Source organism: Microcaecilia unicolor, chromosome 5 (genome assembly GCF_901765095.1).
Source record: "Microcaecilia unicolor chromosome 5, aMicUni1.1, whole genome shotgun sequence".
Classification (NCBI taxonomy): Eukaryota; Metazoa; Chordata; class Amphibia; order Gymnophiona; family Siphonopidae; genus Microcaecilia; species Microcaecilia unicolor.
The window spans coordinates 2,365,334-2,942,049 of record NC_044035.1 but is presented as its reverse complement, the minus strand read 5'-3'; the positions used below and the strand labels follow the sequence as shown (position 1 = coordinate 2,942,049).

At 44.1% G+C, this 576,716-nt stretch overlaps 6 protein-coding genes across 8 annotated transcripts; 4 read left to right on the top strand and 2 right to left on the bottom strand.

Annotated features, from left to right (window-relative positions):
* Positions 1 to 13,810: 13,810 nt before the first annotated feature.
* DMBT1 (deleted in malignant brain tumors 1) lies at positions 13,811 to 130,505 on the top strand. The gene is made up of 30 exons (XM_030202576.1): positions 13,811 to 13,898; positions 24,983 to 25,018; positions 50,346 to 50,381; positions 61,022 to 61,339; positions 68,766 to 68,783; positions 76,773 to 77,090; positions 84,682 to 84,696; positions 86,423 to 86,461; positions 89,536 to 89,850; positions 91,166 to 91,180; positions 91,760 to 91,798; positions 94,691 to 95,005; positions 96,321 to 96,335; positions 96,915 to 96,953; positions 99,854 to 100,168; positions 101,307 to 101,321; positions 102,210 to 102,248; positions 105,149 to 105,463; positions 106,780 to 106,794; positions 107,683 to 107,721; positions 110,622 to 110,936; positions 112,075 to 112,089; positions 112,978 to 113,016; positions 115,929 to 116,243; positions 117,382 to 117,396; positions 118,287 to 118,325; positions 121,240 to 121,554; positions 122,836 to 122,850; positions 123,739 to 123,777; positions 130,207 to 130,505. The coding sequence occupies exons 1-30, from the start codon at positions 13,838 to 13,840 to the stop codon at positions 130,215 to 130,217; spliced, it is 3,435 nt and encodes a 1,144-aa protein (XP_030058436.1). The 5' UTR covers positions 13,811 to 13,837; the 3' UTR covers positions 130,218 to 130,505.
* A 20,692-nt stretch (positions 130,506 to 151,197) lies between these two features.
* LOC115471031 (deleted in malignant brain tumors 1 protein-like) lies at positions 151,198 to 292,472 on the bottom strand. The gene is made up of 26 exons (XM_030204700.1): positions 292,262 to 292,472; positions 288,431 to 288,745; positions 284,736 to 284,768; positions 276,268 to 276,582; positions 274,551 to 274,583; positions 272,222 to 272,555; positions 266,986 to 267,281; positions 253,646 to 253,963; positions 243,881 to 244,189; positions 241,049 to 241,084; positions 235,913 to 236,221; positions 228,709 to 229,017; positions 225,892 to 225,927; positions 223,491 to 223,799; positions 216,541 to 216,849; positions 208,808 to 208,843; positions 200,892 to 201,187; positions 193,718 to 193,765; positions 191,958 to 192,261; positions 190,097 to 190,126; positions 183,674 to 183,991; positions 181,033 to 181,068; positions 167,935 to 167,970; positions 165,097 to 165,272; positions 152,619 to 153,007; positions 151,198 to 151,480 (listed from the first exon to the last, which is right to left on the bottom strand). Exons 1-26 carry the CDS (start codon positions 292,470 to 292,472, stop codon positions 151,198 to 151,200), a joined length of 5,424 nt encoding a protein of 1,807 aa, XP_030060560.1.
* A 14,614-nt stretch (positions 292,473 to 307,086) lies between these two features.
* Positions 307,087 to 401,902, top strand: LOC115471030 (deleted in malignant brain tumors 1 protein-like). Its single transcript, XM_030204699.1, has 7 exons — positions 307,087 to 307,444; positions 316,757 to 316,837; positions 372,069 to 372,098; positions 373,459 to 373,794; positions 381,564 to 381,881; positions 400,349 to 400,666; positions 401,814 to 401,902. The coding sequence occupies exons 1-7, from the start codon at positions 307,087 to 307,089 to the stop codon at positions 401,900 to 401,902; spliced, it is 1,530 nt and encodes a 509-aa protein (XP_030060559.1).
* Positions 401,903 to 405,999: 4,097 nt separating this feature from the next.
* LOC115471028 (deleted in malignant brain tumors 1 protein-like) lies at positions 406,000 to 459,568 on the top strand. Its single transcript, XM_030204698.1, has 8 exons — positions 406,000 to 406,045; positions 406,336 to 406,524; positions 414,689 to 415,006; positions 418,783 to 418,815; positions 436,248 to 436,565; positions 438,319 to 438,336; positions 449,030 to 449,344; positions 459,240 to 459,568. The coding sequence occupies exons 1-8, from the start codon at positions 406,000 to 406,002 to the stop codon at positions 459,566 to 459,568; spliced, it is 1,566 nt and encodes a 521-aa protein (XP_030060558.1).
* A 12,862-nt stretch (positions 459,569 to 472,430) lies between these two features.
* CUZD1 (CUB and zona pellucida like domains 1) lies at positions 472,431 to 541,594 on the top strand. Its single transcript, XM_030204696.1, is given in 10 exon segments — positions 472,431 to 472,509; positions 474,417 to 474,552; positions 486,495 to 486,709; positions 493,010 to 493,160; positions 497,528 to 497,716; positions 505,780 to 505,802; positions 506,188 to 506,360; positions 526,641 to 527,026; positions 536,089 to 536,357; positions 541,089 to 541,594. Coding segments are annotated over 10 exon segments (1,791 nt in total). The 3' UTR covers positions 541,259 to 541,594.
* Positions 541,595 to 542,861: 1,267 nt separating this feature from the next.
* On the bottom strand, positions 542,862 to 575,537 carry C5H10orf88 (chromosome 5 C10orf88 homolog). Of its 3 annotated transcripts, XR_003942077.1 has the most exons (7): positions 575,381 to 575,537; positions 561,186 to 561,392; positions 561,009 to 561,081; positions 555,306 to 555,512; positions 553,607 to 553,944; positions 544,577 to 545,347; positions 544,477 to 544,497 (listed from the first exon to the last, which is right to left on the bottom strand). XR_003942077.1 is itself a non-coding variant. In XM_030202572.1 (6 exons), the coding sequence occupies exons 1-6, from the start codon at positions 575,497 to 575,499 to the stop codon at positions 545,110 to 545,112; spliced, it is 1,182 nt and encodes a 393-aa protein (XP_030058432.1). In that variant the 5' UTR covers positions 575,500 to 575,537; the 3' UTR covers positions 542,862 to 545,109. The 3 variants fall into 3 exon arrangements, 2 of the variants coding, with proteins under 2 accessions (XP_030058432.1, XP_030058433.1); XM_030202572.1 differs by having other exon boundaries at positions 542,862 to 545,347; XM_030202573.1 differs by having other exon boundaries at positions 542,862 to 545,347; positions 553,607 to 553,917.
* Positions 575,538 to 576,716: the final 1,179 nt, after the last annotated feature.

The window sequence follows — 576,716 nt, the reverse complement described above, 5'->3', positions numbered from 1 at the left end:
GAGAGCTTACAATCTAAAGGTAAAAACTATGTAGTCAGTGTAGGTATCAGGAATGGGAAGGGGAATAGGAATGGGAACTTAAGGGGGTCTTTTACTAAAGCTTAACTCGAGTTATCTGCAGCAGAGCCCATTTTATTCCTATGGATTTATTCCTGCAGATAACTTCAAACTGCCCAGACTCATATTTGGAAAAACAAAATATGAAAGTGCAAAACCCCTAAGAAAGAAACTGCACTGGCTCCCACTCAACGAACGAACCACGTTCAAGATATGCACGATAGTTCATAAAATCATTTATGGAGATGCCCCGACCTACATGCTAGACCTCATCGACCTACCTCCTAGAAATGCTAAAAGATCAGCCCATACATTTCTTAATCTACACTTCCCTAGCTGTAAAGGATTAAATTACAAACTAACACATGCGACCAGCTTTTCCTACATGAGCACACAGCTGTGGAATGCACTACCAACAAAATTGAAAACAATTAACGAAATAACCAACTTTCGCAAATCTCTGAAAACCTCTCTCTTTAACAAGGCCTACCACGAGAATCCGTAGCTTAACTACAACACTTCACCATTCCACCCTGACTTTGAATGACGTCTTTCTATAACTGTTTGCTTAGTGCTTCTCTGTCATCCCTGATCTCTTTGGAACACCAATTGTATCTTTTTACCCTGTAACGGTGATGCCATAACAGATCTTTGTAAGCCACATTGAGCCTGCAAATAGGTGGGAAAATGTGGGTTACAAGTGCAATAAATAAAATAAATAAATAAATAAATAAATAACTTGAGTTAAAGCTTTAGTAAAAGACCCCCTAAATTTGAATACTGCAATTATAAATTAAAATCAGTAGCAGAAGCACAAAAACTGCAGAGATATGAAAAGAATAGAAAAGAGTGATATCATTTCAACAAGACCTGACAGGTTACACAAGTCAGCCAGACTTAACACCACGATGGCTACAAACGGGCAAAGCAGTACTTCTTCCAAAGAGAGATCGGAGCAACATTCCCTCCAAATTGCTGACCCATATTTGTCTACTATGATCTATCGACTCTAATAACATCATGGCAATAGAACAGAATGGCAGTAAGAAGGGAGTGTATGGAACCAGGGATCAGGGACCAGTTAATTTATTTATTTATTTATTTATTGCATTTGTACCCCACATTTTCCCACCTTTTTGCGGGTTCAGTGTGGCTTACAGTAAGTTATGAAGACTGGAAGTACATTTTGTTACAGCTCAGTTATGGATTACATTATGAAGTGTTATGAGACAAGTTTTGTAACAAGGAATATAATAATGGAAAAGTTCATTGAGACATTGGAAGGAAAGAACGGGAAACTAAGTGGGGCGATACATTGGAGGGAACCCGCGGGAAACAGGTATGATTGAGGTAAGTTTGCGGGAGATGAGAAGGTGAGGTAGGGGAAGGGAATTCAGAGTGGCTGTAGTGATGCATCGTTGGACAGTGAGTGCGGTTTTATGTGTTATGGTTCTTTCCGTAAATTTCCTCAAAGAGGTGGGTCTTCAGTAGTTTGCGGAATAAAGCCATTAAGAGCAGCACTAAGAAAAGCAGAAATCTCAGTATAGCACGGATTGACTATAAGAAAGCCACTGATAGCGTCCCACATTCCTGGATAATAAATTGTCTTGAAGTGTATACAATAAACTCTGGATTGATAGAACACATCAAGCTCACCATGAAAATGTTGGATGTTTTACCTGCAATATACAGATGGACAATTTGTCACTCCTAACATCAAGATCCAGCAAGGCATACTTCAGGGAGACTCCTTGCCACCATTTCTGTTTTCTTTGGCATTTAATCCACTGAGTACTCGTATTAACTCTTTGGGCTAAGAAAGCAAATATATTGTTAGGAATTATTCCATATCATCAAGCTGATCAATCCATAGACTGGTGGGTTGTGTCCATCTACCAGCAGGTGGAGATAGAGAGCAAACTTTTGCCTCCCTATATGTGGTCATGTGCTGCCGGAAACTCCCCAGTATGTTCTCTATCTCAGCAGGTGGTGGTCACACACAGCAGCAGCTCTGGCTAGGCCTCCAAGCCTAATCCTTAGGTTTTGTTGAGGCCTGGGGTTGAGGGCTCTTTTGAGCAAGTGCAAACCTGGTGGTGCCAGGTCCCTCCTTTTCTCCCCCCTCCCGCTGGCTCCGTTTAAAAAAAAAATATATATATTTTTAAACGTCTTTAAAGGCGTTTAATTCGACGTTTCTTTAAACGTTCATTGCAGCTACTCACTGGGACACCAGTTCGTTACAGCTCGGAGCGGCAAGCAGGTAATTTTACCTTTTTATAGCGGGCAGGGGGTTCCCCGATTCTCCTCCTCGTGGCAATGGCGTCGGAGGGCGAGGGCGCAAAGGGTCGCTCCCCGGATCGCTGGAGCGCTTCTAGAGGGGATGCGGGGGTTTTACAACCTGATTCGCCCTTGATGGGTGATAGTTTAGTGACCGATGAATGTCCCGGTCGTTCCTCCGGCGTGGCGGTTTTTTCCCGCCATAAACGCCCATCCCCTGCTCCTCGCCTCCGCCATCTTGGCCGGCCACGCGGCTCGGACGGCTTCTTCGGGGCCGCCCTTGAGGTTGGAGACATTAATGCCATGAACGCCCTTAATTTGGGCGACGGCACAAAAGCGGCTAAAGTTAAGCGCCGTTCTTCCCGCGCGGCTCCTTCACGGAGTTTCGCGCCGGACGCCATTTTGGATGCGCAGCATGTCTCTCCCCCGCTATTGCGAGCGCCGGTTGAGAGTGCGTCTAGGGCTGTTGCCCAGGCTGCGGAAGTGCACAGTCTGGGGGGTTTCTCCCCCGAGTTTGTTTTGCTGCTGCATCAGGCTTTCCTCATGCAAACGCTGCCCCTGCTCCCTCTTCTGATAAAGAGGTTGAGGTTCCCAGAGGTAAACGCCCTCGGGTTGATTTCCAGGCCTTGGAGGACTTTTGTCTCCTCCGATGTAGATGAGGGCAGCGTGTCTGAGGTCTCCCAACGATCCTTTGCGGATTCCTTGGAGGAGATAGATCCCCGCTCGGATGGAGCGGATGACCCCTCTGCAGCGCGGCTTTTTAGCCCAGAGGATTTGCCCAACCTGTTGTTACAGGCCATGGACACTTTGAAGATTTCCTCTCCGGAGGACGTCTCTCCCTCAGCCCCTGTTGGCTCTGCCATTATGCTGGGGACGAAGCGCCCGCCTAGAACCTTCCACGTGCATGATGCCATGCACACCTTAATTGCGGCTCAATGGATGTCCCGGAAACGAGCCTTAAAGTGGCTAGGGCTATGTCCCGCCTCTATCCTTTGGCTGTGAGTGAACGTGAGGCCTATCTGGGGCCTACCGTGGATTCTTTAATCACTGCGGTGACTAAGAAAACGGCGTTGCCGGTGGAAGGTGGCACGGCCCTAAAGGACGCCCAAGACAGAAGATTGGAGGCGGCCTTAAGGTCGTCCTTGGAGGCAGCTGCTTTAAGTTTGCAGGCCTCAGTTTGCAGCTCCTATGTGGCCAGGGCGTGCCGGACTATGGTGCAGCGGGCTTCCCCCTCGGATCATTCCTTGAGGGCTGATTGGCCGGCCCTGGAATCGGGCTTAGCCTATTTGGCAGACTTGCTGTATGATGTCTGGAGAGCCTCAGCTAAAGGCATGGCTCAGACAGTCTCTGCGCGGCGGTGGCTTTGGCTGAAACATTGGTCTGCTGACCACGCCTCTAAATCCCGCCTGGCTAGATTGCCTTTTAAAGGCAAGCTGCTCTTTGGGGTCGAGCTGGACAAAATCGTGACCGATCTCGGCACGTCTAAGGGCAAGAAATTACCAGAGGTCAGGGCTCGGGTTAGTACTCGTCCCGATACTTCCATACCGCCCGGGCAAGTCGGGTTCCTCTGCCCCTCTTCCTTCAAGAGGAATTTCTCCCCCAAGCAGCATTCCTTTCGCAGAGACCGCCGTCCCGGAGGTGCTCCCTCCGGTCCTCCCCCAGGGTCTCGTACCCAATGACGGGGCCTTGGTCCACGCCCCAGTGCAGATTGGAGGACGGCTGTCCTCGTTTCTGGGCGAGTGGACCACTATAACTTCAGACGCGTGGGTGCTGGAAGTCATCAGAGACGGCTACAAGCTAGAGTTCTGCCAACCCTTAAGAGACGGGTTTGTACTCTCTCCCTGCAAGTCTCCGGTCAAGCTGTGGTAGTGCAGCAGACCTTGGACAACCTGATCCGCCTGGGTGCGGTCGTTCCGGTGCCAAAAAATCAGATTGGCAAGGGACGTTACTCCATTTACTTTGTGGTTCCAAAGAAAGGAGGTTCTGTCCGGCCTATCCTCGACCTCAAAGGGGTCAATCGGGCCTGGAAAGTGAGGCACTTTCGCATGGAGACTCTCCGCTCTGTTATAGCGGCAGTGAAGGCAGGAGAGTTCTTGGCTTCCTTGGACATCAAGGAAGCGTACCTGCATATTCCCATCTGGCCTCCTCTCCAACGCTTTCTGCGTTTTACAGTCCTGAGACGACACTTCCAGTTCAGAGCCCTCCCTTTCGGGTTGGCTACTGCTCCGCGGACCTTTTCCAAAGTAATGGGGGTCATAGCGGCCTTCCTGCTAAAGGAAGGAGTACAAGTCCATCCGTATCTGGACGACTGGTTGATCCGAGCCCCCTCTTATGCAGAGTGCGGCAAAGCTATGGACCGGGTAGTTGCTCTTTTGAGCTCCCTGGGATGGATCATCAACTGGAAGAAGAGCCAGCTGCGCCCGACTCAGTCCCTGGGGTATCTGGGAGTTCGATTCGACACCCAAGTGGGCAGAGTGTTCCTGCCAGACAATCGGATTGTCAAGCTTCAGGCTCAGGTGGACTAGTTCCTAGTAGCCTCTCCTATTCGGGCTTGGGACTACGTGCAGCTGTTGGGCTCTATGACGGCCACGATGGAAGTAGTGCCCTGGGCCAGGGCTCATATGAGACCACTACAGCTATCTCTGCTGCTGCGCTGGACTCCGATGTCGGAGGATTACGCTGTGCGCCTTCCCGTGGACCCAGCAGTGCGCAAGGCGCTGAGCTGGTGGACGCAGACAGACAAGTTGTCTGCAGGATTGCCTCTGGTGACCCCGGAGTGGATTGTCGTCACGACAGACGCCTCTTTGATGGGCTGGGGAGCCCACTGCTTGGGAAGGACAGCGCAGGGGCTCTAGTCTCCTGCAGAGGCAAGTGGTCTATCAACCTCCTGGAACTCAGAGCCATTCGCTTGGTGTTATTGGAGTTCATCCCGGTACTCGTGTTGAAGCCTGTACGGGTCCTGTCGGACAATGCCACGGCTGTGGCCTATATCAACCGCCAGGGAGGTACCAGAGCGCCCCTCTAGCCAAGGAGGCTATGAGTCTTTGCCAGTGGGCGGAAGCGAACCTGGAGCAGCTTTCAGCGGCCCACATTGCCGGAGTCATGAATGTCAAGGCGGACTTTCTCAGTCGCCATACCTTGGAGCCCGGAGAGTGGCAACTATCTGCTCAGGCGTTCTTGGACATCACGAAGCGCTGGGGCCAGCCGAGCCTAGATCTGATGGCGTCATCGGCCAATGGCCAAGTGCCGCGCTTTTTCAGCAGAGGACGGGACCCTCGATCCCTGGGAGTAGATGCTCTTCTCCAACAGTGGCCGACACAAGAGCTCCTCTATGTGTTCCTGCCCTGGCCCATGTTGGGCAGGGTGCTAGACCGGGTGGCAAAGCATCCCGGCAGGGTAATCCTGGTGGGTCCGGATTGGCCCAGACGTCCCTGGTATGCGGACTTGTTCAGGCTCTCAGTCGACGATCCTCTGCGGCTGTCAGTGGAGCAGGGCCTGTTACATCAGGGTCCCGTGGTGATGGAGGATCCCTCTCCCTTTGGTCTTACGGCCTGGCTATTGAGCGGCAGCGTCTGAGGAAGAAGGGCTTCTCAGACAAGGTCATCGCCACTATGCTGAGAGCGAGGAAGCGCTCTACTTCTACTGCTTACGCCAGGGTTTGGCGTATCTTTGCAGCATGGTGTGAAGCAGGCTCACTTTCTCCCTTCACTGCTCCAATTTCTTCAGTGTTGGCGTTCCTGCAAGAAGGTCTGGAGAAAGGCCTGTCGCTCAGTTCCCTTAAAGTCCAGGTAGCGGCTCTGGCTTGCTTCAGGGGCCGCCTGAAGGGTGCTTCCCTGGCTTCGCAGCCAGATGTGGTGCGCTTTCTCAAGGGAGTTAATCACCTGCGCCCTCCTCTGCACTCAGTGGTGCCTGCGTGGAATCTCAACCTGGTGCTAAGAGCATTGCAGAAGCCGCCTTTGGAACCCTTGTCGAGGGCATCTCTGAAAGACCTGACGTTGAAAGCAGTCTTTTTGGTGGCTATCACTTCAGACAGAAGAGTTTCCGAGCTCCAGGCGCTCTCATGTCGAGAGCCTTTTCTGCAGTGCACTGAGGCAGGAGTGACTATTCGCACAGTGCCTTCCTTCCTGCCCAAGATTGGTTCTCGCTTCCATGTGAATCAGCAGCTCTGTCTCCCTTCCTTTCGTAGGGAGGACTACCCAGAGGAGTACTCCGCTCTTGAATATCTGGATGTGAGACGAGTCATCATCAGATACTTGGAAGTGACCAATGATTTCCGGAAATCGGATCATCTGTTTGTCCTGTTTGCAGGTCCTCGTAAGGGTCTGCAGGCTGCTAAGCCTACAGTGGCAAGATGGGTCCAGGAAGCCATTGCAGCGGCTTATGTGGCCGCGGGGAAGGTGCCGCCTATCCAGCTGAAGGCTCACTCCACGAGAGCTCAGGCGGCCTCGATGGCAGAGGCCGGATCCGTCTCCTTGGAAGAGATATGCAAGGCGGCAACGTGGGCTTCGGCTCATACATTCTCCAAGCATTACCGTTTGACTGTGGCTGCACGGGCGGAGGCCCGGTTTGGAGCTTCAGTGTTGAGGTCAGGGATTTCTATGTCCCGCCCTGGGTGAGTACTGCTTCGGTACATCCCACCAGTCTATGGATTGATCAGCTTGATGATATGGAAGGTAAAATATGTATAATCATACCTGATAATTTTCTTTCCATTAATCATAGCTGATCAATCCATAGCCCCTCCCAGATATCTGTACTGTTTATATTCTGGTTGAAGTTTAGGTTCAAGTTTAGCCTTCAGTTACTTCAGGAGGACTTCGTGTTCAAGTTCTTCTTTCACTTGGATTCTTCAAGAGTTGAGACGACTTTGTGTTACAGTGAGCTGCTGCATTCCTCTCCCCTCCGTTTTACGGGGCTGGATTGAGACATAAATTCTGCCGGCACTCCCTCCCGCTTCGTGCGGCTGTAGGGCAGCTTTGTACCCCTCCCGCTTCGGCGGTGTTAGGGTCAGTCAGCTCCTCCCGCGGTTGCGGTTGCAGGATAAGCCAGATCCCCCCGCATCGGCGGGTGTGGTGTCCCTCCCCCGCTCCGCGGGGATGAGCTGGACGGATTCCCCTCCCCCACTTGTGTGGGGATGAGCTGGGTTAATTCCCCTCCCCCGTTTCGGCGGTGGTGAGCTGGGCAGAGTGTCCCTTCGTGGGTGTAATTCTCTAAGTGCTGAGTCCTGCGGATGGAGCTTTGATATCGACATACTGAGGAGTTTCCGGCAGCACATGACCACATATAGGGAGGCAAAAGTTTGCTCTCTATCTCCACCTGCTGGTAGATGGACACAACCCACCAGTCTATGGATTGATCAGCTATGATTAATGGAAAGAAAATTATCAGGTATGATTATACATAATTTTACCTTGGGAAAGGAATAGAGAACAAAACTGAGAATATTATGCTTTGTATTTCTCCATGGTGCGACCACATCTTGCATATTGTGTGCAATCCTGGTCACTGCATTTAAAAAAAGATATAGTGGAATTAGAAAAGGTACAGATAAGGGCGATGAAAATGAAAAATGGGATAGGGCGAGTTCCCTATGAGGAAAGGCTAAAGCAGCTAGGGCTCTTCAGCTTGGAGAAAAGATGGCTGAGGGAAGATATGATACAGGTCTATAAAATACTGAGTGGAGTAGATTGGGTAGATGTGAATCATTTGTTTAGTCTTCCAAAATTGCAAGGACTCAGGGGCATGCATTGCAGCTACTAAGTAGCAAATTTAAAACAAACTGGAAAAAATATTTCTTTCACTCAACATGTGATTAAACTCTGGAATTCATTGTCTCAGAATGCGATAAAAGCAGTTAGCTTAGCAGGGTTTAAAACAGGTTTGGATAATTTACTAAAAGTCCATAATATTAAGATGGACCTGGGAAAATCCACTGCTTATTTCTAGGATAAGCAGCATAAAATCAGTTTTTACTCTTTTTGAAATCTTGCCAGGTACTTTGACCTGGACTGGCCACTGTAGGAAACAGGATACTGGGCTTGATGGACATTCAGTCTGTCCCAGTATGGTGATGATTACAGTATGCTCTTAGGTTTACTGAGTGCCCTACGTAAGCAAGCTTTGTGTTCATCTCATCCCAGCAATTATGACTTACTTGATATTTTTCATCCACTTCCTCAAAACAGAAACTAGAAGCACAATTAAAAGAAGGAATGAATCCTCAGAAGCTTAGCTGAAATTGGGTGGCGGAGCAGTTGGGGGGAAGAGGGGGTGGTGGTTGGGAGGCGAGGATAGGGGAGGGCAGACTTATACGGTCTGTACCAGAGCCGGTGATGGGAGGCGGGACTGGTGGTTGGGAGGCAGGAAATACTGCTGGGCAGACTTGTACGGTCTGTGCCCTGAAAAGGACAGGTACAAATTCAAGGTAAGGTATACACATATGAGTTTGTCTTGGGCAGACTGGATGGACCATGTAGGTCTTTTTCTGCTGTCATCTACTATGTTACTATGTTACTCTTTGTCCTTATCCCTTATTTGCCTTATTTGTCTGTCTTGATTAGATTGTAAGCTCTGTCGAGCAGGGACTGTCTCTTCATGTTCAAGTGTCCAGTGCTGCGTACATCTAGTAGCGCTATAGAAATGATAAGTAGTAGTCTTTGGGATTCCGCACGGAATCTTGCTATAAAGGAATCCTGTGCAGCAGGAATGGATCCTCAGAAGCTTAGCTGAAATTGGGTGGCGGAGCAGTTGGGGGGAAGAGGGGGTGGTGGTTGGGAGGCGAGGATAGGGGAGGGCAGACTTATACGGTCTGTACCAGAGCCAGTGATGGGAGGCGGGACTGGTGGTTGGGAGGCGGGAAATACTGCTGGGCAGACTTATACGGTCTGTGCCCTGAAAAGGACAGGTACAAATTCAAGATATGAGTTTATCTTGGGCAGACTAGATGGACCATGCAGGTCTTTTTCTGCCGTCATCTACTATGTTACTATGTTACTATCATGAATAACATCAGTATCAGGAAGGGCTGGTCCTTGGACCACATGCTTTGAACCCAATTGAAACATTGATACAGTACAAGAAGATGTAGGTTTAAAAAAACAATTCTGAGAATAGTTAGGTGTAATTAGACTCTGGAATTCATTGCCGGAGAACGTGGTACGGGCGGTTAGCTTGACGGAGTTTAAAAAGGGGTTAGATAGATTCCTAAAGGACAAGTCCATAGACCGCTATTAAATGGACTGGAAAAATTCCTCATTTTTAGGTACAACTTGTCTGGAATGTTTTTACGTTTGGGGAGCGTGCCAGGTGCCCTTGACCTGGATTGGCCACTGTCGGTGACAGGATGCTGGGCTAGATGGACCTTTGGTCTTTCCCAGTATGGCACTACTTATGTACTTATGTACTTATGTGATAGTCTGGTATTTATCCATTTTCAGATTTTTCATTTAGAATTATCTTTAAATTCTTGCTTCTTTCCTGTAATGCTTCCTCCTCTCTAATTATTGTAAAGCTCCTAACCGTGGCGCTTTTTGGGTTCGGGGCCGGACCCGGTTGGATCCTTCTGAGGGCAGTCTCCTCCTTACCTACAAATGCACTCAGGCTGCGGCTCCTCACTACCTCTCCACCCTCATCTCCCCCTATGTTCCCGCCCGCAACCTCCGCTCACAGGACAAAGCCCTTCTCTCAGTACCCTTCTCCACTACTGCCAACTCCAGGCTCCGCTCATTCTGCCTTGCCTCACCCTATGCCTGGAATAATCTTCCTTTACCCATACGCCAGGCCCCCTCCCTACCCATCTTCAAATCTCTGCTTAAAACTCACCTCTTCAATGCTGCCTTCGGCGCCTAACCGCTCGAGATATATAGAATGCCCCAATCTATCCACCCTATCAGATTAACTGTTCACTCGTCCTCTAGATTGTTCACTTGTCTTTAGATTGTTCTCTTGTCTTTTAGATTGTAAGCTCTTTCAGCAGGGACTGTCCTATGTTTGAATTGTACAGCGCTGCGTAACCCTAGTGTAGCGCTTTAGAAATGATTGTTGTTGTTGTTGTTGTCTGTCGGACCCATTGTTGCTTGGTGCTCGGTGCCTCCACCTAGGGAAGAAAAGTGTTAATGGGTGGGGTTACCCTCTCCTCCCCCAAGGAAAATAAGAAAAAGGAGAACTGCTGTGAACAGGGCTAGCTAATAAATTAAACAGGCTCCGCTCATTCTGCCTCGCCTCACCCTATGCTTGGAACAACCTTCCTGAGCCCTTACGCCAAGCCCCCTCCTTGCCCGTCTTCAAGTCTTTGCTTAAAGCCCACCTCTTCAATGCTGCGTTCGGCACCTAACCCTTACCGTTCAGTGAATCCAGACTGCCCCAATTTGACTGCCCCTATCGGACCGACCGTTCACTTGTCTATTAGATTGTAAGCTCTTTGAGCAGGGACTGTCTCTCTTTGTTAAATTGTACAGCGCTGCATAACCCTAGTAGCGCTTAGAAATGTCAAGTAGTAGTAGTATGTTGCTATTCCACTAGCAACATTCCATGTAGAAGGCTGCGCAGGCTTCTGTTTCTGTGAGTCTGACGTCCTGCACGTACGTGCAGGACGTCAGACTCACAGAAGCAGAAGCCTGCGCGGCCACATTGGTGATCTGCAAGGGCCGACTTCTACATGGAATGTTGCTCCTATTGGAGATTGCTTGGAATAAACTTCCTGAGCCCTTACGCCAAGCCCCCTCCCTACCCATCTTCAAATCCTTGCTCAAAGCTCACCTCTTCAATGTTGCTTTCGGCACCTAACCTTTATACCTTTCAGGAAATCTAGACTGCCCCTATTTGACTGACTGTACATTTGTCCTTTAGATTGTAAGCTCCTTTGAGCAGGGACTGTCCTTCTATGTTAAATTGTACAGCGCTGTGTAACCCTAGTAGCGCTCTAGAAATGTTAAGTAGTAGTAGTAGTAGTATTACATATAGCAGTGATTTAACCAGAGCTGAGATTGTGATGTCATAATGCCTCATTCCACCAATGCCTAAGAGCCAACCTCATCAGTGATGTCACAATGGCTCGACTGTCCTATACTTGGCTCATAGCAGTGATTTAACCAGAGCTGAGATTGTGATGTCATAATGCCTCATTCCACCAATGCCTAAGAGCCAACCTCATCAGTGATGTCACAATGGATTGTCCTATATTTGTCTCACTCTTATCTATTAGATTGTAAGCTCTTTGAGCAGGGACTGTCTCTCTTTGTTAAATTGTACAGCGCTGCGTAACCCTAGTAGCGCTCTAGAAATGTTAAGTAGTAGTAGTAGTTATTTAACTATTTATACCGATCTATATATATTCAGTTATTATACACAAACATCAATAGTCTGGCACTTAACTTCTTAAAGCAAATATAAACAAACACCAATAGTATTTGCACTTAACCTCTTAAACTAAAAGTTCTCTGCTATTAACATTCTTTGACTCAGATATTCAGAAACAGTGACTTAATCCTTCACACACTGCTCAGACCCTATCAGTCTTGCTTGCCAAGGTAGTAGCTATAAGGTCTTCCCTGCTGCTTAGTAAAATCAGTGTATAGGTGTGACTGTGTGGCTTAGGTCCATCCTCTCCTTTCCTTGCAAGTCCTCACCCAGTCCCCTCAGATCTCACCCCTTCTGCTGAAGGCTTTTTGGGCTAGTGGCTGCTAGGCTAGGCTTCCAGGTCTGTTGTGCCTGGCCCTGCTGTGGCTTGCTGGAACCTGCCAGGGCTCTGAAGACCCGCTGTCCTTCCTCTCTGGGCCTCTAGTGCCGATTGCACCCTGGAGGCCTTCATCCTCGTTGGGCTCCTAGTGGCAATTGCACCCCAGAAGCCTTTGCCCTTGCTGGTCCTCTCTTCAAGAGAAGGCTCTGGGGTTTTTCCTGCTGGGGTTCAGATTACCAGCCTTCAACAGGGCTCTGCAACCACCAGTCCTGGGGATCCCCACTAGATGACTACTTCTGCCTCTAGGCAACAATAGTGCCCTTGCAAGCCCTGAGCTGTGTCTCCTCCCAAGGGTTGATGCTTCTTCTTCCACCCTGAGCTGCTCCAAAAGGCTTCCTAACCTTGAGCCCAGGTCTCAACGGTTTCCACTTTCCATGCCTTCAGAAAGTCTTACAGGTGTCACCTTTCAGGCTCATTCAGTGGCCCCCTCCCAACCAGGGTGACTGGGTGTGTGCCTCTAATAACCTGGTCCTCGTCCTCCCTGATCCTCCCGGATTAAACTAGCAAATGGTGGGAGGTGGCCGGGGGAAGGGGTTATATCTCTGACCTGTCAAACTAACCTTAAGTACAATAATATCAGAGTACGGGGCCCCCAAGAACCTGCTCAAGCTGGGCTTTGTCCATTTCTTGAGCCTGGAGAGCCCTCTTCCTTATAGCTTTGAGCAACACTTGTTCCAAGAGAGTGACATATTCAAACATTTCTCCACAGACCTCTGCATGGTAGTCTTAAAGGGGATATAACAGTCCTCCCTATCTTCCACACTACCATACATGCCTTCCAGTAATTTCAAGCAATCATTAGCAGTTGCCTCCGGCTTAGATAGGGTCAAGGACAATACTACATTGAGAGCTGGTGCCCGCAAACTTTCCACCACCCTTTTCTTTTTCTCTTCCTCTGAGCATTTCCATTCCTGTACAATTTGAAAGGTCACCAATGGTCAAAAGTCTCTGAGGCTATCGACATTTTTCCATTATCTTCCCCATAGTATCAATTTGCTTAAGGGGAATAAGCTACCACTCTGTCCTGGGGCTGAAGGCCTAGTACATCTGGAAATGTACCTCCTTCATGTTTCAAAAAGCCTTTTAACTCTTCTTCCCAAGCAGTGGGAGGGGGCGTGACCTACTCTCCTATTACCACTATGGAGACATATGAATCCTCCCCTAAAGGTATCACAGGGGGCAATCCTACAAAATCTGTTTTTCCCCTAACTGTGTGCAGAGCTGTGAGCTTCGTAATAGTGCCCCTCACTTAAATCCTATTGGTACTGAACTACTATTGTTTTCCTCTTCCTCATAGCTGTACTGGTTATTTTGCTGACCCCCCCCCCCCTCAAATTCTGGCACCTTAGGCAAAGTGCCTAGTAGTAGGGTCAGTCTTGTGCACAACCCTGTAGTTTGTATGCAAAAGAAGAAAACTTGCAACCAACAGATTAAGGCAGACGAGAATAAATGTAAGGGCCCCTTAGACTCTGGATTCACATGCAGTGATTGTGGTGAGAGGCTTGCGCTATGCGCAGTGAACTTTCCTTCCCGTCTTACCCTCTGATCTCTTCCTCAATAAAGATATTTGTCAGCATAAATGAAAATCGTAGCAAAATGTTCTTGGCTGTTATTAAAGCTTGGAAAAAGGCTTAGAGACATAGTGAATGTTACCTTATCCGTGGTGCAATACTTCCTCATGTCAAGAGGAGACACACCCTGTTATCAGGACACCCACTGTAGATAAATAGGGACGTTCCTGTCCAGAGCTTCACTGGAGCTCCTGTTAACATGGGGGGTAGAAGCATCTTTTTGTGGACACTTCTGCTGGCAGGAATCCTGCAAGGGACAGGTAATATCTATCTGTATCAGAACAGACTTCTGTCTTACATCTCACGTTTGGTGAGCACTGTGCATATATACTAGTAAGAGTGTTGCTGTAACTAAGACGGTCGTTTTGTTTTGGCTGTCAACTTGCCAGCGTCACATTCACCATCTTCAGGTATACTTGCAGAGAGTTGTGTGGACTGAAGATTAGACTTTGCTGTTATAAGTATAAGGAATATTTAATTTCATATACCACCTGCAAGCCTGAAGGTTATCAAAGCAGTGTACATTCAGGTAAAGTAGATCATTTTTCTGTCCCTGGAGGGTTCACAATCTAAGTTTTGTCCCTGAGGCAATGAAGGGTTACGTGATTTCCCAAGATCACAAGTTGTTGCAGTGGGATTTGAACCCTGACTTCTCTGGTTCTCACTCCACTGTTCTAAGCACTCCATATTCTGCCTCTTTCTGATCATGCTCATATCTGCCGTAGAAATATTCACGTTTGCAGATAAAGATCAATTCCTGCCCCCCCTCCCCGTCCATCTGCCTTTTTGTGCAGTTCTCCATCAGACTTCATACATGGTCTTCTCCCTTCCTCCTTCCTTTAATCTCTAAGGCCTCTTATGTGTCTGCCCCTGTGCTTAGATTCTGCCCCTCCTGTGACTCTCATCACCAGTAGCTTACGGGATCAGGAAATATTCTGCTCATTTGGAAATACAGAGTATACTGAGGGCTTTTTCTAAGAATGTTCACTACACTGAGCAGAGCTCTTTATTCATGTTTATACATTTTAATTGGGATATAAGGGTATTAACTCACAAAAAAGATGTGCTAAAATGTGGGTAAAATGTGTGTTACAATTAGCACACTTCTAAGCAAACCCTATTTAAATGAAGGGATTATCTGAGATGCAGAAGCCCCTGGAGACTTATCTCATGCTTTAACACTGCAAGTTAAAGTCTTGGGTTAGAGATGAAATATCTTTGGCACATTTCTGCAGCTGGCATTTGTCTATGGTGTGGTGACCTGCAGTTCCTGCTTGTAGGGTGTAAGTTCTCGTACCTAGACACGGGAGATACGTGCTTTACTGAAAGTATTGTATGAACTATGCACATGCGAGCCCCCCCCCCCCCCCCCCCATGCTGCCTCTGTCTGCACGCTTATCCACAAACAATGCACTATGTAAGATGCCCACATATTTAAAAATACTGCTTAGGTGGAATTTGGCATTTACACATGAAGTGCTGTTATTCTCATCATTTGGATGTGCAATAGACATGTACATCCCATTCGCTTACCTGTGTTTTATTATATTTCCCCTCATGTGAGGAGATATTTCATATACTTACATCTGAAAGTTAAGAATCTTTGGCTGTTAATTACAGGTGCTGGTATGAGCTCCAGGCAGTAGACACAGGCCCTATTCCTCGTACATGGTCCAAGGGAGGGTGTGTGTGTGTGGTACAGTATAGGAGACAGTGCTTTCTCACATTGTGCAGTGTGTGTGTGTGTGTGTGTAATGGTATTATTTGGGTGGAGGATGTGTGTATGCTAGAGTATAGGAAAGAAACACTATTTTTCTCATATTCTGCAGTGTGTGTCTGTGTGTAATGGAGGGGGGGGGGGGGGGAGTATGTTGGACAGTTCAGGGGACAGTGTCTTTCTCACATTGTGCATTCCGCCAGCATCGCTGTGCTCATATTAGCCCTCTCCTCAAACTTCATTGGCTCTCTATCCTTTTCCGCATGCAGTTCAAACTCCTCTTACTGACTTACAAGTGCATTCACTCTGCAGCTCCTCAGTACCTCTGCACTCTTCTCCCTACACTCCTCCCCGGGAACTCCGTTCACCCTTCTCCTCCACTGCTAACTCCAGACTCCGTTCCTTTTATCTTGCTGCACCATACGCCTGGAATAGACTTCCTGAGCCAGTATGTCAAGCTCCATCTCTGGCTGTCTTCAAATCTAGGCTAAAAGCCCACCCTTTTCATGCTTTTTTTTAAAACTCCTAACCCGTATTCTGTTGTACATTACCCATGTCTGTTTTATCTTTCTCACCTTAAGTAATTCCCTTATCCTGATTACTGCTGGGTACAGTCCGGCGCTACAAAAATAGTGAACATTCTTAGAACAGCCTGGCAGAGAACAAGTCCTCAGTATACTTTATATTCCCAAATAAATATATTTTTGTAGTGCCAGATATCATGATGCACTAGGGGTGGGTAGTGCTGCCGGGCTGCTGCGGTAGCCTGGCGGTTCCTATTTAGCGAGCGGTAAGCGCGCTTACCGCCACTTAGTAAAAGGGGCTCATAGTTTCTACCTTACTCAAACCAGAACTCTTGTACTCTTATGATTCAGTACCGCAGTCTCGTATACACTGCCTGCAGCTCATCTGGACTCCATCAGTTCCTACTGCCTCTCCCCCTTTCAAATAAACCCATCTTCTCCTAGGTACGTAAGGGGTTGCCTATTTCTTTATGAGCCTTAAACTGAAAATTCTAACAAATATTGTAAGAGACAGTGAAACAAGCCATTTTAACATGTACCTCTCTTTCCCCCATAACGAGAGAATTAGACATTTGTCTACCTGGCTATGAACTTTGTCACAGCCCAAGACTTACAAAGAAAGGGGAGCTGACAATGCGCTAATGATTAATGGCCTAGAAATGATGACTTGCAGATTAGCTGATGAATGCTGTGTTAGTCCCATTGGGATTATTTTAATTTATCATCCTCCAGGTAACTGGAATACTATTCACTCTCCGTTTTTGGAAGCCATTATGATTGCATCTACTCAGTTATGACTTGTTGGTGACCTGAATCTTCATTTAGAAGATGCCTCTCAGGCAAATACTAATATTTTTTGGTTCTTGGCAGCTCTTGATGGGTGGTAGATGGGAGGAGACTCTTTTTTGGTTCTTGGCATATTTGTCCTGTTTGTCTGTCCTAATTAGATTGTAAGGTCTGTCGAGCAGGGACTGTCTTTATGTCCAGTGTACAGCACTGCGTACCAAGGAAGTTTAATAAACAGGAGTGGAAGTGAGCCTATCATTCTAAGCAAGGAAGCCAAATAGGACAATCTAAGTTTCCCCTTCCCAGCATAGCCGTCATCCCCATTCACTCAAAACAAAGCAAGCAAACCTATGAGCTGCTGCTTCACATTGTCATTTTTTTGTTGTTGGTCCATCTGTAACAAGTCTAAAGCAGTGTCAATTGAATAGGCAGTGCCTTAAAAGCGGGAGGACAAAACTTTTTTTTTTTTTTTTACTTATTGGACAGCTTTTTAATGTATTTGAAAGTTTCCCATATGTAGATATAAATATCATGAAATAACAACTGAATATCACTAAAACAGCTTAAAAATTATTATAGCTGATAGAAACAGCAATTTTAAAATCTGTATTTTTTGCACATTTTTCTATACTAAAAACTAAATAACTAAATAACTAAATAAATAAATACACTGTATACAATACAGATGGCCAAATTTCAGTGAAGATATCCTGTTTCCTGATGGGTTCATCTTAAATGTTGTTGTAATCTGCCTTGGGAAGCCTGGTGTTATAAAGATGGTGGAATACATTGAAATTAAATGGAAGTACAATTAAACTCTCCTTTCATTGGGGCACATAGAATCACATCTTCAACTGTTTAGTTGAAGTTTACCTTTTAGATACACAAATGGATTATTCTATTGTTTGAGCATGTTTCAGGGACAAGTGGTTTATAAGTCAAAATAATAAAAATATTTTCTGTCAAACAGATCTCTTATTTGTTGAAACATAACTAAATGGGCTATAAGCCCCTAATGCAGTCCATTGGTTTTCTTATATTTTGTTCTTGTGATGGCTTATACTGTGCCAAAACTGGAAATACAGTGAGACAGAATAATAGAATTCAGTAACATCCAAAACTTATTTTTTTATGTTTTAATCATCTTTATTAAAAGCAAAACATGTTGGTTGATAAGCTTCATACAGAACAAGAAAAAACAGTAAACCATCCAACATGGCACAATAAAATCTTTTACAGAGAACATACCCCAAGAACTCTTCCCCTCCTGTAGTCCCCTCGCTCCCTATAAGCCCACCTGACTGTTTCCAGCCTGCAAAATAACATAACAGATGTGCAGATTAGTAGGACTCAAAGCATTTCATAAGAAACACTGCCTCCACTGTATGCAAATCTCTCTCATGAATATTCATTGTCAATATCCTGACAAACCTGACTGCCCTGGGTAACTCCAGGAAGAGGTTATCCTAACTACCATAAGAGGCAGACACGGTCGTATAATTAACATTATCATTTTATTTGTATTTGGGTAATAACTGAGAAAATGCTATTAAAAATTGTATTACAAAGCATGAAGTTGACTTGGTTAACTTCTGCTATATATCAACCGGCAGTAAATAATAGTAATAAACAATATTAAGTGCATTTTTATAATATATCACTGCATTCTTCAAAACAGAAGGAGCAAGTTCCCACAAACCATCTTTCTCTTTTGATCTAGGCACAGGGAAAAACAAAAAGCTTTGAAATGCTCCCAGGTTTCAACCTAATACATGTTAAATGTGGGATATGAATATCATAAATAAATAAATAGATAGATAGAAACTCTGAGGACCCCTTTTACTAAGCCGCTTAGGCACCTACGTGTGCCCGACGTGTGCCAAAATGGACTTACCACCCGACTACTGCATGGCTCTTGCGGTAATTTCATTTTTGGCGTGCGTCTGCTATGCGCATCTGAAAAATATATTTTATTTTCGGACCCTGTAACCAGCCCCTCCAACTGACCACTGATTAAGATTTATATTCAATCATTTTTATTGACATAAAAAGAAAACAAAGTAATCCACATCAACAGGTAAGTAGCAGATTGGACAATAACATAATTACTTCACTCTTATTCTATCACCAAACATCATCATCAATTTTTAGTTTTCTCCCTTCCCTCCCTTGAGATTCCAGCTGATGCCGAAGGCACAATCCCGATCGGGGAATCCCCAGGGGACTTGACTCTGATGTCCCCCCAGGACCCCCCAGAACGGTACATCCCTATCAACTCAATCCCACCCTCCCCTCCCCGAAACTCAGTAGGTATCCTGGGAAAGAATGTCCAGAGCTCCATGAGCCAGTCAAATGTTCAAGAGGGTACTTTTAGCTGATGGGGGCATAGAGTCCAAAAACGGGCCCCATCTCGAGCAGAATTTATCCAACTCCATCGCATTTCCATCTTTTATCATCATTCTCTCTGAACGCAGTAGTTGCACCATCCGCATTCGCCAAGACTGGAGTGAGGGGCCTCTTGAAGATAACCAGTCCACTAGAATAGTCTTTTTTGCAATCAGTATGGCTCGCTGAACAAATAGAGTGAGCCCTCTCGGCCGGGGAACCTGTAAACAAGGCTTCCCGAATAACAACATCGGAGAGCGTGACCATCTAGTTCTCCACAAAGAAGAAACCCGACTTAGTAAGGTTATCCAAAAATTTTTCACTGCTGGGCAAGTCCAATACATATGCCCTAAAGTCGCTCCAACAAAATGACACTTGGGGCATGCTCCATCAGGGGAAATCCCCACATGAAACGCCTGCCTAGGCGGCATGTGCATCCGGAACACAAAGCGGTATTGTAATTCCCAGTAGTCTGCTGAACTGATTAAGATTTATAACGGGGCTATAATCTTTTTAGGAAGGATAGAGAGGGCCGAAGAGGTGGAGGAGTGGCTCTGTATGTGAGAGACAATATCAGAGCGGCTGAAATGTGGGGAACCTGGGGAAAGGAAGAAGCTTTATGGATCATCCTGGAAAGAGAAGACAGAACTTGTATCCACATGGGGGTTATCTACAGACCACCTGCGCAAATGGAGAAGTTAAACAAGGATCTGATAGAAGATATTCAAAGGATTGGTATGAAAGGGGAGGTGCTACTGTTGGGAGATTTCAGTTTGTCTGTCATGGATTGGAACGTCCCGTCTACGGAATCGGAAAGAAGTAGAGAGATTGTGGAAGCCTGTCAAAGTGCCTTGCTCAGACAAATGGTGACGGAACCCAGGGGGGAAGGGTCGATGCTGGAACTAGTGCTCATGAATGGAGGTAGTGTTTCCGATATCCGGGTGGGTGCCCACCTATGTAATAGTGATCATCACACTGTATGGTTTGATATAAGGGCAAAGGCGGAGTGCGGTCGCACAAAACTCAAAGTACTGGATTTCAGACGTACTGATTAAAATGGGGGAATACCTGAAGAAGGAGCTGGTGGCGTGGGGAAGGCATAGGAGAAGTGGAAAAACAGTGGTCCAAGCTAAAGGCTGCTCTAAATATGGTGACTGATCTTTTTGTGAGGAAAGTAAGCAAAAGCAAGAGAAGCAGGAAGCCTATATGGTTCTCCAAACAAGTAGCTGAAAAATAAGAGCAAAAGAGGCTTTGTTCAAGAAATAAAAAAAAAACATAAGTATTGCCATACTGGAAAAGACCAAAGGTCCATCGAGCCCAGCATCCTGTTTCCAACAGTGACCAATCCAGGTCACAAATACCTGGATCCCAAAAATGTACAAAACATTTTATACTGCTTATCCCAGAAATAGTGGATTTTCCCCAGTCCATTTAATAACGGTCAATGGACTTTTCCTTTAGGAAGCCGTCCAAACCTTTTTTAAACTCTGCTAAGCTAACTGCCTTTACCACATTCTCTGGCAACGAATTCCAGAGTTTAATTACACATTGAGTGAAGAAAATTTTTCTCTGATTCGTTTTAAATTTACTACATTGTAGCGTCATCGCATGCCCCCTGGTCCTAATATTTTTGGAAAGCGTGAACAGACACTTCACATCTACCTGTTCAACTCCACTCATTATTTTATAGACCTCTATCATATCTCCCCTCAGCCGCCTTTTCTCCAAGCTGCAGAGCCCTAGCCGCTTTAGCCTTTCCTCATAGGGAAGTCGTCCCATCCCCTTTATCATTTTCGTTGCCCTTCTTTGCACCTTTTCTAATTCCAACAAGAGAATCACAGAAAAGATTATCAGATTAAACTCAAAGAAGCAAAGAGGGAAATACGGCTAGCAAAAGTGCGAGTGGAAGAAAAAATGGCTAAAGATGTAAAGAGAGGTGACAAGACCTTTTTCAGGTATACTGGAGAAAGGAGAAAAGATAGGAATGGAATTGCGAGACTGAAAGATAATGAGAATGGCTATGTGGAGAGCAATGAAGGTAAAGCGAACGTGCTAAACAATTTTTTCTCTTTGGTTTTCACGGAGGAAAATCCTGGAGAAGGACCGTGGTCGGCTGCTGAGGGAACGTCGACCTCCATTTTGATTGATTTCTTTCTATGCCTGTTTGCTTAATTTTATCATGTCAACCCACTCTCTATGTAACAACAATTGTAACTTCCACTCTGGAATGGCGAATGCCATAACGGAGCATTGTAAGCCTCATTGAGCCTGCAAATAGGTGGAAAAATGTGGGATACAAATGCAGCAAATAAATAAATAAAATAAACTCATATGTGCTACTTTTTGTGTATATCTGACCTTGATTTGTATCTGCCAATTTCAGGGCACAGACCGTAGAAGTCTGCCCAGCACTCCCAACCACTAGCCACGCCTCTCACCACTGGCTCTGCTACCCAATCTCCGCTAAGCTTCTGAGGATCCATTCCTTCTGAACAGGATTCCTTTATGTTTATCCCACGCATTTTTGAATTCCGTTACCGTTTTCATCTCCACCACCTCCTGTGGGAAGGCATTCCAAGTATCCACCATTCTCTCCGTGAAAAAATACTTCCTGACATTTTTCTTGAGTCTGACCCCCTTCAATCTCATATTATGTCCTCTAGTTCTACTGCCTTCCCATCTACGGAAAAAGTTCGTTTGCAGATTAATACCTTTCAAATATTTGAACGTCTGTATCATATCACCCCTGTTTCTCCTTTCCTCCAGGGTATACATGTTCAGGTCAGCAAGTCTCTCCTCATACGTCTTGTAACGCAAATCCTATACCGTTCTTGTAGCTTTTCTTTGCACCGCTTCAATTCTTTTTACATCCTTAGCAAGATACGGCCTCCAAAACTGAACACAGTACTCCAGGTGGGGCCTCACCAACGACTTATACATACTTTCTGAATTTCTCTCCAAGGATCCTTTTTCCCATCACAGAAAGATGCAGCCCATCATTACAGTACAGCCTGTTATTTTTCCACGTATTACCCCATTATCCTATGTATCTAAAACCTTCTTCTTTACACCAAGACTCAAGCCACTTATTGAATTCCTCTGTTTTGCGTAGTCTTTCCTCCCCTCCCCCATGTAGGAATTACTTCAGAAAAAGCCACAGTTCGAACCAAAGATTTCATTCCCTCCCCAAGCTTCTGGAATGCTCTCTCTGCTGTAAACTTGCTACTGTTGGCCAGGTCATTTGTCCCCAGGTGAATTACAACATCAGCGTTTGAAGCCTTGCTCTCTTCTTGGATCACTTTCAGTATTTGATCTGTATATCTTGTAGCTGAAGATCCTGGAAGACATTTCACTACATTGGAACCCCTGAACTGTGTTCCTAAGTTAATGCCTCTGATAATGGAGTCTTCAAGCAGTGGAGGAGTGGCCTAGTGGTTAGGGTGGTGGACTTTTGTCCTGAGGAACTGAGTTCGATTTCCACTTCACGCACAGGCAGCTCCTTGTGACTCTGGGCAAGTCACTTAACCCTCCATTGCCACAGGTACAAATATAAGTACCTGTATACAATATGTAAGTTGCATTGAGCCTGCCATGAGTGGGAAAGCACAGGGTACAAATGTAACAAAAATAATTTTCTGCTTTTCACAATTCTGTCATTAGTTGGGGGATGTTTCTGGGGTTGTGCTACTTTCATTGCCTCTGGTTCTATCACAGTACTTCTTTTTTCACCATCATAGTGATGCAACGCTGCAAAAGAATTTGACAGGGGCAAAGCTTGGAAGGGCGAGTGTTTCTGTGTCACAGATCTTAGTCTACCAGAGCCTACTGTGACCCATCTATTCCTCTGATGTTTCGTTCTCTGAGGCAGTGGTAGTGGTAAATTAGCTGGGTGGTAAGCGCCAAAATGGAGTTACCGCCTGGCTATCGGACGTGTGCAGGCCATTACTGCCAGGTTACTGTGTGAGATTTTACCGCTAGGTCAATGGCTGGCAGTAAGGTCTCAGACCCAAAATGACGCACAGCAATTTTCATTTTGCTGCACATCCATTTTCTGCAAAAATTTTTAAAAAATCATTTTTTACAGGTACGCTGAAAATGATTCTGCGCTCACCCAAAACACGTGTCTACACTACTGCAGGCCATTTTTCAGCGCATCTTTGTAAAAAGGCCCCTCATAGAGCTGGTGACAGGTGCAGTTCCATGAAAACACAAGGGCAAACGGTCTGCAAGCTCCAAGATGGAAAACAAACGAAGTAGATCGCAAAAATAAAACAGTAATTTATTATTAAAACCTGAAGTTATATATACATAAATAGCCCGACACAGGCCGTGTTTCGCCCGACAGGGCTGCTTCAGGGGCTATACAACAATCCTTTACTCACAAGTTTAATTGATAATATTGGATATGTACTGAGATGAACTGAAATTTCATACATAGGAGATCACCTTGATTAATTTAGAAAAACAGCTCTATCAGAGATGCCAAAAGAGTATTGACATAACGTCAAACGATCAGTCTCTTATCTCTGAAATCGCTGAAAAAATGGTGCACTGGTTCATCCAGCAACTCCTTCGTCCTCAGGGGTGCTGGTTTCGACATTGTGATGCAATGCAAGGCCCAGAGAACTGTTGGGTCTGGTGTTTTACAGAAGTCCTGATTTCCCTGCAAGGGATGTCTCTTCCCTTTATTACTGTACTGGTCAGTAGAACCCTCCCCTGTTCTGGAAACCGCAAGGGTACAAAAAGGTCATAATACAATACTTTAATAGAATCTCTAGAGGCCTCTGCCATCTCTACATAATATTAACCACACAGAGTTTAGTCAGGTATGGGACATGTGGAGGGGCATAATCGAATGGGGCGCCCAAGTTTTCATGAGGCGTTCTCGCAGGACGGCCCCGCAAAGGGGCGGGGAAACCCGTATTATTGAAACAAGATGGGCGTTTCGATAATATAGTCGGGGACGCCCAAATTTCAATATGATGGTCGACCTAAATGTTGAGATGGTCGACCTAGGGGGCACTGCAGTGGACTTCACAAATTGCTCCCAGGTGCATTGCACCCTTATCTTGGGTGCTGAGCCCCCCAAAACCCACTCCCCACAACTGTACACCAATACCATAGCCCTAAGGGGTGAAGGGGGGCACCTACATGTGGGTATAGTGGGTTTTGGGTGGGTTTTGGAGGGCTCACATTTACCAGCACAAGTGTAACAGCTAGGGGGGGGGGGGATGGGGATGGGAGGGGAGTAAGGGAAGGGTGGTAGGGAGTTGGTGACCATTAGGGGAGTAAGGGGAAGTGATCCCTGATTCCCTCCGGTGGTCATTTGGTCAGTTCGGGCACCTTTTCACGGCTTGGTCGCAAGAAAAAATGGACCAAGTAAAGTCGGCCAAGTGCTCGTCATGGACGCCCTTCTTTTTTCCATTATTGGCCGAGGACGCCCATCTCTTAATCACGCCCCAGTCCCGCCTTCACTACGGTGCCGACACCCCCCCCCCCCCGTGAACTTTGGTCGCCCCCGCGACAGGAAGCAGTTGAGGATGCCCAAAATTGGCTTTCGATTATGCTGATTTGGGCAACCCTGTGAGAAGGAGTTTTAGGGAAAAGGAATATAATACACACTTCTGATTTGTGTCAGAAGATGGGCGCCCTTCTCTTTCGAAAATAAGTCTGATAGAGATGTACATTGTGTATGGTTGTATTTTATTTATGTATTGTTTTCTATGATGTATTATTTTTGATGTATTATTTTGGGTTGAATAACTTCAAAGAAGGCAGTCCGTAAATATAACATAATCTGTCAGTGAAAAGAATGGTAGGATAAAAGAAAGAAATGAGTGGGAGGTGGGTAAACTGGGTCTAGATATGGAAACTTATAAAGGACACAAGACTTCCTTATTAACTCTCTTCTGTTTTTTGCTGTCTTTTGCAGTGACACAAAGATGCCTGTGTCCAGAAGGAAGCACAGGTAACTCCACTGGAATATATATATATTTTTTAATAAAATAATGTTCCTATAGTGTGAGAAATTCAGAGGTCAACATTCAGCTTGCAGCAGTCAGCAGTTTTTAAACCACTGACAGCTGTGGAAAGCATTAAACCTGGATACTGACTGCCAGGTCATGTCCAGACACCGGCATTGAATATCTGGGGTCAGGCGGTGATCCTTAAGTTATGGATTTGCTGCCATCTGCATTGCTAAGTGAGGAAAGACAGGACAACCTCTTGTGCAGTTCTATCTACCTGCTTAGTTATGGGGCATTGGCATTGAATATAGCCAGTCCCCGCATGACTGGAGGCTCCTACCTGACTCCACCCCAGCACTGTCTGGACAGGGCCGTAGTGGGCGGAGCCAATATTCACGGACACTGAATAGCAGCAGCCAGCCCTCTCAACATGGTTAAGTGGGGGGGGGGGGGGGGGGGGGGCGCCTCTCCTGTGCACTTAGGGGCTTTTACGAAGCAGTTGGGAAGTACTCGCTAAAAGGGAAGTACTGCCAGGCTACTGCAGCAGCCCGGCAGTAGTTCCCTCCTCCAGCGTGTGCTAGTTCTGGCACTGCAAAAGTATTTCAATTTTTGTAGTGCTGGTGTGTACCCGGTGGTAATCGGGTAGTGTTGTCCGGTTACCACTAGATTAGTGTGGGAGTCCTTACTGCTACCTCAATGGATGGTGGTTATTGCTCCCCCTGAAATGGCCATTCGGCAAGTGCTTCACTTGCCACATGGCCACTTCATGAAAAAAACAAAGACCTGCTTTTTACCCGCTGTGGTAAAAGGGGGCCTCAGCGCATGTCAAAAACATGCACCAAAGCCAGAGCAGGCCCCCTTGTGCCGTAGCTTCTTAAAAGGACCCCTTAAACCACACTGAATATCGACCTTCTGTTTTTTTTTTATAATAAAAATGACATTCTGATTGGTTGGTGAGAGAACAGTTCTACATTGCAATGTTCACTTGATGGAGCATTTCTCAACCTTCAAACCAGAATTCATTACAGTAGAACGCTGATTATCCAGACTAACCTCAGCAGAGGGCAGTCCAGATAATGGAAAATCCTTTTAGAAAAGAACACACAGTCTGAGCATTGCATGTTGAACATTATTTTTAAAAATTTTTTCCAATAATAAAAGAGAAAAAATACTGTATTTGTAGTACATACACTACTGCATTTCTATTTTAAAAAGGAAGTAATTCTTAATTGTTTCAGTGCTGATTTTCATTTCTCTGCTGCAAGATCACATAGAGGGACATAATCGAACGGCACCGGCGAAATCAATGGCCGGCCATCTTCGGGGCTGGCGCCATAAGCGGGCGGAGCCAAGCATATTTTCGAAATATGCTTGGCGCCGGCTAAATCGCACGCCGGGTTTAGAATAGGATCGCCGGGTTTAGATGAGATGGTCGGCATCGTTTTCCAGCCATAATGGAAACCGGACCCGGCCATCTCAAACCTGGCGAAATGCAAGGCATTTGGCCGTGGGAGGAGCCAGCATTTGTAGTGCACTGGCCCACCTGACATGCCAGGACACCAACCGGGCACCCTAGGCAGCACTTAAAAAATCTTCAAAAAAAACCCCAAAATTAGCTTCCAGGTGCATAGCACCCTTCCCTTGTGTGCTGAACCCCCCAAATCCCCCCCCCAAAACCCACTGCCCACAAGTCTACACCATTACCATAGCCCTAAGGGGTGAAGGGGGGCACCTACATGTGGGTACAGTGAGTTTTGGTTTTTTTTGGAGGGCTCAACATTAACCACCACAAGTGTAACAGGTAGGGGGGGGGGATGGGCCTGGGTCTACCTGCCTGAAGTGCAGTGCACCCACTGAAAACTGCTCCAGGGACCTGCATACTACTGTCAGGGAGCTGGGTATGACATTTGAGGCTGGCATACAGGCTGGCAAAAAATGTTTTAATTGTTTTTTTTTGTGTGGGAGGGGGTTGGTGGCCACTGGGGGAGTAAGGGGAGGTGATCCCCGCTTCCCTCCGGTGGTCATCTGGTCAGTTGGGGCTCTTTTTTGGGACTTGGTCCTAAAAATACATGGACCAAGTCCAGCCGGCGAAATGCTTGTTCGAGCCGGCCTTTTTTTTTTATAATAAAGTGAAGCCGGCCATCTCGTAACCCCGCCCTGCCCCCCTTCCTGCCTTCGCTACCCTCCCAACACGCCCCCTTGAAGGTTGGCCGGCGCCGCGACAAAACAGCAATTGAAGCTGGCCAAAATCGGCTTTCGATAATACCGATTTGGCCAGGATTGAGAGATCGCCGGCGATGTCCCGATTTGTGTCGGAAGATCGCCGGCGATCCCTTTCGAAAATAAGTCTGATAGTCTCTTCAGACAAAGTTGCTGGGTCACACTGTTTTCTTCCCGCTTCCAGTCAAGCCATCACTTTATTTAAACATTCAAAGATTTCTGCATGTGTCGGTCCCACATCAGCATTAACCTGGTGATTGTCAGTTTCTGATTCCTTGTGTTCCTTCCACAATTTCATAATCTGTTATGATCTGATACCCTGGATCATCCATGCGCTGACATTCTCTACATCACAATCGGAGCATACAGGAACCTGTAGAACATCCTTAACAATGTTCATCAACCATGTACAAACAATGTTTTATTCTTTTATAAACTGGATCATGCCACATTCATCATCAATATCAGCCAGCAGAAGTTTTTATAACAATTGCTTCCTGTAAAGTCGTTTCAAAGAAACAATAGCTCCTCGATCCACAGGCTCCATTACAAATGTGTAAATTACACTCAAGCTGTATCAAACTGTCACATTTGGAGGCAGAAAAAGCACTTCGAATCTACCTTCCTCTCACTCTAAGCTTTCAGCAGTAGGATGTGTTGGGGCATTGGCCAATAATAAAATGATGTTCCCATCTTCTCTTGTATGAAGCTGAAATCTTTTCACTTCTAGTATGCAGCAGTTGTCGTACCAGTCGAGGAAACCTCACAATTCATCCAGGCTTTTATTTTTACTTCTGTATAACAGTGGTAGCCAGGGCCGGCCCAAGGCAAGATGCTGCCTGAGGCGGATCTTGCATGCCGCCCCCCCCCCCCCCCCCCCCCGGGCAGAGATGTTGCCCCCTCTCCCCGGGTGTTTTACCTGGTCACGGTGACTTTCCAAACCTGGCAGAGATTCCCATAAGCTGCCCTGCTGCTACCGGCACTCGCCTCCTCCCTTTACTGAGGCTGCCTGAGCGAAACAGGAAGTTAGTTCAGGCGGCTGCAGTAAAAGGAAGAGGGGTGTGCCGGCAGCAGCAAGACAGTGTATAGGAATCCCTGCCAGGTTTGGAAAGTCACCATGACCAAGTAAAACACCACAAAGCCACCCCCTGAGGCCCCCGCCTCAGGTGGTCTAATGGTCGGGCCACCCCTGGCGGTAGCTTATGTAAGTTTTTGAAAGCACAAGGGTTTTTAGATTTGCCAATTAGCAATAACTCCAACTTACGACTCCTGGTTGCATTTCCCCCCCACCAACAATGCGGCACTTTCTTTGGATGACTTGAACCCAGGAGTCGATTACCCCTATCAAGTAACCAGAGATTTATTGGGAAGTGATTTCCAATTCAGACTCGTTTCGTCTGCATTATAAACAGAATCAGGATCATATTTTTTGATAATGTCATTAAATTGTATGAGAAAGTCATTGGCCGCTGCTAAATTTGCGGAAAGTTTTTCACCATGAATTTCAATCTGCCTAATTCCATGATGGTGGTTAAAATTTCAAAGCCATCCAGTGCTGGCATTTAATTCATAATCCCCATGAAGTTGCTGATTGAAAAACATCCCCTTTTCGGCAAATATTGGCCCAGAAATCAGATGGCCCAATGTTTTTTGTTGTTTTTTTTTTTTTTTTTGCAAAAACCATAGATATAGAGCTTTTTCTACCTGTTCATTAGTTGACCTTTTCATGGTTTTTCTGGAACAACTTCCTTCCTCTTTTTCAAGAACTGAAATGTAGTTGACGATAGCATCACTTTGTCTTTTTGTGTCCGGCATTGTTGATGCTCCTACACCATATTCTTCTGCTAGTTTTTTTTCCCCAGCACTCCCTTTCACAACTTCTCTACAATGTCCGTTTTGTCTTTTAATGACAGAAAAACCCCTTTTTACTTTGATGGCATTTTAATTTTCTTGTTAGTAAGAAACCCAGCACTGTACTGTAGAAACCTTTCCACATGGGAGTTGGGAGGAAAAGGAAAGGGCAGGGCTTTCTCTGCTGCATCCCCACTCTTGTTGATGCCATTTCCTAAGGGAAACCTGCAGGAGCCAGCACAGATCACGAGGATGAACCCCTGAGAGCCTCTGAGGTACAACAGGGAGGATTCAGAGAGGGGGCAGATGCTGGGCCACTAGTGAAAGAGAGGAAGGCAGGGGGTAAGGCTCTGCTGCTGGGTGGGCCTGTGCCCACCCAGGCCCATTCGTAACTACGCCACTGCAGTACAAGTACTGTACTGAACAGTACTGTATTGTAATAGCATACAGTTTTCATTAAACCTTCTTCATAACATTAGAAACTTGTTTCTAGTTTCCAGAATCAGGGAAAAGGAATAAAATACACACTTCAATTTCTGGTAAAAATCAACTAACTAAATCCAGATGTAAAAATGATTACAGAACTTAGAACATATGACCTGTAGGTGTCAGTAGAGTCTTCTTTTCCAATATGAGAGCTGGAGGCAAGGTGGAACAGTTCCTTGCTGAATCTCTGCATGGCCCTATATGTGATTTGTTATCAGCCATGCCCTTCAAGTAATGATAATACCGTGGAAGATGAGTGGCAGACACCAATGTTGATAGCAGCAAGTCAGTCATAAAGGGACCTGCCATATCAACCTCAGATATCCCAAAATAGGATGGAATTCCCCTTCCTCAAAGTTGTCTTGAATCATCCAGGCTGCATATCAACTGAATCATTGCACATAGTGTTTCTGGATCAGGGTCACAGTCAAGGGAGAGTAACAGTCTTTAGCAGGGAATCCATGTGACATCACAGGCCTGCTCCACGAGCTTGGTCAGATTCAGTTCTGATACACATATTAATAGAACTTGATATCTGTTGGAAAGCATGGTAACCAAGCAACTTACCGATTACTTAAACAAATTCTCAATATTACATGACTCACAATCAGGATTTCGCTCCAACCACAGCACCAAACAGTACTAATTACTCTCCTAACCAAATTCAAACAAGAAATTGCAACTGGCAAAAGCATACTTCTCCTACAATTCGACATGTCTAGTGCGTTCGACATGGTAAACCATAAAATATTACTAAACATCCTAGTCTACTTTCGGATTGGTGGAAGTGTACTTAGTTGGATCAAGGGTTTCCTAACCACAAGAACATACCAAGTGATATCAAACTCGAACATATCATTACCATGGAAACCAGAATGTGGAGTACCCCAAGGATCACCGTTATCACCGACCCTTTTCAACCTAATGATGACTCCACTAGCCAAATCCCTATCCAACCAAGTCCTTAACCCTTATATTTACGCAGATGATGTCACGATATACATCCTGTACAAACACGATCTAACAGGAATCACAAACGAAATCAAACTCAGCCTGCAAATCATGAACTCATGGGCGGATGCATTTCAACTAAAACTCAGTGGAGGAGTGGCCTAGTGGTTAGGGTGGTGGACTTTGGTCCTGAGGAACTGAGTTCAATTCCCGGCACAGGCAGCTCCTTGTGACTTTGGGCAAGTCACTTAACCCTCCATTGCCTGCCGCATTGAGCCTGCCTTGAGTGGGAAAAGCGCGGGGTACAAATGTAAAAATAAAAAAAAAAAATGCAGAAAAAACACACTGTCTCATCTTGTCATCCCAATATAACACAAAGAAACCCACCAATATAAACACCCCAGATTACACCCTTCCTGTTTCAGACAGCCTGAAAATTCTGGGAGTCACAATCGACCGAAGCCTCACGCTAGAAAGCCAAGTGAAAACTACAACAAAGAAAATGTTCCACTCAATGTGGAAACTCAAACGAGTAAAACCTTTCTTCCTGAGGGAAATATTCCGTAACCTGGTATAATCAATGGTACTAAGTCACCTAGACTACTGCAATGGAATCTATGTGGGATGCAAAGAACAAATCATTAAGAAACTCCAAACTGCCCAAAACACTGCCTCCAGACTCATATTTGGAAAAGTGAGCTTCGAAAGCACCAAACCCCTACGAGAAAAACTGCATTGGCTCCCAATCAAAGAACGAATTGCGTTCAAAATCTGCACCCTGGTTCATAAAATTATTCACAGCGAGGCCCTGGTATACATGGCAGACCTCATAGACTTACCAACCAGAAACACAAAAAGATCAACACGCACATACCTAAATCTCCACTACCCAAGCTGCAAAGGACTAAAATATAAATCAGCCTATGCATCCAGCTTCTCCTACATAAGCACGCAACTATGGAATGCACTACCAAACGTCATGAAAACAATGCACGACCTAACAAACTTCCGGAAATCATTAAAAACCAACTTGTTCAAAAAGGCATACCCTAACGATCCAACTTAAACGCCTGAACCCTGCAACACAAAGAAACTAATACTAGAACTGGACAAAACTTAACTCTTCTCCTTGATTACCTAATGTATTCTATCACTCATGAACTCTAACACAATACCACTCTGTATTTGTCATACCGGAATTGGTGATCGCCATCACGGTACTATGTAAGCTACATTGAGCCTGCAAATAGGTGGGAAAATGTGGGATATAAATGCAACAAATAAAAAATAAAATTATCAAAATGGTTTAGAAAAGAACACCATTAAAAATAGGAAAGTACCCAATTGTGACAAGAGCTATACCCCTTACATTCCTACTGCTCAAGATGAGTGCTCCAAGAGTTTAGACTCATTTGCTGGCTTCCAGTTGCAGGAAAAATCTTCTTTGAGGTTACATTTCCTCTATTCATTTGAAACCAGCAGGAAACGCCCCCTAGAAGTTTCCTGAACTTGTGATGGGAGGAAGAAGGAGCCTAGTAATGTTGTGGTCGAATAAGGTTCATGTGTTATAGACACATTGGGGAATCGTAGAGAGGAAGAGTTGTGTAGAATCTATTATGAACTTTGGTTTCGTTGTGTTGCAAGGTTTAGGCACTTAGGCTCTTATCCAGTAGGAGCCATTCTTACCCAGATAAGTCCCCCTGTGTGTCCACCCCTGCAACTTTAACACCTAGTCAGAGGCTTTTAACGTTATACTCTGTGCAACCAGACCATCTCAGGTACAGATACACATTCTTGGGGTATCCAGTGCCTTTGGCCTAACCATAGCCCGGTTCATTGTGCCTTTTGTCTTCACATGAAAAGGAGCACACAACTTGCTCGAGAAGCCCAGAGAGAGAAACCTTTCGGGGCTCGGTGCGATCCTTCGATATTGACATTGGCATCGGATCCGAGATCCGCAGCGTCGACATCGAGGGATGCATCGATGTTGGGAGTGGAGGTAGGCATGGCTGCTGAGAGGCAATGACACACTGGGAGCAGTGAGGCATTGAGTCAGTCTCCACCTGTCTCAAGGCCTCCTGCTGTGCAGGTCCCCCGGGACTGTCCATTGTTGGACCCGACCCCGATATGACGTGAGGATTCAACGTCGTCCTTGTCAGCACAGAGGAGCCTCGGTGACAGGCATCGAGTGAAGACTAAGAAGCACCATCACCATTCCCCCTCAATGCACCAGGGCACCGAGAGATTCGGCACCCGAGAAGCGTCGGTACTGGGAGGACCACTCCCCTTCCATTCAGGAAGTGCCAACGCTCGGCCTCCCAGCAGTCCGGTCCCTATTCCTGAGCCTCAACCGGTTCTGCCACCAACTGCACCACCGGCCCCGCAGCTTTCTCCGATGGTGGCTCTCAATGAGCGCATCCAGGCCTTACTTCCAGAGCCTCTGGAAGGACTGCAGCGCCAGTCTACTTTGGCATTGGGGGTGCTTGCGCCTGCCGTGCCACCTGCTGCAGCTGCATCTGGCCCTTCACCTGTGGTGAGGTCCCCGACCTCGGTGCCACTTGCGGCTCCGGTGTCAGCTGCCACGTAGGTTGACTCCTCATTGACATCAGTGGAAGAAAGCTTCACCGCAATCTATGCGGGCATCGGCCCTTCGACATCACCATTGAGGACGTCGGTCCTCGGCGTCGAGGCAGGCGCATTCTCGGAGGTCCCTCAGGGAAGTGCTTTCCGATATTGAGGAAGAGTGCTTGTGGAAGAGTGCAGAGGAAGATCCCAGGTACTTCTCCTCCGATGAGTCCTTTGGGATTCACTCTGAACCTTCCCCTCCACCTGAAAGGAGACTGTCTCCTCCTGAGAGCCTCTTCTTTTAATCATTTCTGCGGGAAATGACTGAGGCCATTCCATTCCCTGCAGACGTGGAGGATGAGCCTAGGGCTGAGATGCTCGAGGTCCTAGACTACCTAAGGAGGCAGTAACAGCTCCTTTGCATAAGATACTCCGGGAAGTCCTTATGCGAAACTGGTAGTTTCCTCTGTCTGCTCCCGTGATCACTAAGAAGACTGATTCCCAGTATCGGATCCACGGTGAACCTGGGTTGATGAGGTCTCAATTACCCCATAACTCCATGATTTTGGACTCCATCCTCAAGAGAGCCAAGAGTACTAGAGCCTATGCCTTGGCACCCCCAGGTAGAGAAGCTAGGACCTTAGATTTTTTTAGGAGGAGGACGTATCATGCCTGCTGCCCATATCCAATCTTTCCAGCTCTTCACGAACATTCACTTGCAGAACTCAGTGAGGCGCATAGGCAGTTGGTGGCCCAACTGTTTGGGGAGGCTAAAGGGGGTGGGGATAGGGGGTGGGTTTAGGGGTAGGGCCATAGACGGATCTTACATCCATAAATGTCTGACAACACACAGAGAAAAAAATAAGTAAAAATATAATAGTCACAATTAATACCTTTTATTAAATTTAGATATTAGATATGTATCATATGACAAAGAATAAAGTGGTTGCTCAAAGCATATACTAACCACAATCGCTCAACTGCAAAACACTATGCACAACTTTGTGCAAAAACACACTCAGAACTTTACTGTACCATAAATATTACACTGGGCAGACCCTAATACACCAATATACCACCCATACGGAAAATGCAGATCGTCAACAATATGAAACAAGGGATCATAATATCACAATTCTCATGTAGAGCCACAAAACACCCTTTTAGGGTGGATAGTGTTCAGAATGAGCTCCTTTTATTAACGACCATATGTAGATCCTTCAAGAGGTAGTGTGTTATGATTTAGGCTCTACATCCTTTCTGATGTTTTGGTGCCACCTCAGGAAGGCCTACACACAATCTCTCCACTGCAAAACACTATACACAAACTTGTGCAAAAACACACTTATAACCTTACCAAACCATAACAGCACTAATTCCAAGGACAGGACGAGCTACAACCTTATGCGTGGAAAGGCAGCACTATAATTACACCGGGCTCTAAAACACCAGTACACAACTAAGTGAAAAAAAACAAAACAAAACAAAAAGGGCTGCAAATACTTTGAGCCTGCAAAGAGGTGGGATAAAGTGGGATACAAATGCAACAAATAAATAAATAAATACACACTAGCAGAATACTGCATCTTGATCACACATGAAAAACACATGACACAACAGATATGAAGGCAAAATACTGAACTGGAAAGTTACCTCAAGAAGTCAGACTCAGCAAGTAGCAATACTAGAAAAATTGAAACATGCATGCAAAATATCACAGATGCACATTTCCAAAAGCTGACATATTCCAATTAATAAATTCTGAATTTAAAAAATGTTTTCTACCTTTGCTGTCTGAGCATTTAGTTTTTCCATAGCTTTGGTCCCAGTGTCTTCTGTTTTATGCAGTGTCTTCTTTCCATTTGATATTTTTTCTCTCACCATGTCCACCATCCTTCTGTGTCCTTATGTATCCTGTCTACCATCTGTAGTCCTGCCCCTGTCCTTTCTCCAGTTTCAACATCTGCCCTCAAAGTGTTCCAATGCAGCCCTTAAATTCAGCAATTTTCCCTCCATCCATAACCAGCATTTCTCCTCAGTCCCCTCCCCTCCATCCATTTGCATCTACTTCCTCTGACTTCCCTCCCCTCCATCCATGTCCAGCATTTCTCCTCTCTCCCTTTCACTCCATCCGTGTGCATCTCCTTCCTGACTTCCCTCCCCTCCATCCACCCATGTCCAACAACTCTCCATTCTCCCTTGCCCTCTCCTCCATCCATCCATATCCAGCAAATTTCCTCTCTCCCCTGCCCCCTCCATCTATCCATGTCCAGCAATTCTCCTTTCTCCCCTGCCCTCCCCTCCCCTTCATCCATGTCCAGGAACTCTCCATTCTCCCCTGCCCTCTCCTCCATCCACCCATATCCTGCAAATTTCCTCTCTCCCCTGCCCCCATTCATCCATCCATGTCCAGCAATTCTCCTTTCTCCCCTGCCCTCCCCTCCATCCATCCATGTCCAGCAACATGGTGCTGGAACTACTAGGGTTTGTAATAAATTATGCCAAGTTCCATCTCACTCCTGTTCAGGAGTTGGAGTCAATTGGAACATTGCTGGACATGAGGATGGCTAGGGCCTATCTTCTCGAGACACGGGCAGACAACCTTCTATCCCTGGTGTCTACGGTTTGAGCATCTCAGCATGTCACAGCTCAGCAGATGTTGAGACTCTTGGGGCACATGGCCTCCACAGTTCATGTTATACCCATGGCATGTCTACATATGAGATCTGCTCAATGGACCCTAGCTTCTCAGTGGTATCAAGCTGCGGGGAATCTAGAGGATGTAATCCATCTGTTCACCAACTTTTGGAACTCTCTCCAGTGGTGGACAATCCGACCCAATTTGACCATGGGACGACCATTCCAAATTCCTCAGCCACAGAAAGTGCTGACGACAGATACATCCCTCCTGTGGTGGGGAGCTCATGTAGATGGGTTTCACACTCAAGGAGCCTGGTCCTTCCAGGAAACAGGTCTTCAGATCAACCTCCTGGAGCTCCAAGCGCTCTGGAACGCTCTGAAGGCTTTCAGAGATCGGCTGTCCAACCAAATGATCTTAATTCAAACAGACAATCAGGTTGCGATCAAGGTAATGCAACCTCACGAGCGTGGGGCAGTGGATCTTTTTGCCACTCAAATCAATCAGAAGGTCCCTCAGTTTATTTATTTATTTATTGCATTTGTATCCCACATTTTCCCACCTCTTTGCAGGCTCAATGTGGCTTACAATACATCATGAATAGTGGAAATATATAATAAGATAAACAATAAGTATTATGGAAGGATCTTGGGTAACATGATAATGAAAAAGTATGATATTAGTATAACAAGCAAATATAGTAAGACAATACTGGATATATGTAGAGAAGTTCTGTTCCAGGCTTCGGGCCCACGACAGACTAGCGCCAGATGTCTTTTTCCTACAAGTGGATATATACCTGACATCAAAATCCCTTTTGGGAAGTATGAACTCCCCCTCAAATCACAAGTCAGGAACCTTGGAATACAGTTAGATTCAACGCTTACTCTGATTCCCCAAATCCAAGCAACCTTCGAGCTGCTTCTAACTATTTGCGACAGCTATGCTGCCTCTCTCCTTAACATTGAGAAGGTAAATCTTATTCCAGTTACATAAGTACATAAGTATTGCCATACTGGGAAAGACCAAAGGTCCATCAAGCCCAGCATCCTGTTTCCAACAGTGGCCAATCCAGATCAAATACCTGGCAAGATCCCAAAAAGTACAAAACATTTTATACTGCTTATCCAGAAATAGTGGATTTTCCCCAAGTCCATTAAATAACGGTCTATGGGGGGGTCACGTGGTGCTATGCAGGAGGGAAGTCGCGTCTGAGCGGAGCTCCTGCGTTTTCCCCTTAACTTTGTCAATTATCTGACCTCCCCGGGATCCTAAACTCTTAGGGAGTACCTGGATTGAAGTGCTGGTTGGAGCGAAAAGAGTTGTCGAGTGGAAACGAATCGCAACTGGGAGATGGCGGCGAAACTCCAAAAAAAGGACAAAAACAAAGTAGCGGAGCCCAAGATGGCGCCCGCTCCGCAGTCGCCGAACACGAGCGTCTGCTCAGTGTGGACTGCCGAAATTACAGCAGAAGTAACGGCGGCTGTGGAGGCGGCATTGGATAAAAAACTACAGGCGATTTTTGACAGAGCAGACTCGGCTCATGAACGCCTAGATGGATTTCACCTGGACTTAGATCATGTTCAACAAAGGGTCAGCGATATCGAAGACCGCATGGTGAACACCGCACAACCTACTGAAGCCTTACAAAAAAAAAAAATAACAGACCTGGAAAATAAAATTGACGACTTGGAGAACAGATCTAGACGCAACAATTTGCGATTGATTGGGCTATCAGAACAGATTAAAGAATCGGAGCTGGGCAGATTCCTCGAGTCCTGGATCCCAACGGTGTTGAAAATGAATAATCAGTCAGGACCTATGCGAATTGAACGCGCACACCGATTGGGACCGAAAAATCAAGGCCAGAACCGACCAAGGGCGGTGATTATGAAGCTTCTTAATTATGGGCATAAACAAGCTATTTTACAGGCCCTGCGTACAGGAGCGGAACTTAAGCATGATGGTCAACGTGTCCTGTGCTTCCAAGATTACTCGGCGAGGGTGGCAGCGGCAAGGAAAGAATTCGCGCCGGTTTGTGCGGCACTTCATGGAAAAAAGATTAGATTTGCTCTAATTTACCCGGCGAAACTGAGGGTGCAGCATGGAGGTACCGAGAAGTATTTTGTGGACGTACCAACAGCTAAAGATTTTATTCGAAACCTAACACCGGTGACAACAGACTGACGGAGGCTGAAAGGACAGAACATAAATTACTGAGGTTTGACGTACATTTGTATGTACATGCCTGAGGCAGACATGCAAGAGAACTGGCTACCCTTGTTGGAGCTTGGGGGTAAAACTGTTAACTGTATGAAAATGAAAATGTTTTTCTTTTTCTCTTTCCTTCTCTTTAATGGGTTTATACAGTATGTTGTTTCTACATTGTATTAATATAGAAGGTAGACAAATGGATGTGGAAGGTCTCCTGGAAGGCCTTGGTTTAGATCTTGATAGGGGATCCCCGGAAAGGGGTTAAAGGATCATGCAAAGGGGATCAAGCACCTTTACGTGACGAGTTCAAAGGTGAACTCAGGGATGGGGGAGGGGGTTGGGAGGGGGGGAGGGAGGGTAGAGAAAGAGCTTTGGAGAAGCAGGGGATTGGAGGGGAAGGGAAAGAGAGGGTGGGCGAGGGTGGGGGGAGGGGAGATGATATACCAAAGTGCTTTAGACCTAGAACTCAGAAGTAGGAATGGGAGAACACGGGAAGATGAGGAGGAAAGAAGGGAGAGGTGGAGGCTGGGTCACCTTTCCCTTGATATAAGTGGTATCAGCCTAATTGGAGTAATGCTCAATGACCATGGTTAAAGTGGTTTCTTGGAATGTTGGGGGAGTGACATCTCCGGTAAAACGCAGTAAGATATTACAGACCTTAAATAGGAAACGGGTCCATATAGCCATGCTGCAGGAACGCATCTAACTGCCAAGGAACACAAAAAACTATGTAGGTGGTGGGTGGGAGATTATGTGGACAGCCCCTCCCCAAACAGGAAAGCGGGTGTGATTATTTTGTTCCGTAAAGGGCTTACATTAGTAAAGAAAAAGGTGGTTGTGGACCCTAAGGGTAGATTTGTTATGGCAGAAGTAAGGGTGCACAATCGGAATGTACTTTTGGTAAATGTATATGCACCGAATCAATACGACAAGCGATTTTACCGAGAGTTGATGAGGCGGGTGCACTCTTTTGATCACATGCCCATTATTATGTGTGGTGACTTCAACTCAGTTGTTGATCCTCTGATTGATAGCACAGGTACCTCGAGGGTGGGGCCCATAGACCTTTCAAGGGGGATCCCGAGGCTGTGTTCTTCAATGGATTTGGTGGACACGTGGCGTTTGTTCCACCCGGGGGAGAGGGATTACACTCACCTTTCTAGGGCGCATGGTACACTATCGCGTATTGATTATATTCTGATATCAGCTAGTGAAGTTAGCTCATTGCTTCAGGCGGAGATAGGAGCGACCCAGGTGTCAGATCATGCCATGGTGTGGGTGCTCCTGTCCCTTGGGGGAGGGGGGAGTCGGAGACCTGGATGGTGCTTCCCCAGGGAACTTTACTATGATAGACAATTTTTGCCCTACATACAGGCCCAATGGAAGGAATATACTGAATTTAATGAGGACACATATCTGAGCGACCCGGTGCTGTTTTGGGAAGCAGCCAAGGCGGTACTGAGAGGCTCCATTATATCATATCATGTACATAAGAGAAGGTCTAGGGACGCAGAGATCCTCCGTATGGAGAAAACAGTAAGACATGCTAGACAGAGGTTTGGGGCCATGCCTTCCAGCTTACACAAGACACAACTGTTGGAGGCTCGGGCTTCCCTGAACCAATTAATACATGCCAAGGCACAAAAATCAAATCAATTCTATCGCTTCCAGTTATATAAATATGCCAACAAGCAGGGGAAAATGTTGGGCCGCTTAGTGAAACAAATAGGGGGCTCGCGATTTATATCTCAAATAAAAGATACAGAGGGAGGGCTTCATCACACTTCTGCAGAGGTGAATGAAGTCTTTAAACAATTTTATGAACAGCTGTACTCAGTCCCTGAGGAACAGGGTTTGCAGGCGGAAGGGTATATAGAGGGTCAACAGTTGCCCCAAATTACTGACCAGCAGCAAGAAAGTCTAAATGCAGACATTTCGGAAGAGGAGGTAAGCTGGGGTATACGAAACAGCCCATTGCATAAACCACCGGGAGGGGACGGACTTACGGCTGAATTTTACAAACTTCTCAGCCAAGAGGTTGTGCCTTGCCTAACGGAAGTGTTTAACCGATACGTACAGACAGGAATTCTGCCCGAGTCCTTGCGAAAGGCACAAATCGTGGTGCTGTTAAAAGCAGGTAAAGATCCTCTACAAGCTGGTTCGTACAGACCTATTTCCCTTCTGCCGTTTGAGACCAAACTGTTTGCCAAGATCTTGGCAAACAGATTAGGAAGAATTCTCCCAAGCATAGTAGAGGAATCTCAAGTGGGTTTTGTGCGGGGGAGAACAGTGATACGAAATATGAGAAAAATCTTGGGGGCTTTGGAGACATTGCACCGATATTCAACCCCAGCTTTAATAATAAGTTTTGACGCCGAAAAGGCTTTTGACCATGTCAACTGGGATTTTATGTTCGCTATATTGAGGGCCTATGGGGTGATGGGATTTTTCCATGCAGCAATAAAAGCCCTATACCAAGATAATACTGCTGAAGTTCTAGTTAATGACCAGATGTCAGAACCATTTGAAATATCTCGGGGAACTAGACAGGGCTGTCCTCTTTCACCCCTCCTTTTTGTAATGGTGATAGACCCCCTGATTAGGGATATTAAAGGAATGGAGGAGGTGAAGGGGGTACAGATAGGGGAGGAATCCTTTAAGATTTCCGCGTTTGCGGATGACCTATTGGTGATAATCGAAAATCCACAGGTGTCCTTGCCAGCTCTCATGGAAATATTTGCCGAGTTCAGAGATTTTTCTGGGTTTAGTCTTAATCTAGATAAAACAGAGGTAATGTCTCTATTTATGAGGGATCACCAATGGGAGAGCTTACATTGCCCCTTTAGGAGGCAGGCTGAGGCGTTTAAATATTTGGGAATATTACTTACTAAGGATCCTAGACAACTAGGCGAATATAATATAGCGCAGCTGCTGAAGAGTACCAGGGAAATATTGGAGAGATGGGATGGATTGCCGTTGTCGTTGATGGGGCGGATTGCTCTGTTTAATATGGTGTTGTTTCCCAAGTGGCTTTATTGCATGCAGACGATCCCACTTTACCTCAAACAACGGGACTTAAGAGCACTTCAAAATATGCTTTCCAGATTCTTTTGGGCTAGGAAAAGGCCTCAGGTCAAGTTTGAATTTCTCAAAGGGAAAAGCGGGGAGGGAGGATTTGGAGTCCCAGATATTAAACTTTATAATATGGCTTGTCTCTTGCGTCACTTGGGGGACTGGTATCAGCAGACGGAGAGTTTCACTCCCCTGGCTATGGAAGTGGAGCTGTGTGGTCCCCTACATATTTTTTATGTACTGCAGGCACTGCGGAAAGATCTGCCCACATACATACGGTCTAGTGTCTTGATAGAGCCCTTAAGAGGAGTATGGAGAGATTTGGCGAAGATCTGGTCTTTCGACTGCAGATGTAGTGGCTTGCTCCCCCTGCAGGGCAATGAGGCATTTCGTCCGGGCATGGATAACCAAGTGGTGAGGTCCTGGGGTGAGAGGGGGATACTGTTCCTGCACCATGTGTTGGGACCAAATGGCGAGATGAAGTCCATGGAAGACCTTGGGTTAAATTCATTAGACTGGGGTAACCGTTTCGCATATGAACAGATACGACACTATGTGACTTCTCTTACGCGCAGGGCATTGGGTGTTGATTTGACCACCAAATTGGATGCCCTGTTAGAGATGCCGACGGGAGATCCTGTTTCCATCTCCATGTTATATAAGAGACTGATTATGACCAGGCCGCAAAGAGACCTGGGCTTGTTGGCAACCAGATGGGCGGGAGATATACAAGCACCAATTTCGTCTCGGGACCTACTGAAGGGGCTGAGGGGAGTTTTGAAATGGACACGAAGTGTAGAGCTGCGGGAATGTCAGATCAGAGTTATTTACCGTGCTTACACCTCCCAATCTAGACTATATCACATGGGATATTTAGAGTCGGCAGCTTGCAGGCGATGTGGAGGGTCCCAAAATGACTTTTTCCACGCCTTTTGGAAGTGCGGGGCTATTAGAGCGTTTTGGGTCAGGATAACTAGGTTTATGGGTAGTATCGGGGGACACCGGGTCCGAATGTTACCTCAATGTATTTTGCTGGGTTGTCTTCCCCCGATTGAGGGAAACACGAATCACCAGAGTGCACTCGTCCATAAGGCTTTCTTGGTGGGTATGAAATGTATCTTAGTGAACTGGATCTTAGATCACGGTCCCTCTTATTGGCAATGGCGAAATCGTTTTCATGCTTTGCTTTTGATGGAACTCCGGGACTCCTTGCTTAACTTTAAAACCCAAAATAATTTTTACTTGACCTGGAGGAGATACCTTCAGGTGATATCTCCTAAAGCAAGAAGCTATGTTCTTAACAAACTCACTGCTTTGACTAGTTCTCCTTCAATAGCTGGCTCTAACTAGAAGAATTTGAGGCTCCCAACTAAAAAAAAAAAATTTGGATGGTTCTCGGGTAGAAAGGTATGAGAGGATAATTGGATAATGGGTCAGTATCGTGGATATGTGGGGGGGGGAGGGGGGTGGGGGGATGGGAAGGGGTTCGATTAGTATTAGCCCTTTTAGATGCTTATTTACGAGGATGATTCCAACTGTTAATGGTACAGAATTCGTTTACTAAGCTATGTTACGGGTTGGTGTATGGGAACTGTTGTTGGGCTGTGAATTGGGGAAAATATATTCAATGATCGGATATTGTAAAGGACAAGAGTAATATCCATTGCCGATGGGAGTAAAGGGGGAGAGCTATAAGAAAACAGGCTCTGTCTCCTAGCTCTTGAATGCGAGGATTTACAAGCATGGACTGAAAATGTGGACTTTGCTGATTAAACAATTCCAGACACAGCCTCAACATGCAAGAATATTTAGTAATCAAGGACCAGTGGGAGAGAGGAGGGTATAATACAAAATAATTGATGATAAAGCATTAACTTGTATCTAGTTGGAATATATAATCTACATGTTTAAGATTGCGAAATGTTCAGTCTGTTATATCATCAATAAAAAATTGTTGAAACTTAAATAACGGTCTATGGACTTTTCCTTCAGGAAGCCGTCCAAACCTTTTTTAAAACTCCGCATGTCATGGTAACATCAAGACTGGATTACTGCAATGCACTATACAATGGTCTGACTACAAAGGGCCTGCACCAGCTCCAGTTGATTCAGAATGTAGCAGCAAGACTCAGAGAAGGTTGCAAGCAACGTGACCACATCACACCATTTTTGCAAAAACTTCATTGGCTACCAATACAATACAGGGCTAAATTTAAAACTCTATATCTGATCTTCAAGGCCCTAAAAGGAAATGGCTCAGAGTATCTGAAGAATAGGATGATCCTCCACACACCGCCAATGACACTAAGGTCCTCTCAAGGACTTTCACTAACTACACCCTCTCCAAAAGACATTACACAATGTGATACCCATAAGCGAGCCTTCTCCGGAGTAGCCCCCACACTCTGGAATGCATTGCCTGAAAGGCTCCGCTTAACACAAGACTACCTCTACTTCAGGAAGCAGATGAAAGCTTGGCTCTTCAACCAAGCCTTTAATGGAAGAAGTAACTGTTAGTCTCACTCACACACATAAGGATTGACTTGGGCTGCACATACTGCAGTGGGACATGTTTATCCACTCCTACCCTAGCTGAGATAATATTTAACCATCTCTCTGACCTCAAGTGCAACTTTCTTCAAATCAATCACCTTACTTTCTAATTCTTCCTACTTTCTTACTCATCTATATGTTACAACTTTACCTTACCCCTCACTATCAATTATAATGTTCTAGTACACCATGAGGCTCATTTTCAAAGCACTTAGCCTCCCAAAGTTCCATAGAAACCTATGGAACTTAGCCTCCCAAAGTGCTTTGAAAATATACCTCATTGTGTTGTCATTGCAAGTAGTATACCATGCCATACTTTGTATTGTTGTTCGAATATTTTTACTGCTCCAATTGCCTACTGCTCATGTTTGATCTATTCTTACTGAACACCGCCTTGAGTGAATTCCTTCAAAAAGGCGGTAAATAAATCCTAATAAATAAATAAAAATTGGGGTACAGGCCTTCTGTATGCATAGCCTCCCTGTCAGGCTTCTCATGGAAAACACTGGGTTTGTGAGCCCTTGAACCACTACCGTGGAGCAGCAATGGCAGGCAAAACCACCCCCAAACCAGAGACAAGGCAGAACAGGACTGGAACCCTGGACTGGAGTTGCAGCAGCTGGACAGGCAGAGCAGGAAACAGCTAGGCTTCACCTGCATTTGACCGCCGTTCCCCAGGAGTTGAGCCCCTGGGTGCAGGCGACCGGCAGGACTTTGCAGGACAGGGCAGGAGCTGGATACCAACAGGCAACACACAACAGAGATAGGACTAAAAGCTGCCAGGCAGCCACTAAGAGATAAACACAGGCAGGAGAGAGAGTCAGGACTGAAAGCTGCAAGCAGCCACTAAGCAAGAAACACAAACAGAAGACAAGGAAAGGCAGACCAGAAACAAAACTAGGAACTAAGCAATAAAATTAAAGCTAACAACACACAAACAAACTAGAACCGGACAAGGAACTCAGACTAGAACTGGACTAGGCAGAAGTGCACAGCATACACTCACATACCAGGGACCTTAGACGATGCAAAGGCAAACACAGAAGTTTCCAGGTGATTAATAAAGCCCATCAGCTGCTGAAGCTCAGCCGCAGGAATCACAAGGCAGCTACGGGTGCTGTTCAGGCACAAACAAGAAAAGCAAGTCTGGCAGCCTGGAAGATCCGGACCGAACTGGGCTGAAGTCTGGAACGTGTGACAGTTCATAGCAGCCACCGGTTCTGGCCACCAGAGGGTGAGGTGAGCACAAATGGTCACAAACGTGACACTCCCATTCCTCTGGTGGGAAAGTCTTTGCTGAAACTCAAGCAAGACCACGGAACCATGATCCTGATTGCGCCCTACTGGCCGTTTCAGATTTGGTTCCTTCTTCTTCTGGAATTCTCCTCCGAAGAACCATGGAGATTGGAGTGTTTTCCAACCCTTATCACTCAGAACGAGGGGTCGCCTCTACATCCCAACCTCCAGTCTCTGGCTCTCACGTCCTGGTTGTTGAGAACTTAGAATTCACCTCCTTGGGTCTTTTAGAGGGTGTCTCCCGAGTCTTGCTTGCTTCCAGGAAAGATTCCACTAAGAGATGTTACTCTTTAAAATGGAGGAGGTTTACCGTCTGGTGTGACAGCAAGGCCGTAGATGCTCTATCTTGTCCAACACAAACCCTGCTTGAATACTTTCTATACTTGTCAGAGTCTGGTCTCAAGACCAACTCCGTAAAAGTTCACCTTAGTGCGATTAGTGCCTATTATCACTGTGTAGAGGGTAAGCCTATCTCTGGATATCCTTTAGTTGTTCTTTTCATGAGAGGTTTGGTTTTGTCAAAGCTCCCGATCAAACCTCCGCCAGTGTCATGGGGTCTCAACATTGTTCAACTTCTCACCCAGCTGCTGAAAGCTCCTTTTGAGCCACTGAATTCCTGCCATCTGAAGTACTTGACCTCGAAGGTCATTTTCTTGGTGGCTGTTACTTCAGCTCGTAGGGTCAGTGAGCTTCAGGCCTTAGTAGTGAATGCACTAAGTTTCATCACAACAGAGTAGTCCTCTGCATGCACCCTAAGTTCCTGCCGAAGGTGGTGTCAAGAGTTCCATCTGAACCAGTCCATTGTCTTGCCAACATTTTTTCCCCATCCTCATGCTCACCCTGGCGAAAGCAGCTTGCACACCTTGGACTGTACGAGAGCATTGGCCTTTTACATGGAGCGGACGAAGCCCTACAGACAGTCTGCTCAGTTGTTTGTTTCTTTTAATCCCAACAGGAGGGGAGTTGCCATTGGAAAACGCACAATCTCCAATTGACTAACAGATTGCATTTCCTTCGCTTATGCCCATGGTCGCGGCGGTGGTTTACATAAAGTCAGCCTCCATTGAAGAGATTTGCAAAGCTGCAACATGGTCTTCAGTCCACACGTTCACATCAAATTACTGCCTTGAGCAGGATACCCGACGCATCAGTCGGTTTGGGCAGTTGGTGCTGCAGAATCTGTTTGGGGTTTAGAATCCAACTCCACCCACCTAGGCCCGTTTTATTCTGTTCCAGGCTGCACTCTCAGCTAGCTGTATATAGTTTCAGGTTAATCTATATTATGTCCTCGCTATTGTGAGGCCCAATTGACCAATGTTTATTATTTAGCATGAGCCTGGATGCTGGGGATACCCCACTTGTGAGGATAATACAGCCTGCTTGTCATCGGAGAAAGCGAAGATACTTACCTGTAGCAGGTATTCTCCGAGGACAGCAGGCTGATCATTCTCACAATCCCACACACCTCCCCTTGGAGTTGTATCGTCTCTTTATTCTTCAGAACTTAACTGAAGAGCGCGGTGGTGCAACAGGCGGAAAGTCAGTTCACGCATGTGCGGTGCGCTGCTGCATGCATGCCAAAAGACTCTGGCAAATTTTTATTTTGCTATCTTTATGCCGATTCCTGGACCTAGTTGTGAGAATAATCAGCCTGCTGTCCTCGGTGAATACCTGCTACAGGTAAGTATCTTCGCTATATCCACAAAAGAATTCATTATTATATATACTTGTTCTTTCTTGTTGCACAAAACTAAACCATTGCAACTGTTACTTTTGTGCAACATGATAGAAGAAGTAAATATACTAACAAATTCTTTTGTGGATATAGGAAGGAAGTGTTGCTTTCTGCTGTATAAGATTACTTCTTCCCCAGATTTGCTGTTTTTCTACTCGTGTTTTTTATATTTTGGTCTTTGTAAAGCAGACATATCAAGGTACCTTTTTGGAGTTTTCACCAAGACATCTTGTTATAAAATCAGGCCCGTCATAGCCAAACAATACTAATGAAAACAATACTCGGACCCTAAAATACTCAGTCTGAAATTTAAAAGTCCCAAAATCTCAAAACAAAATCTCTCTTTCTGCTGTACAAGAACCAAAGTCAAGTGCTGCAGTATTACTGTAGATCATTTCTCAGAGTTAATTTAACAAAACAAAATACAATACATCATAAATAATATACACTTCCCCTTCCCCCCTCCTCCTCCAATACCCTCACCCCTAGATCTTTCATTCAAGCATCAACACATATTACTAGGTGTTGAATCCTACAATACTTAATTCCAGTTTCCCAACCATATGACTATGTGATACACTTATTTTATTCAGATGTCCCTCAGGCAGTCCTTTAACCCCAATATCTGCCATGTATTCTTATTAACCCCCTTTCTGCTCTCGTGATTTGCACAGTAGTTAGAGTTTTAAGAAATCACCGTTACCTTTTTATTGTTGAGGCAGTTCCTAATAACCATTGCATTCTACCAGCCATCTATTGCTGTCCTAAGAAAGCGTGGGACAGGCATGTGTAATCCCTATGGAAAGGAAGAGTTAGTGGTTTCTGAGGATGGGCCTTTTGGCCCTTATCTGCTGTCATGTTTATGTTTCTAACAGCCCTACAATCAATCAATCATCTAACCATTGTGTTGTAGGACCATTCTGTACAGTCCCTCATAACCTCCTGCCAGCCATAACTTAGACACACACAGAAAAGTTTCATAGATTAAACACTACTAAATCCTGATAAAGAAGAATAACGTTACGAAAAGGAGGGACCACCTGAAAAACACATGTTGGCCATTACAGCAATACTTTAAAGCTGCAGATACAGTAAATTGTGCAGGCAATATGACCAGGAGGGGATGGGGCTAGTGTCGGGTGTCAGTGAATAAGGAGTTGAAGAAAGGAAGGAGAAAAGCAGACAACTGGCAGGAACGAGGGCTGGGACACCATTAGGAGTGGAGGAGTGGCCTAGTGGTTAAGGTGGTGGACTTTAGTCCTGGGGAACTGAGGAACTGAGTTTGATTCCCACTTCAGGCACAGGCAGCTCCTTGTGACTCTGGGCAAGTCACTTAACCCTCCATTGCCCCATTGAGCCTGCCATGAGTGGGAAAGCGCGGGGTACAAATGTAACAAAAAAAAATTAGGTAGACTACAGAATCCAGAAGCCCTAGTGTGGTCAGCAATTTGCATTTCTGAAACCCGGGCAGCTGTCTGCCAGAGGGTAATTTCATGCAGATGAGCATAAATGCAGCTGTGTGTGTCTAGCAAAATCTTCCACTCACTTATCCCTCTGTGGGCCGGGTATAGGTTAATAGCAATTGATGCACATGGTTTACTTCCGGTCCCACCTCTACTCTGCCAGTCCTCCAGTCCTTGGTTCTGAGCTTCTACTTTTACCCTGCTGGGTAATTTCATGAACACCTGTTTGAAATTGTAAAACCTTGTTTGACATGTTCAGTTTTCATACAAAATTAACCTCCCTTTGTGGGCAAAGAATGGAAAGGGGGGATATGATGAAAATATTCAAATCTTTGACTTTGAGAAAGGTACAAGATGGTGATGGTTTTCTTATACATAGATAAAAATTGTGGGACTCGCCATTGAACTTAATAGTGTCCTCGGCCTCATCCTCAGAACACACCCAGCTAGTCGAGTCTAAAGTTAATCATAATGCATATTCATGAGATAGATTTGCATACACATCAAGATCAACACGAACATACCTAAATCTCCACTACCCAAGCTGCAAAGGACTCAAATACAAATCAACCTATGCATCCAGCTTCTCCTATATAAGCACACAATTATGGGACGCACTACCAAGCGCCGTGAAAACAACATATGACCACCTAAATTTCCGAAAACTACTAAAAACTAACCTGTTCAAAAAGGCATACCCTAACGATCCAACCTAAATGCCTTAACCCTGCAACACAACAAAACCAAAGCTCGTACTGGACATTGCTTAACTCTTCGTCCTTATGATTCCCCAGTGTGTCTGTCACATATGAACTTTACCATAACCTCACTCTGTATTTGTTCATACTAGTATTGGCGATCACCTCTACGGTACTCTCCAGCTGATTTTCAAAAGAGAAGGGCAGCCATATTCCGACCCAAATAGGGAGATGGCCACCCTTCTCCTGTGGGCGCCCAAATAGGTATAATCGAAAGCCAATTTTGGGCGAACTGCAGTCCATCGCGGAGAAGAACAAAGTTCCCGGGGGCATGTTGGAAGGGTAGCGAAGGCAGGACAGGGGCGTGCCGGGGCGTGCTTAAGAGATGGCCGTCCTTGGCCGATAATCGAAAAAAGAAGGGCAGGTGTAGTGAAAATTTGGTCCGCTTTTTTTGGACCCTTTTTTTTCACAACCAAGTCCCAAAAAAGTGCCCGAACTGCCCAGATGACCACCGGAGGGAATCGGGGATGACCTCCCCTGACTCCCCAAGTGGTCACTAACCCCCTCCCACCAAAAAAAAACTTTAAAAACTTTTTTGCCAGCCTGTATGCCAGCCTCAAATGTCATACCCAGCTCCATCACAGCAGTATGCAGGTCCCTGGAGCAGTTTTTAGTGGGTGCAGTGCACTTCAGGCAGGTGGATCCAGGCCCAACCCCCCCTACCTGTTACACTTGTGGTGGTAAATGGGAGCCCTCCAAACCCCCCCAAAACCCACTGTACCCACATCTAGCTTCCCCCCTTCACCCATAAGTGCTATGGTAATGGTGTGGAGTTGTGGGGAGTGGGTTTTGGGGAGGATTTGGGGGGCTCAGCACCCAAGGTAAGGGAGCTATGCACCTGGGAGGTATTTTAATATTTTGTTTTTATTTTTAAAAGTGCCCCCTAGGGTGCTTGGTTGGTGTCCTGGCATGTGAGGGGGGCCAGTGCACTATGAATCCTGGCCCCTCCCACAACCAAATGCCTTGGATATGTTCGTTTTTGAGATGACCGCCTTCGGTTTCCATTATCACCGAAAACTGAGTCCGGCCATCTCAAATCCGCCCAAATCCTAGGCATTTGGCCGGCCCGAACCGTATTATCGAAAGAAAAGATGGCCGCCCATCTTTTTTGATAATACGGTTGGGACCGCCCCTTCTCGTAGCCGTTCCCAGAGATGGGCGCCCTTAGAGATAGGCGGCCTCTTTATGCCCCTCCACGTAAGCCACATTGAGACTGCAAATAGGTGGGAAAATGTGGGATACAAATGTAACAAATAAATAAATAAATAAAATAAATACACTGACTCCGCTGTACCAGTGTGATAAGCAGACATAGTACTGACCAAAAGCATTACAGAATTTATGCAAGAGACGGAGATGATAGTATCAACAAACAACAGGCTTGGAAGGGCCTAGGATAAAAGAAATGTGTGGGTAGGGGGGTGGTAATCTGGGTCTAGGTTTGAATAAGGTCAATATTGACAATCTTTAACAGAATTGCCGACTCAATATCTGCTTATTAACTCTGTATTTTGCTGTCTTTTTCAGCAACAGAAGGATGTCCATGCCTACAGGGAACCCAAGGTAACTCTATAAGAAATGTTTCATTATAAAATAATTTTGCTATATTATGAGAGATTCATTTGTTTATTATAAATATAAAATGACATTCTGCTTGGGTGCTGAGAGATAAGTTCTCCATTGCAATCGTCCACATGATGAGTGATTGACTGCCTTTGATTAAGACGTTCCTTCTCTCTGAATCTGCTCTCATCTGCATTGGATATGCTGTGAGCCTTAGCATGGGTAAAAGTGGTTTATATTTCTCAAAGTAGGAATTATCGTCCGGATAACTAGGACTGAGTCCACCCTTAACATTTTAGACCTCAGTGTAACAACACCAAAAATTTGAAATGCCGGCTGCCCCAGGTGGTGCCTGTGAGGGAGGACAGTTTTCAGGAAGCCTGTTCTGTCCTCCCTCACAGGCACTGCCTGGGGAAGCCTACATTTATGTGTTGATCATGGACCCCCCCTGGCTGCTCCCCCGAACCGCCTGGGCCATGCAGGCCAGTCAGCTGGCGGTGAGAGTCAGCCGAGGGTAGGGAGTGCCAGCTAGCCAGAAAAAATATGTGGCAAGGGAGGGAGCAAGGCTGGCACCTATCATTAATTTTAGTCGTGTCGAGAAATCCAGCACGGCCAAAGTAATTGCGTCTCATTTTCTTGCTCTTTATTTCCTGTCTCGACTATTGTAATATCATTTCTCTGAGGACAAGCAGGCTATATTATCCTCACAAGTGGGTCGAAATCTGCGTTGTCCCAGGAACCGGCATTTGCCATAGCAAAAAACAAAACTTTGCTAGAGCTTTCTGGCACATGTGTGCGGACTGACTTCCCACCTGTTGCGCAAGCGCATACCTCAGTTTCTTTTTTTTTCCGTGATGAGGTGTGGCAGCTTTGGTCTGTGCTCCTTGTTTGTTGCCAGGGAAAAGAGCCTTCTTTTTCAACGACTTTTTGTCCTGTATTTTTTCTTTTCTTCTTATTTTGTTTAAAAAAAAAAAGTGGGACCCTTTATTTTTTCAGTTACCGTTTTGTCACCTGTTTTAAGTTTTCTTTCTTTTTCGACCATGGTCGGGTTTCTACCCTTTTTTTTGTGTGCTCTTTTTACTTACATAAGTACATAAGTATTGCCATACTGGGAAAGACCAAAGAAGGTCCATTGAGCCCAGCATCCTGTTTCCAACAGTGGCCAATCCAGATCACAAATACCTGGCAAGATCCCAAAAAAGTAAAAACATTTTATACTGCTTATCTCAAAAATAACGGATTTTCCTCAAGTCCATTAAATAACAGTCTATGGACTTTTCCTTTAGGAAGCCTTTTTTAAACTCTGCTAAGCTAATCGCCTTTACCACATTCTCTGGCAATGAATTCCAGAGTTTAATTACACGGTGAGTGAAGAAAAAGTTTCTCTAATTCATTTTAAATTTACTACATTGTGGCTTCATCGCATGCCCCCTTGTCCTAGTATTTTTGGAAAGCGTGAACAGACGCTTCACATCTACCCGTTCAACTCCACTCATTATTTTATAGACCTCTATCATATCTCCCCTTAGTCGCCTTTTCTCCAAGCTGAAGGGCCCTAGCTGCTTTAGTCTTTCCTCATAGGGAAGTCGTCCCATCCCCTTTATCATTTTCGTCGCCCTTCTCTGCACCTTTTCTAATTCCACTATATCTTTTTTGAGATACGGCGACCAGAATTGAACACAATGTTCGAGGTGCGGTTGCACCATGGAGCGATAGAAAGGCATTATAACATCCTCATTTTTGTTTTCCATTCCTTTCCTAATAATACCTAACATTCTATTTGCTTTCTTAGCCGCAGCAGCACATTGAGCAGAAGGTTTCAACGTATCATCACCAACGACACCTAGATCCCTTTCTTGGTCCATGACTCCTAACGTGGAACCTTGCATGACATAGCTATAATTTGGGTTCCTCTTTCCCACATGCATCACTTTGCACTTGCTCACATTAAACGTCATCAGCCATTTAGACGCCCAGTCTCCCAGTCTCCCAGTCTCGTAAGGTCCTCTTGTAATTTTTCACAATCCTCCCGCGATTTAACGACTTTGAATAACTTTGTGTCATCAGCAAATTTAATTACCTCACTAGTTACTCCCATCTCTAGGTCATTTATAAATATGTTAAAAAGCAGTGGTCCCAGCACAGACCCCTGGGGAACCCCACTAACTACCCTTCTCCATTGAGAATACTGACCATTTAACCCTACTCTCTGTTTTCTATCTTTTAACCACTTTTTAATCCACAATAGAACACTACCTCCTATCCCATGACTCTCCAATTTCCTCTGGAGTCTTTCATGAGGTACTTTGTCAAACGCCTTCCGAAAATCCAGATACACAATATCAACCGGCTCACCTTTATCAACATGTTTGTTCAACCCTTCAAAGAAATATAGTAGATTGGTGAAGCAAGATTTCCCCTCACTAAACCCATGTTGACTTTGTCTCATTAATCCATACTTTTGAATATGCTCTGTAATTTTGTTCTTAATAATAGTCTCTACCATTTTGCCCGGCACTAATGTCAGACTCACCGGTCTATAATTTCCCGGATCTCCTCTGGAACCTTTTTAAAAAAATTGGTGTTACATTGGCCACCCTCCAGTCTTTAGGTACCATGCTCGATTTTAAGGATAAATTACATATTTCTAACAATAGCTCTGCAAGCTCATTTTTCAGTTCTATCAGTACTCTGGGATGAATACCATCCGGTACAGGAGATTTGCTACTCTTCAGTTTGTAGAACTGCCCCATTACATCCTCCAGGTTTACAGAGAACTCAGTAAGTTTCTCCGACTCCTCATCTTCGAATACCATTTCTGGCACCAGTATCACTCCCAAATCTTCCTCGGTGAAGACCGAAGCAAAGAATTCATTTCATCTCTCCACTACGGCTTTGTCTTCCCTGATTGCCCCTTTTACTCCTCGGTCATCTAGCGATCCAACCGATTCTTTTGCTGGCTTCCTGCTTTTAATATACCTATAAAAATTTTACTTTGTGTTTTTGCCTCCAACGCAATCTTTTTTTCGAAGTCCCTCTTAGCCTTCCTTATCTGCGCTTTGCATTTGACTTGACATTCCTTATGCTGTTTCTTATTATTTTCAGTCGGTTCCTTCTTCCATTTTCTGAAGGATTTTCTTTTAGCTCTAATAGCTTCCTTTACCTCACTTTTTAACCACGCCAGCTGTCGTTTGGTCTTCCGTCCTCCTTTTTTAATACGCGGAATATATTTGGCCTGGGCTTCCAGGATGGTATTTTTGAACAGCATCCACGCCTGATGTAAATTTTTGACCCTCGCAGTCGCTCCTCTAAGTTTTCTTTTCACCGCTCTTCTCATTTTATCATAGTCTCCTTTTTTTAAAGTTAAACATTAACGTATTTGATTTCCTATGTATACTTACTTCAAAGCTAATATCAAATCTGATCATATTATGATCATTGTTATCATGTGGCCCCAGCACCATTACCTCCCGCACCAGATCATGCGCTCCACTAAGGACTAGGTCTAGAATTTTTCCTTCTCTCGTTGGCTTCTGTACCAGCTGCTTCATAAAGCTGTCCTTGATTTCATCAAGGAATGTTACCTCCCTAGCTTGCCCCGATGTTACATTTACCCAGTCAATATCGGGGTAATTGAAATCACCCATTATTATTGTGTTGCCCAGTTTGTTTGCTTCCCTAATTTCCTTTAACATTTCTGCATCCGTCTGTTCATCCTGGCCAGGCGGACGGTAGTACACTCCTATCATTATCCTTTTCCCCTTTACACATGGAATTTCAATCCATAGTGATTCCAAGAAGTGTTTTGTTTCCTGCAGAATTTTCAATCTATTTGATTCAAGGCTCTCATTAATATACAATGCTACCCTTCCACCAATTCGATCCACACTATCAGTACGATATAATTTGTACCCCGGTATGACAGTGTCCCACTGGTTATCCTCCTTCCACCAGGTCTCTGAAATGCCTATTATATCTAATTTTTCATTTAGTGCAATATATTCTAACTCTCCCATCTTATTTCTTAGGCTCCTGGCATTCACATATAGACATTTCAAACTATGTTTGTTGTTCTTATTTACATTATGCTCAGTACTTGACAGTATTAATTTGCAATCTTTTGTCTGATTTTTATTTAAGGACACCTGATCTACTATGGTCTCTTTTGCAACCTCACTATCAGGATACCCTATCTTCCCTGTTTTGGTGATATTTTTGAAAGATACCTTATCCCGAACCATGCACTTTTGAGCGACTGTCGGCGTTCCCCCCATTTCTAATTTAAAAGCTGCTCTATCTCCTTTTTAAATGCCAATGCCAGCAGCCTGGTCCCAACCTGGTTAAAGTGGAGCCCATCCTTTCGGAATAGGCTCCCCCTTCCCCAGAATGTTGCCCAGTTCCTAACAAATCTAAAACCCTCCTCCCTGCACCATCGTCTCATCCATGCATTGAGCCTCTGGAGCTCTGCCTGTCTCTTGGGCCCTGCGCATGGAACGGGTAGCATTTCAGAAAATGCTTCCCTAGAGGATATGGATTTGTGCTTTCTACCTAAGAGCCTCAATAGAAATCAAACAAAATAAACATGGAAAAGAAAATAAGATGATACCTTTTTTTTGGACATAACTTAATACATTTCTTGATTAGCTTTCGAAGGTTGCCCTTCTTCGTCAGATCGGAAATAAGCAAATGTGCTAGCTGACAGTGTATATAAGTGAAAACATTCAAGTATTACTATGACAGTCTGACAGGGTGGGAGGATGGGGGTGGGTCGGAGGTATGCATGGGGACATCAAAACATATCATTGATATTCTAACAGGATGGGTGTGGATAGGTGAGGGGTGGGGTGATCAACAGAGACATACAGCTTTATGGTTTATAATGGGCTAGGAACCCCAGATCCTTGTTAAGTCCTTTCTGTTGGGTGTTAAAATATTCAATCATTCTGACTTCAAAGGTCTTACGTTCTTGTATGGTTTTAAAGTTACCTTTCAGTATTCTCACTGTGAAATCACTGGTACAGTGTCCTGGTTCTGTGAAGTGCTGTCCCACCAGGGTGGGGGCCCTACTGGCTGTATTGTTCATGTGATGTCTATGTAAATTGAATCTTGTCTTAAGCATCTGACCTGTTTCTCCAATATAGCATCCTTCGTTACATTTTTTACACTGAATGATATATACCACATTGGAAGATGAGCAAGTGAAAGATCCCTTTATGTTGAATATCTTTCCTTTGTGGATGACTTTGGGGTCCTGTGAAATATTTTGGCATAGTTTGCAACGGGATAAATTACAGGGAAGTGTGCCCTTCTGTTCCTTTTCAGTCTGTGATGGAAGTTTACTTCTGATTAGCTTGTGTTTTAAGTTGGGTGGCTGTCGGAAGGCCAGTACTGGTGGGGATGGGAATATCTCTTTCAGTAATTCATCCTCCTGGAGTATAGGTTGTAGATCTCTTATGATTTTCCTCAGTTTTTCCAGCTCTGGATTGTATGTCACTACAAGGGGGATTCTGTCTGTGGATGTTTTCTCCTTGTACTGTAGCAGATTCTCCCTGGGTGTTTTGAGGGAGGAGGCAATATTCTTGGAGATTATTTTGGGGTTGTAGCCTTTCTGTTTGAAGGATGCAGTCAGGCTTTTAAGGTGTCTGTCTCTGTCCCCTGGGTCAGAGCAGATACGGTGGTATCTTGTGGCTTGGCTGTAAATGATGGATCTTTTTGTATGTGAAGGATGGAAGCTGGAGTTGTGGAGGTAGCTGCATCTGTCTGTGGGTTTCTTGTATATAGATGTTTGTATACAGCCATCACTGATTGAGACCGTGGTGTCCAAAAAATTGACTTTTTCTGGGGAGTAGTCAATTTTGAATCTGATTGTAGGATGGTATGTATTGAAGGCAGAATAAAATTGTTTCAGAGTTTCTTCACCCTCCGTCCAAATCATAAAAATGTCATCGATGTACCGGTAGTATTTTAGAGGTTTGGTCTGGTGTGTATTCAGAAATGTCTCTTCCAGCTCAGCCATAAAAAGGTTGGCATATTGGGGTGCTGTCCTGGTGCCCATCGCAGTGCCCATTATTTGCAGATAGATATCATTGTTAAAGTGGAAGTAGTTGTGAGTCAAAATGAATTTGATTAATTTTGTAATAGTTTCTGGTGAGTATTGATGGTCCAGTGTGGATTTTTTTAGGAGTCTTCCACATGCAGCTATGCCATCCGCATGTGGAAGACTCCTAAAAAAATCCACACTGGACCATCAATACTCACCAGAAACTATTACAAAATTAATCAAATTCATTTTAACTCACAACTACTTCCGCTTTAACAATGATATCTATCTGCAAATAATGGGCACTGCGATGGGCACCAGGACAGCACCCCAATATGCCAACCTTTTTATGGCTGAGCTGGAAGAGACATTTCTGAATACACACCAGACCAAACCTCTAAAATACTACCGGTACATCGATGACATTTTTATGATTTGGACGGAGGGTGAAGAAACTCTGAAACAATTTGTACATACCATCCTACAATCAGATTCAAAATTGACTACTCCCCAGAAAAAGTCAATTTTTTGGACACCACGGTCTCAATCAATGATGGCTGTATACAAACATCTATATACAAGAAACCCACAGACAGATGCAGCTACCTCCACAACTCCAGCTTCCATCCTTCACATACAAAAAGATCCATCATTTACAGCCAAGTCACAAGATACCACCGTATCTGCTCTGACCCAGGGGACAGAGACAGACACCTTAAAAGCCTGACTGCATCCTTCAAAGAGAAAGGTTACAACCCCAAAATAATCTCCAAGAATATTGCCTCCTCCCTCAAAACACCCAGGGAGAATCTGCTACAGTACAAGGAGAAAAAATCCACAGACAGAATCCCCCTTGTAGTGACATACAATCCAGAGCTGGAAAAACTGAGGAAAATCATAAGAGATCTACAACCTATACTCCAGGAGGATGAATTACTGAAAGAGATATTCCCATCCCCATCAGTACTGGCCTTTCGACAGCCACCCAACTTAAAACACAAGCTAATCAGAAGTAAACTTCCATCACAGACTGAAAAGGAACAGAAGGGCACACTTCCCTGTAATTTATCCCGTTGCAAACTATGCCAAAATATTTCACAGGACCCCAAAGTCATCCACAAAGGAAAGATATTCAACATAAAGGGATCTTTCACTTGCTCATCTTCCAATGTGGTATATATCATTCAGTGTAAAAAATGTAACGAAGGATGCTATATTGGAGAAACAGGCCAGATGCTTAAGACAAGATTCAATTTACATAGACATCACATGAACAATACAGCCAGTAGGGCCCCCACCCTGGTGGGACAGCACTTCACAGAACCAGGACACTGTACCAGTGATTTCACAGTGAGAATACTGAAAGGTAACTTTAAAACCATATAAGAACGTAAGACCTTTGAAGTCAGAATGATTGAATATTTTAACACCCAACAGAAAGGACTTAACAAGGATCTGGGGTTCCTAGCCCATTATAAACCATAAAGCTGTATGTCTCTGTTGATCACCCCACCCCTCACCTATCCACACCCTCCTGTTAGAATATCAATGATATGTTTTGATGTCCCCATGCATACCTCCGACCCACCCCCATCCTCCCACCCTGTCAGACTGTCATAGTAATACTTGAATGTTTTCACTTATATACACTGTCAGCTAGCACATTTGCTTATTTCCGATCTGAGGAAGAAGGGCAACCTTCGAAAGCTAATCAAGAAATGTATTAAGTTATGTCCAATAAAAAAGGTATCATCTTATTTTCTTTTCCATGTTTTATTTTGTTTGATTTCTATTGATAACCTTAAGAGTGGACTAACACGGCTACCACACTCCACTACCTAAGAGCCTAAATTTGGCTTCCAGAACCTCTCTCCCACATTTTCCTATGTCATTGGTACCCACATGTACCAAGACAGCTAACTCCTCCCCAGCACTATCTAAAATCCTATCTAGGTGACGCGTGAGGTCCGCCACCTTCACACCAGGCAAGCAAGTCACCAGGCGATCCTCACGTCCACCAGCCACCCAGCTATCTATATGCCTAATGATCGAATCACCAACTACGACAGCTGTCCTAACCTTTCCCTCCCGGGCAGCACTTGGAGACATATCCTCAGTGCGAGAGGATAGTACATCCCCTCATGGGCTGGTCCTGGCTACAGGAGTACTTCCTACTTCACCAGGGTGATGCTCTCCTTCTAGGAGACCTTCCTCCTCCAAGGTAGTACAAAGGCTACCAGACTGGAAGTGGTACTTCTCTACATCATCCTTGTAGGTCTCCTCTATGTACCTCTCTGTCTCCCTCAGCTCCACCATGTCTGCTACTCTAGCCTCAAGAGAACGGACACTAAACTAGATCCTGCAGTGCCTGCTAGAGTCTATCTGTTAATGCTGTGGTACAATGTTCAAATTTTAAAACTAAGGGGAAAAGACTATGTAGATTAGTTGATAACATTTGCTTTTTTATATTTTTATTTTGCCTATCACTAACCTACAATTCCTCCTTTAAACCCCAATCTTTAAGTTCCCAAAGCACAAAGCAAAATAGTGTTCACTTACCAGAGAAATGTCCTCTTCTCTCAAAACTTCTGTCCAACCAAATTATCTTAATTCAAACAGACAATCAGGTTGCGATGTACTACACCAACAAGCAGGGGGGCACCGGATCTCGCCCTATGTGTCAGGAAGTCTTCCAGATGTGGCTTTGGGCATGCCGTCATGGCATATTTCTCCAAGCCACTTATCTGGCAGACATAAACAACAGTCTGGCCGACAGGCTGAGCAGGGTAATGCAACCTCACGAGTGGTCACTGAATATGGGCATCATCCACAAGATCTTCCGAGCATGGGGCACCCCCTCGGTGGATCTTTTTGCCTCTCAAATCAGTCACAAGGTCCCTCAGTTCTGTTCCAGGCTTCAGGTCTATGATAGACTAGCGTCAGATGCCTTTCTCCTACATTGGGAAACAGGCCTTCTGTATTTGTATCCTCCCATACCTCTAGTAGGGAAGACTTTGCTGAAACTGAAGGAAGACCGTGGAACCATGATCCTCATTGCACCCTTCTGGCCTCATCAGATTTGGTTCCCTCTTCTTCTGGAGAAACACAGAGATTGAAGTGTTTTCCAACCCTTATCACTCAGAACAAGGGGTCACTTCTACATCCCAACCTCCAGTCTCTGGCTCACACGGCCTGGATGTTGAGAGCTTAGAATTCACCTCCTTGGGTCTTTCAGAGGGTGTCTCCTGAGTCTTGCTTGCTTCCAGAAAATATTCCACTAAGAGGTGTTACTCTTTTAAATGGAGGAGGTTTGCCATCTGGTGTGACAGTAAAGCCCTAGATCCTCTCTCTTGTCCTACACAAACCCTGCTTGAATACCTTCTACACTTGTCAGAGTCTGGTCTCAAGACCAACTCCGTAACAGTTCACCTTAGTGTGATTAGTGCCTATCATCACCATGTAGAGGGTAAGCCTGTCTCTGGACAGCCTTTAGTTGTTCTCTTCATGAGAGGTTTGGTTTTCTCAAAGCCCCCGGTCAAACCTCTGCCAGTGTCATGGGGTCTCAACATTGTTCTCACCCAGCTGCTGAAAGCTCCTTTTGAGCCACTGAATTCCTGCCATCTGAAGTACTTGACCTGGAAGGTCATTTTCTTGGTGGCTCGTAGGGTCAGTGAGCTTCAGGCCTTAGTAGTGGATGAACCTTATACTAAATTTCATCACAACAGAGGAAACTCTGTATTGTTATCTGAAATGCCCAGCATAAAATATGAAGTTAGGGTAGTAGGTAGCTTGGAATCTTGTTTCTTTTTGGGACTCTGCCAGGCACTTGTGACCTGGACTGGCCACTGTTAGAAACAGGATACTGGGCTAGATGGACCTTTGGTCTGATCCAGTATGGCAACTTTTATATTCTTATGTTGTCATTCCATATTTTTTGGTTCAAACAGTACAATGCTCCTTTAAAGCTGACATGAGTTGTGGCTTCTACAAAATAGTAAAGCAGAGAAGGCTTGAAGAAAATCAGCTGCCCCTTTAACAGGTATATTATTTTAAATGCATTGACCCAATAATCATATCATAGTGCAGAATTTCACTTCATATGCCAGGGAAATAGAAACAAGGCATATGATGGCAAAGAAATAGCACCTGGCCCATCAAATCTGCCTGTTCTCCTTTTTAAATGCAGAACCTTGGAGTCTATCAGAACCCTGGCTTTACCTTCACTTTCTCTCCACTGAAGAACCACTTGCTTAATCCTTTTCTTTCTTGAACTCTCTTGACTGTGTTTGTATTGAAATTCTCCTACTGTGCAATGCATGTACAAACTTTCCAGTAAAAAATAAAATAAAATAATAATTCTGATGTTAATTTTATGTCTACCCTTCCTAAGTCGAGTTTCATGGCCTCTTGTTCTAGAACCATTGCAATGTACAGTATATAATAATGCAATATTAATACAGTAGAGGTATTTGGCTATCTGGCCCCACACACTCTCCTCTTCCTTGGCCAATGGAATAATGTAGACAATGCACAAGTATAATATGAAAAATGTCCCAACCTTTCTTATTTGTAAATATTCAATTCGCTCCTTTGCTTATAGGATATATGCCTGATGTCCGATTGGTGAACGGCTCAGACACATGCTCAGGACGTCTTGAAGTGAACTATGCTGGAACCTGGGGAACAGTTTGTGATGATAGTTGGGATACAGCTGATGCAGATGTTGTGTGCAGACAGTTGGGCTGTGGAGTCGCTACATTTGCTCCCGGCAATGCCCATTTTGGCCAAGGCACAGGAGATATTGTCCTGGATAATGTGAGATGTACAGGAAGAGAACAGTACTTGTCACAGTGCAACAGCAGTGGGTGGAACAACCACGACTGTAATCATAATGAAGATGCTGGTGTCATCTGCTCAGGTTTCTCTTTCTGTTTCTTACGACAAAAGAGCTTAGTTACTGCCAAAATATGTCCCTGTAGCATTTGTATAGTATAAAAAAGCAAAGAGTACTGCCATGTACCATTCAAGGACTTTATTAAAGGAACAGTTAAAATGGTGTTTCGGCACATGCCTTCCTCAGGAGTAAAACTTCTAAATCACAAACATAACAGTACCCCACATTTTCCCACCTATTTGCAGGCTCAATGTGGCTTACATAGTACCGTGAGGCGTTAGCCACCTCCGGTGATGAAACAAATACAAAGTGATGTTATGGTCGAATGAGATTCATGTGTTATAGACACATTAGGGAATCATAGAGAAGAAGAGTTATTTAGTGTTCATTACGAGCTTTGGTTTTGTTGTGTTGCAGGGTTCAGGCACTTAAGTTGGGTCAGTAGGGTATGCCTTTTTGAACAGGTTGGTCTTTAGTGATTTTGGTAGTGCATTCCACAGTTGTGTGCTTATATAGGAGAAGTTGGATGCATAAATTGATTTGTACTTGAGTCCTTTGCAGCTAGGGTAGTGAAGATTTAAGTATTTTCGTGATGATCCGATCGTGTTTCTGGTTGGGAGATCTATGAGGTCAGTCATATATCCCGGGGTTTCGTCAAAGATAATTTTGAGGACCAGGGTGCAGATTTTGAAAGCAATACGTTCTTTGATTGGGAGCCAATGCAGTTTTTCTCGAAGGGGTTTGGCACTTTCGAATCGCGATTTTCCAAATATAAGCCTGGCTGCTGTGTTTTGAGCGGTCTGTAGTTTCTTTATGAGTTGCTCTTTGCATCCCGCATAAATTCCATTGTAGTAGTCAGCATGGCTTAGTACCATTGATTGTATCAGGTTGCGGAATGTTGCCCTCGGGAAGAATGGTTTCACGCGTTTGAGTTTCCACATTGAGTAGAACATTTTCTTGATTGTAGAGTTAACTTGGCTCTCAAGTGTAAGGTTACGGTCGATTGTAACACCGAGGATTTTCAGGCTATCTGAGATAGGGAGGGTGTAATCTGGGGTGTCTTCATTTTGTGGGTATGTTTGTATTGTATTGGGATGAGAGGATGAGACAGTGTGTTTTTTTCTGTATTGAGCTTTAGTTGGAATGCATTTGCCCATGAGTTCATGGTGTACAAGCCGAGGTTGATTTCATCGGTGATTTCTGTCAGATCATGTTTGAAAGGGATGTATATTGTAAAGCTGTCTGCATAGATGAATGGGTTGAGGCCTTGGGTGGATAAGGACTTGGCTAATGGGGTCATCATTTGGTTGAAAAGGATAGGTGATAGTGGTGATCCTTGAGGTACTCTGCAGTCTGCTTTCCACGGTGATGATATATTTGAGTTTGATTTCACTTGGTATGTTCTGGTGGTTAGGAAACCCTTGATCCAACTGAGTATATTTCCACCAATCCCGAAGTAGTCTAGGAGTCTTAGTAGTTTATTATGATTTACCATGTCGATTGCACTAGACATGTCGAATTGGAGGAGAAGTATGCTTTTACCTGTTGCTATTTCCTGTTTGAATTTGGCCAGGAGGGTGGTTAGCACTGTTTTGGTGCTGTGGCGGGGGCGAAATCCTAATTGTGATTCATGTAGTATTGAGAATTTGTGTATGTAATCGGTAAGTTGTTTGATTACCATACTTTCCATCAGTTTGACTGCTAGTGGGATAGATGCTACTGGGAGGTAATTGGTGAGTTCGTTTCTTTATTTCTTGATATCTTTTGGTATGGGGGTGAGTAGGATGTTGCCATTTTCCTTAGGGAAGAGACCTTGTTGGAGCATGAAGTTTAGGTGGGATGTGAGATCTGTTGTGAAGCGATCGGGGGCGGATTTTATTAGGTAGCTGGGGCAGGTGTCCAATTTGCAGTGAGTGTCAGAGGCTCTGCTAATCGCATGGGCAATTGTTTCGGCGGTGAGGAGAGTGAATTTTGACCAGGTTCGGTCCGTTGGATATTCTCCTAAGGATGGGTCCAGGCCATTGATGAAGTTTTCGATATCGGTAGTGTTCTGAGGAAGATTGTTATGTAGTTTTACAATATTGTCATTGAAGTATTTGGCAAGTTAGTCTGTCGATGGGATGTCTGAGTTGGTTGTGGTGACCGAGGTAGTGTCCAGTAGTTTATGTACGAGTTGGTATAGTTTCTTTGTGTCTTCGTGATCTGCTCCTATTTTGGTTTTATGTTTCAACAGTTTTACTGATGACAGGTTAAAAGACAATCCAGTTCGTAACCATAACATTGGTGCAATATCACATTAAACAGAATAACAACACGAGATACTGCACTCCTACTGTCATCGATTTTCGTATTTCTTAACGCCCCCCCCCCCACCACTTGACAAACAGAATTAAGGCTATTCAAACTCCTAGCCTGTACCTTATGTTAATCATTAGAACACACAGAATGAAACCATATGATAACCATCATTAGCCAATGTGAGACAATTCCTCCCTACCCCCCTATCCCCCCTCCCTCCCTTCCCGCTCTATTTTGGTTTTATATTTAAGCATTTTATTAAACCGTAACAAATACAATAACATCAAAATCGTGTGCAGCATTTTACATCAATTTTTCCCCTATCCCTCTCCCCACCCCCTGCCCGTCCCTTAAATCCCCCCTTCCCTGAGTTCAAACAGTGATAGAGCTCTTATAGATGGAGAAGTCTCCTACGTGCCACTGGGTGAATGTAGCCAGAAATCTACCCCATGTACTATGAAACTGTTTATTTACAGCTGCAGAGGAGGCCCTGCGCAAGCCGCGGTGTTCCAGCTTTAATAAGTCTATCATATTTGTTCTCCACACACTGAGGAGAGGTCCATGAGCCTCTCTCCAGCATAATAAAATCACTTTTTTCCCCATCAGTATCGATTTATGTAGAAATTGTTTCAAGCCCGATGGGGGCCTATCTCCATGTTGGAATTCATCAAAAAGAATTAAAGATGAAACTTGAATATTCTGCTTCCAGAGCTGAGATGCTATCCACAACCTGCTTCCAAAAAGCTTGAATGGACACAGTGCCAAAATATGTGCGCTAGCATGGCTAGTTCTTGTGAGCATTTAGGACAACTACCATTGGAGCCCAACACTGCTCTGAAAGCTCTCCTCGTGATATGTAGAACCTTAGAGCAAATTTATATTGCAATTCCCAATGTCTCAGAAATACCTCTTGTCTTTGAATGTTGAGTAGATGCGTGCGAAACTGTTCTTCTGTCAGAGTATTTTGTAAATCTTCTGTCCAATTACATGTTAATTGTTTAAAATTCAGATCCTCTGTCGTGTCTTTAAGGTATCTGTGATTTTTTTTTGTTACATTTGTACCCCGCGCTTTCCTACTCATGGCAGGCTCAATGCCGCAGGCAATGGAGGGTTAAGTGACTTGCCCAGAGTCACAAGGAGCTGCCTGTGCTGGGAATCGAACTTAGTTCCTCAGTTCCCCAGGACCAAAGTCCACCACCCTAACCACTAGGCCACTCCTCCACTGATGGAGACGCAAAGGTATAGCACTACTAGCGCTCAGTGTGAGTGCATCATTTAAAACGTCCTGCACATCTTCCGTCAAGTTGGTCCAACCCAGAGAATGAATATAGTGTTGTAGCTGTAAGTACGCAAGCCAATCTGCGGATGATAGTCCATACGACTGCTTAATATCTGAAAAGTGTTTTATAACCCCTTCTTCCGTGATAATTTGACTCAGATATTTTATCCCCTGCGCCTCCCAGCGCCGGAACACCATAGAGTTTTTGCTAGCTGGGAAATCCGGATTCCGATGTATGGGCAAGTATGGGGTGCTCGCTGCGGAGAATCCGTGCCTCCGACAAAGCCATCTCCAGTTTGCTCTAGCTGACAGCAATAATGGGTTGTGCACCAATTCTTTAACTTGTTTGCCAGGTATTGTGTGTAACAGCCAGCCAAGATGAATTGTCAGCACTAAGGCCTCCTCTGTAAGTCTATCTGAAAAATCACTGGTCTCTACTAGCCAGTCTCTCATGTGTCTCATGGAACAGGCTACCGATAAATATTTAACATTTAACAAACCCATACCTCCTTGTTCTTTTGGTTTCTGTAAAATAGAAAGACGCAATCTGGGTCGCTTCCCCCTCCACAGAAATCCTTGTAAGGCTCTGTGCAAAGCCCGTTCTTCTCTCCTCCTCAACGCTAGTGGCAGCATTTGAAACATATAAAGCCAGCGAGGTGCCAGCATCATATTAAATAATGAAATACGTCCCACCAGCATTAAGGTGCATCCACTCCAAAGACCCAACACTCTTTTTGTTTCAGTGAGTAATGGGATTACATTTTTAGCATACAGTTTTGTAAGATCAACTGGTATAGTCACCCCCAGGTAAACAAGCTGATCTGCAGCCCGTGTCAATGGAAACGATCCCTTCCAACTGGTTTGAATCGTCTCTTGTAGAGGCATAGCTAATGATTTAGTAAGATTCAACTTGTACCCTGAGTAAGTGCTATATTCTCTTATTACCTGAAGCAATCTTGGTAACGATCCCTGCGGTTCACTCAAGAGCACAAGGAGATCATCCACATATGCTAATACTTTCAAAACATGCTCATTCAAACACACACCCCTTATGTCCTCATCCGCTCGTATCACACACAATAACAGTTCTAACACTAGAAGAAACAGTAGCGATGAGAGAGGACATCCCTGTCTGGTACCACGGCTAATGGGAAAGGGATCCGTTTTTACCCCATTCACCAGCAAGCTGGCATGTCACTCACAATACATTGTTTGGATCGCATCATAAAACCACCCATTGATCCCTACCCATTGCAGGGTTGTGAACAGGAAAGGCCACCCCACCCTGTCGAATGCTCTCTCCGGTTCCAGACTCACTATTAAGTACGGGTTCCGGGTGGCCTTACCCTGCAACATAGCAACTATTAGTTTCCGTACATTGATGACAGATTGTCGGTTCCTCACAAACCCGACCTGATCACCTCTCACTACCTGAGGTATCAGTAGAGCCAGTCTCTCAGACAGAATTCTAGACAGTATCTTAATGTCGACGTTAATCAGAGAGATTGGCCGATAAGAGCCTGGTTGTGAGAGATCTTTTCCCGTGTTAGGGATAAGGCTAATCAAAGCTGCGTTAGTGTGTTGGGGGAATTTTTTCTTTCCACTACTGCTGTGTAATAGTCTACAGTGGCCCTGTAACTTGGTTCTGTAAAAGTTTAAAGAATTCCCCCGTATATCCGTCTGGGCCAGGAGCTGAAGAAAATTTCAAAGCTTTTATGGCCCATTGAATTTCTTTTATGGAGACTGGTGCATTAAGTGCTTCTGCCATCTCTCCCAACAGACACAGCATTCCAGCTTTTTCTAAATATTCCTGCATCTCCACCTCTGATCTCTGCGGGGTCTCCGGTGCATATGCAGTGGCGAAATAAGTCCGAAATATCCCTGCAATCTCAGATAAATCTGTGGAGAGAGATCCTTTTTCTTCTCTGGCCACCGAGATATAGTGAGATCTCATTCGCTTAACCAAACGTGCCATCTTTCCACCAGCACGCTCTCCAAACCTAAAAAGTCTATATTTCTGATAAAAAAGCATTTTGGTTGTTCTCTCATGAATTAAACTATTGAGAGCCACTCTAGTTGCTATTAAGGTGTCATATACTGTCTGTGTGGGACATCTCGCATATCTCTTTTTTAGAGCCCTTAATTTGTTTTCTAATTCCACCAGCTTAGCTGTTATTCTCCGATTTCTCCCGATGACATACGAAATTATGTCCCCTCTTATTACCGCTTTCGCGGTAGGCCAAAACAGCATGGGGTCATCTAAATGCTGACTATTTGTGGATTCAAACACCTTCCACTTGGACTGTAAGTAAGCACTAAAATCTGCTGAGGACGATAGGTATGTTGGGAACCGCCAGCTAGGCGTGCCCTGAAAGTAAGTGGGTGCCTCCAAGTCCACCCAGATCATCACATGGTCCGAGATTCCCTCAGGTCCCATCGTGGCTGCTAATATTTGTGGAAAAATGTTTTGTGCTACAAAGATATAATCTTGTCTAGATTGAGTTTTATGCACCCTTGAAATATGCGTAAAATCTTGTTCTTCCGGATATAGAAGCCGCCATGGGTCCACTACTCCCGCAGCTGCAATAAACATCTCTAGTTCTGTTGGGGAGGTAAACTGGCGGGACTCCTCTCCTGTGCGGTCTAATGTGAGGTCTATCACCGTATTCATATCGCCTGCTAGCACTATTTGTAACTTCGGGTATCGCTGGCACTCACTTAGAAGGTGCACGAACAGAGCAGACTTACTCCCTACTGGAGCATATAGAGTCACCAGCAGGAGGTCTCGTCCTTGCATGTTTACCTGGAGTCCCACAAATCTACCCTCTGTGTCCTTAATTAATAATTTAGCCCGTTTGCAAGAGAGTCATATACTTCCCCTACCCAATGACGCTGCAGTTTTTTATGTTCTTCTGAAGAGAGTCTTGTCTCTTGCAGACATGCTATGTCTGCGCCTATCCTCTTCAAAGCCTGCAAAAGTTTTGCTCTCTTATCTGGCGAAGTGACACCACAGACATTCCAGGACAAGAGTCGAACACCTCTATTCTTGGGTCTAATCATTTTTTATAATCCAAATGCTAGCAGAATGCAATACCTTGTGTTCCGACCCCGGGGCGCCCAGCCTCCCCCCGGGGATCGTCAATCCGCTTTCTGACTCACATCGATTGCGCTTCCACCACACCCAATTGCCATTCACTGTCTCACCCAGTCTTTCCCTCCAAAGTGATCGATCTTCTCCAATTCTACCTAAATGCCCCTATTTTGGTTTTATAGTATGACCTTTTAGTTTGTCTTAATGCGTATTTGTGATTTCTTTGTGTTTGCTTCCAAGCGTTAAGTGTGTGATCGTCTTTTATTTTTATCCATGCTTGTTCAAGCTTCCTGGTTTGTGTTTTTAGTTTTTTCATTTCGTTGTTGAACCATGGTACTGGATTATGTCTACGTGATGTTCTTAGGTGCTTAACCTCTAGTATTCTATAACCAGCGTGTGTAACGCATAGGCACACCTGACCTACCCATGCCCTTCCCATTGCCACACCCGTTAGAAGTTGTGTGCAACATAAATTGCATACACAGCTTCTAGAATAGCGCAACTGCCATCTGGTGTTAATTAATACCAATTGAAGCCAATAAATGGCTGCTAACTTCAATTAACAGCTAATTATTATAAATAAGTTGGATGGTCAACTGACCTTTTTGAATAAAGCGTAAAGTTTGACACCCAATTTTATAGAGTTAGCAGGAAAGTGAAAATGAGTGCTAAATGTAATATTTTCCAATGGAGAAGGAAATTGTATATCTTGTGATGTGTTTGTGCTTTTCCTGAGTTATCTCACTAGACACTAACACTTTGTCATCTTTTCATCCTAACAGCGTCTTCTCTGAACTCGGGTAAGTGAAGGATCTGAGTTTTATTTAACTTAGAAATTATCTTCCTTTTTAGGGTTAGTGAGTCACTTAGTGGTTTTCCAGAAGAGGAATCCCATCTTCTCTTCTCTTCCTAGGAGAATGATGGTATCATGAGCTTTCTTATCGTTGGTGATATCAACTGGTTCCTGGACAGAATCATCACCGTCTGGTGTTATCCCTCTACATGTCATGCATGGACTCGTACTCCTGCAAAAGTTTGAGAAATTAGAGCTACAAGTTCACGCACGCAGTAGGGTGGAACCAGGAACGTCCTAAAACCCCCCACAGAAAAAGCTGTATCTCTCCCAACCTCATATGTACAATTTCTGCCAATAAAAAAATTAAGAATTACAATGATATTACCTTAACTAGCTGTTCTGTAAAGTTAATTTACCCACAGCCCTCTTACCTTCAGAGCAACATTACAGAGCTGTATGAAATATGGTTCTGTTGGAGACTAGTGAAAAGGAGGCTGCACTAGTTCAAGAAGGAGGTAACATAACATAGTAACATAGTAGATGACGGCAGAAAAAGACCTGCACGGTCCATCTAGTCTGCCCAACAAGATAAACTCATATGTGCTACTTCTTGTGTATACCTTACATTGATTTGTATCTGCCATTTTCAGGACACAGACCATAGAAGTCTTGCCCAGAACTAGCCCCACCACCCAAACACCAGCCCCGCCTCCCAATCTCGGCTAAGCTTCTGAGGATCCATTCCTTCTGCACAGGATTCCTTTATGTTTATCCCACGCATGTTTGAATTCCGTTACCGTTTTCATTTCCACCACCTCCCGCGGGAGAGCATTCCAAGTATCTACCACTCTCTCCATGAAAAAATACTTCCTGACATTTTTCTTGAGTCTGCCCCCCTTCACTCTCATATCATGTCCTCTCGTTCTACCGCCCTCTCACCTCCGGAAAAGGTTTGTTTGCGGATTAATATCTTTCAAATATTTGAACGTCTGTATCATATCACCCCTGTTTCTCTTTTCCTCCAGGGTATACATGTTCAGGTCCGCAAGTCTCTCCTCATACGTCTTGTAATGCAAATCCCATACCATTCTTGTAGCTTTTCTTTGCACCGCTTCCATTTTTTTTACATTCTTATCAAGGTACGGCCTCCAGAACTGAACATAATACTCCAGGTGGGGCCTCACCAACGACTTATACAGGGGCATCAACACCTCTTTCCTTCTGCTGGTCACACCTCTCTCTATACAGCCTAGCAACCTTCTGGCTACGGCCACCGCCTTGTCACACTGTTTTGTTGCCTTCAGATCCTCAGATACTATCACCCTAAGATCCCTCTCCCTGTCCGTAACTATCAGACTCTCCCCGCCTAACACATACTTCTCCCGTGGATTTCTACTCCCTAAGTGCATCACTTTGCATTTCTTCACATTGAATTTTAATTGCCAAAGCTAAGGGTTCTGGTAATGTGTTAGATGAAGGATTTTGGTGAAATTATACCTTAAGAATTTACTCATTTGAACAATGGGTGGATGTGCCAGAGATTCACAGAATTTTCGAGCCCTTTGGGTGAACAGAATTTAGTTTCCTAGGGTCTCCTCATGGTGCCCACCCAAATTGTCCTACAGTTAATTTGAGCAGTTATTCAGCCATGCTGGTTTGCATTTTTAATAGCGCTGACTGCCACAGACTAAATTAGGTCTGGATATTCAGTACCACCCTCTATCTGTGCACAGGCACAGGGTATCCAGATCTTTCACAACCACCAGGAGTTGATAGGACTGATAGTCAGTGCTGGTACCCAGAGAATCATCCAGGCAAGATAGGAATAACAGCAAATCCACTCATCTCTGGACTGCCATGGCACTAACTAGATAATCAAAGAATACTCTATTCATACCATGCAGTATCACGCTGAATGATAAACACTGAGATTTTGAGATTGAGCTGTGGTCAGCATAGAGGATTGTGTTCCCCTGAAACAGCTACAAGTGAAACCGGGATTCCCTGTGTGGTGTTGTTGGACAAGCTGAGCTGTCTTTGATTTCTGGCGATATTTGAAGAGAAGTAATGAATATACAGTGAATATGAATATATTATTATACAGCTTGTCCTTTTGTTTGTTTTCCTGTTGCTGCTAATGCGGTTTCTCACTCTGATTTTCTGTAATGATGATTGTATGCTGCTGAAGCTGTGTTTGCAGTCTATATGAGCTATGGCTTGAATTCGTGAGGTTTTTCTTCTCCATTGTTCTTGAATTTGGTAATCAGTGTTTATCATTTGGAGTGATACTGCATGGCATAAATATAGTATTCTTTGATTTTCAATAGTGAAGAGGTTTTTTTGCTCGTGTGATACTTGTGACTAACCAGATACTGCCACTAAATAATGGCGCTGACTGTCAAAGTACCATCTGGTTAGTACCTCTGAATTTTAGCACTGGAGCCAACCAGAGTGATTTAAGCAGATCCTTCCCTGATAGTTTCGTAAAAGTATAAAACAGAAGGAGGTGCCGGGGTGGGAATAATTCTGCTCCTTTTACGTCTGTCTTGTTACCTTCATAACACAAATGAAGTAGCATCATAGTAAGCTAGAATTAGTTCCCCAGAGGTCGCTGCATACATAATTCTAAAGTGTTCAATTGAAATTAGATTGAGATATGATTTGATTTATTGACTTACCCCCCTGTTTACTAAGCCATCCTAGTGGCTGCCATGCGCTGATGCCGATACAGCCCATTCACAGCTTAGTAAACAGGGGGGGCGGGAGTTAGTATTCCACAGGGATCCATGCAGTGGCGTAGCTAGGGTAGTTGACACCCGGGGCCGGTCATTTTTTAACACCCCCCCCCCCCCCCCCCGAAATCCAGTACTAGGCATACCGAGAATACAAAACACTCAGGACCTATAGAGCAATTCTACCATACCATAAGCAGTAATTTGTACGAGTCACACAAGGAAAAGGAAAGCATCTTAAACACTACAGTGAGCACTAGAACATCAATTCACCTATTGTAAAATGAAAACAGACAGATTAGTACAGATCGTCGATCCTGCACAGTCAATGCCAACCGAAAGCCATGTCTTTTTCACAAATAGATACACCCTAATCCACTATAGAATAAGTAATCATAAACTTTCTATTTAGACAAAAATTAAACTGAACCCCCAATGCCAGACTCTGCATACAATGCAACACCACAGAAACAGAAAATGTCCCCTAGTACTGTGCAAAATATAAAGACAGCAGATGTAAATTTGAAAAAACTAACAAATACCAATCACCACTTTACAAATTAACAAATAGAAATAAAACAAATAATATCATTTTATTGGACTAATACATTTAGCTTTCAGAGGCGAAAACCTCCTTCCTCAGGTCAATTCAGTATAGTACTGTTACAGTGTCCTATCCTGACCTGAGGAAGGGGGTTTTGTTCTCCGAAAGTAAAATGTATTAAAATTAGTCCAATAAAAAGATTACCTTATTTACATGTTCTATTATAAACATTTATTAACACAGCTACAATACTACTTTATCCTAAAGCAAAAAAATAAAAATATATATTTACAGTTCGTTGTCTCTGGTTTCTGCTTTCCTCATCTTTTCACTGTCTTCCTTCTATCCAGCATCTGTCTTCGTTCTCTCTCTGCCATCCAGTGTCTGCCCTCTCTCTCTGCCCCTTCCATCCACTGTCTGCCCTCTCTCCCTTCCATCCACTTCTGCCCCTTCCATGCACCATCTGCCCCAGTCTGCCATCTCTCTCTCCCCCTTCCATCAACATCTGCCCTCTATCTCTGCCCCTTCCATCCACCATTTGCCCCAGTCTGCCCTCTTTCTCTCTCCCCTTCCACCCACCATCTGCCCTTTCTCTCTGCTCCTTCAATCCGTCTGCCCTCCCTCTCCCATCCGTCCAGGGTCTGCCTCCCTCACGTGTCCCCCTTCCATCCAGGATCTGTCCCCTCTCTCTCTGCCCCCTCTTTTCAGCCCCCAGTTCCAGTCCCCTTCATCCACCACATGCCTTGCATCCCCCCTTTCAGCCCCAGACCCATTCTCCCACCTGCCCCAGGCATGGACCCATTTTCCCTCCTGCCCCCATGTCAGACCCCAGTTCCAGCTTCAGACCCCTTCTCCCATCTGAGCACTCCCCTCCCCCCTCTGAGCACCCCCACCCTCCCCAGTCCCCTTCTCCCCTCTCTGAGCACCCATCTGAGCTCCCCCACCCTCCCTAATCCCCTTTAAGCACCCCTCTGAGCTCCCCTACCCCTCCCCAATCCCCTTCTCCCCTCTCTGAGCTCCCCACCCTCCCTAATCCCCTTTAAGCACCCCTCTGAGCTCCCCTACCCCTCCCCAATCCCCTTCTCCCCTCTCTGAGCTCCCCACCCTCCCCAATCCCCTTTAAGCACCCCTCTGAGCTCCCCCACCCTTCCCCAATCCCTTTCTCCCCTCTCTAAGCTCCCCCACCCTCCCTAACCCCCTTTAAGCACCCCTCTGAGCTCCCCCACCCTTCCCCAATCCCCTTCTCTGAGCTCCCCCACCCCTCCCCAATCCCCTTCTCCCCTCCTTGATGCTCTCCCATCCTCCCTAATCCCCTTTAAGCACCCCTCTGAGCACCCCCACCCCTCCCCAATCCTCTTCTCCCCTCTGAGTCCCCCCCGAGATCCGTTCTCCTGCTGCTCCTACCCTGTCCTGCCTTTAACATTTTTTTTCGAAGCGCAGGAGAGTGGCAGGCAGCGCGCCTCACGTCTGCCCTGCTAGTAAAGAAGATCTCGCTGACGTCATCGCCCTTCCCACATTGAGTCCTGCCCCCCTCTGAGGCAACTTCCTATTACCGCGAGGGTGGGCGGGACTCAGTGTGGGAAGGACGACGACGTCAGCGAGATCTTCTTTACTAGCAGGGCAGACGCGAGGCGCGCTGCCTGCCACTCTCCGGCGCTTCGAAAAAAAAATGTTAAAGGCGGAGCAGCGGGAGCGGAGCACCCCCCACCCGATGACACCCGGGGCGGACCGCCCCCACCGCCCCGCCCTTGCTACGCCACTGGATCCATGTGCAAGAATAAACTTTATATTGCACATCTCTATATATAAAACGCACCTCCAACATTCTAATGAAGCCTCCATAAGTCCCAACATTCTAAATCTGTGGTGGTGTAGATCAAAGTTCGCCCTTGAGTGTTTGCCCTGCTCTTGCCTGTAAGGGAAGGGATGCTACTTTAGCTATCATAAGAGGGGGGGGGGGGGGAGAGGGGGGGCAAAGGGGAAGAGAGGAGTAGGAGGGGGGAAACACACTCACTCTCTCACACTCACTGTGTCTCACATATGCACTCGCACACAGTCATTCTGAAACACACACACTCACTCACTCACAGATACACAACCACACAGACACAATCTCTCTCTGACACACAATCGCACAGTCACTCTCTCTCTCTCTCTCTCACAAAGCCACTCTCACACACACACTCACTCAAACAAACATACACACTACGAGGAAAACCTGGCTAGCACCCATTTCATTTGTTTCGGAAATGGGCCTTTTTTACTAGTCTATAATAACAATAAGACATTTTATTCTAAATTCTAATGATCATAATTCTCATGACTGTGGTAGAAAAGCTCCTTTTGCACTGCTTAATGCCAGAGCCAGAATTTCATTGTGAGCTTGACCCTGCGGAGGTCAGGAGTGGATCTGCTGGAGTGAGCTTTGATGGCAACTTCAGTAGGTAGAACATAAAGACAGAGCCGGGTGGACTTCTATGGTCTGTGTCCCAGAAATGCCAAAGAAAGACTCATGATAATGTATATAATATCACATTCATTGTTGATTTAATCATGAATTGATAATGAGTGTGACTGTTTGACAGACTGGATGGACTGGTCAGGTCTTTATCTGCCATCATTTACTATGTTATTATCAGGCTCATTTTCAAAAGAGAAAAACTTCTAAAAAGTGACATAAGTCTGCATTTGGACGTTTATCTCACAGAAACATCCAAATCAGTATTTTCTAAACCTCTTTTTAGATGTTTTCTCTGAACTCCATCAGAAGGATGTCTAAATCTCAAGGGGGCATGCCAGGGGCGTGTTCAAGGCGGGACTTGGGCGTTCCTAAGACTTAGATAGATGTCTTTCAGCCATAATGGAACAAAACAAAAATTTTGAGCTAGACCTGTTTTTATTACAAATAGCTGCAGTGGGAATTGAACCCACTTCCTCAGGATCGAGGTCTGCTGCACTAACCACTAGGCTACTCCTCTACTCCACCCACACAAGAGGTGCCCCAAATGACCAGATGACCACGGGAGGGAATCGAGGATCACCTCGCCTTACTCCCCCAGTGGTCACTATCCCGCTCCCACTCCAAAAAATGTGATTAAAATATTACTTGCCAGCCTCAGATGTTATATTCAGGTCCATTAGAATAGCATGCAGGGCCCTGGAGTAGTCTAGTAGTGGTGCAGTGCACTGCAGACAGGTGGACCCAGGCTTCTACCTCCCCCTACCTGTTACACTTGTGGAAGAAACTGTGAGCCCTCTAAAACCCACCAGAAACCCACTGTACCCACATATTGGTGCCCCTTTCACCTGTAAGGGCTATGGTAGTGGTGTACAGTTGGGGGTAGTGGGTTTTGGAGGGCTCAACAGACATGGTAAGGGAGCAATTGTGAGATGTGTACCTGGGAGCATTTTGTCCACTGTAGTGCCCACAAGGATGCCCTATTGCTTTCCTGGGATGTCACTTTCCACTATTCTACCTGATGTCAAGCTGTCTATTTTTTATAACATCTGAGCCTTGTGTCTATTGTTTATCATTAGATTTGGGCTTTGAATTCAGATCTATAGATGAAAAGGAGGTCTCATTACATATATCTAAATACCCGAGTGCTATTTTTCCATACTTCATAGCAAGAGTGTACATTCCCTAATTACCTGTCCCAATGCAACTGAAGCTTTTATCTCCTCAGTGCATGTAAATCGTTTCTTCCCTGTGTGGATTCTCTGATGCCATGTGAGGCTTTCTTTCCAACCAAAGCTTTTACCACATTCAGGTCATGTAAATGGTTTCACTCCTGTGTGTATTCTCTGGTGCACTGTGAGGTTTACCTTCAGACCAGAGCTTTTACCAGACACTGTACATGCAAATGGTTTCTCTTCCGTGTAGACTTTCTGATGCACTTTGACATTTACATTACAACCAAAGCTTTTACCACACTTAGAACATGTAAATGGTTTCAATCTATTGGGGATTTTCTTGTGTATTTTGTATGTTTTGCATTTGGATGTTTTTTGTTTGAAAATGGACCAAAAAATAAAACATCTAAATCACAAAATGTTTTTCCAAACAGCATTTTCAAAAATGACCTTCCTATTCAGAATTTGGACGTTTTTGTAAAACGTCCAAATTCTGATTTAGACGTTCTATCTAAAATGCCCGTCCACATAAATTTTTCCACAGGAAGATCAGCAAAATGTCATCATATATAATTTCCAAGGAGTTTAGCACACAATCTAGTAGATTTAGGAATAAAATGGAAAAGAATTGGAGAAAGTGAGGACCCTTGTGGAATTCCCCAGTTCATGATCCAAGATGATGAAATTGGACACTGCCAACTCACATTTAACAATCTATTATTCAAAAATTCTGCAATAACTCAATTGCACTAAATATTTCATAGTCAGATAAATGTTTGTGAAGTTGCTACCAGTGTGTTAAATGCCTTAGCCGATACTGGAATATGTACCACTGGATGATAATTAAGCAATAGAGCCAGAATAATTTGACCTAAATTTTCCAGGTAACATTGTTCCTGTAAGGAAAGATTTACCCATTCTGCAATCCATACCAGCACTCAGGAATATCCTTTAATAATCAACCCAAGTGAGGATCCACCAAAGAAGCTCATTTAGAAAACTTAGACATTACACAAACTACACAATAAGACAAATGTTTCTACTTTCCTGTTTGTAAATATTCAACCCAATTATTTACTTTTAGGATCTGTGAATGAGATACGATTGGTGAACGGCTCAGACAGATGTGCAGGACGTGTTGAAGTTTTCTATGACAGAAACTGGGGAACAGTTTGCGATGACAGTTGGAGTAGAAATGACGCAAATGTTGTGTGCAAACAACTGGGCTGTGGAGTTGCTATTTCCGCTCCCGGCAATGCCCGTTTTGGCCAAGGCACAGGATATATTCTTCTGGATGAAGTGAGATGTACAGGAAGTGAACGGTATCTGTCACTATGCCCCAGCAATGGGTGGAAGAGCCACAACTGTAATCATAATGAAGATGCCGGTGTCATCTGCTCAGGTGCCTTCTTCTGTCACTTACTATATAACAGCTTAGTTACTGTCTATAGATATCTTCATAGAATTTGTAAAATTTGAGACATTTTTGAGATCTCAGCTCCTGTCTCTCTTCTGGAAAAGTATTTCTTGTTTGGAAAAGAACTTGTCTTTTGAAGGCAACTTGGATAACTGTGCATCTTAGAAGAGGTACTTCCAGTTCCTAAATAGGCTTTTGTGGCCACGTTAGACCTGGACCTTCAGTGCCAGTTGGTATCCAGATACCAGTGTTGAATATACTGGTATAAAAACCAGTATTTAAATCAAACACTGACCATCACAGCTGAATATTGTTGAGTTCAATATTGAAAAGCACAAAAAAGTGCCAAGAGCCTTCAATAAATGGGACAAAGATCTTTCTCCGAGGACAAGCAGGCTGCTTGTTCTCACGATTGGGTGATGTCCGACGGCAGCCCCAGATCAGAAGATCTTCCTAGCAACAAAGTTTGCTAGCCCCCGCGTGGACATGCACGAACCGCACATGCACGACCGTCTTCACGCCCATAGCTTGAGTGTGCTCCTCAGTCTCTTCTTTTCCGCAGCTCAGGATGGCTGTTTTACAGCGGTTCTGTGTCCCAGAGAGGCCCCCGCTGCGTTTTCGCCGTGTTTCTTTGTCTTTTTCGCCGAGTTTCGGTGTGTTTACGAGTTCGCTTGTGTTCTTCTCTTTAAAAAAAAAGTTTCCCTTATGTCTTTAGTTTTCCCCCGTAAGTTTCCTTTCTTTGTCGTGAGCGTCCATTTTGGCCACCCGTGCGGGTTTTTCCCCTTTTTGGTGTCTGTTTTCGGCACAATCACGAATTTTGACCTTGCCGGCGTGATTTTTCCGCCCATGTCCTCGAAGCCTGCCAGTGGCTTCAAGAAGTGCACGCGGTGCAGCTGGACAATCTCACTCACTGATAGGCACATCTTGTGTCTTCAGTATTTGGGGGCTTGCCATCGTCCCAACGCCTGCACGTTGTGTCTTCAGCTGAAAAAGAGGACCCAGGTGGCGAGATCTGCTCAGTGGAACTTGTTGTTCGGAGCCCAGTCCGGTCCTTCGACGTCGACGGAGCCAGCGGTACCGAGGTCATCACCGGTATCGATGTCGGCATCAGAGGGTGCATCAATGTCCGGAGCGCAGGTGATGGCTGTCCAGAGATCCCATGCTGGTAGCAGTGAGCCATCGAGTGGGTCTCCACCTGCCTCGAGGGCTCCTGCGGTACAGACCCCCCCCCCGGGACCGCCCTTCTTCGGACCCGGCCCCAAGGAGACGTGTGGATTCCTCGTCCTCCTCGTCGGTACCAGGAGGTACTGCTGACGTGCTTCAAGCGAAGGCGAAGAAGCACCATAATCGGTCACCTTCCTGTCATGGTACCGAGAGCTCCAGGGCGCCGAGGGAATTTGCACCCGGAAAGCGTCGACACCGGGAGAACTGCTCACCCTCCATTCAGGAGGTGTCGATGCACTCTTCTCCAGCCAGCCCGGTACCGCCTCCGTGCCCCAGACAGATTCTGTTATCGTCGCCAGTACCGGCCCCACAGCCTTGCTCGATGGACAATCTAGACGAGCGCCTCCAAGCCATACTTCCGGGGATTCTGGAAGGACTGCTGTGACCTTCTGCTCTGGTACCGCCGGTGCTTGCGCCATTGGTACCGTTGAGAGATGCGGTGGTTGGCTCCCCGCCCGTGGTGAAGACTGCGATGCCGGTACCGCTTGCAGCATTGACGTCCGCGGCCACCCAAGTTGACTCCCCGTCAACGTCGCTGGAGGGAGCTTCATCGCTGGCGGCGAGGGAGTCTTCTTCTCGACATCGCCATAGAGGACTTAGTTCCTCGGCGTCGAGACGGGCTTGGCTTCGGACCGAAGTTCGTGAACTGGTGTCCGATACCGAAGGTGAGGCCTCGTGGGAGTCAGAGGAAGACCCCAGATATTTCTCTTGAGGAGTCTTGTGGTCTTCCTTCTGATCCCACTCCTTCGCCAGAAAGAAAGCTTTCTCCCCTGAGAGTCTGTCTTTCTCGTCATTTGTCCGGGAAATGTCTACGACCATTCCCTTCCCCGTGGTTACTGAGGATGAGCCCAGGGCTGAGATGTTCGAGGTCCTGGACTATCCTTCGCCACCTAAGGAGTCGTCCACTGTTCCCCTTCATAATGTCCTGAAGCAGACATTGTTGGCGAACTGGATGAAACCCTTAAGTAATCCCAGTATCCCCAAAAAGATTGAGTCCCAGTATCGGATCCATGGGGACCCGAAGTTAATGAAGACCCAGTTGCCTCATGACTCTGGAGTTGTGGATCTGGCTCTCAAGAAAGTCAAGAGTACTAGGGATTACGCCTCGGCGCCCCCGGGGCAGGAGTCTAGGACTCTGGACTCTTTTGGAGGAAGGCCTACCATTCTGCTATGCTCATGTCCAAGATCCAGTCGTATCAGCTCTACACGAGCATCCACTTGCGGAACAATGTGCGGCAGCTGACGGACTTGGTCGATAAGCTCCCATCGGAGCAGGCCAAGCCTTTTCAGCAGGTGGTCAGGCAGCTGAAGGCATGTCGAAAATTCCTGTACAGGGGTGTTTACGACACTTTTGATGTTGCGTCCAGGGCCGCTGCTCAAGGTATAGTGATGTGCAGACTCTCATGGCTGCATGCTTCTGACCTGGAGAATAGAGTCCAGCAGCGGATTGCGGATGCTCCTTGCCAGGGGGATAACATTTTTGGTGAGCGGGTCGAACAGGTGGTAGAACAGCTCCACTAGCTGGACACCGCATTCGACAAGCTCTCCCACCGGACGCCTTCAGTATCTACCTCTTCAGGTAGATGTTTTTATGGGGGAAGGAGGAATGTTCCTTATGCTTCTAATAGGCGTAGGTACAATCCACCTTCTCGCCAGCCTGCCCAGGCTAAGCCCCAGCGTGCTCGTTCACGTCAACAGCGTGCGCCTCCACAGGCCCCTGCAGCTCCCCAGCAAAAGCAAGGGACGGGCTTTTGACTGGCTCCAGGCGAGCATAGCCGATATAAAAGTGTCCATGCCAGACGATCTGCCAGTAGGAGGGAGGTTAAAGTTTTTTCACCAAAGGTAGCCTCTTGTAACCTTCGACCGGTGGGTTCTCCAAATAGTCCAGCTAGGATACTCCCTCAATTTGATCTCCAAACCTCCAAATTGCCCACCAGGAGTTCAGTCCTTCATCTTCCAGCACAGACAGGTACTTGCAGAGGAACTCTCCGCCCTTCTCAGCGCCAATGCGGTCGAGCCCGTGCCACCGGGGCAGGAAGGGCTGGGATTCTATTCCAGGTACTTCCTTGTGGAAAAGAAAACAGGGTGGGATGCGTCCCATCCTAGACCTAAGTGCCCTGAACAAATATCTGGTCCGAGAAAAGTTCAGGATGCTTTCCCTGGGCACCCTTCTTCCCATGATTCAGGATGCTTATACTCACATCCCAATACTGCCAGCTCACAGACAGTATCTTCGATTCCGTCTGGGAACACAGCATTTGCAGTACTGTGTGCTACCATTTGGTCTCGCCTCTGCGCCCAGGGTGTTCACAAAATGTCTGGCAGTCGTGGCGGCATCTCTACGCAGGCTGGGAGTGCATGTGTTCCCTTATCTCGACAATTAGCTGGTAAAGAACACCTCGGAGGCAGGAGCTCCACAGTCCATGCAGATGACTATTCAACTCCTGCAGCTACTAGGGTTTGTGATAAATTATCCAAAGTCCCATCTTCTTCCAGTACAAAGACTCGAATTTATAGGAGCTCTGCTAGACTCCCAGACTGCTCATGCCTACCTTCCTGAGATGAGGACAGACAATCTTACGTCCCTTGTTTCCTGGGTTCGAGCATCTCAGCAGATCACAGCTCAGCAGATGTAGAGATTGCTCAGCCACATGGCCTCCACAGTTCACATGCGATCAGCTCAATGGACCCTAGCTTCCCAGTGGTTTCAGGCTGTGGGGAATCTAGAGGACGTGATCCAACTGTCCACGAGTTTCTCACCTCCCTGCATTGGTGGACAATTCGCTCCAATTTGACCCTGGGACATCCCTTTCAAATTCCTCAGCCGCAAAAAGTGCTGACGACGGATGCATCTCTCCTGGGGTGGGGAGCTCATGTCAGTGGGCTTCACACTCAAGGGAGTTGGTCCCTCCAGGAAACAGGTTTTCAGATCAATCTCCTGGAGTTGTGAGCGGTCTGGAACGTGCTAAAGGCTTTCAGAGATCGGCTGTCTCATCAAATTATTCAAATTCAGACAGACAATCAGGTTGCTATGTTCTACATCAACAAGCAGGGGGGCACCAGATCTCGCCCCCTGTGTCAGGAAGCCGTCAGGATGTGGCTTTGGGCTCGCCATCACGGCATGTTTCTCCAAGCCACGTATCTGGCAGGCGTAAACAACAGTCAGGCCGACAGGTTGAGCAGGATAATGCAACCTCATGAGTGGTCTCTCAACTCGAGAGTAGTACGCAAGATCTTTCAAGCGTGGGGCACCCCCTTGGTGGATCTTTTTGCCACTCAGATCAACCACAAGGTCCCTCAGTTCTGCTCCAGACTTCAGGCCTATGGCAGACTAGCGTCAGATGCCTTTCTCCTTCATTGGGGGAAGGGCCTCCTGTAAGCGTATCCTCCCATACCCTTGGTTGGGAAGACTTTGCTGAAACTCAAGCAGGATTGTGGAACCATGATTCTGATCGCTCCCTTCTGGCCGCATCAGATCTGGTTTCCTCTTCTTCTGGAGTTGTCCTCCGAAGAACCGTGGAGATTGGAGTGTTTTCCAACCCTCATCACTTAGAACGAGGGGGGGCTTCTGCATCCCAACCTCCAGTGTCTGGCTCTCATGGCCTGGATGTTGAGAGTGTAGACTTTGCCTCCTTGGGTCTTTCTGAGGGTGTCTCTCGAGTCTTGCTTGCTTCCAGAAAAGATTCCACAAAGAAGTGTTATTCTTTCAAATGGAAGAGGTTTGCCGTCTGGTGTGACAGCAAGGCCCTAGATCCTCGTTCTTGTCCTACACAGACCCTGTTTGAATACCTTCTGCACTTGTCCGAGTCTGGTCTCAAGACCAACTCTGTATGGGTTCACCTTAGCGCAATTAGTGCTTTTCATTATCGTGTGGAGGGTAAGCCTATCTCGGGACAGCCTTTAGTTGTTCGCTTTGTGAGAGGTTTGCTTTTGTCAAAGCCCCCTATCAAGCCTCTTAAGTGTCATGGGATCTCAATGTCGTTCTCACCCAGCTGATGAAACCTCATTTTGAGCCACTAACTCCTGCCATCTGAAGTACTTGACCTGGAAGATCATTTTTTTGGTGGCAGTCACTTCAGCTCGTAAAGTCAGTGAGCTTCAAGCCTTGGTAGCTCATGCTCCTTATACTAAATTTCATCATAACAGAGTAGTCCTCCGCACTCACCCTAATTTCTTGCCAAAGGTGGTGTCGGAGTTCCATCTGAACCAGTCAATTGTCTTGCCAACATTCGTTCCCCGTCCTCATACCCGCCCTGCTGAACATCAGTTGCACACATTGGACTGCAAGCGAGCATTGGCCTTCTATCTGGAGTGGACACGCCCATTCAGACAGTCCGCCCAAATGTTTGTTTCTTTTGATCCCAACAGAAGAGGAGTGTCTGTCAGGAAAAGCACCATCTCAAATTGGCTAGCAGATTGCATATCCTTCACTTACGCCCAAGCTGGGCTGACTCTTGAGGGTCATGTCACGGCTCATAGTGCTAGAGCCAAGGCAGCGTTAGTGGCCCACTTGAAGTCAGCCACTATTGAAGAGATTTGCAAGGCTGTGACGTGGTCATCTGTCCACACATTGAATTAATGTGGGCTTTTATATGCCCTAAATTTACAGGGAAGGCTATTACCAATTTCATCTGACTCCAATCTTTGAATCCTTTGAGTTCCATTGAAAACGGATTAACCATGGACCATAAATGTTACCTAGTACAGTAGAAGTTCATAGAGCAACTTACTATGATCTTCCAGCTCTGTCAGGGGTCTTCTTGGGGATGTGAATTGCCCAGACAAACCCAGAAGGACTGTCATTTTATTCTAGTTAACCCTTTTCCTTGTCTATATCAGATCTCTTATATTGTAACAAATTACCCATAAGTAAGAAACAGAGAGATTTAGAGACAGGTTCAATTATAAGATTTATTACTCACCAAAGCCAGTTTATATGTGAGGCATTGAGTTATAAGAATACAATATTCTTATGGGGAGATCTTTGACCGGGTGATACAGGTCAACCTCTGGTCTCGGACTGTCCCCCTACAAAGAGGCTGTCAGCCATATTTATACTCTTGATTTACATTGAGTTCTATGAAGTTCTAAAAAACTACTTTTGCGCAGATGGCCCAGGTGGCTGGATGACAGTTTTTTATTACACTAACCACAGATTTCAATAATTTTACCCTTGGAAAAAATCCCCCACCTTTTTCCGGCAGATGGCCAGTTTTCTTTGACCACCATGTTCTTTCTCACTTCTGCTTTTTTTTCATGCACCTGGCACCAGGTCCCTCCCTGCTATCTCTGTGGTCAGAATCTATTTTCATCACTCCAAGCTATCAAACTAATGTCACAGTTAGAAAATGCTCTTTTAATCTCAATTAATTCTTCCTTGGCCTGTCTTTCCCAGCAGCCCCTTAGGCTGGGCCAACCTCTTCCAGCAGGTCCCAAAGCTGGGTAGTAGGCCTCAGGCCTGTACTATATTTATACAACATTCACATCTCATTACTGCCTACAGCAGGATACCCGATGTGACAGTCAGTTCGGGTAGTCGGTGCTGCAGAATCTGTTTGGGATTTAGAATTCAACTTCACCCCCCTAGGCCCAGTTTTATTCTGTTCCAGGCTGCACTCTCAGTTAGTTGGTTCTATTTAGGTCAATCTCATTTATGTCCTCACCGTTGCGAGGTCCAATTGACCAATGTTGTTGTTTTGAGTGAGCCTGGGTGCTAGGGATACCCCAATCGTGAGAACAAGCAGCCTGCTTGTCCTTGGAGAAAGCGAAGTTACTTACCTGTAGCAGGTATTCTCCGAGGACAGGCTGATTGTTCTCACAAACCCGCCCTCCTCCCCTTTGGAGTTGTGTCTTCCCTTGTCTTTTGTTTTCTACTGTACTGAGGAGCACGCTCGCGATACAGGCGGGAAGATGGTCTTGCATGCGCGGTTCGCGTATGTCCACGCGGGGGCTAGCAAACTTTATTGCTAGGAAGATCTTCTGATCTGGGGCTGCCGTCGGACGTCACCCAATCGTGAGAACAATCAGCCTGCTGTCCTCGGAGAATACCTGCTACAGGAAAGTAACTTCGCTTTATTTGCACAGCGTGGATCAATCACACAATGACCCGACATGGGCCATATTTCGGCGCAAAGCGCCTGCCTCAGTTCTTAAATTAAGACTACCTGCCAAAAGCACAAGAGCAAAATCCCCAAAATATGCTGAACATCATACACAGCATAGCTTAATGACTATTAATTCAATTTTCCAGTGAACAAGGAAATTGTTTATCTTGAGATGTCTGAAGTCTGTCTATACTTTTCCTACGTTGTACTACTCAGTACTAACACTTTATTTTCTTTCATTTTAACAGCTTCTCAGCTCGCAGGTAAGTGAAAGATTTGAGCTTGATTTTAATTTAGGATTTATCTGCCTTTTCGGGACTAGTGGGTTACTCTGCAGTTTTCCTGCAAAGGAGTCCCATCTTTTCTTGCCTTCCCATGCAGAAGAGTCCTGAGTGTCCTTAATGCTAGGGTTAGCATCCGGTTCCTGGACAGGACGACCGAGGCCTGGTGTTATCCCATTTCATGCATGTAGTAGTCCTGTAAAAGTTTACTTCCATGCAAACCATAGGCGGTCGGTGGCCCAACTGTTTGGGGATGCTAAAGGGGGTGGGGCTAGGGTGGGGCCAGGGGTGGAGCTTAAATCCATAATTGTCTGATAACACACAGAAAAACAATAAATAAATAAAAATAAAAGTCACAATTAATACCTTTTATTAAATTTAGATATTAGATATGTATCATATGTCAAAGAATAAAGTGGTTGCTCAAAGCATATTCTAAGCACAATCGCTCAACTGCAAAACACTATGCACAACTATGTGCAAAAACACACTCAGAACCTTACTGTACCAGAAATATTACACTGGGCAGAACCTAATACACCAATATACCACCCAAACGGAAAATGCAGACCGTCAACAATATGAAACAAGGGATCATATCATCACAATTCTCATGTAGAGCCACAAAACACCCTAATTCATGTTTAATGTGGGATAAAATGCCATAAATAAGTAAATAAATATAAACTTTTAATGCTGAGCACCTGATTCTCAAAGTGGACATATTCCAAACACTATAATGAAAATAAAATGATCTTTTCTACCTTTGTTGTCTGGTTGTCCGATTCTGCTGCTATCTGTTCTCAGTGCAGGTCAGGAAGTCATCCTCCTTAAATATCTCCCTGGCAACCCAGCCAACCCTCCCCTCCCCCTGCTCTCCCAACAGTAAGGTAAACAAACCATAAACCAATTTCTACAATTGGTTACACAAGGCTAGAGGGCTTTCACTGCAGCTCCTGCTGTGAGGATGGAGGTAAATCAACAATTTAAACCTCTCAGAGGACAGCAGGGGAGGCTTAGCCTGTCCAAGCCTCTTATACCGGGCGCCTATGATGCAAACAGTATGATGAAATTCAGAATGCCCTGGAAAAATAGAAGCTGTAATTCCCTCAACCTCACACGTACATTTTATGACAGTGAAGAACGGATTACAGTGATATTACTTTAACTAGCTATCATGCAAAGTTCAATTACTCACAACCCTCCTAACAACAGAGCAACTTTACAGAGCTGTATGAAATACGGTTCTTCAGGAGACTAGTGAGCAGGAAGTTGCAGCAGTCCCAGTGTCAGGTGATGAGAGAGTGGGTAAGGATTTTGGTAATGAACAATTTTCAGGCTATTGCATAATAAGAACATTGCTCATTTCAGCAATACATGGATGTGCACAGAGAGCCTGCAAATAGGTGGGAAAATGTGGGGTATAAATGTAGCTTGCTTTTGTTCCCAGTAAACTGGTATAGTAGCCATGTTAGTTCACTTTTCAATGTAATAAATAGAAATGCACTGTGTTGTTTGAAATACACGTGTTTAAAGATTGTGAACCTGAGAGACACTGGATTCCCAGGGGTAAGAGGAGGTTGGGGCAGTTACAGTACGATCGGCCCTTCCACTATTAGCTTTATAAAAATATAAAATAGATTGATGTCTTGTATTGATAAGAAGGCTCCTCTTTATACTGCTGTGTTATTTTTCTTTTCATCTGTAGTTACGTCAAGACCTTCTCTATCAGCAAGTTCTATACTTGGTAAGTGATGTTTCCTCCTCTCCAAATGATCCTCAGTGGTAATAATACTGCTCCTCCTGGATTTTCCCTTTTTACACCTGTCACACAAAATGAATCCGACTTACAATATGTGAAATGCAAAATTGGGATCTCAGTGGTGATTGTATAGAAGATTATTACTACTACTTGACATTTCTAAAGCGCTACTAGGGTTACGCAGCGCTGTACAATTTAACATAAAAGGACAGTCCATGCTCAAAGGAGCTTACAATCTAAAGGACAAATGTACAATCAGTCAAATAGGGGCAATCTAGATTTCCTGAAAGGTATAAAGGTTATTACGTACCTAACTAGAGATCAGGTGGAGATACAGAGATTCTGCTTGCTGAATTCTGCTATTTACTTTATATAGTTATTTTAACGATTATAATTCTTAGGTTAAAGAGTACATGATAATGAAAAGAAAACTTTGGTTTTTAAAGCTCACTGAGAGCCGTACCATTATGCTGGGATAGTTTAGAGTTTATTGAGATTTGCTATACCGCTATGCCTAACTCACAGATCTAGGCGGAGTACAAAAATAAATTCAAAACAACATAAGAAAAAGAAAACAAAAGCAACTGCAGTAATTGTCAGGAAAGTGAATAAGAGAAGTTAGAAGAACACTCACACCCCAATAACAAAAGGTTAAGGTTAGGTTAGAATGGGGGGAATAGAGAATCAATAAATCCCGGGGAAGGGAAGAGGGGGGAGGGAAAGGGGAGAGCTACGGAGAAAATCGGCAGGCCAGATCAAGCTCAAACTAAGGGAGGCCAAAGGCCTATTGGAAAAGCCATGTCTTTAGTTTGGTTTTAAAGCTTTTGAAAGAGTGTCATTACGGATATCCAGAGGCAGTGAGTTCCAAGAGGACGGGGCGGCAAAGAAAAAGGCATGATGCCTGGTGAACTCTAGCTGGGCAAAGTTGGGAGCAGAAAGAACCAACCGGCAATCGTTGAGAGAACAAAGAAGGCGAGGCGGAGTGTAAGGGATTGGTGAGTGAGGACAGACATTGAGGGAGGCCAAGTCTGAAGCCTTTGAATGTAAGAGTAAGAAGTTGCTTAATGGGTAGTCAGTGGAATTTCTGCAATAGAGGAGAAACATGATCGCAACGTTGAGCGTGACATAGCAAACCAATAGCGGTATTCTGGATAGACTGCAGTTTCTGGATGTCTGATTGAGTAGAGCCCAAGTAAATAACATTACAGTAATCAACTCTCGTGTTCAGTAATGCAAGGATTAAGGAATGAAATATTTCAGAGCTAAAGTAATGACGGATTGCGGAAGCACTCGAAGGACAAAGAAACTGGATTTACAGACACTGGAAATTTGAGGGGCTAAAGTAAGCTGTAAATCCAATATCATGTCGCGATACCGAAATGATTCTACAGGGTTACAGGAGAGCCAATAAGATTTAAGGGGATGGTTAGCGTCGAGAACCCACCAGTAAACCAACACACGAGTTTGTTCTTTTTTTCAGTACCAATCTGTGTTTAGAAAGCCACTCTGAAATGAGCGCCAGTTAATCTTGGAGTGTTTAATGGAGGGATTGATTAGGTTAGTTGGAAAAAGTACTAAAATAACATCTGCATAAAAATGGAAAGATGTACCTGTGGTTTCAATCAGGGTTGCGAGGGGACTGAGGAACAGGTTGAAAAGGAGCGGGGATAGTACAGACGGATTGCATGAAGCACTCGAAAGACAAAGAAACCGGAAATTTGAGGTACAAAAGTAAGCTGTGAATCATAAATCATGCTGAGATACCAAAATGATTCTACAGTGGTCACAGGAGAGCCAAAAAGATTTAAGGGGTGGTTGGTGTCGAGAGCCCACCAGTAAACCAACACACGAGGTTTTTCTTTATTCAGTACCAATCTGTGTTTAGAAAGCAACTCTAAACTGAGCGCCAGACAATATTAGAGTGGCTTAATGTAGGGATAGATAGGGCTAGTTGGAAACCTGAGAAACAGGTTGAAAAGGAACGTGGATAGCACAGAACCCTGAGGAATCTCCACAAGACAAGGGACATGGAGAGGACTGGTCAGCAGCAGTGACAACAGTGTACAATCGATTTGACAGAAAGGAGGCAAAGCAAGAGTGAACCGACCCCGTCAGACCCAGAGAAGATAAACAGAAAAATAGAAGAGACTGGTCAACGAGGTTGAAAGCAGTGGAGAGGCTGAGGGAGATGGCCAAAATCACATTATGTTTTCCCAGATGGGTATAAAATTCATTCAGTACGGCAGTGATGACGGTCTCGGTGTTGTGGTGAGAACTAAAGCCTGATTGTTCTGCAAATGATTAGAACTGAAGGAAAACAATATGTTCTAAGATCTTAGACAGAAAATAACAATTTGAAACAGGTCTATAGGTGTTTGGGGATCAAGGGTAGGTTTCTTAAGGATAGGTCTAACTAAAGCAGATATCCAAAGTTGCGGAAATTGACCTAAAGAGAGGCAGTAGATAACAGTAGATGCTGGAGACTATAAGCAGGCAGGATTCATCAATCACTGTATAAATAATTTTCAGTTTTTGCATTTAGTAGTACAATACAGCAGTATAGTGATGTGTTACAGTACTCGCAGAGAAAGGTATTGACCACTATAGGGAGAAGCTGCACATGAGGGGCAAAAACAAAGATTGTGAACCCTCTAGGGACAGAGATAGTACCTGCTTATACCATGAGATTGCTCTCTGCTTTGAACTTGATGGTTAAGCAGATTCTAAGGGCCTCAATTAGATGATGACTGTGGCATAAGCCTCTGGAAGGAGAGAAAACTTCAGCTGTAGAGGAGCCCATAGACTAATAGACTTTAGCATCTTCCTCCTTGACTTAAATGTTGCCTTGTATTCAACCAGCAAACTATGCAATGAAAATATCATGCAATGGTCTTAGAAGAGCCAGGGTATGCTCACCCAATAGCTGTCTCATCTAATAGCCTTTCACTGTATCCTAATGGGCTCAGTGCAATGATTTGTTCCATGTCTAAAATGTAGGACAGGAAAAGTGGCCCATGCTTTCTTATTAGTATATATGCAATCCCTTTCTTTCTTTTTAGAATCTTATCAAATACGATTGGTGAACGGCTCAGACAGATGCTCAGGGCGTGTTGAAGTTTCCTATAACGGAAACTGGGGGACAGTTTGTGATGACAGTTGGGATACAGCTGATGCAAATGTTGTGTGCAGACAGCTGGGCTGTGGATTCGCTACTTCTGCTCCCGGCAATGCCCAGTTTGGCCAAGGCACAGGAGATATTGTCCTGGATGATGTGAGCTGTTCAGGAAGTGAACAGTACCTGACGCGGTGCAACAGTAGTGGGTGGAAGAACCACAACTGTCAACATTATGAAGATGCCGGTGTCATCTGCTCAGGTACCTTCTTCTGTCTCTTACTACATAAGAGCTTAGTTACTGTTTCTAGATGTCTTTGTAGAATTTGTTCAGGAGGGACATTTTCTGCGATCACAGCTCCTCTCTGTGTTCTGGAAAAGTATTTCTTGTTTGGAAAAGAACTTGTCTTACAAAGGCAATTGTGCATTTTCAAAGAAGGTCTTTCAGTTCCTAAATAGGCTTTGGTTCTCTTCTCACTACTATGGAAAGATAGGTTGAAGCTTTGTGACCTTCTGATTCAGCAAAGAGAAGGGATTGAAGCACTGCACAAATCCACTGGGTTGATGTGTCCATGTTATATTTAACATAGTGCATACTGTATTCAGATACAGAGAGGATCTGCTGCAAGGAAATGAATGCATAATTAGCTGTAATTCGATGAAGTCCTGATAATATTTCCATGAGCAGAGCAATATGTTGGCTTGTGAGGTGTAACTTCTTGTTATCCATCTATCAATGTGAACTCCCTTACCCTCCGCTGATTCACTTTCGGGTTGATATTAGCGGAGACTTATATGGGTAGGAAACAGCTGTTAACCAGATAAATCCCGCCCACCGTATCCAATCTCAGATTTTCTGAACATTTGCTTATTTCAGGCGTAAAGAAGAAGGTTCTGACTTCAAAAAGCCAGTCCAAAAATGTATTCAATTAGTATAACTTACACGCACAACTGTCTTAGAGCATAAATGCAAAGATGCATCGACAGGAAGAGGATCAAATGTGGGGCGTGGGTGTGTCCAGCATTTACACTGCAACTTCCAGAATGTTCTAAGTTACGCATTAAAGTGTTGCATTTACACCTGCTATTTACATGGCATAAGTGGCAGGGTTAAATTTAGACGCATAGACGCTGAATTATGATTGTGCTTTGAAAGAACAGGAAAGCGCGTATGTAACTCTTATAGGATAGGATCACAACCCACGTGATTGGGGCACTTAATTTGTAGCTCCCATTTATAGAATTTCCCCTACGTGGTTAACTGCCTGCATAAAGTTAGCATAACATTAACCGGTTAGGTATCTGGTACCAATTAGAATACCACTGTCGGCCATGTTAGACACAGACATTGAGAGCCAACCGTTATCCGGATACCACAGGGAATAAACACCCAGAGGAGCCAGTATTTAAATCAAACACTCACCGTCACGGCTGGATTTTATTGAGTTCAATTTTCACTCACAAATTCTAAAATAAATTCCAAGGAAAATGTATATCTTGAGATGTCTGGGGTCCATTTGTACTTTTCCTGGGTTGTATCACTCAGTACTAACATTTGTTTTCTTTCATCCTAACAGCTTCTCAGCTCTCAGGTAAGTGAAAGATTTGAGCTTGATTTTAATTTAGGATTTATCTGCCTTTTCGGGACTAGTGGGTTACTCTGCAGTTTTCCTGCAAAGGAGTCCCATCTTTTCTTGCCTTCCCATGCAGAAGAGTCCTGAGTGTCCTTAATGCTAGGGTTAGCATCCGGTTCCTGGACAGGACGACCGAGGCCTGGTGTTATCCCATTTCATGCATGTAGTAGTCCCGTAAAAGTTTACTTCCATGCCAACAGCAATACATGGATGTGCACAGAGAGCCTGCAAATAGGTGGGAAAATGTGGGGTATAAATGTAGCTTGCTTTTGTTCCCAGTAAACTGGTATAGTAGCCATGTTAGTTCACTTTTCAATGTAATAAATAGAAATGCACTGTGTTGTTTGAAATACACGTGTTTAAAGATTGTGAACCTGAGAGACACTGGATTCCCAGGGGTAAGAGGAGGTTGGGGCAGTTACAGTACGATCGGCCCTTCCACTATTAGCTTTATAAAAATATAAAATAGATTGATGTCTTGTATTGATAAGAAGGCTCCTCTTTATACTGCTGTGTTATTTTTCTTTTCATCTGTAGTTACGTCAAGACCTTCTCTATCAGCAAGTTCTATACTTGGTAAGTGATGTTTCCTCCTCTCCAAATGATCCTCAGTGGTAATAATACTGCTCCTCCTGGATTTTCCCTTTTTACACCTGTCACACAAAATGAATCCGACTTACAATATGTGAAATGCAAAATTGGGATCTCAGTGGTGACTGTATAGAAGATTATTACGTACCTAACTAGAGGTCAGGTGGAGATACAGAGATTTTGCTTGCTGAATTCTGCTATTTACTTTATATAGTTATTTTAACGATTATAATTCTTAGGCTAAAGAGTACATGATAAGAAAATTTTGTTTTTAAAGCTCACTGAGAGCCGTACCATTATGCTGGGATAGTTTAGAGTTTATTGAGATTTGCTATACCGCTATGCCTAACTCACAGATCTAGGCGGAGTACAAAAATAAATTCAAAACAACATAAGAAAAAGAAAACAAAAGCCACTGCAGTAATTGACAGGAAAGTGAATAAGAAAAGTTAGAAGAACACTCACACCCCAATAACAAAAGGTTAAGGTTGGATTAGAATGGGGGGAATAGAGAATCAATAAATCCCGGGGTAGGGAAAGGGGAGAGCTACAGAGAAAATCTGCAGGCCAGATCAAGCTCAAACTAAGGGAGGCCAAAGGCCTGTTGGAAAAGCCATGTCTTTAGTTTGGTTTTAAAGCTTTTGAAAGAGGTGTCAGTACGGATATCCAGAGGCAGTGAATTCCAAGAGGACGGGGCGGCAAAGAAAAAGGCATGATGCCTGGCGAACTCTAGCTGGGCAAAGTTGGGAGCAGAAAGAACCAACCGGCAATCGTTGAGAGAACAAAGAAGGCGAGGCGGAGTGTAAGGGATTGGTGAGTGAGGACAGACATTGAGGGAGGCCAAGTCTGAAGCCTTTGAATGTAAGAGTAAGAAGTTGCTTAATGGGTAGTCAGTGGAATTTCTGCAATAGAGGAGAAACATGATCGCAACGTTGAGCGTGACATAGCAAACCAATAGCGGTATTCTGGATAGACTGCAGTTTCTGGATGTCTGATTGAGTAGAGCCCAAGTAAATAACATTACAGTAATCAACTCTCGTGTTCAGTAATGCAAGGATTAAGGAATGAAATATTTCAGAGCTAAAGTAATGACGGATTGCGGAAGCACTCGAAGGACAAAGAACTGGATTTACAGACACTGGAAATTTGAGGGGCTAAAGTAAGCTGTAAATCCAATATCATGTCGAGATACCGAAATGATTCTACAGGGTTACAGGAGAGCCAATAAGATTTAAGGGGATGGTTAGCGTCGAGAACCCACCAGTAAACCAACACACGAGTTTGTTTTTTTTTTCAGTACCAATCTGTGTTTAGAAAGCCACTCTGAAATGAGCGCCAGATAATCTTGGAGTGGTTTAATGGAGGGATTGATTAGGCTAGTTGGAAAAAGTACTAAAATAACATCTGCATAAAAATGGAAAGATGTACCTGTGGTTTCAATCAGGGTTGCGAGGGGACTGAGGAACAGGTTGAAAAGGAGCGGGGATAGTACAGACGGATTGCATGAAGCACTCGAAAGACAAAGAAACCGGAAATTTGAGGTACAAAAGTAAGCTGTGAATCATAAATCATGCTGAGATACCGAAATGATTCTACAGTGGTCACAGGAGAGCCAAAAAGATTTAAGGGGTGGTTGGTGTCGAGAGCCCACCAGTAAACCAACACACGAGGTTTTTCTTTATTCAGTACCAATCTGTGTTTAGAAAGCAACTCTAAACTGAGTGCCAGACAATATTAGAGTGGCTTAATGGAGGGATTGATAGGGCTAGTTGGAAACCTGAGAAACAGGTTGAAAAGGAACGTGGATAGCACAGAACCCTGAGGAATCTCCACAAGACAAGGGACATGGAGAGGACTGGTCAGCAGCAGTGACAACAGTGTACAATCGATTTGACAGAAAGGAGGCAAAGCAAGAGTGAACCGACCCCGTCAGACCCAGAGAAGATAAACAGAAAAATAGAAGAGACTGGTCAACGAGGTTGAAAGCAGTGGAGAGGCTGAGGGAGATGGCCAAAATCACATTATGTTTTCCCAGATGGGTATAAAATTCATTCAGTACGGCAGTGATGACGGTCTCGGTGTTGTGGTGAGATCTAAAGCCTGATTGTTCTGCAAACGATTAGAACTGAAGGAAAACAATATGTTCTAAGATCTTAGAAAGAAAATAACAATTTGAAACAGGTCTATAGGTGTTTGGGGATCAAGGGTAGGTTTCTTAAGGATAGGTCTAACTAAAGCAGATATCCAAAGTTGCGGAAATTGACCTAAAGAGAGGCAGTAGATAACAGTAGATGCTGGAGACTATAAGCAGGCAGGATTCATCAATCACTGTATAAATAATTTTCAGTTTTTGCATTTAGTAGTACAATACAGCAGTATAGTGATGTGTTACAGTACTCGCAGAGAGAGGTATTGACCACTATAGGGAGAAGCTGCACCTGAGGGGCAAAAACAAAGATTGTGAACCCTCTAGGGACAGAGATAGTACCTGCTTATACCATGAGATTGCTCTCTGCTTTGAACTTGATGGTTAAGCAGATTCTAAAGGCCTCAATTAGATGATGACTGTGGCATAAGCCTCTGGAAGGAGAGAAAACTTCAGCTGTAGAGGAGCCCATAGACAAATAGACTTTAGCATCTTCCTCCTTGACTTAAATGTTGCCTTGTATTCAACCAGCAAACAATGCAATGAAAATATCACGCAATGGTCTTAGAAGAGCCAGGGTATGCTCACCTAATAGCTGTCTCATCTAATAGCCTTTCACTGTATCCTAATGGGCTCAGTGCAATGATTTGTTCCATGTCTAAAATGTAGGACAGGAAAAGTGGCCCATGCTTTCTTATTAGTATATATGCAATCCCTTTCTTTCTTTTTAGGATCTTATCAAATACGATTGGTGAACGGCTCAGACAGATGCTCAGGGCGTGTTGAAGTTTCCTATAACGGAAACTGGGGGACAGTTTGTGATGACAGGTGGGATACAGCTGATGCAAATGTTGTGTGCAGACAGCTGGGCTGTGGATTCGCTACTTCTGCTCCCGGCAATGCCCAGTTTGGCCAAGGCACAGGAGATATTGTCCTGGATGATGTGAGCTGTTCAGGAAGTGAACAGTACCTGACGCGGTGCAACAGTAGTGGGTGGAAGAACCACAACTGTCAACATTATGAAGATGCCGGTGTCATCTGCTCAGGTACCTTCTTCTGTCTCTTACTACATAAGAGCTTAGTTACTGTTTCTAGATGTCTTTGTAGAATTTGTTCAGGAGGGACATTTTCTGCGATCACAGCTCCTCTCTGTGTTCTGGAAAAGTATTTCTTGTTTGGAAAAGAACTTGTCTTACAAAGGCAATTGTGCATTATCAAAGAAGGTCTTTCAGTTCCTAAATAGGCTTTGGTTCTCTTCTCACTACTATGGAAAGATAGGTTGAAGCTTTGTGACCTTCTGATTCAGCAAAGAGAAGGGACTGAAGCACTGCACAAATCCACTGGGTTGATGTGTCCATGTTATATTTAACATAGTGCATACTGTATTCAGATACAGAGAGGATCTGCTGCAAGGAAATGAATGCATAATTAGCTGTAATTCGATGAAGTCCTGATAATATTTCCATGAGCAGTGCAATATGTTGGCTTGTGAGGTGTAACTTCTTGTTATCCATCTATCAATGTGAACTCCCTTACCCTCCGCTGATTCACTTTCGGGTTGATATTAGCGGAGACTTATATGGGTAGGAAACAGCTGTTAACCAGATAAATCCCGCCCACCGTATCCAATCTCAGATTTTCTGAACATTTGCTTATTTCAGGCGTAAAGAAGAAGGTTCTGACTTCAAAAAGCCAGTCCAAAAATGTATTCAATTAGTATAACTTACACGCACAACTGTCTTAGAGCATAAATGCAAAGATGCATCGACAGGAAGAGGATCAAATGTGGGGCGTGGGTGTGTCCAGCATTTACACTGCAACTTCCAGAATGTTCTAAGTTACGCATTAAAGTGTTGCATTTACACCTGCTATTTACATGGCATAAGTGGCAGGGTTAAATTTAGACGCATAGACGCTGAATTATGATTGTGCTTTGAAAGAACAGGAAAGCGCGTATGTAACTCTTATAGGATAGGATCACAACCCACGTGATTGGGGCACTTAATTTGTAGCTCCCATTTATAGAATTTCCCCTACGTGGTTAACTGCCTGCATAAAGTTAGCATAACATTAACCGGTTAGGTATCTGGTACCAATTAGAATACCACTGTCGGCCATGTTAGACACAGACATTGAGAGCCAACCGTTATCCGGATACCACAGGGAATAAACACCCAGAGGAGCCAGTATTTAAATCAAACACTCACCGTCACGGCTGGATTTTATTGAGTTCAATTTTCACTCACAAATTCTAAAATAAATTCCAAGGAAAATGTATATCTTGAGATGTCTGGGGTCCATTTGTACTTTTCCTGGGTTGTATCACTCAGTACTAACATTTGTTTTCTTTCATCCTAACAGCTTCTCAGCTCTCAGGTAAGTGAAAGATTTGAGCTTGATTTTAATTTAGGATTTATCTGCCTTTTCGGGACTAGTGGGTTACTCTGCAGTTTTCCTGCAAAGGAGTCCCATCTTTTCTTGCCTTCCCATGCAGAAGAGTCCTGAGTGTCCTTAATGCTAGGGTTAGCATCCGGTTCCTGGACAGGACGACCGAGGCCTGGTGTTATCCCATTTCATGCATGTAGTAGTCCCGTAAAAGTTTACTTCCATGCCAACAGCAATACATGGATGTGCACAGAGAGCCTGCAAATAGGTGGGAAAATGTGGGGTATAAATGTAGCTTGCTTTTGTTCCCAGTAAACTGGTATAGTAGCCATGTTAGTTCACTTTTCAATGTAATAAATAGAAATGCACTGTGTTGTTTGAAATACACGTGTTTAAAGATTGTGAACCTGAGAGACACTGGATTCCCAGGGGTAAGAGGAGGTTGGGGCAGTTACAGTACGATCGGCCCTTCCACTATTAGCTTTATAAAAATATAAAATAGATTGATGTCTTGTATTGATAAGAAGGCTCCTCTTTATACTGCTGTGTTATTTTTCTTTTCATCTGTAGTTACGTCAAGACCTTCTCTATCAGCAAGTTCTATACTTGGTAAGTGATGTTTCCTCCTCTCCAAATGATCCTCAGTGGTAATAATACTGCTCCTCCTGGATTTTCCCTTTTTACACCTGTCACACAAAATGAATCCGACTTACAATATGTGAAATGCAAAATTGGGATCTCAGTGGTGACTGTATAGAAGATTATTACGTACCTAACTAGAGGTCAGGTGGAGATACAGAGATTTTGCTTGCTGAATTCTGCTATTTACTTTATATAGTTATTTTAACGATTATAATTCTTAGGTTAAAGAGTACATGATAATGATAAGAAAACTTTTGTTTTTAAAGCTCACTGAGAGCCGTACCATTATGCTGGGATAGTTTAGAGTTTATTGAGATTTGCTATACCGCTATGCCTAACTCACAGATCTAGGCGGAGTACAAAAATAAATTCAAAACAACATAAGAAAAAGAAAACAAAAGCAACTGCAGTAATTGACAGGAAAGTGAATAAGAGAAGTTAGAAGAACACTCACACCCCAATAACAAAAGGTTAAGGTTGGGTTAGAATGGGGGGAATAGAGAATCAATAAATCCCGGGGTAGGGAAAGGGGAGAGCTACAGAGAAAATCTGCAGGCCAGATCAAGCTCAAACTAAGGGAGGCCAAAGGCCTGTTGGAAAAGCCATGTCTTTAGTTTGGTTTTAAAGCTTTTGAAAGAGGTGTCAGTACGGATATCCAGAGGCAGTGAATTCCAAGAGGACGGGGCGGCAAAGAAAAAGGCATGATGCCTGGCGAACTCTAGCTGGGCAAAGTTGGGAGCAGAAAGAACCAACCGGCAATCGTTGAGAGAACAAAGAAGGCGAGGCGGAGTGTAAGGGATTGGTGAGTGAGGACAGACATTGAGGGAGGCCAAGTCTGAAGCCTTTGAATGTAAGAGTAAGAAGTTGCTTAATGGGTAGTCAGTGGAATTTCTGCAATAGAGGAGAAACATGATCGCAACGTTGAGCGTGACATAGCAAACCAATAGCGGTATTCTGGATAGACTGCAGTTTCTGGATGTCTGATTGAGTAGAGCCCAAGTAAATAACATTACAGTAATCAAGTCTCGTGTTCAGTAATGCAAGGATTAAGGAATGAAATATTTCAGAGCTAAAGTAATGACGGATTGCGGAAGCACTCGAAGGACAAAGAAACTGGATTTACAGACACTGGAAATTTGAGGGGCTAAAGTAAGCTGTAAATCCAATATCATGTCGAGATACCGAAATGATTCTACAGGGTTACAGGAGAGCCAATAAGATTTAAGGGGATGGTTAGCGTCGAGAACCCACCAGTAAACCAACACACGAGTTTGTTCTTTTTTTCAGTACCAATCTGTGTTTAGAAAGCCACTCTGAAATGAGCGCCAGATAATCTTGGAGTGGTTTAATGGAGGGATTGATTAGGCTAGTTGGAAAAAGTACTAAAATAACATCTGCATAAAAATGGAAAGATGTACCTGTGGTTTCAATCAGGGTTGCGAGGGGACTGAGGAACAGGTTGAAAAGGAGCGGGGATAGTACAGACGGATTGCATGAAGCACTCGAAAGACAAAGAAACCGGAAATTTGAGGTACAAAAGTAAGCTGTGAATCATAAATCATGCTGAGATACCGAAATGATTCTACAGTGGTCACAGGAGAGCCAAAAAGATTTAAGGGGTGGTTGGTGTCGAGAGCCCACCAGTAAACCAACACAAGAGGTTTTTCTTTATTCAGTACCAATCTGTGTTTAGAAAGCAACTCTAAACTGAGTGCCAGACAATATTAGAGTGGCTTAATGGAGGGATTGATAGGGCTAGTTGGAAACCTGAGAAACAGGTTGAAAAGGAACGTGGATAGCACAGAACCCTGAGGAATCTCCACAAGACAAGGGACATGGAGAGGACTGGTCAGCAGCAGTGACAACAGTGTACAATCGATTTGACAGAAAGGAGGCAAAGCAAGAGTGAACCGACCCCGTCAGACCCAGAGAAGATAAACAGAAAAATAGAAGAGACTGGTCAACGAGGTTGAAAGCAGTGGAGAGGCTGAGGGAGATGGCCAAAATCACATTATGTTTTCCCAGATGGGTATAAAATTCATTCAGTACGGCAGTGATGACGGTCTCGGTGTTGTGGTGAGATCTAAAGCCTGATTGTTCTGCAAACGATTAGAACTGAAGGAAAACAATATGTTCTAAGATCTTAGAAAGAAAATAACAATTTGAAACAGGTCTATAGGTGTTTGGGGATCAAGGGTAGGTTTCTTAAGGATAGGTCTAACTAAAGCAGATATCCAAAGTTGCGGAAATTGACCTAAAGAGAGGCAGTAGATAACAGTAGATGCTGGAGACTATAAGCAGGCAGGATTCATCAATCACTGTATAAATAATTTTCAGTTTTTGCATTTAGTAGTACAATACAGCAGTATAGTGATGTGTTACAGTACTCGCAGAGAGAGGTATTGACCACTATAGGGAGAAGCTGCACCTGAGGGGCAAAAACAAAGATTGTGAACCCTCTAGGGACAGAGATAGTACCTGCTTATACCATGAGATTGCTCTCTGCTTTGAACTTGATGGTTAAGCAGATTCTAAAGGCCTCAATTAGATGATGACTGTGGCATAAGCCTCTGGAAGGAGAGAAAACTTCAGCTGTAGAGGAGCCCATAGACAAATAGACTTTAGCATCTTCCTCCTTGACTTAAATGTTGCCTTGTATTCAACCAGCAAACAATGCAATGAAAATATCACGCAATGGTCTTAGAAGAGCCAGGGTATGCTCACCCAATAGCTGTCTCATCTAATAGCCTTTCACTGTATCCTAATGGGCTCAGTGCAATGATTTGTTCCATGTCTAAAATGTAGGACAGGAAAAGTGGCCCATGCTTTCTTATTAGTATATATGCAATCCCTTTCTTTCTTTTTAGGATCTTATCAAATACGATTGGTGAACGGCTCAGACAGATGCTCAGGGCGTGTTGAAGTTTCCTATAACGGAAACTGGGGGACAGTTTGTGATGACAGGTGGGATACAGCTGATGCAAATGTTGTGTGCAGACAGCTGGGCTGTGGATTCGCTACTTCTGCTCCCGGCAATGCCCAGTTTGGCCAAGGCACAGGAGATATTGTCCTGGATGATGTGAGCTGTTCAGGAAGTGAACAGTACCTGACGCGGTGCAACAGTAGTGGGTGGAAGAACCACAACTGTCAACATTATGAAGATGCCGGTGTCATCTGCTCAGGTACCTTCTTCTGTCTCTTACTACATAAGAGCTTAGTTACTGTTTCTAGATGTCTTTGTAGAATTTGTTCAGGAGGGACATTTTCTGCGATCACAGCTCCTCTCTGTGTTCTGGAAAAGTATTTCTTGTTTGGAAAAGAACTTGTCTTACAAAGGCAATTGTGCATTTTCAAAGAAGGTCTTTCAGTTCCTAAATAGGCTTTGGTTCTCTTCTCACTACTATGGAAAGATAGGTTGAAGCTTTGTGACCTTCTGATTCAGCAAAGAGAAGGGACTGAAGCACTGCACAAATCCACTGGGTTGATGTGTCCATGTTATATTTAACATAGTGCATACTGTATTCAGATACAGAGAGGATCTGCTGCAAGGAAATGAATGCATAATTAGCTGTAATTCGATGAAGTCCTGATAATATTTCCATGAGCAGAGCAATATGTTGGCTTGTGAGGTGTAACTTCTTGTTATCCATCTATCAATGTGAACTCCCTTACCCTCCGCTGATTCACTTTCGGGTTGATATTAGCGGAGACTTATATGGGTAGGAAACAGCTGTTAACCAGATAAATCCCGCCCACCGTATCCAATCTCAGATTTTCTGAACATTTGCTTATTTCAGGCGTAAAGAAGAAGGTTCTGACTTCAAAAAGCCAGTCCAAAAATGTATTCAATTAGTATAACTTACACGCACAACTGTCTTAGAGCATAAATGCAAAGATGCATCGACAGGAAGAGGATCAAATGTGGGGCGTGGGTGTGTCCAGCATTTACACTGCAACTTCCAGAATGTTCTAAGTTACGCATTAAAGTGTTGCATTTACACCTGCTATTTACATGGCATAAGTGGCAGGGTTAAATTTAGACGCATAGACGCTGAATTATGATTGTGCTTTGAAAGAACAGGAAAGCGCGTATGTAACTCTTATAGGATAGGATCACAACCCACGTGATTGGGGCACTTAATTTGTAGCTCCCATTTATAGAATTTCCCCTAAGTGGTTAACTGCCTGCATACAGTTTCACTCACAAATTCTAAAATAAATTCCAAGGAAAATGTATATCTTGAGATGTCTGGGGTCCATTTGTACTTTTCCTGGGTTGTATCACTCAGTACTAACATTTGTTTTCTTTCATCCTAACAGCTTCTCAGCTCTCAGGTAAGTGAAAGATTTGAGCTTGATTTTAATTTAGGATTTATCTGCCTTTTCGGGACTAGTGGGTTACTCTGCAGTTTTCCTGCAAAGGAGTCCCATCTTTTCTTGCCTTCCCATGCAGAAGAGTCCTGAGTGTCCTTAATGCTAGGGTTAGCATCCGGTTCCTGGACAGGACGACCGAGGCCTGGTGTTATCCCATTTCATGCATGTAGTAGTCCCGTAAAAGTTTACTTCCATGCCAACAGTATGATGAAATTCAGAATGCCCTGGAAAAATAGAAGCTGTAATTCCCTCAACCTCATATGTACATTTTATGACAGTGAAGAACTGATTACAGTGATATTACTTTAACTAGCTATCATGCAACGTTCAATTACTCACAACCCTCCTAACAACAGAGCAACTTTACAGAGCTGTATGAAATACGGTTCTTCAGGAGACTAGTGAGCAGGAAGTTGCAGCAGTCCCAGTGTCAGGTGATGAGAGAGTGGGTAAGGATTTTGGTAATGAACAATTTTCAGGCTATTGCATAATAAGAACATTGCTCATTTCAGCAATACATGGATGTGCACAGAGAGCCTGCAAATAGGTGGGAAAATGTGGGGTATAAATGTAGCTTGCTTTTGTTCCCAGTAAACTGGTATAGTAGCCATGTTAGTTCACTTTTCAATGTAATAAATAGAAATGCACTGTGTTGTTTGAAATACACGTGTTTAAAGATTGTGAACCTGAGAGACACTGGATTCCCAGGGGTAAGAGGAGGTTGGGGCAGTTACAGTACGATCGGCCCTTCCACTATTAGCTTTATAAAAATATAAAATAGATTGATGTCTTGTATTGATAAGAAGGCTCCTCTTTATACTGCTGTGTTATTTTTCTTTTCATCTGTAGTTACGTCAAGACCTTCTCTATCAGCAAGTTCTATACTTGGTAAGTGATGTTTCCTCCTCTCCAAATGATCCTCAGTGGTAATAATACTGCTCCTCCTGGATTTTCCCTTTTTACACCTGTCACACAAAATGAATCCGACTTACAATATGTGAAATGCAAAATTGGGATCTCAGTGGTGACTGTATAGAAGATTATTACGTACCTAACTAGAGGTCAGGTGGAGATACAGAGATTTTGCTTGCTGAATTCTGCTATTTACTTTATATAGTTATTTTAACGATTATAATTCTTAGGTTAAAGAGTACATGATAATGATAAGAAAACTTTTGTTTTTAAAGCTCACTGAGAGCCGTACCATTATGCTGGGATAGTTTAGAGTTTATTGAGATTTGCTATACCGCTATGCCTAACTCACAGATCTAGGCGGAGTACAAAAATAAATTCAAAACAACATAAGAAAAAGAAAACAAAAGCAACTGCAGTAATTGACAGGAAAGTGAATAAGAGAAGTTAGAAGAACACTCACACCCCAATAACAAAAGGTTAAGGTTGGGTTAGGATGGGAGGAATAGAGAATCAATAAATCCCGGGGGAGGGAAAGGGGAGAGCTACAGAGAAAATCTGCAGGCCAGATCAAGCTCAAACTAAGGGAGGCCAAAGGCCTGTTGGAAAAGCCATGTCTTTAGTTTGGTTTGAAAGCTTTTGAAAGAGGTGTCAGTACGGATATCCAGAGGCAGTGAATTCCAAGAGGACGGGGCGGCAAAGAAAAAGGCATGATGCCTGGCGAACTCTAGCTGGGCAAAGTTGGGAGCAGAAAGAACCAACCGGCAATCGTTGAGAGAACAAAGAAGGCGAGGCGGAGTGTAAGGGATTGGTGAGTGAGGACAGACATTGAGGGAGGCCAAGTCTGAAGCCTTTGAATGTAAGAGTAAGAAGTTGCTTAATGGGTAGTCAGTGGAATTTCTGCAATAGAGGAGAAACATGATCGCAACGTTGAGCGTGACATAGCAAACCAATAGCGGTATTCTGGATAGACTGCAGTTTCTGGATGTCTGATTGAGTAGAGCCCAAGTAAATAACATTACAGTAATCAAGTCTCGTGTTCAGTAATGCAAGGATTAAGGAATGAAATATTTCAGAGCTAAAGTAATGACGGATTGCGGAAGCACTCGAAGGACAAAGAAACTGGATTTACAGACACTGGAAATTTGAGGGGCTAAAGTAAGCTGTAAATCCAATATCATGTCGAGATACCGAAATGATTCTACAGGGTTACAGGAGAGCCAATAAGATTTAAGGGGATGGTTAGCGTCGAGAACCCACCAGTAAACCAACACACGAGTTTGTTCTTTTTTTCAGTACCAATCTGTGTTTAGAAAGCCACTCTGAAATGAGCGCCAGATAATCTTGGAGTGGTTTAATGGAGGGATTGATTAGGCTAGTTGGAAAAAGTACTAAAATAACATCTGCATAAAAATGGAAAGATGTACCTGTGGTTTCAATCAGGGTTGCGAGGGGACTGAGGAACAGGTTGAAAAGGAGCGGGGATAGTACAGACGGATTGCATGAAGCACTCGAAAGACAAAGAAACCGGAAATTTGAGGTACAAAAGTAAGCTGTGAATCATAAATCATGCTGAGATACCGAAATGATTCTACAGTGGTCACAGGAGAGCCAAAAAGATTTAAGGGGTGGTTGGTGTCGAGAGCCCACCAGTAAACCAACACAAGAGGTTTTTCTTTATTCAGTACCAATCTGTGTTTAGAAAGCAACTCTAAACTGAGTGCCAGACAATATTAGAGTGGCTTAATGGAGGGATTGATAGGGCTAGTTGGAAACCTGAGAAACAGGTTGAAAAGGAACGTGGATAGCACAGAACCCTGAGGAATCTCCACAAGACAAGGGACATGGAGAGGACTGGTCAGCAGCAGTGACAACAGTGTACAATCGATTTGACAGAAAGGAGGCAAAGCAAGAGTGAACCGACCCCGTCAGACCCAGAGAAGATAAACAGAAAAATAGAAGAGACTGGTCAACGAGGTTGAAAGCAGTGGAGAGGCTGAGGGAGATGGCCAAAATCACATTATGTTTTCCCAGATGGGTATAAAATTCATTCAGTACGGCAGTGATGACGGTCTCGGTGTTGTGGTGAGATCTAAAGCCTGATTGTTCTGCAAACGATTAGAACTGAAGGAAAACAATATGTTCTAAGATCTTAGAAAGAAAATAACAATTTGAAACAGGTCTATAGGTGTTTGGGGATCAAGGGTAGGTTTCTTAAGGATAGGTCTAACTAAAGCAGATATCCAAAGTTGCGGAAATTGACCTAAAGAGAGGCAGTAGATAACAGTAGATGCTGGAGACTATAAGCAGGCAGGATTCATCAATCACTGTATAAATAATTTTCAGTTTTTGCATTTAGTAGTACAATACAGCAGTATAGTGATGTGTTACAGTACTCGCAGAGAGAGGTATTGACCACTATAGGGAGAAGCTGCACCTGAGGGGCAAAAACAAAGATTGTGAACCCTCTAGGGACAGAGATAGTACCTGCTTATACCATGAGATTGCTCTCTGCTTTGAACTTGATGGTTAAGCAGATTCTAAAGGCCTCAATTAGATGATGACTGTGGCATAAGCCTCTGGAAGGAGAGAAAACTTCAGCTGTAGAGGAGCCCATAGACAAATAGACTTTAGCATCTTCCTCCTTGACTTAAATGTTGCCTTGTATTCAACCAGCAAACAATGCAATGAAAATATCACGCAATGGTCTTAGAAGAGCCAGGGTATGCTCACCCAATAGCTGTCTCATCTAATAGCCTTTCACTGTATCCTAATGGGCTCAGTGCAATGATTTGTTCCATGTCTAAAATGTAGGACAGGAAAAGTGGCCCATGCTTTCTTATTAGTATATATGCAATCCCTTTCTTTCTTTTTAGGATCTTATCAAATACGATTGGTGAACGGCTCAGACAGATGCTCAGGGCGTGTTGAAGTTTCCTATAACGGAAACTGGGGGACAGTTTGTGATGACAGTTGGGATACAGCTGATGCAAATGTTGTGTGCAGACAGCTGGGCTGTGGATTCGCTACTTCTGCTCCCGGCAATGCCCAGTTTGGCCAAGGCACAGGAGATATTGTCCTGGATGATGTGAGCTGTTCAGGAAGTGAACAGTACCTGACGCGGTGCAACAGTAGTGGGTGGAAGAACCACAACTGTCAACATTATGAAGATGCCGGTGTCATCTGCTCAGGTACCTTCTTCTGTCTCTTACTACATAAGAGCTTAGTTACTGTCTCTAGATGTCTTCATAGAATTTGTTCAGGAGGGACGTTTTCTGCGATCACAGCTCCTCTCTGTGTTCTGGAAAAGTATTTCTTGTTTGGAAAAGAACTTGTCTTACAAAGGCAATTGTGCATTTTCAAAGAAGGTCTTTCAGTTCCTAAATAGGCTTTGGTTCTCTTCTCACTACTATGGAAAGATAGGTTGAAGCTTTGTGACCTTCTGATTCAGCAAAGAGAAGGGACTGAAGCACTGCACAAATCCACTGGGTTGATGTGTCCATGTTATATTTAACATAGTGCATACTGTATTCAGATACAGAGAGGATCTGCTGCAAGGAAATGAATGCATGATTAGCTGTAATTCGATGAAGTCCTGATAATATTTCCATGAGTAGAGCAATATGTTGGCTTGTGAGGTGTAACTTCTTGTTATCCATCTATCAATGTGAACTCCCTTACCCTCCGCTGATTCACTTTCGGGTTGATATTAGCGGAGACTTATATGGGTAGGAAACAGCTGTTAACCAGATAAATCCCGCCCACCGGATCCAATCTCAGATTTTCTGAACATTTGCTTATTTCAGGCGTAAAGAAGAAGGTTCTGACTTCAAAAAGCCAGTCCAAAAATGTATTCAATTAGTATAACTTACACGCACTACTGTCTTAGAGCATAAATGCAAAGATGCATCGACAGGAAGAGGATCAAATGTGGGGCGTGGGTGTGTCCAGCATTTACACTGCAACTTCCAGAATGTTCTAAGTTACGCATTAAAGTGCTGCATTTACACCTGCTATTTACATGGCATAAGTGGCAGGGTTAAATTTAGACGCATAGATGCTGAATTATGATTGTGCTCTTAAAGAACAGGAAAGCGCGTAAGTAACTCTTATAGGATAGGATCACAACCCACGTGATTGGGGCACTTAATTTGTAGCTCCCATTTATAGAATTTCCCCTACGTGGTTAACTGCCTGCATAAAGTTAGCATAACATTAACCGGTTAGATATCTGGTACCAATTTGAATACCACTGTCGGCCATGTTAGACACAGACATTGAGAGTCAACCGTTATCCGGATACCACAGGGAATAAACACCCAGAGGAGCCAGTATTTAAAATCAAACACTCACCGTCACGGCTGGATTTTATTGAGTTCAATTTTCACTCACAAATTCTAAAATAAATTCCAAGGAAAATGTATATCTTGAGATGTCTGGGGTCCATTTGTACTTTTCCTGGGTTGTATCACTCAGTACTAACATTTGTTTTCTTTCATCCTAACAGCTTCTCAGCTCTCAGGTAAGTGAAAGATTTGAGCTTGATTTTAATTTAGGATTTATCTGCCTTTTCGGGACTAGTGGGTTACTCTGCAGTTTTCCTGCAAAGGAGTCCCATCTTTTCTTGCCTTCCCATGCAGAAGAGTCCTGAGTGTCCTTAATGCTAGGGTTAGCATCCGGTTCCTGGACAGGACGACCGAGGCCTGGTGTTATCCCATTTCATGCATGTAGTAGTCCCGTAAAAGTTTACTTCCATGCCAACAGTATGATGAAATTCAGAATGCCCTGGAAAAATAGAAGCTGTAATTCCCTCAACCTCATATGTACATTTTATGACAGTGAAGAACTGATTACAGTGATATTACTTTAACTAGCTATCATGCAACGTTCAATTACTCACAACCCTCCTAACAACAGAGCAACTTTACAGAGCTGTATGAAATACGGTTCTTCAGGAGACTAGTGAGCAGGAAGTTGCAGCAGTCCCAGTGTCAGGTGATGAGAGAGTGGGTAAGGATTTTGGTAATGAACAATTTTCAGGCTATTGCATAATAAGAACATTGCTCATTTCAGCAATACATGGATGTGCACAGAGAGCCTGCAAATAGGTGGGAAAATGTGGGGTATAAATGTAGCTTGCTTTTGTTCCCAGTAAACTGGTATAGTAGCCATGTTAGTTCACTTTTCAATGTAATAAATAGAAATGCACTGTGTTGTTTGAAATACACGTGTTTAAAGATTGTGAACCTGAGAGACACTGGATTCCCAGGGGTAAGAGGAGGTTGGGGCAGTTACAGTACGATCGGCCCTTCCACTATTAGCTTTATAAAAATATAAAATAGATTGATGTCTTGTATTGATAAGAAGGCTCCTCTTTATACTGCTGTGTTATTTTTCTTTTCATCTGTAGTTACGTCAAGACCTTCTCTATCAGCAAGTTCTATACTTGGTAAGTGATGTTTCCTCCTCTCCAAATGATCCTCAGTGGTAATAATACTGCTCCTCCTGGATTTTCCCTTTTTACACCTGTCACACAAAATGAATCCGACTTACAATATGTGAAATGCAAAATTGGGATCTCAGTGGTGACTGTATAGAAGATTATTACGTACCTAACTAGAGGTCAGGTGGAGATACAGAGATTTTGCTTGCTGAATTCTGCTATTTACTTTATATAGTTATTTTAACGATTATAATTCTTAGGTTAAAGAGTACATGATAATGATAAGAAAACTTTTGTTTTTAAAGCTCACTGAGAGCCGTACCATTATGCTGGGATAGTTTAGAGTTTATTGAGATTTGCTATACCGCTATGCCTAACTCACAGATCTAGGCGGAGTACAAAAATAAATTCAAAACAACATAAGAAAAAGAAAACAAAAGCAACTGCAGTAATTGACAGGAAAGTGAATAAGAGAAGTTAGAAGAACACTCACACCCCAATAACAAAAGGTTAAGGTTGGGTTAGGATGGGAGGAATAGAGAATCAATAAATCCCGGGGGAGGGAAAGGGGAGAGCTACAGAGAAAATCTGCAGGCCAGATCAAGCTCAAACTAAGGGAGGCCAAAGGCCTGTTGGAAAAGCCATGTCTTTAGTTTGGTTTTAAATCTTTTGAAAGAGGTGTCAGTACGGATATCCAGAGGCAGTGAATTCCAAGAGGACGGGGCGGCAAAGAAAAAGGCATGATGCCTGGCGAACTCTAGCTGGGCAAAGTTGGGAGCAGAAAGAACCAACCGGCAATCGTTGAGAGAACAAAGAAGGCGAGGCGGAGTGTAAGGGATTGGTGAGTGAGGACAGACATTGAGGGAGGCCAAGTCTGAAGCCTTTGAATGTAAGAGTAAGAAGTTGCTTAATGGGTAGTCAGTGGAATTTCTGCAATAGAGGAGAAACATGATCGCAACGTTGAGCGTGACATAGCAAACCAATAGCGGTATTCTGGATAGACTGCAGTTTTTGGATGTCTGATTGAGTAGAGCCCAAGTAAATAACATTACAGTAATCAAGTCTCGTGTTCAGTAATGCAAGGATTAAGGAATGAAATATTTCAGAGCTAAAGTAATGACGGATTGCGGAAGCACTCGAAGGACAAAGAAACTGGATTTACAGACACTGGAAATTTGAGGGGCTAAAGTAAGCTGTAAATCCAATATCATGTCGAGATACCGAAATGATTCTACAGGGTTACAGGAGAGCCAATAAGATTTAAGGGGATGGTTAGCGTCGAGAACCCACCAGTAAACCAACACACGAGTTTGTTCTTTTTTTCAGTACCAATCTGTGTTTAGAAAGCCACTCTGAAATGAGCGCCAGATAATCTTGGAGTGGTTTAATGGAGGGATTGATTAGGCTAGTTGGAAAAAGTACTAAAATAACATCTGCATAAAAATGGAAAGATGTACCTGTGGTTTCAATCAGGGTTGCGAGGGGACTGAGGAACAGGTTGAAAAGGAGCGGGGATAGTACAGACGGATTGCATGAAGCACTCGAAAGACAAAGAAACCGGAAATTTGAGGTACAAAAGTAAGCTGTGAATCATAAATCATGCTGAGATACCGAAATGATTCTACAGTGGTCACAGGAGAGCCAAAAAGATTTAAGGGGTGGTTGGTGTCGAGAGCCCACCAGTAAACCAACACAAGAGGTTTTTCTTTATTCAGTACCAATCTGTGTTTAGAAAGCAACTCTAAACTGAGTGCCAGACAATATTAGAGTGGCTTAATGGAGGGATTGATAGGGCTAGTTGGAAACCTGAGAAACAGGTTGAAAAGGAACGTGGATAGCACAGAACCCTGAGGAATCTCCACAAGACAAGGGACATGGAGAGGACTGGTCAGCAGCAGTGACAACAGTGTACAATCGATTTGACAGAAAGGAGGCAAAGCAAGAGTGAACCGACCCCGTCAGACCCAGAGAAGATAAACAGAAAAATAGAAGAGACTGGTCAACGAGGTTGAAAGCAGTGGAGAGGCTGAGGGAGATGGCCAAAATCACATTATGTTTTCCCAGATGGGTATAAAATTCATTCAGTACGGCAGTGATGACGGTCTCGGTGTTGTGGTGAGATCTAAAGCCTGATTGTTCTGCAAACGATTAGAACTGAAGGAAAACAATATGTTCTAAGATCTTAGAAAGAAAATAACAATTTGAAACAGGTCTATAGGTGTTTGGGGATCAAGGGTAGGTTTCTTAAGGATAGGTCTAACTAAAGCAGATATCCAAAGTTGCGGAAATTGACCTAAAGAGAGGCAGTAGATAACAGTAGATGCTGGAGACTATAAGCAGGCAGGATTCATCAATCACTGTATAAATAATTTTCAGTTTTTGCATTTAGTAGTACAATACAGCAGTATAGTGATGTGTTACAGTACTCGCAGAGAGAGGTATTGACCACTATAGGGAGAAGCTGCACCTGAGGGGCAAAAACAAAGATTGTGAACCCTCTAGGGACAGAGATAGTACCTGCTTATACCATGAGATTGCTCTCTGCTTTGAACTTGATGGTTAAGCAGATTCTAAAGGCCTCAATTAGATGATGACTGTGGCATAAGCCTCTGGAAGGAGAGAAAACTTCAGCTGTAGAGGAGCCCATAGACAAATAGACTTTAGCATCTTCCTCCTTGACTTAAATGTTGCCTTGTATTCAACCAGCAAACAATGCAATGAAAATATCACGCAATGGTCTTAGAAGAGCCAGGGTATGCTCACCCAATAGCTGTCTCATCTAATAGCCTTTCACTGTATCCTAATGGGCTCAGTGCAATGATTTGTTCCATGTCTAAAATGTAGGACAGGAAAAGTGGCCCATGCTTTCTTATTAGTATATATGCAATCCCTTTCTTTCTTTTTAGGATCTTATCAAATACGATTGGTGAACGGCTCAGACAGATGCTCAGGGCGTGTTGAAGTTTCCTATAACGGAAACTGGGGGACAGTTTGTGATGACAGGTGGGATACAGCTGATGCAAATGTTGTGTGCAGACAGCTGGGCTGTGGATTCGCTACTTCTGCTCCCGGCAATGCCCAGTTTGGCCAAGGCACAGGAGATATTGTCCTGGATGATGTGAGCTGTTCAGGAAGTGAACAGTACCTGACGCGGTGCAACAGTAGTGGGTGGAAGAACCACAACTGTCAACATTATGAAGATGCCGGTGTCATCTGCTCAGGTACCTTCTTCTGTCTCTTACTACATAAGAGCTTAGTTACTGTTTCTAGATGTCTTTGTAGAATTTGTTCAGGAGGGACATTTTCTGCGATCACAGCTCCTCTCTGTGTTCTGGAAAAGTATTTCTTGTTTGGAAAAGAACTTGTCTTACAAAGGCAATTGTGCATTTTCAAAGAAGGTCTTTCAGTTCCTAAATAGGCTTTGGTTCTCTTCTCACTACTATGGAAAGATAGGTTGAAGCTTTGTGACCTTCTGATTCAGCAAAGAGAAGGGACTGAAGCACTGCACAAATCCACTGGGTTGATGTGTCCATGTTATATTTAACATAGTGCATACTGTATTCAGATACAGAGAGGATCTGCTGCAAGGAAATGAATGCATAATTAGCTGTAATTCGATGAAGTCCTGATAATATTTCCATGAGCAGAGCAATATGTTGGCTTGTGAGGTGTAACTTCTTGTTATCCATCTATCAATGTGAACTCCCTTACCCTCCGCTGATTCACTTTCGGGTTGATATTAGCGGAGACTTATATGGGTAGGAAACAGCTGTTAACCAGATAAATCCCGCCCACCGTATCCAATCTCAGATTTTCTGAACATTTGCTTATTTCAGGCGTAAAGAAGAAGGTTCTGACTTCAAAAAGCCAGTCCAAAAATGTATTCAATTAGTATAACTTACACGCACAACTGTCTTAGAGCATAAATGCAAAGATGCATCGACAGGAAGAGGATCAAATGTGGGGCGTGGGTGTGTCCAGCATTTACACTGCAACTTCCAGAATGTTCTAAGTTACGCATTAAAGTGTTGCATTTACACCTGCTATTTACATGGCATAAGTGGCAGGGTTAAATTTAGACGCATAGACGCTGAATTATGATTGTGCTTTGAAAGAACAGGAAAGCGCGTATGTAACTCTTATAGGATAGGATCACAACCCACGTGATTGGGGCACTTAATTTGTAGCTCCCATTTATAGAATTTCCCCTAAGTGGTTAACTGCCTGCATACAGTTTCACTCACAAATTCTAAAATAAATTCCAAGGAAAATGTATATCTTGAGATGTCTGGGGTCCATTTGTACTTTTCCTGGGTTGTATCACTCAGTACTAACATTTGTTTTCTTTCATCCTAACAGCTTCTCAGCTCTCAGGTAAGTGAAAGATTTGAGCTTGATTTTAATTTAGGATTTATCTGCCTTTTCGGGACTAGTGGGTTACTCTGCAGTTTTCCTGCAAAGGAGTCCCATCTTTTCTTGCCTTCCCATGCAGAAGAGTCCTGAGTGTCCTTAATGCTAGGGTTAGCATCCGGTTCCTGGACAGGACGACCGAGGCCTGGTGTTATCCCATTTCATGCATGTAGTAGTCCCGTAAAAGTTTACTTCCATGCCAACAGTATGATGAAATTCAGAATGCCCTGGAAAAATAGAAGCTGTAATTCCCTCAACCTCATATGTACATTTTATGACAGTGAAGAACTGATTACAGTGATATTACTTTAACTAGCTATCATGCAACGTTCAATTACTCACAACCCTCCTAACAACAGAGCAACTTTACAGAGCTGTATGAAATACGGTTCTTCAGGAGACTAGTGAGCAGGAAGTTGCAGCAGTCCCAGTGTCAGGTGATGAGAGAGTGGGTAAGGATTTTGGTAATGAACAATTTTCAGGCTATTGCATAATAAGAACATTGCTCATTTCAGCAATACATGGATGTGCACAGAGAGCCTGCAAATAGGTGGGAAAATGTGGGGTATAAATGTAGCTTGCTTTTGTTCCCAGTAAACTGGTATAGTAGCCATGTTAGTTCACTTTTCAATGTAATAAATAGAAATGCACTGTGTTGTTTGAAATACACGTGTTTAAAGATTGTGAACCTGAGAGACACTGGATTCCCAGGGGTAAGAGGAGGTTGGGGCAGTTACAGTACGATCGGCCCTTCCACTATTAGCTTTATAAAAATATAAAATAGATTGATGTCTTGTATTGATAAGAAGGCTCCTCTTTATACTGCTGTGTTATTTTTCTTTTCATCTGTAGTTACGTCAAGACCTTCTCTATCAGCAAGTTCTATACTTGGTAAGTGATGTTTCCTCCTCTCCAAATGATCCTCAGTGGTAATAATACTGCTCCTCCTGGATTTTCCCTTTTTACACCTGTCACACAAAATGAATCCGACTTACAATATGTGAAATGCAAAATTGGGATCTCAGTGGTGACTGTATAGAAGATTATTACGTACCTAACTAGAGGTCAGGTGGAGATACAGAGATTTTGCTTGCTGAATTCTGCTATTTACTTTATATAGTTATTTTAACGATTATAATTCTTAGGTTAAAGAGTACATGATAATGATAAGAAAACTTTTGTTTTTAAAGCTCACTGAGAGCCGTACCATTATGCTGGGATAGTTTAGAGTTTATTGAGATTTGCTATACCGCTATGCCTAACTCACAGATCTAGGCGGAGTACAAAAATAAATTCAAAACAACATAAGAAAAAGAAAACAAAAGCAACTGCAGTAATTGACAGGAAAGTGAATAAGAGAAGTTAGAAGAACACTCACACCCCAATAACAAAAGGTTAAGGTTGGGTTAGGATGGGAGGAATAGAGAATCAATAAATCCCGGGAGGGAAGAGGGGGGAGGGAAAGGGGAGAGCTACAGAGAAAATCTGCAGGCCAGATCAAGCTCAAACTAAGGGAGGCCAAAGGCCTGTTGGAAAAGCCATGTCTTTAGTTTGGTTTGAAATCTTTTGAAAGAGGTGTCAGTACGGATATCCAGAGGCAGTGAATTCCAAGAGGACGGGGCGGCAAAGAAAAAGGCATGATGCCTGGCGAACTCTAGCTGGGCAAAGTTGGGAGCAGAAAGAACCAACCGGCAATCGTTGAGAGAACAAAGAAGGCGAGGCGGAGTGTAAGGGATTGGTGAGTGAGGACAGACATTGAGGGAGGCCAAGTCTGAAGCCTTTGAATGTAAGAGTAAGAAGTTGCTTAATGGGTAGTCAGTGGAATTTCTGCAATAGAGGAGAAACATGATCGCAACGTTGAGCGTGACATAGCAAACCAATAGCGGTATTCTGGATAGACTGCAGTTTTTGGATGTCTGATTGAGTAGAGCCCAAGTAAATAACATTACAGTAATCAAGTCTCGTGTTCAGTAATGCAAGGATTAAGGAATGAAATATTTCAGAGCTAAAGTAATGACGGATTGCGGAAGCACTCGAAGGACAAAGAAACTGGATTTACAGACACTGGAAATTTGAGGGGCTAAAGTAAGCTGTAAATCCAATATCATGTCGAGATACCGAAATGATTCTACAGGGTTACAGGAGAGCCAATAAGATTTAAGGGGATGGTTAGCGTCGAGAACCCACCAGTAAACCAACACACGAGTTTGTTCTTTTTTTCAGTACCAATCTGTGTTTAGAAAGCCACTCTGAAATGAGCGCCAGATAATCTTGGAGTGGTTTAATGGAGGGATTGATTAGGCTAGTTGGAAAAAGTACTAAAATAACATCTGCATAAAAATGGAAAGATGTACCTGTGGTTTCAATCAGGGTTGCGAGGGGACTGAGGAACAGGTTGAAAAGGAGCGGGGATAGTACAGACGGATTGCATGAAGCACTCGAAAGACAAAGAAACCGGAAATTTGAGGTACAAAAGTAAGCTGTGAATCATAAATCATGCTGAGATACCGAAATGATTCTACAGTGGTCACAGGAGAGCCAAAAAGATTTAAGGGGTGGTTGGTGTCGAGAGCCCACCAGTAAACCAACACAAGAGGTTTTTCTTTATTCAGTACCAATCTGTGTTTAGAAAGCAACTCTAAACTGAGTGCCAGACAATATTAGAGTGGCTTAATGGAGGGATTGATAGGGCTAGTTGGAAACCTGAGAAACAGGTTGAAAAGGAACGTGGATAGCACAGAACCCTGAGGAATCTCCACAAGACAAGGGACATGGAGAGGACTGGTCAGCAGCAGTGACAACAGTGTACAATCGATTTGACAGAAAGGAGGCAAAGCAAGAGTGAACCGACCCCGTCAGACCCAGAGAAGATAAACAGAAAAATAGAAGAGACTGGTCAACGAGGTTGAAAGCAGTGGAGAGGCTGAGGGAGATGGCCAAAATCACATTATGTTTTCCCAGATGGGTATAAAATTCATTCAGTACGGCAGTGATGACGGTCTCGGTGTTGTGGTGAGATCTAAAGCCTGATTGTTCTGCAAACGATTAGAACTGAAGGAAAACAATATGTTCTAAGATCTTAGAAAGAAAATAACAATTTGAAACAGGTCTATAGGTGTTTGGGGATCAAGGGTAGGTTTCTTAAGGATAGGTCTAACTAAAGCAGATATCCAAAGTTGCGGAAATTGACCTAAAGAGAGGCAGTAGATAACAGTAGATGCTGGAGACTATAAGCAGGCAGGATTCATCAATCACTGTATAAATAATTTTCAGTTTTTGCATTTAGTAGTACAATACAGCAGTATAGTGATGTGTTACAGTACTCGCAGAGAGAGGTATTGACCACTATAGGGAGAAGCTGCACCTGAGGGGCAAAAACAAAGATTGTGAACCCTCTAGGGACAGAGATAGTACCTGCTTATACCATGAGATTGCTCTCTGCTTTGAACTTGATGGTTAAGCAGATTCTAAAGGCCTCAATTAGATGATGACTGTGGCATAAGCCTCTGGAAGGAGAGAAAACTTCAGCTGTAGAGGAGCCCATAGACAAATAGACTTTAGCATCTTCCTCCTTGACTTAAATGTTGCCTTGTATTCAACCAGCAAACAATGCAATGAAAATATCACGCAATGGTCTTAGAAGAGCCAGGGTATGCTCACCCAATAGCTGTCTCATCTAATAGCCTTTCACTGTATCCTAATGGGCTCAGTGCAATGATTTGTTCCATGTCTAAAATGTAGGACAGGAAAAGTGGCCCATGCTTTCTTATTAGTATATATGCAATCCCTTTCTTTCTTTTTAGGATCTTATCAAATACGATTGGTGAACGGCTCAGACAGATGCTCAGGGCGTGTTGAAGTTTCCTATAACGGAAACTGGGGGACAGTTTGTGATGACAGGTGGGATACAGCTGATGCAAATGTTGTGTGCAGACAGCTGGGCTGTGGATTCGCTACTTCTGCTCCCGGCAATGCCCAGTTTGGCCAAGGCACAGGAGATATTGTCCTGGATGATGTGAGCTGTTCAGGAAGTGAACAGTACCTGACGCGGTGCAACAGTAGTGGGTGGAAGAACCACAACTGTCAACATTATGAAGATGCCGGTGTCATCTGCTCAGGTACCTTCTTCTGTCTCTTACTACATAAGAGCTTAGTTACTGTTTCTAGATGTCTTCGTAGAATTTGTTCAGGAGGGACATTTTCTGCGATCACAGCTCCTCTCTGTGTTCTGGAAAAGTATTTCTTGTTTGGAAAAGAACTTGTCTTACAAAGGCAATTGTGCATTTTCAAAGAAGGTCTTTCAGTTCCTAAATAGGCTTTGGTTCTCTTCTCACTACTATGGAAAGATAGGTTGAAGCTTTGTGACCTTCTGATTCAGCAAAGAGAAGGGACTGAAGCACTGCACAAATCCACTGGGTTGATGTGTCCATGTTATATTTAACATAGTGCATACTGTATTCAGATACAGAGAGGATCTGCTGCAAGGAAATGAATGCAGAATTAGCTGTAATTCGATGAAGTCCTGATAATATTTCCATGAGCAGAGCAATATGTTGGCTTGTGAGGTGTAACTTCTTGTTATCCATTTATCAATGTGAACTCACTTACCCTCCGCTGATTCACTTTCGGGTTGATATTAGCGGAGACTTATATGGGTAGGAAACAGCTGTTAACCAGATAAATCCCGCCCACCGTATCCAATCTCAGATTTTCTGAACATTTGCTTATTTCAGGCGTAAAGAAGAAGGTTCTGACTTCAAAAAGCCAGTCCAAAAATGTATTCAATTAGTATAACTTACACGCACAACTGTCTTAGAGCATAAATGCAAAGATGCATCGACAGGAAGAGGATCAAATGTGGGGCGTGGGTGTGTCCAGCATTTACACTGCAACTTCCAGAATGTTCTAAGTTACGCATTAAAGTGTTGCATTTACACCTGCTATTTACATGGCATAAGTGGCAGGGTTAAATTTAGACGCATAGACGCTGAATTATGATTGTGCTTTGAAAGAACAGGAAAGCGCGTATGTAACTCTTATAGGATAGGATCACAACCCACGTGATTGGGGCACTTAATTTGTAGCTCCCATTTATAGAATTTCCCCTAAGTGGTTAACTGCCTGCATACAGTTTCACTCACAAATTCTAAAATAAATTCCAAGGAAAATGTATATCTTGAGATGTCTGGGGTCCATTTGTACTTTTCCTGGGTTGTATCACTCAGTACTAACATTTGTTTTCTTTCATCCTAACAGCTTCTCAGCTCTCAGGTAAGTGAAAGATTTGAGCTTGATTTTAATTTAGGATTTATCTGCCTTTTCGGGACTAGTGGGTTACTCTGCAGTTTTCCTGCAAAGGAGTCCCATCTTTTCTTGCCTTCCCATGCAGAAGAGTCCTGAGTGTCCTTAATGCTAGGGTTAGCATCCGGTTCCTGGACAGGACGACCGAGGCCTGGTGTTATCCCATTTCATGCATGTAGTAGTCCCAGTAAAAGTTTACTTCCATGCCAACAGTATGATGAAATTCAGAATGCCCTGGAAAAATAGAAGCTGTAATTCCCTCAACCTCATATGTACATTTTATGACAGTGAAGAACTGATTACAGTGATATTACTTTAACTAGCTATCATGCAACGTTCAATTACTCACAACCCTCCTAACAACAGAGCAACTTTACAGAGCTGTATGAAATACAGGTTCTTCAGGAGACTAGTGAGCAGGAAGTTGCAGCAGTCCCAGTGTCAGGTGATGAGAGAGTGGGTAAGGATTTTGGTAATGAACAATTTTCAGGCTATTGCATAATAAGAACATTGCTCATTTCAGCAATACATGGATGTGCACAGAAAGCCTGCAAATAGGTGGGAAAATGTGGGGTATAAATGTAGCTTGCTTTTGTTCCCAGTAAACTGGTATAGTAGCCATGTTAGTTCACTTTTCAATGTAATAAATAGAAATGCACTGTGTTGTTTGAAATACACGTGTTTAAAGATTGTGAACCTGAGAGACACTGGATTCCCAGGGGTAAGAGGAGGTTGGGGCAGTTACAGTACGATCGGCCCTTCCACTATTAGCTTTATAAAAATATAAAATAGATTGATGTCTTGTATTGATAAGAAGGCTCCTCTTTATACTGCTGTGTTATTTTTCTTTTCATCTGTAGTTACGTCAAGACCTTCTCTATCAGCAAGTTCTATACTTGGTAAGTGATGTTTCCTCCTCTCCAAATGATCCTCAGTGGTAATAATACTGCTCCTCCTGGATTTTCCCTTTTTACACCTGTCACACAAAATGAATCCAACTTACAATATGTGAAATGCAAAATTGGGATCTCAGTGGTGACTGTATAGAAGATTATTACGTACCTAACTAGAGGTCAGGTGGATATACAGAGATTCTGCTTGCTGAATTCTGCTATTTACTTTATATAGTTATTTTAACGATTATAATTCTTAGGTTAAAGAGTACATGATAATGATAAGAAAACTTTTGTTTTTAAAGCTCACTGAGAGCCGTACCATTATGCTGGGATAGTTTAGAGTTTATTGAGATTTGCTATACCACTATGCCTAACTCACAGATCTAGCCGGAGTACAAAAATAAATTCAAAACAACATAAGAAAAAGAAAACAAAAGCAACTGCAGTAATTGACAGGAAAGTGAATAAGAGAAGTTAGAAGAACACTCACACCCCAATAACAAAAGGTTAAGGTTGGGTTAGGATGGGGGGAATAGAGAATCAATAAATCCCGGGGAAGGGAAGAGGGGGGAGGGAAAGGGGAGAGCTACAGAGAAAATCTGCAGGCCAGATCAAGCTCAAACTAAGGGAGGCCAAAGGCCTGTTGGAAAAGCCATGTCTTTAGTTTGGTTTGAAAGCTTTTGAAAGAGGTGTCAGTACGGATATCCAGAGGCAGTGAATTCCAAGAGGACGGGGCGGCAAAGAAAAAGGCATGATGCCTGGCGAACTCTAGCTGGGCAAAGTTGGGAGCAGAAAGAACCAACCGGCAATCGTTGAGAGAACAAAGAAGGCGAGGCGGAGTGTAAGGGATTGGTGAGTAAGGACAGACATTGAGGGAGGCCAAGTCTGAAGCCTTTGAATGTAAGAGTAAGAAGTTGCTTAATGGGTAGTCAGTGGAATTTCTGCAATAGAGGAGAAACATGATCGCAACGTTGAGCGTGACATAGCAAACCAATAGCGGTATTCTGGATAGACTGCAGTTTCTGGATGTCTGATTGAGTAGAGCCCAAGTAAATAACATTACAGTAATCAAGTCTCGTGTTCAGTAATGCAAGGATTAAGGAATGAAATATTTCAGAGCTAAAGTAATGACGGATTGCGGAAGCACTCGAAGGACAAAGAAACTGGATTTACAGACACTGGAAATTTGAGGGGCTAAAGTAAGCTGTAAATCCAATATCATGTCGAGATACCGAAATGATTCTACAGGGTTACAGGAGAGCCAATAAGATTTAAGGGGTTGGTTAGCGTCGAGAACCCACCAGTAAACCAACACACGAGTTTGTTCTTTTTTTCAGTACCAATCTGTGTTTAGAAAGCCACTCTGAAATGAGCGCCAGATAATCTTGGAGTGGTTTAATGTAGGGATTGATTAGGCTAGTTGGAAAAAGTACTAAAATAACATCTGCATAAAAATGGAAAGATGTACCTGTGGTTTCAATCAGGGTTGCGAGGGGACTGAGGAACAGGTTGAAAAGGAGCGGGGATAGTACAGACGGATTGCATGAAGCACTCGAAAGACAAAGAAACCGGAAATTTGAGGTACAAAAGTAAGCTGTGAATCATAAATCATGCTGAGATACCGAAATGATTCTACAGTGGTCACAGGAGAGCCAAAAAGATTTAAGGCGTGGTTGGTGTCGAGAGCCCACCAGTAAACCAACACACGAGGTTTTTCTTTATTCAGTACCAATCTGTGTTTAGAAAGCAACTCTAAACTGAGCGCCAGACAATATTAGAGTGGCTTAATGGAGGGATAGATAGGGCTAGTTGGAAACCTGAGAAACAGGTTGAAAAGGAACGTGGATAGCACAGAACCCTGAGGAATCTCCACAAGACAAGGGACAGGGAGAGGACTGGTCAGCAGCAGTGTCAACAGTGTACAATCGATTTGACAGAAAGGAGGCAAAGCAAGAGTGAACCGACCCCGTCAGACCCAGAGAAGATAAACAGAAAAATAGAAGAGACTGGTCAACGAGGTTGAAAGCAGTGGAGAGGCTGAGGGAGATGGCCAAAATCACATTATGTTTTCCCAGATGGGTATAAAATTCATTCAGTACGGCAGTGATGACGGTCTCGGTGTTGTGGTGAGATCTAAAGCCTGATTGTTCTGCAAACGATTAGAACTGAAGGAAAACAATATGTTCTAAGATCTTAGAAAGAAAATAACAATTTGAAACAGGTCTATAGGTGTTTGGGGATCAAGGGTAGGTTTCTTAAGGATAGGTCTAACTAAAGCAGATATCCAAAGTTGCGGAAATTGACCTAAAGAGAGGCAGTAGATAACAGTAGATGCTGGAGACTATAAGCAGGCAGGATTCATCAATCACTGTATAAATAATTTTCAGTTTTTGCATTTAGTAGTACAATACAGCAGTATAGTGATGTGTTACAGTACTCGCAGAGAGAGGTATTGACCACTATAGGGAGAAGCTGCACCTGAGGGGCAAAAACAAAGATTGTGAACCCTCTAGGGACAGAGATAGTACCTGCTTATACCATGAGATTGCTCTCTGCTTTGAACTTGATGGTTAAGCAGATTCTAAAGGCCTCAATTAGATGATGACTGTGGCATAAGCCTCTGGAAGGAGAGAAAACTTCAGCTGTAGAGGAGCCCATAGACAAATGGACTTTAGCATCTTCCTCCTTGACTTAAATGTTGCCTTGTATTCAACCAGCAAACAATGCAATGAAAATATCACGCAATGGTCTTAGAAGAGCCAGGGTATGCTCACCCAATAGCTGTCTCATCTAATAGCCTTTCACTGTATCCTAATGGGCTCAGTGCAATGATTTGTTCCATGTCTAAAATGTAGGACAGGAAAAGTGGCCCATGCTTTCTTATTAGTATATATGCAATCCCTTTCTTTCTTTTTAGAATCTTATCAAATACGATTGGTGAACGGCTCAGACAGATGCTCAGGGCGTGTTGAAGTTTCCTATAACGGAAACTGGGGAACAGTTTGTGATGACAGTTGGGATACAGCTGATGCAAATGTTGTGTGCAGACAGCTGGGCTGTGGATTCGCTACTTCTGCTCCCGGCAATGCCCAGTTTGGCCAAGGCACAGGAGATATTGTCCTGGATGATGTGAGGTGTTCAGGAAGTGAACAGTACCTGACGCGGTGCAACAGTAGTGGGTGGAAGAACCACAACTGTCAACATTATGAAGATGCCGGTGTCATCTGCTCAGGTACCTTCTTCTGTCTCTTACTACATAAGACCTTAGTTACTGTCTCTAGATGTCTTCGTAGAATTTGTTCAGGAGGGACATTTTCTGCGATCACAGCTCCTCTCTGTATTCTGGAAAAGTATTTCTTGTTTGGAAAAGAACTTATCTTACAAAGGCAATTGTGCATTTTCAAAGAAGGTCTTCTCACTACTATGGAAAGATAGGTTGAAGCTTTGTGACCTTCTGATTCAGCAAAGAGAAGGGACTGAAGCACTGCACAAATCCACTGGGCTGATGTGTCCATGTTATATTTAACATAGTGCATACTGTATTCAGATACAGAGAGGATCTGCTGCAAGGAAATGAATGCAGAATTAGCTGTAATTCGATGAAGTCCTGATAATATTTCCATGAGCAGAGCAATATGTTGGCTTGTGAAGTGTGTGTGTTGGCTCTATCAGTGTGAACTCCCTTACCCTCCGCTGATTCACTTTCGGGTTGATATTAGCGGAGCCTTATATGGGTAGGAAACAGCTGTTAACCAGATAAATCCTGCCCACCGGATCCAATCTCAGATTTTCTGAACATTTGCTTATTTCAGGCGTAAAGAAGAAGGTTTTGACTTCAAAAAGCCAGTCCAAAAATGTATTCAATTAGTATAACTTACACGCACAACTGTCTTAGAGCATAAATGCAAAGATGCATCGACAGGAAGAGGATCAAATGTGGGGCGTGGGTGTGTCCAGCATTTACACTGCAACTTCCAGAATGTTCTAAGTTACGCATTAAAGTGCTGCATTTACACCTGCTATTTACATGGCATAAGTGGCAGGGTTAAATTTAGACGCATAGACGCTGAATTATGATTGTGCTCTTAAAGAACAGGAAAGCGCGTAAGTAACTCTTATAGGATAGGATCACAACCCACGTGATTGGGGCACTTAATTTGTAGCTCCCATTTATAGAATTTCCCCTAAGTGGTTAACTGCCTGCATAAAGTCAGCATAACATTAACCGGTTAGATATCTGGTACCAATTAGAATACCACTGTCGGCCATGTTAGACACAGACATTGAGAGCCAACCGTTATCCGGATACCACAGGGAATAAACACCCAGAGGAGCCAGTATTTAAAATCAAACACTCACCGTCACGGCTGGATTTTATTGAGTTCAATTTTCACTCACAAATTCTAAAATAAATTCCAAGGAAAATGTATATCTTGAGATGTCTGGGGTCCATTTGTACTTTTCCTGGGTTGTATCACTCAGTACTAACATTTGTTTTCTTTCATCCTAACAGCTTCTCAGCTCTCAGGTAAGTGAAAGATTTGAGCTTGATTTTAATTTAGGATTTATCTGCCTTTTCGGGACTAGTGGGTTACTCTGCAGTTTTCCTGCAAAGGAGTCCCATCTTTTCTTGCCTTCCCAAGCAGAAGAGTCCTGAGTGTCCTTAATGCTAGGGTTAGCATCCGGTTCCTGGACAGGACGACCGAGGCCTGGTGTTATCCCATTTCATGCATGTAGTAGTCCCGTAAAAGTTTACTTCCATGCCAACAGTATGATGAAATTCAGAATGCCCTGGAAAAATAGAAGCTGTAATTCCCTCAACCTCATATGTACATTTTATGACAGTGAAGAACTGATTACAGTGATATTACTTTAACTAGCTATCATGCAACGTTCAATTACTCACAACCCTCCTAACAACAGAGCAACTTTACAGAGCTGTATGAAATACGGTTCTTCAGGAGACTAGTGAGCAGGAAGTTGCAGCAGTCCCAGTGTCAGGTGATGAGAGAGTGGGTAAGGATTTTGGTAATGAACAATTTTCAGGCTATTGCATAATAAGAACATTGCTCATTTCAGCAATACATGGATGTGCACAGAGAGCCTGCAAATAGGTGGGAAAATGTGGGGTATAAATGTAGCTTGCTTTTGTTCCCAGTAAACTGGTATAGTAGCCATGTTAGTTCACTTTTCAATGTAATAAATAGAAATGCACTGTGTTGTTTGAAATACACGTGTTTAAAGATTGTGAACCTGAGAGACACTGGATTCCCAGGGGTAAGAGGAGGTTGGGGCAGTTACAGTACGATCGGCCATTCCACTATTAGCTTTACAAAAATATAAAATAGATTGATGTCTTGTATTGATAAGAAGGCTCCTCTTTATACTGCTGTGTTATTTTTCTTTTCATCTGTAGTTACGTCAAGACCTTCTCTATCAGCAAGTTCTATACTTGGTAAGTGATGTTTCCTCCTCTCCAAATGATCCTCAGTGGTAATAATACTGCTCCTCCTGGATTTTCCCTTTTTACACCTGTCACACAAAATGAATCCGACTTACAATATGTGAAATGCAAAATTGGGATCTCAGTGGTGACTGTATAGAAGATTATTACGTACCTAACTAGAGGTCAGGTGGAGATACAGAGATTTTGCTTGCTGAATTCTGCTATTTACTTTATATAGTTATTTTAACGATTATAATTCTTAGGTTAAAGAGTACATGATAATGATAAGAAAACTTTTGTTTTTAAAGCTCACTGAGAGCCGTACCATTATGCTGGGATAGTTTACAGTTTATTGAGATTTGCTATACCGCTATGCCTAACTCACAGATCTAGGCAGAGTACAAAAATAAATTCAAAACAACATAAGAAAAAGAAAACAAAAGTGACAGGAAAGTGAATAAGAGAAGTTAGAAGAACACTCGCACCCCAAAGTTGGGAGCAGAAAGAACCAACCGGTAATCGTTGAGAGAACAAAGAAGGCGAGGCGGAGTGTGAGTGAGGACAGACATTAAGGGAGGCCAAGTCTGAAACCTTTGAATGTAAGAGTGAGAAGTTGCTTAATGGGTAGTCAGTGGAATTTCTGCAATAGAGGAGAAACATGATCGCAACGTAGAGCATGACATAGCAAACCAATAGCGGTATTCTGGATAGACTGCAGTTTCTGGATGTCTGATTGAGTAGAGCCCAAGTAAATAACATTACAGTAATCAAGTCTCGTGTTCAGTAATGCAAGGATTAAGGAATGAAATATTTCAGGGCTAATGTAATGACGGATTGTGGAAGCACTCGAAGGACAAAGAAACTGGATTTACAGACATTGGAAATTTGAGGGGCAAAAGTAAGCTGTGAATCCAATATCACACCGAGATACCAAAATGATTCTACAGGGTTACAGGAGAGCCTATAAGATATAAGGGGATGGTTGGCGTCGAGAACCCACCAGTAAACCAACACATTTGTTTGTTCTTTTTTTCAGTACCAATCTGTGTTTAGAAAGCCACTCTGAAATGAGCGCCAGATAATCTTGGAGTGGTTTAATGGAGGGATTGATTAGGCTTGTTGGAAAAAGTACTAAAATAACATCTGCATAAAAATGGAAAGATGTACCTGTGGTTTCAATCAGGGTTGCGAGGGGACTGAGGAACAGGTTGAAAAGGAGCGGGGATAGTACAGACAGATTGCATGAAGCACTCGAAAGACAAAGAAACTGGAAATTTGAGGTACAAAAATAAGCTGTGAATCATAAATCATGCTGAGATACCGAAATGATTCTACAGTGGTCATAGGAGAGCCAAAAAGATTTAAGGGGTGGTTGGTGTTGAGAGCCCACAGGAGCGTGGGTAGCACAGAATTCTGAGGAATCTCCACAAGACAAGGGACAGGAAGAGGACTGGTCAGCAGCAGTGACAACAGTGTACAATTGATTTGACAGAAATGAGGCAAAGCAAGAGTGAACCGACCCCGTCAGACCCAGAGAAGATAAACAGAAAAATTGAAGAGATTGGTCAATGAGGTCGAAAGCAGTGGAGATGCTGAGGGAGATGACCAAAATTCAAATATTTGAACTTCTGTATCATGTCACCCCTTTTTCTCCTGTCCTCCAAGGTATACATGTTCAGGTCAGCAAGACTCTCCTCATACGGTTTGCATTGCAAATCTCTTACCTTTTTTGTAGTTTTTCTTTGCATCGCTTCCACCTTTTTCCGCCTTCGAGACTTTTTCAATCTTTAGAAAGATACTGCCTCCAAAACTGAAAACAATACTCCATGTGGGGCCTCACCAATGACTTGTAGAGGGGCATCAACACCCCCTTTCTTCTGGTGGTTATACCCCTCTCTATGCAGCCTAGCATTCTTCTGGCCACGGCCATCGCCTTGTTGCATTGTTTCTTCACCTTTAGATCAGACACCAACACCCCAATGTCCCTCTCCTGAGTTGAGCTTACTAATATTTCCCCTCCTATCCTGTATCTCTCTTTTAGGTTTCTGCACCCCTATGTGCATCACTCTACACTTCTTGGCATTAAATTTTAACTGCTAGACCCTCGACAATTCTTTTAACGTTCGGAGATCCCTTCTCATTGTTTCTACTCCCTCCCAGGTATCCACTCTATTGGCTATTTTCATGTCATCCGCAAAAAAGCAAACCTTTCCTTTCAACTCTTCAGCAATATCTCCCACAAATATATTAAACAGTTCAACCCTTTCAGCTTATTCACGAGTCTTCTGTGGGGGACTGTATCAAAGGCTATGCTGAAATCCGAGTAGATTACATCTAGTGCACATCCTTCATCCAGTTCTTTGGTCACCCAGTCAAAGAAGTCAATAAGATTTGTTTGGCAGGATTTTCCTTTGGTAAAGCCATGTTGTCTTCGGTCCTGTAACCCATTGGCTTCAAGAAAGTTAACTATCCTTTCCTTCAGCAGCAACTCCATTATTTTTCCTATGACTGATGTGAGACTTACCGGTCTGTAGTTTCCCACTTCTTCCCTGTCTCCACTTTTGTGAAGAGGGACCACATCCACTCATCTTCAATCTCGCAGTACCTCTCCTGTCTCTAAAGATCTATTAAATCTTTAAGAGGTCCTGCTAGGACCTCTCTGAGCTCCTTCAGTATCCTGGGATGTATCCCATCCAGCCCCATAGTTTTGTGCACCTTCAGATTCTCAAACTCTTTCTTCTGTAAATGGCGCAGTATCCACTCCATTTCCAGATGTTCCCTCAGCAGCCAACCGTGGTCCTTCTCCAGGATTTTCTCCATAAACACCGAAGAAAAATAATTGTTTAGCACGTTCACTTTATATTCATCACTCTCCATATAGCCATTCTTATTATCTTTCAGTCTCACAATTCCATTCCTATCTTTTCTCCTTTCTCCAATATATTTGAAAAAGACCTTTTCACCTCTCTTTACATCTTTAGCTATTTTTTCTTCTGCTCGTGCTTTCACTAGCCTTATTTCCCTCTTCGCTTCTTTGAGTTTAATCCGATAATCTTTTCCGCGATCCTCTCATTGCGTTCTTTTGTATTTCTTGAACAAAGCCTGTTTTGCTTTTATTTTTTCAGCTACTTGTTTGGAGAACCATATAGGCTTCCTGCTTCTCTTGTTCTTGTTTACTTTCCTCACATAAAGATCAGTCGCCATATTTAGAGCAGCCTTTAGCTTGGGCCACTGTCTTTCCACATCTATGTCTTCCCACGCAAACAGCTTCTTCTTCAGGTATTCCCCCATTTTATCAAAATCAGTACGTCTGAAATCCAGTACTTTGAGCTTTGTGCGTCTGCACTCCACCTTCGCCCTTATATCGAACCAGATGGTGTGATGATCACTATTACATAGGTGGGCACCCACCCGGATATTGGAAACACTTCCTCCATTTGTGAGCACTAGATCCAGCATCAACCCTTCCCTCTTGGATTCCGTCACCATTTGTTTGAGCAAGGCACTTTGACAGGCATCCACAATCTCCCTACTTCTTTCCGATTCTGCAGACGGGACATTCCAATCCATGTCAGACAAATTGAAATCTCCTAACAGTAGCACTTCCCCTTTCATAACAATCTTTTGAATATCTTCTATCAGATCTTTGTCTAACTTGGTGCTTGGTGACCAAACAGCTCACCGATTACATGGACAAATTCTAAATACTACACGACTTACAATCAAGATTCCGTTCCCACCATAGTACTGAAACTGACCTAGTCACTCTCCTGGCCAAATTCAAGCAGGAAATAGCTACAGGTAAAAGCATACTTCTCCTCCAATTCAATATGTCGAGCTCATTCGACATGGTAACCCACAATATACTAATAAGACTCCTTGCCCACTTCGGGATTGATGGTAATATACTCAATTGGATCAAGGGTTTTCTAACCTCCAGAACATACCAAGTTAAATAAAATACAAACATATCATCAACGTGGAAAGCAGTCTGCGGAGTACCTCAAGGATCACCACTGTCACCAATACTCTTCAACATATTGATGATCCCACTGGCAAAGTCCTTATCAAATCAAGGCCTCAACCCATTCATCTATGCAGACGATGTTACAATCTATATTCCCTTCAGACATGACTTATCAGAAATAACCAATGAAATCAAAGCAGGTCTGAACACCATGGACTCATGGGCAAACTCATTCCAATTGAAACTGAACACTGAAAAAACACTTTGCCTCATCCTCTTATCTCAACACAACAAGAACAAACCCACAACCATAACCACCCCAGAACACACCCTCCCTATCTCAGACAGCCTCAAAATACTGGGCGTCACAATCGACCGCAACCTCACTCTTGAGAGCCAAATAAACTCCGTAACAAAGAAAATGTTCTACTCAATGTGGAAACTTAAACGCGTAAAACCTTTCTTTCCAAGGGAAATATTTCGAAACCTAATACAATCAATGGTTCTAAGCCATGCAGATTATTGCAACGGAATCTATGCGGGACGTAAAGAACAACTCGCAAAAAAACTCCAGACCGCCCAAAACACAGTGGCCAGGCTGATATTTGGTGAAGCACGTTTCGAAAGTGCCAAACCCCTCCAAGAAAAGCTACACTGGCTTCCAATCAAAGAACAGATCACCTTCAAAATCTGCACCCTGGTCCACAAAATTATCTACGGTGTAGTCCCAGGATACATGACAGACCTTATAGACCTACTAACCAGAAACAGGTCCAGATCATCTCGTACATACCTAAACCTCCATTACCCAACTTGCAAAGGACTCAAATACAAAACAACATATGCATCAAGTTTCTCCTATATAAGCTGTAAGGGGTTGCTGCGAGGACGACCTCAAGGAAAGTGAGAGCAACCCAGGAAGGAGCTAAAGAGGCAGGCACACATCCCTTATAAGCGGGAAGCTCGCCCCCTGGTGGGTAAGAGATTGATTAGAATGAGGAGTAAGGCTAGGGACTACCATCCCCACAATGCACCTGACCCAATTCAGGGCTCACAGGAAGTGGAGGGGGGATTCTAATCAGGGGGATGAGGAGCAGGTGAGAGAGAGCCCTGGGTGGAGGAGGAAGAGATGGAATGGGATAAAATGGAGGAGGCAGAAGGGAGTAAGGAGGAGAGTATGGAGGTGTCTGAATTCACCCAGGCTGCCGGTGCTAAGGTGAGGGGTTTACTGGCTGCTATATTTCCTCAACTGATTAAAATTGGAAGGAGAGAATTGAGGCAGCTGGGAAAGAATCTGTGGCAGCGAGTAACCCAGAGCATTAAGGGAACAGGAAAGTAAAACCGTATGTTGGAATGAACTTTTGATCAGCAGGACAACTGGTAGCTACCGGAAGAGGGATAAGGTGGCATTAAAGTGTAATGAACTATATTCAGCAAGGTTTGAAATGAACCTCAATGGGGCATTCTGTCTGTCTTGATATGCTCATTGTTGGTTTCATATTTGTGTAAGAATTCTATGAGGGATGTTTGTGCTGCAGCAAGGGTTGATCTTATTTTTGTTATTTTTTTTGTTCAAAGTGTTGTGCGAGGTCATCTGCTGTTGGTGGTGATTCATTTGATGTCAGTAGGGTTTGGGTGTTTAGCAGGTTGTTCATGAGTTCGTATACATTTTTCGTGTTGATCTGTTCTGGGCCTACATATATGTGTTGTAGTGTTCTGCTTTAGATGTTGTGTTTGTACATTCTTAGAGCTTTTCTCCATGTATTTTTGTTCTGTTTTGGTTTTAGACCAGTTTCTTTCCAGTTTCCTGCAGAGTCTTTTCATCTCTAGTAGTTCGCTTTAGAAATGTTCAGTAGTAGTAGTAGTAGTTCATCCTTGAACCAGGGGTGGGGACTGTTTTTGCTTCTTATTTTGTTTAGTGTGTTCTTGCTTAATTTAAGCGCCTCAGTTCTGTCAAGATTTTATAACGTTAAATGGGGAGCCTCTGCCCAACACATTCCAAGTTACTGCCTTTTAATTATTCATGCATTTGACACAGTTCACCGTGAGATACTCCTGAATCGCCTTGAAACCTTAGGGATTAAAGAAAAGGTCCTTCAGTGGTTTAATTAATTTGTTTCACAGAGACAGTTTCATGTATAACAAGGTTATAGGTACTCAGAGTGGATAGATCTGTCTTCAGCTGTTCCCTAGGGCTTGGCAGTATCAGCAATCTATCTGCCAGGTTCTGCAATGTCTAGATGTTCAAGTCAGTCTTTACACAGATGATTTGCAGTTCTTTTTTTCCTGTTGCTGATTCTGCTGAGAAGAGTTTACAATTTTTAACTCTCTCTCTACAAACAGTCAGGGCTTGGATAAGTGTTAATCACTTTTAACTGAATGTCTCTGAATCACAGTTTGAAATTATAATCCGTGAAATTCAAAATAAAAATATAAATAATTCACAATTTTTTTCTTGTTTTTTTTTGCAGGCCATTCATGAATCAATCCATAACCAGCCTCCTTCCATTCTCGTATTGACTTTCTATATAGATTAATACAAACTTTAATAAGGAATTTCAGATTGATCTTTGTCCCCAAAATTTCTAGAACATATATTAAAAGTCCTGCATAATCTCATGTTTCATCAAAGAAGCAACAGAATCCTTTCAGAACACAACAATGACCTTATATGGAATCACATCTGCTTTCTTGATTGTCTACGTGTCTATTGCTATATCTTAGTGTTGTCTGAATTAAATTCAATAAATGTTTCATTATAAAATTGTTGTTCCTCTTATATACAGCCTTGCAAATAATTTCAAGAACAGAAATATCTTGTAAAAGTAAATCCTGATGTCTTGGTCAGCTCCACATTTTGATCTGAGTGCACTTCCTCACATTTTGTGAATCTATAATGGATATTCGGTTCATTAGTGTGCCTTCAAAAAGGTAGTGCATACTAAATTGATTTAAAGTGTGTTAAGCTACAAATTCACATTAATTACACTGATTAGCATGCACAAAAACTTTTAGATTAAATGTATGAAACAAACAAAAGTCTGAAAATCAGGGGAAAATCCCAAATAAACCAAAAATAAACTGAAAATGTTTGCCATTTGCACATCCCTATTGGATTCTTTTGTTATCTTGCACAGAGATTTACTTGATGGTGGTACTTGGGGCAGGGAGTTTTCCTATTCTGGAGAGGGAGGTGAATAGTGTCACAAAAAGATAGGAAGGTACCCAAAGGGTTAAGACACCCCCAAATCACTAATGTTGAAACACATACCAGGAAATGTAGATGGAATGCGATGTGAAGGCAAAAAAGGAGGTAAAAATGCGATGACCACAAATGCTCGCAGTCTAAGCAATAAAGTTCATGACCTTCAAGCCCTGATGGTGGAGGCAGACTTAGACATTGTTGCAATCACGGAGACGTGGCTAAATGGTTCCCATGAATGGGATGCAAACATACCAGGCTATAATCTATTTAGGAAGGATAGAGAGGGTCAAAAAGGTGGAGGAGTAGCCCTGTATGTGAGAAATGATATCACAGCGACTGAAATGACAGGGACATGGGGAAAAGAAGAAGCGATATGGATCACCTTAAAAAGAGATGATAGAACCTCAGTCCACGTGGGTGTTGTCAACAGACCCCCGACACAACTGGAGGAACTAGATAGGGATCTGATCGCGGATATTCAAAAGTTAGGAAAGAAGAGAGAGGTGCTGTTGCTGGGAGATTTCAATCTGCCGGATGTAGATTGGAAGGTTCCATCGGCGGAATCGGAGAGAAGTAGAGAGATTGTGGATGCTTTCCAAAGTGTTTTGCTCAGACAAATGGTGACGGAACCCACGAGGGAGGGAGCGACACTGGATCTGGTGCTCACAAATGGGGATAGCGTGACAAATGTCTGAGTGGGTGCCCACCTGGGCAACAGTGACCATCAAACGGTTTGGTTTGTTATGATGGCTGTACTGGAGGGCGGCCACTCAAAACTCAAAGTCCTGGATTTCAAGCATGCTGACTTTACTAAAATGGGAGAATACTTGAGGAAGGAGATGATGGGGTGGGAGGAAGTACAAGAAGTGGAAGGACAGTGGTCAAGGCTGAAAGAAGCTATAAATAAGGCCACGAACCTTTATGTAAGGAAAGTAAATAAAAGCAAGAGAAAAAGGAAACCGATATGGTTCTCCAAACAAGTGGCTGAGAAAATAAAGGCTAAAGAGTTGGCGTTCCAGAAATACACAAAAACTCAAGAACAGGAACACGGGGAAGAATACCGGATGAAACTGAAAGAAGCCAAGAGAGAGATACGTCTGGGAAAAGCGCAAACGGAAGAACAAATGGCTAGAAACGTAAGGAGGGGTGACAAAAATTTCTTCAGGTATATTAGTGAAAGAAGAATGACTAAAAAGGGAATTGTGAGACTAAAAGATACTGCGAACCGCTATGTAGATAGTGATGAAGAAAAAGCAAATTTGCTAAACAGATACTTCTGTTCTGTTTTCACAGAAGAAAATCCTGGAGAAGGACCGCGATGGACTGGAAAAAGTAGAAATGAAAATGGAGCGGATACAGCATCATTTACAGAAGAGAGTGTGTATGAACAACTTGTAAAGCTAAAGGTGGACAAAGCCATGGGACCGGATGGGATCCACCCCAGGATATTGAGGGAGCTCAGAGAGGTTCTGGTGGGTCCTCTTAAAGATTTGTTTAATAAATCCTTGGAGACGGGAGAGGTTCTGAGGGATTGGAGAACGGCGGAGCTGGTCCCTCTTCACAAAAGTGGTGATAGGGAAGAAGCTGGAAACTACAGGCCAGTAAGCCTCACTTCGGTTATTGGAAAAGTAATGGAAACGATGCTGAAGGAAAGGATAGTGAATTTCCTGGAAGCCAATAAGTTGCAAGATCCGAGACAACATGGTTTTACCAAAGGGAAATCGTGCCAAACGAATCTCATTGAGTTCTTTGATTGGGTGACAGGAGAATTGAATCAGGGACGAGCTATGGACGTAATCTACTTAGATTTCAGCAAAGCTTTTGACACGGTTCCCCACAGAAGGCTTTTAAATAAACTGGATGGGCTGCAGATAGGACCCGAAGTGGTGAACTGGATTAGGAACTGGTTGACGGACAGACGCCAGAGGGTGGTGGTGAATGGAGTTCGCTCAGAGGAGGGAAAAGTGAGTAGTGGAGTGCCTCAAGGATCGGTGCTGGGGCCGATTCTGTTCAATATATTTGTGAGTGACCTTGCCGAAGGGTTAGAAGGTAAAGTTTGCCTATTTGCAGATGATACTAAGATCTGTAACAGAGTGGACACCCTGGAGGGAGTGGAAAACATGAAAAAGGATCTGAAGAAGCTAGAAGAATGGTCTAAGGTTTGGCAATTAAAATTCAATCAACTAATTAACTATAGGGATTTTTGACACAACCAGAGTCAGTATCAATTTATAACTACTGTAGACTCCAGAACATATGAAAATTATTTCACTTTTATTAACAATAAATATCAATCGTCAATACAAACATACATACACTATAATATCTCCCTCAAACATTCACACGCTCCTGCCATCCATCCATATGCTTTATACCCAAAGTGTACAAATTGCAAATTACCTCCCACGAGGATAATACAGCTGGTCATAAATCAATACAGTATGCATGTACCAATCGAAGATTGGTTACCCAATAGATTCATCATGAATACTGGTACAATATATCTTTGAAAAACCTATATATAGTCTGTGTTCATTGTTCTTAACGTAGCTGAAACAGTTTTGTAAATGTACACCGTATACATGAGTTGTGGAACTGTTCCTCCAACAAAAATGTTGTTTCCTGTGGAGGACTAGTGTCACTAAGGACGTCCAAAACCCACAACTTGAGGAGGCTGGGAACGTGTATCCAAGTAAGAAAACATCACATCGCCGGTGAACCGGGAACCGGCGATGTGATGTTTTCTTACTTGGATACACGTTCCCAGCCTCCTCAAGTTGTGGGTTTTGGACGTCCTTAGTGACACTAGTCCTCCACAGGAAACAACATTTTTGTTGGAGGAACAGTTCCACAACTCATGTATACGGTGTACATTTACAAAACTGTTTCAGCTACGTTAAGAACAATGAACACAGACTATATATAGGTTTTTCAAAGATATATTGTACCAGTATTCATGATGAATCTATTGGGTAACCAATCTTCGATTGGTACATGCATACTGTATTGATTTATGACCAGCTGTATTATCCTCGTGGGAGGTAATTTGCAATTTGTACACTTTGGGTATAAAGCATATGGATGGATGGCAGGAGCGTGTGAATGTTTGAGGGAGATATTATAGTGTATGTATGTTTGTATTGACGATTGATATTTATTGTTAATAAAAGTGAAATAATTTTCATATGTTCTGGAGTCTACAGTAGTTATAAATTAAAATTCAATGCCAAGAAATGCAAAGTGATGCATTAGGGAATAGAAATCCACGGGAGACGTATGTGTTAGGCGGCGAGAGTCTTATAGGTACGGATGGGGAGAGGGATCTTGGGGTGATAGTATCTGAGGATTTGAAGGTGACGAAACAGTGTGACAAGGCGGTGGCTGTATCTAGAAGGTTGTTGGGCTGTATAGAGAGAGGTGTGACCAGCAGAAGAAAGGGAGTGTTGTTGCCCCTGTATAAGTCGTTGGTGAGGCCCCATCTGGAGTATTGTGTTCAGTTTTGGAGGCCCTATCTTGCTAAGGATGTAAAAAGAATCTAAGCGGTGCAAAGAAAAGCTACGAGAATGGTATGGGATCTGCGTTACAAGACGTATGAGGAGAGACTTGCTGACCTGAACATGTATACCCTGGAGGAAAGGAGAAACAGGGGTGATATGATTCAGACATTCAAATATTTGAAAGGTATTAATCTGCAAACGAACCTTTTCCGGAGATACGAAGGCGGTACAACGAGAGGACATGAAATGAGATTGAAGGGGGGCAGACTCAAAAAAAATGTCAAGAAGTATTTTTTCTCGGAGAGAGTGATGGATGCTTGGAATGCCCTCCCGTGGGAGGTGGTGGAGATGAAAACGGTAACAGAATTCAAACATGCGTGGGATAAACATAAAGGAATCCTGTTCAGAAGAAATGGATCCTCAGGAACTTAGCCGAGATTGGATAACAGAGCCGGTAGTGGGAGGCGGGGCTGGTGGTTGGGAGGCGGGGATAGTGCTGGGCAGACTTGTACGGTCTGTGCCCTGAAAAGACAGGTACAAATCAAGGTAAGGTATACACAAAAAAGTGGCACATTTCTTGGGCAGACTGGATGGACCTTGCAGGTCTTTTTCTGCCGTCATCTACTATGTTACTATGTTACTCAATTGGCAACAGAGCATGATATGAGTAAGGGGATAAAGATGTTAAATAGCAGAGGGAATTGTGGATTGTTCCTGGGAGGGTACAGGGTGTCACTTGATTTGAGCAGTGAAGGGTGCTTTCCAGATCAGAAATTACTACTACTACTACTTATCATTTCTATAGCGCTACTAAACGTACGCAGTGTTGTACACTTGAACATGAAGAGACAGTCCCTGCTCAACAGAGCTTACAATCTAATTAGGACAAACAGGACAAATAAGAGATAAGGGAATTACTAAAATGGGGATGATAAAATAAGGGTACTGAACAAATGAGTAATGGTTAGGAGTTAAAAGCACATACACAAAATAAGGAGGTAAAAACCCTCACGATACCGTGAGATATGAAACAAAAAAGGTGAGGTATCAAACATATAAATTGCGAGTGACCGTACTCACTGCAAATGCGCAGTAGAGACCGAACATTCAAGGAGCAACACTCCAAACCCCGCCTCCACCAGCAGCTCCTGTACCAAACGTAATGCAGCCAATAGGGAGGGAAGGAGGGGGCGTGGAAATTGGAGGAGGACGTAATGCAGTCAATAGGGAGGGGAGGAGGGGGCGTGGAAATCGGAGGAGGACATAATGCAGCCAATAGGGAGGGGAGGGGGCGTGGAAAATGAAGGAGGACGTAATGCAGCCAATAAGGAGGGAAGGAGGGGGCGTGGAAATTTGAGGAGGACGTAATGCAGCCAATAGGGAGGGGAGGGGGCGTGGAAAACGGAGGAAGATGTAATGCAGCCAATAGGGAGGGGGCGTGGAAATCGGAGGAGGATGTAATGCAGCCAATAGGGAGGGAAGGAGGAGGCGTGGACATCAATGGGGGAGGGAGGGAGGATGGAGAAGAGAACCACCATGTACAAGGGCACAGCAGGAACGACGAAGTGGCCGAGGCAACTAAAAAAACCCACAGCAGAAACCAAGCAGGGATAAAAAAACGTTCTGGGGCCAACAGAAAAAGGTAAACAGGTGTATTCACTCACAGCACACACACAAGTCTTGCTTTGCAGCATGAAGCAAAGACATAGCTGTCCCGCCCCTTTGGCTCACTGAACAGCAGGAGTCAGCAGAAGGGGCGGAACAACATGTATGCGGGGAGGGGGGAAGGGGGGAGGGAGACCGGCACACGACTGAAAAATGAGCCTGCGTTTCAAACTGCTCTAACAACTGCCTAAAAGGAGACACTGAACCTCCACTGCCACACAGCTCCAACAACTGACTACAAGGAGACACTGAACCTCCACTGCCACAAAGCTCCAACAACTGACTACAAGGAGACACTGAACCTCCACTGCCACACAGCTCCAACAACTGAGTACAAGGAAACACTGAACCTCCACTGCCACACAGCTCCAACAACTGACTACAAGGAGACACTGAACCTCCACTGCCACAAAGCTCCAACAACTGACTACAAGGAGACACTGAACCTCCACTGCCACACAGCTCCAACAACTGACCACAAGGAGACACTGAACCTCCACTGCCACACAGCTCCAACAACTGACTACAAGGAGACACTGAACCTCCACTGCCACAAAGCTCCAACAACTGACTACAAGGAGACACTGAACCTCCACTGCCACACAGCTCCAACAACTGACCACAAGGAGACACTGAACCTCCACTGCCACACAGCTCCAACAACTGAGTACAAGGAGACACTGAACCTCCACTGCCACAAAGCTCCAACAACTGACTACAAGGAGACACTGAACCTCCACTGACACACAGCTCCAACAACTGACTACAAGGAGACACTGAACCTCCACTGCCACAAAGCTCCAACAACTGACTACAAGGAGACACTGAACCTCCACTGCCACACAGCTCCAACAACTGACTACAAGGAGACACTGAACCTCCACTGCCACACAGCTCCAACAACTGACTACAAGGAGACACTGAACCTCCACTGCCACAAAGCTCCAACAACTGACTACAAGGAGACACTGAACCTCCACTGACACACAGCTCCAACAACTGACCACAAGGAGACACTGAACCTCCACTGCCACAAAGCTCCAACAACTGACTACAAGGAGACACTGAACCTCCACTGACACACAGCTCCAACAACTGACTACAAGGAGACACTGAACCTCCACTGCCACAAAGCTCCAACAACTGACTACAAGGAGACACTGAACCTCCACTGACACACAGCTCCAACAACTGCCTACAAGGAGACACTGAACCTCCACTTTCACACAGCTGCAACAACTGACTACAAGGAGACACTGAACCTCCACTGACACACAGCTCCAACAACTGACTACAAGGAGACACTGAACCTCCACTGCCACAAAGCTCCAACAACTGACTACAAGGAGACACTGAACCTCCACTGCCACACAGCTCCAACAACTGAGTACAAGGAAACACTGAACCTCCACTGCCACACAGCTCCAACAACTGACTACAAGGAGACACTGAACCTCCACTGCCACAAAGCTCCAACAACTGACTACAAGGAGACACTGAACCTCCACTGCCACACAGCTCCAACAACTGACCACAAGGAGACACTGAACCTCCACTGCCACACAGCTCCAACAACTGACTACAAGGAGACACTGAACCTCCACTGACACACAGCTCCAACAACTGACTACAAGGAGACACTGAACCTCCACTGCCACAAAGCTCCAACAACTGACTACAAGGAGACACTGAACCTCCACTGCCACACAGCTCCAACAACTGAGTACAAGGAAACACTGAACCTCCACTGCCACACAGCTCCAACAACTGACTACAAGGAGACACTGAACCTCCACTGCCACAAAGCTCCAACAACTGACTACAAGGAGACACTGAACCTCCACTGCCACACAGCTCCAACAACTGACCACAAGGAGACACTGAACCTCCACTGCCACACAGCTCCAACAACTGACTACAAGGAGACACTGAACCTCCACTGACACACAGCTCCAACAACTGACTACAAGGAGACACTGAACCTCCACTGCCACAAAGCTCCAACAACTGACTACAAGGAGACATTGAACCTCCACTGCCACACAGCTCCAACAACTGAGTACAAGGCGACACTGAACCTCCACTGCCACACAGCTCCAACAACTGACTACAAGGAGACACTGAACCTCCACTGCCACAAAGCTCCAACAACTGACTACAAGGAGACACTGAACCTCCACTGCCACACAGCTCCAACAACTGACCACAAGGAGACACTGAACCTCCACTGCCACACAGCTCCAACAACTGAGTACAAGGAGACACTGAACCTCCACTGCCACAAAGCTCCAACAACTGACTACAAGGAGACACTGAACCTCCACTGCCACAAAGCTCCAACAACTGACTACAAGGAGACACTGAACCTCCACTGCCACACAGCTCCAACAACTGACCACAAGGAGACACTGAACCTCCACTGCCACACAGCTCCAACAACTGAGTACAAGGAGACACTGAACCTCCACTGCCACAAAGCTCCAACAACTGACTACAAGGAGACACTGAACCTCCACTGACACACAGCTCCAACAACTGACTACAAGGAGACACTGAACCTCCACTGCCACAAAGCTCCAACAACTGACTACAAGGAGACACTGAACCTCCACTGCCACACAGCTCCAACAACTGACTACAAGGAGACACTGAACCTCCACTGCCACACAGCTCCAACAACTGAGTACAAGGCGACACTGAACCTCCACTGCCACACAGCTCCAACAACTGACTACAAGGAGACACTGAACCTCCACTGCCACAAAGCTCCAACAACTGACTACAAGGAGACACTGAACCTCCACTGCCACACAGCTCCAACAACTGACCACAAGGAGACACTGAACCTCCACTGCCACACAGCTCCAACAACTGAGTACAAGGAGACACTGAACCTCCACTGCCACAAAGCTCCAACAACTGACTACAAGGAGACACTGAACCTCCACTGCCACAAAGCTCCAACAACTGACTACAAGGAGACACTGAACCTCCACTGCCACACAGCTCCAACAACTGACCACAAGGAGACACTGAACCTCCACTGCCACACAGCTCCAACAACTGAGTACAAGGAGACACTGAACCTCCACTGCCACAAAGCTCCAACAACTGACTACAAGGAGACACTGAACCTCCACTGACACACAGCTCCAACAACTGACTACAAGGAGACACTGAACCTCCACTGCCACAAAGCTCCAACAACTGACTACAAGGAGACACTGAACCTCCACTGCCACACAGCTCCAACAACTGACTACAAGGAGACACTGAACCTCCACTGCCACAAAGCTCCAACAACTGACTACAAGGAGACACTGAACCTCCACTGACACACAGCTCCAACAACTGACCACAAGGAGACACTGAACCTCCACTGCCACAAAGCTCCAACAACTGACTACAAGGAGACACTGAACCTCCACTGACACACAGCTCCAACAACTGACTACAAGGAGACACTGAACCTCCACTGCCACAAAGCTCCAACAACTGACTACAAGGAGACACTGAACCTCCACTGACACACAGCTCCAACAACTGCCTACAAGGAGACACTGAACCTCCACTTTCACACAGCTGCAACAACTGACTACAAGGAGACACTGAACCTCCACTGACACACAGCTCCAACAACTGACTACAGGGAGACACTGAACCTCCACTGACACACAGCTCCAACAACTGACTACAAGGAGACACTGAACCTCCACTGCCACACAGCTCCAACAACTGACTACAAGGAGACACTGAACCTCCACTGCCACACAGCTCCAACAACTGACTACAAGGAGACACTGAACCTCCACTGCCACAAAGCTCCAACAACTGACTACAAGGAGACACTGAACCTCCACTGACACACAGCTCCAACAACTGACCACAAGGAGACACTGAACCTCCACTGCCACAAAGCTCCAACAACTGACTACAAGGAGACACTGAACCTCCACTGACACACAGCTCCAACAACTGACTACAAGGAGACACTGAACCTCCACTGCCACAAAGCTCCAACAACTGACTACAAGGAGACACTGAACCTCCACTGACACACAGCTCCAACAACTGCCTACAAGGAGACACTGAACCTCCACTTTCACACAGCTGCAACAACTGACTACAAGGAGACACTGAACCTCCACTGACACACAGCTCCAACAACTGACTACAGGGAGACACTGAACCTCCACTGACACACAGCTCCAACAACTGACTACAAGGAGACACTGAACCTCCACTGCCACAGAGCTCCAACAACTGACTACAAGGAGACACTGAACCTCCACTGCCACACAGCTCCAACAGCTGACTACAAGGAGACACTGAACCTCCACTGAGACAGGGAGTACTAACAGCTCACAAGCACTCTCTCTCACTCACTCACACACTCTCTCTCATTCACTCACTCACACACACACACAGAGACACCCAAGCACACACACACTAGCTGCTCACTCTCACACTCACTGTCTCTTTGGGAGGGCAGGGAACAGAGGACTGTGGCTTGACATGGGGTGAGGGAAGAGGACAGAGGAGGGTTGCTGGACATGGGGGGAGGACAGGGGACAGAGCAGACTTGCTACACATGGAGGTGAAATTTAAAAAACTCGCCCGTTTTAACGGGCTTAACGGCTAGTTAATACAATAAAGTGTTTTTTGGTATCCTCACTTGGTTTTTCCTCACTTTTTTGTTTCATATCTCTCGGTATCGTGAGGGTTTTTACCTCCTTTTTTAGGAGTTAAAAGCAGCATCAAAAAGGTGGGCTTTTAGCCTAGATTTGAAGACGGCCAGAGATGGAGCTTGACGTACCGGCTCAGGAAGTCTATTCCAGGCATACGGTGCAGCAAGATAAAAGGAGCGGAGTCTGGAGTTCGCAGTGGAGGAGAAGGGTACAGATAAGAGAGACTTACCACGAACAGAGTTCCCGGAGAGGAGTGTAAGGACAGATAAGTGTGGAGAGGTACTGAGGAGCTGCAGAGTGAATGCACTTGTTGGTCAGTAAGAGGAGTTTGAACTGTATGTGGAAACGGATAAGGAACCAGTGAAGTGACTTGAGGAGAGGGCTAATATGAGCATGGCGACATTGGCAGAATATTAGTCGTGCAGCAGAATTTTGAACAGATTGAAGAGGAGAGAGATGCCTAAGTGGGAGACCTGTGAGAAGCAAGTTGCAATAGTCTAAGCGAGAGGTGATAAGAGTGTGGATGAGGGTTCTGGTAGTGTGCTTAGAAAGGAAAGGGCGAATTTTGGTGATATTATAGAGAAAGAAACGACAGGTTTTAGCAGTCTGCTGAATATGTGCAGAGAAGGAGAGGGAGGAGTCGAAGATTAAATGAAAGGAGACACCCTTAGGCAGGGCCACCGAGAGGGAAGGGAGGGGGCAAGATTCCCCTGGCCCAACCTCTAACTGGGGACCAGCACCGATAATAGGAAAGCTTCTTTTTTCAGGCTTTTGGTTGTAGGGCACAGGTGGAAGGCTGGATTGATCTGCTCCTGTGTGTCGAGTTATCGCTTTAAGTCTGCTGTGCCGGTCATGTCCCACGTCCTATGTGAAGTACTTCCTATTTCCACATGTGGGAAGGGACACAGCAGGAAGGAGGACTCATGTCCGACAGAGCAAAGTTAATGCAATAACCCAGCACACATGAGCAGGAGACAGACTGAGCAAGCACAAAGCTACTGCCAGGTGAGGGGCCAGGGGGTGGGGAGGGCCGCCTTCAAGATTGTTTGTCTCAGACCTGGTTTGGTCTTTCAGCAGTCCTGCCCCTAGGGTGTACAAGCTATCATTTCAGCAAGGGAGTAAAGGGTGTTAGGAAAGGGATGTTTGGGGTGTTAAATCTTGAGTAAGGGAGTGGAGGGTGTTAATTTGGAAAGGGAGATGTACAGTGTCACTTAGAGTAGGTACAGAGCATCACATGATTGAGGGTATTTCATGGGGAAGGAGGTGTGGACTGTTACTCGGAGATAAATGGCATCACTTGGGTAAGCAAACAGAGGGTGTTTGAGGAAAGGATTTGTGAGGTGTCCCTTGGGGTGGGTGTGGCCATTACTGCCTGAGGGATTGGAAAATGTTTCTCAAGGAAGCATGTGTGAAGTATTTCTTAGACACCTTGCATGTTTTTTATGAAGAGAGTATGGTGTTACTAAGGGGAGGGAGATGCTGAGTGTTACTCTGAGGGGGTACATGGCATCAGTTTAATAAGAGCAAAGAACGGTGGGAAATATTTCATGGGGAAATAGATTATACATAGAAGGTTACTACTATTGGCTTCCAGACACACTTAACAGGAACAGACCCAAATATTCAAAAAGCATAGAGAAGCCAGAGTCCATCTCTATCTTTAAACAGGGCCTCTTTTACCAATGGGCAAAGGAAGCAGCTGCCCTGGGCCCTGCATGTGTAAAGCCCCCTCATCCCATTGTCCATTAATAAGTTTATTCCCAAATCTGGTATCTCTCTCTCCTTTAACTGCACCCCCTGTGTGAGTCCCACTTCTCTCCCCCTCCCAGCCTGCTCTCCCCTTTGCAAGACCCACATCTCTCCCCTTCCAGACCAATCACCCACCCCTGCATGTCCCACTTCTCTCCTCTCCCCCTCATGAGTCTCACCTCTCTCCCTTTCTCTTCCAGCCCACTTTCCCTTGCCTCTGTATGTTCTCCTTCTCTCCTCGTCCTTTCAGCTTTCTCTCCCCTCCCTCTCAGCCTGCCCTCCCTACCCCTGCATGAGTCTCCCCCCCTCCCATCTCACTCTCCCTCAACCCTGCACACCTGAGTACTTGTTCTCTTAAGATGGGCAGCCTTCAGCTGGCATCAGGGCCTCTCCATTGGTGTGTCTCCCCTTCTCTATGCAACTTCCAGTTTTCCCTACAGGTGGGACACATCACATAGCCGAGGAGAGGCCAGGAGAAGGCTGCCCATCTTAAGAGATGAGGGTCTGGGGAGAGTGGAGATGGTGTGTTATGACCCAGTAATAGTGAGCCCCTGTGCCCCGACTGAGCACGGCTGAGATGGAGAGATGCCGCACTTGGTCAGGCAGCCAGACAACCCCTAGCTTCACCTGGGAAGCGACCACCGTTCACCGAGAGTTGAGCTCCCAGCTGCAGGTGGCCACCAGGACTTCTGGAACCGGCAGGGTTGCACAGCTGCTGACCAGGATGACAGAGAACAGACACAGTCCAGAACCAGAACTCCAATAGGAAAGAATAGTCAAAAGCAGTCCAGGGTCAAGGCAGGCAGCAAACAAGCAAAATCCAAGAAAACTAGCCAAGGTCCGGTATACAGGAAACCAGGAACAGAAGACATTCAGTGAACAGCACTCGACAGCAACTCCTCAGAACAATTGAGGCCAAAGCAATGAAGGCCTGGAGGCAGTACTTTAAATAGTGAAGCAATCTGAGCAAACCAAACTCAGGTGAATCCAACATGGCTGCCCCCATAGGAGATCCTCCCAAGACCAAATATGGAGTTCCTTCCTGTTCTGGTTTATACAAGATGGCTGCCCCCTCCTGAGCTAGCCAAGATGGCTGCTGCCCTTGCTCCAAGCCGGATGACGGCTGCCAGACTTAGGAAACTGAAACAGACCCTCCTAAGACTGAACCTTGTCCCTTTTGGACGGAGCAGAGGAATGACTTAGCTGGGAGGAGCGTCGAACAGGTGAGGGACGTAACATGGTGAGAGATGGGACTCATGGCGTAAAAGAGAGACCTTGGATTGGAGGAGAGGGAGAGATGCCAGGCAATGGAGAGTAGGTTGGGGAGATGTGTGACCCTGAGGTGGGGAGGGGAATATGGAAAGAGAAAGGAGAGAAGCTTAATATGGGGGAAGATGACATAGAGATGCTGGGCTGGGTGGGAAGGTAGGGACAGGGACACAGAGATTGGGTAATGACAGTGGAACACAAAGAGCTAGTGCTGGAAAAGGGGGGAGATAGGGATACAAGGGGACTATGCAAGAAAAGGGGGGAGATGGGGACAATACTAGAAAAAGAGGGTGACGAGGATACAAAGATTATGCTGGAAAAGAGTAGAGATGAGGACACAGAGGAACAATACTGGAAGGGGGGAGATGGGAACACAAGGAACATGTTAGAAAAGGGGAGATAGGATACAAAGGGGCAATGCTGGAAATGAGGAGATGGGGACACAGGGGGTGATGCTAGAAAATGGAGAAGATAGGGACAAATCTAAGCTAATAGCCCACCTTTCTGATGCTGCTTTTAACTCCTAACCCTTAATCAGTATCCGTGTTTTATCATTCCCACCTTAGTAGTTCCCTTATCCCTTATTTACCCTGCTTGCCTGTCCTAATTGGATTGTAACTCTGTCGAGCAGGGACTGTCTCTTCATGTCTGGTGTACAGCACTGTATACACCTAATAGCGCTATAGAAATGATGACTGGAAAGGGAAAAAGATGGTAAACACAGGGAACAACCGCAAAAACAAGTGGGGTTCACAATTTCCACAAAAATTCAACAACACGAAAGGAAGTGGAAAAAACCAATTTCAAGAGATCAAACAAAATTTGGTATCTCACGCAAACTAACCAACAGAGTAATCTGTTGGTTAGTTTGCGTGAGATACCAAATTTTGTGCTCCACTGTCAATCAGTATACGCCTGTGCACTCACTGATCGACCCCTGAGGAAGGCTTTTGTAAAAGCCGAAACACGGCCCGTGTAGGGTCAGAATAAAGCTTGTGTTTTGGAGCATCTTATCAGGGCCGTGCCAACACGGTAAGCGGGGTAAGCGCCGCAGGGGAGCGCCTGCCTTCAAGGGCGCCGCTGCTGTGCTGCCCCGCCATACCGCTCCCGCTGCTCTGCCTCCCACCTACAGGGCCGTGCCTAGGGTCTCCGGCGCCCCCCTGCAGTTGGCGCCTCCGGCGCCCCCCCGCCCCCCACCGTTGGCACCGCACTGCTCCCCCCGAAAACGATCGCTACACTGCCCGCCCTCTTCTCCCCAGATCCTTTTCCTTTTTGTTTAAATTTACCTCTGTCCTGCGGCGTAGCGTCAGTGAGAAGGAGGCGGCGCTCCCCCGCCCCGACGTGTCTACCGACGTGTCTACTAGTCTTTTTCCCTTCGCTATGTGTCCCGCCTTCTTCTGACGTCATTTCTGACGTCAGAAGAAGGCGGAACACAGCGAAGGGAAGACTAGTAGACACGTCGGGGCGGGGGAGCGCCGCCTCCTTCTCACTGACGTTACGCCGCCGGACAGAGGTAAATTTAAACAAAAAAAGAAAGGAAAAGGATCTGGGGAGAAGAGGGCGAGGTAAGCATGGTGCGGCGGGGCGCCCCCCAGAGGATGGCGCCCTCCTGCCATGCTTACCTTGCTTACCATGTTGGCACGGCCCTGCTCCTGCCAGATCCTTTCAGTTAGACTGTTCTTGCTCTCAAGCTTACTCTTATTTTATGACCTGGTTGTGGGACAAGGTTTCTCCCTCTGTGAGATTTGTTAATGATCTTTGGGGATTTCATAAGGCTGTTAAAACTACTTGTTTTAATCTAGCAATTTGATGAGTTGAAATGTAAACTGTCAGGCAGAAACGTTGTTTAATTTTATTTTATTTTTTATATGCTGTACTGTTTTACTATACTATGAATGTAATTCTTTAACCCGTTCTGGACACTGTCAGGAGAAGAGGCTAAATAATGGAATAAATAAATAAATACATCTAGATACACTACATCAATCGGCTCACCTTTATACACGTTTTTTTTACGCCTTCAAAGAAATGAAGCAAATTGGTGAGGCAAGACTTCCCTCGGCTGAACCCGTGCTGACTCTGCCCCATTAAACCATGTTTATTTATGTTTTCTGTAATTTTATTCTTTATAATAGTTTCTGCTATTTTCCTTGGCACTGAAGTCAGGCTTACCGGTCTGTAATTTCCCGGATCACCCCTGGAACCTTTTTTTTAAAAATCAGCATCACAATGGCCACCCTGCAATCTTCAGGTACTATGGACGATTTTAATAACAGGTTATATATTATTAACAGCAGATCAGCAATTTCATGTCCGTACTCCTCCTTCTGTACAGGCTGGTATCTCGCAGTATAATCCAGCTCCCTCCTGATGTAAAATTGTTGGAGAGTGGCTCCTTTTTTGCAAGTTGTATAAAAGCTGATTGTCTGAATAAGCCTTTCTTGAAGGGTAATTCCATTGGGGTTTGTGTCTTCTTATTGTCTATTTACATTTTTTATTCTATTTTGTTACATGTTCGTTATTTGCAAACCACTTTATAGGTGCTTTAAGGGGAAAGTGGTTAAGTTAGTAAACATTTTTAAATAGACTTCATCATAATATTGAGATTGTTTCCTTTTCTTTTGTTTGTAATCCGCTTTGAACCAACTTTGTTGGGAGTAGGCAGACTATAAAGACGTCATCATCACCATCATAATCTCTAGATATTTTGTGGCTGTTCACATTCGCCATTCTCTATATAGATTTGTAATTTTTACCCGAAAAAAAAAGACGACAAGAAATTTCAGTGAATTTGAAATGAAAGCACATTACCATAAAATATATTCTATCATCACATCTTAGACATTTTATTGGATTTCCTTCAGTCACAGAATTAAACAATGAAAGGAAAATGTTTTGGCACAAAATAAGGATCTTCGCTTCATAGAAATATTCTCAATATTTGCATTTTATGTCCGTGAACTTTAATGAAATTAGTGTATGAATAGCTTTCCTAATTAAGAGTTAAGGAGGCTCCCTTCATTGTACCAGTCAGTCTGAAACCTCTCCTGCCATGACCAGGAGACCTCAGATCCTAAGTTGTCTTCAACTATCTTCATCTTGGAATTTCTTCCTTTGCTTCCACTTCCTGGTCGGGTACTCTGCCTCTCAGCTTCTCCAAAGAAGCCCAGCAAGTGCCAGAATTATCAGCATCAAGGCCAGTGTGGTGAGACCGTAGGGCAGCAGTGGGGATTGGAGCTCATGCTCCTCATCACTTAAATCCTGAGCCGGATCTGTGGAATAAAAAGGAAATCAGTTGTGTGTGCTTCCAAAGTAGCCCAGATCTGTCAGCAGGTGTGTTATATACCACTAGCCATTGAGCCCATAAAAACGGGCTAGTAAAGGAAGGGGGGGGGGTTGAAAGGCCCCCCCAGATAGGTCACCGCCGCCCCCCCCCCTCCGCCACCCCTCCACCCGGGCCGGGTACCTGGCTTCACTATTCAAACCGCCGGAACGCAGCACACAGCTCATCTGAGCTGCCGTCGGCCTTCCTTCTTCTCTGCATATGTTCCACCCTCGTGCGATGTAATGTCGGCGACGGCGGGACACAAGCAGGTAAGGAAGGCCAACGGCAGCTCAGCTGAGCTGTGTGCTGCGTTCCGGCGGTTTGAATAGTGAAGCCAGGTACCCGGGCCGGGTGGAGGGTGGGTGGCGGCGGCGACTCCGGGTGGGTGGGGGGAGTGGTAGTGAAGGCGGTTCCCTCACTCGCAGGTGCGCAGGTTCCCTCTCTGTCACGCCCCCGTCATCACGTATTGACGTGGGGGCGGGACAGAGAGGGTCTCTACTGCACATTTGCGAGTGAGTACGCCTCTTGCCATTTATGTTTGATTGTGACCATCAGCACCATGGTATTACTATGGCTGCACTTAGGGGCCCCTTTACTGAGGCACAGAGAGGGTAAGATATGGGCAGCGCATGCCAAATCGGCACTACCATTGGGCTAGCACATGCGCCTGGCGGTAATTCTGAGTTTGGCGTGTGCCAAATCCCGCGGGAGAAAATAAATTTCTATTTTCTACCGTGGGGGGGGGGGGGGGGGGGGGGGCATTCCCTATGGTAATCAGCAGGTAAGGTTCACAAGATTAAACCTGAATTCTCAACCAGGTCACCTCCACCTCTCCTTCCCTTAGTCCATTCTCTCAACCCTCCAACCCCTGCCTCCTTTTCTTTTTTTTTTTTTCAGTAGCTCTGCAATTGTGGAACTTTTTTGTTTTTAACTTTTTAAATTTTTATTCAACATCACAAAAATTATACAATAGACAAAGATGTAGTCACAAGGCTGTTGATTGTCATAAACAACTCAATCTCAACTATAACTCTTGTTCAAAATTTGTATTATTTTCCTCCCCCCCACTGCCCTCCCTCGTATGGCTACCCTTCCTCCTTTTCTTCTTTTTCTGAAATCACTGAAGAGGAAACTACACATCTTATTTCCTCCTCAAAACTAACTACCTGTTCCTCTGATCCTATTCCCACCCATCTACTTAACACTATCTCTCCTACTGTCATCCCTTTTATCTGTCATATCCTCAATCTTTCACTATCCACTGCGACTGTTCCTGATGCCTTCAAACATGCCATAATCACACCACTCCGTAGAAAACCTTCATTGGATCCTACCTGCCCTTCCAACTATCGCCCCATCTCCCTCCTCCCTTTCCTATCCAAGATACTTGAACTTGCTGTTCACCGCTGTTGCCTTCACTTTCTTTCATCTCAAGCTTTTCTTGATCCACTTCAATCTGGCTTTCACCCCCTTCATTCAACTGAAACAACGCTTGCTAAATTCTCCAATGACCTGTTCATGGCTAGATCCAAAGGTCTCTATTCTATCCTCATCCTTCTCGATCTATCTGCTGCTTTTGACACTGTTGATCACAGCCTACTCCTTGATACACTGTCCTCAGTTGGATTTCAGGGCTCTGTTCTTTCCTGGTTTTCTTCTTCTCTCTCCTAGCGTACCTTTAGTGTATACTCTACTGGATCCTGCTCTAGTTCTATCCCATCGTCAGTTGGTGTACCTCAGGGATCTGTCCTGGGACCTCTTCTTTTCTCCATCTATACTTCTTCCCTTGGTTCTCTGAACCCATCCCATGGTTTTCAGTATCATCTTTACGCTGATGATTCCCAGATCTACCTCTCCACACCAGAAATCTCGGCAGGAATCCAGGCCAAAGTATCAGTCTGCTTGCCTGACATTGCTGCCTGGATGTCTCAGCGCCATCTGAAACTAAACATGACCAAGACTGAGCTTCTTATATTTCCCCCTAAACCAACCTCTCCTCTTCCCCCATTCCCTATTTCTGTGGATAACACTCTCATCCTTCCTGTCTCATCAGCTCATAACCTTGGGGTCATCTTCGACTCCTCCCTCTCCTTCTCTGCACATATTCAGCAGACTGCTAAAACCTGTCGTTTCTTTCTCTATAATATCACCAAAATTTGCCCTTTCCTTTCTGAGCACAGTACCAGAACCCTCATCCACACTCTTATCACCTCTCGCTTAGACTATTGCAACTTGCTTCTCACAGGTCTCCCACTTAGCCATATCTCTCCTCTTCAATCTGTTCAAAATTCTGCTGCATGACTAGTAATCCACCAGTGTCGTCATGCTCATATTAGCCCTCTCCTGAAGTCACTTCACTGGCGCCCTATCCATTTCCGCATACAGTTCAAACTCCTCTTATTGACTTATAAGTGCATTCACTCTGCAGCTCCTCAGTACTTCTCCACTCTCATCTCTCCCTACACTCCTCCCCAGGAACTCCGTTCACTGGGTAAATCTCTCTTATCTGTACCCTTCTCCTCCACCGCTAACTCCAGACTCCGTTCCTTTTACCTTGCTGCACCATATGCCTGGAATAGACTTCCTGAGCCGGTACGTCAAGCTCCATCTCTGGCCGTGTTCAAATCTAGGCTAAAAGCCCACGTTTTTGATGCTGCTTTTAACTCCTAACCCTCGCTTGCATGTTGAGTACCCATGTTTTATCATTCCCACCTTTGTAATTTCCTTATCTCTTATTTGTCCTGTTTGTCTGTCCTAATTAGATTGTAAGCTCTGTCGAACAGGGACTGTCTTTTCCCGAGTCTATACGACTAGCCCCATCTGTGGCCGTTTTCAAGTCCAGACTCAAAACCCACCTCTTTACCACTGCTTTTGACTCCCAACTCACTTGCCCTGTCCTTTATCCTCACCTCTTTATTCCCTCGCCCTTAATTGTTCTGTCTGTTTACCTGTCTTATCTAGATTGTAAGCTCTTTGAGCAGGGACTGTCTTTTGTGTATGGTGTACATCACTGTGTACGTCTAGTAGCGCTATAGAAACGATAAGTAGTAGTAGTAGATGGTGCGCACTGCATGGTTACTGTGTGGGTAGCGTATGAGTCCTTACCGCTAAGTCAATGGGTGGCGATAAGGGCTCAGGCTGTAAATAGGCACCATGCTGGTTTTAATTTCAGTGCCTACCCATTTTCCGGACCATTACAAAAAGTCCTTTTTCCCAGCCGCGGTAAAAAAAAATGGCTCAGCGCTTGCCCAAAACACGCTCCCACACTACCGTAGGCCACTTTGTACCGCAGCTTAGTAAAAGGAAACCTTTATAATTCTCCAATTCTTAACATACAACCTCATTGGACCTAGATTTTATCTACTTCATCTTTAAACAGAATTTTCTGAGGACTGACTTGTAAAAGAAAACAAAATTTTAAAATGTGGGAGACAGACAAGATGTACGGATTTATTTTAATTTCAGAGGATCAAAAGCAGATGGTGTGGCAAAAACCCGGCAAAGTACAAGTGGCACAGCATTGCCGACGAGGTGACTGAAGGTACTCTCAGGGCATCTATAAAGAAGGAAGCCAAGAAAAGGAGATCTGGTGAAGGAACGAGGACGTAGAGAAGACAAGAAAAGACAAGAAAATCAAGTGACAGACATAACACCAAAGGAGAATCTGAAGGAACGTGTGACAGTAAAGACACATCACAGTCGAGGTGAAGGCATAGGCAAATGTCCAATAAACTGGATTGCCGAAAAGGAGAGACAATGGTGTGTAGAACAGCAGGAGCTAGAGAAAGGAAGAAGAAAGATTTTGACTAGGTGAAACTTATCAAGAACAATAAAGTCTAAGTAATCCAAGAGGCAAATTGAAAGAGGTGGAGACAATACTTTGAGAAGCTGATAAGAGGAAAATCCAAGAGAAGAAGTACCGGGAAAGTCCTCAAAAATACTCTTTCAAGGAAATAAGCAAAGAAGAAAAGGCAGAAACAATAAACTGTCACAGCTGACGTTTACGGAGCAACATCATATATGGGTCACCAGTAGAACGATATGAACCCCAAACTGACATAACATTACATGTTACCGATTTCTCTCTTCTGGATGTGTTTTCTCTGCAGTTTAACCGGTCCCACGATGACTTCTACCACCTTCAAGGAAGCATCTGTGCTCCTCTTCTGTCTCCTGACACAGCCCTGGTAACAGCGGGATATCAGGTCTTGAGCCTGGCATATCACCAGCTGGCACTGCACGTATACCATGGAATATGCACTGAGCAGCTTAAGGGAACCAAATTCAAACTGAACCACATTACTGGAGGGGGAATTATAAAGCTTGAAAGTGACGTCTACAGCACACCTATACAATGAAAAAGAAGGAAAGAGTGAAAGTACTGGATATTGAAACAAAAACCTGTTTCATACAGGTCACCACAGTAGAATACAAACCTGCCTCCCAAAGAGGACTCCCTCCCCCAAACCAGGACAAGTACATGAGGCACCCTAGGTGAACATTCAGAACTTTTAGGCCCTGTAAAAATATGTAAGTGGGCATCACATTTTCCAATATTAAGGTGGTCACTTTAGAAGCTTTGTGTGACTTTTACATGCAGAAGTAGTGGCGTTTGCATGTGTGAATGACTATTGTATGTAAATAGCTAGTTACATGTGTAGTTCAGCACACATGGGGCATAGGGTATTAGTGTGGGCTATGGTTAATACGTGTTATTTTACCATTAACTTGTGCTATTGGAAGAATCATGGCCAAATGCAAGAAAAAGATTTGGGATCTAAGTAAAACAGAAACACACAAGTGAAAAGAAATCTTCAAAAACTTCTTTGATATGGCTGGTCTCAGTAGCCATTGGAGCGGCAGATCCCAGACAGAAAACAGAAAAATCCCACTGTCACTGAGCCAGCCACAGATCTCAGCCTGCTCTCTGGTACGTTAAAGAGAGTTATAGTTATTTATCCTTGTGTGCTGTTCTCCAATGTTCCCTCTAAACTGGGCGGGAGTCCTCCAACCTGATTCCTGCCACTGGGGGGAGATGCTTCAATATTGTGTTTCAGTCTCTAGGGACAGGCAGGTCCTCTGAAGTCTTGCATAACTTGCCTATCCTTTGCTATTGAAGATGTGGTGTTGAAACAGCACCACTGATGGCAGGAATGTAGGTGGAGGAACATTGTTCTTCTCCTTGGTATTCTGCATGGTGCTGTTCTAGGACTGTGCAGTGAATTTCTAATCAAATAGGTCTAGAATAAAATTCTGCTTGGCCCCTTTAAAAGTGGTACAATTTTGGAACCTTCTCCATATTTTGGAAAGTAATTTTACATCACTAATTATTTGAGATAATGAAGGAAAATGCATTCTAGCTTTCATTGTTCTTAGTAGTTTAATATTAGTGGTCTGTTGTGTTTCACCTGGGCTTTTGGGAACATTTTCTGTGAACAAAGTGGAAGGTACTGTGTTAAACAAGATTATAGCTGGATGTGCTTACCCACTCTTGATCAATTTATAGATCCGTGTTGTAAAGTCTGAGGAATTTGGAGAAGCCACACAAGTGTCTAGAAACAATACCAGGTTCTGATCCGAGCTGAGGAGAGTGGCCTGGAGGTACAGTGTCTGATCCAGACTCACATAATATGGAGACTCAGTCACAGGGTCCAGGAACGAGGATGAGCGATAGAATGAAATGTTAACTTGGTAATGACCGTATTGTGTCATGTCAACTTCTGTAGTCTCATTTGCAAAGTAGATGAATTCCACCATTGTGTTTTGCATCATTTTGCAATAAATATCAACATTAAGTTTCTTCTGGCCAGTGACTGGATGTATGGAGGGATAAGCCCGGATAGTGTTGGAATAAACAATGGTGTCGGTATCTCCCTGTTGGGACATAAAATATAGAATTATGCCAGTGTCCAAGAACGCAGCAGTGTGGTGTAGTGACCAATGCACAAAGCTGTGAACCTGGTGACCCTATTTTGAATCGCTGCAGGCCACCGGTCATACAACCCTGTCCACTTGTAAGCTCTTTAGGAAAGGGTCATTAGAGATAAGCAGCAACTGGGAAAGACAAGCAGTTCAAACATATGAAGACAAAGCATAGTTACCCTATTCTCAATCAGGAGCCAGTGAAGTTCCTGGAAATCTGTCTTAACATAATTTACGTAGTCGGTGGATGTTGCATTTTGCAAAAGGTAGAGGCCTCCGACACTATAGTATTAGACGCTGTGAAATAAGGAGTTTCTGCAATCTAAGTGGTTAGTGATCGTGAGTGTACAATAGTAGCTATTCCGTCTGCCCAGACTATTCTGTTCATTTGAGTTATATTGCCATCTTGAAACATGGAAAATGATGGTAGATAAAAACCATACAGCCCATCCAGTCTGCCCATCAAAACCAACAATCCAATCTTTACAGTCCTTTCCTCATTGGCATAGCTAGGACTGAATGAGTCCCGAGTGGAAAAATTAACACAAAAGGGGCATAATCGAACGGAAACGTCTATCTCCATGGGCGTTTATCTCCGAGAACAGGTCCGTGAAGGGGCGGACCAAACTGTATTTTCGCAAAAAATAGATGTTCATGTTTTATTCGACAATTTGTGAGCTGGGCGTTTTTGTTTTTCAGCGATAATGGAAAATGAAAGCGCCCAGCTCAAAAACGAATAACTCCAAGACATTTATTCGTGGGAGGGGCCAGGATTCGTAGTGCACTGGTCCCCCTCACATGCCAGGACACCAACTGGGCACCCTAGGGGGCACTTCTACAAAAACAAAAAAAAAGGTAAAAGAGCTCCCAGGTGCATAGCACCCTTCCCTTGTGTGTTGAGCCCCCAAATCCCCCTCAAAACCCACTGCCCACAAGTCTACACCATTACTATAGCCCTAAGGGGTGAAGGGGGGCACCTACATGTGGGTACAGTGGGTTTGGGGGGCGGTTTGGAGGGCTCCCATTTACCAGCACAAGTGTAACAGGTGGGGGGGGATGGGCCTGGGTCCACCTGCCTGAAGTCCACTGCACCCCCTAATAACTGCTCCAGTGACCTGCATACTGCTGCCAGGGAAGTGGGTATGACATTTGAGAGTGAAAATAAAAAGTTGTGAAACAGCATATTTTGTGGTGGGAGGGGGTTAGTGACCACTGGGGGAGTCAGGGGAGGTCATCCCCGATTCCCTCCAGTGGTCATCTGGTCATTTAGGGCACTTATTGGGGCCTTATTGGTGGAAAAACAGGGTCCAGGAAAAGTGCCCTAAATTCTCGCTACAAACGCATATTTTTTTTCCATTATCGGTGAAAGGCGCCCATCTCTGATCGGCCGATAGCCACGCCCCAGTTCCGCCTTCACCATGCCTTTGACATGCCCCCATCAACTTTGTCCGCATCCGCGACGGAGTGCAGTTGAAAACGTCCAAATTCGGCTTTCGATTATACCGCTTTATTCGTTTTTGTGAGATAAACGTCTATCTCCCGATTTGGGTCACAATATAGGCGTTTTTCTATTTCGATTATAAGCAGGAAAGTCTCCCAGTGTAGCAGGGGCCATGCTGTACTGAGTGACCAAAAACATTTTTTTTTGTTTGTTTTCAGCCAGAACTGAATCTGTGGCTAAAATTCGTCATTTGCTTTCAGTTGAAACCAAAGCCAATGCTGAAACTGAAACCAGGTAATATTGGTCTGGATTGGCACTAAGTCCCAGCTTGGCACCCACTCCCTCCTCCTCTTCCTCCTGAACAGAAGGAATCATCTATCCATACATCCCCTCCCTCCTCAAACAAGAGGAACCATTCCCTGTCCCCCCTCCTGGGCTCATCCATAGGCCCCCACCCCCATGAGCCTACCTTAAATCTTGGTGGTCTAGTTGGGACAGAAGTGATCCACAGTCACTCCTACCCACGCCACCTCCACCATCAAAATGACTGCCATGACCCTCAAAGGCAATCACGCAAGACTGCAGCGGAAGGTTACAGCAGCCATTTTGATAGTGGAGACAGTAGTGGCAGGAGTGACTGGGGATTGATTGCTCCTGTCCTGAATAGGCCACTAGACCACTGGGATTTAGGGTAAACCTGGAGCTCCTATGGGTGGGTCTGGGAGAAGTTTCCTCCTGTTAAGGAGGGAAGGGAGGAAGAGAGGGACACAAAGCTCCTCCTGTTTGGGGAGGGAGGGAGGGACAAAACCCAAAGTTCTATTTCAGCCCAATGCACCAGTATTTTTGGTTGAAAACAAAATGAGGTTGAATACTTATTTTGGGCTGGTTTAGGCGCTGAAACTGAAATTCAGTCAGCCTCTACTGTGATGAGGGTGGGGGAACCTTCAGAGCTCCAGTAACCAAACTCCGCAAAAAGTAGATATGTACCATGTATTCATAGAGTCAATTGAGTGGTAACTGAGGTTTTGGAAGGGAATACAAAGGCATTACATTTGGATGTATTAAGTTTTAGCTCATTTTCAAAAAGCCAATCTGCTAGTTTATCTTTGCAAGCAGAAATATCTACAGACTGGGAAGGAGAATGTGAGTCAATAGGAGAAAAAAAAACTTTGGATATCATCAGCGTACAAGAAAGAAAAATCACAGGTCCAAGAAGAGAGCCCTGTGGGACACCAGTGGTAAGAAAATGAGATGCAGAAGACTGTTGGCATCAATGAATCAAGAAAGATCTGTCAGAAAGATAGGATTGAAGCCAGGAAAGAGCAGTCCCTCAAATACCCAAGTCAGCAAGTCTATGAAAGAATTTAGAGTAGTTAATCAAGTCGAAAGCTGCAGAAAGTTTGAGATATACAAGAAGTACCATCATCTGTTGAATATATGTAAACCCCCTGGTGTTGGAGTAAGTATTACACTTGATATTACAATTGGTGTTAGTGAGTCAAGGCTCTTTCTACCTCTCGTATCAATTACTGCAATGTTATTTATGCAGGACTCCCCCAATCTCAACAAAAACACATACAGACTCTCCAGAACACGGCAACACATGATATAAATAATGCTAAACATTTTGATCATGCTTCATCTTTACTTACCCAACTTCACTGGCTTCCTATCAACTATCGAATTAGGTTTAAGATTTTAACACTTGCACATAAAGGTTACTATCCTGCTTATAATCGAAATAGAAAAACGCCTATATTGTGACCCAAATCGGGAGATAGACATTTATCTCACAAAAACGAATAAAGCGGTATAATCGAAAGCCGAATTTGGACGTTTTCAACTGCACTTCGTCGCGGATGCGGACAAAGTTGATGGGGGCGTGTCAAAGGCGTGGTGAAGGCGGAACTGGGGCGTGGCTATCGGCCGATCAGAGATGGGCGCCTTTCACCGATAATGGAAAAAAAATATGCGTTTGTAGCGAGAATTTAGGGCACTTTTCCTGGACCCTGTTTTTCCACCAATAAGGCCCCAATAAGTGCCCTAAATGACCAGATGACCACTGGAGGGAATCGGGGATGACCTCCCCTGACTCCCCCAGAGGTCACTAACCCCCTCCCACCACAAAATATGCTGTTTCACAACTTTTTATTTTCACTCTCAAATGTCATACCCACCTCCCTGGCAGCAGTATGCAGGTCACTGGAGCAGTTATTAGGAGGTGCAGTGGACTTCAGGCAGGTGGACCCAGGCCCATCCCCCCCCCACCTGTTACACTTGTGCTGGTAAATGGGAGCCCTCCAAACCGCCCCCCAAACCCACTGTAACCACATGTAGGTGCCCCCCTTCACCCCTTAGGGCTATAGTAATGGTGTAGACTTGTGGACAGTGGGTTTTGAGGGGGATTTGGGGGGCTCAACACACAAGGGAAGGGTGCTATGCACCTGGGAGCTCTTTTACCTTTTTTTTTTTTTTGTAGAAGTGCCCCCTAGGGTGCCCGGTTGGTGTCCTGGCATGTGAGGGGGACCAGTGCACTACGAATCCTGGCCCCTCCCACGAATAAATGTCTTGGAGTTATTCGTTTTTGAGCTGGGCGCTTTCATTTTCCATTATCGCTGAAAAACAAAAACGCCCAGCTCACAAATTGTCGAATAAAACATGGACGTCTATTTTTTGCGAAAATACAGTTTGGTCCGCCCCTTCACGGACCCGTTCTCGGAGATAAACGCCCATGGAGATAGACGTTTCCGTTCGATTATGCCCCTTCATGCTGACTCACCTCCTTACTTATCTTCCTTAATTTCACCTTAAACTTCCACCAGATCTTTGCATTCCCTCAACTCTCACTGCTTGGTGCTCCCCTCTCCCTGGATTGTTCATCACTGGGAGTCTACTCATCACTCTGCCTTTTTCTTTCTGGCACCCTCTATGTGCAATTCTCTTCCCTCGGCCTCCGTTCTGAGGCTTCCTTTAAGAAGTTCAAAACTGCACTGAAAACATACTTTTTTGAACTTGCCTATGGCATTCCACATTAGAAATTTCTGGTTATCCTGGAACACTGTCTCCTACATCCCCCATTCTTATATTCTGAATGACCGGCTCATTCCTGTTTTTATTGGCTTTCCTTTCCCGGTTTCATATATTGTTGTATTTCACTTTATAAACAGCTTTGTCCTACTGGTTAGCAACAACGGTAGATACAGAATCAATAAACATAAACAAACATAATATGGGTTTCCCAGTAAAAGTCAACATCGACCAGGAGATTTTATAACAACATTTATAGTTACACAAGTACATAAGAACATAAGTGTTGCTATACTGGGACTTTCCAACAGTGGCCAATCCAAGTTACAAGTACCTGGCAAGATCCCAAAAAAGTACAATACATTTTATGTTGCTTATCCTAGAAATAAGCAGTAGATTTTCCATCTTAATAACGGCTTATGGACTTTTCTTTTAGGAAGTTATACAAACCTTTTTTTTAAACCCTGCTAAGCTAAGTGCTTTTACCACATTCTCTGGCAACGAATTCCAGAGTTAAATATTCAGAGCTTAAGAATTTTTTCTCACCAAACAGATATATTTTCTCACCAAACAAATGTTAAAAGCATTGTGGCACAAGATAACATCGCAGAAACAGTTTCAGATAAGTATAAACACTTGATATTAACACTCCTTTCACTAAACTTGTTCAGTTACATCAGTTTCATTAAGAACTTGACACTTTTTTTTTTTTACCCCTCAGGCCCAACTGAATCTCTAGTTACAGGAGTCCAGACAGTAGGGTAAATATATTTTCTCTCTCTTTCTTCTCTCCTCTTAAGTATACACACTTTTGAAACTATGCAGTCACTTAAGTTTTGTTTGTTTTTCTTCCTAGAGCTCTGTTGATGGTGGCCGGCATTGAAGACTTCCCAAATGCTTCAGGTCTTCTGAACTCTTGCTTCTTGTTCTTCACCTTATCATCCTAGCTAATAGAAACCAATTAAAAAAACACAGAGCATGCCTTTCCCTCTCCTTCTCACATTTAACTGTTTTCCGAGTTAGACTTTAAAATAAATATAATTGGGTGCAACATTCATGCATTGCGTATGGCAGTGTAGATTCATCCAATCCTTCTGGAAAACCATAGCCCGATTTCTGAGCAAGGTCTTTGGATTCTCTGTTACCCTCACTTTTGAAAGAATGATGTTCACTATCACTGGCCGTTGGGGACCAGGCACACAAGGGGAAAGAATATTTCTTAGCAAGTCCTGCATAGTGGGGAAAAAATGCATTCTTAACCATTGGACAATGGATGTGGCCCCCTCCTTTTGGTACTGGAGGAATAAATTACACCAATTAATGTTATTTGAATCAAGAGGGGCGAGCCACACACCCAAGAGACAGAGAAAATTCTTGGCAATCTGGACACAATACTTAAATACTATGTCACACAGGGCACGCAGTCAAGTTCTGAATAGGCTTCCTTGGGGGCACACAAGGTGAAGAACTCCTCGGGAATGGATTATATAAACAGGATGTGGGGGGGGGGGGATTTGTGCGCGGGGGGGGGGGGGAGGACAGGGAACAGACTTGTTATAAAACAAAAAAAAAGTTTTGATGATGGAAGTTAGAATTGTTGTTTCTGTATCGAATGTTTTGATGATGGCATGGTTGTTTTTGTTGAACATGGAATGTATTTTTCTGTTGAATATCATCAATAAAAAATATTGAACATAAAAAAAAAATAATAATAAATATAATTGAGGTTTTCCCATCTAAAACCACCTGAAACTTTACCCAGACATCCAGTTATTCTTACAACAAACTCATACACTCTCCATTATGAGCCAATAGCAACATTTGCAACTAAAAACATTATGCAGTTTCCTCTTCTATATAAAATATAACTATTGTTTTAGCATTTCTCTTCCAAATCTACAGTTTGCCACATCTCCCTTTCTTTAGTGTCCTAAACCCAACAAATCCTCCACAGCATTTTTGACAGTTTCTCTCACATCGACAGTCTTTTGCAGCTCAGAACAAAAAACAGTGAAGGTGAGAAAAACTCAATGGTGCACTTTCAAAAAGTCTTGTAATAATGTCTTCCAAATGACACGAATACTCAACACGGGCCTTGTTTCGGTTGATTAGTCTGCTTCAGGAGTCTGAAAATGCTCCTCAATAGATGTGGCACCCAATGTTTTCAATAAACAAAAGTAAAACTTCACTGAAGAGTAAACTACTACTACTACTACTATTTAGCATTTCTATAGCGCTACAAGGCGTACGCAGCGCTGCACAAACATAGAAGAAAGACAGTCCCTGCTCAAAGAGCTTACAATCTAATAGACAAAAAATAAATAAAGCAAATCAAATCAATTAATGTGTACAGGAAGGAGAGAAGGGTAGGTGGAGGCGAGTGGTTACAAGTGGTTACGAGTCAAAAACAATGTTAAAGAGGTGGGCTTTCAGTCTAGATTTAAAGGTGGCCAAGGATGGGGCAAGACATAGGGGCTCAGGAAGTTTATTCCAGGCGTAGGGTGCAGCGAGACAGAAGGCGCAAAGTCTGGAGTTGGCAGTAGTGGAGAAGGGAACAGATAAGAAGGATTTATCCATGGAGCGGAGTGCACGGGAAGGGGTGTAGGGAAGGACGAGTGTGGAGAGATACTGGGGAGAAGCAGAGTGAGTACATTTATAGGTTAGTAGAAGAAGTTTGAACAGGATGCGAAAACGGATAGGGAGCCAGTGAAGCGACTTGAGGAGAGGGGTAGTATGAGTAAAGAAGAGTGCATCCATCCAGGGCCCTAAAAAGAAACAGCACTCCTCAGCCTCAGTCTTTTCCAGCTTACATATATAATTTCTTAATCAATTAGCACCACAGAGCTTGTTCACACACTTCAGTCTCCTCCAACAGTCCCTATCTCACCAGCACTGTTAAATTCTTATATGCAGCCCTCACAATTTTCACAGTGTTCGTATACACTTTCTCTCTCCAATACCAAACTCAACATAAGAGCCACTAAACACCAGAGCACTAGAAATTTGCTGTTTACCTCCCTAAGCACACATTCACTCACTGTCAGTTTCTCCCAATGGCCTCTTCGGAAGAACGAGTATCTGCAGCATTCAAATGTAGAAAAGGATCAAGAAAAATTGGGCTGGTGAGGGATCTGAAAATGCAACAGCTGGATTTAGGAACTTAACTGCCTCAGCAACATGGGATGAAGATTTAAAAAAAAAAAAAAAAGGTGGACCAGGAGGCAGCGAGCGAAGGACCGGTAGACAGATCTAGTGCAAAACAGAGGAGGAGATGCAGCCGAAGGAAAAGATCTCCTGATCTCGGTGATTTTCTCAGAAAAACTCGGGGTGAGATATCTGCCGAACGTTCACAAGCAGAAATTGATGATCATTTCTGGCACCTACCCTCAAACATTTTTCTTGCCCCTCTTCTGCTGGTAATTCAGTCACTAGGTGGAAGTTCTTATTGTTAAGCCGATGACATCCAAATTCTTTTCCACACTTCTTCTTCTTTTAACCAGTGTCTCAGCTTGGCTCCACTCTTAACTCTACTAGGTATGAATCCATTAACTTTCTTAAATCCCACACTCCCTTCTCTATTGTGACTCCACATGTATTCTTGGGACGATGTTTGATTCCCAACTAACTTTCCTACTGCAGATTATCGCTCTTATTCACTCAGCATTCGATCAGTTAAGCCATTTTTATCAACTAAACTGATTATTTCAACTTCCTTCATAATGGTCTCTCTCTCAAATCCCTAAAAACGCTTCAGCTTACATAGAGGCATATTTTCAAAGCACTTTGGGAGGCTAAGTTCCATAGGTTTCTATGGAACTTTGGGAGGCTAAGTGCTTTGAAAATATGCCTAGTAACATAGTAGATGACGGCAGAAAAAGACCTGCACGGTCCATCCAGTCTGCCCAACAAGATAACTCATATTTGCTACTTTTTGTGTATACCCTACTTTGATTTGTACCTGTGCTCTTCAGGGCACAGACCGTATAAGTCTGCCCAGCACTATCCCCGCCTCCCAACCACCGGCTCTGGCACAGACCGTATAAATCTGCCCAGCACTATCCTCGCCTCCCAACCACCAGCCCCACCTCCCAACCACCGGCTCTGGCACAGGCACAGACCGTATAAGTCTTCCCAGCACTATCCTCACCTCCCCAGCCCTGCCTCCCAACCCCGGCTCTGGCACAGACCGTACAAGTCTGTCCAGCACTATCCCCGCCTCCCAACCACCAGTCCCGCTTCCCACCACCGGCTCTGGCACAGACCGTATAAGTCTGCCCAGCACTATCCCCACCTCCCAACCACCTGCCCCGCCTCCCGATCTTGACTAAGCTCCTGAGGATCCATTCCTTCGGCACAGGATTCCTTTATGCTTATCCCACGCATGTTTGAATTCCGTTACCGTTTTCATTTCCACCACCTCCCGCGGGAGGGCATTCCAAGCATCCACTACTCTCTCCGTGAAAAAATACTTCCTGACATTTTTCTTGAGTCTGCCCCCCTTCAATCTCATTTCATGTCCTCTCATTCTACCACCTTCCCATCTCCGGAAAAGATTCGTTTGCGGATTAATACCTTTCAAATATTTGAACGTCTGTATCATATCACCCCTGTTTCTCCTTTCCTCCAGAGTATACATGTTTAGTTCAGCAAGTCTCTCCTCATACGTCTTGTAACGCAAATCCCATACCATTCTCGTAGCTTTTCTTTGCACCGCTTCAATTCTTTTTACATCCTTAACAAGATACGGCCTCCAAAACTGAACACAATACTCCAGGTGGGGCCTCACCAACGACTTATACAGGGGCATCAACAAAGTTAAGCAGTTAAGCTACTCCACAATGCTCGTCACACAGATCATGTCACCCTGCTACTTTACTTACTTTCGAACACTGGCTGCCAGATTCTGCAAGGCCACAATTCAAAGCCTTAACATTTCTTTTCAGAGGCATATTGTACCAGTCCTCTGCTACTTGGCTGATCTACAAATGCCTTATGTCAGTTTCCACTGTGGAGTTTGTGTGCCTGTCCTGAGGTTATTCACAGATCAGAAAGGCGCAGTGCCCCCTTGGGTGCACGGACCCGAAGATAACATGGCGCCGTGCACCGAGGGGGCATGCGTGCTCAGGCCAGCGGGGTGCCCAGGACAGGTAATAGGTGTTCGCCTGCCCGACGGGATGGGGCACCCCGCTGGGAGAAGGGAGGAGAGAAGAACGGGGTATAAAAGCCCCGGGGAGGAGCCCGGACGCCCTCTTTCCTGTCCGGGCTTCAGGTGCTGGCTCCAGGTGCTGCGTGCCTGCCTCAATTAATACTGCTCCTTGCATGAAAAGGGCAGCAGAGATAGGAGAATCACAAGTACAGTAAAGATTCCCAGCTCACCTTCGTCGCTGTCCGGGCTACAAGGCAAACGAAACGGGTGCAAAGCTCCCCAGCTCACCGGCATCGCTGTCCGGGTCCAGGATCCAGCCGCAAAAGAAAACTGGGGTAAAGAGCGGCAGCTCCCTGGCATCGCGCCCCTACGACCAGGCTCTCCAGCGATCCAGGCGCGGAGCCAGCGACGACAAAAAAAAAAAAAAAAAACAGCCGGCAAAAAGTATCCCTGTTCCCCACACCAGTTCCGGAGTAGGGGAAAAGAAACAAGAGAGGAGCGCAGCGATCCTGCATCAAACCACTAAAGTGACCACCGAGTGTTGCAGTCGAGCCAGGAGGCCAGGGGGCCAAATCGTAAGTAAAAAAAAAAAAAAAAAAAGAGAAAAGAAAGAAACCGGGTGCAGTTTTAGTGAGCAGGGAGGCATAGTGTATGTCCATGCGGCGGCCATCTTGGTTAGTATGACCATGCTGCTGCTGGGGGCGGCCATCTTGGTTAGAGCAGGCCTCGTTTTCTGTAGGGGCAGCCCTCTTGGATAGGGCCGACTCCTTAGGCCATTAGCTGATATTGGTGGGCAGCCATATTGGGGAGGGCATTTACATTTCAGTATTAGACACAAGGATGGGAATAGGAGACGGCCATATTGGGGATGGCAGGAATCTAGCAGTCACCCTCAGGTAACCAGTTTTAAAGCCGAATTAAAAAAAAAAAAAAAAAAACAGAAGGGGATCTTAGCAATTATGTACCTACACGAGAGGCAGATATTAACTTGTTATCTCTTAAGTCTGTTTAGATCCTTGTCTGTCGGCTACCTTGCATTCCCTCCCCCCATCAGAATGGAAATAAGCACAGAAGTGATCGGAACCTGCCCCACAGTAGAAATCAGAGCCAAGGACGGACGCAGCGCATCACCCATGCATCCCGAAGAGAAGACGGCACACGATAATGACCTGAACGACGCAACGGAGACGTCACCACCGAGCTCCGCAGACAAAAAGAAAGGACAAAGGAAGCAAGCAAACAAGAAGGCAGACGTCACTGCAGATGTTATAGCGGCCAAAAAAGACAAAAAAAAAGAAAGCCAAAGGAAGGCAAGATGCAGCCACGTCGGGAAGTTGGCCGTACCCACCAGCATTCCCGGGTTGGACGATGCCTCAGACCTTTCTTACTCAGGCGAAGGAGAGCTTGGGGCCTCTAGCGGGGCAAGGGCAGCACGCGATCGCGCCTCCATGGCCGTATGGGGCAGGATGGGGCTACCCCCCACAACCACCATACTATGGGGCGTAGCCAGGATTTGGCCCCCCCCCCCTTACCAGCCATGGCAAGCGAAGGGTGCTGCCCAACACCCGGCACACACAGGGGCCTCAGGCAAACCAGACCCTAGTCACGAAGGCATGAACCCGGTTAACCCGATACGGGACCCTACTAAGAGAGACAATACGCAGATGACGGACACAGCAGGTATGTCCAGTGGCACACTTGAGAATGTAAATGTTGATGTGAAGGAGGGGGAGAGAGCGGGTGTGTCAGAAGGGAGTAAGGCAGCGAAGGTAGGGGAGCCTTCAAAGCCTTAACATTTCTTTTCAGAGGCATATTGTACCAGTCCTCTGCTACTTGGCTGATCTACAAATGCCTTATGTCAGTTTCCACTGTGGAGTTTGTGTGCCTGTCCTGAGAATATTCACAGATTGTAATAGCTCACCATCAGAGATCCTTTGTGTGCTTGGGGAGAGGATTTTGGAGACATCAATTTAAAGCCACAGATGCTTAAAATAACATGAGTACCCACCCCAGGGGTCACCTTCATCCCCACCGTAGTGGGAGACCGGCGGCATATGCATCAGGTCCTGTTCACCTCTTATGTTCCTGGAAGTAATTGTAGCTGTAAAGTAAAAGGCTTGGAGAAGTTCCTGGAGAAAAAGTCCATAGTCTGCTATTTAGACAGACATGGGGAAGCTACTGCTTGCCCTGGGATTGGTAGCATGGAATGTTGCCACTATTTGGGTTTCTGCCAGGTACTTGTCACCTGGCTTGGCCGCTATTGGAAACAGAATACTAAGCCAGATGGACCATTGGTCTGACTCAGTATGGCTATTTTTATGTTCTCATGGTGCAAATGCACGAACCGTTTTTAAAATGAATACACAAATAACTCTGCTTAGTCCATGTCCCCACTGCAAACACAGATGTAGAAACACATCTTCTTACCCCTCGTACTGTACCACAGCTGTTGTATGGGATGTTGAATTCAACAAAGGTCTCTCTGATCTGGGGTTTACAAGATGGGTCATTCAGGAACACCTCTTCAGCAGAGTAACCCAGGGACTGTAGGTACGTTCGGGAGATCTCTGTGTGGATATAGTCTGCTGAACACACTAGTGCAACTAGAAAGTCAAAAGCAGACATAGATTTCAACTTTTCAGTACAAACAACAGCAATGGAAAAGTGGCTGAGGGGACCAGTTTTAAATCTCATATTCCTTCTCAATAAGGAAAGTGAGTCTTCCAGTCCCAGGATGCAGAGTATGAAGGTGTCAGTTCTTAACACATGGGTTTTTCGGCTCCACGCCTATAGGAAAGACTTAGGAAGCCTCGCACCCATCAAAGGCAGCTGCAGGACCATGACCATGGTGACACCGAACACAATGGAAGTGGGGGTGCCAAAACTGCTCCCCATCTAATATCCCCTCTGCTTGGCCACAGCACAGTGGAGCACCAGGAGGCGCTGTCACACAGGACATGATTCCAGCTCAGGATGGTCCTTAGTACTCGTAGCTGCAACTACTAAAGGACTGCAGAGACTCCTAAAACACCCGAGTTCTGCAATGTTATTCCGATAAAGAAAACCCTTTACTCATTGCTGCTCATGGGAAAGGATCTGTGATCATTACAAAAATATTTTGTTTTCCAATCAATCTTATTTTTTTTATTTGTACCCCGTGCTTTCCCACTCATGGTAGGCTCAATGTGGCTTAGGTACTTATTTGTACCTGGGGCAATGGAGGGTTAAATGACTTGCCCAGAGTTACAAGGAGCTACCTGTGCCTGAAGTGGGAATTGAACCCAGTTCCCCAGGACCAAAGTCCACCACACTAACCACTAGGCCACTCCTCCACTCCACAAGTTATTATTGATTAATAACTTGTATTCATTTGGGGGTCAATTTTTAATAGCTGGGGATGTAAGGTTATGTTTAACCCACACACAATATGCCGATTCTCAAAGGCACTTAATCTACATCAGAGTAGTTCTTATGCTCAACAGCTGTCAGGACAGGAGTGGATGGAAAAAGGAATAATGCTTCTCACCCACCTGCTTTTGCTGCTTTGGGCTGCATAGTACCATGCAAAGACTGGATTTCGTTGTTGGCATAGCACTAAGTCACTGTTGTGATCTACGGTGGATTTTCTGAGGGAGGGGCTTGATCAGGGTAATTGGTATATGATGGTGGTTCTTGACATTTCTGTAGCATCTGACACTTTGAATAATTCAATTTTGTTGAAGCAGGTTTCCTACTTTGGTTTAGAAGGTACTGTTTTATCTTGATTTACATTGTAACTTTCCAAGAGGCAGCAAATTATGCAGATGGGTTTGGATTGTGCCTCTGCCAATGGGAGTCCTTCAGGGCTCTGTTTTATCAGCAATATTATTCTATTTATATTTGGCCCCTTTATGTCAACAGTTTTATGAACTGGAAGTATATTATGTGGCCTAGTGGTTAGGGTGGTGGACTTTGGTCCTGGGAACTGAGTTCGATTCCCACTTCAGGCACAGGCAGCTCCTTGTGACTCTGGGCAAGTCACTTAACCCTCCATTGCCCCATGTAAGCCACATTGAGCCTGCCATGAGTGGGAAAGCACAGGGTACAAATGTAACAAAAATAAAATAGATACTATTGGAGATTCTACATGGAATGTTGCAACTATTGGAGATTCTACATGGAATGTTGCTACTATTAGAGATTCTACATGGAATGGTGCTACTGTTGGAGATTCTACATGGAATGTTGCTATTCCACTAGCAACATTCCATGTAGAAGGCTGCTCAGGCTTCTGCTTCTGTGAGTCTGACGTCCTGCACGTATGTGCAGGACGTCAGACTCACAGAAGCAGAAGCCTGCACGGCCACATTGGTGATCTGCAAGGGCCGACTTCTACATGGAATGTTGCTAGTGGAATAGCAACATTCCATGTAGAATCTCCAATAGTAGCAACAGTGGAGGAGTGGCCTAGTGGTTAGGGTGGTGGACTTTGGTCCTGGGAACTGAGTTCGATTCCCACTTCAGGCACAGGCAGCTCCTTGTGACTCTGGGCAAGTCACTTAACCCTCCATTGCCCCATGTAAGCCGCATTGAGCCTGCCATGAGTGGGAAAGTGCAGGGTACAAATGTAACAAAAACAAAAAAACAGAGAGTAGATTAAATGGCCAATTCTCTCAATGGAGGAAGGTGGACAGTGAAGTGCCACAAGGATCTGTACTGGGGCTTGTGCTTTTTAACATATTTATAAATGATCTGGAAATGGGGATGATGAGTGAGGTCATCAGATTTGCAGATGACACAAAACTAATCAAAGTTGTGAAATTGAATGCAGACTGCATGAAATTGCAGGAGGACATTAGGGAATTGGAAGACTAAGCATCCAAATGGCAGATGAAACTTAATCTGGACATGCAAAGTGATGCACATTGGGAAGAATAACCCAAATTATAGTTACATGGTCTAGATTCCACATTAGGAGTCACCACCAAGGCTTTCTGCTCCTTTGCCTTCAAAATGCAAGAAATTATACAGCTTATGCCTTGAAGACCCTGTCAAACAGCCTGACCCTGGACACAAGAGCACATGTACTGAGTGGTACTGGGGAGGGGATCAAGGGAAAGAAAACCTCTGACCATGCTCTTAGACACACTATGGTGTCCTGAAACAAGGGTTACAGGAGGATTAAATCCCAACCATCATTGTATGAGCTTTGGATACAGACTGTTCTATGTGTCCTGACCCAGTCGCATACACTGTTAATACATGATGGAAATAAATTGAACATACCTGGTGGTTCAGTAAAGGCCTGTAGGGTCTGGGGTTCTGAGAAAGAAAAGAGAAAACAACAAATGAGGAATCTTCACAAATACTGTGTCACACTGTGGTGAAGGCGGTTAGCTTAGCAGAGTTTAAAAAGGGGTTGGACGGTTTCCTAAAGGACAAGTTCATAAACCGCTACTAAATGGACTTGGGAAAAATCCACAATTCCGGCAATAACATGTATAGAATGTTTGTACGTTTGGGAAGCTCACCAGGTGCCCTTGGCCTGGATTGGCCGCTGTCGTGGACAGGATGCTGGGCTCGATGGACCCTTGGTCTTTTCCCAGTATAGCATTACTTATGTACTTATGAATGGTGACATATTACCAAGATAAATGGATTCCAGAATCAGAGCCCAATACAGCTAAATATGTACTTTTAAGCATATAAAATCCATGATACATCTACAAGTCTATATTCAAAAAACTTTGTGTGGGCTGAGTGCATAAGCTGCTTTTTTAAAAGAATTTGCAGAAGATAAGCACATAACTGTGGACTTGGTTGATAAGACCAAACTGCTACTTACCTGTGGCAGGTGTTCTACTACTTAACATTTCTAAAGCGCTACCAGGGTCCACGCAGCGCTGTACAATTTAACAAGGAAGGACAGTCCCTGCTCAAAGGAGCTTACAATCTAAAGGACAAGTATGCAGTCAATCAAATTGGGGCAGTCTGAATAGAGGTAAATGGTTCTCCATGGACATCAGGATAAAAGTCTTCCTGTTGCCTACCAGATAAAGTTTAAAGTGTTGATTCTTATTCATCAAGCCTCGCACAGAGATCATGCTACTTTGTTGGCAGAATGTCTCTTTGCTTACTCCCCCTCATAAAGTGTCTCCTGTCCTCACTTCTTGTTGCTCACCTGCCCTCTCATCATCGCCTGTTTTTTCCTGCGCCCTCTGTATTTCCATATGTTATTATTTCTCTTATGTGTAGCTTTTTTTGTTTTTGTTTCCTGTTTCTCTTTCACTAGTGCTTCCACAGCGGTGGGTCTTGCTGTGGAAGCACGAAACGAGACTGTCAAAGCGTCTGGACTCCTCCCTTGATAAAGCCGGCGGGCGAAACGGGTCCCCGTTGGGAGTCTCATGATCAAGCGTTTGACAGCCAGACCCGCATCTGAAGCGAAAAAGCTAAGTGATTTCATTATAATTTTGTTAAGAAAAATTTGGAAACAGAAGTACATTCCAACAAAAATCACACAAAAATATTTATTTGAAAACGGAGGTTTTTCTGGTCTGTGATGAGTTTAGCCAGGAGTGTGCCTTGAGATCTATTGATGACGAAGTTCATCCTGGCACTGGGGCAATTTTAAGACCTCTTCCTCTGAAGAAAAAAGAAAATTAGCAAAAAAATAAAGAAAAAAAGTCTAATTAAAAGTTTAAAAAGCACAAAAAGATTTTGGGTCTTTCAACATCTCAAAAATATTATTTCCAGTCAACTGTTGATATTCATATTTAAGTTCCAGCAAAGGAGTGTGATATTGTTAGAAATGATAAGGAGTGGGATCCCCAGCGTCAAAAGTGATTTTCCTTCCGACTGCTTTTCAGCGATAGAATTTTCAGGGGATAGCAAGGGTTGAGGAGGAGGGATGGTTGGGATCAATGGTAAAAGAGGGGTGGGGGTTGGGTATTGAGGTTGCAACAGGTAGGTATCAGTGGGATTGGGGGTTTTGAAGGTATATGTGTTGATTCAGCTGTAAAAATTGTCAGCTTTATAAAGTCCCGTCCACTGAAGTTATGATTATTTTAAGCATTGTGTGAAGAAATGGGAGCTGCTCATACAATCTGTTGCTGCATTCGGAAGTACAGAGTCGCAGCAAAGTTTTGTTGCATGTGTATGACCTCAGAGAACAGGCAAAGTTAATTTTTGGCTTCTAAGGGCTGTGATTTTGAACATTTTATCAGTGATGATATGCGGTGGGCAAAACTCACATATCTGGCAGACATTTTCCAACATCTGAATGACTTAAATACAAAGATGCAGGGTAGAAATGAATCTCTGCTGTCTACTACAGATAAGCTCTGTGGCTTCCAGTTGAACTTAGCACTGTGGCGAGAAAAGGTTGCACAGGGAAGGTTAGAAATGTTCCCACTTGAAGTGACTGATCAGGCAGGTGGGAATCTGATCATGAACATTTGGCCAACATCTGGAGACGTTCATGGAAGGTTTGCTGCTTATTTTCCTGACGTTGATGTTGCACGATATGATTGGGTGAGGAACCCGTTCAGCCAGTCCGCTGTAGCAGGTTCCAACTGCCCAAGATCAGTTGACTGAGCTAAGTATGGATCATGTGGAGGGGCATAATCGAATGGGGACAAACATCTCTAAGAGCGGCATCTCTAAGGACGTCCCGGCAAAGGGGCGGGGAAACCCGTATTATCGAAACAAGATGGGCGTCCATCTTTTGTTTCCATAATACGGTCGGGGATGCCCAAATCTCAACATTTAGGTCGACCATAATGGAAACCGAGGACGCCCATCTCAAAAACAACCAAATCCAAGTCATCATCCTGATACATTTTCCTGATTTTTAGGCATATACTCAGTGTATGTAATGTAAATTGTAAAATGCTTTAATTATATATGATTAATTACATAAGAGTGAAGCATTAATAACACACATGTGCCGCGACAGAAATTTGCATTTCCAAGTGCGCTGCAGTCTTAAAACCACTGCTCTAGAGGCCTACTATATAGTCATTATAAATTTTACAAATTTGGAAATAGGACGGGAAAGCACCTGGGCAGGTTGGTAAAGACTTAGGGGAGTTCCAGGGCAGTACTTACCCTATGGACCTCATCTGCATCTATCTACACTCGAGTGATAAAATTGCTCACATATTTTCAGACCATTTCATAGTAAACATAGTAACATAGTAAATGACGGCAGAAAAAGACCTGCATGGTCCATCCAGTCTGCCCAACAAGACAAACTCATATGTGCTACTTTTTGTGTATACCCTACTTTGATTTGTACCTGTCCTCTTCAGGGCACAGACCGTATAAGTCTGCCCAGCACTATCCTCGCCTCCCACCACCGGCTGGCTCTGCCACCCAATCTCGGCTAAGCTCCTTAGGATCCATTCCTTCTGAACAGGATTCCTTTATGTTTATCCCACGCATGTTTGAATTCTGTTACTGTTTTCATCTCCACCACCTCCAGCGGGAGGGCATTCCAAGTCAGTTGCTGTTCAGACTTGGAAGGAGGAGGAGGTGCAGCCGGAAGCTCTGCAGGTTCCAGGGAAGGGAGTGAGGCCTAGCTCCTTCCCTGAGGATGCGGAGGGTCCCTGGGGAGCGGTCCTCAGGAAAGGCCCAGGCCATGGGGCCTCCTGGAGCCAGGGACCAGAAGGCCGGGAGAAGCAGCTCTCTTTCCGGTCGAGCTTCTGACAGGAGGGAGAGGAGTCCTGTTGATCGCAGAGAGCAGAGGCCCAAGGGTGGAAGCCAGTCCAGTAACCCCCCCACGCTCCAGCAACATCTGGGAGGTGAGAGTGAAGATTGTGGGGAGGGGAGAAAGCTGGTGGAGGCCCTGGAAGAGCACCCTAAGCAGAGAAAGGAAAATGAAGCTATGGAAGTTAGCTCAGAATGTTTTCCTGCACTTGATGAGGCAGAAAGTGAAGAGAGTGGGTCTTCAGAGGAGGAAGAGGAGGAATTCCTAGATATTCCTTATGACCCTGAGGACCCAGCACGTAGTTTGATCTGTACAGTGCGAAGAATTAAACGTGTGGAGAAAGAACTGGTTGATTTGGGAAAGCGTGTGAAAATGACAAAAGTTATGAGTAAACTTGCTCCAGCAGAGCACAAGAAAGGTTATGTGAAGGAGGAAGCCCGTTTGAGAAAACTGATACAAAAGAAAGAACTGTTGCTGCGGGGTTTAAAAAAGGGACCTGAGAACCCTTTAAGAGAACTATATTGTAATCAAGAACGTATGGCTTTAAGGTCACAGTCTTCAGGTCAAGGGAGAACTGTGTCCCAGCAAGAGTCTGCAGTTCCCAGGGCCTTGTCTCAGGATTTGTCTAAACCAGAAGACTTGCCAGACTCTGCTAGTACATCCACTTTAGCATTTATGAAAAACCTGGCAACTCAGTCCAGGGGACTTACTAAGCAGGCAGACTGCAGGGAGGCAGCAGCAGGATGTGGTTCGGGGGCAGGGTTGGTGACTGCACCTGTTGGAGAAGAGAAAGTAATTAAAAAGCTGGTTAAGACCTTCCAGATTGTGGAGACAGAGGAGGGAGCTTCAGGCTGTCGGCTTTTTTCTACAGAAGTAGTGGCAGAGGTGTCCAGTGAAGGAGATGGTGACTTACCAATATTAGAACCTCCAGAAAGAAAGATTGCAGCAGCGGAAGCAGAGCCGGAAGGATTGCAGCAGAAGCAGGTGTCTTTATCTGCAGCTACATCTCTGCCTCTATGTTTGGAGAAGCCCTGCCCCCGCGCAGCGTCCGGGATGCACAACGGCAGTCTTCTGGAGGGAGAGCTGGCAAACAGTGAGTCGGGTGGTGGATGCGCTGTCCCCGGCAGAGAATGGTTTCCAGAGGCACCGGGAAAGGCTGGCAGTTCATTACTGGATGGTGGCATTTCAGACGGTACAGAGGGGCGAGTGGCGGCGATTGCTGGATTGGAGAGGCCCCACCCACCTGACACGGAGCACCAGGAGACTCTGGTCAAGCAGGCAGCAGGAGAAGGACGAAACTTGCTGGTCGTTGGCAGGCAGGCAACAGGGAATTTGGATCAGAAGAAGGAACTGACTGAAACGGAACTCCCTGTTCGTCTCGCGCAGGACCTGTCGGCTGAGGAGCGGCATGCTGAGCCAGCTTTACAACAGACGGCAGATAAGTTGCTGAACACTTTTCCTGACATTGCTGTGACTCAAGTGGGGGGAGTGTTGAACTGTGAGGGTTTGTGTCCGACTGTTGACTCTGTTCCATGTTTGGGCAAGGACGATGGGGGGAGGCTTGGTGTGCAGGAAGGGGGAGGGGGGCAGGGATTGCGGAATGGAGGGGATGTGATTGACATGTCTCCTCCTGTTGAGGGGAATAGGTTAGCAGGTGTGGGGGCTCCGGGGGATAAGGTTCAGGTTGGAGAAGGGGGGAAGGGAGGGGGGGATAATAGGAGCAAGGAAGGGGATGGAGGGGGCCAGAAGGGTTTTGTAAAGGGGGGTTTGGTGTGTGCAGGGCAGGAAGCCTCGAGCGCCAAGGGTGGGGGGGGGGCGGGGGGCTCCTTCTTTTGCCGCGGTGGTTGGTATGGGGAGTGGTAGGGGGGGATTTGGGCAGCGAAGGGGGGGACAGGGGGTGGGTGAGGGGTGGTCTGGGGGGGTCTGTTACCAAACGCCGGAATGTGGTTCAATTGAGGTGGGTGGGGGAGGGGGGGATGCCAAGTAGGGATGTGGTGTTAAAAATGGTTCTAGGGTTAGGATTTCTCCCGGAAGATCTGTATGCTTGCATTCACCCGGCGAACATTCCAGAGTATGATGTCAGTTTTTTGACCCAACGGGGAATGGAGATTTTTTGGGAGAAATACGGGGAGGTTAAAGGGGGGGGGGGACTGGAGAAATTTTCGAGTTGTGCCTATTAGTAAACCTGACCTGGTGCAGGTGACTCTGTTAGTGCGGAATGAGTCAATCTCGGGGGCGGATTTGACCTACTGGCTGCAGAGGTATGCAGAGTTAAGGACTCCTCTGGTCAAGCTTCCAGACCCTAGTAGGGTATGGGCAGGGGGGTGGGGGGCGACGGTGAGGTTATACCAGGTGGGGCACGTCACCCAACACATTCCTTCAGCGGCTTTCATCGGAAGAGATCGGATCTTGTGTTTTTATAAGGGACAGCCTAGGCAATGTTTTAAGTGTGGTTCCTTCCGGCATTATAGTATGTCGTGCCCAGTGGTTCAGTGTGCAAAGTGTGGGGCGAGGGAGCACGTGGCAGAACATTGTACCTCCATCCGGTGTAATTTGTGCGGGGATCTGGGGCACGCCTTTCGGGCTTGCCCGCAAGCCTTTCATAATGGGGGGGGGGGGGGAGGGGGAGGAAGGGGGAGGGGAGGGTGATGAAAGGGGAGATCGTGCTGGGGGGAGGGGTGGAGGTTTGGGGCGGGCAGTAGAAGTGATTGGACGGGGGCGGAGGGTAGAGGAAGAGTTGGGGGAGCAGGGGGCAAACGCTTGGAAGGGTGAGAAGAGGCAAGGAGGGGAGGGGGAAGGGTGGACGCGAGTCTCTAGGAAGAGGAAGGGGGGGGACTTCTGGTGGAGGCTGGAAGGAAGTTAGGGCAGGGAATAGCGGTGGAGAATAGATTTCGGGTCCTCAAAGATGAGGGACGGGGGGGAAGAGTATGGAGAGGAGAACGGAAGAGAGGACAGTGAGGCATGGCAGGGGGTAGGTGAAGAGGGGGAGATAGGGACAGAGGGGGGCGGGAAGGGTACAAGGAGGGGAAGGGGGAGGATGGGGAGGTTGGAGATAGGAGATGGTATGGACGTGCAGGAGGAGGGAGGGAGAGCAGAGGTAGGTGGGGGAGAAGGGGAGAAGAGGAAATTAGGTAAGGTTCAGGGGGAGCAGGGGGTAGAGAGGGGGGAGGAAGGTGGAGGGGAGGGAGGGGGGATGGAGGGTGGGGTGGGGGGGGAGGGGGTGGGGGAAGGGGGAGAGACCGGGGTTTTTCCGGTGAAGGGGGAGGGGGGGAGGAGAGGAAGAAGAAGGGGAGGAAGAAAGCAAGGACCAGGGAAGGATGGAAGGGGGGGACCTTTGAGTTTGGGGTTCGGGACTGGGCGGAGGAAGAGGTGGAGGAAGAAGCCGGGCCTTCAAAGGGAGGTCTGGGGCAGAGAGAAGGAAGGATGGGGAGGCAGGGCCAGGGGAGGCGGTTTTCTAATTGATAATGATGGCAGGTTCCTTGTTGGCGTTCATCACGCTGAACGTGGCAAGTATTGCCTCCACAAGGGCGAGGTGTCTGGCCTTTGAGGGCCTTTCCTCCATGTCGGCTGATTGTTTTCTCCTGCAGGAGACCAGGCTGCAGTCTTTGGCCGATGTGAGAAGAGCAAAGCAGGCTTGGAGATGGGGACCCTCTGTGTGGGGGTTGGCAGGGGAGAAGTATGGGGGGGTGGGAATTTTGTTTAAATCTCACAAAGCGGTGATTCAACGGGTGGTGGAGTTAGGGGTAGGGAGGTGTTTGGTGGTGGATGTTGTGTTGCACGGGGTGGCGTTAAGGGTGATAAATGTGTATGGGCCACAAACTAAGAAGGGGAGGTCACAGTTATTTGGGAAAATCAAACCCTATTTGTATTCTTCACGTCAGTTAGTGTGGGGGGGCGATTTTAACACGATTCTGAGGAAGGAGGACAGTGGGGGCAGGTGTGCACAGGTGAGGTATGACGGAGTTCGTTTAGTGGGGATAATGAGGGGGGCAGGGTTAGTGGATGTCTACTTGGAGCACGGGGGTGGGCAAGGGGGTTTTACTTTTTTTAGAGGGAATTGTAGAAGTCGGATCGACCGGTTTTTGGTTAGGAGAGGGACCTGCGTACAGGCACCCGAGTTAGTGGTGGTAGAATTTTCGGACCACAGGGCGGTGCGGATAGAAGTAGGGGGGTCGGGGGTCCATAGGCCAGGAAAGGGGTTGTGGAGATTAAATTTGAAATGGTTAAAGGAGGGGGAGGTGCATAGAGAGTATGTGGAGTTTTTGGAGGATCAGCAGACTATCTTAGGCATCTTCCCCTCGGTAGGGAGGTGGTGGGAAGCGGTGAAACAACGCACGAAGGGGTTTTTTCTTAGACAGGCAAGGCAGGAGGGGAGGGAGGCGACACGGTTGGGAATAGCATTAAAAAAGAGGAGGGATAATTTAATTTCCAGGGGGGGGAAGAGGGAGGATATAGAGGCTATACAGGTGGAAATTGAGCGAGTTCAGTATGATCGGTACTCCTCATTAGTTTATGAGAGGGATTTTGGCAAATTATTGAGTCCGGACCCGTTTGAGTGCTGTAAGGAAAGAAGGGAACGTAGGGTTATGGAAGGGTTAATGGACAGGGACGGGGTTGTTCAGGATTCGAGGGAAGGGATTTTGCGGGTGGTAGGGGAGCATTTTGGACATTTCTTCTCCGATCTACATTTGGATGAGGAAGACATACGGAGGTATGTGGAAGGGACTCCGGGGGTGGGACAGGGGGGGCCCCATCTTCAGGCCTTGCTGCAGCCTTGGACAGTCAGGGAGGTGGAGGCGGCCATTGAGGCTCTGCGGCGCAAGACGGCACCGGGGCCCGACGGTCTCCCGGCTGAGTTCTATCAACGATTTAAAGTTCAGTTGGCACCTATCTTGTTGGAGGTATGGGAGGAGGCCCGGAAGGGAGGTTCTCTGCCAGAGTCCTTTGGGAAATCGGCCTTGGTTCTTCTCAGTAAGGGGAAAGATGCTCGAGACATAGTAAATTGGAGGCCCATTGCCTTATTGAACAGTGACCGTAAGATCTTTGCTCACATGTTGTTGGCACGTATGCGGCAGGTGGCAGGGAGGGAGTTGGCGGTGTCTCAGGGGTGTGGGGTCCCAGGGAGGGGGGTGTTGGCAGCAGTGGCCTGGGTTCGGGAGGGGGTGGAGCGGAGCCGGGGGGGGCAGGAGGGTCGTCTAGTAGTGGCCTTGGACCAGGATAAGGCCTTCGACCGGGTGCAGTGGAGGGTTCTTTGGGAGAGTTTGCGGTACTATGGTTTTCCGAGGGCTTGGGTTGAGCAGCTCCAGTTGTTGTACATCGGTGTTCGCTGCTTTCCATTAGTTAATGGGTGGAAAGGAAGGGAATTTGACATCACGGCTGGGGTGCGACAGGGGTGCCCGTTGAGCCCCCTGCTGTACACTTTCGCGATTGATCCCCTGGTGCGCCGGTTAGAGTGTGGGGGGGTGGATGGGCTTAGAGGGATAGAAGTGTGTACGGGGGTGTCTCTGCGTGTGGTGGCATATGCAGATGACATAACAGTTTGGGTAGCGGATCAAGGGGAAGGGGAAGTTTTGCACAGGAAGATTGCGGAGTACTCTCGGGCGACAGGATCCAGGATTAACCTGCAAAAGTGTACTTCCTTGTGGGTAGGTCCGGAAGGGGCTCGTTTTGAGTTAGGGGGAGGGTTTCCACCAGGGGTGGAAATGATGCGGGTTCTAGGGGTTTACTTTGGGGGGGGGGGGGATTATGGACAGTGGAACTGGGAACAGAAGATTTTGGAGGCCAAGGCTAAGGTAGAGAGGTGGAAAGGATGGAGGATGTCGATGACTGACCGGGTGAGATTACTGAAAATGCAGGTGGTACCCATGTTTTTGTTTCTTAGCTATATTTGTTTGTTGCCGGAATGTTGTTATACAGGGCTTTATAGTGTTTTTTTTCAGTTACTCTGGGGGAACCGAATGAACCCTGTAAAGAGGAATATCACATATCTGCCACGGGGAAAGGGGGGGGTTGGGATGGTTAATCCGGTTCTTACGTTCAGTTCTTTCTTTATCCAGTTTAATTTGGGGAAGGCGGTGGGGCGAGATGCTCCGGGATGGGCGTGTAGTGTTGTGCAGTGGTGGGAGGAGTTTTGGGGTCCGTGGTTGGAAGGGGGGAAAGTGGTGGGCCGACGGAGGGGTTTCCCAGGAAGCGTTGGGTATTACAGGACATTGACTAAACTGGTGCGGTTGTGGGGGATTACGGTGGAGGAGGTTAAAGAGGGAAGGAGGGAGGTATGGGTAGAGAGAGTGCGGATGCAGCGATTCTCCTCTCCTTTGGCACTTCGGGACGCTCCAGAGCCAGTTCTGCAACAAGGCTTGCAGTTTGTGGCATCAAAGCGGATTCCACACAAATATAGTGACATTGCCTGGCTGTCCCTACACGGGAAACTGTATGTGAGAGCAAACTTGAATTATAGGAACATACAAGATCGTGATTGCCCAAGGGGGGAATGTGTTGGTTGTACTGAGACGATGGATCATTTCCTTAGGGAATGTCCATTTTCGATTCTGGTGTGTAAACGTGTGGCCTCCCTGCTTCATATCCCCAGCTTTTGCACCTACTCTTATGCGGATTGGGTGTATGGGCGGGGGCAGGGGTCGGGGGGCTTGGACCCAGGGACGGAGTTCTTGATCTCGGTCATTGTCCGTTTCTATCTTTGGATGGCACGGTGCGGAGTCTCCCTGCGCCAGGAGTTCAGGTCAGTAGAACGGGTTAGCTGGGATATTGTTGGAGCTGTGTGGGAAGTGGCACGTTGGGAGCGGGTAGAAGTAGGGAGGGGTACATTTTGCAAATGGTGGAAACATGTGCGATTGAAGCCACCTTGAATTTGTTTGAATTTATTTGACTGTGTTGGGGGGGTAGGGGGTTTGGTCTGTCTTTGTAAATAGGGGATTGAGGGGTTTTTATGTACCTTTTAGCTTTTATGTATTTGGTTTTCCGTTTCCATTAATAAACGAATTTTCCAAGCATCCACTACTCTCTCCGTGAAAAAATACTTCCTGACATTTTTCTTGAGTCTGCCCCCCTTCAATCTCATTTCATGTCCTCTCGTTCTACCGCCTTCACACCTCCGGAAAAGGTTCGTTTGCGGATTAATACTTTTCAAATATTTGAACGTCTGTATCATATCACCCCTGTTTCTCCTTTCTTCCAGAGTGTACATGTTCAGGTCATCAAGTCTCTCCTCATACGTCTTGTAACGCAAATCCCTTACCATTCTCGTAGCTTTTCTTTGCACCGCTTCAATTCTTTTTACATCCTTCGCAAGGTACGGCCTCCAAAACTGAACACAATACTCTAGGTGGGGCCTCACCAACGACTTATACAGGGGCATCAACACCTCCTTTCTTCTGCTGGTCACACCTCTCTCTATACAGCCTAACAACCTTCTAGCTACGGCCACCGCCTTGTCACACTGTTTCATCGCCTTCAGATCCTCAGATACTATCACCCCAAGATCCCTCTCCCCATCCGTACCTATCAGATTCTCCCCGCCTAACACATACATCTCCCGAGGGTTTCTATTCCCTAAGTGCATCACTTTGCATTTCTTCGCATTGAATTTTAATTGCCAAACCTTAGACCATTCTTCTAGCTTCCTCAGATCCTTTTTCATGTTTTCCACTCCCTCCCGGGTGTCCACTCTGTTGCAGATCTTAGTATCATCCGCAAATAGGCAAACTTTATCTTCTAACCCTTCGGCAATGTCACTCACAAATATATTGAACAGAATCGGTCCCAGCACCAATCCCTGAGGCACACCACTACTCACTTTTCCCTCCTCCGAGCGAATTCCATTCACCACCACCACCAGGTCTTCCTTAAGTGCTACTACACAGGAGTTTTTGATTAAGGCCGAAATGCCTTGTTTGGCCTGTAAAGGGGCATTGAGTACCTCTAAGTCAGTCGCTGACAAAGAACTTCAATTAATCATGAAAAGTAAGCGTGGCATGTCAGCTCTAGGAGCAGATGGCTACTCGGGGGTCTTTTATAAACTCTTACAATTGCAACTGTTGGAACCTTCGTTGGCCTATTATGAGGCAATGGTGGAGGCGAAACAGTTTCCTCTTTACGATTCTTATTCCAAAGTCTGGTAGGCCCAAATATCTTCCAGATTCTTATCGCCCGATACCACTTTTAAACGTTGATGTATATCTTTTAGCAAAGATATTTACGAATTGTCTGGCGCTGTATTTGCCTGCACTCATAGGACCTGCTCAAACGGGCTTTGTATTTATTTATTTGTTGCATTTGTATCCCACATTTTCCCACCAATTTGCAGGCTCAACGTGGCTTACATTATGCCATAATGGTGATCGCCATTTCCGAATAGAGAATTACAAGTGGTATTGCATTAAGGCAGATATATGGTACAATAGACTACAAAGAGATATTGCATTGAAATTCCTGAATGATAGAGTGAATTATAAAATAAGTTAGATAATCAAATATAGAAAGTTGATTTCCGACATGAGAAATAAAGTTCATTTCGGCATGAGAGATAAAGCGGTAGTGTGTATTGTGTAACTTTCATTAGTGGCAGTGAAGGTTATCATTCTAATGTAAAGGGTTCATTTTGTCTAGTTCATGTAACATCTAGTTATCTTTTATTTAGGATTGGTCGTTGTGGTATGCCTTCTTGAACAGGTTGGTTTTCAATAGTTTTCAGAAGATTGTTAGGTCGTGCCTTGTTTTTATGGCCTTTGGTAGTGCGTTCCATATTTGCGTGCTTATGTAGGAGAAGCTGGATGCATATGTGGATTTATATTTAAGTCCTTTGCAGCTGGGGTAGTGAAGATTCAAGAATGTGCGTGCTGATCCTTTTGTGTTTCTAGTTGTAACAGGCATTTTGTACGTAATGTGCAGAAAATCTTGCTAACGTTGTACCACTGCCGAGAGACTTCAAACATATGTCTCCAAGTAAAAAATTGTATTGGAAAGGCCAGTAGAGCTGAGAGATAGAGGGACGGAAGGAGAACGGCATCCATTGTCAGCCAATGGGCGACGAGAACAAGTGTCAAAGGAGACTTTGCACCAGCTTTTGGAACAGATGAGCAATTCTTTTTACTAGTTGTAGTAGAGGCGAAAAACTGCAGCAACAGCTTACCAGGAACCTTTCAGTATGTCTAAATAAGTCATAATGACCCTCGTGACTGCAGAGTTTTAACCAGTGATACAGTATACTATGCCTTGGATTGCAATACAAAAATACTAATCTCTTACCTGGTAGCTTTGGAGCCTTTGTTATAGTAACATAGTAACATAGTAGATGACGGCAGAAAAAGACCTGCACAGTCCATCCAGTCTGCCCAACAAGATAAACTCATATGTGCTACTTTTTGTGTATACTCTACTTTGATTTGTACCTGTCCTTTTCAGGGTACAGACCGTATAAGTCTGCCCAGCACTATCCCCGCCTCCCAACCACCAGCCCCGCCTCCCACCACCGGCTCTGGCACAGACCGTATAAGTCTGCCCAGCACCATCCCTGCCTCCCGCCACCGGCTCTGCCACCCAATCTCGGCTAAGCTCCTTAGGATCCATTCCTTCTGAACAGGATTCCTTTATGTTTATCCCACGCATGTTTGAATTCCGTTACCGTTTTCTTTTCCACCACAAAAATACTAATCTCTTACCTGGTAGCTTTGGAGCCTTTGTTATGGATTGCGCACCTGAAAGGATGGATAAAAAAGAGTTAAGGTCAGTCATTTATCATCCTGCGGCACTGCAAGATTAGATAAGAATGTGATTACTGGCCACAGAGCACAGCAGAAGCTCAGGGATTCTCCCTTCCCTTAGCCTCTAATGACCGTGATGCCTGCATTTGAATGATGAAGGGTTAAAGCTGTGCAAACAGTGTCACTGCATGGAGGGGCGGGGGGGGGGCGGGGGGGGGCGGCCTGGACGAAGAACAAACCTCCCACACCTTTCAATCTTTACAGGCAGTAAGCAGAGAAAAATAGTCCTGGAGCACTAAACCCTGCTGGTCCAGAGATAAAGACATTGTCCATGTGAGCAGACAGGAGGTGCTTCTTTCCTGCACTGCTGTTCCTCCCCCACCCTCTTCCTGGTCTATTAGAATCAGTAGGAGCAGTGCTGGGAGGTGGGAACAGCACTGCAGGAACAGCAGGCTTCCAAGAAGGAAAGGTCATGGATCCCTCAGGATATCACCTCAGTTAAGCTTCATGGTGAAAGAGAATGCTGAGAAGGCTCCGAGAAGGAACAGCTATGGGTACCTTCTCTCGCTGCACCCTACGCCTGAAATAAACTTCCTGAGCCCCTACGTCTTGCCCCATCCTTGGCCACCTTTAAATCTAGACTGAAAGCCCACCTCTTTAACATTGCTTTTGACTCGTAACCACTCGCCTCCACCTACCCTCCTCTCCTCCTTCCTGTACACATTAATTGATTTGATTTGCTTACTTTATTTTTTGTCTATTAGATTGTAAGCTCTTTGAGCAAGGACTGTCTTTCTTCTATGTTTGTGCAGTGCTGCGTAAGCCTTGTAGCGCTATAAAAATGCTAAACAGTAGTAGTAGTAGGGTACCTTGGGATGTCCCTTCAGATAAACTAAGGTGAAAGAGAATGCTGAAGGAATGGTTATAGGCACCTTGGGACATCTCCTCAGTTAAACTATTCAAGATGAAAGAGAACGCTGGGAGGAGTCAGGGAATACAGAGTGGTAGAAATGTGATGGAGGACAGACTAGCGGAAATAGGCTGAGGGAGTTAGAGAGGTATGAATGAATTGTGGAGGGGGCAATTAATTTGGCATTTTTGTGAATCTCTCCTAATAATACTTTCAGCAAGAATGGAATGAGCATTTTGCAACCAGTATGATTCACAACAATTGTTTTTTAAATCAGACTGTGGACATAATATTTTTTCCTCAAATATGGGGCTCTAGAAGCAGTGGAATTTTTTCTGGACCGAGAATCTGGAATACTTTGCTGCCTCATGAAAGGAGATGCAATTGAGTGATTCTGAGGGGCATAATCGAAAGGGACGCCCATGTTTTCTTGAGGACGTCCTCGCAAAACGTCTCGATAATACGGTCGGGGACGGCCAAATCTTGAAATTTAGGTCGTCCTTACAGATGGTCCCTAGGCTTGGTCATTTCTGATTTTCGGCGATAATGGAAACCAAGGACACCCATCTAAGAAACAACCAAATGCAAGCCCTTTGGTTGTGGGAGGAGCCAGCATTTGTAGTGCACTGGTCCCCCTCACATGCCAGGACACCAACCAGGCACCCTAGGGGGCACTGCAGTGGACTTCAGAAATTAATCCCAGGTACATAGCTCCCTTACCTTGTGTGCTGAGCCCACCAAGAAAACCCCAAAACCCACTCCCCACAACTGTACACCACTATCATAGCCCTTACGGGTGAAGGTAGCACTAGATGGGGGTACAGTGGGTTTGTGGTGGGTTTCAGAGGGCTCACATTTACCACCATAAGTGTAACATGTGGGGAGGGGGAGGATGGGCCTGGTTCTGTCTGCCTGAAGTGCACTGCACCCACTAAAACTGCTCCAGGGACCTGCATACTGATGTGATGGACCTGAATATGACATCTGAGGCTGGCATAAAGGCTGGCAAAAAATATTTTGAAAGATTTTTTTTGAGGGTGGGAGAGGGTTAGTGACCACTGGGGGAGTAAGGGGAGATCATCCCCGATTCTCTCTGGTGGTCCTCTGGTCAGTTTGGGCACCTTTTTGTGCCTTGGTCGTAAGAAAAACACAACCAGGTAAAGTCGTCCAAGTGCTCGACAGGGACACCCTTTTTTTCCCATTATGGGTCGAGGATGTCCGTGTGTTAGGCACGTCCAAGTCCTGCCTTTGCTACGCCTCTGACACACCCCCGTGAACTTTGGCCGTCCCTGCAATGGAAAGCAGTTGGGGACATCCAAAAATGGCTTTTGATTATACCAATTTGGACGACTGTGTGAGAAGGACGCCCATCTTCCGATTTGTGTTGAAAGATGGGCGTCCTTCTCTTTCGAAAATAAGCCTGTCTATCAATTTGTTGATGTGTTCGATGTAGATTATTATAGTTATTTTATGTTTTTGTTGCGTCTTTTGATGGTTTTAAATATAAGCAAATATGATTTTAATTGATCATTATATGCGTTTATGGAAGATATAGCGGGCTATACATTTTGTAAAGACATAAATAAATAATAAATAAAGTATTTTCCTATCTAAAGAAGAGATAGCCCTTAAGGAAAAGCTTTAATAGTGTTACAGATACTGCAGCACTATTAATGGATCTCTGTATACCTGAACATTCAACTCCAGCATCTTCTGAATGATCACAGTCACTCTTCATCCACCCGCTGTTCTTGCAGTCCCACAAGAAAGTCTCCTTCCCTACACAGGAAAGGTCATCCAGGAGAATGTCTGCTTCTCCTTGGCCAAAGAAAGCATCTGTTGGAGAAGACACAGCTGTTCCACAGCTCAGCTGCTTGCACACAACAGCTGCCTCATTAATATCCCAGAAGTCATCACACACTGTTCCCCAGGTGTCTTCAAAGAAAATTTCCACACGACCTTCACATCTATTCTGTCCATTGACAAGCCGAAGCTGAAGATTAGATTCTAAAGATAAGGAAAGACTTTCAGTGTTAGGTTAGCAGCCATTGGGTAGACCCTGTATGCCACCCCAGGGAGATGGAGTGGAATAAATTTCTAGGAATTAACAAGAACCCACAAGATTTTATTGCATGTTGGACAACTCTGCACTTAAGGTGAACACTTGACACAGTGGTAACAGAACACATTTTGGAATTTTGGGTTGTGGATTGGCCAAAACAAATGAATCTCCTCCTCCAGCACCCTAGTTGTTGATATACCATGGGGTGAAATGTTAGTTGGGCCACAGCCTACATTGCCTACCCTGTTCTGCTTCATAGACAGCGATAAAGCAAGTTAGGGTGAAAGACTAGAATTCTGAAATGCGTGAACAAATGAGCAGACCGGGTGAGACAAATGGTACTTATCGGCAGATAATAACTACGTGATGATACTCTGTGTTAATAAAGTTTGTGCAGCCTCAGACTCCCTCATGTGAAACCACCAGAAGAATCTGTAGAAGCAAAAGGCTTAAGGCTCTTGTGTACAAGCTTGAAACAAAGAGTTATGCACGAAATGCCTACCATACACATAAAAGAAGTCATTGAAAAGGAGCCATTGTTTTAGTCAATAAGAATGTGGGTAAATGCCAGTGTTTTAGTCATTTATATACCTATATATAAGTGGAGGAGTAGCCTAGTGGTTAGTGCAGTGGACTTTGATCCTGGGGAACTGAGTTTGATTCCCACTGCAGCTCCTTGTGACTCTAGACAAGTCACTTAACCCTCCATTGCCCCTGGTACAAAATAAGTACCTGAATATGTGTAAACCACTTTGAATGTAGTTGCAAAAACCTCAGAAAGGCAGTATATCAAGTTCCATTTCCCTTTCCCTATATGGCCATTTACTTGTGCAAATGACTTCTTATAAAATACCAACACATGTTAGTGTCATGGTGTGTACTTTCACTGTGGCCATGTGTAGGAAGAGAGACTGGGTGGAACATGGGCAGAGCCACACCTACACGTGAACGGGTGAATATTCAGCCAGCTGTGGTGAGCATTTTGCTGTCAGTGTTATTCCAGGATTTTTTTCAGTGCTGAGCCATGACCAGGCTTCGGCATTGTATATCTGGTTTATGCAAAGCCAGTTAACAGATGGTGCCCCTCCCTATATGACAAACATGGTTAATTCATTGCTAGGTCATAATTCTCATCTCTTGCGAAATCAAGTTTTATTAAACTATCCTCCTATGAAGGGAGTTAGATTGGCCAAATTTCTGTTGTCCTCTTTTTCATAGCAAGCAGCTTTTTTCTGGAATTCTCTACCACCAGCAATCAGGGAAACCAGTCATTATTAGTTTTTAAAAAATTGCTCAAAACAGACCTGTTTAGGATTTAATGAATTCAGTTTTTTTTCCCTCTTCTTCTTTTTTTTGAACCGTGTTAGCTGTGAACTAATGATTGACTAATTTGCTACTACTTAACACTTCTAAAGCGCTACTAGGGTTACGCAGCGCTGTACAGTTTAACAAAGAAGGACAGTCCCTGCTCCTAGGAGCTTACAATCTAATAGATAAGAGTGAGACAAATATAGGACAATCAAGCCATTGTGACATCACTGATGAGGTTGGCTCTTAGGCATTGGTGGACTGAGGCATTATGACATCACAATGTCAGCTCTGGTTAAATCACTGCTATGAGCCAAGTATAGGACAGTCGAGCCATTGTGACATCACTGATGAGGTTGGCTCTTAGGCATTGGTGGAATGAGGCATTATGACATCACAATCTCAGCTCTGGTTAAATCACTGCTATATGTAATACTACTACTACTACTTAACACTTCTAAAGCGCTACTAGGGTTATGCAGCGCTGTACAGTTTAACAAAGAAGGACAGTCCCTGCTCCTAGGAGCTTACAATCTAATGGACAAATTGGGGCAGTCTAGATTTCCTGAATAGAGGTATAATGGTTAGGTGCCGAAGGCGACATTGAAGAGGTGGGTTTTGAGTAGGGATTTGAAGATGGGCAGGGAGGGGGCTTGGCATAAGGGCTCAGGAAGTTTGTTCCAAGCATAGGGAGAGGCAAGGCAGAAAAGGCGGAGCCTGGAGTTGGCGACGGTGGAGAAGGGGACAGAGAGGAGGGATTTGCCCTGTGAGCGGAGGTTACGGGTAGGAGCGTAAGGGGAGATGAGGGTAGAGAGGTAATGAGGGGCTGCTGATTGAGTGCATTTGTAGGTTAGTAGGAGAAGCTTGAACTGTATGCGGTACCTGATCGGAAGCCAGTGAAGTGACTTGAGGAGAGGGGTGATACGAGTATATCGGTTTAGGCGGAAGATAAGACGTGCAGCCGAGTTCTGAACGGACTGAAGGGGGGATAGATGGCTAAGTGGGAGGCCAGTGAGGAGTAGGTTGCAGTAGTCAAGGCGAGAGGTAATGAGAGAGTGGACGAGGGTTCGGGTGGTGTGCTTTCTCTCTTACTGTAACCTGCAGTGAAACAGACTCTGGTGTTTGTGGGATATAAGCCTGGTATAATATTAGGTAACTCATACTCCATGTCACACACTAAGATCTCACTATTGAATGTTATTTAAGGCCTACAAGAAAAATGAAGGCCGCTGATGGAAAGGGGAGCTGCAAACTGCCAGGAATGACTTTGTCAGCTAATGATAATGGTGGAATATACGTATTAATAAATGTTATTTATTTAATTATTGAGGTTTATTAACTGCCTTTATGAAAAGATTCACCCAAGGAAATGAAATGAAGTTTACCTGCAGCTTTGAGCTGGAATGTACATTTACGTACTTCTTTCCCAAACAAAAATCCCTACATTTTACACCTTTTCAGGAAATCCTTACATGTTCTCAGTTACAGGACGAATAATGATTCTATTCTGTTCTGTGGCTTATATTCCGCTTTTACCTCAGCAATTCAAAGCAGATTACAAAAGATAACACACTGTTAGCTAAAAAGAGTTCCAGGAAATTAAGAAAACAAATATAATTCAAATTCATTAAAACAAATAAAGAAAATTTAAAACAAATCAGAGAAAATATTTCTTCACTCAACGTGTAATTAAACTCTGGAATTCTTTGCCAGAGAATGTGGTAAAAGCAGTTATTTATTTATTGCATTTGTATCCCACATTTTCCCACCTATTTGCGGGTTCAGTGTGGCTTACAATACATTGTATTGATGGAAGTACAATTTGTTACAACTCGATTATGGTTACATTGTGAGGAGTAAAGTGAAAACAAAGTCTACGTATCGCAAGGGGAATAGAACAATGGAACAGAACAATGGAATAGTGGAAGAACAATGGATACTGATAGGATTACAGAACAATAGCTAGAGAACGTTTGGTTGTTACATTTTTACCTGTAGATTAAGGTTTGAGTGTGTTAGGATTTCGGGGAATAAGAGTATAAATGAGTATGTATTGATGCAGTATTGACAGTATGCGTGGGTTTCATGTGTTTTAATCCTTTCGATAGATTTCTTCGAAGAGATAAGTCTTCAACGATTTGCGGAAGTCGGTCAGCTCGTAAGTCGTCTTCAGGTTGCGTGGTAGTTTATTCCAGAATTGCGTGCTCATATAAGAGAAGGTTGATGCGTGTAGCACTTTGTATTTTATGCCTTTGCAATTTGGGAAGTGGAGGTTAAGGAAAGTTCGGGATGATCTTTTAGCATTTCTGGGTGGTAAGTCTATTAGGTCAGACATGTAGGCTGGGGCTTCACCGTGAATAATTTTATGAACTAGTGTGCATACTTTAAAAGTGATTCGTTCCTTGAGTGGGAGCCAGTGTAGCATCGTTCATAAGGGTTTCGCACTTTCGTATTTTGGTTTCCCGAAGATGAGTCTGGCAGCTGTGTTCTGGGCTGTTTGAAGTTTCCTCAGTATTTGCTCTTTACAACCTGCGTACAGTGAGTTGCAGTAATCCAGATGGCTGAGTACGAGTGATTTCACTAGGCTGCGGAAGACGGATCTTGGGAAGAATGGTCTTATTCTTTTCAGTTTCCACATGCTGTAGAACATCTTTTTGGTTGTGTTGTTTGCGTGAGTTTCGAGTGTTAGGTGGCGGTCAACAGTAACTCCAAGGATTTTTAGAGTATCTGAAATAGGAAGATTTAGTTTTGGTGTGTTTATAGCGGTGAATTCATTCGTGTTGTATTGGGAGGTGAGTATTAGGCATTGAGATTTTCTGCATTCAGTTTCAATCGAAATGCATCTGCCCAGGTGTTCATGATGTGTAAGCTTTGGTTGATTTCGTTGAAGATTTCTTTAATGTCTTGTTAGCTTAGCAGAGTTTTAAAAAGATTTGGCTAGCTTCCTAAAAGAAGCATCTATAAGCCATTATTAAAATGGACTTAGGGAAACTCCACTGCTTATTTCTAGGATAAGCAGCATAAAATGTATTGTACTGTTTTGGGATCTTGCCAGGTTCTTGTGACCTGGATTGGCCACTGTTGGAAACAGGATGTTGGACTTGATGGACCTTTGGTCTGTCCCAGTATAGCAATACTTATAAAGCAAAAATAAGTGAGTTTTAAGAACTTTTCTAAACAAGTAATAAGGCATAATTAAACAAATCTCAACTGGTAAAATATTCCATATTCTTACACCCTGAAAAGAGAAAGAACTATCCCGTCAGGATTTCTGAGTCATCACTCTCATTGGACCAAAAGCCACATTACTGGAGACATAGAAACAGCCCAGCCACTCCTCACCAGACACAGACATCATTTGCTCAAGACTTTTGCTAGCATGACAAATGTTTTTATGGGGTTTTAAAGACACAATATTATTTAGAAATTTCTTACTGACAGTAAGCATAGTGACCATTGGCAACTGTGACTTTTGTCCCAGAAAATATCCTACGCTGATAAATCGATGGATATGAAGAATACTTCTGAGCTTTAGCCATGGCAGACTGGATGGACCATTTAGGTCTTTATCTGCCATCATCTACTATGTTAGTATGAACTGCATCAGGGGGTTATGGGGTAAATCTTGGGCTATAAATTTTTCAGTGTCCCTGCTTTCCTTCGATGCACAGCCACCAGATTTACACTGAATTCAAGGCACAAGATCTGGGATAAAATCTGATCTGTCCCAAGCACTAGGAGTTGGGCAGCAGCAAGCCCTTGACACAAGAATATCAGGAAGCTGGAAATGTGAAATTCCTATGAATTTTTTTTAGTGTGTATTTATCCCTCCCAATATAGTTAGTGGTCCACCCACCAATACCTAGGAAGAAATAAATCACCCAAGGCTGCAGCAGTTTGCTCTTTATTAAATACCTTATTTCTTATCACGTATTTGTACAATTAGTAGATCAGTGATAGCTCACTGGGAATACAGAACATTGCTACACAAAATTACTTTTATATCTGAGACTCCAAAGAATATACAAGCCACATGTACAATCAATTGCTTATGGAAATACAGTACCACAGCTACTCATAGGTGTTCTCTGTGTCTCAGTTTATAATGTTTTTTTTCCACCCTCACCTCAAATTACCAGCTAAAGCCAATTTACAGATATAAAAGACTCAAGGATACTTATGAGAAAGCAATAGGATTACTTGCCAATTCAGATACAATAGGATTACTTCCCAATTGATTGGTTTCTCATGGGAGAGCAACCCTGCTTGCACAAAGGTGCTGGCTGTGACTGTCTCACTCCAAAGAAATAGGAAGTACAATCGCTCATTAACATAATAGGTCATTCTGACAATAATCCCATTTATTGGATATATGCTAATGTAATAGTTAACACTGATTGGCTATGGTAATGAGTTGATTAGTATTTACTGGAAAAGCTTAATAATAGACTAGCTTTTACTGGAAGACCACATCATCTTCCTGAGGAGTTATCTTGTTCTGTTTTTCACCAAAACATCTGTGACCACCATGTTGCTAAACGATGTTACTCTGTTTTTCCGCCTACGCCTGTTCCTCTTTCTGCTGCGTGAATGTCACAACAGATCATGAGTTCTGCAGTCACACTTGAAGTTCAGGTTAAAGTCACGGGCCTGTAAGATTTTTTCTCATTTTAGATCCTGAACCAAAGTCTCAGGCCTTGAATCAAAGCTCATAGCTGTAATAATAATAGACATCTACTTACCTGCTCGATCAGGTACAGAATATTCAGAAACTGTTAGGAAACAAAAATGAATCTCATTATCTGAACACAAAGGAAATCCCTAAAGCATGAGTAAGAAAGTAATGTTACTGCCGAAAGTCTGCATTGGAAACAGCTGCGCCTTTTTCTTGAAATGACCTCTAGGCTCAAAAGGGGACCTCCTTAAGCTGTCAGTGTTTCAAATACCAGCAGTGACGTCCACATGTGTGTATATAGCTGTGAAAATGCCAGCAGGGCACCTTGGCGCTATTGTGCAAATGCTTGCATTATTACCATGAGGAGGACATGGACAGGCTCCCTCTTACCTGAATCCCTGCCATAGACAGGCACCATAGTTATGCCAGGTCTACGGCTGATACCAGTTAACCCTAGGGGCGTAAAAGTTCTGTTCTAGAATAGTGCGCCTTGAAGCGCCGGTTCTGGAATTACCCCGGAGAAGCTTACATAGAGTGGGATTTCTGCAAACGACACTGAACAAACACTTCATGACTATGGAAAATGCCTGGCCCACCCCTCATCATTCTCTGCCCCTTTTAATGTTTTTATTTCTTGCTCGGAATTTATTACCCACATTTATAGATGAGGTAAGTTATATTACACACGAGAAAACACAGCAATGTAAAGTTCACTGGCTCTTACAGTACGACTGCTGGTTTTCTCTCTTCTTATTCAAAGGGTCAAGTTTATATTACAGAACAAAGACCATTGCAATAGAGGGATTTTCCCATGTAAGGGGCAACTTTCAAACAAAGTGTGTCTGTGTTAACTACTACTACTACTACTTAACATTTCTCAAGCGCTGCCTGGGTTATGCAGCGCTGTACAGTTTAACAAAGAAGGACAGTCCCTGCTCAAAGGAGCTTACAATCTAAAGGACAAAAAGTGTAGTCAATCAAATTAGGGCAGACTAGATTTCCTGAATAGAGGTATAATGGTTAGGTGCCAAAGGCGACATTGAAGAGGTGGGCTTTGAGCAAGGATTTGAAGATGGGCAGGGAGGGGGCTTGGCGAATGGGCTCAGGGAGTTAAATTGTGAAACTGACTCAGAGAGTCATAAACAGATCTGCACCGCTTTTTTTTGAAGGGGGGGTACTTTACCTGTACACACTGATGCACATACTTTTGGAATAAATTAATATGCAAATAACCGCACTGTCCATCCCTAAATCTCCCAGATATGCAGGTATGTGGTGCACAGAAATACATGCAAAAACATGCTCTGACCATGGCTATGGGGAAAGTGCTCAGGGACTCTTTTTCCAAAGCAGGGCTGAGTTCAAGAGCTGTAATTCTGCATTAGAGAAAAATGAACTATTTTCTCAATAAAATCTTCTATTGCAAATACGAATAATCCTTAAAATGGATCAATGGCAAGCACAAAGGGCCAGATTCGGTAAACAGTGTCTAAAACCTAGACGCATCCGATTAAAGTCCCTCGCACTGTTCGATATAACGCGCCTAAAGTCTTACATTTAGGTGCGGCCTGGTGTAAATACCCGTACCTAAATGTAGGCACATTCCCCCGAATCCTATAACAACGCACGTAAATTTAAGTAATGGCCCTGACACGCCCACACTCTTCCCATGGCCACATCTCCTTTTCATCCATGTGCGTTAGAATTTACACGCGCCTCTTTTTAGAATACGCCTAAAAAGAAGCACGCTCAAATTCCAATTACTGACAATTAGTGATGACAACTGGTTGTTATTGGCTCATTACGCAATTAAGTAGTGCACATAAATTGACCACGTGCACAGTTCAATGTGCGCTACTCGCCACGCTTTATATAGAATCCAGGGGAAAGTGTAGAAGCTCTGAATTTCCTGTAGTAAAAAGACACACCTGAACAGGTGGCACCAGCTTCTCTCCCGTAGTCACAAAGACGTAAGAACGAGATATTGTGAGGACAGTCCCAGAGAGAGGATTCATTCCCAGCACAGTGCACATCATCCAGAACGATACTCCTGTCACCCTCATCAAAATCAGCAGAGGAAGAAACAGCCGAGTGGAAGCCAAGCTGTTTGCAAACTACGGTAGCGTCCTTCAGATCCCAGCCATGGTCACAAATTGATCTCCAGGCTCCATCAAAGAAGACTTCAACACGACCCTCAAACTTCTTCAAGCCATCAGCTAGCCGGACAGTTGACTGAGATCCTAAAGAAACAGGAGAGGGTATAAATTCATATCATCCCAGGGTTGCTCTGAAAATGTCATGGAAGCCAGAGGATGGCTCGGATGAGAAATGATGTCAATATGGGTTGAAACTACCTTAACGAGCAATTCATTTGGCAATCCATTGCTAAATTCTGATCAAACATGATACCCAAGATTTTTAGGGGCCCTTTTACAAAGGCGTGTTGAAAAATGGCCTGCGGTAATATAGACGCGTGTCTTGGGCGCACGCAGAATCATTTTTCAGCGCACCTGTAAAAAAATACCTTTTTTTATTTTTGCCAAAAATGGACATGATTAAAACTTACTCTTACAAAAACTCACTCAGACTCATGCCATATTTGTGACTCAAGCTGCAAAACTGCATCACTTTGCATTTGTCCACAATAAATTTCATCTGCCATTTAGATGCCCAGTCTTCCAGTTTCCTAAAGTCCTAAAGGTGATTCACAGTGAGAATCCTCAAAGGTAACTTTAAAACCATACAAGAACGTAAGACCTTTGAAGTCAGAATGATTGAATATTTTAACACCCAACAGAAAGGACTTAACAAGGATCTGGGGTTCCTAGCCCATTATAAACCATAAAGCTGTATGTCTCTGTTGATCACCCTCCCCTTCACCTATCCACACCCATCCTGTTAGAATATCAATGATATGCTTTGATGTCCCCATGCATACTTCCTACCCACCCCCCTCCTCCCACTCTGTCAGACTGTCATAGTAATGCTTGAATGTTTTCACTTATATACACTGTCAGCTAGCACATTTGCTTATTTCCGATCTGAGGAAGAAGGGCAACCTTCGAAAGCTAATCAAGAAATGTATTAAGTTATGTCCAATAAAAAAGGTATCATCTTATTTTCTTTTCCATGTTTTATTTTGTTTGATTTCTATTGATAACCTTAAGAGTGGACTAACATGGCTACCACACTCCTCTATTAAAGTCTTCCTGAATTTTTCACAATTCACATGCATTTTGACAAATTCGAATAGTTTTGTCTGATCTGAAAATTTCCAGATCATTTAGAAACATGTTAAATAACACCGGTCCCAGTACAAATCCCTGTGGCACTCCACTGTTCACCCTCCTCCATTGAGAGAAATGGCCATTTAACCCTACCCTCTGTTTCATGTCCAATTCCTAATCCACGACAGAACCTTGCCTCCTATCCCATGACTTTTTAATTTTCTCAGGAGTCTGTCATGAGGAATTTCGTCAAAAGCTTTCTGAAAATCTAGATACACCACATCAACTGGCTCACCTTTATCCACATTTATTCACGCCTTCAAAGAAATGAAGCAAATTGGTGAGGCAAGACTTCCCTTGGCTGAACCCATGCTGACTCAGTGACTCTGTCCAATTAAGCCATGTTTATCTGTGTTCTGTAATTCTATTCTTTATACACCAAAATACGAAAGCGCGAAACCCCTATGAGAAAAACTACACTGGCTCCCACTAAAAGAACGCATCACGTTCAAACTTTGCACTTTAGTCCATAAAATCATCCATGGTAACGCCCCAGCCTACATGTCAGATCTAATAGAACTACCACCCAGGAACGCAAAAAATCTTCCCGCACACCCCTCAATCTTCATCCTCCCAAGTGTAAGGGTTTGAAATACAAATCAATGCATGCATCTACCTTTTCCTATACGAGCACGCAGCTCTGGAATGCGCTGCCACGTAACTTGAAAACGGTCTATGAACTGACAAATTTCCGCAAACTATTAAAAACCTATCTCTTCGACAAAATATATCACAAAGATCAACATGTGTAACTGTATAATCTTTTGAACTTCTAGTACTGTCTTGTAATGTCTTTTGCTTTAACACCATCTTGTAATTCACCACCATGTAACACAAACCCTCTGTAAACCTAATGTATATTCACTTCTATTTCCAGTACCCTTGATGTATTGTAAGCCACATTGAGCCTGCAAAGAGGTGGGATAATGTGGGATACAAATGCAATAAATAAATAAATAAATAAATAAATAAATAAAATAATAGTTTCCACTATTTTGCCTGGTACTGAAGTCAGGCTTATTGGTCAGTAATTGCTCGGATCACCCCTAGAACCCTTTTTTTTAAATTGACATTACATTGGCAACCATCCAATCTTCATGTACTAGGGCTGATTTTAACGACAGTTTACAGATCAGTATCAGCAGATCAACAATTTCATGTTTGATTTCTTTCAGTACCCTAGGGTGCATGCCTTCCACTCCAGGTGATTTATTACTCTCTTATTTGTTGATTTGCTTCACTTTGTCTTCCATGTTCATCGAGATTTCTTTCAATTCCTCCACATCATCACCCTTGAAAACCATTTCTGGTACAGGTAGATCTGTTACATCTTCTTCCGTAAAGATCGAAATAAAAAAACTCATTCAGTCTCTCCGCTATGGCCTTGTCCTCCCTGAGTACCCCTTTTGCTCCTTCAAGATCTAAGGGTCTTACAGATTACCTCACAACCCATGCATTTAATGTGGTGCCCATATGTTAACTGTCTGTGCTGTGTGGTGAAAAGCAGGATAGAGGCGGACACAGCTCCTGTATTTACTCCACAGGCTTTGCATGTGTTGCATGTTATTTGCTGTTAATGCATGGTAAGTGAAATAACCAACATGAATTTAGTGAAGAGAAATCTTGCCCCAGCAATCCAGTGCATTTTTACTAGCAAAAAAGGTGCCGGTCCTCAAATGCCAGGGCACCCTTCAGGGGTGGGGTGATCACTGAAGAATCCACCCTACAATAGCCAGGCCCCCTGCAACCAGTCACAGAATCTAAAACAAGGCAGAATTTGTGTGTAGATCCTGAGTTTTTTCATTAAAACTTGGGGACCATGGGTCAATTTTAGCAGACAATGGAAAAGGTGCCGATACTCAGTACCCCCAAAGTACCCCCTCAAAAAAAGCCCTGCAGCAATCTATTACATTTCTTTGACGGGGTGAACTAACATGTGGATAAAGGTGAGCCAGTTCATATTGTGCATCTGGATTTTCAGAAAGCGTTTGACAAAGTACCTCATGAAAGACTCCAGAGGAAATTGGAGAGTCATGGGATAGGAGGTAGTGTTCTATTGTGGATTAAAAACTGGTTAAAAGATAGAAAACAGAGAGTAGGGTTAAATGGTCAGTATTCTCAATGAAGAAGGGTAGAAAGTGGAGTTCCCTAGGGGTCTGTGCTGGGACCGCTGCTTTTTAACATATTTATAAATGACCTAGAGATGGGAGTAACTAGTGAGGTAATTCAATTTGCTGATGACACACAGTTATTCAAAGTTGTTAAATCGCGGGAGGATTGTGAAAAATTACAAGAGGACCTTACGAGACTGGGAGACTGGGCGTCTAAATAGCAGATGACATTTAATGTGAGGAAATGCAAAGTGATGCATGTGGGAAAGAGGAACCTGAATTATAGCTACGTCATGCAAGGTTCCACATTAGGAGTCACTGACCAAGAAAGGGATCTAGGTATCATCGTTGATGATACGTTGAAACCGTCTGCTCAGTGTTCTGCGGCAGCTAAGAAAGCAAATAGAATGTTAGGTATTATTAGGAAAGGAATGGAAAACAAAAATGAGGACGTTATAATGCCTTTGTATCGCTCCATGGTGCAACTGCACCTTGAATATTGTGTTCAATTCTGGTTGCAGCATCTCAAAAAAGATATAGTGGAATTAGAAAAGGTACAGAGAAGGGCAACGAAAATAATAAAGGGGATGGGATGACTTCCCTATGAGGAAAAACTAAAGTGGCTGGGGCTCTTCAGCTTGGAGAAAAGACAGCTGAGGGGAGATATGATAGAGGTCTATAAAATAATGAGTGGCGTGGAACTGGTAGACGTGAAGTGTCTGTTTACGCTTTCCAAAAATACTAGGACTAGGGGGCATGCGATGAAGCTACAATGTAGTAAATTTAAAACGAATTGGAGAAAATATTTCTTCACTCAACGTGTAATTCAAATCTGGAATTCATCGCCAGAGAATGCGATAAAGGCGGTTAGCTTAGCAGAGTTTAAAAAAGAAGGTTTGGACGGCTTCCTAAAGGAAAACCTCATAGACCATTATTAAATTGGACTTGGGGAAAATCCACTATTTCTGGGATAAGCAGCATAAAATGTATTGTACTATTTTGGGATCTTGCCAGGTACTTGTTGTCAGGATTGCAGGAGGTCAAAATAATTGCTGGAAATACTTATATTAATATGAAATCAGTTTGACAATATTAAACCACCTTCTGACCTCTGATAAACTCTCCCCCCCCCTCTCCTGCAGGAACCATTGAGGATGAAATGGACCAAATGGTGCTCAGAGAGGCCTGATAGCCCTTAGGTTTCTCAATTACTCCTGATTAACATACCTTTTGTTCAATCTGGGAGCAGGGCTTCAGAGCAACCAAAGCCAGACATAGAGGCTCCATCACTAGGAATTTCAAACAGGACAACCTGTGAAAGTTGTCACCTTTCCTGACTTCAGAAAGTATCTGGAGTTCTGTAAAGGAAATAACTGGGAAAGAGAGAAGTTTTTGATCTCTCTCTGCTCCTGATCCCTCTCAGTTCTTATTAGGTATAAAGCAGAGCTCACTAGGGCTCTCTATGTCTTTCTCTGTGCAGCAGAGCACAGAGCTCAGCTTGGGGTCTACTGCTCCCCCCCCCCTTTCTCTGTCCAGAGCACTGCTGTCTGTCCGGGGCATCTCTGCTCTCTCTCCCTGTTCTGGAGATGTCCTAAGATATTGTCGTTTTGGAACGATATAGTTTCACATGTCAGCTGTCTTTGGAAATGTCAGGGTAAACCTAGACCAGATTTGTTATTTGATAGGACCTCTGTTGTTTGCCCAACTCCCAGAGGTTTCCTGGGCTTCATAAAACGATCTATTCTACTGGGGAAGAAGTGCATATTGCAAACTTGGCTTGGGGTTGATCCCCCTACAGTGGCTTCAGCGGAGATCAGCTATGCTGCATCTAGCGGCTCTGGAACAAGTTCGTTCTCCTCCATGGACTCGGTTTCTGGTCATCGTTTTCAAGCTTGTTGGGAGCCCTTCTGGAATTCGCTTACACCATGGGCTTGCAGACAGTTACTGAACTAGTGATGAGGACTTGCTCTCCTCTGTTTTTGAAATTGACATTTGGAGCAGGGGGTGTGGGGGAGAGGGGATGGGCTAGTAAGGGGGTGGGATTATTGTTATTTGTAAGGGTTCTGCACTTTAGAAACACATTGTAATTGTTCTGATGTTTTCTAAAGAATGTTTCTAAAGAATGTTGTACAGTATATTTATTTCTATTAAAATGTGTTTTGCTGTAGGTTGCTAAGTGGTTTATTGATTCATTGATTATAAATCAATGTTTGTCTGCCCTCCCGTCAGCCTGTGCATAGGAACAATAGGTCTCCTTTATAAGGATGGAAATTCACCACATTTGGAGTTCAGCAAGAAAACAAATCTCTCAGATAATTCTAAAACCAGGAAACATCAGCTCACTATTTCCAAAGAACCCGATCTTTAAAAAGGTTCCTATTTCTTCCCCTTGGAATCAATTAGAAGTTGTACAATACTTCCAAAAGCTCCTTCGCTCTCCACTCTTCTAGCAGTTTGACCCAGAGCAACACAGGCAGATAGAGACATAGAAAATAAGCCAAACCTGATGAGGGATGGTGCAACCAAAAGGTGCTTTCAAAGCTACCCCTTAAATTTCCAAAGTACCCATACAGAACACCCCCATATCTCCACATACTGCTAACCATCACATGCCCAGCTCCAACACATTTACAACCAACAAAGTTCAGTATGTAAAAAGGTCAACATGGTTTCTCTAAACCCTTTTACTGTGTATTTTTGTCTGAAAGTTAACTACACCACTAGAACTGTGGTTAATCTCCACTAGGAGATCGATTCTCAAAGGGAGAAGCCAATGCTCGCAAGAAAAGTCTGAAAGTGCAATGGAACAGTGGTGTGGTGGACAAAGAAGATGCCCCCCCCCCCCCTCCATGCTGGCCTACCCCAATGTATTTATGTAGGGGAATATGGATTTCCATGAAAGCTCTGACTCCCTCGTAGTAGAAGAGGTGTACAGCAAGCGTTGCCATACTGGGACAGAATGAAAGTCCTTCAAGCCCAGTATCCTGTTTCCAATAGTGGCCAGTCCAGTTCACAAGTACCTGGCAAGATCCCCTCCAGGAAAAAGGAAGAGAAGAGGAACCGACCATGCAGCTTCCTCCTGCACTGGAAGGCTCCCTGTATTTGCGGCAGTCTACACTGGAGGCTTTCAGAGCTCCAGCTCGGTCAATTGAACTGTCCGCTTCAGCTTTTCCAGAGGTGTTTCTATCTGGCAGCAATGCAAGCAGGGTTTCTTTCATCCCCATTTGGAGGCCAGCTCCACCATAACACCGGACAGAAGAGCAGTTCAACAGAGTTGTTACTCTCTCTGGTTCTGTGTTTAGAAGGCCTCCCGGTGTCTACTTCCTCCCCCGGGGGAATCCGCGAACAGCACCCACTGCAGAGTCATCAACAGTGAGTACAGAGTTTGCTTTAAAAGAGGAAGGGGCTCCTTAGGACCTAGTGAGGACACTAATTAGGCCACCAACAGTCAGTTTGGACATGTTGTGGGAAGCCATGGACACTTTAAACTCTTCCCTAAGTAATGTGGCTAATAAATGTTTTGTTCACTTAAATTCATTATCTGAAATGTTGACTGTCTGGGCCCAGGCACTGGATCAACAATCTGCTAGAATGACGACTTTGGAACCTAAGATCTCTGAGCTGCAGGGTATCTGTGGAACTCTTGCAAAGGACAAGAATTTTACCTCAAGGAAAATGGAATATATGGAGAATCAACTGAAGAACAACACCTTAAGTTTCTTGAACGTTCCAAGGTCACCTTTGATTGTGCCTGTTGAAATGGTCATTAAATATTTTAAAGAAGTGCTTAAGTTATCAGTCGAGACATTACTACCTTTAGTGAGAGCTCAATACTTGGTCTTACCAAGTAATAAGGGTGGAACTGGTCTCCAAGATGTAAATCCGATGGATTTTTTGGAATCATCCTCACTAGATCTTATATCTCAAAGGACTACACTTCTAGTAACGCTTAGGATCTAGTGACAGAAATAGGATCCTAAAATTATATTTCCGTTATATGGATCAAGATTAAGATTTTTCCTGAACTTTTGAGGAATACCCAGAGCTGTTGCCAAGAATTCTTGGCCCTGCGCCCTCAGGCACAGGCTCTGAGGATGAGTTTTCTGCATTGCTTTTCATGTACTTGTATTTCCATTCAGAATAATTCTTATATCTTTAGTGACCTCAAGCAACTATTAGAGTTTGTGGTTTCTAAGGAAGAGTTGAATGTACAAAGTTGACTTTCCTGCAGCTGAACAGGGAGCATTGTTATAGCTGACAGAGGCTTTTCTTTTGACTTTGTCTTCTTTTTAATGTTAATTTTTCCTATGTAAGATAATCAATAGAAATCAAACAAAATAAAACCTGGAAAAGAAAATAAGATGATACCTTTTTTATTGGACATAACTTACTACATTTCTTGATTAGCTTTCGAAGGTTGCCCTTCTTCGTCAGATTGGAAAGGCGAAGAAGGGCAACCTTCGAAAGCTAATCAAGAAATGTATTAAGTTATGTCCAATAAAAAAGGTATCATCTTGTTTTCTTTTCCATGTTTTCTTTTGTTTGATTTCTATTGATTACCTTTAAAAGTGGACTAACACGGCTACCAAACCTCTCTACTCCTATGTAAGAAAATTTTCTATATCTTGGCCCACATTACCTGGAATTGTGGACATATGGGTATATACATTTCTTGTTTTGTTTTTTTTTTAAAGAAATTTGCTTATTTCTTCAGCTGCATTCATATCATGTGATTGTATAATTTGAAATATGTAAAAATAAAAATAAGAAAGAAAGAAAGAAAATGCCTGTGTGGAACCGAAAATGTGTGCAGCCCCCTCTCTCCTCCTCTTCCCAACCAAATATAGCCCCCCTCTCCCAGAACCACCTGCTGGTAGCAGCCTCCCTCCCAACCGTTCCCCCCCCCCTCCGGTGATAGCCCCCTCACAACCCACTCCCCAGCAGCAGCCCCCTTCTGGGCCTACTGTGTTGTTGGTGGCAAGTGGGGGGCAGCAGCCATCCCCACTTGCTCCTTGCACTTGGCCGGCTCCTGAGTCAAAATGGTTTCTGGGACTTCCAGCGACCTCCAGCTGGAAGACATGGTGGTCATTTTGAGACTGGAACTGACATGGACAGCAGTGATCCTCAGTTGCTCCTGTTTACACAGGTGAGAGGTAACTATGAGCCCAGTATTCAAAGGATTTATGCTCCTAACTTTGAGAGTCCCCATATTTCTAAATTCATATCCAGAGGCACATCCTTTCCATATCCTCACATCCCATACATCCACACCTCATACCCACATACCCAAACACTACAACCATGTACCCGGCTCCCACATACCCACCCATCTATTTTCCCATCATTATGACATACTTCCCACCACCTTCCCTTCTACAAACCTATGTTGGAAAGCGTTCTAGATATGATGTTTCCCTACTTGCTGGATGAAAAATATAGGGAAGTACAGACCTGAACAACTGACCATAGCACTACCATAATGGTCACAAGTGGCCAAGTCCAGATCTTCATAAGGACAATCCCACACTGACAATTCGTTTCCTCCACACTGGAACTCCTCCAGAAGGACACTCCCATTGCTTGGTCCAAAACCTACAGAAACGCCAGCTGCTCCACAGTCCAGCTGTCTGCACACAACACTGGCATCACTCATGTCCCATCCGGTGCCACATACTGTTAGCCAGGTGCCATCAATGTTAACCTCCACACGACCTTGACATTTATTCTGACCATCTGAGAGGCGTAGCTTTGGCTCAAATACTAAAGAGGCAAGAAAAGTATAAACATTATTAAATCATCTCAAATTCTGAGTAGAACACCTCTAGAATATGTACAGTTTACTAACATGTGAGACTGAGAACCAGGGTGGACCTGGGCCTTAGTAAGTGAGCAGAAGAACCCGGCCCCTGCTCCACAGGTGATTCACGTCTCTCCCGTTCACCTGTATGCCATATGATCTCTCAAACGACCTCCCCACCCACACCCGCCAGCATACCTTTTAAATAGTAGATCTTCACCTGTAGCAAGCACCGACTGATTCACACTGCTCACGCCAGCCCCACATCCTTCCCTCTGATGCAATTTCCTGTTTCCGCATAGATGCAAATATGTCAGAAGGAAGGCTATGGGGCCGGCATGAGCAGTGTGTGTCAGCCGTTGCTCGCTGCCAGTGAAGATCTGCTATTTAAAAGGTACACAGGAGGGAGAATTATTGGGAGTTTTTGGCTGGGTTTGGGGGATCCTCACCAGCCACACCATAGGTGTGCTGCTACTGGGTGGGACTGAGTCCAAAATGGGTGGGTCTGGGTCCAGCCGGGCCCACCTTTGGCTATGCCACTGCTGAGAACTCTTAACAATTTATGTTAATCCTACTGAAGGACTGGACTCACCAGTTATAAATGCTTTTGAGTTTCTCACCCAGTTAAATAGGCCTCAGGGCTGAGCCCTAAACACACACTGCTTCTATCAGTAAATCCACACAATTTCACCATCATGGGGCTTCTGACTTCTATAAGGGTAGACAGAACCACTGCAGTCATCCCAGGAAGGAGGAAGCTGTAATCAAATGGTCTACACCGCCTCTTGGTATAGTCCTGGGCTAGTGAGTGAGGGTCCTGAACGGATCCTAGACATAACTGGTACCTGAGAGACCTGATGAAAGTAGCATGGAGATATGCTAGATGCTGCAATTCTACTCTGTCATCTGCCACGTTCTTTGTTGATTTAATCTTGAATTGACGAGTGTGACTGTTGGGCAGATTGGATGGACCATTCAGGTCTTTATCTGCTGTCACTCACTATGTTACTATCTCCATTCCTTCTCAGTTGGGCTGTCATTGTACCTTGTCATTCCCACCTCTAAAGGAATGTGATCCTTTGGAGTGGGAAGAAAAAACAACAGGCTAGCTGATAGCCATTGTTACAAGAGTAGGAACCAGCTTCCCACTCTCCTCTGACCTGCTCAAGAAAAAACTTCATTTTAGCACACACTAACACTGAGAAGTTAGCTTTATAAACTGTCTTAGTAACATAGTAAATGACTGAAGATAAAGACCTGAATGGTCCATCCAGTCTACCCCAGGGGCGTATCTGAGGTTCGACGGTAGGGGGGGGCAGGGGCTAGCGTGAGGGGGCACATTATACCCCCCCGCCGTCAACCCTCCCCCCCTACCACCATTAACCCTCCCCCGCCTACCGCCAACCCTTTCCCCGCCTACCGCCGTCACCTACCCCCGAGGTCCGCTCCTGCCGGTTTTTTAAAATATTACTTCAGCTGGCGGGGGATCCCCGCCAGCCCAGTACAACGTGCTGCGACGTCAAACTGGAAGGATGCATCATGCAGCTTTAACAACACGAGGATGAAGACGTTAAAGAAGACCTCGGCTGGGATGGCGGGGGCCCAGGCCCCTGTGGCCCCACGCAGATACGCCCCTGGTCTACCCAACAAGATAAACTCATTTTACATGGTATGTGATACTTTATATGTATGCCCGAGTTTGATTTGTCCTTGCCTTTCTCAGGACACAGACCGTAAAAGTCTGCCCAGCACTGTTCCTGTACTAAAAGTTCTGAAGCTAATGCCCCTTAAAATTTACACTCCAGCCCATCCTTATCTATTCAGCCACGATCAGGGCACAGACCATAGAAGTCCGCCCAGAACTGGTTTTACTCTCCAATTACCGGTGTTTCCACCCAATCTCTGCTAAGATTCCATAGATCCATTCCTTCTAAACAGGATTCCTTTGTGTTTATCTTTGAATTCCATTACCATTTTCGTCTCCACCACCTCCCACAGTGATTTATTTAGATAAATAAAGTTCATCAAAGTTAGGAAATGGAATTTTAGGCTTATCAATGCAAACAATCCCCCCCCCCCCCCCCCCAGTGACGATATTGAAAGGGAAATATCCAGATATGATTCCAACAGCCAAGTTATTGGACTATCTCCCTCAATTGCAGTTATGATTCTAAGCTCTCACGTTTATGCAAATGCATTATCCTCTGGATGTGGGTGTGCTTCTGAGATGCCCTAGTGAGTAGCTAATGAGCCGTTAACCGTCAATAGTTGGGTGTTAACTACCAATTACTGATCTTTATTGGCACCATTAGAATTTGCTCGCGCATCTGGCTGTGCTATTCTATAACGCTGGGCACATAAATCCCATAGGCCAGAAGCCAAAAAGGCTTGTGGCCATGGGCAGGTCAAGGGGGCTTCAAAACGTTGCACGCAATGCAATATTGGTAACCGAGCTGAAATTTACACAAGGTTTCAGTGCCCAGTCTGGCACCCAGAGTTGGGTGTGCAAATTGGTACTCCAAGCTATTCTATCCTTTTCCAATGCCAGAATTCCCCCATGGAAAAAAAAATTCTAGATATCCAGTAAACAGAGAAAAATGTCTTTACATTTTTACACGTTTTCACTTTAAACTTATCAGCTCACATCTCATTTTTTCCCATGAAGCTCAGTGATGTTGATCGCCAACCATTTCAAAGTTTTAGCAATCTATCAAACATCAACCTCTTCACTGGTTCATCTATAAATATCAATTTCTCTTATTTTCATTCAATTTTAAATTTTTATGAACTTATCTTGTAATCAATCTTTAATCTTGCCGGACCAGGGGTTCACTGCCCGACATGCACGTTTCGCCCTAAAACGGGCTGTCTCAAGGACATCCCCCAATAGTCTTTTTTATTTATTTATTTATTTATTTATTTATTTATTTATTTATTAATTTCAATATATTTTACAAGAATAAACTTGTTTATGAAATACAGCCTAAAAAATTGTGTAAATAATTAAACAAAGGGGAAAATTGAATAATAAGCTTCCTCAGACCACAATAGAAGGATTGGAGGAACAAAAGAATAGAGAAGTCTATAAAGTACAAATAAATATTCAAGAAAATATTCGCTGCATACTCCCAATTGTATTTACTTATTTAGGTGTTATTTAAGTTGCTTTAAATCCAAAAAAGATTTTAACTGGTCTGGTGAATAGAAAACATACTTATTTAAACCCAACTTAACATTGCATTTACAGGGATAGGCAAGAAAAAAAGAACCCCCTATCTCCAATGTCCTTTCTTTCATTGCCAAAAAAAGTTTCCTTTTTTGCTGGGTTTGCTTTGTGACGTCCGGGTATATCCATATCCTTTCTCCTCCAAAAAGGGTAGTAGAATTTTTAAAGTAATTTCTCATTATCGCATTCAAATCTTGCTCAAACACTAGAGAAACTATGAGAGTCACTCTATCTGTGCAATTTTCTAAGGATTGTTCTAATAGAGCAGATATATCCAAGTTGTTTGTTTGTAGCAAATTCAGTTTTTCCCCAGTCTTCTCCGTGGAATTCCCAATGTAGTAAATTTTATTTAATGGTGGCAAATTTTCAAGAGGAAATTTTAAGATCTCATTTAGGTATCTTTTAAAAAGGTCAAAAGGGGAACTTCCTGGGAGTCTTGGGAAATTAAGCAATCTTAGATTCAATCTTCGATTATAGTTCTCAATTTGTTCTATTCTACGACGAATATCTCCACTATCTTTTACTGCTGCATTCTTAAATTCTTGTAAAAAGTCTACATCCTTTTGAATTTTCATTATCTTTGTTGAGGTTTCTATTTTAACTTGCTCTATCGAAGATTTCAACTCCTCAATTTTTCCATTCATAACATGAACTTCCCCAGACGTTTTTAACAAAGTTTCATTCATTCCACTCAGCATAGTCAAATCAAGTTTAAATTTACCTCCGGTTTTTCTCCCGAGATATTCTTCTCAGGGCTCGGCGGCGAATATTGCAGCTCAGGTCCCTCAACTGGCGATTCTCCCACCACACTTCCGGTGGTGTACGGGGTCGCCCCAAGGGCTGCTAATGCCGCCGGACACGGAGGGAGCAACTGCGATGGTGGAGAAAGGGAGGTTTCGTCAACAGGTGGTAAGACCGCTTCTCCGGTACATTCCACTACGGTGTTACCTTCCCTTGAAAGTTGGGAGAATGATGACAAAAATCGATCCAAGCTTATTTGGGTTGGTGTTGAGGTAGCAGAGGGTAAGGGATCCCTCTTCACCACCCCTTTTCTCTTAGTATGCGGCATTTTTAAAAGGAAAAAATCACTTTGCCCAAGTAAGTTGAAACGCTGCTGAAACAGCTCTATGCAGCGGCAGCCATCTTGTTCCTCTCAATAGTCTTTTTAGCGTCAGCTTAGCAAAAGTAATTTATCAGCCAAGATAAATTCCTCCATGTGCATAAATGAACAGTAGCAATTTACACACAGAAATACTAAAACGATGCCTACACGCTATATTGCAAAATCCCTCTTAACATACATAGAGCGTATTTTCAAGGGGCGGAGCATGGGTAGGTCATGGAGAGGCTCCCCGTCACGTGCATAACCTACAGAATACTGTGAGTTATTTCAGTCCACGTTGCACTTAAACCGGTGTAAGTACAAACCCCTCAATGTTAGGTGCGTATACACCAGGTCATGCTAGGACTCCAAGCGAGAATCTTGACATTTGGGTTCCTTTAAAGAATAGGCTCCTCCCATACCCCTTCGAGGGCCTAAATGGAGGCATCCAGTGATCGAATTGCCCTCAGAGCACCACTGTATATGTTTAATGTTTATCGCCTAAGCTGTACGAGCAGGTCAAAGCAGGGAACAAAAGTAATAAAATTATAGTATCAGAAAGGAACGCCAAACGAAAAGAGGACAGAAACAATGACTCAGAGCAAACATAGCCACAAATGCAAGAAAAACAAGACACAGTCTATTGTGTAAATTCTAGGCAGACCACTGCGCACTCAATCCGGGGACCTCCAACCAAAAGCCGGAGAATGACATCTCAGCACAAATATGTACAAGGAGGTCATTCCATAGTTCGGACCAAGGAAAGATAAAGCCAAGTGCCTTGTAGGTTCAAGATGTGCCTGATGAGAGCTGGGGAGCACTGAGATCTCAAATATCTTACAGACTATCCGGATAATGTCGGGGGGGGGGGGGGGGGTCAGGTAACCAGACTGCACTAACTCTATCCAAGCAGCTGACCGGAAAGGAACTGAATGATGCCACTGTATGGAGAGCGGAGGCACCAACCAGTGTCAGCTGACATCAGTCATTTCATGTCTGGATTTATAACATTTAAACAAAACGCTGAGCACAGCACATGAATATTAGGGATATGGACAGGTACGAAAAAATCAGCTCCGTTTTATTTTTTCATACAAAGAGGTGGGAAAATGTGGGATACAAATGCAATAAATAAATAAATAATATTTGGGTTTTGTTTCTGTTAGTTTTACTCAATTATTTTTACTTATTTATTTACAGTCCATTACATCTAAAAATCTAGCTGGATTGCAATAAAAATCTATATAGAACAATCCCCCAATATTCAGTCCTCAATGGTCAACGATTTTCATACCTGGATATTTAGCAGTAGTATCGGAATGCTAGCTGGCACTGAATATCCAACTACAGGATAACCGGCGCTACTTATCCGGTGACCAGGGATATTTAAAGCGGTACCTGGATAAGTAACTATGATATCTGCACAGTCTTTTTACTGTCATAACTTTACCTGGGCAGTGACCTGATCAGTGGACAGAATGCTGCCAAAACTGGGTAACTCCCAGCTTCACCCAAGCTCCGCCAGTGAACCACCCCAGCACTACCAGATAGCATGGGGTGGGGGGGGGGGAGTCTGAGTGAATATTATCTGTCTAATGCTGCAGGACATCTGGATCAATGGGACTTGAACAGGTAGGAGCCATTTCTACCCACATCAGCCCCACTGAATTTTGACCCCTACAATAATGTCATGAATAAAACATAATTTATTTCCATAGGGATTTTCTGAGTGTGCACTAAATTGATTTCGCTTGCATTAATCAACGAATTAATGGATTCTATAAACGGCACCCAACTTTACTACTACTACTACTATTTAGCATTTCTATAGCGCTACAAGGCATACGCAGCGCTGCACAAACATAGAAGAAAGACAGTCCCTGCTCAAAGAGCTTACAATCTAATAGACAAAAAATAAATAAAGTAAGCAAATCAAATCAATTAATGTGAACGGGAAGGAAGAGAGGAGGGTAGGTGGAGGCGAGTGGTTACAAGTGGTTACGAGTCAAAAGCAATGTTAAAGAGGTGGGCTTTCAGTCTAGATTTAAAGGTGGCCAAGGATGGGGCAAGACGTAGGGGCTCAGGAAGTTTATTCCAGGCGTAGGGTGCAGCGAGACAGAAGGCGCGAAGTCTGGAGTTGGCAGTAGTGGAGAAGGGAACAGATAAGAAGGATTTATCCATGGAGCGGAGTGCACGGGAAGGGGTGTAGGGAAGGACAAGTGTGGAGAGATACTGGGGAGCAGCAGAGTGAATACATTTATAGGTTAGTAGAAGAAGTTTGAACAGGATGCGAAAACGGATAGGGAGCCAGTGAAGGGTCTTGAGGAGAGGGGTAGTATGAGTAAAGCGACCCTGGCAGAAGATGAGACGGGCAGCAGAGTTTTGAACCGACTGGAGAGGGGAGAGGTGACTAAGTGGGAGGCCAGCAAGAAGCAGATTGCAGTAGTCTAAACGAGAGGTGACAAGGGTGTGGATGAGGGTTTTGGTAGAGTGCTCGGAAAGAAAGGGGCGGATTTTACGGATGTTGTAAAGAAAGAAACGACAGGTCTTGGCGGTCTGCTGGATATGAGCAGAGAAGGAGAGAGAAGAGTCAAAGATGACCCCAAGGTTTCGAGCTGAGGAGACAGGGAGAATGAGAGAGCCATCAACAGAAATAGAAAACGGGGGGAGCGTGGTGAAACATGTTCTAATGGATGCAAAGTGCCAAAATATGACTGAAATGGCAGATCAGCACACAAATGCACTTACACACCCAGTTACAAAATAGTGTCTTACGTATTTTCAGGCGTATCTGCAAAGAAGGCGTGGCCATGGGAGGGGCATGATTGAGTCACGGCAGTTCCAGTAAATTGTGCGCAGTGTTATAGAATATCACAGACTTGCAGCCAACTTGCATGCAAGGATATACACCAGGGGAGGAGAGGAAGATGGAAGAACACTTGTGACCCGGGTTTCTGAGCTGGGGTGAGGATTGATTTCTGGCCCCGGGGAAGGCTGAGCAACGAGACCCGAGTTACATCTGTCAGCACATATGAGTCTAGATTCTAAAATACCCACATACATGTGTATATGCTGCCACGTACATGTGTCTGTGGCTGTGTTTCCTCTGTTGATGCTATTCATGTTCATGTAACAGGCTGTGTGTTGTCAGGTCCTGTTCTACAAAACTACCTGTACACATCCTGACCTGAACGTCTCAATTCCGGTTTGTTATGTTCTGTCTAAAATCTTTCATATGTGAAAACTGGAACTTACCATCAGGTCTCAGAATTGTGAATTCAGAAATGGACACTGTGGGAAAGGAGAAAAAATTCATCATTAGCTTGATTTGGATACACAACAACGGATTGTGTTCTTGGATATCTCTAAATACAAAATATAAAACAGGAAAAAATGAGATCAGACTCAAGTAATAAATTCCATTTGGTTACACAGGTTCTGTCTGCCATAGAGGCCAGATATTTAGTTTGGAGTAAGAAAGGAGATGAGGGCAGCTACATTAGGAAAAGGAGCAGCACAGGGATTAAGACTCCAGTCATCCCAGTAAGGACAAAGGTGTTACCCAGGTATGTCATCCAGGAAGGAGGACACTAATCTGAAGGAAAATTGAAAACATCTTAAATCTGTCATTTAAATGGTTATCTTCTTGTGTATCCTGAAGTTTGCAGAAGTCCTTGGACCTGAACTGTGTTTACCGAGTTAATAAATCAATCTATGCATTATCCCGTCTTATCTTTCTGTGATTTCCTTAGGATTGCTGCAAGACACATCCATTGCTTCCCTCAGAATAAAGATGATTTCCTGAAACAAGTGGAAAAAGCATGCAGAGCATGACTTATAGAATTCTTTTCAACCCATCTGTGTGTGCATGAGTCTGTGAACTCAGTGGGTTTGTATCTGCATTTACGTCTGTGTCTCTAACATGAAGGAGTCGTCTGAATGGAGCAGAACCCAAACATCATGAAACAAACCAGAAGATATTAACAGATTTCAAGTGACAGATTTTATAGTTAACCACACAGTGCCACTGACCTATGGCATCAGGTATTTTGTCATATTTCTCCACCACTAGAAGGTTGTATACATTCTGTAGCGATCAATAGTAAACTACAAGATTCAATCACTAGGCGCCACCATGTACAGAAAACGTTAGGAAAGGTATATGGCTTTGCCAGTAGGGTTGACATTTCAATTTGCAACACTGGAATGAAAACATAAATTTGAATCACTAGGAATGATGCCAGCAGTGATTGGAGTGTGACATCAATGGGGTGCACGGAAGGAAAAGAATGTCCGATAGAATATATTTCATGGAATTATGTCTGTGACTGTATTTTGTGTGTATTTGTGTCTGATGTGTTGTATGTTTGCAAATCTTCTCTGTTTTATAAGTGAGTGACTGTTTTGTTTATATGTGCTTTTGTGTATGTGATCTGTTTTGCTGTTAGGTGTGTGTGTGTGTGTGTGTATGTCTGAATGAACACATTTGCAGGGCTGTGTGACTGTGCATGCGTGTGTTTGTACAGATTTGTTTGTGTGTGTGGATGGGGGTGAAAATATACTCAAGAGCCTCAGAAATAGAAGAACAAGAAGCCAAGAAGAATGAACCAATGATTGACTAACCAAATGAAGTTTATTAAAAGCAACCTTAGGTTAAAAAAAGTGCTTGTGTAGTCCTGAGCACCAGATCCTATGTTAATGAAAACCCAACATGTTTTGGCAAGTAATCAGGGGTCTTTACACGGTTCCACACAGACATATAATAAATAAACTGAGAACCCTCGGAATGGGCCATAAAGTGTTGGACTGGGTCGGGAACTGGTTGAGTGGAAGGTGACAGAGAATAGTGGTAAATGGAGCTCATTCTGAGGAAAAGGATGGTATCAGTGATGTGTCACAAGGTTCTGTTCTTGGGCCGGTTCTTTTTAACCTTTTTATAAGGATATTGCTGAAGGGCTGTCTAGTAAGGTCTGCCTGTTTGCGAATGATACCAAATTCTGCAATAGGGTAGACACCCCTGATGGTGTGGGTAACATGAGGAAGGACCTAGTGAAGCTTGAAGAATGGCCAGAATTTAGCAGCTAAAATGTAATGCAAAAAATGCAGGGTCATGCATTTGGGAAGTAAAAACCTGAGGGAACAGTACAGTTTAGAGGGTGAAGAATTTTTGTGCACAAAAGAGAAGCGTGACTTGGGTGTGATCGTATGTGATGATGTTAAGGTGGCCAAACAGACACAAAAGGCGACGGCAAAAGCCTGAAGGATGTTTGCATGCTTAAGGAGAAAAATGGCCAGGAGGTGATAATGCCCCTGTACAAGACTCTGGTGAGACCTCATTTAGAATATTGTGTATAAATCTGGAGACCATACCCTCAAAAAAGATATAAACAGGATGGAGTTGGTCCAGAACGTGGCTACTAAAATGGTCAGTGGTCTTTGTCATAAAATGTATAGGGACAGACTTTAAAGATCTCAATATGTATACTTTGGAAGACAGGCGGGAGAGGGGAGATATGATAGAGACATTTAAATAGCTATGTGGCATCAATGCACAGGAAGCGAGTCATTTAAGTATTGTCATACTGGTACAGACCATAGGTCCATCAAGCCCAATATCCTGTTTCTAACAGTGGCCAATCCGGGTCACAAGTACCTGGCAAGATCCCAAAACAGTACAATACATTTCATGCTGCTTATCCTAGAAATAAGTAGTGGATTTTCCCCAAGTCCATTTTAATAATGGTCTATGGACATTTCCTTTAATCCCTGTTAAGCTAATTGCTTTTACTACATTTTCTGGCAATGAATTCCAGAGTTTAAATACACGTTGACTGAAAAAATATTTTCTCCAATTCATTTTAATTTTACTACTTTGTAGCTTCATTCTCCCTCCGCACCTTTAGTGTTCACTCTGGTGGATCCTCTTCTACCTCTATCCCTCTGCCTGTCGGCGTACCTCAGGGTTCTGTTCTTGGTCCCCTCCTCTTTTCTATCTACACTTCTTCCCTTGATTCATTAATCTCATCCCATGGCTTTTCCTACCACCTCTATGCTGATGACTCCCAAATCTACCTTTCTACCCCTGATATCTCACCTTACATCCAAACCAAAGTTTCAGCATGCTTGTCTGACATTGCTGCCTGTATGTCTCAACGCCACCTGAAATTAAATATGACCAAAACCGAGCTTCTCATTTTCCCCCCCAAACCCACCTCCCCGCTCCCCCCGTTTTCTATTTCTGTTGATGGCTCTCTCATTCTCCCTGTCTCCTCAGCTCGAAACCTTGGGGTCATCTTTGACTCTTTTCTCTCCTTCTCTGCTCATATCCAGCAGACCGCCAAGACCTGTCGTTTCTTTCTTTACAACATCCGTAAAATCCGCCCCTTTCTTTCCGAGCACTCTACCAAAACCCTCATCCACACCCTTGTCACCTCTCGTTTAGACTACTGCAATTTGCTTCTTGCTGGCCTCCCACTTAGTCACCTCTCCCCTCTCCAGTCGGTTCAAAACTCTGCTGCCCGTCTCATCTTCCGCCAGGGTCGCTTTACTCATACTACCCCTCTCCTCAAGACCCTTCACTGGCTCCCTATCCGTTTTCGCATCCTGTTCAAACTTCTTCTACTAACCTATAAATGTATTCACTCTGCTGCTCCCCAGTATCTCTCCACACTCGTCCTTCCCTACACCCCTTCCCGTGCACTCCGCTCCATGGATAAATCCTTCTTATCTATTCCCTTCTCCACTACTGCCAACTCCAGACTTCGCGCCTTCTGTCTTGCTGCACCCTACGCCTGGAATAAACTTCCTGAGCCCCTACGTCTTGCCCCATCCTTGGCCACCTTTAAATCTAGACTGAAAGCCCACCTCTTTAACATTGCTTTTGACTCGTAACCACTCGCCTCCACCTACCCTCCTCTCTTCCTTCCCGATCACATTAATTGATTTGATTTGCTTACTTTATTTATTTTTTGTCTATTAGATTGTAAGCTCTTTGAGCAGGGACTGTCTTTCTTCTATGTTTGTGCAGCGCTGCGTATGCTAAATAGTAGTAGTAGTAGTTCATTGCGTGCCCCTTAGTCCTAGTATTTTTGACAAGAGTAAACAAGCGATTCACGTCTACTTGTTCCACTCCGCTCATTATTTTATAGACCTCTATCATATCTCCCCTCAGCTGTATTTCTTGTAAGCTGAAGAGCCCTAGCCTTTCTTCATAGGGAAGTTGTCCCATCCCCGTTATCATTTTTGTCACCCTTCTCTGTACCTTTTCTAATTCCACTATTTCGTTTTTGAGATGCGGTTACCAGAATTGAACACAATATTCATTGCATCATAATGTCCTCATTTTTGTTTTCCATTCCTTTCCTAATAATACCTAACCTTCTATTTGCTTTCTTAGCCACCGCTGCACACTGTGTAGAAGGTTTCAAAATATCATCTGTAGGGGTATTTCCCTGTGATCTCACCTGAGCTGGTCTTGGTTCATACAAGCCTAATTCATCATAATACAGCAAGATGGAGTCTATGACCTCTGACCAGAAACTTTACTGTGTCAGCAAGATCCAGCTTTTCAGCTTGTGGAAAATCACTGGCAGGCTTACTAAAGACAAGATAGTCTCAATACAAATATAGCAGAGTTTTTTTGTCCATGAGGGAAAAGTCTCAACAACTACGGCTATATTTTACACACTTACGTGTTCATTTTATAGTCCGTAGAAAAAGTCATCACTGACTCCAAAACCCTCAGTTTTCCTGCTTGTTTTAAATTTTTTATTTACTTTATTTACTTTATCAAAAAAATATATAATATGTAAAAATATAGAATCACTTATCTTGCCAAATGTTCATATGAAAAGGCGCTTAATCCAATTAAATCATGAGAAATGCAATGGTTCCTACGGTCCCGTTTCGAATCTCTTCGTCAGGGAACCTTCTTGCACCTAAAACATTGCGCCAAAATGGCTTTGTTATTCTGCGGAAGATCGTGTCTTCTATACAGAAATTTTTACATATTATATATTTTTTTGATAAAGTAAATAAAGTAAATAAAAAATTTAAAACAAGCAGGAAAACTGAGGGTTTTTGAGTCAGTGATGACTTTTTCTACGGACTATAAAATGAACACGTAAGTGTGTAAAATATAGCCGTAGTTGTTGAGACTTTTCCCTCATGGACAAAAAAACTCTGCTATATTTGTATTGAGACTATCTAGTATTAATAGCAGAGTATCTGTGGTAATTTTGTATATTTTTACTAAAGACAAGAACATTCTGTGTTCCAACCACCCCCTTCTATCACCCTGAGAAACTGAGAAGGGAGTCAGACCCATGGCACCAGAAGTTACCATTTCCAAGGTCACAAACAAAGAGCTCTTCTTGCTCTTGGAATGAGCTGGCTAAGATCTGGATTGGTCCCGGCTGGCACATGACCAAGGGAGACTGGGAAAGCAGGAACGGAGGAAGTTAGTCAGGCGGAGACCATGGGAAGAGGGGTAACTGGCAAGAAGACCTGAGAAACCCAGCAAGGCTCACGGAGAGCCATAGACTGTGTTTGGTACTAACCTTGTGATCTGCATAACTGGTGCAAATACCATGTGGCAGATATATTGGCTCTGAGAAGCAACATGGAGGGACGGACACCTGCTTTCTGCAGAGAGACCTACACTACATCTAAGACACAGACCCGCTGAGAAAACAGCTCGCGTCTGATAAGGGATCTGCTCCTGCCTCATCAGAAGTCTGCATAAGGACAGCGGTGAGATCACTGTGATTTACTTCCTAGTCTGGGATTAGTGAGTGGTATTTAACTAAGAAAGATTGGTTCATGTCAGCTCGTGGTCAGGGAATATGCTGCTAACTTGTATTTTTCATAAGAGGTAGTATCAGTTCTTTTACAGATCAGGTTGTGTAATTTACCTAGTATTCTAATAAGAATAATTTTGTATAGTCTAGTGACAATATATTTTATAGTTATCTTATCAGCAGGAGATCTATTTTTGTATTGCTAAGCTTATTGCAGAGTGTTTCTATATATTTTCTTACCTAATAAATCTAATATATATCAGCTGTGGCTTGGTTTCACTTTTCTAACGGAACTCCTGGCTAGGTGCCAGAAGCAAGGTTCTTGTATATTATTCCCTAGACTGAGCTAGGAAGTTGCTTAGGCAAATTTCCTAATCTTAGGACCTTGGCATAATTTATCGGTGGGTAGCTATTCCTATAGTATTATTTATTTACACCTACACATCAGTGATGATGCCTAGATCCTTTCCTGGTTGCTGACCCCTAATGTGGAACCTTGCATCACGTAGCAATAGATCAGGTTCCTCTTTCCCACATGCATTACTTTGCACTTGCTCACATTAAACGTCATCTGCCATTTAGACGCCCAGTCTCCCAGTCTCATAAGGTCCTCTTGTAATTTTTCACAATCCTCCCGCAATTTAACGATTTTGAATAACTTTGTGTCATCAGCAAATTTAATTACCTCACTGGTTACTCCCATCTCTAGATCATTTATAAATATGTTAAAAAGCAGTAGTCCCAGCACAGACTCTTGGGGAGCCCCACTAACTACCCTTCTCCATTGAGAATACTAACCATTTAACCCTACTCTCTGTTTTCTATCCTTTAACCAGTTTTTATTCCACAATAGGACACTACCTCCTATCCCATGACTCTCCAATTTCCTCTGGAGTCTTCATGAGGTACTTTGTCAAATGCGACGAAAATGATAAAAGGGATGGGATGACGTCTCTATGAGGAAAGGCTAAAGCGGCTAGGGCTCTTCAGCTTGGAGAAAAGGCAGCTGAGGGGAGATATGATATAGGTCTATAAAATAATGAGTGGACTTGAACGGGTAGGTGTGAAGTGTCTGTTTACGCTTTCCAAAAATACTAGGACTAGGGGGCATGTAGTAAATTTAAAATGAATCAGAGAAAATTTTTCACTCAACGTGTAATTAAACTCGAATTCGTTGCCAGAGAATGTGGTAAAGGCAGTTAGCTTAGCGAAGCTTAAAAAAGGTTTGGACGGCTTCCTAAAGGAAAAGTCCATAGACCATTATTAAATGGACTTTGGCAAAATTCACTATTTCTGGGATAAGCAGTATAAAATGTTTTGTACTTTTTTGGGATCTTGCCAGGTACTTCTGACCTAGATTGGCCACTGTTGGAAACAGGATGCTGGGCTTGATGGACCTTTGGTCTTTCCTAGTATGGCAATACTTATGTACTTATGTAATGGTCAACCACTGATTGGTTCTTCTTGACTGCTTTTTCTTCTGTCTCTGGATTTGTTGCTGTGGCTTTGTTTGTGTCTCAGTTTTGGTACTCAAGAGACGTCTCTAGATGTTGCAGCGGCCATTTTGGTTATGGAGTGGTGAATGACAGAAGCAAACGGGCATCATTTCTGCCCATAGGACCCCCACTGGATCACCATGGCCTATGAGGTAGGCCTGCAGGGGCCTACAGGGGTGGGGGTTTGGGCAGGATTTCTTTGTTTTGTGGGGAAGGTCAGGGTACAGCAATCCATTGCCCAGAAAGTGGTATAGCATAGGAGCTGACTCTGTGGGTGCTTGAGCACCCCCAATATTGAAAACAATCCTTATATGTTTCCAGGGAGGGGTTATTTCCATTGGGCCTAGCACCCCCAATAATTTTGAAAAGTTGGCTCCTATGTGGTATAGTATAAGGGTCTTGAAGAGAATTCTTCCCTTCCTCCTCCAGTGCATCAGAACCCAGCATCTTCTTGTAATGTAGTCCCAGAGATTGCCCTTCAACAGAGTTCCAACTGGGGGTACCTACAATTCGATAAATTCTGAACTGATTTGATCTACCTCAGGAATACATTTTCCTAACTATTCACAAATAACTTCCCCAGCAAAGATTAGAAGCCGTGATCTACTGAATTTAGAGTATGTGAAGTGACAGTACTAGGAGATCCTTCCAGTAGCTTCCCTCTTCATATCTGAGCGTGGTGGGATGTACACACCTGAGCAGTTGACTGCAGCATTGTCCTCATGGTCACAGGAAGCCGAGTCCCTCTCATTGTGAGGACACTCCCACAGCGAGGATTCATTTCCTCCACACTGGAACTCCTCCAGAAGGATACTCCCATTGCCTGGTCCAAAACCTTCAGAAACACCAGCTGCTCCACAGCCCAGCTGCCTACACACAACACTGGCATCACTCATGTCCCATCCGGTGCCACATACTGATACCCAGGTGTCATTAAGGTTGACTTCCACTCGACCTTGACATCTGTTCTTACCATTTGAAAGGTGTAACTTCAGAACAGATGCTGAAGACACAGAAAGAAGCTGAATGTTAGTAAATAAATTCAAGTGGTGTTTTATGACATGTTAAACAGTCATTCTTTATTTAACCATTCTATTCCACTCATATTTTATAAACTTCAATCATATCATATCGCCAAGCTGAAAAGCCTCCCTACCCACGCCCACCTCTCTTCATAAGAGAGGTGTTTTATCCCCTTCGTTATTTTTGCCACACGTCTGTATAACCTTTCTAGTCTCACTATTACTACTACTACTACTATTTAGCATTTCTATAGCGCTACAAGGCGTACGCAGCGCTGCACAAACATAGAAGAAAGACAGTCCCTGCTCAAAGAACTTACAATCTAATAGACAAAAAATAAATAAAGTAAGCAAATCAAATCAATTAATGTGAACGGGAAGGAAGAGAGGAGGGTAGGTGGAGGCGAGTGGTTACGAGTCAAAAGCAGTGTTAAAGAGGTGGGCTTTCAGTCTAGATTTAAAGGTGGCCAAGGATGGGGCAAGACATAGGGACTCAGGAAGTTTATTCCAGGCGTAGGGTGCAGCGACACAGAAGGCGCGAAGTCTGGAGTTGGCAGTAGTGGAGAAGGGAACAGATAAGAAGGATTTATCCATGGAGCGGAGTGCACGGGAAGGGGTGTAGGGAAGGACGAGTGTGGAGAGATACTGGGGAGCAGCAGAGTGAATACATTTATAGGTTAGTAGAAGAAGTTTGAACAGGATGCGAAAACGGATAGGGAGCCAGTGAAGGGTCTTGAGGAGAGGGGTAGTATGAGTAAAGCGACCCTGGCGGAAGACAAGACGGGCAGCAGAGTTTTGAACCGACTGGAGAGGGGAGAGATGTGGTGACCAGAACTGCAAACAGTACTCAAGGTGCGAATGCACCAGGGACTTAACACAAAGACATGATGGTATTCTCGATTAGTTTTAAGATCATCTGTACCATTCTGTTTGCCTGTTTATTTAGCAGCGATGACACATTAGGCTTGAAGTTTAAACATATTATCCACAATGACTAAGACATTTTCTTCAGTGGCGACTCCTAACCAGTGGTGTGCTGGAGCAGGCTTTCACAGGCTCGCAAGAGCCGGTTGTTAAGTTTTTAAGAATTTTGGGAGCCGGTTGTTAAAGTAGGGCCCTCCATGGCTACTTTAACAACTGGCTCCCAAAATGTGGGCTTGGGCCCCCTGCTGAATTCTCTTTTACTTTGCTGGTGGGGGAGCTGAGCCCTGCCAGCCAAGTAAATAGACTACTGCTGCTCCCCTCTCCTTGTTTCCAGCTCTGGGCAGCAGGCTGGGACTTCTCGAGCATGTGAGAGAAGCTGCTCAGAGCAAGAAGTTGGGAGTGGTGGCAGTCCATTTATTGGCTGCCAGCAAAGGTATGCCTAGTGTGCCCCCACGAAGAGAGGGAGGAGAGAGAGAGAGGCAAGTGTTGCTCCCCCTCCCCCCCCCCCCCCCCGGCCACCCCTGGCCCTTCCAACTGCAGAGCTGGCTAGGTCCGGAGACAGAGCCTGTTAAAAATTTACCAATGACATATACACACAAACCAGGACTATTAGCCACCAACTCAAAGAGAGTGCTTGAAACAGTTCATACCAGTATAATATAATATAAATTTTTGTGTATGTAGAGTACCCTCAGATATTTTCCACTATTATTGCAGTCAATAATGCTGCTACAAAGTGGCATAGCACTTCTTTCATCGGGTAACTCTAACAAATTTTTGGGAGGAGCAACATATGCTCATTTTTTCATGCTTCCCAATCACCTCAGTGCTATAAAATCGCTTATCACTTTTAAAAATATATATACTAGGTGAAAACTGTGCACTTATCTTGACAAATTCTTGCCCCTTTGTTATTTTTGCCACACGTCTATTAGATTGTAAGCTCTTTGAGCAGGGACTGTCTTTCTTCTATGTTTGTACAGCGCTGTGTATGCCTTGTAGCGCTATAGAAATGCTAAATAGTAGTAGTAGTAGTAGTATTCCTTTCTAGTCTCACTATCCTTTTATCGGTGATGGCCGTGTTAAATATCTTTGAATATTGGGGGCTTATTTTTAGTACAGTTTCCACCAAGCACCAATGTCAGGCTCACAGGTCTATATTTTTCTGGATCTTCCCAGCAGCCATATTTTCCTCTCTATTGATTTTTAAATTGACAATAACTTTCAATAAAACAGAAATAGTTACAACCATACAACAATAACTGTAACAACCTGCTTGAAATTAAAAAGAAAGAAAAAGAAATTATAAAAGAGGGACCAGACTGGTATCATTCATGGTTTTCACTAATACGGATTGACTGCTTTAAAAACAAAACAAAACAAAACATTTTTGATCAGTGACCATAAAAAAAGTTAAACTCTGATTTTTCATTAATGCCATGTCCATCTCTATATTTTGTCCCTGAGAATTGAATTCCAGCAGTAATGCACAGAAAGGAGACCACTGTCCTTCCAAGAACTTGAGATTAATAGCCACTGACATAAGTACATAAGTATTGCCATACTGGGAAAGACCAAAGGTCCATCAAGCCCAGCATCCTGTTTCCAACAGTGGCCAATCCAGGTCACAAGTACCTGGCAAGATCCCAAAGACTATGGAGATTAGTTGATAAAATTTGCTTTTTATATTTTTATTTTGCCTATCACTAACCTACAATTTCTCCTTTAAACCCCAATCTTTAAGTTCCCAAAGCACAAAGCAAAATAGCGTTCACTTACCAGAGAAATGTCCTCTTCTCTCGGAACTTCTCAGAATCTAGTCCAATATATATACCTCTTCATTTAGTGCATATTAATCAGTAGAAATAATTTGGATTCCTTTATTTCTGTCTTTTCTTTTTTTTAATAGTCCTGGGCTATGTCAGCATTCATTAAAACCTCTCTGTTGGGACATTTTAACACCTGCATTGGGCCAGTATCTTTTGAAGGTACTTTGTTGACTCATATGCTCCTGAGTGATTCTTGACTTCCCCCAGGCTCTGCTTTAAAAGCTGATCCCTCTTCTTTCGGAACATGAGCACCAGCAGCCTGGTTTCACCCAATTTAAGGTGAAGCCCATCTTTTCAGAAGAAAAGTCTCATCCATCCCCAGAATATTGCCCAGTTCCTAACGAATCTAAATCCCTCATCCCTGCACTATCATCTCATCCATGCATGGAGACCTCAGAGCTCGTCTATCCTCCTGGGTCCTGCGTGTGGAATGGGGAACATTTCTGAGAATGTTATTCTGGAGGTTCTGGATTTAAACTTTCTACCTCAGTACAACCTTCCTCCCACACTTCCCCATGTCATTGGTATCCACAAGTACCAAGATAGCAGCAAGGTGAAAGTTGGAACTTACCATTGTGTCTCAGGAATGAGTATTCAGAAACAGAATCTGTGGGAAAGGAGAGAAGTTTCTTTATTTATTTGAAGAAAATACATTCTCTGTGCATTACAGACTTAATAAAACAAGAGCAATAAAGAGCATTAAAGCACATAACAGAGACAACAAATCATCAAACACATAAGCCTGAAGGCTCTTCCTAAAACTGAAAGAATTTTTCTTGCCCAAAGAAACAATGGGACAAGAAACAATTCCCAGTGACAGAAAGAGTAGCTCCTTTCAGAGAAGGGGTGGCCACTTGTATTGAGCCTGTTGATAGAAGGGTATGAGAGGGAACATCTGGCTGTTACATTATCAGTCACCAAGACATGCTCAGTTACACAGTGATAGGCAGACCCTGTCCTCTCACAGTTCCAAACATGGAAACATTTGGTTCTTGCTTATATTATGAAGTCTGGATGTGAGACGTTGATGGAGCTGAGGTTCTGGATGTAGGATAAGGAGGGATCCTGTTGTGTTCATTTTTCTCAAGTAGTTAGAGAACCAAAGAAGAAGAAAACAAATCACAAATCATCCTTACAGTGTACACTGGAATAACATGGCAGACTGGATAGACCAACTGGACTTTCCCTTTTGAATCTCCATTGCAACTCAATGCGTCTCAGCCCCAAATTCCATCCCGATTTCAAAATTAACAACAATTCTGTTTTTTGGATGGATTGGTTTAAAAAGGGTATCTGGCTTCTGGACCATGTTCCAGAATCAGATCCCTTAAAACCCTTTTCTATCCTTCTGTTAGAATTCTCCCTTACTGATTCTCAGTGGTTACAACTGAAACGCAGTATCAGAGACAGTGGTCTGCTAGATAAGTTAACTCCCTCAATTACCCCTTTTATCTCGTCTCTTTCATAACAGCCATGTTGCTTCACAGCTATATAAATGGTTTCTTTCCAAACGTTCTAAGCAGGTATAAACTTTATTTATCGAAACTGGGAAGACGCTGAATAGCATTTTTCAGCTAAGAGACGGGACCTATTTTGGACCAAATGCTCTCATCCTCTTTCTACAGCCGCCATGAATCAATCCTTGTTTTTTCTTCACCATAGGGCAATATGAACCCCAGAAAAGCTGTCTGTTGCTGGACTCTCTAAAGACAATTTGTGTTGGTCATGCAAAATAGAAAAGGGAACCTTCATGCATCTTTTATTTCATTGTGTAAAACCCAAAGACTTTTGGATTCAGATATAGAACACTGTCACAAAAATCATCAGTATTAATGACTCATTAACCACTAGGAGTGGCCTAGTGGTTAGGGTGGTGGACTTTGGTCCTGGGGAACTGAGTTTGATTCCCACTTCAGGCACAGGCAGCTCCTTGTGACTCTGGGCAAGTCACTTAACCCTCCATTGCCCCATGTAAGCCGCATTGAGCCTGCCATGAGTGGGAAAGCGCAGGATACAAATGTAACAAAAATAAAATAGATACTATTGGAGATTCTACATGGAATGTTGCTTCTACTATTGGAGATTCTACATGGAATGTTGCTACTGTTGAGATTCTGTTGCTACTATTGGAGATTCTACATGGAATGTTGCTACTATTGGAGATTCTACATGGAATGTTGCTACTCGGAGATTCTACATGGAATGTTGCTACTGTTGGAGAATCTACATGGAATGTTGCTATTCCACTAGCAACATTCCATGTAGAAGGCTGCGCAGGCGACTAACAGAAGCAGAAGCCTGCGCAGCCACATTGATGATCTGCAAGGGCTGACTTCTACATGGAATGTTGCTAGTGGAATAGCGAATTCACAATATCAATGTCTCTGGTAACATTCCACTACCTGTATACACAAACCAGGACTTAAAAGCCACCTACTTCAAAAAAGTGCTTTAACAAACAGTTGTTTCACCAGTATTTCACCAATATTCCACCAATATGATATGTAATTTTTATGTGTAGAGTACCCTCAGATATAAACCACTGTAACTGCAGTCAATAATGCTGCTAAAACGTGGCATAGCACCTCTTTCATTAGGTAACTCTCACTCTGTTTTTTGGGAGAGAGCAATCTCTGCTCACATTTTTTTATGCTTCCCAATCACCACAGTGCTATAAAATCATTTGTTTCTTTTAAAATATATACTAGGTGAAAAAACTGTGCACTTATCTCGTGAGTTCTTGCCTCCCTGGCAGAACTATGTTGCCTTGCTGACACAATAAGCAATTGCCTTCCCCTGGAACCGCCCGACTCCGCGGGGTTTCAAATCACTTTCCTCAGGGACAAAGGGTTAAGGCTGCATAAATCACTTCATCCTCTTTCATTCTGTCTCGCACAATCCACAGATCAAAATACACATAAAAATTACATATCATATTGGTGGAATATTGGTGAAATACTGGTGAAACAACTGTTGGTTAAAGCACTTTTTTGAAGTAGGTGGCTTTTAAGTCCTGGTTTGTGTATACAAGCTAGTGGAATAGCAACATTCCATGTAGAATCTCAAATAGTAGCCTAGTGGTTAGGGTGGTGGACTTTGGTCCTGGGGAACTGAGTTTGATTCCCACTTCAGGCACAGGCAGCTCCTTGTGATTCTGGGCAACTCACTTAACCCTCCATTGCCCCATGTAAGCCGCATTGAGCCTGCCATGAGTGGGAAAGCACGGGTTACAAATGTAATAAAAATATTATTTTTGGTTCCTTAACTTTGAACTCACTTTTGTCTCCAGAAGATTCTAAATTATTGCAAATTCTTTTGGCTATAGTAAAAAACAAAAAAACCCCAGTTCCTTTAAATTAGAAAGATAACACACTATTGACCATCCAGTCATGGTGGCATATGGTTTTACAAATTAATAAGTTGGAGCATTCATTAGCAGACAAGCAAGAGAATGTTATCCATGTTTCCAAGATCTGGTCTAGGTTAGATAAATACATGTCTAATATTACTAAAGATTAATTATATTACTTGAAACTCATTGTTAAAATGTATCATGATTCTATAACACTCCATCATATGTTGTTATATTTGTTGAAAATTAACATGATAAAATCTCTTGGATTAAAAAAAAATCAAGGAAATAACATTTACATACAAATGAAGGTAAGCATTCAAAACCAGTAGTATGTCTGTTTAGTAGATAACTCAAAACTGATCTAGTCTACCTGTAGTTTTCCCAAAATGGTCACAAATAACTTTGCAAGGAAAGAACAGAAGTAGTGATCTCGTGACTTTAGGTGAAGTTATAATACTAGGAGATCTTCCAGTAACTTCCCTCTTCATATCTGAGCGTGGTGGGATATACACACCTGAGCAGTTGACTGCAGCATCGTCCTCATGGTCACAGGAAGCCGAGTCCCTCTCATTGTGAGGACACTCCCACAGCGAGGATTCATTTCCTCCACACTGGAACTCCTCCAGAAGGATACTTCCATTGCCTGGTCCAAAACCTTCAGAAACACCAGCTGCTCCACAGCCCAGCTGTCTACACACAACTCTGGCATCACTCAGGTCCCATCCGGTGCCACATACTGATACCCAGGTGTCATTAAGGTTAACCTCCACACGACCTTGGCATCGATTCTCACCATCCGAGAGATGTAATTCCAGATCAGATACTGCAACCACAGAGAGATACCAAATGTTAGTAAATGTACAGCGCATTCTTTACAATATCCTTTGTTATCAGACTTCGTTCATGTCCAATAGCCCCTTTTTCTTTTTTTGGTATACACACACAGTGTTCGACTCTGCATTCTTTACTTGCATTTTTTTCACATGATACCGCCATGATCGCTGTATTGATAATAGGGAGTTCTATTACACATTCACTCTTTGCACAGTCTTTCATGATATATACATTGTGCGGACTCTATATCCTCCACGTCCATATTCACAGATTTCTTTCGGCATTTACTCGCTCTGCTTAACATGATATCACTAGGATTGCCGCATCATTCATACACATTACCCATATCCATTACCACATTCATTATTTTTATTTCTCACACATTTCAATGTTCATGCTTTTTTAATGATTGATAGTATATTCACTCATTTTCTTTTATTAGCACTTTGCATTTTCACTTTTGTTTATTTCATTTTATTTACATTCCATAAAAAGTTCCATTATTTATACTTATCACCATATCCATCACCACATTCATTAATTTATTCATCATATATTTCAATGTTCATACTTTTTTAATGATTGATGGTACATTCACAGATTTTCCAGTAGTACTTTGCATTCTCACTTTCGTTTGTTTCATTTTATTCACATTTCAACTACACCTACACTCTACACCACATTATACAATGCATTAAGGAACGTGTGTCCTCATTCTTACTTTTTACTTTTTAGACCAGCTTATGTTTATTTTGCAAGATGTATAGCCAAGGATAGATGTGATTGTCAAATATGTGCATCAAGGTTTGTTTACTTTTTAGCCATACATACATACATCATTTGTTCCGTGTTTTAAAGACATACAATGCTACAACCTTGTCTTTCATTAATCAATCTTAAGTTGAACTCAGTTATGTTTTGATTGCATTCTTTTTATATCATTGTTATTATTACATATTATTTTATGTTTATTTATTGTCCTTTTATGCATTTATTTATACTTATACAGACTCCTGATGCAGGCACGTGTGTTCCAAAACATGGTACCATGTTGATGAGTCATCTTAAATAAAAGTCTTTAATTTGACATTGAGAGTCCTGAGTCTGTTTTGAAGAGCCTGATCCAGTTCCCACTCCTTGTTTTAAGACAGCAGAAACTCATTGGAGCTAAGCAGCAGGACTTAGAGCTCAAATTAGGCATACTTAATGAAGGGGTAATTCAAGGAGGCTGGATTCAAGCAGCCAAGTTGTTCCAATGTAGGAGAAACAGGAAAAGACTCCTATACATGGATCTATACATGGATACCTGGAAGTATAAGTACAGTATGTTCTAGAGAAAAAATAAGATACCCATACTTCTAGGAAGTTTGGGCTATAGAGCTGGGAGGATTAGCTAGTCTCATTAGACACACAGGGTACCCTGGTGGCAGGAGACCATAACTACCTATCAGGCTGGGAGTATCAGGGGCCAAAGGGGCCTTAAGAGTTAAAGAGCACAGTGAAGCTCCAGCGGGAGCCCAAAGTCCAAAGGAAAGAAAGGAAGGAAGGTGTCCCAGAAAGTGTGGAAAAGAGCGCCTGAAACCTTTGGGCACTCTGTACTTTGGGAACATGTTGCCATTGGCAGCACTGAAGAAATATTATTCAGTAAAGATGTTACTTGGGAAAACCAGATTCTTGTCTGGAGTGTTTTCTTGGGCCCTGAAGTGGTGAATTCCTTCTCCCTTTCAGAGAATACACACCAAAGTGGGCCATAAGCCCTTGGGACCACACGAGCCCTTACTCTGCGAGGAGTACTCTGAAGGAAAGCTACACTAGATATGTTCAGCTCCAGCCTTTCTGGATGTCCTGATGCACCTCATTAAGGATTTTTGGATAATGTTACTGAATGAAATCTAATTGAGTGTTAGATCCAGTACACAAACCCTTAATAAAGAATTTATATCAATTTTTGGAGTTAATTAGCACTTAATTGGCATCAATGGAATCTAATCAAAATTCCTAATAAATAAACTTAATCAGAAAAAAGGAGTATTTAGCACTGTATAACATGACCCATCTGATACGTGAAAGTTAGAACTTACCATTGTGCCTCAGTAATGAGTATTCCGAAACAGACTCTGCAGGAAAAGAGAAAAGATTGTTGACACAGTCAGTGACGTGGAGGGGCATTTTCGATATAACGTCTAAGTCCAACTCTAGACGTTTTGCACAAAACGTCCAAAATCCAAATAGGAAAGAAGGTCATTTTCGAAAAAGAAAAATGTCTTGAAAATACTATTTTGAACAAGGTTTTGTGCTTTGGACATTTTTGGGTTTTTTTGTCCATTTTTGAAAAAAAAAGTGCAAAATGTAGAGATTCATGCCATTGGGATGTAGGAGGAGCCAGCATTTACTGGTCCCCCAGACATCCCAGGAGAGCAATAGGGTACCGTAGGGGGCACTTCTGGGCACTTCATAAAAATGCTCCCAGGTACACCTTTGTTCCCTTATTTTGTCCCCAAGCCCTCCAAAACCCACCCAAAACACACTGTCCCCTACTGTACAACACTACAATAGCCCTTATGGGTGAATGGGGCACCTATATGTAGGTACAATAGAGTTTTGGTGACTTTGGAAGGGGTCACAGTTTCCACCACAAATGTGAAATGTAGAGGGAGATAGGGACCTAAGTCCCCCATTCCATAGTGCACTGCGCCGACCACTACACTACTCCAGGGACCTGCAGGCAGCTCTAGTAGACCTGGTTATAACATCTGAGACTGTCATACAGGCTGGTAAGTTATATTTGTATTCACATTTTTGGGGAGTGAGGTGATCTTTGACCACTGGGGGGTATGGGGGGGGGGTCATCCCTGATTCCCTCCAGTGGTCATTTAGGACACCTTTTTGTGCCTTATTCGTTATAAAAGCAGGTCTAGCTCAAAACATCTTAGTTTTAGTTTAGTTTTGTTCCATTATGGCTGAAAAACATCTAAGTCTTAGGAATGCCCAAATCCCGCCCGTAACACGCCCCCGACACACCCCCTTGAGATCTGGATGCACTGAATGTTGAGAAGCACTGGGATAGAGAACCAAGGAAGGATAAACGAAACAGACTGTGTAGGAAAAGAGGTCCTACAAGTGGTCAGAGCAGCTGCAATATATCCTTATAATGCCCATTAGAATAACTGGACAGAATGGAGAGACCACCAATTTTTTTCTGCAGACACTAGCTAAGTTACTGATATAAAGGAAAATATGAATATTTGTCAAAATGAATAAATCTTATTAAAATTCAGATCCCGAGCATCCTAGTTGTGAGTTGCTCATTCCTGGGAAAGGAGGGAGATGAGCACAGCTACAGCAGGGTGAATGAATCGTGTGGATACTAAGAAATAGAGCACACTTCCTCATACTCAAGGAGGCAAATGTCTTATCCACCTGGGGCAGGAGATATGTACAAAAATAAAGAGAGGAGGACTTGGGGGTCAGCAGCCTAAAGGAGGAGTAGAGAAAGCCCTAGGAAGAATCCTTTTATCTGAGATGCCAGAGAACTGACCTACCTACCTCTGACATCATTGGGTAAAGATGAGAGCTTGGATAAGTCAGCTACTACCAGCAAATGTGACCCATAGGCAATGGCTAAGGTATGTCTCTGAAAGGGCATAACAAAGAGGCCTATCCCTTTGAAGCCTACAGGAGTTGGATAGATCCATGCGGAACTGTTTTTGGTATTAAGATACCGCCTAATTGTATAAACTTGTGTACTCAAGTTTCTGACTAGCGTGTAAATTTGCATGCACAAGTTATAGAATAAACTCAGTTGCGCATATAGCAATTCAATAATTGGCTGTTAATTGGAATTAACAGTCGATTATTGAATTGCTATATGCTAAATGCTGAAAGGGTTGAACTTAGGACCTACTAGAAAATTACAGGAAAGTTTAGAAATAAGGACTGAACTATTCACAAGATAAATTCATAACTGCTCTGATCTATATCTAGAATAATTTTCTAAAAACATTCACAAATAATATTTCAAACAAATAAGAGTATCATTGATCTGGTGACTTTAGAGTGTGCAAAAAACAGAAGAAACCTGTCTTCGCAAAAAATAGCAAACAACAAAACAGCGAAGAGGACCAATAAAAGAAAAAAACAAAATGAGAAAAAAATAAAAAAATAAAAAATAATGAAAGAACATAAAAAAAAACAAAATATATATGAAAAATGTAGGGCGTCAACACTTAGTTGTTGAAATTCAAAAATGAACTTTATTTGTATGGCCGAAACACAGCTGTGTCGAGTCACTTTCTCCCTGCTATCCATTGACAAATACTACTACTACTACTACTACTTGACATTTCTAAAGCGCTACTAGGGTTACGCAGCGCTGTACAATTTAACATAGAAGGACAGTCTCTGCTCAAAGGAGCTTACAATCTAAAGGACAAGTGAACAGTCAGTCAAGTAGGGGCAGTCTAGATTTCCTGAAAGGTATAAAGGTTAGGTGCCGAAAGCAACATTGAAGAGGTAGGCTTTGAGCAAGGATTTGAAGATGGGTAGGGAGGGGGCTTGGCGTAAGGGCTCAGGAAGTTTATTCCAAGCATAGGGTGAGGCGAGGCAGAATGAGCGGAGCCTGGAGTTGGCGGTGGTGGAGAAGGGTACAAATAAAGCTCATTTTTGAATTTCAACAACTAAGTGTTGACGCCCTACATTTTTCATATATATTTTGTTTTTTTTGTGTGTGTTCTTTCATTATTTTTTATTTTTTTTATTTTTTTCTCATTTTGTTTTTTTCTTTTATTGGTCCTCTTCACTGTTTTGTTTTTTGACTTTAGAGCATGAGACGTTACAGTACTAGGAGATCCCTCCAGTAACTTCCCTCTTCATATCTGAGCGTGGTGGGATGTACACACCTGAGCAGTTGACTGCAGCATCGTCCTCATGGTCACAGGAAGCCGAGTCCCTCTCATTGTGAGGACACTCCCACAGCGAGGATTCATTTCCTCCACACTGGAACTCCTCCAGAAGGACACTCCCTTTGCCTGGTCCAAAACCTTCAGAAACACCAGCTGCTCCACAGCCCAGCTGCCTACACACAACACTGGCATCACTCAGGTCCCATCCGGTGCCACATACTGATACCCAGGTGTCATTAAGGTTGACCTCCACACGACCTTGGCATCGATTCTCACCATCCGAGAGACGTAATTCCAGATCAGATACTGAAGACACAGAAACATACTGAATGTTAGTAAATAAATTCAGATGAGTGGCAGAATCTGTCTGGAGAACAACTTGTCTCTAAATACTTTTACCACATTGAGAAGAGCCATTGCCAGGACCTGTTGGGAAAAGAAAAGTGCAAGCATAGATTGCACTTTCAAATAATCGTTCATATTTTTACTTGAAAAACTATTTATCTGTTCAGAAAGAATATATCATAACCGCATCAAAAATGCTCTCTGTGATTCCATAATTCCTGTGGAATGCAAAGGGAAAAACACTGCAATGTTAATCCAACATGAAAAATATATTTGTTAAATGTGGAATCACTCAGTTTGTCACCCCTCTCACGTACCATATGGAGCTAAAAATGCTACTTTTGCAAAAAGCGGTAACTGTGGTCACACATCCCGCATTTTTGACATCATGGAGTCTGGTGGCATTGAGTGAATTGAATTGAAATTTCTTGGCTGCATTTACAGCTCCTGAAGAAGTGATACGAAACGGGGCACCTCGTAGAGCTGATAATTACTACTACTACTATTTAGCATTTCTATAGCGCTACAAAGCGTACGCAGCGCTGCACAAACATAGAAGAAAGACAGTCCCTGCTCAAAGAGCTTACAATCTAATATATATGTTACGAGTTAATATGTGATTTGTGGATGCTTATTTTGGGGGACACATTTTGAAACACATATGAGGTTTAAACACTGCATTATGTCAACATATATGTTCACAAGTGGAATTACAGGGATGTGTGAACTCAGTTATCATTTTAAGCAAAAGTAGCATTTTTAGCTCCATCTTGCTAACATGACGTACATATGGTACGCAAGAGTGGTGACACAATCAGGGGTGCTTTTACTAAGGTGCGCTGAAAAATGGGCTGTGCTAGTGTTGGCATGTGTTTTGTGAGTGCGCAGATCCATTTTTCAGCCTGTAAAACAGGCCTTTAAAACTTTTTGCCGAAAATGGACATGTGTCAAAATAAAAATTGCCGCGTGTCCATTAACCACCAGCCATTGACTTAGCAGTAAGGTCTCTCTTGTTAACTGTGCAGTAATTGCCTACCCGCGTCAAGTTGGAGTTACCGCCCGATTTTTGCCATGCCCCAGAAAATAAAATATATCTTCTGGTGCGCATAGCGGACGTGCATCAAAAATGAAATTAACGCATGGGCCATACAGTAACCAGGCAGTAACTCCAAATTGATGTGCGTTGGGCGCGTGTAGGCACCTATGCCATCCTTTCTTAACCAATACATTTAGGACTTTTCAGGCTATTGACCCTTCTACTCTGTCCTCCAGTGTTTCAAATCTCTTCTCTACCACTATGTTATCCAAGTCTGTCAATGAGGCTGTCTCTTCCTATAATACTATTCTCTCCTCTGCTCTGGATACTCTCGCTCCTCCCATTCCCCGTTCTGTAAAACGTACCAAACCCCAACCTTGGCTGACCTCTAGAATCTGCTACCTACGTTCCTGTGCCCACTCTGCCGAATGCCTTAGCTGAAATCCCGTGCCCATGCTGACTTATCACATTTCAAATTCTTGCTGACCTCCTTCCAGTCTGCTCTTTTACTTGCCAAACAGGACTATTACATCCAGTTGACAAATTCTTTTGGCTCAAACCCTCAACGTCTCTTTGCTACACTGAACTCTCTCCTCAAAGTGCCTTCACCTCCAACCCCCCCCCCCCCCTTCACTTTCTCCCCAGACTCTAGCTGAGTTCTTTCATAGTAACATAGTAACATAGTAGATGACGGCAGAAAAAGACCTGCACGGTCCATCCAGTCTGCCCAAGAAATGTGCCACTTTTTTGTGTATACCTTACCTTGATTTGTACCTGTCTTTTTCAGGGCACAGACCGTACAAGTCTGCCCAGCACTATCCCCGCCTCCCAACCACCAGCCCCACCTCCTACTACCGGCTTTGTTATCCAATCTCCGCTAAGCTCCTGAGGATCCATTTCTTCTGAACAGGATTCCTTTATGTTTATCCCACGCATGTTTGAATTCCGTTACCTTTTTCATCTCCACCACCTCCCGCGGGAGGGCATTCCAAGCATCCACCACTCTCTCCGTGAAAAAATGCTTCCTGACATTTTTCCCGAGTCTGCCCCCCTTCATTCTCATTTCATGTCCTCTCGTTCTACCGCCTTCGTATCTCCGGAAAAGGTTCGTTTGCGGATTAATACCTTTCAAATATTTGAACGTCTGCATCATATCACCCCTGTTTCTCTTTCCTCCAGGGTATACATGTTCAGGTCAGCAAGTCTCTCCTCATACGTCTTGTAACACAAATCCCATACCATTCTCGTAGCTTTTCTTTGCACCGCTTCGATTCTTTTTACATTCTTAGCAAGATACGGCCTCCAAAACTGAGCATAATACTCCAGATGGGGCCTCACCAAGACTTATACAGGGGCATCAACACCCCCTTTCTTCTGCTGGTCACACCTCTCTCTTTACAGCCTAATAACCTTCTAGCTACGGCCACCGCCTTGTCACACTGTTTCGTCGCCTTGAAATCCTCAGATACTATCACCCCAAGATCCCTCTCCCCATGATAAGGTTCACAAGATTAAACTTGAATTCTCAACCAGGTCACCTCCACCTCTCCTTCCCTTAGTCCATTCTCTCAACCCTCCAACCCCTGCCTCCCTTTCTTCCTTTTCTGAAATCACTGAAGAGGAAACTACACATCTTCTTTCCTCTTCGAAACTCAACTATCTGTTCCTCTAATCCTATTCCCACCAATCTACTTAACACTACATTTATTTTTTTATTTTTGTTACGTTTGTACCCTGCGCTTTCCCACTCATGGCAGGCTCAATGCAGCTTACATGGGGCACTGGAGGGTTAAGTGACTTGCCCAGAGTCACAAGGAGCTGCCTGTGCCTGAAGTGGGAATCGAACTCAGTTCCTCAGCTCCCCAGGACCAAAGTCCACCACCCTAACCACTAGGCCACTCCTCCACTCCATATACATAAGTATATAAGTATTGCTATACTGGGAAAGACCAAAGGTCCATCAAGCCCAGCATCCTGTTTCCAACAGTGGCCAATCCAGGTCACAAATACCTGGCAAGGTCCCAAAAAAGTACAGAACATTCTACATTGCTTATGCCAGAAATAGTGGATTTTCCCTCCTGTCATCCCTTCTATCTGTCATATCCTCAATCTTTTACTTTCCACTGTGACTGTTCCTGATGCCTTCAAACATGCCGTGGTCACACCACTCCTTAAAAGCCTTCATTGGACCCTACCTGTCCTTCCAACTATCGCCCCATTTCCCTCCTCCCTTTCCTATCCAAGATACTTGAACGTGCTGTTCACCGCCGTTGCCTTGACTTTCTTTCATCTCAAGCTATTCTTGATCCACTTCATTCTGGCTTTTGTCCCCTTCATTCAACTGAAACAGCGCTTGCTAAAGTGTCCAATGACCTGTTCCTGGCCAGATCCAATGGTATCTATTCTATCCTCATTCTTCTCGATCTATCTGCTGCTTTTGATACTGTTGATCACAGCATACTCCTTGATACGCTGTACTCACTTGGATTTCAGGGCTCTGTTCTTTCCTGGTTTTCTTCTTATCTCTCCCATCGTACTTTTAGTGTATACTCTGGTGGATCCTCCTCTAGTTCTATCCCACTGTCAGTTGGTGTACCTCAGGGATTTGTCCTGGGACCTTTCCTTTTCTCCATCTATACTTCTTCCCTTGGTACTCTGATCTCATCCCATGGTTTTCAGTATCATCTTTATGCTGATGATTCCCAGATCAACCTCTCCACACCAGAAAGTTCAGCAGGAATCCAAGCCAAAGTATCAGCCTGCCTGTCTGACATTGCTGCCTGGATGTCTCAGCACCATCTGAAACTAAACATGATCAAGACTGAGTTTCTTATTTCCCCCCCTAAACCAACCTTTCCTCTTCCCCCATTCTCTATTTCTGTGGATAACACTCTCATCCTTCCTGTCTCATCAGCTCATAACCTTGGGGTCATCTTTGACCCCTCCCTCTCCCTCTCTGCACATATTCAGCAGACTGCTAAAACCTGTCGTTTCTTTCTCTATAATATCACCAAAATTCACCCTTTCCTTTCTGAGCACACTACCACAACCCTTATCCACACTCTTATCACCTCTCGCTTAGACTATTGCAACTTGCTTCTCACAGGTCTCCCACTTAGCCACCTCTCTCCTCTTCAATCTGTTCAAAATTCTGCTGCACGACTAATATTCCGCTAGTGTCGTTATGCTCATATTAGCCCTCTCCTCAAGTCACTTCACTGGCTTCCTATCCGTTTCCGCATACAGTTCAAACTCCTCTTATTGACTTATAAGTTGATTCACTCTGCAGCTCCTCAGTATCTCTCCACTCTCATCTCTCCCTACATTCCTCCCTGGGAACTCCGTTCACTGGTAAATCTTTCTTATCACTGCTAACTCCAGACTCCATTCCTTTTATCTTGCTGCACCATATGCCTGGAATAGACTTCCTGAGCTGATACGTCAAGCTCCATCTCTGACTGTCTTCAAATCTAAGCTAAAAGCCCACCTTTTTGATGCTGCTTTTAACTTTTAACCCTTACTCACTTGTTTAGAACCCTTATTTTATCATCACCACCTTAGTAATTCCTTTATCTCTTATTCGTCCTGTTTGTCTGGCCTAATTAGATTGTAAGCTTTGTCAAGCAGGAACTATTTATGTCCAGTGTACAGCATTGTGTACGTCTAGTAGTGCTATAGAAATGATTATGTGGCTTTCCACACTTAACAAATATATTTTTCATGTTGGATTAACATTGCAGTGTTTTGTCCTACATGTTCCACAGAAATTATAGAATCACAGAGAATATTTTTGATGTGCTCATATTTTACAGCAAAATTATACCCATACATAAAGCAGGCACAGGGGAGCATATGTATTTTGTAGTCAAACACTTTTCAAAGCTAAAAAATGGCAGTTTTCTCTTTGAAAATTAAAGGAAAATCCATAGGCAAATAGTGAATTTTCTCGCCATGTAGGCAGCATGAAAACTGGTCCCTAAAATCGTAAATGAAATCAGTTGTACCTTGACCCCATCGCTCCTGAATACGTCTGCCTGGGCAGCGTGTCTCTGGTGTAAAGAGGGATAACCATTGGGAAGCCTTAACACCAAAGTACGAATTATATGGAAGTAATAGCGTACTTGGAGAAATGTCTTGCACTTTGATTTCGAATGGTTGTGCAATCTTTGATTTTGGTTAGGCTGAATCACTGTAAGGTCTGCCATGACCATGAAGCTTCCACTGCCCGGCTGCAGATGGCTGTTTTTCTTTTCAGCACATTAGCCCTGTTCTTCTTTCCCTTCGCTGGCTGCTGGTGTATTTCCATGTTTCTAATTTTTAAAAACATAGCAACATAAGAATAGCCATTACTGGGTCAGACCAGTGGTCCATGCAACCCAGTATCCTGCTCCCAGCAGTGGCCAATCCAGGTCACAAGTACCTGGCAGAAACCCAAATAGTAGCTACCAACCCCAGGGCAAGCAGTGGCTTCCCCCCATGTCTGTCTGAATAACAGACTATGGACATTTCCTCCAGGAACTTGTCCAAACCTTTTTTTTTTAAACCCAGATACGCTAACCGCTGTTACCACATCCTCCAGCAATGAGTTCCACAGCTTAACTATTCTTTGAGTGAAAGAATATTTCCTCCTATTGGTTTTAAAAGTATTTCCACACCTGTTCCACCTGTTCCACACCATTCAGGATTTTATAGACCTCAATCATATCCTCCCCCCCCCTTTTTTCCAAGCTGAAGAGCCTTAACCTCTTTAGCCTTTCCTCATACGAGAGGAGTTCCATCCCCTTCATCATTTTGGTCCCTCTTTTCTTTCCTTGCTGTTCTTTTCTAAATTTTGAATGCAGTTCCTTTCCCCTTTCATTGTTTATTGTAAACTGCTTTGATGCCCTGTGAAGGGCAGTTTATCAAGCATTCAATAAACTAAACTTTTCTAATTCTGCTATATCTTTAAGATAAGGTGACTAGAATTGAACACAATATTCGAGGTGCGGTTGCACCATGGAGTGATACAAAGGCATTATAACGCCCTCAGTTTTGTTTTCAATTCCTTTCCTAATAATACCTAACACTGCAGCTACTGGAAATTACCCATGTACTGCCGCTTTTCAGACTGATGAGCCAGGGCTCAGTGGATAAAGTTAGCTCAGCCTTTTTTCTAGCCTGACATTATCTATTTTTTCCCCGGTTAATGAACTGAAGATAACTGCTAACCGGGTAAATCCAGGCTCCGACCCACTTCTGCCCACGGACCGTGGCAGAACTAAACAGACAGTGCATGGCAGTCACAGGAGACATTCAGCATCACAACTCAGTGACGTTCCCCTGTGTATCTGCTCCTCAGGAGCTTAGCGTGGCTTTACTGGATAGGAGTCTTTTCTGTCTGTCTGATTAAACCCTTTTGAATACTGGGCCCAAAATTTTAAAGTATATAACTTTTTATTTACTGACTGTACAACTGACCCATCTGATGTGTTAAAGTTGGAACTCACCATTGTGTCTCAGGACTGAGTATTCGGAAAAAGGCTCTGTTGGGAAGGAGAAAAGATTCTTTAGGTTGGGCTGCATTCCTAAGCTTTCCTTATAGTATATATTTACTAGGAAATGAGAGGAAGGTTTTTTAAAACCAATAAATCTGTAGATTCACTAGATAAATTTAGAACTGATTCACCTATAGGAATAATTTTACCAGGTATACACAAACCACTTTCCAAGCACAGAACAGAAGCCATGATCTTGTGACTTTAGAGTGTGAGAAGTTACAGTATTAGGAGATCCCTCCACTAACTTCCCTCTTCATATCTGAGCGTGGTGGGATGTACACACCTGAGCAGTTGACTGCAGCATCGTCCTCATGGTCACAGGAAGCCGAGTCCCTCTCATTGTGAGGACACTCCCACAGCGAGGATTCATTTCCTCCACACTGGAACTCCTCCAGAAGGATACTCCCATTGCCTGGTCCAAAACCTTCAGAAACACCAGCTGCTCCACAGCCCAGCTGCCTACACACAACACTGGCATCACTCATGTCCCATCCAGTGCCACATACTGATACCCAGGTGTCATTAAGGTTGACTTCCACTCGACCTTGACATCTGTTCTCACCGTCCGAGAGATGTACTTCCAGGTCAGAAGCTGAAACCACAGAAAGAAACTGAATGTTAGTAAATAAAGTTCAGATGTTCAGTGGAATATTTTAAGATGACTATATTCTCCTGACCAGAGAAACTAAAGTTTAACCAGCTTGATCTAGGTACACATTTTCACTGCTGAAGGCTCCTACAACATGTGACAGCATGGAGAGAAGTAGAGTAACAAAAGGGATGGAGTAACTGGGATTTTCTTAGATAAGTAACAAGTGGGGGGGGGGGGGGGGGGAGCGTCAGCCACAGGGAGCAGAGAGGAACCAGAGTTTTCCAAAGAATGTGGTTCTTAGATAAAAGGGGGAAGGATCAGAGAGATGGAGGGGAGGAACTGGAGTTTTCCCAAAGACTATGGTTCTTGTCAAGTAACAAGAGGGAGGGGCAGGTAGAGAGAGGGGAGAGAAACAAGGGTTTTCCAGTGACTGGGGTTCTTGTTAAGTAACAAGGGAAAGGATCAGGTAGAGGGAGGATAAGGAACCTGGGGTTTTGCCAATGACTGGGTTTCTTAGATAATAAGGGAAGGATCAGCTACAGGGAAGATATAGGAACTGGGGTTTTCCAAAGACTGGGAGTTCTTATTCATTTAGCTAGTTTAAAACCTTATAACCCACTACCATAAAAAACATACATATACAATACCAAGCAACATATAGTACAGTTAAAACAAATACACTGCTACAGTCCTCCACTGCTATTCCTCAGGTGCCAACATCAAGCAGTGAAAAATGCTTGAACTAGAAGCTCTCTTTAGCAGCTTCTTAAACTGCAAAACAATGGAGCATAAACGCAGGTAACCAGGTAAAGCGTTTCACATCACATCCCTGCTATCACAAATGCTGAAGCCCTCATCACAGCGTAATGTATGGTCACCTCCAAATCTAAGGCCAACCGCATTGTGAAGTCAGATCTTAAACCTTTGCCAGAAGAAAAGAGCTTAACACCAGGACTGCACATACCATGGTACCCCATACCACACACAGAATGATGGATAACGGACAAGATTTTATACTATATTCTGAATCTGACAGGCAGCCAATGCAACCATTTCAAAACCGGTGTAATATGTTCCCACTTCGAAACTCCTGCCACCACCCTTGCAGCACTGATCTGCACAGTCTGCTACGCCTTAACCCTAGCTCTCGATATACCTAAAGAAAGAGAATTGCAATAATCCCCTTTTGATAGCTCTGAAAATTGAAGAATTGAGAATTTATTTAAGTAATTGGTGAGTTGCTTGGTCACCATACTTTCCATTAATTTGGTTACCAGAGGGATAGATGCTACTGGGCGATAGTTAGTTAAGTCACTTGTACTTTTCTTAGGGTCCTTAGGTATAGGGGTGAGTAGAATGTTTCCTTTATCTTTTGGGAAGAGACCATTTTGCAGCATATAGTTCAGATGCATCGTGAGGTCTTGTGTAAATTGTTGAGGTGCAAGTTTTATAAGGTTATTAGGGCATATGTCTAGTTTGCATTGAGATTTGGTGAGCATTTTAATCGATCGAGAAATGGTGTCATCCAAAAGTATGTCGAAGTTAGTCCAGGTTCGGTCAGCTGGATGTTCACCGGGTGTTCGGTCTAGGCACTTGAGGAATTTTAAGTAGTTGTTAGTAGTAACTGGTAGCGTGAGTCGTAGCTTCACTATTTTCTCTTTAAAATATTTCGCAAGATTCTCTGCTGATGGGATGTCTGTGCTGTTTGAAGTAACTGGAGTGGTATCTAATAGTTTACTCACAAGTTGGAAGAGTTTGTGTGTGTCCTTGTAGTCTGGTCCAATATTAGTTTTGTAATATGATCTTTTGGTTTGTCTGATGGTGTATTTGTATTTTCTTTGTAGTTGTTCCCAAGCATTGAGTGTGGAGTTGTCTTTTGTTTTGTTCCATGTTCGTTCTAACCTTCTGACTTGTGTTTTTAGTTTCTTCAGTTCTTCATTAAACCAGGGTATTGAGTTCTTCCTGCATGAGGTTTTGGTTTGCAAAGGTGCTATATTGTCTAGTGTGTTTAGGCATCCATTGTCTCATTCTAGAAGAAATTTGTTTGAGTCTGTTTGTGCTGTCCATTCGTTGTTGTAGAATTGTTGCCAGAATGTAGACGGGTCAATTTGGCCTCTCGTGGTGTAGGTGATGCGTTGTTGCTTATGGTGTAGGTCTTTTTTCCTCCATTGTAGGGAAAAGTTTAATTTGAAATGGTCAGACCATGGTGTGGCTGTCTATTTGGTGAGTGTTAATCGGTTAAGATCTGGGGAGAATTTGCATGTAATGATGTCTAAAGTGTGTCCTTTAATATGAGTTGGTTGCGGATTTGGCCATTGGAGGTCCCATAGTTGGAAGAAATCTCAACTGCTTCTCCCACTGTATATCCTGAACCAATATTGATATTCAGACCCCAATGTTCCACTAGCTCTTTAATCTCAAATTGAGAACGAACACTTATCCGCTCCTTTCCAGATCGAACATCTACTTTATTGGAAGAAAATCATAGAGCAAAAGATATGAAAGAATGATCCAACGAAGAAACAGCCTTCACAACTAGTGACTGACTTAATGCATTCATCAGTCTAGAAGATAAAAATAACAAATCCAACACATGTCCTGCACAATGAGTAGCCTCAACAATCAACTGATTCAAATGTAAAGCAGACAAAGAATAAAATATCACACGATCCCTCCTCAAAAACAATTCCTCAGCTGGATCGAAAGGAATATTAAAATCCCCCATCAAAAACAACACTCTCAAAGTCAGGCATCTGACTAAGCATGGGGTTACCATAGGTCCTCTTTTAAGAGTACATGTCCGCCTTTTGGACTTCTTCAGATATATCTTCCAGGTTTTTTAATTTTTAGGAAAATATTGTCTTTTTCTTTTATGTACCTTTGACCAACACATCTACCCACATAATGAGAGGAACCATCTGTAGCCTATTAGTCAGTCTGAACACATGGGAGTGCGAGAGAGAGAGAGAGAGAGAGAGAGAGAGAGAGGCATTGCTGATCTCCTCTCTGTTTCCCTGTTGGTTGAATCTGTCAAAGGAATTTTGTTTGTGCAGCACAATTTTAAGCATGTGTCATGCAAAGGCTTTCACACGTGTCTCAGAAGCCAGCCAGTGTTATTGAGGGATATTTGCTCTTTTGATGAACTCAGATTCAGCCATGCTCAAATCCAGAAACTTTTGACAAATAGATTATTGTCTACTGCTGTATTATAAGCCATTTACACATTTGCCATGAGCAAATATTTCTTTAGCAAAGGTAGCAACCATTTTTCTTTTTTTGCATCCTCTTTTTTGTCTCCCCAAATACAGTAACTCTAACTAAGCAACAATTCCAACAACGGAGAACAATCAGCACTCATCAGACCCGGTGGACAATACAGCAAACCAATCATTACTTTCTCATTTTTGCAATCAATATCTCATCAAAATCACCAAATTCTGCTAGGGCACAGGTTGTGGGTATGAATTTGTTGCTTTGTTTTCCTTTTGTTCTGGGTATGAATTTGTTGCTTTGTTTTCCTTGTTCTGGGTATGAATTTTTTGCTTTGTTTTCCTTTTGTTCTGGGTATGAATTTTTTGCTTTGTTTTCCTTTTGTTCTGGATATGAATTTGTTGCTTTGTTTTCCTTGTCTTTGTTGCCTGTCGTACCAGAATAATTCCTATGTCTTTCATGAACCCAAACAATCATTAGAATTTGTGGTCTCTAAGGAAGAGTTGAGAGTACAGACAAGACTTCCTGTAGGTGATTAGGGGGCACTGTTATAGCTAGCTGTGGCCTTGGATTGTTTTTCGGTGCCCACTCTGGATATATATTAACTTTTTTTTTTCTTTTGCCTTAATATCTTGGTCTTCATTTCTTGTATGTTTGATATAGTTGCCTGCTTGATTTTGCTTATTTATTTTTTCAGTTTCCTTAAGTTGCATTCATTGGTGATGTAATTGTATAATTTGAAAAGATTTTTTTTTAAATTTAAATCACTACCTTCTGAACATATTACCTGAAAATTCTTAGTTAAGTAAGAAAGGGAAGGGTCAGGTAGAAGGTAGGTAATGGGCACTGGATGATGTATAGACATGGGAAGGTGGAATGGGTTGGGAAACGGGAGTTCAAGGGTGGGGGATAAAAACTTGCATGACGGCAGGTGAGGAGTAGAAAGGTACAGTTGGGTGAATGGATTCTTAGAAGGTCAAGGCAAGTTACGTTCAGGTACAGTGAGTATTTTTTCCATCCCCAGAGACTTACAATCTAGTAGCCCCCCTGTTTCCTAAGGCACGATAGCGACTGCCACACGGTAATGCTGACACAACCCATTCAAAGTGAAAGGGCTGTGTCGGTATTAGCGCACAGCAGCCACTAGGAGGTAGGTTTGAACCTAAGGAAATAGAGGGTTAAGTGACTTGCTCAAGATCACAAGAAGATGAAGTGGGATTTAAACAGGTTTCCCTAATTTTCAATCTCCTTCCTTAATCATTAAGCTACTCCATCACTCAAAGTTGTAAATTATTCAGCTTGGATCTGTTACAGATTTTGGATATAACTATTTGTGGGCTGAATAAATTACTATAGAGGCTGAACAAAGATCCTTATAGAAGTTTGTTATGTGTTATCAAATGTTCAATAAAAGAATTAAAATATAAGTTAGCCCCTGTCCATCCTCAACACATTGGAATCTTGACCCCAGGGCAAGATAAAGAGCAGAATCCCATATTTGTAAACCAATGTACATCGTAATAAATGCAATAAAAAAAGGAAAGGTTTTGCAGTGTTTAACATTTCCCTTACTGACTGTACAACACAACCCACCTAATATATAAAGATAGAACTTACCATTGTGTCTCAGGAATGAGAATTCAGAAAGAGACTCTGCGGGAAAAGAGAAAAGATTACTATTCTTAGTCTAAAAACAATACAGTTACACAGTGATGGGTGGATGGTGACTTGGACATCTCCAAACATGGGATACAACCAGGAAATATTTGATGATTGTTTATGATATAAAATGTGAATATGAGACATTGAGGGGTTCAGGTACTGGGTGTAGGATTGAGGTCTACAAAATCCTAAGTGGAGTAGAACAGGTAAAAGTGAATCGATTTTTCTCTTTTTCAGTAGAGGAGTGTGGTAGCCGTGTTAGTCCACTCTTAAGGTTATCAATAGAAATCAAACAAAATAAAACATGGAAAAGAAAATAAGATGACACCACGGTCTCAATCAGTGATGGCTGTATACAAACATCTATATACAAGAAACCCACAGACAGATGCAGCTACCTCCACAACTCCAGCTTCCATCCTTCACATACAAAAAGATCCATCATTTACAGCCAAGCCACAAGATACCACCGTATCTGCTCTGACCCAGGGGACAGAGACAGACACCTTAAAAGCCTGACTGCATCCTTCAAACAGAAAGGCTACAACCCCAAAATAATCTCCAAGAATATTGCCTCCTCCCTCAGAACACCCAGGGAGAATCTGCTACAGTACAAGGAGAAAAAATCCACAGACAGAATTCCCCTTGTAGTGACATACAATCCAGAGCTGGAAAAACTGAGGAAAATCATAAGAGACCTACAACCATGTGGGTAAGAGGAACCCGAATTATAGCTACGTCTTGCAAGGTTCCGCGTTAGGAGTTACGGATCAAGAAAGGGATCTGGGTGTCGTCGTCGATGATACGCTGAAACCTTCTGCTCAGTGTGCTGCTGCGGCTAGGAAAGCGAATAGAATGTTGGGTGTTATTAAGAAGGGTATGGAGTCCAGGTGTGCGGATGTTATAATGCCGTTGTATCGCTCCATGGTGCGACCGCACCTGGAGTATTGTGTTCAGTACTGGTCTCCGTATCTCAAAAAAGATATAGTAGAATTGGAAAAGGTACAGCGAAGGGCGACGAAAATGATAGTGGGGATGGGACGACTTTCCTATGAAGAGAGGCTGAGAAGGCTAGGGCTTTTCAGCTTGGAGAAGAGACGGCTGAGGGGAGATATGATAGAAGTGTATAAAATAATGAGTGGAATGGATCGGGTGGATGTGAAGCGACTGTTCACGCTATCCAAAAATACTAGGACTAGAGGGCATCAGTTGAAGCTACAGTGTGGTAAATTTAAAACGAATCGGAGAAAATTTTTCTTCACCCAACGTGTAATTAGACTCTGGAATTCATTGCCGGAGAACGTGGTACGGGCGGTTAGCTTGACGGAGTTTAAAAAGGGGTTAGATAGATTCCTAAAGGACAAGTCCATAGACCGCTATTAAATGGACTGGAAAAATTCCTCATTTTTAGGTACAACTTGTCTGGAATGTTTTTACGTTTGGGGAGCGTGCCAGGTGCCCTTGACCTGGATTGGCCACTGTCGGTGACAGGATGCTGGGCTAGATGGACCTTTGGTCTTTCCCAGTATGGCACTACTTATGTACTTATGTACTTATGTAACCTATACTCCAGGAGGATGAATTACTGAAAGAGATATTCCCATCCCCACCAGTACTGGCCTTCCGACAACCACCCAACTTAAAACACAAGCTAATCAGAAGTAAACTTCCTTCACAGACTGAAAAGGAACAGAAGGGCACACTTCCCTGTAATTTATCCAGTTGCAAACTATGCCAAAATATTTCACAGGACCCCAAAGTTATCCACAAAGGAAAGATATTCAACATAAAGGGATCTTTCACTTGCTCATCTTCCAATGTGGTATATATCATTCAGTGTAAAAAATGTAACGAAGGATGCTATATTGGAGAAACAGGCCAGATGCTTAAGACAAGATTCAATTTACATAGACATCACATGAATAATACAGCCAGTAGGGCCCCCACCCTGGTGGGACAGCACTTCACAGAACCAGGACACTGTACCAGTGATTTCACAGTGAGAATACTGAAAGGTAACTTTAAAACCATACAAGAACGTAAGACCTTTGAAGTCAGAATGATTGAATATTTTAACACCCAACAGAAAGGACTTAACAAGGATCTGGGGTTCCTAGCCCATTATAAACCATAAAGCTGTATGTCTCTGTTGATCACCCTCCCCTCACCTATCCACACCCATCCTGTTAGAATATCAATGATATGCTTTGATGTCCCCATGCATACCTCCGACCCACCCCCATCCTCCCACCCTGTCAGACTGTCATAGTAATGCTTGAATGTTTTCACTTATATACACTGTCAGCTAGCACATTTGCTTATTTCCGATCTGAGGAAGAAGGGCGACCTTCGAAAGCTAATCAAGAAATGTATTAAGTTATGTCCAATAAAAAAGGTATCATCTTATTTTCTTTTCCATGTTTTATTTTGTTTGATTTCTATTGATAACCTTATTTCTCTAGTGAAGCCTTGAAAAGCCCCAAGGCCTAGTGTGTGTCCATTTCATATGCCTTAAAATCACCATCTTTACATAGATCCTCCTTAAGATCTCAACCAGTTCCACCCATCAATGATTCTAGAATAGTTTTTTTTTATACTTTCGTTTTTCTTTTTAATTTAAAGAAGGTAAGGTTTCAGAACCAATAAATAGCTATTGCTAGATAAATTGAAAACTGATTTGATTTATCTGTAGAAACTGTGATCTGGTGACTTGTGTGAAGTTACAGTACTAGGAGATCCTTCCAGTAACTTCCCTCTTCATATCTGAGCGTGGTGGGATGTACACACCTGAGCAGTTGACTGCAGCATCGTCCTCATGGTCACAGGAAGCCGAGTCCCCCTCATTGTGAGGACACTCCCACAGCGAGGATTCATTTCCTCCACACTGGAACTCCTCCAGAAGGACACTCCCATTGCCTGGTCCAAAACCTTCAGAAACACCAGCTCCTCCACAGCCCAGCTGTCTGCACACAACACTGGCATCACTCAGGTCCCATCCGGTCCCACATACCGATACCCAGGTGTCATTAAGGTTAAACTCCACACGACCTTGACATCTGTTCTCACCATCCGAGAGACGTAATTCCAGATCAGATGCTGAAACCACAGAAAAGTAGTATATCAAATCCCATCCCTTTGGAATGGTGTCACTTGGAACCTAGTGACAGAACAGATTCTTTGGGGTTCCTATAGCACTACTAGACATATGCAGCACTGTATACATTACAAGCAAGTTACTTTGGGGCTCACAATCTAAGTTTTGTGCCTGGGGCAATGGGGTGTTAAGTACTTTCCCAGGGTCACAAGAATCTGCAATGAGAATTCAACCTGGTTCCACAGGTTCTCAGCTCACTGCACTAACCATTAGACTCCTCCTCCTTCCGGACCTGTCTTCCCCCTACTTCTCTATCATCATGTTTTAGTTCTTTGTTAGGTGGGGAGAGCCTGACAGACACAAACGGGGAGAGGGATCTTGGGGTGATAGTATCTGAGGACCTGAAGGCGATGAAACAGTGCGACAAGGCGGTGGCCGTAGCGAGAAGGTTGCTAGGCTGTATAGAGAGAGGTGTGACCAGCAGAAGAAAGGAGGTTTTAATGCCCCTGTATAAGACGTTGGTGAGGCCCCACCTGGAGTATTGTGTTCAGTTTTGGAGGCCGTACCTTGCGAAGGATGTTAAAAAAATGGAAGCGGTACAAAGAAAAGCTACGAGGATGGTATAGGAGTTGCGTTCCAAGACATATGAAGAGAGACTTGCTGACCTGAACATGTACACCCTGGAGGAAAGGAGGAAGATGGGAAGGCGGTAGAACGAGAGGACATGAAATGAGATTGAAGGGGGGCAGACTCAGGAAAGATGTCAGGAAGTATTTCTTCACGGAGAGGGTGGTGAACGCTTGGAATGCCCTCCCACGGGAGGTGGTGGACATGAAAACGGTAATGGAATTCAAACATGCGTGGGATAGGCATAAAGGAATCCTGTGCAGAAGGAATGGATCCACAGAAGCTTAGCTGAAATTGGGTGACGGGGGAAGAGGGGTTGGTGGTTGAGAGGCTAGGTTAGGGGAGGGCAGACTTATACGGGGTCTGTGCCAGAGCCGGTGATGGGAGGCGGGACTGGTGGTTGGGAGGCGGGAAATACTGCTGGACAGACTTATACGGTCTGTGCCCTGAAAAAGACAGGTACAAATCAAGGTAAGGTATACACATATGAGTTTATCGTGGGCAGACTAGATGGACCGTGCAGGTCTTTTTCTGCCGTCATCTACTATGTTACTATGTTTTCTCTGACTAATTGTATTGTACACCACTTCGATTACCTTTTAATAACTGTATAACAGAAATACTGGACCTTAAGGAAAACTGGGCAGCAACATTCACACTCAAACTAAACAGAGACAAAGCCAAATTCCTTGTTCTATCAAGCCTGCATAACCCCATATCTCACCAAAATTTCACAATCAACCATCAAACATACCAAATCGAAACACAACTAAAAATACTGGGAATTATTCTTGACAAGCATTTATCACTGGACAGTCAAATATCAGCAGTCAGAACACTATGGAAATTGAGAAGGATCAGAGACTATTTTCCTAGACAATCATTCCGTATAATAGTACAATCGATGATACTATCACAAATAGAATACTGCAATGCAGTATACGTAGGGAGCCAGGAAAGTACACTAAAATCACTACAAACCATCCAAAACACGTCAGCAAGGCTAATATTCAAGAAGTCGAAATATGAAAGAGCTATTCCTCTGCTCAAAATACTACACTGGTTGCCAATCAAGGCAAGATTAATCTTCAAAGCTAGCACCCTCGTTTACAAGATACTGTTGGTATATCTCCTGAATATATACTAGAAATGATCAAACTATGTCCCAAGAAAAGCAAGCCCAGAAACCAGAGGCCATCCACTTCTTCACTTACCCAGCGGCAGAAATATAACTTACAAAACCATCTACATGGCTGGATTTAGTTACCTGAGTTCCAAGTGGTGGAGCTCAATACCGAAGATCTCAAGAAGTATCACCAACTATCTTCAGTTCAGAAAAGAACTGAAAACCTACCTCTTCAAAAATTATTTAAATAAATAAGCTATCGATGTCCTTTCCACTTCCTAATTGTAAACCATTATTGTCATTTCCAACCAGAATGTAAATTGAAAGCCACTTTGAACTGAAACCTATTTCTGGATAATAGTGGGATACAAGAATGCATAAATAAAATCTTAATATAATAATTTGCTCCTGCAACGTTCCAATGAGGCTACCTGCGTTCGTAACCATCTCCTGACGTCACTCTACCGCAGTAGAAGTCTGCTTGCCTGACGTCAGGAGACGGTTACCGCAATGAGAGACATTGGAACGTTGCAGGAGCAGCTTCAGCCCTTCTTCCACACGCACCAACATCTCCACCCAGGGCCGCCGAGAGACTGGGCCAAGCCCGGGGCAAGGCCACCCTTGGGGTCCCTCCCCTGCCGCCACGCCCCCCGAGGTCGCCACCACCGCTCCCCCCTCCATCCCCCCCCCCCCCGAGGTCACTGCCCAGGCCCAGCCACTTTCCCTCCAGGCCCGCCCACCTAACACAGACCTGCCAAGACTCCTGTGAAACACGCTGCGCCAGCTTCCATTTCCGGCCACTGCTGCTTCTCCTGTTGAGCAGCAGCGGCTGCTTCAAAAATAAAAAGAGTTAATTAAAGCACCAAAAATGTTTTTAAAAAGCAAGCGCGGCACCGCAGGCAGCCATCAGGCATTGGCTGTCGGCTCTGCAGCCACTCCTCTCGCCTCTCACGTCACTGCCCCTGGAACAGACCCCAGAGGAGCGCAGCGGCGTGAGAGGCGAGAGGAGCGGCTTCAGAGCCGACAGCCAATGCCTGATGGCTGCCTGCGGTGCCGCGCTTGCTTTTTAAAAACATTTTTGGTGCTTTAATTAACTCTTTTTAGTTTTGAAGCAGCCGCTGCTGCTCAACAGGAGAAGCAGCAGTGGCCGGAAATAGGAGCTGGCGCCGCGTGTTTCGTGGGAGACTTGGCAGGTCTGTGTTGGGTGGGCGGGCCTGGATGGAAGAAGGGGATAGAGAAAGAGACACGGGATGGAAGAATCAGGAGAGGGGGTAGACGGATGGAAGGATGGGGAAAGAGGGAAAACAGATGGAAGGATGGGGAGAGAAAGGGGGAGATGGATGAATGGATGCAGAGAGAAAGGGGAGAGACTGGAAGGAAGTGGAGAGAAAAGGGACACTGAACAGAAAAGGGTAGAGAGATAGAGAGACACTGGATAGAAGGAGGGGGAGAGAGACATTAGATGGAAGGATCAGGAGAGAGGGTAGATGGGTGGAAGGATGGGGAGAGAAAGAGGGAAGACGCTGAATGGAAGGGTATGGGGGAAAAAAAGGAGACACTGGATGGAAGGATGCAGAAAGAAAGAGGGGAGACATTGGAAGGGGGTCCTGAGACCAGAGGGGGGGTGCAGGGGGTCCTGAGACCAGAGATGGAGGGTGGAGGGGGTCCTGAGACCAGAGAGGGAGGGGGGAGGTATCTCTGTCACACACACACTCTCTCACACACACACACTCTGTCTTACACAGACACAGTCACTCTCCATGTGTCACACAGTCACTCTCAAACACTCTCTTGATCTCATACACTCTCTCGGCCTCAAAGAGAGTCTGTGTATCTCACACAAACTCTCACACTCTATCTGTCTCACACACACTCTCTCTCTCTCACAGACACATTCGCACCCACACTCACTCTCTCTTTATCACACACACACTCGCACATTCACTCTCTCTCACACAGTCAATCTCACACACACTCTCTCAAACATACACACTCCGAGGAAAACCTTGCTAGCGCCCGTTTCATTTGTGTCAGAAATGGGCTTTTTTTTACTAGTAAATAAATAAAAATAAGAAGTATAAACATAGGCAGAGATCCCCATATAATAGGCATGATGTACTAAAGTCAATATTATAAATGTAGTGTGATTTGAAACGGAGATCCGGTGTTGTTCTTGTAACACACCTAACCAGAAAAACAAAAGGATTTAAAGTATTTACCTTTTCCCTTTGGGACTGCACATCATGTTAAAGCTGGAACTCACCATTGTGTCTCAAGATTGCATATTCGGAAATAGACACTGTGGGAAAGGAGAGAAGATTCATTATTTTCCTAATTCATTCACTCTGTGACACACTGAGGCACACACTGAATGATGACGGGGCAATTCTAGAACTGGTGCCACAATTTAGGTGCCAGGATGCCCACTTACTCCAGCTCTGAGGCAACAAAGCGTAAGAATAGCCATACTGAGTCAGACCAATGGTCCATATTGCCCAGTGTCCTGTTTCCAACAGTGGCCAATCCAGGTCACAAGTACCTGGCAGAAACCCAAAGAGTAGCAACATTCTATGCTACCAGTCCCGGGGCAAGCAATGGCTTCCCCATGTCTATCTCAATAACAGACTATGGGCTTTTCCTCCAGGAACTTGTCCAAACCTTTCTTAAACCCAGATACACTAACTGCTGATTCCACATCCTCTGGCAATGAGTTCCAGAGCTTAACTATTCGTTGAGTGAAAAAAAAATTTCCTTCTGTTCGTAAACTGATTTTTTACTCTTTCAAAAATTACACAGACTAAGAAAGTTACATGGTACTATTTTTATTACATTTCTACCCCATGCTTTCCCACTCATGGCAGGCTCAATGTGGCTTACATGGGGCAATGGAGGGTTAAGTGACTTGCCCAGAGTCACAAGGAGCTGCCTGTGCCTGAAGTGGGAATCGAACTCAGTTCCTCAGTTCCCCAGGAGCAAAGTCCACCACCCTAACCACTAGGCCACTCCTCCACTGTTGCTACTATTAGAGATTCTACATGGAACGTTGCTATTCCACTAGCAACATTCCATGTAGAAGTCGGCCCTTGCAGATCACCAATGTGGCCGCGCAGGCTTCTACATGGAATGTTGCTAGTGGAATAGCAACATTCCATGTAGAATCTCAAATAGTATCTATTTTATTTTTGTTACATTTGTACCCTGCGCTTTCCTACTCATGGCAGGCTCAATGCGGCTTACATGGGGCAATGGAGGGTTAAGTGACTTGCCCAGAGTCACAAGGAGCTGCCTGTGCCTGAAGTGGGAATTGAACTCAGTTCCCCAGGACCAAAGTCCACCACCCTAACCACTAGGCCACTCCTCCTTTTGAAATAAACACAGTATTTCTAAACAACATCCATGCCTGATTTAAAGTCCTAACCTTTGCAGCTGATCCTTTTAGCTTTTTTTTAACCATTTTCCTCATTTTATCTTAGTCGCCCTTTCAAAAATTAAATGCTGCTATAGTAGATTTCCTTTACTCCACATATCAGCTCAAATTTTATCAGATGACCCAACACCATTCCCTCTCATACTATGCCCTGCATTCTACTAAGGACTAGATCTAAACTAGCTCCCTCTCTTGTCGGTTCTTGGACCACTTGCTCCAAGAAGCATTCAGTTCTTACATCTAAGAAGTTTACCTCTCTAGCGCTCCCTGGTGTAACATTTACCCAGTCAATATTGGAGTAATTGAAATCACGATACAAACAAACTAAACTACTTCCTTCCAATGTAAAGCCAGGAATTATCCAACAACAAGTTTTCTGAAAAATAGTGGAGAAAAGGAGCTTACTGCAACCAATACAACCAATGGTTACTCACCAGGAACGCTCACAATAATCATAGGTCAGGAAAAACCTCCACTTATACGTTATCAAAAAACAATTCATATTTGGAATTTCTTAACTTTACATCCTATATAATAAAAGGCACCTCCAACATTCTGAAGCTGACTGCATGGCTGAGGCATTCCTGCTCTCTGTATCCATCTCCTGAATTGACATCACGTACTTCCGGGTTCCTCACAAGCAGAAGTGACCAACCACACGAGGTTTCTCGACTTCAGAATGTTGGAGGTGCATTCTATTAAATAGGATTGGTCAGTTCCTTCAAGCACAGCCAGAGCTCAGCGTCCTGCACAGTAACGCTCAGACACCAGAGAGAGAGGGGGGGGGGGGGCTGACACCAGAGAGAGGGAGGGAGGGGGGCCTGACACCAGAGAGAGGGGGGAGGAGGTATCTCTGTCACACACACACACACACACTCTCTCTCTCTCTCTCTCTCACAGTCAATGTCTTTCTTTCTCTCTCTCACTCTCACACACTCTGCCTCACACTGTATCACATTCACTCTCTGTGTCACACAGTCACTCACACACTCTCTTGGTCTCATACACTCAGTCTCACAGAGTGTCTGTGTCTCACACACACTCTCTCTCTCGCACACACTGTATCTGTGTGAAACACTCTCTCTCTCTCACTGTGTCTCACATACGCACTTGCACACACTCTCATTCTCACAAACACTCTCTCTCTCTCACAGACACACTCGCACCCAGACTCACTTTCTCTCTCACACACACACACACACTCGCACATTCACTCTTTCTTTCACACACAGTCACTCTCACATACACTCTCTCAAACATACACACTCCGAGGAAAACCTTGCTAGCGCCCGTTTCATTTGTGTCAGAAACGGGCCTTTTTTACTAGTCAGGTATAAACAGTTAATTTTACTCAGTCATCAGTCTTAAACATGCAGCAGATCAAAAAGTCATTAATTAGGATGTAACATTTTGAAAATACTCTTCTCAACAAATCACAGTTCCTAATCCTTCAGTTGCAGAGACAATCCCCACAGGAGAACCCTATTTCACCACATGGCATATTCAGGGGAAAATTGTAGACTGGAATGTCTCTCCTCTTCCAAAAACAGAAATTACGATGGCCACCATTTTGATTTCTCTGTTTGGAAGAGGAGGAATGTTTCAGTCTACAGTTTTCCCCTGAATATGTCATGTGGTGAAATAGGGTTCTCCTGTCGGGATTGTGTCTGCCGCTGCATGATTTGGAACTGTGATTTGTTGAGATGAGTACATTTTCAAACTGATATGTACCACCCACTCTTTCCCATGTGCTACTCTGCACATCTTTCACTATATAATTCTGACAGATACATGATATCACCTACTATTTCCTATACACTACTCTGCATATCTTTCACTATAAGAGGTAAATAGTTTGTATTACCTGCTGGTTCAAACGCTGTCACACCCACATCTGTTAAAAAGTAGAAGGCAGAATTACATTGACTCCCCAGTGCACATCAGGGGCAGAGACAGTGCAAGAGAAAGGATTGGATTACCTGTTTGCCCAGGCGTTTCATATTGGTCAGCTGTGGAGGCAGAAAAGCAAAATGTTATTATTATTTAAATATTCTTTTCACGAGAATCCCTCCTTTCTAGGAAAAGACTCATTGAGAAATGAAGAAAAATGTCTGTCTGTAATAAAGTATCTGCTGTTAGATCCGATGGAGGGAAGGACTGTCAATTAATGTACACGTTATAGTATGCTAACCATAAAATATATATTAACATGCTTTTCCTATATCAGACTCTCTCTTTACAGGAATTTGCACAGTAAATACAAAGAGAGATTTCTGAACTGGATTCAATCGTCTTCATCATGTTGTCACTTCTGCTGTTCACACAGTCCATTCAAAGCGAATGGGATATGTCAGCATTGCTGCACAGCTTTGTAAAGGGGGTGGGGGGGGAGGTTGTTTGTAATGACCTGTACTTATGAAAACAGGCCCTGGGCTGACCCTGTGAGCATTGTATTTCTGTTATCCGAATGCTCTGCTCTGCTGTTTTAATGTGTATCGTTTAGGTACCCTTTTACTAAGGCACACTCACGTTTCTAGAGCGCGCTAAACGTTAGAGACGCCCACAGGAATGCATTGGAAGAGACCACACACACACACTTGTTGAGGAGGATGAAGTACCGAGTAAGAGAGAACAGTGAAGAGACTGTTAGGAATCAGAAGAGATGTTAAGTAGCAGAGAGTAGACACAAGGATGGGTCAATAGGAATTGAACACATTGAAGGAATGGTATCCGGAAATGTACACAGTACTCGAAATGTGGTTTCCCTAGAGTCTTATACAAAGGCATTATCACCTCCTTTGTCTGCTGGCCAATCTTCTTCCTGAGCCCGAATATTCTTCTGGCTTTTGACCGCTTTTTCTACATATTTGGTCACCTTAAAGTCATCAAATATGATCTTCACATCTCGCTCTTCACCCCTAAACTGTTGACCCGGCATTTTTTTTAACATTAAAGCAGCTACGCTGTCAGTGGCAATGTCGACTGTACAAGGGCGTTATTTTAACCCATTTCTGCCAGTCACCAAAGAACCAGTTATGATTGGATTTTGGATGCGCCAGAGGTGGGATTAAATGTTAGCTACTGAGCGTCGAAATTCAGCCTCTCTTCAGGTAACATTAACTCAGAACGCACCAATAGCAGGTATAACCTGAACTGGATAAGATATCTGTTTACACTTATTAGTGGATTTTGAGTAATCCTACTTGCACGTTTAGGATCACTGAAAATCAGCATAATTTTAAACGGATAACTTACTTATTTAAAGTTATGTGGGGCCTATGCCACTGAATATCTACCTCATTAGAATGAGAGCTGAGGGAAGTGGCGATCTTTTCTCAAAGGTCTAAGGAAAGTTTACATTCGAAGCTTGTTACATTTAACCCTTCATACTGTACTGGTCTATGTCCACTAGTCAGAAAAGCAAAGTCAGCACTACGGCATCCTCAATGCATGGAGCCGATACTGTTTATTGTACTTTCTATGATTTAAACTATTGGTTTTTTAAATCAGGGCCTATTTATATTATTCCTAGTCTGCATCAGAATTCATTAACGTTAGCTAATGTACTACTACTACTACTTATCATTTCTAAAGTGCTACTAGACGTAGGCAGCGCTGTACACTTGAACATGAAGAGACAGTCCCTGTTCGACAGAGCTTACAATCTAATTAGGACAGACAAACAGGACAAATAAGAGATAAAGGAATATTAAAGTGAGGGTGATAAAATAAGGGTTCTGAACAAGTGAATAAGGGTTAGGAGTTAAAAGCAGCATCAAAAATGTGGGCTTTTAGCTTAGATTTGAAGACGGCCAGAGATGGAGCTTGACGTACTGGCTCAAGAAGTCTATTCTAGGCATATGGTGCAGCAAAGATAAAAGGAACAGAGTCTGGAGTTAGTGGTGGAGGAGAAGGGTGCAGATAAGAGAGATTTACCCAGTGAACGGAGTTCCTGGGGAGGAATGTAGGGAGAGATGAGAGTGGAGAGGTACTGAGGAGCTATAAATGTCTGATTTGAAAGAGCAGTAATTTCATTTTTGGCGCACGTCCAAAAAATAATTTTTCTTTTCTGGTGCACGTCCACTATGCAAACCAAGTGGCATTTGACATACATAGGTCATTACAGCCTGGTTAATGCGTGAGACCTTACCGCTAAGTCAACAGCTGGCGGTAAGGTCTCAGACCCAAAATGGATGCGTGCCAATTTTGATTTTGATTTTGCTGCGCAAACTGAACCATGTGTGATATGTCATCACCATGATCCATTCTAGTACAAACCTAAGCAGATGACACCAGCGTCTTCCGAATGGTCACAGTTATTCTGCTGCCATCCACTGCTGGGGCACTGCCACATGTAGCTTTCATGCCCCATGCACTGGACGTCATCCAAGAGAATATTTCCAACGCCTTCCCCGTAATAAGCATTGTCAAGAGACGCAGCTGCCGAACCACAGCCCAGCTGTCTGCACACAACATCTGCATCCAAGATGTCCCAGGAATTATCGCAAACTGTTCCCCAGGATCCATCATAAAAAACTTCAACACGGCCAGCACATCTGGATGGGCCATTCGCCAGTCGTAGCTCTAAATAAGATTCTGAAATGTCAAAATAATATCAGCATCAGCCCCATTCAAAGAGGTAAATTCATCAGACTAGAAGGACAAAAGCTACATCTGTTTTCCTTCTCTCCTATGTCACTAAATCCCCTCTTGCTAGCATCGCTTACATTTGTGAAGTGAAAGAATCCTAAGGACAATTTACATCTGATTTTCGCGTTAAAATGTCCCCTAGTATCTGACCCAGGACAGTAATTAGGAGATAAGAACAATAAATGGACATCTGTCCTATTCTAAAAGATACATGTCTAAATTTCATAGCAGGCAGCTCAAAAGGAGATGTGGGCATGGGTAGGTCAGGGTGGTCCCAAAAATTCGCTGCAACGTTTTAGAACATTTGACAGTTGGGCATGAGAATTTACAGCAGCTTTTGGCAGGCATAAATGCTCGGGAACTGTGCTGAGCAGTGGCGTACTGAGAGCGGGGTGGTGGGGGCGGTCCACCCCGGGTGTATGCTGCAGGAAGGGTGCAGGGAGCAGCCGTGTGGCTGTCGGCTCTACCACTTCCCTTCTCCCTCTGATGTTACTTCCTGTTCTGGGGGAACTGGCAGAGCCGACAGCACCTAGCACCCCAGGAGGTAAGAACCATGCACCCAGGCGGGGGGGGGGGGGGGGGGTTGCAGGATGATGCTGCACCCGGGGGGGGGGGGGTGCACAGCGGCAATCCGCCCTATGTGGCAGCCAACCAAGGAACACCACTGGCGCTGAGCTCTGCATGGAGCGTCCTTTACAGATCAGAACAGCCCCCAACTTCGGGTCCCACTTACTGATCTGGCCCTATGTGCCTTAGAGAATATCTCTGCTGATGCTAAAAAGGAAACATTGGAATCCAAGAGAAACACAGAGAAATCCTATCAGCAGACAGAAGGTAAGTGATTCACTGGAGAGGAACCAGGGCTAATCGTCTTACAGCCTGAAAACCAGCCTTGTCCCTCTCCAGCAAAGAGACACCACACTACAATTTACAGCGCCATGCCGCCATCTTCCTGGGAGGTCTAGAGACCATATAAAAGTCATTTCTACATGTACTTAGGATTTATTGCATTTATGGAATGGAGTGTCCAATCTGAACACAGTCTGTGCACTTGTAATATATGCGAGCTGAGCGGGAGAGGGGTTTAATGTGCACATAATGGGACAGACCGAAAGTCCATCAAGCCCAACATCTTGTTTCCAACAGTGGCCAATCCAGGACACAAATACCTGGCAAGATCCCAAAAAAGTACAAAACATTTTATACTGCTTATCCCAGAAATAGTGGCTTTTCCCCAAGTCCATTTAATAACGGTCTATGGACTTTTCCTTTAGGAAGCCGTCCAAACCTTTTTTAAACTCCGCTAAGCTAACCGCCTTTACCACATTCTCTGGCAACGAATTAGAGTTTAATTACACGTTGAGTGAAGAAAAATGTTCTCCGATTCGTTTTAAATTTACTACATTGTAGCTTCATCGCATGCCCCCAAGTGCTAGTATTTTTGGAAAGCGTGAACAGACGCTTCACATCTACCCGTTCAACTCCACTCATTATTTTATAGACCTCTATCATATCTCCCCTCAGCCACCTTTTCTCCAAGCTGAAGAGCCCTAGCTGCTTTAGCCTTTCTTCATAGGGAAGTCGTCCCATCCCCTTTATCATTTTCGTCGCCCTTCTCTGCACCTTTTCTAATTCCACAAAATTTGTGCATGTCAACCAGCAGCTGTAAATTGTATGTTTTTTTCATTGTGTTTTCCATATTTGTTATGTTTACTAATAATATATTCTTAGTGTTTCTTATGAGTGTTCTATGCTGTATCGCACTGTGGGTAATGTGAACAAGGGTAGACCCAGAGACCGGATAAATAGTGCCACACAGTGCGTTAGGATGAACAGAAATAATATTTATTAAAGGTGTCAGGAAGGGCAGGTCCTGTTCAATTCACAGGTGGAGGAAAAAGTAAACACAAAAGTAGCCTTTAAATGTAAGAATGTCCTCTCGGGGCCCGCTCCTATAGGGCCACGGCATGCATTACTGTCTTTCAGCAAGGCAACCTACTCTGTTCGGACCTGGTCCGGCTCCCACAGTTACCAGTACAATCTTTAGCAGTTAACAAACTGGCCTGAATTTGGCTGGGTCAAAGACACAAGTCTGCAAGGATCCAGGTTGAACTTGGCCTACCTGACTGTTGCGGTCACAGACCACACATACGTTGAAGGGGGAGGGGGAAGAAGATATATCCAGTCAGATGTTGCCGCTTCCCTCTGGGCCTCCTTAACCTAAGCTTTTATACTTCCCCCAAACGACGCCCTCCTGGCTCCACCCCTCCTATGTCACTTCCCCCCTGGGTGGGACTGTGAATTTTAAAGTGGTTCTGACACTGTGAGGGTCATTAAGGAGAAGTGGCCGCATCCTATCGACTCCCTCACACTCGCCTAGAAAAGATGGGCAAGTTGTACATTTTAATAAAATGATATGAAATAAATGTAAGCATATAAATTTCTTGGAATAATTTTCATAATGGAAATATTTGTATACTTTTATTTTTAAAGTTTACAACTCCACACACACAAAGAAATCTGCTCAGTTATAAAATTAGTTCCTGCAAGGAAAACATTCACCTACCCATATCTTCTGGGGTTGAATAAACTGCTTCAACTGAAAAGGAAGATTACAGTTATTAAGGCCAGCCGGCTACTTCCTAAGAAAAGCTATCAATAGAAATCAAACAAAATAAAACATGGAAAAGAATATAAGATGATACCTTTTTTATTGGACATAACTTAATACATTTCTTGATTAGCTTTCGAAGGTTGCCCTTCTTCGTCAGATCGGAAATAAGCAAATGTGCTAGCTGACAGTGTATATAAGTGAAAACCTTCAAGCATTACTATGACAGTCTGACAGGTTGGGAGGATGGGGGTGGGTCGGAGGTATGCATGGGGACATCAACGCATATCATTGATATTCTAACAGGATGGGTGTGGATAGGTGAGGGGAGGGTGATCAACAGAGACATACAGCTTTATGGTTTATAATGGGCTATGCATACCTCCGACCCACCCCCATCCTCCCACCCTGTCAGACTGTCATAGTAATGCTTGAATGTTTTCACTTATATACACTGTCAGCTAGCACATTTGCTTATTTCCGATCTGACGAAGAAGGGCAACCTTCGAAAGCTAATCAAGAAATGTATTAAGTTATGTCCAATAAAAAAGGTATCATCCTATTTTCTTTTCCATGTTTTATTTTGTTTGATTTCTATTGATAACCTTAAGAGTGGACTAACACGGCTACCACACCTCTCTACTTAAGAAAAGCTAGAATGAGAAGAATACCCAGTACATGCCAGAATGTTAAAAAAGAACAATTTGCCTGCCTTCGCTTAAGCTCGACTGATCACTATTACTGTCAGTCTGGTGAGTCTGTCTGTCATGATAAATCCTACATTTATTTTGTACACAGTACAAAAAGATTTTGATATTTCCACATATGAACTGGCTGACTGAGAATTATGCTGTTGTTTCAGCACTATTAAAATGCTTGTGTTATTCTATAAGTAGCACACTTGGGGCGATATTTCCAGGGCAGAATCAGAAGTACATAAGTACATAAGTAATGCCACACTGGGAAAAGACCAAGGGTCCATCGAGCCCAACATCCTGTCCACGACAGCGGCCAATCCAGGCCAAGGGCACCTGGCAAGCTTCCCAAACGTACAAACATTCCACACATGTTATTCCTGGAATCTTGGATCTTTCCAAGTCCGTTTAGTAGCGGTTTATGGACTTGTCCTTTAGGAAACCGTCCAACCCCTTTTTAAACTCTGCTAAGCTAACCGCCTTCACCACTTTCTCCGGCAACGAATTCCAGAGTTTAATTACACGTTGGGTGAAGAAAAATTTTCTCCGATTTGTTTTAAATTTACTACACTGTAGTTTCATCGCATGCCCCCTAGTCCTAGTATTTTTGGAAAGTGTGAACAGAAGCTTCACATCCACCTGTTCCACTCCACTCATTATTTTATATACCTCTATCATGTCTCCCCTCAGCCGTCTCTTCTCCAAGCTGTATAGCCCTAGCCTCCTTAGTCTTTCTTCATAGGGAAGTCGTCCCATCCCCGCTATCATTTTAATCGCCCTTCGCTGCACCTTTTCCAATTCTACTATATCTTTCTTGAGATGCGGCGACCAGAATTGAACACAATACTCAAGGTGCGGTCGCACCATGGAGCGATACAACGGCATTATAACATCCTCACACCTGTTTTCCATACCTTTCCTAATAATACCCAACATTCTATTCGCTTTCTTAGCCGCAGCAGCACACTGAGCAGAAGGTTTCAGTGTGTTATCGACGACGACACCCAGATCCCTTTCTTGGTCCGTAACTCCTAACGTGGAACCTTGCATGACGTAGCTATAATTCGGGTTCTTTTTTCCCACATGCATCACCTTGCACTTGCTCACATTAAACATCATCTGCCATTTAGCCGCCCAGTCTCCCAGTCTCGTAAGGTCCTCTTGTAATTTTTCACAATCCTGTCGTGATTTAACGACTTTGAATAACTTTGTGTCATCAGCAAATTTAATTACCTCGCTAGTTACTCCCATCTCTAAATCATTTATAAATATATTAAAAAGCAGCGGTCCTAGCACAGACCCCTGAGGAACCCCACTAACTACCCTTCTCCATTGTGAATACTGCCCATTTAACCCCACTCTCTGTTTCCTATCCTTCAACCAGTTTTTAATCCACAATAGGACATTTCCTCCAGAAGGTAGAACTTGTAGATTTTCATAATCACTTATCCCGTTAGCAAGCGTCAGTGAGAGGGATAATGCTGCTGAATATGTCCCCCGACTGCCTTGGATCTAGCCCCCCCCCCCCCCCGACATTGAGCGCAATTTAAGCGGCCAGAACAACTCCTGGTTCGTTAAATACCCTTAAGCTGGCTAAGCATGAGATAGCCAGCTATTTTGGCTGAATATTAGTGCTAAGGTCATTATTCTATAAAGGTTATGCTCCTAAAAATTATGCTCCTAATTTAGGTGCATAAATTATAATCATAAATTAGGAGCATAACCTTTATAGAATAGCCCGGTCACCCACTATTTTGCCCGACATTTCTGGTTAGCTCCAGTACTCATCAGCTGACCAGCTAAGTTTAGTGGCCAGATAGACCCCCATAAATATCAGGTTGATCTTTGGCCAATATAATTAACTGGTCAGCCAATGAACATCAGCTTAACCGACTATGTTCATAGCAGCCAAAAACCCCCAGAAATTCAGCTCAATTTCAGGGTTTGCCACCGACTGCAGGAGTTAACCGGACTGACTCCCACAGTCTGAATATTGGCCCCTAACCGGATAGTACTGGGATGGATTGTGGTGGAGCAAGGGCAGAGCTGGAGATTTCCCAGGTACTGGCCATGTTTATTCAGCTATCCAGATCAAGTCAGGACAGCAAAAAGGCCACTAACTGGATAGCACTTGCCAGTCCCGGGCCAAAAACCTGGTATTCAACCCCAGCCGGGATCAGGGTATTGGAACTGAATATCTGGTTTCATTATAACCACAACAGCCAGTATTTGCCTTAAATACTGACCGTTGTGGTTAAATATTGCAAGATTTATTTTGAACTGTAGATTTCTTTACAACATCTCCCCATGCAAACTTTGTACTCATGTCAAGTTTCAAAAGGAAAGTAACGGCCTGTATTCTTGTTGTTTTCCTGTTCCAAAATCAATACACCTGCAGACACTCTTCCTAACAGTCCAGTCAGACATGTATGCCACACAATGTTCACTGAATCAAGGCAAAAGTTTATTGTCCAGAAATACAGGAAAATGCTGGCGAACTGACCCAGCAAAGGCCATGTTTCACTGGCTTACGATTAGGTACAACATACAGTTCAAGCTTCTCCTACTAACCTACATATGCACTCGATCTGCAGCCCCTCCCTACTTCTCTATCCTCATCTCCCCCTACGTTCCTACCCATAACCTCTGCTCTCAAGACAAATCCCTCCTTTCAGTACCCTTCTCCACCACCGCCAACTCCAGGCTCCTCCCTTTCTGCCTCGCCTCACCCCACGCCTGGAACAAACTCCCTGAGCCCATTCGCAAGGCCCCTTCCCTGCCCATCTTCAAATCCTTGCTCAAAGCCCACCTCTTCAATGTCGCCTTTGGCACCTAACCACTTACCTCTATTCAGGAAATCTAGACTGCCCCAACTTGACATTTCGTCCTTTAGATTGTAAGCTCCTTCGAGCAGGGACTGTCCTTCTTTGTTAAACTGTACAGCGCTGCGTAACCCTAGTAGCGCTCTAGAAATGTTAAGTAGTAGTAGTAGTGTTTCGGCAATCCAGCCTTCATCTGAGGTCCTTATTAATCAGCTGTTAACAACTTTAAAATCAGGATGTGGTATATAAAATCTTAAACAGACGTAAAAAGTAATACTAATAGCAAACCACGACATCAGAAGTATTACTTTTTACATCTGTTTAAGCCGAAACAGTAACATTAGATGACCAGACTTGGGTTTAGTGAACCACAGAAGGTCTGTTTACACTGTTCCCTCTAAGCTGAGCAGAAGTCCTGAAACTGCATTGCTCCCAGCAGGGGAAGTGTTTCAACGTTTGTTTTCAATTGCTAGGAACAAGCCGGTTCCCTAAAGTCTTGCAGAGCTTGCCTGTCCCTCACTATTCAATATATGATAGTGAAACAGCACCTCTCTACCCCCGCCCCCCCCCCCCCCCCCCCCCCCCACACACACAGAGGAAAGACCGTAGGTGAAGGACTCCTGCTCAGCTTAGAGGGAACAGGGCCTGTATATTAATATTTTAGACATAAAGTCCCTAAGCCTCTGATGTGTTGCATGAACCTCTGAGAGTAAACCTTGTTCATTGAATATTATTTCTATGCTTATAGAAATGTGCAAAAGAAAAAGAAAGTGTTTAAAAGCATTTAATACATGACAAAAGCTTGTGAAACTAGTAATATTCTTCTTCAGACAATGTCTGGAAAAACAGCTGTGCCACATTTTCCCGATGATATCGTCTCTGTGCAACTACTATTGCCCCAGGTACAAATAAGTACCTGTATACACTATGTATGCCGCATTGAGTCTGCTATGAGTGGGAAAGCGCGGGGTACAAATGTAATTTTAAAAAAGTATGAGAAGATGTGGTTGTTAATTTTACTTTGGATGGCTAACGCAGTGTTTCTTTTCTCTCTCAGATTCCTACATGGAATGATAAACACGGGATACTTCCATTAAGGAAGGAATCATCTCGTTGGGGTGACAGAGTCTGAGGGAGGCTGGAGAAAAGGAGGTGAGGCCGATTCAGAATGGAGGCGCCCACCCCCAGTGAGGTAAGAACAGGTCAGGCTTTCATATGGATAGGAGATGGGAACGTCATTGATCAGAGGGACCCTGTCTGATGATCATTATTAGGCCCTGTATTTTTCTTAACACATGTGGGACAGATGTTGTATTTTCAGGCTAACAGGCATGGGCTTGCCCTGGGATTGGTACTGTGGAATTTTGCTACTCTTTGGGAGTCTGTCAAATACTTGTGACCTGGATTGGCCACTGTTGGAAACAGTATGGCTGTTCTTATGCTCTTATGAAAAACAAGTACTAGATAAATCTTCCAAAAACATTAAGACAAGATAAGGGGACATTCCGGTGCATAAGTACTGCCATGCGAAGAAACCTGGGTTTGATTCTTGGCTCAAATCTTCAGTTCCTCGGGTTGGCTGGGACTGGAGATGGCTACAGAAGGGATAGTCTGTTGTTGCACAATAGTGATTGAATTTATGATCTATGATACCAGAGTCCCAGAAATTCTTGATAAAATGCTTCCCCCCCCCCCCTCAGGACTGCCACTTCATAGCTGGGGAAAATAAGTTTGGAGAGGATATAGGATGGGGAAAAACACACCCAGGTAGTTGTTAAAGAACGTTTATGGCACTAGATCCCAATCCCTGGTTCTTATTGAGCTGGAAGCCCAAAAGAAAGGAACGGAAGGAAACTCCCAGTTCAAAAAGGGTAGTAGTACCATAAATACTTGTATAAGGATATATTAACTGTCTTTGATTGTAGCATGAAGTGTGGAGCCATGCAGTTAACATGCAAAAATGTGAAAGAGAAGAAAGGTTTACGTTTGATGCCATGTCTATTAAGATCTCTGTATAATAATGCGTTGTTTTTAAATTTACAAAAAAAATAACATGTTGAAATCTTGATAGTGTACCAAAAACTGAATTGTGGGGGCCAAGATGGATGCCTGTGAGTTCTACTCAGGTATTGGGCCACATTTACCTTTTTTTGAGATACAGTTTTTAAACAAAATAATGTGTGTTTCACCCCACGCGATGGACAAAACAATAAACTAAACTACTACATAGAAAGTTTTCAGATATAGGGTAGAGAGGTGTGGTAGCTGTGTTAGTCCAATCTTAAAGGTTATCAATAGAAATCAAACAAAATAAAACATGGAAAAGAAAATAAGATGATACCTTTTTTATTGGACATAACTTAATACATTTCTTGATTAGCTTTCGAAGGTTGCCCTTCTTCGTCTTCCCCACCCTCCCACTCTGTCAGACTGTCAAAGTAATGCTTTGATGTTTCTCTTATATATACTATCTGCTACCACATTTGCTTATTTCCGATCTGAGGAAGAAGGGCAACCTTCGAAAGCTAATCAAGAAATGTATTAAGTTATGTCCAATAAAAAAGGTATCATCTTATTTTCTTTTCCATGTTTTATTTTGTTTGATTTCTATAGATTCTACATGGAATGTTGCTATTCCACTAGCAACATTCCATGTAGAAGTCGGCCCTTGTAGATCACCAATGTGGCCGCGCAGGCTTCTGCTTCTGTGAGTCTGACGTCCTGCACGTACGTGCAGGACGTCAGACTCACAGAAACAGAAGCCTGCGCAGCAATGTTGCTAGTGGAATAGCAACATTCCATGTAGAATGTCCAATAGTAGCAACATTCTATGTAGAATCTCCAATAGTAGCAACATTCCATGTAGAATGTCCAATAGTATCTATTTTACTGTCATAATAATGCTTGAATGTTTTCACTTATATACACTGTCAGCTAGCACATTTGCTTATTTCCGATCTGAGGAAGAAGGGCAACCTTCGAAAGCTAATCAAGAAATGTATTAAGTTATGTCCAATAAAAAAGGTATCCTCTTAATTCGTAAGACCTTTGAAGTCAGAATGATTGAATATTTTAACACCCAACAGAAAGGACTTAACAAGGATCTGGGGTTCCTAGCCTATTATAAACCATAAAGCTGTATTTCTCTGTTGATCACCCCACCCCTCACCTATCCACACCCATCCTGTTAGAATATCAATGATATGCGTTGATGTCCCCATGCATACCTCCGACCCACCCCCATCCTCCCACCCTGTCAGACTGTCAAAGTAATGCTTTGATGTTTCTCTTATATATACTATCTGCTACCACATTTGCTTATTTCCGATCTGAGGAAGAAGGGCAACCTTCGAAAGCTAATCAAGAAATGTATTAAGTTATGTCCAATAAAAAAGGTATCATCTTATTTTCTTTTCCAGATATAGGGTGAAATCACAACTTTCTAGCAAACAAAATGCAAAACGCATATCAAAAAAGATATATTGGAATTAGAAAACGTACAGAGAAGAGTGACGAAAATGATAAAGGAAATGAGGGATGGGACAACTTCCTTATGAGGAAAGGCTGAAGCATCTAGGGCTCTTCAGCTTGGAGAAAAGACGGCTGAGAGGAGATATGACAGAGGTCTATAAAATAATGAGTGGAATGGGTAGATGTAAATCATTTGTTTACTCTTTCCAAAAATACTAGGGGGCATGCGATGAAGCTACAAAGTAGTAAATTTAATACAAATTGGAGAAAATTCTTCTTCACTCAATGTGTAATTTAACTCTGGAATTCGTTGCCAGAGAATGTGATAAAGGAGATTAGCTTAGCGGGGTTTAAAAAAGGTCTGGCCGGCTTCCTAAAGGAAAAGTCCACAGATCATTATTAAATTGACTTGGAGAGGGGGGCCACGTGATGCACTGAGCAGGGCGGTTGTGTGTTGCTGAAGCTCTGGGACTCTCAGCCCTCAACTAATCTAATTTAGCAACCTTTTAAGTGGAGATGCCTACATTTGGCAGCCTGTTCTATTAAGTACCTTATTGACAAGTATCTGGATAAGAGTCCGGTACTAATGGCTCGGTGCTGGGGCCGATTCTGTTCAGTATATTTGTGAGTGACGTTGCCGAAGGGTTAGAAGGTAAAGTTTGCCTTTTTGCGGACGATACTAAGATTTGTTACAGAGTGGACACCCGGGAGGGAGTGGAAAACATGAAAAAGGATCTGCGGAAGGTAGAAGAATGGTCTAAGGTTTGGCAATTAAAATTCAATGTGAAGAAATGCAAAGTGATGCACTTAGGGAATAGAAATCCATGGGAGACGTATGTGTTAGGTGGTGAGAGTCTGATAGGTACAGACAGGGAGAGGGATCTTGGGGTGATAGTATCTGAGGATTTGAAGGCGACGAAACAGTGTGACAAGGTGGTGGCCATAGCTAGAAGGTTGTTAGGCTGTATAGAGAGAGGTGTGATCAGCAGAAGGAAGGGGGTGTTGATGCCCCTGTATAAGTCATTGGTGAGGCCCCACATGGAGTATTGTGTTCAGTTTTGGAGGCCGTATCTTGCTAAGGATGTAAAAAGAATTGAAGCGGTGCAAAGAAAAGCTACAAGAATGGTATGGGATTTGCATTACAAGACGTATGAGGAGAGACTTGCTGACCTGAACATGTATACTCTGAAGGAAAGGAGAAACAGGGGTGATATGATACAGACATTCAAATATTTGAAAGGTATTAATCCGCAAAGGAACCTTTTCCGGAGATGGGAAGGCGGAAGAACGAGAAGACGTGAAATGAGATTGAAGGGGGGCAGACTCAAGAAAAATGTCAGGAAGTATTTTTTCACGGAGAGAGTAGTGGATGCTTGGAATGCCCTCCCACGGGAGGTGATGGAAATGAAAACGGTAACGGAATTCAAACATGCGTGGGATAAGCATAAAGGAATCCTGTTTAGAAGGAATGGATCCACGGAAGCTTAGTGGAGATTGGGTGGCAGAGCCGGTGGTGGGAGGCGGGACTGGTGGTTGGGATGCGGGGCTAGTGGCTGGGAGGTGGGGCTAGTGCTGGGCAGACTTATACGGTCTGTGCCCTGAAAATGGCAGATACAAATCAAGGTAAGGTATACACAAAAAGTAGCACATATGAGTTTATCTTGTTGGGCAGACTGGATGGACCGTGCAGGTCTTTTTCTGCCGTCATCTACTATGTTACTATGTTACATGGAATTATAGCCAGGTTTAGTAACAGGCAAACGACTTCCACAATTCAAGATGCAAAGTGTACAAAAGTCTTCACTTACCAGTGTATCTAGGGACTGAGAACGGAGAAACTGCTAAAGAGAAGGAAAAATATTAACATACATTTATTTAAAAAAATAAAAAATCGGTAACAGAAAGTAATGTATATTTTACACACACACGGGCTGAAATTCAGCTGGGGCCGGAGAATACACTACAGACATGTACTGGACTGTGGCAAAATCTTAGCTCATAGCTGCCTAGATTTAGCTGCAGTATATGGGTGAGGGAGGGGGAGGTTACATTTGAAGACCAAGGGAGCAGAAACAGTCAGGCCTAGAGCATAACAGAGAAATGACTTCAAACACATTGTAATTATTATTCTAGTGATTCCGAGTATTTGGGTCAAGCAGCCCCGAGCACAGCGCCAACACTTTCCTACGGAAGAGGCCTGTCTCCAGCATGGAGTATCCCTTACTCACACTGCACCAGTTATATCTGACCACTGGGCCTGAGCAAGACATTACAGGAAACAGAGAAACACTGCACAGATAACCTCAGGAATTAATCATTCACAGTGTCCATCATTTGAAAGCTATTTATCGTGGGATGGGGGGGAGGGGGTGTATGTAAAACCTTAGCCACACAGCTCTGATATTCAGATCTATCCATTAAAGGGGGTCTTTTACTGGGGTTATTTGCAGCAGGGCCCATTTTGTTCCTATAGGAGGAAATATTTTTTCACTCAAAGAATAGGGAACTCAGTGCCGGAGGATGTATCTGCGTTTAGAATAGGTTTGTACAAGTTCCTGGAGGAAAAGTCCATAGTCTGCTATTGAGACAGACATGGGGGTAGCCACTGCTTGCCCTGGGATTGATAGCATGGAATGTTGCTACTATTTGGGATTCCGGAATTTTGTTATTTGTTTGGGATTCTGGAATGTTGTTGTTATTTGAGATTCTACATGGAATGTTGCTACTCTTTGGGTTTCTGCCAGGTACTTGTGACCTGGATTGGCCACTATTGGAAGCAGGATACTGGGCTGGATGGTCCACTGGTCTGACCCAGTATGGCTATTCTTATGTACGACATATGGATATGGTCTAGGCCAAGCTGTGTGTCTCAAAGGCTAGCAGACCTGTTTGTTGTTCTTAGGTTAGTTTAGGGATCGAAGTTATAACAATGATTGATTATTCCTTGACATTGTTAAGATGAGTTGTTATAACGCTGCAGCCTTAATAAATCACTTTTCTTATCATCCGTGGACTCAAGCGTAACTCATTTCGTGTGTAAGGGCTGAACACCAATGACATAAGGTAAAAGGAAGGTTAGTGATTTGGGGAATACGGAAGTTGGGTGCCTGGGTTCCGCCTGCTTCAGCTGTGTTGTTCCCTTTTCATCTTGATGTTTTAATTAAAAGAAGAAAAAAAAAAAACTCAGCCTCACTGTCCCATTGCTGCTTCCTTAGGTTTTGTGTCAAAATGCATTTTTGTATTTGCATTTCAGCCACACGATTTCATAATAAATGATAATAACAGTTTTCTGACTGTGAAACAAAATGATTTATATGATTTCCCCTGAATGATCTCTCCCTTTACATTGGAGAAGAAAAGAGAAAATACCTAAGCAGGTGACATCAGCTTCCTGATTCTCACAGCTCTTTGGGTCTGTCTTAAGGTAATGACACTCCCACAGTAACGATTCGTTTCCTTTACATTGGAACTCCTCCAGAAGGATACTTCCATTGCCAGGCCCAAAATCACTTGAAATACCAGCTACTCCACAGCCCAGCTGTCTGCACACAACTCTGGCATCACTCAGGTCCCATCCAGTACCACATACTGATACCCAAGCTCCCTCACGGTTAACCTCTACACGACCTTGACATCTATTCTTCCCACCAGACAGCCGTAGATCTGGAACAGATGCTAAAGACACAGCAAGAAAATGAACGTTAGTAATTGTAGACTGTACAATGCCTTTAGTTGCATAAACTTCACAGTTTGGATGAGTTTTCCTGTCGATCAACGGTAGTGTGGCATGCTGCCATACAGGAGACCTGACTTTTCTTACTAATCAATCCCAGCTTCTACCCCTTGGAATGGGTAGGGTTGGTGGTGCTGCAGAATCAGTGTTCGCAGTTTCTGGAGAGACGGAGCCCTCACAAACCATCTGCAGCACCTTACGATTGGAAGGACATCAATGTAACATCAATTTTTTTTAATGGTTTCTTTGGGATACTACTGGCTGATAACCCTGACATCAACGCTGGGCAAAATGGTAGAAACAATTTAAGAACAAAATCACTGAAAACATAGACAAACATACTTTAACGGGACTTAGTCAACATGGATTCAGCTGAGGGAAGTCTTGCCTCACCAAATAGCTTCATTGTTTTTGAAGGTGAAAATAAACATGCGGATAAAGGTATTTTCCTGTCCCTGGAGGGCTTCTATCTGAGGCAATGGAAGGTTAAATAACTTGCCCAAGATCACAAGGAGCTGCAGTGGGCTTTGAACTGGGTTTTCCTCATATTAACTATTAGGCTACGCCTCAAAGCCAGAGACCCCCGTGCTTGCTGGTTCCGTCCCACAAACCCTGTATCCCAGGAGTTGTGACTGTAACAAGGTGACGGCTGCCTCCTGAAGTCTGTACCCAGAGCTTCCTTCTAGCTTGGCAGAGTTTAAAAGGGGGTTAGACGGTTTCCTAAACGACAAGTCCATAAACCGCTACTAAACAGACTTGGAAAAATCCAAAATCCCAGGAATAACATGTATAGAATGTTTGTACGTTTGGGAAGCTTGCCAGGTGCCCTTGGCCTGGATTGGCCGCTGTCTTGGACAGGATGCTGGGCTCGATGGACCCTTGGTCTTTTCCCGGTGTGGCATTACTTATGTACTTATGTAGAACGAGCAATTGGTGAGAGGTTCACCTATCTGATAAAGATGAGGTGATATAGCACTTTTGGCAATTCCCTTGCTTTTATTTATTTATTTATTTATTGCATTTGTATCCCACATTTTCCCACCTTTTTGCGGGTTCAGTGTGCCTTACAATGCGATATGAATGATGGAATTACAATTTGTTACAACTTGTTATGGATTGCATTGTGAAGAGTTATACAAGACAATCGGAGTGTTGTTAAGGAATATAAACACTGGGATCAAACCTTGAGACATTGGAAGGAGACCGCGGGAGGTTAAAAGGGCATTATGTATGGTATACATATTTCTGTGATTAAGGGTGTGAGTGGGGTGAGACTAAAGTGCCTGATCCACATATTAGCTCCAACTCCAGCTTAAAATGAACATTATATCACATCATAGGAGGACTTGAAATTACCTCTTGGTTCAGCAGTTGAGAATTCAGAGGCTGTTCAGATGAAAATACAAAAGAATGTACATTAGGTTCACATGGTAACATAATAGATAGGGAAAAAATGACCAATTAACATTCAGTCAGCCCAGCTATTTGTGTCTACACAGCTAGAGACACACAAAACAAACAGTCGCAACAAGGATGACTAAAGAGAGAGCAGCAGACGATGTCCGAACCAACGTCTTTATTGCATCATCCAAGACTCGACACAAAGGCCTTCCTCAGGAGTCTATAAACACAAATATGCAAATTAAAATCAATAGAAATGTAAGTAAAACATATACTACATTACTATTTTTTAATCTTTGTTATTTTTTGTACCACACCCATACACACATTTATTTCTATATTTATACTGTGTCAATTGAAAAACAGTCTTTTATATATATGTTTTACTTATATTTATTTTGATTTTAATTTGCATATTTGTGTTTATAGACTCCTGAGGAAGGCCTTTGTTGGCCAAAACACGATTCGTATCGAGTCTTGGATGATATAATAAAGACGTTGGTTCGGACATCGTCTGCTGCTCTTTCTTTAGTCACCCTTGTTATGACTGTTTGGTTTGTACGTCTACAAGGGTTACTGTTCTTCTGTTTTCCTGCCGTATACAGCTAGAGCAACATCCCAGCTGCCAGACAAAGTATAATCGCTTGTCATATATCAGTCCTTATCCAAGTCAGTTCTGTGGTCCTCTGGGAAGACACAGATCTGTTAAGTCTCCTGCATTGGGAATTCACCTTCTGCTGACCCTGTGCAACAGCAAGGAATTCCCACCCAAGGCAGCAGAGTAAGGAAGTTCATTACAGTGAGTCTACAGGACTAGCAGCTGCCACTCTGCATTATCTGCTCTGCAGACACAGAAACTCATGTTCCAGGTCTCTCTGGCCTACACGTCCTCTTCCTGATCTCACAAAGCACAAACTCAGAAGTAACAAGTTTCTGCCCCAGAGGTTTGCCCTCGAGTTGTCGTGTCTGCAGACTGTATCCTAGGTTAACAGTGAAGTATGGAAACTTGAAGGGGAGGGGGATAGATACCAAGAAAGACAGGGTGATATAAAATGAAAAATGATGAAAAATGGAAGCAAAACAACTTAATTAACTGTGGAAAACATTTTGAGCACGTGTGTGTTTTCTACCTTCTAAAACTCAAAATCCTGGGTTGTTATAACGAAATTCTGCAATAAAAATAATGAGAAAAGGGGAAGAGGAGGGAGGGAGGCAGGGAGAGATTGGGCAGATATTTGGGAAGGGAGGGTAGATGGGAAGCAGGGACAGATTCTAGACAGATTCTGGGGAAATGGAGGAGAAGATGGGGCAGATACATGTAATCCCCTATTATATGGGGATTGCTAAGGGGCCCTTTTACTAAAAGGTTGCCCATGGCAACTCGGAACTACCACTGGTCCAACATGGCCGCCATGTCCGGCACTACAGAAAACAATTCCGTAATTTCTAGTGTGGCGCTAATCTGGCAGGAATTGGCAGGAGCCCCCTACGTATTGTGATTTTTCCCTGGGGGGAGCACGTGGGATGTCACTGGGGGGGGGGGGGGGGGGAGGAGAGCCCAGCCCAAGGGATGTGTGAAATAATTTGCACAGAGAAAATGGGTTTGTTAAAAGGGTCTGTTAAAAGTAAGTGAAGGTAATAAAAGTTCTGGTCTTTGGTTGCCTTCATCCCCACCAGGACCCTAGGAGGAGAGGGGGTATCCTGGAAAGGCAGAATAAACTAGGGCTAGAATTAAAGATGATTCCTGCACCTAAGAGCAGAAACTGAGAGGGTGAGAGGAGCTGCAGGTGAGTGAGGGGAACCCAGCCTGGGAGCAGGAGTTGAGCAAGGAAGCCTGTTCAAGGCCAAGGTGTAGCCCTGAGAGGTATATCGCTGGAAGGAGGGTAGAAAGGGAGGTCTGATCCTTAAGAAAGTGGATTGAGATCAAAGTCATCAGGAGCAGCCTTGGATTATAAAGCCCATTCAAGTATCTTGGATAAGAAAGGGAGGAGGGAGATGGGACGATAGCTGGAAGGGGAGGAAGGTCCAATGAAGATTTTTTGAGGAGTGAGGTAACTATGGCATGTCAGGGCCATCGAGAGGAGGGGATGGCGGGGGGGGGGGGGGGGGGGGGGGAGGCACAATTCTCCAGGCCCAGCCTCCAAGAGGGTCCCGGGCTTGGACCAAGCACCAGCAAGCTTCTTCCTGCCTGCTTCCAGGTTTGTCCTCTCCTGCTCCTGGGTGCTGCCCAGGACACAAATGACTACAATTAATGCGATATGCATGAATGCAATCATCTGGGTTCCCAACTCCCGGCACACAGTGACTCAGAGACAGAAAGGTATGGGGGCGTGGGCATAGACGGTCGGTAGCCCAACTGTTTGGGGAGGCTAAAGGGGGCGGAGCTTACCTCCATACGCTCCGTGGCAGCGACGTCAATGAAGAAAAAGACTACAGGCTCGCCGCCAGCTACTCCCTTCTCTCTGCACACAGTGTCCCGCCTTCTGCGGTGATGCATTTCCTGTTTCCACGAGAGCGGGACACTGTGTGCAGAGAGAAGGGAGAAGCTGGCAGCGAGCCTGTAGTCTTTTTCTTCATTGACGTCGCTGCCACGGAAATAAAAGATGAGAATGCGCGGGGCGGGAGGGTGGGCTGCACCACAAGCGGAAATCGACGATTGCCTCCCCAAGCCTCTTATACGGGGCGCCTATGGGCGTGGGTGTCCTGGTGGGGCAAGTGCGGTGGGCCAGTCCTGCTCCAGACCCAGCTGTGTCTCTCAGCGGCCCTGTGGCATGTTTGAAGGCATCAGGAACAGTTGCAGTGGAAAGTGAAAGATTGAGGACATGACAGATAGAAGGAAAGATAGTAGGAGAGATAATGAGGCTGAGTAGGTGGGTGGGAACAGCATCAGAGGAACAGGTAGTCAGTTTACAGGAGGAAAGGAAATGTGCAGTTTCCTCTTCAGTGATTTCAGAAAAGGAAGAAAAGGAAGCAGGGGTTGGAGGAGAGTTGAAAGAATGGACTGGGGGAAGGAGAGTTGGAGGTGAGTTGGTTGAGAACTCAAGGTTAATCTATTATCTATTCTTACATTCTTATGGGTACAGGCCTGTGCTGAATATGAGGTATAGAAAACCTGCAGTGACCAGTGTTTAAAACACAGGCTGAAAATCGGGGGGGGGGGGGGGGGGGTGTAGGTTTTAAGCCCTCTGGCACAGAAAAATATCTACCGAACCTGACAGTAACTTGCACTGTGTGAGCTAAATCCAGATCCCTCTCCCTTTCAGAGACAAACGGAGAAAGTGCATGAAAAGTTCACTATGCAAGAAGCTCCTGCAGCTTTAACGGATCCATGGAGGCTGTGTAGCAACATCGCACTTCCTTACCCAGAGGTTATCAGGTCTCACCCTCTGCTTCCTACCAGGTGAAAGTGGGGCAGGTTTAAACCTGTTCTGATGAAAGTTACTTCTGGTGTCATGATCATTAGATTATAGAAAAGATGAGAAAGTACCTGAGCAGATAACGCTGGCAATTTCATAATGGTCACAGTTGTGATTCTTCCACCCACTGTGTGGACACTGCCAGATGTAGGATTCATTGCCTGCACAGTACACATCATCCAGCAAAATACTCCCATTTCCTTCCCCAAAATAGGCTCCTTCAAGAGCTGATTGAGCTGCTCCACAGTCCAGCTGTCTACACACCACCTCAGCATCAGTTATATCCCAGTCATCATCACACACTGTCCCCCATTCTCCATTGTAGAAAATTTCCACACGGCCTGCACAGCTGTTCTCACCATCGGCCAAGCGCAAATGTAGCCAAGACTCTAAAATCACAAACAAGAGTAATGATTAGTGAGTGGATTGAGAACCCGGGGTTTTGAGTCCCACTCTGATTCCTTGTGACCCTGGGCAAGTCAGTTAGGGACCCTTTTAGAAAGGTGCAGGAGGGCTAACGTGCAGGTAGCGGGGCACCCAATCGTCACTCTGTGTGCCTGGCGGTAATTCCAATTTTGGCCTGTGCCGAATCCTGCAGTTGAAAATAATTTCCTGGCGGTAATGTGCAGCTCGCCCATGTTGGTGCACGCTGCGTGGTTACTGCATGGATAGCACATGAGCCCTTACCGTTGGGTCAGTGGGTGGAGTAAGGGCTGAGGCTGTAAGTAGGCGAACGTTAGTTTTAATATTAGCGCAGACCCATTTTTAAAAAAAAAAGAGCCAAATTTTTCCCAGCCACGGTTAACAATGGTCCAGCACATGCCTAAAAGATGCACTCACGTTACTGCAGACCACCTTTTACAGCGGCTTTGTAAAAGGATCCCGTAACCCTCCATTGCCCCAGGTATAAAAATAGATTGTGAGCCCTCTATGGACAGAGAAAGTACCGGCATATAACAACAGCAGTGTTTGGGCTGACCTTTGCTGTCTGATTTGAGTTAGTTGCAAGCTTCGATAGAAGAGATACAATAATCTGTCTTAGACATTACCAAAGACAGCAGGAGAATCCTTGGGGAGATAAACTGAGAACAGGGTAAAGTGAACGGATGTGTCTTATTTTCAAAAAGCTTCCAGAGACAACATTAGCAATCTCTTTATGGAAGGAAAATGTTTTGTCAAGGACGAGTGAAAGGATTTTAAAAATCTCTAAAAGGGACAGAGACAGAATCCTGGGTGGTGGGTGGGAAAGAGGATGTAGTTGGGTGAATAAAGAAATAGAATCAGATCTCAAAGGGTCCAGTTTCATGTAGTTGGCAGACAGCCAGTCTGAGACCTTCTCCAGACATACATTTATTTATTTATCAATCAAATTTATATCCCGCATTATCTATATTGAATCTAAGGGGGGTCACATGAGGAAGTGGTAGCCATGGTGCCAGAAGAGGAATGTGGTAGGTCAGAAGTTGTATCATCAGTTTAGATAGAGAAGGGTAAAGCCTAGGACTGAATCAGCAAAGCTAGTGGGGAGAGAAATGTGTTGAACAGTCTCTAGTATTGAACCCTGAGACAGATCAGAGACCAGTGTGAGGAGGCAGAAGAAAGGAGTAATTAGTGAGATAAAGATAATGTATTGTAAGCCACACTGAGCCCGCAAATAGGTGGGGAAAATGTGGGATACAAATGCAATAAAATAAAAATAAGTGGATCCCAGAGACAGCAACACCCATGAAAATTTAGGTCTGCCATATGGTGAAGAAGAGAGTGGAGAACCAGAGAGACTGAGAGATATAACAAGGGCATCACAACCGCTGTTAAGAATTAACCGAATGCTATTAGTCAGCCCAAGAAGAAAGTGTTCAGTACAATGAAGACAGTGAAAGTTCGCTTATACTCAGTGGTGTGCTGGAGCAGGCGCTCACGAGAGCCGTTTGTTAAATTTTGAAGAATTTTGGGAGCTGGTTGTTAAAGTAGGCCCTCCATGGCTACTTTAACCCTCGGGCCCCCATCTCAATTCTCTTTTACTTTGCTGGTGGAAATGCTGAGCTTCGCCAGCCAAGTGAATAGACTGCTGCTGCTCCCCGCTCCTGATTTCCAGCTCTGAGCAGCAGGCTGGGACTTCTCCTGCATGTGCAAGAAGTCCCAGCTTGCTGCTCAGAGCCAGAAACAAGAAGTGGGGTGTGGTGGCAGTCCATAGCATGCCTATATGAGGTGGAGAGAGAGGGGCATGCGTTGTCCCTCCAGTCCACCAATGCCCCGCCCCCCTCCCCCAAATTGCAGGGCTGGCTATGCCCAGAGAGAGAGAGAGAGAGAGAGAGCCCGTTGTTAAAAATTTACCAGCACACCTCTGCTTATACTGAAACATTTATCAGTGCGGACCCACTTACCAGCGTCTCTGGCTATTGAGTATTCAGACACGTCTGGAACAGAAAACAGGAGACACTATTATCACCACGATGAACCGTACATATCTCAGAAAAAGTTCAAACAGAAAGTGATTCTGAAGAGCTTCGTTCACAAAAAGCAAACTGTGAAGAACTAAAAATAATGTCTAAAGATTCAACCACATGTTTTTCTTTGTTTTCTGCAAAGGGCAGATAAATTCTGGCCATTCAAATCACTGAATTTTATGCATTTAAAAAGCAGCAGGGCTTTAAAAGTACACAGGAAGCACTGTTCCCGCTAAGCTGAGCAGGCGTTCCTCCAACCGCATTGCCGCCTGCGAGGGGCAGTGCCTTAATATTGTGTTTGCAATTGCTAGGGACAAGCAGGTTCCCTGGAGTCCTGCAGAGCTTGCTGGTCCCTCAGTATTGGAAATGTGAAAGTGAAACAACGCCCCCCACTGGATGGAGGACTCCCACTCAGCTTAGAGGGAACAGTGACAGGAAGCACCAAAATTCAGCTGTTCTCTATATAACCTATATGTGACATCCAAACCCTTCCTACAATGTTTAATGGATAGGAAATGCATTTCAAGATGTATGTGGGTTTTTACCATTTGTCACTGAAAAGTCTGCATACCTGATTTCATATCTCTTTTAAGATGTGCAGCAGACCCTGCTTCTGATAATTGGTTTATAACTCACAGTAAACTTCATGGGGATGCAGCTAAGGCCAGAAAAGGTATATTGGTGAGGAGAAGATATGGTGAGGCAAGAAAACTGGGGGTGAAACGGATCTAACTTTACTGAAATGCAGACTTGGTGTTTTAGATACTTGCCAGTTTGGGCCAGGGTATGTTCTATGTCCTAAATGAAAAACCAAGACCAGAACAATTTCGGCCTGGGATGCTGAGAGAATGTCTTTGAAAAATTTAAGTCTCTCTGCTTAGCTTGGACTTCGCATTTTTGAAGTGAAATGCTGGTCAGGTGGTGCTACGGAGTAAAGACCATGTCGGCATTTGAGAGTGAAATTGTAGACGTATTTCAGCTGCCTTGCTCTGACTGTGGCTCCAGCCCCATTGAAGAACGCACACAATTTTAAGGGGCTTCTCCAGCTGAAATCCTGGCTTTTTCTTACTCAGATTCCCAGTAAGGAGGCACCAATCAAAAGATTTTATGTGGGTGAAGGAGGAGTCAAGGAGTAGCCTAATGGTTAAATGCAGTGGCCTGAGAACCTGGGGAACTGGGTTCAGTTTCCAATGCTGCTCCTTGGCTGAAGGGAGATATGATAGAGGTCTATAAAATAATGAGTGGAGTGGAATGGGTAGACGTGAATCGCTTGATTACTCTTTCCAAAAATACTAGGACTAGGGGGCATGCGATGAAGCTACAAAGTAGTAAATTTAATACAAATTGGAGAAAATGTTTCTTCACTCAACGTGTAATTAAACTCTGGAATTCGGTACCAGAGAATGTGGTAAAGGCGGTTAGCTTAGCAGAGTTTTAAAAAGGTTTGGCCGGCTTCCTAAAGGAAAAGTCCATAGACCATTATTAAATTGACTTGGGAAAATCCACTGCTTATTTCTGGGATAAGCAGCATAAAATGTTTTGTACTTTTTTGGAATTTTGCCAGGTATTTGTGACCTGGATTGGCCACTGTTGGAAACAGTATGCTGGGCTTGATGGACCCTTGGTCTGTCCCAGTATGGCAATACTTATGTACCTGAGCAGATGACCACAGCTGCCGTCCCCTGATCACAGACAACTGTTGAGGAGCTATTATAAGAGCATTCCCAAATAGATGATTCAGTCCCAGCGCATTGCACCTCTTGGAGGATAAAGTGTCCACTGCTTGAACCAAAACTGGTTACTTCTGGAGGAGAAAGAGGTGGGCCACAGCCGAGCTGCCTGCAAACAACTGCGGCATCACTCATATTCCATCCGCTGCTACAAACCATCCCAAATACTCTGTCAAGAAAGAGTTCGACACGGCCCTCACATTTGTTCTTTCCATCAGCAAGCCTCAGTGCCACAAATTCTGAAATACAGGAAGAAAACAGCAGGTCATAGGCCATAAGAACAATCATACTGAGTCAGGCGAAAGGTCTCCTGAGCCCTGCATCCTACTACTACTACTACTATTTAACATTTCTAAAGCGCTACTAGGGTTACGCAGCGCTGTACAATTTAACATAGGACAGTCCCTGCTCAAAGAGCTTACAATCTAAAGGACATGTGTACAGTCAGTCAAGTAGGGGTAGTCAAATTGGGGCAGTCTAGATCCTGCTCTGAAAGTGGTCAATCCAGGTTGTGGTTATTATTCAGACTCTCATAGACTTGTTACTATGATATCTTGAAATATAACCGTGGCACACCAATCACACCTGAAGTCTCTATTATTTGAATAAATCACAGATAATTTACTCACAGACAGATGTTCAGAAGTGCTGCTCCAGGGCACAGAGACTCCATAATCTGAGAGCTGTTGGAGGTGGAGATCTGAGGAGAGGTAGCTTTTTTGCAAGTGAGAAATAGTTGGGCAGATAGAAGTGGTTCAAAGCTGGGTGACTGGAATGTGCGATATCTCATTAGGGAGGAGATATTTTCAAGGTAAAAAAAACCAAGTTCGTTGCAGGTAGGGTTACCATATGGCTCCAGAAAAAGGAGGACGGATTGAGCCAGCCGGGTTTTACTTCCATTGCCTTTCAAAGCAATGGAAGTAAAACCCGGCTGGCTCAATCCGTCCTCCTTTTTCTGGAGCCATATGGTAACCCTAGCAGGGAGTTTCAGCAGGACAGAACTGTCTGGGGCAAGATGGTGCATCCCCCATGTCTCTAGCAAGATGGTGAATGCCTCATGGCTGAAGGGACAAAGAGGTGTTGAGCCTCACACAGGCTCAGGGAGGAGCAGATAGAGACCAATGGGGACAGAGCCTGCCATCGGGTAGCAAGGGGTGGTCCTAGAGGACAGCTCTCGATTGGAGGGAAAGGTCATACCTGGCTGACCTCTCAGGACAGAGATAGTAAGACTAAACAGGAAATGATAGCAAGTAGACACAGGAACCAGGCTTGGCTGAGAGAGAAAAGAGGTCTGGGCAGCCTCACAACCAATGGTAACCGTTCTTAATCAGACAGACAAGTGTGGTTGCATTGCCTGTGAACTACATTACACACAATGCCTTGCTCACATATCTTTGCTGAGGAAACTACAACAGTAAAGGTCCTTAGAAATTAGAATAACAGTAAAAGCATTACACACATTTTAGAATCACGTTATAAACTAGAGCAAAGCTGTCAGAGGACAGAACAGGTATCCATCAGGGTCCCAAGGCGTAATTCACAGCCAGAGACCTGCAATGGCTTTCCTAACACTACCTTGCTAATAATGGTTTCTAAATTTCCAAACACTGTTAGAATAGGGAAGATTAACAGTCATTAAATATCTGAACTTTCCTTCCTCCACTGACAAAACAAAACATTCAACAGTTTTCTCAACTTAAAAATAATGGAGAAAAAGGACCTCAGTGTAATCAGAACATCTCAAAAAGCACCATCACAGGTCCTCAAAAAAACTCCATTCATCTCAACGTCTCAATAATCGATTGCCTTTTATCAATGTTAAAAGCTTTTTAAATAACCTTTTAAGTCTTATTTTAACAACTTTTTATTAAGAAAAATTTTAAATCTTAAAAATTTGAGATAAACAACTAGGTTTTCAACTTATCTTTGGAGGAAACTGTCTTATCCAAATGGTTAAATTCAATGCTGTACCATTATAATGTGGGACCCATCAAATCAGCTGAAGCTCTCTCATAGCTGCTTCAGCTTTTGCCACTTTCCACTGCCAACAGATGCAGAGGCATATTTTCAAAGCACTAAGACTTACAAAGTTGCATTTTTCAAAGCACTTAGACTTACAAAGTTGCACAGTAAGCTATGGAACTCTGTAAGTCTAAGAGCTTTGAAAATGAGCCCCGGGGAGGGGCATAATCGAACGGGGATGACCATCTCTAAGGGCGCACATCTCTAAGGACGTCCCGACGAAGGGGCGGGGAAACCGCTATTATCGAAACAAGATGGGCGTCCATCTTTCGTTTCGATAATACAGTCAGGGACGCCCAAATCAGCAAATTTAGGTTGACCTTAGAGATGGTCGTCCCCAGGACTTGGTCGTTTCTGATTTTCAGCGATAATGAAAAGTGAGGACGCCCATCTCAGAAACGACCAAATCCAAGCCATTTGGTTGTGGGAGGAGCCAGCATTTGTAGTGACATGCCAGGACACCAACCGGGCACCCTAGGGGGCACTGCAGTGGACTTCACAAATTGCTCCCAGGTACATAGCTCCCTTACCTTCAGCCAGATGCACTAACTGAACGGAAATAGCCCTTCCCTTACTGATCCCTTAGCGAATCGGAAAGGAACGGGCATGCATGAAGGAAATCGCATGCAAATGAGCTGCTCGCTGTTAGCTCATTTGCACACAATTTCCTTCCTAAGGAGGGGAAGTCATTGCAGAGCAGCCAAGCATTATGCGTGGCTGCTCTGTGCATGCCAAAGACGGCTTCACACATGCAGACAAGCTACGTGCATAATAGCCATCTACAACCTTAGAAAAATACAAGTCCAGGTGAAAACATCCGAGTGCTCACCAGGGACGTCTTTTTTCCACTATGCCTCCGTCGGTGTCCAAAATGTAGATGTTTCTGTGAGAAGGACATCCATGCCTCTGCGATGCATCCTCTTTATTTATTTGGATTTTGGATCACAAGTAGCAGCAGTGGGATTTGAACCAGCCACCTCTGGATTACAAGACCAGTACTCTAACCACTAGGCTACTCCTCCAGTCCCTTGAAATTTGGCCATCCCTGTGTGTGTGTGTGTGGGGGGGGGGGGGGGGGGGGGTTCAGTTCAGGACGTCCAAAATGTTTGAAAGAAGGATGTCCACACCTTCGCTATGCCTCCACTGAAACACACATAGCCCCCCCCCCCCCACCACCACCACCACCTCCAGGGACCTCCATACTGCTGCGATGGACCTACGTATGACATTTCAGGCTGCCAAAAAAAGTTTTTAAAGTTGTTTTTTTCAGGGTGGGAGGGGGTTAGTCACCACTGGGAGAGCCAGGGGAGGTCATCCCCAATTTCCTCCGGTGGTCATCTGGTCAGTTCGCGCACCTTTTTGAGGCTTGGTCGTAAGAAAAAATGGACCAAGTAAAGTCACCCAAGTGCTTGTCAGGGATGCCCTTCTTTTTTCCATTATCACTCGAGGACGCCCATCTGTTAGGCACGCCCCAGTCCCGCCGTCACTACACCTCCGACACGCCCCTGGGAACTTTGGTCGTCCCCACGACGGGAAGCAGTTGGGGACGTCTAAAATCAGCTTTTGATTATGCAGATTTGGGTGACCCTGAGAGAAGGACGCCCATCTCCCGATTTGTGTCGAAAGATGGGCGCCCTTCTCTTTCAAAAATAAGCCTGCTACTAGTAACATAATAAATCTGTGTGGTCATCTCGTTCGCCCAATAAGGTGACTTCAGCTGCATCTGATGCTCTGTGGATGTTACCCCTTCCCCCTCTGTGCCTTGTTTAAGGTGTAAAAGTCATTTAGGTTTTCCTTTGGTTCCAACCTCTTTCTATATATGGATCCTCTGCAGGAGCATAGCCAGACCTTGGCGGGGGGGGGGGGGGGGGCAGAGCCCGAGGTGGGGGGCACTATTTAGCCACCTCCCCCTGCCACTTTGGACCCCCCCGCCTCCCCCTGCTGCCGAACGCCCCGCCACTTTGGACCCTCTCCTGCCGCCGCTTCAGGTACCGTGTTTGCTGGTGGGGGTCCCCAATCCCCGCCAGCCAAAGAGTCTTCTTCAGCGCTGGTCGACTCCAGCGCTTTCATTGTGTGATCTTCTGTTTCTGACGCCTTACATCCTGCACAAGGCTACATGCACAGTGCAGGACGTAAGGCGTCAGAAACAGATGATCACACAACGAAGGCGCCAGAGTCGATCGGCGCTGAAGAAGACTCTTCAGTTGGCGGGGTTTGGGGACCCCCGCCAGCAAACAAGATACCTGATGCGGCGGCAGGGCGGGGCGGGAGGGTCAAATGTAGAGTGGGCCAGGGAGTAATCTGTGGGGGCCCATGCCCACATGGCCCCACGTAGCTACGCCCCTGGTCCTCTGTGATTATCCTGCCTGTTTTTGAATTCCATCTCTGGTTTTGTCTGTACCACCTCCACTGGAAGGATATTCCAGGCATCTACCAAAAATGCATTTCCTGAAGTTACTGCTAAGTCCACCACCCTGCAACCTCAATTCATGTCCTCTTATTCTTCTGCGTCCCTGTCTCTGGAAGAGGTTCGTTTGTACATTAATACCTGCCAAATCTTTAAACGTCTCTGTCATATCTCCCCTGTCCCTCAGTATTTCTCTTTCTGTAGCCTGTTTTCAAGTTACCCTCAGTCAGGGCTGAATGAAGCATAGCCCAACAGTGGTGTCCCTTGATCCTTCTTCCGCTGCTTAACTAACAAGACATTAAGACTCAATAAATGCCGAGAAATATCATTATTATGCGAAACAAAACATTGTATATATTTATGAAGATTAGAAAAACAGTGAAACTCATGTTGAATAATGGGTGTGGTAGACGGCAGTGAAAGAGTTAAGTGCATGACAGCCAGGGCAAATAAACTGTGTAGTGCCCCCCCCCCCCTTTCCTTGGTGCCCTGAGCACATCTTAATGGTTAATCCAGGGCTGCCTCTGGTCTATAGCTTGTCACTGTGCAGAAACAAATGACTCACCAAACTCCACAGGTACCGTTGGGCTTGAAGAAACTGTGGAAGGACAAAGATGATATTGTAAAAACCAATCTGACACTGGGAGCCCTGAGATTATTCTAAAAGTGAGTCCTAGGTGTGAAATAATACCTGGCATCATTTAACACTGTGAGTGATGAAATGCAAAATTCAATATCAAGATTTACTTAACGTGGAGGGGCATAATCGAACAGAAACACCTATCTCCATGGGCGTTTATCTCCGAGAACGGGTCCGTGAAGGGGCGGACCGAATCGTATTTTCGAAAAAACATGGATGTTTATCTTTTTTTGAGCTGGGCGTTTTTGTTTTTCAGCGATAATGGAAACCGAAAACGCCCAGCTCAAAAACGAATAAATCCAAGGCATTTGTTCGTGGGAGGGGCCAGGATTCGTAGTGCACTGGTCCCCCTCACATGCCAGGACACCAACCGGGCACCCTAGGGGGCACTTTTACAAAAACAAAAAAAAAGGTAAAAGAGCTCCCAGGTGTATAGCACCCTTCCCTTGTGTGTTGAGCCCCCCAAATCCCCCTCAAAACCCACTGCCCACAAGTCTACACCATTATTATAGCCCTAAGGGGTGAAGGGGGGCACCTACATGTGCGTACAGTGGGTTTGGGGGGGTTGGACGACTAATAAGCATTAAGCAGCACAATTGTAACAGGTAGGGGGAGATGGGCCTGGGTCCACCTGCCTGAAGTCCACTGCACCCCCTAACAACTGCTCCAGGGACCTGCATACTGCTGCCAGGGAGGTAGGTATGACATTTGAGGGTGAAAATAAAAAGTTGTGAAACTTCATTTTTTGTGGTGGGAGGGGGTTAGTGACCACTGGGGAGTCAGGGGAGGTCATCCCCGATTCCCTCCAGTGGTCATCTGGTCATTTAGGGCACTTTTTGGGGCCTTATTCGTAAAAAAACAGGGTCCATGAAAAGTGCCCTAAATTCTAGCTAAAAACGCATACTTTTTTCCCATTATCGGTGAAATGCGCCCATCTCTGTTCGGCAGATAACCACGCCCCAGTTCCACCTTCGCCACACCTCTGACACGCCCCCATCAACTTTGTCCGCATCCGCGACGGAGTGCAGTTGAAAACGTCCAAAATCGGCTTTCGATTATACCGCTTTATTCGTTTTTGTGAGATAAACGTCCATCTCCCGACTTAGGTCGGAACTTGGGCGTTTTTCTCGTTCGATTATAAGCAGGATAGGAACATAGTAGATGACAGCAGAAAAAGACCTGCACGGTCCACCCAGTCTGCCCAACAAGATATACTCACGTGTCATTTTTTGTGTACACCTTACCTTGATTTGTACCTGTCTTTTTCAGGGCAAAGACCTTACAAGTCTGCCCAGCACTATCCTCGCCTCCCAACCACCAGTCCCGCCTCCCACCACCGGCTAAGCTTCTGGGGATCCCTTCCTTCTGAGGAGGATCCCCAGAAGCTTAGCCGGCGGGGATAGTGCTTGCCTTGGAAAAGGATATAAAAGAGCCTGAGAGGGGCACATATCCCAACCTACTAAATCTGGGGAACCAACAAGTTTTATCGTGCCTTTGGGCTGATCCCCAGGTTATTACACTTATACCAGTCTTTTATACGTTAACAATAGAAGTGCTGGTTCATTTTCTGAAGCTGTTATAGTGGTCTTTCCTAAACGAGGCAGAGACCCCCCCCCCCCCACACACACACACACACACACTCACAAAAATTACAGGCCTATATCATTACTGAACTATGACTCTGTAAAACAGATGCTTAAAATATTAGCTGCCTGGCTCGGTGCATAATCCACAAAGTAGATTTATACAAGGACGGAGGGCTGTGGACAAGTCAAGTCTTTTGCCTTGTCTTGCAAGCAGCAACTCTGGCCCAAGAACCAGCTTGTGTGACGTCACTTGATGTCAAAAAGGCTTTTCATTATGCTGGGTGGAAATATTTGAAACTTTATTGTGCTTCAACCTTAGTCACATTTTTGTCGAGATGATACAAATTTTAGATTCACAATCAGATGTGAAACAGCTTCTTTCTCCCTCAAGAAAGAGGCGAGACAAGTACGTCTCCTTTCCCCCTTGCACTCAGTCTCATCCTTGAACCCCTATTGAAAACAATAAGCACACAAGTGGATATTCAAGCTCTTGAAGTGCGACTACATGTGATAAAAGTCTTGGTAACACTCTTGCGACATTTTGGGTCTCTGCCCGGGGATACCATAAACTAGGCAAAAACAGAGGTTTTGCCATTGAATATCCACTGCACACGAGGTTCCATTTGAAGTGGTGAACTCTTGAACTTAAATAACTGGGGATTATGTTTAGAAATACTTCTTCGGACACGGTTTCTGCTAATGTGGACATAATGCTTATAAGATATTGCGTGTGGCACTGTGGTTGACGTTATGGAGCTGGTTATTATTCTTTTTACTCTCAGATCTCATTCTTAGTAAGTTCTTATAGAAATCAAAAACTCCTAGAATTTCTTTTAGGACACTGAAATGTCTAAAAGATCTAGGAGTTCGATTTCCAGACTGTTGACATTATGCCACAGCATCTTTGCTGACAGCAGCCTGTTGGTGGTGGTAGAAAGGATTCCAATTTTTGGTTGCAGTTAGAAAGAAATGAAGTGTGACCACATCCCCTCCCTATGTTAACAGAAGTGAAAGACATCCCTATTGTCTAGCAGTGGCTTACTATTATCGATATAGCTAGAACATAAGAGTAGCCATATTGGCTCGACCAATGGTCCAGGTAGCCCAGTAGCCTATTTCCAAACAGTGGCCAAGCCAGTCACAAGTACCTGGCAGAAACCCAATTAGTAGCAACATTCCATGCTACCAATCTATTGGGCAGCTGGATGCAGTACCTCTGGAATCCAGAAAGCTCTCAATATCTTATTGGTTGTGCTGGTGGAGTAGAAAAACATGTCCCTTGTTAATGCCAATGTTGGGTGGAGATGTGTGTTTAATACCCAAAGTATGAATATCAACTAGTCAAATGGAAAAATAGAGAGGTCATTATTCAAAGCAATTTAACTGGGCAGGGGAGATTCCTGCCTGGTTAAACTGCCTGAGATCCATTGAAGATCAGTACCAACCACCAAAACCAGCTATTCGGTGAGCGGTCCAAGGGCGGAGTTGGGAAAGAGTCGGCATTTAACCAGTTAAGTGCCAATTTTCAACCCTTAACCGATTAACCCCACCCCCCCCTTTTTACAAAGCTGCGCCGGTGAGGTAATGCTGAGTGAATGCGCTGTGTCGACATTGCTGTGCAGCTTTGTAAAAGGTGGGGAGGGGGTAAGTTAGCCAGTCAAACCAAACAGCACAAATTGGGGTTGGTTGTGTTGTCTTTAATACCCAAGATGTGTTATGAGAAATGCACAGGCTTACCTGTTTGGTTAGGTTCAGAGCCCTTAGAAATACCTACAATGGAAAGAGGAAATATATTACATAAAGAGTCTCTCAAAGGAAAGATTTAGGATTAGACAAAGTCAGCATTTTCACCACATAAAAACTAAAAGCCTCTTTGAAAAATGTCCTGCCAGAAGGTCCAGGGCATGTCACAGAGGAGCAGGGTTATTAAAAAAAGACTCTAGGCAGCAGAGAGAGAGGGGCCTGAGAGTGCTCTGAGCCCCTTCTCCACTCATTAGGCACATGTCACACTCACTTGAAGGCTCTCTCGCTCTGGGGTCCTTTTACTAAGTTGCAGTAGCAATGGGGGCCATTTAACCCGCACACCAGGGCCCTTTTTACCACAAAGGGTAAAAAGCCCCCCTAAAAAAAATGGCCAAGCGGTAAGATTACACTTACCACGTGGCAATGTAGCGGGGAGTATTTACCACCACTCACTGAGACAGCAGTAACCCGGCAGTAACCAGGCAGAGTGCGGTGCTGCCCAATTACCACCGGGTTAGCAATGTGGTAAAATTTCTAAAAATATTTTCTAGCATGCCAGAAAATGGCGCACACTCGAACTGGAACTGCCAGTGACAGCCATGTTGGGCCAGAGATAGTTCCAGGCTGCCATGCGGCAATACAACCCTTTCCTAAAAGGTCCCCTCCTCTCTGAGACCCTTCTGTCACTCATTAGAGCTTCAGCACCAGTGCTGATCCTGATCTGAAATTGGAGAGTCATGGGATAGGAGGTAATCTTCTATTGTGGATTAAAAACTGGTTAAAAGATAGAAAAACAGAGAGTAGGCTTCAATGGTCAGTATTCTCAATGGAGAAGTGCAGTTAGTGGGGTTCCCCAGGGGTCTGTGCTGGGGCCGCTGCTTTTTAACATATTTATAAATGATCTAGAGATGGGTATAACTAGTGAGGTTATTAAATTTGCTGGTGACACAAAGTTATTCAAAGTTGTTAAAATTGCAAAAGGATTGTGAAAAATTACAAGAGGACCTTACGAGACTGGGCGTCTAAATGGCAGATGACGTTTAATGTGAGCAAGTGCAAAGTGATGCATGTGGGAAAGAGGAACCCAAACTACAGCAACGTAATGCAAGGTTCCACATTAGGAGTCAGTGTGTGGTGGCTGCTAAGAAAGCAGATAGAATGTTAGGTATTATTAGCAAAGGAATAGAAAACAAAAATGAAGACGTTATAATGCCTTTGTATCACTCCATGATGCGACCATACCTTGAATACTGTGTGCAGTTCCAGTCACCACATCTCAACAAAGATATAGTGGAATTAGAAAAGGTGCAAAGAAGGGCAATGTAAATGACACAGGGGATGGGATGACTTCCCTATAAGGAAAGACTAAAGCGGCTAGGGCTCTTCAGCTTAAGGAGAAAAGGCGGGTGAGGGGAGATATGATAGAGGTCTATAACATAATGAGTGGAGTAGAACGGGTAGACGTGAATCGCTTGTTTACTCTTTACAAAAATACTAGGACTAGGGAGAATGCATTGAAGCTACAAAGTAGTAAATTTAAAATGAATCAGAGAAAATATTTTTTCACTCAACGTGTAATTAAACTCTGGAATTCGTTGCCAGAGAATGTAGTAAAAGCAGTTAGCTTAGCGGGGTTTAAAAAGAGTTTTGGATAGCTTGGCTTGGCTACTGTTTGGAAAACAGGATACTGGGCTAGATGGACCATTGGTCTGACCCAGTATGGCTACTCTTATGTTCTTATGCATTATTAAAATGGACTTGGGGAAAATCCACTGCTTATTTCTAGGATAAGCAGCATAAAATATATTGTACTTTTTTGGGATCTTGCTAGGTACTTGTAACCTGGATTTACCAATGATAGAAACAGGATACTGGGCTTGATGGACCTTCGGCCTGCCCCTGTATGACAATACTTATGTAACCTTTTCTAATTCTGCTATATCTTTTTTGAGATACGGTCACCAGAATCGAACACAATACTTAAGGTGAGGTTGCACCATGAAGCAATACAGAGGCATCATAATATTTTTGGTCTTACTTTGCATCCCTCTCCTAATAATTCCTAGCATCCTGTTTGCTTTTTTGGCCATCACCACACACTGGGCAGAAGATTTCAGCATTTTGTCTACAATGACACCTAGATCTTTTTCTTAGGTGCTGACTCCTAAGGATGACCCTAGCATCAGGTAACTATGATTCGGATTATTCTTCCAAATGTGCATCCCAATGTATCACAGGAAAGGACAATGAAGTACCTGAGCCAATTTGTAATAACCAGGCACCCTGTCCAGGTAACATCTAGAGCAGAAGGAAGAGGTTTTTATCACCCAGCAGGATTTCCAAAGAGTTTCAGGTACAAACAACATGACCTCTAAAGAGAAAGATAACAGCTTCCAGCAGAGTCGCTGCATCTCTAGCCTTCATCCTGCTAATCAGTAAGTGATAAGAACTTGTAAACAGCATTGACATTGTATCGCTCCATGATGCGACCGCACCTTGAGTATTGTGTTCAATTCTGGTTGCCGCATATCAAGAAAGATATAGTAGAATTGGAAAAGGTGCAGCGAAGGGCGACTAAAATGATAGCGGGGATGGGACGACTTCCCTATGAAGAAAGATTAAGGAGGCTAGGGCTATTCAGCTTGGAGAAGAGACGGCTGAGGGGAGACATGATAGAGGTATAGAAAATAATGAGTGGAGTGGAACAGGTGGAAGTGAAACGTCTGTTCACGCTTTCCAAAAATACTAGGACTAGGGGGCATGCGATGAAACTACAGTGTAGTAAATTTAAAACAAATCGGAGAAAATTTTTCTTCACCCAACGCGTAATTAAACTCTGGAATTCGTTTCCGGAGAACGTGGTGAAGGCGGTTAGCTTAGCAGATTTTAAAAAGGGGTTAGATGGTTTCCTAAAGGAGAAGTCCATAAACCACTACTAAATGGACTTGGGAAAAATCTACAATTCCAGGAATAACATGTATTGAATGTTTGTACGTTTGGGAAGCTTGCCAGGTGCCCTTGGCCTGGGTTGGCCGCTGTCTTGGACAGGATGCTGGGCTCGATGGACCCTTGGTCTTTTCCCATTGTGGAATTACTTATGAGGACAACTTATTAAGATCCTGCCCAAGAGGGAACAGCACTTATGAACCGTGTGACTCCCACTGCCCAGGTGGTGAGGTTTACCAGTAATTAAGGAGAAAAGTGTTTCAAGTCTGTGCCTCAACCAATACATATGGTTGTGCACTGCCTCTACAGAGCAAAGCAAGTTCTTCCACTGTGCACCTCTGTGGCAGTGTTACAAGGATCTCTGCCCTCTCCTTCTTCTATCATCACTGAAAATCCTGGAAAATATCCTTACAAATCCTCAACCTGTCTTCTCAGGAATTCCTCCAATCTCCTGCCTAGAAGGGTTTCTTCTGCAGATGCTTGGAGAAATGTTAACAAAGATATAATACGATATAGGCCACAATTAAGAAACAGAATCCTAAACTTCATCCCAGGTCTGGGGGAGGGATTTGCCCGTGGATGAGGTTAACCATATCGTAATCCCAATAACAGTCATAGCAAATACCATAAGTTACAACAGACAGTCATGTTATTCCCAGGTATATATTTAATGCTCCAAGCAGGAAACGCTACTATGATAACCGGTGCCTGCAGTGAACTTAATTGTTCTCTTCTGGACGTACCTGCACACACCACGCCTGCATGTTTCTCCCCAGCACAGGGATACAACGTAGACACGTTATGAGGACAGTCCAGCAAAAAGGATTCATTTCCTGTACACTGCACGTCATACAGCACGAACGCCCCTTCTGCAGGACCAAAATAGGAGAGTTGTAAAGAGTCTTCCAGCGTACAGCCCAGCTCTCTGCACACAACTTCTGCGTCATCCGTGTCCCAGGAATCATTACAGACTGCTCCCCAATCTCCATCCACAAAAACCTCCACACGGCCTTTACATTTATCACCTCCGTCGGCCAGTCTCAGCAGCGACGCTGATTCTGTAAACAGAGAAAGAGTTTCTGTGTTAGAAAACTGATAACATCTCCAGGTAAATTATCTGATGGCACCTAACTTCCATGGTCCAGCCTAGGAGTGATCATTTATACTAGAACGCATCTGGAAAAAAAAAACACAGTGCTGTTCAGAAAAGGTGTGGCATCGTCGATCAGCCCACTTTTGGTTGATGTAGCAGGACGTTACGTCATTTTGGAAGCGTTGGTTGGGAGGCAAAAGCTGTTAATTTGTAACGTGTTTTGTTGAAGCCGCTCCGTGAGGTGTGGCATTGGTGGGTGCATCATCTAGGGGGAAAACCTCATATCACTGACTTATTACCAATCATGGGAAATGTCATGTTTCCAGCAGGAATGGACAATCCGATTTTTGGCACCTGGGCGAAGAAGGGAATTGTGCAATTAGAGCATTTGCTACAAGATGATGGGGAGGTGTTGTCATTTGAAGCTATACAGGACAGGGTGGGAGTGGCCTGGGGTAATAGGTTTGCATTTGCACAAGTCAAGCATTATATGAAGTCCTTGCATCAGGCCTCCTTGAGGGGCCGATGGGGGGACCGGATCCGTGGTTTTTTTGAAGAGCTGGTAACTGATAGGCATTCGGTCTCTGATTTGTATGGGGCTCTGGTTCGGCGTATACCACAGAGAAGATATGAGGGCCTCAAGCATAAATGGGAGCAAGATCTGGGATACTCCTTGACATCATGGAATGTGGAGACTACTTTAATAGGATTAAGGCGGTTAGTAAAGGATGAAAGGTTAAGAGAATGTGGGTACAGGATAGTCCTTTGGGGTTATATGTCCACAGCGCAGCGGGCTCATGTGTTGGGTTTGGTTAGTACTGCCTGTTCCAAATGTGGGGGGGGGGTTCCAGGCTCCTTCTACCATGCATTGTGGCAATGCCCAAAAGTGCGTGCATTTTGGCAGCGGATCCGAGGGTTTCTGATCAGACTAGGATATAAAATACAGGGAACGGAGGGCCAGTTTTTGCTTGATCGACCAAGAGCTTTTTCCCCTTTGTGTGCTCCAGCAACTCTGTTATGTAGAAAGCTGAGTTTGGTGGCTCGAAAGTGTATAATGCAATATTGGGCCTGACCGGAAGCACCCGCCTACTGGCATTGGCGCAATCAGGTGCACCGATTAGCTTCTTGGGAGGCTAGAGATTCAAAATTATCGCCTAAACGTAGGAAACAATTTCTTCAGATATGGATGCCTTATCTTCAGGTGCTCAGCCCAAGGGGTAGAAGTTTGCTTATTAATGCTCATTGAGGATGGTATGGTAGGGGAAGCTGTATTAGATTTTAGTTGAGCAGCTGGAGGTGGGGGGGAGGTGAGGGGCTGGTTGCTGTTTCGTTTGTGGGGTGCCCCGAAGTATTGTAATTTTGGTTCTGATGTATTTACTTGTAACCACTCAGTTAGCAGTAAGCAGGTTCCCGAGACTAAGTACTAGGGGGGAGGAGGGGTTGGAGGGGGTGTGGGGGGGGGGGAGGGAACTTTACACGTTGTAGGATGTTATGAGTATGTTGAGTTGTTTACCTTTGTTATAACAATAAATAAAACTTTAAAAAAAAAAAAAACAGGCATAATCCTTTGATAAATGCACTCACACTGGTGGCAGTGGGTAAATTCATGCAAATGCTTTTAAAACAGAGAACCCAGTGGATTGAAGGCCCTCGGGCAGCATGATTTCACTAGAGGCAGGTCCTGTCAGATTAATTTCTTGGACTGGTGACCAGAGACTTGGATCAAGGAAGAGTTGCTTGATGTGGTGTGCTTAGATTTTAACAAAGCCTTTAACACAATTCCACATAGAAGACTAAACTGAATGCCCTGGTTATGGGCCCTAAAGTGACTGACTGGGTTAGGAACTGGTTGAGTGGAAGGCGACAGTAGCGCCGGCAAGCTTTTGAGGGAGCAGAAGGCTTCTTCCTGCCTTCCTGCTTCTGGGTCTGTCTCTCTCCTGCTCCTGTGTGCCGGGACCCAGATGATTGCGTTAACACGATAACCCAGGTCCCAGCACAGAGGAGCAGGAGATGACAGACAGGAGCAGACACAGGAAGGTAAGGGGACAGGATGGTGGCCTGAGTGCGGGGGGGGGGGGGGGGGGGGGGGGGGGTGCAGTGTGACAGTGGCCCGGGTGGGAGGATTGTCCTGCCCCTGGGCCCAGTAGTGTCTCTCGGTGGCCCTGCCTTGCAAAGGTTAAAGAATGGTCTGGAATTTGGCAGCTAAGATTTCATGCTAAAAAATGCAGGGTCATGCATTTGGGCTTCAAAAACTTGGGGTGGGGGGGAGAGGTAGTGAAATATTACTATTCATAAAAGAGGAGTGGGACTTGGGTGTGATCATATGTGATGATCTTAAGGGGGCCAAAACATTTGGTAGAAAAAGCGATGATGAAAGCTAGAAGGATGCTTAGATGCATAGGGACAGGAATAACCAGTAGGAAAAAGGAGGTGATTATGCCCCTGTAAAAGACTCTGATGAGACCTCATTTAGAATATTGTGTACAGTTCTGGAGATCCCACGTTTATAAACAGGTTGGAGTCGGTCCAGAGGGCAGCTACTAAAATAGTCTTCATGATAAACCGTATGCGGACAGAATTAAAGATCTCAAGACGTATACTTTGGAAGAAAGGTGGGAGAGGAGAGATGTGTTATTAATGTACAGGAGGTGACTCTCTTTCAATTGAAACTCTCAAATTAGAGGGTATTGGGTGAAGGTAAAAGGAAACAGACTCAGGAGTAACCAAAGGAAATACTTTTTCATGAAAAGGGTGGTGAATTCATGTAACGGCCTCCCAGTGAAGGTGGTAGATTCAAGATTCAAGATTCCTTCCCTACACCCCTTCCCATGCACTCCGCTCCATGGATAAATCCTTCTTATCTGTTCCCTTCTCCACTATTGCCAACTCCAGACTTTGCGCCTTCTGTCTCGCTGCACCCTACGCTTGGAATAAACTTCCTGAGCCCCTACGTCTTGCCCCATCCTTGGCCACCTTTAAATCTAGACTGAAAGCCCACCTCTTTAACATTGCTTTTGACTCGTAACCACTTGTAACCACTCACCTCCACCTACCCTCCTCTCTTCCTTCCCGTTCACATTAATTGATTTGATTTGCTTACTTTATTTTTTGTCTATTAGATTGTAAGCTCTTTGAGCAGGGACTGTCTTTCTTCTATGTTTGTGCAGCGCTGCGTACGCCTTGTAGCGCTATAGAAATGCTAAATAGTAGTAGTAGTAGTAGTAAGAAAGCTTGGGACAAGTGCAGAGGATGGGATGGTAGATGGCATGGATGGACAGACTGGATAGGCCATATCTTGGTCTGCTTTCCTTTTCCTATGTTTCATAGTTGTGAGGGAGTGAGGGGTAAAGCCTGGGATAAGCACAGAAGATTCCTATGTGCAAACGAAAGATCAACCAATGGTCAGACTAGGTGATCTTTACCTGCTGTCATTTTATAATATCTCTATAACTAAATAAAAAGAACAGAAATGAAAAGATACCTGAGCAGATGATGCTGGCTGCTTTATTAGGATAACAGTTGAGTGATATGAGTTCCCGATGCAAGCATTCCCAAAGGTACAGTTCATTGCCTTCACAGACCACATCAACCATAAGAATTCTTCCATCGCCCTCACCAAAATAGGCGTCTTTAGGTGCATCGAGTGCTGGTCCACAGCCCAACTGTCTGCAGACAACCTCGGCATCGTCCATATCCCACAAGTCATCACAGACAGTTCCCCAGACTCTTCCATAGTAAAGCTCGACACGGCCCGAACATTGGTCCCAACCGTCCACAAGCAGCAGTTCTGGCAGAAACTCTGAAAAGATGGAAACATGGTCTATGCTCAGCGAAACATGGACCAATATCTAGCCCCCGAATTCTACAGATGGTGCCGAGCTTTGGAAATTTGCCTGCACATTTTCCCATGTCCATGCATTTAAATCTGCTAGCCCACAACTCAAAAGGGGGCATGGCCAGGAGAGTGGCAGGGGCATTCTTAAAAGCAGAGATGGGTTTGTTACTTTTTAAAAGGACTTAAGTAAAAAGTAAAAGTACTGGCTTCAAAAGTACTGAAGTAAAAGTAGAAAGTCTTGTCCCCAAAAAATACTCAAGTCAAAGTAATAAAGTACAGCTCTTAAAACTACTTTTTTACTACAAAGTAACAAGAATTCTTAACAAGCTGGATCACTGAATCTAGTATGTCTACAAGCAAACTTCCAGGGGGGTCAAATAAGGTCCTTCCTACAAAAAAACCACAACATCCTGAACATTGCAGTGGGCAGAAGAACATTAATACACCTATTAGAAAACAAAGCAAGCTGGATTAGTACAGATCAGTCCTACACAAACACTTGATGCTAACAGAATTCCCAGTCTTTTTCACACATGAACAGAGGTGGCCCCTCATGAAGTATTTAATAAGTAACAGCAAACTAAAAATAGAAATATGTAGACAGAAATTACACTGAACCCCCTAGAAGCCAAAGAAACAAACAGTGATGCGTCCCTTTGTACCGTGCAAAATACAGTGCACTTTTTCTAGTGAAAAAGGTGCCGGTACTCAAATGCTAGGCCACCCTTCAGGGGTGGGGGTAATCACTGAGGGACCCTCCCCACAATAGCCAGGCCCCCTGCAACCAGTCACAGAACTCATGACAAGGCAGAATTGGTGTGTAGAGCCTGAGCTCTTTCATTAAAATTTGGGGTCCATGGGTCAATTTTAGCAGACACAGAAAAAGGTGCCGGTACTCAGTACCCCCAAGTACCCCCTCAAAAAAGGCCTGGCAAAATATAAAGAGAGCAAATGTAAATTTCAAAAACTTACATATTCCAATTGCTACATTAAAATTAACACATAAAACAATCAGAAAATAAATGATACATTTTTATTGGAGTAACTTATTACATTTTTGACTAGTTTTCAGAGGCGAAAACCTCCTTCCTTAAGTCAGGACATGCATACTATTATAGCAGTATCCTGCCCGACCTGAAGAAATAGGTTTTGGTCTCCAAAAGTTAGTAAAAAAAAAATTTATGTACTGCAATATAAAAATGTCAGTTTAATTTTTGTTGTATTTATATTTATTAAGTTTTAAAGTGGACTAACACTGTTGAAGCATTACTTTATCCTAAATTAAAATTCTTTTTTTCCACCTTTGCTGTCTGGCCATTTAATTTTTCTAATTATCCAAGTCTCTGATTGCTGCTTTCCTTTCTTCTTTTAACTCTTTCCAAGGGTCTCCTGTCCATGTGTCATTTTGTTTTCTCTTCTGTCTTTTTCACCTCTTCCATTATAACCAACTCCAACGCCGATCTGTTCCAGCTCTGTGGGTGCTTGAGTACCCCCAATATTGAGCAAACCCTGTGTGTCCAGGGAGGGGTAATTTCTATTGGGGTTTACCATCCCCAATCATTTTGAATAGTTTATTTGTAGCATTTATATCCCACATTTTCCCACCCATTTGCAGGCTCAATGTGGCTTACATTTGCCGTAATGGCTGTTGCCATTTCCGGGTAACAGAATTACAAATGGTATTGCGTTAAGGTGCATACATACATGGTAACATACATGGAACATGATATATATGGAATAGATTGTGGCATATGTATATACCATGTGCATACATACATGGCATTGCAAGAAGGTTCCTGAGTGAATAAGTTGGATTGTAACATACAATATGTTATCGACTATAGGGAGACCCTATTTGACATAGTTGACTCCTATGTCCCCACCTATCCAGTCTTACCCAATTTCTCTCACTCTCCCCAGCCCATAGCCTCTGTCTCTCCCCCCCCCCCCCCCCCCCCCATGTCTTTATCCAGTATTACAAAAGAGAGGGAATGAAGTACAAACTAAAGTCCAAACAAAAAAAACAGCACCACGGGCCTTTAAAAATGGAACACAGTTCTTTAATGAATGAGCCTTGACAAAAAGACCCGACACGGGCCGTGTTTCGGTGACTAGCATCCATTTTGATACAGAAAGTGAAAGTGCCTTGGTGCTTTGTAGCTTTTACTACATGAGACGTGGGGTAAGGAATAATATATTGTAAAGGAATATATTCGAGTTATTCCCCAGGTTTTCCACGTCATCACTGTGACCCCTGACGCAGGTGCTAGTCACCGAAACACAGCCCGTGTCGGGTCTTTTTGTCAAGGCTCATTCATTAAAGAACTGTGTTCCATTTTTAAAAGCCCGTGGTGCTGTTTTTTTTCTTTATCCAGTATTACCCCATCTCTGTCACCTCCCTTTGTCTAGACTCGTTTCTCTCTTCCTCTCCACCTGTCCAGTCTTGCTCAATTTCTCTCTCTCTGTACCTCTTTCCCTCCTTCTCTCCCTCCTCACCCATTGTCTTGTCTAGTTTCTCTCTACCCCTCCCATCCATTCCAGCTCTGCAGCACAGTGTCCCTCCCGTGCACCTCCGCTGGACCCGCCCTAAAAAACAACCAAGGGAGACAGGCGGAACCCGGTTCTCTGCAGCACCACTAGTGCTTCCTGCGCCAGTCCTGGAAGTGTACATCAGAGGAGGCAGACCTGGCGCAGGAAGCAGTAGCGGCACTGCAAAGAACCGGGTCCCGCACATCTCTCATGGTGGTTTATTAGTTTGGGTCCAATCAGCTGCAAGCTGCGTCTGACATCCCTTGTTAGAAGTAAAAGTACAAATACTTTGTTACTATCCATCTCTGGCTAAAAGTTGGATGAAGGGTTAAAGAACAGCCCAATTTCTGTGCCAAAAGACTTGAAATAGGACACCAGGATTTACACCAGGTTTCAGCTGGCATTAATACCTGGTGCCCAACATTTGGAACGGAAACGGGTTCTAAGTGCTAGTCTACGAATGGCGCGGAACCCGGAGTGCCGTCTGTCGAATAACACTCTGCACTGATTTTTTCCAGCTCCAAAATCTCTGTGCCATTTATACTATGCTCCACTAAATACATTATCATAGCTTTGAGCAAGTAATTAGAAGTTCTATCCATCTGGTAAAAAGATTCTAAAACTCACTTTATTTAACTTGGCTCCCCCTCCATTGCCCACAGCTCTTTCCTGACGCAACAGCCTCTGTGGCACTGTTTCACAATAAAGGAATCTACAAGTATGCAAGATAGACATTCTGCAGCTTACTCCCTACTTTCAGGGTTGGTGAAGAGGGGTAATGTGGGGATATCGTAGGTGTAAAGTCTTGGCACTGAGGGTGGTGAAGGTGGGCACTGTGGGGATATTACAGCTGTAAAATTCCTTTTCTCTGGGGGGGGGGGGGGGGGGGGGGGGGGGGGGGGGGGGGGTTGTCATACTGATTGAGTCAGGTGGAGAAAGAAGTCTTACCTGTCATATTATTTGATGGCTCTGTGCTTGGGGTAACTGCAAATGAAAGATGAGAAATATTTATTTTTCTTAGCTAGAAAGGTAGAGATGTTAGTCCAGGGAGTGACTGTACATTTCCAACTGACATCTGAGGAGTACCCCAGAACTACAGATAGCACTGAGTAACAGCAGCCCCTGACCTGTGTCAGGGGTGTGCTGGTAAATTTTTAACAACAGGCTCTTTCTCCAGATGTAGCCAGCTCTGCAGTTGGAAGGGCCAGGGGTGGCCGGGGGTGGGGGGGGGGGGGGTGGAGAGCAAAACTTGCCTCTCTTTCCTCCCTCCCTTCGTGCGGGCACGCTAGGCATACCTTTGCTGGCAGCCAATAAATGGACTGCCACCACTCCCAACTTCTTGCTCTGAACAGCTTCTCTCACATGCTCGAGAAGTCTCAGCCTGCTGCCCAGAGCTGGAAACAAGGAGCGGGGAGCAGCAGTAGTCTATTTACTTGGCTGGCAGGGCTCAGCATCCCCACCAGCAAAGTAAAAGAGAATTCACCAGGGGGCCCAAGCCCACATTTTGGGAGCCAGTTGTTAAAGTAGCCATGGAGGGCCCTACTTTAACAACCGGCTCCCAAAATTCTTAAAAACTTAACAACCGGCTCTTGCGAGCCTGTGAGAGCCTGCTCTAGCACACCACTGTGTGAGATGCATTTCAATGAGACACATGAAGGGGTTCAGGTAGAAGAAGAAGATCACAGCTCTTTATCATGATGAGCAGCAGAGAGAATGAACTCCACCAGAACACCTCGTAGTTCTGAAAAAGCTCTTTCTAAAGGACTCCCACACTGACCTCATCTTCCAGGCCAAGTCCTGGGGACCCATTAGCTCCCTGGAGAATGAGGTGACTGAAATCCACTCCTCACCCCACCCCACTTTGCATCAGCTCCAGGCCAGAGGACAGAAAACAGAACTGACTAAGATAACCATCATGCCAATGAGAGCTAAGGGGGGAAGTTATCAACATGGGCTTCTGTGGGTTATTTTACTGTTAACCCTACTTATTAGTAACTAATTCTCATTGTACAAAATGGGACCTGTGGTAAAATAACCTGTCTTAATTGTAGCTCACGTTGATAACTTCCCATCCTTAGTGTGAAGAGTTTCTGGTAACCAGAGGTGATATTGTGATGTCATAATGTCTCATTCCACCAATAAGAGCCAACCTCATCAGTGATGTCACAATGGCTTGATTGCCCTATACTTGACTTACTTCTGATATTGTGATGTCATAATGCCTCCACCAATAAGAACCAACCTCATCAGTGATGTCACAATGGCTTGATTGCCCTATACTTGGCTTACTTCTGATATTGTGATGTCATAATGCCTCACTCCACCAATAAGAGCCAACCTCATCAGTGATGTCACAATGGCTTGATTGGCTCACTTATAGCAGTGATTTCCATTTCTAGAACATTTCTTTTTTCTTTAATTAAGAGAGGAAGTTATCAATTTGGGCTACCATTAAGCTGGATTGTTTTACAACAACAACAACAACAACAATCATTTCTAACGCGCTACTAGGGTTACGTAGCGCTGTACAATTCAAACGTAGAAGGACAGTCCCTGCTCAAAGAGCTTACAATCTAAAAGACAAGAGAACAAACTAAGGACAAGTGAACAATCTAGAGGATGAGTGAACAGTTAATCTGATAGGGTGGATAGATTGGGGCATTCTATATTTCTCGAGCGGTTAGGCGCCGAAGGCAGCATTGAAGAGGTGAGTTTTAAGCAGAGATTTGAAGATGGGTAGGGAGGGGGCCTGGCGTATGGGTAAAGGAAGATTATTCCAGGCATAGGGTGAGGCAAGGCAGAATGAGCGGAGCCTGGAGTTGGCAGTAGTGGAGAAGGGTACTGAGAGAAGGGCTTTGTCCTGTGAGCGGAGGTTGCAGGCGGGAACATAACCTGAGCTATTAGTAACTAGGCTTCATTGCATAAAATGGAACCTGTACTAAAATAGCACATTAGTGGTAAAATAATGCGTCTTAACAGTAGCCCACATTGACAACTTCTTCCCTATGGGCTTCTTTTACAAAGCTGCACAGCAAATGAAAGGGAGCCCATAGGAACTGAATGGGCTTCCTGTCATTTACTGCCCAAAATTTGCTAGCGTGGCTTTGTAAAAGAAGCCCTAAACCATTTTTTTTTCTGAAGCTTCAGTGTTCAATTGGCAGAAGGTTCCTGGCATCATGGAAAGACTACTATGGCCACTCTCATTTCTTTAGATATGAAAAAATACATCCTAAGAGACAGAGCTGAATAATGTCCAAAATTGCTCCCCAATATCTTTTTTTTCTGAATTTTAAAAAGCTACAGGCTAGGTATCACCCAAAATTCAATCATATACTCTGTTTGGGAGCTCTGCAGATTAAAGATCTATGTAACAATACAAAATAGTTCAAACACCTCCATAGGAGGGGCCATCAGATTATGAGTCCCTTTAGAAATCATGCTGTAAACTAAGGGGTTAATATTCAATGACAATTATCTAGGAAGGAGTGGCTTCTACCCAGCCACATAATGCAGCAGAAAATCTTTGTCGACAGCCCCAGCACTGACTGGATAGCTCTGGGCAGTCCAGGGTAGAGAGATGTATTTATCCAGGTACCGGCGTTGAATGTTGTCCATAATCACGAGATATTTACTGATGGTTTACAGGTACCAACCAGTGCTCTATAAATGAATATCTGATTATAATTTCAAATGACGCACTCAGTATTTGAAGTCAACATTGACCACAGTGTTTAAATATTAGAGGTGGGGGGGTGGGGAACCCTAGAAATGCTGCATCTGGCCACCATCCTTAGTAATGTAAGAGGCAGCACAGATTGAGGAGTTCTGGGCATGTGACGAGAACTTTGACTTACCTGCTGTTTTATTTGCTGTCTCTGTGTTAACAGTTACTGTAAATGACAGAAAAGGCAAAGCTTAATTGGTTATTTGTCACAGGCTTCATGTGCAGATCCATAGAATCAAACTGCCATCAAGAAAAAGTTAAAGCATAAAATGACCATACTATACATAGAGGGGCATAATCGAATGGGGATGACCATCTCTAAGAGCGCCCATCTCTAAGGACGTCCCGGCGAAGGGGCGGGGAAACCCATATTATTGAAACAAGATGGGCGTCCATCTTTCGTTTTGATAATACGGTTGGGGGCGCCCAAATCTCAACATTTAGGTCGACCTTAGAGATGGTCGACTTAAATGTTGAGATAGTCGACCTTAGAAATGGTCGTCCCCAGTTTTCGGCCATAATGGAAACCGAGGATGCCCATCTCAAAAACCACCAAATCCAAGGCATTTGGTCGTGGGAGGAGCCAGCATTCATAGTGCACTGGTCCCCCTCACATGCTAGGACACCAACTGGGCACCCTAGGGGGCATTGCAGTGGACTTCACAAATTGTTCCCAGGTGCATAGCTCCCTTACTTTCAGTACTGAGCCCCCCAACCCCCCCCCCCAAAAAAAAACCCACTCCCCATAACTGTACACTACTACCATAGCCCTAAGGGGTGAAGGGGTCACCTACATGTGGGTACAGTGGGTTTCAGGTGGGTTTTGAAGGGCTCACTTTTTCCACCACAAGTGTAACAGGTAGTGGGGGATGGGCCTGGGTCCACCTGCCTGAAGTGCACTGCAGTACCTACTAAAACTGCTCCAGGGACCTGCATACTGCTGTCACAGAGCTGGGTATGACATTTGAGGCTGGTATAGAGGCTGGCAAAATGTAAAAAAAATTTTTTTTAGGGTGGGAGGGGGTTGGTGACCAGTGGTCCCTCCAGTGGTCATCTGGTCAGTTTGAGCACCTTTTTGAGGCTTGGCCATCAGGGACGCCCTTCTTTTTCCATTAACAGCTGAGGACGCCCATCTCTTAAGCACGCCCCAGTCCTGCCTTCACTATGCCTCTGACACGCCCCATGAACTTTGGTCATCCCCACGATGGACTGCAGTTGAGGACACCCAAAATCGTCTTTCGATTATGACGATTTGGGTGACCCTGAGAAAAGGACACCCATCTCCCGATTTGTGTCGGAAGATGGGCGCCCTTCTCTTTCGAAAATGCCCCTGATAGCCATATAAACCCATAAATACAGTGCTGGCATCTCCCAAGAGCAAGTGTTACCAGGTCCACTGAAATGGGAAAAATCTGTTCCTGGTCATCCATTTTAAGAGGCCAAAACTTTCATTACATATGCAAAGTAACAAACATAGAAACATCGATAAACGAAGACGGATAAAGACTCACAGGAACAGAAGCCTGCCCTTGCAGATCAGCAATGTGGCCGCACCAGAGAAGAGGACCGGCTGGCGGGGGTTGGGGACCCCCGCCACCAAAGGTACCCGACGATGGTGGCGGCGGGGGAGGGTTGGCAGTGGCATGGGGGGGTCAATGGGGTTGGCGTTGGGGGGGGCCAGGGCCAAATCTACGGGGGCCCATGCCCCCACATAGCTACGCCCCTGGTTTGAAGTCTCTTAAGTAAGGTGTTTGTGAAGTCCAGGTGTATTCTGTTGCAGTAGTCAAGAGAGGATACTAGCAGCACGTATACCAAACATTTATATTGACCGATTTCAAAGTATTTCTGAATGGTATGGAGCTTTCTCATTAGGAAGAAGCATTTTGTAGCCAAGGCGTTAACATGTGCCTCCAAGGTAAGAGCGCAGTCAATATGAATGTCTAGGAGTTTAATGGTTGGAGAAAGAGTGAAGTCTAGTTGGTTGACGGTAATCATCTTTTGGATTTGTTCTGGCTTTGAGTGGAAACATAAGAATTTGGGTTTTTTGGTGTTGAGTTTTAGTTTATGAGAGTGCATCCATTTTTCTAATAAGTTGATACATTGTTGGATCCTAGATATGTCTATTCTGAAAATTGACTGGATGGAGATTAACACCGAGATGTCATCGACATAGATGTAGTGGGGGAAGCCATTTCTGTCTAACAGTGAGCTTAGAGATCGAAGGAAAACATTGAATTGTACTGGATCCCGCACCTGTAGCTCCAGTTTTGGGATAGGTCTGTGTTCACTTTGACCCTGTACGAACTACTTTCTAGGAAGCTTCTGAACCACTTTAGAACATTTCCTGTGATTTCCATTTCCTCGAGATGGGCCCAGGGCAGAAACAGAGGAGGGCGCCCCAAAGCTGGTCTTCAGCCTATGCCTTCTTCAGCTTGAGGCAGGTTTGGGGGCCCCCTGTAGTATGCAGGGGCATAGCCAGACAACCACATTTGAGTTGGCCTGGGCCCAAGATGGGTGGGCAGAACTCCGCCCTGTCCCACAAGTGATTTGGTCTCTGACTCTCTTGCCTGCATGCCATATAGTCTCTCAAACATCCCCCCTACCCTGCATACCTTTTAAATAGCAGATTTTCACCAGCAGTGAGCAGCAACTAATACACACTGCTCATGTTGGCCCCACAGTCTTCCCTCTGATGCAACTTCCTGTTTCCACATAGGCGGGAATACATCAGATGGAAGGCTGTTATGCAGGAGGGACAGTTATTGGGAGTGTTCGGCTGGTGGGGCTTGGGAATCCCTGCCAGCCACATCATAGATGAGCTGCTACTGGGTGGGCCTGTGCCCAAAATGGGTGGGCCTGGGCTCATCCAGGTCCACCCTTGGCTACGCCACTGGTAGTATGGGGGCCAGGGCAATTGCCATATTTGCGACCCTCTAATGCCGGCCTTGACTCTAGTCCTGGAGTTACTACTACTTAACATTTCTAGAGCGCTACTAGGGTTATGCAGCGCTGTACAAAATAAACAAAGAAGGACGGTCCCTGCTCAAAGGAGCTTACAATCTAAAGAACAAAATGTCAAGTTGGGGCAGTGTAGATTTCCTGGGTAGAGGTGTAGAGGTTAGGTGCCGAAGGCGACATTGAAGAGGTGGGCTTTAAGCAGAGATTTGAAGATGGGCAGGGAGGGGGCCTGGCGTATGGGCTCGGGGAGTTTGTTCCACGCATGGGGTGAGGCGAGGCAGAAAGGGCGGAGCCTGGAGTTGGCGGTGGTGGAGAAGGGTACTGAGAGGAGGGATTTGTCCTGAGAGCGGAGGTTATGGGTAGGAATGTAAGGGGAGATGAGGGTTGAGAGGTAAGGAGGGGCTGCAGATCGAGTACATTTGTAGGTTAGTAGCAGAAGCTTGAATTGAATGCGGTACCTGATCGGAAGCCAATGAAGTGACTTGAGGAGAGGGGTGATATGAGTGTATTGGTTCAGGCGGAAGATAAGACGTGCAGCAGAGTTCTGAACGGACTGGAGGGGGGCTAGGTGGCTAAGTGGGAGACCAGTGAGGAATAGGTTGCAGTAGTCAACGAGAGAGTGAATGAGAGTTCGGGTGGTGTGCTCTGAGAGGAAAGGGCGGATTTTGCTAATGTTATAGAGGAAGAAGCGACAGGTCTTGGCTATCTGCTGGATATGCGCAGAGAAGGAGAGGGAGGAGTCGAAGATGACAACGAGGTTGCGGGCAGATGAGACGGGGACGATGAGGGTGTTATCAACCGAAATAGAGAGTGGAGGTAGAGGAGAAGTGAGACTGGGTGGGAAGACAAGAAGTTCGGTCTTGGCCATGTCCTGGAGTTGGGAAAAGCTGCCCTAGAGGAAAGGAGGGATAGGGGGAGAAATGATACAGACATTTAAATACTTGAAAGGTATTAATACAGAACCAAATCTTTTCCAGAGAAGGGGAAATGGTAAAACCAGAGGACATGAATTGAGTTGTGGGGTGGTAGCAGTGCACTTTTTCTAGTGAAAAAGGTGCCGGTACTCAAATGCGAGGCCACCCTTCAGGGGTGGGGTGATCACTGAGGGACCCACCCCACAGCAGCCAGGCCCCCTGCAACCAGTCACAGAACCTATGTCAAGGCAGAATTGGTGTGTAGAGCCTGAGCTCTTTCATTAAAACTTGGGGTCCATGGGTCAATTTTAGCAGCCAATGGAAAAGGTGCCGGTACTCAGTACCCCCTCAAAAAAGGCCCTGGGTGGTAGACTTAGGATTAACGTCAGGGAATTCTTTTTCGATGCCTGGAATGCACTCCCGTGGGAGGTGGAGACAAAAATGGTGACAGAATTCAAAAAGGCGTGGGATAAACACAAAGGATCCCTAATAAGGAAATGAGTGGTATAAAAAACAAAAACCTAAATGACTGCAAGCATGTTGATGTGTTGAGTGCAGGGGCGTAGTTATGTGGGGCCATGGGGGCCTGGGCCCCCGTAGATTTGGCCATGGACCCCCCTGCTGATGACCCTCTCGACCCCCCCCCCCCTCGACCCCAACCCACCATCGCCATCTGCTACCTGTACATTGCAGGACATCAGACTCAGAAACAGAACGAAGGAAGAAGAGGACCTCAGCTGGCGGGGGTTGGGGTCCCTGATGGCAGGGGAGGGTTGGCGGCAGGAGGGAGGGTCGAAGTTGTTGTTGGTGGTGGCGAGGGAGGGGGGGTCGTCGTCGGCAGCGGGAGGCTAAAATGTGCCCCCTCACCTCGGGCTCTGGACCCCCCTCCCGCCGAAGTCTGGCTATGCCCCTGGTTGAGTGCTGTTTAGATTGTGACTCTGGCTGTGAAGACCTATGGCCAGAGCCAGGCAGACTTCTATATTCTGTGTCCCATATATGACAAGACAGATTTGGATAGGCTGGAGTTGGGCTTTGATGGCAACATCGGTAGTTGGAACGTAAGGACAGAGCCGGGTGGAGTTCTATGGTCTGTGTCCCAGAAATGGCAAAGATTTTAAAAACAGGATAAAATTCTCTGTTTCTGTGGATAACACTTTCATCCTTCCTGTCTCATCAGCTCGTAACCTTGGGGTCATCTTCGACTCCTCCCTCTCCTTCTCTGCACATATTCAGCAGACTGCTAAAACCTGTCGTTTCTTTCTCTATAATATCACCAAAATTTGCCCTTTCCTTTCTGAGCACACTACCAGAACCCTCATCCACACTCTTATCACCTCTCGCTTAGACTATGCAACTTGCTTCTCACAGGTCTCCCACTTAGCCATCTCTCTCCTCTTCAATCTGTTCAAAATTCTGCTGCACGACTAATATTCTGCCAGTGTTGTTATGCTCATATTAGCCCTCTCCTCAAGTCACTTCACTGGCTTCCTATCCGTTTCCGCATACAGTTCAAACTCCTCTTATTGACCTATAAGTGTATTCACTCTGCAGCTCCTCAGTACCTCTCCACTCTCATCTCTCCCTACATTCCTCCCCAGGAACTCCGTTCACTGGGTAAATCTCTCTTATCTGCACCCTTCTCCTCCACCGCTAACTCCAGACTCCATTCCTTTTATCTTGCTGCACCATATGCCTGGAATAGACTTCCTGAGCCGGTACTTCAAGCTCCATCTCTGGCCATCTTCAAATCTAAGCTAAAAGCCCACATTTTTGATGCTGCTTTTAACTCCTAACCCTTATTCACTTGTTCAGAACCCTTATTTTATCATCCTCACTTTAATATTCCCTTATCTCTTATTTGTCCTGTTTGTGTGTCCTAATTAGATTGTAGGCTTTGTCGAGCAGGGACTGTCTCTTCATGTTCACGTGTACAGTTCTGCATACGTCTTGTAGCGCTTTAGAAATGATAAGTAGCAGTAGTAAAATATTTTATACCACATTTATTGTTGGTTTAATGGAAAATGGGATGGGATTTGATATACTACCGTTCTGTAGTTAGAATCAAAGTGGTTTACATATGTATTTTGTACCTGAAGCAATGAGGGTTAAGTGATTTGCCCATAGTCACAAGGAGCTGCACTGGGAATCGAACCCAGTTCTGCAGGTTCTCAGGCCACTGCACTATTAGGCCTGCTTCTAATTGATATTATGAGTGTCACTGTTGGGCAGACTGGATGGACCATTCAGGTCTTTACCTGCCATCATCTACTATGTTATTATTAAGAAAGGGAGTGAAGGCAGGGAGGTTATGACCAACATGGAAGAAACTGGGGCTGGTGAGGATTTGAGAGCAGAAGAAACTAGATCAGGGCTGGGGAGGGAATAAGTACAGTGTAAAAATAGGGAATCAGTAAAAGACAAAAGGGGAAGGATTGGGAAATGGGAGGGCTGGGAAGTAGGCAAAAGTGTGGAGATGAGCTAGGAAGGAGGTGATAGTAGTAGATGGAAAGAGCAGTAGGTATGTTAAAAGTAAAAGATGGAGACTGTGGACTGGAGAGTGTGAAAAAGGGTGAAATTTCAGTGAATAGAAAGTAAGAAAAGACGGATAGAGCTAAAAAGGCAAAATCACTATCATAGTAACATAGTGACATAGTAGATGATGGCAGAAAAAGACCTGCATGGTCCACCCAGTCTACCCAACAAGATAAACTCACATGTGCCATTTTTTGTGTTTACCTTACCTTGATTTGTATCTGTCATTTTCAGGGCACAGACCGTAGAAGTCTGCCCAGCACTACCCCCCGCCTCCCAACCACCAGTCCCGCCTCCCACCACTGGCTCTGCCACCCAATCTCGGCTAAGCTCCTGAGGATCCATTCCTTCTGAACAGGATTCCTTTATGTTTATCCCACGCATGTTTGAATTCCGTTACCATTTTCCACGCCACCACCTCCCACGGGAGGGCATTCCAAGCGTCCACCACCCTCTCCGTGAAAAAATACTTCCTGACATCTTTCCTGAGTCTGCCCCCCTTCGATCTCATTTCATGTCCTCTCGTTCTACCGCCTTCCCATCTCCGGAAAAGGTTCGTTTGCGGATTAATACCTTTCAAATATTTGAACGTCTGTATCATATCACCCCTGTTCCTTCTTTCCTCCAGGGTATACATGTTCAGGTCAGCAAGTCTCTCTTCATACGTCTTGGAACGCAAATCCCATACCATCCTCGTAGCTTTTCTTTGCACCGCTTCCATTTTTTTAACATCCTTCACTATCAGAGACAGATGTACGAGAGGAATGGAAGAAAACAGGAGGATAGAGAAGAAATAGCAAATGGAGAATAGACCCTAGAAAGAGAGGGAGCAGTATTGAGCCCATGGCAGTGAGCATTTCTTTAACCACCAACAGCTGTGGGCCAAGCTCAGCCTGGATGTTTAGTGCCAGGTCATGTCCAGGCTCCAGGGTTGAATATCCAGCTCACGTGTGATCACCCAGAAGTTAACCAGCGGCCAATGTTCACAGCACTGCCCGGTTAGCTGGGTGGATTAAGTTAGGAAAATCATTTTGCCCTCCTACCTCTATTCACTTACTTAGCCAGCTAGACTGAAAATGGCAGCTAAGCCATTAAGTACCAGCTCCATCCAAGCTCCGCACATGGACCAGCCCAGCATTAACCAGACAGTGCATGAAGCAGTTAAGTGACTCTAAATATCACCAGATGGCAGACACAACCGATTTAACTGAGCAGGAGGGTCTCCTGTCTGGTTACATTGCTCTGAATGATTAAAAAAAAAATAAACAGAAGAAAGCAGAGACTAAGACCAATACAATCGGAAAATAAAATTCCCTGACAAGAAAGGTAGAAAAACTTGTTACATTTTTAATTGGACTTTGCTATCTCAGAGAAACATGCATTTCTGATGCCTGGAGTTGGAATATTAAACCCCAGGGCGGGTTTTGAAACTGCAGCCCTAGGATGGATTAACTATTGAAGCTCTAGCCAACCTCTTCCCCCCCCTTTTTACAAAGCCATGCTAGCGTGGCTTTATAAAAGGGGGGGGGGTTAGTTTGGTGTGATTATAAACTTGATATCTTATTTCTAATTTATATATTTATACCATTCTTTTTGTACATCATACCAAACATGTTTTGGAAGCTGAGATTTCTATAGCTAATTAAATCAATAAAGTAAAAATAATTCAATAGTGGATTAATTATTCCTGTTTTCAGTGTAAAGCCCCTGGTTAAGAAATGTTAGCCAGTCTGTATGCCTCATTTAACAGAACATTAGTTCATTCACATATTTCAGGTGAAATGCTTTCATTTCTTTCTGCGGAAGCCAAAACTATGATCAGTGATAAGAAATCTAACGCAGTCATCTTTACCTTGCGCATATGCTACGCTGGTGATGAACAGCAGCAGCTCCCAGAGTACTGCTATGACCCCCATGCTGATGAGGTCTCCTCCCAGGCTCAAGAAAGGAGCAGCCTAATTCATATAGATACACCTGTCATGGGCTGCACCTGGTCACATGATCAGCCCTCACCAATCAGGCAGATACTCATGAAGGAGCGGCCTTTTGCTGAAGCTTCATTGGAGCAGGGGTATTCCAGGTCCTGGGAGCGAGGTTCAGTTTCATTAATTCTCTACTCTTGGAACACTGCTTCTCATGATGCACTTGGAAGGCAGATGCCAGCAGGCAAGGGTAGGATCAGCCTGGGTAGCAGAAAAGAAAGTATAATATAGCAAAAGCCAGCCAAGGAATTAGACGGCTTTCTGCCAGATCAGAGATGGATCAAGGGACTGGCAGGAGCACCAAGGTCCAAAAACTCAAAGCTCACGGTGGGTAATTCGAAGTATGTTGCCAGTTTCACAATTCAACATTCAATTCCACCAATATACAACACAGTATTTTTATCAGATTCCCATAACAGAGGGTGGCAAGTTGACCACCGACCCCTTTCAACATATTTATGAGTGATCTAGAAAAGGGAACAATGAGTGAAGTAACCAAGTTTGCAGATGGTATAAAAGTGTTCAAAGTGTTCAAAGTTGTTCAATCACAGTTAGATTGAGAGGAATTGGTAGGGCAACTGGTGAAGCATCTAAATAGCAGATGAAATGTAATATGGACAAGAGCAAAGTCATACAAATAACACAGGCACAGAATTGTGGAATCCGTACAAAGATTCTATAGAGAAGAAAGCTTAAGCCTTACGGTTACACGATGCTGAGGTCCGTATTTAGAGTCTACAGATAGGATAAGATGAGGAGGGACCTAGTGAAGTTTGGCAGCAACGATTTAATGCTAAAAAAATTCAAAAACCCAAGGGAATAGTACACTTTAGGGATGAAGAGCTTTTGTGCATGAACCAGGACCCACTAGTGGGATGAGCTGGATCAGTGACCCAGCAGTAGAACTGCAGTTTTAAAACTTGCAAGTTGGCAGTCTGATGTCTTGACTGGTGAATTCATAATGCAATCAGAAAGTGTAGGCTTCAAGTTCTAAAAATCTTAACAATGCCCTACTTAAGAAGAAAGTGGAGAGGAACAAGGGGTGATGAGAGAGAAGACAGATGCAAAAGAAAGCAGGGGAGATAAACACAAAAATGCAAGAGAAGGAAGTTAATTTCATGCAGGATGGGAGATGAAGATGTACCAGAGGGACAGGAAGGGGAGACAAGAACCTTGGAGGGAGATAGAGAGAAAAGGGTGGACAGATGGAGAGCAGCCTCAGAAGCAGATGGAAAAGGGTAAAAGAGAGTGAGTGAGAGAGAGAGAGAGCAGAATTTTAGATTTGTTTTCCATGTCTGTGAAAGAGTTTGCATAAAATGCAACCTACAGACATTTTTATTAATGGTTATTAAAGAAATAGATAACAATGAGGCTTGTCTGGTTTATACGTAAATCCGACCCTGGTTCAACGGTCTGTAAGATCCACCTTTCCGGCGAACCCCCATATCTCTCCCATGTTACCTCCCTATTCCAGCCAAAAAACACTGCGATCATCGTTTCAAAATTGACAGTGCCTTCATTTCCAGAAATCATTCACGAGCACACCAGCAAAGTGATCTTCCCATTCCAAGTCCCTAAACACTAGAAAAAACTACCACAGCCCCTCCGTCATCAGACATTGCTTCAAATTTTCAAATCAGAACTCACAACATTCCTTTTTTCCAATGCATACTCCTAGCCCCTCCCCCTTTGCTGCTCACAAGAGATGATCATGGACTTGACAGACTACATTGACGCCCCCTCCCCCTTTTCTATCCTATCAAGATTGTAGTTCTACCCTCCTCTCTTTTAGCCATGTCTTGTCTTTCCCTTTCCCCTCTTTAAGACGTGTTTAGATTGTAAGCCATTGATGGACAGGATAGTAAATCCTGAATGAAACTTGGATGATGATACTCAGGGCTTTTTTTGGGGGGGTACTTGGGGGTACTGAGTACCGGCACCTTTTCCATTGTCTGCTAAAATCGACCCATGGTCCCCAAGTTTTAATGAAAGAGCTTAGGCTCTACACACCAATTCTACCTTGTCATAGATTCTATGACTGGTTACAGGGAGCCTGGCTATTGTGGGAGGGTCCCTCAGTAACATAGTAACATAGTAACATAGTAGATGACGACAGAAAAAGAACAGCACGGCCCATCCAGTCTGCCCAACAAGATAACTCATATGTGCTACTTTTTGTGTATACCCTACTTTGATTTGTACCTGTGCTCTTCAGGGCACAGATCGTATAAGTCTGCCCAGCACTATCCCCGCCTCCCAACCACCAGCCCCGCCTCCCAACCACTGGCTCTGGCACAGACCGTATAAGTCTGCCCAGCTCTATCCTCGCCCACCTCCCAACCACTGGCTCTGGCACAGACCGTACAAGTCTGCCCAGCACTATCCCCGCCTCTCAACCACCAGCCCTGCCTCCTAACCACCGGCTCTGGCACAGACCATACAAGTCTGTCCAGCAATATCCCCGCCTCCCAACCACCAGCCCCGCCTCCCGATCTTGACTAAGATCCTGAGGATCCATTCCTTCGGCACAAGATTCCTTTATGCTTATCCCACGCATGTTTGAATTCCGTTACCGTTTTCATTTCCACCACCTCCCGCGGGAGGTCATTCCAAGCATCCACTACTCTCTCCGTGAAAAAATACTTCCTGACATTTTTCTTGAGTCTGCCCCCCTTCAATCTCATTTCATGTCCTCTCGTTCTACCATCTTCCCATCTCCGGAAAAGGTTCATTTGCAGAGTGATTACCCCCACCCCTGAAGGGTGGCATGGCATTTGAGTACCGGCACCTTTTTTGCTAGAAAACACACACTGATGATACCACACACCTACAGTCTGTTTTTAAATCTTAGATCCGCACGTGCATTATGTATGAAACATTCTCCGTATTACCAGACTGAAAAACAGACAATTTCTCAACCCTCTTTTTTTAAATTTAAGCAAGATACAGTATAATTTCTTTAAAACAAGACCCCAGATGGATTGTGTCTACTGCAAGGAATCACCTGCAGCCCCTTTTAACCGTCACTTTAATTTGTGCAGATCAGGGGACAATAACAAATGAAAATAGAGTTTGGCCTGTGGAGAGAAACAAAAGGCAGGAAGAGCCAGGAGAAAAATCCTCTCCCTAAGAATGAGCCCAAGGTCAGTGCGTCCCTCACTTCAGAAATACAATAACCTGCGTTTCTTGCTCCAAAGTTTGCTTTTCTGCTTGGATCCTTTCTTCAAGCCATTGTGACAGAGGCAGAGAATGACTTGGCCCTGTGCTGCTAAATCACAATATGCGCTGGGCCATCCATCATTGAATGGTAAACCATATTCTGCTCTATTACTAAACGATTCAGGACAACCGGCCGCTGGGTAAACAGCCAAAGATAACATTAAAGGAAGCAGCGGTTAGACTGCACTCATTAGAAAAGACAAATGAATTGCTCTGTAATTAAAAGCAGTAATTAAGCTTCATTTATTTTATCAGACTCTAATAAAGGAATGAGTTGAAGTTATTGCTGCAGGAAAGGGCAGTTTTTCATTCCCCTGGCATATCAAAAGCAATGGAAGTAAAACCCGGCTGGCTCAATCCGTCCTCCTTTTTCTGGAGCCATATAGGTAACCCTACTGGTGAAGGCCTGGATTTTTTTCAGGATTCTGCAGATTTGTAAATTAATTGTCTCACAGCCAGAAGGAGGATTTAAGTGTCTGGCGATTTTTTTGAACTTTAGTCCTCTCCAGCTCTCCAGGCTTCTCCCCTCTCAGTGCAGAGATTGCGGTAGGATCCAGTCAATGGCAAGGCTGCTAAGCTGGTAAATCCTGGTTCTGCCTCTGTCCCACCCACAGCCCCCCCCCCCCCCCCCCGTACTAACTGGACAATGATGGAGCACTTTCCCCGAGAGTTTCAAGGACACTATCCGGTTATTTGCAGCTGAAAATCTAGAAACCACCTGGGGCCAATGCTCAGCACTCCGGCATTATATGGAAAATTGCTAAAAATACAACCGGAATAGCGCACAAAAATAACTTCAGCATGCTCAATCTTAACAGCATGCAAATTTTGTGTGCGCTGTACAAAGGGGAGGAATGTGCCTGGTGCATAAGAGCATAAGAATAGCCACAATGGGTCAGACCAACGTTCATCAAGCCCAGAATCCTGTTTCCAACAGTGGTCAATCCAGGTCACAAGTACCTGGCAGAAACCCAAATAGTAGAAAGATTCCATGCTACCAGTCTCAATAGCAGACTATGGACTTTTCCTCCAGGAACTTGTCCAAACCTTTTTTAAACCCAGATACGTTAACCGCTTGCTTTTATTGGCCACTGCCGCATATTGGGCTGAAGATTTCAGCGTATTATCTACAACGACACCTAGAACTTGTTCTTGGATGCTGACCCCCGAGGTGGACCCTAACATCAGGTAACTATGATTCGGATTATTCTTCCCAATGTGCATCACTTTGTATTTGTCTACATTAAATTTCATCTGCCATTTGGATGCCCAGTCTTCCAATTCCCTAAAGTATTCCTACAATATTTCACAGTCCGCTCATGTTTTAACAACCTTGAATAGTTTTGTATCATCTGCAAATTTGATCACCTCACTCATCCGTTCTGATTTCCATATCATTTATAAATATGCTAAATAGCACTGTTCCCAGTACAGATCCCTGCGGCACTCCACTGTTCACCCTTCTCCACTGAGAAAAATGACCATTTAACCCTACCCTCTGTTTTCTGTCCAATAACTAATTCCTAATCCACACCAGAACCTTGCCTCCTATCCCACGACTCTTTAATTTTCTCAGGAGTCTCATGAGGAACTTTGTCAAACGTTTTCTGAAAATCTAGATATACTACATGAACCGGCTCACCTTTATCCACATGCTTATTCACGCCTTCAAAGAAATGAAGCAAATTGGTAAGGCGACTTCTCTTGGCTGAATCCATGCTGACTCCGTTCCATTAAGCCATGTTTATTCTATGTGTTCTGCAATTTTATTCTTTATAATAGTTTCCACTATTTTGGCCAGCTCTGATGTCAGGCTTACTGGTCTGTAATTTCCCAGATCACCCCGGAACCCTTTTTAAAAATCAGCATTACATTGGCCAACCTCCAATCTTCAGGTACTATGGAGAATTTTCTGAGAAATGGTGACCAGAACTGAGCGCTCCTGCCTGGTTAAATCATTCGGGACAGAGCTACTGAATAGCACCAATAATTGCCCAGGGCGGAGCCTGGGGGGTGCTGGTACTTAACCAGTTATCAGCCATATTCAGACCACTAACCAGTTAAGAAGTGGCTAAAGTGAGGACAGCAAAAGGCTACGCTAATTTCAGCCATTGAACTAACCACACACTGAACATTGGCTGTTGTTCGATTAACTTCTGGGTATCAGCACCAGGCATATTGAATATCCAGAGGTGGAATCGAAGGGTGGTGCCTGGCCGATATTCAGTCAAGGACTGCATAAGTGTCTTATTGGGTCCCAGCTGAACATTGACTGGGACCCAGATAAGCTTCAGTGGCCAACACATGTTTAATTAGCCCCAGATATTCCATGCCAGCGCTTGGGCGTGGTTCGACATTGAAAATCCAGGGCTAATGCTGCCCACGGCTCGAAAAAAACCACTGACTGTCACAGGCTGAATATTGACTGGATAGGTTTTTGAGCAAGATTTTTTGAGACATTTGGTTTGACACTCAGATTGATTTTTGTTTTTTCTTGTTCTAAAAGTACAAAGACTAGGGGACACTCGAGGAAGTTACATGGAAATACTTTTCAAACCCTCCAGCACTGTCTCACAAATATACAGAATCGGCCCCAGCATCAACCCCTGAGGCACTGCACTGCTCATTTTCATTTCCTACAAGCAGATTCCATTTACCACCACCCTCTGTTGACATGTCGGTCAACCATTTTCCAATCCATTTCACCATCTTGGGTCCTAAGTTCAGTCCTCTCAGCTTATTTATGAGTCTTCTGTGAGGGGTGGAATCAAAGGCTTCGCTGAAATCCAAGTAGATTACATCTAGCTCATGTCCTTGATCCAGTTCTTTGGTCACCCAGTCAAAGAAGTCAATCAGATTTGTTTGGCAGGATTTTTCTTTGGTGAAGCCATGTTGCCTCAAATCCCGTAACCCGTTGGTTTCTAGAAAGTTAACTATTTGTTCCTTCACCAGTGACTCCATTATTTTTCCTACTACTGACGTGAGGTTTACTGGCCTGTAGTTTCCCACTTCTTCCCTGACCACACTTTTGTGAAGAGAGACCACATCGGCCTCTAAAGATCTGTTAAATAAATCCTTAAGAGGTTCTGCCAGGACTTTTCTGAGCTCCCCTATCATGTATCCCATCTGGCTCCATAGCTTTGTCCACTACCAGATTTTAAAGCTGTTTATAAACGCTGTCTTCCGTGAACGGCTTAATATCCACTCCATTCCCAGATATACCCTCGGCAGTTGATTGCGGTCCTTCTCAAGGACTTTCTTCCATGAACACAGAAGTATTTGTTCAGTACGTTTGCTTTGTCCTCATCACTCTCCACAAAGCCATTCTCAAAATCTTTCAGTCTTACAATTCCATTCCTATCTTTTCTCCTTTCCCCAATATATCTGAAAAAGCTCTTGTCACCTCTCTTTTCACCTTAAGATATTTTTTTCCCCGCCTGCACTTTCATGAGCTGTATTTCCCTCTGAAACTCAAAGAAGCTAAGCCAGTAATCTCTTCTCCTCCTGTTGCGTTCTTCTGTATTTCTTGAACGAAGCCTCTGTTGCCCTTATTTTTTCAGCCACTTGTTTGGAGAACCATATAGGCTTCCCATTTCTCTTGTTTTTGTTTACTTTCCTTGTGTAAAGATCAGTTGCCATATTTACAGCTGTTTTCAGCTTGGACCACTGCTCTTTCACTTCACATGCCTATCCATGCCATCAGCTCCTCCTTCAGGTATTCCCCATTTTGCCAAAATCAGCACATCTGAAATCCAGTACTTTGAGTTTTGTGCAGCTGCACTCCGCTTTTGATCTCAAACCATATAGTGTGTGGTTTATTAGGACTAGGGGAGGATACAATGAAGCGGGAGGATTGTGAAAAATTACAAGAGGACCTTACGAGACTGGGAGACTGGGCGTCTAAATGGCAGATGATGTTTAATGTGAGTAAGTGCAAAGTGATACATATGGGAAAGAGGAACCTGAATTATAGCTACGTCATGCAAGGTTCCACATTAGGAGTCATGGACCAAGAAAGGAATCTAGGTGTCGTCGTTGATGATACGTTGAAACCGTCTGCTCAGTGTTCTGCGGCAGCTAAGAAAGCAAATAGAATGTTAGGTATTATTAGGAAAGGAATGGAAAACAAAAATGAGGATGTTATAATGCCTTTGTATCGCTCCATGGTGCAACCGCACCTCGAATATTGTGTTCAATTTTGGTCGCTGCATCTCAAAAAAGATATAGTGGAATTAGAAAAGGTGCAGAGAAGGGTGACGAAAATGATAAAGGGGATGGAACGACTTCCCTATGAGGAAAGGCTAAAACAGCTAGGGCTCTTCAGCTTGGAGAAAAGGCAGCTGAGGGGAGGTATGATAGAGGTCTATAAAATAATGAGTGGAGTGGAACGGGTAGATATGAAGCGTCTGTTTACGCTTTCCAAAAATACTAGGACTAGGGGGCATGCGATGAAACTACAATGTAGTAAATTTAAAATGAATTGGAGAAACCTTTTGTTCACTCAACATGTAATTAAATTCTGGAATTCATAGCCGGAGAATGTGGTAAAGGCTGTTAGCTTAGCGGAGTTTTATAAAGGTTTGGACGGCTTCATAAGGAAAAGTCCATAGACCATTATTAAATGGGGAAAATCCATTATTTCTGGGATAAGCAGTATAAATTGTTTTGTACATTTTGGGGATCTTGCCAGGTATTTGTGACCTGGATTGGCCACTGTTGGAAACAGGATGCTGGGCTTGATGGACCTTTAGTCTTTCCCAGTATGGCAATACTTATGTATTTATGTAAGCTTCAAAGTAGTACATTTAAAATGAATTGGCAAAAATATTTCTTCGCGCAACATGTAATTAAACTCTGGAATTCGTTGCCAGAGAATGTAGTAAAAGCAGTTAGCTTAGCAGAGTTTTAAAAAGGTTTGGATAGCTTCCTAAAAGAAAAGTCCATAAGCCATTAATAGGATGGACTTGGGAAGAATCCACTGCTTATAAGCAGCATAAAATGTATTGTACTGTTTTGGGATCTTGCCAGATACCTATAACCTGGATTGGCCACTATTGGAAACAGGATGCTGGGCTTGATGGACCTTTGGTCTGTCCTAGTATGGCAACACTTATGTTCTTATGTCCTTATCATTTAGGTGGGCACCCATCCAAATATTGAAACACTGCCTCCATTTGTTGTTTTTTGTTTTTTATTTATTGCAATTTTTCATAATAGAACAAGCAATATAATCTTATGAGCCAGACAGCAAAAAAAAAAAAAAAAAAAAAGAGAGGGTCCAAAATTACAGAGAACAAAGCAGCCCAAAAGGGGGTCTCCAGACCTGGAACAATGGTCCAACCCATTAAAGACTGCACCCTTGTTCCAGTTCTGGAGGCCCTTTTGTGCTAAAAAGAAATACGAGTCAGTAATCCAGTCATGTTTCTCTGGAGCGGTGAACAGAAATGCCAGATTATTTGTTCTGCTCTGTCAGTTGACTGGAAGATGATAGAAGATTTTAATATGTTTGGGACACTGATGCATTGAGCTTTTGGAAGCTAAGTAATTTTGCTTCACTTTGAAAGTTTTGAAAAATATTTTGATAAAGACATTTTTGGAATAGACTGTGATTGTTTACACAGGGGAGTGGCATTGGAGTTTTTCCGACTGGTAATGTTTTCTCTTGAGTAAGCTCTCTGCTATTTCGCAGTAGCTGTAAAAGCTTTTACTTTCAAGGTTCACCAAGGTCTTTTCTGCCATTTTTCATCCTTGCTTCCTGGTCGACTTTTTCTGATTATCTCTATGTATCTTACATTTATTGAGTTAGCACCAAGAAGCCTGTAGTGAAGAGGGGCACTGAGTAATGGAGATGACCTTCATGCGAAGAGTAATATGAGAGGAAGAGGGAGACAAGAGGCAGAAGGCAAAAAAAGCACAGCTTTGGCAATTTAACACGGTGTCAGGAAAAGTGACTGGGCCCCACTACTGGGTATTGCAAGTCTTGATCATGAATGAATATGAAGAACTGTTTGGACTGACCGACAGATGCACCTTCTTCGGAGCAATAACTGGTTGTGAAAACCATCATTTTTTGTCACTTCTAGCTGCTCCCAGATCAATTAAAAGAAAGAGGCTGAGAGCTACATCAGTGCCATCAACCTGCAAAGCATAGGATCAACTGTGTGGACCAAAGGTCCTCCTCTGAGCTCAATCACCCCAATCAAAGAAACAGGATCAGACGGCAGGACACACCTCCCATGTGAAAGCTTAGTATTAATTGGCAAAGCTGTTATTCTTATCCCAGGAAGAGACTTCATGGGCATGGGGGCCATTGGGAAGCTCTGGGGGCTGCTGTTCTTCACCACCAGCATAGCCTATGGGCAAGGTAAATACATTTCTTTTTAACAGAAACAAAAATGTTTGCCCCCCCCCCCCCCCAAAAAAAAAAGGTTTCTGTCTTTTCAGTCAAAATGTGATTATTGGAATGGTGTTGCTGCTGTTTTTGCCAGTGTCTTATTGCTTATGGATTTTGTGTAAGTGTGTATAAAGATATCTACTACTACTACTACTACTATTTAACATTTCTAAAGTGCTACTAGGGTTACGCAGCACATAGAGGGACAGTCCCTGCTCAAAGAGCTTACAATCTAAAAGACAAGTGAACGGTCAGTCCGATAGGGGCAGTCAAATTGGGGCAGTCTGGATTTCCTGAACGGTGTATTTTCATATTTGTAGATCATTTTTTTCTGAGGTTTTTGCAACTACATTCAAAGCGGTTTACATATATTCTGGAACATACCACTCTGCACATAACTGGACAAATGAGTCTAAGAGATGTACTAAAAATTTTCCTTCACCTAAAGTACGTTGTTATATGAAGAATATGAAACAGAGAAGTTGATCTTCTTATGTATATATTTTTTCTTATTTTTGGTTTAAATTGATATGAAAAAAAACCAAAACATTTTTTGTCTATTATTACTTTTTGTACTGTGCGCATTGAATAATTGATCCTTGCCACAGATTGACGAGACATTTCCCCCTCATTGACCAGTCACTTTTCACTGTGTGTGGTTTTTGATTTCTTTCAGCAAAACCAGCTTCAGAACTGTGTAAAACAACTTTTCCCAAATTTAAACAAGGTTTGGTTCTTGGTGTCAGATTCCCCCCCTCTGTTGGAGGAGCTGCCTCTCCACCTCGTGGGAGAATAGAGATGGGGGTCAGTAGAAGCAAACCCTCTGTCCAAGCCCCATCAGTTGCCCTCTCTTGTGTATTTATTCTTTCTTATTATGTGGTGTTTATTCGACTGTCTCTAAAGAAGAAGCAACAATTAATTGACTGTACAAGTACTGAGAGAAAAATGCCTTATTCTATTTTTATTTAGCTGCATTTATATCCCACATTTTCCCACCTATTTGCAGGCTCAATGTGGCTTACAATATAATACAACTACAATCACATTGATGGAATAGAGAATCAGAGTATATATAACAGATAAGGTGCATAGGAATATTATGGCGATCAGATTCTAGTTACATCATCTGTTAGTATTATGGCAGAAGAGCAGAGGAAAGTGTTCTTTTCCGTGGTTTCCTCAGGGCAGATGGCAATCCTATGTCCTTGTTAGAAATATTTGCCAGCAGAGATGATGTACATAAAGGAATGCTGAAGAGTGAGAGCCACGCTGGAAATTCAGAGCCAGAGAGCAGAATAAAGGAATATAAACATCAGAGACTGTTCAAGACTTTGTACTGAAACCCGATAGCTAATGACAGGAAAAAACCCAGGAAAGTCAAATGAAATTGGGTGTGAGGGAACTACTGAAATATTTCTAAGTAGAAACTCTAGTTTCCCTTATTGATGTTATTGATTACTTATGAGTCTCTCTTGCCCCTGCTTCAAGCTCTGTTTTAGCTCCTGAGTGGGGAAGAGGGAAACTTCTGAATCACCTGTCTAAAAGCGCAGTTGAAGAGTTTCCTCTGCTCTGAACTTCTCACATTTTTCTTGTCGTGGGCATTCGTAGTCTCCAGTTCAGCCATGGACCTGGACTCAGCAGTGGAAAATGAGGCAGCAGAAATTGCAGAGTCATGGAATCGGAGGTAGGGTATTATTATGGATTAAGAACTGGTTGAAAGATAGGAAGCAGAGAGTAGGATTGCGTGGCCAGTATTCTCAGTGGAGGAGGGTAGTTAGTGGGGTCCCGCAGGGGTCTGTGCTGGGTCCGTTGCTTTTTAATGTATTTATAAATGACCTAGAGATGGGAATAACTAGTGAGGTAATTAAATTCACCGATGACACAAAATTATTCAGGGTCGTCAAGTCGCAGGAGGAATGTGAACGATTACAGGAGGACCTTGCGAGACTGGGAGAATGGGCGTGCAAGTGGCAGATGAAGTTCAATGTTGACAAGTGCAAAGTGATGCATGTGGGTAAGAGGAACCCGAATTATAGCTACGTCTTGCAAGGTTCCGCGTTAGGAGTTACGGATCAAGAAAGGGATCTGGGTGTCGTCGTCGATGATACGCTGAAACCTTCTGCTCAGTGTGCTGCTGCGGCTAGGAAAGCGAATAGAATGTTGGGTGTTATTAGGAAGGGTATGGAGTCCAGGTGTGCGGATGTTATAATGCCGTTGTATCGCTCCATGGTGCGACCGCACCTGGAGTATTGTGTTCAGTACTGGTCTCCGTATCTCAAAAAAGATATAGTAGAATTGGAAAAGGTACAGCGAAGGGCGACGAAAATGATAGTGGGGATGGGACGACTTTCCTATGAAGAGAGGCTGAGAAGGCTAGGGCTTTTCAGCTTGGAGAAGAGACGGCTGAGGGGAGATATGATAGAAGTGTATAAAATAATGAGTGGAATGGATCGGGTGGATGTGAAGCGACTGTTCACGCTATCCAAAAATACTAGGACTAGAGGGCATGAGTTGAAGCTACAGTGTGGTAAATTTAAAACGAATCGGAGAAAATTTTTCTTCACCCAACGTGTAATTAGACTCTGGAATTCGTTGCCGGAGAACGTGGTACGGGCGATTAGCTTGACGGAGTTTAAAAAGGGGTTAGATAGATTCCTAAAGGACAAGTCCATAGACCGCTATTAAATGGACTTGGAAAAATTCTGCATTTTTAGGTATAACTTGTCTGGAATGTTTTTACGTTTGGGGAGCGTGCCAGGTGCCCTTGACCTGGATTGGCCACTGTCGGTGACAGGATGCTGGGCTAGATGGACCTTTGGTCTTTCCCAGTATGGCACTACTTATGTACTTATAATATGACAACAAAAATGTTTTATTGAAGATACCGTATATGAGATAATTGCCCGACACAGGCCGTGTTTCGCCCAACAAAGGGCTGCGTCAGGGGCTAGTCTGTATCTCTTTTTAAAAAAAAGAACAATTTATAATTTGCATATCAGGCCAAGGAAAAAATATATATATTCGAAAGAAACCAGCACAAACAGCACATCCTGTTGTATCGCCAGTGAGTACCACGCTATCAAAGCTCACTGGCGACACATACGGTATCTTTAATATAACATTTTTGTTGTCATATTGATCTGCTGCCTCATTTTCCATGCTTAGGAATCGCTGGAGACTGGCTGCCAAACTAACGAAACAACCGCACACTGACGCACCACCTCCATCATTCGAAAGGCATCCACTCTTTCGTCAACAGAAATACAAACTAATAATACAAAACAAACAAAGAATACCCGGTTTCTCACGCGACTGCAGGTAACTCCCCACCCCTTCCTCTTCCCCTTTTGCCGAAGCGGCCAAGGACGTGCCCAACCATCCCCAGCCTCAGGCAAGCCGTCTCCCACCTCAGGGATTCACCGAGCACCCGGAAAAAGACGGCGCTGCTTCCCGCAGCACATAAATGTTCCAGCAATCCCCTGCAGCCGGCCTGAAATGGACCGAACATACCGGATCACCCCCCGATGGCCCGAGACCGTGCTCTTTTCCCTTCCGCCAACTTAAAACAACCATCCCCGTCCTCAGGCAAGCCATCTCCCACCTCCAGGATGCCCAGAACCCCAGCCCAATGGAAAAAGACAGCGCTGCTTCCTACAGCACATTTCACTTCCAGCATTCCCCTACAGCAGCCCTGAAATGGCCAAAAAATACCGACAGACCAAGAACTTGCTCCTCTACCTTCCGCCCATCTAAAACAACACTGCTGCCTCAGCACAACACAAAAAAAAAACATGGAAAAAAAAACACTCAACAAAGGCTGACCCCCCCTACAACCACATTTACATTTCACCAACAGAAAGACCCCCCTCCACAAACCTCCTTGACAGACAAAACCACACACACACAATACAACAGAAACACACCCTCAAAGCCACACACCAATCCATCCCACTTTGCCAGCACAGCACAGCACATCCCCCAACCCCCACCCAAAAAACAAAACAAAACACACACACTCACATCAACAACCTGCACACACACCCCACCCTCACACACTCACACTCACACACACACAAAATAACTCTGTGACACATACACACAGAAAAAAAAGCCACATGCTAGCGCCCGTTTCATTGGTTTTGGAAACGGGCCTTTTTTACTAGTCTGTTCAGAAAAGACAGGATGGGAAGAAAAGACAGGGTAAGGAAGAGACACTGTGGGTCAATCTGGAAAGAGGGAATGGCAAATGTATTTACATTGGTGTGATATATAGACTGAAGAAGTGGACAGAGATTTAATTGAAGACATTCAAAATATAGCTGTGAAAGGGGAAATACTACTAATGGTTGATTTTAATATGCCAGATGTTGATTGGGATACCCCTATTGGAGGGGGGGGGGGGTCTTTTAGAAGCTGGGAGATCCTGGACTCTCTTTAGGGGGAGCTATTCCAGCAGTTGCTAAGAGCATAGGAAACAACTTTTCAAAATGATTAGGGGTGCTAAGCCCAATGCACATAATCCCTCCCTGGACACATGCAAGGAATTTTCTCAATATTGGGGGTGCTCAAGCACCCACAGCACCCACAGAGTCGGCTCCTATGGGTAAGAGAACCCAAGCAGGATGGGGCCATACTGGACTTAGTGCTCACTAATGGGGAGAATGTTTCTGATGTTATAGTGGGTGATCATCTGGCATCCAGTGATCAGCAGATCACGCTGTTTAATAAGATACATGTGAAGAGGGTTCATTCAAAACTAAGGGTTCTAGACTTCAAAATACTAACTTTGTTCAGGTGAGGGTTACCTCAAGAAATTCTTGTCTGAATGGGAACATCCGGAAGAAGTTCGACAAGAGTGGACAAAACTGAAAGGGGGTATTGTAAGGGCAACAAACCTTTTTGTAAGGAAAGTAAGTAAAAGTAAGAGGAAAAGGAGGCTGCTTTGGTTCTCAAAAGTAGTAGCTGAGAAGGTAAGAAAAAGAAGTTTAGACTTCTTAGCGGAGTTTTAAAAAGGTTTGGACGGCTTCCGAAAGGAAAAGTCCATAGACTGTTATTAAATGGACTTGGGGAAAATCCACTATTTCTGGGATAAGCAGTATAAAATGTTTTGTACTTTTTTGGGATCTTGCCAGGTATTTGTGATCTGGATTGGCCACTGCTGGAAACAGGATGCTGGGCTTGATGGACCTTTGGTCTGTCCCAGTATGGCAAAACTTATGTACTTAGGATTCTGAATGGAATGTTGCTACACTTTGAAATTCTGCATGGAATCTTGTTGTTATTTAGAATTCTAGAATCTTGCTATTCTTTGGGGTTCTACATGGAATGTTGCTACTGTTTGGGTTTCTCCCAGGTATTTGTGACCTGGATTGGCCACTCTTGGAACAGGATGCTGGGCTCGATGGACCTTTGGTCTGTCCCAGTATTGCAATACTTATGTACTTATGTATTAACTACAAGAGAGCACAGAAAGAGGAACACAAGTGACAGTATCGGGAAAAGCTAAGAGAAGCCGGTAGAGTAGTGAAGAAAGCAAAGATGGAAATGGAAGAAAAATAGCCAATACAGTCAAATGGAGAGGGGGGGGGGGGGAAGACATTTTTTTTAGATATGTTAGTGATAGAAAGAAGTGCAAAAGTGACATTATGAGACTCAAAGGTGATGGGGAGGAATGTGTAGAAGCTGATAAAGTGTAAAGGGGGGGGGGGGGGATCCGCTTCCTCCTCTTGGGTGGAGCCAGCAAGTCTGCAGGGCTCCCAAGGTTCCAGAACAGAATACTCCTGATACTGGGACTCAGGGCCAAAGTATTTCATTATCAAGGCAATTTCATATCAAAAATCATAATTATATTCTTCAAAAGAAAAGGTACAGCCCTCTTAATATAGTCCTCAAAAGAAAAAGGTACTGTCCTCATAAGATAATCTTCAAAAGCAAACAAAAAAGGTACAGTCCAGGTCCCAAAATCCCTCAGCAAACGCTCAGGTCTTCTATTAGGGCATTAGCTTTCCCTTCCCCCTCCTTCAGAAGGGTTTAGTAAGAGTTCAGCACACTTCCAATATAGCACAACAGTTCAGAACAAATCTTCATGGACAGTCTTTGCACGTCAAACCAATACCCTAAATCACCTGCCTTTTCACAGCACAGAGGGAACCCTGTAAGGAGCAGGGTTGGCAGTTTCTTCCACCTCTCAACACCACGCCCAGTGTGGCCTCCTCCACTGCCTTCATGTGCTGGCCAGGGCAACCTTTGAATTCTCCCACTCCATGGTAGCTGGCTTGTCTCCCTTGGGCAGCTCTAGTGGTAGGCTACTTCCTTCCTCCACATACTCCATGGAATCTCTCTCTCCATTCATCTCCCCTCTCTCCTGGTGACTGAGATCCTCCAGGAAATCTGCTCTCCCCTTCTCATAGCTGGGTGGAATTATATACTGATGGCGAAGCCAGGGAAACTAAGCTTCATCCTTCCCTCGCCCTCTAGTGGGGAAGGGAGTAACAGGCTCACCCTGCCTTGAGCCATTGCTCCCCCTGCTGGGGCTGGGAATCCATTCCATCTTTTTAGGACTACTCTCCTCACTCATTCTTGCAAGGACTTCTGGGACCCGTAGTTCTGGGCTCAACTGCTTCACTGGGGAATCTCTGGGGCTTGCCTTGACACAAAAGATAAGGCTTAACAAATATTTCTGTTCTGTGTTCACAGCTGAAGGGCCAGAAGCAGGACTGCAGAAGACAAACACAAATAGGAATGGAGGGGTGATAGTCCCTGAACGTGTTTGTGAGGTGCTGGCTAAACTAATGGTGGACAGAGTGGTGAAATCTGTGAGCCAGCATTTTGGAAGCACCTAAGAGACTTTCTTTTGATTAAGGCTTTTTATTGTCCTGTTTAAGTGATGCATTTTTGATATATCTTCTTCTTGCTGCTTTTGTATTTTCGTTTATTGAATATTTTATGAGTGTTTTTATTGTAATCTGCCATGGTTAAGGGCGGACTAAAAAATAATAAATCTAATCTAATCTACTGAAGGAACATAGGGAATTCTAGTGGCTCTGTTGGCTGACCTTTTCAATGCTTCACTAGAGTCAGGAATGGTCCTGGAGGACTGGACAAGAGCAGATGTGGTTGCTCTCCACAAATGCGGAAGTAAGGAAGTGGTTGGAGACTACAGGGCTGACTTCTAATAATGGAAACACTTTTAAAACGGAGAATAGTAAAGTTTTTGGAATCCAGTGGATTACAGAACCCGAGGCAACATGGTTTTACTAGAGAAAGGTCTTGTCAGAAAAATCTGACTCATACTACCCCTCTCCTCAAGACCCTTCACTGGCTCCCTATCTGTTTTTGCATCCTGTTCAAACTTCTTCTACTAACCTATAAATGTACTCACTCTGCTGCTCCCCAGTATCTCTCCACACTCGTCCTTCCCTACACCCCTTCCCGTGCACTCCGCTCCATGGATAAATTCTTCTTATCTGCTCCCTTCTCCACTACTGCCAACTCCAGACTTTGCGCCTTCTGTCTCGCTGCACCCTACGCCTGGAATAAACTTCCTGAGCTCCTACGTCTTGCCCCATCCTTGGCCACCTTTAAATCTAGACTGAAAGCCCAGCTCTTTAACATTGCTTTTGACTTGTAACCACTCGCCTCCACCTACCCTCCTCTCCTCCTTCCTGTACACATTAATTGATTTGATTTGCTTTATCTTTTGTCTATTAGATTGTAAGTTCTTTGAGCAGGGACTGTCTTTCTTCTATGTTTGTGCAGCACTGCGTACGCCTTGTAGCGCTATAGAAATGCTAAATAGTAGTAGTAGTAGTAGTCCTTTGACTGGGTGACCAGAGAGTTGAATCGAGAGAGATGGATGGAGTCAGTCCAGAGGGCAGCTAATAAAATGGTCATTGGTCTTTGTCATAAAGCACATGGGAAGATCTCAATATGTAGACTTTGGAAGAAAAGCAGGAGAAGGGAAATATGACAGAGATGTTTACATAACTACATGGTGAGTCTCTCTCAATTGAAAGGACGCTCTGGAACGAGGGGGCATAGGATGAAGGTGAAAGGGCATAGAGTAACCTGAGGAAATACTTCTTCACGGAAACGGTGGTGAATTCATGGAACGGCCTCCCAGTGGAAGTGGCGGAGTTTAAAACTGTATCTGAATTCAAGAGAGCTTGGGACAAGTACATAGGATCCCTAAGGGAGTGATAAGGAGAATAGATGGCATGGATGGGCAGACTGGATAGGCCATATGGTCTTTATCTGCCTACATTTTTCTATGTTTCTATCAACCATTGTAGGTCTTTTCAAAGGTTGTTTGGGGTTTTGTTTTGTTTTTTGGCATATTGTAAACCACTTTGAAAGCATACTTGTGATGTTGTATATCAAATAAACTGAAATTTGAATAACAATTTGGGGGCTCCAGCAGGTGGGGAGAGGTGACAGATACTCCAAAATCTCACGTACTGTGTGGGAAGGCAGAGTTTAGTGAAAAATCTGTGGCTAATAATGAAAGGGGAGGGTGAATTTTTTTTAGCTATCTTCAGGGAGAGGTTACTCAGGCCTAGTGCTTCACTAAAGGTCATGACCCCGCATAAAGTCTCCGGGAATAGCTGTGCTTTCCTGGCTGTGACAATGTGAGATCCAGAATGAGTAACCCCCTGTGCTTCTGACTGCAATAGTACATGACCTGCGCTTTAGTAACTAGACAACTTAATACTGTGGACACATTTAAGCAGCCTTCAGATAATATCTTCCACAGTAATGAACATTAGTGGTCTCAGCACTGAAGATCTCACTTCTGTCCTTCCTCCCTTGACGTCTTCATTTCATGGCGCTACAGAAAAAGGAATTCAAGTTGGACGGATTTCTGTGGCAAGACATGAAGCCAAAGCATGAGCCCAAGGTCAGTGCGTTCCTCACTTCAGAAATGCAATAACCTGCGTTTCTTGCTCCAAAGTTTGCTTTTCTGCTTGGATCCTTTCCTCAAGCCATTGTGACAGAGGCAGAGAATGACTTGGCCCCTGTGCTGCTAAATCACAATATGCACTGGGCCATCCATCATTGAATGGTAAACCATATTCTGCTCTATTACTAAACGATTCAGGACAACCGGCCGCTGGGTAAACAGCCAAAGATAACATTAAAGGACGCAGCGGTTAGACTGCACTCATTAGAAAAGACAAATGAATTGCTTCTGTAATTAAAAGCAGAAATTAAGCTCTGTCCTCTTACTCAAATATTATTTTAAGTAGCACATTAACAGGAAGGTGATATCAAATCCCATGTCCCCTCCCCCCCCACAAAAAAAAAGTGATGACATGAACAGCAAAACCAAGCTTCAGAACTGATGGTGAAGACATTGAAGTTGTAGACAATTATTGTCTTTTATGATCAATCATCAATAACAAAGACTCCAGTAGACAAAAGGAATGCCACAAGATAGCTGCAATGAAGGATTTGGTTAAGACTTTCAAGTCATGTGATGTTTCATTACTAATAAAGATTTGAATAATACAAACAATGGGGTTTTTTCTATTACACTGTACGAATCCGTAATGTTAGACCATGAAAAGGCAGGACAGAAAGAGCATTGAAGCATTTGAGTTGTGATACTGGAGACAGCCAAGAAATCAAACAGATGAGTCCTTGACCAAGTAAATACCAAATTTGCACTAGAAGCTCATGTGGCTAGATTGAAACTATCATTTTTTTGCCATATTATGCGTCGGCCAGAGTGTCTAGAACCAGCAATTATGCTAAGAAAGATTAAGGAGAACGAGGGTGCAGAAGACCAGCAATAAGATGGATTGACACAATCACAACAACAATGAATGCTCTATTTGTCCTTTAGATTGTAAGCTCCTTTGAGCAGGGACTGTCCTTCTATGTTAAATTGTACAGCGCTGCGTAACCCTAGTAGCACTTTAGAAATGTCAAGTAGTAGTAGTATTAAAAAGTCAATCTATATCATCACCAGGAATCAGCTTTGACTTGACGGCAATTAATCAATCAATGACCGTAAAGCTCAGTTCTCACATAAATATTCCTGAAACAACCATCATCAAAGAGCTAATAGTCAATCTTATTCTTAAAGGCATAAAATTCCACAGTTGATCCACTATAGTTGTATTATGTGTTGAAATAGACGCGGACCCTGAAAAACACTTATTCTTGACTTTCTAAGCCTATATTGTGTCCTCCTATTTTAATATGTATCTCTTAAATCAAGTACATTTTTCCTCAGATGAAAGACACCAACCTGCTTATAATCGAAAGAGAAAAACGCCTATATTGCGACCCAAATTGGGAGATAGACGTTTATCTCCCAAAAACGAATAAATCGGTATAAGCGAAAGCCGATTTTGGACGTTTTCAACTGCACTCCGTCGCGGATGCGGACAAAGTTGATGGGGGCGTGTCAGAGGCGTGGTGAAGGTGGGACTGGGGCATGGTTATCACCCGAACAGAGATGGGCGCCTTTCGCCGATAATGGGAAAAAAGTATGCGTTTGTAGCTAGAATTTAGGGCACTTTTCCTGGACCCTGTTTTTTCATGAATAAGGCCCCCAAAAGTGCCCTAAATGACCAGATAACCCCCAGAGGGAATCGGGGATGACCTCCCCTGACTCCCCCAGTGGTCACTAACCCCCTCCCACCACAAAAAATGATGTTTCACAACTTTTTATTTTCACCATCAAATGTCATACCTACCTCCCTGGCAGCAGTATGCAGGTCCCTGGAGCAGTTTTTAGGGGGTGCAGTGGACTTCAGGCAGGTGGATCCAGGCCCATCCCCCCCCCTACCTGTTACAATTGTTCTGCTTAATGCTTATTAGTCGTCCAACCCCCCAAACCCACTGAACCCACATGTAGGTGCCCCCCTTCACCCCTTAGGGCTATAGTAATGGTGTAGACTTGTGGGCAGTGGGTTTTGAGGGGGATTTGGGGGGCTCAACACACAAGGGAAGGGTGCTATGCACCTGGGAGCTCTTTTACCTTTTTTTTTGTTTTTGTAAAAGTGCCCCCTAGGGTGCCCGGTTGGTGTCCTGGCATGTGAGGGGGACCAGTGCACTACGACTCCTGGCCCCTCCCACGAACAAATGCCTTGGATTTATTCGTTTTTGAGCTGGGCGATTTCATTTTCCATTATCGCTGAAAAACAAAAACACCCAGCTCACAAATTGTCGAATAAAACATGGACGTCTATTTTTTTCGAAAATACGGTTCGGTCCGCCCCTTCACGGACCCGTTCTTGGAGATAAACGCCCATGGAGATAGACGTTTTCGTTCGATTATGCCCCTCCAAGATCTCCTTCCTGAGTTTTGCTAATTGTTTTTAGATATTTAGGCTCTGGACTTGAGAGCAGACAGGAGGTAATAGGAGAGCTAATCCCCATGGTTTTCTTCGTCTGGTCTCCAGGTTTTAGTGTACCAGCTGTTAATAACTGGGTCAAGTCTCCCCCAGGGGTTCTGAGTGCTCTGGAGAGCTGGAATCTGATCTACTACAATGATTTTCATTAGTGATTGATATAAATCAGTATAAAAAGAAGAAATGATGAATAAACACCATTTATCTTAGCATACAGCAATAGCTTAATTTCACCCTGCCTAAGAATAGACTAGAAAGCAGCACATCTTTCAAAGAGGACATCGCGTCTCACAGCAGGAAACACATAGAACGTTGAGATTGAATTTGAGACATCCAGGTCTGCACATGCTCAGTTCCGGCAGTATTTTACAGAGGATCTGCTGACTGTTCACGCTATCCAAAAATACTAGGACTAGAGGGCATGAGTTGAAGCTACAGTGTGGTAAATTTAAAACGAATCGGAGAAAATTTTTCTTCACCCAACGTGTAATTAGACTCTGGAATTCGTTGCCGGAGAACGTGGTACGGGCGGTTAGCTTGACGGAGTTTAAAAAGGGGTTAGATAGATTCCTAAAGGACAAGTCCATAGACCGCTATTAAATGGACTTGGAAAAATTCCGCATTTTTAGGTATAACTTGTCTGGAATGTTTTTACGTTTGGGGAGCGTGCCAGGTGCCCTAGACCTGGATTGGCCACTGTCGGTGACAGGATGCTGGGCTAGATGGACCTTTGGTCTTTCCCAGTATGGCACTACTTATGTACTTATGTACTAATGTGGAGTGTTTTGTAAAATACGTATCAGGCCGTGCAGGAGTTGTGCAATACCAAACGTTTATCTATTAACATTCCTTCACTACTGATGATGTATTGTAAGCCACTTTGAGCCTGCAAAGAGGTGGGATACAAATGCAATAAATAAATAAATTTGCGGGCACGAACGACACAAACTCAACGGCTTCCACATAGAAGTACCGGCACTTCCACGCAGAGGTGGTGATTTCACAACTTCCACGTGCAACTGTCCCATTTTACAAACAAAGACATGAAGTACCAATAATTGAGTAATAAAGCTGTACATTGTAATTTTTCTTTTCTTTTTGGAGACAGACATAAACAATGAGAGAATAAGGAGAACTGTTCCCTTAATTTCCTGCTGAAACAAACACTACTCCAAAATGCCTCTGAGTGGCTGTAAATGGACAGGTGAACATACCGTGTATTCCCTTGTAAAATGGTGAATACATATGTAGATATTTATTTATTGCATTTGTATCCCACATTTTCCTACACATTTGCAGGCTCAATGTGGCTTACATTGCTCCGTCATGGGGTCACTACGACAGAATGGCACATACAGTTATAATTTCATAAGAATATGGGAAGCATCTCTCTATATAAAACGCACCTCCAACATTCTAATGAAGCCTCCGTAAGTCCCAACATTCTAAATCTGTGGTGATGTAGATCAAAAATTTGCCCATGAGTGTTTGCCCTGCCCTCGCCTGTAAGGGAAGGGATGCTACTTTATCTATCATGAGAGGGGGGGGGGGGCAAAGGGGAAGAGAGGAGTAGGAGGGGGGGGGGGAACACACTCACTCTCTCACACTCACTGTGTCTCACATACGCACTCGCACACAGTCATTCTGAAACACACACACTCACTCACAGATACACAACCACACAGACACAATCTCTCTCTGACACACAATCGCACAGTCACTCTCTCTCTCACACAGTCAACTCTCACACACACACTCACTCAAACAAACATACACACTACGAGGAAAACCTGGCTAGCGCCCGTTTCATTTGTTTCAGAAACGGGCCTTTTTTACTAGTAGTATATAAAAGCATCATGTATAAAGATATCAATATCAGAACAACAGGTAAACACGGCAATGTACTAATGTTCAAATGATGGATCGTTATGGTAAATTCTATTAAAGAGGTGGGTCTTCAAGGATTTCCGAAAGTTGAATATTTGGCATGTTCAAGCCACATGCAAGTGAAACCTCTGCATGAGTAAATAGGTTCATTCTGAAATCGCTATTTATATATGAACTCAGTCTCTGTAATATCACTATTTACACATGCAGATAAGAAGGTAACACATTCCTAGCCAGCAAGCAACTCCAGCTATATGAAAATGTACAACACATTCTCCAGCCCACAGAAATCTGACCAGGACACTTCTTCAGCTGCTGATTCAAATTTTCCTTTTTTCTTCCAACAGCTGCTCGACCAGAGGCGCCTCGGCCACCAGGTAATTCCAGACATCATCATATTATATAAAAATGTGCAGAACCAGACTGAAATGTAATAAATTATCAATCTACCCTCTAAAGAAAGCTTCAACATGTTCTCTGATCCCAAATCCATCCAAGACGCATCTTCAGCTGCTGATTAAAATGTTACTTTTTTTTATCCAAACAGCTGCTCGACCAATGGCACCTTGGCCACCAGGTAACTCCAGAGTTTCATGCATAATTTTATATGAAAATGTGCAAAACCAGAATGATGTGTAATGAATTATTAACCTGCTCTCTAAAAGTCAGCTTCAACACATTCTCCTACCCCTTGACATGTCTAGAAAGGAAAGTGGGACTTGATATACCACCTTTCTGTGGTATTTTGCAACTACATTCAAAGCGGTTTACATATATTCAGGTACTTATTTTGTACCAGGGGCAATGGAGGGTTAAGTGACTTGCCCAGAGTCACAAGGAGCTGCAGTGGGAATTGAACCCAGTTCCCCAGAATCAGAGTTCGCTGCACTAACCACTAGGCTATTCCTCCACTAGCAACATTCCATGTAGAAGCCTGCCCTTGCAGATCAGCAATGCGGCCGCACAGGCTTCTGTTTCTGTGAGTCCGACGTCCTGCACGTACGTGCAGGAGGTCATACTCACAGAAACAGAAGCCTGCGCAGCCGCGTTGCTGATCTGCAAGAGCAAGCTTCTACTTGGAATGTTGCTAGTGGAATAGTAACATTCCATGTAGAATCTCAAATAGTAGCAACAGAATCTCAGTAGTAGCAACAGAATCTCAAATAGGGAAAGGGAACTGGGACTTGATATACTGCCTTTCTGTGGTATTTTGCAACTACATTCAAAGCGGTTTACATATATTCAGGTACTTATTTTGTACCAGGGGCAATGAAGGGTTAAGTGACTTGCCCAGAGTCACAAGGAGCTGCAGTGGGAATTGAACCCAGTTTCCCAGAATCAAAGTCCGCTGCACTAACCACTAGGCTACTCCTCTACTAAATGTCTTCAGCTGCTGATTATAATTTACCTTCTTGTCCCAACAGCTCCTCAACCAGCAGCACTTTGGCCACAAGGTAACTACAACATTCATACATCATTTTATATGAAAATGTGCAAAACCAGATTTGGATGAATGAATTATGGGCCCAACATTTAAGGATTTACCTGGGCAGGATAGGCTCCCGCCCAGATAAGTCAGGCTAAGCAGGATAAATCCAGACTTTCAGCAGCATTTAACTGAACAGGGCCATTCAATATCCGATCAGACCTCCTCGGCAAAATCAAGGCAGTACCGAGTAGGTCTGGGGCGGAGTCTGGGCAGAGCTGGCATTTATCTGGTTTGAGGCCGTTTTTCAATCTGCTAACCTGATAACTAACCAACTACTCCACTACCACCAGTGCCCGGATAATGCCAGCACCCTGTTTATACCCACCTTTTCAGTGCCAGTATCTGGATACAGCCTGGTGCTGAAAATCCAGGTATAAAACAGCCCAAGGTGGTTGGTGTCTAAAAACATGCTGACCGCCATGGGCTGAATATTTAGTCATGGAAATTTACTATCTAAGAGGAAGCTTCAAAACTTTCTCCTGCCCACACAAATCTGACCAGTACCTGTCTTCAGGTGCTGATTGAAATATGACTTTTTTTGTCCAAATAGCTGCTCGAACAGCGGCACCTTGGCCACCAGGTAACTCCAAACATCATATTATATGTGCAAAACCAGAAGAAGATGTAATGAATTTTCAATCTACCCTCTACAAGAAACCTTCAACATATTCTCCTGCCCCCTAAGCCCCCCCCCCAAACCCAGCCAAGACAAATCTTCAGCTGCTGATTAAAATTTACCTTCTTGTCCCAACAGCTGCTCGACCAGCGGCACCTTGGCCACCAGGTAACTCCAGATATCATATAATATGAAAATATGCAGAACTAGACTGAGATCATGAATTATCAATCTACTCTCTAAAGAAAGCTTCAGCTTATTCTCCAACCCCCAAACCCCACCCAATCCATCCAGGACATGTCTTCAGCTGCTGATTAAAATGTTACATTTTTATCCAAACAGCTGCTCAACCAAAGGCGCCTTGGCCACCAGGTGACTCCAGCGTTTCATACATAGTTTTATATGAAAATGTGCAGAACCAGACTGAAATGTAATGAATTATAAATCTAATCTCTAAAGGAAAACTTCAACATATTCTCCATCCCCTACCACCCCCCCCCCCCCCCTCTCAAACCCAACCAGGACACATCTTCACTGCTGATTATAATTTACCTTCTTGTCCCAACAGCTGCTCGACCAATGGTGCCTTGGCCATCAGGTAATTCGTGTTTCATACATAATTTTATATGAAAATGTGCAAAACCAGAATGGGATGTAATGAATTATAAAACTGCTCTCTAAAAGTCAGCTTAACATAGTAAATGATGGCAGATAAAGACCTGTACGGTCCATCCAGTCTGCCCAACAAGATAAACTCACTTACATGGTATGTGATTCTTTATACCTGAGTTTGATTTGTCCCTGCCTTTCTTAGGGCACAGACCTTAGAAGTCTGCCCAGCACTGTTCTTGTACTAAGTTCTGAAGCTAACGTTGAAGCCCCTTAAAATTTACACTCCAGCCCAACCCTATCTTTTCAATCACGATCAGGGAGTAGACCGTAGAAGTCTGCCCAGTACCGGTTTTGATTCCCAATTACCAGTGTCGCCACCTAACAACACATTCTCCTACCCCCCGAGCCCCCCCCCCCCTCCAACGTGGCTAGAACATGTCTTCAGCTGCTGATTAAAACTGCAGAAAAAACTCAATGCCTAATACTCACCTCTCAACATAACACGAACAAATTCACTACCATCAACACACCAAACCTGTCCCTTCCAATTGCGGACACTCTAAAAATTCTTGGAGTCACCATCGATCGACATCTAACACTTGAGAGCCACGTGAAAATCACAACTAAGAAGATGTTCCACTCAATGTGGAAATTAAAAAGAGTAAGACCTTTTTTCCCCAAGGACCGTTTTCCAGAACCTGGTACAATCAATGGTGCTCAGCCATCTAGACTACTGCAACGCACTCTACGCTGGCTGTAAAGAACAAATAATCAAGAAACTTCAAACAGCCCAGAACACCGCAGCCAGACTCATATTCGGTAGAGCAAAATATGAAAGTGCTAAACCCCTTCGAGAAAAGCTACACTGGCTCCCACTTAAAGAACGCATCACATTCAAGATATGCTCCCTAGTTCACAAAATCATCCACAGAGATGCCCCAGCCTACATGTCAGACCTGATAGACCTACCACCCAGGAATGCTAAAAGATCATCCCACACATTCCTCAACCGCCACTTCCCTAGCTGCAAAGGCCTAAAATACAAATTAATGCATGCGTCAAACTTCTCTTACCTGAGCACACAGTTATGGAACGCACTGCCGCGCAATTTAAAAACGATTTACGAATTAACTAACTTCCGTAAACTACTGAAGACCCATCTCTTCGATAAGGCATACCACAAAGACCAACAAATGTGAATGTACACAACTCCTCCACAGACATTCAGAACTGTCTTATATTATCTGCGAGTTATATTTCTACCTCTATATACACTTAAAATTGTATTACATTATCTGCTTGTTAATATTTCTACCATGTATATCTTTACCATGTGACCCAAAATCTTTCTATAACACTAATTGTCTAATTTCTAACCAACTCCATATTGTAAGCCACATTGAGCCTGCAAAGAGGTGGGAAAATGTGGGATACAAATGCAATAAATAAATTATAATTTACATTCTTGTCCCAACAGCTGCTCGACCAGCGGCACCTTGGCCACCAGGTAACTCCATTTTTCACTCATTGTATTATATGAAAATATGTAAAACCAGACTGGGATGTAATGAATTTATTAATCTACTCTCTAAAAGACAGCTTCAACATTTCTCTTACCCCCACAAACTCGATCAGGACAGGTCTGCAGCTGCCGATTAAAATGTTACTTTTTTTGTCCAAACAGCTGCTCGACCAGGGGCGCCTCGGCCAGCAGGTAACTCCAAACATCATAATGTATGAATATCTGCAGAACCAGAATAAGATGTAATGAATTATCAATCTTCTCTTTAAATGAAAACTTTTAATGTGTTCTCCTACTAGAGAATGGCACGGGAGCGGGTAATCACTGTAAACTGCAGTAATCTGCAGTAAAACCCCAGGAATGTGGAAACTTTTCAAAGTTTTACCGTGGGTGCAAAAAGAGGTTATTTCCCCACCCTGCAGGAGCAGTAATAACCCCTGCACCCGCGGTACAACAGACGCCTACCCATGGACGTAGTATGGGGGCACCCCCCCCAAATGCAGGGCTGGTGCGCTGAAGGCAGCTCTCCCCGCCCTCAGCTCCTGGACAGGCTTCCTCTTCATGCCTTCCTGCCCCCCTCATGTGCATTTAAACCTTTCATTTTCCTCGCAGCGACGGTAGTGAAGCACACAACACAGCGGGCTCGCCTCCAGCCTTCTCTTCCCTCACTCAGTGTCCCGCCTTCTTGCGATGATGTATTTCCTGTTTCCGTGAGGGCGGGACACTGTGTGAGGGAAGGGAAAGGCTGGAGGTGAGCCCACTGTGTTGTGTGCTTCACTGCCATCGCTGCAAGCAAAATAAAAGGTTTAAATGCCTGGGGGAGGGGAGAAGGAAGGAACGAAGAGGAAGGCTGTTGGGGAGCTGAGGGAGGGCAGGGAGAATCACTGGACATGGATGGGAGGGGAGGGGGAGAGAAGAGATCGCTGGACATGGAGAGGAGGGGAGGGCAGGGGAGAGGAGAATTGCTGGACACTGATGGATGGAGGGGAGAGCAGGGGAGAGAGGACAATTGCTGGACATGGATAGATGAATGGAGGGGGCAGGGGAGAGAGCAAATTTGCTGGATATGGGTGGATGGAGGAGAGGGCAGGGGAGAATGGAGAATTGCTGGACCTTGATGGATGGAGGGGGCAGGGGAGAGATGCTGGACATGGATGGATGGAGGGGAGGACAGGGGAGAGAGGAGAATTGTTGGACATGGATGGATGAATGGAGGGAGCAGGGGAGAGAGCAAATTTGCTGGATATGGGTGGATGAAGGAGAGGGCAGGGGAGAATGGAGAATTGCTGGACATGGATGGATGGAGGGGAGGGAAGTCAGGAAGGAGATGCACATGGATGGAGGGGAGGGAAGAGGGAGAATTGCTGGACATGGATGGAGTGGAGGGCAGGGAAGAGAGGAGCAGGGACATAGCCAGATGGACAATTTTGGGTGGGCCTGAGCCCAAGGTGGGTGGACATAGAAATCACCCCCCATCCCCCTCTGGTTTGCTCCTCTCTCCACATCCTCCCTGCCCATATACCCCAAATATTAAATACTTGAACTGGTGGAGATCCCCAAACCCTGCCAGCTGAAGATTTTCTCCTCCTTCTCGAGGAGCCAGCACTCTTCCAAACGGCAGCCAGCAGCACTTGCCTCAAACTGATGCTGATGCCAGCAGGCCCTGCAAGCTCAGTGTTTTTGTATGTGCAAAAACTGAGCATGTGCAGAAGGGCCGGTCTCAGCGTCATCTCAAGGTAAGTGCTGTTAGCTGACATTTGGAACAGGGAGGGTTGGCCAAGGAGAAAAAAATCTTCAGCTGGCAAGGTTTGGGGATCCCCACCAGCCACAGCAAGATTGTCACAATTTTGGGTGGGCCTGAGTCGAATGTGGGTGGGCCCTGGCCCACTTGTGGCTACGCCACTGGAGAGGAGAAATGTTGGACAAGGATGGAGGGAAGGAAAGCAAAACCAGACTTTGTGGAGGGGGAGAGGAGGGAAAGTGACACCGGACCGTGGAGGGAAGGAGGGAGGGAGGGAGAGTGACGCGACCTTGCAAGGGGGAAGAGGAAGGAAGGGCAGGGGGTATAGGGCCTTGGAAGCAAGGGAATGTAAGAGAGAAACAGATGGAGCTTGGTACTGATAGGGTGATGAGATCCAGTGGAGGGTAGATGAAGGCTAATAGGATGGGAATGAGGGCTAAGGAAGTGGGTGAAAAGGTATTAATCCGCAAACAAATCTTTTCCGGAGATGGGAAGATGGTAGAACGAGAGGACATGAAATGAGGTTGAAGGGGGGCAGACTCAGGAAAGATGTCAGGAAGTATTTTTTCACGGAGAGGATGGTGGATGCTTGGAATGCCCTCCCGCAGGAGGTGGTGGAGATGAAAACGGTAACGGAATTCAAACATGCATGGGATGTGCATAAAGGAATCCTGTGCAATAGGAATGGATCCTCAGAAGCTTAGCCAAAATTGGGTGGTGGAGCAGGTGGGGGAAGAGAGGTTGGTGGTTGGGAGGCGAGGATAGTGGAGGGCAGACTTGTACGGTCTGTGCCCTGAAAAAGGCAGGTACAATTCAAGGTAAGGAATACACATATGAGTTTATCTTGTTGGGCAGACTGGATGGACCATGCAGGTCTTTTTCTGCTGTCATCTACTATGTTACCACGTTACTATGATAGGGGTTTAGGAGACTGGATATTAAGTGAGAGACAGAGGGAGCAATGGTAAAAGCTAGTAGGTAGATGAGAAGTGAAAGAGAGACTAAGATGAGAGAAAGGGGGATAAACACAAATAAGGGGGGGGGAGGGACATGAAATGAAAGGTCACTGCCAGACAGATGTAGAGAAGGAAGAAGCCAAGAGGAGACAGAAGAAATGGAAACACCAAAGTGGTAAACAATTTAGAGAAGACGGACACGTGGAAAAGAGACTGGGACCAGACCAATTAGAAAAATAAAGTGCTCGGACAACAAAGGTAGAAAATAAGGACTGAGATGTGCCTGCTCTGTGAAATGTACGTCTTTTCTATTTTTGTATTTTGTAGAGTGCAGGAGAAAATACATTTCTGTTTCTCTTTTACCAGTGTTTACCTGGCTTTCTTGAGGGAAATCTCTTTCAGTTTTTCTGTGGTTTCCTGTTTTGTCCCTGCGTCATTCTCTATCTCCTACTCCGATCCCCCCCAAACCCCTGCCAGGACACGTCTTCAGCTGCTAATTAAAATTTACCTTCTCGTCCCAACAGCTGCTCGACCAATGATGCCTTGGCCACCAGGTAACTCCAGCTTTTTATACATAGTTTTATATGAAAATGTGAAAAAATCAGACTGGGATGTAATGAATTATCAATCTACTCATAAAGAAAGTTTCGACATATTTTACTACCCCCTACCCCCCCCCCCCCCCCCCCCCCCCCCCCCCACAACCCAGCCAGGATACATCTTCAGCTGCTGATTAAAATGTTACTTTTTTTTGTCCAAGCAGCTGCTCGACCAGGGGCACCTCGGCCACCAGGTAACTCCAGACATCATATTATATGAAAATGTGGAAAACCAGAATGGGATGTAATGAATTATCAATCTATTCTGTAAAATAAAACTTCAATATATTCTCCTATTCCCACAAACCCGATCAAGACATGTCTTCAGAGGGTAATTGAAACATTGCTTTTTTGTCCCAACAGCTGCTCAATCAGGGGCACCTCGGCCACTAAATAACTCCAATTTTCCATATGTTGTATTATGTGAGACTAGAGGGTAAAGATTCAGCTCCAGTGGTCAGCGTATTTTGTCCGATGCCTGGATATTGAAATGCTAGGGCATGTTTGGCCGTCAGTATTGAATATCCGGGTTTATACAGCTGACCAACTCTTTTACTGGCTAAGTGCAATATTGAGCATTTAACCACCTAAGTGAAACCGGATAAAGACAAGAATCAGTTTTATGCATTCCAATTTACCCAATCAACTTAAATGGTTAATTGCTGAATATCGGCACTTCCACTGACAGACGACCCCCCCCCCCCCAAGAAAAGCGATCGATCTACAACTTTAGCATTTAATGCTGAGATTCAGCGTCACTAACAGCCTCGCACAGGTGATTTAACTGGCCTGGAGCCTCTCCTGCCTGGTTACATCATTTTAAAATTTGACCCCCCCCCCCCCCCTTCAGGTGTTTCTCTCTGCCCGTACTATAGAAATACATTTCTCTTGACAGCTCCTCTCCTCTGCTCCCTCTTTTTCTCTTGCTCTCTCTTGCATGCTAAGGTCAAGTGTCTGTGTGTTTATTTATCAAGCTACGAACGTGACATCAAGGTGAGGTCTCGGAGTTATGCTCGCCTATGTTAGTAACAAGGCGGAGTACCCCAGGTGCACGTATCCAACATTAACATGGCACCATGCATCCGATGCGCCTGCACCATGGGACAGATTTGGCAGGGTGCCCAGAGGGAGGCAGAAGTATTTTCCTGCCATGGCCAGGCACCCTGCTGGGTGGGAGGACCCATGAAAGGGGGTTTTTAAACCTCAGCCAACCCCTGGGATGTCCTCCAGAAGGATATTATCCCCACCCACCCACACATCCCTTAATGTTATCAAAACCACTTCCTTGTTCTCAAACGTCACAGCTGTTGTTTGGCGGATATACCCGAGCCTGGATGGATAATGATATCTGTAGTTGGGATAGCTGCATGTTTCCTTTAATGTTTTTAGTCTCATGCATTACAGCAACAGTCTCTAATGTTTCTCGTACCTCACACTAACACTATCTGCTTTTGTCTCACCTAGAATGTAAACCACACTGAACCCTGGAAAGGGGATATTAGCGGTATACAAGAATTGAATTGAATCGAGTATCACATACTTCCCTTATTCTTCTCTGCTCAGTATAAGGGTTAATCTCAGATGCGGAGTGTGATTCATCTGTCAGCACTGAAGTTGATTTTCAAAGTGATTAAACTGGGCAGGAAAGGCTCCTTCCAGCTTAAATCTCACTGACTGGGCAAAATCGAGATTTTCATTGGCACTTACCTGAGAGTACTAATTAATATCCAGGCAGATCACCACAGCGGTATCCGGTTTAAGCCGAGGCAGTCCAGGGCCAGAGTCAGGGCGCTCCGGAAGTTTTCTGGGCACCACAGTTATTCAGTACTGGTTCATACACAGCTAACTAGGCATGCTGGAACACAAACGATGCCGTCTTAACTATGCTCAGTTCAGCACTGAATATCACCTTGGCTAACCACTGTGGGCTGACTACCGGGAGTTGGAGCTTAGGGGCCCTTTCACTAAGACATTTGGAGGGGCATAATCGAACGGGGGCGCCCATCTCCGGGGACGGCCCCAGGAAGGGGTGGAGCCAACCGTATTATCGAACAAGATGGGTGGCCAGCTTTCATTTCGATAATACTGTCGGGGACGCCCAAATCTCAACATTTAGGTCAACCTTAGAGATAGTCGACCTAAATGTTGAGATCGCCGGACTTAGAGATGGCTGACCTCGGTTTTCACCGATAATGGAAACCGAGGCCGGCCATCTCAGAAACGACCAAATCCAAGCCATTTGGTTGTGGGAGGAGCCAGCATTCCTAGTGCAGTGATCCCCCCTCACAAGCCAGGACACCAACCGGGCACCCTAGGGGGCACTGCAGTGGACTTCACAAATTGCTCCCAGGTACATAGCTCCCTTACCTTGGGTGCTGAGCCCCCCAAACCCCAACAAAACCCACTACCCACAACTGTACAACAGTACCATAGCCCTTAAAGGGTAAAGGGGGGCACCTACATGTGGGTACAGTGGGTTTTGGGTGGGTTTCGGAGGGCTCCCATTTACCACCACAAGTGTAACAGGTAGGGGGGGTGGGCCTGGGTCCACCTGCCTGAAATGCACTGCAGTACCCACTAAAAATTGCTCCAGGGACCTGCATACTGCTGTGATAGAGCTGGGTATGACATTTGAGGCTGGCATAGAGGGTGGAAAAAAATGTTTAAAAACATTTTTGGGGTGGTGGGAGGGGGTTGGTGACCACTGGGGGAGTAAGGGGAGGTGATCCCCGATTTCCTCCGGTGGTCATCTGGTCAGTTTGGGCACCTTTTTAAAGCTTTGTCATGAACAAAAAGGGACCAAGTAAAGTCGGCCAAATGCTCATCAGGGACACCCTTCTTTTTTCCATTATCGGCTGAGGATGACCATCTCTTAACCACGCCCCCGTCCGGCCTTCGGTACATTGCTGACACACCCCCTTGAACTTTGGCCATCCCTGCGATGGAAAGCAGTTGAGGATGGCCAAAATCGGTTTTCGATTATACCGATTTGGCCGCCCTTAGGAGAAGGGCGACTATCTCCCGATTTGTGTCAGAAGGTGGGCGCCCTTCTCCTTCGAACATAAGCAGGTTAGGCACCTACACGTGTCCAACACACGTCAATTTGGAACTACCGCCCGGCTACCCCGAGCCGCAGGTGCTAATTCCATTTTTTACGCACATCTGATACGCGCGTCCGAAAATATTTTTTATTTTCCACCAAGTGACGCTAACCAGACGGTAATCGGCAGTGTCGCGCACTGATAATTACCACCCGGTTAATGTATGAGACCTTACCGCTAAGTCAATGGGTGGCGGTAAGATCTCAGGCCCAAAATGGACGCACGCCAATTTTTATTTTGCCGCATGTCCATTTTCGGCCAATAAAAAGAGACCTTTTTTGCAGGCGCGCTGAAAAATGGATCTGTGTGTGTCCAATACACACGTCTACAACAGCGCAGGCCATTTTTCAGTGCACCTTAGTAAAAGGACCCCTTATCTATTGCAACAGAAGATGTAATGCACTAACTAGAGGTCATGGGAAGCTGCCCCTGAACCCACATCAAGCCTTGCAGATAGTTAGCACTTAAATAACTCTAGGGATGCACAGTCATTGCATGTCATTTTTAACCTGAAATTATGGGGGGGGGGGGCATGAACATTTGCTATATTTTCTGTCATGAATAGTTTGCAAACTGTTGGGCAACCAGTGTGCATTGATGAGTAATAAAGCTTATTGACAACATGGCCCCTGAAACAGAAATAATATTTTGAAAACTCCTTAAAACAACACAGGAAACTAAACGTAATTAAGATTAGGCTTAAGACTAACTTTTCTCGTTAGCGTTTGCCTGTCAGTATCATTTAAAGAACGGAAAGATGATTCCGATACACAGGGTTGGTACTCTTTCATGGCATGAATTGTAGGAGTTGGAGTGTTCGTTATTTAGTATTTTAATGTTAGATTTTTTTTTAGCTATGTTCAACTGTTTCTCCAGTATTTTGTGGTTATTTTAAAATTATTTTATTACTTATGTATTATTGACATTTTGTTATGGCAGAACGAAAGTGTTTAACATAAAAAAATAAAACAAACTGAACACCCATCTGATGCATTATAGTAAAAAGGTAAAGGAACTGGAATTTCTTCCTGTCTTCACAGCTCCTCGTCCATCTTTGAACTCAATGCCAAATCTGCGACTGGTCGGTGGAGGGCACAGATGCAGAGGCCGGGTTGAAGTTCACTATAACGGAGTCTGGGGAACTGTGTGTGATAATTTCTGGGACAGAAAGGATGCACTGGTGGTTTGTAGACAGCTGAGATGTGGAGCTGCTCTTTCTGCTCCAGGGAAGGCCTTTTTTGGCCGTGGTAGAGGAAGAATAACCCTGAGTAATGTGCAGTGTGGAGGCTACGAGGCTCATCTCTGGCAGTGTCCTAACAGTGGGTCATTCACTAATGCCTGCAGCCACGCTGAAGACGCCGGAGTGGAATGTTCAGGTAAATGATTTGAATAATAATTTAATCAATAGTAAAAGGTCAACAACTTGTTGGCGATCTTCATTTATTTGGAATAACATGATACATTTGCAATGAGGTTTCATAGTAACATAGGAGTCAATATTCACAGAGACATAGAAAAATGGAGGCAGATTAAGACCATATGGCCTACCCGGTCTGCCCATTCACACCATCTAATATTCCTTCCTTTCCCTTAGAGATCCTATGCACTTGTCCCAAGTTTGTATTGAATTCAGATACAGTCTTCGTCTCCTCCACCAGGAGAATGTTCCACGAACTCACCACCCTTTCCATGAAGAAGCATTTCCTTAGGTTACTCCTGAGTCTGTCCCCTTTCACCTTCATCCTTTGTCCCTCATTCCAGAGCTTCCTTTCAAATGAAAGAGACTCGCCTCCTGTTCACCACCCAGAAAAACGTTTAAGGGACAGGCCTATGCGGGTCGCTTTTACTCAGTGGCGTAGCCAGACCTGAGATTTTGGGTGGGCCCAGAGCTAATATGGGTGGGCACGCACTGTCTATATAAGTATGAGTAGTGTCTCTTGGGATCCTACAAAATAATGCCTTAGAATTCACTTGATGCCTAACAGCTGCCCTGCATCAGTATAACCACATACATACTTAATGGAAAAATTGATATTTTTAAATATAATTACATTATCCCACAATCTCTCCACTGCAAAATGCTATACACAAACTTGTGCAAAAACACACTTATATCTTTAAAACCATAACAGCACTAATTCCAAGGACAGGATGAGCTACAACCTTATGCGTGGAAAGGCAGCACTGTAATTACACCGGGCTCTAAAACACCAGTACACAACCTAGTGGAAAAAAAAAAAGCAAAACAAAAAGGGCTGCAAGTACTACACGCCAGCACTACCCTAGGGCGGCACTGGCAGTGAAATGTCTACCCCCCCCATCCAGAAGCCCACCAGACCACAAACATCATTTTGATTACAAAAGAGTAATCAAAATGTTGGCACGTCATGGGGGTGGGCTCTTCACTGCAGGGCAAAAAAAAGGTATATTTTAATAATTAAATATATACATTTTTTTGCCCTAGGCAGTGAAGTGCTTACCCCACCCAGAAATTCCACAACAATACATTTTAATAGTGCCCAGGCCCCAGCTACCTTAATTTAAAAAAAATTACAAAAAAAAAGCATTTACAATGTATTACCTGCTGCTGGGCTGGGCTGACAGCTGCTGCTGCTAACTCGATTCTGGAACTGACTGGATTCTCGATTCCAGCTAGAACCTTCTTCTTTCCAAATTCCCACACTTTTCAGGGCAGCCGCAGGGCCAGGCCGAGGCTCGCACTAATCGTCAACCCCCCTGCGTGCCTTGCATGCAGCCGTCCACGTGCAGCTAATGCCCGAGCGAACCGACGACGGAGCCAAGGAGCGAGTCGAGAGTGAGGCTGATGAGCACGCCCGCCGCCGCGCACAGCCACGTCCGGCGCTTAGGATGGATACTTGGAACAGCTACAAGTCGACGCGCCTGGAGTGAAGAAATCAGCTGAGCCTGCTGGGCGGGTGCCAGCTGCGACGCGACGTGGTAGCAGTAGTAGCTTACGGCAGGGCTAGGCTGCTGCTTCGCAGAGTATGTATTGTGCGCTTGCTTGGGTGTCGTAGTGGGCGGGCCAATCGGGCTGGAAGCAGGAAGGAACCTCGGACCTCCTGGAAAGATCAGCTGACCCTGAGCCAGAGCGCGAGCGGGTGCCCCGTCTCTGCTGCACGCTAGGCTGCTGCTGCTGCTTCAGTGTGCATGCGCTTGGGTGGGCGGGCCTGGGCCCACCCAGGCCCACCCGTAGCTACGCCCCTGCTTACTAATTGCTTTCTGCTAATTCACATCTGTCCCCTTCTGCCTGCTGAAAGATCACGCTGTGATTCCACCTCCACTGGGAGATAACCCTCATCCTCCCCGTCTCATCTGCCCGCAACCTCGGAGTCATCTTCGACTCCTCCCTCTCCTTCTCCGCGCATATCCAGCAGATAGCCAAGACCTGTCGCTTCTTCCTCTTGAACATCAGCAAAATTCGCCCTTTCCTCTCTGAACACACCACCCGAACTCTCGTCCACGCTCTCATTACCTCTCGCCTTGACTACTGCAACCTACTCCTCACCGGTCTCCCACTTAGCCATCTATCTCCCCTTCAATCTGTTCAGAACTCTGCTGAACGTCTTATATTCCACCAGAACCGATATACTCATATCACCCCTCTCCTCAGGTCACTTCACTAGCTTCCAATCAGATACCGCATTCCGTTCAAGCTTCTCCTTCTTACCTACAAATGCACTCAGTCTGCTGCTCCTCACTACCTCTCTACCCTCATCTCCCCTCACGTTCCCGCCCGAAACCTCAGTTCACAGGACAAATCCCTCCTCTCAGTACCCTTCTCCACCACCGCCAACTCCAGGCTCCGCTCATTCTGCCTCGCCTCACCCTATGCCTGGAACAACCTTCCTGAGCCCATACGCCAAGCCCCCTCCCTGCCCATCTTCAAGTCTTTGCTTAAAGCCCACCTCTTCAATGCTGCTTTCGGCACCTAACTCTCACCTTTCAGGAAATCCAGACTGCCACAATTTGACTGCCCCTATCGGACTGACTGTTCACTTGTCCTTTAGATTGTAAGCTCTTTGAGCAGGGACTGTCCCTCTATGTTAAATTGTACAGCGCTGCGTAACCCTAGTAGCGCTTTAGAAATGTTAAGTAGTAGTAGTATAACATCAAAGAGCTGACACCTGCATACACATTTAAGGGACAGCCTTAAGCGGGCCTATGCTGCCAAAGGGCCCTTAGTCTAGACCTAGTAGGGACTATGGTCACTGAAGGGAAGACTCTTAAGGTTTGAGTGGTATAGTGTTACATATGATAAGTGTTTTGGTGAAGGAAATAAAGAAGAAAGTAAGTAAAATGAGGCAACAAATTTGGAAATTATTGATAATAATATGATATGGGTTGATGAGGTAGTTTGGAAGGTGGGCTTGAAAGTGCACGACCTATAAACTGTAAGGGTCATTGCTGATCTGTTTAAGGAGATATTACTGAAACTAGTAAAACATGCCCGTTTCTTGCGGCAATGAAACGAGCGCTAGCACGGTTTTGTTCTGGACCTCCCCCCCCCCCCGCACGGTTTCCTTCCGGACCTCCCCCCCCTACTCACCCTGTTGGCGTTCGTCCGCCATTGTTTCGGACCTCGGCACGCCACCTTCATTCTGCTGACATTGCTCTGCCCTCGACGTCATCAAGTTTGACGCGAGGGCGGGGCGCCAACACAGTGTTTTCGGTGGCTTCACCACCACGAAGGCTTCGAACCAGAAGGAAGTGCCCGGAGGACCTGACAGTGACGTCAGTGTCCTCAGAACGTTGAGGGTGAGTTTTATTATATAGGATATGGCTTTCAGAGGGTTAGTTTGCAAAGCCACTCTCTTGCCTCTAAAGAGGAGCTAAACAATTTCAAAAGAGACTGAAAGAAAGCCCTTCTGGCAAAGGAAAAACACTCCAGAGTTTAATTTTTCTCTTTTATAATAATGCTAAAATTTATTAGAGTAACTAATGATTACAATAAAATTTATTTTATCCCAGTGTTACAGAAAATTGAATTCTTATTTATATCAGTCTAAATTTCAGTATAAGGAAAATAAAATCTCTCTCTGGTCTTTCTGTGTATTTCCCTGGAAGCTTATCAAATCTGACTACCACAAGATGTGCTTGTCAGATTACTGAAGCTTAATTTTGTCCAATCACTTAATGCCTTTTATTTTCTCTCTTACTTATCTGGTATTCTTCAACTCTGACCCCTAAGGTCACCTTCACATAATTCTGCTTCTTTGGTATTTTTTCCAATTATCCCATCATTTGCCCTTTGTAACCCCCCCCCCCCCCCCCTCGAATACTTATCTCACTCATACTTGTCCTTCACTGAAAGTGCTTCTCTGCATTAGTTCAGAGCCTGTTTGAAACAGAGGCTTTAAAGTTTATGGCCCATTATTTTAGGCCAAACAAGCCTGTCTGTTAACTTGTCCCTGAAAAGGCCAAGAAGACACAGGCTATAGCCATAGTTAAGGGAATAAGTTATATACACAAAGCTGGCTGATCTGCAAAACCAAACAGCTCTATACTAAATGAGTTTTATCTGAAATATGACCCAATGGTTATCAGACATTTTTTCAAAGTAGGATGGGGAGAAAAGGAGGTGGGATGGCTCTGATAGATGAACTAGATATGGGTTGCTCATAGTTGAAGGTTACATAAGTACATAAGTGTTGCCATACTGGGACAGATCAAAGGTCCATCAAGCTCAGCATCCTGTTTCCAACAGTGGCCAATCCAGGTCACAAGAACCTGGCAGGATCCCAAAACAGTACAATACATTTTATGCTACTTACCCCAGAAATAAGCAGTGGATTTTCCCCATCCATTTTAATAATGGCTTATGGACTTTTCTTTTAGGAATCTATCCAAGCCTTTTTTAAACCCCACTAAGCTAACTGCTTTACCACATTCTCTGGCAAAAAATTCCAGAGTTTAATTACACGTTGAATGAAGAAATGTTTTCTCCAATTCATTTTAAATTTACTACTTTGCAGCTTCATTGCGTGCCCCCTAGTCCTAGTATTTTTGGAAAGAGTAAACAAGCAATTCACGTCTACCCATTCCACTCCACTCAGTATTTTATATACCTCTATCATATCTCCCCTCAGCCGTCTTTTCTCCGAGCTGAAGAACCCTAGCCACTTCAGCTTTTCCTCATAGGAAAGTTGTCCCATACCCTTTATAATTTTTGTCGTCTTTCTCTGTACCTTTTCTAATTCCACTATATCTTTTTTGAGATGTGGTGGCCAGAATTGACCACAATATTTGAGGTACGGTCGCACCATGGAGCAACACAAAGGCATTATAATGTCTTCATGTTTGTTTTCCATTCCTTTCCTAATAATAACTAATATTGTTTCCTTTCTTAGCCGCCACCACATAATGAGCAGAGGGTTTCAACATATCATCAGCGATGACGCTTAGATCCCTTTCCCAGTCGGTGATTCCTAATGTGGAACCTTGCATTACATAACTATAATTCGGGTTCCTCTTTCCCACATGCATCATATCGGTTCAGATTTTCCTGGACATAGGCTCTCATAGCCTTAGATTCATCTCGAGAGAGGGTCTTCAAGTCTTTGCTTAAAGCCCACCTCTTCAATGCTGCGTTCGGCACCTAACCCTTACCGTTCAGTGAATCCAGACTGCCCCAATTTGACTGCCCCTATCGGACCGACCGTTCACTTGTCTATTAGATTGTAAGCTCTTTGAGCAGGGACTGTCTCTCTTTGTTAAATTGTACAGCGCTGCGTAACCCTAGTAGCGCTCTAGAAATGTTAAGTAGTAGTAGTAGTAGTAGTAGTAGTATAAAGCCACCCTCTAGGAGGCATTTTCCCTGGAATAAGGTCAAACCTAAGACATGGTTGTAAGGGGGACTCTCAGTTCATAGTCAGATGGTGCTGCTGCTGCCACCTGAGCCTCCAACTGATTATACTGGACACTTCTTTGTTCAACAAGTGTTATGATCCTACTCGGACAGGCAGGGTAGTTACAGGGTCTCGCTTCTGATTGGTCATGTCAGGGACTGGGCTGACATCTGAGGCAGCTGACGTCAGATGCCAGACCCTATTTAAGCATACCTCTGCCTGCATAGGACACTCTAGAGTTATCTTTTTCATCTGTGAGCTAACCTTGCTTCCACTTAGTCTGTGTGGCACAGGGTGAATTCTCTGTTGTATGGTTGCCATTATTCTCTTTGTGTTTGTTCTGTGAGTCTGTAGAAGTCAGCTCCCTTTCTAATTGATTAGCTGTTGTTGAGCTGTGTTCAGCTTCTTGCTTCCCTGTGTTCCTTGCCTCCCCCTTCCCTGCTGTGTATGTGCTGGCTGTGTGGTGGGAGCGGGGTTTACACTTACTTCCATTGTTTGGGTTTCCCTATTAACTCTTTACCTGCTGTTGAGGACTGTTCCTCATCTGAGCTGTGTACCTAGAAGCAGTCTCTCTCTGTAATCTGCCTTAACCCTTTACCAGCTGTATCTGTTGCTTGGTTCTTGTGAGCACTGCTTCTCATCTGAGCTGTGTAGCTAGAAACAGTCTCTCTCTGTAGTCTGCCTTACCCTTTAGTTTGTGGACTGCTCCTTATCTTGCTGTGTTGCTTTTGTTGTCTTTTTGTGTGGTTTCCCTTTTGCCCTATTCTTGCTGTAGCTCTTGTTTGGATCCTGTGTAGGCCACTCCTTCATTTAGCTGTGTGGCACAGCTTGGGTTGCCTCTCTGTGTGAGTTCCCTTATTCTGGCTATTGTCTGTATCTGTGTGTTTGGTCTGGTGACCTTTTGTTGGTGTCTATGTGTGGTGCTGTGTGAATGGCCCGAGTACCAGACCCCTCCAGGACTTCTGTCTGTTCTTTTCCCTTTCCATGTGTGTGTTTGGGTTCCAGTTCGGCCTTGCGTCCCGTATGGTTGGACTCTACGTGTGGGTTCCAGTTCAGCCTTGCAGCCCGTATGAGTGGTCTATTTCCATTTCTGGTGGTGCTCGCTGGTCTCCCTCAGTGTGCTGGGCTTCGTAGCCAGTTGTTACTGTATAGCGTGAGCTTGGTCTGCCCTAGGCCTTGGCCTAGGTCTGTCCTAGGACTCGGCCTAGGCCCAAGGGCTCACGATCAACCTAATAAACAAGATTCCTGCATCTTCTGTCTCCTTCTGGAAAATTACCTAAAGGACAGCAGTCTGCCGACCTACATTTGAGATCAGTCAAAGGGTTTTATTCTATTGGTGACATAATTGAAGCTCTGAGGATTCAGATACCACTTTTTACTGCTGAATTCTTTAGACTGCTCCACTAGTTATGTGCTCTGTTTCGCTGATATTTACTCATTTAGGGGTCCTTTTATTAAAGTGTGCTAATGAATTAGAATGTGTTAAGTACCATGCAGCATATAAGTATACAATGGGCTGCATGACATTTATGTATGCTAATCGTTAAGTACATAAGTACAAAAGTATTGCCACACTGGGACAGACCAAAGGTCCATCAAGCCCAGCATCCTGTTTTCAACAGTGGCCAATCCAGGTCACAAATACCTGGCAAGATCACAAAAAGGTTCAATACGTTTTATGTTGCTTATCCCAGAAATAGGAAGTGGATTTTCCCCAAGTCATTTTAATAATGGTCTATGGACTTTTCCTTTAGGAAACCGTCCAAACCTTTTTTTTTAAACCCCACTAAGCTAATTGCCTTTACCACAGTCTCTGGCAACGAATTCCAGAGTTTAATTACACATTCAGTGAAGAAAATGTTTCTATGATTTGTTTTAAATTTACTACTTTGTAGCTTCATCACATTCCCCCTAGTCCTAGTATTTTTGGAAAGTGTAAACAGACGCTTCACGTCAACTGTTCCACTCCACTCATTATTTTATAGACCTCTATCATATCTCCCCTCAGCTGTCCTTTCTCCAAGCTGAAGAGTCCTAGCAGCTTCAGCCTTTCATCATAAGGAAGTTGTCCCATCCCCTTTATCATTTTTGTCGCCCTTCTCTGTACCTTTTCTAATTCCACTATATCTTTTATGAGATGCGGCAACCTGAATTGAACACAATATTCGAGGTGCGGTTGCACCATGGAGCGATAAAATGGCATTATAATGTCCTTTGTTTTACATTTCTTTCCTATTCTATTTGCTTTCTTAGCCGCCGCAGCACACTGAACAGAGGGTTTCAACGTATCATCAACGACAATGCCGAGATCCCTTTCTTGGTCGGTGACTCCTAACGTGCAACCTTGCATTACGTAGCTACAATTCAGGTTTCTGTTTCCCATATCCATCACTTTGCATTTGCTCACATTAAATGTCATCTGCCATTTGGATGCCCAGGTTCCCAGTCTCGTAAGGTCCTCTTGTGATTTTTCACAATCCTCTTGCGATTTAACAATTTTGAATAACTTTGTGTCGTCAGCAAATGTAATTACCTCACTAGTTACTCCCATCTCTAGATCATTTATAAATATGTTAAAAAGCAGTGGTCCCAGCACAGACCCCTGGGGAACCCCACTAACTACCCTTCTCCTTTGAGAATACTGACTATTTAACCCTACTCTCTGTTTTCTACCTTTTAACCAGTTTTTAATCCACAATAGGACACTACCTCCTATCCCATGACTCTCCAATTTCAACCAGCTCACCTTTATCCACATGTTTGTTCACCCCTGCATACCTGCAGTGTGCGCTAAATCCATTAGCCTGCCTTAATAAAAGGACCCCTTAGTTATTTGTTTATTTAATTCTTGGTTTCACTCAAAGGAACATGTTTTTTTCCTTCAAAAACATGTCTTAGCTGCTGATTAAAATATTTTTTTTAATCCCAACAACTGCTCAACCAATCGCACACCTTGACCACCAGGTAACTGTAGTATTTTATTCATAATGTTATATGACTGTGCAAAACCAAACTTGGATGTAATGGATTGTAAATCTACTCTCTAAAAGAAATCTTCACTGTATTCTGCTACCTCCACAAACCTGCCATGACACATATCTAGATTGTAAGCTCTTTGAGCAGGGACTGTCTTTTTTGTGTATGGTGTACAGCGCTGTGTATGCCTTGTAGCGCTATAGAAGTGATAAGTAGTAGTAGTAGTAGTAATAGTAATGTGTCGGTACATCAAGCTCCATCTCTGGCCATCTTCAAATCTAGGCTAAAAGCCCACCTTTTTGATGCTGCTTATAACTCCTAACCCTTGTTCAGAACCTTTATTTTATCATCCTCACTTTAATATTCCCTTATCTCTTGTTTGTCCTGTTTGTCTGTCCTAATTAGATTGTAAGCTCTGTCGAGCAGGGACTGTCTCTTCATGTTCAAGTGTACAGCGCTGCGTACGTCTAGTAGCACTATAGAAATGATAAGTAGTAGTAGTAGTAGTGTCTGTCCCCTTCTCCTCTACTGCTAATTCTAAACTCCGTTCCTTTTATCTCGCTGCACCTCACGCCTGGAATAGACTTCCCGAGCTTGTACGTCTAGCCCCGTCTTTGGCCGTTTTCAAATCCAGGCTAAAAGCCCACCTCTTTGTCGCTGCTTTTGACTCCTAACCACTACTCACTTGCCCTGTACCCTTTTATCCCCACCTCTTTAATTCCCTTACCTCTTAATTGTTCTGTCTGTTTGCCTGTCCTATCTAGATTGTAAGCTCTTTGAGCAGGGACTGTCTTTTTGTGTATGGTGTACAGCGCTGCGTATGCCTTGTAGGGCTATAGAAGTGATAAGTAGTAGTAGTAATGTACAAGCCTGCCCTTGCAGATTAGCAATGCGGCCGCGCAGGCTTCTGTTTCTGTGAGTCTGACGTCCTGCATGTACGTGCAGGAAGGACGTCAGACTCATAGAAACAGAAGCCTGCACGGCCGCATTGCTGATCTGCAAGGGCAGGCTTCTAGATGGAATGTTCCTAGTGGAGGAGTAGCCTGGTGGTTAGTGCAGTGGAACATGGGATGTTGCTACTATTGGAGATTCTGTTGCTACTATTTGAGATTCTACATGGAATGTTGCTACTATTTGAGATTCTGTTGCTACTATTTGAGATTCTACATGGAATGTTGCTACTATTGGAGATTCTGTTGCTACTATTTGAGATTCTACATGGAATGTTGCTATTCCACTAGCAACATTCCATATTTAGATTGTGAGCTATTTGAGCAGGGACTGTCTTTTTGTGTATGGTGTACAGCGCTGCGTATGCCTTGTAGCGCTATTCAAATGATAAGTAGTAGTAGTAGCAACTGATTAATATTACATTTTTATCCCAACAGCTGCTCGACCAGTGGCACCTCGACCACCAGGTAACTCTAGCTTTTCATCCATCATAATATTTGAAAAATGTGCAAAACCAAACCTGTTGTAATGAATTTATCCAGCCTCTCTGTTTAAGCAATTTCTCACGGATGATCACAATTAATTTAAACCCCCTAATTGTATAATTATTCAATTTCTCAGTTCCGTTCTAATTGTTATTATACATGGATGACTATAAATTATTACTTTTTTGTGTCTAGCATTCGTTTCCATATTCCATATTGTAAATTACTTAATCCTCATTTATTTTGTTATTACTACTTAATGTATACTATCTCACATCACTTTTTGTACTGTTAATCATAATAAGTCATTATCCACATTGAACATGATCTATTGGGATAATGTGGGATATAAATGAAATAAATAAATCTACTCTCCACAAGAAAGCTTCAACTTATTCTCCTATCCCAACAAACCCAATCACGACATGACTTCAGTGGCTGATTCAAATGTTATTTTTTTGTCCTAACAGCTGCTCGACCAGTAGTGCCTCAGCCACCAGGTAACTCCAGCTTTCAGACGTCATATTACCAAAACCCAAGTATTTCTATGCATACTAGAGGACTGAATACTTGCAATAGCTTCCTGATTCCTGATGAAACACTAAATAATTCATACAATATACTATATAAACTAAAAAAAGATAAGTACATAAGTATTGCCATACTGGGAAAGGCCAAAGGTCCATCGAGTCCAGCATCCTGTTTCCAACAGTGGCCAATCCAGGTCACAAATACCCGGCAAGATCCCCAAAAAGTACAAAACATTCTATACCAAGAAAACACAAGGGCAAACGGTCTGCAAGCTCCAAGATGGAAAAAAAAACGAAGCAGATCGCAAAAATAAAACAGTAATTTATTATTAAAACCTGAAGTTATATATACATAAATAGCCTGACACAGGCCGTGTTTTGCCCGACAGGGCTGCTTCAGGGGCTACAAAAGAAATAATATGATATAATATAAAACACTTGAAACAAACCACATATATTGTTTAAATATAAAATAATATCAAATAATAACATATATAAAAAAATAATAATATATATCATCAATGACTACATATAAAAATGTACGTCGAACTTAATTATAAATGCATTTTTTTGAATAAAAACCTATATGATACCAATATCCCATGATAAAATTGAAAATACATTCCAAAATATAATATATGTTATATCAAAGTCCCACAAACAGAATGATCACTTCTAAACGATTGAAAGATATATTCTCTATGTATATTAGCCAAAATGATACAGGAACATTTCACTCAGGATATCTGTGCTCAACTATAAATACTATTAAATAACATTCAATAAGTAAAACCAAATGAAAATTAAAATTGAAAGACACCCACCTATACAACAATCCTTTACTCACAAGTTTAATTGATAATATTGGATATGTGCTGAGATGAACTGAAATTTCCTTAAAAAGCGAGAAAATGATGAAAAAATATATTTTAAACAATGATGGATGAATGACAGAAATCACCAAATTAAAATATATATATATATATATAAAAGAAGGATGAGTACTCACATACATAGGAGAACACTTTAGAAAAACAGCTCTATCAGAGATGCCAAAAGAGTATTGACCTAAATGTAAATATATATATATATAAACATTTTATACTGCTTATCCCAGAAATAGTGGATTTTCCCCAAGTCCATTTAATAACGGTCTATGGACTTTTCCTTTAGGAAGCCAGCCAAACCTTTTTTAAACTCTGCTAAGCTAACCACCTTTACCACATTCTCTGGCAACAAATTCCAGAGTTTAATTACACGTTGAGTGAAGAAACATTTTCTCCGATTCGTTTTAAATTTACTACATTGTAGCTTCATCGCATGCCCCCTAGTCCTAGTATTTTTGGAAAGCGTAAACAGACGCTCCACATCTACCTGTTCAACTCCACTCATTATTTTATAGACCTCTATCATATCTCCCCTCAGCCGCCTTTTCTCCAAGCTGAAGAGCCCTAGCCGCTTTAGCCTTTCCTCATAGGGAAGTCGTCCCATCCTCTCTCATCTTTTTTAGGTATATTAAAAGCAGGAAGCCAGCAAAAGAATCAGTTGGACCGCTAGATGACCGAGGAGTAAAAGGGGCGATCAGGGAAGACAAAGCTGCAGTGGAGAGATTAAATGAATTCCTTGCTTCAATCTTCACCGAGGAAGTTTTGGGTAGGATACCGGTGCCAGAAATGGTATTCGAAGCTGACGAGTTGAAGAAACTTAATGAATTCTCTGTAAACCTGGAGGATGTAATGGGGCAGTTCTACAAACCTAGACTGGATGGTATTCATCCCAGAGTACTGATAGAACTGAAAAATGAGCTTGCGGAACTATTGTTAGTAATATGTAATTTATCCTTAAAATCGAGCGTGGTACCGGAAGATTGGAGGGTGGCCAATGAAATTATAGACCGGTGAGTCTGATGTTCGTGCCGGGCAAAATGGTAGAGACTATTATTAAGAACAAAATTACATACCATATTCAAAAGCACGATGTGGAGGAGTGGCCTAGTGGTTAGGGAGGTGGACTTTGGTCTTGAGGAACTGAGTTCGATTCCCACTTCAAACACAGGCAGCTCCTTGTGACTCTGGGCCAGTCATTTAACCCTCCATTGCCCATGTAAGCTGCATTGAGCCTGCCATGAGTGGGAAAGCTAGGGGTACAAATGTAACAAAAAAAAAAAATAAGACAAAGTCAACATGGATTTAGTGAAGGGAAATCTTGCCTCACCAATCTACTACATTTCTTTGAAGGGGTGGATAAAGGTGAGCCGGTTGATTTTGTATATCTGGATTTTCAGAAGGCGTTTGACAAAGTATCTCATGAAAGACTCCAGAGGAAATTGGCGAGTCATGGGATAGGAGGTAGTATTCTATTGTGGATTAAAAACTGGTTAAAAGATAGAAAACAGAGAGTAGAATTAAATGGTCAGTATTCTCAATGGAGAAGGGTAGTTAGTGGGGTTCCCCAGGGGTCTGTGCTGGGACCGCTGCTTTTTAACATATTTATAAATGACCTAGAGATGGGAGTAACTAGTAAGGTAATTAAATTTGCTGATGACACAAAATTATTCAAAGTCGTTAAATCGCAGGAGGATTGTGAAAAATTACAAGAGGACCTTACGAGACTGGGAGACTGGGCGTCTAAAGGGCAGATGACGTTTAATGTGAGCAATTGCAAAGTGATGCATGTGGGAAAGAGGAACCCGAATTATAGCTACATCATGCAACGTTCCACGTTAGGAGTCATGGACCAAGAAAGGGATCTAGGTGTCGTCGTTGATGATACGTTGAAACCTTCTGCTCAGTGTGCTGCTGCGGCTAAGAAAGCAAATAGAATGTTAGGTATTATTAGGAAAGGAATGGAAAACAAAAATGAGGATGTTATAATGCCTTTGTATCGCTCCACGGTGCGACCGCACTTTGAATATTGTGTTCAATTCTGGTCGCTGCATCTCAGAAAAGATATAGTGGAATTAGAAAAGGTGCAGAGAAGGGCGACAAATATGATAAAGGGGATGGGACGACTTCCCTATGATGAAAGGCTAAAGCAGCTAGGGCTCTTCAGCTTGGAGAAAAGGTGGCTGAGAGAAGATATGATAGAGGTCTATAAAATAATGAGTGGAGTTGAACAGGTAGATGTGAAGCGTCTGTTTACGCTTTCCAAAAATACTAGGACTAGGAGACATGCGATGAAGCTACAATGTAGTAAATTTAAAACGAATCGGAGAAAATGTTTCTTCACTCAATGTGTAATTGGGCTTTGGAATTCAATGCCAAAGAATGTGGTAGGGGCGGTTAGCTTAGCGGAATTTAAAAAAGGTTTGGACGACTTCCTAAAGGAAAAGTCCATAGACCATTATTAAAATGGACTTGGGGAAAATCCACTATTTCTGGGATAAGCAGCATAAAAGGTTTTGTACTTTTTTGGGATCTTGCCAGGTATATGTGACCTGTATTAGGCACTGTTGGAAACAGGATGCTGGGCTCAATGGACCTTTGGTCTTTCCCAGTATGGCAATACTTATGTTCTTATATTCTACCCTCTTCATGTCACAGTCTTTCTTTTTTCAGCTTTGATTCTTCTCCAGTTCCTTTTCATCCTGTTTTAAGTGAAAGCCAAGAACAAATGGAAAACTTGTCCCATCCTCTATAGTTTTATCACACTTTTCCAGAATGATTACAGTGCTGCTAGGTCGTAGCTGTGCCACCAAGGAAGTGAGCCAAGACCAATGTCAGCTGTATTTGTCACCTGTACGGAGCTTTGCACAGAGCTGTTGTTTAAATAAACTGCCCATGTGATCCAAGTGACAGATTGTAGTAAAAAAATGTAACAAAACCTAAATTTCTTCATATCTTCACAGCTCCTCGTCCACCTTTGAACTCAATGTCAAATCTGCGACTGGTCGGTGGAGGGCACAGATGCAGAGGCCGGGTTGAAGTTCACTATAACGGAGTCTGGGGAACTGTGTGTGATAATTTCTGGGACAGAAAGGATGCACTGGTGGTCTGTAGACAGCTGAGATGTGGAGCTGCTCTTTCTGCTCCAGGGAAGGCCTTTTTTGGCCGTGGTAGAGGAAGAATAATTCTGACTAATGTGCAGTGTGGAGGCTACGAGGCTCATCTCTGGCAGTGTCCTAACAGCGGGTCATTCACTAATGCCTGCAGCCACGCTGAAGACGCTGGGGTGGAATGTTCAGGTAAATGATTTTAATGATAATTTATTTCCATATGTAATCTGGAAACATATTCTGATGTTAAAGGAGGTCTGGGTGTTGCCTTTTTAGTTTAAAATAGGAAGGGCTGAAATGGATCACAGCAAGTGCTACCTCTGATGTGATAGTTTTCTGCAGCATGGTCACAAGTGCTGTGGTGGGGGTCGTTACCCCCAACTATTATACACTTCCTAATAAAGACTTGTTATGCTAAGTCCTCTCGGTCTGTCACTTCAGTATCTGTGAGTGGCTTTATACATGAAGAAAACATGACTGCCAGAAGGTAATGGGTGTCCACTATATTGATATCTGTCAACACTAAAGTAGATTGAATCACAATTGCAGAACAATTTAACAGCAGCTCTGTCTGTGTAGCTGAGACCTATACAAAGATCTACTGCTCCAGCTACAATTAGAATTGATTATATGCCGGGAAAGTGGGGAACCAGAAGCACTGTTTCATTAATGACAAAAGGAGTTAACAATGTGTTTTCACTCTGTGCTCACAGAGATGAAACACTTTTTCCTTTTGCTGCTATTATTCAGTTGCTTCTAATTCACACTAAAACATTTATTCATTTTAATATGATCATTGTAATTAAGTGTTCTAATTGGGACTCACAATGTATTGTTTATAGTTCTTATTCAGTGAATAGACACTTGCACTTACATATGTATGAAATAGTGCTGTCTCTATTATACCTGGCATTTAAAACAAGGTACTCTCTCAGCTTTAGCAGTCTGTCCTAGTCTATTTCCCATCCAGGGCTCTTTTCACGGTAAAACTGCCTACACGGAAATGTTTACCAAATATGTTCTCAGTGAACTGTAAACAATGGTAATCTACTCTGGGAAGAACTCCAAACCTCTAGCTACTGTACTAACATAGTCTGAATAATGAAAGACAGGTTAGCTAGAGCTGTATTCAATACAGGGTGAAAATTGGTTCTGATAAAAGACCTTGTTATCTAATCGTTCATCTTATCTTAGTGGAACCTCCAACTGTGAGGTGTTCACAGTTACACTCTTTCTGGGGTGTAAGTGGGAACCTGACACTTAGTAAAGACTACAGAAAAACACGGCACCTGCCATAAGTACATAAGTAATGCCACACTGGGAAAAGACCAAGGGTCCATCGAGCCCAGTATCCTCTCTACAACAGCGGCCAATCCAGGCCATTTTTCTATTAGACTGTGTAATCTGGAAAGCAATTGTGTCCCTTTATCTATAGGTCCAAATTCATAACACCTAAATAATAACAGAAGTAACTCCATAACCAAGGGCATTGTAAAAATATATAGCTTCTTTATTTATAATAGCAGCAAGAAGAAAATGAAAAGCAAGAATAAAGACAACAAAGGTCTTATCCTAAAAGTAGCTCAGAGTAAAAGCACATGAACCCAAAGGTTGGTTTCTAGTTCAGCCAATTCCCAACCCAAAGCAATACACAGCAATTATATGGCGACCAATCAACCTGTAGATGGCACCATATGTCCAGCAGGAGGAACAGCGCATCTTAGAGAGGTCAGTCAGTCAGCAGAGCAGGGCTGCACTTCAGATGGCAATATACAGAAGTACTTTACCGCTGTCTTCTCCCACACAGTGTGAGTTACCAGTATATCGTTGCTTTCCAATGTAGGGGTGGTGTGACTTGGTCTGATATCTGTGCATGAACTTCTCTGCCATGGGGAGGGCCCTATTAGGAGTTATAACTCCAGACAGCATCCCTTCAAGCTTCACTGATGCATGCAAACTCCTCCCCACAATAAGAAGCAAACTTTGAAGAGAAAATGTGACTAGTACATCTCAAATAAGCATATTTCTACGGGTAACACAGACACATATTTTACTTTTATAAAACAGACACAGTATAAGTGTCCTGTTATAAAATTATCTTCCCTGTGTCTGAGTTGCCTACATAGAACTTCAGCACAGCAGTTCTGTTAAAATTGGGGCAACATGAACACCTGTTAAGAGTAGTTTCAGTTTTGACATGTCATCCTACCCCTACAAACTATGCCAGGACACAACTTCAGGTGCTGATTAAAATGTTTCTAACTGTCCCAACAGCAGCTCAACCAGTGGCACCTTGGCCACTAGGTAACTCCAGACATCGTGTTATATGAAAATGTACAAAACCATACAGGGATGTAATGAATTTTCAATCTACCCTCTACAAGAAAACTTCAACATATTATCCTAACCTCCCCCCCCCCCCCTCCCCAAACCTAGCCAGGACACATCTTCAGCTGCTCTTTAAAATTTACCTTCTTGTCCCAACAGCTGCTCGACCAGCGGCACCTTGGCCACCAGGTAACTCCACTTTTCACTCATTGTATTATTATACGAAAATATGCAAAACCAGACTGGGATGTAATGAATTATCAATCTACTCTCTAAAAGAAAGCTTCAACATATTCTCCAACCTCCAAACCCCCCCAATCCATCCAGGACACATCTTCAGCTGCTGATTTAAATATTACTTTTTTGTCCAAACAGCTGCTCGACCAGGGCCACCTCGACCAGCAGGTAATTCCAGACATCATATTATAAGAAAATATGCAAAACCAGACTGGGATGTAATGAATTATCAATCTACTCTCTAAAACACAGCTTCAACATATTCTCCTACCTCCACAACCCTCCCCCCAATCCATTCAGGACACGTCTTCACCTGCTGATTAAAATTTACCTTCTTTTCCCAACAGCTGCTCGACCAGCGGCATCTTGGCCACCAGGTAACTCCTTTTTTCACTCATTGTATTATTATATGAAAATATGCAAAACCAGACTGGGATGTAATGAATTATCAATCTACTCTCTAAAAGAAAGCTTCAACATATTCTCCAACCTCCAAACCCCCCCAATCCATCCAGGACACATCTTCAGCTGCTGATTTAAATATTACTTTTTTGTCCAAACAGCTGCTCGACCAGGGCCACCTCGACCAGCAGGTAATTCCAGACATCATATTATAAGAAAATATGCAAAACCAGACTGGGATGTAATGAATTATCAATCTACTCTCTAAAACACAGCTTCAACATATTCTTCTACCTCCACAACCCTCCCCCCAATCCATTCAGGACACGTCTTCACCTGCTGATTAAAATTTACCTTATTTTCCCAACAGCTGCTCGACCAGCGGCATCTTGGCCACCAGGTAACTCCTTTTTTCACTCATTGTATTATTATAAGAAAATATGCAAAACCAGACTGGGATGTAATGAATTATCAATCTACTCTCTAAAACACAGCTTCAACATATTCTCCTACCTCCACAACCCTCCCCCCAATCCATTCAGGACACATCTTCAGCTGCTCTTTAAAATTTACCTTCTTGTCCCAACAGCTGCTCGACCAGCGGCACCTTGGCCACCAGGTAACTCCACTTTTCACTCATTGTATTATTATACGAAAATATGGAAAACCAGACTGGGATGTAATGAATTATCAATCTACTCTCTAAAAGAAAGCTTCAACATATTCTCCAACCTCCAAACCCCCCCCCAATCCATCCAGGACACATCTTCAGCTGCTGATTTAAATCTTAGTTTTTTGTCCAAACAGCTGCTCTACCAGTGGCGCCTTGACCACCAGGTAACTCCATTTTTCACTTATTGTATTACCTGAAATCCAGAGTTTCTGTCTGTGGCACACTATTTTTTTTTTGTTACATTTGTACCCTGCGCTTTCCCACTCATGGCAGGCTCAATGCGGCAGGCAATGGAGGGTTGTGACTTGCCCAGAGTCACAAGGAGCTGCCTGTGCCGGGAATCGAACTCAGTTCCTCAGGACCAAAGTCCACCACCCTAACCACTAGGCCACTCCTCCACAAAACTGTCTTGCTTCTTTTTTAAATTTTGAGCTTTTTATCTGGTTTCTTTCTGTCTTCTGGTTTACATGAAATCATATTTCCCTCTTTGCTTCTTTGAGTTTAATCCGATAATCTTTTCTGTGATCCTCTCGTTGCGTTCTTTTGTATTTCTTGAATAAAGCCTCTTTTGCTCTTATTTTTTCAGCTACTAACGTCTATTTAATTTAATCACTTTCAATAGTTGTTTGGGGACCCATGACCCTTTTTGTCTGAGGGCCCAGATCACTGTCAGTTTGCCCCTGCTTCCTAGAGGTCTTCATGAGCAAGGAGAAAGACAGTCTTCTTGTACTCTCATATTCTGGAGTTGTCAGCATATGTCCCAATACAGTCCAAAAATATATAATATAGCTCTACTGGGAAATTAGTTAGGAAAAAAACCCATTGGTGCAGGCAGAGATCTTGATTATGCTACATTTCCAATGCAAAATGAATACACAGTTGAGAAACCTAAAAATCTAAGCAGAGCTCACAGCTCGGACACATTAAAATAAAAGCATTAAAATCTTCATATGCCACACATTAGGAGTTTTGCTCCTCCACCCTTTAGCTTCTGATGCACTATTCTGAGATTTAGGACCTTCCTTTGCCCTCTTCTTGGTACCCAGAAATTCTGGGTGCAGATCAGTAGCACACATCTTGGCATGAATAGGCTCCTGAACACTCCTTTGAGACAACAACTTTGAAGTAAGTTTCCACCTGGTAGTTCTTGGCTTAACTCCATCTAGAAATCTACTTTATACAATATTTTCACAGCAGATGATGAGAATGAAACACTCACTGCGCTCTTCACACTAGATCACTTTCTGGTCTTTTTCCCTCACAGCAATCCCCATAGTACCCCCAGAAATCTCCCATATCCAGAAGGCCTATACATTCCAACCTTGGGCCACAGCCATCTTGTTTGGACAGGAGATGAACAGGAAAAGATTCAGAGCATGAGGGTTCATACCTCTCTTCTAGGCAGCCCTCCCAATTACAAGCATATCTATACATTACTAGCCTCTCAGATTATCTTCTACTTCATCACTGATGGGGATTCTGATGCATCTAGCATGGGACACATTTCAGGAAATTCCTAATAAACTTATTCCATGTAGTTAAAGTGGCCAACAAGACATATGTGGGAAACCAGCTGTGCCTCCAATGAGGTGGTCTAGCATAAGAGTACATCAAGCCCTATAGAGAACCAACAAAAATAAACTGCCCTTGATGTACACCTCGGACCTAGGAGATTGTACATTGTGCTAAAACATTTTCTTTCTTCACAGTTGTTCGTCCATCCATGGATTTGTTGCCAAATCTGCGACTGGTTGGTGGTGGGCACAGGTGCAGAGGTCGTGTTGAAGTTCATTATAAAGGAGCCTGGGGAACAGTCTGTGATGATTTCTGGGACAGAATGGATGCACAGGTGGTTTGTAGACAGCTGAGATGTGGAGCAGCTCTTTCTGCTCCAGGAAATGCCTTTTTTGGGAGTGGTAGAGGACATATAGTCCTGGATAATGTGCAGTGTAAAGGTAACGAGCCTCATCTCTGGCAGTGTCCTAATAGTGGATCTTCCATAAGTGACTGCAACCATGGTGAAGACGCTGGAGTGATATGTTCAGGTAAATCGTTTCATAAATAACTCCTTTACATATGTTTTCAATTTAGAATCCACCAATCTAACATGCTTCAAGGTGGAGCACATAATATTCAACTCACTGGTGGGGAAGAGTAGCCTAATGGTTAATGCAATGGACTGAAATCCTGGCGAAGCGGGTTCAATTCCCACTGCAGCTCCTTGTGGCTAGGGGGAGGGGGGTTCAGACTATCATATACAGTCAAGCTGTGCTATGCAATTTATTTATTTTTTTATTTATGTATTGCATTTGTACCCCACATTTTCCCACCTATTTGCAGGCTCAATGTGGCTTACACAGTACCGTAAGGTGTTTGCCAAATCTGGTAGGGAACAGATACAAGGTTATATTGTGTTCGAATAAGGTAGCTATATTCCAAGCTCCATTAGGGTCGAAAGGAGGGAGGTTGTATATTGTCCAAGTATGGTCTTTGGTTTAGTTGTGTGGCCGGATGTGGGAATTTACATTGGATCTGTAGTGTAGGCCATATTGAAGAGGTTGGCTTTTAGTGATTTTCTGAAGTTTAGTTGATCGTGGATTGTTTCCACAGCTTTTGGGAGTGCGTTCCACATTTGTGCGCTTATATAGGAGAAACTTGATGCAAAGGTTGTTTTGTATTTGAGTCCTTTGCAAGTTGGGTAGTGAAGGTTTAGGTATGTGCGAGATGATCTGGATCTGTTCCTGGTTGGTAGGTCTATGAGGTTTATCATGTATCCTGGGACTACACCGTAGATAATTTTGTGGACAAGGGTGCAGATCTTGAAGATGATCTGTTCTTTGATTGGAAGCCAGTGTAGCTTTTCTCGGAGGGGTTTGGCACTTTCGAAACGTGTTTTACCAAATATCAGCCTGGCCGCTGTGTTTTGGGCGGTCTGGAGGTTTTTTGTGAGTTGTTCTTTATATCCCGCGTAGATTCCGTTGTAATAATCTGCATGGCTTAGAACCATTGATTGTATTAGGTTTCGAAATATTTCCCTCGGATAGAAAGGTTTTATGGGTTTGAGTTTCCACATTGAGTAGAGCATTTTCTTTGTTACAGAGTTTATGTGGTCGATTGTGGTTATGTGGTTTATGTGGTCGATTGTGACGCCCAGTATTTTGAGGCTGTCTGAGATAGGGAGGGTGTGTTCTGGGGTGGTTAAGGTTGTGGGTTTGTTCTTGTTGTGTTTAGATGAGAGGATGAGGCAATGTGTTTTTTCAGTGTTCAGTTTCAATTGGAATGAGTTAGCCCATGAGTCCATGGTGTCCAGACCTGCTTCGATTTCATTGGTTATTTCTGACAAGTCATGTCTGAAGGGAATGTAAATTGTAACATCGTCTGCATAGATGAACGGATTGAGGCCTTGATTGGATAAGGACTTTGCCAGTGGGATCATCAATATGTTGGTGACAGTGGTGATCCTTGAGGTACTCCACAGACTGCTTTCCACGGTGATGATATGTTTGTATTTGATTTAACTTGGTATGTTCTGGAGGTTAGAAAACCCTTGATCCAATTTAGATAATAATGAGCTGTTTTACACATCTCATTATTATATAGCCCATGGTACCTTAAACTGGCATGTGTGTTATGCTAAAATAATGTACAATTTTGCTGTTTGATGCATATTAAGATGGAAAACTTGTGTGTTATTCCTTTAATGCATGCTAGTAACTACCCCCCCTTAATGTCCGTCATTCACCACAAAGCCCATTGAGATAAACAATGCATATTCATGGCATTAATATACATTAACTGTTAGTAAATCAGCCCCTAAATGTTTTCTTGATTATCACTGTGAGCCCAAACTGCTCCTGCACCTCCTGAATGGGTCAATCTCCCAGCTACTCAGAAAGGGCAGAGTTTTACGTTTTCAGTAGCAGACTGAGAAGTGTCCCAAAAGAGTAAAGAGGAGGGACAAGAGTACCCCAGACTATATACAGTACAATCTCGATTATCTGACATAGGCAGGACCGGCCCATTGTTGGATAAGTGAAAAGTCGGATCATATGGAAAACAATGCATAACCCCCTCAAACAATGCATGAACAAAGGCATAGGGTTCCTGGTTTTCAAAAATTGTTTATTAACAACATTATAGCACATTCTGCAGCATGACTGGAGCACTAAAATGTAATTACTATACATGTGCTAAGATTTTTAATAGAAATAAACGCAATGATGTCACCGGGGGGGTCTGTCGGATATGCTCAGATTAGCGAAGGCGGATAATCGAGACTGTACTGTGTATTACAAAAAGTTACTTTCTTTTTGCTGTATATTACTACTTTACCTGGTTACATACCACTGGCTGTATCCCATGGATCTGCCAGAATTAGCCCTTGGGAAACTGCTGCCCTGTTATGTCATAGGTTGGGCCAATGACTTGAGGGATGCTGGAGACAATAAAATGCTCCAATGTGGACACACATTTCACCACTCCCAGCTTTCATATATTCTCCTAACCCTACAAACCTTGCCAGGACACAGATTCATGTTTTGTTTTTATTCCAACAGCTGCTGGACGAATGGCACCTCAGCCACCAGGTAACACCAACTTTCACACGTTATATTACCATATTGGGATCTATTGAACTGCATGTTTCCTAGAAGAAAGAAGGAAAAGGGCCTCAATAGGGAGTGGAAAACATGAAAAAGGATCTGTAAAAGTTAGAAGAATGGTCTAATGTTTGGCAATTAAAATTCAATGCAAAGAAGTGCAAAGTGATGCACTTAGGGAGTAGAAATCCAAGGGTGATGTACGTGTTAGGTGGTAAGAGGCTGATATGCACAGACAGGGAACGGGATCTTGGGGTGATAGTATCTGAGGATCTGAAGGCAATGAAACAGTGTGACAAGGCGGTGGCCGTAGCCAGAAGGATGCTAGGCTGTATAGGGAGAGGTGTAACCAGCAGAAGAAAGGAGGTGTTGATGCCCCTGTATAGGTCATTGGTGAGGCCCCACCTGGAGTATAATGTTCAGTTTTGGAGGCCGTATCTTGCTAATGATGTAAGAAGAAATGAAGTGATCCAGAGGAAGGCGACAAGAATGATATAGGTCTTTTGCACCAAAGAAAGACCATGATCACGTATATAATATCATGTTCATTGTTGATTTAATCATGAATTGATAAGGAGTATGACTGATGGAACGTCACGTACTATGTTACTGTTTTACCACGTTAAGAACTGTGACTCCTTCTTCCAATACCTCACAGAACATCTGGGAGCTGATGGATAATCATTCAATCCATGGGGCTCCAGTGAGCTGCTCTGAGAGGGGACGGGTTTTGAATTATGAGCCTTTAGGGCTATTGGAACAATGGCGTAGGAAGAGGGGGCGGTGGGGTGGTCCGCCCCGGGTGCAAGCCGCTGGGGGGGGGGGGGTCCGGTCCTTTGGTTCCTTGCTCCCTCTGCCCCGGAACAGGTTACGTCCTGTTCCGGGGCAGAGAGAGCAAGGAACCAACGGAGCCGACACAGCTCCCAGCGACGTGGACTCAGGGGCGGATCGGCCCTCCCGCCCGCCTCTCGCTTTTAAATCAATTAAAAATGTGCTTCGGGGGGGGAGGGTGCGCAGCGGCGACCGCCCTGGGTGTCAGCCGCCCTCGCTACTGCACTGTATTGGAACACTCTGGGAGGAAAATAATTCCATACCAGATAGTATTTCCCCCCCCCCACAAAAAAACAAACAAACGTCTACTGATATGCATACTTAATAGTAAAGAGTTGACAAAAGCACATTTTCTTCTGGTGATATTGATAAGATAAATCCACACTATACTTAAACAGCTCAAGGAGGAGCGGTCTCTGGAGCTCTACACAGTATTCTAAACGAGGTCTCGCCAGAGACTTACACAGTGGCACTGTTTATTTTAGCGCACTTATATCCCACATTTTTCCCACGTTAGCAGGCTCAAAGTGGCTTACAATGTACTGATTAGGCTAGCGCCAGACCAGTGGTGAAATGGTTACAATTAAAATTGAGAGGACAGAAGGAACAGGGTGAGAAGAAAAAAAAAAGGGAGGGGGGAGGGAAGAGAGTCTAAAATGGTCCCAGGAAATGTTGTTAGGAAGGACTGCAGATGATATATAGAAACTTTGGAGTAGGCTGAACCGTTGGGCTGGAGGAGATGTAAACCGTCCGGAAAGATCACCTCCTTTTCCTGCTGGCCATTCCTCTCCCTATGCACCTACTCTGGCTTTTGCCATAACCGGGGGTGTGCTGGTAAATTGTTAACAGGGGGCTCTCTCTCGCCAGCAAAGTAAAAGAGAATTCAGGAGGGGCCCAAGCCCACATTTTGGGATCCATTTGTTAAAGTAGCCATGGAGAACCGGCTCCCAAAATTCTTAAAAACTTAACAAACGGCTCGAGAGCCTGTGAGAGCCTGCTCCAGCACACCACTGGCCGCCCTTAACCCTTTTTTTCAGCCCCTCTATTTCATGTTGTCCTCGTCACTGACTCACCCCCTCTCCCAGCTCCACAGTTCCACTTTTTGTCTACAGATTAAGCGTTGATTTCACATTTTTAGGATATCCATATGCAAATATTTTTCATGGATATTCATTGTGGATATCCTGAAAACCAGACTAGTTGGTGGTCCTCCAAGACAGTTTGGGGAACCTCTGGTCTACAGAGACGCATAGATCTCTTTTCTGGATGGTGACTCCTAATGAGGAATTAGCATTGTATAGCTATGGTTTGGATTGTACTGGCTTATCTGTATCACTTTGCACTTGTCTGACTTAAATAGGAATATAAGAATAGCTTTACTGGGTCAAGCCAAAGGTCCATCTAGCCCAGTATCCTATAAGTAAAGAAAGAAAAACAAATGATTGTTTGATATCAACTTACTAAACATCAAAAGTGACTGTTCTGTGCCTGAATGTTTTCTGGGTTATAGACAGTATTTTAAAAAATTAAATAAATAAATGATGTCATCTGGTCCCCCTTCGTTCAGCAGGCCAGGGTTGACCCTGTTTAGCTTGTCAAATTCGATGTGAGTCAAGGTGTTCAGACTAACAGTCTTGTCCTCCTTACTTAACTCGCCCAGTTTCCCCAGCTCCTTCCTGGTAGCAGCCACTCAAGCTGTCTTAACTGTAGTGGTCAAACAAAAGTGCAGCGGCTCCAAAACTTTTATAGGTAAAAGGCTTTTATTCACAGGCTTAGTTACACAGTCTTATCCTTGTTCCAGCTACATCACCCCATGACAATTCACAACTTCAGCTTTCCACAGTCATTTCATTTCATCAACATAGATCAAGTCCCCTTCCCAGGCAGATTTAACCACAGCTCAACCTTTCTCGGCACTACCTTCTGTCTTCAGGTAGTTTGCTGGCTAGCTTCCTCCACAAGTTCCTCCCAAACTGCACCAACTTCACTCCCCCAGTCTTAAATAGTTGAGGCAACACTGTAGCAATGAAACCTTTTACCTTACCAGCTGGAGTCAGCACTAACACCAAAACTTCCATGCTCTCCTCCCTTACCTCCTCATCTGCTTCCATTTTATCCCATTCCATGGCCTCCTCCTCCCAGGGTTCCCTCAGCTGCTCCCCATCTCCTTGATCAGAAACCATTTCCCAATCATCCCCCTCCCCCTCTATTTCCTGAGAGTCCTGTATTGGAACTGGTGGGTTCTGGGGATGGTAGTTCCTACCTTTAGTTAGTAGTCTGACCGGGCTTTTGGGCACTAGGGGGCGAATTCTCTGTCTATAAGGAACCTCCGGCCTCTGCCTTAGCCCTCCCTGAAGAAGCTCCTCTCAAACCCCTCACAATGAATAAACCAGATCAGAATTTTTTTTTTTTTAATGAATTTGATGCCCTGCTCTTCTCAAAGCCAAATAAGAATAGTTTACAAAAAGCAATAAGCAAACAACGTCCAATTATAAAATATTAAACAAAGTGAATAATACATTGAAGGGAGAAGAATCAAAATACTACTATCCTAACTCTTTTACACCCTCCCCCTTCCCCCCCCCCCCCTAACTTCTTCTTAGCACCTAATCCTCCTTCAACATTCAGGGGATGGCAAACAACAACCAAACCTTCATTTCTGGATTTTATTTTGGTTTGTTTGCAAAATGACAGATCCAATCTGAGCTTAAAGTAAGTTCTCTTCATCCTTTATAGAGTAACTTATGCTAAGAAAATAAACATATTCACATAAAAAACGGCAGCAGATCTGTTAAAAGTCAATAGAGCTGCTCACTCATCGGTTGGGCAGGCGACCAGTGGCAATGCAGGAGACTGATACCAGCTGAAAAGAATCACCAGTGAGTAAGAAATCATGACAACACAGACACCTATACCAGCTGTTCCAGCTTCAACGTATTCTCCTATCCGACAACCCCTGCCAGGAAACCTTCAGCAGCTGATTAAAATGTTACTTTTTAATCCCAACAGGTATGCAACCAATGGTGCCCTGGCCACCAGGTAACTCCAGCGTTTCATAAATAGTTTTATATGAAAACTAGTAAAGCAAAGGCCCTGTTTTTGAAAGAAATGAAACGGGCGCTAGCAAGGTTTTCCTCGGAGTGTGTATGTTTGAGAGAGTGTGTGTGAGAGTGACTGTGTGAGAGAGAGAGAGAGTGAATGTGCAAGTGTGTGAGTGTGAGAGAGAGACTGGGTGCGAGTGTGTCTGTGAAAGAGAGAGAGTGTGTGTGTGAGATTGAGAGTATGTGCCAGGGGGGCTCCCTCCCTCCCAGTTCCTTGGTCTTCCCCCGCTCCCTTCCAGTTCCAGGGTCCCCCTCCCTCCCTCCGAGTTCTAGGGTCATCCCCCTCCCTCCCTCTGAGTTCCCTCCGAGTTCCAGGGTCGTCCCCCTCCCTCCGAGTTCCAGGGTCATCCTCCTCCCTCCCTCTGTCCCTCCGAGTTCCAGGGTCGTCCCCCCTCCCTCCCTCCCTCCAAGTTTCAGGGTCATCCCCTCCCTCCCTCCCTCCGAGTTTCAGGGTCCCCCCCTCCATCCGAATTTCAGGCTCCCTCCCTCCCTCCCAGTTCCAGGGTCATCGTCCCTCCCTTCCTCCCTCCCTCCCTTCCAGTTCAAGGCCCCCTCCCTATAAAGTTTAAAAGTCATCTTGACTTACCTCATGGGGTTTATGGCAGCCACCAGCAGTGGTAAAAGACGTGCAGGCTCGGCCCTTTTCTCTCTCTCAGCTGTGGTCCCGCCCTCATTTTCTGTTTCTGCAAGCGCGGGACCACAGGTGAGAGAGAGAAAAGGGCCGAGGCTGCACGCGTTTTACTGCTGCTGGCAGCCGCCGTAACCCTGACTTGGTAAGTGAAGATGACTTTTAAACATCGGAGGGAGGGGGCCTGGAACTGGAAGGAAGGAAGGGAGGGACGACAACACCCTCATGTTTGACTTTGTGTTGCTTTGCCTGGCAACTATGCTGCATCCCTTTCCCTCTCAGTGTTCAGCCCTCAACGTTACAACGTTATGACGTGAGGGCGGGACAGTGAGACAGGTGGTTACAGGCAGCACGAACCGCATGGACCCTATGAACCCTTCAGTGCCACGGGAGTCTGCTCCAGAATGTTGAAGTTGGAAATTATTATATAGGATGTACAAAACCAGACCAGGCTGTAATGAATTATCAATCTACCCATATTCTCAGACCCCCTACACCCACCTTCCCAAACCCAGCCAGGACACGTACTTAGCTGCTGATTATTATTTTATCTTCTTGTCCCAACAGCTGCTCAACCAGTGGCACCTTGGCCACCAGGTAACTCCAGACATCATATTATATGAAAATGTGCAGAACTAGACTGAGATCATGAATTATCAATCTACTCTCTAAAGAAAGCTTCAACATATTCTCCAACCCCCAAACCCCCCAATCCAACCAGGACATGTCTTCAGCAGCTGACTAAAATGTTACTTTTTTATCCCAACAGGTATGCAACCAATGGTGCCCTGGCCACCAGGTAACTCCAGCGTTTCATACATAGTTTTATATGAAAACTAGTAAAAAAGGCCCGTTTCTGAAAGAAATGAAATGGGCACTAGCAAGGTTTTCCTCGGAGTGTGTTTGTTTGAGAGAGTGTGTGTGAGAGTGACTGTGTGAGACAGAGAGTGAATGTGCGAGTGTGTGTGTGTGTGACAGAGAGAGAGTGAGACTGGGTACGAGCGTGTCTGAGAGAGAGAGAGTGTGTGTGTGAGATTGAGAGTGTGTGCCAGGGGGCCCCCCTCCCTCCCTCCCAGTTCCAGGGTCGTCGTCCCTCCCTTCCTCCCTCCCTCCCTTCCAGTTCCAGGCCCCCTCCCTACGAAGTTTAAAAGTCATCCTGACTTACCTCGTTGGGGTTACGGTGGCAGCCAGCAGTGGTAAAAGGCGTGCAGGCTTGGCCCTTTTCTCTCTCTCAGCTGTGGTCTCACCCTCATTTCCTGTTTCCGCAAGTGCGGGACCACAGGTGAGAGAGAGAAAAAGGCCGAGGCTGCAGGCGTTTTACCGCTTCTGGCGGCCACCGTAACCCTGACTTGGTAAGTGAAGATGACTTTTAAACATCGGAGGGAGGGGGCCTGGAACTGGAAGGGAGGAAGGGAGGGACGACAACACCCTCATGTTTGAGGTTGCTTTGCCTGGCAACTATGCTGCATCCCCTTCCCTCTCAGTGTTCAGCCCTCGATGTCATAACGTTATGATGCGAGGGCGGGACAGTGAGACAGATGGTTACAGGCAGCACGAACCGCACAGACCCTATGAACCCTTCAGTGCCACGGGAGTCAGCTTCAGAACATTGGAGTTGGAAATTATTATATAGGATGTACAAAACCAGATCAGACTGTAATGAATTATCAATCTACCCATATTCTCAGACCCCCTACACCCACCTTCCCAAACCCAGCCAGGACACGTACTTAGCTGCTGATTATTATTTTATCTTCTTGTCCCAACAGCTGCTCGACCAGTGGCACCTTGGCCACCAGGTAACTCCAGACATCATATTATATGAAAATGTGCAGAACTAGACTGAGATCATGAAATATCAATCTACTCTCTAAAGAAAGCTTCAGCATATTCTCTGACCCCCAACCCCCCTCCCCCCCAATCCAACCAGGACATGTCTTCAGCAGCTGATTGAAATGTTACTTTTTTTTATCCCAACAGGTATGCAACCAATGGTGCCCTGGCCACCAGGTAACTTCAGCGTTTCATACATAGTTTCATATGAAAACCCAGACCAGGCTGTAATGAATTATCAATCTACCCATATTCTCAGACCCCCTACACCCACCCTCCGAAACCCAGCCAGGACACGTACTCAGCTGCTAATTATTATTTTATCTACTTGTCCCAACAGCTGCTCAACCAGTGGCACCTTGGCCTCCAGGTAACTTCATTTTCTACTCATCCTATATAATAATTCTCACCTCCAACATTCTGACTTGCTGCCTGGGACCGTGGCTCATTCCGAGTTTGTCTGCTAGGCTCTGTAGATCAGGCTGACATCACCGTAGCCATTATGATGTCAACTTCAGAACCCGGGGGGGGGGGGAAACAAGCCTCACAGCTGATCCATGTCCAGAGGAGGGTCGCTGGACATGGGTGGCAGGAGGGGGGCAGGGGAGAGAGGAGGTTCGCTGGTTATGGGTGGCAGCAGTGGGCACAGGGGGAGAGGAGGGTCGCTGGACATGGGTGGCTGCAAGGGGAGAGGAGGAAAACCTTGCTAGCGCCCGTTTCATTTGTGTCAGAAACGGGCCTTTTTTACTAGTAGTATTATATGAAAATATGCAAAATTTGTCGATCTACTTTCTAAAAGACAGCTTCAACACATTCTCCTACCCCGCAAACCTTGCCAGGACACGTCTTCAGCGGCTGATTAATGTTACTTTTTTGTCCCCACAGTTGCTCAACCAGGGGTGCCTCAGCTACCAGGTAACTCCAGCTTTCCATGTGTTTTACTTGAAGCTACACACAAATGGAAATGAATTTGTATAGTAACCCCTCTTACCACACCCTTAGGCCTCCAAAACTGAACACAGTGCTCCAAGTGGGGCCTCGCAACTTGTACAAGGACATCAATATCTCCTTTCTTCTGCTGGTTATATCCCTCTCTATGCATCCTAGCATCCTTTTGGCCGCAGCCACCACCTTGTCGCACTGTTTCGTCACCTTGAGATCTTCAGACATCATCAACCCAAGGTCCCTTTCCTGAACCGAGCTTACCAATTTCTCCACTCCTATCCGGTATATCTCTTTTGCATTTCTGCACCCCTAGTACATCACTCTGCACTTCTTGGCATTAAATTTTAACTATAAAATAGAAAAGAAAGCCTAAAAAAGATACTAACTCTTAACAAATAATAATATGCAAAGTACAACCTTTATTTCAAACTCAAATTATAATACTGCTACAATATTAAAAAGAGCACTGTAACATATATCCTTCTCAAAAATTAACAAAACTTCAATAGTCCATCATGAAATGCTACTACTACTACTTAACATTTCTAGAGCGCTACTAAGGTTACGCAGCGCTGTACAAATTAGTAATTAAGGACGGTCCCTGCTCAGAAGAGCTTACAATCTAAGAACAAAATGTCAAGTTGGGGTAGTCTAGATTTCCTGAGTAGAAGTGTTGTGATTAGGTGCCGAAAGCGACATTGAAGAGGTGGGTTTTGAACAATGATTTGAAGATGGGTAGGGAGGGGGCCTGGCGTATGGGCTCAGGGAGTTTGTTCCAAGCATGGGATGAGGTGAGGCAGAAAGGGCGGAGCCTAGAGTTGGCGGTGGTTGAGAAGGGTACTGAAAGGAGGGATTCGTCTTGGGAGCGGAGGTTACGGGTAGGGACGTAAGGGGAGATGAGGGTAGAGAGGTAAGGAGAGGCTGCAGATCGAGTGCATTTGTAGGTTAGTAGGAGAAGCTTGAACTGTATGCGGTATCTGATCGGAAGCCAGTGAAGTGACTTGAAGAGGGGGGTGATATGAGTGTTAAAAAGTCCTCACAGCAATAAATCTTGCCAGACCCTCGACCATTCTTCTAACATTCGGAGATCCCTTCTAATGGTATCCACTCTATTGGCTAATCTTCGTGTCGTCTGCTACAAGGCAAACGTTTCCTTCTAACCCTTCAGCAATGCCTCTCATGTAAACCAAATGGAGGTCTTGGTAATTTGCACCTGCCACCTGCATCAAGCCCAGCAGCCAACCAGCATTTAAATAAATTTAACTTAAACCCAGGAGATACATTGTAGTTTAAAATATGACAAAATCTGAATTTCTTCCTGTCTTCACAGCTCTTCGTCCATCTTTGAACTCGATGCCAAACCTGCGACTGGTCGGTGGTGCGGACAGATGCAGAGGCCGGGTTGAAGTTCACTATAACGGAGTCTGGGGAACTGTGTGTGATAATCTCTGGGACAGAATTGATGCACTAGTGGTTTGCAGACAGCTGAGATGTGGAGTTGCTCTTTCTGCTCCAGGAAATGCCTTTTTTGGTCAAGGTAGAGGAAGAATAATCCTGAATAACGTGCAGTGTGGAGGCAACGAGGCACATCTCTGGCAGTGTCCTAACAGTGGGTCATTCTCTAGTGCCTGCAGCCACGCTGAAGACGCCGGGGTGGAATGTTCAGGTATGTGGCGCTATGAAATTGCAAATAGTATAATCCTCTGAACCTTTATTCCTCACATGAAATGTCAGGGTTGATAGCTGGGCTTCCACAGGAGTCTGTGCTAGGACCTCTGCTTTTTAACATATTTATAAATGATCTAGAGATGGGAGTAACTAGTGAGGTAATTAAATTTGCTGATGACAAAAAAGTTATTCAAAGTTGTTAAATCGTGAGAGGATTGTGAAAAATTACAGACGGACCTTACGAGACTGGGAGACTGGGTGTCTAAATGGCAGATGACGTTTAATGTGAGCAAGTGCAAAGTGATGCATATGTGAAAGAGGAACCCGAATTATAGTTACGTCATGCAAGGTTCCACGTTAGGAGTCATGGACCAAGAAAGGGATCTAGGTGTCGTCATTGATGATACGTTGAAACCTTCTGCTCAGTGTGCTGCTGCGGCTAAGAAAGCAAATAGAATGTTAGGTATTATTAGGAAAGGAATGGAAAACAAAAATGAGGATGTTATAATGCCTTTGTATTGCTCCATAGTGTGACTGTACCTCGAATATTGTGTTCAATTCTGGTCGCCGCATCTCAAAAAAGATGTCGTGGAATTAGAAAAGGTACAGAGAATGGCGACGAAAATGGTAAAGGGGATGGGACGACTTCTCTATGAGGAAAGGCTAAACGGCTAGGGCTCTTCAGCTTGGAGAAAAGACGGCTGAGGGGAGATAAGATAGAGATTTATAAAATAATGAGTGGAGTGGAACGGGTAGACGCAGTGGCGTTCCTAAGGGGGGGTGGCCCGCCCCGGGTGCACGCCGCTGGGGGGGTGCCGCGTGCCTGTCTGCACCGCTCGTTCCGTGCTCCCTCTGCCCCGGAACAGGTTACTTCCTGTTCTGGGGCAGAGGGTGCATGGAACAAGCGAAGCAGACAGGCGCGCAGCACCCCCCCCCCCCCAGCAGGTAAAAATGCAGCCGGGGGGGGTGTCCTTTCACCGGGGGGGAGGTGTGTCCTTTCTCAGGGGGAGGTGGCCTTTTGCCGGGGGCGGGGGTGGCGCTGCACCACGGGGGGGGAGGGGGGCGCATCAGCGATCCACCCTGGGTGTCAGCCACCCTAGGAAGGCCACTGGGTAGACGTGAATCTATTGTTTACTATTCCAAATATACTAAGACTAGGGAGCACGCAATGAAGCTACAAAGTAGTAAATTTAAAACGAATCGGAAAAAGTAATTCTTCACTCAACATGTAATTAAACTCTGGAATTGGTTGCCAGAGAATATAGTAAAAGCAGTTAGCTTAATGAGGTTTATAAAAGCTTTGGATAGATTCCTAAAAGAAAAGTCCATAAGCCGTTATTAAGATGCACTTGGGGAAAATCCACTGCGTATTTCTAGGATAAGCTGCATAAAATGTATTGTATTGTTTTGGGATCTTGCTGGAAACTGGATACTGAGCTTGATGGACCTTCGGTCTGTGCCAGTATGGCAACGCTTATGTTCTTATGTATTTGAGCACTGTACTTAGAATTTGTGTGATCAGTTTCAGCACATTGGGTTTCTCATCCTGGAGGTCAGTCACCTTTAGTCCATTTCTGAGTGGGCCCAGAGCTACACTAGTTGTGTTCACCATGCATTTCCTCTCTGCCCTCCCTTCCCCCATCTTGTTAAAGTTAATCCCTTGGCTGGTGAGGATGCCCATGCCCAAGTCCCACCACCTGAAGATGCCCTGTGCTGTCTGACCAGTGGGGAAGTCAGTGGCGCACTTCCAGCCGCCATCATCTGCACTCCCTGCACACGCTTAGTGTACATTTGAGCATGTCAGTACTTGCAGGCTGCCTTACGTGCGTCCCTCCTACTTTTACGCAACTGAAGTTACACCACGTCTATGACTGGCATGTAAATTTGGTAACAAGATGCCAGCGGGTGGTGGTGAATGGAATTCGCTCGGAGGAGGGAAAGGTGAGTAGTGGAGTGCCTCAGGGATAGGTGCTGGGACCGATTCTGTTCAATATATTTGTGAGTGACATTGCCGAAGGGTTAGAAGGTAAAGTTTGCCTTTTTGCGGATGACACTAAGATCTGTAACAGAGTGGACACCCCGGAGGGAGTGGAAAACATGAAAAAGGATCTGAGGAAGCTAGAAGAATGGTCTAAGGTTTGGCAATTAAAATTCAATGTGAAGAAATGCAAAGTGATGCACTTAGGGAGTAGAAATCCACGAGAGACATATGTGTTAGGTGGTGAAAGTCTGATAGGTACTGAAGGGGAGAGGGATCTTGGGGTGATAGTATCTGAGGATCTGAAGGCGACGAAACAGTGTGACAAGGTGGTGGCCATAACTAGAAGGTTGCTTGGCTGTATAGAGAGGGGAGTGACCAGCAGAAGAAAAGAGGTTTTAATGCTCCTGTATAAGTCGTTGGTGAGGCCCCACCTAGAGTATTGTGTTCAGTTTTGGAGGCCGTATCTTGCTAAGGATGTAAAAAGAATTGAAGCGGTGCAAAGAAAAGCTACGAGAATGGTATGGGATTTGCGTTACAAGACATATGAGGAGAGACTTGCTGACCTGAACATGTATACCCTGGAGGAAAGGAGAAACAGGGGTGATATGATACAGACATTCAAATATTTGAAAGGTATTAATCCGCAAACGAACCTTTTCCAGAGATGGGAAGGCGATAGAACGAGAGGACATGAAATGAGATTGAAGGGGGGCAGACTCAAGAAAAATGTCAGGAAGTATTTTTTCACGGAGAAAGTGGTGGATGCTTGGAATGCCCTCCCACGGGAGGTGGTGGAGAGGAAAACGGTAACGGAATTCAAACATGCGTGGGATAAACATAAAGGAATCCTGTTCCGAGGGAATGGATCCTCAGAAGCTTAGCTGAGATTGGGTGGCATAGCCGGTGGTGGGAGGCGGGGCTGGTGGTTGGTAGGTGGGGCTAGTGCTGGGCAGACTTCTACGGTCTGTGCCCTGAAAAGGACAGGTACAAATCAAGGTAAGGTATACACAAAAAGTAGCACATATGAGTTTGTCTTGTTGGGCAGACTGGATGGACTGTGCAGGTCTTTTTCTGCCGTCATCTACTATGTTACTAAGAAACATGAGAGTTAAGTGCAATTCTGGAAAGGGAGTTCATCATTTGTAGAACAGCGTTCAGTGCAGATCCCACGACTACCTTTTGGGCGCTGTCCTGCTAAAAACAGGTTTAAATTGCACTTCAGGCGAATTCTGTAAATCTACCTGCAACTTTTTGGAACAGTTCTGCCATGCGCATGGCCACACCCCCTTTTCAGATATGCACGACTGAAGTTTTAGAATACACGCATGTGTAAATTTTTAAGACTGCCAATCAACTTCAGTAATTGGTTCCTAGCACCATTCCAGTCCCATTAGTCAATTTATTTGCTCCTGCATCTCTGATGCCTGCAGAAATTTGGGCCTGATCTGTAGAATTCAGGGGAAGAAAATCAGTGATTAGTTGTGCTTCTGGCCACAGGTACTTGTGAAATCAGATATGGACATTTTCTTCACTTCAGAGTCGTTAGCAGAGAAAGGACATAAGTACATAAGTACATAAGTAGTGCCATACTGGGAAAGACCAAAGGTCCATCTAGCCCAGCATCCTGTCACCGACAGTGGCCAATCCAGGTCAAGGGCATCTGGCACGCTCCCCAAACGTAAAAACATTCCAGACAAGTTATACCTAAAAATGCGGAATTTTTCCAAGTCCATTTAATAGCGGTCTATGGACTTGTCCTTTAGGAATCTATCTAACCCCTTTTTAAACTCCGTCAAGCTAACCGCCCGTACCACGTTCTCCGGCAACGAATTCCAGAGTCTAATTACACGTTGGGTGAAGAAAAATTTTCTCCGATTCGTTTTAAATTTACCACACTGTAGCTTCAACTCATGCCCTCTAGTCCTAGTATTTTTGGATAGCGTGAACAGTCGCTTCACATCCACCCGATCCATTCCACTCATTATTTTATACACTTCTATCATATCTCCCCTCAGCCGTCTCTTCTCCAAGCTGAAAAGCCCTAGCCTTCTCAGCCTCTCTTCATAGGAAAGTCGTCCCATCCCCATTATCATTTTCGTCGCCCTTCGCTGTACCTTTTCCAATTCTACTATATCTTTTTTGAGATACGGAGACCAGTACTGAACACAATACTCCAGGTGCGGTCGCACCATGGAGCGATACAACGGCATTATAACATCCGCACACCTGGACTCCATACCCTTCCTAATAACACCCAACATTCTATTTGCTTTCCTAGCCGCAGCAGCACACTGAGCAGAAGGTTTCAGCGTATCATCGACGACGACACCCAGATCCCTTTCTTGATCCGTAACTCCTAACGCGGAACCTTGCAAGACGTAGCTATAATTCGGGTTCCTCTTACCCACATGCATCACTTTGCACTTGTCAACATTGAACTTCATCTGCCACTTGCACGCCCATTCTCCCAGTCTCGCAAGGTCCTCCTGTAATCGTTCACATTCCTCCTGCGACTTGACGACCCTGAATAATTTTGTGTCATCGGCGAATTTAATTACCTCACTAGTTATTCCCATCTCTAGGTCATTTATAAATACATTAAAAAGCAACGGACCCAGCACAGACCCCTGCGGGACCCCACTAACTACCCTCCTCCACTGAGAATACTGGCCACGCAATCCTACTCTCTGCTTCCTATCTTTCAACCAGTTCTTAATCCATAATAATACCCTACCTCCGATTCCATGACTCTGCAATTTCTTCAGGAGTCTTTCGTGCGGCACTTTGTCAAACGCCTTCTGAAAATCCAGATATAGGCGGTTAGCTTGGCAGAGTTTAAAAGGGGGTTAGACGGTTTCCTAAAGGACAAGTCCATAAACCGCTACTAAACAGACTTGGGAAAAATCCACAATTCCAGGAATAACATGTATAGAATGTTTGTACATTTGGGAAGCTTGCCAGGTGCCCTTGGCCTGGATTGGCCGCTGTCATGGACGGGATGCTGGGCTCGATGGATCCTTGGTCTTTTCCCACTGTGGCATTACTTATGTACTTATGACACAAAGACTGAGTGGAGGATATACAGAAAAAGAGCAGTGAGAGATTATTAGGGTGTTTTTCTGCTGTTTATCTAATACATTTTGTTGTTGTTGTTCATTTGTGGGGTGTTTTTTTGGTGTTTTTTGCTTCAAGATTGCTTTACCAGTATTTAATTGTTCAAAGCTAAAATCAGAAGTCCTAATTAACTGGAAAATAAGCACCTAAATCTACAATTTATTTTTAAAAACATACAAACTAAGAACAGTAACGTTAAATCCCAAGTTAATATCCTGGATTCCATTTAACTGTACATAAAAATCTTAAGTGGGTCCTACTGGAAATTAAAAGCACTAGATATAATTCAATAACCGTTCTCTAGCCATCTTTGGGAACACACCCAACCGGCTGGGTTTTCAGGATATCCACAACGAATACAGGCAACTGTTTCTTGTGGATATCCTGAAAACCTGACTGGCTGGCAGGATGTATCCTAAAGACTGAGCTCAGAACCGCTGATGCAAGATATAGGGAAATTTTCATGTGACATTCAAAAGACTTCAGCCTGACATCTTGATTTGTACCAAGTTTGCTCTTCCTGGGATGACAAGATACATTTCTAACTGCTATGGTTTTTTTTTCCATTTTAACAGCTACTGAAGCAACTCTGACAAGACCATTAGGTAATTTCTACTTTTTAAACACTAATAAACACTCTTTGCCACACTGAACTTTCTCCTCAAAGTGCCTTCACCTCCAACCCCACCCCACCCCCTTCACTTTCCCCCCAGACTCTGGCTGAGTTCTTTCATGATAAGGTTCACAAGATTAAACTTGAATTCTCAACCAGGTCACCTCCACCTCTCCTTCCCTTAGTCCATTCTCTCAACCCTCCAACCCCTGCCTCCCTTTCTTCCTTTTCTGAAATCACTGAAGAGGAAACTACACATCTTCTTTCCTCCTCGAAACTAACTACCTGTTCCTCTGATCCTATTCCCACCCATCGACTTAACACTATCTCTCCTACTGTCATCCCGTTTATCTGTCATATCCTCAATCTTTCACTATCCACTGTGACTGTTCCTGATGCCTTCAAACATGCTGTAGTCACACCACTCCTTAAAAAACCTTCATTGGACCCTACCTGTCCTTCCAACTATCACCCCATCTCCCTCCTCCCTTTCCTATCCAAGATGCTTGAACGTGCTGATCACCACCGTTGCCTTGACTTTCTTTCATCTCAAGCTATTCTTGATCCACTTCAATCTGGCTTTCACCCCCTTCATTCAGCTGAAACAGCGCTTGCTAAAGTCTCCAATGATCTGTTCCTAACCAGATCCAAAGGTCTCTACTCTATCCTCATCCTTCTCGATCTATCTGCTGCTTTTGACACTGTTGATCACAGCCTACTCCTTGATACGTTGTCCTCACTTGGATTTCAGGGCTCTGTTCTTTCCTAGTTTTCTTCTTATCTCTCCCATCGTACTTTTAGTGTATACTCTGGTGGATCCTCCTCTACTTCTATCCCACTGTCAGTTGGTGTACCTCAGGGATTTGTCCTGGGACCTCTTCTTTTCTCCATCTATACTTCTTCCCTTGGTACTCTGATCTCATCCCATGGTTTTCAGTATCATCTTTACGCTCATGATTCCCAGATCTACCTCTCCACACCAGAAAGTTCAGCAGGAATCCAAGCCAAAGTATCAGCCTGCCTGTCTGACATTGCTGCCTGGATGTCTCAGCACCATCTGAAACTAAACATGACCAAGACTGAGCTTCTTATCTTTCCCCCTAAACCAACCTCTCCTCCTCCCCCATTCTCTGTTTCTGTGGATAACATTCTCATCCTTCCTGTCTCATCAGCTCGTAACCTTGGGGTCATCTTCGACTCCTCCCTCTCCTTCTCTGCACATATTCAGCAGACTGCTAAAACCTGTCATTTCTTTCTCTATAATATCAGCAAAATTCAACCTTTCCTTTCTGAGCACACTTCCAGAACCCTCATCCACACTCTTATCACCTCTCGTTTAGACTATTGCAACTTGCTTCTCACAGGTCTCCCACTAAGCCATCTCTCTCCTCTTCAATCTGTTCAAATTCTGCTGCACGACTAATATTCCACCAGTATGGCTATGCTCATATTAGCCCTCTCCTCAAGTCACTTCACTGGCTCCCTATCCGTTTCCGCATACAGTTCAAACTCCTCTTATTGACCTATAAGTGCATTCACTCTGCAGCTCCTCAGTACCTCTCATCTCTCCCTACATTCCTCCCCGGGAACTCCGTTCACTGGGTAAATCTCTCTTATCTGCACCCTTCTCTTCCACTGCTAACTCCAGACTCCGTTCCTTTTATCTTGCTGCACCATATGCCTGGAATAGACTTCCTGAGCTGGTACGTCAAGCTCCATCTTTGGCCGTCTTCAAATCTAAGCTAAAAGCCCACCTTTTTGATGCTGCTTTTAACTCCTAACCCTTATTCACTTGTTCAGAACCCTTATTTTATCATCTTCATTTTAATATTCCCTTATCTCTTGTTTGTCCTGTTTGTCTGTCCTAATTAGATTGTAAGCTCTGTCGAGCAGGGACTGTCTCTTCATGTTCAAGTGTACAGTGCTGCATACATCTAGTAACGCTATAGAAATGATAAGTAGTAGCATGTAATAATACATTTGCTTGAATATAATATTTTAGTTGCTGATGAACTTCTTGTTCACCACATGACTGAATATTCATCTTTTGATTTTGTAGATCAGCCTCAAGCTCTGCGACTGGCCAATGGAGAGGATCAATGCAGGGGTCGTGTTGAAGTTTACTACAATGGAGTCTGGGGCACAGTTTGTGATATCGGATGGGATCTCACCGATGCTCAGGTCGTGTGCAGACAGCTGGGCTGTGGCTCGGCTCTTTCTGCCCCAGGAAATGCCTATTATGGTCAGGGTACAGGAAGTGTCCTTCTGGATAGCGTGCAGTGTACAGGAAGTGAACCTTATCTGTGGCAGTGCTTTAACGGTGGCTGGGCCACAAGTGTCTGTAGGCATTCTAGAGATGCCAGTGCCGTGTGCTCAGGTACACAGTTTATTCATTATTTATTATTTTATGTGTGTGTATTTGTATTAATTTGTGTCAGTCACTAATGTAAAATCATGTAGCCCTGAGACTCTGCCAATGAAGTGTAATTTGTTAGTATTTGTAACCTGGGTTAGCCACTGCTGGAAACAGGATACTGGGCTTGACTAACCCTTGATCTGACCCAGTAGTGCAACTCATACGTTCTTATCATTGCAGTACAACGTTTTCCAGAGACATTTCTCCCCAGAGCATTCACAACCCCTGGGGGAGACCTTGACCCAGTTGTTAACAGTTGGAGCAATAAAGCCTGGAGACCAGACGATGAAACCCATGGGGATTGCTTCTCCCTTGACCCCCTGTCTGCTCTCTCATCTACCACATATCACTGAAATTTGGAACCCATATGTAAGAAAAAACATTGCCACAATTTCTTCCACATGAAGAAAAATTTAACCAATTCCTGAGAGAGATCTTATAATGGAAGAAAAAAATAGAACTTAAGCAAATCAGAACTGAACTGCATTCTGGGTCTTTATGTAAAAAGCTAGTATGGAATTAAATAAGAGAAGGATAGAACAGCCCTCTTATGAGAAAGAGGTTTGGGCTCTTCAGCTTGGAGAGCTAAGGGAGGATATGACTGAAGTCTACAAAATACTAAATGGAGTGGAACAGGTAAATGTAAATAGATTCTTTTCTCTTTCAAAAAGTACAAAGACTAGGGAACACTCAATGCATAATTAAACTCTGGAATTCCTTACCAGAGGATGTGGTAAAAGCAGTTAATGTAGCTGAGCTTATAAAAGATTTGAATAAACTCCTGGAAGAAGCAGGATTCTGGGGCTAGATGGACCCTTTGCTCTGATCCAGTATAGCAAGTCTTACGTTTTATGTCCTATGTATTAAATTGGTCTATCCTTCATTGTCCTTAGATTTCCATTAGTACCCTACTTCTCCTTTGCATCCAGGCTCCCTAACTCACATCTTCTTTAGCGATGCTAGAGAACACATTCTTCCCTTTACTCTTCTGACCTGTAGTATCTATCGGAGAACTGGGATCAGCAGCTAAAATGGTTGCTCAAAGCTTCTTCCTCTTACAAAATTTCTTGCCTCCTGCTGAAGGCCAAAGTTCGTTCACAGAACCATGACAGAGTTCTCCTTTTTTGTTTTACCTTTACTTTCATATAGCTGTTATTTGTTGAGATTATTTATAAAGGTAGGCCGGCGAGGGGCATGCCGAGCAGCCGCACATAACATGGCGGCTGCTGCCCGGCAGCTCCTGTGTCAGAGCGACCCTTCCTTTCCGGCTTCCCCATCGGCGATTGAGATGACGCGGCAGGAGACCCCCTTGCTGGAAGGGGCAGGGCTACAGGGGAAAGCATAAAAGCTGCCAACGAGGGCTAGGGAGCCTCTTGTTGGCAGAGCGCCCCGGGACTTTCAATCGCGGTATTAGCCGGCTATCAGATCAGCTGATTTCCCTCCCTTTTTTTATTTTCTCCGTTTCTCACAAAAGCCGGCCATTTCCCTTTCCTTGTTCACAGTGTAGCGGTGTCGCGCCTTTTTAAAAATGTTGCTTTTTCCACAGAGCCAGCCATCTCGCAATCATCACGGGCAGGGAGCGGCGTGGGAGTTTCCAACGTGGTTCCCCACACGGTAAAACCTGCTTTTCTTTGTTTCCCTATCGCGTTTCTAGCCGGCTATCTAATCAGCTGATTTCCCGGCCGCCTTTTCTTTTGCCGCTTCTCCCATTTCCCTTTCCTGTTCCGCCCGCTATTAAAGCTGCTTTGAAGAGCAGTATAAACTTGAAAACGTCTCTCCCCTGGAGGTTTACTCCCTCAGAAAGATGATGGGTGTAAAGAACAAAAAGTTGAGAGAGAGATTAGCTGATAGTAAGGGCACCATTTCCCATCTACCTGCAGTATGGACCCAGGAGGAACATGTCCTCTTATTCCAAGATCTCATGCAAATCCCCAACAGACCCTCAGACCACATTATTGAAACCATGGCTAAACCACCGAGTGCCACAGAAAATGTTCAGGACTAACCAATTCCAACTTCTCTTTATTGATTTTAATATATTGATTTGACGTGATTTGATATCCTGTTTTTACAGATGCCCAAAGCGAGTTATCTACTATAATAAAACTCACCCTCAACTTTCTGAAGACAACATTCTGAAATCACTCAGTCACTCACTGAAGGGTTCATGGATTCATGGTGGTGAAGCCACAACACTGACCATGTCTCTCTGCCCCGCCCTCGCATGACGGACCAATCAGAAAAAACACCCTCAACATTCTGAAACACAATGGACCATCACAACACCGTTCCCAGGCAACACTAGGCAACGTAAGACAGACCAATCAGAGGAAACTACGTGACAATAAGGGAGGAGCATTCCCTAGCAGAATGGCTCATTATCTGTGCAGCACGGAGAGCCCAGAACCACCGCTGGAACGAGAGAAGAATATTCCTGCTGTGGGTATGTGCAAAAATAGACCAGGGGAGGGGGGGGGGGGAATTTTTAAATGCCTAATGCCAGTACTGAAGAGTGCCAGAGGGCCTATAGCACAGACTATATTTGGGATCGCTTGACATGGAGTCAGAGGAGCCGGAACACAACGTGCCCGTCACCATCTGGGACAAGGACAAGCTGCGGCCCAGTTGGAAGGATTACCCGCGACCCAGCCAGCAGCAAACAGCGACCAAGGAAGGGGGAGGAGTAGGGAAACACGCGGAGCTTGGCTTGGCTTCAGTGACGTCAGTGTCTTCAGAACGTTGAGGGTGAGTTTTATTATATAGACTAGTAAAAAAGGCCCGTTTCCGAAACCAATGAAACGGGCGCTAGCATGTGGTTTTTTTTGTGTGTATGTGTCACAGAGTTATTTTGTGTGAGTGTGTGTGTGTGTGTGTGTGTGTGTGTCATATTGTCTTTATTGAAACTTGCAACAAGACAAACCAAGCATACAAACAAGCGATAAAACAAGCAATAAAACCCGCTAACTAATACATAAATAAAACCTTACTGGCCAATACCCCCGCCCCTCAACAAACCCTCCCACTCAGGGAGGCTGAAACGAAAAACCCCTCCAATGCCTTGCCCACTGTAGTCCAGAACAATGCTCCTTCTCCCTCACTGCCAGCTGCTGGACAAAATGTACCACATCCCCTGCCACCTCCTGTACAGACAGCCACTTCCGATATAATGAAGCTTGGCAGCGTGCCTGCCACAGGAAGTAACAAAGGGCTGCAGCGATGATATACAGTGTCTCCCTACACCACCCCTTTCCTTTTGGAAACCCTCCATAGGCCCATTCTGCATAAGATAGCTGGTGGAAGAAAGGAATCCCTAATTGGCGGGCTACTGCCTGACAGACTTGTTGATTGAACGGGCACTTGAGGAGGAAGTGGTCCATTGTTTCATCCTCCGTCACGCACTCCCCCCTCGGGCACTTACGATCATTGCTGTTTCTATTTTTCATGTTAGCTCGAACATAAAGCCGGCTGTGGAAAGTCAGCCAGGCCATGTCCGCAATCTTCCGGGGGAGGCGTGATGAATTGAGGAAAGCCAGACCTTCCTCCTGTATTGGACCTGGGCAGTCCCTCAAGGCTAGACGTGTTGAAAAGTGTGTCTGAATAATGCGGTGTTGTAGCTGCCTCCTGTCCTCCTTCTGGATTTCCTGTACTGTGATACCCCATCTCTTCACCAATCTCAACAGAGGTGAGATGTACTGTGGCAAGTATCCCGCCTTCCCTCGCAGGGGCATTGCCTGACCTCCCCTCACCCAATCCCTCAAGTACCGCTGAAGCCAGGAGGCCATGCAGTCTGCCCAAGCCGGCCTCCCTTCCCGCAAGACCCCTCCCAGATTTTGTTGGAAAAAGAAACAACTAAAATGTACCACAGGGTTGACCATTCCCAACCCCCCCTCCCTTTTGGGCAAATAGGTCACCTCCCTCCGGATAATATTCATCCTGTTCCCCCATAGCTGTTGGAAAAACAAGCTGTATACTCTGGCATGTAACGATATAGGCAGTAAACAGACCTTGGATATGAACAGGAGAAGGGGTATCAGATAGGTCTTAATGACATGCAGTTTTTCCACAAACCGCAACTTATATGATTTCCACTGGGCCACCCTTTCCTCGACTCTCCCCAGCCCCTTCTCCCAGTTGATCATATCATAGTCCTGTCTGCCTACCCAGAGACCCAGGATCCGTACTTCATCCCTTGCTACTGGGTACTGACTGGGAAGTTTGAAAGCTGGTCTGCCCTGTCCTACCCAAATTGCGGAGCTCTTATCCTGGTTTATCTGGGCCCCCGCAGCCTGTGTGTATTCTGCCATCCAGGTCTGAACTCGCTCGGCTTCCTCCTTGCTACTGATTACTACTGTGACATCATCTGCGTAGGCGACACATCGCCATGTGTGTGAACCCAAAGAGATGCCCTCTAGTTGACCGCTAAACCCTCCACTCAACCTTCTGAGGAAAGGATCTAAGGAAAGGACGTACAGCAAGGGGCTGAGGGGACACCCCTGCCGTACCCCTGACCTCACTGCAAAGCTCTTGCCCACCCAACCATTTATTAGAGTGCTACTCCTTGCATTGCGATACAAAGTCTGGATCCACCCTATAAACTGGTCGGGTATCCCATAGCACCGAAGCACTAGCCATAGGTACTCCTGGGACACCCTGTCAAAAGCCTTAGACTGATCAAGGGTCAGCAAATACTTTCCCTTTGTCCCACCTTGACTCCTTTCCACTATTTCACGGATGGTACAAACTGCTTCCACTGCCCCTTTCCCCTTCACCGAGCAAAACTGTGCTGAGGACAAGAGACCACCCACTGCCCCAGCCAGGCGGTTGTAAATAATCCTGGCCATTATTTTCCTATCTACATTCAGAAGACTTATGGGTCTCCAGTTCTCGATAAGTTCCAGATTTCCCTTCTTTGCGAGGAGAACCAAAATAGAACACTGCTGTGAAGGGGCCAAACGCCCGTTCTGCAAACAATTATTAAAAATTGCAGCTAACACTGGAATCAGGACCACACGGAATTTTTTGTAGAACTCTGGGGTCAGCCCATCGGGACCCGGAGTTGTACGTGCTGATAGCGTATCAATAGCATCATCTACCTCTCCTGTGGTAATGGGCCTAAGCAGTTGTTCCATCTCCCCCTCCGAAACCTTTTCCAAGCCTGGGGCACTCTGCACGTATGATAGCATGAAGTTAGAAACCAAGCTCTCTTTCCCCCACAATTGGGTGTAAAACCGAATGACCCTGGCCTCGATTGAACGTTGGTTCGTCAATCGCTGCCCTGCTTCATCTCTCATAGCATAAATGACCTTGTGTCCTACTGCTACCTTGCAATTCTGGAAAGGATCCGGGGAATACCGATGCCCATATTCCCTTTCCAGAAGCAAAGCAGCGTATCGATCATATTGCAACAGCCTCAACTGGGCCTGCAAAGCTTCTATCTCTCCCTTCTCTAGATGGTTGGAGACCGCGTGGTCCAATTGCTTACGAAGACGACAGCACTGTGCCTGTAACCCCAGACTCTGCTTCCTGGCTAGGGACCGGAAAAGGGCCTTGACTCGCCCCTTTACCATGTCCCACCAGGCTCCCTTATCATCCATCACCTCCCATAGTGTTTCTTGGTCTGCTAAAAAACCCTCAAATATTTGTCTGTTTTCCTCTACTTCTAATAACTTTGCACTCAGTTTCCAAAATCCTGGGCCTTTCTGCGCCCCTTCGCATATTGTTAAGACTGTGGAAACTAAGGCATGATCTGAATATTCCGTCCATCTATTCGGCTGCCCCTGAAACTTAGCCAACCCGCCTACAAAGAGCCAGTCAATACGGCTCTCCGTGTCTCCCCTTCTAAAAGTGAACCCCTTCCCTCCCGCCACCTCCAGTCTTGCCTGTTTTACAATTGCTGCCAGCTGGAGGCTGTCATAACCCACCTGACGCCTGGACCCCTTTCTATCTGCTTGCTGTAAGACCATATTAAAGTCTCCTCCAAATACCACCAATTTGCTTGTATATAAATACGGTTTCACCCGGAGCAACAGCTGCTTGCGTTCCCAACTAATCTGGGGCCCATAAAAGTTAATGATTCGCACTGCTACCCCTCTAATGAAAACGTCTAAGACAACACACCTCCCTATCTCCACCTCTATTTCCCTCGTAATCTCCACTTCTCGGGTGGCAAAAAGAATAGCCACCCCTGCGCATCTTTCTTTGGCCAGAGACCAGAATGAGGGCCCCCCTTTCCAATCTCTCTTGGCCCGGTGCAGGAGCTGCAAAGAATCCAAATGAGTCTCCTGCAACAGGATGCAGTCTACCTTGCACTGGGTCAAATCGCTAAAGGCGACAAATCTAGTTCTCTCTGCCTTTATGCTGGCTACATTCAGAGTTGCAAAGATTAAGGACAAGGCAGCCATGGTTTATTTCTTAAATTTCTTACCCCTCCTCATCTCTTCACCGCAATCCCTCTTCACAGATATTCCTGCCCCCATCATTTCTTCAGGATCCTCTATAATTTCTTCTAATTCCAAATCCTCCCACTCTGAGTCATCTTCCCCGGCTTTCTTTCTACCCTTTTTTTTCTTGGTTTCCTCTGGGCCAGCCCTTTCCCCTTTCATCCCTTCCTTACCCTCCTCTATTTCCTGCATGAGGCCCTTCGTTAAACTAGTAGGATGTGATGTTAGACTGGGGGGTAACACTGCTGGCTCCTCTCTGTTAAGTCTTTCAGATGATTCATTCCTTGCTCCCCTCCCCTCCCTCCTCTTCTCCTCCAAAACCTCCCTTTGGGGTGGATTCATCTCAAGATCACCCTCTCCTTCACCTGAAACCTGAAACACTGCATATCGATTACTCTGGCTCTTCTCCAGAATATCTGTTCTCCCCGCTCGGGCTAGCCCCCTCCCCTCCTTCCTCCGACCCCCCTTCCCTCCATGTTTCCCTACCAGGGTCCATGCTTCCCCTTCTTCTCCCCCCTTCTCCCCACCTCCTTCTTCCATCCTTTCACAAATACCCCTTCTTTGAATGTGATCCAAACCTGATGCCCTTTTCTCCCCCTTTCCCTTTCCCTTAGTGCCTGCCTCTGTATGAATAGTGGTATTTGATTTATCCATTAATCCCTTTAATGCTTCCCGCTTCTGTCCTTGTATCCTTGTAGTTTCTGCTTGTGCCCCTTCCTCCCCCCTCCTCTCTTCCTCTACCTGATTGTGCGATGCTTGTGGGCACTTGCTAAAAGGGTGCCCCAAGCCTCCACACAGGTTACAGCGTATGGTAGTGCAGTCGCTGGTGTCATGATCTGTACTACCACATCGCGAGCACTTTAACACTGTACATGACATGCTTAAGTGACGGAAAGATCCGCACCTGTAGCACTGTCTGGGTTGTCCTGCATAAAAGCATTGAATTCGATCCCTTCCAATGTATGCGGCTGAAGGTATATGTTGGGTGACATAGCCTGCCTGTTTTAATTTTACAAGGGCACTCCACCCCCCCGCCCACACACGACTCTGGTCTGGTATTTTGCTTAATGGGGTCCTAATTTCGGCATACCGTCCCAACCAGTATGACAGGTCTGCAGCCATAAGAGATTCATTACGTACCAAAATGGTAATCTGGACTGCGTCCTGTCTACTGATGGGGACAGCCTTAAAATCCACCCATCTACCCTGATGCTGCACCTCTGTGTACTTTTCCCAAAACAGGTCCAAACCTCGCCCTGTTAAGAAACTAATATCATATTCAGGGATTCCCACAGGGTGTATGCATGCATACAAATCTTCAGGGATAAAGCCAAGGGAGAATACCATTCTTAAAACAACCTCTCTAGGTGGTGCTACCCCTGTGCCCACCCAACGCAGCTGGACAACATTTCGACGTTTTGGGGTAACACCGCTCCCGGGACCCCGCAACGGACCAGAAAATGGATTTCCCCTTGTCTCCATGTCTGACTCCTGCCTCCCCTCCTCCTTCCCTGTCTCTGCCCCTCCTCCCCGTACTACTGCTGCAAAGGATAAAGGGGCTGATACCAGTATGCTCCCCCCTTCCCCACTCCCTTCCTGCCTTCCTCCCCTCCCCCTCTCTTCCCCTCCCTCCTCTCCCATGTCCACTAACCCCACTATGTTCAGTTCACTTGTGCTGTTTCTGTCTCTTCCCCCTCTGCAATATTCTACTTCCAGTCCTTTGCCAGTTGCTGCTGTTCCCAACCAGCACTCGTTCCCTTGCTCTGCAACTGTCCCACTCAGACCAGGTCTGGGATCTGTCTCCTCTTGTAGCTGACACTCTCCTCCATGCACTTTCTCTGTTTCTGACACTGTCATACTCAGTCTGAGTCTTGGCTCCGCCTCCTGGTGCAGCTGACACTCTCCTTCATGTACTCTCTCTGTATCTGGCACTGTCTTACTCAGTCTGGGTCTTGGCTCTGCCTCCTGGTGCAGCTGACACTCTCCTCCATGCTCTGTCTTACTGGGTCTGGGACTTGGCTCCGCCCCCTGGTGCAACTGACACTCTCCTTCATGTACTCTCTCTGTATCTGGCAATGTCTTACTCAGTCTGGGTCTTGGCTCCACCTCCTGGTGCAGCTGACACTCTCCTCCATGCCCTGTCTCACTCGATCTGGGTCTTGGCTCCGCCTCCTGGTGCAGCTGACACTCTCCACAATTCTCTCTCTCCTTTCTGGGACTCCTGCTTTGATGGGCATGAGTTTCTGAGAAGCTCCCTTCTGCTCTTTCTTCTTGTTTCTGAGTGGCAGAATCTATTGGGAGCCCCTGCCTGTCACTGAGCTTCCCCCATGATGTCATCAGCACTTCTGATTGAGATTGGATGGCAGCTCTTGGACAGCCCTGCTCAGAGGTCTGCCCTATCAATTCTGTCCATGAGTGACTGTGGTGTTCCCACGATGTTCCCGCCCTCTGTCCACCATATTTGCTCTCAGCTTCTTCCATCTCTTGTAGTACTCCACTACTCCATTCCTGTACTTTCCCATCCTCTTTAGTCTCTGTCTCCATCTGCAAAACCCCTTGTTTTTGCTCTACTTTCCCTCCCGTTGTTCCTGGTAACTTCTGTACTTGCTCAGTGTGTAGTGATTCTTCTCCTACCTCAGCATTCAAACTGTTCTGATTCTCCAGGCTGTCTTTCTTCTCTGTCTCTCCCAGCAAACCTGAGCTCTTCTCTGTGGGTTCGGCTATGCCCTGCCAGCTCTCTAAGTATAAGGGACGTTTTTGAATTTTTTTCAGTTTCATAGCTCTTTTGTGTTCCAAACTTGCCAGGCTCTCTTGCTGCATGCAGTGCTGGAGCCCCTCCTTATCCACAGTACCTGCCACAACTGGACTAGGAGCCTCTGTTCTATAAGGCTGGTAAGTGGATGGAGCACCTAGCTCTTGGGAATCCTGTAGGAAATAAAATACTGGTGATAACTGGGAATTATTTGTGTCAGTCTTGTCTTTCCCTCCTTCTGGCTGCTGCTGTTTCTCTTCCCCTGCTGTCCCTTCCAGCATAGCCTCTGGGGTGTCTGGAACCACGGAGTCCTGTGTGTCTCTGGGTTCTGCTTCCTGCTGGATCTGGGACTGCGTCTGGGTCTGCTGCATGCGTTCCCTGTTCAGGAAAACCTCACGAAGGGGATTATCTCTGCAGTTCTTTAGTTTTTGCAGCTGCCTTTGTTTTGCTGTAAGCCGCTTCTGGAGTGCTTCAACTCCCTTAACATACTTGTCTCGTGGGCCAGTGGAAGCCAGGTTACACATAGTTTTTGCTAGCTTCAGCCGCTTCCTCAGTACCTCTATTTCACCTTCTACTCGATTCATTTTCTTCACTGATCTAATTACCTCTTCAGGAGTCATATGCTGGGCCTCTTTCTTCTGCCAGGCCCTAGGCCTGGATTCCTTCTCCTCCTCTTCTTCCTCACTAACGTCCTCTTCAGACTCTCCGCTATTCTCTTCCACCACCTCTCCTCTGATACTGGATGCAGAGAACCCTGCTCTGGAACCCGGGCCCTGCCTTCTTGCCCCCTGTTCTTCACCCAGCTTAGGAATGTTATGGCCAGGACTTACAGTCAGGGTGAGCTGGCTCCTCAGCAAGCGCTGCTGGGCTCTGGTCCTTCCTCCGTCCACAGGCCTGGGCTCTCCTGGTTCTCCTGGTTGCATGCTTGGGGCTTGGGTGGAGGAAGCCTCCCCTTCATAGTATTTCTCAGCTCCAAGTGTGCTAGGCCTTTCAGCCTGGGGCCCTCCTGCAGGGGGGCCCCCTCCCCTCTGCATTGTTCAGCAGCCACAGGGTACAGCAGCTCTCCTTTCAGCACCTCTTCACCACAGGTCTGTACTCTGTGTGTGTGTGTGTGTGTGTGTGTGTGTGTGAGGGTGCGGTGTGTGTGCAGGTTGTTGATGTGTGTCTTGTTTTGTTTTGTTTTTTGCTTCACCACCACGAACCCTTCATGAAGGAAGTGACTTCCTTCATGAATGGTTCGTGGTGGTGAAGCCACTGAAATCACCAAGTCTCTGGGCCCCACCCTCGTGTCAAACGTGATGACGTCAAGGGCGGAGCAATGGCGTCACACATCGAGGGCAGAACAATGGCGTCAGTGGCTTCAGAACGAAGAAGGTGATGAAGGTGCGTTGACGAGGTGCGAAGCAATGGCGTCAGTGGCTTCACAACGACGAAGGGGTAGGGAGGGGGGGTTGGGGAGGAAAACCTTGCTAGCGCCTGTTTCATTGGCTCCAGAAACGGGCCTTTTTTTTTACTAGTAATAGTATAAAAATGTTCACACAAATAGCATTAGATTAACAACCTCAGCTATACTAATGACACATTACACTGCTGCAGCCCAAATTATTGCAATCACTGGTAGAAAAGAAAGTGTGTAAGGTTCAAGTGGCCTGGTCATAAGTACATAAGTATTGCCATACCGGGAAAGACCAAAGGTCCATCAAGCCCAGCATCCTGTTTCCAACAGTGGCCAATCCAGGTCACAAACACCTGGCAGAAACCTCAAAGAATAACAAGATTCTGGAATCCCAGAGTAGCAACATTCCATGTAGAACCCCAGAGAGTAGCAAGATTCCATTCAGAATCCCAAGTACATAACTACATAAGTGTTGCCATACTGGGAAAGACCAAAGGTCCATCAAGCCCAGCATCCTGTTTCCAACAGTGGCTAATCCAGGTCACAAATACCTGGCAAGATCCCAAAAAAGTACGAAACATTTTATACTGCTGATCCCAGAAATAGTGGATTTTCCCCAAGTCCATTTAATAACAGTCTATGGACTTTTCCTTCAGGAAGCCGTCCAAACCTTTTTTAAACTCCGCTAAGCTAACCGCCTTTACCACATTCTCTGGCAATGAATTCCAGAGTTTAATTACACGTTGAGTGAAGAACATTTTTCTCCAATTCGTTTTAAATTTACTACATTATTGCTTCATCGCATGCCCCCTGGTCCTAGTATTTTTGGAAAGTGTAAACAGACGCTTCACATCTACCCGTTCAACTCCACTCATTACTTTATAGACCTCTATCATATGGTCCTGGTATTTAAAGCTCTGACTCCCTAACAGGTGGGTGCAATTGGCCCTTGGCTGTTCGTTGTCTGTTCCCCCCTTGTGTATCCTGTGGATTGGAAAATGGAGAGATAAACTTTTTCGGTGGCAGCTCCTGAGTACTGGAACAAGTTACTATATGCACTCAAAAGAAAAATCTCTTCTTTCAGATGCATCTTAAAACCAGGCACTTCCTCTAAGGGAGATAAGATAGCACTTCTTACCTAAAATCGCGAGAAACCCATTTTGCACAGACTTGAGGTGTCTTTAATATTCTAGCCAAGTTATGCAGAATTGGGTGTTTTCCAGTGTATGGGTTATGGATGTGTTGGAAGTTTTAATTTTTATAATGTGTAAACTGCTATCAATGACTTTTAGGCAAATTGATGGTATATACCTTTTAATAAATGAAATAACATGATCATTCTTAAGACAAATGACATAAAATTAAAAGTTTAAAAAGTAGCACAGCCACACTGAGCCCAAAATATGTATTTGTCACCACCTTCCACTAACTAATACTGGATCAACAAATGTTACATCAGGGAGTGCCAGGGAGATAACATTTCTAGATTGTAATAAATGAGTGCTTCTTGGAGCAATTGGTCCAGGAAACGACAAGAGGGGGAGCCATTTTGGATTTGGTCCTTGGTGCCGTGTAGGGCATATTGTGAGATGTGGCTTTGTTGGGTCCCCTGGGAAACACTACTACTACTTAACATTTCTAAAGCGCTACTAGGGTTGCACAGCGCTATACAGTTTAACAGAGAAGGAGAATCCCTGCTCAAAGGAGCTTACAATCTAAAGGACAAAGTGTGCAGTCTAGATTTCCTGGATAGAGGTACATTGGTTAGGTGCCGAAAGCAACATTGAAGAGGTGGGCTTTGAGTAAGGATTTGAAGATGGGCAGGGAGGGGGCTTGGCGTATGGGCTCAGGAAGTTTATTCCAAGCATAGGGTGAGGCGAGGCAGAAAGGGCGGAGCCTGGAGTTGGCGGTAGTGGAGAAGGGTACTGAGAGGAGGGATTTGTCCTGAGAGCGGAGGTTTCGGGTAGGGGCGTAAGGGGAGATGAGGGTAGAGAGGTAATGAGGGGCTGCAGATTGAGTGCATTTATAGGTTAGTAGGAGAAGCTTGAACTGTATGCGGTACCTGATCGGAAGCCAGTGAAGTGACTTGAGGAGAGGGGTGATATGAGCATATCGGTCAAGGCGGAAGATAAGACGCGCAGCAGAGTTGTGAATGGATTGAAGGGGGGATAGATGGCTAAGTGGGAGGCCAGTGAGGAGTAGGTTGCAGTAGTCAAGGCGAGAGGTAATGAGAGAGTGGATGAGAGTTCGGTTGGTGTGCTCAGAGAGGAAAGGGCGAATTTTGCTAATGTTATAGAGGAAGAAGCGACAGGTCTTGGCTATCTGCTGGATATGCGCAGAGAAGGAGAGGGAGGAGTCAAAGATGACTCCGAGGTTGCGGGCAGATGAGACGGGGAAAATGAGGGTGTTATCAACTGAGATAGATAGTGGAGGGAGAGGGGAAGTAGGTTTGGGTGGAAAGACAATGAGCTCGGTCTTGGCCATGTTCAGTTTCAGGTGGCGGTTGGTCATCCAGGCAGCAATGTCGGATAAGCAGGCCAATACCTTGGCCTGGGTTTCCGCAGTGATGTCATAACATGATCAAGTTTGAGCTACTATATGGGATGAACCCGCAAAGGAAATCTACTTTAGCTGCATTTAATTTTCGAAAGGGCAACTATAATAAAATGAGGAAAATGGTTTTTAAAAAGCTAAAAGGATCAGCTGAAAAGGTTAGAACACTAAATCAGGCATGGACGCTATTCAAAAATACCATCTTGGAAACCCAGATGCATTCCACGTGTTTGCAAAGGTGGAAAGAGGAGAAAATGACAGCCAGCATGGTTAAAAGGTGAAGTGAAAGAGGCCATTACAGCCAAAAGAATGTCCTTCAAAAATGGAAAAAGGACCCAAATGAAGAAAATAAGAAGCAACATAAGCACTGGCAAGTCAGATGCAAACATTAATAAAGAAGGCTAAAACAGAATATGAAGAGAAACTTGCCGCAGAGACTAAAACTCACAGTAACAACTTTTTCAGGTACATCAGAAGCAAAAAGCCTGTGAGGGAATCCGTGGGACCATTAGGTCACAAAGGAGCAAAAGGGGCGATCAGGGAGGACAAGGCCATAGTGGAGAAACTGAATGAATTCTTTGCTTCTGTCTATATGGAAGAAGATGTAAGAGATCCGCCTGTACCGGAAATGGTTTTCAAGGGTGATGATGAGGAGGAACTGAAAGAAATCTTGGTGAACCTGGAAGATGTACTGAGCCAAATCGACAAATTAATGAGTACTAAATCATCTGGACCGGATGGCATGCATCCAAGGGAACTCAAAGAGCTCAAGCATAAAATTGCTGATCCATTGTTAGTAATATGTAACCTGTCGTGAAAATCGTCCATAGTATCTGAAGATTGGATGGTGGCCAATGTGACATCAATTTTAAAAAGGGTTCTAGCAATGATCCCGGAAATTATAGACCTGTAATCCTGATGTTCGAGCTGGGCAAAATAGTGGAAACTACTAATAAAGAATAAAATTACAGAATACGTAGACAAACATGGTTTAATGGGACAGAGTCAGCATGGGTTCAACAGAGGGAAGTCTTGCCTCACCAACTTGCTTCATTTCTTTGAAGGCATGAATAAACATATGGATAAAGGTGAACCAGTTGATGTAGTGTATCTAGATTTTCAGAAAGCTTTTGATAAAGTTCCTCATGAGAGATTCCTGAGAAAATTAAAGAGCAATGGGATAGGAGGGTGTGGATTAGGAGCTGGTTATTTGACAGAAAACAGTGGTAGAGTTAAATGGTCATTTCTCTCAATGGAGGAGGGTGAACAGTGGAGTGTCACAGGGATATGTACTAGGACTGATGCTACTTAACATATTTATAAATGATATGGAAATCAGAATGAAGAGTGAAGTGATCAAATTTGCAGATGACACAAAACTATTCAAGGTTGTTAAAACACGTGCGGACTGTGAAATATTGCAGGAAGACCTTAAATCGAAAGACTGGGCATCAAACTGGAAGATGAAATTTCATGTGGACAAATGCAAGAATAATCTGAATCATAGTCACCTGATGCTAGGGTCCACCTTGGGGGTCAGCGACCAAGAAAAAGACCTAGGTGTCACCGTAGATAATATGCTGAATTCTTCTGCTCAATATACAGCAGCGGCCAAAAAAGCAAACAGGATGCTAGGAATTATTAGGAAAGGGATGGTGAATAAAAATGAAAATACTATAATGCCTCACTTTGGTACTGTGTTCAGTTCTGGTTGCCGTATCTAAAAAAAAGATATAGCAGAATTAGAAAAGGTTCAAAGAAGAGCGATCAAAATGATAAAGGGGATGGAACTCCTCTCGTATGAGGAAAGGCTAAAGAGGTTAAGGCTTTTCAGCTTGGAAAAGAGATGGATGAGGAGAGTTATGACTGAGGTCTACAAAATCCTGAGTGGTGTTGAACAAGTCGAAGTAAATTGATTTTTTACTTGTTTCAAAAGTACAAAAACTTAAGGAAGTTATATGTAAATAATTTTTAAAACAAGTAGAAGGAAATATTTTTTCACTGAACAAATAGTTAAGCTCTGGAACTCTTTGCCAGAGGATGTGGTAACAGTGGTTAGCATATCTGGGTTTTAAAAAAGTTTGGACAAGTTCCTGGAGGAAAAATCCATTGTCTGCTATTAAGACAGACATGGAAAAGCAACTGCTTGCCCTGGGATTTGTAGTATGGAGTGTTGCCACGTTTTGGGTTTCTGCCTGGTGCTTGTGACCTGGCTTGGCCACTGTTGCAAACAGGATTCTGGGCAAGATGGACCCAGTATGTCTGACCCAGTATGGCTACTCTTATGTTCTTACTCATTCTCCAAAATGAGACATAACTCATTGCCATTCTTCCCTCCAAAGGATTTGTGTCCTATAGAATTATGAGAAAATCTCACAGAAATCTTTATTACATATGAGTCAGTATTTACACAAGGAATAACCACAGTTCGCGGCTAGTGGACAGTCGGTTATATCATGAAATTTAACCGGCTATCTGCCAATTTTTAAAGCCGATTTAGTGGCCATACTTGGCTGTGTAAAAACGTAGAATATCTTTGGCCGGTTTCAAGATAACCAGCTGAGTCTGACTTAACCGGTTATCTTGAAACTGGCCAAAAATAAATTGGATATTCAATGCTGATCACCAGAAACAGCCCGGGATTGAATATCTGGGATCAGTGCTGACCGCAGGAGTTAACCGGTCTAATTTCCGCAGCCTGAAAATCAGCCTCTGTGGCCTTTTCCCTTCCAAATTTACTGTACTCCATGAGTGGTTTGTTGATTGTAAAGTACTTCAAGCTGAATGTTTTGAAAGAGTTTTTTTGAGTGAAGCTTTAAGCACTTTTGCCAGCTCTGTATAAATGTGGGCATTTAATATTATTCCATAAAGCAATCTGGAAGTCCAGATGTGGTTTAAATAGGCTTTCACCGTGTGGCATCCAGATGCCTAAATAAGTACATAAGTAATGCCACACTGGGAAAAGACCAAGGGTCCATCAAGCCCAGCATCCTGTCCACGACAGCGGCCAATCCAGGCCAAGGGCACCTGGCAAGCTTCCCAAACGTACAAACATTCTATACATGTTATTCCTGGAATTGTGGATTTTTCACATTTAGTAGTGGTTTATGGACTTGTCCTTTAGGAAACCGTCTAACCCCTTTTTAAGCTCTGCCAAGCTACCCACCTTCACCACGTTCTCCGGCAACGAATTCCAGAGTTTAATTACGCGTTGGGTGAACATTTTCTCCGATTTGTTTTAAATTTACTACACTGTAGTTTCATCATATAGGGGTTTCATCGCATGCCCCCTAGTCCTAGTATTTTTGGAAAGCGTGAACAGACGCTTCACATCCACCTGTTCCACTCCACTCATTATTTTATATACCTCTATCATGTCTCCCCTCAGCCGTCTCTTCTCCAAGCTGAAAAGCCCTAGCCTCCTTAGTCTTCCTTCATAGGGAAGTCGTCCCATCCCCGCTATCATTTTAGTCGCCCTTTGAGATGCACTTAGTAGCCACTGTTACCTTGGCTGGGTAAGTAGTAATCTAGCTGCTGAAACCATACAGGCTGGAAAGAACCTAAGTTACTTGATCAGTTTATAGTGATGCAATAAGGTACTTTCATGAACTAACCCTCTCCACTTCAAGCATTAAGAGACTAGTGTAAGAATCTGAAAGTTAATCATATTTTCAACATGCAGCCAGTTTGACTCATGTAAAACTGGAGTGATGTCACCGCAGTCCTTCCCCATTAACAACTGAATAACTCTAACCTGGGGATTGTCCTGAGGGGAGACGCTGATATCGAGTTATACAAACCTATTCACTGTGTTTTCCTATGGGAAAGGTAGAAACCTGGTATCTTTTCATTGGAAGCAACTGCTGACATTAACCATGAATGATGTTTTTCCATTTTAACAGCTCCGGGATCCTCTCCGATTAGACCACTAGGTAACTTCACATTTTTTTATATATTCGCTTTTATGACTTTGTATAAAACTTAGAAAAAGAACAGCATAGCAGAGAGTTATTACCTAACTAATTATCTAGGTAAAATAGAGGAGCTGAAAATATCCCTCCCCTTTTGAATAAAAGTACTTTTACTTATTTTTAGTGAGGTTGGGAGCAGCGGGGGGCACCGCGACCAGCAACAGATGGGGATTTCATTTTCAAATCCCCGTATACAGGGGTTAGGTACAAACTTTGTACCTACTGCAAAGTCTGCAAGCATTGAAAAGACAAATGAAAACAGGCCACTAGAAAACAATATCAACCAAAGATATATCTGCACAAAGTAGCTGAAGGATATTGCAGGAAGTTCAAGTGAGCTGTATCATGGTTCCTGGTGCCAGTGAACCCGTGGTCCAAGATGCTGACAAGGGCCTTGTTTCGCAGAACAAATCGCTGTTTCAGGGCAAATAATGGACCATTTGAAGTGCTGCACTGTCAATTCAATGTCCTGCAGAATAAATCATCTGAATATCAGGCCCTAAAATTCTATCACCAGGTGTACGAGGTTTCCTCATTCATATTAAGCCTGTTCCTACTCACTATAAGGGGTCTGATTAATCGGCGGTACTCAGGGAGAAGATCTAAGCAGCAGGGCCGTTCATGGAATAAAAGGTTTCAATCTCATGATTAATCGCAATCCAAAATGTTAATCGTGTGATTAATCGCATAAAGCACCCCCTCGCATTACCTCCTGTACAGTGCAATATATAGACAGAAGATGTAAATTCTCAAAATTGACATATTTCAATTATTAAACTCATAATAAAATCATTTATCTTACCTTTGTTGCCTGGTGATTTTATCTCTCTAATCATCTCCTTCCCTGTCTCCAGTTCTGCTTCCCTGTGCTACCAGCATAGTTCTGTGCTCTAAACTCTGTTTCTAAGGCCTCCTGTCCATTCACTATTTCTTTTTTCTTTCTTCCTTCACTTCATGCCCTATAGCCATCTTTCACATCCAACTTCCTTCTATTTTTCTTTCTCCTCAAATCTATCTAGTTTCCATCTCTTCTCGCCCCTTGCCTTCCTCCTCTTCAAGGGCACCATCTCCTCCAGTGTCTCTTCTTTCTTTTTACCCTCTTCCCTAGTCTCTCTTCTTTCCACTTGCCTTCTTCCTCTCCACTCCAAGCATCTCTTTCTAGTGTCCCACCCAGAAACAGGAAGTTCTGTCAGAGGAGGTGGGACACTACAGATAGAGGTTGGAAGTGGAGAGAGGTCAATTTTCAGACAAACCCAAAAGTGGTTAAAAGTATCAGCCTAATAAAGTCTTGTTCATGCCATTTTATTCATCCACAGATCAGCCTCAAGCTCTGCGACTGGCCAATGGAGAGGATCAATGCAAGGGTCGTGTTGAAGTTTACTACAATGGAGTCTGGGGCACAGTTTGTGATATCGGATGGGATCTCACCGATGCTCAGGTCGTGTGCAGACAGCTGGGCTGTGGCTCTGCTCTTTCTGCCCCAGGAAATGCCTATTATGGTCAGGGTACAGGAAGTGTCCTTCTGGATAGTGTGCAGTGTACAGGAAGTGAACCCTCTCTGTGGCAGTGTTTTAACGGTGGCTGGGCCACAAGTGTCTGTAGCCATGTTAGAGATGCCAGTGCCGTGTGCTCAGGTAAATGGAGTTTATTGATCATTTCTTATATATTTACATATTTATGTTATATTGAACTATATTAGTTACTCTGCGATTGGGGTCCTAGAGCTCCCAGCCCATGTTCCATCAATCCCTCTAGTGCATGCTCAGGCGTGCATCCATAGGGTGGTGCCAAAGGGTCATGCCTAAAGGGGCACACCATGCCCACTAGGAGCCCTTTGGAGCCATCTATGGAGCAGCTTTGGATTAAGTACATAAATAATGCCACACTGGGACAGACCAAAGGTCCATCAATCCCAACATCCTGTTTCCAACAGTGGCCAATCCCGGTCACAAATACCTGTCAAGAGCCCAGAAAACTCAATACATTTTATGCTGCTTATCCTAGAAATAAGCAGTGGATTTTCCTCAAGTCAATTTAATAATGGTCTATGAACGTTTCCTTTAGGAAGTCGTCAGACCCTTTTTAAACCCCACCTTTACCACATTCTCTGGCAACAAATTCCAGAGTTTAATTACATATTGAGTGAAGAAAACTTTTCTCTGATTCGTATTAAATTTACTACTTTGTAGCTTCATCACATGCCCCCTAGTCCTAGTATTTTTGGAAAGAGTAAACAAACGATTCACATCCACTCATTATTTTATAGACCTCTATCATATCTCCCCTCAGCCATCTGTTTTCCAAGCTGAAGAGCCCTAGACGCTTCAGCCTTTCCTCATAGGGAAGTCGTATCAACCCTTTATCATTTTCGTTGCCCTTCTCTATACCTTTTCTAATTCCACTATATCTTTTTTGAGATGCGGCGACCAGAATTGAACACAGTATTCGAGGTGCAGTCGCACCATTGACCGATACACAGGCATTATAACGTCCTCACTTTTGTTTTCCATTCCTTTCCTAATAATACCTAACATTCTATTTGCTTTCTTAGTCGCTGCCACACACTGAACAGAGGATTTCAACGTATCATCAACAAGGACGCTGAGATCCCTTTCTTGGTCAGTGATTCCTAACGTGGAACCTTGCATTACTTAGCTATAGTTCGGGTTCCTCTTTCCCACATGCGTCACTTTGCACTTGCTCACATTAAATGTCATCTGCCATTTAGATGCCCAGTCTCCCGGTCTCGTAAAGTCCTCTTGTAATTTTGGAGCTTCTCAGATATGCAGGAAGTCTTCCTTGCAGTTGAAATCAAGGGTGGTCTCATCAGGGGCTACCTTCTTTCTGAAGTTTCCTTGCAAGTGCTGTGATGCACACAGGGCACCATAGAAGAAGTCCCAAATTCTGTGGTGCTATTTGGTATAGTATAATTCTAGTACTATTATGGAATACATTAGAATAAATCCAAAATAGCAAATTCCCAGTGGAATTACTCAAACTAATCAATCAGTTTTAACTGACAATCTCACACTTTACAGCAATATGTGAATAGCTTGTTAAAACATTCATCCAGTGTTAATCTTGAGGAATTCTTTGTTTTGATTGATTAGTTAGGGAATACAGGACTAAGGCATGACTTAATGCTTTTACTATGTTAATGGCTGGTGTAAGTCTTAATGTCTAACGATATTTGCACATAACTTACAGTATGTTACACCCAGCCATTATCCATGCTCCTCTCTTGTGTTCTAAACGGGTTGCTCATGTATGTTACAGAATCCTGGCTAGCATATAGGGGGTCAGTCCCAGTGAGTGTGACATTCATGGGTATGCGCCTAGGCTTACGCACTATTTTATTCAATTTTCCTTCATGTTTCCGTAGCAGGTAAAGATTATGGGGTAAAATATTCAGGAAGCAGAGGTCTGGTTTTTCCACTGCCCAGATATTCAACGCCAGGTCATGTCTGGGCATCAGCATTAAATATCCAAGTATGTGCATCCAGGCACCACTTAACCAGTTACGTGCCAATATTTATCTGGTTAAGTTAAATCGACCAAAATAGAACTGCTATCTCTGAGGCCCTATTTGGCCAGTTAATTTAACTGGTTAAGTGCCGACTCTGCCCAGACTCTGCCTAGGCAATTACCAACCGATATTTTTTAAAAAATGGCTGCTACAATGACACTTAGGTGGTTATCTGGCGATATTCAGTGCCCGATATCGAATATCACCGGTTAGCACTTTAAAGATAACCGATTATATCGCATGACATAACCGGCTATCCACCGATTTTTAAAGGTAGTCTGGCCATGTTTGGCGGACATATTTGGCCACTACAACAGGTAGAATAACTTTGACCGATCTCACTTTCAGCGGCCAGCACTGAATATCAGCTTGACTGGTTAAAGTTGGACCGGCCAAAGTTATACCGAGTATTCAATGCCGGTCATCAGAAACAGCTTTAGCACACGAACTGCGAGCGACAGTCCGGCTATCTCCCACGGTCTGAATATCGGGTAGTTAGTGTTGATAGTCAGTGGATAGCTCTGAACAGGCAATTTGAGCGGATAGGAGCCTCCCCTACCCAGTTAAATCGTTTTGAACGTTTTGGATCATGCTCAGCTGAAGAAGCTCTTGATTGTGAGAAACAAGTTCCTTCATCAGGGCTGCAGGTCCCGAATTGGGATGGCAGAATATTAGCACCAAGATAGATTGGGAGTGGGTTTCTGGTCTTCACTAAAAATCCTAAAATTCATATCTCACTTCTTCAATTTGCACATATTTCAAAGATAGATTTTCTCTTAATTTACAATGAATACTTTCATTCAGAAAACATGACAGATGGTCAGCAAGAGACGTAAGTATTACCGTTTCTCACAGAACAGACAAAATTAACAAGAAAAGGGCGTTACTACAGCCCCACTAATGATATAATCAGACACTATCTCAATTAGTGAACAAGGAGAGCATTAGATACTGGTTTCTACTCATGGTTTGTGCTGATGATTGGCTCAGGTACTCTGTTTTCTATATATGCAAAGCCCTACTTGAATCCCCAAGTCAGGAAATTATCTTGTCAAAAAGTTTAAATTGGCTGTTTAATAGTAAATAGAGAGTGACTGTGACTGTTATTTTTGCATTTTAACAGCTCCGGGATCCGCTCCAACTAGACCACTAGGTAACTTCAGATTTCATACAATCTATTGCATGACATTACACTGAAACTAGGAAAGGAACATCGATACACCTCCATCACATCGCATGTGCATCATACAGAATTTCTATTTAATTCATTGTCCATGTTATTCTTAACACAATGAGGAAAACAATACAGAAAGAAACTTTCACTCACTTCTGGTGTAACGCTGAGGTAACATTGGTGTGGATGGATGAATCTACAGCTATTCACTTCTCATTCCAGTCTGCATTATTTAGACCCATTTCAGATTCAGACTCAGAACCGCATTCATGTAAAATAGTTTATTGCTTCTGATGTAGCTGGGAGCTGTGGAATTGTACCACCAGATCACCGAGGTTTCCTCATTCATATTCTGTGTAATTGCTGACTCACCATAAGGGGTATGATGGGAGCACACTGTTAGAGGTAAAATTAATCACGGGAGCACACTGTTAGTACGATTAATCACGGTTAGGGTTAGGATTAATCATGGGAGCACAGAGGTACGATTAATCACGGGAGCACACTGTTAGAGGAACAATTAATCACAGGAGCACACTGTTAGGAGTACGATTAATCACGGTTAGGGATAGGATTAATCATGGGAGCACAGAGGTATGATTCATCACGGGAGCACACTGTTAGAGGTATGATTAAATTATGGATGCACACCATTAGAGGTACGATTAATCACGGGAACACACTGTTAGAGGTAAAATTAATCATGGGCGCACACTGTTAGGAGTACGATTAATCACAGTTAGGGATAGGATTAATCATGGGAGCACAGAGGTACGATTAATCACGGGAGCACACTGTTAGGAGTACGATTAATCACGGTTAGGGATAGGATTAATCATGGGAGCACAGAGGTATGATTCATCACGGGAGCACACTGTTAGAGGTATGATTAATTATGGATGCACACCATTAGAGGTACGATTAATCACGGGAACACACTGTTAGAGGTAAAATTAATCATGGGCGCACACTGTTAGGACTACGATTAATCACAGGGATAGGATTAATCATGGGAGCACAGAGGTACGATTAATCACGGGAGCACACTGTTAGAGGAACAATTAATCACAGGAGCACACTGTTAGGAGTACGATTAATCACGGTTAGGGATAGGATTAATCATGGGAGCACAGAGGTATGATTAATCACAGGAGCACACTGTTAGAGGAACAATTAATCACAGGAGCACACTGTTAGGAGTACGATTAATCACGGTTAGGGATATGATTAATCATGGGAGCACAGAGGTATGATTCATCACGGGAGCACACTGTTAGAGGTATGATTAATTATGGATGCACACCATTAGAGGTACGATTAATCACGGGAACACACTGTTAGAGGTAAAATTAATCATGGGCGCACACTGTTAGGAGTACGATTAATCACAGTTAGGGATAGGATTAATCATGGGAGCACAGAGGTACGATTAATCACGGGAGCACACTGTTAGAGGAACAATTAATCACAGGAGCACACTGTTAGGAGTACGATTAATCACGGTTAGGGATAGGATTAATCATGGGAGCACAGAGGTACGATTAATCACGGGAGCACACTGTTAGAGGAACAATTAATCACAGGAGCACACTGTTAGGAGTACGATTAATCACGGTTAGGGATAGGATTAATCATGGGAGCACAGAGGTACGATTAATCACGGGAGCACACTGTTAGAGGAACAATTAATCACAGGAGCACACAGGAGTACGATTAATCACGGTTAGGGATAGGATTAATCATGGGAGCACAGAGGTATGATTCATCACGGGAGCACACTGTTAGAGGTATGATTAATAATCGATGCACACGGTTACAGGTAGATTAATCATGGGTGTACACTGTTAGATGTATGATTAATCACAGGAGCACACTGTTAGGAGTACGATTAATCACGGTTAGGGATAGGATTAATCATGGGAGCACAGAGGTATGATTCATCACGGGAGCACACTGTTAGAGGTATGATTAATTATGGATGCACACCATTAGAGGTACGATTAATCACGGGAACACACTGTTAGAGGTAAAATTAATCATGGGCGCACACTGTTAGGAGTACGATTAATCACAGTTAGGGATAGGATTAATCATGGGAGCACAGAGGTACGATTAATCACGGGAGCACACTGTTAGAGGTATGATTAATAATCGATGCACACGGTTACAGGTAGATTAATCATGGGTGTACACTGTTAGATATATGATTAATCACAGGAGCACACTGTTAGGAGTACGATTAATCACGGTTAGGGATAGGATTAATCATGGGAGCACAGAGGTATGATTCATCACGGGAGCACACTGTTAGAGGTATGATTAATTATGGATGCACATGGTTACAGGTAGATTAATCATGGGAGCACACTGTTAGGAGTACGATTAATGATTGGTGTACACTGTTAGGGGTATGATTAATCATGGGAACACACTGTTTGAGGTATGATTAATCATGGGAACACACAGGGGTATGATTAATCACAAGAGTACATTGAGAAGGGACAAGAAGCTTTCAGAGATTAGATGAATCCAGATGTTTAAGCTTCACTGTGTGGAATTAATGCTGTTCTTCACTGCTGAATATTCATCTTTTGATTTTGTAGATCAGCCTCAAGCTCTGCGACTGGCCAATGGAGAGGATCAATGCAAGGGTCGTGTTGAAGTTTACTACAATGGAGTCTGGGGCACAGTTTGTGATATCGGATGGGATCTGACCGATGCTCAGGTCGTGTGCAGACAGCTGGGCTGTGGCTCGGCTCTTTCTGCCCCAGGAAATGCCTATTATGGTCAGGGTACAGGAAGTGTCCTTCTGGATAGCGTGCAGTGTACAGGAAGTGAACCTTATCTGTGGCAGTGCTTTAACGGTGGCTGGGCCACAAGTACCTGTAGGCATGCTAGAGATGCCAGCGCCGTGTGCTCAGGTACACAGTTTTTTCATTATTTATTCTATATATGTGTGTGTTTTTATTGATTTTTATCAGTCACTAATCTGGAATGGTTATAGGAGAACAGATTCCAGAATCATTACATCCAAGAAGACCTCACAAACCCCGGAGAAGACTTTACCCAGTTATTACTACTGGTCCTCTCTGCTCTCTTATCTGCCACAGGTCACTTCAGTCCAGATCCTGTATGTAGAAAACCACTTGGCAATACTTAAGAAAAAGGACTCCAGAAACTTGTCATAATCTCTTTTAAACCCAGCTATGCTAACATCATTTAGCACTCTGGCTTAATATTGTGATGAATGAAAAATATTTTCTCTAATTTGTTTTAAACTTCATTGCATGCATGTTAGTTTTTGTACTTTTTAAAAATTAAGCCACTGATTTGCATTTTCATCTCAAGAAATAAATAGCAGAATTCTAAAAGGTACAGAGAAGGGTGATGAAAATGTTAAAGGGGATGAAATAACTTCCCTATGAGGAAAGGCTGAAGCGTCTAGGGCTCTTCAGCTTGGAGAAGAGATGGCTGAGTGGAGATATGATAGAGGTCTATAAAATACCAAGTGGAGTGGAATGAGTAGATGTGAATCTCTTGTTTACACTTCCCCAAAATACTAGGACTAGGGGGCAGAAAATGAAGCTACTAAGTAGTAAATTTAAAACAAATTGGAGAAAATATTTCTTCATTCAATGTGTAATTAAACTACTACTACTTATCATTTCTATAGCACTACTAGACGTATGCAGCGCTGTACACTTCAACATGAAGAGAGTCCCTGCTTGACAGAGCTTACAATCTAATTAGGACAGACAAATAGGACAAATAAGGGATAAGGACAAAGAGTGGCAATATTCCGGAATCCCAAAGAGTGGCAAGATTCTGGAATCCCAAGCACTACTACTACTACTTATCATTTCTGTAGCACTACTAGACGTATGCAGTGCTGTACACTTGAACATGAAGAGACAGTCCCTGCTTGACAGAGCTTACAATCTAATAAGGCAGACAAACAGGACAAACAAGAGCTAAGGGAATATTAAAGTGAGGATGATAAAATAAGGGTTCTGAACAAGTAAATAAGGGTTAGGAGTTAAAAGCAGCATCAAAAAGGTGGGCTTTTAGCTTAGATTTGAAGATGGCCAGAGATGGATCTTGACGTACCGGCTCAGGAAGTCTATTCCAGGCACATGGTGCAGCAAGATAAAAGGAGCGGAGTCTGGAGTTAGCGGTGGAGGAGAAGGGTGCAGATAAGAGAGATTTACCCAGTGAATGGAGTTCCCGGGGAGGAATGTAGGGAGAGATGAGAGTGGAGAGGTACTGAGGAGCTGCAGAGTGAATGCACTTATAGGTCAATAAGCAATTGTGTGGTGTACTCATGAGCACTAGATTTGCATTTCAATTTAATTCCTCATTAAAATTAATTAAATATCACACAGAAACATAAAGTAATATAGGAAATAATGGTAGGTAAAGAGCACTATGGACCATCTAGTTCAAGGGTTCTCAACCCAGTCCCCGGGACACACCCAGCCAGTCAGGTTTTCAGGATAGCCGCAATGAATATGGAATTGATTGCCAGAGAATGTGGTAAAAGCAGTTAACTTAGAAGGTTTAAAAAAGGTTTGGATTATTTTCCTAAAAGAAAAGTCCATAAGCCATTATTAAGATGGACTTGGGAAAATCCACTGCTTTTTTCTATGATAAGCAGCATAAAATCTGTTTTGCTGTTCTTGGATCTTGACAGGTACTTGTGACCTGGATTGGCCACTGTTGGAAACAGGATACTGGGCTTGATATACCTTCGGTCTGTCCCAGTATGTCAATGCTCATGTTTTTATGTACCCATTGTACTCCATTCATAATTTTATTGGTCTCTATTGTATTTCTCCTCAGCTGTCTTTCTCCAAGCAGAACCCCAACTTCTTTAGTCTTTCCTCATATACAAAGAGTGATCAGTATTTACAACATGCTACAAGCAGTAAAATAATGCTTGCTAGTAACTCAGCCCTTTGTCGTGCACTGTAGGGAGGTTATTTTTGCTCTAGAAACCAACAGGTGATAGCAGCAGTAGCTGCAGTAGTAGAATTGCAATTAGCAGACGTATTAGTACTACAAGAGGAAGTAGTAATCGTAGTAGAAGCAGCATTACTAATACTGTTTTTAGGCTGCTTGTATCCCCTCCCAAATTAGCATAAACCAGCCATTCACAGCTGGAAGAGATAAAAGAATCCGAAACTACAAGAATATGAGAAAGGCAATTCTTTTTTTTTTTATTATTTACCAAGAGTAATTAACAATTACCAATGCTAGTTTCTCATGGGGAAGCGCAGGGGACCCGAACATGTGGTATAACTCTGCATCTCCCCAACGTAATGCTCTGATACAGCGGTTTATATACCTTTTGTGTTAAGCAAGGCTTCAGCACGTATTTTCCTGAGAGCTCATTCTGTTTTCCTGTTCTCGCCATCTATCCCCACCCACATCACTAAATCACGCATGCAGTTCTGTTCATCCAAAATTGCACCTTTCCCACGCCAGCTTGCACATAGGAATGTCTTATCAGATGATAAGTTCTTGGGCCTCACGATTTATAGCCTTTGCCCATTTTGACTCCGCTTTAGGGTGGACAACTAAGTTTATAGTGTTTACTTAGGTGCTAGCAGACCATGAGCTCTGATTCAGTAAAGGGGTCAACTAAAAGAGACACTCTAGGCCTGTTTTTACAGGTCTTAATCATGTTTCATATTTCATAGTTCATAACTAGCACTATAGAAAATGATAAGTAGTAGTAATAGTAGTAGCCATAATATACAATACTACTAGCAGTAGTAAGAGAAATAATGAGTCATATTAGTAGCAGTAATATTAGTACTAGTGATGTCTGTGCTTGTTTTTGCAACATCATTTTACATTTTTAATTGTAATTCACCAAGGATATTTTTCTTGAACATTCAGTAAATAATGTCACAGGAAATTGCCTCTGGTCCATCTCTCTAAGTCAAGAATTCAGCCATATCTTCCATTTTCCATAAATGAGGCAGGACTCTGGTGCACCATTTTACACGCTTTTTAAACCTTTAGGTGATGTTTCACCATGGACCTTCTAATTAGAAACTTGTACAACTAACATACGGCTCATAGTCAATTATAATCAGAGAACCAAGTTAATTAAAAGCTGTTCTGAGTCTCCATCTAACTTCCCTGACAGCTTCTCATTGTTGACTGCTGCTCTTGCTTGTCTGCCTGTTGATATTAATCTGTCAGAATACTTTATCCTGGGCTTTTGATCCAGTAACATTCCCAGACAACATACATACAGCCTTCTGGCAAAACTTGAATGATCATGAGGCTGCCTCTTCCGGCTTTTTTCTGTTTTTCAACTTTACTGTTTATTTGATTTTAAAGCTGCTCGTACAATACAACTAAACGGTTAACTGCTATCAAAATAGTACAATACCAAATCAGTACAAGCTTTATCTGGGAAACACATGAAACATTCTAAACGAAAGAAACATCAACTCAGTTTCATAATCCATCGATAGCCCTCATCAGATATGCCCCAACCAACTTATATGCATCCAGTGGGCACCCCCCCGACGATAAAGAACTCAAGATTTGTCATAGTCCAAGCAGAACCCTTAGCCCCCCCACAAAGGGAACCCCCATTTCCTTCACCCCTCCCCCCATGTCCCCAACCTTCAGCTTCTCTGCCTGTCCCTTCCCTGCTCCAACAGGTATGTTAATCTAGTATGTAGATGTTTCCCTGTCGCATCTAATCAGGAGCTTTCACAGCAAGCACATTGCCCGCCTGTCAATTTCCCATAAGAGATTCTTTCCATTAACTCCTACTTCCCTTTAAGGTCTGAGAAATAAGCTCAATACATTCTGCCTCTATGGTTCTCCTGTCTGTCCTGCTGCTGATTTTCCCTCTCCTCAAATAGTCTGGCTTTACAATTAGCTCCAGGGGCTGAAGTACCTTGTCCTTCACCCGTGATCTGAACTCCTGTTGCTTTCTCAATACTTCCAGAATCCATTATGAACTTACTTTGTCAGTTTGAGACTCTCAAGGACTACATCTCCCAGCATTACCATGAACTCACTTCCTTACAGAGCCCTCATGTTCTCTCTAGAGTTCCCTCTAGTACCAAACTTCTGAATAACCAGTGACACGATGGCCAGCATGTGACAATAGATAATTAGGACGAGGGGCAGAAGTAGTAATAGTGGTATCAACATCTCATAGGTCTTTACTTTGGCAGCACCTCAGCCACACAACACTCTGACAAGGGCAACAAGATTGAGCATGTGCTCAGGCAGAAACAGAGAGTCGCCAGGAAATACCTGCAGCCTACTGATTCCGAGGACAATTTTCAAACATGTGTTTCATTCATTTTAGGGAAAATACTAGGTATTGTCAAAAGTGACAGACTCGGCAAGAGACATTAGAACTAGCATTTCTTGGAGAAGAAGGACTTTGAAAAGGCCTCACTGATGTGTATTATCACTGCTGAGGAGTCTACCGCAACTGATGAAAAGAGAGAGGAGTTGCCAGACCCATCTCAGACCCCTTTCTCTTCATGGCTATGTTCATTCATACCACAACTCTAGGAAGTTTGAAAATATAAGACTTAGTTTGCGGGTGTCTCCTGGTGATTCCCTAAAGATTCCAACTCGGGAATCTATGGTACTTAATTACTCAAGTTGGAACCTCAAAGCTCCACATAGGGAAATACAAATGTATTAGAACTATCCCTATAGTCTCAGGAGTCCATTACTATCATTGGTTCCAGTCAGGAGGAAAAAGCATCAAACGTAAAAACTCAACATACATACATACATGAGAAAAACGAATGAATTGAAAAACTCTTTTCCTCCTGAATTATCACCTTATGAAAGACACCAAACACCAATGTCTAACTCCTGAATCTACTAATGACTATACAGATATCCCCTCTTGTAAAATCATACATTGGACAACCCTCACTTAACTCCCCCGGACCTCCCAGAACAAACTAGAGAATCCAATCAGTACTTAGCTACAAAACACGGAGAATCTCGAGGTTGTCCCACTGGTAAACGCTGACACAGGAAAGGGGAAACGGCAGTCCTTCTTTCTTCGACTTCTTAGCCACAGGATGTAAAATGATAATTTCTACCCTTCAACAAGTTTGCCTTGTTTCACCAATATTTATTAACTTGATTTTCCCTGTGGTTTGATATGTTCATTCATAGAAATCCTGAAATAAAATGTTGGTTCTTTTTGCAGTAAGAAATAACTTGAAAGTGACAAGAATGTTATTTTTGCATTTTCACAGCTCCGGGATTCTCTCCAACTAGACCACTAGGTAATTTTGGATTTTTATGCATGCTTTTTCTTGGCTTTGATATTATACCTCCATCAGATCTCACATGAATCATCAAAGAGTTGTCCGTGTTGGGGATATTTTCATTAGTGATTTGAGTACATAAAGACAATGTTTTATGTACAGAAATGGTACTTATAAAATCGCATGCCACTTAGGAGCATAAACTTATGCACACAGAGCCACTATGGGGTCATTTTATAAAAGTGAAATTTATACTTGCTGTTAATTTCATGTCAGGCCAGTCTAGACGAGTGGGTTACATCCCTCTACCAGCAAAGGCAAGCACTTCCCAATATAGTTTCTCTGACACTCTTGGAAATGGTGGATTTCAAAGCCACCTCACCACGGAAGAGCCCACAAACAGCCCAAAAAGCATATCTGATTTTCTAAATGAGTTGATTGCCTTCAGGTAACACAACAAAGTCCTGTGAATATCCAAGGAGTGCAGACGCAACTGTTTCCCCTCTCCCGACACCCTGAAAAATGACAGCAATACCACCTCCTGGTTCATGTGAAATGGCAAAACCACCTTTGGCAAGAAAGAAGTCATCAGACAAATTGTTACTTTTTATAATTTAAAAACTTTGAAACAGCTTTGAAGACCTTGGTCGTTGACTATGCCTTAATTTCTGCTTAAGATATCAAATATTAGGTGCTTTGGTTAGTGTCTCACCACCTTCCCATTAACCCCTAATGTTTTGTTAAATTTAAATGCTTAATTGGAGGGAAAGACTTCAGATGCTCGGCTTTCATAGAATGAATTTTTCTTATGCGAATGCCAAGTGAGCTTCCTCATCAGTCAGAAAAACCTCCGGTATAGTTTTTAGAAAGTGGCAGATCCTGTGGAACACCATATTTCGGACTCCAACTAAATGAAAAAGCATTGTTTTTGTTAACACAGAGGTGAGGAGTGGCCTAGTGGTGGACTTTGGTCCTGGGGAACTGGGTTAAGTTCTCACTGCAGCTCCTTGTGACTCTGGGCAAGTCACTTAACCCTCCATTGCCTCAGGTACAAATAAGTACCTGTATATACTATGTAAGCCGCATTGAGCCTGCCATGAGTGGGAAAGTGCGGGGTACAAATGTAATTTAAAAAAAACACAATATCACCTATTTTTTTTAGGAAACCCTTTAACCATTTCTGAACTTTTCCAGAGATACGAAACCCACTTAATTTACTCAAAAGTATATCATGGTCAATTTGTGCCTAATATATCAAATTGAAGTACTGTGACACAAATACTCCTTAACTTATGATAGCAAAGTCAATAATAGAGATTCAGTGTTATGCATTACCCTAAATCCAAACTGAGAACCATGTAAACAACGAAAAGACTCCAGATAAGATGTAACTCGAGATGCAACTATAGACTCCAATAATTTCACCATCCAAGGTATACTGGCTACTGAGTGAAAATTCAGTACAATAGTTAAGCCTGCTCCCTGAGATTTCAGAATTGATGTTACAATAATTTTTCCCAATGACAAAGAAAAAAAATCACAATTATTAACTACAACAGTTAACCAATTAACCAATTTAATTGGAATATCACACAACAGATAAGAGGGACAAATGTCCGGTAGACATGATTTTATGTGACAATTCTTTTCAATAATAAAAATACCATTTCCCCACTAACCAATGAAAAGGAAGATCAAATCCAATCAACTGATAAACCATTTGGATTTTCACATCTTGATAAATTAATTACATGTAACTGTAAGAAATAAAATTACCCATGAGCATAAGTTTATGTGGCTGGTGCATTTCCAGGGATGGGTGGGAACACGTGTCATAGTTACATAGTTACATAGTAGATGACGGCAGAAAAAGACCTGCACGGTCCATCCAGTCTGCCCAACAAGATAAACTCACATGTGCTACTTTTTGTGTCTACCTTACCTTGAGTTGTACCTGTCCTTTTCCGGGCACAGACCGTAGAAGTCTGCCCAGCACTATCCCTGCCTCCCAACCACCAGCTCTGGCACAGACCGTATAAGTCTGCTCAGCACTATCCCCGTCTCCCAACCACCAGTCCTGCCTCCCACCACCGGCTCTGGCACAAACCGTATAAGTCTGCCCAGCACTATGCCTGCCTCCCAACCACCAGTCCCGCCTCCCACCACCAGTCCCGCCTCCCACCACCGGCTCTGGCACAGACCGTATACGTCTGCCCAGCACTATGCCCGCCTCCCAACCACCAGTCCCGCCTCCCACCACCGGCTCTGGCACAGACCGTATAAATCTGCTCAGCACTATCCCCGCCTCCCAACCACCAGTCCCGCCTCCCGCCACCGGCTCTGCCACCCAATCTTGGCTAAGCTCCTTAGGATCCATTCCTTCTGAACAGGATTCCTTTATGCTTATCCCACACATGTTTGAATTCCGTTACCGTTTTCGTTTCCACCACCTCCCGCGGGAGGGCATTCCAAGCATCCCCACTAACCAATGTCTATTTGAGAAGTTTCCCTGTCCTAAGATGTGCCAAGTGCCAACTATCTGCTTAAACCTGGGAGAAGTGGCAAGAAGCTTCCATAGATTAGAGGAATCCAGATGTTTAAGAAATAAACAAGCATAGAAAGCCGTGCACTGTGGAATTGATGCTGTTCTGCACTGCTGAATATTTGTCTTTTGATTTTGTAGATCAGCCTCAAGCTCTGCGACTGGCCAATGGAGAGGATCAATGCAAGGGTCGTGTTGAAGTTTACTACAATGGAGTCTGGGGCACAGTTTGTGATATCGGATGGGATCTCACCGATGCTCAGGTCGTGTGCAGACAGCTGGGCTGTGGCTCGGCTCTTTCTGCCCCAGGAAATGCCTATTATGGTCAGGGTACAGGAAGTGTCCTTCTGGATAGCGTGCAGTGTACAGGAAGTGAACCCTATCTGTGGCAGTGCTTTAACGGTGGCTGGGCCACAAGTGTCTGTAGCCATTGTCAGGATGCCAGTGTTGTGTGTACAGGTAATTGAACTCACAAAGCTTTTCTTGTTTATATGTATATTTCTTTGCATTATCTTAGTCGCTGTTGGTTATCCACTGTCATTGCACAAGACAGATTCCAGAATGTTCTGTGACCTTGGTGGCTGCAGCATTTAAAAAATAATCCAGCCGATACTTATGCAGCTGCAGTCCATGTTTTTTTAAAAGATGAGAACGGCTGTGTAAATTAACCCTAGATATTCAGGTCCAGGCCCTGACATTGAATAAATATCCAGGGCTAATTTGCCTGATGCTTCCCACTGCAGCTTATCCTAGTCCTGGCCGATATTCGGTGCTGAGGCCCACATAAAAGAGTTAGGCAGGTCCTGGCTGAATATCGGTTGGAACCCACATAACTATTTTTCCTTTAAAATGTCTCCTGATCCCCTTCCTCGCTCCCCCCAAAAAATCCTGTCTCTTTCTCTCCCCTTCCCCCCAGGCTGCCACCATTCAGAACCCCCCACCGCCTTTCAAACATCCTCTTAACTTCCTCCCCTCCTCCCCCCACAGTCTAGGTAGGTCCCCCTGGGCCTTGATATCCCTAGTGCTCTAAGTGGGGTCGATGGGGGCAGGAAGAGCGCATATTTGCAAGTAAATTATGCCCCTGAGGGGCATATAGACAGGGCTCCCACTGATGTGCATAACGGACTGGGTGTGTCCTTGCGACGTTTAGGTGCTCGTTGGTGTAAGCGCGATACCAGGTTACGCTAGTAATTGCACAGCTAAATCCAGGCCCCTAGGTTTCCTTCTAGAGTAGGTTCTTAATAAGTACCCTCAGGGCACCTAATGGAGCTGCCCACTTGCAAATCTGCCTCCACAGTGGCAATATTTAGCCCCTATACATAGAGCTAAGCTATTTACCTCAGTTCTGCAGTTTTACAGGCCTAAAATAAATTGCTTAGCAATATCGGGGTAAACAGTCAAATCAGCGGCGATGAGCATTTTGCTGACCATGGTTGATGTCAGTGCTGGGCCATGATCACGGTTCAGCATTGAATATCCAGTTTATGCAGAGCCGGCTAAATCCATATTCAGAACTTAACCGGCCAAGGGTTGTCACATAAAGATAGGACTGACTTTTATATGGTCCTATTTATGCGGTGACCCTGGCTTGTTAAGAGCTGAATATCAGCACTTAACTGGCCAACTACTGACTCTGCCCTCGGAATGCCGCCCCAAATAACCAGTTTTCACTTAGGCGCTATCATGATAACCGCCCTGAACAGACGATTTAACAGGTCAGCGGCCGTTTGTGCCCAGTTAAATCATTTTGAATATTGGCCAGATCGTTGCTATCCACATAACTAGTCATTCAACTCTCACTCCACCTAACTCCAGCCCAGCACTGGAGGACTTCAAGGAACTTTCACTGCCACTATCCAGACAGTATCAGTGAAAATCCATGGGTAGCTGATTTATAGGTTTAACGGTGGCCATAAGGGGATGATGCTATAACAGTCTGACTCCACTCAGGCACCCCCACTGCTGCCCAGTGTAATCCAGTCTCAGTGTGCCAAACGTTCAGGCAGCCACAATTACACCGGCTTAAACGTGAAAGCTCTCTACATAACTTACAGTATTCCTGGCCCAATGATCAGAGTTGGTGAGCGCTTGTAATTTTCTCCCAGACCTGTCAAACCTAAGTCTGTCCCCCCCCTCCCCAAAACACAAGACCTAGAGGTCCAGTGGACCTCCAGGCCCCCCCACCCCCAAACCACAAAAACCCTACTGCCCCCCCCCCCTCCCCACATCGCACAAAAATGCCCTGGTGGTCCAGTGGGACTGCTATCTGCCCCCCTCCAAACCCCCAGCAGCCTACCTCTCCATAGTGGTGGTAGTAGTTGGAGGAGGGAGGGACTAGGGCACCTTCCCAAAATGGCAGTGTCCCACCCATATATGCTCCTGTGCAGGCCCTGCCCATGCTCCACCCCTGGGTATCCCCCTCGCATTTACCCACTGTGTTAAGCACCTGCCACTGTTAATAGTCTGTATATTCACATGTGTAATGTATGTCTAATGTAGGCATCCTGTATAGAATCTCACTATAATAACCTTGGGTTCAAAATAATTTATCTTTTTTTATATATGCACTTAAAAAAAATACTATAAAGTGTTTTAAATTATTTTAAATGTGCTCAGACCATACCGTTTACACCCATTATATCCCCAAGAGGAATATGTGGTGGTGTCACAATGGAACCATCATTGCACATACGATGTTCCACCTCCTAATATTTGTGTATGTACATACAGCTGAGTAGATCTTAATCACCGGTGTATGCGTATATCTATAATACATATGTATAGGTCATAAACTATTCACATTAAATTTTGCTAGACTTGAGCTCAAACCTCCGCCCATAAATTATGGTGCTTTCCTTAATACTATCTAATACATGGATAATAAAACATACCATTCAACATTTGTTTGAACCTAAAGGAGGTAAATGTTAATTCATGACACCCTGATCTCACTTCCCCCACATATCTTACATAAACCAACCCACAATGCGATATACACCCATATTCACATAATTATTTCACTTCCCTTGTGCTTCATTAAAATCACATATCATTCATCCATTCCAATCTTGCCATCAAAATAACTGCTCCCTTTATATTCCTCTTGGGGATATAATGGGTGTAAACGGTATGGTCTGAGCACATTTAAAACAATTTAAAACACTTTATAGTATTTTTTTAAAGTGCATATATAAAAAAAGATAAATTATTTTGAACCCAAGTTTATTATAGTGAGTTTATGGTTTAACTTGGTTTGTTGGATTTGTTCTTCCTGATTTTTTGTATCCTGTATAGAATGACATTTTATACGTTTCAGCTCATCTGAATATCGGACCCATTGCTCTCCGGGAGACGTGGGAGAGATGTGACCCAGTGAAAGGGGAGGGGATTTGGATTTAGCTCTTGCCTGTTCAGATATATTAGATCAAGGCACAGTAAACCCTGGAAACCCGTCAAGGAGAAGTACTAGAACCAGATCCCTCATCTACCATAAGTCACTGCAATCCAGTTCTTATGGCGGAAAAGAATTGCCAAAACCTAGGAAGGAGGCTATAGAAGCTTCAGTTTTAAAAACTTGGGCTTCTCTTGATTCTTTCTCTGAAAATATTCTTAGATGATGCTTTGTAATAACTTCTCTTGAATGTTATGTTTTTACTAGTAAAAGAAGCCCGTTTCAGAGCAAATGAAACAGGCGCTAGCAAGGTTTTCGTGGCCAACACCCCCCTCCGTCCCTGGGCAACCCCTTCGTTGTTCTGGCATTGCTCCGCCCCCAACGTCATGACGTTTGACGCGAGGGCGGGGCCCGGAGCGATTTCCCACCCCCCCCCCCCCGCCTCCCTGCCTCCCTCCCTGCCAACCCCTTCGTTGTTCTGCCATTGCTCCACCCTTGAGGGCGGGGCCCGGAGCGATTTCCCCCCCCCCCCCCCGCCTCCCTGCCTCCCTCCCTGCCAACCCCTTCGTTGTTCTGCCATTGCTCAACCCTCGAGGGCGGGGCCCGGAGCGATTTTGGTGGCTTCACCACCACGAACCTTCGAACCTTTTTGAAGGAAGTCAGGGCTTGGCTTCACTGACGTCAGTGTCCTCAGAACGTTGAGGGTGAGTTTTATTATAGTAGGTAATGTACAATAGAAACATCCATGTTCTCGTTGTTTCAGTTTGTTTGATATACACTCTTGAAAATGTAAAAAAAAAAAAGGAACTTACCAAAACTAACCACAAATGTTGTTTTATTTCAGCAGCTACTGGTTCATCTCCAACTCAACCACTAGGTAATTTGCTATGTGGAATACTTATGCCATTTTAAGTACAATATGCAAATACAAGTATAACCCTTTTTTCAGGAGCACCATGTTATTATATCTGAGGGGTACATGCAAAACTATTCCACAGTCACTCAGTGATCTGCTCTTTCACCTCCAAGTGTTGTATACTCTTCATAGAAGGAAGAAGGATTTACCTTCAAGGCCCAAAATCTTTAGTTCCAGAGTTGCCAGGCTCAGATTTAGACATAAACAACGTAAGTAATTGCCTCTGGCTCCTGAATTAAGAAGAAGAAGCAAGATTTTATCTGGAAGGGGTATCACAGGTACCTCAGTGGTCCAGTCAAAGAACATAGCAGAATTCAGAGGAGCCTCCTCAAGCTCTGAGCCACACCACCTTCTCCCCTTGCAGGGTCTCCAGGTAACAGGAAGCCCTGTGGGAGGAGGGGACCATAGGGCCTGGGTGGACTCCATGCTGAATTTTGCTGATAGCGTTACAGCACATAAGAGGGGGACATCAGAACAGAGAAGGAGATGGACAGAGCCAATCATATGTGGAGAGGGAAGAAGAGTGGGGGGGGGGGGGGAGAACAGACAACCTTTCCCTCCCCCATTTGCCTATGGTCACTGACGGTGGAAATCCAGCTCCGATGCTTAACATATAATGATGGTGTTATCAAGCATTATTCACGGCAAAGTCCATTGCATAAAATGGACTTTGTGCCAATGACTGCTAACATCATTTTTATTTGCTAAGCATTAATAAATAGGACCCGGATTATTTTGGGATTTTTCCGATCTGAGGAAGAAGGGTAACCTTCGAAAGCTAATCAAGAAATGTATTAAGTTATGTCCAATAAAAAAGGTATCATCTTATTTTCTTTTCCATGTTTTATTTTGTTTGATTTCTATTGATAACCTTTTGGGGTTTTTTAACTCTCGATTTGTGCAGTTAAAGAAAGAGGTTGTCTTCTTCACGTCAAGATCCTGCTTAAATAACATACTCTTCTGTTTGTGTAAAAAATGGAGCCATAAATAATTCTGTTCGGTCTGTGTTGAGGCACTAGTCCTCATTTTTATTTACATAGTAACATAGTAGATGATGGCAGAAAAAGACCTGCACGGTCCATCTAGTCTGCCCAACAACATTTAAGAACATAAGAACAGGGGGAAGTAGCCAAGATGGCGACTTGACTTGACGGTGAGAATGGAGTCAGGTGCTCTCTGTTCTCAAAGTTCACCTGTTTAACTAGATGCCACACACCAAAAGAAAGGGGGTAGTGAAGCTTTTACCTCCGCTGGCTTCAACTTCATCCCTTGTGCAGCAGAGCCTCAACCGTTTTCTCACCAAGGCTCATTCTGCTGATTTTGGAGTGTTGAGTCCTGTGTTGAAGTGGCCAATCCAGGTCAGAAGTACCTGGCAAGATCCCAAAAAAGTAAAACAGATTTTACGCTGCTTATCCTAGAAATAAGCAGTGGATTTCCTAAGTCCATCTTGATAATGGCTTATGGATTTTTGTTTTAGGAAATTATCTACACCTTTTTTAAACCCTGCTAAGCTAAATGCTTTTACCACAGTCTCTGGCAACAAATTCCAGAGCTTAATTACATGTTCAGTTTCTTTTAAATTTACTACCTAGAAGCTTCATTGCATGCTCCCTAGTTCTAGAATTTTTAGAAATAGTAAACAAGCACATTATCTGAGCTATATCTACATCTAACCCCCCACCCCCAAGAGAACAACAAAAAAAAGCCTCCAGTAACCCACATCAACTGGACTTCAAAGGATACCAAACCCAGAGACTGAAAAATGAAACAATAACTATACAGTGGGGGAAATAAGTATTTGATCCCTTGCTGATTTTGTAAGTGTGCCCACTGACAAAGACATGAGCAGCCCATAATTGAAGGGTAGGTTATTGGTAACAGTGAGAGATAGCACATCACAAATTAAATCCGGAAAATCACATTGTGGAAAGTATATGAATTTATTTGCATTCTGCAGAGGGAAATAAGTATTTGATCCCTCTGGCAAACAAGACCTAATACTTGGTGGCAAAACCCTTGTTGGCAAGCACAGCGGTCAGACGTCTTCTGTAGTTGATGATGAGGTTTGCACACATGTCAGGAGGAATTTTGGTCCACTCCTCTTTGCAGATCATCTCTAAATCATTAAGAGTTCTGGGCTGTCGCTTGGCAACTCGCAGCTTCAGCTCCCTCCATAAGTTTTCAATGGGATTAAGGTCTGGTGACTGGCTAGGCCACTCCATGACCCTAATGTGCTTCTTCCTGAGCCACTCCTTTGTTGCCTTGGCTGTATGTTTTGGGTCATTGTCGTGCTGGAAGACCCAGCCACGACCCATTTTTAAGGCCCTGGCGGAGGGAAGGAGGTTGTCACTCAGAATTGTACGGTACATGGCCCCATCCATTCTCCCATTGATGCGGTGAAGTAGTCCTGTGCCCTTAGCAGAGAAACACCCCCAAAACATAACATTTCCACCTCCATGCTTGACAGTGGGGACGGTGTTCTTTGGGTCATAGGCAGCATTTCTCTTCCTCCAAACACGGCGAGTTGAGTTCATGCCAAAGAGCTCAATTTTTGTCTCATCTGACCACAGCACCTTCTCCCAATCACTCTCGGCATCATCCAGGTGTTCACTGGCAAACTTCAGACGGGCCGTCACATGTGCCTTCCGGAGCAGGGGGACCTTGCGGGCACTGCAGGATTGCAATCCGTTATGTCGTAATGTGTTACCAATGGTTTTCGTGGTGACAGTGGTCCCAGCTGCCTTGAGATCATTGACAAGTTCCCCCCTTGTAGTTGTAGGCTGATTTCTAACCTTCCTCATGATCAAGGATACCCCACGAGGTGAGATTTTGCGTGGAGCCCCAGATCTTTGTCGATTGACAGTCATTTTGTACTTCTTCCATTTTCTTACTATGGCACCAACAGTTGTCTCCTTCTCGCCCAGCGTCTTACTGATGGTTTTGTAGCCCATTCCAGCCTTGTGCAGGTGTATGATCTTGTCCCTGACATCCTTAGACAGCTCCTTGCTCTTGGCCATTTTGTAGAGGTTAGAGTCTGACTGATTCACTGAGTCTGTGGACAGGTGTCTTTCATACAGGTGACCATTGCCGACAGCTGTCTGTCATGCAGGTAACGAGTTGATTTGGAGCATCTACCTGGTCTGTAGGGGCCAGATCTCTTACTGGTTGGTGGGGGATCAAATACTTATTTCCCTCTGCAGAATGCAAATAAATTCATATACTTTCCACAATGTGATTTTCCGGATTTAATTTGTGATGTGCTATCTCTCACTGTTACCAATAACCTACCCTTCAATTATGGGCTGCTCATGTCTTTGTCAGTGGGCACACTTACAAAATCAGCAAGGGATCAAATACTTATTTCCCCCACTGTATATGTGAGTTGAAATGTATATCTTTATTTATTATCTTTATTTAAAGAGTAGTAAATCACCTGGACCAGATGGTATGTACCCTAGGGTACAAAAAGAACTCATAAATAAGTACATAAGTACATAAGTAATGCCATACTGGGAAAAGACCAAGGGTCCATCGAGCCCAGCATCCTGTCCACGACAGCGGCCAATCCAGGCCAAGGGCACCTGGCAAGTTTCCCAAACGTACAAACATTCTATACATGTTATTCCTGGAATTTTGGATTTTTCCAAGTCCGTTTAGTAGCGGTTTATGGACTTGTCCTTTAGGAATCTGTCCAACCCCTTTTTAAACTCTGCTAAGCTAACCGCCTTCACCACTTTCTCCGGCAACGAATTCCAGAGTTTAATTACACGTTGGGTGAAGAAAAATTTTCTCCGATTTGTTTTAAATTTACTACACTGTAGTTTCATCGCATGCCCCCTAGTCCTAGTATTTTTGGAAAGCGTGAACAGACGCTTCACATCCACCTGTTCCACTCCACTCATTATTTTATATACCTCTATCATGTCTCCCCTCAGCCGTCTCTTCTCCAAGCTGTATAGCCCTAGCCTCCTTAGTCTTTCTTCATAGGGAAGTCGTCCCATCCCCGCTATCATTTTAGTCGCCCTTCGCTGCACCTTTTCCAGTTCTACTATATCTTTCTTGAGATGCGGCGACCAGAATTGAACACAATACTCAAGGTGCGGTCGCACCATGGAGCGATACAACGGCATTATAACATCCTCACACCTGTTTTCCATACCTTTCCTAATAATACCCAACATTCTATTCGCTTTCTTAGCCGCAGCAGCACACTGAGCAGAAGGTTTCAGTGTGTTATCGACGACGACACCCAGATCCCTTTCTTGGTCCGTAACTCCTAACGTGGAACCTTGCATGATGTAGCTATAATTCGGGTTCTTTTTTCCCACATTCATCACCTTGCACTTGCTCACATTAAACGTCATCTGCCATTTAGCCGCCCAGTCTCCCAGTCTCGTAAGGTCCTCTTGTAATTTTTCACAATCCTGTCGTGATTTAACGACTTTGAATAACTTTGTGTCATCAGCAAATTTAATTACCTCGCTAGTTACTCCCATCTCTAAATCATTTATAAATATATTAAAAAGCAGCGGTCCTAGCACGGGCCCCTGAGGAACCCCACTAACTACCCTTCTCCATTGTGAATACTGCCCATTTAACCCCACTCTCTGTTTCCTATCCTTCAACCAGTTTTTAATCCACAATAGGACATTTCCTCCTATCCCATGACCCTTCAATTTCCTCTGTAGCCTTTCATGAGGTACCTTGTCAAACGCCTTTTGAAAATCCAGATACACAATATCAACCGACTCCCCTTTGTCCACATGTTTGTTCACTCCTTCAAAGAATTGAAGTAAATTGGTCAGGCAAGATTTCCCCACACAAAAGCCATGCTGACTTGGTCTCAGTAATCCATGTCCTCGGATGTGCTCTGTAATTTTGTTTTTAATAATAGCCTCTACCATTTTCCCCGGCACCGACGTCAGACTCACCGGTCTATAATTTCCAGGATCTCCCCTGGAGCCTTTTTTAAAAATGGGCGTTACATTGGCCACCTTCCAATCTTCCGGTACCACGCTCGATTTTAAGGATAAGTTGCATATCACTAGCAGTAGCTCCGCAAGCTCGTTTTTCAGTTCTATCAGTACTCTAGGATGAATACCATCCGGTCCAGGAGATTTGCTACTCTTCAGTTTGCCGAACTGCCCCATTACGTCCTCCAGGTTTACCGTGAAGTCAGTAAGTTTCTCCGACTCATCCGCTTGAAATACCATTTCCGACACCGGTATCCCACCCAAATCTTCCTCGGTGAAGACCGAAGCAAAGAATTCATTCAGTCTCTCCGCTACGTCTTTGTCTTCCTTGATCGCCCCTTTTACCCCTCGGTCATCCAGCGGCCCAACCGATTCTTTTGCCGGCTTCCTGCTTTTAATATACCGAAGAAAATTTTTACTATGTTTTTTTGCCTCTAATGCTATCTTTTTTTCATACTCCCTCTTGGCCTTCTTAATCTGCGCCTTGCATTTGCTTTGACACTCCTTATGCTGTTTCTTGTTATTTTCAGACGGTTCCTTCTTCCATTTTCTGAAGGCGTTTCTTTTAGCCCTAATAGCTTCCTTCACCTCACTTTTCAACCAGGCCGGGTGTGTTTTGGACTTCCGTCTTTCTTTTCTAATTCGCGGAATATGTATGGCCTGGGCCTCCAGGATGGTATTTTTGAACAGCGTCCACGCCTGTTGTACAGTTTTTACTCTCTCAGTTGCCCCCCTAAGTTTTTTTTTACCGTTCTTCTCATTTTATCATAGTCTCCTTTTTTAAAGTTAAACGCTAACGTATTTGACTTTCTGTGTACAGTTACTTCAAGGTCGATGTCAAAACTGATCATATTATGGTCACTGTTATCAAGCGGCCCCAGTACCATAACGTCCCTCACCAGATCATGCGCTCCACTAAGGACCAAGTCAAGAATTTTTCCTTCTCTCGTCGGCTCCTGCACCAGTTGCTCCATAAAGCTGTCCTTGATTTCATCAAGGAATTGTATCTCTGTAGCGTGTCCCGATGTTACATTTACCCAGTCTATATTTGGATAATTGAAGTCACCCATTATTATCACATTGCCGATTTTGTTCGCGTCTCTGATTTCTTTTATCATTTCTGTGTCTACCTGCTCATCCTGGCGAGGCGGACGGTAGTACACTCCTATCACCATTTTTTTCCCTTTTATACATGGAATTTCAACCCACAGTGATTCAAAGGTGTGATTTGTGTCCTGCTGAATTTGTACTCTATCTGAGTCAAGGCTCTCGTTAATATACAATGCTACCCCTCCACCAGTCCGGTCCACCCTATCACTACGATATACTTTGTACCCCGGTATGACAGTGTCCCACTGGTTATCCTCCTTCCACCAGGTCTCAGTAATGCCTATTATATCCAATTTTTCATTTAGTGCAATATATTCCAACTCTCCCATCTTATTTCTTAGACTCCTAGCATTTGCATATAGACATTTCAGAGTATGTTTGTTGTTCTTATTTGCATGATGCTTAGTACCTGACACTATTGATTTGACATCTTTTGTCTGATCTTTAGTTGTATTTAAGGGCACCTGGCCTACCAGAAATTGCTAGTCTGCTGTTAGTGATCTGTAGCCTGTCATTAAAATTGTCTGTAGTACCTGGAGGGTGGCCAATGTAACACAAATTGTTAAAAAGGGTGCCTGGGGTGATCAGGGAAATTATAGACCAGTAAGCCTGACATCAATTCTGGGAAAAATAGTGGATTGGTCACTGTTAGAAACAGGATACTGGGCTATATGGACCAATCGGTCTGACCCAGTATGGCTAATCTTATGTTTTAGTAGGACTGGATTACTGTAATGCTCTCTACATTGGTCTGACTTCAAAGGGCCAGTGGCGTTCCTAGGCTGGCTGACACCCGGGGCGGATCGCCAATGCACCCCCCCCCCCACGGGTGCAGCTCAGCCCCCCCCCCGGCAAAATTACACCCCCCCCCGGGTGCAGCGCAACCCCCCCAGGTGCATTTTTACCTGCTGGGGGGGGGGGGGGTGCCGCATGCCTGTCGACTCCGAGTCCACTCGTTCCCTGCTGCTCCCTCTGCCCCAGAACAGGAAGTAACCTATTCCGCACAGAGGGAGCAGCAGGGAGGGAACGAGCGGACTCAGCCAACAGGCGCGCGGCACCCCCCCCCCCCCCTTGGTACGCCACTGCAAAGGGCAAACTCTTCACTTGCTACCAGTACAATACAGAGTTAAATCTAAAACTCTGTAAGGCAATTCTATTAATAGGGCTGAAAGTCAGCCAAAATTTATACCGGTCAATATTCAGCCTGCAGCAGTCAGTGTTTTTATAAACACATATTTAGCCCTGGATATCCAAAGGCCATGTCCAGGCACCAGGGTTAGTTCATACTGAGCTGGCCGCTGGAGCTTATGTGGATCTATGTTCCCTTTGGAATATACAGATCAACGAAAACCCTCGAACAGGATGATTCTTAATCCTAGCAAAACTGCCAAGCCATGTAGAAAACAGATAGCCATGTTAATTCCTCTAGCCCTGCTACTTTTGGGGCTACCCCCCCCCCCTCGCACACACATTTCAAATTCTTGAAGTGACCCTTGACATAGAACTTACCTTTGAATCTCACATGACCTCCATGGTCAAAGCTATTTTCTTTGCACTCCGCCGAACCCGAGTAATTTGCTTTCTCTTGACTAAAGATGCAATGCACATTTATCCATGCCCTTAAATCCTTTTTTAATGGTATTTGCCAATTTGCTCTGAGGAGACTTCCTCCACTCTGGGTTGGGGCCGGCAGCCCTGTTAGGTTCACAGGTTTCCAGCAAAGAACCAGACTGCCATATGGACATAAGACCAAAGTGCTTTATTCTCAATTCAGTTACACTCTCAAAATTGAAATGCAGTTCACAAACAGGGTTCAGGCCGGGTTCCAAACTCCAGCCGACATTCAGTTCCTTAACAGTTCAGGCCCACTTCCTTTGCACTACCTTCCCCTCTCCCTCAGACGTGCTCAGTCAAAGTTCAGCCTGCTGTTCTTTACATCCCAATAATTTAACCCTTTCACCAACAGTCTCTTCAAAGGAAACCACTACTTAATGCCCCTGTCCTCTTCACAGCACCCAGGAGGACCCTGTGCCAAACAGGGCTGGCAGCTTTCCTCCTACCTCACAGCACCACACCCCTGTGGTCTCTCACACTGCCTTCATGTGCTGGACAGGGCTACCTTTACATTTTCCCACTCCATGGCAGCTTACTCTCCCCCTCCCCCCCACCCCCAGGGAAGCTCCAGTGGCAGGCCCTTCCCATCCTCCACCTACTCCATGACAGCTTCTCTCAATCAGTTTCCTCTCCCTCCTGGTGGCTGGGAGCCACCCGGAAATCTCTCCCCCTCTTACAGCTGGAGGGAATTATATACTGGCAATGCAGCTAAGAGACTAAGCTTCACCTCCCCTTCTCCCTCTAGTGGGGAAGGGAGTAACTGGCTCCCCTAGCACTGAGTAACTGCTCCCCCTGCTGGGGTTGGAAATCCATTCCCCCTTTTGGGGCTACCCTCCTCTCTCCTGCTTGCAAGGGCTTCTGGGAACCGTAGTTCAGGGATTAGCTGCTTCTCTGTGGGGCCTTGAGTGCTAGCTTTGTCACAATGTTCAGAATATTGCCATTACACCTCTCCACGATGCATGACCTGTGGAACACAGCAACCCACTGAATAACAGTGGTTGCCCATTAGCTAGAATCAAGTTGAAGATAGTAGCCATGGCCTTGCCTGCATCCCTCTTCAATACATTGTTCCTGCAAACTTCCCCTCTATTCCTGCATTCTTGAAAAGACAGACTTCTGGCAATTCCTCCGCCAGTCACTTGAAGAGAAAGGAAGTGCAACAATACACAAATTAAAAACACTGCACTTGTTCTGTGTTCAACATCACCCACGTAGCAAAAAATGGAAGGAAAAGCCATAAAAAATGCAGCTTTTAAACTTTTTCATAACCTGTCAGCATCAATCATAGGCTAAAAACCTTCCTTCATTTATTCCATGCAATAAATGTTTTTTTTTTTTTTCAAAAAATGGTTTCTTATAGCAATCTGGTCACTGTATCTTCAAAAAGATATAGCGGAATTAGAAAAGCTACAGAGAAGGATGATAAAAATGATAAAGAGGATGGGACGACTTCCCTATGAGGAAAGGCTAAAGCGGCTAGGGCTCTTCAGCTTGGAGAAAAGGCGGCTGAGGGGAGATATGATAGAGGTCTATAAAATAATGAGTGGAGTGGAATGGGTAGATGCGAATCGCTTGTTTACTCTTTCCAAAAATACTAGGACTAGGGGGCACGACACAATGAAGCTACAAAGTAGTAAATTTAAAATGAATCAGAAAAAATATTTCTTCAGTCAACATGTAATTAAACTCTGGAATTTGTTGCCAGAGAATGTAGTAAAAGCAGTTAGCTTAGTGGGGGTTAAAAAAGGTTTGGATGGCTTCCTAGAGGAAAAGTCCTTAGACAATTATTAAAATAGAATTGGGGAAAACCCACTGCTTATTTCTAGAATAAGCAGCATAAAATGTACTGTTTTGGGATCTTGCCAGGTACTTGTGACCTGGATTGGCCACTATTGGAAACAGGATGCTGGGCTTGATGGACCTACAGTCTGTCCCAGTATGGCAACACTTATGTTCCTATGTACTTATATACTTTTAATCAGTGCAGAAGTAACCTCTTGACGTTGGGCACCATTTCACAGTGCCAAAACTGCTGCCTCGGGGGGGTACTGACGCTTCTTTATCTATAAAAATAAAGCTATGTATTAAAATTAAATCCATAAATATGAACTTTCAAACTTCATTTCTTATGATTCTTTTGCTCTCTTCTGGTCATATTGAGCAGTCTAAATATGGCAGCTTGGCATTTTCTGCGACTTTAAAAATACCTTCCAACCAATCATATCCAAGCAAGCATCTCATTGGCTTCTACACTGATTAAAAAGCTAAGAATTTGATTGCTATAAGAAAACATTTTTTGAAAAAATAAAAAAATAATAAAAATAGTGAATGGAATAAATGAAGGAAGGCTTTTATTCTATGATTGATGCTGACAGGTTATGAAAAATTTGAAACCTGCTTCCATTTCTTGCTATATGGGTGATGTACTCATATCACCCCTCTTCTCAGGTCACTTCACTGGCTTCCAATCAGATACCGCATACAGTTCAAGCTTCTCCTTCTTACCTACAAATGTACTCAGTCTGCTGCCCCTCACTATCTTTCTACCCTCATCTCCCCTTACGTTCCCGCCCGTAACCTCCGCTCCCAGGACAAATCCCTCCTCTCAGTACCCTTCTCCACCACTGCCAACTCCAGGCTCCGCTCATTCTGCCTCGCCTCACCCTAAACTTCCTGAGCCCTTACGCCAAGCCCCCTCCCTACCCATCTTCACATCCTTGCTCAAAGCCCACCAATGTTGCTTTCGGCACCTAACCTTTATACCTTTCAGGAAATCTAGACTGCCCCTATTTGACTGACTGTACATTTGTCCTTTAGATTGTAAGCTCCTTTGAGCAGGGACTGTCCTTCTATGTTAAATTGTACAGCGCTGCGTAACCCTAGTAGCGCTTTAGAAATGTCAAGTAGTAGTAGTAGTAGTATGTTGAACAAAGAAGTATTTTTGATTAGCATATTAATTCCTCCATCAGCATATGCTAGACTTGCATTAACTCATTAATTCTGTTTTTTATGTAATGGTTTCCCTCTTATGGAATTCCCTCCCCAAGCATATTCACCTTGAGACCGGATTGGCCTCTGTCGGAAGCAGGATTCTGAGCTAGACGGACCTTTAGCCTGCCCCAGTATGGCTATTATGTTCTTACATCACTTCTTTCCTTTCTTTCTCCTCTAACTTTTCATTTTATTGTCATGGTTGTGAATTGCTTTGATATGTTTGGGTTGCAGTATAGCCAGTTTGGCAGTAAAGCATAATAAGAACATAAGAATGCAAAAATGATAGGGACAGGCTTATGAACCTCAACATGTATACGCTGGAAGAGAGGAGGGAGAGAGGAGACATGATAGAAACGTTTAAATATCTCAAGGGCATTTATGTACAGGAAGAGAGCCTTTTTCAAATGAAAGAGAGCTCTGGAATAAGGGGGTATATGACAAAGTTAAGAGGGAATAGGCTTAGGAATAACCTCCCCCACTGCTAACTCCCGGCTCCGTTCCTTCTATCTCGCTGCTCCCTATGCCTGGAATAGACTCCCTGAGCCAGTACGTCAGGCTCAGTCTCTGGCTGTCTTCAAGTCTAGGCTTAAAGCCCACCTCTTTGCTACTCCTAACCATGACTCTCTTACTCAACACCCTCACTTATCACCCCTACCACTGCAATTTCCCCACCCCTAGCTGTCTGTTGGTCTGTCCAATTTAGATTGTAAGCTCTGTTGAGCAGGGACTGTCTTTTCATGTTCATTTGTACAGCGCTGCGTAAGTCTAGTAGCGCTATAGAAATGTTTAATAGTAGTAGTAGTAGTATGAGCCAAGTATAGGTCAAGCCATTGTGACATCACTGATGAGGTTGGCTCTTAGGCATTGGTGGACTGAGGCATTATGACATCACAATGTCAGCTCTGGTTAAATCACCGCAGTTCCTCAGTACCTTTCCGCTCTCATCTCTCCCTACACTCCTCCCCGTGAACTCCGTTCGCTGGGTAAATGTCTCCTGTCGCTGCTCCCTATGCCTGGAATAGACTCCCTGAGCCAGTACGTCAGGCTCAGTCTCTGGCTGTCTTCAAGTCTAGGCTTAAAGCCCACCTCTTTGCTACTGCTTTCGACTCCTAACCATGACTCTCTTACTCAACACCCTCACTTATCACCCCTACCACTGCAATTTCCCCACCCCTAGCTGTCTGTTCGTCTGTCCAATTTAGATTGTAAGCTTTGTTGAGCAGGGACTGTCTTTTCATGTTAATTTGTACAGCGCTGCGTAAGTCTAGTAGCGCTAAAGAAATGTTTAATAGTAGTAGTAGTAGTAGGGAAGTATTATTTCACAGAAAGGGAAGTGGAGGCTTGGAATGGCCTCCCGGTGGAGGTGGTGGAGTCGAGGACTGTTTCAGAATTTAAAAAGGCATTGGGATAAGCATGTGGGATCGCTTAGAAACAGGAAGAATTAGGGGTTACAGAGGATGGGCAGACTGGATGGGTCATATGGCCTTTATCTGCCGTCATGTTTCTATAAGAATAGCCATACTGGGTTAGACCAATGGCAGGAAAGAGGCATTGGGGGCAGTTATGTGCTAAAGAATATGTCAGTAACGCTTCTCTAACATGACGCTGCTGTAAGATGGAAGATGCCGAGAATGAAGCAGTTGTTTTCTGTAGGAATGAGAAATAAATTCATTAGGTGAGCAAGCATTAGCAAAACTATACTGGACATAGGGAATCTTTTACTATGGTGCACTACGTTTTTTAACTCACGCTAAACACTGAGATACCCATAGATATATAATGAGCCTCTCAGCATTTAGCGCCAACTGATTTTTACTGCAAGCTAAAAACCCTACCACACCTCAGTAAAAGACCCCCAAAGAGAGAAATGGAGACTAATAAACAGGCAGTCATATCATTTCCAGTTCTGCATTACATTTTTTGAGAAATCATACCTCATATTCATTGTAACGTTTGCTATTGCACAAGAGTGAGAATCTGCCCCACACATGCCCCTCCCTAGTGAGAATTACATGCTAAGCCATTTTAGTGCAGAATTATAGACTAGCTCTTAGGTTTGCTATTGCCGTTATGTAGATGACAGTATTGTCTAAATGTAAGCCTGAAAATGGTGGTTAAATTTCCCATTACAGAATAACAAAGTATGAGGGAACTTTTTATGTATGGACTGTGTCCTAATTTGAATAGCAAACATGCTTTTGCTTTGAAAAGTGCCGTCAATATAGTCTACGACAGATACGTGTGTCTTGATTCCTCCAGGATTACTTTTTTCAAGGGAATTACTGCACACAAATTTCAAAATGCATTTGGCCTGTGTTATTTTTACTTTTTATCAAAGCACACTCATGGGAAAACTTCCTTATATCATGACTAAGTGTATGTGTACAGTAGTTATAGATGTGTTAAGAGAGGTCAATTTTCAGACAAACCCAAAAGTGGTTAAAGGTATCAGCCTAATAAAGTCTTGTTCATGCCATTTTATTCATCCACAGATCAGCCTCAAGCTCTGCGACTGGCCAATGGAGAGGATCAATGCAGGGGTCGTGTTGAAGTTTACTACAATGGAGTCTGGGGCACAGTTTGTGATATCGGATGGGATCTCACCGATGCTCAGGTCGTGTGCAGACAGCTGGGCTGTGGCTCGGCTCTTTCTGCCCCAGGAAATGCCTATTATGGTCAGGGTACAGGAAGTGTCCTTCTGGATAGCGTGCAGTGTACAGGAAGTGAACCCTATCTGTGGCAGTGCTTTAACGGTGGCTGGGCCACAAGTGTCTGTAGCCATGCTAGAGATGCCAGCACGGTGTGCTCAGGTAAATGGAGTTTATTCATCATGTCTCCTTTTCTATTTTATTCTATTCTACTCATGGCTTTTATATCCCACTTTTATTGCATTGGATTCAAAGGAAAACTGAGCTCCAAAAGAACATTAACAAATATTGTTAAGTACTTACAAATGTACACTGATTTACAATAATTAATATTTATAGAATAAAAGTTTTTTAAGTTTTACAAAAAAGTATATAAGTAGGCTAAGATTTAATGTGGATAGGGATATCATTTCAAATTTTACTTGATTTAAAGATGAAAGCACCATCTAAAAGTCCCTTAAAATGAATGCGCATAGTGCTAGAATAACTTAGAATGAAAGTGGAGTGGAGGAGTGGCCTAGTGGTTAGGGTGGTGGACTTTGGTCCTGAGGAACTGAGTTCGATTCCCAGCACAGGCAGCTCCTTGTGACTCTGGGCAAGTCACTTAACCCTCCATTGCCCCATGTAAGCCGCATTGAGCCTGCCATGAGTGGGAAAGCGCAGGGTAAAAATGTAACAAAAATAAAATAGATACTATTGGAGATTCTACATGGAATGTTGCTATTCCACTAGCAACATTCCATGTAGAAGGCTGCGTAGGCTTCTGTTTCTGTGAGTCTGACGACCTGCACGTACGTGCAGGATGTCAGACTCACAGAAGCAGAAACCTGCGCGGCCACATTGGTGATCTGCAAGGGCCGACTTCTAGTGGAATAGCAACATTCCATGTAGAATCTCAAATAGTAGCAACAGTGGAGGAGTGGCCTAGTGGTTAGGGTGGTAGACTTTGGTCCTGGGGAACTGAGTTCAATTCCCACTTCAGGCACAGGCAGCTCCTTGTGACTCTGGGCCATCACTTAACCCTCCATTGCCCCATGTAAGCCGCATTGAGCCTGCCATGAGTGGGAAAGTGCGGGGTACAAATGTAACAAAAAAAAAAAAAGACTGAAAACCTGAAGAGTGTCTACTTGTGAGTATGTTATAAATTGTGTGAAAGATAAGAACATAAAACATGTGTGGAGACAAGGACCGTTTCTCAGGGGCGTAGCCAGACACCCAAGTTTGGTTGGGCCTGGACCCAAGGTGGGTGGGCAGAACTCCACTTTGTCCTACAAGTGATTTGGTTACTCCCTCTCTCGCCTGCATGCCATATGGTCTTTCAAACATCCCCTCTCCCCCGTATGCCTTTTAAATAGCAGATTTTCACTGGCAACAAACAGTTGTTGGGAGTTTTTGGCTGGTGGGGCTTGGGGTCCCTGCCAGCCACATTGTAGGTGTGCTGCTACTTGGTGGGCCTGAACCTAAAGTGGGTGTGCCTGGGCCCACCCCAGCCCACCCTTGGCTACACCACTGCCGTATCTAACTTCAAGAAAGCATGGGGCAGGCATATGGGATTTCTTAGAGGGAAGACGACGTGGTGGATGATATGGATGGGTAGACTGGATGGGCCATAAAGCCTTTATCTGCTGTCATTTTCTCTGTTTCTATATATAAAAGTGGGGAGAGTGGAGAAATCTGGGGGACTCCACATCTGGAGTGTCAACCAAAGGAAGTAGTCCCTTGCTTCTATACACAATAACTTCTTTTAGCAAGAAAACCTTCAAAACAGCTCAAAACTGAACCTAAAATTCCAAGTTCAATCAGTTTAGTCATCAAGGCAAGGTCCACTGTATCGAATATGGTCAATATGTCAAATCACAACAGAACTGCCTGAAACCCTTGTCATCAATAATACTAACAGAAGAGATTCTGTACTATGCAGGAACCTACAGCCGATTTGTGATGAGTGTGAACAGTCAAATGAGTCGAGATATGAAGAGATTGTGTGGTTGCTTTTGTTTGTATTGATTTATATCAGTTTCTAATTTAAAATCAAAACAGATTCCAGAATCTGATCCCAATAAGCAGTCTGAAGCCCAGGAGTAGACTTATCATTGATCGTTTATTAGGTTTGATTTACCGTTTCTCACTGATGACAAATCGAAGCGGTTTGCAAAATAAGTATAACATTTTAGATAAGGAAAGAAATGCCATAATATGATACAAAAGTAGTCAGGCACTTGAGACCAAGCTTGCAATAATCAGACTTCCATGGGCAATCAAACCATTAAGATAGAAAAGAGACAGAAACACTCGAGGATTATGCACACTTTGTTACTAGACAAGGAGAAGCACTGGGATTAGAAAAGGTACAGAGAAGGGCCACAAAAATGATAAAGGGGATGGGACGACTTCCCTATGAGGAAAGACTGAAGCGTCTAGGGCTCTTCAGCTTGGAGAACATACGGCAGAGGAGAGATATGATAGATGTCTATAAAATAATGAGTGGAGTGGAATGGGTAGACATGAATCGTTTGTTTGCTCTTTCCAAAAGTACTAGGACTAGGGGGCATGCAATGAAGCTACAAAGTAGTAAATTTAATACAAACCGGAGAAAGCTTTTCTTCACTCAATGTGTAATTAAACTCTGGAATTTGTTGCCAGAAATAAGCAGAGAATCATCATGAATGATTTTTGTTTTGTTTTTTTGTATTTCAACAGCTCCGGGATCCACTCCAGTTAGACCACTAGGTAACCTCAGATTTTGATACACTCTATTTTATGACATTATACTGAATTTAGGAAAAGCAATGAATCTCCATCAAATCTCATGTGCATCATAAATAGTTTCTATTTAATCCATTACCCGTATTGTTCTCCACCAGACATCAACAATAAATTGAGGAAAACAATACAGAAAGGAAGTGTAGCTCACTTCAGGTCCATCTCTGCTGTAAAGTTGGTGTGGGGCGATGAACAGGCAACTATTCACTACCTAATCTAGCCTGGATTATTCAGACGTGGTTCATATTCAGACGATGAACCTGGAAGCTGTAGAACTCCACCACCAGATCTCTGAAATTAGTCATTCTTATTGTCTGATCGCTGACTCACAGTTAGGGGTATGATTAATCAAGGAAAAAACCATGAGACGTATGATTAATCATGGACGCACATTGTTAGGAGTACGATTAATCATGGGTGTATACTGTTGGGGGTTATCATTAATCCTGGGAGCACACTGTTAGAAGTATGATTAAACACAGGTGTACACCATTAGAGGTATGCAGCGTGTTTTTCCTAGCGAAAAAGGTTCCGGTACTCAAATGCCAAGCCACCCTTCAGGGGTGGGGTGTTCACTCAGAGACCCACCCCACAATAGCCAGGCCCCCTGCAAACAGTCACAGAATCTATGACAAGGCAGAATTGGTGTGTAGAGCCTGAGCTCTTTCATTAAAACTTGGGGACCATGGGTCAATTTTAACAGACAAGGGAAAAGGTGCCGGTACTCAGTACCCCCAAGTACACCCTCAAAAAAAGCCCTGGAGGCATGATTAATCATGGAGGCGGAGCACACTGCTAGGGATATGATTAATCATGGAAGCACAACATTAGAGGTATGATTAATCAAAGCAGCACACTGTTTGACTATGATTAATCATGGGAGCATATTGTTAGGGTATGATTAATCAAGGGAGAAACCATGAGACGTATGATTAATCATGGACGCACATTGTTAGGAGTACAATTAATCATGGGTGTATACTGTTGGGGGTTATGATTAATCCTCAGAACACAATGTTAGAAGTATGATTAATCACAGGAGTAGACCGTTAAGAGTATTATTAATCAAGAGAGCATACTGTTAAGGGTATGCTTATTCATGGGAGCACATCATTAGGGTATGCTTAATCATGGAAGAATGCTGTTAGGTGTATGATTAATCATGGGCGCACTGGCAGAAGGAGTAAGACACTTCCAGAGATTAGATGAATCCAGATGTTTAAGAAAAAGCTTCACTGTGTGGAATTAAAGCTGTTCTTCACTGCTGAATATTCGTCTTTTGATTTTGTAGATCAGCCTCAAGCTCTGCGACTGGCCAATGGAGAGGATCAATGCAAGGGTCGTGTTGAAGTTTACTACAATGGAGTCTGGGGCACAGTTTGTGATATCGGATGGGATCTCACCGATGCTCAGGTCGTGTGCAGACAGCTGGGCTGTGGCTCGGCTCTTTCTGCCCCAGGAAATGCCTATTATGGTCAGGGTACAGGAAGTGTCCTTCTGGATAGCGTGCAGTGTACAGGAAGTGAACCCTATCTGTGGCAGTGCTTTAATGGTGGCTGGGCCACAAGTGTCTGTGGCCATGCTAGAGATGCCAGCGCCGTGTGCTCAGGTACATAGTTTATTCAGTTTTTCTTGATATGGGTATATTGCACTGAATAGATTCCAGACCGCCCTGACATAAGCTTACCTATTAATAGTTGCAAAATGAAGTCTGGAAAGACAGACAAGAAAAAGCACTGGGAAATCAGCTTTCTTGTTGGTAACAGATGTTAGTCTTCACAGCTATCGGAGGAGGCAATCCACCGAGGTGGATGAACACTAACTCCCACGAAAGCGAAACAATCTGATAGGAAGTGGGAAGTGGACCAATGACTCCAGGGAAACAGGACTATGGGGGTGAAAGAACAGCTTTATTTCACAGACTCGACACAGTACTGTGTTTCGGCCACTGGCCTGCCTCAGAAGTCTTGAATGATCCTTGAAGCTTGAAAGAATGGACGTAACATCAGATGGTCTTGATAAAGACCTTGACGATATGTTGTAGATACTATAACGTCTCTGTATAATCTTCACAGCTATACAGCATAGAGGGGCAATGCAGTTTAATTTATGTAGGGAATCTTTTACTAAAGCTTAGCAAGAGCTAAATGCTAAGACACACATTTTATACCAATGGAACTCTTGGAATTTAGCGTGTACTAAGCTTTAGTAAATGGACACCTTAATTTCTTATATACTGCCTTCAAGCCTGAAGACTAACGAAGCAATGTACATTTAGGTATAGGAGGTATTTTCCACCTGAGGCAATGGAGGGTTAAGTGACTTGCTCAAGTTCTCAAACAGCGAAAGTGGGATTTGAATCGGGTTCCCCTGGTTCTTAGCTCACTGCTGTAACCATTAGACTACTCCTCACTCATTGGCCTTTTATCTCATTTGCTGGGGTGACAAATCTTACTGTTTGGGATGGGCCACCCTTGGTGTCTCTGGGGGGCAATTTCTCCAAGTGGATTAGCTTTGTGCATCAGGAATGAACCTCACTCCTAAGCCAGGGTATCTGCGGTATGATTTCAGTCTTCCAAATTTACTGCTAACGCTCACCATAGTACTTGCTTTGTGCCAAAGAGAGCTTCTTTCTGAAATTCAGTGGCGCACCAAGGGGGGGGGGGGGGCGGTGGGGGCGGTCCACCCCGGGTGCACGCCTGTCCGCTACATTCGTTCTGTGCTCCCTCTGCCCCGGAACAGGTTACTTCCTGTTCCGGGGCAGAGGGAGCATGGAAACGAACGAAGCGGACAGGCGCGCGGCACTCCCCCCCCAGCGGCGTGCACCCGGGGGGGGAGTTCGCCGGGGGGGGTGCTGCACCCGGGGGGCGGGGCGCATCGGCGATCCAGCCCGGGTGTCAGACCCCCTAGGAATGCCACTGCTAAAATTCATAAGATGCAACACATAAAAACTTCAAAAAGGCGTACCCCAACAACCCTACGTAAACCTCCTCACCCAAAGCACAACATGACTAATGATCGTACTGGACAACAAACAACCTTCATCCCTTCGGACCCCCACATATACCTCATTCGATCACTATACAACTTTGTATTTGTTATCAACCGACTGGGCAAACGCCTAATGGTACTATGTAAGCCACATTGAACCTGCAAATAGGTGGGAAAATGTGGGATACAAATGCAACAAATAAATAAGCAACTTATCCAGGTGCACTTGGAAGTTGTTTTAATCAAGCCTGTCGCACCCAAAATGATTGGAAATATTTCTGTATCGTTCTGCCGCATGTTCTTCGTACTTGAGGATCTTCCCTCTCTCCTCACAATTCACCCAACATGAACCACATTTCACCCCAGAAGAGCAAATGACAGCCGGCATGGTTAAATGAAGTAGTGAAAAAGGCTATTGTAGCCAAAAGAACATCTTTAAGAATATGGAAAAAAGATCTGAATGAAGAAAACAAGAAGCAACATAAGCAATGGCAAGTTAGATGCAAAGCATTGATGCAGAAGACCAAAAGAGAATTCAAAGAGAAACTTGCCTCAGAGGCAAAATAGAAACTTTTTCAGGTACATCAGAAACAGAAAACCTGTGAGGGAATCCGTGGGACCATTAGATCATCAACCTGTTGGAGTGTAGCCTATGGGGTTCCTCAGGGGTCCCCCATTGTCGTCAATCCTGTTCTTTATTTTTATGAGTACATTGGGATTTCTGTTAGATTCATCTAAATAGTTTCTCTTTTCCTGTGCTGATGATATTTTTATTTTAGTCTCATTATATTTCAATACTGAGATGTCGAATTCATTGATACTGGAATGTATAGAACAAGTGTAAGCCTGGGCAATTAGTAATTTACTAAAACTTAATGCTGAAAAAAAACTAGCTTATTGTATTTTAGTAATTCTCTGTCAGAAGTTCCTAGGTGATCAAATTGATTATGTTTGCCAAAAACAGCGAAGATGACACCAAAAAGGGAAAAAAATAATAAAAAAATAAAAATCAACAAGGAAAAAATAAAACAAAATTACAAAATAAAACAAATAGAAACCAAAAATAAAATAAAAAACAGACGACACAAAAAATAATGATAAAACTTTGAATTTATTAAGGTGATATGACTCGACACAGCTGTGTTTCGGCCTAGCTGTCCTGCATCAGGAGTCTGTTACACCATGCACATAATCTCTGGTTGTATCAATATTTATGTGAAGAATGTTCTGTCAAACGATACCTTATTGCAATAACTCAACCTTTAAAAAGGCTGTGTGCACAATCTTGCAACAATCGCTATGGAAAACTGTAGCTGGAAAACCTTCAAACTAGAGTAGCAGTGAATCAGCCTCTCATTCACTGAAAATCTGGATTGTTGCAAGATTGTGCACACAGCCTTTATAAAGGTTGAGTTATTGCAATAAGGTATCGTTTGACAGAACATTCTTCACATAAATATTGATACAACCAGAGAATATGTACATGGTGTAACAGACTCTTGACGTAGGCCAGCTAGGCCGAAACACAGCTGTGTCGAGTCATATCACCTTAATAAATTCAGTTTTATCATTATTTTTGTGTCGTCTGTTTTTTATTTTATTTTTGGTTTCTATTTGTTTTATTTTTTAATTTTTTTTATTTTTTCCTTGTTGATTTTTATTTTTTTATTATTTTTTTCCATTTTTGGTGTCATCTTCGCTGTTTTTGGCAATTGTTGTTTCTCTGCGAAGACTGGTTTCTTCTGTGTTGTGGACAAATTGATTATGTAACATTGGCTAAAGTACTAGGGGTCATCCTGAATTCTCAATTAACAATGGAGAATCAGATTAATAACCTTAGTAAAAAAAAAAAAATTTCATGCTCCGTCAACTAAGATCCATTAGATCCAATTTTTACCCAGAGCACTTGCGACTTTTGGTTCAGGCAGTGTTGATGTCTCAGGTGGATTATTGTAATGTTTTGTATGTGGGTATTGCTCACAGGATTAAAAACAGAATTCAACTTTGGCAGAATACGGCAGCTAGGATGGTCTTTCCTTGCAGGAAATTAGATCATGTGACTTCACTGCTGAGGGACTTGCATTGAATTTAAGGTGGTATGTTGGGTTTTTAAAATGCTTAATGGCTGTTGTCCTCAAGATCTTATTCAATTTGATTGCTTCTTGTTTCACATCCTCATTAAGACTGGGAAGTCCTTGTGTATCTCAGGTTTACTATAAACGTTCTCATGAAAGTTAATTTATTTAGTAGTAGTCTAGTAGGATATGGAATTCTATTCCCACTCAAATACGGACACTCCCTAATTACAAGTTGTTTAGGAGAATGTTGAAAACGTATTTGTTTAATATCTACATGGATGATTAGAAGTATATGTTAGTTTTTTCTGTATATAGCTGGCTTTGATTCCAGGATGATTTAGGTGTGATATAAAAAACAGGTATAGAATGGAATAGATATAATATGATAAAGGTCTACAAAATACGGAGTGGTGTAGAACGGGTAAATGTGAATCAATTGTTTCTCTTTCAAAAAGTACAAAGACTAGGGGACACTCAAGGAAGTTACATGGTAATACATTTAAAATGTCCAAGAAAAAAAAACAGCACGAAGGGCCTTTAAAAACAAAGGGAACACAGTTCTTTCATTAGAAAAATCCTTTAATATTGAACTTTGATTGAAGAAAGACCCGACACGGGCCGTGTTTCGGTGCTACCGCACCTGCGACAGGGGTCACACCAATGACAAAGGAGGTTTCAACAGACTAATTTCAAACGTCTGATGTTTTCCAAAATTTTGTATGATATGTTCCTTCGGATATAATGCAGTGCAAAACTCACGCACACCGTCAGTGTAAGTCTCAAGAAGAAAATAATTTTAAATGAACAGGAGGAAATATTTTTTCACTCAGTGAATTGTTTATTTATTTATTTATTTATGCATTTTTGTATCCCACTGTTATCCAAAAACAAGTTTTGGTTCAAAGTTGCTTACAAATTACATTCTGGTTAACATTTATAGTATTTGTTTACAATATACAGTTTAGTTGTGGCATAGTGATGGTTTACAAGTGCAGTTTATATTTTGGTTAGGATTTATGTGATGGTTTATGATTAGTAATCAGAATGGACATCAATGGCTAAATTGTTGTAGAATTTTTTTAAAAAGGTATGTTTTCAGTTCTTTTCTGAACTGAAGATAGTTCGTGACGCTTCTTGTAATCTTTGGTATTGAGTTCCACCATTTAGAACCCAGGTAGTTAAGTCCAGCCATGTAGATAGATTTGTATGTTATGTTTCTGCAAGTTGGTAGGTAGAGAAATAGGTATATTCTGGTATCTTCCAGGCTCCGCTCATTCTGCCTCGCCTCACCCTATGCTTGGAACAACCTTCCTGAACCCTTACGCCAAGCCCCCTCCCTGCCCGTCTTCAAGTCTTTGCTTAAAGCCCACCTCTTCAATGCTGCGTTCGGCACCTAACCCTTACCGTTCAGTGAATCCAGACTGCCCCTATCGGACCGACCGTTCACTTGTCTATTAGATTGTACGCTCTTTGAGCAGGGACTGTCTCTCTTTGTTAAATTGTACAGCGCTGCGTAACCCTAGTAGCGCTCTAGAAATGTTAAGTAGTAGTAGTAGTAGTAGTAGTATTACATATAGCAGTGATTTAACCAGAGCTGAGATTGTGATGTCATAATGCCTCATTCCACCAATGCCTAAGAGCCAACTTCATCAGTGATGTCACAATGGCTCGACTGTCCTATACTTGGCCCACTTCCCCCCTTAGTGTGAAGAGTTTCAGTCTCTGGTATCCAGAGCTGAGATTGTGATGTCATAATGCCTCATTCCACCAATGCCTAAGAGCCAACCTCATCAGTGATGTCACAATGGCTCGACTGTCCTATACTTGGCCCACTTCCCCCCTTAGTGTGAAGAGTTTCAGTCTCTGGTATCCAGAGCTGAGATTGTGATGTCATAATGCCTCATTCCACCAATGCCTAAGAGCCAACCTCATCAGTGATGTCACAATGGATTGTCCTATATTTGTCTCACTCTTATCTATTAGATTGTAAGCTCTTTGAGCAGGGACTGTCTCTCTTTGTTAAATTGTACAGCGCTGCGTAACCCTAGTAGCGCTCTAGAAATGTTAAGTAGTAGTAGTAGTTTCTGGGCTTGCATTTCTTGGTGATAGTTCTATCAAGACTAGCATCTACACTGGCGACAGACTGAATAATGTTTTGTAGATGATGGAGCTCGCTTTGAAGAACAGTCTTGCCTTGATTGGCAGCCAGTGTAGTGTTTTGATGATGGGATGGCTATTTTGTATTTCGACTTCTTGAGTAGTTAAGCTCGCCAGAGGATGTGGTGACAGTGGTTAGTGTACAGTTCATACTCTGCTGTAGAGACAGACAGGGGGAAGCCACTGCTTGTCCCTGGGATCAGTAGCATGGAACGTTGCTACTATTTGGGTTTCTGACAGATACTTCTGACCTGAATTGGCCACTGTTGCAAGCAGGATACTGGGCTAGATGGACTATTGGTCTGATCCAGTATGGCTATTCTTATGTTCTTATGTAAAGGCTGTGTCGGGGCAGTCGCAGAAGATCTCTCAATCACATAAAAACATCAAAGGTTTTCACAAAAGCTAGCAGTACTTCAAAGTAACATGCAGATACAGCATCCACTTGGCGTAGCCCTTTGCTGGGGGAAACATTGTCCATGTCAGGCATTTTTACTTTCTGAGATCTCTTGTGCTGAATAAACATCTTACTCCAGCTTGATGTGGGATCTGCTCCATTTTACTCCTTGTTTGTAATTTCTAAATCACTCTGATACCCAGAGCTGTACAGGAGCCAGCGCTGTGAGTGCTTGAGCACCCCAATATTGAGCAAACTCCTTGATTGTGTCCAGGGAGAGATAATTTCTGTTTTAAAAAGTTGGCTTCTATGTCTGATACAATAGGAAGGATGGTATAGAGAAAAGGCCTTGCACATGTGTGGCACCTTAGAAAGCTTTTTCTCCAACTCGGGCTGGAATTAGGCACAATATCCTGTTATTCCTCAGAGAATTAGGGAAGTTTCCAATGGGGGCTGCTGTTAAGACGTGTTATTTTATTGTTCACCCTAGTTATTAGTAAATAGCCAGCTTATTTTCGAAAGAGAAGGGCGCCCATCTTCCGACACAAATTGGGAGATGGGCAGCCTTCTCTCAGGGCCGGCCAAATTGGCATAATCGAAAGCCAATTTTGGCCGGCCTCAACTGCTTTCCGTCGCAGGGACGGCCAAAGTTCAAGGGGGCATGTCGGTAGTGTACCGAAGGAGGGACGGGGGCATGGTTAAGGGATGGCCGTCCTCGGCCAATAATGGAAAAAAGAAGGGCAGTCCTGACGAGCATTTGGCCGACTTTACTTGGTCCCTTTTTGTCCACGACCAAGCCTCGAAAAGGTGCCAAAACTGACCAGATGACCACCGGAGGGAATTGAGGATCACCTCCCCTTACTCCCGCAGTGGTTGCCAACCCCCTCCCACCCAAAACAAATTTAACATTTTTTTGCCAGCCTCAAATGTCATACCCAGCTCCATCACAGCACTATGCAGGTCCCTGGAGCAGTTTTTAGTGGGTACTGCAGAGCACTTCAGGCAGGCGGACCCAGGCCCATCCCCCCCTACCTGTTACACTTGTGGTGGTAAATGGGAGCCCTCCAAAACCCACCCGAAACCCACTGTACCCACATCTAGGTGCCCCCCATTACCCTTTAAGGACTATGGTAGTGTTGTACAGTTGTGGGGAGTGGGTTTTGGTGGGGGGGGTTGGGGCTCAGCACACAAGGTAAGGGAGCTATGCACCTGGGAGCAATTTGTGAAGTTCACTGCCATGCCCTCTAGGGTGCCCGGTTGGTGTCCTGACATGTGAGGGGGACCAGTGCACTACAAATGCTGGCTCCTCCCACGACCACAGGGCTTGGATTTGGCCGGTTTTGAGATGGCTGTCCTTAGTTTCCATTATAGACGAAAACCAATGGCGGCCATCTCTAAGGTCAACCCAAATGTTGAGATTAGCCATCCCTGACCGTATTATCGAAATGAAAGATGGCCGTCCATCTTGTTTCGATAATACGGTCAGGGACGCCGCTTTACGGGGCCGTCCTTAGAGATGGGCGCCCTTATAGATGGGCGCCCCGATTCGATTATGCCCCTCCACGTCTCCCATTGCATAAAATGGGACCTGTGCAAAAATACCACGAGTTAGTGGTAAAATAACACGTCTTAACGGTGGCCCACATTGATAACTTTCCCCCTTAGTGTAAAGAGTTTCAGTATCTGGGAACCAAAACTGAGATTGTGATGTCATAATTCCTTATCCACCAATAAGAGCCAACCTCATCAGTGATGTCACAATGGCTTAAGTGTCCTATACTTGGCTCACTTTTATTACATATAGCAGTGATTTCCTTTTCTAGAGGCATTTCATTGTTCTTTATTAAAGGGGGAAGTTATCAATGTGGTTACTGTTAAGATGTGTTGTTTTACTATTAACCGCAGTTATCAGTAATTGTCTCATTGCATAAAATGTGGCCTGTGCTAAAAATAGTTTGAGTTACTAGTAAAATAAACATCTTAATCATAGCCCATATTGATAACTTCCCCCCTTAGCTCTCCCGTAACCCACTTTCTGCTTTTTAACTTACAGATCACATCAATCCAGAACTTCAATGTGGTGAAGAACCAGAAGGGGCCCTTACATAATTTCATAAAATTCCTTTAATTGTTTTGGCTTAACTTTAAATTAAGAGTTATCCAGAGAATGAGAATGAAATTGTGTTTTTTTTTCTTTTTATTTTACCAGCTCCTGGATCTTCTCCTGCTAGACCACAAGGTAAATTCAGATTTTTATATGCTCTCTTTGATGATATTATACTGAACTTAGGAAATAAACAATGCCTCTTCTACGTATATTTGCTTCTTAAGCTTTTAGCCCTTAAAATGGAAGGTTGGAAATTCCTCTGCCTCTCTGAAAGCAAGTGGATGGGGGGGGGGGGGGGGGGGGAACACATACAGCTGGTGAAGAACACATCTGAATTTCAATTTGAAATCCCTCCATATAGATACTTTGATGCACCACCTCCCAGCTGAAGGTCACATTTGTAAAAAGAGACTCTCCACAAGAAGAACTAGACAAATCCACACACAGTTCACTTTCCCTTTCTCAGGGTCAGTATTTTTGCTTCCCCTTGAAATCATGGTGAAATAGAAGCATACAGTCCAAGTATTACAACTTGAAAAGAATAAACACACAACTTGGTGGCTACCTGCATCCGTTTTGCAATAATCAGTTTCATTTGCCTTGTGGTGACCTAAAAAAGAGCAGAAAAATAAATTCAACCAAGAACTAGGGAAGCTTTATGCAGATGAGCTCCGTTGTAGTAATTCCCATTATTGCTGATCAAATAACAGTCCTTCTTTTGTTTCACCTTAATGTCTCTTCTTCCTCCTTAAAACAAAGTTCATCCAAGCAATAGACTACGATTCACTCTTTAGACACAAGGGAGAGTCCCCAAAATTCCCTGCTCCTTCAACAGTCTCATTTCAACAACAACAAAAATCACTGGTGCTAACAAAACTACCCAGCACTCCAAAAAATCTCTCTTATGTCTTGTGCTGAGCCCCTCTCACAAACCTAGGGCTCAAACAGCTAGCAGACCCCACGCATAATCACTCATAATGGACAAGGTCTGACCTCCATTATGTCTCCCCACATCTGCCAGCAAAAACAAAACCCTTTACTTACAGGGTAACTGCTGGATTAATTCCCAACTTTTGCCCAGACTTTTCAAATATGAGTTTTCTATTAGCATTTCTTCACCTTCCCAAGGTACTATAGGGACTGAGTTCTCCAACTCCATGGGCTCTTCCCCAACTTCACCTGGAGCATTGGTGGTTCTACTTCCATGGGCCAGGGAAATTGCTCCTAAGTATATAAGTACATAAGTATTGCTATACTGAGACAGACAAAGGTCCATCAAGCCCAGCACTCTGTCTCCAACAGCGGCCAATCCAGGCCCCAAGAACCTGGCAAAAAAAACAAAATTTAATAATGATCAATGGACTTTTCCTTCAGGAATCTGTCCAGACCCCCTTTGAACTCAGCAAGGCCAGCTGCCATCACTACCTTCTCCGGCAATGAGTTCCAGAGTCTAACCACGCGCTGAGTAAAGAAAAACTTTCTCTAATTTGTTTTAAACCTACCACATTCTAATTTCATCTTGTGTCCCCTGGTTCTATTATTGTTAGAAAGCGTAAACAAACGCTTCACATCTGTCCGCTCTACCCCACTCATTATTTTGTAGACGTCTATCATATCACCCCTCAGCCACCTTTTCTCTAGGCTAAAGAGTCCTAGCCGTCTTAACCTCTCCTTATAGGGTAGTTGTCCCATCCCTTTTATCATTTTTGTCGCCCTTCTCTGTACCTTCTCCAATTCCTTTTTAGGACGTTCCCTCCTCCTTTGTCTGGGTATCCAGGATGTTTCCTGAATCATCTTCACCTTTCCTTGGATGCCTGGCAACCTTTCACTAAAAGACCTGGGGCACCCTCTTTGGCTGCAAGTTTATCTTTTTTGAGATGCGGCGACCAGAACTGAACACAATAATTGAGGTGCGATCGCACAATGGAGCAATACAAAGTCATTATAACGTCCTCACTTTTGTTTTCCATTGCTTTCTTAATAATACCTAACATTCTATTTGCTTTCTTAGTGCTACAGCACACTGAGCAGAGGGTTTCAACGTATCATCAACAACAATGCCGAGGTCCCTTTCTTGGTCAGTGACTCCTAATGTGGAACCTTGCATTACGTAGCTATAGTTTGGGTTCCTCTTTCCCACATGCATCACTTTGCACTTGTTCACATTAAACATCATCTGCCATTTAAACGCCCAGTCTCGTAAGGTCCTCTTGTAATTTTTCACAAAACTCTTGCGATTTAACAACTTTGAATAGCTTTGTGTAGTCCGCAAATTTAATTATCTCAGTAGTTACTCCCATCTCTCGATCATTAATAAATATGTTAAAAAGCAGCGGTCCCAGCACAGACTCCTGGGGAACCCCATTATTTACCCTTCTCCATTGAGAATACTGATATACTGCCTATAAGCAAAACCTTCAAAGCAGTTGACAGTAAAATAAATTATAGAGGAAATGAAAAAGAGTAAATAGGTAGAGATGGGGATGACAAATGAGGGAACGCCATCATAAGATAGGAAAGAGAAGAGGAAAGTGGAAAAGAGCTATTTCAAAGCAGACATCGCCGACATCCAAGTCCCCTCCCTGGAGACCTACTGAGTTCACAAAGCATCAGTGAATTTATCTCATGCATACTCATTGTACATATAGTGAAAACCAGAGTGGCTTGGTGTGTCCCAAGGATTGGGTTGAGAATCCCTGTGCTAGACTCTCTAGAACATAACATGCCAACCTCTGTCATCTGCCTTGAATCTTGTCATGAGGCCACACAATCATCTGCCTTTTCCTTTCTAGCGTCCTCACTCTGGATTTGTGTCCCCTCCTATCTGTGATCTACATCTTCCTATATTAAAACACTGCATTTATAAAGTAGATGCAACATAGTAACATCGTAGATGATGGCAGATAAAGACTTGTATGGTCCATCCAGTCTGCCCAATAAGATAAACTCATTACATATGGTATGAAATGATACCTGATCTTGATTTATCCTTTGAGGAAAGGGGGAGTAGGAGGAGTAGGCTCTTGAACAACACTAGTAGGCGACGTAGGTTAGGAACAATCTCTTTATTTAAATATACACTCGACTCAACATAGCCGTGTTTAGGTGCTACAGACGCCTTCTTCAGGAGTCTTGTGATATATAGATATACGAATATTAAGCTCAAAAAGAATGAAAGCAAGGTTTCTGCTACAATTGTAATCCACTGCCGATGCAGGAAAAACAGCTCAGCGTATTCAATTACACTCCTCCTACTCCCCCTTTTCTCAGATTCTACTTTTCGTAGGAATTTGTGTACTTCCACCCTCGTGCTGGTTTGGCTTGCTTGATTTATCCTTGCCATTTTTAGGGCTTAGACTGTAGAAGTCTGCCCGGCACTGGCCTTGTTCTAAAATTTCTGAAGTTGCTGTCAGAGATCCTGAATAGCTTCACTCCAGCCCATCCAAATCGATTCAGCCTCAATCAGGGCACAGACCATAGAAGTTTGCCCAGCATCTGCTAAACTTCTTTGGATCCTCGCCTTCTAAACAGGACTCCTTTGTGTTTGTCCCATGCATTTTTGAATTCCGTTACTGTTTTCATCTCTACCACCTCCCACAGGAGGGCATTCTAGGTATCCACCACTCTCTCCATGAAAAAATACTTCCTGACATTATTCCTGAGTCGGTCCCCTTTCAACCTCATTTTATGCCCTCTGGTTCTACCACCTTTCCGTCTCTGGAAAAGGTTTGTTTGCGGATTAATACCTTTCAAATATTTGAACGTCTGTATCATATCACCCCTGTTTCTCCTTTCCTCCAGTTTATACATGTTTAGGTCAGTAAATCTCTCCACGTATGTCTTGCTACGTAAACCCCCTACTATTTTCGTAGCTTTTCCCTGAACGGTTTCAAGCCTTTTTACATCCTTCATGAGATAAAGCCTCCAAAACTGAACACAATACTCCAAGTGGGGCCTCACCAACGACTTGTACAGGGGCATCAAAACCTCCTTTCTTCTGCTGGTTACACCTCGCTCTATGCAGCCTAGCATCCTGCCACCGCCTTGTTGCACTGTTTAGTCACCTTGAGATCTTCAGACACCATCACCCCAACGTCTCTCTCCTGAGCTGAGCTTACCAATCTCTCCCCTCCTGTCCAGTACATCTTTTTCGTATTTCTGAATCCTGAGAGCCCTGATATAAAATCACATTTCTTAGAAGGACAAAACTTTTTTAGTTTGCTCATAACTATCAACCTGAAACAGATTAAGATCTAAGCCTGCATAAAAAGCTTCCACCTGTGAAATTAATGCTGTTCTTCACTGTGAATATTCATTTTTTGGTTTTGCAGATCAGCCTCAAGCTCTGCGACTGGCAAATGGAGAGGATCAATGCAGGGGTCGTGTTGAAGTTTACTACAATGGAGTCTGGGGCACAGTTTGTGATATCGGATGGGATCTCACCGATGCTCAGGTCGTGTGCAGACAGCTGGGCTGTGGCTCGGCTCTTTCTGCCCCAGGAAATGCCTATTATGGTCAGGGTACAGGAAGTGTCCTTCTGGATAGCGTGCAGTGTACAGGAAGTGAACCTTATCTGTGGCAGTGCTTTAACAGTGGCTGGGCCACAAGTGTCTGTAGGCATTCTAGAGATGCCAGCGCCGTGTGCTCAGGTAAATGGGGTTTATTCATCATTCTTTAGATATTCAAAACTATATAAACAGCCTGGCAGGTTAAATAGGGTTTAAATGCCTAACCGCAGTTATTCAGTGAGCGATACCCGGTTATCTCCCACTGAATATCCCAGTTAATGACTAGCCGCTAACCGGCTATGTTGCTCGACATAGCCAGTTAGGCATGGATATTCAGTGCCAAACCAACTATATTGAGGGGTCAAAAGATGGCACTTAAATAGCAGGCCTATCTTTGACCGCTAAAAAGTTAGCCAGTTAGCACTGAATATTGGTCTAGTCGGTTAACATTTTAACGGCCAAATTAAATTCAGATATGCAATGCCGGTTACCAGATACAGCCCGGCACTGAATATCTGGGTTTAACGCCAGCGGGGGACAGCAAATGTGCTACCCACCACTAGCTAAATATCAGGCACCATGTCTTTTTTTATGTGTGTTTCTTTGTATTAATTTATATCAGTCACTAATCTAAAATTTATTTATTTGTAGCACTTGTACCCCACATTTCCCCACCTATTTGCAAGCTCAATGTGGCTTACATTGTACCGTAGAGGCAATCGCCAGTAACGGTATGAACAAATACAAACTGAAGTTGTGGTAGAGTAAAGTTCGTGCATGACAGTCACATTTAGGGATCATAAGGAGGAAGAGGTAATTTATGTCCAATCGAGTTTTGGTTAAGTTGTGTTGCAGAGTTGATGCATTTAGGTTGGGTTTTTCGGGTATGCCTTTTGAGCAGGTAAGTTTTTAGTAGTTTCCAGAAGTTTGTGGTCATATGTTGTTTTTACGGCATTTGGTAGTGCATTCTATAATTGTGTGCTTCTGTAGGAGAAGCCGGATGCGTAGGTTGATTTGTATTTGAGTCCTTTGCAGCTTGGGTAGTGGAGATTTAGGTATGTTCGTGATGATCTTGTTGTATTTCTGATTGGGATTCCAGAATCTGCTCCAAAGGATCACTTACTTACAAGCCCTGGAGAAGACTTGATCCTTTTATTAGTACACATTTATTTATTTATGCATTCTTGTATCCCGCTGTTATCCAGTGATGGTTTACGATTAGGAAACGGAAAGATCTTCGGTGGCGTTAGTTACTTAGTTGCAGAATTTTTGTAAAGAGGTAGGTTTTCAGTTCTTTTCTGAATTGGAGATAACTGGTGATGCTTCTTGTGATCTTTGGTATTGAATTCCACCATTTGGAACCCATGTAGATAGCCTCGTAGGTTATGTTTCTGCAGTTGGGTAGGTGAAGAAGCAGGTAGCCTCTGGTTTCTGGGTTTGCGTTTCTCGGGGATAGTTCGATCATATCTAGCATATATTCTGGCAACATACCGAATAATATTTTGTAGATGATGGTGCTAGCTTTGAAGATTAGTCTTGCCTTGATTGGCAACCAGTGCAGTATTTCGAGCAGCAGAGTGGCTCTTTCAAATTTTGACTTCTTAAATAGTAGTTGTGCTAATGGAGAAGCAGGGGGATTGTTTCTCCCATTACCTCCCCTCTATTCTCTCACCCACTGCAGGTCACTGCAATCCAGGGAATCAGGAAAAAGAGGTCACAGTGCCTTTCACTTGAAGAAAGATTCAAGCAGTTCCTTAAAATGGGAGAATAAAACATAGGCTTAGTTAGTCAAGACTATGGGGATAGTTACTAATGTGTATTAAGTGAAAAAATGCATGATAACTGCTTCTTAACATGCATTAAATGGTAATAGTGTGTGTTATATTACTATAAGGTAAGTTAGTTTAAGTTACCACAGGATACATAATAAGGTATTTTGCATGCTTTGCATCTGATCTCATTATTATGTAAATCAAATAACGCAGCTTGCATTGAATTCCGCAAGCTGTGTTGTTCCTGGAAAAATAATGCAGCTAAAGGATGGAGTTAATTTTCCTCTTAAAGGGGCCAGAGTTAAATGCTTTCTGCATACACACCACTTCCCATCCCCCGCCTCTCCCATAAGCCTAGGACACCCCCATCCATTGAAACCCTCCATATCCCCTGAAGGCATGACTCACTCCACCTACCCAGGGTGGTTCCTCTGGTGTCTAAGGTAATGGAACAGACATGATCCCCAGTTGCTTCTCCATCTTCTGACATTGCGCTCATATTGGCATTGGGCTGACCCCTGGTACTACTCTGTGGATGCATCATGTAATTGCGCTATAAGGGAAGGGGAGTCTTTGAAATCTTTAGGAGGGTGGGGAGTGGTATGCCAAAAGATCTGCCCGTACTTACCTTAATCTACATTTCCCCAGCTGCAAAGGATTAAAATACAAACTAACACATGCATCCAGCTTTTCTTACAAAAGCACGCAAATGTGGAATGCTCTTCCAAACCACTTGAAAGCTATTAATGAAATAACAAACTTTTGCAAATCGTTGAAAACCTATCTATTCACCAAAGCTTATCATGAGAATCCATAACCGACTACAAATCATCAACACCCCTCCCTCACTTAGACCGTCTTCTTTCTGTAACTGCTTGAGTAGATTGAATGCTAGCCTGTAATTATTATATCTTTTTACCACCAAATGTATTTCTGTTCCCTGAAATGGTGATGCCATTACAGGTTTTTGTAAGCCACATTGAGCCTGCAAATAGGTGGGAAAATGTGGGATACAAGTGCAATAAATAAATATACATATGGGAAAAAGTTAACATCACTTATTCATGGAAATAGCACTAAAGTGTAATATGCATGCTATTGATTACTAAACCTGAACAGAGCAGAACCCATCTGATACTGATTTCACTTCCTGGTTTATGGTACTAATGACTCATTTCTATTATGTTCATAGAAATCTTGTCATCATTTTAGATTACCTTTTAGTTAGAAGCTAAGCAGAGAGTGACCATGAATATTATTTTTCAATTTTAACAGCTCCGGGATCCGCTCCAGCTAGACCACTAGGTAACTTCAGATTTTCCTACACTCTATTTCATGATATTATGGCGAATTTAGGAAAAGAACAGCAATGCACCTCAATCAGATCCACTGTCCATATTCCCTAACAGACGTCACAGATATCTGAGAGAGCACAATGAGGTGAATAATACAGAAAGGAACCTTTGCTCACTTCAGGTGTGACTCTGATGTAATGTTGGTGTGGGTGGGTAAATGGGGGCCTCAACGCACGGCAAACCCGCAAGCCAATGCCACCTTAGTGCCCCTTTTATCACCACTTGGTAAAAGGGACCCCTAGATAAATTATGTCCCCTCTTCCATTTAGTGTGACCATATCTGTACATAGCCACAGCTCTGATCGACTTCCCCCTCTTCATAATTTCTCCTCTATGGAACTGCAGCAAGCTGGAAGTGGGCAACCTGTCTGAAAAGATTTGCGTATGATGGGTTCTTGCTGTATGCAAATGTATCTCATGCATATTCATTGTGATAATCCTGAAAACCCGACTAGCTAAGTGTGCCTCCAGGAATGGATTGAGAAGCATTGGACTAATGCAAGGCCTTTGAATGCATAAATCATTGAAAACACTGGGTCACGTTAGGAAACAAGCAAACACCAGAACACCTGATAGCGCTCATGCACAGCTTTTACATTGATCGAGAAGTTACAGTTCGAATGACACAAGAAGAAACAGAATGGTTTAAAACTGGCAAAGATGTACAAGAAGGCTGCAGAATTTCAATGTACCTGTTCAATCCATATGCAGAACAAGTCATCAAAGAAGCAGGACTGGATGAAGAAACCCGAAGTATGAAAATTGGTGGAAGACCATCAACAAGCTTCACTACGCTGATGATACCTCGTTACTCCCTAAAAGTGAAGATGATCTGAAACATCTAATTATCAAGATTAAGGAACATACCTCTCCCCAATATTCAATACTATTTAACCAGCCAGGAATGGCTCCTGGTTGGTTAAATAGCGTTTAAGTGCCTAACCACGGATATTCAGTGGGAGATAACCAGTTATACTTGTGAGATAGCTGGTTAGATGCAAACATTCAGTGCCAAACTGGCTATGTTGAGTGGTCAAAATAGGCTGCTTAAATAATAGGCCTATCTTTGACCACTAAAAAGTTAAGCTGTTAGTGCTGAATACCGGCATAGCCGCCTAACTTTTTAGTAGCCAAAATAAAGCCAGATAGATGTTCAGTACTGGTCACCGGAAACAGCCCGGCATTGAAACAACCAATGCTCTGCCCACCACCCGCTGAATATCGGGTCTGCATTGTAAAATGAAGAAGACAAAGATCCTGGCAACTGGCAAAATCAATAATTTCATTCTGTCGGAGAAGCAATAGGGTGGTGGATGCTTGGAACGCCCTCCCGCGGGAGGTGGTGGAGATGAAAACGGTAACGGAATTCAAACATGTGTGGGATAAGCATAAAGGAATCCTGTGCAGTAGGAATGGATCCTCAGAAGCTTAGCCAAAATTGGGTGGCGGAGCAGGTGGGGGAAGAGAGGTTGGTGGTTGGGAGGTGAGGATAGTGGAGGGCAGACTTATACGGTCTGTGCCAGAGCCGGAGATGGGAGGCGGGAAATACTGCTGGGCAGACTTGTACGCTCTGTGCCCTGAAAAAGGCAGGTACAAATCAAGGTAAGGTACACACATATGAGTTTATCTTGTTGGGCAGACTGGATGGACCATGCAGGTCTTTTTCTGCCTTCATCTACTATGTTACTATGTTAGTAAAGAACTTCAATTGACTTGGACCAATAGTGAAGCAACACACTGTCAAAAATCCAATGTTGTAATGCTCTTGGCAAAATACTATACAGTGCTCTTCTAGTCCACAAAACACCTGACCAGTTCCAGGAAATACAAAACATTCTTAAATAACCACATTTTTAACATTTTATGAAAAGTCAAATAATTTGAGATGATACAAATTTCTAAAGTAAGAAGGCTCAAACTACTGTAGCCTAATAATGTAAAGAAATATAAAAATTCAACTTGTCCAAGCTATGGTGTTTTCAATAACTTTATACAGATGAGAATATGGGGATAATGAAGAAGGAAGACAGGAAAAAAATTGATGCCTTCAGATTATGGTGCTGATGAAGGATACTGTGTATACCGTGGAGTACCCAGAGAACAAATTATTCAGTATTGTAGATCAAACCTAAGTTTTTCTTCAAACCTCTTTCATACTTTGGACACATCATGCAAACAGAAAGATGATGTCATTCTGTAATGATGCTTGGCAAGGTTGAAGATCAATGCAAAAGAAGAAGACCAGAAATGTGATGGATCGATACAATAACAGCTGCCATAGATGCCCGTCTATTAACAATTAGCCACCTGACTGAAGACAAAACACAGCTCTGGACAATTATCCATAGGAGCAGCATGAGTTAGCATCAATGGCATGCAATAACAGGTGTACTGCCAATTAATAGCTGTTGCCATGGACAAAGCCAGATTAAGCCAAAGGCAAAGCAGGGACATGTCTATGGCCAGGGTTCTCAACCCAGTCCTCGGGACACACCATGATATTCACAATGAATATGCATGAGAAAAATTTGCATGCACTTCTTCCATTGTATGCAAATTTATCTCATGCATATTCATTGTGGATATCATGAAAATTTGACTGGTTAGGTGTGTCCCGAGGACTGGGTTGAGAACCCCTGTCAAATGTGCTCAGGGTCAAGGAGGTTAGAATTGCCAACTGTCTTGCTTTTTAAGGATTCTACAGGCTTTTACATTAATGTCCAGAAGCTAAACTGATGGCTAACATATGTGGACATTTTTCAGAGTTTAAAACCTTTACCAAATTGTGGGTAAGATCCAGCTAATGGGAAGGGAACCAGGGCAAAACCAGTGGAATACTGTTCTAGTTAGATGATGGGAGGGGGTGAGCCAATGGAGAGGTCCTGTGCTCGTCTAGTAAAGCTTGTGCTTGATGTGGAGGAGGGAGGAATGAGCCCCGCAAAAGGCACTGGACTGACCTCGGAAAGAACTAGCAAGTATCCTGTTAGAGACGGTGCTCAGAAGGGATAGGTCTGAGAGAGAGATGAGAGGAAAAAGGGAACTGGGACTTGATATACCGCCTTTCTGAGGTTTTTGCGACTACATTCAAAGCGGTTTACATATATTCAGGTACTTATTTTGTACCAGGGGCAATGGAGGGTTAAGTGACTTGCCCAGAGGGAGACGCTCTTGCAAAGTGAGGAAAAACACTGTTTTCTACTGCAAAAACGTGACATGATGATGTTCAGAACTCATGAGGGTTGGAGGAGGGGCACTAACTGCTCTCCTCGTATAAGCAGAAAGCAGCAGGCCCAACACCAGAAGGTTTGTGTGTATGTGCGGGAGCCTATGAAGAGCAAGCATACATTTATGTTTCTCTGATGGAACAGTACCATATAAATAGAGTTTCTCATTGAATATCTGGGCTGGAGAAACCCACTGCTGCTAATGTACTCATGTGTACACAAAATGAAAGGAAGTTTTCAAAATGTATCCAAGTATTCCTTTGAAAACTGTCCTAGTCCTGCCTCCATTCTGTCTATATCCTTTCAGAGGCACCAGAGAAAGCCAAATATCATTTCTGCCTCCCCTCTGTCCTCTGAATCAATAATACACAGAGACATCAAGGCTTTGACGCACCTAAGCAAACACGCAGAGACACTGGAAAGAATTTTGTCAGCGATGCTGTTCTTTAGCTCATAAGAGAATGTAAGTTAGGAAGTTATTAGATTTCTGAACCTTTTGATTGCTTAGGATTTCAAGCTGGGATAGAGAGTACTGGCATTACATTACATTGGTGTGATCAGCTGACAATTTCCCACTTCTTTAGAGTGATAAGAGTCATGTTTCCAGGTTGACATATGCTTAAATTCTCAACACCTGAATCTACAAGTCCTACAGATATGAATGAATTGTATGTCAAAGACGTCAACATATTATCAGCAGAAAAGAAATGAACTTTTACAAAATGAGAGGCTCAGAGATGCACAGTTACTTCTAAAGGACAAGAGTATCGGGTATAGTCAGAGACAGAAGTTGACTGGCCGGCCTTTAACTCACTTTTCATGCAGAGAATCAGGTTGACTAGGGCTGAAATGCTGCAGAGGCAGCATCTGTAGCCCCCCGGGGAAGGGAAACAAAGCCAGAAAGGTGCTAGAGAGTCCCATGGTCTGTGGCCCCTGATCAGATACTGTAAGTGCAATGATTGGACACAGTAAGAGACAGTTCATATGGTAAAAACCCAGGTGTAATGAATAACTACTACTACTACTTAACATTTCTAAAGCGCTACCAGGGTTACGCAGCGCTGTACAATTTCACAAAGAGAGACAGTCCCTGCTCAAAGAGCTTACAATCTAATAGACACATGAACGGTCTATTAGAAACAGGCTGTTAACTGGTTAAAAACCCAGATGAGGTCAGAGACTATTAAGAGAGTAAAACCCCAGGTGTACAAAGACTGTCATTGCTATGATAAGATGAGGAAAGAGACTGTTAACTGGGTAAAAACCCAGGAGTACTGGACTGTCAGTGCAATGAGTAGCTGAGGTAAGAAGATATTAACTGGGTAAAAACCCAGGTGTGCCAGGACAGTTCTATGATTGGATGAGGTATGAAACTGTTAAGTTGGTAAAAACCCAGGTGAACAAAGATTGTCAGTGCTATGATAAGATAAGGTAAGAGACTGTTAACTGGGGAAAACCGCAGGTGGTCAAGGACTGTCAGTGCCCTTTCTGCCTCGCCTCACCCCATGCTTGGAATAAACTCCCTGAGCCCATTCGCCAGGCCCCTTCCCTGCCCATCTTCAAATCCTTGCTCAAAGCCCACCTCTTCAATGTCGTCTTCAGCACCTAACCACTACACCTCTACTCAGGAAATCTAGACCGCCCCAACTTGACATTTCGTCCTTTAGATTGTAAGCTCCTTTGAGCAGGGACTGTCCTTCTTTGTTAAACTGTACAGCGCTGCGTAACCCTAGTAGCGCTCTAGAAATGTTAAGTAGTAGTAGTAGTAGGCCCTTTGGATTACTATTACTATTAGTAGTAATGTGTGAGTCCCATAGGAATGCTACGAGGCATTAGTATACATTTTAGACATTGGTTAAGCCGTATATATATTAAAATATGTATTTTGTGACTAATTCAAAAGAGAGAAGATAAGGTGTCACCTCTTTGTGATCTTATGTTCTTTTCCGACAGACTTCTCAACGCTGAACACAGCAGGTAACAGTTGACTTTTTATACTTCAGAGTATCGAGTGCTGCATATGTGAGACTAAAGTTTGTGGCAGTGGTGGAAGAAGGTGGCGGAGTGGCCTAGTGGTTAGAGTAGCAGGTGAAGCATTAGGGAAGCCAGGGTTCAAATCCTCCATCTGCCACTGAACCTCTGTGTGAGCTTTGGCAAATTACTTCATACTCCGTTTCCTCAGGTACAGCTTGGATTGTAAGCCCTCTGGAACGTAAGAACAGCCCGATGGTCCATCTAGCCCAGTATCCTGCTTACAGCAGTGGTCAACCCTGGTCACAAGTACGAGAGGCCTACCAACTCTCTCTGGGTTATAACTTGCCTTGAGCTCTGATTTCAAACATGAATAATTAAATGTAAATGAGAAATTGGGTGTCCTCATCAGGAAATTAAGAATGTGCAGCATACCTTACAAAAGGCTGGAATTTGGAGTCTCCTTTTGGAATCCCAGTGAGGGTGTGGAACAATTATCAGTATCTGGAGGCACACACAGTGAGAACAAAATATTAAAAATTGAGTGGAATCTCTCAGGCTTCCGTAGTGGCATTTACAAGTGTAAGCAGCAGATTGGGCATCCAAAAAAGCAGACAAACTAAACTCAACTATTTGCTTTTTGAGGTTATTCTGAACACCAGAGAGGGAAGCACCATCCCCCATAATCATTTTTCTAAACCCTGTCCTAAGGGCTGATGATCAAAACTCTGGCACTATTCTGAACAGTGCCATAAAAATATCGCCGGAACAGTGCAGAAGAACAATGCCCTAATACTCAAAGCAAATATAGGCGCACTCATAGCTTTGAGCATTAGGGGGTTCAGTAGGACGACTGTGCTTGGCGCATGCGCAGAAGAATTCAGCAGTAAGCTCAGCTCCTGTGCTTATGCGCCTGATAAAACCCAAACATGAACCTCACGTTGGCGTCTGTTTTCTGCAGCCTAAATATAAGTGGTCTGTGTCAGCTGTGCCACGCAGCTTTGTAAATAGGGGGTAAGTTTGTACCTAAGGCACTGGAGCATTAGGTGACCTTGCCCAAGGTCAGATTGATCCAGGATTCCTTGGTTCTCAGCCTGCTGCTCTAACCATTAGGCTGCTCTCCGCTAGATATAAAAGGGGAAAGGTCATTGGTATCAGCCTGCAGGGAGTCATGGCATCTTATTTCAGATCCCAGAGTACCTAGTCCATGACTTCTCAGAGATGATCACCAGCCTTGTTGGAAATGGTTAAAAAAAATAATAACTTCTGCATCTTGATTATAATATGATGAGTTCTACCTTTGTATTTACTGCCAACCCAAACAAGGACTCCTGGTTAGTGCCGCAGAGTCAGTGATGAACCCTCAGACCAGTTACCATTTTTTGCTTAATTATTGTAGACCGCTGCTTCTTCACCCTCTCCTAAAGGTCAGTTTTTCAGGACCACCATAAACATGCATGAGAGATATTTGCATAGACTGGACCTTGTATTTCATACCTAGTCACTGTGGTGATCCCGAGAACCTGACTGGCTAGATGTTCCTCTGGGAAGGGATTGAGGAGCAGTGCTTAAGAGGCTAGAGCAGTGTTTCAGACGTGTCTCCAGCCACGATCTCTTCGGCAAGTTCTGTGTAGCCAACACCACCCGCAATCTTGCGGTCACCTTGCTGCCAAAGAGTCTCTGGTCCATCTGCTAACATTCAGACTTTTTCCTCTGCCCTTAGAAACCCCGATGGATGTCCGACTAGCCGGTGGGAGGAGCAGGTGCTCAGGGCGGGTTGAAGTTTACAGTGCTGGAGCCTGGGGAACGGTTTGCGATGACGGCTGGGACCTCACTGATGCATCGGTTGTGTGCAGACAGTTGGGCTGTGGATCAGCCGTTAATGCCCCAGGAAGCGCCTACTATGGATCAGGTGTAGGACAAGTTCTTCTGAGCAACGTGTACTGCACAAGCAACGAGGCCTTCCTGACCGCCTGTCTCTACCAAAGCTGGGACAAGCATAGCTGTGACCATTCACAGGACGCCAGTGTCATCTGTTCACAAAGCTTCTGACCATGCAAACGCTGTCTACGTATGTTTCCTTTAAAGTGACAATGTGCAATCAAGATTGTCCTGGAATGAATAAATTATAGAATAAACCCTTCAGTCTTTAGCGGCTTTCCATGCTGTGAATCTCTTATTACTGACAGAATATGAAGTGGTAGAAAAAAACTAATCTTGCCCACAATGACAGTCTCTGAAAAATACACAGTCCAGAAACAGTGCCCAAAGCTTACAGTTCTATCCAGTGGTGTGCTGGTAAATTTTTAACAACAGGCTCTCTCCCCGGTCCACCTCAGCGCCCCCCCCCCCCCCCCCGGTCCACCTCTGCGCCCCCCCAAAATTGCAGAGCTGGCTATAGCGAGGGAGGGGGGCAATGCATTACTCTCTCCAGGAAAAAAAATTAAATGATCCCAGGTTCCAATCTAATTCATGTTTAATGTGGGATAAAATGCCATAAATAAGTAAATAAATATAAACTTTTAATGTTGAGCACCTGATTCTCAAAGTGAACATATTCCAAACACTATAATGAAAATAAAATGATTTTTTTTCTACCTTTGTTGTCTGGTGACTTTGTTTCTCTGATCATGCTGGCCCAGTATCCGATTCTGCTGCTACCGGTATCTGTCTTCTTAACTCCGTTTCCAGGGCTTCCTTCCATTTATTTCTTTCCTCCTTTCTTCTTCATTACTGGTCCTCAGCTTCTGCCTATTTTCTCCATCCATGTGCAGTTTTTCTCCTCTCTTCCTTTTCCCTCATCTCATCTCCTTCCTCACTCTTCTCTCCCCTCCATCCATCTCCAGCATTTCTTCTCTCTCCCCTCCTCTCCCCTGCCCTGCATGCACCCATGTCCAGCAGTGACCCTCCTCTCCCCTGCCCTGCATGCACCCATACCCAGCGACCCTCCTCTGCCCTGCCCTGCATGCACCCAGATGTCCAGTAGTGACCCTTCTCTCCCCTGCATGCACTCATGTCCAGCAGTGTACCCTCCTCTCCCCTGCCCTGCATGCACCCATACCCAGCGACCCCCTCCATCCACCCATGCCCAGCAGCGACTCTCTTTTCCCCCCTGCCACCCCCTCCCGAGTTGTTTTGTGAATTCTTCTCCTCCCTCCCTCCCTCCTGATCTGGTCCCTCACCGCCCGCTTGTTTTTTAAATTCTTCGGGGCAGGCAGTCTTGCCTGCCCGCTTCCAGCGCCGAGTCGCCGACTGTCCTCCCTTGCCAATTCACGCTTCAAAATGGCCGCCGAGACTTCAGCCAAAGTCTCACGAGGCCGCCTCTGGAAGTCTCGGCGGCCATTTTTAAAGCGCAAATCGGCAAGGGAGGACAGTCGGCGACTCGGCGCTGGAAGCGGGCAGGCAAGACTGCCTGCCCCGAAGAATTTAAAAAACAAGCGGGTGGTGAGGCGGCTCCGGAGGGAGGGAGGGAGGGAGGGTGGAGAGCCAAAGCTGGCTCACTATTTTCAACAACCGGCTCGCAAGCCAGAAGAAAATTTAACAACCGGCTCTTGCGAGCCGGTGCGAGCCGGCTCCAGCACACCACTGGTTCTATCTTTATGTTTTACTAAAACTTGCCGATCTCTCCATTTCTCTGATTTAGGGCTGCTTTTACAAAGGTGCAGGAAAAAGTGGCCTCAGTACCCTCTTCTGTGGGTCATTCCCACAGGCTAAGGCCATTTTGCTTCTGCAGCCAGAAAATGTCCAATTTCCAATTGACAGTATTAATGACTATGCGCTAATTGTATTTTTATTTATTTTATACAGAACTTACAGCCAGCTAATACCATCCCAGTTCACTGCGGGTTACAAAATAAGAAATGAACACAATTTTCACACAACAAAATACCATAATAACATCAAATAAAAAAAAGACTTAATTAAATGATCCCTCCACAAATTTCTTGAACAAAAAGGCCTTAAGCGTCCTTCTGAAGTTAAGCAAGTCAGCCAGGACCTTGCCTCAGCTCCAAAGGCAACAAATTCCCAAAAAAAATCTGGAGCTTGATAAGGAAGAGAAGATGATAATTCTTTTATACCTTGTGTATAACAAAAGAGAGGGAACAAAGTACAAACTAAAGTCCAAACAAAAAAACAGCACCACGGGCCTTTAAAATGGAACAAAGTTCTTTAATGAATGAGCCTTGACCCGACACGGGCCGTGTTTCGGTGACTAGCACCTGCGTCAGGGGTCACAGTGATGACGTGGAAAACTTGGGGAATAACTCGAATATTTTCATCTACAATATCCATTTGGATACAGAAAGTGAAGGTGCCTTGGTGCTTTATAACTTTTGCTACGTGAGACGTGGGGTAAGGAATATTGTAGATGAAAATATTCGAGTTATTCCCAAGTTTTCCACGTCATCACTGTGACCCCTGACGCAGGTGCTAGTCACCGAAACACGGCCCGTGTCGGGTCAAGGCTCATTCATTAAAGAACTTTGTTCCATTTTAAAGGCCCGTGGTGCTGTTTTTTTTTTTTTTTTTTTTAAATTCTTTTATACCTAACATTCCTGACTGATGGAAAAGACAACAAACATTGGGCCCTTAAATGGTTCGACTCCCCCCCCCCCCCAACAATGTAGATATCAGTTCAAGAAAATAACAAGGGACCTCTCCCTGAAGCATCCTGCAGACTGTAACGCCTAACTTAAAATAAATCTGAGCCTCTACCGGAAGCCAATGGACTTTCAAGTAATAAGGCGAAAGAGGATCGAACATACCCAGGGGTCTTTAACTAAAGCTTTTATTCCTATGGGCCCTGCTGCAAATAATTCAAACTAAGATTTAGTAAAAGACCCCCTCAAAGAATAAATCAAGTGTGCAACCACATTCTGAACTATTTGAAGGCCTTTTAAAGAGGATTTGGCACAGTCCACGTACATTACATTACAATAATCCAGAAAAAAGAAAATTAATGTTTGCACCTCAAGTCTAAAGACTGAGATTTCAAAATTCTTCCTAATACAACAAAGTTTTTTTCAGTTGATAAAAGGATTTCCTAACAACATGTTGCCATAAACCTCTGCCCATCACCATCATTTATTTCGCAGGCTCTCATCACTTAGTGGCTCTTTTACTGAAGCCACGGTAGCGTTTTTAGTGAGCGTTAATAATTGCGAAAGATGCCCATATATTCCTATGCGTGTCTCTAGCGTTTAGCACCCACTAAACATGCTACCACGGCTTAGTAAAAGACCTCCTTAGCATGCCAGCAAAAACAAATTAGTATAGAAACACCCACTGTCCACGTGTGGTGTTGCACATGCAGAGTACAGAATTACACTTCAGCGTGTCCCAAAGGTAAGTCCTTTCACACTGTGGTAAACACAAACTACAGCTTACACCAGCTTAGTAAAAAGATCCCTAAATATTGTCTTCTGGTACTATTACAGTCTTTCTGCAGGCTTTCTAAGATACCTCTGCTCTTTTCTCTATGAAATACATAAATTCCAAAGCTCACAGTCTGAGAAACGAGCTATGAATTCATAAAATAAAAGGGAAAAACTTGAATATAGCTGTGGATTTCTACTTTATACAGCACAGTGAGCTTTAAGCTTTAGAAATGATAAGTAGTAGTAGTAGTCTGAGAAAGAGGCAGAACTCCACCACTCTCAGAAGTGGTGCCATGCTGGGGAAACAGTGAGTGACTTGAACTGTGTTCAGAACACTGCCATGCTGGGGAAGCAGTGAATGATTTAAACTGTATCTAGAAACTGTGGCCGGCGGGGGTGGGGGGGGGGGGCAGGAACAAGGGGTGATATGTGCTGTAACCAAGGACTGTGTCTGGAAGAGGAAATGTCTTGGCCTTGCTGATGGAATAAAGCGGTTTTAAGCATATTTTTGGAGTCTGCTTCTGGGAGTGCTGTGTCCAGGGAAGGGCCCTTCCAGGGTCAGCCGAGTTCATACCTGCAGGAAGGCCTGAAGGTAGTGGCCTGCTGACAGTCTTCTCCATTAGGGTTTCATTTTAGTTTCTAATTTAAGAAGATGTACATTCCTTTCTTTCCTTGTAGAGGTGATTGTATTTCTCTTTTACTTATCTTAATCTCTCAAGTTGAGGATCCAGACAGATCATAAGTTTCCTTAGATAGTTTTTCCTTTTTTAAAAATTTTATTTAGCAAGGTATACGTCTTTCCTTGTGTAAGCGGTATTCTTGTTTATTTTCATTGCAAATTTCATAAAAGCAAAAGGGGAAAAAAAAAAGAAAACTTTCGTATTGAAGAGTGGCTACCTTATGACTGCTTTATTTATTGCATTTGTATCCCACATTCCCCCACCTATTTGCAGGCTCAATGTGGCTTACATAGATTTGTTAACATTGTCATATCAGGATATCAGATACAGTTAGTAATCTGTAGTAATTAGGGGAGGGAAGAAGGAAGAGAGTTGTTAGGGTAATTATATAAGGTGGGCGTTCATAATTGAGTAGGCTGGTAAGGTGACTTTGAGGGGCATAATCGAACAGAAACGCCTATCTCCATGGGCGTTTATCTCCGAGAACGGGTCCGTGAAGGGGCGGACCGAATCGTATTTTCGAAAAAACATGGACGTTTATCTTTTTTTGAGCTGGGCGCTTTTGTTTTTCAGCGATAATGGAAACCGAAAACGCCCAGCTCAAAAACGAATAACTCCAAGACATTTATTCGTGGGAGGGGCCAGGATTCGTACTGCACCGGTCCACCTCACATGCCAGGACACCAACCGGGCACCCTAGGGGGCACTTTTACAAAAAAAAAAAAAAAGGTAAAACAGCTCCCAGGTGCATAGCACCCTTCCCTTGGGTGTTGAGCCCCCAAAATCCCCCTCAAAACCCACTGCCCACAAATCTACACCATTACTATAGCCCTAAGGGGTGAAGGGGGGCACCTACACATGGGTACAGTGGGTTTGGGGGGCGGTTTGGAGGGCTCCCATTTACCAGCACAAGTGTAACAGGTGGGGGGGGGGGATGAGCCTGGGTCCACCTGCCTGAAGTCCACTGCTCCAGTGACCTGCATACTGCTGCCAGGGAGGTGGGTATGACATTTGAGGGTGAAAATAAAAAGTTGTGAAACGGCATATTTTGTGGTGGGAGGGGGTTTGTGACCACTGGGGGAGTAAGGGGAGGTCATCCCCGATTCCCTCCAGTGGTCATCTGGTCATTTAGGGCACTTTTTGGGGCCTTATTTGTGGAAAAACAGGGTCCAGGAAAAGTGCCCTAAATTCTCGCTAAAAACGCATATTTTTTTTCCATTATCGGCGAAAGGCGCCCATCTCTGATCGGCAGATAACCACGCCCCAGTTCCGCCTTCACCACGCCTTCAACATGCCCCCATCAACGTTGTCCGCATCCGCGACGGAGTGCAGTTGAAAACGTCCAAATTCGGCTTTTGATTATACCGCGTTATTCGTTTTTGTGAGATAAACGTCCATCTCCCGATTTAGGTCGGAACTTGGGCGTTTTTCTCGTTCGATTATAAGCAGGTTTGTGAGGTTATAGGTTTTCATTGTAGGCCTTGTTGAAGAAGACTTTTTCAGAGATTTTCGAAAGATAGTTGTTTCTTTGATAGCTTTCAAGTCTGTGGGTAATGCATTCCATCTGAAATGAAGGTCATCCTTTTATTAGACTAACTACTGGGGAAACAGTTGTGATGTGCTTTTGAGAACATTGCTCCCTTCCTCCAGTCTGTACAGAATCAGCCTAAAATGACTCTCTCTAAAGGTTCAGGTAAATTTTAAATATTAATTTAACTCAGTAAAAAGAGACGCTGAGGGTTAGTTCTGTAATACAAACCACACACAGCCTTAAGGAAGACAAACCGTACTCACAAGAAGAGAGCAAAAAAGGCATTTATGATTAAAAAATAATCAAATGTTAAACAGGATTTAACTGAGTGAAATGAAACATTTAGTAAAAAAAAAGATCAGGGGTCACAGATGTGACGTTAGTGAGTCCTTGGCCCAGAGGTGGCCGCATGAGAATCACTCAACCACCTCTAGGTAGACGGAGTCCCAAGAGTATCCCAAAGAACTGGAGGCGAACTAAGGTAGCTTTAATGGCAGCAAGAGAAACACAAAACAAAAAGCAAACAAACGACACAGCAATAATGTAAGACAAGAGAGGACAATAAGCAGCCTAGCTGCACATCCCAACACTAGCTAAAGCAAAGCAAAACCTCAGTGGCGTTCCTATGGGCGCTGACACCCGGGGCGGATCGCCGATGCGCCCCGCCCCCTGAGTGCAGTGCCCCCCCCAGCGAAATAACCCCCCCCGGGGGCAGCCCCCCGGCGAAAGAACCCCCCCCCCCCGGGTGCACGCCGCTGAGGGGGGGTGCCGCGCGCCTGTCGGCTCTTCGTTTCCATGCTCCCTCTGCCCCAGAACAGTAAGTAACCTGTTCCTGGGCAGAGGGAGCATGAAAACGAAGAGCCGACAGGCGCGCGGCACACCCCCAGCGGCATGCACCCGGGGAGGACCGCCCCCACCGCCCCCCTCCCTTGGTACGCCACTGCAAAACCTTAAGCATACAATATTGGCAAATAGAATAGTAAGACAGCCAAGCTGTACAAGAGAAGCAAACATGAGAGCACAAGAGACTAGTCAAAGGCCCACCCTAGCGGGCAACAGTAGCACTTAGCTGGAAGCAGCGAGACTGCTGGCTGTCAGATAAAGGTTCATACTGTCAGGACTCTCATGTAAGCAGCGAGACCTCCGCGGCAAGCTCTCTCAGACGCAGGAGATGAGCAGCAGAAAAGCAAAGGAACTCAAGACTGTCTCTGAAGAACCTGAGCCGACTGCTCCCAAGGCAAACAAATCAATAACAGTCTCTGAAGTACCTGAGCTGAAAGCTCCCAAGGCTTGGAAGCAGGCTTCACTGGAACAGAGCAAGAAGGTGAAAGATGCAGCCTGACTAGGAAACAGCAGATGCAGCTAGCAGAACCTCAGGCAAGCGCCTGAGCTCAATCAGGAGTAATTGCCAGAACACTGACTGCACAAAAAAGCCAGCTTAAGAAGGGCTCAGCACTGATGGCATCACCAGTTTGGCTTCTACCACTCAACAGTGACTCCACAGGTCACTAGCTAGAACTGCAGGTAACTCTAATGGGTCTAGATGGAATAGGGCACTGATGAGCAAGGCACGGACGTCGACGCTTGTGACAACAGAATGAAGAGGAAGATAAGCTTCTTTAATAAAACAATCACTAGCAGCCAGGCAGGTGTTGGCAATCTGTCCACCATATGAATCTTCAAAATGTGATGATCTCCCTTACTTATCATCATCCAGACCTCTCCTACCTCTGTTTCCTTTCTGTGCAAGGCTCCATTCATCTCCTCCAAACATCCCCCCCCCCCCCCCATACTTGCATTCTCCTCTAATGCAGTGAAAGAACTCCAGGAATTATAGGTGGCAAAACGGAAATGTACAGCGGGTGAGTTTTCAAAGGAAGTTATACATTTAAATCCTAATAAATAAATTTACTGGTGCCAATAAACTTAAATCTTCTACATGGATAGACCACTAATACAGATAGATATAGTTTGAGCCCAGCACTAACTGCCCTGGTACTATGGTCCTAGATCTGGCACTAGGAAAGAACCTATTTAAAGCCCAGAATAACATAATCTGTGGTTTAGTGTTTTGCCTAGACAGCTGCCTAATATGTGCCCAGGATCAAAGCAACACAAACAATATTCAGGCCCAAGACTGGCATATGGCAGGAAGCCAGAGGAGTGGAGTACTTCACCAGCATTTGCCAAATTTAATTGATTATGACAGGTGACATGCCAACTTCCGGGTTTTCAGCCAATCAGAAGTGAGAACATGCCCAAGCCATGCCCACTCACTGCCCGTAGCCACCCACCACACCCCCTCCTTCTCTAGTCATCCATCCCACACAGCCCCCTCCTCCTTCTCTCTAGCCATCCACCACAGAAAGAATCTTAATGCTTTATTTTGCTTCTAGCAGTGTTCACTACTACTACTACTACTTATTATTTCTATAGCGCTACAAGGCATACGCAGCGCTGTACACCATACACAAAAGACAGTCCCTGCTCAAAGAGCTTACAATCTAGATAAGACAGGTAAACAGACAGAACAATTAAGGGTAAGGGAATAAAGGGGTGAGGATAAAAGGACAGGGCAAGTGAATAGTGGTTAGGAGTCAAAGGCAGTGGTAAAGAGATGGGCTTTAAGTTTGGACTTGAAAGCGGCCAAAGACGGGGCTAGACGTGTTCACCTGAGAAACATTCAAATTACAGATAAGCAAAGCTCTCCACTTAGATTTCCACACACCCGCCCCTTCTCTAGCCACCCCCCACAGCTAGAGGGATGGCTAGAGAAGGAGGGGGTGTGGGTGGGTGGCTAGGGAGAACCTTCTTAAAAGCAGATGATCCAGCTTAAAAAGGTGTCCTTTTGAAACAGAGCTGGGATTCCCTGTCTTTAGCTTGGGGCAGAGCTGAGATTCCACTGTAAGCTTTGTTGCTTGCTATGGGGAAGGGGAGGGGGTTGCGGGTGACAGCCACAGACCCTATTGATCTCACATAGGCAGTGTGAAAAGCAAACACCAGGCTACAGACCCTGATCTCACACAGACAGTGAATAGTTTGTTTTGCTGTTCTTAAAAAGTAGACAATCCAGCTTAAAAAGTGTTCTTTTATCTGTCCTTTTCTTTCTTTTAAAAAAAAAACAAATGCCCATTTTCTTTCCTGTTAGTAAAAAAGGTGAAGAAACAGCTTTACAAGTAATCACAAGGTATCCTTTTGAAAGAAAAAAAATATACGAAAAAGAAAAATGTCTATTTTCTTTCCTGTGAGAAAAAAAGGTTAAGGTGTGCATGTGTGACTAAATTCCACCAAGGCAGTAGGGGACAGTATCAGGGTGGGGGTTTTCATGTCACTTCCTGTCTACATGACCCTATCCAAGATGGTGGCTAGTAGTGGAAACAGGAAGTGACGTGATACATACAGTGATGTGGCTATGACGACCATCTCTAAGGATGACCATCTCTAAGGTCAACATAAATTTTGCGATTTGGGCGTCCCTGACCGTATTATCGAAACAAAAGATGGGCGTCCATCTTGTTTTGATAATACAGGTTTCCCTGCCCCTGTCTGGGGACGTCCTGCGAGGATGTCCTCACGAAAACTTGGGCGTCCCTTTCAATTATGCCCCTCCACGTCATATGCTGTGACATCATCCAAGGGGGAGGAGTGAGCATGGCTTGGGCATGTCCTCGCCTTTGCTTGGCTGAAAACCTGGAAGTGGGCATGTCATCTGTCAAAATCAATTAAATTTGATGAATGCTAATGAGTTGCATTACTCGTAGTCAATTAGCACACATGCTTCTCTCTCCACTCAGTCAATACGCCAAATCTGAAACAACCTGTTTACTAAAGTCTTCCATAATAACCAGTGAACCTGAATGTAACTCACCTTGAGCTACTACTGAAAAAGGTATGAGCAAAAGCCAAATAAATATTTACAAAGTCTCTTATCTCCGCTTTTATGTTCTTCCTACTGAAAATATAGTGGATACTCTCTATACAACTGTCATCATGGCCCCACGTCTGTGGGCCTCAGAGAGGAAGCAGGGCCGGCTCCATAGTCCTGCGAGCTGGCTCCCAGGATCGAGGATCCTGCCCTATGGGCCGCTACAGTGGCCTTTGGTGCTCTGAAGCATTGCTTCCTTCTGATCTCCCACACCACCAGCATCCCTAAGCGCGTGTATATTATTATTATTATTATTATTAACATTTGTATAGTGCTACCAGATGCAAGTAGCGCTGAACATCCAACGTAGAGAGAGACAGTCCCAGTGATCTTTTAAAGCCCCACAGAGGGGAAACAGACCAGGCGCTCTCTGCTGACTTTGGTTCTCTGGGACCATTTAAAGCAATGGGGTCCTGTCACTTCATCTCCAACAGAGCCCATGTCGCCTATATTGTTTCCCTGCTGTTGGGCCAAGCCCTCGCTTGGGCATCTCCACTGTGGGAGTAAAACGACCCAGTTCTCAACAGCTTGGAAGGGTTCGTTGAGCAAAAAGTGCCTGGCCTGTTTCCCTGCCATGGAGCTTTAAAAGATCATTGGCACACACGTCCACTTAGGGATGCCATCAGCCATTGGCGTGAGAGGCCAGAAGGAAGACGTTTCAGAAGGAACACATGAAATATGTTATGAATTTGTAAAGTGGGGAGTAACTTCAATTGGTAATTAACGGGGTCCATCTGACTGATAACGGGATATGGCCCAATGAATCGGGGGAGGAAAAGTTTGGTGGAAGGCGTCTTAATGTGCAGGTCCCCAGTGGACAGCCAGACCAAATCCCCAGGGCAGAATTGAGGAGCCAGATTTAGTACAGTGTTATGGTCAGGTTCAAGAGCGAAAGTCACCACCAATGTGGTCCTTTGGGTAATAATCTCCAGTGAAAACTCTAAGAGATCTGTTAAGTTCAAGTCCTTTTCACCTCTTGGCTGAGCAGCCACTTTCTCTAGACGCCTTCTTCCTTTGCTTCTTCACTTTGACTAGTTTAGATCCTGACAATTTGCTGTCCAGTTGTAATTCTATTATAACTAAGACATTAGACTGCGATAAAAAAGCAGGAAATTCTTTAATCCAAAATCCCTTCCTTGATATTCCTCTCAGTTATGAATAAGAAAAGAGGGAATGCAGGATATTAGAGAGAAGGTGGTGCAAGTCTAATGACCCTGAAGTTGGGGAACTTTGGAAATGTCATATTACTCTACGTAAACAAGAGGTGAATAGTACTAATGGCCGTGCATCAAGCATGCTTATTTTAGTAAAATGAGAGAGTTCCTGAAGAAGGAACTGGAGGAATGGGAGGATATAAGAGAAATGGAAAGACAGTGGTCCAAGCTGAAAGTAACTGAACTCTACGTAAGGCAAGATCTGAATTTACCCCATATTGCACCTGAAAATTCATGGATTGGACACATATCCGTATAGAGACTGCTGCTGAACTGATAAGTACTTTTAAATACCAGTCTACTACTACTACTACTTATCATTTCTATAGCGCTACTAACATTGTAGATGATGATGACGGCAGAAAAAGACCTGCAGGTCCATCCAGTCTGCCCAACAAGATAATTTCACGTGTGCTACTTTTTGTGTATACCTTACCTTGATTTGTATCTGCCATTGTCAGGGCACAGACCGTATATGTCTGCCCAGCACTAGCCCCGCCTCCCAACCACCAGCCCCGCCTCCCACCACCAGCTCTGGTACTAGACGTACATATGATTTCTTTCCAGCATGATAAGAAAAGCCTTGCTGATTCTTTTCAAACTTCACTGCGCCCAGCATCCTGTCTCTGACAGCAAAGCCCGAAAGGAAGTGCTGTTTTCATAGCTTCTCTCCAGGATGAACAATGGTTCTTCCAGCTTCTCATTCTGGGTGGGCTTTTCCTGTAGGAACTTGTCCAACCCTCTTTTGAATCCTCCTATGTTATTTGCTTTCACCAAATCGTTCAGCAAAAGATTCCACAATTTCATTTTCACTGTGCGAAAAGAATCTTTCTATATTTTTTCATTCTGCCAATCACCTGCTTCATGGAGTGTCCTTTTGTTTTTGTGTTGTTTTGAAAGCTTAACATCCATTGCTCTCCGCTTATGATATTATACATTTCTACTGTATCCCCTCTCAGTTGTCTAACCTATGAGAATGGTATGGGATTTGCGTTACAAGACGTACGAGGAGAGACTTGCTGACCTGAACATATATACCCTGGAGGAAAGGAGGAACAGGGGTGATATGATACAGACGTTCAAATATTTGAAAGGTATTAATCCGCAAAAAAATCTTTTCTGGAGATGGGAAGGCGGTAGAACGAGAGGACATGAAATGAGATTGAAGGGGGGCAGACTCAGGAAAGATGTCAGGAAGTATTTTTTACAGAGAGGGTGGTGGATGCTTGGAATGCCCTCCCGCGGGAGGTGGTGGAGATGAAAACGGTAACGGAATTCAAACATGCGTGGGATAAACATAAAGGAATCCTGTTCAGAAGAAATAGATCCTCAGGAGCTTAGCCAAGATTGGATAACAGAGCCGGTAGTGGGAGGCGGGGCTGGTTGTTGGGAGGCGGGGATAGTGCTGGACAGACTTGTACGGTCTGTGCCCTGAAAAAGACAGGTACAAATCAAGGTAAGGTATACACAAAAAAGTGGCACATTTCTTGGGCAGACTGGATGGACCGTGCAGGTCTTTTTCTGCCGTCATCTACTATGTTACTATGTTACTCTCCTCATAAGGAGAGTTGCATTCCCTTTATCATTTTTGTCACCCTCCTCTGTACCTTTTCTAGTTCCACTATATCTTTTTTGAAAGTGAGCAAGCAGAACTGCAAAAAATGCTCACCGTGCACTTGCAGCAGGGCTCTGTACAGAGGCATCATGCTATTCTCAATTCTGTTCTCCATCCTTTTTTCAATAATCCCGAGCAGTTCATTTGTTTTAGCAGCCACAGCACATGTACTGAAAATTTCAACATTTTCTCCACAATGAGATTCTGCCAGGTACTGGTGACCTGGATTGGCCACTGTCGGAAGCAGGGTACTGGACTTGATGGACCTTTGGTCTGCCCCAGTGTGGCTCCTGACTTCGAACCTAGCATTTTGAACCCTCAAGTAGAGAATATCCTGGGCATATCAGGCCATTCATTTCCTGCATTTGTGGACAGAAAGTTCTTAAGAAATGCCATCAGATATTATCAGCATACTTGATCACTGGATGAGGGAGGAGTCGGAGCAGCATCTGCAGCTTTTCTCAGCTATATCTGAGCAATTCCGAGTAAAGGGGCCAAGGAAATCAATCAGCAGAACAGCATTGCTGGTATAAAACCTGAAGCACATGGTGAGTGTATACCGACTCTCACAATGGCAGCTGTGAGGTGGCTTGTGGTCCTGCTGGTTTCCACAGCGTTTTCTCTGGCAGTGGCAGAAACAGGACTCCAAGGTATGGAGGGGACATGAAGGCAACTCTCTTCGCCTTTCCTTCTTTCTTACTACTTCTGCTTTTCCAGGTTTAGATGAAATAAAGGCTCCTGTATATACACAAACCTCCTCATTTTATAAGGGTGCTTTGAGATACACATGCGTCTTAATTGAATAATTAGCCAATTAGCATCAATAATTGACTTTTTAACAAGCTATTATAGGCACTAGTTGAAATCAATTAAGATAAACGCACGTAAATTTAGACATGGATCTTGAGTGTCCCATAAAAGGGGATGCAGAAATAGGAGGGTCATGGGTGGTTAGGGGTGGATCATGGGTGCGGTTTTTGGTTATACGCATATTTAGGTGTGGGTATTTGCACCACATTTTCATTGGTGCAAATGGATGCAAGTGCAACCCCCAGGATTTCAGCACTATTCTTTAAACCACGCCTAACTTTAGGCACAGCTTATAGAATATGCTCAGAGGTTATTCTTTTGACGTCATTTATAGAATCTAACCTAAAGTATCTTAAACTAAATGTCCTACACTTGAAAACCTCAGAGACAACCAAGATTTCAGGGACACCCCTTCATCTGACCCAGATGTAGAGACGGTCCAAAGATCCAAGGGACATTGAAGAATCCAAGGAAGACTCAGACAGTGACTCTGAACCCCCAAAATTCCTTGAATGTGATTTTGGTGCCAGGGAGAATCCAGGGAAGCTCTAAGAACTGGCAGAAACATCACCAAATAATTTCCTTCTTTCTGAGAAGGGGAACTCACTCCAGGAACACAAAATAGGGAATCAAGAAATCTTCATTAACTGAGGCCTCCACATCCGAATGCAACGACCAAAGTCCTTTCATATAGTATGAGCTGAGTGGTAGAATTAGGAAAATCTGTTTCTGCAAATTGTAAGAGACACAGACACAGGCACAGATGTGCGAGAGGGAAAGACATACAGACATACACAAAGTCATGTGAGAGGACACACATGCACAGATCTGTGAGAGACAAAGATATACAGACACACACAGTCATGTGAGGGAAGGACACACGTGTACAGATGTGTGAGAGGGAGAGACATACAGACACACAGAGTTGTGTGAGGGAAGGACACACATGCACAGATGGCAAAGATATACAGACACACACATAGTCGTGTGAGGAAAGGACACATGTGTACAGATGTGTGAGAGGGAAAGACATACAGACACACAGTCATGTGAGAGGACACACATGCACAGATGTGTGAGACATAGATATATAGACACACACATAGTCGTGTGAGGGAAGGACACACATGTACAGATGTGTGAGAGGGAGAGACATACAGACACACAGAGTCATGTGAGAGAAGGACACATGCACAGATGTGTGAGAGGCAAAGATATACAGACACGCACAGTCATGTGAGGGACATACAGACACACAGAGTCGTGTGAGGGAAGGACACACATGCACAGATGTATGAGAAGGGAAGACATACAGAGTCATGTGAGGTAAGGACACACATGCACAGATGTGTGAGAGGGAAAGACATACAAACACACACAGTCATGTGAGAGGACACTCATGCACAGATGCATGAGAGACAAAGATATACAGACACACACATAGTCATGTGAGGGAAGGACACACGTGTACAGATGTGTGAGAGGGAAAGACATACAGACACACAGAGTCATGAGAGAGAAGGACACACATGCACAGATGGCAAAGATATACAGACACACACATAGTCGTGTGAGGAAAGGACACATGTGTACAGATGTGTGAGAGGGAGAGACATACAGACACACAGAGTCGTGTGAGGGAAGGACACTCATGCAGAGACAGAGCTCTGAGAGGCAGAAGGTCAGGCTTGGTCATATTTCTGCATGAGGATCTCTCTCTATATATATTTCTTTTCCGCTGTATCAGGTCTCAGTGAGTGTGGAGGCAGCCTCCAGGAGTCCTATAAAGCTCTACCACTAGAGCTCTTCTCCAACGCGGACTGTAGCTGGCACATCGACAAGGGGGACAACAGGACAGTCCGGCTCATCTTCTCTTATTTCCAGTAAGCATTTCTGTCTCTATAAGAAAACCTGCATGAGAAGTGTCACCAAGTCTCTGTGAAATTCTGACCCATCGCTGGTTTCTGTTTCATCCTTAGCTGTAAGTCCCAGGCCCTACAATTCCCAGAATAAAAACTGGGTCTCTGGTAAGATCTCTTTGCAAGATGGAGGTATTTGAAGTTCTAGTAAATCTTGTGTTCCAGAAGCAGAAATCCATCCTTTCAGCAATACGAGTATGTGGGGTGGGGTGGGAGGGGGTAGGATTTTCAGCAGTAAGTGTGTGAAGGAGGAGGTTCGGCAGTAAGCCTATGTGGGGGAGATTTTCAGTAGTAACAATGTAGGTAGAACAGATTTTCAGCAATCAGTGTATGTGGAGGGGGGGGGGGGTTTCAACAGTAGGTGTATGTGCAGGGTGAATGTGATTTGCAGCAATCAGTTTGTGTGGAGGGTGATTTTCAGTAGTAAAAGAGTGTGTGACTGTGTGTGTGTGTGTGTGTGGAGGGGGAGTTTCAGAAAAATAGCATATGTGTTGGGGGGGGGGGGTCAGCACTAAATGTGTATGGGGAGCATTCTCATCAGTAAGTGTATATGAAGGGGGCCTTTCAACAGTAAGAGAAAGAAAGAGAGATTGTAGGGGACTTTTCAACAATACTATATGTGTGTGTGGTAGGGCAATTTTCAGCAGTAAGAGTGTGTCTGTGTGTGCTCAAAATCCTTCCACACACATACGCTATTTTTGACCAAAATCACCCTCCACACACAAATTTTACTGCTGAGAATTCCCCCTCTATCTTCCAGGATGGTAAGGGGTAAGGGGTAAACAGAAAAGAGATGGGATAGCAATTTTGCATACATCCTTCCTACTACTACTACTTATCACTTCTACAGCGCTACAAGGCATATGTAGCGCTGTACACCAAACAAGAAAAAGACAGTCCCTGCTCAAAGAGCTTACAATCTAAATAGGACAGGCAAACAGACAGAACAATTAAGAGGTAAGGGAATTAAAGAGGTGGGGATAAAAGGGTACAGGGCAAGTGAGTAGTGGTTAGGAGTCAAAAGCAGCAAAACATTGAACTTCCTAAACATTGAACTTATATCTAAACTAAATGCCCCCAATTTGAATGTACAATTCAGGACACATCACTACAAGACCAACTATATGGCATCCTATCAACCCTGGTAAATGGTTGGAAGCACGGCTAGATTTCACGGACTTTATATCTAACTTGTGCATTACCTACCCAAACATAATACTACTGGGACACAAAAACCTACACCTAGAAAACCTAGACAAGGAGACCACAAAAGCCTACAATTAATTCCTAAAACGAGGGGAATTTCAACACCATACACCCCAATCACACACACAAAAGGTCACACTTCAGACACAGTAGCTTATAAACTATGAGAAGACCAAAAATTCAGGCTTGAGGAAATGTTTATTTATTTATTTATTTATGCACTCTTGTATCCCACTATTATCCAAGAACAAGTTTCGGTTCAAAGCAGCTTACAAGTTACATTTTGGTGGAGTTACAATAGTGTTGTGCAATGTGGAGAGGGCATCTCCAGTTCGTGTGGTTATTCATAGAGCTTTTTAAGAGATAGATTTGAAGTGGAAAGGGTAGTGGTAGCTTTTGTGTTCAGTTGTAGAGTTTTGGTGAGATTTATTCATATAGTTTTTGAAGAGGTAGATTTGAAAGGAAGGTGAAAATATCTTTGTGATTACCAGTAGAATTTTTTGAACAGGTAGGTTTTCATTTCTTTTCTGAATTGGAGGAGATTTGTGTTCCTTCTTATGGTTTTTGGTATCGAGTTCCACCATTTGGATCCCAGGTAGCTAAATCCTGCTGTTTAGATAGTTTTGTAGATGGTGTTTTTGCAGTTGGGTAGATGTAGGAGTAGGTACTTTCTGTTTGCCGGGCTGGCACTTCTTGAGGATAGTTCATGTTAAACATATATTTGGGTGCCATTCCAAATAGTATCTTGAAGATTAGGGTACTTGCTTTGAAAAATATTCTTGCCTTGACTGGTAGCCAATGTAGTGTTTCAAGCAGTGGTGTTGCTCTTTCGTATTTCAATTTCTTGAAAATCAGTCTTCCTGCCGTGTTTTGAACTGTACGCACTGGTTTTAGTGTGTTCTCCTTGCACCCTACGTATGCTGCATTGCAGTAGTTTAGTTGCGATAGTATCGTTGTTTGGACCAGTATCTGGAAAGATTGTGTAGGGAAATAGTCTCTTATTCTTCTCAGTTTCCATAATGTTCTGAAACATTTTGATGTTACTGCTGATATTTGATTGTCCAGTGTTAGATGCTTGTTGAGAATGATTCCTAATATTTTAAGTTGTGTTTCAATGTGGTATGTTTGTTGGTTGATTGTGAATTTTTGGTAGGATATGGGGTTGTGTGGGCTTTATAATACTAGGAATTTTGTTTTGTCTCTGTTCAGTTTGAGTTTGAAAGTTGTTGCCCATTCTTCCATGAGGTCCAATCCTTTTTTTTTATTTTGTCCTGTATGTTTGTGATATTGTTTTGGAAAGATATGAAGATGGTGATGTCATCTGCATATTTAAATGGGTTGAAACCCATTAACTCCAGTTTTTTTCCAAGTGGCGCCATCATTACATTGAACAGTACTGGCAATAATGGCGATCCCTGTGGTACCCCGCACTCAGAGATCCATGAGGTTGATGTTTGCTTGGACATCTTTAGAATGTAGGATCTGGTCTTTAGGAAGCCATTGAACCATGTTGCCACTGCACTGCTAATTCCTATGTTGTCGAGCAATGTCATTAGTGTGGTGCAGTCTACTAGGTTGAACGCACTTGACATGTCAAATTGTTTTGTCCTTGGCATATTATGCGTCTGAATTTTGTTGTTAGGGTGGTCATGACCGTCTCAGTGCTGTGTTGTGGTCTGTAACCTGATTGGGATTTATGAAGAATTGAGAATTTTGTCAAGTATTTTATTAGTTGCTGTGTTACAAGACCTTCCATCATTTTGGTCATTAGTGGTATTGAGGCTACTGGTCTGTAATTTGTGATATTGCTGATCTTGCTGGTAGTGTTTTTGGGGATAGGTCTGAGTACTATGTCGCCTTTGTCTGTTTTAAATTGACCTCTTTCAAACACGTATGTGATGTGCTTGGTGAGGTACTCGATGAACCAGTCTAGTGGGTTTTTCATCATGTAGTTGGGGCATTTGTCAAGTAGGTAGTATGCATGCGTGTATTTTGTCAATAGTGTCTAGCTGGGGTGGTTTGAATGTGGTCCATATTCTGTCTGCTGCGGTGTGGTTGTCATGTGTTTTGCAGTCTTGTAGGTAGTCTGTGACGTCTATTTGTGCTTTTGCAAGGTTTGATCGTGTGTTTGTTATTTTGTTTCTGAAGTATTGTGCAAGCTCGTTTGCAGTTGGTAGTGTTTCAGTTGTCGCCAATATATTCTGGGTTTTCAGTAGTTTGTTCATGAGTTCGAATATTTTTTCATATTGGTCTGATCGAAGTTTATATATGTACTGTAGCGTTCTGCTTTTGCTTTCTTTATGCTGTTTGTGTATGTTCTTATGGCTTCTCTCTATATGGTTTTGTTTGCATTTGTTTTGTTTTTGGCCCATGCTCTTTTGAGTTTCCTAAAGAGTTTCTTCAGGTGTAGTAACATAGTAGATGATGGCAGAAAAAGACCTTCACGGTCCATCCAGTCTGCCCAAGAAATGTGCCACTTTTTTGTGTATACCTTACCTTGATTTGTACCTGTCTTTTTCAGGGCACAGACCGTACAAGTCTGCCCAGCACTATCCTCGCCTCCCAACCACCAGCCCCGCCTCCCACTACCGGCTCTGTTATCCAATCTCGGCTAAGCTCCTGAGGATCTATTTCTTCTGAACAGGATTCCTTTATATTTATCCCACACATGTTTGAATTCCGTTACCGTTTTCATCTCCACCACCTCCCGCAGGAGGGCATTCCAAGCATCCACCACTCTCTCCATGAAAAAATATTTCCTGACATTTTTCTTGAGTCTGTCCCCCTTTCAATCTCATTTCATGTCCTCTCGTCTACCGCCTTCGTATCTCCGGAAAAGGTTCGTTTGCGGATTAATACCTTTCAAATATTTGAACGTCTGTATCATATCACCCCTGTTTCTCCTTTCCTCCAGGGTATACATGTTCAGGTCAGCAAGTCTCTCCTCATACGTCTTGTAATGCAAATCCCATACCATTCTCATAGCTTTTCTTTGCACCGCTTCGATTCTTTTTACATCCTTAGCAAGATACATCCTTAGTACTTTGTCATTAAACCACGGACATGGTTGTTTTGTGATTTTTGTTTTGAGTGGTGCTATTTTGTTTAGTGTATTTTCACTTGTTTCATCCCAATTTCTCATGAAGTGTTTATCCTCGGGTTGTACACTGTTGAGTTCATTTATTGTTGTTGTCCAGAATGTGTGGTTGTTTACTTTTGCTCTGGTTGTGAATGTGTGTTCAGTTCTTGGCTCTCTTTTCTTGCCATTTTCTTTCCATTGTAGTGTGAAAGTGAGCTTGCTGTGGTCTGATCATGGTACCTCTTCCCATGTGTGGTTTGTGAATATTAGGTTGTTACTCGTTGAGAATCTGTGGGCTAGTATGTCTAATTGATGTCCTTTTGTGTCTGCAGCCCCTCATTACCTCTCTACCCTCATTTCCCCTTACGTTCCCGCCCGTAACCTCCGCTCACAGGACAAATCCCTCCTCTCAGTACCCTTCTCCACCACCGCCAACTCCAGGCTCCGCTCATTCTGCCTCGCCTCACCCTATGCTTGGAATAAACTTCCTGAGCCCTTACGCCAAGCCCCCTCCCTACCCATCTTCAAATCTTTGCTCAAAGCCCACCTCTTCAATGTTGCTTTTGGCACCTAACCTTTATACCTTTCAGGAAATCTAGACTGCCCCTATTTGACTGACTGTACATTTGTCCTTTAGATTGTAAGCTCCTTTGAGCAGGGACTGTCCTTCTATGTTAAATTGTACAGCGCTGCGTAACCCTAGTAGCGCTTTAGAAATGTCAAGTAGTAGTAGTAGTAGTAGTGCGATGAGTCTCCTTGTGCTGTTGTGAAGTTCCATTGCTTTATGAAGTTCATTAGTGTTCTGTGTTTGTGTCATTGGTGCAGATGTTTGATACGAAGTCCGTGAAATCATCTTGGGCGTTTGTCCAGCTTCCTGGAGGGTGGTAGAATAATGTGATGCATAGTTGCTCCCTTATCCTGTCTGCTGAGCACCCAAAAACTTCAACAAAACCCACTACCCCCAACTGTACACCACTACAATAGCCCTTAAGGGTGAAGGGGGACCTATAAGGGCTATTGTAGTGTTGTACAGTTGGGGGTAGTGGGTTTTGGGGAGGATTTTGGGCGCTCAGCAGATAAGATAAGGGAGCAATGGTGTACCTGGAAGTATTTATTTGAAGTCCCCTGCAATGCCCCCTAGGGTGCCCCACTGATCTCCTGGGATGTCTGTGTGGACAGTCTACTAAAAATGTTGGCTCCTGCTACGTGCCAATGGCTTGATTTTGTGTATTTTTCACTTCAACTTTTTATTTTTTTGAAAATGGACCAAAAACATAAACGCACAGAGCACAAAAACATCTAGCAAATAGCCATTTTCAAAAAAAAAAAAATAGACTTTTTCCTGTTTTCAAAATGGCTATATTCCCCACTTGAATTTTGAACGTTTTTAGCAAAGCGTCCAAATTTGGACTTAGACATTATATTGCTAAAGCCCCTCCACGTAAGATTGTTTCTGGTTGTAATCATGAAAGCCACTTTGAGCCAATATGTTTGGGGGGAAAAAATGTAACATAGTAAGTGACGGCAGATAAAGACCTGAATGATCCATCCAGTCTGCCCAACAGTCATATTGATTGTCAATTCAAGATTAAAAAACAACAATGAACAGGATACAAATACTGCTATAAAAATAATGGAATGGATCCTCAGAAGCTTAGCCGAGATTGGGTGGCAGAGCCGGTGGGGGAGGCGGGGCTGATGGTTGGGAGGCGGGGCTAGTGCTGGGCAAGACTTCTACGGTCTGTGCCCTGAAAATGGCAGATACAAATCAAGGTCAGAAGGACCTTACAAGACTGGGAGACTGGACGGCTAAATGGCAGATGACATTTAATGTGAGCAAGTGCAAGGTGATGCATGTGGAAAAAAAGAACCCGAATTATAGCTACGTCATGCAAGGTTCCACGTTAGGAGTTATGGACCAAGAAATGGATCTGGGTGTCGTTGTCAATAATACACTGAAACAATAGGCGCCGGGTATAAGAGGCTTGGGGAGGCTATACCTCCCCAGTCACAGCAGGATGGATCAGCTGTTTCTATAGAAATGCTAAATAGTATTAGTAGTAGTTCTCCTGCAAGTCCTGCTGCTCTGGGGGGGTTTAAATTTCAGCAGCTGCAGTGAAAGCCGTCTCTAGCCTTGTGTATAACCAGTTGTAATTTGATTATCTTACTGCTGGGAGAGCAGAGCAGGGGGGTTGGCTGGAGGTGTCTTGGGTTGCCAGGGAGATATTTAACTAAGATCATGAATTCCTGCACATGAGCAGTTCACACCAAAGAGACTTGCACTGACCCCTGAAATTTTAAAAGTGCTAAAAATAAGTTTTAAAAGTATTTGCATTAAATCTAATTGCAGAATTTAGGTGCTAGGAAGTGGGATTGGTATGCTATGTACTCAAATTTGCTCAAGCCATATGCAAATTAGTCCGTTTTTGGGAGGTTCTCATTTGCATATTATGGGTAAAAATTGTTGGAAATGTTTACAGCCTTAATGTTAGGGCATGGCTCTGATCAAAAATGTGAACTTTGATCCAAAAACGAAGGGTTTAGCTAGTGTTTTTGACTAAAAATTCCCATTAGAGTGTCTGTATGTTAATCTGCATTCAAATAGAGCTCTCTGATTGGATGAGCAGCTCCTGTTAGAAAATCTGCCCGGGAACAGAGAGGAGAGGAGAGAATCAATGGGTGAGTGGGTGGGTGTGGATGGCTCGAGGGGGGGCAGGGGAGAGGAGAGAATCAATGGGTGGGTGTGGATGGCTAGGGGGGGGCAGGGGAGAGGAGAGTTGCTGGACATGGATGGAGGAGAGGGAAGGGAGAGAGAAGAAATGCTGGACATGGATGGAAGGGAGGGAAGAGAGAGGAAGAGATGAGGGAAAAGGAAGAGAGGAGAAAAACTGCACATGGATGAAGAAAATAGGCAGAAGCTGGATCCACTGGACAGTCAAATCTGCGGAGGATCCAGCTTTTACTTACGGATGTAGGGCAAGAAATGAAGAAGAAAGGTGGAAAGTAAAGAAATCAATGGAAAGGAAATCCTGGAAACGGAGTTAAGAGGACAGATAACAGCAGAATCAGATACTGGGCCAGCATGATCAGAAAAACAAAATCACCAGACAACAAAGGTAGAAAAAAATAATTTTTATTTTCATTATAGTGTTTAGAATATGTCCACTTGGAGAATCAGATGCTCAACATTAAAAGTTTATATTTACTTATTTATGGCATTTTATCCCACATTAAACATGAATTAGGGTGTTTTGTGGCTCTACATGAGAATTGTGATGATATGATCCCTTGTTTCATATTGTTGACGGTCTGCATTTTCCGTATGGGTGGTATATTGGTGTATTAGGTTCTGCCCAGTGTAATATTTATGGTACAGTAAGGTTCTGAGTGTGTTTTTGCACAAAGTTGTGCATAGCGTTTTGTAGTTGAGCGATTGTGGTTAGTATATGCTTTGAGCAACCACTTTATTCTTTGACATATAATACATATCTAATATCTATATTTAATAAAAGGTATTAATTGTGACTTTTATTTTTATTTATTTATTTTTTCTGTGTGTTATCAGACAATTATGGATTTAAGCTCCACCCCTGACCCCACCCCTAACCCCGCCCCCTTTAGCCTCCCCAAACAGTTGGGCCACCGACCGCCTATGAGTGAAACCTTCTGCTCAGTGTGCCGCTGCAGCTAGGAAAGCGAATAGAATGTTGGGTATTATTAGGAAAGGTATGGAAAACAGGTGTGAGGATGTTATAATGCCATTATATCTCTCCATGGTGCAACTGCACCTTGAGTATTATGTTCAGTTCTGGTCGCCGCATTTCAAGAAAGATATAGTAGAATTGGAAAAGGTGCAGCGAAGGGCGACTAAAATGATAGCGGGGATGGGACGACTTCCCTATGAAGAAAGACTAAGGAGGCTAGGGCTTTTCAGCTTGGAGAAGGGACGGCTGAGGGGAGACATGATAGAGGTATATAAAATAATGAGTGGATTGGAACAGGTGGATGTGAAGCGTTTATTCACGCTTTCCAAAAATACTAGGACTAGGGGGCATGCGATAAAACTACAGTGTAGTAAATTTAAAACAAATCGGAAAAAATGTTTCTTCACCCAACCATAATTAAACTCTGGAATTTGTTGCCGGAGAATGTGGTGAAGGCGGTTAGCTTAGCAGAGTTTAAAAAGGGGTTAGACGGTTTCCTAAAGGACAAGTCCATAAACCACTACTAAATGGACTTGGGAAAAATCCACAATTCCAGGAATAACATGTATAGAATGTTTGCAGGTTTGGGAAGCTTGCCAGGTGCCCTTGGCCTGGATTGGCCGCAGTCATGGACAGGATGCTGGGCTCGATGGACCCTTGATCTTTTCCCAGTGTGGCATTACTTATGTATTTATGTACACAAAAAGTAGCACATATGATTTTATCTTGTTGGGCAGACTGGATTGACCGTGCAGGTCTTTTTCTGCCGTCATCTACTATGTTACTATCCTGCTTATTTTCTAAGGAGAAGGCCGACCATCTTCCAACACAAATCGGGAGATGGCCGGCCATCTCCTAAACCCGGCCAAATCGGTATAATCGAAAGCCGATTTTGGCCGGCTTCAACTGCTTTCCGTCGCAGGGCCGGCTAAAGTTAAAGTGGGCGTGTCAGCAGGGTACCGAAGGTGGAACGGGGATGTGATTACGAGATGGCCGGCTTCAGCCGATAATGGAAAAAAGAAGGCCAGCTTTACTTGGTCCATTTATTTTTAGGACCAAGCCTCAAAAAAGTGCCCCAACTGAGCAGATGACCACCGGAGGGAATCAGGGATCACCTCCCCTTACTCCCCCAGTGGTCACCAACCCCCTCCCACCCCCAAAAAAATATATAAACATTTTTGTGCCAGCCTCAAATGTCATACCCAGCTCCATCACAGCACTATGCAGGTCCCTGGAGCAGTTTTTAGTGGGTACTGCAGTGCACGTCAGGCAGGCGGACCCAGGCCCACCCCCCTACCTGTTACACTTATGGTGGTAAATGTGAGCCCTCTACAACCCACCCCAAACCCACTCTACCCACATGTAGGTGCCCCCCTTACCCTTTAAGGACTATGGTAGTGTTGTACAGTTGTGGGTAGTGGGAAAGAGCGGGGTATAAATGCTACAAATAAATAAATTCAGTACACAAGGTAAGGGAGCTATGCACCTGGGAGTAATTTGTGAAGTCCATTGCAGTGCCCCTTAGGGTGCCCGGTTGGTGTCCTGGCATGTGAGGGGGACCAGTGCACTATAAATGCTGGCTCCTCCCATGACCAAATGGCTTGGATTTGGCCAGGTTTGAGATGGCCGCCATTAGTTTCCATTATCGGTGAAAACCAATGGCGGCCATCTCTAACGCCGGTGATCTCTAAGTGCGGCCCAAATGTTGAGATTTGGACGGCCTCGACCGTATTATCGAAATGAAAGATGGCCGGCCATCTTGTTTTGATAATATGGTCGGGTGTGCTGCTTTAAGGGGCCGGCCTTAGAGATGGCCGGCCCCCGTTCGATTATGCTCCTCTATGTTACTGTTTTCACTTTCATGGTTGGAAGATCTTTTAAATCAAATCTAAATTGAGTCATATGTTTGCATTAAGCTGTTTTTGTCTATAAACCTATCTTTCTAAAAAAATATTAAAAATTTGACCCTGAACAATGTTTAAGCCTTTATTGTGAATTCCCTGTCAATTTGTGAATCAATCAATACAATGAATGACATACGTGATGGCGTGCTATGACACATTGGTCCCACGAAGACACACAGAATTAGCTCTGGTAAAAAATGGTCTTATTTCCATGAGGGATTAAGCAGCACGGTGAATGGCCAAAGTGTAAAACAGAGGTAAATCTGATGAAGTTTGAAGCTGCCACAATATAAACCTTATGAGGCTAACTTTCAGGTTAGACACAGAACAACACAATGTCATGCTGATACTACTGAGATAAGGTTAACCTCTTTCTTAAGCAAGTGGTCAATGGAATTCTTTCCAACCCTTCTGCATATATATGTGGGGGAGGGCAGTTATGAGAGTAGTTTTGGGTGGGGGAGTAGTTTGAGGCATGGTGGAATAGCTTCAGGGACTATGTTTTGGGTATTGGGCTGTTTAAGTGGTGTGGGACATTTGTGGGGGGCAGTATATGGGGGTAGGGGCATTATGCAAGGCATGGTACAGCTGTGGGGGTACTTTTTATTTTATTTAACAAAATTTATAGGCCGCACATCATAACATCTAAGCAGGTTACAATAAAACAAACATAATCATGATCCACTACTACTACTTATCATTTCTAAAGCGCTACTAGACCTACGCAGCGCTGTACACTTGAACATGAAGAGACAGTCCCTGCTCCACAGACATCATTAACCCCCCTATCAAGCTGCATTAGCAGCTGCCACGCGGCAATGCCGACAAGTGAATGGCCTTTGCCGGCATTAGCACACGGCAGCCACTAGAATGGGTTAGTAAACAGGGGGTAAAACAAATAGACATTATAAAATTCTAAAATAATAAAAATATAAAAACTAAAATGCAAACTAGTTATACAAATGAAAAAATACAAAGTTTTGGTTGTGGGGTAGTTTGTTGGGGTGATGAGGGTGTTTTGGGGGTGGTTAGGGGGAATAGGGCGGTTTGCAGGGTGATGGGGTAGTTTTTGGAGATGGGAGCAATTTGTGGATGGTGGGGTAGTTGCAGAGAGTAATTTCTGGAGGTGGAGCATTTTTTTCTAGTTTGGGGGCACTTGTGGGGGGGGGGGGGGAAAGATTGGGGATTGAAAGAGCAGTTTGAAAGCAGAAATTCCCTAATTACGTTTTACTTGATGTGTCTTTTTACTGGATTTTCCCACATGCCAAGTTTCATCCTATTCCACTCGATTTTCAGTGTTATTTTCCCCTCAAACAGACCAACGTTTCTTCTCCCCCTTTGTATTTATCTTTCCAATGTCCATTGTGTGGGAAATAATAAAAATAGAACTTCCTGGGAATAGTGGTGAAAGGAATTATTCCAAAATGTGAATTTGTTCCAAGACTACTTTTACTTATGTTGGCCTATGTGCATGAAACAATCTTCCTTGGTTTGGGGAGGACAAGTCTATTATTTAAAATGTCAGAAATTAATTAAGGCAGAATTTTGATGGGATATGTTAAAACTATCAGATTAGGGACATTGAGGTATAAAATGGATTTTATTATTTATTACATTTGTATCCCACATTTTCCCACCCATTTGCAGGCTCAATGTGGCTTACAGAGTTTTGTTATGACATAGTCATTCCATGATATCAAATACAGTTGATATTGTACAAAGATTAAGTAAGAGAAGAGAGAAGGAAGGTGTTAGGCAGGATAGTATAGACTGCACTGTACACGGGGAGTAGTACAGCCATTTTTGTACATCGATTTTGTTGAGAAGCATATAATTAAGCTGTGCAAAGTGTTGCTGGAGGATGTGGTCACAATGACCAACACGGTGAGATTCACAAAAGGATTTGACAAGTCCGTGAAGGGAAAGTTCATAAAACATTATTCCATAGACTTGAGAAAGCCATTGTTCATCCTTGCGTGCTAGGCTTGATGGACCTTGTGTGTGTCTTCACAGACTAAATCCCTCAGCAGACTGCTCTCGGGAGAAGATTCAGGTGTTCGATGGGAACTCCAGCAGTAACGCTCTGCTGGGAACGATCTGCAGCAACTCAGCTTCGGGAGCCGTGTTCGAATCTACCACCAGTAGTCTGACCTTTCGCATTTCCACGGACTCCAGTGATTTCACAAGAAATGTCTTTGCATTTTACTACTACTTTTCACCGAATGAGTGTAAGTGTGAAAAACAGAGCAGACAGCAGCAGTGCAGACACGCACCAACCGTTTCATCATGTGTTGTGGGCATGGAGAAATATTTCCAGTCCTCAGAGCGGAAACTTTTCTGGAGGAGACCCAGCAGGAAACTATGTTTCTGTTCCTTCAGTTCTTGATATGCTGCCCAATCAGTAGCCTTTGTGAGAGGTAAAAATTATACATCTTCTCACTATTGATCTTCAGGGTTCTCCTTTATTGCTGGGTAATATCAGACTGAATTTAGAAGTGTTGCTATTGTCTTATGCAGATGACATTCTGATTTTGTTACCTGTGTCTGCAGATTTGAATGATACTTTTAAGAGAATAGCTCTCTGTATGGATAAAGTTCAAAAATGGGCTTGGTAAAAATACATTAGAGGAGTGTGGTAGCCGTGTTAGTCCACTCTTAAGGTTATCAATAGAAATCAAACAAAATAAAACATGGAAAAGAAAATAAGATGATACCTTTTTTATTGGACATAACTTAATACATTTCTTGATTAGCTTTCGAAGGTTGCCCTTCTTCCTCAGATCGGAAATAAGCTGGCTGACAGTGTATATAAGTGAAAACATTCAAGCATTACTATGACAGTAAAATAGATACCATTGGAGATTCTACATGGAATGTTGCTACTATTGGAGATTCTACATGGAATGTTGTTATTCCACTAGCAACATTCCATGTAGAAGGCTGCGCAGGCTTCTGTTTCTGTGAGTCTGACGTCCTGCACGTACGTGCAGGACGTCAGACTCACAGAAGCAGAAGCCTGCGCGGCCACATTGCTGATCTACGAGGGCTGACTTCTACATGGAATGTTGCTAGTGGAATAGCAACATTCCATGTAGAATCTATAGAAATCAAACAAAATAAAACATGGAAAAGAAAATAAGATGATACCTTTTTTATTGGACATAACTTAATACATTTCTTGATTAGCTTTCGAAGGTTGCCCTTCTTCCTCAGATCGGAAATAAGCAAATGTGGTAGCAAATAGTATATATAAGAGAAACATTCAAGCATTACTATGACAGTAAAATAGATACCATTGGAGATTCTACATGGAATGTTGCTAGTATTGGAGATTCTACATGGAATGTTGCTATTCCACTAGCAACATTCCATGTAGAAGGCTGCGCAGGCTTCTGTTTCTGTGAGTCTGACGTCCTGCACGTACGTGCAGGACGTCAGACTCACAGAAGCAGAAGCCTGCGCGGCCACATTGGTGATCTGCAAGGGCCGACTTCTACATGGAATGTTGCTAGTGGAATAGCAACATTCCATGTAGAATCTATAGAAATCAAACAAAATAAAACATGGAAAAGAAAATAAGATGATACCTTTTTTATTGGACATAACTTAATACATTTCTTGATTAGCTTTCGAAGGTTGGCCTTCTTCCTCAGATCGGAAATAAGCAAATGTGGTAGCAAATAGTATATATAAGAGAAACATTCAAGCATTACTATGACAGTAAAATAGATACCATTGGAGATTCTACATGGAATGTTGCTACTATTGGAGATTCTACATGGAATGTTGCTATTCCACTAGCAACATTCCATGTAGAAGGCTGCGCAGGCTTCTGTTTCTGTGAGTCTGACGTCCTGCACGTACGTGCAGGACGTCAGACTCACAGAAGCAGAAGCCTGCGCGGCCACATTGGTGATCTACAAGGGCCGACTTCTACATGGAATGTTGCTAGTGGAATAGCAACATTCCATGTAGAATCTATAGAAATCAAACAAAATAAAACATGGAAAAGAAAATAAGATGATACCTTTTTTATTGGACATAACTTAATACATTTCTTGATTAGCTTTCGAAGGTTGCCCTTCTTCGTCAGATCAGAAATAAGCAAATGTACTAGCTGACAGTGTATATAAGTGAAAACATTCAAGCATTATTATGACAGTCTGACAGGGTGGGAGGATGGGGGTGGGTCGGAGGTATGCATGGGGACATCAAAGCATATCATTGATATTCTAACAGGGTGGGTGTGGATAGGTGAGGGGAGGGTGATCAATAAAAAAAAAGTTATGTCCAATAAAAAAGGTATCATCTTATTTTCTTTTCCATGTTTTATTTTGTTTGATTTCTGTTGATAAAAATACATTGAAATGACAGGGTCAAGCAGCAAGGTTACAGCATATGAATATTCTGATCCACAGACACAATGTGAGGGGGGAACAGGTATGAAACGGGGGAAAATTCTAATTCTAGAATACGGTTACGCCACTAACATACCTATGTATGACCCTCCTAGTCCTATGTCTCTATGTTTCAGGTTCAGGCCCTCCTGGTCTAACCTCCACCCAGGGTGACCTTTGCATTGGTTCACCCTGGTCTTGGCATGGGCACTCCCTGGCTCCCATCCCACGCTCCTGGGCTGGGTCTCTCCACTGCCCACCTAGAGCTGTTCTTCACAGTTACTGTTTTCCTTAGCAGCAATTCTCCTTGCCCTTAGCCAATGGATTCACTTCTTTTACATGGAATCCCCCTTCTCTTTCTTTGGGTCACTTGGCAAGGGCTTCCAGGCAACCAAAGACTCACATCTATAAACAGGAAAAAAAAAACCTCCAAAAGAAAAGACCCCCCCCCCCCTTATAGGGCAAACACTTAACTTTATTTCATTCGAATCCCCTCCCTCCTTGTCATTCTTCCTTTCAGTGCACTTTATGCATTTTATTTCCAAACTGCTCCCCTTGGGCTGGACTTCCTCCCACTCGGGGACCTCCCAGTCACACCCCCCAGTGACTCTCTACAGGGATTTATTCTCTCAGTAATCCCTAACCTAACAGGGGATTATATTAGCAATCTCCTATTAATATGTTGTCACTTCCCCTAACTTAGTGGTCTAAGGAAGGGTTAACACACATGATTTACATAAGTATTGCCATACTGGGAAAGACCAAAGGTCTATCAAGCTGAGCATCCTGTTCCCAATCCAGGTCACAAATACCCGGCAAGATCCCAAAAAAGTACAAAACGTTCTATACTGCTTATCCCAGAAATAGTGGATGTTCCCCAAGTCCATTTATTAATGGTCTATGGACTTTTCCTTTAGGAAGCCGTCCAAACCTTTTTTAAACTCCGCTAAGCTAACCGCCTTTACCACATTCTCTGGCAATGAATTCCAGAGTTTAATTACACGTTGAGTGAAGAAAACTTTTCTCTGATTTGTTTTAAATTTACTACATTGTAGCTTCATCGCATGCCCCCTAGTCCTAGTATTTTTGGAAAGCGTAAACAGACACTTCACATCTATCCGTTCAACTCCACTCATTATTTTATAGACCTCTATCATATCTCCCCTCAGCCGCCTTTTTTCCAAGCTGAAGAGCCCTAGCCACTTTAGCCTTTCCTCATAGGCAAGTCGTCCCATCCCCTTTATCATTTTCATCGCCCTTCTCTGCACCTTTTCTAATTCCACTATGTCTTTTTTGAGATGCGGCAACCAGAATTGAACACAATATTCGAGGTGCAGTCACACCATGGAGCGATACAAAGGCATTATAACATCCTCATTTTTGTTTTCCATTCCTTTCCTAATAATACCTAACATTCTATTTGCTTTCTTAGCCGCAGCAGCACACTGAGCAGAGGGTTTCAACATATCATCAACAATGACACCTAGATCCCTTTCTTGGACCGTGACTCCTAACATGGAACCTTGCATGACGTAGCTATAATTCAGGTTCCTCTTTCCCACATGCATCACTTTGCACTTGCTCATATTAAATGTCATCTGCCATTTAGACACCCAGTCTCGTAAGGTCCTCTTGTAATTTTTCACTATCGTCCCGCGATTTAACGACTTTGAATAACTTTGTGTCATCAGCATATAATTAAGCTGTGCAAACTGTCGCTGGAGGATGTGGTCACAATATTTAAGTGTTGTATGGTATGGTTTTCTAATTGAGAGTTTTTGAGAGAAATATATATAGTGTATCTTCCTCCATTCCTCCTGTTTAGGGAACTGTATGTCTAGAAGGGATGTTAAATTCTAAATTATACTGTGATCTTTATATTCTGATTCTAGATTCACTGCTTTGTTCTATTTTTGCCTTTCTGAATGTTAATTGTTTGTATAACTGTTGCATTTGACTCTGTTCCCCCTTTTCCACACACCATAAAGTAAAATGCAAAGGTTGTTGTTGTCTGACTTATAGTTTCAAGGTGAAGTAGTGAGAAATTTGATTTCTTAGGGCAATTGGAGAATTTTATAAGGTATTAAAATAGTTTAAATCATGTAAATGTATAAATAAAAATAGTAGTACATTTTAAATGTTTTGCACTGTTAAATTAGGATGCTCATGTGCTTTTATTTTTCTAATTGGTCTTTCCATAAATGAAGTCTGCCTATCTAATGATTTTTTAAGCCGAGTCTTGCTTGCTGAAGATCCTGTGTACAGCCGATTAAACAGAAAGTCAGAATGACAAAGGTTCAAAGTTATGTTTTGACTTGTACAGGGTAAACCTATGAAGGATTTTGAAGTTATCTCCAAGTTATCTACTGAGCATAAAACGTCTAGAAAAAAGGCAATTTTCAAACCAAAACAACAGACGTTTTTCAGGTTCGAAAATGGCTATGTTCACCACTCGATTTTTGGACATTTTTTAACAAAACATCCCAAACTGGATTTTGACGTTTTATCAAAAATGCCCCTTCACGTGTTTCAATTTCACAGTCAGAGACCCATTTAGGGCAACTGTGAATTTACCCGAGTCCAGCCCTGGCTGTTTACCAGTACAGGCCAAAGTTGTTTGCTTAAAGCTGTGTTATTAACAAGGACACATATTTGTGACCTTTCTCTTCCAGCTTCTGACTAGTCATGAACAGAAAACCTAACTATATTCTACAAAGCAACAAAAAAATAAATCTCTGTAGACTGCTAGGCTATGTTGAAAAAAGCAATTATATCCCACATTTTCCCACCCATGGGCAGGCTCAATGTGGCTTACATCAGTCTGCAAAAACATACATAAATTCAGCAAACTATCAAATACATTGAAGTTAAAGAGATTAGTAAGTAACAGCAAAGGAGAGGAAAAGGATAAAGAGTAATAGAGTTCAATATGTCGTTACGACTGCAGCAGTTCAGATGATAGGCGGGTCTTTAGCGTAAGCTTTTCCAAATAATAGGGTTTTTAGAGATTTTCTGAAGGCCAAATGATCTTGAATAGATTTTACAGATTTTGATAAACCATTCCACGTGTGAGCGCTAACATAGGGAAAGGTGGATGCGTAGGTGGTTGCATACTTGACGCCACATGATGTTGGGTAGTGAAGATTCAAGTACATGCAGGATTATCTGGAAGAGTTCCTAGGTGGTAAGCTGATAAGAGCATCCATATATGCTGGAGCTTCACCGTAGAGAATTTTATGCACCAGGATGTAAACTTTAAAAGTTATCTGGTCCTCGATAGGAAGTCAATGCAGTTTGTCTAGCAGTGGTCTTGAACTTTCAAACCTCGATTTACCATAGATCAGTCTAGCAGCTGTATTCTGGGCGGTTTATAGTTTTTTATGAAACAGGGCTTTGCACCCTGCATATATTCCATTGCAGTAATCAAGGTGGCTTAAGACTAATGATTGAACTAAATTGCGGAATACATCTCTTGGGAAATATGGTTTAATACGTTTCAGTTTCCAAAGTGAGAAGAATATTTTTTTTAGTGGTGGAGTTTGTTTGCTGCTCCAGCATTAAGTTTCTATCAACAATTACACCTAGTAGTTTTTGAGTCTCTGAGATTGGTAGGGAAAGTTCAGGAGTGATTAAGGTGGTTGGTTTGAACTTGTTATAGAGAGAGGAGAGTATAAGGCAATGAGTTTTCTCAGTGTTGAGTTTTAATGTAAATGAGTTAGCCCAAGCAAGGACGGTGTGTAGGCCAAGTCTGATTTCTTTGCCTATTTCGCTTAAGTCCTTTCTAAAAGGGATATAGATGGTGATGTCAAACTTATAGCAGTTTCAGAAAACCACAGTTAACCAAAAGACATAATTATTTTTCTTTTATCTTTTTGAGTAACTAAGAGAAAGACAAAGACAAACTTTAAGCACATAGGACTTAAGAAACAGAAAGACAAGTTAAACAGACAAAAAACATGCACTTCTGTCCCAGAACTTGGGAAACAAAATCATAAAAGAAGCCCTCTTTCTGTGACTCTGTTGTTAATTTCTAGCACTCTATTTGGGGGCTTTTTATGGCTGTTTGTAAAGAAGAAGCAGAGGGTTTTCATTCTACAATTCATCATTTCAAGATTTCAATCTGTGTTTCAGTGTCTCAGCAGTGTGGAGGTCACCTGAACGGTCCTTCTGGAACTTTCACCAGCCCCGGCTACCCCAACCGGCATCTGGACTTCACCTACTGTGTTTGGCATATCAAAGTCCCCAAGAAGCACAAGATAATTGTTACATTCAGTGAGATTTTGTAAGTACCAACTCTCTCTTGCCCTTGACTGTAAAAGTTAAATGCGTACTTCACAGCGCCCAAAATCTGAAGTAGCTGATTGTCTATCTAATAAGAAGAAAGTCCATTTCAATCCCCTCTGACCTGGGAGAGGACATAGTTTCCACATCTGTAAGAAAATTCCCTCCTGGATGTAGACCCTACAGTGGGTTTCTTGATACATACCACAACGAGAATGTTCTTCACTTAGAAGCCACAGCAGGCTGAGTAAAATTTGGTGCTTAAGTGATTGGGTATCTATCTTTCTGCCACATTTTACATAAGAACATAAGCGTTGCCATACTGGGACAGACAGAAGGTCCATCAAGCCCAGCATCCTGTTTCCAACAGTGGTTAATCCAAGTTACAAGTACCTGGCAAGATCCCCAAACAATACATTTTATGCTGCTTATCCTAAATTTTCCCCAAGACCATCTTAACAATGACTTATGGACTTTTCTTTTAGGAAGTTAGCCAACCCTTTTTAAACCCTGCTAAGCTAACCACTTTTACAACATTCTCTGGCAACGAATTCCAGAGTGTAAAGTAATTACACGTTGAGTGAAGAAATATTTTCTCCAATTTGTTTTAAGTTTATTTCTTTGTAGCTTCATTGCGTGCCCCCTAGTCCTAGTATTTTTGGAAAGAGTAAAAAAAAGCAATTCACAACTACCTGTTCCACTCCACTCATTATTTTATAGACCTGTATCATATCTCCCCTCAGCCATCTTTTCTCCAAGCTGTAGAGCCCTAGCCATTTTAGACTTTCCTCATAGGGAACTCGTCTCATGCCCTCTACCATTTTTATCGCCCTTCTCTGTACCTTTTCTAATTCCACTATATCTTTTTTGAGATGCAGTGACCTGAATTGCACACAGTATTCGAGGTGCGGTCGTACCATAGAGCGATACAAAGGCATTTAATATCCTCATTTTTGTTTTCCATTCCTTTCCTAATAATACCTAACATTCTAACTGGGAGACTGGGCGGCTAAATGGCAGATGACGTTTAATGTGAGCAAGTGCAAGGTGATGCATGTGGGTAAAAAGAACCCGAATTATAGCTACGTCATGCAAGGTTCCACGTTAGGAGTTACGGACCAAGAAAGGGATCTGGGTGTCGTTGTCGATAATACACTGAAACCTTCTGCTCAGTGTGCTGCTGCGGCTAGGAAAGCGAATAGAATGTTAGGTATTATTAGGAAAGGTTTGGAAAACAGGTGTGAGGATGTTATAATGCCGTTGTATCGCTCCATGGTGCGACCGCACCTTGAGTATTGTGTTCAATTCTGGTCGCTGCATCGCCAGAAAGATATAGTAGAATTGGAAAAGGTGCAGCGAAGGGCGACTAAAATGATAGCGGGGATGGGATGACTTCCCTATGAAGAAAGATTAAGGAGGCTAGGGCTATTCAGCTTGGAGAAGAGACGGCTGAGGGGAGACATGATAGAGGTATATAAAATAATGAGTGGTGTGGAACAGGTGAATGTGAAGCGTCTGTTCACGCTTTCCAAAAATACTAGGACTAGGGGGCATGTGATGAAACTACAGTGTAGTAAATTTAAAACAAATCTGAGAAAATGTTTCTTCACCCAACGCATAATTAAACTCTGGAATTTGTTGCCGGAGAACCTGGTAAAGGCAGTTAGCTTAGCAGAGTTTAAAAAGGGGTTAGACGGTTTCCTAAAGAACAAGCTCATAAACCACTACTACATGGACTTGGGAAAAATCCACAATTCCAGGAATAACATGTATAGAATGTTTGTACATTTGGGAAGCATGCCAGGTGCCCTTGGCCTGGATTGGCTGCTGTGGTGGACAGGATGCTGGGCTCGATGGACCCTTGGTCTTTTCCCAGTGTGGCATTACTTATGTACTTATGTCCTCTACTTGGCTCACTTTTATTACATAGAGCAGTGATTTAACCTATTGTGATGTCATAGTGGCTCATTCCACCAATAAGAGCCAACCTCATTAGTGATGTCACAATGGCTTGATTGTATAGAATGTTTGTACGTTTGGGAAGCTCACCAGGTGCCCTTGGCCTGGATTGGCCACTGTCGTGGACAGGATGCTGGGCTTGATGGACCCTTGGTCTTTTCCCAGTGTGGCATTACTTATGTATTTCAACAAGTTTATCACCCAAACCTCATAAAATCACTGAAGAACAGCCTTCATGAACTGCCCCAGTAGGTATCAGTGAACAACCAGCATTTTTAACTTTGCACTCTTGGTTCCTCAAAAACTTCCCAAACCAAGGTATTCTGAACCATCTATGGAGAGCTCACCCAAGTCATGACCCCATTTGAGGTCCTGACCCACAGTTTGGGAAACTGTGGCCTAATGCTTATGTCTATAATCAGGAGCTAGGAGAGTGTGAGTAATTGGGCCTAGGCCTACAGCGGGAGCTCCAGCAATATCTAAATTACATTTAGACTGAAAGAATATGACTCATCTCCAAGACCACAAGAATGAGGAGCCATGAAAGTAAAATTCATGAGTTGCAAAAACAAAAGAAAAAAAAAACTAAGGCAAATTTACAAATGTACCCAATGTCTAACTAAAGGACAATACACTCTTATATATGGTTGTCAACAGGCCCTATTCTGACTCAATTCTATAGGTATCCAAAAATTTATGTAACTGAATTGAGTCAAAGAAGATGCACAGTACATTGTGATATCTAAGAAAACATTTACCAGGAAACAATAGGGTCTTGAGTCCTAGCAGCAGTACCACAAGTCTACCACTAGAGACCATGGCTGCCATTCTATGCCTGGAGCTGGCAGACAAAAGCGAATGGGGCTTGCCCAGCCTTCCCTCCTAGACCACCAGGGGCCCTACAGTAAGCCTAGGAAGGGCCTAGAGGTGAGCAGTTGGGGTCTTCAGCTCATGGGGAGATCCAGGAAGGGGTGCTGCTCTTGGGAGGGTTGAGGAGGGGAGAGTAACCTGTGTGGAGGGAAGGGTTCAGGAGCATCGCATTAAAAAAAATATATACAGCCTACTACCCAGTTAGCTAACTGGTTAACAGGCTGAATATCTCACCTACCCAGTTGTAATCCGGGCATAGCCAAAGGCCAGATATCCAGTGCCAGTACCCAGGTAGGTGCCAATGGGGTCTAATTCAGCCCATGGCAGTCACCAGCTTAATATTGACTGATTTATTAATATGAAGTACACTCTCCCATTCAATCTCCAAAATTTTCTTCAGCTACCTCTTAAAAGATATTGGAAAAATTAATGATCCTTAAATTCAAGGCCCACAAAACAATTTTCCATAGTCTCTTAACTTCTTATGTACCAACATTTTGTCTTGAACCAAAACTAATTCATAGCTGTAATATCAGTCACCTTCTGGTGTGAAGTCCATATACCGGTTCCTTAAAGTCATTTATGTACATGTCTTATGTTTGCGAGCCATGATGAGTACCTAGGTGAACTCTCAACAAAAGAATCCAAAGACAGAATAGTCCATAGAAAGTCTAAGATGACCTGTACTGCTTGACTAATAATGTCCAAAGCAGCAACAATAGAAACATCAATAGGACTCACCATACTTGACAACCTGCTGGATCTCATATCTCCCCCTAACAGCAGGGGCTTCATCTTCTTCACCAAACTCATCCCCCAGTCAATTTTTGGACTTTTATTTCAGTTTGAATCATACATTCACGTTAATAAAGTTTTAACATGCATTCAAACTGTTTAATGCATGCAAGTTGACTTTATGTGCATTAAGTCATAGGTAAATGTGTGTTAAATCAAATTATCATGGAAAGCTCTCCACAGAGTGGATGAACGCAAAATCCTACAAGGTGAAGGTACAGAGAAACAAAGTGGGAAGTGGACCAATGACTTCAGGACGTTGAGACTATGGTGGTATAAAAAGGAGTAAACTTTATTGTAGACTCGACGTCAAGTCTACAATAAAATTTACTCCTTTTTATACCACCATAGTCTCAACGTCCTGAAGTCATTGGTCCACTTCCCACTTTGTTTCTCTGTTAAATCAAATTAGCATGCATTAACGAACCAAATGTATGCTAATGAATGCGCATCACTACTTCCTACCATGCACTCCCCTTACAGTACAGCTCCCTTCCTTCCCACCACACACTGCTATCGCAGTATTTCCTTGGTTCTTCCATCATGCACTTGTAAACCAGTACACCCCCTTGCCCTCCCACCTCTCCTTTCTCTCAGACCAGGTATTCCCAGTCCAGGCCCTCTCCCTCCAGCAGCCATTGACCTCGGTGCAAAGGAAATGTCTCAGATATGCGCCAAATGGTAAATCTTGTATAGCACAATGTATGGATTAAAGAAAATCTTCTCTCTCTTGTTTGTCCTTAGCCTGGAAATCGATGCAAATTGTCGGTTTGATTTCCTTGCACTCTATGATGGTCCATCCACCAGCTCCCCGCTAATTGCCAAAGTTTGTGGTCGCCAGACACCTACCTTCGAAACCTCATCAGACACTCTGACTGCTGTCCTGAGCACAGATTATGCCAATTCTTACCGGGGCTTCTCAGCCCAATATCGGTCAGAGTTTAATGGAAACAGTAAGTACCAGAAGATGTATCAGTATCCTGTCCTTCCACTCAGCCCTGGTTAAATAGCTCTGGCTATGCTTCTTCCACACTCTGTAGATAAACTTTCTTATGTCCATCAAATATGGCCCTCTTATCTCTAGCCACGGGTGTTCTCTCAAGTCCCTTATACATACCTGTACACTCAATGTTTCTGGGAAAAGACTCTTTCATTTTTCCCTAACTTCTGACACTATTGATTTATGCTTAGCTGTTGCAGGTGTACACTCCCCGTCTCTCACCATGACCTGAGCATCAGGGGGATTGTTTTATGAAACTTTTACCACACTGTAAAAGGGGGGGGGGGGTCCGCTTCCTCCTCTTGGGTGGAGCCAGCAAGCCTGCAGGGCTCCCAGGATTCCAGGACAGAATACTGCTGATACTGGGACTCAGGGCCAAAGCATTTTATTATCAAGGCAATTTCATAGCAAAACTCATAATTATATTCTTCAAAACAAAAGGTACAGCCCTCTTAATATAGTCCTCAAAAGAAAAAGGTACTGTCCTTGTAAGATAATCTTCAAAAGAAAAAAAAAGGTACAGTCCAGGTCCCAAAATCCCTCAGCAAACGCTCAGGTCTTCTATTAGGGCATTAGCTTTCCCTTCCACCTCCTTCAGAAGGGTTTAGTAAGAGTTCAGCACACTTCCAATATAGCACAACAGTTCAGAACAAATCTTCATGGACAGTCTTTGCACATCAAACCCATACCACAAATCACCTGCCTTTTCACAGCACAGAGGGAACCCTGTAAGGAGCAGAGCTGGCAGTTTCTCCCACCTCTTAGCACCATGCCCGGTGTGGCCTCCTCCACTGCCTTCAAGTGCTGGGCAAGGCAACCTTTGAATTCTCCCACTCCATAGTAGCTGGCTCCTCTCCCTTAGGCAGCTCTAGTGGCAGACTCCCTCCTTCTTCCACATACTCCATGGAATCTCTCTCTTCTGGTGACTGAGAGCCTCCAGGAAATCTGCTCTCCCCTTCTTATAGCTAGGAGGAATTATATTCTGATGGTGAAGCCAGGGAAACTGAGCTTCATCCTTCCCTCGCCCTCTAGTGGGGAAGGGAGTAACAGGCTCACCCTGCCTGGAGCCATTGCTCCCCCTGCTGGGGCTGGGAATCCATTCCATCTTTTTAGGACTACTCTCCTCACTCATTCTTGCAAGGGCTTCTGGGACCCGTAGTTCTGGGCTCAACTGCTTCACTGGGGAATCTCTGGGGCTTGCCTTGTCACAACACGTGGAAACAGACTCTTATAAACATAGCAATATTACTACTACTATTTAGCATTTCTATAGCGCTACAAGGCATACGCAGCGCTGCACAAACATAGAAGAAAGACAGTCCCTGCTCAAAGAGCTTACAATCTAATAGACAAAAAATAAATAAAGTAAGCAAATCAAATCAATTAATGTGTACAGGAAGGAGGAGAGGAGGGTAGGTGGAGGCGAGTGGTTACAAGTGGTTACAAGTCAAAAGCAATGTTAAAGAGGTGGGCTTTCAGTCTAGATTTAAAGGTGGCTAAGGATGGGGCAAGACGTAGGGGCTCAGGAAGTTTATTCCAGGCGTAGGGTGCAGCGAGACAGAAGGCGCGAAGTCTGGAGTTGGCAGTAGTGGAGAAGGGAACAGATAAGAAGGATTTATCCATGGAGCGGAGTGCACGGGAAGGGGTGTAGGGAAGGACGAGTGTGGAGAGATACTGGGGAGCAGCAGAGTGAATACATTTATAGTGGATGATGGCAGATAAAGACATGAATGGTCACGAACATAAGAATAGCCATACTGGGTGAGACCAATGGTCCATCTAGCCCAGAATCCTTCTTCCAATAGTGGCCAATCCAGGTCACAAGTACCTGGCAGAAACCCAAACAGTAGCAACATTCCATATTACCAATCCCGGGGCAAAAAGTGGTTTCCCCATGCCCATCCACTCTGCCTAAAAGTCACACTCACTATCAATTCATGATTAAACCAACAATGAATGTAGTATAAAAATACTTGATCCTGGTGTTTCTTTGCTATTTTCGGAACACAGACTGTAGAAGTCCACTCGGCATTGTCCTTACGTTTCATGTAAGCCCACTCCAGCCCATCGCAATCTGTCTTGTCATATATGGGACACTGGAATGCATGCATACTGCCTAGTGTGATGCATTGTGTGCACAGATGTTCCCGGCATAGGATCCGGCTCTGTGGGTGCTGTGGATGCTTGAGCACCTCCAAAATTGAGCAAACTTTTTTTATTGTATCCAGGGAGGGGTCATTTCCATTGGGTTTAGTACCCCCAATCACTGTGAAAAGTTGGCTTCTATGGTTCCCGGGGCAGAATTTGGGCAGAGCTGGGGGAATAGTTAAGCTCTTCAACTTGTTGCCGGAGGACGTAGTAATGGCGGTTAGTGTTTCTGGGTTTAAAAAAGGTTTGGACAAGTTCCTGAAGGAAAAGTCCATAATCTGTTATTGATAGACATGGGGAAGCCACTGCTTTCCCTTGGATTGTAGCATGGATTGTTGCTGCTATTTGGGTTTCTGCCATGTACTTGTGACCTGGATTGGCCACTGTTGGAAGCAGGATACTGGGCTAGGTGGACCATTGGTCAGACTCTGTATGGTTATTCTTATGTTCTTATGTAACATGTGATATACACATGTGTTTTATAAAGTACACGTGTAATTGTGCATGTATAGAGTACACTCACATATTTAGACGTTCTTTGAAACAGGCCTAAGTTTGAGTATATGCACACTACTGAGAATCATTGTGCAAGCTTATTTATAAAGAGACACTTGTTGCAAGTCTCACATCAGTGCCCTGTTGTAAAATTAGACCCCACAAGCCAAATGCCAGTTCTCAGACTTTTTAGGATCTTTTCAGCTACTTTACCCATTGCCTTCCTAAATCCCATATCCCTTCTTGTTACAGAAATTAAAAATTACCTTTCCCTTCTTCCACCACTTACTTTTTTTCATCTCATCTCTTCCGTGTTCACCATACTCACTTACCCATTGTTAATCTGATTGTGAGCCCTTGTGCCCAGGCCGAGGCCTAGGAAGGACCTTGGCCAAGGCCTAGGGTAGACCAAACAGGTGCTATGCAATATCACGGGCCACAAAGCCCCACACACTCAGGAAAATCAACAAGCACCACCAGAAAAGGGAAATAGAGCACTCAAGCAGGCCGCAAGGCTGATTGGGAACCCACTCATACAGAGTCCAAGCGTACGTGCCGCAAGGCCGAACTGAAACTGAATTATACGCCGAACTGAAACTGAATTATACACTAGGGAAGGAAAAAGAACAACGAAAAATCCCAGAAGGGACTGGAGCTCAGGCAGCGCACACAGCGCCAGGCAGTGACACAAAGGGAAAGACGTCAGAACAAACTGGCAGATACAGACTACAACCAGAGGGAGAGAATACAAATAAAGGCTACACAGTAACCCAGGTAGCGGAAGGCAGTGCCCACAGTGGAAACGAGAAAGCCAGGGTCAGAGCAGGACATTATAGACTCAGAACCTAAAGGAGCGAAGCTCCACAGAAATGGCCGAGCAGGAAAAAACAGGCTGAAGGAAAAGGCTGCAAGAATCCCTCAGGTGGAAGAGGGCCAGAACCCACCAGGGCCAAATCAAACACAGCACGCCAAGGGCAAAAGCAGACGGAAAGAAAAGGCAGCTTCTAACTAACTAAACCAGAAAAAGTGGAACAGAGCTCACCAGAGCCAAATAACAAATGAGCAAAATCAGACTACAGAGAAAGGCTGCTTTCAAATAAAAAGACAGGAAAGAAGCAGGGCTCACAAGAGTGCAGAAAGGGTTAAAGCAGATAACAGAGAAAGACTGCCCCAAAGAGGCAGGGTTCACAAAAGACACAAACAATAAACACTGCACACAACCAGTTAAAACAGATACTGAGAAAGACTGCCTAAGAAGGCAGGCCTACACAGCACACAAAGGGTTAAAGCAGGCTAGAGGGAAAACTAAACAAACACAGACAAGTCAACACCAACACCACAGCCAGGCAGGGAGAGAGCAGGCAGAAGAGAGACAACAGACCCAGCTGCACTGCAGTGAAATAATCAGGGGAAAGCTAGTAACAACCAGCACACACAGAAACCACAAGCAAACTACAGAGAATACACTCTGTGCCACAAGCACAGACCAAGCAGAACAACGAGAGTTCACAGCTGGAAGAGATAACGCTAGAGCGTCCACTATAGGGAGAGGTAAGTTTAAATAAGGTCTGACATCTGCTGCCTCAGCCGTCAGCGCAATCCCTGACAGGCCAATCAGAAGCAAGTCCCAGTCATTCCCCTGCCTGTCTCAGTAGAATCATAACAACCCATCTTTTCAGCCTTGCACTGTTATTGGTCTCTATTCCCTCTTCCCTTCATCTCAATTTTGAGAAACCTCTTCTTGAGCTCTTATACCTCTCCGGTTACTGCTTGGTTGGTCTTGTTCTATCTTCATGACTGTCTCATCTGCTCTCCACGCATTTTCTCTTGCTTTATTCTCTGGCTGTGGTTCTCCATACTCCCCTGACCCTGCCCTCACTCTCTCTTCTTTTTACATTACATATTAGATCCAAATTCTGGAGCCAAAGATGAAGTGATCTCCTCCTGGTCAGATCTTATTCATATTTCTGTTCTCATTCTTCTGAGATCTATATTGTCTGTGATACCACTAATCACCCCATTACTTCTCAGCATTATTTAATCTCTTAGACAGTGTAACTTAGTCTTCTCCTAGTTCGTTGCCGGAGAACATGGTGAAGGAGGTTAGCTTGGCACAGTTTAAAAAGGGGTTAAGACAGTTTCCTAAAGGACAAGTCCATAAACCACTACTAAATGGACTTGGGAAAAATCCACAATTCCGGGAATAACATGTATAGATTGTTTGTATGATTGGGAAGCTTGCCAGGTGCACTTGGCCTGGATTGGCCGCTGTCGTGGACAGAATGCTGGGCTCAATGGACCCTTGGTCTTTTCCCAGTGTGGTATTACTTATGTACTTATGTACTTCCTACCTCTCCAGTTGCCCTTCTTATATCTCCCAGACTTGTTTCTCATTCATCCAGTGTCCCCTGTCTGAGTGCCCCACAACTCATTTATTTATGTCAAAATTTTTCCTTGGGTGACCTCCTGCAGCTGACACCACCTGGGTGCTGATGACTCTCTGATCGCTTTCTCTGTGCTGGACCTCTTTAGTTTCTGATTGCTCTGCTCTTTTTTTTATGTTTAAACAATTTTTATTGAACAAGCAATAAAACATTTTACTTTATGGATGCTCTCCATGGAGTAGCCTAGTGGTTAGTGCAGCGGAATTTGATCCTGGGTAACTGGGTTTAATTCCCACTTCAGCTCCTTGTGACAGTGAGCAAGTCACTTAACCCTCCATTGCCCCAGGTACAAATAAGTACCTGTATATAATATGTAAACCACTTTGAATGCAGTTGCAAAAACTACAGAAAGGCAGTGTATGAAGTCCCATTAACAAGATTCCAGGCACAATCTCAACGAGCAGCAACATTCCATGTAGAACCCCAAAGAATAGCAAGATTCCAGAATCCCAAAGAGTAAGGAGTGGAGGAGTAGCCTAGTGGTTAGTGCAGCTTTGATCCTGGGGAGCTGGGTTCAATTTCCACTGCAGCTCCTTCTGACTCTGGGCAAGTCACTTAACTCTCCATCTCCATTACCCCAGGTACAAATAAGGACCTGTATATACTACCCTGTTTCCCCGAAAGTAAGACATCCCCCAAAAATAAGACCTAGCAGAGGTTTTCCTGAATTGGTAGATATAAGGCCTCCCCCAAAAGTAAGACCTAGCAAATTTTTGTTTGAAAGCAGGGCCGCCGAGAGCCGGACAAGGCCGCCACCCCCACCCGAGGTCGCCAGGCCCCCCCTCCACCCACCCTCCGTCGCTCCCGGAACTAACCTTAAACGCCTCCTTTCACCTTCGCAGCAAGCAGCAGCAGGGCAGACCTCTCCTTCCTTCCATGCCCCGCCCTTGCGGACGTTACGTCAGGCGAGGGCGGAACACGGAAGGAAGGAGTGGCCTGCCCTGCTGCTGCTTGCTGCAAAGGTGAAAGGAGGTGTTTAAGGTTAGTTCCGGGAGCGACGAAGGGCGGGCGGGCCAACCCCGATCCAACCCCGATGTTTCCCCGAAAAATAAGACCTAGCGCATTTTTGGGGGCAAAAATTAATATAAGACAGTGTCTTATTTTCGTGGAAACACGGTATGTAAACTGCTTTGAATGTAGTTGCAAAAACCACTGAAAGGCGGTATATCAAGTCCCATTCCCATTCTCTAATTCAGTGTGTAAACATCTAAACTCTCAGCTTACTCCACTTGTCCCTTTCTTCTTAAGCTTAAGAGAGGGGGTCACTGGGTGTGCGTGTGGAGTCTGAGATTGGGTCAGCTCTATGGCTTTGAAATTCTCCTGTACTGCAATTTCCCATTTTTATCCGAGTGCTCAGTACCACTAACATCCTGCCTGGGAGTCAAATGCTTATCCTCACTCTGTTACGCCTCTGATGTGCTCCTAAAATCTTATCTAGGGGTCTTCTCTACATTCACTGAAATACTATGTTTTGGGGACTCCTGCCCATTTACTAAATCATATCATTTCATCCTTATTTTATTTTATTTATTTGTTACATTTGTATCCCACATTTTCCCACCTATTTGCAGGCTCAATGTGGCTTACATAGTACCGTAAAGGCGTTCGCCAATTCCGGTATGAACAAATACAGTAATGTGGTGGTAGAATAAGGTTCGTGTGTGCAGACACATTAGGGAATCATAGAGAGGAAGAGTTATTATATTCCTCTCTCCACATCCTCTCACTAAGATCACTGCAGCCTCCTGTCCAACCAGCCCAACTCCTACATTCCCAATCCAGCAACTAGAATCCAGATCCTGATTTCTAATATTTTAAAGCTGGGGGGGGAGGGGGGGAGGGGAGAAAGCAGTCCAAATTCCAAAATAGCAGGATTTGTGCAGGACAGCACTGTGGTTGAGGACAGGAGGGGCTCTCAGTACTGAACACTAGGAGGTGCTGTAAAGCAAAAGGTAGATTATCAGAACTCTGTGTACGGTCTCAGTACTGAAATGGGGGTGGTGGGGGATCCTGAAGTGCAGGAATTTGGTATGCTGACAAAGCTGTGTATGAGGGTCTCAGCACTGGAATAGTGGGGGGTGCTAAAGTGTAGGAATGACATATACTAACAAAGCTATATAGGGGGGCTACTATAAGACAAAGAGTGAGGTACATTGATTGAGCTGGGGAACTGTGTGCAGTACAGTCTTTGTGAGCAAAGGGACATGGACGTAGTTTAGGATGGACATAGGAGGTGGTACCCCCCCCCCCTCAATGCTATAGGTGCTACTACTACTACTGAATTGGTTTCCTTCCTTCACCTCCATTATGACTTTTTTGTCTCTCTAATGAGGATCTCCATATTGGAATAGCAAGGGGTGTTGCAGAGGCAAGAGTGAGGTACTTTTGTAGAGTTGTTTCTGAAGGTCTTAGTACTGGAACAGCAGGAGGTGCTGCAGAACAGGAGTGAGGTGCATTTGCCAGATCAGTAGAGGCAGGAAATACATCACAGACACGGTTGTAATTAAACAGTATCTGGAATTTTCTTCCACTAGTATTAAAATTGATAACAGACTATTTACAGTTTTGAGAAGCAAATCTCTCCTCTCGGTACCCTTCTCCACCACCGCCAATTCCAGGCTCCGCCCTTTCTGCCTCGCCTCTCCCTATGCCTGGAATAGACTCCCTGTGCCCATACGCCAAGCACCCTCACTGTCTATCTTCAAATCTCTACTCAAAACCCACCTCTTCAATGTCGCTTTCGGAACCTAACATTGTACCTAGTAACCTAGACTGCTCCGACTATTGATTGTCTACTCCAATTATTGCTTGTCTGCTCTCCTTGTCCATCTTGTCCTCTAGATTGTAAGCTCCTTTGAGCAGGGACCGTCATTCTTTGTTTACTGTACAGCGCTGCGTAACCCTAGTAGCGCTCTATAAATGTTAAATAGTAGTAGTAGTAGAAGCACTAAAGATTTGGCTGTTTGGGAAGCAGGAAGCTGAATAACAGAAGAGTACTGGGTATGGAAACAAGGGCTACCTCGTCTGTGTGCCAGTCTGTTTTCATTTTACTTCATGTTTTTACTTGAGGCTTTTTAATCTTGTTGATCTGCTTTGTACATTTTGTCAGACGGAAAAGCCAGAATATATATTTTATAATTGCATTAAATTAGTTGAGTGGGAATATGATCACATGACCACAACCAAATTCTAAATTCAGAAGGGGGAATTGGATTATTACAAGTTATTATACAGAATAATTGATGCATGTGAGTGAAGAGATGGAAATGAAAATGTCATGTTTACATACTGACTCTGGCATCCCTGCTTTCCTGCAGTGTCTCTTTCATGCTCTGCTGATTCCATGACGGTAGTGATCAAGAACTCCTACCTGACGGAACTCGGTTACCGTTCAGAAGACCTGACACTAAATGATCCAAACTGCGGACCAGCTACATCCACACCCATCTCCTTCTTTGTACCACTGATGGGCTGCGGGACCATGAGAACGGTAGACATTTTATGCTTATTCCACAGTCCTTATGATCTTAGAGGGCTCAAACTGAATTCTAGCAGTATGAAAAACAGATATTTATATTTCTTTGATTTTCATAAACTGATAGCCCATTTTCTGTAAATTTACACAACAGCTGTTAACATTTATTGCCACGAATATGTCTCATATCTGAATATAAAATCTTCTGGCCATTAGAGAACTCCTTACACCATTTCCCATTCCAGTCAGTAGAGGGAGCTCCTCACCCATTAATATGTTTTCCAGCCTCTAATAATAAGTACATATATATTGGCATACTGGGAAAGATCAAAGGTTCATCAAGCCCAGCATCCTGCTTCCAACAGTAGCAAATCCAGGTCACAAATACCTGGCAAGATCCCAAAAAAGTACAAAACATTCTATACTGCTTATCCCAGAAATAGTGGATTTTCCCCCAAGTCCATTTAATAATGCTCTATGGACTTTTCCTTTAGGAAGCCGCCTAAACCTTTTTAAAACTCCGCTAAGCTAACCGCCTTTACCACATTCTCTGACAACGAATTCCAGAGTTTAATTACACGTTGAGTGAAGATAAATTTTCTCCAATTCGTTTTAATTTACTGCATTGTAGCTTCATCGCATGCCCCCTAGTCCTAGTATTTTTGGAAAGCGTAAACAGACACTTCACATCTACCCGTTCAACTCCACTCATTATTTTATAGACCTCTATCATATCTCCCCTCAGCCGCCTTTTCACCAAGCTGAAGAGCCCTAGCCACTTTAGCCTTTCATCATAGGGAAGTCGTCCCATCCCCTTTATCATTTTCATCGCCCTTCTCTGCACCTTTTCTAATTCCACTATATCTTTTTTGAGATGTGGTGACCACAATTGAACACAATATTCAAGGTGTGGTCGCACCATGGAGCGATACAAAGGCATTATAACATCCTCATTTTTGTTTTCCATTCCTTTCCTAATAATACCTAACATTCTATTTGCTTTCAGCCGCAGCAGCACACTGAGCAGGTTTCAACGGATCAACGACAACACCTAGATCCCTTTCTCGGTCTGTGACTCCTAACGTGGAACTTTGCATGATGTAGCTATAATTTGGGTTCCTATTTCCCACATGCATCACTTTGCACTTGCTCACATTAAACATCATCTGCCATTTAGACACCCACCTGCTTATAATCGAAAGAGAAAAACGCCTATATTGTGACCCAAATCGGGAGATAGACATTTATCTCCCAAAAACGAATAAAGCGGTATAATCAAAAGCCAAATTTGGACGTTTTTAACTGCACTCCGTCGCGGATGCGGACAACGTTGATGGGGGCGTGTCGAAGGCGTGGTGAAGGCGGAACTGGGGCGTGGTTATCTGCCGATCAGAGATGGGCGCCTTTCGCTGATAATGGAAAAAAAATATGCGTTTTTAGTGAGAATTTAGGGCACTTTTCCTGGACCCTGTTTTTCCACGAATAAGGCCCCAAAAAGTGCCCTAAATGACCAGATGACCACTGGAGGGAATCGGGGATGACCTCCCCTGACTCCCCCAGTGGTCACGAACCCCCTCCCACCACAAAATATGCCGTTTCACAACTTTTTATTTTCACCCTCAAATGTCATACCCACCTCCCTGGCAGCAGTATGCAGGTCACTGGAGCAGTGGACTTCAGGCAGGTGGACCCAGGCTCATCCCCCCCCCCCCACCTCTTACACTTGTGCTGGTAAATGGGAGCCCTCCAAACCGCCCCCCAAACCCACTGTACCCACATGTAGGTGCCCCCCTTCACCCCTTAGGGCTATAGTAATGGTGTAGACTTGTGGGCAGTGGGTTTTGAGGGGGATTTTGGGGGCTCAACACCCAAGGGAAGGGTGCTATGCACCTGGGAGCTGTTTTACCTTTTTTTTTTTTTTTGTAAACGTGCCCCCTAGGGTGCCCGGTTGGTGTCCTGGCATGTGAGGTGGACCGGTGCAGTACGAATCCTGGCCCCTCCCACGAATAAATGTCTTGGAGTTATTCGTTTTTGAGCTGGGCGTTTTCGGTTTCCATTATCGCTGAAAAACAAAAACGCCCAGCTCGAAAAAAGATAAACGTCCATGTTTTTTCGAAAATACGATTCAGTCCGCCGCTTCACGGACCCGTTCTCGGAGATAAACGCCCATGGAGATAGGTGTTTCTGTTCGATTATGCCCCTCCCAGTCTCCCAGTCTCGTAAGGTCCACTTGTAATTTTTCAAAATCCTCCCACAATTTAACGACTTTGAATAACTTTGTGTCATCAGCAAATTTAATTACCTCACTAGTTACTCCCATCTCTAGGTCATTTATAAATATGTTAAAAAGCAGCGGTCCCAGCGCAGACCCCTGGGGAACCCCATTAACTACCCTTCTCCATTGAGAATACTGACCATTTAACCCCACTCTCTGTTTTCTATCTTTTAACCAGTTTTTTATCCACAATAGAACACTACCTCCTATCTCATGACTCTCCAATTTCCTCTGGTGTTGCCCAGTTTGTTTGCGTCCCTAATTTCCTTTAACATTTCTACATCCGTCTATTCATCCTGGCCAGGCGGACGGTAGTACACTCCTATCACTATCCTTTTCCCCTTTACACTTGGAATTTCAATCCACAGTGATTCCAAGAAGTGTTTTGTTTCCTGCAGAATTTTCAATCTATTTGATTCAAGGCTCTCGTTAATATACAATGCTACCCCTCCACCAATTCGATCCTCCCTATCACTACGATATACTTTGTACCCCAGGTCTCAGAAATGCCTATTATATCTAATTTTTCATTTAGTGCAATATATTCTAACTCTTCCATCTTATTTCTTAGACTTTTGGCATTCGCAGATAGACATTTCAAACTATGTTTGTTGTTCCTATGTACATCATGCTCAGTACTTGACAGTATTAATTTGCAATCTTTTGTCTGATTTTCATTTTTATTTAAGGACACCTGATCTACTACGGTCTCTTTTGCAACCTCACTATCAGGATACCCTATCTTCCAGTAGAGGATGCTGTTCAGAAAAAGGTGCCTCACACATTTGTCTTCTATTCTAGACTCTGGTCACTAGAGGGAGCTTCTAAAGCACTGATATCCTATTCCAGTCACTAGAAGGAGCTCCTCGGCCATTCACATTCCATTCCAGCCTCACATAGGCCTGTCTCTGATCTATTCTAGTCCCCAGTCGCTAAAAGGGGCAACATCTTATCTCACGCTCTAGTTACTAGAGAGAGTGCTTAACACCAAGTCAAATGCTGATGTTTACATCAAACTGTATTATAATAACTTGGTGGTCTTTACCCAACAATGATTTTACTTCAGAAATAAGTAAAACCAATAAAGTTTCTGTACTGAAGCCACTGTGAAATCCCAGATTTGTTGAATTAGAGATATCATAGGTTTCTAAATACTTATAAAATTGCTTGGCCACTGTGCCTTCCATGATTTTTTTGTAAAATGTGGAACATTAGTAATATGTCAATAATCAATTAAATTATCATGACTGACATTCTGATTAAGGCATTGGTGTTAATAGGATTAATTAAGAAACGGCACTATCTAAAGTCTGTAATGACCTGTTCCTTGCCAAATCCAAAGGCCACTATTCCATCCTCATCTTCCTCGACCTATCCGCCGCTTTTGACACTGTCAATCCCAATTTACTTCTTGCCACACTGTCCTCATTTGGGTTCCAGGGCTCTGTCCTCTCCTGGTTCTCCTCTTATCTCTCCCACCGTACCTTCACAGTGCATTCTCATGGTTCTTCCTCCACCCCCATCCTGCTCTCTGTTGGAGTTCCTCAGGGATCTGTGCTTGGTCCCCTTCTTTTTTCAACTACACCTCTTCCCTGGGCTCCCTGATCTCATCTCACGGTTTCCAATATCATCTTTATGCCGACAACACCCAGCTTTATCTCTCCACACCAGACATCACTGCAGATACCCAGGCCAAGGTATCGGCCTGCTTATCCGACATTGCTGCCTGGATTCCAACCGCCACCTGAAACTGAACATGGCCAAGACCGAGCTTATTGTCTTCCCACCCAAACCCACTTCTCCCCTTCCTCCACTCTCTATCTCAGTGGATAACACCCTCATCCTGCCCGTCTCATCTGCCCGCAACCTTGGAGTCATCTCCCTCTCCTTCTCTGCGCATATCCAGCAGATAGCCAAGACCTGTCGCTTCTTCCTCTACAACATTAGCAAAATTCACCCTTTCCTGTCTGCGCACACCACCCGAACTCTCATCCACTCTCTCATTACCTCTCACCTTGACTACTGCAACCTACTCCTCATTGGCCTCCCACTTAGCCATCTAACCCCCCTTCAGTCCATTCAGAACTCTGCTGCACGTCTTATCATCCGTCAGGACCGATATACTCATATCACCCCTCTCCTCAAGTCACTGCACTGGCTTCCGATTAGGTACCGCATACAGTTCAAGCTTCTCCTACTAACCTACAAATGCACTCGATCTGCAGCCCCTCCCTACCTCTCTACCCTCATCTCCCCCTACGTGCCTACCCGTAACCTCCGCTCTCAAGACAAATCCCTCCTTTCAGTACTACAGGCTCCGGCCTTTCTGCCTCGCCTCACCCCATGCTTGGAATAAACTCCCTGAGCCCATTCACCAGGCCCCCTCCCTGCCCATCTTCAAATCCTTGCTCAAAGCCCACCTCTTCGATGTCGCCTTCAGCACCTAACCACCATACCATACCATATTCAGGAAATCTAGACTGCCCAACTTGACATTTCGTCCGTTAGATTGTAAGCTCCTTTGAGCAGGGACTGTCCTTCTTTGTTAAACTGTACAGCGCTGCGTAACCCTAGTAGCGCTCTAGAAATGTTAAGTAGGAGTAGTAGTAAAATACAGGGCTCTTTTTACAAAGCTGCGCTACCGATTAGTGGCGAGCTGAATGCAAAGAAGCCCATGGGAAAAGAATGGCCTTCTTCGCATTTAGTGGACCGCTAATCAGTAGCACAGCTTTATAAAAGGAGCCCAAATTTTGCAGCCAGGTAGTAAGCCAAACAATGAATTTGGAAGGTGGCATTATACTAATGTAAAACGTTATTCCATTCCCTCTTTCCGGGTTAATGCCATTCTCCCTCACCTTCTTCCCACCCTGTCCTTCCTGAATGAATTATAGCCCGGTATAACTAAATGCCAGTCATAGATCTCTATGAACGACGTTTCCATGACCGCCACTGAATGCAAATCATCCACTTCCGTCACAGCCTCTAGATTCAGAACCTTATTTCCCATATACTGAACATGGCCTGTGCGCAATTAAAGAGGTTATGATCACAAGGGACATTTCCCATTCCAACCAATAAAAAGCAGGATGCAAGAAAAGCAGACATAGTGGTAAAGGAGAAAAACAGCATTGATTAGTGAAAAGGTGGTTAAGGCGGTTAACTTAGCGGACTTCAAAAACGGATTGGATGGCTTCCTGGAGGAAAAAGCCATAGAATGTTATTGAATGGACGCAGTATTTCTAGGATGGGCGGGACAAATTGCTTGTTCTTTTGGCTGCTGTGGGTGACAGGTTGCTGGGCTTGATGGACCCTTGGTCTGTCCCAGCATAGCGATGCTTATGTACTTAGTGAGTTGTCAGTTCCAAGCTACAGATAGGACAAATCACTCCTATCTGTACCCTTCTCCACCACCGCTAACTCCAGACTCCGCCCCTTCTGCCTCGCATCACATGCCTGGAACAGACTTTCCGAGCCCTTACGCCATGCGCCCTCCCTGCCCATTTTCAAGTCCTTACTCAAAGCCCATCTCTTCTCCCTTGCTTTTGGTGCCTAACCACCTTCCCCATTCATGATACCTACACTGACTACATAGTTTGTTACCTTTAAATTGTAAGCTCTCTTGAGCAGGGACTGTCCTTCCCCATGTTTAAACTTGTACAGCGCTGCGTAACCCTGGCAGCGCTATAGAAATGCTAAGTAGTAGTAATAGTAGTAGATTATTCTGTAAATCGGGTGGAGAGGGCAGAAAGATACAGACATATTTCCGTTTGTATAGGAGAGCCACAAGCTTGATTACAAGCAATTTCAAATGCACCTGGATAAGTTGTCTGTACATGTTACACCTTACAAACTCCAGGAGACCACACATCTCAGCAATATGTAAAAAGCTTTCAATGCCTATCTCACAGATACCCACGCTCAGTCCTCCCCCATACCTGAAGCATTAGGTGTACCGGACATTTGAATTTCAAAAAATGTTTTTTAAATTTTTGGAAATGATTCCATCACACAAATCTCTATGGAAGTTGGCTCCAAAGAGCAGGTGCCAACCAGAAAAAGGTGCAGTCACACGTAGAAAACCAGTGTGCTGAATTAAGGGAAGGAATGACTAGCCTATGAAGGGAGAGCGATCCAAGTGTAAAGGAATAGCTAGAGATCCCAAGTATATTGTCATAGAAAGCTTTATGTACTAATACTAACAATATAAATTTAATTCGATACAAAATAGGCAACCAATGGAATGACAGGTACAGTGGTGTGTACGAATAAGGACCTGTATATACTATGTAAACCGCTTTGAATGTAGTTGTTAAAGCCTCAGAAAGGCAGTATATCAAGTCCCATTTCCCTTTCCCCCTTTCCCTTATGACATCACAATATCAGAAGTGAGCCAAGTATCGGGCAATCAAGCCATTGTGACATCACTGATGAGGTTGGCTCTTATTGGTGGAATGAGTGGAGGAGTAGCCTAGTGGTTAATGCAGTGGACTTTGATCTTGGGGAACTGAGTTCGATTCCCACTGCAGCTCCTTGTGACTCTGGGCAAGTCACTTAACCCTCCATTGCCCCTGGTACAAATAAGTATCTGAATATATGTAAACCGCTTTGAAATTAGTTGCAAAATACCACGGAAAGGCGGTATATCAAGTCCCATTTCCCTTTCCACCTTTCCCTTATGACATCACAATATCAGAAGTGAGCCAAGTATCGGGCAATCAAGCCATTGTGACATCACTGATGAGGTTGACTCTTATTGGTGGATTGAGTGGAGGAGTAGCCTAGTGGTTAATGCAGTGGACTTTGATCTTGGGGAACTGAGTTCGATTCCCACTGCAGCTCCTTGTGACTCTGGGCAAGTCACTTAACCCTCCATTGCCCCTGGTACAAATAAGTATCTGAATATATGTAAACTGCTTTGAATGTAGTTAGAAAAACCACTGAAAGGCGGTATATCAAGTCCCATTTCCCTTTCCCTTATGACATCACAATATCAGAAGTGAGCCAAGTATCAGGCAATCAAGCCATTGTGACATCACTGATGAGGTTGGCTCTTATTGGTGGAATGAGTGGAGGAGTAGCCTAGTGGTTAATGCAGTGGACTTTGATCCTGGGGAACTGAGTTCAGTTCCCACTGCAGCTCCTTGTGACTCTGGGCAAGTCACTTAACCCTCCATTGCCCCTGGTACAAAATAAGTACCTGAATATATGTAAACCGCTTTGAATGTAGTTTCAAAAATCATAGAAAGGCGGTATATCAAGTCCCATTTCCCTTTCCCCTTACTTGATCAAATTTATAAGCTTCGCCTAGTAGGAGGATTGTAATGTTTGCAAACCTTTTAAGAGTAGACACTGATTGAATCAGTATTAATAAGGCATGAATCAATGTAGGCTGGCTTCATCTAATATGTACCTAATGGCATGCAATTGCTGTAGAATGCTAAACCCCATCTTCACCACATTAGAGACTTGTTCCTGAAACCAAAGACGATGATCAATTAGCACCCCCCCCCCCCCCTAAGTATTTGAATCTACATACTGTCTTCATAGATTTCCTTAATAGGACAGGAATCTGAATTGGTGGAATCCTGTCAACACTTATCTAACATGCAGTAATTTTATCTATGTTTAAAACCAAAACATTATCTTTCAACCAACAGGAGATCTGGCCCAGGCATCGTTGAAGTGTGGTGAAATCAAAAGTCAAAGATGATACTTTGGCTATTAGCAAAAAATCATCGGCATAACAATGTACTCCAATTCCATGGTTCTGTATGATGGTAAGCAATAGGCTTAGACAAATATTGAATAAAACAAGAGAGAGGGCTGAGCCCTGAGGTACTCCACAGTGTAGCTTATAATCCTAAGAGTATTTGCTATCTAAGACCACTGAAAAGCTGCAATCTAATAGAAATGATTTGAACCAGAGTCCAGATTTACTTGTCAGGCCTATAAATTGAGTAGAGTACAACAGTGAGTGATCTATTAAATCAAAAGCCGAAGTAAGATCCACTGAAACTGTCAATACTACGGTGCTCATTTTCAAAGTACGTAGACTTACGAAGTTATGTGAGTAACCCATGGAACTTTGTGCTTTGAAAATGCATATATCTATATCTCCATCATTTAGCTCATCCGGGAACAGGTTCAGTAAGGGTAGTGTGGACTTCCACCATTAAATATTTTATGCAAATCATTGAGTGAGCATGCCTAAATAGTTTCAGTACTAAATCCAGAACGGAAACCTGATTTTCTAGGAAATAGTATATTGGTGGACTCAACATACTCAAGGCCCCTTTTAGAATCAGTTGGACTAAGGCACGTTCCCAAAACTTAAATTGACCACTGATAGGCGCAATGGCAATAATCCTTGCTTAGATACAGTAATTCACTGGGAAGGAATTGGGTGTAGGTGACAGTAAGTGACATTCGCTTTTGTAACTAGTTTAGTGAGAGAGGTCAGTGTACAAGGCTGGAATGTATCTGCCCATCAGAGCATTAAAAGTACATTTCAGAGACTGAGATCACATTCTTTACCAGCAGCTAGGGCTTCTCTCTCTCTCTGTATCACCCACCTGCACAGCCTACAAAGCTGTTTATATGTTCTCGTACATAACTGCAAAGGGGGTGTTGACATGGGAGTTTCGAGGGTGGGTTTTGGCCGTTCTGACCATTGAAGACTCTCAGTCTGTTTTGGCATAAATATGTAGGATTAGTTAGCACAAGCAGGTAAAAGTGGGATTCAGGACAAATTGCTCATGGTTACATGTAGAGACCTTCAAACAGGAGTCGCATCCTCTTCAGCCACTTCCACCATTCCATAGTGTCACATACGATCATTACCATCAATTAGTGCTTCCTGGACCAGTACATGCTACGTTTCAGTCCTACTCACCATTCTGCATTTTGTTTTTTTGTTACACTTGCTCATTGGAACAATCTTCTCCATCCCATTAGGGCTGAGTTGTCTTTCAGTTGCTTTTAAACAGGTCTTCGGTGACTCTAGTGGGGGAGATGCCGTAATGGCTGCTCTTCTTGTATGCAACTTTATTGATGTATTTTCTGTTGAAGTGAAGTGTGTTTTGGGTTGGCTATGATTTATCTGAATAACTGCTTTGTTTTCTTCTATTATGCTGGCTTCTGTTCTATCTTATTTGATAGACTTCCTTTTTCTACTTTCTGCAATGACCTCCTCTGGTAGTAATGACAATATAGCAAAATGTAATAAACTAGAAAAGTCCCAGCAAGACACTTAAGTGCTATTTTATAAGAACACACGTATCTGACAGAGTACATAAATGCAAGGGGGTGGAGCATAGAAGGGGCATGGGCAGGGCTCCCACATACACACACAACTTACTATCAGTGAACTTACTTACTTCCTTGTCATCAAGCAGATGAAGCCATTACGTATGGGTTGTGTCCATCAACCAGCAGGGGAGATAGAGAGCACTCAAACTTTCACAGTGCCCTCTTGGCCAGCTAGCTCCACTGCCTCTTCAGTATTCTCTATCTCCCCAAGCAGGGTGGCTGCAGCTTCTTCGAGCTCCGTCAGTTGTTAGCCGGGGTGTTAGAGGCTATAGCAGCTTCACTTTGAAGGCACATAGGTTAGCCCTTTCCCTGCCTTACCCATGGCCCCGTGGATGTGGACATATTAGCTTGCTTTTCCCTGTCCTTTCCCACTCAGTGGATGCAGGCACATTGGTTCGCCTTCCCCTGCCTTTCCCACTCATCTGAGCCTCTGGAGTTCTTATTACCTCTACTTTCCTCACAGCGTTAAAAAAAAATGGAACAGAGGTTTTCCTTTGATTCTTCTATGGGACCGGAGCTGTGATGCTCGGTCCAGTGAGGTAAGAGTGTTTTCTAAGTCCTCCGGGGTGGGCCCGCGATCGGGGCATTTTTGGCGCGACAATTTGGGGGCCAGGTTCGACACAGACTCAGGCTTTGTATGCCTACCCGAGCTAAGGCGGTGCAAGCTTCAGAATCAGGTCCGTCTGCTCCTGAGGATGCCCCGCCCGCGAGCTTGGGACATTGTCCAGCTGCTGGGATCGATGACAGCCACATTGGAAGTGGTGCCCTGGGCGAGAGCGCACCTGAGACCTCTACGGTATTCCCTACTTCAAAGATGGTCTCCAGTTTCTCAGGATTATCAATGCAGACTTTCTTGGCTCCCTGCGGCCCGACTCAGCATGGAGTGGTGGCTCTCAGACAGCATGCTGCGGTGAGGAATGCCGCTGGCGCTCCCCGATTGGTGTCTAGTAGTGATAGATGCCAGCCTGAAGGGCTGGGGCGCACATTGCAAGGGGAAGCATGCCCAGGGTCTATGGACACCCGAGGAGTCGGAGTGGTCCATCAACCGCCTGGAGTTGAAAACGGTGTTTCAGGCGCTTCTGGCCTTTCAAGTGACCCTGGAAGGATTGGCTGTCAGAGTGATGTCGGACAACACGACAGCAGTGGCCTACATAAATCGACAAGGCGGCACTCAGTGCAGAGCACTGGCCGCGCAGGCCGTACAGATTTGCCACTGGGCCGAGCTGCATCTTCAGTTTCTGTCGGCAGCTCACATTGCAGGTCAGAGCAACGTGCAAGCCGATTATCTAAGCAGGCATCAGATCGATCCAGCAGAATGGGAACTAGCAGACGAAGTATTCCTGCAGATATGTGCCAAATGGGGCAAGCCCGTGATGGATCTTATGGAGACAAGTTCAAATGTCAAAGTCCCGTGCTTCTTCAGCAGACGGAGAGATCCTCGCTCGGCAGGGTTGGATGCCTTGACTCAGCCCTGGCCTCCGGGCCTACTATATGTGTTCCCTCCGTGGCCCTTGATAGGGCGCGTGCTCCTGCGGATTCGGCTGCACCCAGGAGAAGTGGTCCTCATCACCCCGGATTGGCCCAGGAGGCCTTGGTATGCGGACCTCCAACAGATGCTAGTGGAGGCTCCCCTTCCTTTACCTCTGGTACCGAACCTGTTGTCACAGGGCCCGGTAGCCATGGAGGAAGCCTGCCGCTTTGGTCTTATGGCATGACGATTGAGAGGGCGCAATTGAGGGACAAAGGCTATTCAAACACAGTCATTTCCACTCTCCTGCAGGCCCGCAAGCGTTCCACTTCCGTGGCTTATGCCAGGATTTGGCGCCAGTTTGAGTCTTGGTGTGCTTCAAAAGCGATCACACCCATGCGGGCTCCTGTCTCGCTGATTCTGGACTTTTTGCAGGATGGTGTACAAATAGGCTTGGCCTATAATTCCCTGCGGGTGCAAGTGGCAGCGTTGGCCTCCCTTCGTGGTAAGGTTGAAGGCGTGTCTTTAGCTGCTCATCCAGATGTGGCAAGGTTTCTTAGTGGGGTGCTTCGGCTCCGGCCTTCCGTGCGAGCATCCTGTCCAGCTTGGAACCTGGGGCTAGGCTTGAAGGCCCTGCAGGCTTCTCCTTTTGAGCCACTTCGGCGAGCATCAGAGAAAGATTTGACACTAAAGGCCGTTCTTCTTGTGGGAGACGGGTGTCAGAGCTCCAGGCGCTGTCCTGTAGAGACCCATTTCTGCAATTCTCAGAGTCCGGGGTCACGGTTCGGACCGTGCCTTCCTTCATGCCTAAGGTGGTTTCAGCGTTTCACCTAAACCAGCCTATTTTCTTGCCCTCCTTTGATAAGGAGGAGTTTCCAGAATCTTTTGGGCAGTTGCACCTGTTGGATGTGCGCAGGACTCTGCTGCAGTATCTGCGAGTTACTATCTCTTTCAGGATCTATGATCATCTGTTTGTTTTGCTATCAGGTTCTCACAGAGGGTCTCCAGCATCTAAAGCCACTATTGCCCGCTGGCTCAAAGAAACTATCTTTTCAGCTTATATGCTTGCTGGCCGGTCTCTGCCTGTAGCCTTTAAGGCGCATTCTACCAGAGCGATTTCTTCCTCTTGGGCTGAAACTGGAGCACTCTCTCGTCAAGAGATATGCAGTGCAGCAACATGGGCTTCTAAGCTCTCTTTTGCCCAACATTGCAGGCTGGATGTGGCTGCTAGGAGGGATGCGCGTTTTGGAGCACAAGTGCTAGCGCGTGGTGTGACCTGTTCCCACCCTATAAAGGGATTGCTTTGTTACATCCCATACGTAATGGCTTCATCTGCTTGATGACAAGGAAGGGAAAATTAGGTTCTTACCTTGGTAATTTTCTTTCCTTTAGTCATAGCAGATGAAGCCATGAGCCCTCCCTGTATGATTGTCTGTATGCTGTGAATCTGTTTCAGGTTCTGTTCTTGTTTCCTGAAGTTCCTTCCTTAGGAGAAAGTTGGAAAACAGTCTTCAGGATTCATGTTCACTTATAGGAGGGTGAGTCCATTCCCTCCAGTTTATGTTTTGGAGGATGAGTTTATTCCCTCCAGGAGGTTGCGTGTATCCCCTTCAGTTATACAATAAGGAGGACGAGTTTATTCCCTCCAGGAGGATGTGTTCATTCCCTCCTTTTGAGTTCATGCCCTTGTTAAGGGGCCATCGTTCGCTGTGAGGAAAGTTCATGTTATTCCCATTGTGGTTTGCCATACTGCTTTGGAAGCTTCAAATACTGAAGAGGCAGTGGAGCTGGCTGGCCATGAGGCACTGTGAAAAGTTGAGTGCTCTCTATCTCCCCCTGCTGGTTGATGGACACAACCCATATGTAATGGCTTCATCTGCTATGACTAAAGGAAAGAAAATTACCAAGGTAAGAACCTAATTTTCCCTTACTTACGCAACTTACTATAATGTGAGCAAGTGCAAAGTGATGCATGTGGGAAAGAGGAACCCAAACTATAACTACGTCATGCAAGGTTCAGCGTTGAGAGTCACGGACCGAGAAAGGGATCTACGTGTCATTGATGATATTTTGAAAACTTCTACTCAATGTGCTGCTGCAGCTAGGAAAGCAAATAGAATGTTGGGTATCATTAGGAAAGGGATGGAAAACAAAAATAAGGATATTATTCTGCCATTGTATCGCTCCATGGTGAGACCGCACCTCGAGTATTGTGTTCAATTTTGGTCGCCGCACCTCAAAAAAGACATAGTTGAATTGGAAAAGGTGCAGAGAAGGGCGACAAAGATGATACAGGGGATGGGACAGCTTCCCTATCAGGATAGGCTGAAGAGGCGGGGGCTCTTCAGCTTGGAGAAAAGGCAACTGAGGGGAAATATGATAGAGGTCTATAAGATAATGAGTGGAATGGAACGGGTCGATGTGGAGCGTCTGTTTACGCTTTCCAAAAATACTAGGAGAAGGGGGCATACGATGAAGCTGCAGTGTGGTAAATTTAAAACGAATCAGAGGACATTTTTCTTCACTTAACGCGTTGATAAGCTCTGGAATTCACTGCCGGAAAAGGTGGTTAAGGCAGTTAACTTAGCGGACTTCAAAAAAGGGTTGGACAGCTTCCTGGAGGAAAAAGCCATAGAATGTTATTGAATGGACGAGGGAATAATACAGTACTTCTAGGATGGGTGGGACAAATTGCTTGTTCGTTTGGCTGCTGTCGGTGACAGGGTGCTGGGCTCGATGGACCCTTTGTCCCAGCATGGCGATGCTTATGTACTTAGTTACGTGCATCCCTGCTGGATTTATGCGACCACAATTACACCAGGTCTAAAGCTGGTGTAATGCAGGTGTGTAAATGGACGGTGTGATAGTGCCGGTTCATACTGCTATTCTGTAATGTAAACTGGGCGCTCGGATGTCATAATAGCACAGGCTGTCATCGCGCAGCATCAGAGCACCTAAATGGAGGCATCCACTTACACCAGTGGTTCCCAAACCTGCTCCTGGAGGCAGCCCAGCCAGTCAGGGTTTCAGGATCTCCACAATGAATATTCATGAGAGAGATTTGCATGCACTACCTCAACTGCATGAATATTCTTTGTGGAGATCCTGAAAAGCCGACTGGCTGGGCTGCCTCCAGGACCAGGTTTGGGAGCCACTGACTTACACAATTAGCCCCAAGATGTGTGGTGCCACCACTAGACAGGTGGAAATATTTTGGACTACTAGTAAGGCTTTTAATAGAGCAGGTGGCCCTAAATATAGGATGTTGCAACATGCACTGTTGTACAACGGTGCAAAGATACTAAACACCAGATATGGTTTCAGCCTCCTCAGCATCCTCAACGTATTTGTAGTAATAACGAGCTTTACATGTTATCTAAAGTCCATCACTGCTCCTAAATAATGAACTTCAGTTTGAATCTTGATGCAGTGGTCACCCAACTTTATTTGATCAGGAACCTCAATTAAAACATTTGTACTGATTAACAACTCCTCAGCTTTTTTAAAACTCAGACTTAATTTATGCTTGTTTAGCCAATTCAGACTCTTCCAAGGTACTAATTCCTATTTTCTTAATGGCGGTAATTAAATCCCCTTTTCATGATGAAAACCACATTCAGGTGACCCTCAGGGGGAGGAATGCTGGCTTCGGCCTAACCCGATAAGCCTTTCCTCAGCTGAGAGGTGCCCAGCTCTCCCACCGGCTGCCTTTCAGGTGCTGTGGAAGACTTGCAGCTCATCTGCATATCTTCACAGCTTCTCCGGGGTGACTCCCAGGTCCACTCCGATCCACTCAGGGCCTCTGCTCTAGGTGCCCAGTGCTCCCACCAGGTGCTGTGGAGGACTTGCAGCCCTTCTGCATATCCCCACAGCCCTCTCTGGGGTGACTCCCAGGTCCACCTCGATCTTCCCAGGGCCCTCGCATCAGGTGCCCAGGGTTTCCAGGTGCTTTTTGGCTAAGGTCAGGTGACCCTCAAGGGGAGGAATGCTGGCTTTGGCCTAACCCCTGATAAGCCTTTCCTTGGCTGAGAGGTGCCCAGCTCTCCCACTGGCTGCCTTTCAGGTGCTGTGGAGGACTTGCAGCTCATCTGCATATCTTCACAGCCTTCTCCGGGGTGACTCCCAGGTCCACTCCGATCCACTCAGGGCCTCCGCTCTAGGTGCCCAGCGCTCCCACCAGGTGCTGTGGAGGGCTTGCAGCCCTTCTGCATATCCCCACAGCCCTCTCTGGGGTGACTCCCAGGTCCACCTCGATCTTCCCAGGGCCCTCGCTTCAGGTGCCCAGGGTTTCCAGGTGCTTTTTGGTTAAGGTCAGGTGACCCTCAGGGTGAGGAATGCTGGCTTCGGCCTAACCCCTGATAAGCCTTTCCTTGGCTGAGAGGTGCCCAGCTCTCCCACTGGCTGCCTTTCAGGTGCTGTGGAGGTACATCAAGCTCCATCTCTGGCTGTCTTCAAATCTAGGCTAAAAGCCCACCTTTTTGATGCTGCTTTTAACTCCTAACCCTTACTCACTTGTTCAGTACCCATGCTTTATCATTCCCACCACTTCCCTTATCCCTTATTTGTTTGTCCTATATTGTAAATACTGTCGAGCAGGGACTGTCTCTTCATGTCCAATGTACAGCAGCGCGTACGTCTAGTAGTGCTATAGAAATGATAAGTAGTAGTAGTAGCAGGTATTGTAGAAAATAGTCTAGAGTGGCAGATTCTTTTCAAAAATAGCACCAGAACTCTGCATGTACTGAACTGGATGTCTCAGTTCGGATTTTTTGTACAATGAAGTTCAATGTGTGAATGAAAAGGTTGAACAACAATGCACATCCCCTACTCAGATACACTCCTAAGTCACTTGTCCTCAGTGGCGTTCCTAGGGTGGCTGACACCCGGGGCAGGTCGCCGATGCGCTCCCCCCCCCCCGGCAAAAGGACACCCCCCCCCTGGGTGCAGCGTGATCCCCCCCCCAGCGAAAGGACACCCCCCCAGGCAGGGGCGTATCTGGAATCCGGCGGTAGGGGGGGCCAGAGCCAGAGAGGGGGGGCACATTTTTGCCTCCCTCCCCCCCCCCGCCGCCGCCGCCGCCTCTCTCCACCCCCTCCCCGCCGTCAACCCTCCCCCGCTGCTTACTTTTGCTGGCGCCGAGGTCCCGACCCGCAATCTCCGTTTTTCGTCTTCCTCCGTGGCCATGCTTCCAGGAAGTAACGCTGCAGTGCAAGGGCAGGCTTCTAGATGGAATGTTCCTAGTGGAGGAGTAGCTTAGTGGTTAGTGCAGTGGAACATGGAATGTTGTTACTATTTGAGATTCTGGAATGTTGCTACTATTGGAGATTCTACATGGAATGTTGCTATTCCACTAGCAACATTCCATGTAGAAGGCTGCGCAGGCTTCTGTTTCTGTGAGTCTGGCGTCCTGCACGTACGTGCGCAGTCTTCTGTTTCTGTGAGTCTGACGTCCTGCAGGACGTCAGACTCACAGAAGCAGAAGCCTGCGCGGCCACATTGGTGATCTGCAAGGGCCGACCTCTAGTGGAATAGCAACATTCCATGTAGAATCTCAAATAGTAGCAACAGTGGAGGAGTGGCCTAGTGGTTAGGGTGGTGGACTTTGGTCCTGGGGAACTGAGTTCAATTCCCGGCACAGGCAGCTCCTTGTGACTCTGGGCAAGTCACTTAACCCTCCATTGCCCCATGTAAGCCGCATTGAGCCTGCCATGAGTGGGAAAGCGCAGGGTACAAATGTAACAAAAAATAAATAAAATAAAATATACAGATACAGACATATGTAAGTGACCATTTTCAAGCTACAGGGTATTCTGCAGGACGTCAGACTCATAGAAACAGAAGCCTGCGCGGCCGCATTGCTGATCTGCAAGGGCAGGCTTCTAGATGGAATGTTCCTAGTGGAGGAGTAGCTTAGTGGTTAGTGCAGTGGAACATGGAATGTTGTTACTATTTGAGATTCTGGAATGTTGCTACTATTGGAGATTCTACATGGAATGTTGCTATTCCACTAGCAACATTCCATATTTAGATTGTGAGCTCTTTGAGTAGGGACTGTCTTTTTGTGTATGGTGTACAGTGCTGTGTATGCCTTGTAGGGCTATAGAAATGATAAGTAGTAGTAGTATGTTCTGCCTGCTTGTTTTGTGGATTGTTTTGTGGATTGCTTGAACAAAGAAAAGAAGCAACAAAGAAGGAGGAAGATAACATCTATGCAGCCTTAACCCTTGTCCCTGAGGAAAGTGATTGAAACCCCGCGGAGTCGGGCAGTTCCAGGGGAAGGCAACTGATAAATGTTTCAGCAAGGCAAGATAGTTCTGCCTGGGAGGCAAGAACTCAAAAGATAAGTGCACAGTTTTCACCTAGTATATACTATTTTAAAAGTAACAAGTGATTTTATAGCACTGTGGTGATTGGGACGCATAAAAAAATGAGCATATGTTGCTCTCCCAAAAAATTGTTAGAGTTACCTAATGAAAGAAGTGCTATGCCACTTTTTAGCAGCATTATTGACTGCAGTTACAGTGGTTTATATCTGAGGGTACTCTATACACATAAATTATAGATCTGCCACATTATACTGGTGTGAACTGTTTTGCTAGCACTTTCTTGAAGTTGGTGGCTAAGAGTCCTGGTTTGTGTACACAAGTTGTTGAATGTTACCAGAGACATTGATATTGTGAATTCGCTTTCTGTTGGTGGACTTTATATATCGCTACTCCACTAGCAACATTCCTGCGCAGGCTTCTGTTTCTGTGAGTCTGACGTCCTGCACGTACGTGCAGGACGTCAGACTCACAGAAGCAGAAGCCTGCGCGGCCACATTGGTGATCTGCAAGGGCCGACTTCTACATGGAATGTTGCTAGTGGAATAGCAACATTCCATGTAGAATCTATAGAAATCAAACAAAATAAAACATGGAAAAGAAAATAAGATGATACCTTTTTTATTGGACATAACTTAATACATTTCTTGATTAGCTTTCGAAGGTTGCCCTTCTTCGTCAGATCGAAAATAAGCAAATGTGCTAGCTGACAGTGTAAATAAGTGAAAACATTCAAGCATTATTATGACAGTAAAATAGATACCATTGGAGATCCTACATGGAATGTTGCTACTATTGGACATTCTACATGGAATGTTGCTATTCCACTAGCAACATTCCATGTAGTAGGCTGCGCAGGCTTCTGTTTCTGTGAGTCTGACGTCCTGCACTTACGTGCAGGACGTCAGACTCACAGAAGCAGAAGCCTGCGCGGCCACATTGGTGATCTACAAGGGCCGACTTCTACATGGAATGTTGCTAGTGGAATAGCAACATTCCATGTAGAATCTATAGAAATCAAACAAAATAAAACATGGAAAAGAAAATAAGATGATACCTTTTTTATTGGACATAACTTAATACATTTCTTGATTAGCTTTCGAAGGTTGCCCTTCTTCCTCAGATCGGAAATAAGCAAATGTGCTAGCTGACAGTGTATATAAGTGAAAACATTCAAGCATTACTATGACAGTAAAATAGATACCATTGGAGATTCTACATGGAATGTTGCTACTATTGGAGATTCTACGTGGAATGTTGCTGCTATTGGAGAGTCTACATGGAATGTTGCTATTCCACTAGCAACATTCCATGTAGAAGGCTGCGCAGGCTTCTGTTTCTGTGAGTCTGACGTCCTGCACGTACGTGCAGGACGTCAGACTCACAGAAGCAGAAGCCTGCGCGGCCACATTGGTGATCTGCAAGGGCCGACTTCTACATGGAATGTTGCTAGTGGAATAGCAACATTCCATGTAGAATCTATAGAAATCAAACAAAATAAAACATGGAAAAGAAAATAAGATGATACCTTTTTTATTGGACATAACTTAATACATTTCTTGATTAGCTTTCGAAGGTTGCCCTTCTTCCTCAGATCGGAAATAAGCAAATGTGCTAGCTGACAGTGTATATAAGTGAAAACATTCAAGCATTACTATGACAGTAAAATAGATACCATTGGAGATTCTACATGGAATGTTGCTACTATTGGAGATTCTACATGGAATGTTGCTACTATTGGAGATTCTACGTGGAATGTTGCTGCTATTGGAGATTCTACATGGAATGTTGCTATTCCACTAGCAACATTCCATGTAGAAGGCTGCGCAGGCTTCTGTTTCTGTGAATCTGACGTCCTGCACGTACGTGCAGGACGTCAGACTCACAGAAGCAGAAGCCTGCGCGGCCACATTGCTGATCTACAAGGGCCGACTTCTACATGGAATGTTGCTAGTGGAATAGCAACATTCCATGTAGAATCTATAGAAATCAAACAAAATAAAACATGGAAAAGAAAATAAGATGATACCTTTTTTATTGGACATAACTTAATACATTTCTTGATTAGCTTTCGAAGGTTGCCCTTCTTCCTCAGATCGGAAATAAGCAAATGTGGTAGCAAATAGTATATATAAGAGAAACATTCAAGCATTACTATGACAGTAAAATAGATACCATTGGAGATTCTACATGGAATGTTGCTACTATTGGAGATTCTACATGGAATGTTGCTACTCCACTAGCAACATTCCTGCGCAGGCTTCTGTTTCTGTGAGTCTGACGTCCTGCACGTACGTGCAGGACGTCAGACTCACGGAAGCAGAAGCCTGCGCGGCCACATTGGTGATCTACAAGGGCCGACTTCTACATGGAATGTTGCTAGTGGAATAGCAACATTCCATGTAGAATCTATAGAAATCAAACAAAATAAAACATGGAAAAGAAAATAAGATGATACCTTTTTTATTGGACATAACTTAATACATTTCTTGATTAGCTTTCGAAGGTTGCCCTTCTTCCTCAGATCGGAAATAAGCAAATGTGCTATTTTGTTTGATTTCTATTGATAACCTTAAGAGTGGACTAACACGGCTACCACACTCCTCTACTTATAATAAATGTGGTAATCCTGAAAACCTGATTGACTCGATGCATCTCCAGAGACGATTGAGATGCAGCCCACACCAACGTCCTATTCCAGCCTCTACTACTACTACTACTTAACATTTCTAGAGCGCTACTAGGGTTACGCAGCGCTGTACAGTTTAACAAAGAAGGACAGTCCCTGCTCAAAGGAGCTTACAATCTAAAGGACGAAATGTCAAGTTGGGGTAGTCTAGATTTCTTCAATGTTTCAAGGTTTTCCAATACACCAATACCCTACACAGGGCCTAAAGCTGTGGATATTCATTTTTTTGTAGGTGGAGGACCACACAGTGATTTACACCAACACGATCTCCGCTTCTCCCGCTGGTACCATTATCACCCGTCAGAAGAATCTACAAATAATTGTGAAATGTGAGATGGAGAATAACTCAACGGTTGAAATCATGTATGTAACGGAGGATGACATCATTCATACAGAGAATGAAGTTGGCAGATATAATGTCAGTATGTCCTTCTACGAGTCTGAAGATTTCTCCAGCCCGGTGGTCCAGTTTCCCTACTTTGTGAACCTGAACCAGACCCTCTTCCTGCAGATTTCTGTGGCTTCCCAAGACACCCAACTGCAGGTCTTCACTGACACCTGCATCGCCTCCCCACAGTCAGACTTTGGAGCACCAACATATGACTTGATCAGACATGGGTAAGAACCTCCAGTGACATGGTCAGAAAGACTGTAGCCAGGCCTTGTGGCTGCTGGGTTGTGCCAGTGCCTGCATACCCCAGATCATGGCTCAGTTTAGCATATAATCTTTTACGAACGAAATTAACCTAATACCTTTCAATTCTTATTATAAGTTCAACTTTCCTTCCTGTAACCAAATTCACGGGGCTCATTTTCAAAGCACTTACCCTTCCAAAGTTCCATAGGTTTCTATGGAACTTTGGAAGGCTAAGTGCTGTATCCTCTACCTTAACTATGTATTTCTCTTCTCCGGAACTGGTATTCACCATTTACGGATCTATGTAAGCCACATTGAGCCTGCAACTAGGTGGGAAAATGTGGGATACAAATGTTAAAAATAAATAAATATAGCTTCTTTGGAGGCAGTGGGAAAGCTTGCCCAATCCTACACCAAGGAAAAGATCACTATCGTGTAATTAATAGGCCAGGATCATCAAAGATACTCAGGGGCTCATTTTCAAAGTACTTAGACTTACAACTATGGAACTTTGTAAGTTTAAGTGCTTTGAAAATATGCCTCCATATCTCCTACCCCTAACCTGAGACTGGGTGTACATGTAGAGGAGTGGCCTAGTGGTTAGGGTGGTGGACTTTGGTCCTGGGGAACTGGGTTAGATTCCCAGTTCAGGCACAGGCAGCTCCTTGTGACTCTGGGCAAGTCACTTAACCCTCCATTGTCCCATGTAAGCCGCATTGAGCCTGCCATGAGTGGGAAAGCGCAGGGTACAAATGTAACAAAAATAAAATAGATACTATTGGAGATTCTACATGGAATGTTGCTACTATTGGAGATTCTACATGGAATGTTGCACTAGCAAGCAACATTCCATGTAGAAGGCTGCGCAGGCTTCTGTTTCTGTGAGTCTGACGTACATGCAGGACGTCAGACTCACAGAAGCCTTCGCGGCCACATTGGTGATCTGCAACCACATTGGTGATCTGCAAGGGCCGACTTCTACATGGAATGTTGCTAGTGGAATAGCAACATTCCATGTAGAATCTCAAATAGTAGCAACAGTGGAGGAGTGGCCTAGTGGTTAGGGTGGTGGACTTTGGTCCTGGGGAACTGAGTTCGATTCCCACTTCAGGCACAGGCAGCTCCTTGTGACTCTGGGCAAGTCACTTAATTCTCCATTGCCCCATGTAAGCTGCATTGAGCCTGCCATGAGTGGGAAAGCGTGGGGTACAAATGTAACTAAAATAAATGTGAGACAGACCTGAACCAAGAGCTGTAAATTATAGCACAGCTTCTCCTCAGTGCTGCACTTAGCACCGTGTAACTGATATTATGGAATGACTAGAAGGAAAAGTTTGCCTTTTTGCAGATGACAGTAAAATCTGCAGTAGTGAACACACCTAAAAAGTAGAAAAAATGAGACGTGATGAAAGAAATCTTAAGGATAGGTTAAGGACTGACAGTTATGTTTCAGTTCAAACAAATACAAGGTCGTGCAGAAAGGGAAAGGGAATGGGACTTGATATACCGCCTTTCTGTGGTTTTTGCAACTACTTTCAAAACGGTTTACAAATTACATTTGACAGCTTCAAATTGCAAACAGCGACCTATGCACAAAGGGGAATCTGTGCATCTCATTTGCATGCCATCTCCTTTGTGCATCGGTTGCTGTTTGTGACTAGGTAAGTTCTCCCACGGCAGTTGTATTTAGTGGCTGCCTTTGTGCATCTAGCCCTTAGTGTCTTCCCCCCCACCCTAAACTCTGCTCTCTGTGTTACCCCATCATCTCACACTCTGCGTCTTCCATAGGTACTGTTTGGGGTAAACATGGCTAAAACTGAACTTCTCATTTTTCCCCCTAAACCCTCCTCCCCTCTTCCCCCATTCTCTATCTCTGTTAATGGCTCTCATATCCTCCCTGTCTCCTCGGCTCGTAACCTTGGAGTCGTCTTTGACTCTTCTCTCTCCTTCTCTGTTCATATTCAACAAATCGCAAAACTTGTCGCTTCTTTATCTTCAACATTAGCAAAATTTGCCCCTTCCTTTCTGAACATGCTACCAAAACCCTTATTCACACCCTTGTTACTTCTCGCTTGGACTATTGCAATTTACTTCTCACTGGTCTTCCAGTCAATCATCTTTCTCCTCTCCAATCTGTCCAGAATTCTGCAGCTCAACTTATTTTCCGTCAGAATCATTATGCCCACACTAGCCCACTTCTCAAGTCACTTCACTGGCTCCCTGTCCGCTTCCGTATACAGTTCAAACTGCTCTCACTGACCTTTAAATGCATTCACTCTATGACCAATCATTACCTCTCCTCTCTCATTTCTCCCTACATTCCTCCCCGTGAACTCCGCTCTCTGAACAAATCTCTCTTGTTGTCCCCCTTCTCCTCCACCGCTAACTCCAGACTTCACTCCATTTATCTTGCTGCACCTTATGCCTGGAACCGTCTTCCTGCGCCCATACGTCTAGCTCCATCGCTACCTGTTTTTAAATCTATGCTGAAGGCTCACCTTTTCACTGCTGCCTTTGGCTCCTAGCCACTACCCATTTGTCCTCCTCCTCCCCTGTTCCTCTTTACCTGTAATTCCCTTGCCCGTAATGCCTTGTCTGTCTGTTTTACCTAGATTGTAAGCTCTTTGAGCAGGGACTGTCTCTCTATGTCAATTGTTCAGCGCTGCGTGCGTCTGGTAGCGCTATATAAATGCTAATAGTAGTAGTAGTAGTACACATGGGGGGGGGCTGAGCCCCCCAACATTGTGGGCTCTACTAGTGAATTAACCTCCCTCCCCCACCGATTTCCTTATCTTTTGCTCACTCCTAAAGGAAGCAGGCAAATTCTTTCTGCCACACCCCCCCTTAACTCAAAGCACTAGATTTCTCACCCAACCACCCTAACATCACCTTGATGTTTCAAGCAAAAACGTTTTTTTAAAAACCAGCAACTTTTGACTCCTTTCCTACCTCTTTTCAGGAGAGGGAGGATAAGGGGGGAGACAAGAGTCTGGTAAGTCTGGTGGCAGTTGTGGGACAGTGGCAGAGCAGAGGTGGGTTCAGTGCTCAACCACCAGGTACAGGACACCAAGTTCTTCCTGCACAATGCATACCCCTAGCAAGAAATAGGGTGGAGGAATGTCCCAAAGAACAAACAGAAGTCAAATATCTTGCAACAGGTTTAGTCTCCTTAAAAAAATCCTCAGATACTATCACCCCAAGATCCCTCTCTCCGCCCGTACCTATCAGACTCTCCCCGCCTAACACATACGTCTCCCGTGGATTTCTATTCCCTAAGTGCACCACCACTGCAAATATAAAGAGACTAGATCCAGTCTTACTACAAGGGGGAAGGGGGAACTGGGACTTGACATACCGCCTTTCTGTGGTTTTTGCAACCACATTCAAAGCGGTTTACATAATATATACAGGTACTTATTTGTAACTGGGGCAATGGAGGGTTAAGTGACTTGCCCAGAGTCACAAGGAGCTGCAGTGGGAATCGAACTCAGTTGCCCAGGATCAAAGTCCACTGCACTAACCACTAGGCTACTCCTCCACTCATTCCACCAATAAGAGCCAACCTCATCAGTGATGTCACAATGGCTTGATTGCCCAGTACTGGGCTCACTTCTGATATTGTGATGTCATAAGGGAAAGGGGGAAAGGGAAATGGGACTTGATATACCGCCTTTCTGAGGTTTTTGCAACTACATTCAAAGCGGTTTACATATATTCAGGTACTTATTTTGTACCAGGGGCAATGGAGGGTTAAGTGACTTGTCCGGAGTCACAAGGAGCTGCAGTGGGAATCCAACTCAGTTCCCCAGGATCAAAGTCCACTGCACTAACCACTAGGCTACTCCTCCACTCATTCCACCAATAAGAGCCAACCTCATCAGTGATGTCACAGTGGCTTGATTGTCCTGTACTTGGCTCACTTTTATTATATATAAGGGGAAAGGGAAATGGGACTTGATATACTGCCTTTCTGAGGCTTTTGCAACTACATTCAAAGCGGTTTACATATATTCAGGTACTTATTTTGTACCAGGGGCAATGGAGGGTTAAGTGAGTTGCCCAGAGTCACAAGGAGCTGCAGCTGAAAAGCCAAATGAACAAAAGACCAAAACTTCCTTGTGTTGAAAAGGAGGAAAAGATCTCAGACACCCCACTCTTGTCTTAACTCTTAGCCTTATGGGCTGATATATCATTCTTTAGTCTATAAACTTCCTAAATTTAACTTTTTGTGCTTCTAATATTTCAATAACCTTGTGCTCAAACCCATTTTATTTCATAACAACTTTTGAACAGAATTAAAAACTTGTCTTTCAACAGAATAACCCACCAGGGCCACCATTTCATCTATTTGCTTCCCCAGGGTTTGTTTTTTTTTCTAACTATAGTGATATCTTTATGCCACTAGTGCAGGGGCAGACAGCCAGTGATCTAGGCCCCCCAAACAATAAGGGTCACAGGCCTCTGCAACCCCCCCATCATAAAATTTCTAAAGTTCACTCCCTTTGAGGATCAGAGCCCTTCTCTTCCTTCTGCTACAATTTAATGTGTATAAAACTATCAACTCCCCCTCCTCCCAAGCTGCCCATACTCTTAATGTAAAATAAATAAATAAGATTACTGGTAGGAGGTTGAAGAGTCATGGGATAGGAGGTAGTGTTCTATTGTGGATTAAAAACTGGTTAAAAGATAGACAGCAGAGAGTAGGGTTAAATGGTTAGTATTCTCAATGGAGAAGGGTAGTTAGTGGGGTTCCCCAGGGCTCTGTGCTGGGACCGCTGCTTTTTAACATATTTATAAGTGACCTGGAGATGGGAGTAACTAGTGAGGTAATTAAATTTGCTGATGACGCAAAGTTATTCAAAGTCGTTAAATCGCGGGAGGATTGTGAAAAATTACACGAGGACCTTATGAGACTGGGCGTCTAAATGTATGATGACGTTTAATGTGAGCAAGTGCAAAGTGATGCATGTGGGAAAGAGGAACCCGAATTATAGCTACGTCATGTAAGGTTCCACGTTAGGAGTCACGGACCAAGAAAGGGATCTAGGTGTCGTCCTTGATGATACGTTGAAACCTTCTGCTCAGTTTGCTGCTGCGGCTAAGAAAGCAAATAGAATGTTAGGTATTATTAGAAAAGGAATGGAAAACAAAAATGAGGATGTTATAATGCCTTTGTATCGCTCCATGGTGCAACCACACCTCAAATATTGTGTTCAATTCTGGTCGCCGCATCTCAAAAAAGATATAGTGGAATTAGAAAATGTGCAGAGAAGGGCGACGAAAATGATAAAGGGGATGGGACGACTTCCCTATGAGGAAAGGCTAAAGCAGCTAGGGCTCCTCAGCTTGGAGAAAAGGCGGCTGAGGGGAGATATGATAGAGGTCTATAAAATAATGAGTGGAGTTGAACGGGTAGATGTGAAGTGTCTGTTCACGCTTTCCAAAAATACTAGGACTAGGGGGCATGCGATGAAGCTACAATGTAGTAAATTTAAAACGAATCGGAGAAAAGTTTTCTTCACTCAATGTGTAATTAAACTCTGGAATTCATTGCCAGAGAATGTGGTAAAGGCGGTTAGCTTAGCAGAGTTTAAAAAAGGTTTGGACAGCTTCCTAAAGGAAAAGTCCATAGACCGTTATTAAATGGACTTGGGGAAAATCCACTATTTCTGGGATAAGCAATATAGAATGTTTTGTACTTTTTTGGGATCTTGCCAGGTATTTGTGATCTGGATTGGCCACTGTTGGAAACAGGATGCTGGGCTTGATGGACCTTTGGTCTTTCCCAGTATGGCAATGCTTATGTACTTATGAGGTTTCCCTGCTGGAAATAAGAATGCAGTCTAGGAATTCCTCTAGTGAAGGAGGAGCTTAGTGGTCAGTACAGCGGACTTTGGTCCTGGGGAACTGGGTTCAATTCCCACTGCAGCTCCTTCTGATTCTGGGCGCGTCACTTAACTCTCCATCTCCATTGCCCCAGGTACAAATATGGGTCTGTATGTACTATGTAAACTGCTTTGAATGTAGTTGCCAAAAAAACACACAGAAAGGCGGTATATCAAGTCCCATTCCCTTACATTGTCATAGTAACATAGTAGATGACGGCAGAAAAAGACCTGCACGGTCCATCCAGTCTGCCCAACAAGATAACTCATATTTGCTGCTTTTATGTATACCCTACTTTGATTTGTACCTGTGCTCTTCAGGGCACAGACCGTATAAGTCTGCCCAGCACTATCCCCGCCTCCCAAACACCAGCCCCTCCTCCCAACCACCGGCTCTGGTACAGACCGTATAAACGTATAGTAGTGTGGTCCCTCAACTCGCACTCTCTTTTTATTATGGCCAGCAAGAACAGATAGTTGGGAAATTCCCCTGCTAGTAATTTTTTTTGTAAGCAAGAGATAGTTTAATACATTTTAAAATATGAAAAGTAGAAGGGAAAGGGGGCTGGTGGCCAGTGGCATAGCAGGGGCGGAGAGTGGCAGGCAGCGCGCCTCGCGTTTGCCCTGCTAGTAAAGAAGATCTCGCACTGACGTCGTCGCCCTTCCCACATTGAGTCCCACCCCCCCTCTGAGGCAACTTCCTATTACCGCGAGGGCGGGCGGGACTCAGTGTGGGAAGGACGACGACGTCGACGGATCTTCTTTACTAGCAGGGCAGACGCGAGGCGCACTGCCTGCCACTCTCCGGCGCTTCGAAATTTTTTTTAAAAGGCAGGACAGGGTAGGAGCAGCAGGAGAACGGATCTCAGCTGTCGGGTCGGGGGGGGGGGGGACTCAGAGGGGAGGAGATTGGGGAGGGGTGGGGGAGCTCAGAGGGGTGCTTAAAGGGGATTAGGGAGGGTGGGGGAGCTCAGAGAGGGGAAAAGGGGATTGGGGAAGGGTGGGAGAGCTCAGAGGGGTGCTTAAAGGGGATTAGGGAAGGTGGGGAGCTCAGAGAGGGGAGAAGGGGATTGGGGAGGGGTGGGGGAGCTCAGAGGTGTGCTTAAAGGGGATTAGGGAGGGTGGGAGAGCATCAAGGGGGGTGCTTAAAGGGGATTAGGGAGGGTGGGGAGCTCAGATGGGTGCTCAGAGAGGGGAGAAGGGGATTGGGGAGGGTGGGGGTACTCAGAGAGGGGGAGTGCTCAGATGGGAGAAGGGGTCTGAAGCTGGAACTGGGATCTGACAAGGGGGCAGGAGGGAAAATGGGTCCATGCCTGAGGCAGGTGGGAGAATGGGTCTGGGGCTGAAAAGGGGGGATGCAAGGCATGTGGTGGATGAAGGGGGCTGAAACTGTGGGGACTAGGGGCTTTAAAGGGGACAGGGAGAACTGGCTGGGGCTGAAGCTCGGGACTGGTGAGAGAAAAGGGCTGGGGTTGAAACTAGGGGCTGAAAAGAGGACAGGGAGAAGTGGCTGGGGGCTGAAGCTCGGGACTGATGGGAGAAAAGGGCTGGGGACTGGTGGGATAGTGGGGATGAAAAGGGTGGCAGATGGGAGATGTGGGCTGGGGGCTGAAAAGAGGAGGCAGAGAGGGGATAGAAGGGGGGAGCGTGAGGGCAGACCCTGGATGGATGGTAGAGGGAAGGCAGACGGATTGAAGGGGCAGAGAGAAAGGGCAGATGGTGGGTGGAAGGGGAGAGAGAAAGAGGGCAGACTGGGGCAAATGGTGGATGGAAGGGGCAGAGATAGAGGGCAGATGTTGATGGAAGGAGGAGAGATGGCAGACTGGGGCAGATGGTGCATGGAAGGGGCAGATGTGGATGGAAGGGAGAGAGGGCAGACAGTGGATGGAAGGGGGAGAGAGAGAGGGCAGACACTGGATGGCAGAGAGAGAGAGAGCAAAGACAGATGCTGGATAGAAGGAAGACAGTGAAAAGATGAGGAAAGCAGAAACCAGAGACAACGAGCTGTAAATATATATTTTTATTTTTTTGCTTTAGGATAAAGTAGTATTGTAGCTGTGTTAATAAATGTTTATAATAGAACATGTAAATAAGGTAATCTTTTTATTGGACTAATTTTAATACATTTTACTTTCGGAGAACAAAACCCCCTCCTCAGGTCAGGATAGGACACTGTAACAGTACTATACTGAATTGACCTGAGGAAGGAGGTTTTGGCCTCTGAAAACTAAATGTATTAGTTCAATAAAATGATATTATTTGTTTTATTTCTATTTGTTAATTTGTAAAGTGGTGATTGGTATTTGTTAGTTTTTTCAAATTTACATCTGCTGTTTTTATATTTTGCACAGTACTAGAGGACATTTTCTGTTTCTGTGGTATTGCATTGTATGCAGAGTCTGGCATCGGGGGTTCAGTTTAATTTTTGTCTAAATAGAAAGTTTATGATTACTTATTCTATAGTGGATTAGGGTGTATCTGTATTTGTGAAAAAGACATGGCTTTCGGTTGGCATTGACTGTGCAGGATCGACGATCTGTACTAATCTGTCTGTTTTCGTTTTACAATAGGTGAATTGATGTTCTAGTGCTCACTGTAGTGCTTAAGATGCTTTCCTTTTCCTTGTGTGACTCGTACAAATTACTACTTATGGTATGGTAGAATTGCTCTATAGGTCCTGAGTATTTTGTATTCTCGGTATGCCTAGTACTGGATTTCGGGGGGGGGGGGGGTGTTAAAAAATGACCGGCCCCGGGTGTCAACTACCCTAGCTACGCCACTGCTGGTGGCCATGGGGAATATTTTGAAAGAGGGAAGGAAGGGGATCAAGCAGCCTGTATAGGTATTTTTATACATTTTAAGATGGAGAGACAGGAGGGGCAGGGATCTGGAGGTAGCTCAAGGTAAGTTACAGTCAGGTACACTAAATTTGGCTGAGGATTTCCCCAATGAATTTGCATACAATTGAGGCAGTGCATGCAAATAGAGCTCATGCATAGTCATGGAGAAATCCTGACAACTGGACTGGGCTGCAGCCTCGAGGACTGGGGTTGACCATCCCTGATTTACAGGAAGAGTGCAAAGCAGCTGCCTTCCTCCCTCTCCATAGCGCTCTCTTCTATTTTCTGTGTGTCACTGTTCTCTGTTGCTCTCTTTAGGTGTACTAAAGATGACACCTACGTAAGTTACCCACCTGGGAGCCGCTACAGCCGTTTCCACTTCAGTGCCTTCAAGTTCCTGCGTAGCCACCAAACTGTGTACCTGCAGTGTAAAGTCATCATTTGTGACAGCAACGATACGCAATCACGCTGCAACCAGGGCTGCATCTCCCGGCAGAAGAGAGACCTTGGTTCCTACTCTTGGAGGGCCAGTGCCGTGGTGGGGCCAATCCGGCTGAAGACTGATCACAGTGGCATGGAGCCCTCAGGTGAGATCACAGACAAAACTTTCTCTGGGTCCTTGGCAACTGCTTCAGCAGGTGTGAGCACCAAGCATTATTCACTTAAATGCATGTTATTCCATGGGTTTCTGAGTCGCCACAGGGCTCTGCGTGAGCAGCTGCGAGAAGTTCTGACTGAGCTCAAGATTCCTAGCCAGAATACGATGCCACCAAAAGGCTCAGGCTGAAAACAAACCAAACATAGGAAGCTGTGTATAAACCCCATGCCAAATCTAGCTTCCTTTTCATCCCATACGATGCTAAAGAAGGTCCACTGTTAGTAATGAACAAAATAGATTATATTAAATACCAACAAAAACAATAAAAACCATAACTACCGTCAGAGAACCCTTCATCTTAGAAAAGAGATTATCGCTGCTCTTGCTGAATGGTATAGTGGTTATTCACCACTCACTTCCAAAAAGTAGGACAGTACAGTGATTCCCAAACCTGTCCTGGACTTCAGGATATCCACAATGAGTATTCATTTGCATGCACTGCCTCCATTAGGGATATCCTGAAAACCTGACTGACTAGGGCATTCCCAGGATAGGTTTGGGAGCCACTGCTCGGTTTGTAAAACAGACAGAACTCATTCAGTGAGGGCAGAGAACTTTTCAGTCACTGTGTCCAGGGCAAAGGCTCCATGTAATGAAATAGAATTACTATTAAACAAATGAGCCTCAAATGCCCTGAGCCAGCAAAAAGCCTAAAACCTGTACACAAACGCACAGCTCAACTACGGACTTCTAGCACAGGCTCTGACCAGTAGATTGCAAAAACATCAGTGGAAAACAACTCTCAATACTAGAGAGAAAAAACCACTAATGAAAAAAAACTAATACTCTGGGTCATCTGTCAAAAACAATTCAAAAAATGTGATGCTCTTTTAACCGTGTCCCAAAAACATTGTAATATTCAAAAATGATCCACAACGCCATAGAATATCCAAGAGAATCCCTAATAACGTAACTGGCAGTGTTCATGAAACTGTAATCCCACATGATTTTCAAAGCTACTTCCGCAAAAACAAGGGCCCCCTTGTTTCACAATCTGCAATCTGCTTCAAGAGGAGGAGTCGGAACATGGCAGCCAGAAATAGATGATGCCGGCAGCGTGTTTTCTCCAATTAAAGAGGAAAATAACAAAATGCCAATCCCGAGCAGCTTAGAAAAAAGCGTCCCATTCTATTGGTCCATTTAAACCTTTTGGGCTGGTAGATTGAAGACAGAATATCCAACGTTGTTCATATTGTCAAGGGAGTTTAGAAATATCTCCACCTCGTAAATTATTGGGTAAATGATCCAAGATCATACATCTCAAATCTACAAACTGATGGTCCTTCTAGTCATAATGTTGTACCACAGGTGATTGTTATTATGTTTCAAACAGTATTTATTCTCCATCAGTCTTGTTCTTAATTGTCGTTTAGTTTGTCTGATATAAATGAGATCACAAGGACAAACAATAATGTATATGACTCTGCTTGTGTTACAAGTAGTAGCTTGTTTCAACTCAGTATCTTTATTGCCTGAAGGCCACCAAACCTCCTTCCCTTCAATTGATGTCAAAAAAGACATATTGACCACACTTGTAATGGCCAGTGGCTTGAGGAACAGAATTTGCCCATATGTCAGAGTAAGAAAACATTATCTGCAAGGTTTTTGTTTCGTGCATAAGATACCATACATCGGGAATCCTTAAATATGTCATGAACAGCTACCGCTCCCCAATGTTTCTAACCAGCTCGGGATTGGTATTTTGTTTTTAATTTTCCTCTTTGATTGGGGAAAACACACCGGCGTCATCTATTTCTGGCTGCCATGTCCCGGACTCCTCCTCTTGAAGCAGATTGCGGATTGTGAAACAAGGGAGCCCTTGGTTTGCTGGAAGCAGCTTTGAAAATCATGTGGGATTACAGTTTCATGAACACTGCCAGGTAAATATATTAAAGGTTCCCTCTGATATTCTATGGAGTTGTGGATAATATTTTTTTAATGTTACAATTTTGGGGGGACGCGGTTAAAAGAGCATCACTTTTTTTTGTTTTGTTTTTGACAGATGACCAGTGCATTAGCTTTTTTCATTGTTTTTTTTTCCTCTTTAGTTGTTTTCCATTGATGTTTTTGCAACCTACTGGTCAGAGCCTGTGATAGAAGCCAGTAGTTGAGCTGTGTGTTTGTGTACAAGTTTTATGCTTGTTGCCCCGCTCAGGGCAGTTATTCGATTTCATTATGTGGTGCCCTTTTCCTGGTGAACATTTAGGAAAAGCAATCGTTAGTAGTTAGATTAGAAGAGAATAGTTCCCATGATTTTTTTCTTTAAAAGCTGCCACGTTTTATTTAATTTGAAAGCAGAAGGAAGCCCGTGCAAGCCTCTAAGCACTGGTAAGGAGAGATGAGCATATGCAAGTCCGAGCAAACCCAAAAGAGAAAGCACACATTGGTGTCTGTTTTCTGCCCTTAAATATAAGCTTTACAGATGAAAATTTTTTTTTAAGCTTATATTTAAAGGTGCAGACCGATGCCGATGTGTGCTTGCTTCCGAGTTTGTGTGGCCGCCTGTGTACATAAGCTGTGCTATCACAAAACTCTTGTGCGGCTGCACCAGGCTTGTTCCTCACCCTTGCTTTCAGGCAAACAGCACGTATATCCATTTGCCTCTTTTTACAGTTGAGCATTGGGGAGCTATTTTTCAGTGCTACTCCTGTATTAATCAGGTACTGTTCCAGATAGCACTGAGTTCTGAGCATTGGGCCACAAATTATCTCTAAAAAGGCGCTCGACAACTGCACTGGCAGGAAGTAAAGCATCAGTCCGATAAACATTTCCTTCAAATCAGGGCAGGCTCCAAGACTGGTTCTACAGGTATTGATCTAGGGAATATCTGTCGTGAAATGCTTGACTTCCTTTTAGCAAAGAATACTTTAATATCACCATTATCTTCTGCAATAGAAGTGGTGCAGTCTAATTCATCACTTCATCCTCATTATCTTCATGAGGTCCAATTACAGAGAAGGCTTTCACAAAGTTACAGTCCTTGACTGTTGTTGTTCTAATAATTGTTTTGTCTGATGGCAGACTCCGTATGAATGTCTTCAATAACTGATGTCAGAATGTCAAATGTGTGTAAACCCTTCAATCTTCTAAAGGCCAGACAAGGCAACTTCCTCTCTAAAAACTGTATCAATCCAGTGGATGTAAAATTTTCTATGGGATGACCAGCAGTCTATTGTGGTAGAGACACTTGTCTGTTCACCAAGAACTGCTACCAGTTTCAGATTAATCTCCATTTTTAATTGGCCCAAGTCCTCACTGTTGTTTGTTGAACTGGTTATCAGTCGCAACCAAACACAGGCAATTCTGTTCTCATCTTAAATTTTGCTGTTCAGAGAATACAACACATGAGATGATCCACTGTTAGTGTATCGAGGTTTGCAAAACAAAATCCTGTTCCAATTTTTGCTGTTTCAGTTGGTTTACCAAGGCATCATCATTTACAAGCATCAAATGTCACAAAGGTAGTAAAAATTGGTGAGATTATTACTTCAGTAAAGTAAAAAATGTTTCCTATACTAAGTGACAAACCTTTTACTTAAGTGCTGTAACTAGTTTATTTTGCCAAATTTAGTATACCTTTTGCATAAAAATTATGCATCAAGTTGGTTTACAATATATAATACCTGCCTATAAACAAACAAAAACCCCAACCCAAAACAAAGATTTAACAAGAAACAAAAAGGAATGTAAAATAGCACAATAATCTTTAACCAGTATACAATATATAAATGTTACTTAGTACATAAGTACTGCCACGCTAAGACCAAAGGTCCATCAAGCCCAGCAATCCGTCTCCGACAGCAGCCAATCCAGGCCCCAAGAGAACCTGGCAAAACCCCCAAAATGTAATACCGATCAATGGACTTTTCCTTCAGGAATCTGTCCAGACCCCCTTTAAACTCAGCAAGGCCAGCTGCCGTCACTACCTTCTCCGGCAATGAGTTCCAGAGTCTAACTACGTGCTGACTAAAGAAAACCTTTCTCCAATTTGTTTTAAACCTATCACATTCTAATTTCATCGTGTCCCCTGGTTCTATTATTGTTACTATATAATGCTGATCACTCCATCCCCCTTGCAGCTATCACTCCTTTCTCTACCTAAGACAGTATCACTCCCTCTCCTGCAGCTGTTACCCTCTAGTTTCCTACCCCCCCCCCCCCCGAAAGTATCACTCTCTCACTCCCTCCTTTCCTACCCAACCCAAAGTATCACACTCTCCTTCCCTACCCTCCACAGAAATCACTCCCTTCTTCCTACCCCAACAGTATCTCCTGTTCCTGCAGCAGCCACTCCCTCATTTACTACGCCCCAAAGTATCATACGCTCCTGAGCAGCAGTCACTCCCTCCTTCTAGTTTTCACACTAGTTCTCAATATCCTCCTCTCTCCCTTCCTAATATTCACCCCATCCCTATATCCTCCCCCCTCTTCACCAAGTTGTTAGTTCCTGTACCACCTCCCACACATGCCCCAGGGACCAGAACTTCTGTGCTCTGCACCATGACGCACACACTCAGCTGCACGAGGAACTGCTGGATGTAACTACAGGATCTGGTTAGCTCTAGGGGGAACTGAAGGCTGCATTGGCTGAGGAAGAGATGTCATATTTGCTCTTTTCTTTTAATATTTGTTTTTTTCTTGCCTTCTCCCCTATACACAGACTCCTTTGGTCATACTGGAGAAGAAAGCTCTCAGGGTAGCAGCTGGTATCTACTCTCAGGAATCATGGCAGCAATGAATGCAATGACACTGGCTGTGGTGCTGCTGGTATTGAGGTATTACAGGAATCGGAACTCAGGCTACCGGTACCAGAAACTGCCCAGCAACTGAAGACCCCAGCGTTATCATCCATGCAGTATGAGCACCCTGGTTCTGTACCAATAAATACATTGCACCTGTGAAATCTTTGTTTGCAGAGGGACAGGTCCATAGATATACCTGTAACTGCCAAAGAGCACCAGTTCACATCATGAGACAAGCAGGTACCACTCAATACACAATCCGAGTCATCTGCAACTGCTCAGTACAGAGGTAGCTTTCCATCACACTCTTTTTGTTTCCCTTCTCTAAACCTTTTGTTTTTCTGCTACATGGATCTTTTGTTTGAGATGTGGCACAGTACTCAAGAGGTTGTCACAGCATGCATCAATAAAGGGGTTATAATAATCTATTTGTTTTTTTTAATTCTTTCTGACCCAACCAAATGTTGAGGGGAAAAAAAAAAAAACTAAAAACTTTGTATAAGGAGTCCAGACCATCTGTCTGGGGACAAAATTATTCTCCAAAAAGTTAAGAATGGGACAAAATGTAGCACTGGGGAAAAAGCTACAGAGTTCAAAAATGAGCCACAAATGAAACAAGGGGTTGCAGAGAAGCCCCCTCTCTACAGTTTTCTTGCTACCTATAGCGATAGTAATGAGTCAATAGATACTAGCTGTTATGTGTACTGCCTCCTAGTGTTGAAGAAGCTCAGCAATATCTACTGCAGTGGGCACAAGCACCCCGTGTTTAAACTAGAAAATCCTTCCTTTGGAATCTGTTAAATATATTATCACACTCTGTTTCATTGTATTGTTCTTCCAAACCAAAGGAATGCTTGGAAACTGTTCCATTCAAAACCATCCCTCCCCTCTCACCGCTAGTGCAGAAGCATACACAAGGGGGTCTGAGGCATGATCTTCCCACTTTTTTGTTTACCATCAAGGTAGACTGAAGTGAGGATTCAAAATATTGACTATCCATGATGCCAAAGATACTTTCCCTGGGGGGATGATTCCTAATACTGAGCAAATTCTCACAACCAGTGGAGGAATAGCTAATGGTAAGAGCCCAGGGCAAAAGCAGGATAACTAGGGTTCAAATCCCACTGATGGCTCCTTGTGATCTGGTACAAACCTAGATTATAAGCCCTATAGAAACAGGGAAATATCTACTGTACCTGAATTCAACTGGCCTTGAACTACTACTAAAAATGTGCAAGCTAAATCCAAATCTTTCTACCCATCCAACCCATTTGTGGCCCTTGATTAGTGAAAGAGAATACCACTGCCCAATATGCATCACCTTGCATCTATACACTTTAAATGTCACTTGTCATTTAGAAGACCAGTCCCACGGTCCTCACAGTCTGCCTGTGTTAACCTGTGTGAATGGCAGGATTTGCTCACCTCCTTCATTGCTTCATTTACCAAATCCTTAGTAAAAACATTAAACGTTGGTCTCAGGAGAGATTCCTGGAGGATACCACACACAATTTCCCTTTCTCTGTTGGGAACACCAGCTGAACAGTAATGTATCATATGTAAATACAGAATGCTGTTGGCCTGTACAAAGACCCAGCAGAGAAGTAAGATGCAGAAAGTCTGGCACCCTACTCAAACCCCATCACTATACACAATGTGGACATTAGAGGAAGAAAGATTTTAATCTTTCATCAATTAACAGAAGCTCAAAAATGAGTTAATACATAAAATATGAAAAAAAAACATACAAGTAACCAGTATTGATCGTCATCACAAAATGCTGTTTGTCATATGTTTTCAAAAACAATGAAACTGAATAACAGTGTGGGAGTGGGCCTTGGCTTTTTACATACATAGCGAGGTAGCCAAGAACTGCATAGGATGACAGATACCGAGACAGGAACTGTGTAAGGATTTCTGATATATGTTAGAGATTATACATTTTCAGAGGCTGGGACAGGAGACCATGACTTTATTTGCATATCTGGTTGGCCCTGGCCAGTGGCAGCTGAATTTATTTAACCATCACACAAACTACAACAGTAGCTTAAAATTACTTTCAATCACATAAGGGAGCCATGCGGTACAACTGGCTCAGTGCACACCTTCTACTGGAAAATTAACAAGAAAAAAAAATACCGAAGTATGGCAATGAGCATGCAAATTACTGGCACGAATGCACAGCTCATTGCAAAATGTCCCACTTCCCGACAATGCCTGAGCACTGATCTGCTCAAGCACTGACAAAGAGAGGACATTAAAAAAAAGTCACCTGCAATCTGATCAGCCTCAATCTCCCTTCCCCGTAATCTGACTTGACCTAACCCCCTGCCCCACCAGATAGTAAAATAAATTTCCTGGTGTCACCCCTCCCCCCTTACATTTATCTGTCTGAAAAATCAAAACCCCTGTTGTCTAGCGGCACTCACCCCTCCCCACTTACAAAAGTACCTGGTGTCTCCGTACCTTGATTGAGAAAGGAGCAGTGCCCGACCTTACCTAATGAATCCTAAGATGCACTGGGCAGGTCGGTCTGCTATACAAGGGAATTTTTCCAACTATTGTGGTGTGGGATGTGCGTACCAAAGAAGGGAAAACTTCTCTTACATGGCAGACCGACTCCACTTGGGGGATCAACACTGTCATTTTCAAAGACAAGAGACATGTCTGAGTGGATATTGTTCCTACTTCATCAAAGTACTGGGGACTAGGGGAGGGGTGCCAAAAGACACCAGAAAATTGTTTCAAAGTCACGGGGTCAGGTTGGCCGAGGGAGGGGGGTGTATTTTTTTTTTAATTTTACAATCAGTGGGATGGAGGGCCATGTGGTGCTGGGGCACTAGACACCACAAAACTTATTTTAATATCTAGTGGGGAAGGGACAGGGAGAGAGATTGGGGCCAATGCAGACTATTGAGACATTAAAAAAAAAAAGTCACCAATCACTGTCAGGCACTGGAAAGGGGACACGAGTTGTGGAATCGTGGCAGTAATGTACATGGCTCATTGTTTGCTGCACACTGCAGTATTTTTTTCTTGCTAATGTTGAGATAGAAGCTACGTGCTGAGCAGTCTCTACTGCATGGCTTTCTGAACCGGACCCATACATTGGCCATCAACAAATACATAAACTGTTCATTAACCACATGCTGCAGCCCACAGTAGCTTTCCCAATGGCTCCAAGGCTCGTTAGAAAAGGAAGAGATGGTAGAAAACTAAAAAAGCACCTATTAGATTCTATGTGAGTCACTGAATATTTTTTCATATTCCACTTTATGATCCATCTTTTTAAGCAACTTTCATCTTCCAGCAGTGGGAAGCTCTTCCCTAGCCACTACTCACCCCCCCCCCCCCCTCTCCAGTCAATACCGACACACAAAATGGGAAGCTCCACCCCAGCCACTACTCACCCACAACCAGCAACGAGAAGTTCCTCCCCAGCCACTATTAACCCACAAGCAAGCAGTGGGAAGCACCTCCCCAGCCACTACTTACACACAAAATGAGAAGCTCCATTGCAGCCAATACTCACACACAACCAACAGTGGGAAGAAGCTCCTCCTCAGCCACTATTCACACACTGCTCACAGTAACAGCAAGGCCCACCTTTCCTTTCTAAACACAGGCACAAAAGTGCTGATATAGTTAGGACTTTGACTGCCCCAAGCCTTCGAGAAACAAGTATTTAGGACACGCATTTGTCTTTCCCAGGTCCAGGAAGCTCACTGAGCTGATACTTTTACACAGCCAATCTGTTTCCTCCCTACAACAAAGTTATTGCTTGTGACTTCGCCTGTTAAGATCACCCTGCTCTATATGCAGTCCTAGAGGTTAGAGTTAATTTTGCCTGCTGAGTCTAACGCTTAGGCTACGTTTTCACGAAACCTTTGTCTGTGTCCACTGGGTGGGAGTGTGCAGTATTTCTAGTTACAGGATGATTTAAGAGTTTAGGAAGTTTGCCTCATTCCTTGAGAGTCCTTCCAGATTATCCTTTTCCTGAGGCATGCTGCTGGAGTGCAAATTCTGTAATAAACTAGTTAGCAGCGCGAACTGAGCATCCAGATGCTCCCCGAGTCTGTCCATACGGTCATCAATATGTGTGAGCAACTTCTTCTCCACCTGCTCCATGCTCCTGGAAATGATGCTCTCCAGATAGGTGCAGACAGGCTGCTCGTTCCTGGAAGGAGAAAGATGTACACTGAAGTAAGGGCAGTCTGATTTCCCCAAAATAACTGCACTGTGGGCCACACATTCCCAAAGTAAGAGAGGAGGATTCTCCTGCTCTAATTAACATTTAACACATGACCCAAACAGACCTGAGCCCTGCATAATTGTCATCACACTGCAGCACAATGAGGACATTCTGGAAATGTGCCAGCCATAAAGCTGTATAATTGCTCACACATCATTTACAGTACTCAATAAGGTCTGTGCGTGTGTCCACCCATGTCTACGCCTACCTGTCCAAATGCTCAGTAAGATATGCACGCACTGGCACAATTAGTCTAAGCATTTCCATGTGTAATCAGTCCCTTTAATGAGGGACTGTACTGCATTTATAAGGTGAAATATTAGCCGGAACATACCTTGACCATGGCAAGTAGGAGAACCAGCCCCACAATACCCATCATGGTACTAGTTTGGATCCACTCTCCCAGAACCCAGGAGAACATCAAAAGTTCTCTACACACATCTGGCTTGAACCTGGCTCTTCCCCCTCAGTCTCTCTACCCAATGGCAAAGGAGTACCTGATTTGCTCTCTCTCATTCCTTACTGAACTCAAAACACTTGCTTCAGTACCACTCAAACCAAAAGTCCATTTCCACTGTGAGGAAAGTGAAGATACTTACCTGTAGCAGGTATTCTCAGAGGACAGAAGGCTTCTTATTCTCACAAGTGGGTAGACGCCAGTCCGCGTCGCCCAGCTCAGCAAACATGCCAAAGAAAAATCCAGAGCTTTTTGGAGCACGAGCCACACTACAGCGCGCGTGTGCGAGTGCCTTTCCGCTCGCCTAGATTAATACAAAAGGCAGTAGTGAGATGTGAATGTGTGGACTGAAAATCATGTCACAGCCTTGCAAGTCTCTTCAATGGAGGCTGACCTCAAGTGGGCTACCAATGCAGCCATGGCTCTAACATTATGAGCCGTGACATGACCCTCCAAAGTCAGCCCAGTCTGGGCATAAGCGAAGCAAATGCAATCTGCTAGCCAACTGGATATAGTGCATTTCCTGATGGCGACCCCCATCCTGTTGGGATCAACAGAAACTAACAGTTGGGCGGACTGTCTGAAGGGCTTCATCCGCTCCATGTAAAAGGCCAACGTTCTCTTGCAGTCCAAGGTGTGCAAGCTGCTTTTGCCAGGATGGGCATGAGGTCGAGGAAAGAATGTTGTCAAGACAATTGACTGGTTCAGATGGAACTCTGACACCACCTTCGGCAGGAACAGGGTGCGTGTGGAGGACTACTCTGTTGTGATGAAACTTAGTATAAGGTGTATCCACTACTAAGGCTTGAAGCTCACTAACCCTACAAGCTAAAGTAACAGCCACTAAGAAAAGGACCATTCAGGTCAAATACTTCAGATGGCAAGAATTCAGTGGCTCAAAAGAAACTTTCATCAGCTGGGCGAGAACGACATTGAGATCTGACAGGGGGCTTTGACAAAAGTAACCCTCTCATGAAGTGAAAAACTAAAGGCTGTCCAAAGATAGGCTTACCATCTACACATTGATGATAAGCACTAATTGTACTAAGGTGAACCCTTACGGAGTTGGTCTTGAGACCAGACTCTGATTAAGGGTAGAAGGTATTCAAGCAGGGTCTGTGTAGGACAAGAAAGGGGATCTATTGCCTTGCTGTCACACCAGATGGCAAACCTCCTCCATTTAAAAGAATATCTTTCCTGGAAGCCAGCAAGACCAGGGAAACACCCTCCAAAAGACCCAAGGAAGCAAATTTTAGGCTCTCTGTGAGAGACAGATACTAGAGGTTGGGATGAAGAAGCGACCCTTCGTTATGTGTGATGAGGGTCGGAAAACACGCCAATCTTCACGGTTCTTCGGAGGACAATTCCACAAGAAGAGAGAACCATATGTCGTGGCCAGTAGAGCATGATCAGAATCATGGATCCGCAGTCTTGCGTGAGTTTCAACAAAGTTTTTTCCCACCAGAGGTATTGGAGGATATGCATACAGAAGACCTGCTCCCCAATGTAGAAGGAAGGCATCTGATGCTAGTCTGTCGTAGGCCTGAAACCTAGAACAGAACTGAGGGACCTTGTGGTTGATCTGTGGCAAAAAGATCTACCAAGGGGGTGCCCCACGCTCAGAAGATATTGCGGGCTACGCCCATATTTAGAGACCACTCATGTGGTTGCATTACCCTGCTCAGCCTGTCAGCCAGGTCATTGTTTACGCCTGCCAGATAAGTGGCTTGGAGAAACATGCCGTGTTGGTGAGCCCAATGCCACATCTGGATGGCTTCCTGACACAGAGGGCAAGATCCGGTTCCCCCCTGCTTGTTGGTGTTAATACATTGCAACCCAATTGTCTGTTTGAATTAGAATAATTTGATGGGACAGCCGATCTCTGAAAGCCTTTAGAACATTCCACGTCGCTCGGAGCTCCAGGAGATTGATCTGAAGATTCGTTTCCTGGAGGGGCCAGCCTTCTTGAGTGTGAAGCCCATCTTCATGAGCTCCCCATCCCAGGAGAGATGCATCTGTCGTCAGCACCTTTTGTGGCTGAGGAATTTGAAGTGGAAGTCCCAAGGTCAAAATGGACTGTATTCTCCACTACTGAAGAGAACATACAAGCTCTGGGGACACTTGAATGACATCCCCTAGATTCCCTGTGACTTGGTACCACTGAGAAGTTAGGGTCCATTGAGCAGATCTCATGTGCAGGCATGCCTTGGGTATAACGTACACTGTGGAAGCCATGTGGCCCAACAATCTCAACATCTGCCGAGCTGTGACCTGCTGCGATGTCCGAACCTTGGACGCTAGGGAGACAAGATTGTCCACACATATCTCTGAGAAGTAGGCTCAAACAGTCTTCATGTCGAGCAGGGCTCCTATGAACTCCACTTGTTGAACAGGATGGAGGTGGGATTCGAGGTCGTTTATAACAAACCCGAGTAGATCCAGCACCCGAATAGTCATCCACATGGATTCCCGAGCACCATCCTCCGAGGTGCTCTTCACCAGCCAATCACTGAGATAAGGGAACACGAACTCCCTGTCTGCGTAGCGACGCTGCGACTACCACTAGACACTTGGTGAAGATCCCGTTTGCTGATGTGAGGCCAAAAGGCAACACGCGGTACTGAAAGTGATGTGTTCCCAGTCGAAACTGAAGATCCTTCTAGTGGGCTGGAAGTATCGAGATGTGTGTATATGTATCCTTCACGTCCAGACAGCATAGCCAATCGTTTTCCTGAATCATGGGAAGAAGGGTGCCTAGGAAAACCATCTTTTGCGGACTAGGAATTTATTTAGGGCCTTAGGTCTAGGATGGGACGCATCCCCCCTGTCTTTTTTCTGCACAAGTACCTGGAATAGAATCCCCACCCTTCTTTCCCTTGTGAAACGGGTTCGAACGCAGGAGCCTCAAGAAGGGCGGAGAGTTCCTCTGCAAGTACCTGCTTGTTCCAAGAGCTGAAAGAATGGGCTCTCGGTGAACAATTTAGAGGTTTGGAAAGCAAACTGAGGGTGTATCCAAGTCGGAATATTTGAAGAACCCACCGGTCGGAGGTTGAGAGGTCACCTTTGGTGAAAAAACTTTAACCTGCCCCCAACTGGGAAGTTGTCCGCGACGGACACTTTGACTGCAGCTATACTCTGCTACAGCCAGTCAAAAGCTTGTCCCCTGCTTTTGCTGGGGAGTGGCAGGTGCCTTTTGATGAGAACTAGCGCGCTAGAGCTCAGCCTGAGCAGGCTGGCGAGCCACAGGAGTGTACCTACACCTAGAGTAGTAATAGGGAGCACTCCGCAACTTGCCAAAATACCTCCTGGATGAGGAGGTAGTTGCAGAAGACGCCCGGCGGGAGAGAGAAGATATAGTATCGGTATGCTTCTTGATTTGGTCAGCGTCCTCCTCAACCTTCTCCCCAAAAAGGTTATCCCTCAGTAAGGGGCGTCCACCGACCTCTGCTGAACAGCATGTTCCAGGTCAGAAACACACAGCCATTAGAGTCTGCGCATTGCTATAACTAAGGCAGAGATCCTAGATGCCACGTCAAAAGTGTCATAAGTGCCCCTGGCCAAGAACTTGCGACACGCCTTTTGCTGTTTGACCAACTGTTGAAATGGCTCGGCCTGCTCCGGAGGGAGTGCATCGACCAAATCTGACAGCTGTCGCACCAAGTTCCACAAGTACACGCTTGTGAAAAGCTAGTATGACTGGATACAGGTGATGAGCATAGAGGCCAGATATGTTTCTCCCAAAACAGTCTAGGGTCCTAGCTTCTCTGCCTGGGGAAGCCGAGGCAAAGTCCCTACTACTCGTGGCTCTCTTGAGAGCAAGTCCACCACCATGGAGTCAGGAGGTAAATGAGACCTCACAAAGCCACATTCCCTGTGGATCCAATACTCGGTGTCAATTTTTGAGGGGACACCCAATTCAGTACGAGGACTTCATTGAGTACCTCGTGGACAGGAGCCATCATTGCCTCCTTAGGAAGGAGGTGTTGTGAAGGACCTCAAGCATCTTGGCCCTGGTCTCATCCTCCACTTCTACAGGGAATGGTATGTCCTCAGTCATTTCCCATACAAAAGATGTGAAAGAGGCTCTCAGGTGGAGGGGAGGGCTCAAAAGGAATCACACAGGATTCATCGGAGAAGTACCTGGGATCCTCTTCGGTGTTAGAACCTCTCTAAGGGATGTCCGAGACTGGGCCCACCTCGATGCCGAGGAGCCATGTCCTCAAGAGTGATGTCGAGAAACCGGCTCCCGTCTCGATTCCAGCGAAACGTCTTCCACCGACGTCAAAGGGGTTCTGGCCTGGGTGGCAGTCCACACCGGGGCCGCAAGTGGCGCCGGCACCACGGGCCGAGGGCCAGGTGGGGCCACACAGTGGGAGGTAGGCAGGCGCAAGCACCCCCGACACCGACGAACATTGCTGCATAAGGCCATCCAAAAGCTCAGGGTGCAAGGCCCGGATGCGCTCATTGAGGGCCGCTGTCAGGAAAGACTGTGGGGATGGCTGGGGCGCAGACTGCAGAATCGCCGGGGACAGTGTGGGAGCAGGATCTCGGCTGCTTGGAGACTCATGCATTGGCACCTCCTAGATGGAGTGGGAGCGATCCTCCCGGCGTCAACGCTGGTGCCAAATCCCTCGACACCCCGGAGCTCCCAGCACCAAGTGTCAAAGGAGATCGGTGATGGTGCTTCTTGGCCTTCGCCTGATGCACATCAGCCATGCTCTTCGGTGCCAAAGAGGACAACGTTGAATCCTCCCATTGCCTCAGGGTCGGGTCCCACAATGGACGGTCCTGGTGGCCTGAACAGCAGAAGGCCTCCAGACAGGTGGAGACCCACTCAACGCCTCACTACTCCCAGTGTCTCGAAGCAGCCATCCCTACTGTGACTCCTGATACCGGTACAACAGTCAATGTCAACACTGATGCCTCCGACCTCGATGCTAGAGAACCGGACTGGGCTCCAAACATTCTCTCGTGTTGAGCCTCCCAGGAAACCTGGACCATTTTCTTTATATGAAGACACAGTTGGCAGGGCTATGGTTAGGCCCAAGGCACTGAAGACACCGAGAATGGGTGTCCTTTCCTGAAATGGTTCAGTTGCACCAAGTACAACACTTCCGTTCCAAGACGTATGAGCAGAGACTTGCTGACCTGAACATGTATACCCTGGAGGAAAGGAGGAACAGGGGTGATATGATACAAACGTTCAAATACTTGAAAGGTATTAATCCGCAAAAAAATCTTTTCCGGAGATGGGAAGGCGGTAGAACGAGAGGACATGAAATGAGATTGAAGGGGGGCAGACTCAAAAAAGATGTCAGGAAGTATTTGTTCACGGAGAGGGTGGTGGATGCTTGGAATGCCCTCCCGCGGGAGGTGGTGGAGATGAAAACGGTAACAGAATTCAAACATGCGTGGGATGTTCATAAAGGAATCCTGTGCAGCAGGAATGGATCCTCAGAAGCTTAGCCGAAATTGGGTGGCGGAGCAGGTGGGGGAAGAGAGGTTGGAGGTTGGGAGGCGAGGATAGTGGAGGGCAGACCTGAAAATAGCCCATGTCGAAAAAGAAAGGAAACTTAGATGCGGGGTAAAACTAAGAAGATAAAGGGTTTTATTGTTTTTTGGGTTGTTTTTTTTTTTTTAAAGAGGCAAACAAAACATAAAAAAAAAAAAAAAGCAAAGCAGGTAAGAAACTGCCGAAAAGCACTCAAAAATCATTCTAACCGGGCGTGTGAGGAGAAAACAGAAAACAAGCAGTTTCTCATACGAAAAAAACGAAACCAAGCCGGCGCGTTCACATGGCAGGTAGAAAGGCACTTGCACATGCATGCTGGAGCGCGGCTCATGCTCCAAAAAGCTCTGGATTTTTCATTGGCATTTTTGCCAAGCCGAGCGACGCAGGATGGCGTCTACCCACTTATGAGTATAAGCAAGCCTGCTTGTCCTCGGAGAACTAGATGATCGCCACTATTATTTCGCCAGGTTCTGTTTTCAAATACTCAAAACAAAAAAAACAAAAAAAAAGGGTAGTGTGAAGTTTTCTTTATTACTTTGGTGTATATGAACTTCTCAACAAAAAAGCAACTTAACTATAGGAGAAAAGCCTCAGAACACCCAGGTTTATAAAAATAGCCTGTTCCCACAGAATAATCACAGGTACAAAAACCTCCAAGAAAACATTTGCCAATTAATATCCATAATATTTCAAAAACTCCAGTCATTCTTTTTAACAAATTCATCAACTATGTATTTACAGTACAAATCCTTTCATGCAGATGCCAGGGGAAAACCCACTGTACTGTCCTGGCTCATCTCACCACCAGCCCCGTTCTGTGCACTCAATAGTTCAGGATGCTCCCATCAGGCAAGAAAAGAGCCCAAAATGCTGGCTTTTGTTTGGTATTCAAAACTATCATTTTCAAGACATTAAATTCTTAGGATACAGTTAATCAAATTCCTCTTGGTCACGCTCTCGCAATCTCTAAAAAAAAATAGCTTAGTTTAAAATTAAATACTCCTCTAAAATCATATCCAGACTCAGAATCTAATGTTGAATTCTTCATGTTATGGTTTATGGCTATAGCTTAATATAACGCCAATCGTGGGAGCAGAGCAAAGTGGTTTAAAAAAAAAAAAAATTTCAACTATGCAGAAAATATTTTTTAAAGCTCTGCCCTCCACACTGAAGACCAATTCTCAAATGAAGCTTGTAGTTTTGCAACTTTCCTGACTTGCCAGTAACAACTGGACCAAAGAAACAGATTTCCTATGATTTCTGGCTATTACTCAAAGGAAATTCCACATCTCAGGTTATCTCAAGCAGTGGCGTAGCCAAGGGTGGGCTTGGGCTTTGGGCTCAGGCCCACCCAGTAGCAGCACACCTATGATGTGGTTTGGCAGGGAGGGGGGAGAAAAGGAGGGACCTGGCGCCACCAGGTTTGCACTTGCTCAAGAAGAGCCCTCAACCCCAGGCACTCAACAAAACCTAAGAATTAGGCTTGGAGGCCTAGCCAGAGCTGCTGCTGTGTGTGACCACCACCTGCTGAGATAGAGAACATACTGGGGAGTTTCCGGCAGCACATGACCACATATAGGGAGGCAAAAGGATTGCTCTCTATCTCCACCTGCTGGTAGATGGACACAACCAGTCTATGGATTGATCAGCATGATGATATGGAACAGACCTTCATCTGCAGTGAGCAACGACTGATACATACTACATGCTCATGCTGGCCCCACAGCCTTTCCTCTGATGTATTCCTGCCTATGCGGAAACAGGAAGTTGCATCAGAGGGAAGGCTGTGGGGCCAGCATGAGCAGTGTATATTAGTTGCTGCTCACTGCCAGTGAAAATCTGATATTTAAAAGGTATGCAGGGGAGGGGGGGGGGGGATGTTTGAGAGACAATATGGCATGCAGGTGAGAGAGGGAGAGACCAAATCACTTGTGGGACAAGGCGGAGTTCTTCTGCCCACCCACCTTGGACCCAGGCCCACCCAAAATTGGGTGTCTGGCTACGCCCCTGATCCCAAGCATTTCAGGAACTCACCTAAACACTATAGGTTTCACAATAATCAAACAAGTCAAGGAACTGAAATCCCCATCACCTACAGAGTTTGTGAATATTCTTGAGGGTCACTAAAGTCTCTCCCCACACAAGAAATCGGCTGAGATGTGCATTCAGATTAAACCTATTTCCAAACCCAGAAGAGGGCAGTAAGGACACTCACCCAGCATTTATCGTGTGCTCCTCACTCTTCCCAGTTTCAGGATTATGTTGAGTGTTTCCCTCTTCTATATGCATACGATTAACTTGGCCACAGAGACTCTGCAGTAAAGGAAGGTCTGTCTCACTGGATTGCTTTTCCAGAGTATGAGGAGTCCGAGACCCTCCCTTTCCAGGGAGATCAGTGCTGCTGTCAGAGCCTGCGGGGACAGCCACAGGAGCTACAGGCTGCTGCAGGAGTTGGACACAGTCAGTCATGAAGTTTGATCTTTGCGTGGGATGCTCCCCTCTCCATGCACACCCTAGTCCCTGCAGCTGGAACCCAAAAGGAAAGGGATTTTGCTGGAAAAAAGAATAAGAGCTCTGTCACTCTATACACATCAGAGTAAAAAGATAAACCGTGTATATTTCAGGGATTCACTACCTGAAACACTCTCAGGAACCACAGCATCAAGACAGTGTATCAAGCAGACTGGACACACACAGAGGAAAAGCAGAGATTTCATTAACACCTCATTCCTGATAAAACACTAAGTTCAAGGGAGCAGAATCCTACTACTTATTTCTATAGCGCTACTAGACGTACGCAGCGCTGTACACTTGAACATGAAGAGACAGTCCCTGCTCCACAGAGCTTACAATCTAATTAGGACAGACAAACAAGAGATAAGGGAATATTAAAGTGAGGATGATAAAATAAGGGTTCTGAAAAAAGTGAATAAGGGTTAGGAGTTAAAAGCAGCATCAAAAAGGTGGGCTTTCAGCTTAGATTTGAAGACGGCCAGAGATGGAGCTTGACGTACCGGCTCAGGAAGTCTATTCCAGGCATATGGTGCAGCAAGATAAAAGGAACGGAGTTAGCAGTGGAGGAGAAGGGTGCAGATAAGAGAGATTTACCCAGGGGAGGAATGTAGGGAGAGATGAGAGTGGAGAGGTACTGAGGAGCTGCAGAGTGAATGCACTTATAGGTCAATAAGAGGAGTTTGAACTGTATGCGGAAACGGATAGGAAGCCAGTGAAGTGACTTGAGGAGAGGGCTAATATGAGCATAACATGAGCTAATATGGGATAGTGCTGGGCAGACTTATACGGTCTGTGCCCTGAAAAAGACAGGCACAAATCAAGGTAAGGTATACACAAAATGTGGCACATATGAGTTATCTTGTTGGGCAGACTGCATGGACCGTGCAGGTCTTTTCTGCCGTCATCTACTATGTTTACTATAACGACACTGGCGGAATATTAGTCGTGCAGCAGAATTTTGAACAGATTGACGAGGAGAGAGATGGCTAAGTGGGAGACCTGTGAGAAGCAAGTTGCAATAGTCTAAGCAAGAGGTGATAAGAGTGTGGATGAGGGGTCTGGTAGTGTGCTCAGAAAGGAAAGGGCGAATTTTGGTGATATTATAGAGAAAGAATCCACACTCACACAGTCAAATGCACTCAACCAGGAGGAGCGTGGCATGCTGTTGGGTCTGAATGCAGTGACCCAGATTCTGTCCCTGACCTGCACTGGATAAGCATTAGTTGGAAACTGAAGCAATCGTATCACTATCCAACGTTATACCATGTAAAATGAGTTTATCTTGTTGGGCAGACTGGATGGACCGTGCAGGTCTTTTTCTGCCGTCATCTACTATGTTACTATGTATATGTTACTGATATTCTCCTCTCTCAGACTAGAATCAGGAGCATATGACTTACCTGCTGCTGGTGCTGGACCATGCTCAGGAGCTGCTGAGCGCCAGGAGATAATTTGCATCCCATGCAGTCCATCATAGTTTGCACCTGTTCCAAGTCAATCCTGGCTCCCAGTGGAGGAAAGCTCTTTGGATGCTGCACAGTGCTGACAGTCAGCTGCACTTTTATCTCACTTAGAAAAATTCTCTCTTTTCCCCCAAGTGACAGCAGCTATCACGAAAAGAGAAATAGCAAACACTACATCAGCTTTCCAGGGATAAGCAGATCAGACATTGGTTTTATTCTTTAATGGAGTTCACCACAGCAACAAGTAGGGACACAGTGTGGGTTTAGGTTAATTTCTTGATTATCTGCTAAAGGTTCAATAAAACATCAAAATGGTGTACAAAAATAGGTGAAAAACTTCCACAGCTAATTATAAATCCCCTTTATTAATTACAAAGCAGATCTGCTTGCGAGAAGGTCTCTGCAAAGTTCAGAGACAGTTCTGTGCCCCACCCTAATGGTTAGAGCCTAATATAGAGACCATTTTATCCACATGCATGATACACACTATACGACAAGAAAAAAGAAAAGGGATTGTAGCTTTGGCTAAAAAGAAATCCCTCCACTACAAAACTTTCTTTCTTTTTTTTTTTTAAGTAATGCATTCAGTAAAAGAATACCTTAGCCTATAAACATGGATACTCATTTACCCAAGCCTCATTACCTGCTAATTTCCTTTCCTTGAATCTGGTTAAACCAGTTCAGGTGTGTGGGTTATGCCTCTCTGCCATCAGATTATGATTTTAACTTTCACTGTGCTCTTGAACTATAAAAGGGTGGTGCAGCGGGATCTCTCCCAGTATACCCACGTCAAAGTTAGGGACCTTATAGAGCAGTCTAATTTAGATACGCTGTGTCTGTGAGACCTGGCTATAGGAACCAGAATTAGCTTATCTGTCTCAGGCGGACCCTTTGGGGTATACCTTTCTACACAGTACTAGACTGGATAAGAAGAGAGGAGGGTTGGGTGTTCTCTATCATTCCGCACAGTATTATCTTGGTCTCCTTGGCTCAATCAACTTTCCTAGAGTTTCATGTTGCCTCATCCTCCCACAGATATACTTTTCGTATATCTCCCTCCCCCCCCCCACCCCTGTTTCCTCTCACTTATTTCTATTCTTACAAAGTCTGGTTAGTAACCATTCTGCACCCCAATCAAACAGGGTTTAGAAAGGGTCACAGTACAAAAAACAGCACAACTTGGGATTACTACCTTCCTTCATCAACATTTTACTCAGGATAAGACTGTAGCTTTTATTTCTTTAGACCTTTTCTCTGCCTTTGCTACCATTGATCACACTTTGCTTCTTCAACATTTAGAGGAAATTGGTATTGCGAATACTGTACCGGCCTGGTTTACCTTATCGTATGCCCCCTAGCCCTAGTATTTTTGGAAAGTGTAAACAGACGCTTCAAATCTACCCTTTCCATTCCACTCATTATTTTATAGACCTCTATGATATCTCCCCTCAGCCGCCTTTTCTCCAAGCTGAAGAGCCCTAGCCACTTTAGCCTTTCCTCATAGGGAAGTCATCCCATCCCCTTTATCATTTTCGTCGCCCTTCTCTGTACCTTTTCTAATTCCACTATATCTTTTTTGAGATGTGGCGACCAGAATTGAATACAATAGTCGAGGTGCGGTCACACAATGGAGTGATACAAAGGCATTATAACATCCTCATTTTTGTTTTCCATTCCTTTCCTAATAATACCTAACATTCTGTTTGCTTTCTTAGCCGCAGCAGCACACTGAGCAGAAGGTTTCAACATATCAATGACGACACCTAGATCCCTTTCTTGGTCTGTAACTCCTAATCTGGAACCTTGCATGACATAGCTATAATTCGGGTTCCTCTTTCCCACATGCATCACTTTGCACTTGCTCACATTAAACGTTATCTGCCATTCAGACGCCCAGTCTCCTAAGGCCCTCTTGTAATTTTTCACAATCCTCCCGCGATTTAACGACTTTGAATAACTTTGTGTCATCAGCTAATTTAATTACTTCACTAGTTACTCCAATCTCTAGGTCATTTATAAATATGTTAAAAAGCAGCGGTCCCAGCACAGACCCCTGGGGTACCCCACTAACTACCCTTCTCCATTAAGAATACTTACCATTTAACCCTACTCTCTGTTTTCTACCTTTTAACCAGTTTTTAATCCACAATAGAACACTACCTCCTATCCCGTGACTCTCCAATTTCCTCTGCAGTCTTTCATGAGGTACTTTGTCAAACGCCTTTTCGAAATCCAGATACAGAATATCAACTGGCTCACCTTTATCCACATGTTTGTTCACCCCTTCAAAGAATGTAGTAGATTGGTGAGGTAAGATTTCCCTTCACTAAATCCATGTTGACTTTGTCTCATTAATCCATGGTTTCTAAGGTACTCAATTCAGGTATCCTGTGTTATCTTTTGAGCCTCCTAGTCCCGTACACCCCTACAAGAACACTTAGGTCTTCCTCACAGAACCAACTGGAGGTCCCCTCGTTTTGGTTAGTCACACCTGCTTACTTGCAAACTAAATTATTTCATGGTTCCTTTTTATGGAATACATTACCATTCTGCTAAGTCCAGAAGGGTGTTTGCATTGGCCATCCCGCATCTGCAAACACTTTTTTTCTCTTTTTCTTGTCTTTCGCTTTTGTATTCTATTATAAATGCTGTTCTTTTCATTTCTGTTGATTGTTTTAATATTTTATTTTTGTTACATTTGTACCCCGCACTTTCCCACTCATGGCAGGCTCAATGCGGCTTACATGGAGCAATGGAGGGTTAAGTGACTTGCCCAGAGTCACAAGGAGCTGCCTGTGCCGGGAATCAAACTCACTTCCTCAGTTCCCCAGGACCAAAGTCCACCACCCTAACCACTAGGCCACTCCTCCACTCTATTTTAATATTGTTAACCATCCAGATTGTTATATGAGTGATATATCAAATTTTAAATAAACTTGGAAAGTGACCTAATATGAATATTAAGAACTCAAGAACCAAAAAACAATATTAGTACATAAAAAAAGGAAGGAAAGGGCACGCCTCTAAGACAATTCTTTCTTCTTCAGCTAGGCGCAGCAACCTACCACACCGACTAGAAACCTCTGCAACTATAGTGCTCCTGGGTATGAAATGAACTGGTCTGGTAGGATTCAAAGAGAGGAATTTAGCAGATAAGCCCAAATATCACCTTCTCTATCACCCAACCAGAGCAGTCCATACAAGTACTATTAACTGGTAAGGGAAGAAATCCAGGCTGACCAGAGAATTCCAACACCAAAGGATAAATCCTACCAAAACAGATCCAATCAATAGTGCCTCAGAAAGGAATGTAGAAAGATCCAAGTAGCAGCCTTACAGATGTCTTCTGGAAAAGCTGAGCCGTGCTCTGCCTACAAAGTGGCTTACGCCTGGGTCAAATGTACCCACTGAAACTGGCCCCACAAGATACAAGCAGAACTGACAGACTGCTTAATCCACCCCACCATGAATACTTCTGTTTTCCAACCTCATAATTTGCACTACTGACAAGTTTTTTCTCTGTCCACTGAAGCATGCCTGTTTCTCTGTTGAGCCCCCGGATTTCGTGCTTCCTTGCCGGCTGATGTAAGCCTCCATAACATTATCATACAGACTCGCAATGCTGCTGCGGGAAGTCTCGGCAGCCATTTTAAAAAAGCGGCGACAGCAAGAGGATCAGTGGCAGTGGGCATCTTTCCTGCCCCAAAGAATCCACTAGACCACCAGGGTGGCTTGAGTTATGAGCCAGGAGGGCACCCTGCGACGGGGGAGAGAAGACAAAACTCTGATCGCCATGCAGCAAGACCTGGGTCCATCTCCGAGGGATCCCTGAAGACCTGGAGGGGAGCCCGCGGGAATCCTGCCATCCCCGTTTCCGTGCAGCTCTCTACACCTGGCTCCAACAATGAGCTCCCTCAAGCCCAACAGACTGTGTACCTTAATGTAACTTGCCTTGAGCTGCAACTAAAAAGGCATAAGCAAAATCTAGACTAGAGTCTGTAATCACCATGATCAAAGCAGGAGGATGCAAGTCCATTCCTCTTCTCAGACTGTGTGACTTCTGCCACCAACTCAGATTCCTGTGGACTCTGGCAGGTGTGGACAACATCATGCATAATCATGAGAAGAAAGAGACCATCGAGCCAACAACAAAGCTTAATAGATACATGTGAGCCTTGGGTCAAAGGATCAGTTCTATTGCTGACGCTATCAGACCTAAGACTTGGATGGGAACAGATTCACCAAGAGCAACCAACAAAAACGCCAAATCTTTTCGGCCATTTCCTCAGCCAAACACCAGCCCACAGAAGGTTTTAAATCCTATCCTTAGATATTCCAGGGATTGGGATGGGCATAGATGGCCATTTTCAAGACCCAGCCAAGGGGCCTGTGGTGCTATTCCACTTGTGATACAGCCCACAGACATTCCTCCCAAAACCAAGAGCAAGACATCTAATGTTGACATTTGAAAGAAACATCCTTGTCTTTTTTGGGAAGTGGGTATAGTTGACTTAGTATCCTCATCCCCTTGATGGCCTCTCCTCCACTGTCTACTTCACAGAATGCCTTGTGAAGCAGAAATGCCTTGCTAGGTTTATGCAGCTCTTCCAGGATGGGATCCCCTTAAACTGATCTCTTCCACTGGTTGTTTCTTTTGCTGGGACTAACCAATCATCACAGCACAGGCAGAACATCACACCCATCACCTCAGCATAAGTTCTAGACACCAGCACCAGGCCAAACGGAAGGGCCTTGAACTGAAAGTGAAGTTAATAAACCATTGATACTGGGGGTAAACTGGAATATGGAGAAGACACACTGGACTCACTGCCTTCTAAGGGGGAGAACTCCAGCTCTTCCTCCTCACCATTGCAAACTTTTGAGTAGTTTTCTCCAAGGAATCTTGTGGAGGGTGGGGGGGGGGGGGGCGATCCAGACACTTCCAGAAGCAGTGCAGATTCAGCTATTGCACTGGGAGTTAACAATGAGATTCTTCCACATCAGCCCTGCAGGCGTTCACTATCTTTTGACAATCAAGAACACTGGGAGAGATCCAGCTGAACAGTGGTACAAAGCATAGTGAAAGGTGAGGGCAGAGAGGCATAACCATTTCACCTCTGTGACCAGACATTTCAGGGGATAAGCACAAGGCAGACAACCTGTCGCCTGCAGGACTAGAGGGAAACAGAAGATGAACACAAAGCATACAGTGCCTGTGACCTCTCACACTGACAGTGGGGATAAGAAGCCTGTCATGCCTTAAGGGTTCCATATCACAGCTCACCCTGCACCTGTGACATGGATAATACAGGACTTCAGTTTCTGGTACTATCTGCCTAGTACTGCTCTATACTGCAACAGGAGGAGCTGCAGGTGAAGGTGAGATGCACTGGAAGAGCTGTGTGCACAGGTCTCAGTACTTGAACAGAAGAGGAATGCTGTAGGCAAGAACTGTGATTCACTGGCAAAGCTATGTATGGGTGTGGGTGTATCAGTACTTGAACAGCAAACATACCTGCAGGGCAGATTAACTGGCATAGCTAGGCATGCGGGGGGGGGGGGGGGGGTCTCACTACTGGAATAGTTGGGGATACTGCAGGTACTGAACAGGTGCAATGACACAGCAATATGACACTATACCTTCACTTTACAGACTGATGTAGGAGTCTCCATCTTTAGGAACTTCAGGTAGAAAGCAACAGTGCTATTTCCACTGTAAATAAAAAGAGAAATTCTGGATTGAAGCATATTATGAGCAACTACTTGTCACCTGCCCTCTCCTGAAAACCTAGTACAAAATCACATTGTATGACTCACCTGTCACTCGCAGTGATGCAAACTTCCTCTCCACGGCTTGTCCCCACATATTCCTCATCCTTGACATACACCTCCATGTTCCTTGCTTGACTCACAACCGTTAGACTAAGTATTTCCTCCTGCCCTTGAGGGTCACATTGCAGGTAAAGGAAACATGAAGACTCATCGTTGCACTCCGAAACTCGCTCCAGGGTTACAAACTTCTCACTAAAGATGGAAAAAACACATACATGCATTAGAAAATTAGCCCTATTAGTTTAAGAAACTTATTTTACCCAATTTCATTAAATAACCACAAAGTAGACTATTAATCCTGACAGTATGCTCAAGCCATACTATATTTCCAATACCTTATCATTGTTAACACAGAAACTGCAAATTCCATCTGGTCTGCCCACTTCTGAAGCCAAAACTCCAGCATTTTCTTAATCTCAGGTTCTAGGATCAAATCCTGCAAGTCTAAGGATCCTATGTGTTTCTTCCAGGCTTTACTCCTCACTCCCCCCACAGCTAAGGATCCTCTATACTTCTCCCAGGCTTTAACCCTGACTCCCCCACAGCTAAGGATTGACTGTGCTTATCCCAGGTTTTACCCCTCACCCCCTCTCCCAGCTAAGGATCCTCTGTGCTTATCCCAAGCTTTACCATTCCCTCCCCCCCTCTCAGATATGGATCCTCTGTGCTTATCCAAGACCATCTCTCACAGCTAAGGATTCTCTGGGCTTATCCCATGCTTTACCCCTCATAGCTAAGAATCCACTATATTTTATTTTTCTGAGGGAATTCTGAGAGAAGAGGACATCTCTCTGGATGTGAACATTATTTTGCTCTGTGCTTTGGTGGCTTAAAGATTGGGATAGAAGAGAATTTGTAGGTGTATTGATTAAAATGGTTTGAATCATATCTTATTTATTAACTTGTATAAATAAATTTAACTTTCAGCCTAGTGCATTAAAAGACTGCTAGCAGATAGCTTAGGGAGGCTTAGTTCAGTATACAGAGGATACCTACAGGGACACCTCCAGTTCGGCAGCCCCTGTTCTGCTATGGAGGAGGGAGGCCACCTGAAAGGAAACCATCACCCTGCCAGGACCTGCCCTTCAGATTCAATATCCTTTCACACCGAGAATGTGTCTTCAGAGGCTTCTGCCCAGGAGAAAGGTGTTAGAATGACTGTTTTAGTTGGTGATTTGATCATTAGGTACTTAGATAGCTGGTGGCTAGAAGACATGAGGATCGCTTGAACACCTGTCTGCCCGGTGTGGAGGTGGCAGACCTCATGCGTCACCTAGATAAGATTTTTGACAGTGTTAGGGAGAAGTCTGCTGTCTTGGTACATGTGGGTACCAATGACAAAAGAAAATGTGGGAGAGAGGCTCCGGAAGCCAAATTTAGGCTCTTAGTAGAAAGTTGAAATCCAGATCCACCAGGGTAGCATTTTCAGAAATGCTCTCCAACCTGTAGGCAGAACCCAAAAGACAAGCAGAGCTCCAGAGTCTCAATGCGTGGATGACATGATGGTGTAGGAAGGAGGAATTTAGATTTGTTAGGAAATGGGCAACATTCTGAGGAAGGGGGAGCCTATTCTGGGATGAGACCAGACTGCTGGCGCTAACACTTTGAGGTTCCTTCTGGAAGACAACTGATGCTTTGACTAAGTTTGTTCTGTAGTTTTCAAAAACTGTTTGTGAACTGGCTTTGAAGCACATTTGGAGACCCATATTTTAGATTTCCCAACTTTGTGTAGAGAGAGACGTTGTGGTAAATAATTTTTAAGTGGAGTTTTTTTGTTGACCAATGATAAGGAGAAGGTTGCTTATCATAATTGTGGTTCTATCCTTGAATAATGACCAATTTTCACAGAGGTCTTTTTTTCTCTCCATTGTTTTTGGTTTACTTTAAGTAAGTTGTATGGTGCAGCATCAGAGTTTAGAAAAACCCTCAACACTAATTCTGGCCTTTACTTGCCTTCCTGATATTCTTGTTTTATAATACAGCTCTCTCTCATTGTGGACCTTTTTTATGCAAAAGTGATTTCAATTACCTCACTATTGATACGTCAGGTCAGAAAATGCTAGAGAAGTTTTTCCTAGACAAAAGAAATAACTGCTTCATAAAGCAACTGAACCAGGGACTGACAGAGGGGAAGCTATTTTACATCTAGTTCTCGATCAAATGCAAGACATGGTACGAGTGGTAATGGTGCTGGGTCTGCTGGGAAGCAGTGATCATAACAATCAAATATGAGTGAATAACTGGGGTGAAGACACTAAGAAAATCTACTCAATGCACTGAACTTTTGAAAGGGCAACTATGATAACATGAGGAAAAAGGTTAAAAAAATAAGGGTGTAGCTACAAAGGTTAGCAGTTTAAATCAGGTATGGATATTGTTTAAAAATTACCATCTTTGAAGTCCAGACCAGATGTATTCCACTGGTCGTCATTTAGAGATTGAATATACGCACCCCATACTGCCAAAACCAATTTCTTCCGCTTTGGAGAACTGCGGGCCACCCTCTGTTCCAACAACAATAATGTATGCAAACGATTCCTCCATGCCCAAAAAGAAGGTACTACTTCACCTATCCATACCCCCAATATGATTCGTTTACCCAAAACTGCCGCTTTCCTTATGAAAAGAACAGCATCGCGGTTAGTAAATTTTCATATCTATCTAAAAGCAAACCCGGAGGCGTAATCGGCAAAGAGCAGCCCAAGAGCCCTCCAAAGTACTGTAAAACAGCCTTCCAAGATAATTACACCTTTGAGCACTCCCAAAAAGCATGGAAAAAAGAATTAGGGCTTTGACTACACTTCGGGCACACTGTTGTTTCAACCCCACCAATCTTAAACACCTGCTCCTGTGCAATACTCGGTATTGACATTCTCTGAATTCAGCACTTATAGAAATGTCAGGAATAGGTTTAATTAGTGTCATAAAATCAGACAGAGAAATAGCCATACCTAAATCCTGACTCAATTTCTCCAAAAGAGCCATTTGAGGTTTAGCAACTGTAACTCCTTATAAAGCAAAGAAACGGACAATCCACCTTCCCTAAACTTCCCAAAAAATTCCTCTAAATTATATCCTAAACAAAAAGCCAATCCCTCTCTAACTAAAGACTTGTGGTAATGGTGTAGTTGGTGGTATGCCATCAAGTCTCTTGGTTCCACCACTCCCTTAGCCTGCAACTGTGCCCAACTTAGCATCCGACCATCATCTCCCAACACATGTTGTAAAAGAGTCAGCCCTTGCAGAGCCCATCGCCCAAAACTGGCATTATCCCACCCTGGTGAAAATTGTAAATTACCTCCAATAGGGATCTGATCTGAAATTTCCGGATTTCCATCCAGCAAAAGAACCAAATAACGCCAGCTCCCGCAATGGCCTAAGAATTACACATTTGACGAAACCCCTTCGGAAGTGTCTTTAAAGGACCCTGCATTAAAGAATTGACATGCCACGGTGAATAAAATGCAGTTTCATAATCTGTTGGGGTATAAAGTCCTGTTCACCTAAAAACCATTCTCCAAGATGGCGCAACAAGCAAGCTTGATTATACACACGTAAATTAGGCAGCCCCATACCGCCATATATAGAGCCATCTGGGAAACAAAACCATATTAAATAACTATTCGACCATGTACCGACAACGGAAGATACATCCACCGTGACAAACACTCTCTGGTTGAGTCCAATAAACCCGTTATATTACAACTGTACAGCAATGTGGTCTTAAAACATAATCTAATCCCCAGGTAGACAAAGGAAGTGAGATCCCAACGCATAGGAAATGACCCAACCCAATTTCTTCGTACTGATTCAGTAGTAGGAAGAGCTAAAGACTTTTCCAAATTTAGCTTAAAACCAGAAAAATCGCCATATTCCACAAAACTCTCCATAAGTGTTTCTAAAGAACTCCGAGGCTCAGCAATGTGTACTAAAATATCATCCACAAAGGCTGCGTATGCACTTGTAGCGCTGTAGAAATGATAAATAGTTGTAGTAGTAGGGGTCTTGGTGAGAAAAGATTCAGAGATTGCAGAGGTTTTCTTAAGGTATTATAAAACTTTGTACACTCGCCCGGCGGGGGAGGATCTGGAAGGCGAAATATTTCTAAATAGCTTGGATTTACCGTGGGTTTCGGAAGTAGCTCAGGAAAACTTGATGCACCCATCCGAGACAAACTGCTTAAATAGAGATTGCAACATGGGGACAATAGACGGTCATAGAAGTTTGTAAAATTCCACTCTGAAACCATCTGGGCCTGGTGCCTTACACAAGATACTTTGCTGAATAGCCAAAGATACTTTCTCTTAAGTTATAGGCGCATCAAGTTTTCCTGAGCTACTTCCGAAACCCACGGTAAATCCAAGCTATTTAGAAATATTTCGCCTTCCAGATCCTCCCCCGCCGGGCGAGTGTACAAAGTTTTATAATACCTTAAGAAAACCTCTGCAATCTCTGAATCTTTTCTCACCAAGACCCCTACTACTACTACTATTTATCATTTCTACAGCGCTACAAGGCATACGCAGCGCTGTACACCATACACAAAAAGACAGTCATAAGTACATAAGTACATAAGTAGTGCCATACTGGGAAAGACCAAAGGTTCATCTAGCCCAGCATCCTGTCACCGACAGTGGCCAATCCAGGTCAAGGGCACCTGGCACGCTCCCCAAACGTAAAAACATTCCAGACAAGTTATACCTAAAAATGAGGAATTTTTCCAGTCCATTTAATAGCGGTCTATGGACTTGTCCTTTAGGAATCTATCTAACCCCTTTTTAAACTCCGTCAAGCTAACCGCCCGTACCACGTTCTCCGGCAATGAATTCCAGAGTCTAATTACACGTTGGGTGAAGAAAAATTTTCTCCGATTCGTTTTAAATTTACCACACTGTAGCTTCAACTCATGCCCTCTAGTCCTAGTATTTTTGGATAGCGTGAACAGTCGCTTCACATCCACCCGATCCATTCCACTCATTATTTTATACACTTCTATCATATCTCCCCTCAGCCGTCTCTTCTCCCTGCTCAAAGAGCTTACAATCTAGTTAAGACAGGTAAACAGACAGAACAATTAAGGGTAAGGGAATAAGGAGGTGAGGATAAGGACAGGGCAAGTGAGTAGTGGTTAGGAGACCCCATCTCCTCGATCTGAGATATGCTAGGAGAACCTCTAGATCTTTTAATCAAATTTGCCAAAAGCTTCCCAGATTTATTACCATGATAATATAACTGAAATTTGTAATATTGCATCGACTTTATCAGCCAAGCATGGAGTAACTCACCCAAAGAACTCTGCAAAGCCAACAGTGAGCTACGATGAACAGGAGACTTCCCATATTGAATACGCTCCTTAACCAGTTGCCTTTCTAGCCGTAAAATCTCCTGATCTCTTGCCTTCCTCTTGAAAGAAGTATATGCTAATATTTCTCCTCGCAGTACTGCCTTATATGCCTCCCAAAAAAGTACTGGGGTGTGTACATGCTCGGCATTATTATTCTGATAATCATCCCATTTATGCAGAAGATATTTCCGGAATTCAGCATCCCAAAACAAATGCACTGGAAAACACCAACGATAGGCCTTATCCCCCTAAGACCCAAAAGTAAATGAGCACCACACCAAAGCATGATCAGAAACGCTATGGGGCCAATCCCTGCCTTCAAAACTGAAGAAAAAAACGAAGACGAGACCAGTAGTTAATGCAGGACTGAGACCCATGAGCCCTTGACAAATTACACTAGTCCCGATCCATGGGGTGTAATGTTCGACAAATATCCAAAAGATGTAAAGTAGAACAAAGCAACGAATACCCCTATTCGGGTTTCCAACATCTTGTGTAGAATTGGGAGATCTATCCAAGGTTGGGTCATGTACTAAATTAAAATCCCCTCCCATAAGGACCGGGATATCAGTCATCCCCAAAATCCTATGTGTAAGTGTTTGTATAAATTTATGATCATATACATTAAGGCCATAAACATTACAGAAGAGCAGTTCTGTTACAAATAGCTACTTTGACAATAAGGAATCTACCCTTAGGGTCCTTCCAGGTTTGCAATATTTTAGCCAACCCTTTCTGGAATAAGATCAACAACCCCGCTTTACAATTTAACGCTGGTGACTCCACCAAATCTCCAACCCACCATATTTTAAATTTGAGATGCTCTAAAGTTGATAAATGGGTTTTCCTGTAAAAACACCAAATCTGCTCTCTGTTGATTTAAAGACTGCAAGAAGTTTTGTCTCTTAATGGGAAAGGCTACTCCATTAACATTCCATGAGATTAACTTAATCGGGGCCATGATTGATAAAAATGGCAGTACATCCAAAGATCTAATACACCTAACCAGGTCACTGGGCTACCCCAGCTCATAGCACCCCAACACAAAGCAACCACAGCAAAAAAAAAAAAAAAAAAAAAGACTGTAGTCCTCCTCCCCACCATACACACCTTCCTATCACACTGTGACCTCCCAAAATAATGAAACAACAAAAGAAAAGGTAAACAAGAATACCAAACCAATCCCCAACCCAGAACAGTCCTTCCATTCCCACCCTTACGCCCACAAAACACAAATTAAGAAAAAAAAAACCTCCTTACTCCCCTCCCTCTCTCGTACTTGCTCTCCCATCACACACTGCCCAATATGGGACGAGGCCCGCGTGGAGATCACGCCCCCAAGCCCCAACCTCTTTAAAAACTTAGGCACCATTAACATAGCAAAAGCACCTCAAGGTGCAGCATATAACAATTATCAACAACATGCCTCTACGCACATACATCCAAAAAGAAAAAAAAAAACGTATTTAAACATCCAATCACCCCATATACCACCCATCCAGAATCAGCCGAGATGTTCAATTTCGGCCCCAGCTAATCCTCCCTCCCCCTTATTAAAGGTATATCTGGTGAAATTTCAGACAAACTGTCAATTCACATTCAAAGCCCCAACTATTCACCTTCACCTATTCATAGTTAGTTGCTCAAAAAGGTATACCCGGAGACACATTTCAAAGCCCCCCTTCTGCATGAATTTAAATATAATTAACATAATGAGAGCCCAGCAGAATAGCGTATTTATCACAGTTCCCCAACATGTCTCCTCACAAACAAAAAAAAAACAAAACCCATGACTCAGCTGAAATTTCCAATACCACTCTCATTCAGCCCATCATCCACACATATTAAGGGCATATCAGCCAAGCCTTTCCACATTAATATCCACAGTTAACGTCTCAGATGTGTAAAAGTTTACAGAGTTCTTTTGGCCCGGTCTGCTGCATCAAAAATGTTCATTAAAGGCCTGTCCTGTAAAATTCAAACCAAACTGTTAATAACTCACATTCTGAAGCACAACAATCAAATTCCTCCATGTTAACGTTCATAGTTAGTTGCTCAGAAAATGCAAGAGTGTAGAGAAACACTTAAACCCAGACTGTTGTGTCAAAGATGCACTCTAGCAGTACACCCTATAACATTTCCAACAATTAACAGCAACTGAACTTCTTCATGTTTGTGTTTCCAATTAGTTGATCAGAAATGGAAGAACTGGGAAAAACATTTCAGCCTGGTCTGCTGTGTCTAAGAGTTGTCTTACAGGCATTTCCACAGTATTCAGACAAACTATCAATAATTTACAACTAGGTCCACAGCACCCAAAATGTTCCATACAAATATTCATGGTTGATTGCTCAAAGGCGGTAGGGTCTGAAGAAACGATGTGGCCCGGTCTGCTGCATCAAAAATTTGCGGTTTCCCTTCTGTGAACACCTTGAGACGTGCTGGATACAACAAGGCAAATTGAATGTGCCGTCAATGCAGTTCCCCACATATCGGAGCATAAGCTTCCTCAACAAAGAGACTCTTGATGAAAAGTCTTGAAAACACAGCACTGGTTTATTTTCGAACGTAAGGGTCCCTTTGCTCCGAATAGCACATAAAATTTCAGTTTTATGTACATAGTTCAGGAGTTTAAAGATAACTCGAGGGCGTGCCTCCATAGGCCTAATCTATGTGCTCTTTCACTACGCACCGCTCCCGCTTCAGACTGTAACTGCAGACTTAAAACCAACCAGGATTCCGAAACCCCCGAAGCTCCGATTCAGCACTCTTTTCGGGTAGACCTACCAAACGCAGGTTTCCCCTTCTCAACCTATTTTCAAAGTCGTCCAGTTTGTCTTCTAATGCACACACCCTATTATGCAGCTCTTCATTACCTGTAGAAAGTTGCTGCACCTTGTCCTTCAAGTCTGGTACGCGTTGGCAATACGCAGTAAATTCTCCTTTTATAGATTCTAGCCGACCATCAACAATGTCTAGCTTATCGGTAATACGCTGCAAACACTTGTCCAACGAAGCATCAATAGCCTGTTTAACTTCCGTCACAATCTCTGCCACTCAGGCGGAAATGATCGAACAATGCCCCGGGTCTCCATTCTCCGCCATCTTGTTCTCACTCTGGCACGGCTTCTCTTTGTCTAGTCACGACATTCCTAGTGCCATCCTTCTAACCAACGAAAATTATTTGCAAAATACAAATACAGGTAGTAATCCTTTGCTGGCCGGACCCTAATCTCCGATATACTCTCTAAAAATTAGCTTCTTTGATGCTTGGAACCAGGAGCGTGCTCCACCAGCGCCCGCTTACTAGAACGGCATCACGTGACTTCCTAAAACATGGTTGAATATAAGTGATTATGGGAGGAAGAAAGGAATGCGTACTTCAAAGATAAGATTAAAGCGTTCCCAAATAAACCTAGAGAATTATTTCATACAGTGAACTACTTTAATCAAGGGAAGGACAGATGAGCTAACACAAAATGTTGATCCTCAGAAGTATGCAATTTGGCTACATCAGAAACTTAATACTAAAATATCAGAATCTGATAATTTAGTTTTGTCTGCAGAAAGAAGCAGTGGATCATTCTTGGAATTCATTCCACATGGTAAATGAAAACATGATAGAAAATTGGTGAAGAGCTTATCGCCCACAAGAGCTCAGGTAAATCCTTGCTGTTTGATAATATTTAGATCAATGCCGCAGATAATTCCCTTTTTGAAAACTTCAGTGAATAAATCTCTGCAGGAAGGTTTATTGGTGGGCTCACTTAAAGAAGCAACTGTTAACCCATCACTAAAAAAAAAAAAAATCAACACTTGATGCAAGAATAATGAATAATTACAGACCAATTTCAGTTCTACACTTCTTAACAACAATTGAGAAAACTGTGTTGCACTAACGGAGTTTGTGGCGGAAAATCACTTGTTAAATGGCTTTCAATACTGTTTTAGACCTAACCATAGTGTAGAATTCTTGCTGCTATCAATGCTGGATGAATTAAGGATTGGGATGGACCAGAACATTAATTTCTGCGTTATCACTCTTGATATTACATCAGCATTTGACAATATTGACTGACCATCAGCTCCTACTGAACACGTCAGATTTTGGTATTGGTGGACAAATCCTACCCTGGTTTCTCTAGTACTTGCAGAGAAGATTTCATGGTACAGTACAGGACACAGTTTCCACTAGCTTTCCAATCACACGTGGTGAACCACAAGGTTCAGCTCTCTCGGCAGTACTGTTTTAACTTATCTATGGCTTCTCTAGGGGATGTTTTCCAAGATTTGCACATATTGTATAGAACACATACGCAGATGATGTACAATTCATTACCCCTGTTAACAAACAAACAAACATGATCAGGATTTATCTGTACAACTGAAGAATGTTTTTTGAGAAAATTGTTAATTGGATAAGACAGGCTAAGATGTCTTTAAATGTTACAAAGACAGATATAACGTATGTAGTAAGACTCTGGACTCATCTCTACCAGCAATGTTTAACTATCAGAGTGAAAGAGTGATTATGAAGCCCTTTGTCTATAGTTTGGGAGTTTTCCTAGACACTAATTTGACAATGCAAAAACATAAACCATGTGATTTCTGCCTCTTTTATTCAACTGTGTGCTGAGCAAGCTGAAAGATATGGTGACCACCATATGATTTTCGAACAATTGTACAGAGCTTAGTACTAGCAAAGAGTGATTATTGTAACTCTCTATTCCTGGGAATACCATCATTCCGAATCCAAGCTCTGCAGGTTACATCAGGGGGTTCCCAAACATTTTGGGTTCACGGCACCCTCCCCCCACATGGGTCTCCCTTTCCCTGCAGCCCCCCCTCCTCTCACACCAGCACACCATTGCCTCCCTGCAGCCCCCTCACAGCAGCACACCTCTGCCTCCATGCAGCCCACTCCTCTCACACCAGCACACCTCTGCCTCCCTGCAGCCCCCTCCTCTCAAACCAGCACACCTCTGCCTCCTTGCAGGCCACTGCTCTCACACCAGTACATCTCTGTCTTCCCTAAATCCAGCATCGCTCACTACCTTCCTTCCTTCAGGTCCAGGATCACTGCTGCCTCCCTCGCCGCCGCTGCAGTGCTTGCAGCTTACATTTTTGGGCCTTCCGCGAATCACACAGACACACCAAGGCCTTCCCAGTCTGCCGTATTCAGCCCTCTCTAATGCAACTTCCTGTTGAGAGGGCTGGACGAGGCAGAGAGAAGTCCCCGCAGTACCTGTGTGAAATGCAAATGGCCCAAAAATATAAGCAGCAAGCACTGCTACGGCAGATAATGGACCTGCGGGAGAAAAGTAGTGAACGATGCACAGTGGCACCCCTGAGAGTTCGTTGCGGCGCACAGTTTAGAAACCAATGGGCTACATGAAGACTTACCTGATTGACTTGTCTTTCTGAGTTTTATTTTTTCTTTTTTGATTACAATCATTTTATTGATCATGTTTTAACTTCATATGCTTAGAAATTATTATGTGTTTAAGACTACGTATGTGACTACTGTTATCCGCCTTGGATAAAGGTGGGATATAAATGTAGTAAATAAATAAATGTAGAATACTTGAATGTATAAACCTTGAACAACATTTGAAAAAGATGTGAGCTAACTCTGTAATTAATAAATTTACCAAGCAGTAACATATGTAAGAAATCATTTATATTCTTTCAGAAGCAAGACAGAAAATTTTAAATGAGTTTATGACACCTTTTTCAGATGTAAAAAGCTTTGTAAATTTTTACCTCAGATACCGTATCTTTAAATGTTATAGTTTGGTTTCCACTGTGCCACAGCTACCAAGATGCTCAATTCCAGGTGAGAGACTTTTTGGCCTGTCCTGTTTCTGACCTTATATCCCAGTCCAGTGTGTTGTTTGTACTGCCCGAGATCAGCGCTGCAGGTCCCACAAAGCACTAACGCCTAAAAGCTCCCTGCAGGAACTGGGTAACATGACAGCCTCTAGGTCTCCAAGCTCAATAACTATTATTATTATTATTATTACTTTGTAAGTAGTATATTGTGCCATACTTTGTATTGTTATTTGAATATTTTTACTGCTGTAATTGTCCGTTGCTCATGTTTGATCTATTCTTACTGTGAATTCCTTCAAAAAGGTGGTAAAGAAATCCTAATAAATAAATACTGCAGCTGGCTGGGCCCTGCTCCTTCTGGGGAGGTGAAATGGAAGGGGGGTGGGGTGCAGAGATCGCAAGTTGCCCAGTTCCAGGCCTTAGATTTCCGACCACCCCATCCTGATGCATTATACTACTACTACTACTTGACATTTCTAAAACGCTACTAGGGTTATGTCAAGTAGTAATGTCAAGTAGTAGTAGTAGTATAATGCATCAGGATGGGGTGGTCGGAAATCTAAGGCCTGGAACTGGGCAACTTGCGATCTCTGCACCCCACCCCCCTTCCATTTCACCTCCCCAGAAGGAGCAGGGCCCAGCCAGCTGCAGTATTTATTTATTAGGATTTCTTTACCACCTTTTTGAAGGAATTCACAGTAAGAATAGATCAAACATGAGCAACGGACAATTACAGCTGTACAATTTAACATAAAAGGACAGTCCCTGCTCGAAGAGCTTACAATCTAAAGGACAAATGTACAGTCAGTCACGTAGGGGTCATCAAATTGGGACAGTCAAGATTTCCTGAAAAGGTATAAAGGTTAGGTGCCGAAAGCAACATTGAAGAGGTGGGCTTTGAGTAAGGATTTGAAGATGGGCAGGGAGGGGGCTTGGCGTAAGGGCTCAGGAAGTTTATTCCAGGCACAGGGTTAGGTGAGGCAGAATGGGCGGAGCCTGGAGTTGGCGGTGATGGAGAAGGGTACTGAGAGGAGGGATTTGTCCTGTGAGCAGAGGTTTTGGGTGGGAACGTAAGGGGAGATGAGGGTAGAGAGGTAATGAGGGGCTGCAGACTGAGTGCATTTACATAGCAACATAGTAGATGACGGCAGAAAAAGACCTGCACAGTCCATCCAGTCTGCTCAACAAGATAACTCATATGTGCTAATTTTGTGTATACCCTACTTTGATTTGTACCTGTGCTCTTCAGGGCACAGACCGTATAAGTCTGCCCAGCACTATCCCCGCCTCCCAACCACCAGCCCCACCTCCCAACCACCGGCTCTGGCACAGGCACAGACCGTATAAGTCTGCCCAGCACTATCCTCACCTCCCCAGCCCTGCCTCCCAACCCCGGCTCTGGCACAGACCGTATACAGTGTTGCCAGGTGGGCGGTTTTACCACCCAATTGGGCGGTTTTCCGCGACCCGCCGCAGGAAATTTTTGCCTGTGGCGGGTCGCGGTTTTTTGGGCTTCTTTTTTTTCTTTTCCGCGGTTTTTGGGCGTTTTTTTCGGCCGCGGGGATCGGGGTTAGTGACGTTTTGGGCCGGGTTAGTGACGTTCTGGGCGGGGCCGATGATGGGGGAGGCGGGGCCGATGACGGCGGGGGAGATGATGCGGGGTGGGGGTGTCAGGGGCAGGGTTTGAGTTTGGGCGGGTTTTGGGCTGTTTTTAGGCTGGATTGGGTGGGAAAAAAATTTTCCACCTGGCAACCCTGACCATATAAGTCTGCCCTCCCCTATCCTAGCCTTCCAACCACCAACCCCTCTTCCCCCCACCTGCTCCGCCTCCCTCCCCCTCCTCCAATTCCTCCCCCACCTCCTCCTCCAATTCCTCCCCCACCCCCTCTCTTTGCCTCTCCATAGATGCTGAGCTGTCCAGTTCCAGTCCATCCCAAAGCACTGTTGCCCATTGAAATTAGTGCTGCAAGTCCCATAATCAATCAGATACCGCATACAGTTCAAGCTTCTCCTTCTTACCTACTATCTGAGGATCTGAAGGCTATGAAACAGTGTGACAAGGCGGTGGCAGTAGCGAGAAGGTTGCTAGGCTGTATAGAGAGAGGTGTGATCAGCAGAAGAAAGGAAGTGTTGATGCCCCTGTACAAGTCGTTGGTGAGGCCCCACCTGGAGTATTGTGTTCAGTTTTGGAGGCCGTACCTTGCTAAGGATGTAAAAAGAATTGAAGCGGTGCAAAGAAAAGCTACAAAAATGGTATGGGATTTGCGTTACAAGACGTATGAGGAGAGACTTGATGACCTGAACATTTATACCCTGGAGGAAAGGAGGAACAGGGGTGATATGATACAGATGTTCAAATATTTGAAAGGTATTAATCCGCAAACGAACCTTTTCCGGAGATGGGAAGGTGGTAGAACTAGAGGACATGAAATGAGATTGAAGGGGGGCAGACTCAAGAAGAATGTCAGCAAGTATTTTTTCACGGAGAGGGTGGTGGATACATGGAATGCCCTCCCGCGGGAGGTGGTGGAGATGAAAATGGTAACGGAATTCAAACATGCGTGGGATAAACATAAAGGAATCCTGTGCAGAAGGAATGGAGCCACAGAAGCTTAGCCGAAATTGTGTGGTGGGGGGAAGAAGGGGTGGTGGTTGGGAGGCGAGGATAGGGGAGGGCAGACTTATACGGTCTGTGCCAGAGCCGGTGGTGGGAGGTGGGGATAGTGCTGGGCAGACTTATACGGTCTGTGCCCTGAAAAGGACAGGTACAAATCAAGGTAAGGTATACACAAAAAGTAGCACATATGAGTTTATCTTGTTGGGTAGACTGGATGGACCGTGCAGGTCTTTTTCTGCCGTCATCTACTATGTTACTATGAGGTGTGGAATTGGAAAAGGGGGTGGGGGAGGAATTGAAGGAGGAGGTGGGGGTTGGAATGGGGGGTGGGGTCCGGCCCCTGACTGAAGGTGACACTGTCAGAAGCTTTTTTCCTCTCCGACTCACCCTCCCCGGGGCTTCCGACTCTCCCCAGCGCCTCCTTCTTCCGAGCTGACCCGCAGCACCGCCGATAAGTCTGGAAGAGCGCGCCAGGAGCAGCGGCCGCTCACCGCCGGGCCCGACATGACCAACAGCGGCAGCCACACAGCTCCTCATAGCTCGTTTACCCGCTCCGGAAACAGCCGTCGTTGCCATGGCCACCTCCCCGCATCCGGCGGCCGCAGCGTGCGTGACGTGCGTAGCGTGCGTGTCAAGCCTCCATATCAACGGCAGACGGACTGTTCCTTTCCTATCTACTCCATTATAAAAGCTGAAGCCAGTAGGCGGAGCTTTAGTTCACCCACAACAACAGCAAAAGCGGAGTAGAAATAAGGGGCACTTGGGTAGCCACTACTACTAAAGCGCTACTAGGGTTACGCAGCGCTGTACAATTTAACAATCTAAAGACACAGGAGGATTCCTTATCGATGTAACTGAACAATTTGAAAATCAAAGGGACACTTGGATAGCCAGTGCCTTAAAAGGTGGAGGAGCTTTTTAATTAACTAGAAAGCCTCCCTAAAAATTGGACAATATCACTAAAACAGCTTCAAAAATTATTGTAACTGGTAAAAACAGCACCAATAAAGGCTGTATTTTGTGTTCACTGTTCTATACAGTACAGATGGCCAGTCAGGATATCCTGTTTCCTGATGGTTTGTAGAACTATAAATAAAAAAAAAAAAAAAAAAACACTAGCCTGTGCTCAATTTAACAATTGCTTATTCATATATCGATATATGAGAACATACAAGGCTTAATGGAAAACCAGGTATGTTCTAAATTCTGGACAAAGGCCAGTTCCTTATATAGGGAATTTGGCATCTTCAACACAAAAGGATCAAAAGAACACATTAAAACATTCATTACTACAGGATCATAGCTTAGTTTACTGACTGCATCGGCTCTACTACTAAACATTTCTAGAGCGCTACTAGAGTTACGCAGCGCTGTACAGTTTAACAAAAAAGGATGGTCCCTGCTCCAAGGAGCTCTGTGATGGTCTCCTTCACCTCTTGACTATCAGATTATCCATAATATATTGCAGTCATAAATTGCTCCCAAGTTAAGATACAAATGACTTTACAGTGTTTTTGCATTCCAAAATGTCTGTGGGTCACCTAACAGCTGACCCTGATCTTCATAGTTAAACAGTGAAGTAATACACATTCAGAACATGGTCTCAGTGGTTATATATACAACCAAAAAAGCCCATTTCGGAACAAATGAAATGGGCCCTAGGAAGGCTATCATCTAAGCATTTTTTCATCTCTCTCCCCTCCCCTTCATGTCCAGCAATTCT

Bases quoted from the DNA above. Each gene is read 5' to 3' on its own strand.
- DMBT1 (XM_030202576.1), top strand. From the start codon at position 13,838: ATGGGGGGTAGAAGCATCTTTTTGTGGACACTTCTGCTGGCAGGAATC. The intron at 102,249-105,148 runs GTAAGTGATGTT...CTTTCTTTTTAG, and splicing joins ATCAGCAAGTTCTATACTTG to GATCTTATCAAATACGATTG. The intron at 118,326-121,239 runs GTAAGTGATGTT...CTTTCTTTTTAG, and splicing joins ATCAGCAAGTTCTATACTTG to AATCTTATCAAATACGATTG.
- LOC115471031 (XM_030204700.1), bottom strand. From the start codon at position 292,472: ATGGACGATGCCGAGGTTGTCTGCAGACAGTTGGGCTGTGGACCAGCA. The intron at 274,584-276,267 runs GTACATAAGTAT...TTTCTGTTCCAG, and splicing joins AGCTGTGGTCATCTGCTCAG to ACGTGTCTGAATACTCAATA. The intron at 201,188-208,807 runs GTAAGTTCCAGT...TTGCCTCTTTAG, and splicing joins CACAATTCTGAGACCTGATG to TATTTGAGCCAAAGCTACGC.
- LOC115471030 (XM_030204699.1), top strand. From the start codon at position 307,087: ATGATCAGTGATAAGAAATCTAACGCAGTCATCTTTACCTTGCGCATA. The intron at 316,838-372,068 runs GTAAATACATTT...TTGTCCCCACAG, and splicing joins CAGCATAGCCTATGGGCAAG to TTGCTCAACCAGGGGTGCCT. The intron at 373,795-381,563 runs GTATGTGGCGCT...TTGATTTTGTAG, and splicing joins CGCCGGGGTGGAATGTTCAG to ATCAGCCTCAAGCTCTGCGA.
- LOC115471028 (XM_030204698.1), top strand. From the start codon at position 406,000: ATGGGAGCACAGAGGTATGATTCATCACGGGAGCACACTGTTAGAG. The intron at 418,816-436,247 runs GTAATTTGCTAT...TTGATTTTGTAG, and splicing joins ATCTCCAACTCAACCACTAG to ATCAGCCTCAAGCTCTGCGA. The intron at 449,345-459,239 runs GTTTATTCATCA...CTCTGCCCTTAG, and splicing joins CGTGTGCTCAGGTAAATGGG to AAACCCCGATGGATGTCCGA.
- C5H10orf88 (XM_030202572.1), bottom strand. From the start codon at position 575,499: ATGTCGGGCCCGGCGGTGAGCGGCCGCTGCTCCTGGCGCGCTCTTCCA. The intron at 561,082-561,185 runs GTGAGTCATACA...TTTTATTTACAG, and splicing joins TGCATCACTGCGAGTGACAG to TGGAAATAGCACTGTTGCTT. The intron at 553,945-555,305 runs GTAAGTCATATG...TCTTTTTTCCAG, and splicing joins TGGTCCAGCACCAGCAGCAG to CAAAATCCCTTTCCTTTTGG.